At 42.7% G+C, this 576716-nt stretch overlaps 4 protein-coding genes across 9 annotated transcripts in view; 2 read left to right on the forward strand and 2 right to left on the reverse strand.

The window, feature by feature from the left end:
* The first annotated feature begins 135176 nt into the window (after positions 1 to 135176).
* id2a (inhibitor of DNA binding 2a) lies at positions 135177 to 140149 on the forward strand. Its single transcript, XM_060934092.1, has 3 exons — positions 135177 to 138418; positions 138676 to 138736; positions 139551 to 140149. Exons 1-2 carry the CDS (start codon positions 138050 to 138052, stop codon positions 138730 to 138732), a joined length of 426 nt encoding a protein of 141 aa, XP_060790075.1. The 5' UTR covers positions 135177 to 138049; the 3' UTR covers positions 138733 to 138736; positions 139551 to 140149.
* A 1964-nt stretch (positions 140150 to 142113) lies between these two features.
* Positions 142114 to 250914, reverse strand: kidins220a (kinase D-interacting substrate 220a). 5 transcript variants are annotated; one of them, XM_060934095.1, is made up of 31 exons: positions 250662 to 250914; positions 227259 to 227423; positions 221981 to 222079; positions 221293 to 221391; positions 220171 to 220269; positions 219869 to 219967; positions 218486 to 218584; positions 216084 to 216281; positions 215803 to 215901; positions 212038 to 212136; positions 211836 to 211934; positions 210109 to 210286; positions 209787 to 209951; positions 209471 to 209650; positions 203436 to 203601; positions 202960 to 203111; positions 202448 to 202734; positions 196737 to 196877; positions 193503 to 193740; positions 193254 to 193345; positions 188482 to 188626; positions 186691 to 186853; positions 164000 to 164178; positions 163185 to 163384; positions 162840 to 162956; positions 162282 to 162338; positions 157457 to 157486; positions 152014 to 152142; positions 150378 to 150476; positions 148103 to 148321; positions 142114 to 143551 (listed from the first exon to the last, which is right to left on the reverse strand). In XM_060934095.1, the coding sequence occupies exons 2-31, from the start codon at positions 227388 to 227390 to the stop codon at positions 142658 to 142660; spliced, it is 4953 nt and encodes a 1650-aa protein (XP_060790078.1). In that variant the 5' UTR covers positions 227391 to 227423; positions 250662 to 250914; the 3' UTR covers positions 142114 to 142657. The 5 variants fall into 5 exon arrangements, with proteins under 5 accessions (XP_060790078.1, XP_060790076.1, XP_060790077.1 ...); XM_060934093.1 differs by having other exon boundaries at positions 142114 to 143572; XM_060934094.1 differs by lacking the exon at positions 250662 to 250914 and adding an exon at positions 239961 to 240046 and having other exon boundaries at positions 142114 to 143572.
* A 6683-nt stretch (positions 250915 to 257597) lies between these two features.
* On the reverse strand, positions 257598 to 467684 carry mboat2a (membrane bound O-acyltransferase domain containing 2a). The gene is made up of 13 exons (XM_060934098.1): positions 467364 to 467684; positions 364626 to 364771; positions 334675 to 334752; positions 303191 to 303286; positions 285145 to 285200; positions 280218 to 280272; positions 275905 to 276088; positions 273332 to 273524; positions 269594 to 269697; positions 269447 to 269511; positions 269235 to 269367; positions 265465 to 265616; positions 257598 to 259251 (listed from the first exon to the last, which is right to left on the reverse strand). The coding sequence occupies exons 1-13, from the start codon at positions 467442 to 467444 to the stop codon at positions 259083 to 259085; spliced, it is 1512 nt and encodes a 503-aa protein (XP_060790081.1). The 5' UTR covers positions 467445 to 467684; the 3' UTR covers positions 257598 to 259082.
* A 46215-nt stretch (positions 467685 to 513899) lies between these two features.
* Positions 513900 to 576716, forward strand: part of asap2a (ArfGAP with SH3 domain, ankyrin repeat and PH domain 2a) — a 157440-nt gene continuing 94623 nt past the window's right edge. For both annotated transcript variants that reach the window (XM_060934099.1, XM_060934101.1), the window contains exons 1-2: positions 513900 to 514505; positions 573564 to 573636. In XM_060934099.1, coding sequence (XP_060790082.1) covers positions 514380 to 514505; positions 573564 to 573636 — 199 coding nt within the window. In that variant the 5' untranslated portion in view covers positions 513900 to 514379. The remainder of the gene's footprint in view (positions 514506 to 573563; positions 573637 to 576716) is intronic.

Raw genomic sequence — 576716 nt, forward strand, 5'->3', positions numbered from 1 at the left:
ATAACTTAATGTTTTTGTGTCAACTTGCTTTTCCAAGTTAATTGGAATGATTATTTCAATTTATTTCAACATCACAATTTGAATGCACTGAACTTGCTAAATAAAGTAAGGTCAACATAAAATACTCATCTGTGTCGACTTAGTCAGCACAACTATTTGGCCCGGAGTTAAGTTTACTCAAAATCCTTTGGCAGCAGGTTGCATTACATTTTTAAGTTGGCTTGACTAATTTTTTTTTTACAGTGCATGTGGGAATGTTTTACACATGTGCTCTACATGGTAACACATGTTACAAAATCTGATACCATGTATTCCACATGTTACCACATGTGGTAACGTGATCACATGTGGTAACATGATCACATGTGAAATACATGGGAAATTCATGTGTTTTTTCTGTAAGGGTGATAACAGGAGGTAACGTGTTTCACTAGCTTGCTATTAAATGCAACTATTACATCCTTTGTTTAATTAAGAAAAATTAAGGCACTAGGACTTTCTTGTTTAGAAGTTCAGCACTTTGTGTACCTGACTTTTGCACTTGTTGCACGTCGCTCTGGATAAGCGCATCTGCTAAATTACATGTAATGTAATGCAATGTAAGAATGTTAGCATCACCAAATTGCTGTAGTATAAGAGGTGTAAGTAATGTTATTGGACAATAATCCACTTTTGTTTTCATTTCCGTTCTCATTCACACCACCCTGTCATTGATTATTTTCTTCTCACAGCACTCCATTAGCTTTTGCATGTAATATGATTGAATATTTACATTTATTTCTGCAAATAAAGAATGCACAATTAAGACAGAATACAACCCAATACAGCTGAGCAGTTGTTGTTTACAGGCCTAATAACGGCTCGCTTACAGGCCTGGGATCACTAACACAGAGCCTTAACCACTTACTGACCATAACATTGCTTCAGTCTATTTAGTGCTTTTAAACTCATGGAAAAAATTTTTTATATCAACCATATATCAAATAATCTAACACACTGGAACTAACTGCCAATGATGTATAAATACTATCCATGTATCAGCTGCTCATTTAGTCAGCAATCCATCTGTTAAATTGTTACACACTTGATCTTTCCTCTAAAGCGCCATTTCTTATTCAGTTCCAACTTTTTTTCGTGGCAAGATATAAAAAGGAAAACCGGACAAACTAGATGAATTAAAAAAAAAAAAGTCCAGCAGCCTTCTTTTCCCACATTTTTTAACATGACAGTTGTCCTTTGTGTTTGCGTTGGCCAGGCTACAGTGGAACTGAGAAATGTGATAGAAATTAAGAACTGTCTCGCCGCCAGACTGCTGAGTAGATATGAAAAGTGTTTCAAAAGGGAGAGAGCACTCTTCTCTTCAGTGAGACAACATCAGGGCCTTTGGGATAACCAAAGAGAGAGAAGAAATTCATCAGGGAAGATGAGTGAAACAATATTTACAAGATAGTTTCCTCAAGTCCAGAACCATGTCTTCCGCTTTGGGGATACTTCATATTTCGAAGACACTTGCAAATAGTGGTGATTGCTGAAATGATTTCCTGTTATGGTAAACTAAGTCTACTGTTCTAAACTAAACAGTCTGACAACAGTGCATTTCAGTTAGCATCGTTATTTCTTGCAGATATTACAGCAAGATACCACAATATTTGCCAGCTGATCGCTGATATTCTCACAAGTATGGTTTTTATTAGAACTTTATTTTTTATGTACATTTATGAATGCAAATGAGGTTTCATGTAATTAAATATGCACGCCGTTGAAGTTGTAATAAAACCAATAATCTAGTCTTTGGATGATGTTAGAATCGATATTTTAATTTCACTCTGAATACACTGTGAATTTTACAGAAGAACCTGTCTGAAAATAATGTACTTATTGTTTAACCAAGAAAAACAACATGAGCTGGAACAAATTGTTGCAAATTGAATGTAAATTCAACAATTACATATCAACATTTGGAGAAATTCCTCTGGAATATCCTTCTAAATAGGCAAAGGAATGAATATGTAAAATTTAATGAATACACTGTAAAAAAAAAAAAAAATCTGTCATTTTAACAGGGAAATCCTGGCAGCTGGGGTGACCAGAAAATCCCTGTAAAAAATACAGCACCCCAGTGTAAACTTTACTGGTTTACAAAATTTAACAGTGATTTGAACAACAAATATATGTTTCGGGGTTTACAGTGCTGTTCTGTATGCATTTCACATAGTTTTACTGTAAATTTCACAGTCATTTTTTACAGTGTACCAAATTTTTGGTTCTGAATATAGAAAAAAAATTATGGAAAATAGTTTTAAAACCCAATGTGCTTTGAGGTGTTTTCACTCAAGTTAATGGGGTTTATAAATATACAGTATAAAGGAAATTGACCTGTATGTCATAATGGCACATACAGTTCACTGACAGGGATATATGACATTATGTAATAGTGCCATGTGGGTGGAGCCTTCAACATGACTACATTTAAGATGTGAGTGTACAAAAACAATTAAATTAACACTATTGAATTAAGATTTTTTTTTATTACTACAGTTTAAGACAAGGTAGGTTTAAGATACTGATTTAGTTTAGCCAAAAAGTGAAAAATATAAATGATTGTTCCAGAGCAAGGCGCACTTAAAGCATAATAATAATCTCATCTCATTATCTCTAGCCTCTTTATCCTGTTCTACAGGGTCGCAGGCAAGCTGGAGCCTATCCCAGCTGACTACGGGCGAAAGGCGGGGTACACCCTGGACAAGTCGCCAGGTCATCACAGGGCTGACACATAGACACAGACAACCATTCACACTCACATTCACACCTACGGTCAATTTAGAGTCACCAGTTAACCTAACCTGCATGTCTTTGGACTGTGGGGGAAACCAGAGCACCCGGAGGAAACCCACGTAGACACGGGGAAAACATGCAAACTCCACACAGAAAGGCCCTTGCTGGCCACGGGGCTCGAACCCGGACCTTCTTGCTGTGAGGCGACAGCGTTAACCATTACATCACCGTGCCGCCCAGTAATAACAATAATAATTTCAAAAACAGCATGCAAATGCAGCAAAGGCATGGCTCAGACCCGTGTACATAGGTACATTAATAATCTAAAATTTGGCTGAGTATATATACAATAAAACTATATAGAAATACTAATTGTGTTAAGAAAATAATCTGAATATGTAAATATGTAAATAAAAAATGGTTAAAAATCAAAATCTATCCTAATTTAGAGCTTAAAAAGTAAAAAAAGAAAGAGGAAAAATAAATAAATAACTTCAAGTTATTCACACGGCCATATTCTCTAGTGTAATGTCCACATTAATAATAATAATAATAATAATAATAATAATAATAATAATAATAATAATAATATCTCTTAATATTATTATTATTATTATTATTATTATTATTATTATTATTATTAAGAGAGAACATGCTGCTCTGACCTGAAAGGTAAAGACTGCCATGCTAGCCACTTTGTTCTAGCCCAGTGCTCAACCTTTATCTTGTAATCAATGTCATGACCCTCATGTCTTTGCTGAGGTAAGCACAACAGCAGTGCACTGTATGAGGGCTGAGGAAGATTGCTTTTTACTTCAGAGCTCTGGGTCCAGTCTTGTGGATTTTTAACACTGTGCTCATGTCAAAGCAAACACCACAGTCATATGTTATTGATTAGCTATTACCTTCCAGTTATTTGTTACAAATTGAAGCATGGCCAGGGCATTATACTTGAATGCTCGTTCACAAATCCAGCACTCATAATGTAAGTATTTGGCTAAAGATCTGCATGTTTAACAACCCAGAACAAGACGGTTCACAGACTTTATGAAAATAAACTCAAATGAAAAACACTTTGGCTTGTTGAACCACCAAATGATCCCATAAAACCTTTTAAATAAATTCACCGCTGAAATTCGACCACTGCCAACCCTAAATCTGAAATTTCAAATAGGATTCAGGCAAAGCATATTCCTGAGCAATAGAAACCAGTGGATTCTTTGAAATGTATTTAGAGTGAGTCAGCTATGGTTTGTGCTTGATGGAGGTATTTGGAGGAGTGAGTAATGTTGAAGAAAGGCACGGTTTAATGAGTTGGCTCACCTTGAGATCACAGTGCACTTCTCTACCACCAGAGATATTTTGTTGCGCTGATTAGGGTGGAATGTCTTTTGCTGACAGGTGTTTTAAGAGCTTATTTTGGTGTGTGAGATAATGTAGCCTACCTCATTCCTCAAAACTGCATTATGTTATGTTAAAATATGTGCTTTTGGTATGTCATGCATGGATAGCTGATATAAATGGACTAGTGGGCCTAAACTCCACTGTCTTTCAAAGATAAAAAGACATCAGTATAAAATGTACATATTAGCATCTACATGTTAACATGAATCCACTGTTAATTAATATCTTAAATAGGAATATTTTGGACTTTTGTGGAATAAAACACAACAGTACCAGAAGTTGTTGTAAGAAAATTGCACAGAATGGTATGAAACAGCAAGGTTTCATTTGTTTGCATTTCATTTGATTTATTTGTAGCCCAGACTGTAAATTCTTATAGAGCCTATCAATGTCAGTCAGTCAGTCCTATCAGGTGATTACACATGAAACATAGATTTGTCAGATTCATAACATGTCATCAGCATTGACTGAGAAGATATACAGTACAAATCAAAAGTTTGGACATACCTACTCATTCATACTGTAGGTTTTTCTGTATTTTGACTGTTTTCTACATTGTAGAACAATACTGAAGACATCAAAACTATGAAATAACATATGGAATGTATACAGAATTATGTGGTAAAAAAAAGTGTTAAAAAAGAACAAAATATGTTTCATATTTTAGATTCTTTAGCATAGCCAGTGTTTACCTTGATGATGCTTTGCACACTATTGGCATTATCTTAACCAGCTTCATGAGGTAGTCACCTGGAATGCTTTTCAATTAACAAGTGTGCCTCGTCAAAAGTTAATTAGTGCAATTTCTTGCCTTCTAAGTGCGTCTTAATTAGTAAATAATATATCGTAAATAGCCCTATTCTACAACTGTAATAACAGGGTTCCCGCGGGGTCTAAAAAAGTCTAAAAGAAGTCTAAAATTCAGAAAGTTAAATTTTAGGCCTTAAAATGTCTAAAAAACACACACATTTTCATCCCAGGTCTAAAATTTAATTTATCTAAGTCTAAAATTCTTACATCCGCTCAGTCCGTTCCTAGAAGTGCCTGCAAAACATTAATAAAAAATGTGCCGGTTGCGTTGTTGTCTGCCTGCTAAAAAACTTCAATCACCGATGATCGTGGCAAGTATGCAACGGTCCAGTTTGTCCACTACGCCTACCATAGTTCTACCTTCTAAGTTCCCGCCGAGTTTATGCAGTCTGTGGCAGTCAGAGAAGGTTAGCGGTTGTGTTGGCAGTGCGATGAAGAGTGTGGATAGCGTGTCGAATAATAGTGAGTAAAATGGGAACGTGTCAGTTTAATGAAGCTTGGCTTGACCGTGAAGAATTTCGAAACTGGTTAGAAGCCGCAGCAGGTGATAGGTATGCGGCTCGCTGCAAAGTCTGCAGGAAATGAAAGCCCTTGAAGCTGAGATCAGTGCTAAAGGAGAGGAACTCAGATATATGGTTGTATAGGTTGTATGTATCACTAGAAATTGTCTTCTACTTGATTGCCAGTTTGACATTTACAGACGCAATACAAACTTACATTGTTTTTGAGAATTGAACTGATTTTTTGGTCATTTTTTTGGGGGGGGGCTGTAATCCTTCAGGTTGGTCAATCCGAGGAACTTGGATATTGTATAGATTGTATGCATCACTCTATTGTCTTGTACTTTTGTTGCTATGTGACATAATGTACTAATGTTGTACTAATGTTACCATATGACATAAATAAGCACACAATCAGTTTGTATCCCTGCTAGTCAGTTTACCAATACAAATGACTTTGTTTTGAGAATTGAACTCGATTGTCTTTTTTTGGGAAGGGCGGGGGTAGGGCAGGTTGTAATGCTTCGTGTTGGTCTAAAAAATTTTTCATAATGGTCTTAAAAAGTCTAAAAAAGGTCTAAAATTTAACTTACTGAATCCTGCAAGAACCCTGTAATAAGCCATATTACATCAAGAACCACTCAACTAAGTAAAGAGAAATGGCATCCATCTTTACTTTAAGACATGAAGTGTCTTTTAATGAAAAAAAAAATAAAGAAAATCCATTGAATTAGAAGGTGTATCTAAACTTTTGATTGGTTATGTATGTGAATTAAGAGTTGTGGGTGTAATGAATGTGAACAAAGTGAATTACTTATTCAATATTCCTTTTATTTCAGATGACAGAACTGTAAGTTTAGTGTTTTTTGTTTGAACAAAGGGGTTTAGTATTGTGAGGAAACATGGCATGAATCCAGTAAGGCATTGCAGACTTAAAGTGCATATTCTGGACCAATTTCGTGTTTTTTTTATATGAAAGTATGTCCCTTTACACACTCATCCAGAAGGGTAATTTTGCACAAGGCCATCTGTCTACAGCAGAAAAAAATAAAATAACAAAACACATCTGGAAAAATCCCAAGGGAGTCTGGAGCCAGATTTGTGATATTACCTGCGGAAGCGCGAGCAGACTACGCGAGCTTTGCACGGTTTCAGTGCACAGCCTGTGTAGACCAAGCGCTCCCATTTCCCTATCATTGTCCAGTCTTTTGGAAAACGATGAGTACTAATCCCATCAAGATTGGTGTTGCTACACCCTCCTACGATACATCTGTTAACCATTTTAATAATTGCGCAATAACATTGAAGAACTTTGCAGAAAACCACCAGGTCGTTTTCTCATAAACAAACCAGCGCTGACGTAGGATTCAGAGGGAGGCGTCCCGCACGCGACGTCACGAAAATCAATGTTTGCCAGGAAATTCAAATGCCAAGTTTTTTCAGAGATGGACAAATTCGCCTCAAATGGCTTGATTTCAACTGAATTTTTCTGGTATTGCGCAAGGTAAAAAAAAAATTGCAGAGAATGCAGAATGTTACAGATATTTGACCAAAGTTTAATATAAAATAGGAGAATTACATTGATCTCGCTCCTGAATTTACCCGTGATATCCACTTTAAAGCAGTTCAAATTAAGAAATCACGAAGATAGCTACCTATCTGCCTTTAAGTGTGTGTAACAACTTGTATCACATCATTCGACATTCGACAATGTTATTACGACATTGATAACACTATGTGTTATGGTTCAATCCTATTAGTTTCATTCTTGCTCACTCACCAGCACTGATGTCATGTGATGGGACTAAACTGACAACTTATTTTGCTGATCTCGGATTCTTTATTCCAAAATATAACTTTAACTCCAAAAGATTTCTCCTGAAAGATACATAGAACAGTTTCATCCAGGCATAAAGACCAATATGAAGGCAACAAATCCATGTATAATCTTCTGTCCTTCTGCCCAGAAACTCTACAATAAAGGTAAACACTATATTAGAATGTCAAAACTTATTTCAACCAAAATACCACATTTTGCATTTTCTCCATGCACCTGCACTACTTGTTCCACAATAGCCGTACTGTAAGTAGCACAACATTTAGCTGGAAAAATAAATAAATAAGGATAAACAGCAGCTTGCCCAACACGTTTTTTCCCTCATCCTCTGCAGTACATGCAGGAGTAATGAGGGGCTACCTGTAATTACATCCAGCTGCTGTCTTCCCTGACGAACGCTAATTGCCAGTAATGATTTTGGAGTGCAGTAAAAAAAAAATGCAGACTGGGAACTGGAACAGTGGTGGGAGCCCTCATACCACAGAGGGAACACCGTTAATCTCTGCTGCTGACTTATGGAGAAACCTGTGCTCACCTGTTTGCCATCATTTCATGAGCTGATAACGAGTTTATTGGTGTCATAAGACTCAGGTGGAGTGTAAAGGTCTACACAGAATCTGGAGGCCTTCTGAGAGCTAGTGCGTGAGGGGAGAACGAGAACAGGCATTGACTTTAGCGACAGTTGAGGATACTAATGAGATACATTGTAATTAAGCTGTAATTAATAAATTGTGGCGTTGTAATGGTGACATTTGGTGAGTCAGGCATGACGAAAGCAGATTATGCAGAACTAAGTAGAGAAATACAAAAAGGTTTAGAAAATGATACTGAGCTGGAACTAGCAGACAGCCATCCATCCATCATCCGTAACCGCTTATCCTGTGCAGGGTCGCGGGCAAGCTTGAGCCTATCCCAGCTGACTATGGGCGAGAGGCGGGGTACATCCTGGACAAGTCACCAGATCTTTGCAGGGCTGATACATAGAGAAAAACAACCATTCACACTCACATTCACACCTACGGTCAATTTAGAGCCACCAATTAGCCTAACCTGCATGTCTTTGGCCTGTGGGGGAAACCGGAGCACCCGGAGGAAACCCACACAGACATGGGGAGAACATGCAAACTCCACACAGAAAGCCCCCATTGGCCAGTGACCCCCGTTGAACCCAGAACCTTCTTGCTGTGAGGCAACAGTGCTAACCACTACGCCACCGTGCCGCAGGCATGACATCAGAATTAACTTTAAGAAACAAGTACAAGATGAAATAAAGTTAGGCCTTTATGGTAAATAAAGTGAATGGCCAAAATGTATTTTAGCTGTGCTGTTTATAAGTAGGCAGCACAGTGGTGTAGTGGTTAGCACTGTCACCTCACAGCAAGAAGGTTCTGGGTTCAAGCCCAGTGGCTGATGGAGGCCTGTCTGTGTGGAGTTTGCATGTTCTCCCCGTGTCTGCGTGGGTTTCCTCTGGGTGCTCCGGTTTCCCCCACAGTCCAAAGCCATGCAAGTTAGGTTAATTGGTGGCTCTAAATTGACCATTGGTGTGAATGTGAGTGTGAATGGTTGTGTGTCTCTATTGGCCCTTTTTCAGCTCACTTTAGCTCACTTCAGCCCGACACGGCTCGCATTTCGACTACCTTAGAGCAGCATGACTCAGCTCGCTTCAGCCCTGCTTAGCCCCCAAAACTTGCACAGTTTTGGAGTAGGGCTGAAGCGAGCCAAACCGAGCTGAGTGGGGCTAGGGGCGTGAGCAGACACTCCCCTGTGCACTGATTGGTGAGGAGGAGTGTCCTCACATGCCCACACACGCCCCGCAAGCACACTGGGATCTGTAAACACCGTAAACCCGGAAGAAGAAGAATTACGAATTACGAGAATTTCTGAAGCCTTATGCGCCTCGCCTCATCTATACGCTCTTGCCAGTATCTGTTGGCGTTGTCGGTGACAACAAGCCACAGCACCAAGACCAGCAACACTAACGACTCCATGTTTATTGTTTACTCTCCGGGTCGTGAGACTACCGCTTAAAAGATCACTGATGTCACTGATTGCGCCGCCTAACGACATCACGTGACGTCCACCCACTTTCGCTAACTCCACCCAATGTGTCCACCCACTCCCAGCCAGCACGGTTCAGCGCAGTTGTAGTCAAAATGCAACTCCAACAGCCCCACTCAGCTCGACTCAGCCCAACTCAGCACGGCACGGCTCAGCCCAACTCAGCCGCGTTGGTAGTGGAAAAGCGGCATATGTGTCAGCCCAACAAAGATCTGGTGACTTGTCCAGGGTGTACCCTGCCTCTTGCCCATAGTCAGCTGGGATAGGCTCCAGCTTGCCCACGACCCTGTACAGGATAAGCAGCTACAGATAATGGATGGATGTTTATTAGCAGTTTACACATTCCAAATGACTGACGGGGTGTGTAAACCTGGGTGCTATAATAAGAATCTGATTGCTACCTGTTACAGGCTGTTCGTATAATTATCAGCTTTGGCTTTGAACAAATTGATGTTTTCCATATTCCAAACACACCTGATTCAACTCATGAATGGTAACTAGCTGAAGAAATCAATCAAATATCGATGGCCGAGAGAAAATCTGAAACTATGCAAATAAGGTGGGTTCCCAGAACCAAATTTGAGAGTCTGTACCTGAATCTAACCCTCTATACAGCTTTATATCATCACTTTAAGTCCCTGAGTGTTCAACTGCCCCATGGAATAAGATATCCAGTGCAAGAAAACCAGCTTTTATCCTAAGCCTTATTGATTATTCTCTCCAGATCCTCCCCAGTTCAAGAGCAAGCAAACACCTGAGTGCTCCTGCATATTTTCTGAAAACAGTGACCTGGCTGAAAACTTTACGACAGGTTCTGGAGCACTATCTTGCCTTTCTGAGAGTCTTCCCACAATTATAAGGCATCATTACAGCCATGCCTTCACCTCAGAGGCCATTCATGGGGTAAGGCCTGAACTCGTTAACATGGTTCAAGTTAATGAGGGGTTCAATACGTAGCTCCAGATCACACTAGGTTAACTATCACACCTTTGCTCATTATCATCGTTAGCATAAAGTTCCTGAAGACCAGGTCACAATGAAGTGCTTAACTTTAATTGTTGGCAAATATTGCGCCAGTGTCCTCACATTGTGTCTGATGCTGACCGTGGGAAGCTTGGTTAAACATTAACACTGAGCAAAGTAAAGCAAATAGCAATGTGTTTGATGGATATGTAATAAAACAAATCTATATAAATTAATAGTCATAGTCATCCATCCACCCACACACTTCTTACCCAAATCCTATTCATTTTTATGAACCTATTTTTTGTGTATAAGGGTTAACCTTTGAACAGAAGAAGCTGTGGATGGTTTACAGAATAAAATCCCATAAAAATGGCTTATCTTATCTGCTTAGCTATGCATTTCAAAGGTTCACACGTTTATTATTGTGCATACAGAGAGCAGTAAATTCTTTAGGCCATGTTTTATGGCGGGATAATTGCTATGGCACCACCCTGCCGATACTTTTACTTAAAGATTATCCTTGCACTGCTGGGAAGAAATGCTGGAGGTAATCATATGTCAAATTTTTAAATTTGTTGTGGGCTATATTTAAAGGATTATGCATCAAGTTATCACATACATAAAGTTATGATACAGAATGTCTGCTTCTTATCTGCTTTCCCTGCAGCTTATCAAGTATAAAGTAATATAAGTTTCTTATGAAAGGCAATAATACGCATTCTAGATTTCTTGCCACAGAGTGATGCAGGGTCATCTTGGATTCAGTTGTCTTTTGTTTTGCAATGTCTGGAGCTTATCATTTAAATAGGGTGTAATCTGATTGGTGCAGGGACACTGTCTGTACATCCAATCTTCAGCCAGATATGCACATATGCAGGACCATTTTTTAGCTGGAAATAGGAATCTTGAACTTGAAACATTACAGTCCCTTCTTTGTCGGAGTCAGTGAAAGCTGAGCCCTTCTGCAATGGAAGTGTTAAAGAGATTTTATATATAATTTGCACTTCAGGAACCTGGAAAGTATCATTCATATCAATAACATCATATTGTTCTGTATACTTGTGTGCATCAAGCAGTATTTATTTTATTTATACCAAAGATAAATGTACCAATTCTGTCTTGTGCACTTTTACAAAATATCTCATCTCTCGTCTTGTCTTCATCTGCTTATCCGGGGCTGGGTCGCGGAGGCAGCAGTCTGAGCATGGAAGCCCAAACTTCCCTCTCCCCAGACACCTCAGCCAGCTCCTCCGGAAGAACACCGAGGTGTTCCCAGGCCAGCCGAGAGACATAGTCCCTCCAGCGTGTCCTGGGTCTTCCCCGGGGCCTCCTTCCGGGGGGACATGCCTGGAACACCTCCCCAGGGAGACGTCCAGGATGCATCCGAAAAAGATGCCCGAGCCACCTCAACTGATTCCTCTTGATGTGGAGGAGCAGTGGCTCTACTCCAAGCTCCTCCCGAGTGACTGTGCTTCTCACCCTATCTCTAAGGGAGCATCCAGCCACCCTGCAAAAGAAACTCATTTCGGCCGCCTGTATCCACGATCTTGTTCTTTCAGTCATTACCCAAAGCTCATGACTATAGGTGAGAGTCGGAACGTAGATCGACCAGTAAATTGAGAGCTTTGCCTTTTGGCTCAGCTCCTTCTTCACCACGATGGACTGGTAAAGCGACCACATCACTGCGGAGGCTGCACCGATCCGCCTGTCAATCTCATGCTCCATCCTTCCCTCACTCATGAACAAGATCCTGAGATACTTAAACTCCTCCACTTGAGGCAGGACTTCTCCACCAAACTGGAGAGGGCAAGCCACCCTTTTCTGGTCAAGAACCATGGCCTCAGACTTGGAGATGCTGATTCTCATCCCAGCTGCTTCATACTCAACTGCAAACCGCCCCAGTGCATGCTGAAAGTCCTGGTTTGAAGAAGCCAACAGGACAACATCATCCGCAAAAAGCAGAGATGAAATCCTGTGGTTCCCAAACAGGATTCCCTCTAGCCCCTGGCTGCGCCTAGAAATTCTGTCCATAAAAATTATGAACAGAACCAGTGACAAAGGGCAGCCCTGCCAGAGTCAAACATGCACTGGGAACAGGTCTGACTTACTGCCGGCAATGCGAACCAGATTCCTGCTCCGTTCATACAGGGACTGGACAGCCCTTAGCAAAGAGCCCCGAACCCCATACTCCCGAAGCACCCCCCACAGATTACCATGAGGAACACGGTCGAATGCCTTCTCCAGATCCACAAAACACATGTGGACTGGTTGGGCAAACTCCCATGAACCCTCGAGCACCCTATGAAGAGTATAGAGCTGGTCCAGTGTACCACGACCAGGACGAAAACCGCATTGTTCCTCCTAGATCCGAGGTTCAGCTATTGGCTGAATTCTCCTCTCCAGTACCCTGGAGTAAACCTTCGCGGGGAGGCTGAGAAGTGTGATTCCCCTATAATTGGAGCACACTCTCCGGTCCCCTTTCTTAAAAAGAGGGACCACCACCCCGGTCTGCCACTCCAGAGGCACTGTCCCCAACCACCACGCGATGTTGCAGAGGCATGTCAGCCAAGACAGCCCCACAACATCCAGAGACTTGAGATACTCAGGGCAGATCTCATCCACCCCCGGTGCCTTGCCACCAAGGAGCTTGCAAACCACCTCAGTGACTTTGGCTTGTGTAATGGACGAGTCCACCTCTGAGTCATCAGCCTCCGCTTCCTCAATGGAAGACATGATGGTGGGATTGAGGAGATCCTCAAAGTATTCCTTCCACCGCCCGACAATGTCCCCAGTTGAGGTCAACAGCTCCCCACCCGCACTGTAAACAGTGTTGGCAGAGTACTGCTTCCCCCTCCTGAGGTGCTGGGCGGTTTGCCAGAATTTCTTCGAGGCCGACCGATAGTCCTCCTCCATGGCCTCACCGAACTCCTCCCAACTCCGAGTTTTTGCCTCCACAACTGCCCAAGCTGCGGCACGCCTGGCCTGCCGATACCCGTCAGCTGCCTCAGGAGTCCCAGAGGCCAACATGGCCTGATAGGACTCCTTCTCCAGCTTGACGGCATCCCTTACTTCTGGTGTACACCACCGGGTTCGGGGATTGCCGCCATGATAGGCACTGGAGACCTAGAGGCCACAGCTCCGAACAGCCGCGTCAACAATGGAGGCAGAGAACATGGTCCACTCAGACTCGATGTCCCCCGCCTCCCTCGGAAGCTGAGAGAAGCTCTCCCGGAGGTGGGAGTTAAAGACCTCCCCAACAGAGTGCTCAGCCAGACGTTCCCAGCAGACCCTCACCATACATTTGGGCCTGCCAGGTCTGTCTGGCTTCCTCCTCCGCCAGCGGATCCAACTCACCACCAGGTGGTGATCAGTTGACAGCTCAGCCCCTCTCTTCACCCGAGTGTCCAAGACATAGGGCCAGAGATCAGATGAAACGACAACAAAGTTGATCATCGACCTCTGACCTAAGGTGTCCTGGTGCCACGTGCACTTATGGACACCCCTATGCTCAAACATGGTGTTTGTTATGGACAAACCGTGACTAGCACAGAAGTCCAATAACAAAGCACCACTCGGGTTCAGATCGGGGAGGCCATTCCTCCCAATCACGCCCCTCCAGGTGTCACTGTCGTCGCCCACGTGAGCATTGAAGTTCCCCAGTAGAATAATGGAGTCCCCAGTCTGAGCACCTCTCAGTACCTCTCCCAGGGACTCCAAGAAGGCCAGATACTCTATACTGCTATTTGGCCCATAGGCACAAACAACAGCAAGAGCCCTCTCCCCAACCCGAAGGTGCAGAGAGGCGACCCTCTCGTTCACTGGGGTAAACTCCAACACATGGCGGCTGAGCTAGGGAGCTATAAGCAAGCCCACACCAGCCCACTGCCGCTCACCATGGGTGACTCCAGAGAAGTGGAGAGTCCAGCCCCTCTCAAGGAGCTGGGTTCCGGAGCCCAAGCTGTGCGTGGACCATGACGTCACCCGGTATGGCACAGCCGGGGCCCCACCCTGGAGCCAGGCCCGGGGTTGGGGCTTGTATGCGAGCGCCTGGTGGCTGGGCCTTTGCCCATGGGGGCTGGCTGGGCTCAGCCCAAAGCGGTGATGTGGGCCCGACCTCCTGTGGGTTCACCACCCACAGAGGTAGCCGTAGGGGACCAGGTGCAGTGTGGATTGGGTGGCAGTCGAAGGCAGGGGCCTCGACGACCTGATCCCCGAACACAGTGGCTAGCTGTTGGGACATGGAATGTCACTTCGCTGGGGGGGAAAGAGCCCAAGCTTGTGCGGGAGGTTGAGAGGTACCGGCTAGAGATAGTCGGGCTCACTTCCACGCACAGCTTGGGCTCCAGAACCCAGCTCCTCGAGAAGGGCTTTTACAAAATATAATTCTTTATAAATTCTAGATGCAATATAATGATCCAGAGAGAGTTAATGTATGAAGACTTTTTTTTTATAAACCAGCATTTATAACATATTTCCTATTATTGGAGAAACTGCTTCTATATCATTGTACAATGCATGATTTCACTCTGTGGTTGATGCTAACCACAGCTGGAGTAACTCTCCCAAGTGACACATTCTTTCATCCAGCATGCCTAATCATCAAGATCAAACTTGGCCCCACTCTCTGGGTGGGAGGGATGGCAATTCTCTCTCCCCTGTCAATCACAATGGTATTAGCCAATTGTGGGCATCTGTGAGCTCATACATGTGGAATAATAACACAACACAATCCTTCAAGTGTGTTCATTTGTCCTGTGATGTAGCATGAAATGGATTCACATGTGTCAGAGGAAGCACATAGCCAGTCTTCACCATCCTCAGTTGGTAGCTGTTGTATAATCTCATCTCATCTCATTATCTCTAGCCGCTTTATCCTGTTCTACAGGGTTGCAGGCAAGCTGGAGCCTATCCCAGCTGACTACGGGTGAAAGGCGGGGTACGCCCTGGACAAGTCACCAGGTCATCACAGGGCTGACAAATAGACACAGACAACCATTCACACTCACATTCACACCTACGGTCAATTTAGAGTCACCAGTTAACCTAACCTGCATGTCTTTGGACTGTGGGGGAAACCGGAGCACCCAGAGGAAACGCACGCGGACACGGGGAGAACATGCAAACTCCACACAGAAAGGCCCTCGCCAGCCACGGGGCTCAAACCTGGACCTTCTTGCTGTGAGGCGACAGTGCTAACCACTACACCACCGTGCCGCCCTGTTGTATAATAATAATAATAATAATAATAATAATAATAATAATAGCTAACTAGTGGATGATAATTGGTAAATGACCAAATTGAGAGAAAATGGGGTTAAAAAAGTAATTCGGACCTGCCTGATTCATCCTGGTGCCCTGTGTCTGGTTGGAGTCTCATCACATCGCTCCTGTGGAGGACGGCCCCATATGGACAGCTGAAAGTCACACTTGGAAGATGCTCTGGACACTTACAGTAATGTTCTTATGGCTGAGGACTACAGTTGACTTGCTAACTTTAGGACTGCAGTTGTCATGAACAGTTTTGCACTCAAGTTTCCATTAATTAAAGACTTATAACATCAACGAAACTGACTTCATGTTAAAACTGTTAATGTTATAATCATGTTGTTTGTTGTCACCAAAATGAGGATGGGTTCCCTTTTGAGTCTGGTTCCTCTCGAGGTTTCTTCCTCATGTCGTCTGAGGGAGTTTTTCCTTGCCACCGTTGCCACAGGCTTGCTCACTGGGGATAGATTAGGGATAAAATTAGCTCATGTTTAAAGTCATTCAAATTCTGTAAAGCTGCTTTGCGACAATGTCTATTGTTAAAAGTGCTATAGAAATAAACTTGACTTGACTTAATTCAGCAAAGTGAAACAAATACCAAAACATTGCCAAAACATGTAATCAATGTGCTCCGTTAAATTGAGAGGAGCCATTTGAGATGTTTCAAGCACCTTATAAAAGATGCCTCTGAGGTCACTACTGCTAGAGCTATTCCAGGCTCATAATACTGGATGGAGACTCCATGACAGATCGAAGCCCTGTTTATAGGATTACAACTCACAGTTGGCTTTGGATCCCTTCAATTAAAAAAAAAAAAGAAAGAAAGAAAAAGGAATCTGTGGCTGTGGATAGAGATGTCTACATGACCTTCTCAGGTGACTCAGGTCTCTCAGCGGAGAGAAAATGCATGAATGAATGGTTAATTGGCAAAGCAATACCATATGGCAGAAATAAATCTTAATCATAACAAAAATGATACCTAATAATAGTGACCAGAGGAAAATTATCCTGTGGGAATACAACTTTGAAATTCTGCATTCATGACAACAAACTGGTCTCTTGCCTCACAGTCCTGTGCTGTCCAATGAGCGCATACAACCTGTCCCTTCAGGTGCACTGAATGATGTTAGACCTGAATTTTCTATCCCAAACAATTCCTCACAAGCACCCCGGATCAGATACAAAGGTAGCTGCTGAGTCATCTTTACCTTTAAGTTGGTCCAGATGTAAGCATGCTGAAAATGTATGCCATGTAGGAAACAAAGCTGACACTGAGGAAGCAACAAAACAACAATCATGGCATCTAAGAAGGCCTTTCCAGCTCTCACTGCAAAAAAAAAGGCACTGCTGCCCACGAGAGTGTTCGCTAACCATTCTCTTCTCCTTCAGTGGTGAACTTGTGTTTTATCCACACATCCAGAAAGCATGCAAACATGATAAACAGGAACACTTCCTTTTTAGTCTCCATTCTGGCAAATGAAAAGAGCACGCACTTATCATAAGAGATTCTGGTTTGTGGATCCTTGCTGAAGATCCCCCGGGGTTAAAGATCTTGTAATTTGTGTTCTTCATCTGTTCTGAATTGTGTAGTGTGCGCAACAAGAAAAGAGAGTACAAGAATTTGAATGTATTGTAGTGTGCACTTGGCCTCTGTCTCTCTCTCTCTCTTTCTCTCTTGCCTCTGACAAAAGATGACAAGTTCCTTCTTCCCTTGCTTCAGCTTGCTTGGAGAAACCAAAAGAAACTGCAACTGATCCACAAATTTGACAGGTACTCAGGAAAATGAAATTATATGGTGGAGGAGCATAAGAAGAAGAAGAAGAGTATGGGATAATTTGAAATGGAAAGTTCTTGGAAGGAAAGGAAATTGAGATGTTGTTGCTGAGTTGTCCCTGTCATCACCTGGGCATGGAGCAAAAGCAATTAAAGGATCAGGATTTCGTTTGGGATTTTTTTTTTTTTTGTCACAATCTGAGTGAGGCAGAAGGACTCCCGACCAGGGGGCCATAGCTATTAGTGGGGGTGCAGGGTAATTGGAGTGACAGACTGAAATCATTAACACGTTGCTTAAATTCGGTTGTGAGATTAATGAGCAGACCTGCCTTTTCATTTTATCAGCAAGTCAATGTCATTTGATTTAGTTATTAGAGAGAGAATAGGCGTTGCCTTTATTATACATGTCCATCAACAAGAGTTAAAGTTATAAAATTGGTGAAATTTAGTTCCCTCTGAAATTTGGTCATTGTGATGTTTATTTCTGCAATATCTAAAAATAAAAAAACAGGCCATTCTGTGGCTGGGAAGTTATTTAATTTGAGGGGATTCTCAAGCAAATAATGTGCATGAAATCGCTCGTTTCGCACAGTCAAGCAGACAAAGGAAGTCCGGTGTGCGCATGCACAGCTTTACCTGCTTCTTCTTCCTTTCCTTCTTCTTTTGGGTTTTACAGCAGCCGGCATCCAGTGTTGCATTACTGCCATCTACAGGTTTACCTTGACCGTGCACTGACAGTTACATCATTCTGTCGCTAAATGAACAGCTGATCACACCAAGGTGCTCGCTGACCGCCAATATTTATTAGTTTGGTCCTGCGTTTCCTTTCCTTCGCAACATAATGTCTTTTCTTCTCACTTTCTGTTATTGTAGTCGGTCTTTCATGTTTCTTTCAAGTCCTCCATTTTTCTCTCCTGTTTCAAATTTGTATCCCACAATGCCTTGCACAAGCGGGGAAAGCCCACCATGTGATACATGATGTAGTATCTTGAATTGGGTCATGGTGAAGCAGGAAAAAATAGTGGAGAATTTAGTGCCAAGTGGCCCTAAATTCATTAATTGTTCTATTTAAAAAAAAAAAACTAATAAAATCGGAAGTCTGTGATTCGAATTCAGTAGCTTTCGGTCCACTAAACAAAAATAATTGGGTGTCAGGGAAAATTCTTCTTATGACCTACACTTGAAAAACCTGAAAGGCAGTCTACCTTTAACAGATCTTGGATTTATTTAGAGGTATTACAGCTAATATTTGTCAAACTTATTGTGAACAGGTATAATTCTATTATATGTACTACTGTAGGGCTGTAGGTGGCATCCAGTCTATTTTCAGGGACTTTAAGCCACATGTATAAAGCTGGATATGAATGAATTTATTTGTAAATCATACACAGGAGGCTTTACACAAAAAATAATGTATATTTGAAAATCTTGTTCATTTGGAAAAATATTCATATCCTATGAGAACTCCTGAGTTTGTGTCATTTTAAGTGGCAGGAGAATCACTAATGTGAATATTGATTGCTCAATTAAAAAAAATCATATAATTGGCAATGAGTTACTCCTAAATAGCTTACTACAGGCACAGATTTAATACATGTTATGTAACCTAGTCATTTCATGTTAACTGTGTTAAATAAAGAAATATTACATAGGAAAAATATTAATAATTGAAGAATACAGGCCAACACAAATATATAAAGAAAGACAAAAAAGACTAGTCATTCAAGAAATGGTGGCATAGAAAAAGAGGGCGGGCTGGTCTGTGTAACGGCTCAGCTGGTATTAGGCTATTGGAAGATTTGGCGCATGTTGCATGTAGGAGGGATCACATATTACAAGACTGGTATTACTTTATTTAGAGGATAAAAGCGGGCTTCTAAATCAGCTCTGTTTGCAACAGTCTCTTTTCTTAATGCTGTACATCATTTTAGAGCCAGCACTAATTCAACTTCCAGCGCAAGTCCAAGTTTTGTCACTGCTTGGATTTCTTGACACTAGTATGTTTCAAAGAGAGAGAAGTGACCAACATGGGATGTCTCAACCGACAATGAGCTGTATACTCCTCAGTGTGCTGCGTGACAACATCAGACGTCTTCCTGAATCCATCAGGTTTCCTAATGACACCTGCCATCCTGCTTTTCCAAGACAGCATCTGAAGGTGCATGCGTGCGTGCACAACATGCTGAAGAAAGGCTTCTGATGGACATTCACAGAGACACGTATAATAATTAAACACAACATTTTCCTGGTGTGACATACTTAGTGTCCATGATCATATGGATAGCTATCATTTTGCCCCATTTTCATGTTAGACCATTTCCTTTCACTTCATTTCTGTTCACACCCATTTCACCTTTTCTCCAGATTTTGGCCTTTTCAAGTGCTGTCATGCTGCTAAATAATATTTTAATTGACAAAGACATGAGTCCAAATAGGTTCTACCCCTGAGTAATTCCTTTTCTTTCATCGTTTTGTCCTAATTTCATGTTTTCAGCTCTGTGTGAAAACTGTGCTTTTTATAGTTTTTTTGTAGGTGTCACTAAATGCAAATCAGCTGTGCTGTGAACACACTTTGCACTTTATTGTTGACTGGCATTTACTGTGTAAATATACAATACACATGTTATCACAGAGAAAATCAGCATTAATGAAACTTTTGTAAATCTGGAGGTAATTTTTTTTCGTTCAGAGAGGGCTATGAAAATATTTTTTTCTAAACACATGATAAAAGAGGCCAATTTCCTGGCATGAAAAAAGAAACAATTCCGCATATTTTTCCTCTGTCTAATGAATGGATGCAGAAAATAAAGTGGGCCAACACTGACTGATGTTAAAGAATTTTGTAAAAAAAAAATGTGATAATTTGAATACAAATGCTAAATGAATCTGAAACAGTTGGGAGTCACTAGACGTGTACCGTATGTTTGAAGCAGGAGGCTGCATTCAAGGTGGGGTGGTTTGTGTGAGTGTGTGGGGGGGATGAGGGAGGTGCTTTTAGACAGAATTCATCAATTCCTTTTTTATCTCTGCCCAATAAAGTTGGCCATGTCTCCTTGTGGTGGCCGAGCCATCATAGCCTGAATCAGATGGTAGATTAACACCACTAAAAACTGTGCTCGTTTTCTCAAATCCTTTGCTCACAGAAAGAGAGAGAACATGGCTATGGCCCTGCATGGAACAGCTCATGCTAATGACCAGGTGTTGGGGGAGAGGTGAGCTTGGGCCCGGTTTGGGTGGGCGTCTCTCTGGAACACCGTGCTGTGCAGACAGATGTGCGCAAGCGCATGCTCCTCAACCTCCTCTGTGTGCACTGCCAAAGTAGCGGCCGGCGTTCAAACTGCGCTCATTTATCCCTCTTTGTTCTTTGTTATTTTTGGACAGGCTTGCAGGCCGGCAAACAGGGAGGGATAAAAATCAGGGTCTCCATCTCTCCATCTGGTTTGTTCTTCTTTCCTTTTCGTGAATTTTCATGTAATACTTCGATTGTATGGACAACGGACAGTGAACACACTGTTTTTGTAATATATATATATATATATATTTATATATATATATATATATAAATATATATATATATATATTTTTTTTTTAAATTTGGAAATTCTTGCCTATAGTTAAGGACTTTGATGACACAATAGTTTGGGTTCATCCTAAAACACACCTGTGAGTAGTGAGAAGGTGAAAGGCTTGAAGACCTAAGTATATGTTTGATATCTTGAATCACTTGTTCTCTCTTTTTATTTCCATGATAGAGATTCATCAATCAAACCTCAGAACTACTGTGGCAACGGTAACTGGCTCAGCAGTGGAAAGAAACCTCAACTGTCTCGACAGCAGCTAAAGGCCGATCAGAGCAGAGTAAGGCAGCGTGAGCGAATGTTGAGTCAGGCAGTGGAAATCACCCGCTCTGAGTCCTTAAAACAGCACCTGCCAACAGCATGAAGGAGGAAAAGTCAGTTAGCTTAGAGTTAGCACTCCATTTCCTCTCCTTCACATATTACCCTCTGAGGCAAGGCACTGGTTTAACCTGCAGCTTTCATTTTGTTGTCACTCACAACAACTGAAGCAACAACCCCACCGCCTTCGCTTTCCCACAACAAGCTGAGCAAATGACAACTCGTGCTTGTGTCATACAATACACTCACTGCACAAAAAAAAAACAAGTGAAAAAAACCAAACTCAGTCCAAAACTTTTTTTTTTTTTTTCATTTTGGCGAGCTCAACCGAGGATGGAGGTCAGTGGGGATTTTTTGAGATTTTTTTCCTCTTTTTTTCAGCACTTCTGCCTGCCGCCCACTCGGTGTGGCCATGCTTTCTGAGTGAGGCAGGCTCGGCCACCTGCTTGCATTGTGGCCGGCAGCTTTGGAGCGCGGCGGGGGGCCCTGCGGGGATGGCCGAGCCCGCAACATGTTCCGGCGAGTTTGTTTGGAAACGGGCGGCCCGGGCCAGAGCGCCGCTCGGGAAGAGGACAGAGCCAAGCACAGCTGACAGACACACACACGCCCACACGCTCACACTCGCACACTGCCACCCGCCTCCTCCATTTTTTACACAAACACTTCTCGTTTTCCTCCTCCTATCCTCCCCCCATCCACTTCTTTCCTCCCTGCAGGGGTCTGAAATCACAGCTTAATTTGGCCGTTCTTCAGCAGCCGGACAGCATTTCGGGTCCCACAGGCGTGACGTCATCACTGATTACCCAGATGGATTGCAGCAGGTGAATCCTTGGCAACATTTGTCAATATGGCAGAAATTGCATACTTTCTAGAACGCAAAAGTTAAAGTGGTTACAAGAAACCATATGGCACTGCATTTTATGTCGTCCTGTAGTCGTGTGTTCGGTGCTACTAGATTGTTATGTGTTACAGCATGGTCCTCAAGAAACAACATTTCATTCCAATGTATACATTTTATGTACCTTTGTAAAGACTTAAGCTTCTGAGAAAATGAATTACCTATGTGTTTGTGTGATATATATTAACCAGACACTTTCATTCATGCTTATTCATGAAATTCATTCATCTTTGTTGGTCGACCACTCCTGGGGAGGGTAACAATGGTCTTGAATTTCCTCCATTTGTACACAATCTGTCTGACTGTGGATTGGTGGAGTCCAAACTCTTTAGAGATGGTTTTGTAACCTTTTCCAGCCTGACGAGCATCAACAACGCTTTTCCTGAGGTCCTCAAAATCTCCTTTGTTCGTGCCATGATACACTTCCACAAACATGTGTTGTGAAGATCAGACTTTGATAGATCCCTGTTCTTTAAATAAAACAGGGTGCCCACTCACACCTGATTGTCATCCCATTGATTGAAAACACCTGACTCTAATTTCACCTTCAAATTAACTGCTAATCCTAGAGGTTCACATACTTTTGCCACTCACAGATATGTAATATTGGATCATTTTCTTCAATAAATAAATGACCAAGTATAATATTTTTGTCTCATTTGTTTAACTGGGTTCTCTTTATCTACTTTTAGGACTTGTGTGAAAATCTGACGATGTTTTAGGTCATATTTATGCAGAAATATAGAAAATTCTAAAGGGTTCACAAACTTTCAAGCACCACTGTATACAGGCCAAGAGCATCAGTTAATATTCACATCAGATATCAGAATAGGAGGAAATGTGATCTTAGTGATTTTTACCGTACATGATATGGATACTGGAACCAGACAAGCTGATTTGAGAACTGTATTTCAGAAACTGATGATCTCTTGGGATTTTCATGCACAATCATATCTAGAGTTTACACAGAATGATACGAAAAGTGAAAAGCTTGTTAACGAGAGCAGTCCGAGGGGAAATGACAGGGAGAGCTGACAGGACGTTTATGGTAGCTCAAATAACCACTCTTTACAAATATGGTGAGCAGAAAAGCATCTCAGAATGCATATGTTACACATTGAGGAGAGGCAAGTCAAGTCAAAGTTCCTCTCACGCCAGAATCTGGTCTTCCCAGGCAGTCTCCTGTCTCAGTACTAACCAACTCTTTAAGTTGTATGGGTGCAATGCTGACCTCTGTTTCCATAGCCCTCAGCCTCTCGACTATACAGCTAGGGTTACAGTGGGGGGCTAGTCATCTGGTAACCGCGAGAGTTTGACTTCCCCACTCACATCTGTATTGCAGCATGCTTTGACAATAGTAGGTACCATTTTTATGATCGTCTTTGGTATGAGTAGAACTCGCAATCTCCCAGTCGAGAGGTGGACATGCTAACCACAAGGCCAACTTGCAGTACACACGTTGAGGCAAATGGGAGAAAACAGTAGAAGTCTGCATCGAGTTACACTCCCATCAGCCATGAAGAGCAAGCTGAGGCTACAATGGACAGAATAAAACTAGACAAAGTAGAAAAAGTATCACCTCATTTTTTTCCAGTCTTCACCTGTCCAGTTTCAGTCTTCTGCTGTTGAATCCCATCACATCATGGTGTGACATGTTGAACATTTTGAGATGCTTTTCTGCTCACCATGGTCTAAAAGGCTTCGGGTGGCATGGCAGTGCAGTGGTTAGCACTGTCGCCTCACAGCAAGAAGGTTCCGGGTTCGATGGGAGCCTTTCTGTGTAGAGTTTGCATGTTCTCCCCATGTCTATGTGGATTTCCTCCAGGTGCTCCAGTTTCCCCTACAGTCCAAAGACATGCAGATTAGGTAACATAACCAGCCACTGGGATTGCACAAGCCAGCGCCTTCTTAGTGCCGGTCCCAAGCCTGGATAGACTAGGGAGGGTTCCATCAGGAAGGGCATCCGGTGTAAAACCTATGCCAAATCAAATATACTGAACAGATCTGCTGTGGCGACCCCTAATGGGAGCTGCTGAAAGACGAAGATGAAAGGCTAAAAGGTTTCCTTCCCCAACAAGGCAGAACTCACCACTGGATTTTTTTTTTCACCTTTCTGTGTCACCACTAGAGACCATTATGCATGGAAATCCCAGGAGATCAGCAGCTTCTTTGATAATCAAACCAGCCTGTTTAGCAACAACAATCATAACCGGGTCAAAGTCACTGAGTCACATTTTGATGTTTCCTGTAAACATTAACTGAAGCTTTTGACTTGCATGATTTTATGCACTGTGCTGTCGCTACATGATTGGCTGATTAGATAACTGCATGAACGTGAAGGGGTATACAGGTGTTGCTAATAAATTGTTGGTGAATTTAGGCCAAAGTGTGATATGACGTTGTATAAAATTTTATGAGGTCAAGTGGTGACTGACTATGACATAGCGTGTCCACAAAATGTCACCCTTACTTGAGTTATATACAAGAATAGAGTTATGTTCTATTAAAATAGCAGCATGTCGTACTCGATTTTAGTTGTGTTCCCAAGTTCTCATCACGTCTGTCTAGCGAATGACAGGATATACTGTACAGGGCTACAAAGCGAATGCTTTGTTTCATCCTTCACTCATATCAAAACTTTCCTCTAATTCAGGGTTGTTACAGGGCAAATCACTCAGAATATAGTTCAATGTGAGCTGTAAAAAAAAAAAAAAGGACGAGTACAAAGAGAATATATCAACATTATGCTCACATGAGACTTTACCGATACTGTGACCTTGAAACAGAAACTTTCCACGCTGCATTACACAACATATGGCACTGATAACACTTCCATCCTGCTTCAAATGTCAGCTCTGATGGCCCGCTGATAGTCATTCATGATACGATATGGTTTATTTATGAAATGTTGATTTCTTGTGTCATGTCAGGCATTTGTGCTTGTCGCAGGCATCGATATAACATGACCAGTGGCTAGGTTTAAATGCCAGCATGTCCAGAGATGGGCTGGTTTCTCTTGAGAAGGGACCAGCAGCACAGCATGACTCAAACAACAACAACAAAAAGCAACTTTCCATCAGCAAGAGAGCTCCACAAGGTGTGGGTTTGAAAACATACAGTACACACATACGTACACCCCCCTCCTCACTTACCCTCCCTCCACACACACACACGCACATGCACTCCTTATTGTGACTTCAGCATTTTCAACAGTTTGGGGGCAGTAGTTTGAGTGTCAAAATGACAAAGTCAATGAGACAGAGAAAGCGAGACCTCAGGAGGAAAACACCTGGGCAGCAGAGACGCAGGCCAGAGTAGATGAAAGTGAGTTGGAGCAGCTTTTTGATAACCCTCTTCAAAGCCCTAACGGGAGAGAAAGTCTCCCGGAAGACTGTTCTCACCAGCTATATCTGGCACAGCAGCCTTCCGGAGTGTGCTGCACAACTTTCTGCTTTTTCAGTTCTTCCACTTCCTTCACTTTTTACTTACTTGCATTCTTCTGCAGTCAGGGAAATCACCTGTTTCTTCTTCTAAACAAACCCCACGTTTCCGAATGACATGTATACAGTGAAGTAAAGCTGTTTCCATGCCTAGTGTGAGCAAAAGCTGAGTGGGATTTTATGCTGAGAGAATTGAGTCATATGAGAGATGTTTTTTTTTTTTCTGTAATGGCTAACTAGTGACATTTACATCTCACCATGAAAAAAAAGGCTCTTTATGAAAATACTGCACTAATATAGATGCAGACATACGAATTTTGAATTCTTGTCTCCTTTTCTGGTATTTTGCACGTCCAGTATAGACACACACACACAAAGAACATTGGGGTAATAGCTGGTCTAATGAGCAAGTGTGGAATATTAGTATGCTTACTGGAGCAGGGACATTGCTGTTGTCTTCTATTGGTGGTAGGTCAGAAAATCTCTGATCTCCTGACTAATGATATTTATGCACCAGCACGGCATTGCTGCTATTCAATCATTAACAGTCACACAGCCATATCTCACACAGAGATGCACTACCATAGACACAAAATATTCGAGTCACATGAACTGGCAAGGTCCTTATGCTCTCACTGACATTCATCTGTCCCCAGTGCGCCTATGGGAGACACATTCACAGTGTGTTTGCAGAGATAAACAGGCATTTATGGTCACATTCACATTCCAAAATCATACCATGAAAGAAGAAATTCTGGTCGTAATTCTGCTTTCATTCCTAAATCCTTTATTAATTCTGTTTTAAGCCTTATCCAGATTGAACTAGTTTTATAGAGTGAGGTTTGATAATGTAATTTTTACCGTAGTGTAAAAAACAGATTATTCTATCTTTTACCTTCTGTAAAATGAGCAATAGAAATAATCCATGAATATACTGTATATCCAAGTTGAATTGACATGTTGGTAAAAATTACATCATATCCCGTGGGAAGAGTTTTCACACTTTTCTTAAGTATGGATGCGCTCCAGGAAGTGCTCTTTTCTGTTATCCTGTGCTGAAACCAAACCAAAACCAGGTACTGGCATGGCTTACAGTAAGTTATTACAGTACATCCTAGCATAGTTATAGCCTACACATACATATCTTATGACTGATCAGACTCAGCGTGAACTGACACTGTTGAAGACAAGCGCATATAATAAAGATGAAAGAAATGACCTTGTTTTAAAGGTGTTTGTGTAGGATTATGTACGGTATATACATCACCAGTGAAAACAGGCACTTTCTTCAAATTCATAAAATCCCAGGATAATGTGTTGCATCTTTTTCAACATAACACACACACGCGCGCGCACACACACACACACACACACACACACACACACACACACACACATGGTTCTGATAGGAAGAGATGTAGTTATTTGAAGCATATGATCCATATTCTAATTACTAATGTTGTTCAATACCATGTAGTTGATGCTTTGAGTACTGAACCACACACACAATCGACCACATTCTTCAGGACAAGGGTTTTCTGGAAGTCAGATGTGCAGAGTTTTAACGATGATGCATGGTACCTCAAATTTAAGATGCCATCATTATGCATCATAGTTTCATCAGCTATGTGATGACCTCTTCCCTCTCATCCCATCCCAGTCGAGTGTTATGAAAGTTCTTGTAGTGCTGAAGAACAGAGTTGCCATCATACTGTACAAGCTCACAAGATATATGCAATTAGTTTGGCGTGCCTGTGTATTTATTTATTTATTTTTGATAGGTGTCATTGTGGGCGGCACGGTGGTGTAGTGGGTAGCACTGTCACCTCACAGCAAGAAGGTTCTGGGTTCGAGCCCAGTAGCCAACGATGGCATTTCTGCGTAGAGTTTGCATGTTCTCCCCATGTCTGTGTGGGTTTCCTCCAGGTGCTCCAGTTTTCCCCACAGTCCAAAGACATGCAGTTAGGTTAATTGATGGCTCTAAATTGACTGTAGGTGTGAATGTGAGTGTGAATGGTTGTTTGTCTCTATGTGTCAGCCCTGTGATGACCTGGTGACTTGTCCAGGGTGCACCCCGCCTCTCACCCATAGTCAGCTGGGATAGGCTCCAGCTTGCCCGCGACCCTGCACAGGATAAGCGGTTACAGATAATGGATGGATGGATGGAGGTGTCATTGTATGAAGCTACGTGCTACATGGGGAGCTTTTTTTGGTATGATAGCAATGTATACATTGTCATTGTACTAAAGTTGGCAGACACTCCCATTGCTGTGATTTATACAGAGATCACTTATTCCATACAAATTGGAAATAATCTTTCCAGACGTCATCCAGCAGCATTATTTAACAAACATATGTCTGGAAATCTTTTCCCGTATGAATAGATAGGTTTGCAATTTTCAGGAGTTGTTTCTTCACAAGTACACTGTCTTATATGAAAATAAATAAATTATCTATCTATCTATTTATCTATCTATCTCACCTCTCAATACTCAGGGATCTTGTTCTAGTCCCTGCAGACCCCCAGTCAGTGATCCCTGCCAAAAACACATTTACCCACACACAAGCTGAGCTTGTTAAAATGCTGAATCTACTTTTGTTTCTTGTAAGTGATGAAGCTTTAAAAAATGGGGGCTGGGAGCTAATGTGTGTTATTGCATTGCTTTTTTTGTCTCTTTTTGCATCTCGAAGCCTGCACGGCAAGCCAATTATTGTGCAATCGTACTTTTGTTTATTGTTCCCAGCTGCTGAAATTATTACTAAAATGTCAGTAAGATGCAACATTTCCTGTGAAATTACTGACAGTAATCACTTCTCCTCCCAGCGCCACACTCCCTAATATGAATGCACTGCCAAGCAGTCCGTCTTGATGCTTCTCACCCGGCTTTCTTCATCTCCTTTATTGAATTCTTCTTCCAAACCCAATCACGGTAAACATATGCACTGCATCACTCTCTTATTGAGTGACTGTGCCTCCTGGCACGTTTGGTAATAATAACCCTTCATGGCTTGATGTGTCTCTATGTTGCTTTTGCATCACTGTAATGCAGAATGTTGAGGGAGTTTGAGGTTCAGTTGCAGCCTCGTGAGGTTGGGCACCCACACGCTCATCTCATATTTCTCCTCCATTTCTATTTATCACTCTCCAAAAGTTGTTAAATTCTACTTTATTTAATCGTATCTGTGACAATATTGGCAAGGAATTGCTATAGAGTAATAGATAATATTCTATTCAACATATATGCATCCATCAGGCAAGAAATGGAGAGGTGCATTGTGGATGTAATTACAACAAGTAGGAAAACAAATTTTAGGGCAGATCATGAGACAATGAGATGTTCTTCTGTTTAAGTAAAGCTCCATCAAACTGTAATTGAGTATCATAAAATTCTCCTTCGCAGGTGTGTATTCATGGAAACGCATCGCCAATGATGCATGGACATCACATGCACGTTCAATTAAAGCAAGCACATTAGCAAACACTCTTAAGACTGGTAAAAAGGAAGCAGTTAACGCAGTACAAGAAGTAAGTCATCTTATGTGGTGCAGCTGCCACGCACACAGGAGTAGCTAACAAGACAAACAAACATACATTCCAGAGATTGTGTGCCCACTACCTTGTTAGTCTCTTTGATTATTAAAAAGCTGGCGCTCTGTTTGATCTGTAGAACAGATAGTACTCTTGCCATCACGCCCACATGTGTAGCATAAAGAGAATTATTCATTGTTTTTCACCAAAACCAACAAAAGTGTGCCAGCTCAAAGGGCATCTGCTTTCCCAGTTAATTTAACGTTCATCAGGATCCAAATTCATTGATGATTTGGATTTGATTCATTTAATTGCTATGCGACAATTGCAAGAGTAAATAAAATAGCTGGATTGTTTGAAACTGAAAAATAAAAATGTTTTGAGGATTGTTTTGTAAAATGCTGTGAGATCATGCTCCGCTCATTATTTTTCTCAAAACAAAGTACACGAGACAATTTTTTGTTTTCAAATAAAAAATATTTATCCATTTTTTGGAGGGGAGAGGGGAATGCATTTTATATATATTAGATGCCCCTCTCCTCCTTTTCCTAGGGAACATTTTACATTTTGACTTTTCTTTGGGTCTGATTTTCTGTGATAATATATAATGCATATTAACTTTGTCTCTGTAATCAGTCAATTCAAGGATTTCTCAGTAAGTTTATAGAAAATATCTGTAGATCACTCTCCTCCCCCTCCCCCAAGCCCACTTATTGTTCTGTCCTAACTCACACAGTAAGATATTTCCTGTGTATGACAATTAGTGGGTGGCACGGTGGTGTAGTGGTTAGCGCTTTCGCCTCACAGCAAGAAGGTCCTGGGTTCGAGCCCAGTGGCTGACAAGGGCCTTTCTGTGTGGAGTTTGCATGTTCTCCCCGTGTCTGTGTGAGTTTCCTCCGGGTGCTCTGGTTTCCCTACAGTCCAAAGACATGCAGGTTAGGCTAATTGGTGGCTCTAAATTGACTGTACCCCTCCTAGAACTGCCACCTTATTGTGGTGGAGGGGTTTGTGTGCTTGAATGATCCTAGGAGCTATGTTGTCGGGGGCATTATGCCCCTGGTAGGGTTTCCCAAGGCAGACAGGTCCTAGGTGACAGGCCAGACCAAGAGCAGTTCACCAAAAACCCCCTATGGAGAAAAAATCCAGGACCGTGACGTCGCCCGGTAGGACGCAGCCGGGGCCCCACCCTGGAGCCAGGCCCGGGGTTGGGGCTCGTATGCGAGCGCTTGGTGGCCGGGCCTTTGCCCATGGGGCCCAGCCGGGCTCAGCCCGAAGAGGTGACGTGGGCCCGACCTCCTGTGGGTTCACCACCCACAGAGGTAGCAGTAGGGGTTTGGTGCAATGTGGATTGGGTGGCAGTCGAAGGCAGGGGCCTCGACGACCTGATCCCCGGACACAGCGGCTGGCTGTTGGGACATGGAATGTCACTTTGCTGGGGGGGAAGGAGCCTGAGCTTGTGCGGGAGGTTGAGCGGTACCGGCTAGAGATAGTCGGGCTCACCTCCACGCATAGCTTGGGCTCTGGAACCCAGCTCCTCGAGAGGGGCTGGACTTTCCACTTCTCTGGAGTCGCCCGTGGTGAGCGGCGGCGGGCTGGTGTGGGCTTGCTTATAGCTCCCCAGCTCAGCCGCCATGTGTTGGAGTTTACCCCAGTGAACGAGAGGGTCGCCTCTCTGCGCCTTCAGATTGGGGAGAGGGCTCTTGCTGTTGTTTGTGCCTACGGGCCAAATAGCAGTATAGAGTATCCGGCCTTCTTGGAGTCCCTGGGAGAGGTACTGAGGGGTGCTCAGACTGGGGACTCCATTGTGCTACTGGGGGACTTCAATGCTCACGTGGGCGACGACAGTGACACCTGGAGGGGCGTGGTTGGGAGGAACGGCCTCCCCGATCTGAACCCGAGTAGTGTTTTGTTATTGGACTTCTGTGCTAGTCACGGTTTGTCCATAACGAACACCATGTTCGAGCATAGGGGTGTCCATAAGTGCACGTGGCACCAGGACACCTTAGGTCGGAGGTCGATGATCGACTTTGTAGTCGTTTCATCTGATCTCCGGCCCTATGTCTTGGACACTCGGGTGAAGAGAGGGGCTGAGCTGTCAACTGATCACCACCTGGTGGTGAGTTGGATCCGCTGGCGGAGGAGGAAGCTGGACAGACCTGGCAGGCCCAAACGTATGGTGAGGGTCTGCTGGGAACGTCTGGCCGAGCACTCTGTTGGGGAGGTCTTTAACTCCCACCTCCGGGAGAGCTTTTCCCAGCTTCCGAGGGAGACGGGGGACATTGAGTCTGAGTGGACCATGTTCTCTACCTCCATTGTGGACGCAGCTGTTCGGAGCTGTGGCCGCAAGGTCTCCGGTGCCTGTCGTGGCGGCAATCCCCGAACCCGGTGGTGGACACCGGAAGTAAGGGATGCCGTCAAGCTGAAGAAGGAGTCCTATCGGGCCATGTTGACCTCCGGGACTCATGAGGCAGCCGACGGGTATCGGCAGGCCAGGCGTGCTGCAGCTCGGGCAGTTGCGGAGGCAAAAACTCGGAACTGGGAGGAGTTCGGGGAGGCCATGGAGAAGGACTATCGGTCGGCCTCGAAGAAATTCTGGCAAACTGTCCGGCGCCTCAGGAGGGGGAAGCAGTACTCTGCCAACACTGTTTACAGTGCGGGTGGGGAGCTGTTGACCTCGACTGGGGACATTGTCGGGCGGTGGAAGGAATACTTTGAGGATCTCCTCAATCCCACCGTCATGTCTTCCACTGAGGAGACTGAGGCTGATGACTCAGAGGTGGACTCGTCCATTACCCAAGCCGAAGTCACTGAGGTGGTTTGCAAGCTCCTCGGTGGCAAGGCACCGGGGGTGGATGAGATCCGCCCTGAGTATCTCAAGTCTCTGGATGTTGTGGGGCTGTCTTGGTTGACACGCCTCTGCAGCATCGCGTGGCGGTCGGGGACAGTGCCTCTGGAGTGGCAGACTGGGGTGGTGGTCCCTCTTTTTAAGAAAGGGGACCAGAGAGTGTGCTCCAATTATAGGGGAATCACACTTCTCAGCCTCCCAGGGAAAGTTTACTCCAGGGTACTGGAGAGGAGAATTCGACCGATAGTCGAACCTCGGATCCAGGAGGAACAATGCGGTTTTCGTCCTGGTCGCGGAACACTGGACCAGCTCTATACCCTTCATAGGGTGCTCGAGGGTTCATGGGAGTTTGCCCAACCAGTCCACATGTGCTTTGTGGATCTGGAGAAGGCATTCGACCGTGTCCCCCGTGGTATTCTGTGGGGGGTGCTTCGGGAGTATGGGGTTCCGGGCTCTTTGCTAAGGGCTGTCCGGTCCCTGTACGAACGGAGCAGGAGTCTGGTTCGCATTGCCGGCAGTAAGTCAGACCTGTTCCCAGTGCATGTTGGACTCCGGCAGGGCTGCCCTTTGTCACCGGTTCTGTTCATAATTTTTATGGACAGAATTTCTAGGCGCAGCCAGGGGCCGGAAGGAATCCTGTTTGGGAACCACAGGATTTCATCTCTGCTTTTTGCGGATGATGTTGTCCTGTTGGCTTCTTCAAACCAGGACCTTCAGCATGCACTGGGGCGGTTTGCAGTCGAGTGTGAAGCGGCTGGGATGAGAATCAGCACCTCCAAGTCCGAGGCCATGGTTCTCGACCGGAAAAGGGTGGCTTGCCCTCTCCAGGTTGGTGGAGAAGTCCTGCCTCAAGTGGAGGAGTTTAAGTATCTCGGGATCTTGTTCACGAGTGAGGGAAGGATGGAGCGTGAGATCGACAGGCGGATCGGTGCAGCCTCCGCAGTGATGCGGTCGCTTTACCGGTCCGTCGTGGTGAAGAAGGAGCTGAGCCAAAAGGCGAAGCTCTCAATTTACCGGTCGATCTACGTTCCGACTCTCACCTATGGTCATGAGCTTTGGGTAATGACAGAAAGAACAAGATCGCGGATACAAGCGGCTGAAATGAGTTTCCTTCGCAGGGTGGCTGGGCGCTCCCTTAGAGATAGGGTGAGAAGCACAGTCACTCGGGAGGAGCTCGGAGTAGAGCCGCTGCTCCTCCACATCGAGAGGAACCAGCTGAGGTGGCTTGGGCATCTTTTTCGGATGCCTCCTGGACGCCTCCCTGGGGAGGTGTTCCAGGCATGTCCCCCCGGGAGGAGGCCCCGGGGAAGACCCAGGACACGCTGGAGGGACTATGTCTCTCGGCTGGCCTGGGAACGCCTCGGTGTTCTTCCCGAGGAGCTGGCTGAGGTGTCTGGGGAAAGGGAAGTTTGGGCTTCCATGCTTAGACTGCTGCCTCCGCGACCCGGTCCCGGATAAGCGGAAGAAGACGAGACGAGACAAGAGACGAAATTGACTGTAGGTGTGAATGTGAATGGTTATTTGTGTCTAAGTGTCAGCCCTGCGATGATCTGACGACTTGTCCAGGGTGTAACCCGCCTCTCGCCCATAGTCAGCTGGGATAGGCTCCAGCTTGCCCACGACCCTGCACAGGATAAGTGGCTACAGATAATTGATGGATGGATGACAGTTAGCTAATCACAATTTAACTGCTTGAAATCCATGTAATTCATGCATATCTATTAAAATATAAAGCTGGTTAGCTTACCCTCTGATATGCTTAGTATAAGTGTGATCAAAAAGTCATGCTACAACTCACAAAAGGGCATACAGTCAATTAATAATAATGAAGCATATAGTTCTACAGTGTTTACAGGAAACTGCACTGAAAGTATTCTTCAATAGTTAAACCAGGACCATCAGAGAGCTTTAAATTGGTAGATTAATGTATATTCATACTATTGTCCAGAAAGGCTAACACCTGGTTGGATTGTGGCTGATGTACTTAGAGTAGGAGAATCCAAATTAGTTCTCTTCACAAGCGGAAACTAAGCTAAACCACAACATGTATAAAATGAAGACACTCCAGTTTTCCTGAAAGAAGAGCTAATGATAGCAAGAATATCTCAAATTTAATGTCCTTCTTTAGAAACCTGGACAAGTTCCATCAGCAAGACAAGATTATATATAATATACAAAACCTTCTTGAGTGTCTTTTATATAATAGGGATGGATGTAACCAAATACAAATATATTATTCACAATGAGCAGATAATGTCATCAAAATGGATACAATACAGATATTTATAGGAGGCTCATTAGGCAATGAATACGTCAGGTTTAAACCTGAATACAGGCAGAGATATGGATATTTGGAGCAATAAATAGAAACAGATACAGAAACAGACAATGGCATTATCTAATAACCCTACTGCATATTTAACAGTTATTCCATGAAATCGAGTCATACGTGAGCTGATAGCTGATAGAAACAGAGCATTTTTATTTTTATTTTTTGCGAATTCAAAAAGTAAAAACTTTATACAAAATGTCTGACAAAATCATTTCCACTTAAAATGTAAACAAACCATGAAATGACAGCAGCAATTTGTGAAAAATGCGAGAATAATAATAATTCTTGAAAAATGAAAAATAGTATTTGATGGTTCTTACCATCAAATACTTTTATACTATATTTTGTTACTTTTTTGTATTTTTTTTGGGGGGGGTGTTTTTGAGTAGTTTTTATTTCGTCCTCGGTTGGTTCAGTAGCACGCTCCGCCATTTTGTTTTTCTCTACTCACGGTATACACAGTAAGCTGATATCCTAATAGTAGAGTAGCCAATCAGAGTGTGTGTGATTGCTCATCTCCAGTGAATGTGTATAGAATAAAAATGTATGTCTTGTTTTCTGGACACTCCAACTCCCAGAATTCCCTGCTCACTCAAACCCCACCCCCTTATCTAATGTCCTCAAGTTTACTACCTTTTCATTTGTTTCCACCTACATTTCTAAGTCTTTTTTTAACCAGTATAATGCTTCTGTGTATGACTATTGCTCTGTTTGCTGCTCTTTGGACTTTCCCTTTGTACTGCTGATGGGGTTTTTTTTACCTTTCTTTTCAACCTGCGTACATCCTGTTCAAGTCTGACAGCATAATTAAAGCTCTTGATATACATTCAAGCTTTCTGTACTCTTTTGAAGTATTTCATTGTTGACTGAGGGAGTAATCCCCATGGCCATGTTTGCTGTGGGTGGGCAGAAAATGCTGTATCAATGTTTTGATAGACCGTTGTACATCATGAGTGATAAAGTAAGTAAAATGCTGACATTAGCAATGCATAAAATGTTTACCTTAGACATGTATCTGTAGACTTTAACTGACACAGTAATACATCACTCTGTCAACTCAAAATTTTCTTACTGGCCTGTGACTAGCACTCAACTAGCTGTGCTGTGAATGACCTCCAGCACATTCACTACTACCAATCATGAAGCCTGTTAGCCAAACAGATGATTGGGTTCAACCTAACAAAGGGAGCAAAATTGCTCCAATCTCAACTGTATTTTCATTCAAGCATTGCTGTGACAACCACAGAACCGGCCAAAGTTTTCTACACCTGTTCATTCCTTTCATTTTCACTATTCTGGTTATTCCTCTGTCCAAGCTGTGACAAGCACATAAATCACTCAGTTCAGTGGAGATTGAAGTTGGAGAAAAAAAAACCTGTGGAAGAGCGAATAAGCAGGGGAGAGATTTCAAAAGAAGATACTGAAATACTGTCTGGTGTACTGAAGTCTGTAGCACTTAGAGTCACACTCTAAGAACTTTAGATTGGCAAAATAAGCCTGGAGAGAGAACATCTTGTGATTGAAGTTTTGTTTCTTTTTTTTTTTGGTCCTTCACCAGCCTGTGTTTCTATCCAAGAAACGAAAAAGAAAAGTTATCTAAACCTGGTAGACAGCAGAAAATGTGCGAAATGACAGGTATTCCAATACCTGCCAAACTCAGCTGTCTGAATCTTCTGTCATCACAAGATCTGCCTTAAATAATTCAGTGAGTTAATATTCAGTGACACTTTCTCTGACACGCTTGGAGCAAAGTCAGGTACTCTGATAAAATGTCCTTTTACACAGACGTAGAAGAATCTAACACTGTTCCAAAATATCTGTGTGAACATGACTAATTTTGCATGCATCAGTCAAAGTGTAAGGAAACAATCTTACTAAGAAAAGAACAAGGGTATTTTATAACAAATAACCTCTAACAGGTGAACACTAGGCACAGCAGGTAGTGTTGGCACCTCACAGCTCCAGGAGCCTTGCTTCAATCCTGAGCTCGGATTATTGCCAGTGTGGAGTTTCACATGTTCTTTCTGTGTGCGTGCGTGCGTGCGTGTGTGTGTGTGTGTGTGTTTCCCCCAGGTTCTCCAGTTTCCTTCCACATCCAAAAAAGTCAGTAGGTGGATTAGCTACTCTAAATTACCACTAGGTGTAAACAAGGGTGTGAATGTGTATGTGTAAGGTGTCTTGCGATGGTTGCCAACCAATCCAAGGTGTAGTATTACTCAACACCTCCCCCCATGTTCCAAGGACAGGCTACAGATCCATCTCACCAGGATAACACAGTTACTAAAAATGCATTAATGAATGAATGAATGAATGGCACTATTATACAATCACTGTTTATAATATATCACCAAAAAACATGGAAGTCTAACATTTGTCTGTCTGTCTGTCTGTCTGTCTGTCTGTATGGAGTTCTGCATGTGCTCCCGTGTCTGTGTGGGTTTCGTCTGAGTTCTCTGGTTTCCTCCCACCTCCCAAATTATGCCAATAGGTGGACTGATGACTCTAAATTGTTTTAGGTGTGACTCTGTGTGTGTGTGTGTGTGTGTGTGTGTGTGTGTGTGTGTGTGTAGTGCCCTGCAATGGGCTGAATCCTACCCAGAATGCAGTTGCTCCTTGAACCTAGTGATCCAGGGATAGGCTCCAGATCCAACACCATGTTTCATTGTTTTCTTACTTACTTAATATACTAATTGAATACAAAAAAGGTGGCACGGTGGTGTAGTGGTTAGCACTTTTGCCTCACAGCAAGAAGGTCCTGGGTTCACGGCCAGCGAGGGCCTTTCTGTGTGGAGTTTGCATGTTCTCCCCTTGTCTGCGTGGGTTTCCTCCGGGTGCTCCAGTTTCTCCCACAGTCCAAAGACATGCAGGTTAGGTTAATTGGTGGCTCTAAATTGACCGTAGGTGTGAATGTGAGTGTGAATGGTTGTTTGTATCTGTGTGTCAGCCCTGTGATGACCTGGCGACTTGTCCAGGGTGTACCCCGCCTTTCGCCCGTAGTCAGCTGGGATAGGCTCCAGCTTGCCTGCGACCCTGTAGAACAGGATAAGTGGCTACAGATAATGGATGGATGGATGGATGGATGGATGGATGGATGAATACAAAAAAAATAGAATAGTTCAGAGTAGCTTATTTGCCAGATGTGTGTCTTAGCAGGCTGTGTGCTGCAATTAGAAACAGAACAAGAAAGATAAGACAAAAAACAAGCACACTTCAGTATTTAAAAATAGTGACCAGGTTATAGAAACAGTGTGGTATCTGTTTTCTAATTCAGTCATTATAGCAGGACTGGCTCTTACATACACACACACACACACACACACAAAGACACAAACTTGTTGAGCAGATTTTGCTTTAGCTAGTGTGCAGCACTTCAGCATGGCTGCCTGCATCCTTACAGGATCTTTTTTTTTTTTTTTTGCTGGACACAGATACAAGCACTTAATAGTGAACACAAGCAGATGAAAGTTGCTCCACTGCTGCAGAATTAGTAGCTATTTTGTAAGCCTTGGTGATTCTGAAACATTCCACCTCCATGCAAGAAATTATGACTAAAAATGCGTCTTAGGAATGTTAATATATGACTCCACTTACATTTGGCAGATGCTTTTATCCAAAGCAACTTACAATTCAACAGTCCTCAATACAGCAGAGGATTAAAGTTCTTGCTCAAAGGCCTAACAGGGTCTCTGTGGCAGTTCTGGGATTTGAATTCATAACCTTCTAAATATTAGTTAAGAACCTTGAACAATTGAGGTACTGTCTATGCACCTTAGGCACTGGCTTAGCCCTGTTTTTACACAAGTATAGTATTAGAACACAGCATTTAATGCATGATAGAGTTACACTATAACAAACACCTCACATTAAAGAGGCCTTTTTTTCTAGCTACAGTGCAAAACATGGGTATTGGCATATAGAAGGATAAAGGATTTAATGACAGAGTAAAAATAACACTGATAACACAAGCACAAAGGTGAGAAACAAGAATACACAAAGGAACACAAGCAACCATCCATCATCCATAACCGCTTATCCTCTGCAGGGTTGTGGGCAAGCTGGAGCCTATCCCAGCTGACTATGGGCAAGAGGCGGGGTACACCCTGGACAAGTCGCCAGGTCATCGCAGGGCTGATACATAGAGACAAACAACCATTCACACTTACGGTCAATTTAGAGCCTAACCTGCATGTCTTTGGACTGTGGGGGAAACCGGAGCACCCGGAGGAAACCCACGCAGACACGGGGAGAACATGCAAACTCCACACAGAAAGGCCTCCGTCAGCCACTGGGCTCGAACCTAGAACCTTCTTGCTGTGAGGTGACAGTGCTAACCACTACACCACCATGCTGTCTGCAAGAAACCAATGAAGAATAAAGGTAAGGGGAAATAAAATCAAAATAGCAATAAGAAAAGCACATGTTCAAAACTCAGGGAAAGTGGAGTGTTGTATGTGCAGCATGGAGGATGTGTGTGAGACCTTCATATCCACCATATTACTTGCGAAGAGGACAAGATATGGTCATTTGGACTGAAATGTTGCCTGCATTTCATACATAAGTTTTGAAATGGGCAAAACACACAACTAAAGTGAATGTTGTGGTTGCTATCTTAAGGGTAGGACCCAGTGCATGGCCTTATTGACAGCTTGTCAGAAATGGTAGCATTACTAAAATGGCAGATCCAGCATTTTTTTTTTAAATGGCTATCAGTGTCAAAATGAAATTAACTATTTGCCATTTGACTTGCTAGCATAAACCTTTAATTAGCGAACTATTTGGTTGACCATCTGAGTATTGCAGTAAGTGGTACAAGCTGTGATATGTTTGTTTTGGTTTCAACCACAGTTGAGGATTTCAGCAGCATTGTTGTGAACAGGAAAAAAGGTGTAAATTAGCCTCCCTATAAATTAGAAAATAGCAAAGAAAAGCCCAAAATGTGGGGCGGCACGGTGGTGTAGTGGTTAGTGCTGTCGCCTCACAGCAAGAAGGTCCGGGTTCGAGCCCCATGGCTGGCGAGGGCCTTTCTGTGTGGAGTTTGCATGTTGTCCACGGGGGTTTCCTCCGGGTGCTCTGGTTTCCCCCAAAGACATGCAGGTTAGGTTAACTGGTGACTCTAAAGTGAGTGTGAATGGTTGTCTGTGTCTATGTGTCAGCCCTGTGATGACCTGGCGACTTGTCCAGGGTGTACCCCGCCTTTCACCCGTAGTCAGCTGGGATAGGCTCCTGCGACCCTGTAGAACAGGATAAAGCAGCTAGAGATAATGAGATGAGATGAGCCCAAAATGTTCTTGTTTACTTAAAAACATTGAATTTGTCATTATCCAGACAGGAGAATAAAAGTACCAACTTACACGCTTGTTGACAAACATTAGCCTGGCTAACTAGCTAACTGTAGCTAGCTAGTTAAACAGGACAATAAAGATTACCTTTAAATTCATCCCAGTGTCTCTCTGTTCTTTCATACTCTTTCATTCACTGGGAAACAATGAAAATACATAAAGTATGTTTGTATTTTAGAATACATTTGTAGGCAAACACAAGAATGACGTGAATGAGATCATGTTTGAGGTTTACCATGCTAACTCCTTTACTTTTCAATGAAAAAGACAACTGTAGTGTCGGATTTCATGAGAAATACTGAGTTTCTCATAAAGTAACAGGGATTCTTCTAACTTAACTTTATCAGCCCATCCTGGGATACCATCTTTTTTTTTTTTAGGACTAGTGAGTATTTCAACACAAGGGTTTTAAGTACCATTCCGAGGAGTGGCTATAAGAAGAGTGGACCAGTGGGAAGCAGTAAACAAAACTAACCTTGATGATCAAGCTCTATTAGGATGCAGACACAGGACTATGCTAATTTCACCCTATATCCTATACACATGAAACAAGACGACCATGCTTCATTAAGAAAGGCCATGCATTATTCAGATAACACACAACTGGAGGAAAGACTTCAGGCCAATTAAAGAATCTGGTGCTGGAATTTTCCAGAGCCTGCACTTTCCTGTCAAACAAACAGGCATGCACAGACCCAGGCATGCCATTCATTTTTAAACACACACACATATTTTGTGCTATTATTAATGTTCAATATAGTGTGCAGAAAGAAAGAAAGAAGCTGGTGAGAAAACAGTGCAGACTAAAGGAGAGAGAGAGAGAGAGAGAGAGAGAGAGAGAGAGAATGTATAAAGCATTAAAATGCTAACTGTTCAGGTATCCCCAGGGCAAAATGGTTGACCTATTTCTACCAGAATTCTGCCATTGATGCTATAGTTCAGCTTTCTGCTGCTCTGACTGTGTTCTCAATGAAACACTCAGACAAATGTAATATACTTCCATTAATATCATATGTGATATTTACTGTAGTCGTTACCTTGGATGATACAAAACATTGCTGCAAAATATTAGAATATATGAACATTGATCAAAGAAACATGTCAGCCGTGTGTGTGCGCGTGTTTGCATGCTCTGTGTGTGTGCTCTGTGTGTCCAGAAAACAGCCATCCACCATTCTGATTGCTCAGCTGAGTGAGCACAGCCTTGCCTGACTCCATTAGAAGTGGCTGTATCTCCTTAAACATCTTTCTCTCCCTCCATTCATGTCTTCTCTTTGTTCTATGTGACTCAATGAGAAGCAGAAGTCATTGTTCATTTAGCCTCCAGAAAGTGCAGTCATAAGCCTGTGAAGGGACACTACATAGCAAAAATACTCTTTACTGGACAATATCTGTGGAAAACGGGACATCTAAAACATTATTAAAAGCTTTATAAAGATATAATTGCCCTTCATTTTTGAGACACATTTGAGGTTGTGTATAATGTGTATAATTCATCCATTGAATATACTGTATGGTCTATAGAGTTAGCCCTTGTAGCAGCAGTATTATATTATTAAAATAAGAATATTATTTCACACAAATGAGAATAATTTGAGATAAAAATCATTATTTAAGTCTGGTATGTATGTATGTATTTATCTATTACAAAATACTATAATACTTTTCATTCCAATTTTTATACATCAAACTTCTTGACCTTGGGATTGCTATCAACACAAAGGAAATTAATTGACATAATAGAAACCACGTTATATCAGAGTACACAAAAAATACCAACACTGTCCATTAGTATAAAAAGGCACACAGTGAGTCTTCTGTTATTTCCTCTCAGAGCTCTTTAGCATGCCTGTGTGCTCCAGTGGCTCTGTGCTATGCTGCAAGATGCTAATAGCAGGAAACAATGCAGGCCAGAGACAGGAACTGTGGGGTTCGGGCCGGAGCTGGGCCGCTGGCCGTGCAGTCACATGACCTGTGTTGGGATGATAGTGGGCAAGAGGCCCAGCCGGTGAGGAATGATGAAGTAACTGTAGAGGAAGTGCGGGCCCGAATGTGGCAACAGCCCTCTGTCTTCAACTGTTACTGACAACAGCAAGTCATCCTGTCACAAGATTTACCACAACTGTGGCATTTCCGCTGCCTGCCATGACTCGGGGGCCTGGTGGGGGATCTGATTCAGATCTGAGCACAGTGGGTGTGGGATTTGTGCTAAAAGCTTGAGTTCAAGCCTTAGGGAGAATGGAGAAAAGTACAGTAAGTTCTCTATTAACTGTCTGAGTGCCTTTACCATAAACATATGAAATGCATTAAAATACAAAAAAATGCAAAAATTGATCACTTGTGAGCATTAACTGAGACATATGAGCATCAGAGCTTAACAACCATTATTTTTCTTTCATTTATTCATCTTGAGAAGTCATTTTATTCCAGTCACCGTCCTGGTGGATCCGGAGCATATCTGAGTACAAGGCAGGAATAAACCATGGACGGGATGCCAATCACCATGCATACACTCATTCACACACTCATTCGCTCCTAGTGGCAATTTAGAGCAACCAGTTCATCTCCTTGCTTGTTTTTGGGAGGTAGGATAAACTAAAGGAAACCCACATGGACACTTGGAGAACATGCAAAACCCTGCACAGACAGCATCCCAAAGCTGAGGATCGAACTGGGGACTCTGGAGATGTAACGCAACCATGCTATCCACTGTGCCAGTATGCTACCCACTTGAGGGTTGGGTTTTTGTTTGTTTGTTTGTTTGTTTGTTTTGTTTTGCTTTTTTGGTTGGTTGTTTTTTTTGGGGGGGGGATTAGGTTTTTTTTAAATAAATTTGAATATCATTGTATTACAAAAATCCATACACATTAAATGTTATTCTTTTATTAGAGGTTCAAAACATACTGTATCAGAACAAAAAAAGATGATTCATGCTTTCATATACACATCACTGCTTTTAACCCTTCTTCTAGATAGTTTTATTCTGTGTCAATATCTTAGTATCTTATGGAGTAAATAAATTGCAGTTTATTTGTATTTCTGTAAACCATAATCATACAGACAATGGATTATACCATTTTTCCTCTTCCTTATGCCTTTTTATACATATATTAAATATACATCTACTGTATTTTCATTATATACAGAAGATCTTCTACATATAACGTCTACTTTCCATGCATCACTAATTCTCATAAGCTACCACTGAAATGACTCTTGTACCATTACAAATGGCTCTGCTCTCAGCCTCTTGGTAATAGGGTTCACATATGCTCTCATCTCATCTGAGAATCTGTCACCACTCTGCCTATGTCTTCTGCCCTGATTTGCCCAGCTGGGTTCTGCTCTAGCTGATCTCATTACAGGCACAGGACCAATCATGCTCTCATTCCCCAGAGACAGCCAGTACATAGGCAGACGCCCTACTTCATGGCCCCTGGGGTCATGACCTAAGACAGGCCCGAGCTTTGACAGCCATGTCATCAGGTGTGCATCTGCACCCGTTAATGGGCCTGATACAGGAGAGCTGAGCCTATGTGCAAAACAAACGAGGAGGCTCACCTGGTGCCGAGCAATAGCGTTGATTGGGTATGTGGGACTCGGGGAGAGGCTGTGCCCGGGGCGTGTGCACTCAGAGCAGGCAATACCAAGCAGCTGCGCCCTCCAGAGACCTCTGCCCTTTTCAGGAAGCCTGCTGAGAAGAACGTCAAGATGATCTGGATACTTATTAAACAAAGGTGAAATAAAATGTTGTGAATGTTTAAAGTGCAAGAAATGATCAGCCAGAATCAGTGGTGAAGGTGAGGGAGGTTGGTTGGACTACAGATGTAATCTAATTTTTCCTCCAGCAATATTGGGAGCTACGATTTCAAAATTATTGCCTCTATAATTTTTTTTTTCCCTGGAAATCTGCATCAAAATTTCAGCCCTAACTTAAGTAGGATTCTGAGGCCCATGGCAGAAAAGAGACACCCTGCTCTCACACAGGGACTCAGTGAGTGCGCTGGCTTTTGTTCCAAGAGAGCTTCTAATTACCTCGGCTAATTGAGCTGTTAATTGAACTGTTGTCTTAATTAAATATCTCCCGATGCTTTCTTGCTCCCAGTGCCTTGCTATTGGAGAAGAGTGGCCATCACTACTCATGCCACACATGAAGAAACAGCAAAATTGCTCTGGTCAGCTAATCTCGCTCGGTTTTATTATTATTTTGCCATTGGTGAAAGCAATTAAAGATTAGTATATTATCAGCTTCAGATATAAATCAAGAAACTAATAATCTAAAATTGCTTATGGAAAGTGATGTCATTTTTAAATGAGCTCAGATTGATACCTCTATAAAATATGATCAAGACGTGAAGTCCGAGCTTTTTATTCTCTTATCCGTTACAAGGCATATTATTCAGTAACTACTACAGGTTATTCAGTAACCACAGCAAAACTAATAGGAATGTGTGTAGGTATGAGAGGAAGGAATGTAAGTATAGACGTGTCATGAATTAGCATCTGAAGGGTTTCTCTTTAATCCACAGTCAATTTTGATAGCAAAGGTGTTAATGCCAGTAAGCAGTGAGTTTATACTCCATGGTTTCTAACGCGCTCCTGGTAACTGTTTAAGCAGCAACACATCACACGCATCACATCAGACGTGCACAAAACACAGCTCCCTGCCCCGCAGACCTGACAAAAGCCAAACACCTGCAACCACAACATCTCTCCCCAGCTCTCTCTGCTTTTCCTCTCCTCCCCACTCCCACAGGGCCTTGCAGGGGAGAAGCTGGGCAACAGCTCTCAGCTGGGTGTCTGACTCAGACACACTTCCTGCACAAGGCCAGCAGTGAGAAGAGGATGAGGTGGGACAAAGACGCCAGCACAGATGATTCTAACTTTATCATCCGCTTACAGCGTGGTGGCAGATGGTGGACTTGCGACACACATACACACACACTGTGCTTTCCCAAGAGTTTCAGCCTCAGGACTACGTGAAAGGGAAGCTTTGTCGCAGGACTCCAGATGTCAACAAGGGCCAGACAAAGTAAGAGCAGTGGCATGAGAGAGTGAGAGAAAGACTGGAGGAGTGAGAGAAACTTCATCCACTTCACATTTCACTCCTGAGAATCATTGACTTTTGTGCAGAAATACTTAACCAGGGTTAATCTGCTTAGATAGGATTGTGTAAAACTGCTGCTGCAACACGGCAGATTGGAATCCGGCAGATTGAAATCCTAAACCTAGGTCTGTTTGGGTATTTTGGCACAATGAAGACATTGTAGAGAAGAATAGAAATAAAGGTAGAAAAACAGACACACAGAGAGAGATAGTGAGACAGAGAGAGAACAGCTGCATGAAGGTTATTGGTGCTTTTAGCCTGAGCGGCAGGTAGAGCAGAGTCCCATGGAGATTCTAAATGAAGCATTCCAAGTTTTTCCTTGGCAGCAGCATGTACTCAACAAAAAGCATACTGCTGACCCAAAGGGAGTGTCCAAAGCAGATCACACCACTGGCTCAGCATAATACAGAAAAATTTCATTTTCACAGCACCAGAATAATGTGTCCAGAGCTGTACCAAATGAATGCACAGCTTGTGTGAAAGGCAACAAATCTCAAGCAGCTATAATATTCTATATCTTCTTTATCCTGCCACTTACGTTTGGTGAACAGCCTCCTAGGAAGAACTGATTGCATCATATTCTTTCAATTTTTAATGATGTATTTAACAATCCTCTGCAGGAAGTTCAAAGTTTTGAACTTGGATATTTTTTTTATAACTAAACCCTAATTGATCCTTTTCCAGCACTTTTTTTTCTAGACTTGTTTTGATAGCTCTTTAGCCTTCATGATACTGTTTGCTTAAATATGTTCTCTAGCAAACTCTGGGGCCATTCAGGAACCGGTGAATTTATACTGAGATCAATTGACACTGTAATTGCATTCAACTAATTATGTGATGTCTGATGGTAGCTGATTGCATCAGAACTACTAATTTAGGGATTTCACATCAAAAGGGATGAATACTTATGCAATCATAACTTTTTTTGTAAATAGCTTTGCAAACTATACTGATTACTCCTTCTCATTTCAATACTATGGGCCAGTTTGTGTAGATTCATGACAATTAATGTCAATTAAGTCCATTTCAGATCCAGGTAGTAACACTACAAAATGGGGAAATGTTCAAGGGGGTGAATACTTATGCAAGGCACAGTATTCCAGGGACTATTTGCTGTTATGAAATCATTATTGGTACAAAGCTTCAAGCATGTGTTTGCTAGTTCCATGTATCTTATAACCGAAGAGTATCAGCACTGAAGAGCTGACACTTAAGACTTTCTTGTCTCAGTTAGATAAAAGAAAGAGAATCCAAATAACTGCTCTCAGATCGGCAGCACGGTGGTGTAGTGGTTAGCAGCAAGAAGGTTCTGGGTTCAAGCCCAGTGGCCGACGGGGACCTTTCTGTGTGGAGTTTGCATGTTCTCCCCGTGTCTGCGTGGGTTTCCTCCGGGTGCTCCAGTTTCCCCCACAATCCAAAGACACGCAGGTTAGGCTAATTGGTGGCTCTAAATTGACTGTAGGTGTGAATGGTTGTTTGTCTCTATGTGTCAGCCCTGTGATGATCTGGCGACTCGTCCAGGGTGTACCCCGCCTTTCGCCCATAGTCAGCTGGGATAGGCTCCAGCTTGCCCGCAACCCTGCACAGGATAAGCGGTTACAGATAATGGATGAATGTTCTCAGATCAGAAATAAAATCTCACCATCTATCAACCCTGGTGTAAAACATTAAGAGCTCTAACATACAGTACCGGTTAAGAAAACATACAGCAGAGACATATATGAAAAAAGAGCTATATATAATGTGTGCTATCAGCCAAACGGAAAGCTGCTTGGCCTGCAATGTGATTTAGCACTTCTGTTTGAATGGCTGTATTTCATTGATGAGGAAGTTCAACAGCAATTATGGTGCTCTGGATGTCTGGTAACACTGATAACTATGTTATCATATCTCTGCATTTCACATCTTGTCACAAATGTTTTGGAAAAATATCATTTCAACATGCGTGCCCTTGTGAAAGTCTTTAAAAGTTCCCCTAATAAATGGAGAAGTTCAGTGGTGAGTGCTTTGTCACAGCCAACACCCAGCACTAATAATGCGAGAAAAAGGAAAAGGGTTCATTCACTGCTTTCATCCAGCTAGAAGAGTGCTGTAGCGACTAACTTCTCAGGCCATTCTAAATAATTTAACACATTTGATGGCTTATGCTTGCTGCAGTAGTGGATGGTTGGAGTAATTAAACATCACTCCCCATGATGGAAATGCTACTTTAACATGTAGCATCACACAGCTGTGCTGAACATTTACTTCCATTTTCTATTACAAGTAGCTACAATGAACTTCAGAGCGTGAAGCATAGTTGCCTTTATAGCGTGAAGCATAGTTGCCTTTATATACCATGTATGTTCCATTCATTCATTTTCTCTATCCTGCTATATCCTGGTCAATAAGCGTGCATGGTGCCTTGTGATGATTGGCATCCCATCCAGGTTGTGCTCCCGCCCCACACCCAGTGTTCCCAAGATAGTCTACGGATCCACCATCACTTCTCGTTTTCTCAAAAGAGTAAAAGCGATTCAAATCCCATAGTCGCTTGGTGCGCTAGAATTAGATTCAGAGCGACTTCTTACTTTGGAAGATGTGTCTCGGAGATTTTTCTGTAATCCATCATGTGTTCCTCAAATGGGATTTTTGTGTATTAAGTGGGCTTTAGAGGTGAGCGTTTTCTGTCAAGTTTCCAATTATCACTGATTGAGTCAATGGGAGTGAATAAAACATCATTTGCTCTAAGTAGGGAAAATGAGACCCAACTGGTGAGTCTGTGTCTGTACGTGTGTGAGCACACACACACATGAGCATGTCAGGCTGTGTTTCTTCATTTGGGGAACTTTTGACAGTCTGTGTGTATGTGTGTGTGTGTTCCAGAGTTGCGAGAGCGCAGCATATGGCTCCTCTCTGTGTGGGTTTGCGGTGGAGTGTGACTTTGCCTCTGGTTGTGCTACTGATGTTTTACCAAGTCAATAGCCAACCGGTGAAGTCAGACTGTTCAGTGATTTCCCCTTCCAACAAAGAGACACATGCAGACACACACACTTTCATCAGATAAACAATTACAGTATGTCTTATTACAATATAAAAATATCTCTGATCAAGGCTTTAGCTCAATAAAAGATTATACGAAATAGCCATTTATATCATTTCTACTTCACCTCTTAGGTACTAATGTTTACAATAGACACACATCAGATAACATAAGTGTATTCTCATGTTCTCATTTTTTCTCTTTCTGTACACTTTGAAGTCAGCCAGCTGCTGCTGTAGAGTCAGGTCATACCCATACAAAGGTCCTTTCTCCCATTATGAAACGGCGTCAACCTCGCATATGGACACACACACCATTTCCCAAGCACGGCACTAGCACCACGCCACTGTTCACTTTCTTTATCTCCACACACACCGCTTCGCAAGACATTTTCCTCCCCCTTAATGGATTTCAAAGAACATCTGCTTTCCATTCCTCAACCTCGTGGGATTTTCATTTAGCCAAGTTAATTACTCTATCAAGCTCGCTTCATTATCATATTCTGCCTCACTCAAATAAAAAAAAAAAGAAAAAAAAAACCCCTGTGCCCTGGTGCTGGGGCTGTGGTTCAGCTCCTGTATACGTTCCCATCTGAACGAGCCAGTGTCGTCGCAGCTCAGGAAATTACAACTGCCTCTGACCTGGCCCCAAGTTCCTCATGTGTATCCTGTGTTAGGTGGGAAGTCTAAATGGGCTGCTAGAGCCTCTGTTAGCAAGATCACACTGCAAAATGTCTCGGAGGGACAGGATGGAACATGTGGTGATGCTGATGAACAGCAGTTCAATTAATCAGAATATGATCTCCATGTTCTAGGTTGAATACAAACTGTCCCCATGGGGCCAATAATGTGATGACTTTCTCATTGACCTTTACTGACCTTCATCATCTGACTAAATCTATACTGCTAAGCTGTGATCCATTGAGTTTATTATGTTCATAAAACAGATAGAACAAGTTAGAAAGTTAGAAAGAATCGCTCCAGTATTTGTATTGGCTGCATTTCAGCACATCTCTGGTGTTAAAATGCAACTCAAATGCCATACAGTATATGTGAATTGTTAATAAATATGCCTCACGGTGGGGGCGGCACGGTGGTGTAGTGGTTAGCACTGTCGCCTCACAGCAAGAAGGTTCTGGGTTCAAGTCCAGTGGCTGATGGGGGCCTTTCTGTGTGGAGTTTGCATGTTCTCCCCGTGTCTGTGTGGGTTTCCTCCAGGTGCTCCAGTTTCCCCTACAGTCCAAAGACATGCAGGTTAGGTTGCTCTAAATTGACCATAGGTGTGAATGGTTGTTTGTCTCTATGTGTCAGCCCTGTGATGACCTGGCAACTTGTCTAGGGTGTACCCCGCCTCTCGCCCATATCAATTGGGATAGGCTCCAGCTTGCCCGTGACCCTGCACAGGATAAGCGGTTACAGATAATGGATGGATACCTTCCAGGTAACAAGAGGGCAAATCAAAACCATGTGGAAGATTAAAGAGTATATCGTTGCAGTATATTAAGTAGCTCAAATGCTGAGGATTTAATTGGATAATTGAAGAATTGATGTTAAAACAGATTGCATTACATTACATTCCAGGCATTTAGCAGATTGCATTTGATTTATCACATAACCATTATTTGACAATGATATGCACATCTACATTTTTTTAAACTTTCATTCTTCAGGGGGATAAATGTAAAATTACATGTGCTCCTGCAGATCACAGTCTCTTTTAGATTAGAAGAAAAATCATCCTCACGCAGAATAGTAATTTGTAAAGCTTTGACATGTTTTTTGCTCCAGATTATACTTCTCTAGTCATCTTTCTTCTGCACAAATCTACACTGTTTAAACAAAAAAAAAACTAAAAAAAAAAGTGTGAGGTTTTGCAGATTTTAATAAATAAAACGTCAGCTTTCATTAATTATTAGCAACACTGCTGTTTCTGGGTGAAGTAATGCGCTTTAAAGTTTTGCTCAAACTGCACATCTTGATTTCAGTGTTCACTAATTACATTTAAAAAAAATTCCCATCAATCCTTTGAAGAGAAGTCATCATCAACAACAACAGTAACAACAACAACGTTTGGCAATTCAAAGTGAATACCCTGAAGTCTTATCAAATAACAATGATAATTACATTATATAGTTTCTGTAATTGAAGTGACCTTTTATATGCCACCACAGTTGTATTCATCTTTTTTCCAAATATAATCTGTTAAATGAATTATACTCTCGGTATTTCAGAGGAGCGGTGATGCATCGGGGAGCAGATGGCTTGGGTGGTGCACTAACTGCTGCAAATTGTCAAGACGAAAATGGATGCACTAAATATGGCCATGATGGTGTTTGCAAGAAGATAGAACGACTGACAGTGGAGGAGTAGAGATGATGGCACTGAATATGCCATCTGACTCCTGAATGCATCTCAGACCTGTGATGAAGATGGAGTCAGAGGTCTCGAGATGGTGACCTCACAGGATGTTAGGTCATAGTCCATTTTACTGCGGTTACATCCTCAGGATGTGACGTAATGTATTTCACAGCCACTGCATGGCCATATAAGGACTGCATGGCACGAAGAGGTAGATGTATGTCTCCTATCAGTGTGTAGGGATGAGAGACTGAGAAAAGCAGAGGGAATAGAAGTGAATAGAAGACATATGCCCAGTATAAAAAAGGGGAGGAGGGGGTGAGTGAGTGTGGTTTCTCCAGGCGACAGGGATTGATGGCTGCCACACTTGCATGGCTGGCATGAACATTTGCCAGGCAGCTCGTCTTCATGCTTCCGCTCCAGCTTAAAAAGCTTGTGTGTGCTAATGGTTCTGAGCGCTCCCTTGCGCCTCCTTTTATTACCTTGTTGACACCAGCTGCTAGTTTTTAAGCACTTTTAAACGTGTGTATAAGTGGTGGCTCAAATTGCAGAATTAATGCTGTTATTCACCATGCTTTTTTTTTTTCCAAATGCAGGTGGGAATAGGACCCTTGCCAGTAGAATATAAAGGCAGGCATAATGAAAAAAGCTCAAACATGAACACCTATAATTTCCACCAAGCCTCAAGTTCCAGTTGTCTCTAGATCTGTGACTTTCCCCATGAAAAATTCTCATACTTTTATGAAATAAAAGCAAAATAATTTGGTGGTGCACTGTCGCCTCACAGCTAGAAGGTTCTAGGTTCAAGCCCAGTGGCTAATGGAGGCCTTTCTGTGTGGAGTTTGCATGTTCTCCCCATGTCTGTGTGGGTTTCCTCCGGGTGCTCCGGTTTCCCCCACAGTCCAAAGACATGCAGGTTAGGATAATTGGTGGCTCTAAATTGACTGTAGGTGTGAATGTGAGTGTGAATGGTTGTTTGTCTCTATGTGTTGGCTCTTCAATGACCTGGTGACTTGTCCAGGGTGTACCCCGCCTCTCACCCATAGTCAGCTGGGATAGGCTCCAGCTTGCCTGCAACCCTGCACAGGATAAGCAGTTATGGATAATGGATGGATGGAAAATAATTGTTGTGTCGTTAAATTAATTCTTGAGTGGAGTAGTAACATCAAACTAAATCATTGATCTGAATTAAGTTGGTATTTACAACGTATGACAGAAGTGTAGTTTCAAGTAATATAGAATTGTCTGTGCATATTTCTATCAATGGGCAACATTTATCAAGCTGGATCTGAAATCCTTTCTTTCCTAAATCTTCTGTAGGACCATTTACATTTAAAAAAAAAAAGTGGTATTCATGAACATTCAGTTAGTTTGGAAAAACTTTCACATCCTATGAGAGCTCTTGGGTGCGTATAAATTTACATATAAGGAAATTCACTAATGTGTTCTTCATTTCAATTCAGAAGGAAGAGTCTGTGATTGTAGTTGTCAGCAGTGGTTGCAGTGGCTGAGCTGCATTACTATTGGATTTAGCACACACCTTGCTTAGGATGTGCTCTTTCACTGTTTAGTCATGTTGTTGTTTACAGCTCTGTGAACTTTGCCTTTTATTACATTACATTACAGACATTTCGCAGATGCTTTTATCCAGAGTGACGTACAACAGGACCCTGACATACCCACAGCAGTGGGCAGCCTGGAGAGCAGTCGGGGATTTGGTGTCTTGCTCAAGGGCACTTCAGCTATTCCTGTTGGTCCAGGGAATCAAACCGGCAACCTTTCGATCCCAAAGCTGCTTCTCCTTTTATGCAGTTTTGTGGGTCTGACAAAATGTAAATAAGCCATTTTTAACACACTTGATCATTTTCAGGTGATTGGCATTTATCAGCACAGGCATGTGAATATGAAAAAAGTCAGCATTGCCAAAATGTTTATAACTCAGGGGAAATTTCACTTCTCAATTTGGCTTAAAAAAACATCTACACACAATTATTTATTAAAAGATTGATAAATGAAAATTAAAAAAAGAATTTTAAAAAGCCTACAAAAGAAAAAATATGCTTATTTCAATAAAAATACCCCCTTAATTTCAAAACAAAACCATTCTCTTTTAGTTACCAAGAGTAGAACGATCAGAGACATAATAATATTTAACTGCAAATAAAGATCAGTGCAAAACTGCCATTCCAGTTATAATGCAAGTGTACAACTGAAGCATTTCTGCATATTGCTCCTTCTTTGCTTGTGTATGTTTATCCACCACCCTTCTCCCATCTTCGCTTTCCTTGTCTGTGTGTGTTTGCAGAAGGGAACCCTTAAGGGCGTCTAATTAGAAGAAAACCAATATAATTAGGAAATGACAATGGGTGGGAGCTTTTTGTGGAGAAAACCGTCACTTCAGGCTTAGGGAATGGTCAGGATGCATCTCTGACTCTAAGCACAAGCACTCGTATAGCAATTAGGAGGTTGTGATTTGTGAAATCACACATTTTACATATTGAGTGCCAGTATTCAGAGCACCAAATTCAGAGGGAAAGCAAGTCATTTTAGTGTGTCCATTAAATTAAAATAGGATTTAAATCCTTGAGTAATTAAACAAATCAATTCCAGCCAGATTTGTTATCAATGAAGAAAAAACGGAGTTACTTTGTTAGTAAACGCTAATTAGCACCATGGTTAGCATTTGCTCATTAGTGAATTACACTACGTTTATACTCATATAGTTTTACAGCTTCATTCCCAGTTTGTCATTTGTCACAGCTTTTAACCAGCTTCATTCAAGAATGTCAATTAGCCATGTGGCTAGCGGTCATGTCAAGTAGTTTTCATTAAAAGCCACTGCGGTTTTATTTTAAAGTTGTTGAACATTACAGCTCTTAAATCTATGGTATTCAGACTGGGACCTATTTCATTTCAGTTTTTTAGTGGTCTTGAACTACACTGTACAGTGTACCATTAGTCTTAACAAAGCAGAATAAGCTCACACAGAACACAGGGTCACAAAACACTTAAGAGAAGTGTGGTAATAGGCATGAGGCATCCAATACAGTCTAATCCAGAATTACTGGCACCCTTGGTAAAGATGGGTATGAAAATAATTATTTGAAATCAGCATAGTTCTACAGTTAAACTATGAGAGAAATCAAATCGTGAATTGAAGTAAATTTATAACTTTATTATAAGAAAATAACAAAACACATGCGAAATATTTCTGCCAACAAAAACGTGTCATAATTATTTGCACCACTACATAGTTCTTATATCTAGATATTAATGCAGTGCTTATGAATGTCTTATGAAGGCACTATGTAGTTCCTTCCATGCGCGTTTACAAGCTAGATTTCTGTACAGAGCTAAGGTTTGTAACTTCAGTGCTATAGGCATTGTGCGCATATGTTTGCAATTTTCTGGCTATCTGCAACAAATAAGCTTCATACAATAAAAATACTCTGTTATTCTTCTAAATGGAACCAAACATGCGTGAATAATAAAATAAAACCAACGACTGAGAAGGAGTAACCTTGACCACAGAAGGGCTGCTGAACCAAGTTGGCGCCACATAAGAGAGGCGCTGTGATTGCACTGACAGCAACAAGCTGCTAGATGTGTGTGTGTGTGTGTGTGTGTGTGTGTGTGTGTGTGTGTGTGTGTGTGTGTGTGTGAGAGAGAGAGAGAGAGAGAGAGAGAGAGAGCTCCTAGTGTTTTGTTGAGAAAGAAGGAACATCTGAGGCCTCAGAAAAGACAAATACAAATTCCAACAGGTGCCAGAAGCACCTGCTCGATTTACATTTCCTAATTGCAAAGGAATGAGAACTTAGAATGGAAAGGGGAAAATATTTCCATCAATGCTGACACTGACAAAGCGAGGAAACATTGTCTGTACATGCCTTTTTAAGTGGTGACTTGATGGCTGATATGAGCAAGCTCACATCCAACGTTTTCTATCGTTATTCAATACACTATTGTGTGTTAATTAGTAACTGTTAAATGTATTGTAGTTAACCGGACGTATCTGCTGATGCATATCCACAAGAATTCAATTCTATTATGCATATAAAACTAGTTATTTTTCAATTTACACTGGTTTCTTTTCACAGCTTGCATTGCATCCCCAGTATGACTAGATTTTGTTTCATTTCATATGAAAGAGGCAAGAAAATCCAACCACTTAACCTTTGCACGTTTCATACAAAGTGAGTTGTGCAAATAGCTACTAATTTGCAAGTGTATGATCATATCAAAACTGTTCCTCCCTCACATCACAGCTCTAATTTAATAAGATCCCAAAGAAAACCTGCTAATTTGTATGTGCAATCTCATTCATTTCATGTGCAGTTAGTGACTGTGTTGTGGGTGATTTACAAAGAATAATTGTGCAAATTGCATCACATGCAAGGTAGAAGGAGGAAACAATATATGAATGAAAGAAGTTTAGATCTCAAAAAGATAGCAAAAGTTGCCACACATATGTGTAATTATACATTGAGGCAGTAAAACATATCAGAAATCTGTCCAAAATAGAATATGAAAAAAACAAAAATAAAAATGTGCTAACATGAATGCTTGTGATCTAATAATAATACATTGTATAACAGAGATTTTTTGCATTAAATCTAGCTTTAATATGAAACTGCTTTAATATTACATCACATGACTGGGAGAAAAAAAAACATATTTGTTGAAGATGCATGTACAAAGCCATCATTTAAAAAAAAAAAAAAACTTTAATAATATCCTGATCTTAGTTTGTCTTTAAATAGAGGAAAGGCTTTTCTGCAAATGTAATACCTGCTCTTCCTATGCATTAATTTGTGCACACAGCCACTGTTCCTGAAGTGACTTTCAGGCTTAGTCACACTGCAGGTGCTAAATTGATCTAATACCCTCCTCAGTAATTTATCGTGTCTATATTTTATGCTGAATGTGTTTTCACACACGTAAACCTTTACTTTCAAGATCACTGTCCAATGAAAAATGCGTATCTCCAACACACAAAAAAAAAAACTTTTTCATACAACCCCGATTCCCAAAAAGCTGGGACAAAGTACAAATTGTAAATAAAAACGGAATGCAATAATTTACAAATCTCAAAAACTGATATTGTATTCACAATAGAACATAGACAACATATCAAATGTTGAAAGTGAGACATTTTGAAATTTCATGCCAAATATTGGCTCTTTTGAAATTTCATGACAGCAACACATCTCAAAAAAGTTGGGACAGGGGCAATAAGAGGCTGGAAAAGTTAAAGGTACAAAAAAGGAAGAGCTGGAGGACCAAATTGCAACTAAAGAGCATCTTGGTGTGGCAGCGGCTCTCAGAAGTAAAGATAGGAAGAGGATCACCAATCCCCCTAATTCTGTGCCTACAAATAGTGGAGCAATATCAGAAAGGAGTTCGACAGTGTAAAATTGCAAAGAGTTTGAACATATCATCATCTACAGTGCATAATATCATCAAAAGATTCAGAGAATCTGGAAGAATCTCTGTGCGTAAGGGTCAAGGCCGGAAAACCATACTGGGTGCCCGTGATCTTCGGGCCCTTAGACGGCACTGCATCACATACAGGCATGCTTCTGTATTGGAAATCACAAAATGGGCTCAGGAATATTTCCAGAGAACATTATCTGTGAACACAATTCACCGTGCCATCCGCCATTGCCAGCTAAAACTCTATACAAAGAAGAAGCCGTATCTAAACACGATCCAGAAGCGCAGACGTCTTCTCTGGGCCAAGGCTCATTTAAAATGGACTGTGGCAAAGTGGAAAACTGTTCTGTGGTCAGACGAATCAAAATTTGAAGTTCTTTATGGAAATCAGGGACGCCGTGTCATTCGGACTAAAGAGGAGAAGGACGACCCAAGTTGTTATCAGCGCTCAGTTCAGAAGCCTGCATCTCTGATGGTATGGGGTTGCATTAGTGCGTGTGGCATGGGCAGCTTACTCATCTGGAAAGACACCATCAATGCTGAAAGGTGTATCCAGGTTCTAGAGCAACATATGCTCCCATCCAGACGACGTCTCTTTCAGAGAAGACCTTGCATTTTCCAACATGCTGCATCAATTACAGCATCATGGCTGCGTAGAAGAAGGGTCCAGGTACTGAACTGGCCAGCCTGCAGTCCAGATCTTTCACCCATAGAAAACATTTGGCGCATCATAAAACGAAAGATATGACAAAAAAGACCTAAGACAGTTGAGCAACTAGAATCCTACATTAGATAAGAATAGGTTAACATTCCTATCCCTAAACTTGAGCAACTTGTCTCCTCAGCCCCCAGACGTTTACAGACTGTTGTAAAGAGAAAAGGGGATGTCTCACAGTGGTAAACATGGCCTTGTCCCAACTTTTTTGAGATGTGTTGTTGTCATGAAATTTAAAATCACCTAATTTTTCTCTTTAAATGATACATTTTCTCAGTTTAAACATTTGATATGTCATCTATGTTCTATTCTGAATAAAATATGGAATTTTGAAACTTCCGCATCATTGCATTCCGTTTTTATTTACAATTTGTACTTTGTCCCAACTTTTTTGGAATTGGGGTTGTATATGCTGGAGAAAAAAAAGAATGAAATGAGTACTGTATATAAGACAACTGGCAAAGTTTGCCAGCATGACAATTTGTCTAGATGGAATTTATGCAAAATATTCTCGCCCATAGTCAGCTGGGATAGGCTCCAGCTTGCCTGCGACCCTGTAGAACAGGATAAAGCGGCTAGAGATAATGAGATGAGATGAGAGATATTATTGCATTAAGCCATGGTTATTGCCGAGTACTCCATTTTTCAATATCACTTGTGCACGGTGCTGTAAGTGGTTAGCACGGTCGGCTCACAGCAAGAAGGTTCTGGGTTCAAGCCCAGCGGCTGACGGGGGTCTTTCTGTGCAGAGTTTGCATGTTCTCCCCCATCTCTGCGTGGGTTTCCTCCGGGTGCTCCGGTTTCCCCCAAAGACACGCGGTTAGGTTAATATGGGACGGCCTCGGGCTGAGGTGCCCTTGAGCGAGGCACCTAACTCCCAACTGTTCCCCGGGCACTGTTAGCATGGCTGCCCATTACTCTGGGTGTGTGTGTGCATTGCTCACGTGTGTGTGCATGTGTGTGTTCACTGCTTCAGATGGGTTAAATGCAGAGAGGAATTTCACAAGTGTGTGATGAATAAAGTTGTGCTTTCTTTCTTAAATACATTTGGGGCATTAACCATGACAATACAACAATGCATGCTAATGGACACAATAGTTTGTTTGTTACTTGCGAAAATCAGAGATTTTTGCAAGTATGTTGATCTGTCCGTTTGTTTGTTTGTTTGTTTGTTGGTGCTCTAGCATCGTCATTTCTTGACCAATCTTCACCAAAATGCACAGGACAGCTCACTAGGGTCACACAAATACATCATTAGTTTTTTGGTGGATCAAGGTCAACGGTCAAGGTCACCAAGGTCAAATCTTGTAAAAACATCTAATTGGCCATAACTTCCATTTCTTTGTGATTTTCACAAGTATCGTGCTCTGCACAACTTTTTGTTTGTTTGTTTGTTTGTTTGTTTGTTTGTTTTGACAGCATGATTTATCACATCTTCTTTGGTTATTTAAAAAGCTCAGTGCCATGGGTAGATGTGAGAAGTATACCCATTTAATATATAGAAAAATATATGGGAGCATCATGAAAAGTGGTGATCTGCAGTTTTCATTGGGCATTGACAAGGTATTTCCTTGATTTTTGAAAAACCTGGACTAAGCTGAATAGCTAGGTCATCTCTGACACCTAAATCCCAGGCCCCCTGAGAGTTAAATAAAAACAACACCTGCACTGGGTGAAGTCATGGCCATGATGGTATACCAATCACCTGGGGTAAAAAACCTTCCCAGGCTTGGTCCGCTTCTACTCCCCCCCCTCCATTCCCCCCATTGGCTTCACTTCTACACCCTCCCTCCAAGACCCACAAAAAGTGTTTTGTTGTCCATGGCTCAGGTTGCAGAGCGCTGCAGCAGTGACAAACCGTTGAACAATGGTGAGAGCAAAAGGAAGAGGGTGAGAGAAAAGGGAGGAGGGACCGTAAGGGGAAAGCTGACTATAGGGTCAGAAGTCTCAGGTGACACAGGTGTTGCTGTTTCAGTCTGAGATTGCCGCGGGAGTCATGGAGTCATGGCGTCATGGGGGCCAGGCTGTTTGCAAAGAAGAAGAGTCCATTCTGATTAGCGCTAATGTGTTTGTAATGGTGAACAACAAAGTTAGTAACAGCAATGTGGAGAAAACAGCTGGGACACACACTCCATCCAGAACATAAAACAAGAAGGATTCAGAGTGATTGGTGACAGCACTAGAGCAGGCACAAGCTGTCATGGTCTTTATACAGAATCATAGATCTGCACATGAAGGACACAATGCTGCTGCGTCTCACCAAAGGATGAGTGATAGCATTACTGCTTTTTATAGTTAAATAAAATAAAATACTATAGTATATGAATATGGTGAATGTTTAGCCAAGGAAACCTGTCTTGTTGTTTTTCTTGTTGCTTGTGAAAGCTATTTTTCTGCATTTATTAAAGTGCAAAGCTGTCGGTCTTGTTAGTTTTAGTCACAAGTCACAAGGAGGAAGCTGCCAACAGAAGCAGGCTTAGTGTAAGAGACACCTGACAATAGGTGAGACATGTAGCCTGTCAGATCTCTTTGTCATGGTCGCCTATCCCCTGAGGTGACAACACCTGCAAGCTGAAATCCATGTCGTTTCTCGCTCTCACGCTAAGCTGAGCAAGGAGTGAGCTCTCTGTCTGCCTCATGTGGAAAGTAAAACATGGTGAAGGAGATATTGCTATAGATGGAGCCACTCCCTCATCCTGACATTCGTCTCTCAACACTGAAATTTGTTGAGCTTCTGGTCTACATTGGCCTTGTATTTCCAGTATGGACAAGTCTTGCGAGACTACAAGGTCAAGCATAAGTTAAAGAAGTAAAATCAGAAGAGATGAGACAATGAGGAGGCTTTATAGCAGTTAGAAAAGCAGAAAGGCAGTTTCTCTCTGTGACTTTGTTGCAACCACACCAAGGAAACACACAAACCCAAGTGGTAATAGAAGCCTCTGGGGTCTGAGCGTCCCAGAGCAATCCTCATATGCCTGCAATGGTTGGTTGGGGAGCCCAGAACAGCGAGAAACTAAATGAAGAGAGCTGCAGCACCTGAGGCCTGGGGCCAGTGAGTCTTCATCTTGCAACCTAGAGTGTGTCAGCAACCCAAAGAGATCCCTGCTCAAGCACTTCAGTGACACAGTGTTGCAAAGATGATAAATGTTGTGCATCTGCTACTTTATGTATATACGGTTATTGGGGTGTTATACATCTGTATCTGTTTTTAACATTCCAAATACCTGTATCTGTATTCCCCAAGTGGGTGTGGCATAAACGGGAAGGGCTTTAAATTAGTTAAATATGAAATCTACCACTATGCTCCCAGAAACATTTGAATCAAACCAAGAGGTAGAAACGCCAGTACCGTCAACATGATTTCTGAATTCTGGATCAGTTCCTCAACCTCAGCTACATCACTCAAGTTTATATTTGATTTCAGCAAGTGACGTTCCCAAGACTATTTTTAATTTAATTCATAGTTATCATTCATGTTTGTCCTGCAAGTGTCAGAGAGTATTTGATCTCTTGAAAGACCCCAGACATGCGACCTTTTCTGTTGCATCCTGCAGGGCTCCAGGTCTGAATTACTTTTAACTTCTGTGAGCCTTCCTGGCAAACTTTATATATCCATCCATCCATCCATCCATCCATCCATCCATTATCTGTAGCCGTTTATCCTGTTCTACAGGGTCACAGGCAAGCTGGAGCTTATCCCAGCTGACTATAGGCGAGAGGCGGGGTACACCCTGGACAAGTCGCCAGGTCATCGCAGGACTGACACAGAGGCCAAGTTTACATTAGACCGTATCTGTCTCGTTTCCTTCGCGGATGCACTGTCCGTTTACATTAAAACGCCTGGAAACGCCAGGAAACGGGAATCGGCCAGGGTCCACGTATTCAATCCAGATCGTGTCTGGTCCGGTGCTGTGTAAACATTGAGAATACGCGGATACACTGTGCTGAGCTCTAGCTGGCATCATCATTGGACAACGTCACTGTGACATCCACCTTCCTGATTCACTGGCGTTGGTCATGTGACGCGACTGCTGAAAAACGGCGCGGACTTCCGCCTTGTATCACCTTTCATTAAAGAGTATAAAAGTATGAAAATACTGCAAATACTGATGCAAATACTGCCCATTGTGTAGTTATGATTGTCTTTAGGCTTGCCATCCTTCCACTTGCAAGTGGTAAGTGACGCACATGCCCGGTATGCACTAGGATCACACACACAGCGGCTCAGTCCCGAATCACTGCTCGTGCACTTCACTCGCGCGCTCTGTGAGCTGCGCAGGGCCAGAGTGCGCACCCTCCAGAGGGCACTCGCTGTTCAGGGCGGAGTGATTTGGAGCGCAGGATGCCTGCGGAGCCGAGCGTATCCGTGTATTGGCGTTGCTGTGTGCACGCGAATCGTGTATTGGCGTTGCTGTGTGCACGCTAATCGTTTTAAAAACGTTAATCTGATGATCCGCTGATACGGTCTAATGTAAACCCCACCAGAGAGAGCCACTAATTAGCCTAACCTGTATGTCTTTGGACTGTGAGGGAAATTGGAGCACCCGGAGGAAACCCACGCAGACACAGGGAGAACATGCAAACTCCACACAGAAAGGCCCTCGCCGGCCGCTGGGCTCGAACCCAGGACCGCCCAAACTTATATTATATATATATATATATATATCTCATCTCATCTCATTATCTCTAGCCGCTTTATCCTTCTACAGGGTCGCAGGCAAGCTGGAGCCTATCCCAGCTGACTACGGGCGAAAGGCGGGGTACACCCTGGACAAGTCGCCAGGTCATCACAGGGCTGACACATAGACACAGACAACCATTCACACTCACATTCACACCTACGGTCAATTTAGAGTCACCAGTTAACCTAACTTGCATGTCTTTGGACTGTGGGGGAAACCGGAGCACCCGGAGGAAACCCACGCGGACACGGGGAGAACATGCAAACTCCACACAGAAAGGCCCTCGCCGGCCCCGGGGCTCGAACCCAGGACCTTCTTGCTGTGAGGCGACAGCGCTAACCACTACACCACCGTGCCGCCATATATATATATATTCCCATATATATATATGGGAAAAGCAGATAGATAGATAGATAAACAAATATTTTTAAGGTTTTGCCAGGAAGATTCACAGAAACTAGAACGATGAGTTGGACCTGGAATCCTGCAGAATGCACAAAAAACCCGCAAGTTAATCAAACGAATTTTAATTTTGAACCAGTTTGTATTTTGCACTGTGCATCAACTTGTCCAGGATGTACCCCACCTCTCGCCCACAGTCAGTTGCGATAGGCTCCAGCTTGCCCGCGAGCCTGCACGGGATATGCGGTTACAGAAAATGAATGGATTGATGTCATTCAGATCTGCAATGTACAGTAATTTGTATGAAAAATACAAGTTCTCAACCCAAGAATATAAACTTCATATCTTCAAGTCAATGTGTGATTTTCTTTTTATTCTATAGACACATTCACAAACAAAAAGTACTCAAATTTATCAAAACAATTCATCGATTTCCTCATGAGTGACATATTGAGAAATATATCATGGTTGCTGTTCCTGATGCCCCGGATGTCATCCATATGAAAAATACGAATGGTGTATTTCCCAGTGTATCTCTCTCTCTCTCTCTCTGTCTCTCTCTCTCTCTCTCTCTCTCTCTCATATAAAACACTTTTACCCAACAAACTAAAAAGACATACTCAACATGCCAAAATATTCAGTACATATGCATACACTACATTTATGATCAGGATCTGCATGAAGCATTTTATGAGAACTGCTCTCAGTCTCACAGAGCTGCAACACTGACCTTGTTCCCATGAGCAGAGGAGCACCTTTTTTACAAGCTAATACTTAATCAAGATCGACTAAACATTTACTCATGGATCAGCACCCGGTGAATGAGTCATTTATTTGAGAAAGAAATTCTTGGTATGCCCTTTCCATCACTGAATATTACTCTTTTAATGTTTGAAAGCAACTTGCACCATAGAGGGACACTTTTCAATTATTTTTTAAAAACTCTTTTTAGCATAAGAAACTATAGTCTGTCTTGTAAACTCTAGTTAAACGTTAAACTTTCTAGTTAAATATTTAACTCGTAACAGTCAGTGATTAAAGTGAGAGATTGCAACATTCCTAGATGACTTCCACTAATAGTGCTGATCAAAGTGGTTACAGCTGTTTCTCTCACAACAGCAAAATAAGTTCTTCATAGTCCAGGATACCAGAAATAATTTCACTCTCTTCCTGTCACCTTGTAACCAAAACAATCAGGAATCCTCCCCTTGTCCCTCGACATATTTTCATTTGCTTTTGCTCTTCTGCTGGGAAATCGCAGCTATTAATTTCATTTGGACTCCATTAATCCACATTTCTGCCGTGAGTCCCCTCTGTCTTTAATCATCACTTCGCCCCGTTGCCAACAATGGCCTCAGGTGGGTCCAGAGTGGAGGGTCACAATGTGTTCCTGCAAAATGGCCGACAAAAACAGGTAATTCATCTCAATCACTCGCTCTTGGATTGGTGTCATCCAAACCCCTACAGAGTTCAGTCATGACAGAGCATGCTGCACAAGTTTATACATCCGCAACGGGCAAGGAAACAAACCAACTCTACAAGAAATTTTTCTTCCTTCAACTGGGGGAAGAAGAAAAATAGCAACTTACAAGAAACAATCTGATAAAAGTAATGGGGAAAAAGAGAGGAGAGTAGAGCAAAAATACTCTGCATGCTTTGAGGCCATTGCCAGTATGTAATTGTTCAAGGGAAATGAATGATTTGAAAATACAAGGATATCAAGGCCAGCTTACTACATTTGATAAAGGAGACAAGACACAGTGCTGTAGAAGAGGACATTCATCATTATAAAAGATGAATAGCATAGATTTAAGAGAGACTGAGATTTAAAAAAAAGGAAGGTTAGCACACATGGACTGTGAGAAGAAGACCTTCGTGAGACATTTAATTGAAATACTCTCCATGGTCCTGCATGAGGCTAGTTCTGCTTTTTATATGGTTTTGAACTTCACATTCGTCACGAGTGGAAGCTTCTTATAAGGCAGGCTGGTGAGATTGTGACTGTAGAGATGTAATGAATTATAGTTAATATTTTACTTGATGAAAAAGTGGTAAAAGATCTTGAAGCTTTACACATGTATATATCATATAGGTCTTTAATGAACATTCTCTGAAAAATCAAGGAAATTGACCTTTTACTTGGCATATGAACAGTTATAAATTTGCACATGTGATACTATGTTGGTTTTCTTGTCACATTGTCTTCAGCAGGCTCAACGTAATGACTCTAAAGTGGAATATTAACGCTTACAAACTGTCACTGCAATGCTATAATAGAATCTTTTTTAATCCCAAACTCCAAATGTAAAAGGCGTCGTGTGCGTGTATCGCAGCTTTATGCATGCAGCAACTGAGTGAGGTTGCAGCCAAAAGCCCTTAGTACTGTGACAGAGCAGATGCTAACAGTAATGACAGTGGGGATTATCCAGTAATTGTGGAAGCATAAATCATTCCGGTCGGGCACAGACAGAGGTGATTAGAAAGAGAGAGAGAGCAAAGGAGCATCTGTGGTCTTTACAGAAATGTCATGGTCCTGCTTCAGCCGTCATTTTGTGTTGCTAATAATTTTGCAGAGTGATAAAATTTTGTTGTAGAGTTCATAAATGTGATTCAGGATATTGCCTGAGGATAGTGGGCTTCATTTCGAGATACAAGAAACAATTCTGTGCGATGCAGCCCATAGTACTGACGTCCTTTAAGCCCTTAACAATACTTTCTTTCTTTCTTTCTTTCTTTCTTTCTTTCTTTCTTTCTTTCTTTCTCTTTGCTATACTGTTTTCCCCAAACTCTTATCTTTCTAGATCACAGCCTATTATGACACAATATGTGTTCCTTCTTCAAGAGACCAGAATGCCTTATGGTAAGCCAGGATATCTCACTGTCTACTTTAACTGTTTAATACATTTTACTCGGTTATGCATGAATCATTGTTAATTGAACAAAGATTTTCACAATTAAAACGAAGCGGTGGAAGGTTGCTATCCTAACAAGCTTAAAAGAGAAGGCCACTGTTTTTTTTCTTTACTTAATTATTTTCTTTGATTAGATGAACAATGTTTATAAGTGGGTGGCATGCTGGTGTAGTGGTTAGGACTGTCGCCTCACAGCAAGAAGGTCCTGGGTTCGAGCCCAGTGGCCAATGAGGACCTTTCTGTGCGGAGTTTGCATGTTCTCCCCGTGTCTGTGTGGGTTTCCTCTGGGTGCTCCGGTTTCCCCCACAATCCAAAGGCATGCAGTTTAGGATAATTGGTGGCTCTAAATTGACCGTAGGTATGAATGTGAGTGTGAATGGTTGTTTGTCTCTATGTATCAGCCCTGCGATGACCTGGCGACTTGTCCAGGGTGTACCCCACCTCTCGCCCGTAGTCAGCTGAGATAGGCTCCAGCTTGCCTGCAACCCTGCACAGGATAAGCAGCTACAGATAATGAATGGATGGATGTTTATAAGTGTTTGGGAACATTTCCAACAGTCTGTACTTTTTGTAAGGGTCAAAACATGAGATTTTTCAGAGTTAAAGATTAGAAAACAAATCACCTGGACTTTGTTCAGTCTTCAACTGTCCAGTATGGGTGAGTCTGTGCCCATGATAGCATCAGATTCTTGTTCTTGGCTGGCAGGAGTGGAATCTGATGTGGTCTTCTGCTCTTGGAGCCCATCCACCTCAAGGTATGATGTGTTGTGTTCTGAAATGCTTTTCTGCTCACCACAGTTGTAAAGAATGATAATTTGAGTTACTCAAGCTGAATCTCTGCCAGCTCAGACCAGTCTGGTCATTTTCCTCTCCGTTTCAGCCTGCACACCCTCCACACACAGTTTTTTTTTTCCCACCATTCTGTGCAAACTCTAGAGACTGTTGTGTGTGAAAATCCCAGGAGATCAGCAGTTTCTGAAATACTCAAACCAGCCCATCTGGTACCAACAACCATGCCACAGTTAAAGTCACAAAAATCACATTTTCCCATTCTGATGTTTAGTGTGAACATTAACTGAAGCTCTTGACCTGTATCTGCATGATTTTATGCTTTGTGCTGCTGCCACGTGATTGGCTGATTGGATAATTGCACGAATGTGCAGGTGTACAGGTGTTCCTATCAAAGTGGATGGTGAGTATAGAGTATATTCCTTTGATAGGCTCCGGATCCACCACACCCTGACCATGACAAAGTGTTTACTGAAGATGAATCAATGAAATAATAAATGCTGAAAGATATTTTAGAAAGGGACAACTGATGCATTGCATGAATCAGATTGATGAATAACAGAATGAGACATAAAGCATTATCAGCATTCACTACATGTATTTCAAATAATTCACCTCATTGAATTGCACCTCGAAGGTAATTTAACCCCCTGCCAAAAACATACTTGTAAGAACGCAATCTCTCCAGACCTGACTGTCTAAACTGGCTCTGTGCATTGCTAACATGACAGAACTGTAATTAGAGTTGTATTTCTATATATTGTTCAGCCCAGCTATGTGATTATCATTGGGGGAGTTATGTGCCATAATAAATGTCTCCTACAAGGTAGCAAAAAAAACCCCACCAATGCACGCTGTCAGAAACAGTGACAGTAATGACAAGGAAGTGCAGGAAAGTACTGGTTTTCTGACACCATTACAGTAGCAGATGTTAAGAATATTTTTTATTCTCCAATAATACATAGTTTTCGTGTCCTGATTTTCCAGGAATCTCTAAATCCAACCTGATTAGATCTTGACTTGTTTGTTTTTTATGTGGACTGTGCGTGTTTTCCCTGAATTGTTAGAACAGTCGGAAATGTCATACGGTGGTACAGAGGTGGAGTCTGTAATATTGTAATCTCATCTCATAGCTCTAAGGTCCCCTATTCCGTCCTGAGCTCCGGTTACTGTCTGTGTGGACTTTTGAACGTTCTCTCCATGTTTGTGGGTTTTCTCAAAGTTCTCTGCTTTCTTCCCACCTCCCCAAAGCATGCCAGAAAATAGTAGCATTTCCCTTGTGTGAATGTGTGTGTGCTTTGGAGTCCTATCGAGACTGTATTCTCAACTTGTGCCCGGTACTCCTGGGAAATACCCACAGTGAACCAAACCAGGATAAAGCAATCACTGAAGATTAATGAATGAATCTTACATAGCCTGTTTTTTTTTTTTTTGTAAAAGCCAAATCCATATGGCCTGAAACAATGTGAATATACACTCACTGGCCACTTTATTAGGTACACCCATACATCTGCCGTTTTATGCCGTTATCTAATCAACCAATCCCTTGACAGCAGCACAATGTATAAAATCATGCAGATACAAATCAAGAGCTTCAGTTAATGTTCACTTCAAACATCAGGATGGGAAAAATTGTGATCTCTGTGACTTTCACTGTGGCATGAGTGTTGGTGCCAGATGGACTGGTTTGAGCATTTGAAAAACTGCTGATCTCCTGGGGTTTTCACACACAACAGTCTCTAGAGTTTACACAGAATGGTGCGAAAAACAAAAAAAACATTGAGTGAGCGGCAGTTCTGTGGGTGGAAACGCCTTGTTAAAAAGAGAGGTCAGAGGAAAATAGCCAGATTGGTTCGAGCTGCCAGGAAGGATATAATAACTCATAGTAACTCTTTACAACTGTGGTGAGCAGGAAAGCATCTCAGCATGCAACAGCAGAAGACCACATTGGGTTCCACTCCTGCCAACCAAGAACAGGAACCTTAGAATCAAGAACATGTTCCTATTAAAGTGGCCAGTGAGTGTGAATTGCTGTTATGTGCCTTATACTGCTTTTTAACTTGACTTTTACCATGTAACTTGAAATCATCATCATCATCTTAATATTAAATTGGCGAATTTAAGTATCTAAGAGCTACAGTTTCAAATATTGGCACCATCAAGCCATCATTTGAAGAGGGTGCCCATCCCTTCTGTTCACAGTAGAGAATGTGTGGCAAATTTTGAAATGAAAACTATGACAGCAATGACCCCATACTGTTGCACACCTTAAGACCTGTTTGCAGGAAGAATGGGACAAAATAACACCTGAAACGCTTAATCACTTGGTGTCTTCTGTCCCTAAACATCTTTTAACTGTTATGAGAAGTAATGGCAACATTACAAAGTGGTAAATACTTTACGGTCCCAACTTTTTTTTTTTTAAATCTGTTGCAATAATCAAAATTGAAATAAGTCTTTATTTTGAAACAGCAATAAAATTAATGAGGTAAAACATCAAATAATGTGCTGTTATAGTGTTTTGAGTGCAATACAGTTCAAATATTATTTACAAATCATTGTTTTCAGTCTTAATTTCACTTTCTACATACTGTCCCAACTTTTTCTGATGGAAGATTATAGTAAAAAAGAGAAAATGTCAGTACAAGTGGGCTTTACCTCAAGAAGAGTGTGGATAATATATTTTTGTTTCCTGTTGCATGTATTTTCTAAATAACTCCATCTGTCTGATCAATTCTTAGGACAACATTCATATAATTATTCATTTGTTCATTATCTATACCACTTATCCATTACAGGTCACAGATGGGCTGGATCCCAATTCCAGCTGACACTGGGCGAGAGGGTGGTACAGACAGCCATTCATACTCACATTCACAGCTATGGGCAATTTCAACTAGCCAGTTGAATTAATCTTTGGACTGTGAGAGGAAACTGGAACACTCAGAGGAAACCCATGTAGGAATGGGGAGAACATCCAAACTGCGCACAGAAAGGCCTCAGATGACCAGCAGGTTTAAACCCAGAAGCTGCTTGCAGTGAGATGACAGTGATAACCAATGCATTCCCATGTTGCCCAGTTCATGTAATATGAATAGATAAAGTCCCCATAGTATTGTTTCTCTGGAATGAAGTCAGCACAAGTCTCATCTCATTATCTCTAGCCGCTTTATCCTGTTCTACAGGGTCGCAGGCAAGCTGGAGCCTATCCCAGCTGACTACGGGCGAAAGGCGGGGTACACCCTGGACAAGTCGCCAGGTCATCACAGGGCTGACACATAGACACAGACAACCATTCACACTCACATTCACACCTACGGTCAATTTAGAGTCACCAGTTAACCTAACCTGCATGTCTTTGGACTGTGGGGGAAACCGGAGCACCCGGAGGAAACCCACGCAGACACGGGGAGAACATGCAAACTATGCACAGAAAGGCCCTCACTGGCCACAGGGCATGAACCCGGACCTTCTTGCTGTGAGGCGACAGCGCTAACCACTACACCACCGTGCTGCCCGTCAGCACAAGTGTAATGCAAAATCTTGGATCTGGACGACAATCAGCCCAAAAATACGACTCCAAATGGTTACATGAAACCATCCATCCATCCATCCATTATCTCTAGCTGCTTTATCCTGTTCTACAGGGTCGCAGGCAAGCTGGAGCCTATCCCAGCTGACTACGGGCGAAAGGCGGGGTACACCCTGGACAAGTCGCCAGGTCATCACAGGGCTGATACATAGACACAGACAACCATTCACACTCACATTCACACCTATGGTCAATTTAGAGTCACCAGTTAACCTAACCTGCATGTCTTTGGACTGTGGGGGAAACCGGAGCACCCGGAGGAAACCCACGCAGACACGGGGAGAACATGCAAACTATGCACAGAAAGGCCCTCACTGGCCACAGGGCACGAACCCGGACCTTCTTGCTGTGAGGCGACAGCGCTAACCACTACACCACCGTGCCGCCCGTCAGCACAAGTGTAATGCAAAATCTTGAATCTGGACGACAATCAGCCCAAAAATACGACTCCAAATGGTTACATGAAACCAACATTTGTTTTTATTTCCAACTTGAGATTTAAGAGGTACCAAAGGTTGTTACTCTTATAAACCTTCTGACCACAGAGAAGCTTCACAGGACTTGGAGAAACAGTTATTTACCAAGCAGATACATTGCAAAGCCACCAGCACATTTTGAATTTAAAACAATTGACTTGTTGCATATGCAGACATTCATATTGCTTATGGAAATACACACTATACCTTTTTAATGTAATCATTTTATTTATCAAGCTGCTTGGAAAGGGAACAAACATGTCAATCATTCCCACACTACAACATGCCATTAAAGGAGCTTAATATTACTGGCATTTAACAAATGCCACATCTAAGACAGGATCTACTTAAACTATTGTGCCACTCAAGAGTGGTATGTAACTGAAGATTTGGACAAACATCTTTCAAAGAACAAAAGACTCTGAGAGCAAGGACAATAGGTAGAGACGTTATCGACCTGCTTCCGCTGGCTTCTGTGTTTAGAAACATGGCAGACATTGGCCAGCACTCTGAATGATTTAGATGACATTAATAATTCAGCTTTTCCCAGGGCTAATTAGATAAGTGCCCAAGGTTGGGGAGCTGCTGGAAAATGTAGAGGCATGAGATGAGTGAAAGGCTATTTTACGAGTGTGGTGATAAGATCTGCTAAAGAATTACACTGTACTGTACAGAAATGGTTGCACCAAATTATAATGAGTTGTTTGTGACAAATGGTCATGAACTGTAAAAACCTGTGAAAAAAGAGCAGCAGTGTTTGTCATGGATGTTCTAGGAAAGTGATCATGAGAATCATAATATACAGAAAAAGCAAGACATCATGCTTCCCTCTTTCTCTTCCTCTTTTATCTCTCTCTCTCTCTCACATACACACACACACACACACACACACACACTGGTGCCTGGACTATCAGTTCAATGAGTGGGGGACAAAAGAGTGTGTGCTGCAGATCAGGTGCTGTCAAAATTCTCATTGAATTTATAAATCTTTTATTTATAGGAAATCTGCCACATGAAATGAGCAAAACACTTTATATTCAGTGTTGTTTTTGGGATTGGGTTCTATAAATAGCCACATACATTCTTCTTGATGACAATCAAAGAATATCGCCAAAAGTCCTCTCTGTGCTATATCCCATTCACACTAACATGCTGCTCAAAGTTAGGTTTGGAAACTTTGAATATGTTGAATTTCTAATGAAGCATAATACATACCATAAAAACGCATTTGGTACCAGGGTCAGAATGTAGGAGTCAAGCTCACTGAAACTCTGAACCTCCCCCTGAACCTCCTGACAAGCACCAGTCTGCTTTTTTGGATTTGAAGAAACAGTACTGCTGAGGTTGAAGCACCCTGCAGGCTGAAACTCATCACAGATTTGAGGGAGACGCTTCACCCCATGCTGCCCTCTCCACCTCCCTTTTCCTGCAGAACCAGTGGGGCAACAGAGGCCTTGTAAAACTGTAGCAGAGAGCTGTTCTCATATAACCCGCTGGCTCCTCTCCCATAAACACTTTGTTATTTCACAGTGGTGGTGGTGAACTAAAAGACCTTCAACCCCAATACAGAAATGGGAGGCTTGCAGAAAAGAGCCTGGTTTATCCCCAGAGCCAGAGACCTCCTGTGTGGAAATTGTTTTGATCACAGAGAACAAGCTCCAGATTAAAAATGCATCTGTTCTCAAAAAGCCACATTTTTGTAAAGTGTTTTTATGATCCTTGGATGCTCTTGCAAATGTATACAGCACACAAAAAAAGTATCTTGTGTGAACCGTCTTTAAGATATTTCAACATGTGAATGTATCCATGGAAAGTTTTTTAAAAATTCTGGGCAAAACTTGCAAATGTATGTCCAGCCACCTGCCGAGAGAAGCCAAGGTAGTAACAACTTTTATTAAGGACATGACGGCCATTATGCTTACCATAATTTCCAGATTTACAAATTTACCTCAAATGTAGTCAGTGAAGACATGTGTGTCTTGTTTGGTTTAGCACTGAATTAATGAGGAAAGCATAAGGAAATAAGATCAAAGGAAATAAGGTCTTGTGAGCACCAGTTAGTGCCATGCCCAAAGCATCATACACTTGCCTCAAACCAGTTGCTAAATAATCTTTAATAAGTGTGTGACATTATGGAGTACTGTTTACTATCAAAATGAACCAAAGTACAAATTGAAATCAGTAGGGGAAGCCCTTTTGAATCACAGAATGACATGGCTTTACTTTATATACCTAAAAGCTTAAGTTTTACTATTTTACAAAATTGTTTACGGCTATGGGCTGGCATTCTGCCTTGAGCCTAATGTTCTCAAGATAGGCACCACATCCACTGCAACCCTGCCCAGGATAAAGTGCTTTCTGAAAATGGATGAACTGATTGATTGGTTGAATGGATTAATGAATGAATGAATGAATGAATGAATGAAGATAGTATTACTTAGTTAATCATTTAGGCAATTATAATTTGATATTTGCTGATTTTGCTTAAGGTGGCATGGTGGTGTAGTGGTCATTGCTGTCACCTCACAGCAAGAAGGTTCTGGGTTTGAGCCCAGTAGCCAACAGGGGCCTTTCTGTGTTGAGTTTACAAGTTCTCCCCGTATCTGTGTGGGTTTCCTCCGGGTGCTCCAGTTTCCCCCACAATCCAAAGACATGCAGGTTAGGTTAACTGGTGGCTCTAAATTGACCGTAGGTGTGAATGTGAGTGTGAATGGTTGTCTATGTGTCAGCCCTGTGATGACCTGGCGACTTGTCCAGGGTGTACCCCGCCTTTCGCCCATAGTCAGCTGGGATAGGCTCCAGCTTGCCTGCGACCCTGTAGAACAGGATAAAGCGGCTAGAGATAATGAGATGAGATAATTTGATATTTGCTGATTTTGCTTAAGGTGGCATGGTGGTGTAGTGGTCATTGCTGTCACCTCACAGCAAGAAGGTTCTGGGTTTGAGCCCAGTAGCCGACAGGGGCCTTTCTGTGTTGAGTTTACAAGTTCTCCCTGTATCTGTGTGGGTTTCCTCCGGGTGCTCCAGTTTCCCCCACAATCCAAAGACATGCAGGTTAGGCTAATTGGTGGCTCTAAATTGACCGTGGGTGTGAATGGTTGTTTGTTTCTATGTGTTGGCCCTGCAATGACCTGGTGACCCCACCTCTTGCCCATAGTCAGCTGGGATAGGCTCCAGCTTGCCTACGACCCTGTACAGGATAAGCGATAATGGAATGGATAATGATTTTGCTTAAACTAAAAAAGTAAAAATTGGTCACCAACCAAGTCTTGGCTAATGCAATACACTTGAAAGAGAATACTTCATTCATTTTACATTTGATTGGTCCTTTGAAGCTGGAGGCTTCCTTTTTTTATTCATTTTATGCATTATTATTATCATTATTATTGGGCGGCACGGTGGTGTAGTGGTTAGCACTGTCGCCTCACAGCAAGAAGGTCCAGGTTCGATCCCCGTGGCCGGCGAGGGCCTTTCTGTGTGGAGTTTGCATGTTCTCCCCGTGTCCGCGTGGGTTTCCTCCGGGTGCTCCGGTTTCCCCCACAGTCTAAAGACATGCAGGTTAGGTTAACTGGTGACTCTAAATTGACCGTAGGTGTGAATGTGAGTGTGAATGGTTGTCTGTGTCTATGTGTCAGCCCTGTGATGACCTGGCGACTTGTCCAGGGTGTACCCCGCCTTTCGCCCGTAGTCAGCTGGGATAGGCTCCAGCTTGCCTGCGACCCTATAGAACAGGATAAAGCTGCTAGAGATGATGAGATGAGATTATTATTATTATTATGGACTAATTTAGGAACCAAAACAAAGCCACAAAGAATGATTAAGAATATTTCAATACTCCTAACTACTTGCAATTAAACAAAAAATAATACAAAAAAATCCATTTCATTAGTGATCAAACAATCAAGTCATTTCCAAGCAGAGTTTCTCTCAAATAAATAATTGTCTTCAGAGGACTAAAATTATTACATAATAATGGCATGAAGAGACAAAGAGGAAACTAATTAATGAATGTTGTGTCTCCTCCCATGTACCCCAGAGACAATTTTATCCATATCATGTTGGAATGTGATTTACATTTCCTGGAAAATAGGGTACATACAGTATATCTGTGTATACATTACGATTATCACCCAGCTAAGTCAAAAGCACATCTGAGGAGCAGGCAGAAGAACAGTATGTTAGCTCTGTTGTCAAGCCAACATAATGATGACTTAAAAAGAACTCTTCAGTATGACTGTAGCCTCAGAGAATGACCAGACAGTTCAACAATAATAAGACACTCAAATAGCTTAATTGTTGTTCAACTATAAAACTCAAGCACTCAAAGCTCTTTAAATTCTGAAAATGGTGTTAAGCAACAGCTTTTAAAGAGTCGGTGAATACCACTAACATGCACACATTTTCCTCCAGTAAAGCAACTAATAACATTTTGGGAATGACATGATGAAGATACAGACCATGTTCGATCATTTGCTTTGATGAACAATGATAATTTATCTTTTTAAACTCTAGGAATTTTCATGGAAAGTGTGAAATTAATTTTACAATGGTTATATTTATGTAAGATTATATTGTTTTTTGTTTTTGCATTTGGGTTATATTGGATGTGTAGCAGTGATAGGTGAGAGTAAATGGACTGTTATATTTTTTAATTTTAGTGAAGCGGCATCAGATTTCAGTTCTCCTGATAAAGAAAAGTGAAGCCCTTTCATTCATTTGATAATTGAATATCTACAAATCATCTTACAACACAAATCCAGTCACCTTGACTTACCATTTAACATTATTAGGGATGTATAATCAGGTGAGGGGGTGCAGTGGTTATCACTGTCGCCTCACAGCAAGAAGGTCCTGGGTTCGAGCCCAGCGGCCGGCAAGGGCCTTTCTGTGTGGAGTTTGCATGTTCTCCCTGTGTCTGTGTGGGTTTCCTCTGGGTGCTCCGGTTTCCCCCACAGTCCAAAGACATGCAGGTTAGGTTAAGTGGTGGCTCTAAATTGACCGTAGGTGTGAATGTGAGTGTGAATGGTTGTTTGTCTCTGTGTCAGCCCTGCAATGATCTGGTGACTTGTCCAGGTTGTACCCCGCCTCTCGCCCATAGTCAGTTGGGATAGGCTCCAGCTTGCCTGCGACCCTGTAGAACAGGATAAGCAGCTACAGATAATGGATGGATGGATGGATGGATGGATGGATGGATGGATGGATGGATGGATGGAATGTATAATCAGGTGGGGGGGTGCAGTGGTTAGCACTGTCACCTCACAGCAAGAAGGTTCCAGGTTTGACCCTCATGACCGACGGGGGCTTTTCTGTGTGAAGTTTGTATGTTCTCCTCATGTCTGTGTGGGTTTCCTCTGGGTGCTCCGGTTTCCTCCACAGTTCAAAGACATGCAGGTTAGGTTAACTGGCTACTCTAAATTGCCTATAGGTGTGAACGTGTGTGAATGGTTAGGAGAAGAAAACCTCTATAATAATCCAGTAGAAGGCAATGGGAAACCACTACTGTAATTCTTCCTTAGAAACATCAGAGTGGCCCTGTCGCTGCAGTGACATGCCAAATAGATAGATAATCAGGTGTTTTGTGGAATAGACGAGCACGTCCTTCCAGATTGTAATACAACAGAAAGGAAGTAAGGAAGGCTTTGAGTGGAAGTAATTAGTTCTTTTAGAGAGTCTTCTATTGCTATTCTGCTCTTATTGACTCTTCTCAAGCTAGCAATATCCATGATACTGAGAAATCTGCTTTTACCCTGAAATCTGTTACTACACTGGAGTATATTTTAGGCTAAAGGGGTAAAAATTCAAATATTCCCAACAAACAAACCCCCCCAACCCCACTGAAGACTTTGCCCCCCAACAAGTCTGATCATCTTCCCCAGATGCTTTTCTATGAGGCCAGAAAAAAACCCTGAAATGTGCCATCTGTTTTACCCCTATTCAAATGCTGTAGCTGGATCGGTGGAGTGATCAGTGTTATGTTAGAGCAAACATAGCAATTAAGCTAATTAAGTTCCCACAGATTCCCTTTGATTTATGGCAGTCAGAAGAAGATGGTTTCAGGAAACACTAGTTGTCTCCCTCTGCTGTGCTGTAATGATGATGATGATGATGGTGATGGTGGTGGTAGTGATGGTGGGGCTTTAACAGTGGCTGGAGTAAATGGCTTTCAGTGGTTGTCACAAGCTGAGTTCAGTGCAGGAACAGCAGCCATTATGATGTCCCATGTCACCTCACTGGCCTTGGCTGTCAATTTCATACTGAGGCCTTTAGTATCCAGAGCGATGGCCTGTATTGACAGGAGGGGAAAAGAGAATGAGAAACAAGGTCCAACAAAATGGCACCATTTGCCACTAAGGGTTGTTCCTATTAACCTGAACACTTGAAAAATGATGTCATAACTCGTTTACTCCAATGACCTTGCATCTGGAGGTTGGAAAAAACTACTGAGAGGACTAAATTGTTCTTCTGCCAGTGCAACTTTTGAGCATGATTTTCTTGAGGCTCTCTGCTCTGTACCCTTAATCAAACTTGCTAAATTGAAAAACCCATCTCAGCCTTCTGGTCAGTGTGCCCTGCTCAGCGGCTTACGGTTGATTAATGGTTCTCCAGAGTCACAAATGCTGTAGATAGGCTTCAGTAGGCATATACAGGGCTGTGTAGGAAAGTCACGCAGGAGTCCAGTGAATGGCATGGCATTAGGGAAATGCCTGAATCTAGCCTACTGTGTTACGTCCATAGAGCTGAAGGGAGAAATCAACACTACAGAGCTCCTGTTGTTGCACTGCTTTATGGCTGTATCCTAACCATGCTCTTGGGCATGAAAAAAAATCTGTGCTTTTTTGTCTTGTAAGTGATTTATCTGAACATTATCAATGGACACAACAGATCAGTGACAGAACAGAGACATACTACCGTGATTCAATGGCAACATACATACAGACAAACAGACAGACAGACATACTGCTGTTTTTGTGTCTTTTCCTGGTATACATTGTAATTAGACACTTTGGACAAATTAACATATAGTAGGAAGTAAGAACACTGCTTTGGGTGCTTAAAGTATTTGGAGATGTTCTACTGTGGAGGTCAAATCCATTTTAAACATGTGAAACAGAGCACTCTCTGAAGGGCAGTGATGAGCACAGAGCACCACTGCCAGGAGTGGGTGGACAGCAGAGCAACCGGCCCGTAGCTGACACACACACATGCTCATCCCACTCATCCCACTCAGCATGTACACACAGATGTGGGTCATCAGACATCTGCTTCTCTGCTACCACCCATATTCATTTTAATAACCACTCCCATAATCATGTGGATTACTGGAATATTAGTGAGCAGCCTGAAAGTGGCAGGCGAGGTTCTGGCTCTGGAGAAGGTGTGGTGTGGAGCACCATATGGTCCAGAAGGTCAGGCTTTTTAAAGTGAAAAAAAAGGAGAGAACCTTTTTTATAGCCTAATGCTAGAGGTACTCCTCAAATTGACGTGAGTGTCATTAAGAGGATGGGAAAGATGTCCAGGGGGTTAATAGGTACTTTTGACCTAATGAGAAAACACATCGTCTTGGTGAGTTTATTCAGCCTGTTAGTATCATTTTATTATAGGACACCGATACACCAAAAACAGAAACCATGCTACTTATTATAACAGAATAATAAAACAAATGGAGCAAAAAGCTGTGGCCTTTCCTTTGAGTACATCCAGATATGTCTCTGTAGGAATAATATCCACTTTACTTCTGTGAATGCAGACATGCATTAGAATAGTCTTTCGCCTTCTTCCAGCCATCTTTTTATCCGCCGCCACCTGTCCATCCTCCATACACCCAACAAAAACAGTATCATATGAAAACTTCTGCAAGTCACATGACTCCAAAGCACAGGTGTCCAGCGTTATCTAGAGTGAGTTGGTGTAACTGCAGGTTTCCATTCCAACCAAGCAGGAACCACACCTAATTTAATTTGTTTTCACTGGCATTTGTTTTCAAATGACTAATGAGTGGTATGAGGCATGTTCCTGCTTGGATGGAATGAAAACTTTCAGCCATACTGATTTTTTGTGGATAAGTTTGGACAGCACTGGTGTAAAGGGTAAACAGGAAGAGAGAAAGGGCAGACCCTTGAGGAACAGTCCCTGTGTTGTTTACTACTATTTCAAACACAAAGTTCTTCAACCTCACAAATTGTGCTCAGATAGTCTATGAACAATAAGCTCTCAAAAATATATGGATCCTCAATACTGAACAGGGGACTGATATGCAAATTGTAAGAGATCAGGTGATGGATTAACCAAAATCTGAAGTGGACCAAGAGCAGTTTATAGATCATCTTCACAACAAGACAGTTGGTGGCTTAAATTCAAAAGTTACAGTAATATTTACACAGGGAACAATTCCCCCATATGCATGTGGTGCTACACAGATTGCTTTGATTTTCTGAGCTCCCCATTCTGATTATTAAAATTGCTTTCATGTAGGTCACTCCTCCAAGGTTACCAGATTTTCTTGATTAGACCTGGCCAAGATGGGTTTTAATAGCATCTAGATCATTGTCTTTAAAGGCCCGCCTTCAAGCCCAGAAAAAAAAAAATCAGTGATAGAAAATACAAACTGAAGAAGCAGATAGCATTTTTCTTTGCTGTCAATTGCAGTATGATGCCAAATAAATGCAGTATTATTTAAAAATAAATTAAAAGAAAAATCTTGCACACACCTCTAGTGTGAAGCTAAGGCATAGGTTTCCATCCATCCATCCATCCATCCATTATCTGTAGCCAATTATCCTGTACAGGGTCACAGGTAAGCTGGAGCCTATCCCAGGTGACTATGAGCGAGAATTAAGGTACACCCTGGACAAGTCCCCAGGTCATCACAGGGTGGCATAGGTTTACAAAATGCTATATCTACTGTTGGCGGTTGCAGCCAGAGACTGGGCAAGCAATAAAAGTTTTATTATTTCCCCATGGCTTGACAGTGCACAAGTTAATGTAGCCACCAGATACTTAAGCAAGGTCATGAAGTTGTATTGTGTGCAGGCAATTTTATCTTGCTTTTAATGATCTATTTTCATTTGTCGAATTAATAAATTAATGCTAGTCTTTAATTTCATAAGTATTTTGTTAATTCAGTGTGTTCTGTAAATAAATTGTGTCCACTGCAATGATCACACTGTACATACTTCATAATTAAGGAATTTTAAGCCTTTATTCATCATATGTATATTAGAGCACAGTGAAATTCCTTCTCTGCATTTAACCTATCTGAAGCAGTGAACACACAAACCCAGAGCAGTGGACAGCTGTGCTGCAGCACCCAGGGAGCAGTTGGGGGTTTGGTGCCTTGCCTGAAGTCAAGGGCACTTCAGCCATGGATGTAGAGGGAGGGGTTCTAAATGCCGTTCATTCACTCCTCAGACATACACATTTTTCTTGCTAGTGCAGGGAATTGACCCGGCAACCTTTAGGCCATGGTAATAATGGTAATAACGATCCATCCATCCATTATCTGTAGCTGCTTATCCTGTTCTACAGGGTTGCAGGCAAGCTGGAGCCTATCCCAGCTGACTATGGGTGAGAGGTGGGGTACACCCTGGATAAGTCGCCAGGTTATCGCAGGACTGACACAGAGACAAACAACCATTCACACTCACATTCACACCTACGGTCAATTTAGAGCCACCAATTAGCCTAACCTGCATGTCTTTGGACTGTGGGGGAAACCGGAGCACCCGGAGGAAACTCACACAGACACGGGGAAAATATGCAAACTCCACACAAAAAGGTCCTTACCGGGTGCTAGGGTCGAACCCAGAACCTTCTTGCTGTGAGGTGACAGTGCTAACCACTACACCACTATGCCACCGGTAATAACGATAATTGGGAATAATTGTAGATAATTTTATCCTTCTAAAATTCAGTCCTTGAGATAAACAGTGTCTCAGATTAAGATGCTGTCTCCTACAACATTCTTGGAGACATGATACTATGACTTATTTAATTAATTAACAGCATCATGTTTATGTATTGCTTTCAAATGGCATTACAATGTTGCCTGTGCCCAAATCATGAATTTCAGGGTGACATGTTGTGGCAATTGCAGATAATACAAGAGTAGCACTTCTCCTCACTCAAGTTGGTATTGAATAAGAAAAATTCAAGGACGTTCAAGGTAACACTGGGACATGCCTCTGTTTTCAGCAAACTCCACCCTACATGTGCAACTCCCTTGCAGTTCTCTGAGTAGCATATACAGTAAGTCTGTAGTTACATCTGAGGTCTAATACAGGCTCAAAGTTGAACAGTCCCTCTAGCACACCATACAATTTGTTAGCGCAAGGCCTCATGACTCTGGAACGAACGCTATCCAGTCAGCCAGTCTTGCCAATAAATGAAGTGTTTTCACTGATGTTGATGAATGTTGCTGTCCAATTGATTCTGCACCTTTTGTTTGTTAAAGATGGAATGTAAGCAGCAATAATAATAATAATAATAAGCCCTGTGATGACCTGGTGACTTGTCCAGGGTGTACCCCGCCTTTCGCCTGTAGTCAGCTGGGATAGGCTCCAGCTTGCCTGCCACCCTGTAGAACAGGATAAAGCGGCTAGAGATAATGAGATGAGATAATAATAATAATAATAATAATAATAATAGGGCAGCAAGGTGGTGTAGTGGCTAGCACTGTCACCTCACAGCAAGAAGGTCCAGGTTCGAGCTCCGTGGCCGGTGAGGGCCTTTCTGTGTGGAGTTTGCATGTTCTCCCCGTGTCCGCGTGGGTTTCCTCCGGGTGCTCCGGTTTTCCCCACAGTCCAAAGACATGCAGGTTAGGTTAACTGGTGACTCTAAATTGACCATAAATGTGAGTGTGAATGGTTGTCTGTGTCTATGTGTCAGCCCTGTGATGACCTGGCGACTTGTCCAGGGTGTACCCCGTCTTTTACCCGTAGTCAGCTGGGATAGGCTCCAGCTTGCCTGCGACCCTGTAGAACACGATAAAGCAGCTAGAGATGATATGTATCCTTAACAAGGGCTGGCCTGAATTACCTCACTTTGTGTTAACACACAGCAATCTTTTCACCTTTCTATGATGCTTTTGTCACACTGTATTGTATTTGCTTAGCTATTGTGTTGGACATATGTTCCCATAACATTACATTAATGGCATTTAGCAGAGACTCTGATCCAGAGTGGCATACAACATACCCAGAGCAGCCTGGGGAGCAGTTGGTGGTTAGGTGCCTTGTTCAAGGGCACTTCAGCCATTCCTGCTGGTCCTGGGAATCAAACCGACAACCTATTGGTCCCAAAGCTGCTTGTCTAACCATTAGGCTATGGCTTCCCCATAACAAAGCCATTGTTCCTATATGCTTAGAATTTACACTATGCACACTCTGAGATCTTACTGCTGTTCCTAGCTCATCCATGTTACTCACATTTGCTATGTTGATTGAAGACAGATAGGGTTTGATTGTATTCTCCAGCATTTTTTCTCTAATCTCTATCAACTGCATCTGTAGCATATGTGTGTTTAGCATGGACATGAATTTACTGAATTTAAGGGAAGTTTAAGGGCAGTTGTTAGAGCAGTCAATAAATGTTTGCCTGCAGGTTTTCTTAGATGCTATCATGTAACAATTCATCTTGTTAAAGAAAGAACATTCCGATTCTCTAAAAGAGCAAACAAGCCACCCTCTAATCAAATTTCTGACGTTTCCCAAGTCCACATGGATTTCCTTAGGGTTCTCCAGTTTCCTCCCACCTCACAAAGACGTTCCAGTAGCCGGACTGGACAGACATACCTTCACAACCAATATACTAAGATTCAAAATAATAATATCAAAGTACTTTTTTCTTTCTTTTAAGCCTCATGAAAATTTTCAAGAAAGAACAAGAAGAACAAAAATACATGATGGAGCTAATATGTAGTCACATTACAAATTGATGTCATGAGGTGTGTTGCCATTTTGCATTCTCAATGTTGTGCGCTTTATGACAGTACTGTCATAACTCCAGACCTCAGATAGAACCATTTTGATTTACAGTATGAATTTTTAAGCCTCTTTTGATCATGCAGGTTTTCATAAAATCTCTACAGAATGCCTTTATGTATTTTAGTTCTTCCTGTATTTTTTTTCTTCCCCTTCCTAAGAGATCTATTAGTGGGAGTCATGGCCTGCCTGTGTTTATGGTTCTCAGTGGGCCCATACTGCTGCTGCTGTTGCTGCTGCTGCCACCACAGCTGCATCTGCTGTCTCCATAGTGATGAGGCTTATTACTTAAACCCCCATACACCCTGGCACACTCCTACTTTGCTGAAAGGAACTGTGGAGTCTGATCTTGCATTACAGTGCGCTATAACATAGGTCCAGTTTATACAGTATATAATTTGATATTTATTATTATACCACAGAGGTGGTGAATTTTTTTAATTCCAGAAGAATAATTTTGTATAACAGCAGTTCTGACAATCGTTCTGGCTGCAAGGCAAATATGCTATTGTTTCTATAGTAACCATTCATATGATAGACACGCCACATAATATAAAGCTAATAATAAATGAGTTTTTAAAAATAATAATTGATATGGTGAAGCTTTTGTACAGAGATGTTTATTTACAGTTTATGGAAGTTTTGTTGTCTCGGTTATAAATGGATATTTTTGTTTTATTACAAATGCATTTACAACTGAGATAAGGCATGTCTTTATCTTTTTGTGAAATCTTTATATGAAGCTGAAATATGTTGTGTTCCTTTTTATCTCATATTAGTGAAGACATTACAATAAATGTAATTCGACAAAACTAGCCTATCCTTGTACCAGTGTGGACTCGAGTCACATGACTTGGACTGAACTTAGATTCGAGTAACAAATTTGCTGACTTTTTGACTCAATTTGACAAATCAAAGAAGACTTGTTTTGACTCGGCTTTGACTTGACATCAGTGACCTGCGACTTCACTTGGACTCAAGTCATTTGACTTGGAAACATTTGATACATTTTCAAAGATTAAAAATTATACATTTAAAAGTGCACAGTGAATCAACTATTCTTCATCCCAACAAGCAATTCATTTTCAGCAATCAGTCTTTATTTTGAAGGTTAGACAGCTGAGCAGTTTGCATGAGACAACAACAAAGTTGAATGACCACTCGCTCCCTGACAGCAGAGGCGCTTTGCAGTCGCCATGATCTCGAAGATAGTAGCCTTTGCATCCAAAGATTGTGCTGTCTGCGCCAAAAAAAAAAAAGGGTTGCAGTATGTTGAACCTTTGGCTCAAGAATATCAGATGCAAAAGCAATAACATCAAATTTTGTTTGGCATTTGAGTTTCGCAAAGCAAATCCCAAGGCAAAATTGAACTAAGCTAATATAATGAAAACAGTCTGTATCTCATCTCATGTGAAACTGAATGGAAATGTTCAGTTTTTCTAGTCATATTTATGCATCCACAACTACTCATATATTTTCACTGAGTTATAAAGTTTGTCTAGAAAGTGATGAACACTACTATAAAGGCTGCATGAGTTGTGTAAATTTATTATACTTATTATTTATCTGGCTTTAAATTGGGTAAAGAGCACATTATGACTTGCTTGGGAACCAAAACTTAATGTTAAGGACCTTGTAACGTGACTTGGACTTACAGTCTTGACTTAAGACTTGACTTGGGACTTAGAGGCCAAAATTTGAGATTTACCTGTGACTTGCAAAATAATGAATTGGTCCCACCATTGTTTTACACACACATACACAATAGCAGTAGTCCACAATTACATGGACTGATCAGCAGTTGTAAGCTAAAGATATTTTTTGAAAGTTTTGGATTGAACCTGCCTGACTTAAGTGGGTGTTAACATAAATCTTATGGCCACAAAAGTCTGTGCAGGTACAGTACACGTTCATAATACTTTATTCATTCGGCTTCAGTAACTACTTTATCCTAATCAGGATCACAATGGATTCAGAATCTACCTTCCAGTCAAACCAAACTGATTACCAGCATGCTTTTGGACAGTGGGAGGAAACCAAAGGAAGCACATGCGAAAACAGAGAGAACATGTGAAACTCCACACAGACAGCAACTGGAGCTCAGAATCAAACCAGAGCCCAATAAACACCACCAACATTAAATACACATCTATATAAATGAACATTCATGCATGTTGACATACAGTACAGTCTTCTTCTTTTCCCTTGTCCAGCACTGTTGCCAGGTTGGAGTCCATGTTGACCCTACTGATCCACATGTCATATTAATTGGAGCATAGTTTTACACCGGATGGCCTTCCTGCCACAACCCTCCCATTCTTGGGCTTGGGAAACAACCACTCACACATACACACATTTACACCTATGGGCAATTTAAAGTAGCCAATTAGCCGAACTGCGTGTCTTTGGACTGTGGGAGGAAACTGGAGCACCTGGAGGAAACCCACGCAGACACGGGGAGAACATGCAAACTCCACACAGAAAGGCAGGGTTCTTCTTGTTGTTAGGAGACAGTGCTAGACACTACACCACCGTGCCGCCCCATATACAGTACAGTATCAACTGTAATATATTTGTGTACTGTACACTTAATAAATGCTGCATTTTAGCTATCTTCCAGGTTGGCAGTAGTGGATTCAGGCATAGTTGGAGATTCTGCTAATTTGCTTTGGCCACTTGCTTCTTCAGGGCATCTCAACCACACACACACACACACACACACACACACACACACACAAATGGGTTTAAGAACAAGCTCCTGCTGTTACATGTGACCCAAGATAGACATGGAGGGGAAAAGATAAATCATCAGTATGGAATATAATGTGCAACTGTTTCCCATCTTACGTCAAGCTCTTGTTGGTCTTTTTATATGTCTATTAACTGCATACCTCTTAGTCACTGTGTTGTCTGCAAGTACAAAACCCTCCTCTGATCTGGTCTGGGACATTAGTCTGAACACAGAAGGTCAGCTGGACATGGTGCCTAAGCTTGCTTATAACTGCATTACTCAGTGTGCTAGCATATGCTAACACTTCTCTCTCTCTTTCTCTCTCTCTCTCTCTCTCTCTCTCACCAGGTGAGAAGCAGACTGCTCACCTCTTTAATGCCCACTGTCACATGTGCTCGGCACTGGGAGGACTGACCGTATCATTGATCTGAGAAAGCAGGGGAGGGTGTGGAGATAATCTCACTCACACACACACACACACACACACACACGCACACACACACACACAACCTAAAGTACATGCTGCAGTAGATTGGCCCTGTCATCCTGAGGGCCGAGCTAAGCTAAATTAGTTAATTAGCATTGCGCCCTTTCTAGGCAGCATTAGCTAGAGAACAAACAAGCCAGTGAAGAACCTGGCTTCTCTGTACATATGCTTCTGCCATGAGCCAGTTTTTGTCCTTTGTTTCTTTCTTTTTTTCATTTACATTCATTCAGTAATAACGGAAGTGAGACAAAATGAGGAACACAGATAGCAACTTCCTTTTGTGTCCTGGAAAAAAAAAACTGTTAAGCATCAAATTTGCAAACAAAATCAAGCTACACTTCTACATTTCAGATTTTGATTTGGACTTCATTATTATAAATTTGGAAGCACACCAGTAACGTAACTGAAAGCAATGCCCTGGTCATGATTCTCAACAAGAATAATATGGAGTCAAATGCAGTCTATTGCTGCAGAGAATAAAAGCAATCAGAAAATTCCCTTTAATAATGTGGTGTTAAAAGAAAGAGAAAGCCCTTATTTATGTGTTGTTGAAATAATATGGGTTTCCCTTAAGGCCTCTCAAGTCCCTCAAGTGAGAGCTTAATCCTCATGAGGACCTTAAGCAGTCAATGATTTGGCAAGAGTCCAGTCTTGCTTGTTAAATCCCAAACAGATAGTGAGTGCACGTGTACACTGTGATTAAGAACCAGCAATTGTAAGTTCCAGCATTCTGCTATCTTATCACTGAGAAGAAAAACAAACTGTTGCATAAAGGGGTCTTTCCAGCAAGATCAAAATATAACCATTCTGTTTTCAAAAGTTATCAATCACTGCAAGTATGATATGCCTTAATTGTGGAAAAGTGGTCCAAAATAAGTATCCTGGGCGATGTTTAAAAAAGATTTTTATTATGAATTAATTAAAAACAATCCCCACCTGACACCAGAGCTGCTATCACAAAGTTACACAATATTATAGTTGATCAGAGAAACACTAGTGAAAATATTAATAATATTAATTATAATAATATAAAATATAAATAATGTAAATATAAAAACTATATAAAAATAATGTCATCTTGTATATTATAAAAAGGGCACATAACTAGAAAATTCTCATATGGGGTCAGCAATTTTTATCATATACAAATTAGTGTATATATGTTATTTACCAGCTGGGAGGTCCGTATCGTGAAATACAGTGACCAAGGTCTTGAAAGTACTGAGCGAGGCCCTCTGGGCCGAGGTCAGTATTCAAGGCTGAGGTCACAGTATTTCACCATATGGACCGACCTTAAGCTGGTAAATAATATATTTATTTTTTTCTTTACCAAATTCTAACAGAAAACGAGAGTGCCCGAAAGGGAAAACCGAGGCAAGCCACCATTTTGAATCCTCATTCACGGCTGTAATGCAAATGGCTTCCTCCTCAGTATACAAGTGCACTTCCATGGCAGGAAAAAAACTACATTTTGCCGCCTATGTAGTCCCCTATTTATACAAAATTGAGTCATTCAGGATTCAGCCATGTTTTTGCTCAGCGTTAGCAAGTTAGAGGTTTTTAGCTTTCTCCTGAAATGTTTTCTTTTATTTCTTCTTCCTCAGGGTAGTAAAACTCGCTTTCTCTGTGAACACTGTCGTTATCGCTATCCATGATGTAAAATTAATGCTATTTTCCTGAGAAATGCTGGCAAAAATTTATAAGATTTTTGATAATCTTATAAATAAATCTTATTAAAAAAAGATAAATGTTGACAAAAAATGCTACTATGTTTGTTGTTGTTTAGATTAGATTAGATTAGATTAGATTAGATTAGATTAGATTAGATTAGATTAGATTAGATTAGACTTTATTGATCCCTTTGGGCGGGGTCCCTCAGGGAAATTAAGATTCTAGCAGCGTTATTACAGATAAACAGAGAAAAGAAATAGAGAAAACTTCTAGATAAATTAAAATAAATTAAGTATTTAAATATACAAATATAAAAAGAATAAGATATGGGGAAGAGAGGAAGGGGGAAGGAGGGGGAAAGGTGGGGAGAAGGGGGGTGGCGGCAGGAGAGATATTGCACTTTATATTGCACATTATATTGCACATTGTCCGGTATTGCTTATTGTTAGGCTAGGCTACTGCTCTTTCCTGTCCTCTGTCCTCCTGTTACCCCCCCCCCCCCCCCCCCCCCCCAGAGAGGAGTTGTACAGTCTGATGGTGTGAGGGACAAAGGAGTTTTTAAGTCTATTCGTCCTGCACTTGGGAAGGAGCATTCTGTTACTGAACAGGCTCCTCTGGTTGCTGATGATGGTGTGCAGAGGGTGACTGGCATCATCCATGATGTTCAATAGTTTGTCCATAGACCTCTTCTCTGCCACCGTCACCAGAGAGTCCAGCTTCATGCCGACCACAGAGCCGGCCCGCCTGATCAGTTTGTCCAGCCTGGATGTGTCCTTCTTGGATGTGCCCTTCTTGGATGTGCTGCCCCCCAGCACACCACGGTGTAAAACAGGACACTGGCAACCACAGACTGATAGAACATCCACAGGAGTTTCCTACAGATGTTAAAGGACCGCAGCCTCCTAAGGAAGTATAGCCTGCTCTGTCCCTTCCTGTATAAGTGTTTGGTGTTGCAAGTCCAGTCCAGCTTGCTGTCGAGCCACAGCCCGAGGTACTTGTAGGAATCCACAGCCTCCACCTCGACTCCCTCAATCAGAACTGGTCGTGACCTTGGTCTGGACCTCCCAAAGTCAATGACTAGCTCCTTGGTCTTCGAGGTGTTGAGCTGCAGATGGTTCCTGTTGCACCACACAGCAAAGTCCCTCACCAGGCTCCTATACTCCTCCTCTCTGTCGTCACTGATACACCCAACGATGGCTGTGTCATCGGCAAACTTCTGAATGTGACACAGCTCTGAATTGTAGCAGAAGTCCGCGGTGCACAGGGCGAAGAGAAGAGGGGCCAGCACCGTGCCCTGGGGTGCTCCAGTGCTGCTAATCACAGTGTCAGACGTGATGACTGCCTGATGTACTGCAGCCTGTCAGTGGGGTAGCTGGAGATCCAGGTGACCAGGCAGGGGTCCACTCACATCCTGTTCAGTTTGTCCTGAAGCAATAGGGGCTGGATGGTGTTGAAGGCACTCGAGAAGTCCAAGAAGAGGATCCTCACTGTGCCATTTCCCTTATCCAGATGCGAGTATGCTCGGTGTAGCAGGTAGAGGATGGCGTCTTCCACACTGACAGCTGCCCGGTACGCAAACTGCAGACAGTCCTGGGCGTGTTGTACCAGGGGTCTGAGGAGGCTGAGGAAGAGCCGCTCTAACGTCTTCATCAGATGTGAAGTGAGTGCCACCAGTCGGAAGTCGTTCAGCTCACTGGGCCGATTCTTTTTGGGAACTAGAACGATACATGATGTCTTCCAGAGGGTGGGCACTCTCCCCAGCTGCAGGCTAAGGTTGAAGATGCATTGGAGTGGTTCACCCAGTTCAGCAGCACAGGTCTTCAGTAGTCGGGGACACACCTTGTCCGGGTCTGCTGCTTTCCTGAGGTGAAGCTTCCTCAGTTGACCTCTGACCTGGTCTGCAGTAATGCATGGAGGAGTCTGTGTTGAGGTGGGGGAGGAGGGGGCCACTGTGATGACTGGGGGGAGGTGTGTTGAGGGAAGAAGGAGAGATGGCTGCAGTGAGGGAGAGGGTGGGGGGGACGTGGGCTGGTTGAACCGATTGTAAAAGTCATTCAACTCATTCACCCTCTCCACTGTCCCCTCAACAACTCTGGTCTTTGTATTGTGGCCTGTGATGGTTTTCACACCTTCCCAGACCTCCCTCATGCTGTTCTCCTTCAGCTTCTGCTCCACCTTTCTCCTGTAGCTGTCCTTAGCTTCCCTCACGCAGCGTTTTACCTCCTGCTGTGCTGCTTTCATTGCCTCCCTATCCCTGCTCCTGAAGGCAGCCTTCTTCCTGTTGAGGACAGCTTTGACTTCCTGTGTTACCCATGGCTTGTTATTAGGGTAACACCGTACAGTCTTAGTGGGGGAGACCACGTCTGCATAGAAGTTAAGGTAATCCGTCAAATAGTGTGTCAGCCCCTCTATGTCCTCACAGTGTGAGCTAAGCAGCACATCCCAGTCCGTGATGTCATAACAGTCCCTGAGGGCATCTTCCATTTCAGGGGACCACCTCCTGATGGAGCTAGTTGTTGCAGGCTGTCTTTGAACCAGGGGGGTGTACTTCGGCTGTAGAAGAACCAGGTTGTGGTCAGACTTCCCTAGTGGGGGGATGGGTGTGACTCTGTATGCATCCCTCACATTAGCATACAGCAAGTCAATTGTCCTGTTGTTCCTTGTTGGACAATCCACAGCCTGGTAAAAAGCAGCCAAAGTAGAGTCCAAAGTAGCATGATTAAAGTCCCCAGAAATTATGATAAATGCCTCAGGGTGCTGTGTCTGCAGCCTTGCTGTGACAGAGTGAATCCTTTCACATGCAGCGGCTGCAGCTGCCCTCGGAGGGATGTAAACACAGATGGTGATCACGTGACTGAACTCCCTCGGCAGATAATATGGCCACAGGCTAACGGCTAGCAGCTCCAAGTCCGGGCAACATAAAACTGTCTTTACGGAGATATGTCCCGGGTTACACCAGCTGTTGTTAACATAAATGATGAGTCCCCCACCTTTGCTTTTCCCGCATGTGTTAGTGTCTCTGTCGGCTCTCACAGCAGTGAATCCCCGCAGATCCACGTTAGCATCCAGTACAAGGTGTGTTAGCCATGTCTCTGTAAAGATAAATAAGCTGCTCTCCCGGTAAATCCGCTGGTTGTTCAGAGCAGAAAGCTCGTCAACTTTATTCGGCAGCGAGTTCACATTCCCCATGATAACAGAGGGAATGGATGTTTGTAGCACCACCAGTTGTCCGCTAGCCTAGCCTTTAGCTTAGCTCCAGCCTTGTAGCCCCTGGGTTTCCTCCTCAGCTCCGCCAGGATGGGGTGTCATATCCCGGCTCGTCCCATTGTTTTCAGGGCCAGCAGCTCCTCTCTCAAATAAGTGAGAAAACTGGCTCCTGGTTGCATGTTAAAGTTAAAAACGAGCGAGTTGTGAACGAGCGAGTCACCAGAGGTCTGTAAACGGGGTCCATAACTGGGGTCCGTACCATAGGATACAGACCCACTCACCAGCCAATCAGAGTGCAGGATTTGATGGAAACTGCACCACGAAAAAAATTAGACACCAATTAATAGATAATAACTACAAACACAGCAGGTATCTGGTGTCTTATTAGCACTTATTAGCTCATCCGGCTAACAGACGATGAGCTTATGCCATCATGTGTTGTCCATCGTCTGTCCGGCGTCCATTGTCCGTCGTCCATCCAGCGTCATCTACATTTCACGAAAATTTCTGCTCTCTCAATTCTACACCGATTTGTATTCTTTTTGGCAGGAAGGTAGGTCTGCCTGGGGTGCATCTAGCTTCTACCCAAATTTGCATAATTGCAATTAATAATGAAGATATTTTATATTATCATTGAAGATAATTAAGCCCTAATGAGCAGTTTCCACACAAATTGCTTCTTTTCCCTCAATTCTTCACCGATTTTGATTCTTTCTGGCAAGAAGGTAAGGGTACCTAGGGTGCATATAACTTCTATCCAGATTTGCTTAATTACAATTATTAATGAAGTTATGGACTAATTTAGCCTTAATGAGCAGTTCAACAAAAATAGCTTCTTCTCAGTCAATTTCTCACCATTTTGGATTCTTTCTGGCAAATAGGTAGGTATTCCTAGGGTGGATATAGTTTCTATGTATAGCTTGTATAAAGTGTATATAGCTTGCAACATTTATTGCGCAAGATGGCCCACTTTAGATCATTTCTTCTGAACTACATGGGGCTGGAGTGAGCTACGCCATCATTGACCATCTCATTTATTATTAGTCTCATGAGCCAACCTTAACAACTACATATTAATATTACAAGGATAGGCTACTATTACTACTATAACCTAACCTAACAACTTATATATATATATATATATATATATATATATATATATATATATATATATATATATATATATATATATATATATACAGTACCAATCAAAAGAGGAAAGGTGGGTCATAGGCCAAAGAACAACTGATTGGATTTTGATGCAAATCCAGATATATACAGTACTGTGCAAGTCTTAGGCACCTGATTTTTTCATACAAACTTTGTTACAAGTTTCTATTTTTTTACTTATACATTAGCCGATCGAGTCAGTACAAAAACATTTTAGAGTCCAAACGTTCATTTTCCAGCACAAAATTAAATCTTCCAGAAAAAAAAAGTTTGTATCTGAGCAGCATATTACATAAGAGAGCACTTTTCAGATTAAAAAAGAAAGCATAATGAAGGCTGCTGGGTTTTGCTACAAAATTAAGAAGGAAGTGTGACAGCCAAAGTGTCCAGAAGAACTGTGGCTGGTTCTGCAAGATGCTCAGTAAAACCTACAGCTCATTTCCTTGTAAAACTGCACTCATTGTATCTGAGACTACTATTTTTATTTTTAAAGCAAAGGGTCGTCTCACACCAAATATTAACTTCGTTTCATGTATTATGGCTTATTGCTGTTTATGGTAATTTTTTATGTTGAAACATTTCATTTCATTATTTTTAAGCTATTTTTGGTCTACAGCATTTCTTTACATATGCCTAAGACTTTTCTACAGTACTGTATGCGGAGCCAGGATTTATTTTTTTTTTTTTGTCTTTTCCCAACGTAACTCAAAAAGTCATGAATGGATTTTAATGGAATTCAGTGTACAGCTTTAGTATTATCCTAGGTTCAAGTGATTTGAATTTGATGTTGATAATATGTGGCTTGGCAGAGGTATACACTCTACCGAGTGCCCTTCGAGTTTCTTATTGTAAACATCCTGTTTATTGCTCTTCGTTTAATGCAGTCTCTCAGACTGATTCATGCCGCAGTCAATCAGCAAAGAACATGTGATATTCTATAAGCACCTATCCTTTTTTTAGTTTTGAGTTAGCATTGGGGCGGCATGGTGGTGTAGTGGTTAGCGCTGTCGCCTCACAGTAAGAAGGTCCTGGGTTCGAGCCCCGTGGCCGGCGAGGGCCTTTCTGTGTGGAGTTTGCATGTTCTCCCTGTGTCCGCGTGGGTTTCCTCCGGGTTTCCCCCACAGTCCAAAGACATGCAGGTTAGGTTAACTGGTGACTTTAAAGTGAATGTGAATGGTTGTCTGTGTGTCAGCCCTGCGATGACCTGGTGACTCGTCCAGGGTGTACCCTGCCTTTCACCCGTAGTCAGCTGGGATAGGCTCCAGCTTGCCTGCGACCCTGTAGAAGGATAAAGCGGCTAGATATAATGAGATGAGATGAATGAGTTAGCATTGGCATTTTTTTTTTTTGTATTTTTTAAATCTGATGTTGTGTTTTTAATTTTGCTGTCACATTTCTGAATGTTCTTTGGTGTTTTTGGTCTTGTTGCATTTTCTAATTTACTGTTAAAAATTTGGTTTGATAATGTGTTCAGCACAGTGGTGCAGTGGGATGCTTTGCCACCTCATAGCTCAACGGTTTGATCCTGAGCTTGGGTTGCTGTCTGCAGAGTTTCAGATATTCTCCCCATGTCCATATGGGTTTCCTCTAGGTTCTCCAGTTTCCTCCTATTGTCCAAATATATGCATGTAGGTGGATTGATTACACTAAATCGCAGCACCAAGTTTCCTGCAATGGACTGGCGTTCCGTCTGGGGTGAATCGTCCCACCTTGTGCCCAGTGTTCCCTGGATTGTCTCCTGACTCACAGCATCCCTGACCAGGATAATGCAGTTACTGTAAATGAATGAATAATGTGCTTTGCACTTAAGGGCCACTGTATGAAATTGCTGACTAGAACTTTAAATAAAAACGTGACCTAGAAATCACTTTGTCCTGTTTGCCCCATGATCAATACATTGATTTTGATTTATACTTGTAAATTTGTGGTTAGTCAGTAATGTTTGTTGGTGACCCTGCAATAAACCTGAGCCTGAGCAGAGCAGCCCTACTGAGGAGAGATAATTAGTCCTTATTAGAGCATGGCAGTCTGATCCTCCTCTACACCCCCCCCCACACACACACACGTAACCAGGAAACAGCTCCACCGAGGAGTTCTGCTGTCTACAGAGCAGCCATGCAGTGCAGTGAGGAAATTGTGACAAATGCAGCCTGCCGCACACTGAGAGAAAGAGGGATGGGGTGAGTGAATAAGTGACTGACTGACTGAATAAAGTTATCATGAAAGTGTAAATAGTCCAATAATATTGAACAGTTGAATCAGAAATCATTTACAGCCTTCCAGAATTTTTTCTCGAGGTTTTCAGAAGTAATAGAGACACAAGCAGCGTCCAGGCCACACACCAGTCCACACCACATATCTGGCCACAAGAGACTTGCAGCGAATATCCAGTACAGACTGCAGCTGTCTACTGTACATCACACCTTCCAGCTCACTGTCATTCCCCTCAAACATTCTTCACGAGACTTGTAAAAGAACATCTGTGTTTAAGCGCCAATTCTACTGAGAGAAATCAAAAGAGAAGAGAAGGATGGGGAAAGTGTGCAAGAGACAGAAAGCAGACATGACACACATGTTTCCCAGAGGACTGTGAGATCTGGTCAGCACTGATGTCCCCAAACATTCCCTTATCATCTCATATTGCTACACTCCTTCATTCTCCTTTCCTCCCTACTCAAAGTATATATGAGTATTGCTGAGTGCCAAGCTGGCAGCATCAGCAAACACACTGTCCCTCTTCACCCAGCCCGGGCCAGCATACATCCTAAATGTCCTTAGATATGGCCCAGCTAGGAGCAGTAAAGCGGCTCTTCCAGCTCTGTGCATGTGGATGCTGAGGTCTGCACCCATCTGCTCAGCTCCTGCTTGCTAATCTGCTGCTACCCACACACACCCATCCACACATATCGTGACAGACTGCATGCGTTTAACTCGCCGATAAGGGCTGGTAGAGAGCACCACAGTAGTCATTACACTCACACAAAACTCCTACCCTGACATATGTGGCTTAGAAGTCTCTGCGTGGCAGGACATTAAGCTGCTTGGCTTGCGTATGCTATTAAAAGTTGCTGATATTCGAGCAGAAAACTTCAGCTTTGGTGTCTTAAACTGGACATATGGAAGGTTGAAGGGAATCTTTCTTTACACGATGGCAGATGTCAGTCAGGAGACGATGGGTGTGCTGTATATAGTTCATTGAGAGTGCAAAGTCATATAAATCAAGATGACAGATGAAAGGCAGCTTTCTTTTTCTTAATTAGAGGGCAAGAGAGTGTGCATGTGCTCATGTATATAGGGTTATGGAGAACTCATCTCATTCTCATCTCATTATCTCTAGCCGCTTTATCCTTCTACAGGGTCGCAGGCAAGCTGGAGCCTATCCCAGCTGGCTACGGGCGAAAGGCGGGGTACACCCTGGACAAGTCGCCAGGTCATCACAGGGCTGACACATAGACACAGACAACCATTCACACTCACATTCACACCTACGGTCAATTTAGAGTCACCAGTTAACCTAACCTGCATGTCTTTGGACTGTGGGGGAAACCGGAGCACCCGGAGGAAACCCACGCGGACACGGGGAGAACATGCAAACTCCGCACAGAAAGGCCCTCGCCGGCCACAGGGCTCGAACCCGGACCTTCTTGCTGTGAGGCGACAGCGCTAACTACTACACCACCATGCCGCCCCGTTATGGAGAACTGTGAAGGTAAATTTCACACAGATCTTTGCATATGTAGCCAAGATGTTCAAGTCCAAAGCAAAGCCATTTGACTGTGAAGGAGGGGTGGAACCTAATGGACTCTTGTTACACTCCTTGAGTACACTGCAACGGTGCTTTTTTCAGTATAATTACATCACTGTACTTTTACGTGTGTTCTTATAGCTCCATAATACAATTAACAGTTATTCCACAAAATCAAGTCGTACATGAGCTGATAGCCGACGAGGCACGTAGCACCGAGTTGGCTATAAGCCACGTACGACAAGATTGAGTGGAATAATTGTTTTATTCTATCCACATTCACTGGATTTTGAAAAACGGAGCATTTTTATTTTGATTTTTTGCAAATTCAATAAATAAAATCTTTATACAAAACATCCGACAAAATAATTTTCGCTCAGAAAGTAAACAAACCGGCGAAATGACAATTTGTGAAAAATGCTATAATAATAATTATTGAAAAATAAAAATATATATGTTCTTACCATCAAATACTTTTATTCCATATTTTGTTGCTTATTTTGGGGGGGATTTGTTTTTGAGTAGAGCTTTATTTCGTCCTCAGTTGGTTCAGCAACACGCTCTGCCATTTTGTTTTTCTCTACTCACAGTATATGAGCTGATAGCCTAGTAGTAGAGTAGCCAATCAGAGAGCACAATTGCTCATATCCAGTGAATGTGGTAGAATAATAATGTTTATAATTCCACAAGAGTGTCATCCAGTTAAAAGACAGTATGTGCATATTTTAAATAATTCAATTCGAGACCCAGTTTCCTGCCAAAACTCTACATTTCTTACATTAAATGTTTAGTCAGCTGTAGCAATGTCTGAGAACATGAACCAGATGAGCATCTTTGTTCCCGATATCTTCAGTTAAAAATGCTTCAAAGGAAACAGCACGATAATGATCTGCAAATTATGAGAGGTAAAACCTTTGGCAATTTCGGCATTTTGCATCCAATCTGCAGAAACGTGCAGGTAAACCATTAGCTAGCTGAGTGAGCTACACTAGTTAGGCAGTTCTTTTGATGCTTTACAATATGAAAGCTCTGTATTAAACTGAAAATATCACTTCGATGTTTGGTAGCTAATGCCTGTTGTGTTAAGTCGATCTCGGTGCTACTACAGCCTATAGCTAATGCTCAGGATAATGTGTAAAGCACATCTTTGCTAGATAGCTACCTATGTAGCTGGAAACATGTATCAATTCATATGAGCTAGCTAGCTAATGCACCAACAAGCTACTGAAACCCCAACAGCATTTAGCTAAGCTAGCTAGCCAGCAAGGTGGTGCTCACTTCAGCATATCTTACTTAGTTAGAGAATGTTATTGTCACAAAATGCATTCCTCAAATGTAGAATATTTTTGGAGTAGGTACAGTAGTTGTGTCAATTGTAGACATGTGGAAATAAAGTAATCTGATGGCTTGTTTGTTCTTAACTGAGTAATTACCTTGATTACTACTTTTACTTTTACTCAAGGTCATTTTCTGTTCTATCGTTACTTTCAAGCAAATCTGCAGAAAGCTAAATTAACATGATGAGCTCCATAAGCAAGCAGATGGTCATTATGATCATTTATACATTATTAGTGCTCACAATCCTACCTGTGTCGGAGTAATCCAATAACATCTTTTTTCTCTCTCTCTCTCTCTCCTACCATAACTACGCAAACCTCACTAATATAATGCCCCCCAATCATTATAGCACTTAATTATGCTAGATTGCAAATGTTGGAACGCTTTCCAAATGAGATATCCATTGCATGTATAAGAGCAAGCAATTATCACTGTCTATAATTAATATCTGATCTGGGCTAAATAATGCAAACTATTAGAAAATAGCAGGGATTCTTCAGATAGAAATATATCATTGGTTGAATCATGTTAATATCTATGTATCAGCTCACTTGTCTCTATTCTTTGTCAAGGTTTTTGCTATTTCCTGTGTGCAGTGTGGAGCATTGGTTTCTCTGTTTATCATTCTGGTTTTGACTTTTGCTTTTCCTTTGGGTTTGGGTTTATTTCACTGCTTCGTCAGACTGATTATTTTTCCCTATAATTTTGACTTTGACCTTGTCTACTGAGTTTGATTTTCAATAAAAAAGCATGCACTTATTTCCACCTGCCAACATGATAGAAGAAGGATATGTGAATTGGAAAATATTTATTATTAAATGTTTAGTGAATTAAAAAATTGAATAACATAGATCTAATCACATCAGAAAAGACCCAAAACTTTATCTCTCTAATTAGGCACTTGTGTTACAATTAATTAAATTTAAATACAATTCATTCATTCATTCATTCATTTAAAGTCCAAATGGGACATTTACATTTCCTTATTTAAGTGCTATTGTGTATCATTTTGCTTGGTCTGTAGCAGTGATGGTGAATAAACTGTAATAAAACATAAGAAACTGTAGGAAGACTTTTGATTGGCAGTGTATATAGCAAAGAAAGTAAACCCAGTCTTAAGCTACAAGATGCACAAAGATCAACTAGAATAATCTTTTCCCCCCGACCAGCATACATTCCATCCTATAACCCCAACCCATATGTCCACTGAGCAGATGGTAGGGAAGTATAGCTAAACCTATCTCTGCTCTCCTTGTACAAATAGCAGAGGGAAGAACATCTTGAAACAGGCAGACGCTGATGCCGCATGCCCAACATGCTGCCTCAGTCATGTGGCAAAGTGAAAAATAGAAGCGATCAATGTCCCCCTGGATACGATGACTTTGTTTGTTCCTTTCACCTCTGCCTACCCACACAGACAGTTAAATAAGTCCACACCTGACAAAATCAATCCAGCCAAAAGTGATAAATCAGCAGCTAAATAGAACCTAAAAGAAGAAAGAAAGTTGTGTTTAGTGATTTATTCTTTCCACTCACATCAGTATGCAGGTGATTCAGCATATCAGCATAGTTCAACCATTAAATGGCACAAGAAATGAACAGTATATGTTAATCTTGAACAAAACCCCGAATCCAGCACTGATTCAAGAACGGTCACAAATCCACGCCTAAATCTAGACTTTAACTCACTATCACTTCCAATCTTTGTGAATTGTATGTGAGGTTTCTGATCACTGTTTCCCTATTCCTGGTTTCACTTTTGCTTCTGCCTTTCGGGGTTTTTTTTTTTTTTTGGTTGGTTGGTTGGTTGGTTGGTTGGTTGGTTGGGGGTTTTTTGATTGACCATTCTTGCTCTGTGTATCTAATCTATTATCCTCTGCCTGATAACAAATTTGTCTACTCATTTGGATTCTCAAAAAAAAAAAACCCTGCTTATATCCACAGTTTTATATCAAGTACAAACTTCGTGCCAAAAACTTGTACCTGTTATGAGTTGGTGAGTTTTGGGACTCATTGAAAGAGGTAAAATGTGAATGTTTTGGACCAAGTGGATGTCATAACCTAGCTAGCTCACTCTGAATTGCCTCAAAAGTGATAATGACATTATTTTGTAGGGTCCAGTAAACAGTATAAGATGGTCAAGTGTTGTAATTGTAGCCTAGTAAACTAGACCCACCCGCCTAGCGGCCAAAAATATTTTTGCCTAGCGAGTGGGTCTAGCCTCGCACCATATAAACAAAAACACCCCGGGCATCAAATCGTGCCCGCCAATCACAACGCAAGGTTTTTGTTTGGATTCTTTGGGCGGGCTTTTGCAGGAGTGACGAAAAAGCTGTGCGACGCTGGAGAAAGCACAGCAGGAAAGATGGCTACGGCTAGTGAACAACGTGCATTTGACTCCGCTTTGGAATCAGTTTTAGAAGAATTAGACTTGGAGTTTTCGTTGAAACATGAGCAGGAAGAGGCTCTCCGCTCATTTCTTTTCAAGAAGGACGTTTTCGCTGTTTTGCCGACCGGCTATGGCAAAAGTCTGATCTACCAGCTGGCTCCGCTCGTAGCCAAAAGGATGGGGCTAGTTTGTGCAGTACGAAGAATTAATAAACAGCTTTGAAACATTACTTTTTGATTGTTTCTTATTTTCCCGTTATTTTAAATTTAAGGGAAATTATTTCACCAAACACCACTAAATAAAAACTCTCAAAAACAGTTTAAGCAAACCCTTGAAAAACACTTGGAAAAAAAATGAGTGTATGTGGTACAGACTCCAAACTTGTGGTCATTATCTCCAAACTTCTTAATATCTAGAACCTGTTTATTAATTAATATGCACTTTGAAAAATTATTTATTTCAAGGTCTCCCCCACTGCTTTCTGTCGCTCTGACTACATCACAGTCACTGTTGCGCTGATTGGTCAGAGCGTTGGCCTATACGCACAGAGACAGTTTGAAAGACAGCGGTTTGTTCCTCCCACCCCCTTCGGAAATGTCTACGGATCGAGGCCAGACTAAATATTCACATTTAGTCTGGCTTGCCAGGCTATTGTAATTGCACATCATTTCAAAACCTATACATTATATGTCTGCAATATTGATACAGTCCTGATAACATTTTCTGCATAATGTTAACCACAATACCAAAATCCAGTATCCAGTAATGCTGTGGTGATGTGCTTTATTACCTGGAAATAGCCTCAAAGTAGTTCAGAGTAAAGGAGGCAGGAGGCTTACTGAATGCATGAGTACTGAACGGTCTACAGTCTACCTGTGCTACAGGGAACAAGAAACGTTCCTAGAAGCAGCTGGACACCCATCCTGAGGACGCACACCTTTCTTTCAAGAAGAAGAAGAACTTTATTCATCACACGCTTGTGAAATTCAGAATCAGAATTACTTTATTAATCCCCGGAGGGAAATTCAAATTTGCTACCAAGCTCCTGAATCAGAGAAGAAGTAAACACATCTAAAAATAGAAGATAAAATCGTCTGAAAAAAGAATAAATAAAATAAATTAAAATAAGTTCAATAACTTAAGTAAAAGCAAAATTAAGTGATTCTATATACAATGATTCCTATATACATATATTGCACCTGCGTTAAGGATACAGTATACATGGTAAGACAGTGTACCACAGTTATACAGTGGCAGTGTACAGCTTGACTGCAACAGGTAGGAATGAGTTCCTGTGTCTCTCAGTTGTGCAGCGTGTAAGAATCAGCCGTTTACTGAACGTGCTCATGTAGAGGGTGGGAAGGACAGTCTAAGATTGTTTTTATTTTGGACAGTGTCCTCTTCTCCAGCACCACTGTCAGAGAGTCCAGTTCCACGCCTACAACATGGCCGGCCTTCCTGATAATCTTATTGAGTCTGTTAGTGTCCTTCATCCTCAAGCCGCTGCCCCAGCAGACGACAGGGTACAGGATGGCACTGGCCACCACAGACTCATAGAACATCCGCAGCATCGTTCGGCAGATGTTGAAGGACCTCAGCCGTCTCAGAAAATAGAAACGGCTCTGGCCCTTTTTGTATACCGTGTCCACGTTTTTGGAACAGTCCAGTTTATTATCCAAGTACACCCCCAGGTACTTATATTCCTCTGCCACATCCACACTGACCCCTTGGATGTTAACAGGGTTCACCAGAGCCCTGATTCTCTTCAGATCAACCACCAGTTCTTTCATCTTCCTCTGCAGTGAACACACACATACCCAGAGTAGTGGGCAACCATGTTAACAGTGCCTGGGGAGCAGTTGGGAGTTAAGTACCTCGCTCAAAGGCACCTCAGCCTAAGGCCGTCCCATATTAACCTAACCGCATGTCTTTGAACTGTGGGGGAAACCGGAGCACCCGGAGGAAACCCACACAGACACGGGGAGAACATGCAAACTCCACACAGAAAGGCCCCCGCCAGCTGCTGGGCTCGAACCCAGAACCTTCTTGCTATGAGGCAACTGTGCTAACCACTTATACCACCTTGCTGCCCAAGGCCTCCAAGCTGTAATTTCTCCTCATATGGGAAACCCAAGGCAGAATGTGCAGGGAAGGGAAAGGTGCGACCCATGCACGATTCCTGTAAGATGGAATGAGAATGCTCCAAGTGCTTTGCTTACAGGGTAACCTGCCAGGTCCATTTCAGAGCCGGAATGCCAGCAGCAGAGCCTTTGCCACACATGTTTAAGAGTGCAGTTGTTGAGAATGGAAGGAAATGTTGAGATATAGTTAGAGGGACAGGTTTGCAACTCCAACACCTTTGTACACTTCTCCTCAGGTGAGGATAGCAGCCCAGCTGGAACTGCTCATCCACAGGGGTACACTTGGAGAAGTGTGAACAGCTGTGCAGTGACACGACTGTGAACGAGCCCCACCGGCACACTTACAAAGTGTGAATACAAGAGCGGAACGCTAGATTTTTACTGACCTTACCTTCCGATAAAACAACAAAGAAGAGATCTTCAGCATTAGTATGGCAACAACCTAACAAGAAAGCACATCTGTCCAAATGTTTTTCACATGATGTTAATAATGTAAGGACTGTTGGGTTTTTTTTTTTTTTGCTAATTAAATGACATATTGCGAAGGAAACTTCAGAGAACATCATATATTAAATTATATGATCGTGTTCCATGTGTCTTCATGCATTTCCCTTCATATTCCAGTTCATCAGCACAGACAACAATTCAGCAGAATGCTGTTTATGAGCAAGACAAACAGCCGAGGCAGGTAGAGACTTCGATCTGCGCAGATGGCATTCAGGACAAGAGACTACACCAGAGATGGCGAGTGAAAGAAACAGAAAGAGAGACAGACAGAAAAGTGTGTGTGGGGGGGGGTGCGGGCCACGTGCTACAGCTGGCATGGAATTCTCAGCGGCATCCGCCAATGTACAGAGCTCCTTAACAACTTCACAGGCTGCAGAGATGAGCTTTAAAGTGTCCACATGGCCTCTACAGCCCGGCTTTAGAGAAGCTCCACTCAGCCCGACCCGCCAGCTGCTGCTGGGGCCACCAGCATGTGTGTGTGTGTGTGTGTGTGTGTGTGTGTGCGTGCGTGCGTGCATGCTAGCACACAAGTGTGCAAGATAAATTTGTGCAATTGCATGAAAAAAAAAGAAAATGGTTAGTGAAAATGGATACAGAAATTAAACTTTCTTTACAGCAATAGCCGTGCATAAAGTACAAATTTCTAATTAGATGGTCATGCTGACTGAGTGAACAATTTAGCAAAACATTTTAACATACATTTAACCTCAAGATGCATTTCTTTTATCTGTGTAGAAATAACAGGCATGTTACATGAAGAACATAGAAGAAGGAAGGAGAGGATCATGACAACATTTTCTACACAGTGTAACTCAGTGTTGATGGCGTTCCAAGGCAGATGAACTGAAGCTAAAGAGAAATTAATTTATCTAGAAGTTCATTTAACAAAGGTGATTGCTTTGTTATCAGTTATCATTGACATCATTCACTATAGCCCTCATAAATGGAAACACACCTCCGATCTAAAAATTCTTTTTTTACACATAGATTGTAAAATACAAAAAAAAGGATTCATGCTATGTTTATGTATCCGCTATTTTTCTTCTCCTCTTGCCTCTGTTTAGGTTTGAAGAACATATTTTGAGGGAAAGGTACTTTCAGAGAGATCATGGTCCACTCCCAACATCTATCTTTGTGGGTCTGGACCTCACTCACTCTCAGCATTAGCATTTCAAGGAGTCTGCAATAACCACTGGGAAAAAGCTCCTCTCTGCGGGGATGATGTCCATTTTGTCCTCTCTCCCAACATCTGTTCTAACCTTTGGAGCCAGAAGGGGAATGCCAGAGAAGTATTTGATTTATGGTAATGGTGTTTATAGCCACTATATTTGTACGAAAATTTGCTGTTAATTAAATGGACAAATTGATATTCTGTACTACATTTTGAGGACTTACAAAGGATAATAATGTTTTTTGTTGGGTGGTTTTTTACAAGCATGTCAGGAATTGTATAGCAACCAACAATGTATTACAGTTAGAATGAACTCAGAGAGTATGTAAGGGAGAAGAGAGAGAATGAAGTTTGATCCTCGTCCATCTGCCCTCTCCCTGAAGTCTGCTGCTCAGGCTGGGCAACAGACTTGAGGTCTGCTCCACCCGCCACCCACACACACAGTATATCTCATCTCATTATCTCTAGCCGCTTTATCCTGTTCTACAGGGTCACAGGCAAGCTGGAGCCTATCCCAGCTGACTACAGGCAAAAGGTGGGGTACACCCTGGACAAGTCACCAGGTCTGACACATAGACAACCACTCACAGTCAATTTAGAGTCACCAGTTAACCTAACCTGCATGTCTTTGGACTGTGGGAGAAACCAGAGCAAACCCACGCGAACAACATGCAAACTCCACCTAGAAAGGCTCTCGCTAGCCACGGGGCTCGAACCTGGACCTTCTTGCTGTGAGGTGACAGCACTAACCACTACACCACCATGCCACCCGGTATGTAGATGTGCACCAATCACCATTAAAGCCTATCATCACTGTCTCCAATCACTGTCACACACTAATAACATTCCCAACAATTCAAAACACCACATCACAACATTGTAACATATTTATATTGTCTGAATGTTACATGGGAATTCATTGTCCATTGGTGCAAATATCATTCTTATGGTTGAATTGAGGCTTAAGCAAAAGGCTTAAGGATGGCTCAGCATTTTGGCAAGGCTGCACCCTATATTTAGAAACCCCACAATGAGGTAAAACACAATGGCTGCCAGACACACAAACAGAGCTGGCCATGGACATTTTTTAAAATTGGTTATCCATGTGAGTAGAGCCAGCAGTCTTCCCTTGAGCTAGACAATCAAATCCTTTAGTGAAAAGTGACTAATTACTTATTGCACTTAAATGGTTTTTCTCTAGGGCTCTGATTATTTTTTATTATGTTTAATTGGCCGTAATTATGATTTTACATGAGTACAGCTTGAATGAAATAGCCTGTTTTGCACTCCTCTGCTCATCTGTTATAGTTGTTTACATTTAGTTACATACAGTATTTGGCTGTTCATCATTCATGTGGTAAGAACCATTGCTGAAAATGTTTTATTTTCAGGAAAGCAATAACTCTGGTGTAGTCTGAGTAGAGTGGTTACATTTTACTTTTATCTACTGGACTGAAGCTTTAATTCAAAGCAATTTACAGTACACTCAAGACAGGATACTGGCAACTGAGTAGTTAAGCGCCTTCATCAAGGATCCAATAGTATCAACTTTGCAAACGGGATTTGAACTCCTAACTTTCTGATCAGTAGCTTAAAAGCTTATTGTTGCTGACTCAAGGCTGGATGTTGTGGTGTAGTAAGGTGAGCAGCTGATCATAGCACTGCTAAGATTTTTAAACACATCCTCATCACTGAAATTATGAACAATCCACCAAACAAAAATATTCAGCCAACCATATTCCTGTGGTCAGAAACCGATACTAATGAGGGATAGAAACTGATTAACACACACTGGTACTACAGTGCAATGGTTCCTCTACATAAATGGATCTGGTTTACTGTGTCTAAAGTATCTGGTTGTAAAATGAGCATACACCAACTTGCAAAAAATATAAAAATAATAAATAAATAAAAATAAACCTATATTTTGTCGAAAATAGTATAAAGACAACATATCAAAAGAGGAGAAGAAGAAGAAGCAGGAGAAGGCGTCGTGGCTCAGTCGACTAAGGCGCCATACCATAAGTCTAGGGACCCGGGTTTGATTCTGACCCGAGGTAATATCCCTCTCCAGCTCATTTCCTGTCTCTACACTGTCCTATCCAATAAAGGTGAAAAAAGCCCAAAAAAAATCTTTAAAAAAGAGAAGAAGAACTTTATTCATCACACACTTGTGAAATTCCTCTCTGCGTTTAACCCATCTGAAGTAGTGAACATACACATGAGCAATGAGCACATACCCAGAGCAGTGGACAGCCATTTTAACAGCACCTGGGGAACAGTTGGGAGTTAGGTGCCTTGCTCAAGGGCACCTCAGCCCAAGGCCGTCCCATATTAACCTAACCTAAAAGTTGAAACTGAGAAATTGTGTTGTTTTTAGAACAATCTGTGCTCATTTTGAATTTATTACCAGCAACATGATTCAAAAAAAGTTGGGACAGGGGCAACAAAAGACTGGAAAAGTTGTGTAATAATAATAATAATAATAAGGTTAATTGCCAACAGGTCAGTAACATGATTGGGTATAAAAAGAGCATCCCAGAGAGGCGGAGTCTCTCAGAAATAAAGATGGGGAGGGGTTCACCGGTCTGTGAAAGACTGCTTGGGCAAACAGTGGAACAATTTAAGAATAACATTCCTCAATGTAAAATTGCAAAGAATTTGGGGATCACATCATCTATCATTGAAGGATTCAGAGAATCCAGAGAAATCTCTGTACGCAAGAGACAAGAGCAAAAATCAACATTGGATGCTTGTGATCTTCAGGCCCTCAGGAGACATGGTATTAAAAACAGATATGATTCTGTAGTGGAAATCGCCACTTGGGCTTGGGAACACTTCAGAAAACCATCATCTGTGAAAACAGTTCATCACTGCATCCACCAATGCAAGTTAAAACCAGATATAAACAATATCCAGAAACACCGCCACCTTCTCTGGGCCAAATCTCTTTTACAATGAACTGAGGCAAAGTGGAAAACTGTCCTGTGGTCTGACGATTTGAAATTTTAAATTCTTTTTGGAAATCATGGACACCACGTCCTTCAGGCTAAAGAGGAGAGGAAACCATCCGGCTTGTTATTAGTGCACAGTTCAAAAGCCAGCATATGTGATGGTATCGGGGGCATTAGTGCACATGGCATGAGTAGCTTGCACATCTGGGAAGGCATCATTAATGCTGAATGATATATACATGTTTCAGAGCAAGATGCTGCCATATAGATACAATCTTTTTCAGGGAAGGCCTTCCTTCTTTCAACAAGACAATGCCAATCTGCTTTCTGCACATATTAAAACTGCATAGCTCCATAGTAAAAGAGTCTGGGTGCTAAACCGGCCTGCCTGCAGTCCAGACCTTTCTCCCATTTAAAACATTTGGCACATTATGAAGCGCAAAATACGACAAAGGAGACCCCGAACTGTTGAACAACTGAAATTCTATATCAGACAAGAATGGGATAGCATTTCATTTTCAAAACTACAGCAATTGGTCTCTTCAGTTCCCAAACACTTACAGAGTGTTGTTAAAAGAAGAGGTGATGCAACATAGTGGTAAACATTCCCTGTACCAACTTTTTTGAAATGTATTGCTGGCATCAAATTTAAAATGACCTCACATTGATCAGTGTTTATGCCTCCATCATGCAGAGATCAACAGTTGAGAAAGAAAGCTTCTATGAAAAGCTCAGCAAATGCATCATCAAAGTTAAAGGTGACAGCATAATTGTCCTGGGAATTTCAATGCCCGCATTGGTAAGGATTGGCAGTCTTGGCCATTAGTCATTGGAAAATATGGAATAGGTAAAATGAATTCTAATGGCTTGAAGCTACTGGAATTCTGCACCCACTTTCAGCTGTTGGGAATGGGAACCATGTCTTGACTCAGGAATCACCTCAAAAATACCCGGTAACATCTCATCTCATTATCTCTAGCCACTTTATCCTTCTACAGGGTCGCAGGCAAGCTGGAGCCTATCCCAGCTGACTACAGGCGGGGTACACCCTGGACAAGTCGCCAGGTCATCACAGGGCTGACACATAGACAACCATTCACACTCACGGTCAATTTAGAGTCACCAGTTAACCTAACCTGCATGTCTTTGGACTGTGGGGGAAACTGGAGCACCCGGAGGAAACCCACGCGGACATGGGGAGAACATGCAAACTCCGCACAGAAAGGCCCTCGCCGGCCACGGGACTCGAACCCAGACCTTCTTGCTGTGAGGCGACAGCGCTAACCACTACACCACCGTGCCGCCCCACCTGGTAACATATGCAATCAAAACATTGGCACAAAATAGACCATGCATTAGCCAATGGAAAAGCCAGGAAATTCATTAATGTGACAAAGATCAACCCCACTGCGGACTGTTTCACAGACCAAAAGCTTCTAACTCACAGATGCCGCATTGTTATCAAGAAGAAGAAGAAAGGGCCAAAATTTCAGCAAAAACTAGATACCATAATAAATGCTGATAGGAAGGAAAAGTTGGAACAGTTCCTGGAAGAACAACTTCAAGAGTGTGAAGAATCTTGGGACAATTTGAAAGTCCTAAAAATTGCCACCAAACATATGTTTAGTAAGAAGAAGAGGAAGAGTGAAGACTGGTTTAACAATCTAGATGAGGAGATTTAGAGACTTGGTAAAGACAAGAAATTCAGTGGAGACAAGAAAATGCTCAGAAAAGGAATCAGAAACCTTAAGAATGAATGGTTTCAACAAAAGCAGATGAAGCAGAAAGGTATTCAAGGAGAAAAACCACAATGAGTTCTACGCAACACTTAGCATTGTATATGGTCCCAATTGCAAAAAGCTCCATCCTGTGAGAACAAAATGTGGCAAACTTCTCTCATCTCCAGATGATGCCAGAGAGAGGTGGATCATGCACTTTGATGAGCTTCTCAACCAACCCACAGCTGTTAATTGGGACATACTTGATGAAGTCAAATAGCATCCAACTATTGAAGAGTTTGATGAACTAATCACCATAGAAGAGTTGATTACAGCTGCCAAGAACATCAAACTCAGAAAGAACCCAGGACCAGATGGAATAATACCCAAGGTTCTCATCTTTAGTGTCAATGCTCTGATTGTTTTTCTGTTCACCATCTTTAACCTGATCTAGATAATGGAAGATCTACCATCAGACTTGATCAATGCTATTATCGACATATTGTTCAAGAAAAGCGATCACAGTCACTGTGGTAACCACTGTGGCATATCTCTGATTAGTGTACTAGGAAAGATCTTTGCTTACATTTTACTGCAATGCCTTCAGCATCTAGCAGAGCTAGTTTAACCTGAATCTCAGTGAGGCAACAGAGGCGGCAGAAGTACAACTGACGGGATCTTCACCTTGCGTCAAATAATGCAAAAATGCAGAGAACAGTGGCGGAATCTGCACATCACATTTATAGACGTCACTAAAGCCTTTGACTGAATAAATTGAACGCTTCTCTTCAAGATCCACGGACAGGCCATGGCTTAATGATTAGACAAGCAGCTTTGGAGCCAAAAGATTGCTGGTTTGAGTCCCTGGACCAGCAGGAATGCCTAAAGTGCCCTTGAGCAAGGTACCTAACCCCCAACTGCTGCTCAGGGTATGCTCTGTATTGCTCTGGATCAGAGCATCTGCTAAATGGTAATAATGTAATCTTAGGCAAGATTTCCTGCTAAATTTGTTTGCATCAACAAACTGTACTCGGGCATGCATGCTAGATTGTATATTGATGGAGAACTTTCTAAGGCAATTGATTACAATTGTGGTGTTAAACAAGGCTGCAAGCTTGCTCCCACTCTTTTCAGAATATATGCTGCTGTCATGCTCTGCCTTGCCTTCAAGAACATCAGTTCATCATACAGCATCAAAGTTCATTTTGGATAGGATGGTGACTTGTTTGATGTTTGGCATCTTAAATCCAAGACCAAGGCATTCACCGCATACATAAGAGGAGCCCAGTAGGCTCATGACATTGCCATATTTTGTGATGATGCTACAGCGCTACAACTCCAGTTATCTGCGTACAGCACTGTCAAAGAGGATGGGTCTTTGTGATAAACATCAAGAAAACAGAAACCATGAGTGGTGGTGAACAAGGTGATTTCTACGTAGCGGGCACAAGTTAAAGAGGTTAGATAGCTTCAAATATCTTGGCAATTACGTCAAAGACTGCAAATTAAATGAAGAGGTAACAGCACAAATTCAAGCTTCCTTGTATGCTATGGGAAGGCTTAGAGACAGAGTCTTTGACTGTAGAGACTTGACAACAGAAACCAAACTTAAAGTATACAATCAGTGTGTAATTCCTCTAATGATGTATGGGAGCAAGACCTGGACCTGACATTGGCATCAAATCAAGCTTCTGAGAACCATCCAGCAATGACACCTTAGATCCATTCTTAAGATTCAATGAGATCACTATGTCACAAATGATGAAGAGTTGGATCGTGCTAAAGCTACAGACATTGAGATCATCCTTATCATGAACAGATTGCGCTGGATGGGTCGTGTTGCTTGCATGCCAGATGAAAGTCCAGTCATCTGCACTTGTATATGGCAAGCTGGCAGAAGACTCCAGGAAGGTTGGCTGTCCTTTTCTTTGATTCAAGGACACATTGAAAGATATCCTAAAACGTGGAGGTGTTCTTTACTCATGGCAAGATATAATAATGGAAAGACCAACATGGTGCACATTCATTGCAGACATTTGCAGCAAAATAGATAGTGACAGGAGGAGAGATAACAGGAAGGAGAGAGTCAAGCAGCACAAGAAACTCACGTCATAATTTTGTAGTTTTGCCTGTGTTGGGCGATAAGGCATAGTTAAGGTGAGTAACACTGAATGCATGCACAGGAGAACATCATGTGAACCTGCTATTATGCCATGTAGACAGCAACCTTTTGTGCTGGTTGTATGTGTCACCATGCATATTACAACCCCAATTCCAAAAAAGTTGGAATGCTGTGTAAACTGTAAGTAAAAACAGAATGCGATAATTTGCAAATCATGGAAACCTTATATTTCATTTAAAATAGTACAAAGATAGTATATCAAATGTTGAAACTGAGAAATTTTATTGTTTTTGGAAAATATATGCTCATTTTGAATTTGATGCCAGCAATACATTTCAGAAAAGTTGGGACAGGGGCAACAAAAGACTGAAAAAGTTGTGTAATGCTAAAATAAACTAATTTGTTTAATTGGCAATAGGTCAGTAACATGACTGGGTATAAAAAGAGCATCCCAGAGCAGCTGAGTCTCTCAGAAGTAAAGATGGGGAGGAGTTTATCACTCTGTGAAAGACGATGTGGGCAAACAGTGCAACAATTTAAAAATAACATTCCTCAATGTAAAATAACAAAGAATTTGGGGATCACACCATCTGTGGTACATAATATCATTAAAAGGTTCAGAGAATCTGGGGAACTCTCTGTATGCAAGAGACAAGGCTGAAAACTGACATTGGATGCCTGTGATCTTCAGGCCCTCAGGTGACACTGCATTAAAAGCAGACACGAGTCTGAGTGAAAATCACTCAGTGCGTTTACATGCACATAGAGAAAATCGAATTTCTGCCGTAGCTCGACTGAAATCGAAGTTCTAAATGCCATGGATACACCTTAGCTCGGCTGAAATCGAAACGAACTGGATTTCTCGTAATCGAGCTACGCAACCTAGATTATGCGATTGTAGCCAAGCTACTTAGTGCATGTAACCCTATCGAGCTACGTAGTAGAGCTACTTACTTCCCTTCCGGAAGTGACGAGTGACAAGACCACGAGCGGGAAACACAACAGCCTCGGTCGGCATGACAACAGTAGTAGTAGCGAGCAGCAGAAGAGGTCAGGAGGAACAAGGAGACAAAAAACAAAAACAATTGAACTTTTTGTGTGTTTATTAAGACATAAGTTAAATTGTAAGCAAAAAATGGACTTTAGAAAAATATACAATTGTGCAAAATAAGTTGTCTTACAAAACAGTGGTCTGCGCAGGACAGTTTGTAGCCAACAGGTGGCAATGACATGTGGTGTGAATGTAAAGTGGAAATCACTCCTCTTCTTCATGACAACAACCGGAAGTGTACCAACACGATGGGGCGTGTAGCGCCACCTGTGGCTCAGGTGCACAATGTACCTCACACAATAGCTTGATTTCCTTGTGTGCATGTAGGATTGGATTTCTCTGGCACCCCTGCTGGGACCCTTAGCTCGATTACCGACAGTAGCTCGATTTGGATGTGCATGTAAACGTACTGATTGTATGGGCTCAGGAACACTTCAGAAAACCATCGCCTGTGAAAACAGTTCATTACTGCATCCACAAATGCAAGTTAAAACCAGATATAAACAATATGCAGAAACACCACCACCTTTTCTGGGCCCGAGCTCTTTTACAATCAGCTGAGGCGAAGTGGAAAATTGTCCCGAGGTCTGGCGAATCAAAAGTAGAAATTCTTTTTAGAAATCATGGATACCATGTCCTCCAGGCTAAAAAGGAGAGGGACCATCCGGCTTGTTATCAGTGCACAGTTCAAAAGCCAGCATCTGTGATGGTATGAGGGTAAATAAGTCCAGACCTGTCTCCCATTTCCATTCTGCACATATCAAAACTACATGGCTCCATAGTATAAGAGTCCGGGTGCTGAACTGGCCTGCCTGCAGTACAGACCTGTCCCCCATTTAAAACATTTGGCGCATTATGAAGCACAAAATACAACAAAGGAGACCCGAACTGTTGAGCAACTGAAATTCTATATCAGACAAGAATGGGACAACATTTCAATTTCAAAACCACAGCAATTGGTTTCCTCAGTTCCCAAACATTTACAGAGTGTTGTTAAAAGAAGAGGTGATGCAACATAGTGGTAAACATTAGATTAGATTAGATTAGATTAGATTAGATTAGATTAGATTAGATTAGATTAGATTAGATTAGATTAGATTAGATTAGATAAAACTTTATTGATCCCTTTGGGAGATCAATAAAGTTTTATCTAATCTAATCTAATTAGATTAGATAAAACTTTATTGATCCCCCAAAGGGAGATCGATGGTCCCTCTCCTCTTTAGCCTGGAGGACATGGTGTCCATGATTTCTAAAAAGAATTTCTACTTTTAATTCGTCAGACCTCGGGACAATGTTCCACTTCGCCTCAGTTCATTGTAAAAGAGCTCGGGCCCAGAAAAGGTGGCGGTGTTTCTGGATATTGTTTATATCTGGTTTTAACTTGCATTTGTGGATGCAGTAATGAACTGTTTTCACAGGCAATGGTTTTCTGAAGTGTTCTTGAGCCCATACAGTGATTTCCACTCATGCCCCTGTTCCAACTTTTTGAAATGCGCTACTGACATCAAATTCAAAATGAGTGTATATTTTTCAAAAAAAAAAAATTCTCAGTTTCAACATTTGATATGTTGTCTTTATACTTTATTTTCAATGAAATATGGCTTTCATGATTTGCAAATTATTGCATTCTGTTTTTATTTACAGTTTACACAGCGTCCCAACTTTTTTGGAATTGGGGTTGTACATAAAACCAGTAATTTCAGTAAAAGCAAATGATTGCAAAAACAAACCTTTCCACTGTTGAAACTGTGTTTTATTTTATTTCAAGTTTAAATTTGCACTCAGCGTCCATATCATTTTGAGGATACAAAAATCTTTATTTGCAGCAACCTTGAACACAAACCTCAAACCAGCTTCACTATAATGTACTTTCTTTTTCTTCTGCCCTTTAAATTCTTACCTCAGATCTTGGATGACTGTATTCTGCTGAAAGCTTTCCTTTTATTAGTGCACTATCACAACACTTGCATAAATTAGGGTGTGCTTTATGTAAATGAGATGTGTTTGAGGGTGAATTGGAGCGTGTTGTATGCATATGATATGTAAATAAGTGATTAGTGGGCGTTAGTTTGCGCACATGCAGTGCAGACTGATTCATCACTTGCGCTTTCATCACCACTTATGTTGAAGAACCAGACATAGATTACTTTCTACGTCATTCCATGTGCTGAAATCTGTTTGCTTGTGCGCAGCAAATAAGTGTGTATTGATAAAAATGGCAGGCAAGTGTCTGAGTGTACGTGTTAATAAGTTCTACAATATTACTCAGCAAACCCAATAATCATACAGTTATTCTGCAGTAAGGTAGTACAAAAGCTATTTAATTCTAAAACTGACGGTCATGTAGTTTCTCAAAAGCAGTACTACAACAGTACAAGAAACAACTAGTCACCTTCTTCCAATATGGCTTCTGCTACAGAAAGGGTACGTCTACTAAGCACACACACACACACACTTCCAAGGTGTAACCAAAGTTGGGTCTAACAGGAAACATTAATATTTGTCATAATATTTGAACACTGGTTTCTTTGGACTGAAATCATTGCCAGTAAATTATTTATTCACTTTTACATTCTTATATCATTTTTCCACAGTTGTGCTCTCTTTTTTTTTAGCTTTAGGAATGCACATTTGTGTGTAATCATTGAGTGACCAATGTGTGCCAAGCCAGGTGCCATCTTATCTGGCATGGCTGCTGTGCGGCTGCCTGGCAGCAGCACTGATTATGTTTGCCTGTGTGGTCCAGACACAAAGCGTCCAACTCTCGTACAGACCAGTGTTTACAGCTGCCTTTCCAAGGACACACAGCAGCCCTAATGATTATCTTAGGTGCTATTGTGTAGCCAGTGTGTGTGTGTGTGTGTGTGTGTGTGTGTGTGTGTGTGTGTGTGTGTCTAACAAGACAGATCACTATATCTGTGTTTAAATGATCAGTGCCAGAGGTATCTCACTACCAGCCAAAAGGGGAAGAGGAATACAGTGCAGCACTTTTTTGGTCTGCATAACTTTAAAAGGCATGTCCGCGCTCACACAACTACAAATGGAGTGTGTCTTGTGTCTAGTCTATTTACAAATTCACACATATGCATACACACAGCCAGATGGAATTCGGTATTAAGACTTACATTAATGACAAACAGCCCTCATTCTGCAAAGCAGCAATGGATTTATTTATCACATAAAATGTGAAGATATTGATATCCAGATTGGCTTATCGAGTTGTGCATGTTCACAATGCATCTGAACAATAAATATCTGACCAATAGAACACGTCATGCTTCTAATCACACAGCCATATTAAAGCCATGTAATGTCTGGTCTAATTCCCTGGCAAGGGCCAGGCACGGAGTGCAATAAGCAGGACAGACAGACTGACAGCCAAGGAGATCGACCATCTACCTATTTATAGTGTGGGCCATCTGCGAAAGATCCCTCTTGTCACTGGTCATCCTGTTCACAAAAAAAGGGCTGTGAGGCAGATTCCAGCAACAGCAGCCGTCCCATTCACTATTCATTCCCGGACTCGGCAGCTCCATATGGATCTGGCCCTCTGCTGGGCCCAGGCTTTCTCCCATTCCTTTTTTTTTTTTTACCCCATCCATGGGATTCATATGGTAATGAAGCAGCAGAGCAGAGGAGCTGTTCTGAGAGCAGGCCTGAGTTTCAGGCTCCAGGCTTCATCCTGATGCCTACCATCTGACTCCACCGGTCTCATGTCAGGGTTTTTGCAACATTTTCGTCAAGTCCTCAAACCGGCTGAGAAAAGTATGGGCATCTGTGAAAGGCTAATGACAGGCTTTCATGTTTGGTCTGGTTCATTATAGCCCCCTCTAAGCCCCTCTGTCCAGTCTGCCACAGTGCCTCTCCTGATTCTCCCGATCAGGTTCTAGTGTTCATTAAGATAGAAAGGGGTAAGTTATTATTGTGTTTTTTCAAGGAATCCTTCTTTTGCCACAGTGCCAATCTTATCTGAGTCAGGATTGTGTAGTTCTGGTGCCTATCCTGGGAATGCTGGGTGTGAATTGGGAAAGCACCCTGGATAGAAAAACCTGTTCATTACAGGGCATCATCCACACACATATTCACACCTTGGGGCAATTTAGAGTTACTACTTGCTTAAACTGCTTACCAGGATGTTTTGGGGAGAGCAGACACTAACCTAAGCTCATGGTTGAACTGGAAAAAAAATACAACCCCAATTCCAAAAAAGTTGGGACAAAGTACAAATTGTAAATAAAAACGGAATGCAATAATTTACAACTCTCAAAAACTGATATTGTATTCACAATGGAACATAGACAACATATCAAATGTCGAAAGTGAGACATTTTGAAATTTCATGCCAAATATTGGCTCATTTGAAATTTCATGACAGCAACACATCTCAAAAAAGTTGGGACAGGGGCAATAAAAGGCTGGAAAAGTTAAAGGTACAAAAAAGGAACAGCTGGAGGACCAAATTGCAACTCATTAGGTCAACTGGCAATAGGTCATTAACATGACTGGGTATAAAAAGAGCATCTTGGAGTGGCAGCGGCTCTCAGAAGTAAAGATGGGAAGAGGATCACCAATCCCCCTAATTCTGCGCCGACAAATAGTGGAGCAATATCAGAAAGGAGTTCGACAGTGTAAAATTGCAAAGAGTTTGAACATATCATCATCTACAGTGCATAATATCATCAAAAGATTCAGAGAATCTGGAAGAATCTCTGTGCGTAAGGTTCAAGGCCGGAAAACCATACTGGGTGCCCGTGATCTTCGGGCCCTTAGATGGCACTGCATCACATACAGGCATGCTTCTGTATTGGAAATCACAAAATGGGCTCAGGAATATTTCCAGAGAACATTATCTGTGAACACAATTCACCGTGCCATCCGCCGTTGCCAGCTAAAACTCTGTAGTTCAAAGAAGAAGCCGTATCTAAACATGATCCAGAAGCACAGATGTCTTCTCTGGGCCAAGGCTCATTTAAAATGGACTGTGGCAAAGTGGAAAACTGTTCTGTGGTCAGGCGAATCAAAATTTTAAGTTCTTTATGGAAATCAGGGACACCGTGTCATTCGGACTAAAGAGGAGAAGAATGACCCAAGTTGTTATCAGCACTCAGTTCAGAAGCCTGCATCTCTGATGGTATGGGGTTGCATTAGTGCATGTGGCATGGGCAGCTTACACATCTGGAAAGACACCATCAATGCTGAAAGGTATATCCAGGTTCTAGAGCAACATATGCTCCCATCCAGACGACGTCTCTTTCAGGGAAGACCTTGCATTTTCCAGCATGACAATGCCAATGTCGTGGCTCAGGTGGTTAAGGTGCCATACCATAAATCCGGGGACCCGAGTTAGATTCCGGCCCGAGGTCATTTCCTTCTCCGTCTCTCTCTCCTGCTCATTTCCTGTCTCTACAATGTCCTATTCAAGAAAGGTGCAAAAAGCCCAAAAAATATCTTTAAAAAAACAAGCACACCTCATTTTACTTAATGAGGTATTGATTAGGTGATCACCTGAACCAAATCTTATTTCATGAGGAAAAGTATAAAAACCACTCCTGTGGTCATCACTATCCTCTTACAATAGGACCAGTTTGGATGGCAAAAACAGTGCTAGTAGTACTTTAAATTTAATTGGAATACAAAATATCTATTCATCAAGCCCAATGAATGAAAAAGAAAAGTTTTGAGTGAGAAAAAGAAAGGTTCAATTCTGGCTTCACTGGCAGAGAGATACAGTGAGTGTCAGGTTGCTTCCATCCTCAAAAGTTCAAAGATGGCAGTGCATAAGAACAAGGTCAAGCAGCAGACATTGGGAACAACAAATTTACAGACTGGCAGAGGGCAAAAATTACTTTTCACTGACCAGGATGATCATCATCTCATCTCTAGCCACTTTATCCTGTTCTACAGGGTCGCAGGCAAGCTGGAGCCTATCCCAGCTGACTACGGGCGAAAGGCGGGGTACACCCTGGACAAGTCGCCAGGTCATCACAGGGCTGACACATAGACACAGACAACCATTCACACCTACGGTCAATTTAGAGTCACCAGTTAACCTAACCTGCATGTCTTTGGACTGTGGGGGAAACCGGAGCACCCGGAGGAAACCCACGCAGACACGGGGAGAACATGCAAACTCCACACAGAAGGGCCCTCGCCGGCCACGGGGCTCGAACCCGGACCTTCTTGCTGTGAGGCGACAGCGCTAACCACTACACCACCGTGCCGCCCTAGGATGATCATCAACTCCTTCAAATGTCACTCAACAACTATAGGATGACATCAAGTGACCTACTAAAAGAATGACAAATGGCAGCTGGGGTTAAGTGTACGGCAAGGACGGTTCGAAACAGGCTCTTCCGGCTGGGGTTGAAGTCATGCCACCCACCTTCTACCGCTTATCTGGGTCACGGGGGTAGCAGCCTAAGCAGAGCAGCCAAGACTTCCCTCTCCCCAGCTGCAAAGCGAGAAAAAAGCCCTTCATTAATGAGAAACAAAGAAGAGCCAGGCTGAGGTTTGCTAAAGACCATAAGGATTGGACCGTAGAGTACTGGAGTAAGGTCATCTCCTCTGATGAGTCCAGTTTTCAGCTTTTCCTATCACCTGGTCTTCTAATGGTTAGACAGAGACCTGGAGAGGCCTACAAGCCACAGTGTCTCACACCCATTGTGAAATTTGGTGGAGGATCGGTGATGATCTGGGGGTGCTTCAGCAAGGCTGGAATGGAGCAGATTTTTGTTTGTGAAGGACACATGAAGTAAGCCATGTACAAGATTATCCTGGAAGAAAACTTGCTTCCTGGTGCTCTGACAATGTTCCCTAACTCTGAGGATTGGGATTTCCAGCAGGACAGTGCTCCATGCCACACAGTCAAGTCAAATCAAGGTGTGGATGGAGGACCGCAAAATCAAGACCCTATCAAGGCCAGCCCAATCTCCAGACCTGAACCCCATTGAAAACCTCTGGAATGTGATCAAGAGGAAGATGGATAGACACAAGCTATCAAGCAAAGCTGAACTCATTTAATTTTTGCACAAGGAGTGGCATAAGGTCACCCAAGAGCAATGTGAAAGACTTGTGGAGAACATGCCAAGACACATGAAAGCTGTGATTAAATTTCAGGGTTATTCTACCAAATATTGATTTATGAACTCATCCTAAGTTATATATCTCATCATCTCTAGCCACTTTATCCTGTTCTACAGGGTCGCAGGCAAGCTAGAGCCTATCCCAGCTGACTACGGGCGAAAGGCGGGGTACACCCTGGACAAGTTACCAGGTCATCACAGGGCTGACACATAGACACAGACAACCATTCACACTTACGGTCAATTTAGAGCCACCAATTAACCTAACCTGCATGTCTTTGGACTGTGGGGGAAACCGGAGCACCCGGAGGAAACCCACGCGGACATGGGGAGAACATGCAAACTCCGCACAGAAAGGCCCTCGCCGGCCACGGGGCTCAAACCCAGACCTTCTTGCTGTGAGGCAACAGCACTAACCACTACACCACCGTGTATAATACCATGAAAAAGTTCCTTTTTTCATAATTTAATTCAAAAAGGTAAACTTTCATATATTCTATATTCATTACATGTAAAGTGAAATATTTAAAGCCTTTTGTTTTAATTTTGATGATTATGGCTTATAGCTCATGAAAATCAGAAATCCAGTATCTCAAATTATTAGAATATTCCCTAAGATCAATCAAAAAAAGGATTTACAATACAGAAATGTCCAACTTCTGAAAAGTATATTCATTTATCCACTCAATACTTGGTTGGGGCTCCTTTACCATGAATTACTGTATCAATGCGGTGTGGCATGGAGGTGATCAGTCTGTGGCACTGCTGAGGTGTTATTGAAGCCCAGGTTGCTTTGATAGTGGCCTTCAGCGTATCTGTATTTTTGGGTCGGGTGTTTCTAATCTCCCTCTTGACAATACCCCATAGATTCTCTATGGGGTTCAGGTCAGGCAAGTTGGCTGGCCAATCAAACACAGTAATATCATGGTCAGTAAACCATTTGGTAGAAGTTTTGGCATTGTGGGTAGGTGCTAAGTCCTGCTGGAAAAGGAAATCAGCATCTCCAAAAAGCTTGTCAGCAGATGGAAGCATGAAGTGCTCTAAAATCTCCTGGTAGATGGCTGTGTTGACTTTGGACTTGATAAAATACAGTGGACCAACACCAGCAGATGACATGGCACCCTAAATCATCACAGACTGTGGAAACTTCATACTGGGCTTCAAACACCTTGGATTCTGTGCCTCTCCACTCTTCCTCCAGACTCTAGAACCATGATTTCCAAATTAAATGCAAAATGTACTTTCATCTGAAAAGAGGACTTTGGACCACTGAGCAACAGTCCATTTCTTTCTCTCCTTAGCCCAGATAAGACACTTCTGACATTGTCTCTGGCTCAGGAGTAGCTTGATATTAGGAATGCGAAAGTTGTATCCCCTTTCTTGAAGATGTCTGTTCGTGATGGGTCTTGATACACCGACACCAGCCTCAGTCCACTCCTTGTGAAGCTCTCGCAAGTTCTTGAATCAACTTTTCTTGACAATCCTCTCAAGACTGCGGCCATCCCTGTTGCTTGTGCACCTTTTCCAGCCACCCTTTTCAGCAATGCCCTTTTGTGGCTTACCCTCCTTGTGGAGGGCATCAGTGATCATCTTCTGGACAACAGTCAAGTCAGCAGTCTTCCCCATGATTGTGGTTGTGTGTACTGAACTAGACCGAGAGATACACTGTGTTCATACTGTTTTACTCAAACTCGAAATGAAATATTCTAATATTTTGAGATGGGTTTTTTTATGTTTTTGTACTGTATGCCATACTGATTAAAATTAAAATAGAAAAATGTTTGAAACATTTTAGTTTATGTGTAATGAGTCTATAATATATAACATTTTCACTTTCTTAAATAACTGATGGAAAATATTGAACTTTTACACAATATTCTAATTTTTTGAGATGCACTAGTGTATATAATCATTCTTTCTCTATTATTTTAGAACCAAATCTCTTTATAATAATATTCAATTTATTTTACATATGAACTCAAATTCCACATGATTTGCAGAAAGTTGTAGCAGAATGAGTAACCAGACCTAATAAGCACCAGCCCCACACAGGCAGGCATGACGCCTTCATGCTGGGACCAGAAGTGGATATGAAACTGGATCTGAGAGTGGATCTGAGCGGCATCCCTTCAGTCGGCTGGGGAGAGTGGCATGGAGCAGGCGTGAGTCAAGGCCTACATCCCCTTCTCTTTCTCACATCCCCTTTCCAAGTTTTGTAAGGTGGCCCTTTTATAGCAGAGCTCTGGGACACGGCACAAGCAGGCACAGGGCCCTCAGCAAAGTCAGGGCTGTGGAGAAGGGCACAATACACGTGGTCCTGACCCCACCCAATACGCCTCTGTCATCCAGCCTTTGTCTCTGGATCTGCTCCCTCCCTTGCTCCATGGTGCTGCATTGAACCACTATCAAAGAGGCCCTCGAAATTCCTCAGAGGCTCATTACCATAGTTTGAATAATTCATGTGGCAATGAGAAGGGGGGAAGGGTAACTCTGAACAAATAATGGGAAACAACTTCCATCAGCATGCACATTCCCTTTTCTCAAGAGTGTACATCTCAGTGAGGAAGAATGAAATCAATACAGCATGACATTAGCTTACGTGATACATTCCTGACCCCATATCTATTAGGGATGGCAGAAAGTAGAAGAATTTCAGCTGTACCTTTGAGAATGCTTGGCGTTAAGGTCACCTTATCAATGTGTAAATAAATCAATTCTAATTAGTAATAGCCACATTAGAGTCCTTCGTATGGGGAAAGAAAATAGCCACTTTAAGGTACTGCTTACATGGTTTAATAAACAAGCATAATCATTTTAGTTCAGCAATTATGTAATGACACACTCTGGCCATTGCCTAAATCAAATCCATAGAGATGATGACATTTCCTTAATTTCTTAATATTGTCATGGATGCGCTCCAGTTAAAACTAACAAACTGTTGATTCTAGTATGAGGAAACATGGCTTTAATTGCATTTACAGGGCTAGAACACTTGAATAAACAGATTACCTGCTGGATGTGATCCCCATGTGCATATTGGCACCCAGCCAGCCAATCCTTCAACTGCTAAACTCAATGAAACATGAAAACCCATATGGGAGTGCTCAGTTCCATATCCTCACCTCCATAACCTCCATATAATTCCTAACTACATAAAATGACCCTTACATGGTTTACAGTAACACCCTTGTACCGCTGATACTGCTAATCAATTAGTTGAGAAAATCAAGTGCACTTCATTTAGGCTACAGAGCACACCTGAATAAAATGCAAAAATATCAAGGTGGTGTACTCTTTTTAGATAGAAACAAAGAAACAAGTGTCAGTTAAAGGCGAGAAAACTTTTTTTAAATAGTTTATCATAATCATACTGAGGTGGCACGGTGGTGTAGTGGTTAGCGCTGTCGCCTCACAGCAAGAAGGTCCTGGGTTCGAGCCCCGGGGCCGGCAAGGGCCTTTCTGTGTGGAGTTTGCATGTTCTCCCCGTGTCTGCGTGGGTTTCCTCCGGGTGCTCCGGTTTACCCCACAGTCCAAAGACATGCAGGTTAGGTTAACTGGTGACTCTAAATTGACCGTAGGTGTGAATGTGAGTGTGAATGGTTGTCTGTGTCTATGTGTCAGCCCTGTGATGACCTGGCGACTTGTCCAGGGTGTACCCCGCCTTTCGCCCATAGTCAGCTGGGATAGGCTCCAGCTTGCCTGCGACCCTGTTGAAGGATAAAGCGGCTAGAGATAATGAGATGAGATAATCATACTGGGAGCGGCACGGTGGTGTAGTGGTTAGCACTGTCGCCTCACAGCAAGAAGGTTCTGGGTTCGAGCCCAGTAGCCAACAGGGGCCTTTCTGTGTGGAATTTCCATGTTCTCCCTGTGTCTGTGTGGGTTTCCTCCGGGTGCTCCGGTTTCCCCCACAGTCCAAAGAAACGCAGGTTAGGCTAATTGGTGGCTCTAAATTGACCGTAGGTGTGAATGGTTGTTTGTCTCTATGTGTCAGCCCTATGACAACCTGGCAATTTGTCTAGGGTGTACCCTGCCTCTCGCCCATAGTCAGCTGGGATAGGCTCCAGCTTGCCTGCAACCCTGTAGAACAGGATAAGTGGCTACAGACAATGGATGGATGGAATAGTATTTCATTGCAGATAGTATGAACCCAAGATATTTCATGTTTTGTCTGGTCAACTTAATTTTATTTGTTAATATACATCCATTCCTATATTTCAGGCCTGCAACACATTCCAAATAAAGTTGGGACGGAGGCAATTTAGGGCTAGTAATGACGTAAAAAAAAAATATAATAATGATGTGCTTTGAAACAGGTGATGTCAACAGGTGATTGTAATCATGATTCAGTACAAATCAGTATCCCGGAAAGGCCTAGTCTTTGAGGAGCAAAGATGAGCCAAGGATCTCCAGCTTGTTAACAAATGCATGAGAAAATTATTGAAATGTTTAAAACAATGTTCCTTAAAGGAAGGGATTTGGATATTTCACCCTCTACAGTGCATAATCATTAAACAATTCAAAATTCTGAAGGAATTTTGGTGTGTAAAGGGCACAAGGGCACAAGCCTAAACTGAACACACGTGATCTCTGATCAGATCAGATCTCAGATCCTTCATCAAGAACCATCATTCATCTATAGCTGATGTAACTACATAGGCTTGGAGTTATTTTGGCAAACCTTTGTCAAGCACTGCAATACAGAGTTACATCCACAGTTGCCAGTTAAAACTTTATTGTGCAAAAAGGAAGCCTTATATTAACTGTGTTCAGAAGCACCGTTGACTTCTCTGAGTTCGGAGGCATCTGGGAGGCATCATACAGTGGAAACGTGTTGTGGTCAGATGAATCAGTATTCCAGAGCTTTTTTGGAAGAAATGGACGCCGTGTGCTCCAGTCCAAAGAGGAAAAAGACCATCCAGACTGTTACCAGCAACAAGTCCAAAAGCCAGGGTCTGTCATGGTATGGGGTCATGTCAGTGCCCTTGGCAAAGGTAACTTACAGTACACTCCTGTGATGGCAGCATTAATGCAGGACAGTATTGAGATTTTGGAGCAACACATACTGCTTCAAGATGACATCTTTCCCAGGTATATTTGAACAAGAAAATGCAAAACCACATTCTGCACATATTACAAAGGAATGGCTGTGGAAGAAGAGGGTACAGGTGCTGGACTGGCCTACCTCCAGTCCTGATTTTAGTTCCCAATAGAGAATCTGTGGCGAATTTTGAAAAGAAAAATATGACAACGATGATCCCATACTATTGTACACCTTAAGACCTGTTTGCAGGAAGAATGGGACAAAATAACACCTGAAACGCTTCATCACTTGGTGTCTTCAGTCCCTAAACATCTTTTAAGTGTTGAAGGAATGGCAACATTGCAAAGTGGTAAATACTTTACCAGCTCATTTTTTAAAAATGTGTTGCAAGAATCAAAATTGAAATGTGTTTATTTTGAAAAAGCAATAAAAGGTATGATATAAAACATCAAATATTGTGCTGTTTTGAGTGCAATACAGGTCAAAGATTATTTACAAATCATTGTTTTCAGTTTTAATTTCAATTTCAACATAGCATCCCAACATTTTCTGATTTGGGGTTGTATTATCAGTCTTTAAAAAGACTTGAAAAATGTTGTGCCTATAATTAATTTCCTCAGAAGTCAATATCCATTCTTCTGGGGATGCAAGGAAAGGAAAGAAGGACATAAGGAATTGAGAATAAGTGTACTTAGAAAATGAGACTTTCTTGCTCACTGTAGCATCACTTTAAAGTGCCTTTAGTGAATGCACTTTTTGATAACGTTTCCCAGCTGTATTGACTGTATAGAACAGTGATTACACATTAAAGTATCCTTAATTAAAATATTATTTTGCATGTACATCACATGTTTAATTAAGTGTTGATGTTTTAGCCTAAACAAGTTTCTACTCGTCACCTGATTTCTCTGTTTTTAAAGCAAGGCATCTAACTTACTTTCATGCAAGGACATTATTTTTACCCATTGTTTATTTATTTAAAATGGTTATTAGTTTTATATTTGTGATTATTATTATTATTATTATTATTATTGTATCAAAATACTCCTGCATAGGAAGTACCTGTATATCCTCACTCTCGCTCTCGATGCCGCCTGTCTCCATGTTCTTTGACTCCTCAGAGCACATTTTAAGAATAGGTATATGCTTAAAGATTGCAGACTAAATTTGCTTTCTGGGTCACAGGCTGGCGGCACGGTGGTGTAGTGGTTAGCGCTGTCGCCTCACAGCAAGAAGGTCCGGGTTCGAGCCCCATGGCCGGCGAGGGCCTTTCTGTGTGGAGTTTGCATGTTCTCCCCGTGTCCGCGTGGGTTTCCTCCGGGTGCTCCGGTTTACCCCACAGTCCAAAGACATGCAGGTTAGGTTAACTGGCGACTCTAAATTGACCGTAGGTGTGAATGTGAGTGTGAATGGTTGTCTGTGTCTATGTGTCAGCCCTGTGATGACCTGGCGACTTGTCCAGGGTGTACCCTGCCTTTCGCCCGTAGTCAGCTGGGATAGGCTCCAGCTTGCCTGCGACCCTGTAGAACAGGATAAAGCGGCTAGAGATAATGAATGGGTCACAGGCTGAGAGAAGTGGGATCGAGGAATCAAGGAGGCATCAATTCGAGCATTGGGAAGCGCCCACTTCTTTATGGAACACCTTTTTGTTTGTATGTCTCTTTCAGAAGTGACCGTTCAAACTCATGAATGATTGCATAGAATAATAATAATAATAATAAATTATTTAAATTCCATCAGCTTTATCATTAAATCAGTTGCAGTAGTCAGCTATCGTAATACCCTAAAGTTGCTAATTGTCTGTTGCTTCGTCTGTCTCTCAACTACTGACTGACTACGGATGACTTTTATATATGTAAATATTTGTGAGGTCTAAAAGCTGCTCCTGTTGATCATTTATTGTGGTTGACAATAAAAGCATCCTCTGCTATGTATTACTTCATTTTAATTAATGCCTGGTGCACACTGGAGGATTTCCAAAACCTAACCAAGTTGAAATTCATGGGAGACCACAGACATAATAACAGATTGAACCAATTTTTAATATTCTAAAAATGCATGCACCAGAAGACCAAACACTTAGTGATTATATTAAAATGATTTCAGAGCAGTGAATTCCTGCGACTTGTGATCTCACAGAAATTCACGTGGTCAAACATGACTTCAGAGCAAATTGAACATGGAGGTGGATCGGTGTCATCAACTTGTCAGTGCAATTGTGTGTGCTACATTTTGCACCAAATTACAAAATATGAGGGGAAAAAAATGTGGATGAAGTCATAACTGAAAAGACAGAATCAGCATGGTTTATACATTTTGCAACATGAGCTACAGGTGAGCCAGTGCAAGCTACTGCTACAAGCTAACGTTGTTATTTATACACAGGCAGAGGGGAAAGTGAAACCTGTGATCTTTAGAAAATTAGTCATTTTTATACATTCACCAACCTTCCACTGGTGACACTTTCCAGTCACCTTGCTCTCATTGGCTATTGCGGGTTTCTTCTCAGTATTTCATTGCTGTTCCTTTCACACTTCAGAATTTTGAGTCATAAATATCAAACGTTTGATATTTACCAGGTGGCACGGTGGTGTAGTGGTTAGCGCTGTCGCCTCACAGCAAGAAGGTCCTGGGTTCGAGCCCCGGGGCCGGCGAGGGCCTTTCTGTGCGGAGTTTGCATGTTCTCCCCGTGTCCGCGTGGGTTTCCCCCACAGTCCAAAGACATGCAGGTTAGGTTAACTGGTGACTCTAAAGTGAGTGTGAATGGTTGTCTGTGTCTATGTGTCAGCCCTGTGATGACCTGGCGACTTGTCCAGGGTGTACCCCGCCTTTTGCCCATAGTCAGCTGGGATAGGCTCCAGCTTGCCTGCGACCCTGTAGAAGGATAAAGCGGCTAGAGATAATGAGATGAGATGATATTTACCATTCAAAAACAGGTAGACTCAGATTCAGTCAGTAACCTTAAGATTATGTCTGTAAACCCCTCACACTACAGGATTATTTGGGCAGATAATCAGTTCCAGACAGCCTCAAATTGGTAACACCCCGACGATTATCAGGAGGAGCGAATCGGACCCCAAAATCGACCCACTTATCCTCTAGTGTGGGGCCAATATGTGGGTCCAATGTGTGAGGGATAATTAACACTGGCTCAATATTCTACAAAAAGTGTTATGGGGTTCTTGCATTCAACAGGATTCTTAACTTGCACAACTCAGGGTTTCTCAGTCCTAATCCTGGTCTGTTGCTGTTCTACACACTGTAGTTTTCACACTTTCTGATTGTTTTTTGCACAGCAGAACACTAAACTGTGCACTACAAGGTACGGGTACTCCATGGCCAAGCTTGGCTAAACAAATATGCTTAACTCACTAAACTGAAAAAGAAAAGAAAAGCAAGTGGAGCATCAAAATTTTTTACTGAAAATGAAACATAAAATCAGTGAATTAAAAGTAGTTAGCAGTGCACACAGTGATTGAGGCACAGCAGGGTTTGACTTCTCCCCCATCTTACAGTTTTGTTTCATATCAAACAGAGAGTCCTGCACTGGCCCAGTCTTCCCATTGCGCTATATAAAGAGACAGAGGATTGAGTAAGAGCTTGGAGAGAGCCAAACCAAGGGAGGAAGTGGTGTGCGAGAAACCTGCTGTTTTCTGCAGTCAGCGCCAGGCTATGCAGCACTAGAACCGACGGAGCCCTAGAACAAAGCCAGGGAAGTCGGAGTGGCAAAACGCTACCACAAAAACCAACCAGTTGCAGGCTGACGCTGGATCAGATAGCATCAGGCAGTTTCAGATCTCCTACAAAACTCTCGATTCCCGTGTGACACTTAAGACTGTGGTGTGTAGGCCGAGAAAGTAGCCTTTCAGGATACAACTTCCCTAATGCACATCTCTTCTGTGCTTTCTCTGTACTGCTAACAGGCCAACGAAACAGAAAGCTTTGTTTTCTGTAATACTCTGGGCATTTCTCTGATCAACCATCACTGGCTTTAAGGGCCAATCAATACACAAACATACTCATGGAAACGCTCACGCAAACTTATGCACAAAGTAGTTTCCTACATGTCATAACATTTTGTTTTTAAAAAATTGTACAAAAACAGTGTAGGAGAATTGCAGTGTGCTCCATCACAGGACATGATGCACACACAGACTCAGGTGGTGTAAGTGGTTAGCACGGTTGCCTCACAGCAAGAAGGTTCTGGGTTCGAGCCCAGCAGCCGGCGGGGGCCTTTCTGTGTGGAGTTTGCATGTTCCCCCCGTGTCTGTGTGGGTTTCCCCCACAGTCCAAAGACATGCGGTTAGGTTAATATGGGACGGCCTTAAGCTGAGGTGCCTTTGAGTGGCTCTCCCGGGCGCTGTTAGCATGGCTGCCCACTGCTCTGGGTATGCGTGTGTGCTCATTGCTCACGTGTGTGTTCACTGCTTCAGATGGGTTAAATGCAGAGAGGAATTTCACAAGTGTGTGATGAATAAAGTTGTGCTTTCTTTCTACATCTCGGGCAATTTAGTGTAGCCACCTACCTGCATGTTTTTGGACAGTGGGAGGAAACTGGAGAACCTTCAGGTTCTTCACTGTCACGGAGAGAAACGCCACACAGACAGTATGTATGTTCTGACCATTCTGTGAAATGACAGAATATTTGAAAAAGATTAACTGGATATCTTAACAAACCAGTGCATACACATGGCTGTCTCTGGACACATCTCACTGGGAAAATCACCTGGTCATTTTCAAGTAGCATGTTTGTGGAATTTGGCTTATTGAGGATGCAAATGGACCCATTTTAGGTCCCTGGGGATCCAAATTTCCTGCAATTCACTGCAATTTTACTCACATTGCTCTCAGAGAAGAGTAACACAGTCATTACAAAGTTTCAGAGTGTCCTCTAAAGCTAACTCTCACTAAAAATCTATATGATCCACAAAGTGAAAGAATAGCTCATGAAGTAAGGAGAAACGCACTGCTTTAAAGATCCTACTTAGGTGTGACATAGTTAATGTCTCACAATGTCTACACACACACACACACACACTGTAAAGCAGGTGATTTAGATTACATGATTTTTTTTTTCTTTTACTGATGTCTTGCCCATAGATCTAAATTCCTGTTCAACCAGTTAATTTGACATTTTGACATTGATCTTTGGGACTAAAGCTCTTCTTGTTCAGCCCCGAACCTGACTCCAAAGTTACTTTCATCTTTTTCTCTTTTCATATTGATACAAATTTCAGATCTGCTCAGCATTTTTATACATGCCACAAAGCATGGTATGATGTTAATTGCTTAATTATGCTATGCAGTACACCTGTCCAGAAATATCTGCTGCTCCACTCGATTAATTTAGGTTTTTTTCTTTTAATTTGTCACCCATCTGTATATACATTTATTTATGTTTGTTTGTTTTCATTTAAGAGACCTAAGCTTCTTTAGGCGGCACGGTGGTGTAGTGGTTAGCACTGTCGCCTCACAGCAATAAGGTTCGGGGTTCAAGCCCAGCGGTCAGCGGGGGCCTTTCTGTGTGGAGTTTGCATGTTCTCCCTGTGTCTGTGTGGGTTTCCTCTGGGTGCTCCGGTTTCCCCCACAGTCCAAAGACATGCAGGTTAGGCTAATTGGTGGCTCTAAATTGTGTGTGTGTGTGTGTGTGTGTGTGTGTGTGTGTGTGTGTGTGTGTGTGTGTGTGTGAGAGAATGATTGAGAGGAGAAAACCTCTATAATTATCCAGTAGAAGGCAACGGGAAACCACTACTATAATGTTGCCTAGAGACTTTGATGGCTGAAGCCGTCAGAGAGGCCACGTCACTGTAGTGATATGCCAAAATGGATGGATGGAAGCTTCTTTAAATGATAAAGATTTCATCTCATCTCATCTCATTATCTCTAGCCACTTTATCCTTCTACAGGGTCACAGGCAAGTTGGAGCCTATCCCAGCTGACTACGGGTGAAAGGCGGGGTACACCCTGGACAAGTCGCCAGGTCATCACAGGGCTGACACATAGACACAGACAACCATTCACACTCACATTCACACCTACGGTCAATTTAGAGCCACCAGTTAACCTAACCTGCATGTCTTTGGACTGTGGGGGAAACCGGAGCACCCGGAGGAAACCCACGCGGACATGAGGAGAACATGCAAACTCCACACAGAAAGGCCTTCGCCGGCCACGGGGCTCGAACCCGGACCTTCCTGCTGTGAGGCGACAGCGCTAACCACTACACCACCATGCCACCTGATAAAGATTTCAAATATCCAAAAAATTGGCTGCTGGATCTTAACCATTTAAACTGTCTTAAAGTGGGGTCCAGGGATCCCAGTGTATCAATACTGCATATACACTGTATGTCTTGGGGATTATATTATTAATTTAATTATGTTATGACAGTGAAGATCACATTTAATTACTATTGTAGTTATTCAGGTGGCTGTTTGTTTAGTTATCACAGTTCTAAACCTGGATGGTCAAATGAAATGAATGAACAGTCATTTTAATTCCAAAGCCCAATAGTTTAAAAACAAGCATAAATAATGTCAACTTAACAGCACAGCCCAAAGAGTTTTATTCCTCTTATATCACAGTGATTTGCAAATGACTGCAATCTTTATATTATTCATTAACAGCAAACAGCTTGAGATTATACAAGTGTCTTGAACTGTATTCGATGAAAGAACACAATTCTTTAAAATAGTATTCTGTCAGTTGCTGTTTTGGTGACAGTGGTGGAGAACTCTAACACATTTTGAGACAATCAGGCATTTCAGAAGAAATCAATAAGGATGGCACAAGGAAGAAGAAGAAGAAACCTTTATTTATCACATGCACTCTTCAAGCACAGTGAGATTCATCCTCTGCATTTAACCCATCTGACACAGTAAACACACACACACAGGGCAGTGGGCAGCCACACTACAGCACCCAGGGAGCAGTTAGGGGTTCGGTACCTTGCTCAAGGGCACTTCAGCCCAAGGCCACCCCACGTTAACCTAACCTGCATGTCTTTGGACTGTGGAGGAAACCGGAGTACCCTGAGGAAACCCACGCAGACACAGGGAGAACATGCAAACTCCACACAGAAAGGCCCCCACTGGCCACTGGGCTTGAACCCAAAACCTTCTTGCTGTGAGGTAACAGTGCTAACCACAACACCACTGTGCTGCCCCTGGCACAGCAGGTAGTGTTTCCACCTCACAGCTTCATGGTCCCAGGTTCAATTCTGAGTTTAGGTTTAGGTACGAGGTGAGGTATCTGTGTGGGGATTCTGTACATATTCTCTCCATATCTGTGTGGGTTTGCTACAGGTTCTCTGGTTTCCTCCCACCTCCTAAAACCATGCCTGTAGATGGCTAAGATAAGTTGCCCAGAAGTGTGAATGAGTGTGTGTGCATTATTTGCATCCCATCCAACATGTATTCCCACCTCACATCCAGTGTTCATGGGAGAGACTCTGGATCCACCATGACGCTGACAAAGATAAACAGTTACTGAGAGTGAGAGAGGAAATGAATAGATTTAAATGAATGCCAGTCATTTTAAACCCAAAGCTCTGTAGCTGAAAAACAAGGATGAAATAATTCCAATGTGAATGTAACCACAGTCTCATCTCATCTCATTATCTCTAGCCGCTTTATCCTTCTACAGGGTCGCAGGCAAGCTGGAGCCTATCCCAGCTGACTACAGGCGAAAGGCGGGGTACACCCTGGACAAGTCGCCAGGTCATCACAGGGCTGACACATAGACACAGACAACCATTCACACTCACATTCACACCTACGGTCAATTTAGAGTCACCAGTTAACCTAACCTGCATGTCTTTGGACTGTGGGGGAAACCGGAGCACCCGGAGGAAACCCACGCGGACACGGGGAGAACATGCAAACTCCACACAGAAAGGCCCTCGCCGACCACAGGGCTCGAACCTGGACCTTCTTGCTGTGAGGGGACAGCGCTAACCACTACACCACCGTGCCGCCCCTGTAACCACAGTCATAAAAAAAAAACTGGATACTCATTGGGTGTGTTTTCTTTGTAATTAACAGATTAATTAATTAACCCTTTTTAATCTGAAAGGGATCCCAACTGCAACTGTCTGAGACCATCTAAAGCAAAAGTTCTCAAAGTGGGGTCTATGAAGCATACCTGATTTTTTTTTTTTTCAGGAGTGGACTAGCCATCCACTATGCTCAAAGTTATTATATATTGTTTGCTTTTTATAGTTATTAATCTGTTTAACTGGTGACTTGGCTTGAATGGATTTATTCTAAATCTCAATAACTCAAAACAAGTACACCTAGAAATAAGGTCAGCTTGGACCTGATGTGCTCTGGAATAAAAAGCTCTGCTGCTATATAAATATTTTTGCATGTTTAGAATTATTTGGATTATAATTGAAGGGCTTATTTTCAAAACCTGCTAAATTCATTTTAGAAAATGTGCTAAAGCATTAAATGAACTAAAAATCTTATTGTCCATCCTAATAAATAAGTAATTCATAAATAAATAATAAATAAACCTTTTAGGGCGGCACGGTGGTGTAGTAGTTAGCACTGTCGCCTCACAGCAAGAAGGTCCGGGTTCGAGCCCAGTGGCTGACGGGGGCCTTTCTGTGTGGAGTTTGCATGTTCTCCCCATGTCTGTGTGGGTTTCCTCCAGGTGCTCCGGTTTCCCCCACAGTCCAAAGACATGCAGGTTAGGCTAATTGGTGGCTCTAAATTGACCGTAGGTGTGAATGTGAGTGTGAATGGTTGTTTGTCTCTATGGTGGGGTTTACATTAGACCGTATCAGCGGATCATCAGATTAACGTTTTTAAAACGATTAGTGTGCACACAGCAACACTAATACACGATTCGCGTGCACACAGCAACACCAATACACGGATACGCTCGGCTCCGCAGGCATCCTGCGCTCCAAATCACTCCGCCCTGAACAGCGAGTGCCCTCTGGAGGGTGCGCACTCCGGCCCTGCGCAGCTCACAGAGCGCGCGAGTGGAGTGCACGAGCAGTGATTTGGGACTGAGCCGCTGTGTGTGTGATCCCAGTGCATATCACTTACCACTTGCAAGTGGAAGGACGGCAAGCCTAAAGACAATCATAACTACACAATGGGCAGTATTTGCATCAGTATTTGCAGTATTTTCATACTTTTATACTCTTTAATGAAAGGTGATACAAGGCGGAAGTCCGCGCCGTTTTTCAGCAGTCACGTCACATGACCAACGCCAGCGAATCAGGAAGGTGGATGTCACAGTGACGTTGTCCAATGACGACGCCAGCTAGAGCTCAGCACAGCGTATCCACGTATTCTCAATGTTTACACAGCACCGGACCAAACACGATCTAGATTGAATATGTGGACCCTGGCGGATTCCCGTTTCCCGGCGTTTCCAGGCGTTTTAATGTAAACGGACAGTGCATCCGCGAAGAAAACGAGACAGATACGGTCTAATGTAAACTTGGCCTATGTGTCAGCCCTGCGATGACCTGGCAACTTGTCCAGGGTGTACCCCACCTCTCGCCCATAGTCAGCTGGGATAGGCTCCAGCTTGCAACCTTGCAGAGGATAAGCGGCTACAGATAATGGATGGATGGATAAACCCTTTAGGGCCAACATTAGGAGCCTATATAAAATTTTATTTTGTTTCCAAAATTCTAGCAGCTGTCAGGTTCAAAACTCACAAAGTCCTTCAGACAGGAGATTCTGTTCTGTCACATGCAAATACCACTGCATGGTTTGTTTTGAAAACAACAACATGGTAATATTGAGTATAGAGATTAAAATCCTTGTGTGTCTTACAAAACATTGTTTTTGCAGCTTTACTATTTGTAACATTAAGTTAATTTTATCATAAATGTTAATGCAGCACCAGAGGTGGACAAAGTACCCAACTTCATTACTTAAGTCACAGTACAGATCCCACTAGTCAAATGTTACTCCAATACAAGTGAAAGTTGTCCAGTGAAATTTTTACTTAAGTTAAAGTTCTGAAGTACTTCTTTTAGAAATACTTAAGTATTAAAAGTAAATGTTCTGTCAACACATTGTTGTATTATTGCCACAACACTTATAATACCTCATGCCTCTGAAGCAGCCGACTAGATTATTTTGCAAATTCACAAAATGAACGCATGCTGTGCCATCATGGTGGTTTAACGTTAAGCTAGCTAGTCAGTGAAGCTCCACCTGACATGCTAGCAAACTCTTTTCAAACTCAAAATCATATTGGGTAGCTAACGTTACTAGAAAAGAAAGATTTCTATGTTTTGTTTATTGGGCAAGATTATGCTAAAATATATTTCTGAAAGGACTTCAGAGAAGTTAATGTTATTCATGTTAGTGTAACGGTGGTGTAGTGGTTAGCACGGTCGCCTCACAGCAAGAAGGTTCTGGGTTCGAACCCAGTGGCCGGCAAGGGCCTCCCTGTGTCTGCGTGGGTTTCCTCTGGGTGCTCTGGTTTCCCCTATAATCCAAAGGCATGCGGTTAGGTTAATATGGGACGGCCTTGGGCTGAGGTGCCCTTGAGCGAGGCACCTAACTTCCAACTGCTCCCCGGGTGCTGTTAGCATGGCTGCCCACTGCTCTGGGTATGTGTGTGTGTGCTCATTACTCGTGCATGTGTGTGTTCACTGCTTCAGATGGGTTAAATGCAGAGAGGAAATTTCACAAGTGTGTGATGAATAAAGTTGTGCTTTCTTTCTTTCTTAAAAATAGAAGATAAAATGGTCTTTAAAAATAAATAAATAAAAATGGGCGGCACGGTGGTGTAGTGGTTAGCGCTGTCGCCTCACAGCAAGAAAGTCTGGGTTCGAGCCCCGTGGCCGGCGAGGGCCTTTCTGTGTGGAGTTTGCATGTTCTCCCTGTGTCCGTGTGGGTTTCCTCCGGGTGCTCCGGTTTCCCCCACAGTCCAAAGACATGCAGGTTAGGTTAACTGGTGACTCTAAATTGACCGTAGGTGTGAATGTGAGTGTGAATGGTTGTCTGATACCCCTTTTCCACCAAATCAGTTCCAGGGCTGGTTCGGGGCCTGTGCTGGTGCTTGTTCACAACTCGTTCAACTTGCGAGCCAGCTGAGAACCAGTTTGCTTTTCCATAGCTCGCGGTGCTAAGGGAAGACACATCATTACGTCACTGTATACGTCAGTTACGTCGCTGCGTTTGCATAAACCTTGGCGCAAACATCGAAGCAACAACAACACAGAGAAGAAGAAGCCGCAACAACAACAACAACAATAATGGATGACTTCATGTTTGTACAGCTGCTGCTTCTCGTCACTTAAAAATGGCGAACTTTCGCGGTCTTGCTATTGTTGTTGGTCTTAACAACTCCGCCCCCCCACTGACGTAAGCGGTTCTTTCCTCTGGCCCAGCAAAGAGCTGGTGCTAGCCTGGAACTGGTTTTTCTGGCCCCAGAGCCAGTTCTTTGTCAGTGGAAACAGAAAACCCGGTTCCAAACTAAGCACTGGCCCTGAACCAGCCCTGGAACTGCTTTGGTGGAAAAGGGGCATGTGTCTATGTGTCAGCCCTGTGATGACCTGGCGACTTGTCCAGGGTGTACCCCGCCTTTCGCCCATAGTCAGCTGGGATAGGCTCCAACTTGCCTGTGACCCTGTAGAACAGGATAAAGCGGCTACAGATAATGAGATTATATATATATATAACATAACCCTGATTCCAAAAAAGTTGGGACAAAGTACAAATTGTAAATAAAAACAGAATGCAATAATTTACAAATCTCAAAAACTGATATTGTATTCACAATGGAACATAGACAACATATCAAATGTTGAAAGTGAGACATTTTGAAATTTCATGCCAAATATTGGCTCATTTAAAATTTCATGACAGCAACACATCTCAAAAAAGTTGGGACAGGGGCAATAAGAGGCTGGAAAAGTTAAAGGTACAAAAAAGGAACAGCTGGAGGACCAAATTGCAACTCATTAGGTCAATTGGCAATAGGTCGTTAACATGACTGGGTATAAAAAGAGCATCTTGGAGTGGCAGCGGCTCTCAGAAGTAAAGATGGGAAGAGGATCACCAATCCCCCTAATTCTGCACCGACAAATAGTGGAGCAATATCAGAAAGGAGTTCAACAGTGTAAAATTGCAAAGAGTTTGAACATATCATCATCTACAGTGCATAATATCATCAAAAGATTCAGATAATCTGGAAGAATCTCTGTGCGTAAGGGTCAAGGCCGGAAAACCATACTGGGTGCCCGTGATCTTCGGGCCCTTAGACGGCACTGCATCACATACAGGCATGCTTCTGTATTGGAAATCACAAAATGGGCTCAGGAATATTTCCAGAGAACATTATCTGTGAACACAATTCACCGTGCCATCCGCCGTTGCCAGCTAAAACTCTATAGTTCAAAGAAGAAGCCGTATCTAAACATGATCCAGAAGCGCAGACGTCTTCTCTGGGCCAAGGCTCATTTAAAATGGACTGTGGCAAAGTGGAAAACTGTTCTGTGGTCAGAAAAATCAAAATTTGAAGTTCTTTATGGAAATCAGGGACGCCGTGTCATTCGGACTAAAGAGGAGAAGGACGACCCAAGTTGTTATCAGCGCTCAGTTCAGAAGCCTGCATCTCTGATGGTATGGGGTTGCATTAGTGCATGTGGCATGGGCAGCTTACACATCTGGGAAGACACCATCAATGCTGAAAGGTATATCCAGGTTCTAGAGCAACATATGCTCCCATCCAGACGACGTCTCTTTCAGGGAAGACCTTGCATTTTCCAACATGACAATGCCAAACCTCAATTACAGCATCATGGCTGTGTAGAAGAAGGGTCCAGGTACTGCAGTCCAGCCTGCAGTCCAGATCTTTCACCCATAGAAAACATTTGGCGCATCATAAAACGGAAGATACGACAAAAAAGACCTAAGACAGTTGAGCAACTAGAATCCTACATTAGACAAGAATGGGTTAACATTCCTATCCCTAAACTTGAGCAACTTGTCTCCTCAGTCCCCAGACGTTTACAGACTGTTGTAAAGAGAAAAGGGGATGTCTCACAGTGGTACTCAACTTTTTTGAGATGTGTTGTTGTCATGAAATTTAAAATCACCTAATTTTTCTCTTTAAATGATACATTTTCTCAGTTTAAACGTTTGATATGTCATCTATGTTCTATTCTGAATAAAATATGGAATTTTGAAACTTCCACATCATTGCATTCCGTTTTTATTTACAATTTGTACTTTGTCCCAACTTTTTTGGAATCGGGGTTGTACATATGAAACTGTGATTTAAAGAAATTGACTTGGCAGGTTTTGGAAATAGGTTTAAAATCTATATTGATGGGTCCGTGGGATTTGTTTTACAGTTCAAGGGGTCTTTGGCTGCATGATGTTTGTAAGCCTCAGATTTCGACCATAAAATTTGGCACCCCCTTTCTGGGGCACAAAACCAAACAATAAAAGGTGAGGCCACGCCCCCGAGGGCTCGAGGTAACTACACGAGTCGCGCGCCGCACTTTTAATATGTGTAGTGGTGCACGCGCCTGGAGAGAGAGAGAGAGAGAGAGAGAGAGCGCTCAGGGTCGAGCGGAGCGCTTCAGTAAAGGCTGACTCGGATTTGGACGCGCAGAAGGAGTGAGAGTCTGTTCAGACGAGTGTCCAGAGCTGGTGTGGATTAGACCGGAGTGCTGTAGAAAGGAAGTCACGTGTTTAGCAGAACTAGACGTTACCGATAAACCCCGCTGAGGTAACAGAGCGACTATCGGTAACAGTGTTAGGATTAGATTTTATTAGTAAAAACTACATTTCTGTACTCTGTCTATAAGGACGGAGAAGAGTGATGTGGGAAAACATTACTTAGAGAAAGAGAGAGAGAGAGAGAGAGAGTATGTTGGGAAATGAGTGTTGTGAGTTTTCAGGGAATTCCCATGCGCTCTCAGGACGCCTTTGTTGACCAGTGGAGGTGGAGGAGAGCGCGCGTGCAGCTGCACTGAACCGGAAGAGCAGCGCGGTGGGCGGGACACAGACACTCAGACGCCGACCCGCCGAAAACTTCTCAACTTTCTGGCAACTTTGTAATTTTTTTTTTTTCCGGCACGTCTTAAAAGATCCGCACATGCCGTAAGGAAAAATGCACCCATTTTAAAGATCTGGTGATCAGTGGAGACAATCAAGGCATTGAATTTAGTGGAATATATAAACACAGGAGGTGTTTAAAGCCCGAATGCAGGTTAGATTTTACATGATTGTGGCCTCAACCAAGAAGAAAACAAATTTATATTCAAGTAGAGTGCGTGCGTAATTACGCATATTAGCACTTTTATGTATAGCCACGTATATATGCAGGGTGACTTCAGCATCACTTGATTTCATTTAAAATGCAGCTGTTTTTTTTTTTTTTTTGCACGACTCGGGGTGGATGACGAGTTCTGCCGAGTTTAACGTGACCCAAATCAAGAAATGCAAATGGCTGCAGGTGTGCGGGCCCCGGAGCGTTAGAGACTCCGAGGTGTCGGGATCAGCTCGGATCTCTCAGCACTCTGCGCGCGCGAACCCGCGGCCCCCTTGTCTCCATAGCAGCCGCCCGAGCGGCGCCGCGAGATTCGGGCCGCGGGGCCGCGCTGAATGGGTGACGTCACGTGCCTGGCGCCAGAGAGTCTGCGAGAGCACGAGCTCGCTTCTCCTCTCTCCACCCTACACTGCACTGAGCTGATCTGCTCTGCCGAACCGGGTGCCAATTCATCACCTGTCAGGAATCAGTCAGGGCGCCGTGCGAAATGTACACAGCTGTGAGAACAAAAAGAAAAGAAAAAAGGCGGGGTCGGGAGCGATCGAGACAGAAAAAATACCCCGATCGCACCAGATGTGGACAGGATCTTAAAGAGTCCCAGATCTCATCATGATAGAAAATACGCCAAGGAGTGTGTGGCGCCCTGGGATAGTAAATGTTGCGCCTGGAGCGCAGTGAAGCGCAATGCAAAATCAAAGATTTAAATATAAACACTCAGCCCTCCATGATTGATACAGGTAGAATATCATCCATGCTTTTGTTCTGGATAGTTAGAAATAAGATTGCATGCAAATCAGTGCATTCCAGCACATAAGCATCGCACTGCATTCCAGCACACTTCTGCAAAACGTCTCTCTGGTCAGATCAGATGGAGGTTGGACAGGAAACCTTATTTGTCTCTCAGGTAACCTCCTGATTACAGCTGTAATAAAGCTTAAGGTATATGTTATGCCTGTTTGCTTTAGATTTATTGTGCATCTACACTTCAAAATCTACAATGCTGTAGTAATATTTACAGCTGGGGCTAGGCAGACTGTCTCTTTCTCTCTCTCTCACACACACACATACACACTTACTTTTTTCTTTTGCAGCTGGAACAGTAGGTCTTACACTACACATTAGCACCAGAGTATGATTATTATACCTAAATAATGTATTAGTTCCTATCCTTTAAAAATCTGGAGACAGTGAATGTGTTCTATTGCATTTCACCACGCATGAATTTTACTTCAATTAAAAATTGTTGAAAAATCTACATGGGCATTACATTCCTTAAAATAGGCTAATCCTGATAACCTGATAATCAAGAAGGATGAGAGACAGTCCTCAGGGCTTAAATACGGGCCTCGTTGACAGATGCAGTGTGTAAACAGGAGCACAAGCAATCACAGCAACACATTTCCAACCATTTAATCAAAGATCATGAGTAGAAATAAAAAAAAGTCAATTTGGACTGGATCACCTGACTTTGGCTAGAACCTATTCGCACCCATAACCATTACAGCTACCTATGCATGCATGCATGCAGGAGCATCTTTTATAATATTACAGCTTGACAAATAATAGGACATTTGATTAAATGATCAAAACCATGTAGATGTTGTCTATACATGCAGGTAATCATATAGGTATTGACACGTGAATTAACAGAATCCTGTTCCAGTGTGTGATTGCTGTTTGTTGTTCTGTCTTGGAGGAGTGATTCGGATAAAACGACACCTCGGCACTGAACCAGTCTCTTGTGAGGAGTGAGCGACTCTCCTGATCAGGAACAGGTATACTGAATTGCGGAATTAGCTCTGAAAGCTGAAGGTAGTCAGTCAGCAGCACGTCGCGCGCGCGCTCACTGGTTAAAAAAAAAAAATGAGGAAAAGAGGGGCGGGACTTGCGCGCTCGCTTCACGGGCCAATAGCGTGGCGAGAGAGAGATGATTGACGCGAGGTACCGGTCCAATCCACGAGGTCTACAACACCGCGTCAAAACCCACCCAGCTGGGTATATATTCAGCGATGACAGCTTGTTAATCCAGTGCGTTTGCTTCCACACTGCCGCAAGCACAACTAGGACAAATAGTAATAATCGAAGTAGCCTATTATCTAAAAATCGTCTCGCCATACAAACTTCAGCATGAAAGCTATAAGTCCAGTGAGGTCTTTCCGGAAAAGCGGTGCGAGCGTGACGGAGCAAAGCCTCGGAGTGTCTCGGATGAAGAGCCCCGCGGATGACCCTCTCAGCCTGCTCTACAACATGAACGACTGCTACTCCAAACTGAAGGAGCTCGTGCCCAGCATCCCGCAGAACAAGCACGTGAGCAAAATGGAGATCCTGCAGCATGTCATCGATTACATCCTGGATCTGCAGATCGCCCTCGACTCCCACTCCGCGATCAGCAGCAGCAGCAGCAGCAGCACTCTCCATCACCCCCGAGCCGGCCAGGGCTCCTCCAGAACACCGCTCACCACCATCAACACAGACATCAGGATCCTGTCCTTACAGGTGAACCTGCTGGGCACCAGCACGCAGCACAATAGTGAGCTTTAGGCAGTGTGTACAACACACAAATATCTATCTAAAGACACGATATCTCACTTTATAGATCACAAGCCTTTCGGTTTAGCAGTGTTGTGAATATTCTCGACTGTATATGTCCATATAGCCTATCTATATAATTGGGTTATTTTACTTTGAAATGGATTATAAACCTGAATAATAACTGTCTGTCTGTCCTCGTCTTGTCTTGTCTTGCATGTTAGACGCCGGAGTTTCAGTCAGACTTGATCACAGAGGACAGTCGGACACTTTACCGTTAAACAGGTAAATATCTCTCTCTCTCTCTCTCTCTCTCTCTCTCTCTCTCTCTCATCCAGATGTTATGAGTTGACTAGTTGGTTAAATGGCAGTCCAAGTGAAAATGTTGCTATTATAAATGTGATTGCCTAATCCACAGGTAAAACAAACCAGATGTTTAAAAAAAAAAAAAAGGATATCTATTGTCAATTTGTACCAAGTCTGTCAAATCGGATGTGATCAAGTGACGTTTTTGTTTGTTTGTTTTAATATCATGTGCAGAAGTGTGTGTATGTGTGATCATGTATCAAAGATGGTCTGCATTTACTAGACGATTCATAAGCATGAACTAGCAGCTTGTCAAAGTATCTCCTATAGTAGCTACTTTTACAATTTTTTTAATACTAGTTAATAATCTATCTGGGCTGCTATTGAAATTCTGGTCAAATATGAAAAATATTAGCTCGTTTTTTCCTTTAATCTCAATATGGCAAAATAGTACTAGGCATACTGTTTAAAGTGTCATGGATATAAACAAACTGGACTTTCGCAGCTTTTATGTTCATACTGGACATAAGGATGGATCCGGATTTAATAATCCCAACCCTGTGTCCTGTCAGTAGTCAGACAGCAGGAGTGTTTCCTTTCCTCTGGCCGTGGTTAGAGCAGCTCCATCTGCTCCGCACTCTCTGTGTGTGTGTGTGTGTGTGTTTTGGTTAAATGCTGGAGCCGCGGCTTCCTCTGTGGCGCCAGACTGTCCGGATCTCCGGCCTGTTTGTTCTGTGTGCTAAATGCGCCTCTCTCTCTCCTTTCTTTTTCTTTCTTTCTCAATTTCTTGCAGGTGTTTGCTTAAGCCGTGAACACACAGGACCCGGGAATTGAACCGATCCTCTCTCCCCCTCAACACGCTCAATTTCTGTTCTCGCCTGGATCTTTTTTCCCTCCTGAATGAAGAGGACAATGTATGTGATGTGTTTCTTGGTTCGGACATTGATTTTATTTATCTAAAGACTCGTTTAGTCTTTGTTTAGTTCTTTTTTTCCCCCCCTTTCAAGACGAAGAAGCACTATATTCCCCAAAGCGGGAGGGAAACCGGAATGGAAGATGTCGCATTCTCTTAAATGTGGCTGTTTTGGTGGTGAAGACGGTGTGAATAGAAGCCGGTGCGCTTCAGTTACTGTACAAAGTTTAGTCTCTTTGTTTTTCTTTTCTTGTTTTTGCGACATTCTTCGGGCACGTGAAGGACTGGACGGCCAACCTGACATGCGCGTGAAACCTCGTGAACTCTCTCCGAGTTGTATCCTGTATAGTTGCAGTCGCTGGCCTCTGCCACGCTGCAAAGTGTCATGCTGTATTTAATTATGCTGAAACTTTTTATAAAAGTAATTGTAAAGCGTACCTTTTTTATATATAAAAAATAAATCAAATGCTTTATTTGAACACACGTCTGTTGTAGTCTGTAGGCCTGCTGGAGTTGTGTGTGATGGTGGCGCGCGCCGGACAGATGTTCATGCGACATGTATAAAACTGTTCACCCGAACTGAGCTCATGTGTGTCGACTGTCAAGACTCCTCGAAAAGGTCTGAGATATTAAACAAGTTGTTTATAACCTGCATTTGGTTTCGTTATATTATGAAGGGGAATAACACTGCCCCATTTTAATTAGCTCATGTTATCGTGAACACACTCAATGCTACACTGCACCTTTTGTTGTTGCTTATATTATGTACCTTTTTTTTTTTATCTTTAGGCCTACAATTTTAGACTGTGTCTTAAATGTACACTAAGCACCTATGTACTTACAGGTAAATAATATGCTACTGAAGTTAAAGGTTAAGGGTACCATCTAGGCAACAAGGAATGGTACAGTTTGGTACTTTTCCTCCCCTGAGGGTGAAAGGTACTTGTGGTGTTTGGTTCTTTCTCTTTTGATGCTTATAACCCATTGTTTCTTTTCCTCATGACTTTTGACATGTTCCTCCTATAGACTAGATCTCTGGGTCTGGCTTAATTTAAGCGTACTAAACCACATTAATGCACTAAATCTAGTAGGATATCAAAATAGTACATCTATCTGTAGTGGCACAGTATGAACTGATTATTCAGTAGGCTGTTAGTGTGCAGTATTGGTGCTACCATATTAAACACTACCCTGGGCTAAATGACTGTCTGTGGTGGTGTTGTACTATAGTTTAGGACACCGCTTGGACTTGGGCTCAGATGAAACAGCTTCTGTTAGTTCTGAAGTTAAGCTTCTTCCTATCTGGTGCTGTTTTCTACCAAGCGCACACAGTTTTATTTTTTTAATGAATTAATTGGCTTATGTTACATTTAACACATTTCAGGACTTTTTATGAACAAATCAAATCAACCTGACAAGTCTGGGGAGAGAGGGGATGAACAATAATGGCTACTAAGGTTACAAATGTCTATCATGGAACCCCCAAACCACTGTTATTACTGAGAATGTGTAATGGAATTTTTTTTTTTTTTTCAAGGCTTGGAGTGTCTACTTAAAATAAAAGGGCCTCAATGTGAACCAGCACTCACTGCTCTATTGCGCTCATGCTTAACCAGTCTGAGTACGAGTCATTACAAGGGCTGTATACTGGAACCAGCACTCACTGGTTCTTTCTTGAAGCACAACTGAAATGTACACTAGAGACTGGTTGAATTTATGAAGAGTGCGCCACCTACCGGAAAACTCATCACATACACCCCGTACTACTACTTTTTACATCTTTTAATCACGTCTATGTAGGGTCGACATGGACAGTGTTGTGCTTGTGGTGATGCTATTTTATGGGGCTCGAACCCTAACCCTCTGATCCATAACCTGTTGAGCCAATACAAGTGGACTCGGCCATATGTCAGTTCAGTGATCTAGTATTTAGATACTTGTTCCTGACATAATTAAAGTCTGTGTGCCAAATTAGAGAAGCTCTAATGAAATACATCAGCATGTGGGCTATTAGAATTATTTTCTTGACGTTTGGCCATAACAGCGTTCAGCACAAGATGTATCTATATAGTCTATTCCACTCTGGCTTAAAATACAACACACAAAGCTTAGGCTTATGCATGCATCCGAATAATGTCTAACATTAATTATAAAGGACAGGAAAGGCTAGTACAGAGAAGCTGTTATTAATGACTGGACAATGCAGAAGAGACATCACTGTTTCAAGTGAGTTTGATGATTAAAGGGAAGAGAAACTATTGTGATACGAGTTGTCAGTAATGATAAACCCTTTCCTGATAGATTTTACATGGTGAATGAATTTCATATTACTGTGTACATGACAATTTGCTCTTGGTTGCTGTAGTTAAGAACAAACACACGCGCGCGCGCACACAAAATGCTTTGTACACCAGGAACATAAGTATTTGAAATGCAGTCTTTATTACTTCCTGAAACAGTCATGCATTTTGAGGAAATGTACTCATCACACAGCATATGATTTTTATTTTTTTTTTAATTCACTAGCTAACACTAACATGCATGGACGGCTTTACAAATTATTCATAAACAATAAGCACAGCATTTACATTCAGTGTACTGAATGATCACTTTGAGAGGTTTTTACTTAACACGAGCATTTTTCTCTTCAGTATTCTAACATTTAACTATCCGCCTCTACGTTCTCAATGATCTAATGTAAATTACACTTCCTAATTCCACAAGTAATAGACCATGAATGACCCCAGTTGCAGTACAGCCTACAGTAGTTACAGTACTAAATTAGTTGACAATTGCATTATTTTCTAGCACCCTACTGACCACAGCTGGCTGTTACGCCTGAAAATCTTCCATTAAATCCATAGACTTATTTACTCAATATCTCCATGTTGCACAATTGTATATTTATCACAAACAGAATAGCAACTTTCTTTGTACCATATTGAATTTATTTCATTAAAAAAAAGAGAAAAACACCATCCTGCTCTTTATAGCACGCTCTCTCGTTCTTCACTGCCCTTGTCCTGCGTGGTGTTTGCGCTCTTTTTCATTCGCACTGTGAGAAGGTTGTGGTTGAGCAGAGCTCTGGGGCCAGTGCTTGGTCCCGGAGAGATGATAAGGCTGCGCTCGTCTCCGTTATTGTTGTTGTTGTTGATGGGCGACTTGTTGCTGGCTGCCTGGTTCAGGTTGGTGACAGCTTGCGTGTGTGTGTGTGATGTGGCCCAGGTCTCCTCGGGGCTGCTGGCCTCAGACAAAGCTTCTGAGCAGATGGACATGCGTATTGTGGTCACAAGGTCTTCCTCTTTTGACTTTTCATCCTCTTCCTCACTCTCCTCATCCTGTAGTGAATGATTAGAGGAGCTGTCGCTGGACCTCATGCCTGAGTCCGACGACTCTTTTTTGTCCATTCCGGCAGAGACAAAGCTCTTTGCCTGCATCTCCTCTTGCTGCCCTTCCCAGAGGAGTGTGGCATCAAGCTCCTCAGGCACACATTCCTCCTCATCCTCTTCGTTGGGTACACTGTGGTAGCGCGGCCCTGGTCCCTTGGCACGGCTCACGGAGGGTTTGCGCTCTGGTTTCTCGTCCTCCTCCGTGATTGGATGGAGAAGACCAGAGTCTTGGGCAGTGGAGTAGTCCATCACACTCTCTCCTGTTTTAGAGTTTCTCTTGAAGGATTTGCGGCCTTCCTGCTCGCCATCCTTGGCCTTGTCTTCTGATCTCTCGACCCCAGAGCCGCCTGCCTCCAGCTGGGCCATGTGAGAGATGTAGTCTTGGTAGGCACTGCGGTACTCTGCTTGCTGCCTGTCAGTTAACTTACTAATGTCATTGGATGACTCCTGAGAATTCAGACTGGACATGCTGGAAGTCCTGTGGGTCACAACCTGGAGTGACAAACCAAAGGTCTGTGAACAGTGTAAAGGAATATTACAGCTCACAAATTCTTCCCTTTAAAAACACAGTCCCATCTCTGAAAGGATAATTAATACATTAATTTTAATTGTTTGACTGAGGAATTCACAAAACCTCTACCATGCGTCACAAAGGTTTCCCACGTCACTGTTTCCCACAGATTTGAATTATAGTTGGTGTTTATATATAATTGTTTTTTTCTCCATATATTTTTAAGTGTGATGGATATTGAGTAGATGCTATAAATATATTAGTTGTTTTAATTTATCACCTTTATAACGGTTACTTCTACACTCTGTTCGCTTTCTGTGTCTACTGACTAACTCCTGAAGAGGCCAAAGGTAACTCCGAAGCAGCAGGAGATCCACAGCTCAGATGGGAGAAGTTGTTCACAGGACAACTGCAGCTCAAACACTACACAGATCTGGCCTTGATGGAAGCGTGACAAGTCATACGAAATCCCATTTGCCAAAAAACATGTTGGACACTGCAAGTCTGGAAAAAAGTTTCTCTGGTCTGATGAGAAAAATCATCCTGAGAACGCCATCTTTACAGTGAAGCATGATGGTGGGAGCATTAAGCTAAGAGTTAGCTTTCGCCTCTAGGTTACTTTTCTGACTCCCTCCTTACTCAGTCACTAGCACTTTGTTGATGGCCTCAAAAAACTTTCGTCGTTTAATAATGGGTTTAATGGTGCTCAGCGGGATATTCAAAGCTGGGGATGAGATTTTAGAACCGAACCCTGATTAATACTTTTCCGGAACGTTGTCCTGGACTTGGTATGAGAGCTTCTTGGTCATTGTGATGCTGGTTGTTTTGGCATGATCTCTTTCTTTAAAAAAAAAAAAAGAGAACACTCTTGGGCCTTCCAGGAACAGATGAATTTCTGTTGATGGCCTGTGACACTTTAAATTGCACGATGGTGAACTCCATTCGACTAATTATGTGACGTCTGATGGCAACTTGTTGCACCAGAATTAATTTAAAGGTTTCACAGCAGAGAGTAAATACTTGTTCAATCACAATTTCCATTTTTCATTTGTAAATACACTACCGTTCAAAAGTTTGGGGTCACCCAGACAATTTTGTGTTTTCCATGAAAAGTCACACTTTTATTTACCACCATAAGTTGTAAAATGAATAGAAAATATAGTCAAGACATTTTTCTGGCCATTTTGAGCATTTAATCGACCCCACAAATGTGATGCTCCAGAAACTCAATCTGCTCAAAGGAAGGTCAGTTTTATAGCTTCTTTAAGGCCAAGTTTACATTAGACCGTATCTGTCTTGTTTTCTTCATGGATGCACTGTCCGTTTACATTAAAACGCCGGGAAACGGGAATCCGCCAGGGTCCACGTATTCAATCCAGATCGTGTCTGGTCCGGTGCTGTGTAAACATTGAGAATACGCGGATACGCTGTGCTGAGCTCTAGCTGGCGTCGTCATTGGACAACGTCACTGTGACATCCACCTTCCTGATTCGCTGGCGTTGGTCATGTGACGCGACTGCTGAAAAACGGCGCGGACTTCCGCCTTGTATCACCTTTCATTAAAGAGTATAAAAGTATGAAAATACTGCAAATACTGATGCAAATACTGCCCATTGTGTAGTTATGATTGTCTTTAGGCTTGCCATTCTTCCACTTGCAAGTGGTAAGTGACGCGCATGCCCGATATGCACTGAGATCACACACACAGCGGCTCAGTCCCGAATCACTGCTCGTGCGCTTCACTCGCGCGCTCTGTGAGCCGCGCAGGGCCGGAGTGCGCACCCTCCAGAGGGCACTCGCTGTTCAGGGCGGAGTGATTTGGAGCGCAGGATGCCTGCGGAGCCGAGCGTATCTGTGTATTGGCGTTGCTGTGTGCATGCGAATCGTGTATTGGCGTTGCTGTGTGCACGCAAAACGTTAATCTGATGATCCGCTGATACGGTCTAATGTAAACCCCACCTAAAGAGCTAAACTGTTTTCAGCTGTGCTAACATGATTGTACAAGGGTTTTCTAATCATCCATTAGCCTTCTGAGGCAATGAGCAAACACATTGTACCATTAGAACACTGGAGTGAGAGTTGCTGGAAATGGGCCTCTATACACCTATGGAGATATTGCACCAAAAACCAGACATTTGCAGCTAGAATAGTCATTTACCACATTAGCAATGTATAGAGTGTGTTTCTGATTAGTTTAAAGTGATCTTCATTGAAAAGAACAGTGCTTTTCTTTCAAAAATAAGGACATTTCAAAGTGACCCCAAACTTTTGAACGGTAGTGTAAGTGTGCAAATTATATTTATTTCCCCATTTCATTATTATGGGCTATTTTGTGTATATTAATAACATAATGCCAATCAAATCCGTTTCATTTCCAGGTTGTAACACTACAAAATAGGGAAACGCTCAAGTGGCAAAGCCCTGTAATATCAAAAATTCTAGACACTGCAGCGAGATGTGCTTGGTAAATGTGGAGTGACAAGTTTGTGCACAACTAGCCAATTCTATGTGTCAGGAACGGGCTTGCACATGCAGCTCTGCGTTAAATGTGTGCGTGTGTGTTGTGAGGCAGTCCAGCCCTTCACTTCCTCTGCTCATGCAGGTCAGAGAACACTCCGTTTGTCACCCAGTAAACCACAGGCGAGTTCCACTCTTCTGATAAACTACTAAAAAGCAGAAGCTTGCTTCTGCTTCTTTGTTAGTCAAGAAAGCTGCTATGGTGAAAATGTATGTTTCTCTGAAAGTCTATATGTGCAGGGGCAGGGCGGGGGGGTGTTTGTGTATTTATAACTATAGGGCAGCACAGCCAGTGAATCTAAGCTATATATTAATAGATTCTGACTGTGAGCATGTGTTTAGGATTATAGACGTGAATTTGTGCAGCGACTGTCTAAATACTTACCTATATATAAACTTGGTGTTATGTGAATAATCCGGTCTCGTTCGGACGGATAAGATACACCTATCTTATAGATGGAGCCAAAAAGCCTGCCTTGCCTCATTAAACCAAGAGTGTGTGACTGACAATGCTAGCGCCTTTGTTCTCACGATGTCAGCTGACTAACTGTAACAGAAACTTGCACTTCTGAATCTTACAGCTTGCATCAGTCTCTTCTGGCCTCCTTCTTGAATAATCTGTTTACGACCAACCATTTGTTGGGCATTTTTTTCCCTTGGCCTACAATTAAAATCCATTGATGAACACATTATGCATTTGTTGACAAATATAGTAAATGAGACAAGGAGTGGGTCTCATTCCCTTTGTGTTAATAACTGTTTAGTTAGTGAGCCTTTGCAACACATTTTAAAGTTATTACTTTCTAACCCTACGTTCATTTTCAGGAGCGACAAAGCAACAGACGACCGTTCATTTTCTACGGACGTGTCCGACAGCACAAGTGACCTTTGAATTGAGAATTGCTATTCTATGTAAATTAAGCTTGCTGTATTAAAGTGACATCCAAACCTCTGGCTCGAATAATTCCTCCGACCAATCTTATGGAGCATGTGGTCCAACATTTTTTTTTCAATTCCCCATTCACAACTTTAGTTTCTGCCTGCAGTTAGTTCCCATTTAATGCGTGATGCAAAAATGGAAGAAAAACGTATAACCTTGGTTTCATCTTATACTGTCATTTACAGCCTCTGTAAATGAAGGGAAGGGGAGAAAAAAAAGCTTGAAAAGAAGTAGCTGAGACGCTTTGGTGAGTGTGTGTGTGGCTAATATGGTTAGCTTGCTTTGCTAATCTATCAACAAAGCTAATATGAAGCCTAGCTTGTCTCGTCTCATCTCATCTCATTTTCTTCCGCTTATCCGGGACCGGGTCGCGGAGGCAGCAGTCTGAGCATGGAAGCCCAAACTTCCCTCTCCCCAGACACCTCGGCCAGCTCCTCGGGAAGAACACAGAGGCGTTCCCAGGCCAGCCGAGAGACATGGTCCCTCCAGCGTGTCCTGGGTCTTCCCCGGGGCCTCCTCCTGCGGGGACATGCCTGGAACACCTCCCCAGGGAGGCGTCCAGGAGGCATCCGAAAGAGATGCCCGAGCCACCTCAGCTGATTCCTCTCGATGTGGAGGAGCAGTGGCTCTACTCCGAGCTCCTCCTGAGTGACTGTGCTTCTCACCCTATCTTTAAGGGAGCGCCCAGCCACCCTGCGAAGGAAACTCGTTTCAGCCGCTTGTATCCGCGATCTTGTTCTTTCGGTCATTACCCAAAGCTCATGACCATAGGCCTAGCTTGTGACATGTAAATTAAACTCGAGTACATTTTACACAAAAGTGACTTGTATTGTATTGTACAGGCTCTCCATTTTTGCTGCTTCTTTAGTTTCTCATCAGGAAAAAAAAAAAAGCTGAACAGTGCATGCAACAACACCAGCAGTCATTACACACCCACAAGAAATAAACTACACTGTGACTGACTTGTCACCTGCTAGCATGGATGTAAAATAAGGACTAAATGGATGGATGGATGGATGGATACCATGTTTATTGGTTGAACTGATCAGAATAGAGGTTGTAACTTGGCACCCACATTCCAGTGGTTGATGGGGGGTCTGGCGGGTTCCTCCAGTCCGGCAGTGCTGAGTTCCTCGAAGCTGAGGTTCAGGCTGTATTGTAGACTTCTGTGGGGAGCTGCTGTAGAACAGACAGGAGGAGGTTCAAGATGAACCAACGCACTGCTGCTCTGCTCACTAATCTTTACACATTCCTCCTGCAGCAGCTGACTCTCCACCTGCCGCTGCTCCAGCACCTGGGGAACAGGGACCACAGAAACAGAAGAGATCATGCGCATTCACCTGGACGTTAGTTAAAGAAAACACAGCAGTGCGCAAATTATCTAACACCTAGGAAATGTTGGGTGGTTCATCAATGGTATGCTAGATTTGGTTAAGTTGCATCAGAAGTCTGATTTCAAAAAGCATGTTCCTTTGGTTGTGGACAGGTTGTAATATATAAAGAATAAAACATGACCAGGCAGGCTGTTCTACGAAAATGATCAACAGTGGGGTGGGGTGTCATAACCCAACATAAAGTAGAGGGTTGTTTCCACCCAGAAGTGGATTATTTTCCACCTAGCAGGTTACCTGGTGTTTCCCGGGTTTTGCAAAATCCTGGGTTGCCCCCAGACTTCCATGTCAAATTTGTTGAAGATCCGTCGAGAAATGGTGATGTTAACCCAAGACAAGCAAAAATCCAAACATCCACCATCCAGGGGCCCAAATATGGAATTTCTGAGTTCTGCCAAATTGTGGCTCTCTCCTGTACCTGTGTGCCAAGTTTAGTGAAGATCTGTCAAGAGTTTGTGTTGATAAATGTAACGTGAAAAGCACTGAGGGAGGGGGTAGGTGGATGTTGTGCCCCCCAGGGACCTCCCTGGGGCCCGTACGTCTCATCTCATTATCTCTAGCTGCTTTATCCTGTTCTACAGGGTCGCAGGCAAGCTGGAGCCTATCCCAGCTGACTACGGGCGAAAGGCGGGGTACACCCTGGACAAGTCGGCAGGTCATCACAGGGCTGACACATAGACACAGACAACCATTCACACTCACATTCACACCTACGGTCAATTTAGAGTCACCAGTTAACCTAACCTGCATGTCTTTGGGGGAAACCGGAGCACCCGGAGGAAACCCACGTGGACACGGGGAGAACATGCAAACTCTGCACAGAAAGGCCCTCGCCGGCCACGGGGCTCGAACCCGGACCTTCTTGCTGTGAGGCGACAGCGCTAACCACTACACCACCATGCCGCCCGGCCCGTACATGAATTTTGTTTATATCTGCAAAATTCCAGGTCATCCCCGGACCTACTTGCCAAATTTGGTGAAAATCCGTCGAGAAATGGCGATGTTGGCTCAAGACAAACAAACAAACAAATTTTGCCGCTTATTACATAGATAACTGACCATCCTACATTGCAAACGCTTACAATTTTATTTTAAAGAATGACATCATACTTTTATCTGTTTATTAGTTATATTTAATGTTGTGCAACATCCACAAAACAAGTTAGTTCTTATCACGTTATCACAGCTATAGAGCTGTAAACATTTGTTCCCTCAATCGGCTTCTTTTTTCTTTCTCTGTTAACAAGATTTTAAAAAATGCAGCCTATCACGCTACCAAGAAAGCGCAAAGTCCTCCTTCCCGAAGACTCAGAAAACTTACAGGAACTGCCTTTCTGCTGACCGTTACAAAATGCTGACACTGTAGACTCCTTCCAAAAATACTTACAGTAAATCTCTGCACAGAAAGCTTAATCGACACTTTCAATCAATCAGAATCACGAATTGAACGGCGCTGTATAAAAACACATAGCATTATAGCACAACGAAGGAAGGTTACTGATGACGTTTGGATTAGTGAGCAGTGAATCTGGTCATTCAGTGTGTCTGTGTATCTGTCCTGTGTGTTTCCCATTTCCCACAGACACGATTCTGAATGTGATAAATGCTACTTTCTTGTAAAAGTCAAGCTATTCAGACCTTTGAGTGGATGCTGAGCTCCCACTGACAATAACCTTCGTTCATTCTGAGAGCTGCCATCTTGGACCAGATGGCTGCCTGCTTGTTGGCAACACAACATTCGTTTGTGGTAGCACAAATGGAGATCTGATCAACACACACTACATGTTTTCCTGATTGCAACCCCATGCCGGATGTTTTGTCGAAAGACGGATTGTTTAAAAAGCCCGAATCGGGCATTAAGAGTGGGGGAAACTCAGAAGACATAATATGAGGAATTAGAGAGAAAGTTTGCTTTTCTGTCATCTGAAGGAGTAAATAACAATCCTGTTAATGTCTTACCACTGCTTTGAAGAGATGCCAGTCCCCAAAATTCATGTTCATCTCCTTCTTGAGCTCCTCCAGTTGACATTGGCATAGGACACGGCCATTCACATTCGCCTGGGAATGCAAACATTCACAAATTAACCATTTAACTGATTATGAAGCTCTTCCGTGCAGCTTTATTTATTTGGACCTGCACGGTCTTTGGGAAAACAAGAGGCAAGCTTGTGTTTGGTGCATGCTAGTGCATTCTGAAGGCCTGAGTGCTTATGCTTGTACTACAATAGAGATCTTTCAGTAGCTGTTGCTGCACAGCTGTTAGGTTGGATAATGGTCTGAAGGCATTAGTCATGTCATTGCCAATGCTCAGATGGTGATTGCAGGAAAACAAGGAGATAAAATCTGGATACACCAATGTAGCTGATAAAGCTGGTTATGACCAAATTATTAAGGGATAACACATGACAGACCATGCTGTTATCGGAAAATAATCCATGCCGGGGTGGTGCGATATGCCCCAAAACAAAATGGAGGAATAATTGAAGTGGATCACTTTTCATATAACAATCACAGCCTGAAGTGCGTTATTTGCTTTTATACCACGGCGATTTGCTACATGTCAGCCTTTTTAATTATTCATGGTTACGTTTAATGGTATTTAACATCTGTGAGACAAGCTAATTCCTGTCATCACTTACACTATAATCAATAAACATTATAGTGTTTGCTCGCTAGCCTCTCCTGTAATCTTCCTTGAAGTAAATCAGATAAGCGTTATCAGCTGATGATGTAACAGGGGTTGTTGAACGCCACCATGTTTTTTTTTTTTTTGCAGCCCGATTGTGTTCCATACACAAATATCAGTGTTCTGTTTTCACAGTAAATGTGAGAAATTTGTTAATCACAGAAATGTTAAAACCTGTCACATGCCTTTTTTTTTTTTTTACTGACAAGGTCCTGGTGCATGTTCAGAGACATTCTAAAGAACTGGTCCACAGTTCCACTGGCTAAACTGTTATGTAATGATACAAAATGTGGGAGTTTCCTAATGCACAGCTTCTAAAGAAAAACTGCAGAGGGTCTTTCCCATTTTGTCTCTGTGTTTGAGAAAGTCAAATTCTTGAAACACAGCATGATATATCAATTATTACATGCCGTTCGTGACGTGTTGCTTGTAGCTGTAAAATTTGAGTGTGTAGCAGCTCAACTGAAGCATGGCATTAATCCTAGTACCCGTAATGTAGCTTCTGTTTAGTTCATTACGATCATTTCCTCCTTGGACTGCTGACTGATGGTTGCAATTTTTTAATTTCACTCATTTTGTTCAGAATATTCTCTTTAAAAGTGCCTGCGATGTTCACATCTCATTTTAATGAGTTGTTGTTATGGTGAGAAAAATGACACCGTGCTCCTAGTTCCTGACACCGCTGGTTCTTGGTCCCAGACCAACAGAATTTTAGTGTTGTAAACAAGTTTTCATTTCGAGAACTGGATCTTTTAGAGCAGAAAAGTGCAGGATGGTTCCAGATTGGAACTTCTGAACACTTTGGTGGTGGAAAAGATGATTATTTATGGGAGGTTTCATCGGAGAGCGTTTTAGGGTCCTGTCAAGGAAATAAGAAATGTTGACGTGTGCTTTGTAATCAAATCATACCTTTTTGATAGTGGTGATGTACTGCTCCACCATACTAGAGTCCAGGCCCTCAATCTGCCGTAGTCTTTCACATACATCATCAGTGCTAAGAGTACTAAGGAGCCCAGGGACTACTGCAGAATCAGAGCCCTGTACACACGCGCACACACAGTTATTTACATATCCCCAACATCACTATTTATTCATGCATCCATGCATCACTATCTCTGAGAATGTGTAGTAGCATATGCAGTGCACCAGTGATGAAGAATATAAAGTAGCAGCAGGTACAATGTATGAAGCCATGTCCGCTGTTCAGGCCAAAGCAGTGAGAAAACTAGTTAAATATGAATAAAACTCACCAGCGAGCGAACAAGTGAAGAATGATACTGTAAAGCAAATGCTAGTGTATTTACGGCCCACATGCTCAACTGGCTACGTCGAGAGACACAATGTCTATCTGTTCCAACGATACACCACTCCACCTAATTAACTTCTGTCTTTCAGTGCTCATTAGCAGAATCAGGTGGATGCATGTAGGGCTGGAATGAATGCCGACACTGCAGTTCCTTATGGAGAAGCAGGTATTTATGGCTTCAATATAAGTCATCATGAATCAAACCAAATGCTCAAAGTTGAGTGCATCTCATTAAAAAAAAAAAAAAAAAAAGTGACATGCTGACCAAATAAAGTCTCTGATGTTTCTAGGCATCAAACCAAATTGCCATCATCTCTTTAAGCTTCCCCTTCATTGACAGGGAATGTCTAAATACCATATCTAACGTCTCCGTGTCAAACGTAGGCGTGTCTATTCAGACTGACGTACAGGTTTGTTGCGTCAGAATGGCAAATCCACCTGAGACCTCATTTCAAACCTGTAAAGCCAATATCTATGTCACATTTGATGGAAAAGTACCTTGTGCAACGCCTGCGTTCAGAGATCAGATGTCATCACATCTGTAAATCTATAGCTGTAAGAAGACCTCAAGGCAAATCTTGAGAAACTTCTAAAGAATATTGCAAGCCTTATCTACTGGGAATTAAACAAATTAAAAGTTACATAATGATGAAAGTGTTTTGTTTCGTACGATGCCAAATTTCATTTCAGCTTCACCTGGGCCCATTAACTATATATTCTTAATGGCCTCTGTACAGTTAAGACTGGTGCCAGAATCATCAGCTAGATCAAACTGGCTTCATCTTCCTATACACACACTCACTGTCTTGGGTAGCCAAAGAGATGCCAAGAGTATTTAATGGGTTGCTGATAATGCAAGACATTCCATGAATGATTAATCATGAAACAGGCAATTTATACATCAGTTACGTTCACCACCAGCACTCGGAAGTGTTAGTCTTTTCGTCCAGAGTAAGCACATTTAGACAAAGGGAAAAGAAAGACATTGGCAAGAAAATTGATCCTGAAAGGATTTACCATCACATGTTTAAAACCCAGAGTTCTGGACTTCAGTATAAAGAATATTTAACAGTTATTCCACAAAATCGAGTCGTACTGTACATGAACTGATAGCTGATGAGGCGCATAGCGCTGAGTTGGCTATAAGCCATGTACGATGAGATTGAGTGGAATAACTGTTTTATTCTATCCACATTCACTGGATTTTGAGAAACAGAGCATTTTTATTTTTTGCAAGTTCGATAAATAAAAACTTTATACAAAACAGTCTGACAAAATCATTCCTGCTTAGAATGTGAAAAAAACGGCGAAATGACATTAGCAATTTGCGAAAAATGCTATAATAATTCTTGAAAAATAAAGAAAAGACATGTTCTTACCATCAGATACTTTTATTCCATATTTTGGTGCTTTTTTTATTTTGGGGGGGTTTTGTTTTCGAGTAGTTTTTATTTCGTCCTCGGTTGGTTCAGCAACACGCTCTGCCGTTTTGTTTTTCTCTACTCACGATATATGAGCGGATATCCTAGTAGTAGAGTAGCCAATCAGAGTGCGCGATTTCTCCTATCCCGTGAATGTGGATAGAATAATACATTTTAGCCTTCATACTATATTGTATAATGTATTTTTCAGGAGTAATAACATTGGAATAGACATAGCCACTCAACTGATTTTTTTCTCTCAATTACACTGAGACTGTCCTTTCACCCAAGCGGTCCAAAATTTCTATGTTTTTTTTTTCCCCCACTCCTAAATGAATATAATGCAAAATCTGGTTCATCTTATGGCAAAAACAAACCACTTGAGCTGTTCATGCACCTTGAAAATGATTGTGAAAACATCCGAACCAGGCCATTAGCATTGTTCTGGGAACAGATCATGAATGCTGGTTATCTGGGGACAGTAACTAGAACTGTCCCAGCAAGCCTGAATGAGGAATAAGATTTATGTTAAAGGTCATTGGTGTGAGAAGTGAAAGCTCAGTGTCCAGCTGCAACTATGAAATGTGGCCTTTTTCTAGGCAGTTCATAAAAGTTCTAGTGTACGACATTGCCAAACAGTTACAAAGAATTTATCTTTCATTTTTGATGTGACTATGGCAAAAGCACCCTTGTCCAGACATGGGGTCCCCATACATGCACATTTTATGTTGCTGTTGCATTTTGCCTACTAAAAACACACCTGATTTAACTATCAAGCTCATTAATCTAGCTGTAGTAGAGTGAGAATCACACAAGACTTTAAATCCACAATATCAGGAATGGCATTCTAGGTACTATGTATACGAGGCATGCAAAAGCAAAAACAAGAGCGCTATGACAGCACAATATCCCCCGCTGGCAACTATGCCATAACTCTGGTAAAATGCGACTGAATTGAATGAAATTGCAATATGCGTATTACTGACATATAACAAAGAATCCTGCCAAGTTTCATGAAATTCTTCCAAAAATTGTGAGAGGAGTTGATTTCAGAAAGTGAGTACCCTTCCTGGGACGGACGGACAGATGGACGGACATCGCCACGACATAATCCCCCTTCGGGCCTTTTGGCCAGCGGGGGATAAAAATTGTGAGGGACGTTGATTTCAGAAAGCAAGCACACCTTGATGAAATTGCCAAAGTACACGTTTGTTAATAATTAAGGGCATAACTCCGGTAAAATTTGCCCAAATTAAACGAAATTTCAATATGCATATACAGTGGTGCTTGAAAGTTTGTGAACCCTTTAGAATTTTCTATATTTCTGCATAAATATGACCTAAAACATCATCAGATTTTCACACAAGTCTTAAAAGTAGATAAAGAGAACCTAGTTAAACAAATGAGACAAAAATATTATAGTTGGTCATTTATTTATTGAGGAAAATGATCCAATATTACATATCTGTGAGTGGCAAAAGTATATGAACCTTTGTTTTCAGTATCTGGTGTGACCCCCTTGTGCAGCAATAACTGCAACTAAACGCTTCCAGTAACTGTTGATCAGTCCTGCACACCAGTTTGGAGGAGTTTTAGCCCATTCCTCTGTACAAAACAGCTTCAACTCTGGGATGTTGGTGGGTTTCCTCACATGAACTGCTCACTTCAGGTCCTTCCACAGCATTTTGATTGGATTAAGGTCAGGACTTTGACTTGGCCATTCCAAAACATTAACTTTATTCTTTTTTAACCATTCTTTGGTAGAACCACTTGTGTACTTAGGGTTGTTGTCTTGCTGCATGACCCACCTTCTCTTGAGATTCAGTTCATGGACAGATGTCCTGACATTTTCCTTTGGAATTCGCTGGTATAATTCAGAATTCATTGTTCCATCAATGATGTCAAGCCGTCCTGGCCCAGATGCAGCAAAACAGGCCCAAACCATGATACTACCACCACCATGTTTCACAGATGGGATAAGGTTCTTATGCTGGAATGCAATGTTTTCCTTTCTCCAAACATAATGCTTCTCATTTAAACCAAAAAGTTCTATTTTGGTCTCATCCATCCACAAAACATTTTTCCAATAGCCTTCTAGCTTGTCTACATGATCTTTAGCAAACTGCAGACGAGCAGCAATGTTCTTTTTGGATAGTAGTGGCTTTCTCCTTTCAACCCTGCCATGCACACCATTGTCGTTCAGTATTCTCCTGATGGTAGACTCATGAACATTAACATTAGCCAATGTGAGAGAGGCCTTCAGTTGCTTAGAAGTTACCCTGGGGCCCTTTGTGACCTTGCCGACTATTACACGCCTTGCTCTTGGAGTGATCTTTGTTGGTCGACCACTCCTGGGGAGGGTAACAATGGTCTTGAATTTCCTCCATTTGTACACAATCTGTCTGACTGTGGATTGGTGGAGTCCAAACTCTTTAGAGATGGTTTTGTAACCTTTTCCAGCCTGATGAACATCAACAATGCTTTTTCTGAGTTCCTCAGAAATCTCCTTTGTTCGTGCCACGATACACTTCCACAAACATGTGTTATGAAGATCAGACTTTGATAGATCCCTGTTCTTTCAATAAAACAGGGTGCCCAGTCACACCTGATTGTCATCCCATTGATTGAAAACGCCTGACTCTAATTTCACCTTCAAATTAACTGCTAATCCTAGAGGTTCACATACTTTTACCACTCACAGATATGTAATATTGGATCATTTTCCTCAATAAATAAATGACCAAGTATAATATTTTTGTCTCCTTTGTTTAACTGGGTTCTCTTTATCTACTTTTAGGACTTGTGTGAAAATCTGATGACGTTATAGGTCATGTTTATGCAGAAATATAGAAAATTCTAAAAGGTTCACAAACTTTCAAGCACCACTGTAACTGTCACGTACCAAAGCCTTTTGCCGAGTTTGGTGAAATTCCTCCATAAATTGTGAGAGGAGTTGATTTCAGAAGAACGTACACCCTCATGAAATTGTCAAAGTAGAAGTTATTTAATCAAGGGTCAAAACTCTGGTAAAATTTTCACAAATGAAATTAAATCACAATATGCATATTACCATCATATAACAAGGCCTTTTGCGTCGAGAAATTCGTCCAAAAATTGTGAGAGGAGTTGATGTCAGAAGGCAAGCACACCTTCATGAAATTGTGAAAGTACGAGGTTGTTAATCAAGGGCCACAACTCTGGTAAAATGCAACCGAATTGAACAAAATAACAATATGCGTATTACCGACATCTAACAATGCCTCTTGTAAAGTTTGGTGAAATTCCTCCAAAAATTGTGAGAGGAGTTGATTTCAGAAGGAAAACACACTCATGAAATTGTCAAATTATAATTTTGTTAATCAAGGTCTGTAACTCTGGTGAAATGTGACTGAATTGAACGAAATTACAATATGCGTATTACCGACATATAACAAAGAATCCTGCCAAGTTTCGTGAAATTCCTCTAAAAATTGTGAGAGGAGTTGATTTCAGAAAGTGAGCACCCTTTCCCGGGACGGAAGGACGGACGGACGGATGGACATAATCCCCCTTCAGGCCTTTCGGCCAGCAGGGGATAAAAATGATACAGAAAAAATGAGGAAGTCTCATGTGTAGGAGCCTGTACCTGCTTCTCTCTGGGGGGCTGAGACTTTGTCTGTCCAGAAGAGGAGAGGATATGAAAGAGAGGGGAGAAACGAGGAGGAAAGAGTGGTTATACAGTATTAAGACAAATGCTTTAAATCATCATCATCATCATCATCATCATCAAGGTCAGAAGAGGATTCAGGAATGGAAATTAAGTTTGTACCATAATTCTTTGATGGGGCTGAGTGCAAACAAAACATTTAGTTGTAGTGTTGTATAAAAATGTGTATTAGCGACTGCAATGTGACAAAAGTGACGAGAGAGCCCACACTTTCTTACAAACAACATGATGTTTGAAGGTAGAGTTTAAATTAAATTACAGTGCTTCACAATTTCATTACGAAAGTTTCCTTAGAAAATAGCTGTTGGAAATCTCTAATGTGAAGGTCGAAAGGATTATAGTAAATCACATTTTTAGGAAGAGCTCCTTACATCAATAGATTAAGATTTCAATAAACACTTTTATTATTAAGACTAGTATCTCAGAAGTAGGTCATTAACAGTTTTAAATGACATAAGAAATCACATACACCTGATTAAACTTTTATAGGCTACAGTGGAGCCTTAAGGACGAGTACATTTTTATAGCCGCTTTTCCCCAAATATACAGTTTGTTGTTTAACATTTCGCTTTAAAAGCAAAAGCTCTCCAGGCTCATATCTTACAGGGTGATATCTAACATCCGTCCCTGTGTGCACACATATCATTAAACAAAATTATCAAAATTGGCTCTTCTACAGCAACCCACCTGCAATGCGAGTCTTCATTACAATTCAGTTAAGCAAATTCATTACATGAACAGTCCAAGCCAAGACCATTTGTAAAATGGGATGCAGGAAATATGGAGGGGGGGAGAGAGAGAGAGAGAGAGAGAGAGAGAGAGAGAGAAAGAGAGAGAGAGAGAGAGAGAGAGAGAGAGAATGTTTAAGTGTGTATCTGCCTGCTTCTCACTCCGAGAAGCAGGCGTTACATTTTAGAAGCGCCCACCCTGGTGTGACAGCCAAGGAAAAGTGGGTTACAGCAAAAAAAATATATAATAATAATAATAATAATAATAATAATGTGGTTGTACTTGCAGCTGGACATGCTTTCTCACTGAACATACAGCTCTGATTGTACACTAGAAGACTGATTACATGCGTAACAGAGAATGAATCAGAAAGAAAAGGAGAGAATGCAAAAAAAGGCATACAGAAGTAGAAAGTGATCACTGAGGCAGAATAGATGCGCGGGCATCCAGGAGACTCATGGTGATGTAACTGCAGCTAGCTCCAGCTCAAAAATGCAAAAAGTCACAACAACACAGCATAAGGACTGCCAGCAGAGGACTGTTAGTACACTTTCAGTCAGGTGGCCAGGCTAATAATCCTACACAGCCTGGAACACCGCTCAGGCTGAACAAGAATGATCAAAACATGAATACAGACATAGAGTCGCGGATAAACATGGCCTCTTGCAACAAGTGTGCATGTGGAAAAGCAAGTCAAAGTCACGATGCATGAGCAAACAGAGACCATTCCCTTTAACATACACTACAGACCAAAAGTATGGAAGCGTGTTCTAGTTTCCAAAAAGTCGATTTGCCAACAGAGCAACACAGCACACGTACTAATATCTATACCTGATGTATCTGTTATATACACTAACGTAATGAACTAATTTGGTATACACTACCGTTCAAAAGTTTGGGGTCACTTTGAAATGTCCTTATTTCTGAAAGAAAAGCACTGTTCTTTTCAATGAAGATCACTTTAAACTAATCAGAAATCCACTCTATACATTGCTAATGTGGTAAATGACTATTCTAGCTGCTGGTTTTTGGTGCAATATCTCCATAGGTGTATAGAGGCCCATTTCCAGCAACTCTCACTCCAGTGTTCTAATGGTACAATGTGTTTGCTCATTGCCTCAGAAGGCTAATGGATGATTAGAAAACCCTTGTACAATCATGTTAGCACAGCTGAAAACAGTTTAGCTCTTTAGAGAAGCTATAAAACTGACCTTCCTTTGAGCAGATTGAGTTTCTGGAGCATCGCATTTGTGGGGTCGATTAAATGCTCAAAATGGCCAGAAAAATGTCTTGACTATATTTTCTATTCATTTTACAACTTATGGTGGTAAATAAAAGTGTGACTTTTCATGGAAAACACAAAATTGTCTGGGTGACCCCAAACTTTTGAACGGTAGTGTACTTCAGTTAGTTAGCTGATTACTGTTGTTTGGGTTTTATAACCAAACATGCCTCTCTAAGCTTCTGAAGATGTAATCGATATCACTAAATTTTCATGAGCTAGCTACATATTCAATTTAATTCCATTTTATTTATACAGCGCATTTAACCATAGACATCATCAAGTCACAGATCTACTTTACAGAAATTTAAATGAATTGTATATCCCTAAGGGGCAACAGCGGCAAGGAAAAACTCTCCGAGAAGAAGAAACTTTGAGAGGAACCGGATTCAAAAAGGAACCCCTCCTTTTCTATTTGAAACTGGATAGTGGGATTATAAACCATCACAGTAGGTGTAGAAGAGTAAAGGCAAACAATATATACCCTGTTTATTCTCTCTGTATGGATGACGGCGAGTCAGATGAAAAGATTAAAAGTGCAACATGAAGTAGATCTGAATCTTTCTTATTGAAGAATCCTGACACTTGTTAAGCACTGGGAGATTTGCGGTGAACAAAATGGGAATTATGCAGGAAATTGATACTCTTGGGACACCTACAGTGGTGCTTGAAAGTTTGTGAACCCTTTAGAATTTTCTATATTTCTGCATAAATATGACCTAAAACATCATCAGATTTTCACACAAGTCCTGAAAGTAGATAAAGACAACCCAGTTAAACAAACAAGACAAAAATATTATACTTGGTCATTTATTTATTGAGGAAAATGATCCAATATTACATATCTGTGAGTGGCAAAAGTATGTGAACCTCTAGGATTAGCAGTTCATTTGAAGGTGAAATTAGAGTCAGGTGTTTTCAATCAATGGGATGACAATCAGGTGTGAGTGGGCACCCTGTTTTATTTAAAGAACAGGGATCTATCAAAGTCTGATCTTCACAACACATGTTTGTGGAAGTGTATCATGGCACGAACAAAGGAGATTTCTGAGGACCTCAGAAAAAGCGTTGTTGATGCTCATCAGGCTGGAAAAGGTTACAAAACCATCTCTAAAGAGTTTGGACTCCACCAATCCACAGTCAGACAGATTGTGTACAAATGGAGGAAATCCAAGACCATTGTTACCCTCCCCAGGAGTGGTCGACCAACAAAGATCACTCCAAGAGCAAGGCGTGTAATAGTCGGCAAAGTCACAAAGGACCCCAGGGTAACTTCTAAGCAACTGAAGGCCTCTCTCACATTGGCTAATGTTAATGAGTCCACCATCAGGAGAACACTGAACAACAAATGGTGTGCATGGCAGGGTTGCAAGGAGAAAGCCACTGCTCTCCAAAAAGAACATTGCTGCTTGTCTGCAGTTTGCTAAAGATCACGTGGACAAGCCAGAAGGCTATTGGAAAAATGTTTTGTGGACGGATGAGACCAAAATAGAACTTTTTGGTTTAAATGAGAAGCATTATGTTTGGAGAAAGGAAAACACTGCATTCCAGCATAAGAACCTGATCCCATCTGTGAAACATGGTGGTGGTAGTATCATGGTTTGGGCCTGTTTTGCTGCATCTGGGCCAGGACGGCTTGCCATCATTGAAGGAACAATGAATTCTGAATTATACCAGTGAATTCTAAAGGAAAATGTCAGGACATCTGTCCATGAACTGAATCTCAAGAGAAGGTGGGTTATGCAGCAAGACAACGACCCTAAGCACACAAGTCGTTCTACCAAAGAACGGTTAAAGAAGAATAAAGTTAATGTTTTGGAATGGCCAAGTCAAAGTCCTGACCTTAATCCAATCGAAATGTTGTGGAAGGACCTGAAGCGAGCAGTTCATGTGAGGAAACCCACCAACATCCCAGAGTTGAAGCTGTTCTGTATGGAGGAATGGGCTAAAATTCCTCCAAGCCGGTGTGCAGGACTGATCAACAGTTACTGGAAACGTTTAATTGCAGTTATTGCTGCACAAGGGGGTCACACCAGATACTGAAAGCAAAGGTTCACATACTTTTGCCACTCACAGATATGTAATAGTGGATCATTTTCCTCAATAAATAAATGACCAAGTATAATATTTTTGTCTCGTTTGTTTAACTGGGTTCTCTTTATCTACTTTTAGGACTTGTGTGAAAATCTGATGATGTTTTAGGTCATATTTATGCAGAAATATAGAAAATTCTAAAGGGTTCACAAACCTTCAAGCGCCACTGTATTTGCAATAAACACTGCAAAAGTACAGTTTTCATTTGACTCATCTTTGTTATTCAATTTCACATCAGCGGGGTCAAAATCCAGCACCAACAAAAGGTGCTCGGACTGGAATTGCAGTTGTGAAGTCCATAGGGTAATGGTTTGGAGCATCGTGTAGGTAAGCAGACGTCGTATTTACTTTTGCTGTTTTCAGTTTCCTACATGAGCGACTGTTTGCCACTGTTTTCACTGTAGTTTACTTCGTAAAAGGTGCAAAAATTTCTATTTCTTCAATACATTTTTTGCTATGTGTTAGCCCTTTAAAATGGCAATTTTCTTTTCATTATCTTTTTTTTAACACAAACTTGGTGTTTCTTCCTAATGTTGGCCTGTAACACATATAAGACACACACACACACACACACACACACACACACACACACACACACACACACACACACACACACACAGAGTAACACTTAATGGATACCATAGAGGGGGAGGTGAAGAAGGGGGAACCTTCAAAGGCATCTTCTCTGATAACACCCTGACGAAGAGAGAGATTATGATGGTAAAAATATGGGTGAAAGTGAACCAGGAGAGAAAGACAGAAATCTCTAGGACGGTGGGAGCACACAGGTGTACAATACACACACAGACACACTGTAAAGCTGCAGTTGTTTCTTCATGAAATCTTTGTCACTTTTCTACCTTCATAGAGCAAATGAAACAAAAATGGTGCTCAGACCTGAAAGAAAGGCACTAAGAAAAGCAAGAAACAGTCGAAAACATGTTTTATGTAGTCATATGCAGTGGTTCTCAATCCCCATACCAGAAAGCATAGGCACTGCACGAGTTTGAGTGCTCCATGATCGAACACGTCCGAGTTCATGGAGGACTTGGGAATTTGCCAGTGTGTTGAATTAGGTGTAATGGAGATGGAAAAATACCAAACTGTGCAGTCAATGGTGTTCTCAGGACTGGAGCTGAGAACCACTTATCCATACTAAAATTCTCACATGGCTCTAAGGGTTAACTGTGTACTTACTAGTCCAGAGTTGTGGTCCTTATGGAAGGCCAGTTTGGAGGAAAGGCGGGAGGGGGCATGGAGGGGGTTGCCAGGATAATGACGGGGCACGTGATAAACATGAGGAGGGAAATAAGGCTATGGAGGTGGAGGAGAGAGAGGCAGAATGTTCAGACCATGAACAAATGAGGACAGGATGGGATGGGCTACATATTAGAAAAGCAAAATGTCTAAAATAAATAAAACGTTTAAAATAAAGGATATGGCTGCAATAATTTTTCAGCCTATTCAGTAGGTCATATTATTCAGTGCATCACATCAAGGCCTATGGCAGTGTGTGTGTGTGTGCGTGCGCGCGCATCTCACCCGGTTGTAGAAGGGGTGTTGTGGGCCAGTGAGGCCACTGAAGTAACTGCTGTGAGTCTGTGCGGGAAAGGAGGCGGGAGGCGAGCAGGCTGCAGGACCCTGGCCAAACACTGAGTGCGGCCTCGCCGGAGCCTCCTGCAGGGGCATTGTGGGATAGCTCACTCCTCCGAGGTGCATCTGTTCCCGGGCATCACGCACATCTTGAGAGAAAGTGAGAGACATCATTTCTGATGGAAGATTATAATTTCGACATGTGTTTAAACGCATTCATTTACTCCCACTCATGGTTAACTTTAGCCAAATGAAGAGCAGCATTTTTAGTAAGTCCTGTGAGAAAGGAGGAAAAAGGCCAGGCTCTGTGGGCTGGTTCTCAAAACAACAAACAGTGATGACCAAACATTCTCCTCCCAAAAGATTCAGCGGATTACCAGTACAACGTGCCAAAAAAGTCCAACAACAGTTTTTTTCCTCCTGTGTGCAGTAATCATACGTTTCTGCTTGAGGAAAGAAGCAGTCAGAGTAACTCAGAAATAAGGAGGCAATTTTGAATGATGTTTCACATCCTGAACTAAGCACAAAAGAACCCTTGTTTCTCTCTTGGCTAAATAGTCAAATCGTTTACAATTCTGGCCTGAGCTCTTGACACACCTCATAGAGGAGATCTACGCTCTGAAACACAGCAGGGAAGCCTGTGGTTAATGGTTAATACAGGGAAGTCCATGTCTCTGGTCTAAAATTGGTGAACTGAAACTAGAAACTGAGCAGCTCTAGAAGATAGGTGTTTTATTGTACTAGGTAGTGAGGTGCCTGTATACCTGCAATGATTTCTCGAAGTTTGGGGTCCAAGTTGACGGTGCAGGGTAGGAACATCTCCACATCATGGACCGTGAGCACAGGGGTTCGGGAGGACAGGAACACTTCAAAGCTGCGGATGTCTCCATCGATTTCCAGCAAAGGTTCCACATCTTTGGTGGTGGGGATGTTTTTGGAAATCCTGCAGCAAGATGAATGAAAGGTTCAGTCAGTGAATTTGGTGGAGGCTAGATAAAGCTTTTAAACCGTTCAAAAACAAAAAATACAGTACTTCTTTCCAGTGTTATTGGAAATTCTTACACTGTACGTTTTTTTTTTTTTTTAATTTAGTGTAATTCCAATCAAATACAGTAGTTCTGGCTGTGTCAGTGTTTTATTAAAATCTCAGAGTGTGACCTCCTTCAATGTTTGTCTAAAGCCAGCATCGGATGATGTGACACTCATGAGACAGCTACAAATACAATACTGGCAAATGGTGAAAAATTACCCTTATTACCTCAACCTCGCTTAGAAATTTTTCTGGTTACGTAAGCCCATTTTCTGAGTGAGCCTGGACCATGCTGACTGATGACATAAGCAGAACCTAATAAATTCTTTATTTGCAGGTCTATCATTCGCACATCTTCATCATAATATAGATATTTAGGTACTCCCTAAAAGCAGAGCTACTGAGGAGTGTATGAGCAAAATATTTACAAGGGCACAAAATCAACCTCATCTCATTATCTCTAGCTGCTTTATCCTGTTCTACAGGGTCGCAGGCAAGCTGGAGCCTATCCCAGCTGACTACGGGCGAAAGGCGGGGTACACCCTGGACAAGTCGCCAGGTCATCACAGGGCTGACACACAGACACAGACAACCATTTACACTCACATTCACACCTACGGTCAATTTAGAGTCACCAAAATCAACCTTAGAATAATAATAATAATAATAATAATAATAATAGGGTGGCACAGTGGTGTAGTGGTTAGCGCTGTCGCCTCACGGCAAGAAGGTTCTGGGTTCGCACCCAGTGACTGGCGAGGGCCTTTCTGTGTGGAGTTTGCATGTTCTCCCCGTGCCTGCATGGGTTTCCTCTGGGTGCTCCGGTTTCCCCCACAGTTCAAAGACATGCAGGTTAGGTTAACATGAGGTGGCCTTGAGCTGAAGTGCCCTTAAGCAAGGTCCCTAACTGCTTCCTGGGCACTGTAGTATGGCTGCTCACTGCTCTGGGTGTGTGTGTGTGTGTGCGTGCGTGCGTACGCACGCACGCACATGTGTTCACTGCTTCAGATGGATTAAATGCAGAGGATGAATTTCACTGTCTCATCTCATTATCTCTAGCCGTTAGTCCTGGCATCCTGTTCTACAGGGTCGCAGGCAAGCTGGAGCCTATCCCAGCTGACTACGGGCGAAAGGCGGGGTACACCCTGGACAAGTCGCTAGGTCATCACAGGGCTGACACATAGACACAGACAACCATTCACACTCACATTCACACCTACGGTCAATTTAGAGTCACCAGTTAACCTAACCTGCATGTCTTTGGACTGTGAGGGAAACCGGAGCACCCGGAGGAAACCCATGAGGACACGGGGAGAACATGCAAACTCCACACAGAAAGGCCCTCGCCGGCCACGGGGCTCGAACCCGGACTTTCTTGCTGTGAGGCGACAGCGTTAACCACTACACCACCGTGCCGCCAAGCTCTTGGATATCGCAAAGAAGTTTTTGCGCTCACATGAGACGGTTTTTCAGACAATTCGATAAATCAATATATTTCACAAAATTATAAACAGAAAGAAATTTTCCCATGACGTGACATGAAGAGCAAACGGAAGCACTATCTTTCGGGGGGAGGAGTGCTCTGTTACAGCCATCATGAGAGGAGAAAACCCAGCTTTAATTACATACAGTAACGCCACTCAGTGGAAACAGACCATTCACAACTGTGTTTTGTTGACATTTTTAAAATATTACTTCTATTTTGCGCAAAACTGCAATGGAACCCTGGCTACTGGCACCACCTTTAAAAAACATCCAGAATGCTTCAGCAGTCAACACGCACATGCTGATTCAGACAGGCTGATAACGGCTGTGCATCAATCTTAGGTTGTAATACTTTAAAGTGTGTGCTACTGGTCTCTACAGAAAGCAGCCAAAGAGCTCAACAAACCACAATGTCAGGCAATATGTGATAAATCACTTCCTGGCATGGGAGTTAATATCAGATGCAGCTCAAGAGTTGCTACTGATGAATGAAGACATTTTGCGGACACAATATTTCTTCTCCTATCGCTCGATCAGTCTGTCTCTCTGTATTTTGAGGGTTAACTCTACTGGTATTTCCTCTGTACTAACTGGCTGGTTGGGAAGCACAGGCTTTTTTTTTTTTTTTGGTAACGGGCCCAGACTTTACCACGTAGTGTTTGAGCTCACCACTTAGCATGCTTTCATAGCAGTGGGTTAAGTAATCCGATTTGAGGCGAGTACAATGGAGCTCAGTGGCCAAGCCTACGTGCTGAAGGTGCTACTGGATTCTAAGCAACTCAAGAGGGCTAATGGAGTCAGTCTCCAAGATTATCTTACCTGCTGTGGGAAAATGTTTTTACTCCAATTCTCATTGAAATATGTAGCTTCTACAGTACTCAATGTAGCTGAGGTGGTACATTTTTTATTTTTTATTTTTTAAACATTCTCTACTCAACAATACTGTAGGGATTCAGCTGAAGCATACACACTAATCCAGGTGTGTCAAAAACCATTTTAGGCATCATCATGAACCTACACAACATATTGAGGTTGGATGAATCGATATAGTTTAAAAATTGTGATTGCATAAATATTCACCCCCATTGCACTGAAGTTCATAAAATAGACCTTTTGGAAAGAAAACATGGTTACTGTGTCAAATTGTTTTAGCTTGCTAACAATTTTATATCAAAAGCATATTTTGTCAGTAGTCGAGTTCATGTCTGAGTTTACTGCTCCATTTTTCCTCTTGGGGACATAACAGAGAGAACCTCTTTTTTTTTTAGATTATATATTTTAAATTATGGTTCACAAGTCAATTTTTATTTAGAACAAGGATTCTAAATTCATTCAGATTAGAACCTATACCTGCCGGGTCCACGCCTATGGGCAGTATATTAAACACCGGATTCTTTCTTCTTCTGGCCGCGGAGCCAAATACAGATGGCTCTGGAGCACGGTGACGTCTTCAACAACTGTGTCCTCCGGCAGTGAATGTGTAGGACAGTGTGCGTGATCCATTGTGTGGGAGAAAAGACACTACATACGCTGCACAAAGACTTGCACTGTGCTACAGCAGGCCTTAGTGTCAGTGGCACATCAGTGGATGCCGTGTGAGCAGACGGCTGACCTTCTACACAATGACATTACGTGGAGGTGGAGATGGGCTCTACATGAAAGGAGGGGGCCGAAGGATGGGGTGATCTATATTGGAGACCCACAAGAACAAAATATACACATATGAATACTTTGTTTGCAAATAAACTTGTACACCACCACAGTGAAGGGGAGGTGAAAGCTGAGCACATGGTGCCTGTAAGGGAATGGGCTCTGGTGCTTTTCCCACGCGCTGGATTAGGCAGAACTGGTGGCTTGCTTCTCCTGAAATCCAGCTGGAATTGTTTATTTGGTGTGTGTGAAACTGTGCGCATATATGTTCACTCACAGACAAACAGGAGCCAGTGACGAGAGCCTCTCAAGAGACTTCCTCTGTCACAAGACTGCCACACACACACGCACACTCGTCTACGAGCACGGCTCCACAGCGACCAATCTTTTTCAAGAAGTTCTTTTTAGGCACATAGTTAAATATACTCAAAATACGCCCAGACTTTCCAGCAAGAATATATACAGTACATATACTCCATATATAGAAAATGACTATCGTCTTATTCACTTTCAGTTCATTCCTAAACTTGCAGATGATTTCCGTGGACCGTAAACTGATTGTGAAAAGTAAAAAATGATCTTTTTTTTTTCTTTTTCTTGTACACAGATTTTTTTTCCTGACTTTTCTTGTACCCGTGTACAGTACAAGTTTGTACACACCGTCTAATTCAATGTTTTTTCTCGATTTTTATTAATTAAAAGACACTGCAAGTCTTAAAGGGATGATGGATGTCGTTTCTCTTTACTTAGCTGAGCGGTTCTTGACATAATAATGGATTGCTACAGTTGTGGAATCGGGCTATTTACTGTATTTTTATTATTTACTGTTTGATCTCAAACACATTCAGAAGGCAAGGAATTGCACTAATTAACTTTTGACGAAGCACATCTGTTAATTGAAAAGCGTTCCAGGTGACTACCTCATGAAGCTGGTTAAGAGAATGCCAATAGTGTGTAAAGCGTCATTAGGGTAAACGGTGGCTACGCTGAAGAATCTAAAATATGACATTTTTGTTTTTTAAACACTTTCTTGTTTACCACATACTTCCATATACAGTATGTTCCATAAGCTATTTCATAGTTTTGACGTCTTCAGTATTGTTCTACAATGTAGAAAATAATCAAAACACAGAAAACCCTATGAATGAGTAGGGGTGGCCAAACTTTTGACTGGTACGGTACATGTTATGTACAGTGGGTATAAAAACACCCCTGTTAAAATGGCAGGTTTGTGCGATATAAAAAATGAAACCAAAGATTAAATAAATACAAAAAATAAATCGGATCAGAACCCTTTCTACCTTTATTGTGAAATTGCAACCTATAAATCAAAGTGAAAAACCATAAAGAATCATTTGGGGGCAAAACTAAAAATAAAAAATGTACAATATCCAAGTGTGCAGACCCCTAAACTAATACTTAGTTGAATCTCCTTTAGATTTCATCACTGCATTCAATCTTTTTGGGTAAGAGTCAATCAGTGTGGCACATTTTGATTTAGCAATATTATGCCATTCATCCTTGCAAAAGCATTTTAACTCTGTCTAATTGGCTGGGCATCTCCTGGGCACAGCCCTCCGCAGGTCACTTCACACATTTCTGGCTGGATTTAGATCTGGATTCTGGTTGGGCCATTCCATAACCCTGATCTTGTTTTGGTGAAGCCATTCCTTTGTTGATTTGGAGGTACTTCAGGTCGTTGTCATGCTGAAGGGTGAAATTCCTCATCTTAAGTGCCTTAAGATTTGAGACCAAAATGGACTGGTATTTGGAGCTCTTCATTATTCCCTCCACCCTGATTAAAGCCCTAGTTCCAGCTTGAAGAATGATGCTGCCACCTCCATGCTTTACTGTGGGGACAGTGTTCTTTTGGTGATGTGCTGTGGTTCTTCAGCACCAAACATATCTTTTGGTTTTATTGGCAAAAATGTTCACCTTTGGTCTCATCAGATCATAACACATTATTTCTCATGGTTCTGGGAGATTGGATGTTGTTGTTGGGTTGTTTTTTTGTTTGTTTGTTTTTTCAAACTTTGGCCAGGCTTGGATGTTTTTTTTTCCACCCACCCCACCCTGCCCAGACATATGAAGAATTCTGTAGATTGTTGTCACATGTAGGGACCAACCAGTACTTTTCGGAAATTGCTGCAATTCTCTTAATGTTGCTGTAGGCCTCTTGGCAGCTTTCCTGACCAGTTTTCTCCTGGTATTCTCATCAATTTTAGAGGGACAGCCTATTCTTATTAATGTCACTGTTATGTCACAAATCCTGTATTCGTACATTATTGTCTTCACAGTGTTCCATGGTATATCCAATGCATTGGAAATTTTCTGTAACCCTCTCCTGATTGATATTTTTCCACGAGATCCTGTACCTGCTTTGCAAGCTGACAAGCCCTGTGTCCAAAATCGCTCAGTCGTTCACTACTCCCTACTCCCTTTATAGGGAATTACTCTCTAGAGGACTATATAGTGAGCTCATTGGTAAAATGAAAGAAAAAAAAAACGCTTTCGGACACCACTCCATCAGGCTGGTATTTACGTCATTACTGTCGCACAATTAAAACGTGCTGGATCGGTCAGCTGGTGGGTTTTCAAAATAATAAATACATGCATGTATTTCTGTGATAAATACATATTTTAAGCCTAGGTCACAACCGGACGTATGATTTTTTGGCCGTGCGATTTTTGGCGTTTCCCAAATCGCTGCTTTTTTTTGTTCGTGGAGAAAGATGCGCGTTGGCCGTAAGTTTGTCTTGCAACCTGAAAAAAACGTAAGCGCCCATAGAGTTTGTTTGACTTGACAAAGAACCTCTGTGGCCGGTCTGCAGCCAGTCTACAGCTCGAAAATCAGCACGTCACACACGCGCCCTCTGTGCGTTTCATGCACGCCCTCCATGCGTTTCTTGCGTTTTTTGCATGTAGACCGGCCGTAGGAGCACGTATGGCCGGTTGTGACCGAGGCAATACTGAGCGCATTTCCTACATTAAATCAACACAAAGTACCTGCATCTTTCAGTTGTTTTTTTTTAAATCAAGGCTGAATACTTTCTTCTTTGCCGCTGCCTTTTATTAAATCAAATTTGAGACCTTGATTTCTTTCAGCGCGACCACAATGCATGATGGGATATATTGGTTTGGTTAGTGACCATCGGTTGTACACTACTTTTCGTGATGCATTGGGGGATACTTTGAGTGCACTATATAGGGTGTAAATAATCCTCACTAAAGGTTTCAGACAGTGCTACAAAATGGCGTCCTCACTATACAGTATAGTGCTCTATATAGTGAGTAGGGAGCGATTTCGGACACAGGGTATGTGACCCATGGTTCTTCCAGTTGGATGCTACCAAGATGATGTCAGAATAATCCTATAAGCACAGCTGTACTTTATTTGGGGTTAATTAGTCACTTAAATTGATGCCGGTGTACACTAATTAGTATTTAACATGAGTTTGAATGTGATTGGTTGATTCTGAACAATGCCACATTCCCAATTCTAAAATTCTTTGCATACTTTTGCAAGCTGGGTAATGGAAGCTTTTTGTTTTTCTTCCCCCCCCAAAAAAAAAATTTCTGGTTGCTCGTCACTTGATTTTTACATGTTGCAATTTCACAGTAAGGATGAAAAAGGTTCTGACATGGTTTAACTTAGGTTCATTTTTTTACATCACAAAAACCTGCCATTTTAACAAGGGCGTGTATACTTTTTATAGCCACTGTGCATGTGCTCAGGAATACTCGAGAGACACTTGCCATGTAGCTTCACACTGCAAATTAATGAAAGAATAATACAATTTTGCCATATGCCTGCTTAACATAACAGCTCTTTCATATAAAATACTGTTTGAACACCAAATTCATATAATGCTAGACCACAATTTTATGGCTGCTGTAGGGTTTATGTCCTAATGGTGATTATCTAACGGCCAGTTTAATTGATTTACTCCAGATATGTCACATTAGACTTAATGAGATTGTGAGGAACACAGTCTACATACTAATGCACATTTCACTTGTTTATGGATTCCTAGACTTGCCAGCTCAGAAGAGAAATAATAGGTAGTTCTGGGAAGGGGGTTAAAAACACAGCAACTATAAACATATTTGATATAGTCCTTTGACAAATCACTTATCTAAATGTCCTCCATAGAAACTTCTAAATGGTTCCACAGGGCCCCCAGTTTTCATTCTTGTTCAATCTTCCCCCCCCCGTCAGAAGGTTCAGCGCTTTTTCATCCAAATTTCAGTGCATTCATAGCGAATACAGTTAGCTGGTGTAGTTTAGCATATATTGATAGATTTGATTTCATTTTAATGAACTCAAAACATTCTCCATTTACCCTGAAAGAAAGCGAGGCCACTGGATCAGTGCATATTTCAAATGGGGAAAATCAAGTAGAGACGAGCGCATTGGCCAAATGATTACTAATGTGATGTGTGGGGAACAGGGGCGCCGCCAGAAATTTTGGGCCCCATGAAAGATTAGAATTTTGGGCCCCCCAACTTTGCCCACCCTCGTCACAATTGCACTATTGTCATTATTTGACTTTTGATAGCCCATGGACCTTGAGTTTGTGACTTTGTTATTACATTTTATCTATTAACCTACCAGGGACTAGATGAAAACTGGTCAGTGACTAATTCTGGTGCATTTACAATCACAAATGAAAATTCAAGATTTAGCCACATGCCTTCTTGTGCTAGGACAATTGGTAGTGAAATGTGTGATGTGACTGCTAATAAATCATAGAAAAAGTTTTCTACCCAGCATCAAAATACCTATGGAAATCCCATGGATTGTTATGCGTTAGGTAGAAAGCTGTGTGTACTGTTCTGCAAAAAGGGAATATGTTCAAAGCAAAGTGTGTCTAGACATTCCACACACGTAACCATGTCAAACACTTGACTGGTGTCCGTTATTAGCAACACTTTAATCTAGCAAACTGTATATGGCGCTCGCTCATTAAAAACTTCAATCCTAAAGCATTATGGGTTGTATTGCTGCTTACCTCCTTCTCCAAAGGGGGGTTCAGTGGTTTGGTAGGGCGGAGGTCCCCCTGAGGCTGTGCATATTTAGGGCACCCCATTAGTTATGAAACTGGTTATTAGCACTAGTTATTAGCACCAGCATAACGTAATATTTCATCTTGTTTATCACACAAGTCAGTTCAGTTATTAAAATGGAAAAAATGTCACTGTACAAACTGTAAAAGTGTTCTCTTGATAGGCTAATCCAACCACGTTCATACTGTTCATTTACCATTCGCTAATATTTTGAACACATATGTGAGCGATAGCTACCTTTCTTTGGGAAAAACTGAGTGACCAGTTGCCTGCCTCTCCGGTCCCTCTCAGCTTTCAGCTGCCTTTCTTTACGTTTTTGACAGCCACTCTTCATATTTAGCGATCATAGACTGTACGCACGCCACTGCTGGCTGGCTGCTGCACCGCGACACAGCAGCAAGTAGCGTTGCACTGATCAGCACACAGATTTAACACATCGCGCTTCTACCAGAACTGGACCGTACCATTTCGCAAAAGGGGGAGGGTTAAATGACAATATGTTGAAGAACTCAAGAAATAGACAACCTTGTTCAATTAGCTCATTTTACCAGATGGAATATTGCATTGTTGTTATTTCAAAAGTCTTATTAAAATCATTAAAAGCATATTATCAGCCCCTTAAAGGGCCCCATGGCAGTGCTGGGCCCCTAGAATTGTTCTAATCTTTCCCCCCCTGGCGGCGCCCATGGTGGGGACGGGGGTGGATTTCCACAGAGTGTCCGTTAATATTGGGGAGTTCAAAACACCCACGCAAGTGTCAATCATTCCAGATTCAAATGTCGATTGGCTCCTCTGCCGTTTTATTTTTTGGGGGAAAAAAAAAAGACAACTGGCTTTTGGTGTATTTTTGAGTGAAAACTTTTACCAGCGTACTCCAAAGTTAAAATGTGTCACTTATACATAATATGCATGGATGTTGGCAGGTCTGGAATCCAAATACACAAAACAACACTACAGGGACTGTTATGCAGAATGGTTTTGGGTGTGTGAAAGCTCTACCTACCCTTCTATTTTATCTGGCATGAAGCAAAACACACAAAATGTCCTGACACCGGCCATATCCAAACACAACACCCAGACCAAAGCATAAACATGCCATCACAACACACTAGTTCTAACAGCTTGAGCTGACAGCAGCCATACTGGCGTAAGTGGGGAATGATGGGAGAAGGGATGTGGGGGGTGCATCTGTTGGTCAGTCACTAAGGACATATGGGTAGTTACTCATCTTCCCCTTTTACAGATATGTGTTGGGCCTCTTTCCTTTTGCACAAGCTTGCTTTTGCAGACTGAATTAGAAAGGCTACACTGAGCAGTATCGTGTCTGACACCTTAGTCACATCACAAAAGCTGCTAGCGTATTGTTCAAATGACTCCCGTCGTTTACTAATGCTAAAACATGCAGCAAACTATTTATATTGGCTTGCACCAGTGAAATCTATCCGCTTCAAAAGATAGCATTTTTTCAGTCAATGTGGAGGAAAAGTTGGCCCAAACATCAAGTGATTTGTTCCAACATTGCTTGTGATATTTTTTTCCTTTTTTGCTTTGGGAGAGATATGCAAATAACCAAAGGCACTGTCAGTCATCTTTCATGGGAGCGCTGGGATCAGCAGAGTTGCCTCATGTGAAAACACTGGAGGTTTTTTTTCCTTTCTCTTTTTTTTTCTAATGCAGAGACAGATAAAAGTGTGCAGGCTATCTTGCAGGCGTTACATACACCGATAACAAATAACACTATTGATTGCAACCATGTGGTGGCTCTGAGACTAGTGGCATGGCTGTCTTGGGAAATTTCTGGACTGCGTTTCTCTAAATGCTGATCAATCCTGACACTGACTGAGCCTTCTTTTCTTCCTCCTCTTCCTCTTTTTGAAAAACTCCTACACAGCAGCAGCTGACGGGAAGGAGCATAATTCTCCCACTCTTTCCCCCTCCGGCTGACCGATTAACGTGCCACTTGACTTTGCTTCCAGCCACCCTTGTGATGATGGTGCAAGGCGACTGCCTTTCAGAATTTACACAAGATGCCCAGACGTACAGAGAAGCTAAAATGTATTCATGTTTTCAGAGTAATAAGGAAAATTGATGTTACCACTGCAAAAAGAGCGACCGTGGCTGAATTACACATCACAGACGGCTGGTGACAGCCAATGGTGGCCTAGTAGAGGCGGGACTCCGAGAGCAGCTGGCAGGCTGGCACGTGGAGCTGTAGGCGTCCATCAGCACTCCCTGGGGTGAGGAGCTGCCAGGCGCTCAATCAAGCAAGCAGAGCAAACATGTTCATGGCCGCAATGCTGATTCGCAATTGCATGTAAAGACACAGCACTCTGTAAAGAACCTCTCAGTGGGTTCCAGTTCAGCTGGATACACAAAAAATGACCAATATATACAAGTACAAACACATCTGAATTCAAGGTTTCCTTTTACTGCTTCCCTGACTGGAAACTTCCCTTCGTGAATCCAACTTACACTTGGCAAAGAGGTTTAATTAAGCCTGACTAAGACTGAAAGATATTGGCGCATTAAAGCAAAGCACCCTGTCAATAAGACTACACTGAACAAAACCAAGAGACCACAATAACATGGTGATCAAACCAGTTCAATGAAACCATTAAACCAATCCTTACATAAAACCAGCACCTTGGCTAAAGGTTAATTAAAAAAAAAAATCACTTCACAGCAATTACTAAAACACAAGGCACAAGGGAAGCTTTGAACTCAAGTGCCATATAATAATAATGTTGTGAAAGCCAGCCACTGACAGTTGAGCTTTTACAATACCACAAAAAGACGTAGTGTTAAATTAAGCAATCATAATAGCTATTTCAGTAACAGTCTATGAGAAGCCAAATAGCAGGAAGATGTCGTATTCTAAAACATTGCTTCCTGAAAAAGTTCAGGAAGCACCCAGCCAATTCCAAGCAAACGGAGGTTATTACTCACTTGTTTCCAGAGAGTTGCTCAAATGGTAAACAAGATATATTCAGCCTAGAAGATAGGCCTTGTTAAAAGGTGAGTGGGGTTAATCTGACTTTTCTCATGGTTTGACTGATGATGCTGGTAACAAGGAACTTCTCAAGAATCAGTTGAGAGTCTATGGATGTTCTATGGAATTGAACATGCATCACTGATCACCTAAAACCAATATTCACTTTTTGTTACGGCTTAAAAAAAAAAGTAATCCAGCCCTGGGATGAATGACAGATGATGAGTGTCTGTTACTTGTCATCACTAACCTTCCAAAATCAATCATTTACACACTCCATACTTCTAGCACGCAGAGATCTCTCAACATATTCAAGAAAATGATACTGACATTCAGCTGACATACGGTATACAGTACTCTGCAAGTCTTAGCTGGTAAGTTTTGCTCCAGAACTTTGCGCCAGAAGTCTTGCAGGAACAGCCACATTTCTTCCGGAGACTTGGACTGTCGCACTTGCCTCTTATTTTTGCAGCAAAGCCCAGCAGCTTTCATTATGTTTTTTTTCTCCAAAAAGTGTTGTTTTGGGGAATATGCTGCTTTCTTTACTGACATTTCTTTGTTCACCACCAACAGATTTGATTCAAATTCACTAGACATTGATTAGCCAATTCTGGTGTTAGTGGTGGAACATATCAAATACAATTCCAAATACGAGGCTACTGCCTAGAAAGGTTTAAAAATGAGCCAACTTGCTGACAGACAAATAAAGCTGTAGTTTTATATCAAGAAAGGATATTATTTCAGAGAATTAGATCATGAAGAAATATGGAGAAACTGAGAAAGTCAAATTATCGTTCAACATCTAGGATAGTTGTCTGGCACTAAAACGCATTAACGGCGAGATGTTGTTTTATAAGACATACCGACTGCCTTCAAGACAGAAATGGTCATACTTATTTTGGACAAGTCCGTTAGGAAATACTGATCGCTATCACTTCTCGGCTTTCTCTTCAAAATTCTTAAAATCAGCAGTTTGCAGCCAATTTGTCTTTCTTTCACACCCAGAACTGCCACCAGGAAGAACCTCGTTCTTGCATCTGTCACTGAGAAAATTCACTAGCCACTAGATCAGCCAAACTATTATTGATTGATCATAATCCTTCTTGAATTCTTAACAGCACCTGACATGGCCGATCACAATCACTCTCCTGTCTATCCTCACAAGCCTGGAAATTAGTGGTTTATTAATTTCTACTTTTTAGTGAAGTTACAGACATTTCTGGTCAAACGCAAGGGCTCTGTTAATCGGCTGCATGCAAACTTGCCACTGGAATCCCATAAGTACTTGGTCCTCTTCAATTTCCTCTCCATACTAACTATATCTCGGAGATGTTCTCCTCAATATTTCATAGTTGCCATATTCTCAATATACCACTGCTATGCTGATGACACAACTCGTTTCCTCTCTCAGACACTCGTGTTCCTGCTCAGATCTCAGCATGTCAGGCAGATAGCTGGATGACAGCTCATCATCTGGAACTAAGACTGACTTGCTGTACATGTTCCTGGAGATGCTTTGAAAATCTGACAACACACAAAACCTTTGTGTAGTACGAGACAGCAAACTATCATTTTCTGCTCATGTTGTTAACCTGACTGGGTCATGCAGTATTCTCCTTTACAACATCAAAATGATTCTACCTTTTCTCCACAGACGCCACTCAGATGCTCAGTCCCTTGCCATCGCAAGATTGGACTACTGCAACCCGGTCCTCATGCCATTACACCCCTGCAGCTAATCCAGAACGCAGGTCTTCTTTTCAACCTCCCCAAATTCTCGCATATCACCTCCTTGCTGCGTTCTCCCCAATGGCTTCTGGTAGCAGCCTGCAGCAAATCTAAAACACTGATGCTTGCTGTCAAAGCCAAACCAGCTCCCACCTACACTTGTCAAACCCACTCTGTACCATGTTCCCTTTGAGATACAAGCATAGCTCAATCCACCATCCCTCAAGCCTCACCATCAAAACTCTTCTCTGTCCTGACATCACTCTAACCATGTTAGATCGTGGCCTGTTTGTATTAGCATATGCTTTTCAGTAGAGACAACAGATGGGGCAACAAAGAGAGACAAAGTTATGGTCTAATGAGTGCAAAAGTACCAGTATGTCAGAATAAGGGCTTTGTGAGTAGCACTGACGCTTGTCTTAAGGTTTATGTGAATCGTGGGATGATGTAGGAGATCTGGTCAAAAAAAAGGAACTCTGAATGCTGGGGTATATAAATGAGAATATGCTTCATCAACTGTATCTTTGGGAAAGCAAGTGACCAGTAAGACCATAGCACTACTTAAGACATGCCATTTCAAACTTGCATTAAGATAAGTTGATTTAAGCATAAGGTTCTCAGAGCTCAAAGATCTCAGAGTTCTCAAACATCAAATACACATGCTTTAGAATGCCACTGAAGATGAGATGATAAGCATTCTTTTGTTTCCATGTTGACCACAAATTTTCTTTCCAGCGCCCTAGAAAACTCATTTTTAATCTTTTAATCCCCAAAAAGATTTCAGAGCTTTGGCCAACTACCAGTATAACATTTACTCATTTCCCACTCTCGTCATCATCATCATCATCATGTCGTAAAAACCCGAGAGCCTGGGAACTACAAAGCACAAAACAACCAATTCCTCTGTGACAGCATGCCTCCAAACCAGTGTTAGATCCACTCTCCTCTCCCTCTGTTCACCACACAGCCTCTCACTTTACTTCTAACTTTCACTTTCTCCCACTCCCCAGCTCATCGCAACCATCTGGAGGTCACTCTGCCAAGCGAAGACTGTGTGTCCTCAATAAGTGAGCTCCTTTTCAGTGATAGCGATCCCTTCTATTGGAGAGGAGACGGGTTTTTCAGCAGCCTAATCATTTACAGTGCTATTCATTTACAGGGTCACTCCCACCACCAAATGGCTCAAGAAAGATTCAGCAGCCATACAAGAGGCTCAATACAGAGGGAGAGGCATACGGAGAAAATCTCACAGGCTTGTTTGAGACAAGCTCACTACGTGAGGGAAATACGGAAACAGCAAAAAGACAGTGACAAAGAAAGAATTTCTCACTCAAGGGCACAAAAGTTCAAATTTGGTGAAACAAAAAAGGAAGCTGTTCTCTTTTGTCGAGGAGTGATATTTAAAGCCTTATTAGGCAGCATGCAAAAAGGGAATTGAACAAAATGTGCTTCAGAAAAATGCTTTTATCTTTGACGGTAATTGCAACCAAAATTACAATAATTGGTCCAATTAAAGTAATCCTGAATGAACAGTATGTCATCTTAATGTTTCTGTACTTGCAAAAGGAGTATTTCTAATTAGCTCTGATTGCCTTGCACAGATTCATTTCAAGTGTCATTAGTTAAAAAGTTTTGGAGAAAATCGCCTTTACAGCTGGCATTTAGGACGCAGCCCTAGACTAATTGTTCACTGAATGAATGAGTGACACGGGACATGCGACAGGAGAGAAGACCATCTTTCAGAACGGGAGGACAGTTTAAGCATCCAGAGTTTGATATAAACTGAAGGAGAGGTGTGTGAGGGAGCCATGCCAAGAGACGGTTAGTGAGGTGATGACAAAAGGTGAGGGGGCATGTGCTCTTTCCTGAGCTTTCACACTTGCTCCTGGGTGTGAAAGGTTGTGTGGGGGCGCGTGTCACCAGCTCTCCTAACGGTTAATTAACAAGGGGCTCTGGCAGTATGGGAGGGGTGTGTGTGTGTGTGTGTGGGGTGGGGGGTGAGCGACATATGTTAGCGGCCCATGTCAGGTGTGCGTATGTGCATGCGCGCGTGTGTCTGTTTGTGTGTCAGGAGGGGAGGGGTTGGTCTGGGCACGGTTCTCAGCCCGCTCGGGTTCCGTCAGGCCGTGCTGGCACGCGCAAGACACCAGATGTCGGAGCAGAGCCGGCTCGGTGGGCCACACCTTTCGACAAGCTAAAATCGGAGTGCGGCACCAGAAATAACCTCCCGCTGGACCTGACTCCGCTCAAAAACTCCACACCAGATCACGGCCACCAGCCGTCAGAAGAACTCTCACTTCCTCTCCACCAGCGCACTCGATATGGCCTTCCGCCTGCTGGCGGACTTACTTTTTATGGTCTGAATGTAATTACATTCTTTCCGTTTCTCCTCCTGAGGTGAGGGAAAAAAGAAGCAGGTGAGCGAGGCCACAGCAGAGAGAACAGAGAAAGCAAGCTAGAGCAGAATTTGAGAAACATGGAATACATTAGCGCAACACGGTTGCAAGTGTTGATTTGCAACTTTTGACAGCTATAAATAACAAAATGTGTGCAACATTTTGGGATTTGTTTTGCTTTCAATTTGCTTAAGTGTGTTGGGGCCGCTGGTGCATTGACTTGGCCTCCTACATGCAATTTGTAGTTTTCCCAGTAGAACAGATGAATCACGTTGGTCAGGGTGTTTTTGTGTGTAGGTGCAGACTCGGCCTGTGTCTCCTGAGGACACAGCGATCTTTGTGCTCAGAGCTGCCCCCTCCAAGACACACACACACACACACACAGTTTCTAAGCCAGATTACTTTAGCCTGCACTGCCTCGGTGTTAATCATAAAATAGGCTGATGTTATTAACAGATTATTCACATTCTGCAGCAGATTAAAACACTGGCCCACTGTGGGAGAGAAAGAAGCTGTGTCCATGCTGAGCGCTCCGCTCTATTGTATAGACTTTATCTATGAGACCCACAGCAACACATTACAGAGGCATTGTGTCTGTAGCACAGCTGACAGCATCAGGTCTGAGCAGCTGAACCTATTCTATTCTCTGTGTATGATTTTTAAGGCATATTAACTGGAGTAAGGTGTGTGTGGGGGGGCAGAGGGTTTGTGTCGTGCTACTTACGCATATTTCATACAGTCGGTGTCATGAGACTTTTTTCAGATGTTTGAAAGCACAGTGAGAAGAAGAAGGAAAAAAAAACCAAGGCGCAATACTTTATAAAGTGCTGAAAAAAGCCTAAAGGCTTCATGACTTATAATCCACTCTGAGAGAACAAGGTCAGTAATAGGGTATTTTATCACTTCTCTCTTCCAGAAATCAATGTGTGCGAGAGAGAAAGAGAGAACATAAAAACAAATCTAAACTAGGCAATACGCCCACATGCTCTCACACACAGTATGTCCTCTTCCCAAGCACATGATGCGTCCATCAGCCCCCTCTTTCTCACCCACACACACACACACACACACACACACGAAACAGAGAGAAACCACACTGAGTGCGATTCAGAGTGACAGCTGACCCTTCAGTGAATCGCTGACTCACTCTTTCACTGACCCTTCAGTAACGTGCTCTCTGATAGGCTGATGCGTCTGGGGCGACATACAGCCCTGGGGCGTATACGGAAAGTTGACCTCGCAGCCACATGGGCAGCGGTGTTTCACAATGCCCTTACCCACAGGCCAAGAGGGAAGCAGGACTCTGAAACAGACTGTTTGTGGGTCAGTGTCTTTCACGTGAAGCTGACTACAGAATGACAGTTAAACAGAGGAAGAGAGGAGAAGAGGGGGAGGAGGATTAAAAAAAACTAACTAAAAATGTCCAAATTCTACTTAAATGGGCAAGCGGCAAACAGCAGCAGGGGGATTCACAATTTCAGTGACGTGACTCATGTCTCTAAAAAGAACTAGAGACAGATAAAGCACCCATTTGGCCATGTGACCAACACGGGAAACAGAGGTGAAAAGAGAGCATCAAGAAAAAGTTGACAGTTTATTATCAGGAGACAGATCTGGCACAGATAAGAACGCAACATGTCAGCTCTTTCTTTAGCTTTCTTGAGAAAAAAAAAAAAGAACAAAGATCTGCAACTGCTGATGGCCGTTTTAAAAAGGACCCATATTATACTGCACACTTTTTGAATCCTGTTGCCACTTATAACCTTTGTGTGCTTTTTATGTGCTAAACACACTCGTGATTTCATTTCTTTAAAATTAAAACAGGTGTCTTTTTACTGTGCCTTTAAACCTTTATTAAAATGACCTCTGTTTTGACTGGCTGGTCTTGTCAGGTGAACGCACCATGTCCACATCTGTGCCCTGTGTAGAAGTGTACATGAGATAACTAATGGCGTCAGGTCAATATATACAGCCTGATAAGTTTGAACCAGAAACTCATGCTGAAGCTAAAGAAGAAGAGAACAAGCCAAGGGTACAGAGGTCCTTGGAAAAAATTCTTACTTTAGGTCTTAATCAGAGAAGGGTAAGACACTAATCTTCTCTCAAAGCTTCTGACTTACACTAAAATCGCAGTTTCACCGTGAAGCAACAGTCTTAAATTTAACAGTTATTCCACGACATCGAGTCATACATGAGCCGACAGCCGATGAGATGCGTAGCGCCGTGTTGGCTACAATCCATGTACGACAAGATTGAGTGGAATAACTGTTTTATTCTATCCACATTCACTGGATTTTGAGAAACCGAGCATTTTTGTCTTCATTTTTTGCAAATTCGATAAATAAAAACTTTATACAAAACGTCCGACAAAATCATTTCCGCTTAGAATGTAAACAAACTGGAGAAATGACAGGAGCAATTTGTGAAAAAAAATGCTATAATAATAATTCTTGAAAATAAAAGCGATACGTTCTTACCATCAAATACTTTTATTCCATATTTTGTTGCTTTTTTGTATTTTTGGGGTTTTGTTTTCGAGTAGTTCTTATTTCATCCTCGGCTGGTTCAGCAGCACGCTCTGCCGTTTTGTTTTTCTCTAATCATGGTATATGATACGATATCCTAGTAGCAGAGTAGCTAATCAGTCAGAGTGCACGATTGCTCATATCTAGTGAATGTGGATAGAATAATTATATATTATATTTATTAGGGCTGTCGAAGGGTGGCACGGTGGTGTAGTGGTTAGCTCTGTCGCCTCACAGCAAGAAGGTCCTGGGTTCGAGCCCCGGGGTTGGCGAGGGCCTTTCTGTGTGGAGTTTGCATGTTCTCCCCGTGTCTGCGTGGGTTTCCTCCGGGTGCTCCGGTTTCCCCCACAGTCCAAAGACATGCAGGTTAGGTTAACTGGTGACTCTAAATTGAGCGTAGGTGTGAATGTGAGTGTGAATGGTTGTCTGTGTCTATGTGTCAGCCCTGTGATGACCTGGCGACTTGTCCAGGGTGTACCCCGCCTTTTGCCCGTAGTCAGCTGGGATAGGCTCCAGCTTGCCTGCGACCCTGTAGAAGGATAAAGCGGCTAGAGATAATGAGATGAGATGAGATGAGGGCTGTCGAAGTTAACGCGATAATAACGCGTTAACGCGATCTCAATTTATCGCAATTTAAAAAAATAGTGCCGTTAACGCAAATTCTAATTTGGCCCTGCGAGTCACCCATAGTTCCTGTTGAGGCTTGTCGCGCGCTGCTTCAATAAGAGTAAGTGTGAGTGATGGAGAAAGGTCTGTTAAAAGGGAAGTTTCATTTCAAAAGTAGAGTGTGATTGAGCATAGACATATAAACATAGACGCCGCCTTCTGCGTAGAATCATACGTCATCCTCGCCGCCATATTGGATGTGGCAAAGTGGAGATTCTTCAGCCGTCTCTGGTATAGCGTCTAGACAGTAGCTGAGAATAAAGATGCCTCATTCATGTGCTGCGTTTAACTGTACCAACAGGTTTACCGTCCAAACGAGATCACATGGGATTACCTTTCACAGGTGAGACTGGAAAAATACTTTTCATTGTATTTGGCCATTATAACGTAATTTTACGAACAGATTTTCCTGACTTTGTGGCTAATATGAAGTCTCGCGCATAATAGCCGCTCGGTGAAACCTGTCTCCAAACAACGAAGTATTTCCTTCGTAACTACGCTGATAACACTTTGTGTTTTTGTCAAACATTGGAGCTTTGTATTCATTCTGAAGGTTTATTGTTATTAATATTGAATAAAATGTAACTGGGATACATCATTGTTAATTATCATTCAAATTTTAGGTAAATTATTTTAATTTGCATCTTATACGGATTTTATAAGGGAAATACGGATTTTGGAGGTTGGTTATACAGGTTTGATTGACCAAAGGTTGACATGTATGTTTATAACCATCACATTAAAAGTTATATGTGTTGTTTTGATGCCTGTTTGTTTCCCAAATAGATACGTGTGTGTCTTAATGGGTGAATAAAAGGCATCGAGTTAAATATTATTGTAGAAAGGGGCTTTATGAAGTTCAGTCCATTGACTTGCATTGGTTTACGGGGAAGATTTGCCACATCCAATATGGCGGACACTCTGACGTATCCCAGCAACGGGCCACCCAGCTCAATGCGGCGTCTATGTTTATAATATGTCTATGGTGATTGAGTTGGTTTTGGTATGCACTTATACTTTTGCAAAGTGAGATTTCAGTATGCTGTAGCACTGTGATAGGACACTAAATGTCTTTATTGAAGTCCAACTGCAATTTATTTTTGTTTGCACAGCACTGTGAAGTCCTATAGGCTGTGACTGAATACAACTCCAGCACAATTGAAGTTTTATAATAATAATAATAATAATAATAATAATAATAATAATAATAATAAGTTCAACTTATATAGCGCCTTTCAAGAAACCCAAGGACGCGTTACAATTATAGACAAAGAAAAAAAAATAATGATAAAAAATAATAAATAAATAAATGAATAAATAATAAAAAATAAAAGTAAAAAGTCCACCAAGTAGGGGTCAGGATGTAATTCCAGTGGTGTAGCAACGACAGTCCCACCAAAAGGCGCATGAAAACGAGTCCCACATCTCCAGCACAGCCGTCGTGACGCCATCAGAAACATCGCTCGAACACCACGCTGTGGATCCACAAAGCGAGCACAGAAGCTCCGCCATGCAGAGCGCTGGTGTGTCCCAAACCGCCTGCACAGCCGCCGCGACGCCACCGAGCAACATCGCTCGGAACATCACGCCAAGCATTAAAGTGCAGAGCGCTGGACAACCACGAATGTTAAATGAGCAGCGAGCTCACTGCAGTCCATAGCTGGGAGCGCAGGCATCGCCCATGGCGAACCAAGGCCTGGAGGGAACCAACGCCCAAAACTGGGTCCGGAGCTACACCACAACCGGTGGACAAAACACTCAAACAAACACCAAACTACACAAACACACAGAAATAAATAAATAAAATGAAAATTGAAAAAAAAAATTTAAATTAAATTAAAAAAAGCTTTCATTTTTATTTTCTTTTGTCACACATGTCTGAACTGAGACACAGTAGTATGTGACTACATGTTTTATATTTGAGACTACAGTTCCCTAATCAATCACAAAATCCAATTTTGTGTTTTGTATGTTCAGTACTGCCTAGTATGTGAGTGAATAAACTCCCTTACCATTTTCTCTTGTCCCAGCAGTTTAACAAGTACTTTTAGCATAAAATGTGTTCACCATTTTAATTGTAACATTTCACTTTAAAAGCCTTATTCATTTACATAGATTTAAAAAAATGCGATTAATCGCGATTAACTATATGAAATTCTGAGATTAATCGCGATTAATTTTTTTAATCGTTTGACAGCCCTAATATTTATTTCTACAGGGTCGCAGGCAAGCTGGAGCCTATCCCAGCTGACTACGGCGAAAGGCGGGGTACACCCTGGACAAGTCGCCAGGTCATCACAGGGCTGACACATAGACACAGACAACCATTCACACTCACATTCACACCTACGGGCAATTTAGAGTCACCAGTTAACCTAACCTGCATGTCTTTGGACTGTGGGGGAAACCGGAGCACCCGGAGGAAACCCACACGGACACGGGGAGAACATGCAAACTCCGCACAGAAAGGCCCTCGCCGGCCACGGGGCTCGAACCCGGACCTTCTTGCTGTGAGGCCACAGCGCTAACTACTACACCACTGTGCCGCCAATATATAATTCTATTAAAGTGAATTTCATCCATTCCTCGCATTGTAAGCTTACTCAAAACTGTCGCAATAAATACATCCACGAGCAAATATAAGCACTAATGCAATTACACAATCACTATGGAATTTGCAGACGTGACAGCTAACTAGCCAGCACTTGATTAACACTGCAGCTGTAGCCAAGATAAGCGAATATTCATTAACAACTAACATCAGCATGATATAGACTTCTTATGGGTTCCTTCTTTCAGCAGCAACCTTCTGGCAAGTCCTGAACTGTTTGTGACTCATTCAAAAGCAGTCCAGCCTGAAATGTGCTACCTTTAAGCTGAACTACTCAGGAACATCAGGAAAAATAAACTTCATCTGCCGCCAAAAACATCTTGTGCTTCAAAGAGCTTTGCAACAAACTGCAGTAACAGCGCTCATCATCGCTTTGGACTGGACAGAATATGGAGGTGGATGTAAAAGTGTTCACGGTCATGACATCACATCTCTAAGAAGTTTAAAATGTTACAGTTTAAATTAGTACACTGAAGCCTTTTATTTAATCTCGAACAGGTGGGCAGATGATACAGGATTGGGTGAGAAGGAGGAAGAGAGAGAAGCAGGCACATTTATGCACTACAGGAATAACATGGTTCAAGAACGGAGAGAATGGGTGTGTGTGTGTGTGTGTGGGAGAGAGAGAGAGAGAGAGAGAAAGAGGGAGGCTGTGTAAGAGAGAGCAGATGCTGACACTGAGGCGCTCTGACACTTCCACAGCCCGGGGAGTCACAGCATGCTAGTGCAGTGTGACAGAAAGCAACCTTTAAAGGCCAAGCCCTGAGCAACAGCAGCAACTGCCACACACACACACACACACACACACACACACACACACACACAGCTCCTCAATCTACCATCTGCATTCACAAGTGAAGCAAATACTTACCGAGTCAAAAACACGTCCACGTTCAATACAGTATTCTACAAGAACATCGGATTTTTCTGCGACTTTCTGTGACATTTGACACATAAAGGCAGCTTCACTGGCTAAACAGAAAGGGCAAAACCCATTACTTCATCGAAAGGTCTCTTCCTGACCAGGTCACAAGTGGCACAGAGGACGAACAAAAATTCTCTACTGCCACCTTCAGGCCAGAGGAAGAGAACAGCGTCATGACGAATGTTTACTGGAGCCACTCGAGCTGTTAAACCTTGTGACTGCTGTGAACTTGTGTGTTAAACTGAAATGTAGCTTGTCGTAACTGCATGTGTTGATTGGCCTATTAACAGCTATTCTGAGCAGACAGGATGCTAGAACGCTGTTCCAACATTAACACATGTAGTGTACTGAAGTCTAGTAGGACAGCTGGTACGGAATCTGACCTCTCGTAGATGGTCTTGAGTGTGACTTGGTCTGAGATGGCGTCATTCTCCTCTAGGAAGAGGATGAGCCAGGACGTCCGGTAGGGCCACTCCTCCGTTAGGTTGATCCATGACGCCAAGCGGTCCCAGTTGAAGATGATCTGATTGGCTCGGAGAAGGCGCCCTGTCATAACACATACATATATATATACACACACACACACTATATATACACACACACTATATATATATATATATATATATCTCATCTCATTATCTCTAGCCGCTTTATCCTTCTACAGGGTCGCAGGCAAGCTGGAGCCTATCCCAGCTGACTACGGGCGAAAGGCGGGGTACACCCTGGACAAGTCGCCAGGTCATCACAGGGCTGACACATAGACACAGACAACCATTCACACTCACATTCACACCTACGGTCAATTTAGAGTCACCAGTTAACCTAACCTGCATGTCTTTGGACTGTGGGGGAAACCGGAGCACCCGGAGGAAACCCACGCGGACACGGGGAGAACATGCAAACTCCGCACAGAAAGGCCCTCGCCGGCCACGGGGCTCGAACCCAGGACCTTCTTGCTGTGAGGCGACAGCGCTAACCACTACACCACCGTGCCGCCCTACTATGAATATACCATGGAAATTATTTTGTACTTATGTTTTGAATTCCTAAACTAGTAAGCTGATGTTAGAAACTGCACTTTTTTGCACTTCACTACTTTACTTCTCTCTTAATATGCATTTTATTTTCTAGCAAACGCCACTATGAGAAAATAGAGGAGTGATAATGGAATGGATTCGTGAAATATTTAACAGTTAGTTATACCACGAAATCGAGTTGTACATGAGCTGATAGCTGACAAGGTGCGTAGCGCCGTGTTGGCTATAAGCCATGTACGACGAGGTTGAGTGGAATAACTGTTTTATTCTATCCACATTCACTGGATTTTGAGAAACAGAGCATTTTTATTTTATTTTTTGCAAATTCGATAAATAAAAACCTTATACAAAACGTCCGACCAAACCATTTCCGCTTAGAATGTAAACAAACTGGCGAAATGACAGCAGCAATTTGTGAAAAATGCTGCTATAATAATTCTTGGAAAAAAAAATTTCCAAGAAAAAAATTTTTTTTGTATTTTTTGGGGTTTTGTTTTCGAGTAGAGTTTTTATTTCATCCCTGATTGGTTCAGAAAAACGCGCTGCCATTTTGTTTCTCTCTATTTACGGTACATGAGCTGATATCCTAGTAGTAGAGTAGCCAATCAGAGCATGCGATTGCTCATATCCAGTGAATGTGGATAGAATAATAATGCATATTCATTCTTTTTTGTGTTTAGAGGCTGCTCATTTTACAGAAGACACCTCACGTTCAAAACGCAGCTCTCCATTTCCAGACATGTTTAATATGAAATCAGCTATAATGAAGCAATAGTACATCATATTAATTTCAACATACTTTAAGATCCAAGTATTCAGTATATTATGGCGTCTACAAACAATACATTTTATGGTTAAGGAAACTGCTACAATATATTTATAATGAATTTTGATAAGTTTTCTCATAGCCCGTACTAGTGAAAAATAGCAATGAAAAAATATTTTTACATGTTCCTGGTATGTTTGTTCTTTAGCCGGTAAGCTAAACTATTTTAAAATGTCATATTTTAAAAAAAAAAATGCACAGAACTTTTTTGTTTCTTCGTGCAGATATAATACAATCTTAACAACACAAACATTTCAGATTTGGTGAGCAAGATGTGAGCAGTTAAGTTAAAAAGATGTCATTGCAGTAACCTGTGACTGATACAATGTTGAGGAGTCTCCTCATGGTCTGAGGGCTGATGTCACTAAACCAGTCCTCAGTAAGTAGCAGCTTGGTCAAGTCAAAAGACATCTGACGTGTGATTGTACGCTGCATCTGACGCCTCCGGTATGTATCCTGCATGACAAACAGACACATTTAAGCACAGAGAGTGAGGGTCTGAAACAGTTTACAATTAACTAATAACAGTGGGCATAGACATCCATCCATCCATCCATCCATCCATCCATCCATCCATCCATCTATCCATCCATCCATTATCTCTAGCCACTTTATCCTGTTCTACAGGGTCGCAGGCAAGCTGGAGCCTATCCCAGCTGACTACGGGCGAAAGGCGGGGTACACCCTGGACAAGTCGCCAGGTCATCACAGGGCTGACACATAGACACAGACAACCATTCACACTCACATTCACACCTACGGTCAATTTAGAGTCACCAGTTAACCTAACCTGCATGTCTTTGGACTGTGGGGGAAACCGGAGCACCCGGAGGAAACCCACGCGGACACGGGGAGAACATGCAAACTCCACACAGAAAGGCCCTCGCCGGCCACTGGGCTCGAACCCAGACCTTCTTGCTGCAAGGCGACAGTGCTAACCACTACACCACCGTACCACCCGGGCATAGACATTTTATATTAAAAATTGCTAAAATGAGAAATTAAGACCTCTACTTAAACATATTTTTATTGAAGCTGCTAAAAAAAGGTTTAAAAAAAATTACAAGTGTTCTGTGTGTAATAATCGCTAATCCCATCACTAACAACTACATATGACAGAATATACTGTATAATTGTACTGAAATGGATTTAATTTTTTTTTTTATAGAACTCTGAGTTATAATAGTGGTCGCATGATCATAAGCATAAATCATCGCATCAGGTACATTATCCACAGTTGTTTCCAAAATTAGATCTACCCACGTCTAATATAACTCCTGAGATGTGGCTCAGCTTGAGGAGTTGTGAGCCTGGTGCACTTGTGTTCTGAGGTCACTCTCAACAGCTGCTGATCAGGAGCTAAATAATCTGGCGTGGGTACACTGCGGGAGCAGAGGCTGGGTCACAAGCTCCAGGAAGCCACGGCTCCAAGTCAACTTTAATGTTCTAATGACGGCCTTGTGACTGGAGTGTGTGGCTACTAATATAAGTGAACAAACAGGTAGCACTTTTGAAGCCTGCAGGAAGGCAGAGGTTAAAATGCCCAAGACTGATACTGTGCTACTCAGTCATGTGGTTGTTCACTGATCCCTCAGACGGCACTGCATCGAGAACCGTCATTCATCTATAGCTGAGGTAACCACATGGGCTCAGGATTACGTTTGTCAAGCTCTACAATACAGAGTTACATCCATAAATACCAGTTAAAACTTTACTGTGCAAAAAGGAAGCCTTATGTTAACTGTGTTCAGAAGCGGCGTCAACGTCTCTGGGCTTGGAGCAGTGGCGTAAGAAGCTCGCCGCGGGCCCCGGTGCGACGTGTGGAATACAGGGCCCCTAGTGGGCATAGTGACACTTAAGGGAGGATTTAAGACATGCAGGTTAGGTTAACTGGTGACTCTAAATTGAGCGTAGGTGTGAATGTGAGTGTGAATGGTTGTCTGTGTCTATGTGTCAGCCCTGTGATGACCTGGCGACTTGTCCAGGGTGTACCCCGCCTTTCGCCCGTAGCCAGCTGGGATAGGCTCCAGCTTGCCTGCGACCCTGTAGAAGGATAAAGCGGCTAGAGATAATGAGATGAGATGAGGAAATATGCTCAGTATAATATGGATTTATCACAAAAATACACGTGTGTATTTATTATTTTGAAAACCCACCAGCCGACTGATCTGGCACGTTTTAATTGTGCGACAGTAATGACGTAAATAACAGCGCGGCGGAGTAGTGTCCGAAAGTGTGTTTTCATTTTACCAATGAGCTCACTATATAGTCCTCTATATAGAATTCCCTAGATAGTGAGTAGGGAGTAGTGAATGAGTGAGTGATTTCAGACACAGCCTATGAAAGCTCCACCTCCAGTTAGACACCATGGAGTGTCTGAAAATGTCTCGCCAGAATACACAGCGATCAAAAAAAACTATACACAGAACAACTATTACTGTGTCAGTGTGATGAAAATTATATCTGGTCTTTTTCCATACAGGGAAGGAGTAGATGTTAGTTTGCCACCCTTTCCTGTTCTTCCCTACGCTCCTGCCGCTTCTTGGAGCCGCTTTTGTGTTTGAAGTGCATTGTTTTGCTCGCAATGATAATGGAAATATGCAGACATCAAAGATACTGAGATCAGCCTACCCAGATCAGCCTACCCAGAATTCCTTGTAATCTCAATAGAAACAAAGTTACTTTTGCGAAATAGAATGACAACAAAGACCTATTATCATTTTATGTAGCGTTTATTTGATGGATTTGTAAAAAAAAAAAAAAATCCGCAACGGGCCCCCCGACGGTCACGGGCCCAGGTGCGGCTGAACCGGCTGAACCTGCTATAGTTACGCGCCTGGCTTGGAGGCATCTGGGATGGACCATCACACAGTGGAAATGTGTACTGTGATCAGACGAAACAGTATTCCAGGTCTTTTTTGTAAGAAATGGACACTGTGTGCTCCGGACCAAAGACAAAAAGGACCATCCAGACCGTTACCAGCAACAAGTCCAAAAGCCAGGGTCTGTCATGGTACGGGGTCGTGTCAGTGCTCTTGGCAGCATTAATGCAGAAAAATACATTGAGATTTTGGAGCAAAATATGCTGCCTTTAAGATGACATCATTTCCAGGGATATTTCATCAAGACGATGCAAAACCACATTCTGCACACATTACAAAGACATGGCTGCGGAAGAAGAGGGTGCCTGTTCCCTCTGTCCCCAATAGAGAATGTGTGGCGAATTTTTGAAATAAAAAACAGGAGGACGACGACCCCATACTGTTGCACACCTTAAAGCTAGATGGCTTTCGATTTCATAAAATTTAGTTCCCTCTGATATTTGGTTATTGTGATGTATGTTTATTTCTGTAATATCTCAAAAAATATCAGGCCATTCTGTGGCTGGGAAGTTATTTGATTTGAGGGGATTCTTGAGCAAATAATGTGCATGAAATCGCTCGCTTCACGCAGTCAAGCAGACAGAGGAAGTCCGTGTGCGCATGCGCAGGTTTACCTTCTTTTTCTTCATCTTTAGGGTTTTACAGCGGCTGGCATCCACAGTGTTGCATTACTGCCATCTACAGGTTTACCTTGACCGTGCACTGACAGTTCCATCATCCTGTCGCTAAACGAACAGCTGATCACACCGAGGTGCTCGCTGACCGCCGATATTTATTAGTTTGGTCCTGCGTTTCCTTTCCTTCGCAACATAACGCCTTTTCTTCTCGCTTCCCGTTACTGTAGTCGGTCTTTCACGTTTCATTCGCACACTCACGTCCTCCATTTTTCTCTCCTATTTCAAATTTGTATCCCACAATGCCTTGCACGAATGGGAAAAGCCCACCATGTGATGCATGATGTAGTATCTTATATCGGGTTATGGTGAAGCAGGAAAAAAATAGTGGCCCTAAATTCATTAATTGTTCTTTTTTTTAAACTAATAAAATTGAAAGTCTGATTCGAATTCAGTAGCTTTCAGTCCACTAAACAAAAATAATTGGGTGTCGGGGAAAATTCTTTTTATGACCTACACTTGAAAAATCTGAAAGGCAGTCTACCTTTAAGACCTGTTTGCAGGACAAATGGGACAAAACACCACCTGAAACCCTTCATCACTTGGTGTCTTCAGTCCCTAAACATCTTTTAAGTGTTGTGCGAAGGAAACTTCAAATATGTTTATTTTGAAAAAAAAAAAAGCATGAAGTAACACATCAACGAATGTGCTGCTGTGTTGTTTTGAGTGCGATACAGGTCAAAGATTATTTACAGATCATTGTTTTCAGTTTTAATTTTAATTTCAACATACCATCTCAACTTTTTCTGATTTGGGGTTGTAAGCTTTTTGGAAAAAGCGACAAACACCACCACCACTTTGCTGATGTCAGCTCACATCTATCACAACCACCCAAAATTTTGATCTCTATTGACCACAGCACTTGTTAACCTAGAAGTTCACATTAGCTAAATAATGAGGTATAGCCGAGGCTTCTTCCTCTCTGTAATGGCTGGGAAAAACTTGAGCTGTTTGTAAATGGGCGAAACATGAACTTCCACTCTCGAAAACAAGGACGACTGGCAGGCGTACCAATGGCGGACGCGGCACAAAAGGATCGTGTCCCCGAAAGCGAATGAAAAGAGGGCTGATAAATCAATGAAGCAAACAAATAGGGCACTCGCAGGGCAGGCAGCGGAGCCATTTAGCCTCCCACTAGACGCCGGCCGTGCCAGAGCTTTGTCACCAAGCCCCACTGCTGCTGCACCCTGTCATTAGGCAATGCCATCTCAGTGGGGAGGGTAAACAGACATTAAATCAATTACAGACGCTCCTCGGCGACATCCAGGGGCTCCGACAGCATCCCTCTCCACATTGCCAGCCTCATAGGCAACACACAAGAACAACAAACACAGGCATGCCAACAGCGTTAGCACTGTGTGACATATTTGAATACTAGTGTGATGCGTATATCTTGTTCCTCTGAAGGAGGAAGATATTTGCATGAGGAGTTATGATTGTTCATAATATGTTCTGTAAATCCATGATCCATTGGTTTGCTTATGGGGTTCAAGTCAGTTTTTTTTTTTTAAATCAGTGGAGACTTACCCTCCTGTTCAGAGTGGATTTACTGCCCTGCTTGGCCTGCTCTCCAAGACTGTTCTGAGACTGAAACTTTCTGTCCAAATCCTCATGCCATGCTGTTGGAACACAGAGGCACGAACACACAAACGTATCCAACTCTTATTAGGTTATATCCATTTTACATCGTTAGAAAGTTGTAACATAGTTTGGTTATCCTTGTTGATCATTTCATGCAGCTTTTTCCACAGATATCTTCCATGTTTTTCTGCTTACCCTCAGCAGCAAGCAGATCTCCGTTGGCAGGCGCAGCCATGGAGAGCTTCTTGGCCGTAGTGAGGCCGCGGCTGTTCAGGAAGACGGGCAGGTGCACTATGTTGCGCATGTAGTCGTGGCCATTGATGTTGGAATCGCGCAGCACGCTGTTCAGGTTCTGGTTGATGGCTTTAATGATGATGTGAGGATCGCTGGCAAAGATGGAAATGAAGGGGCCCTTGGAGAAAAGAATCCTGACCTGCAGAGGAAGAGAAGAGACACATGAGAACACCGGTTCCCGACCCAGGTCCTGGGGTACCCCCTGTCCTGTACTTTTGAGTGTTAAAAACACAACTCTGTGGGGGGGGATTGGGAAAGTGTGTAGGACAGTACTCCAGGATTAGGATTGGGCTGGTTGCCTGTGCATTTAAGCCTGGCACAGCACGCAATGAGTCACTTTGATTTACTCCTGAGGTGTACCAACTCTAAATATGAGATTTGATATGAGATCTGTTCAGCTATCTGAAATCAGGAAGAGAATCAGCATCTTGCCCATTTATTAAAAGGTAGACTGCCTTTCAGATTTTTCAAGTGTAGGTCATAAAAAGAATTTTCCCCGACACCCAGTTATTTTTGTTTAGTGGACCGAAAGCTGCTAAATTCGAAACACAGACTTCCAATTTTATTAGTTTTTTAAAATAGAACAATTAATGAAATTCTCCGCTATTTTTTCCTCCTTCACCATGACCCAATTCAAGATACTACGTCATGCATCACATGGTGGGCTTTCCCTGTCCACGCAAGGCATTGTGGGATACAAATTTGAAACAGGAGAGAAAAATGGAGGACGTGAGCGTGCGAATGAAACGTGAAAGACCGACTACAGTAACGGAAAGCGAAAAGAAAAGACGTTATGTTTGTTAGATAGATAGATAGATAGATAGATAGATAGATAGATAGATAGATAGATAGATAGATAGATAGATAGATAGATAGATAGATAGATAGACCGTTTATTTCTAAAACACTTTGCAGTCAAAAGACTGAATTACGTGAATATTTACACAAATATATATGCATTAAATATAAAATTTAAATATTATAATATGACAAAAGGGGCGGCACGGTGGTGTAGTGGTTAGCGCTGTCGCCTCACAGCAAGAAGGTCCTGGGTTCGAGCCCCGGGGCCGGTGAGGGCCTTTCTGTGCGGAGTTTGCATGTTCTCCCCATGTCCGCGTGGGTTTCCTCCGGGTGCTCCGGTTTCCCCCACAGTCCAAAGACATGCAGGTTAGGTTAACTGGCGACTCTAAATTGACCGTAGGTGTGAATGTGAGTGTGAATGGTTGTCTGTGTCTATGTGTCAGCCCTGTGATGACCTGGCGACTTGTCCAGGGTGTACTCCGCCTTTCGCCCGTAGTCAGCTGGGATAGGCTCCAGCTTGCCTGCGACCCTGTAGAAGGATAAAGCGGCTAGAGATAATGAGATGAGAATATGACAAAAGTTAAAGATAAAAATGAGACCATAAAAACTATATACAGTGACTAATGATAAAACTATCTCGGTATCTGTTGGTCTTACAAACGGGCACAACAAACTTGCAATTGGATCTGAGATGATAATTCCGACGAGAACGAGCCGGTAAAAGGTGACTTAGTTTGTGGTCACCCTGCTCAATGTTGCTAAATAGTTCCTTGCACAATTGACTTCTTCTGTCATATAAAGATGGAAGGCCAGCTTTAACTAGGCCTTCACTGTAGCTACAGGCAGGAAAAATTATGCGCAATGCGCGACGCCGAATGCGCTCAATTTCATCCGAGAGATATAATGGTAGATTACAATGAAATACCTGGCATGCATATTCTAAAACTGATCTAATAACACTGCAATAGAACAAAACAAGGTCGCTGGGGGCTATTCCCGCGTGCTTAAGTTGTCTTAAGAGATAAAGTCTCTTGGCAGCTTTGGTTGTTATTGAGTCAATATGCGCTAAAAGAAGAAAAGACGTTATGTTGCGAAGGAAAGGAAACGCAGGACCAAACTAATAAATATCGGCGGTCAGCGAGCACCTCGGTGTGATCAGCTGTTCGTTTAGCGACAGGATGATGGAACCGTCAGTGCACGGTCAAGGTAAACCTGCGCATGCGCACACGGACTTCTTCTGTCTGCTTGACTGCACGAAGCGAGTGATTTCATGCACACTATTTGCTCGGGAATCCCCTCAAATTAAATAATTTCTGAGGCATGGAATGGCCTGATATTTTGTGAGGTATTACAGAAATAAAAACATCCATCACAATGTCCAAAGGTCAGAGGGAACTAAATTTCACAGATTTTATGAAATCGAAAGGCCATCTAGCTTTAACATTATAAACATCCTTCTTAGAAATCAGTTATTCTTGTACATAAAAGTTTATTCCTACACACAAAGTGCATATTAAAATATAAACAGAGCCTTTATCAGAACAGTACATCAGACAGAAAGGCCACAGTCGAATGAAGAAGCTCCAGTCACGGAAAATGACAGGGACTTTCCAGACTCATGAGAGACTCGAGCATGGCCGAGTGTCACAGGACACTGATTTGTACACTATTTAAAAAGTTAATTACTGCTGTCTGCTGCCTCAGGCTAGCATCTAAGTTCAAATATTTGTTTATTCTGCAGTGGGCTACAAAAACCTTATTGTCCCTTTCCCAACATACCATAATCCTCCACAGGCCATTTCCAGTCATAGCAGTATGCAAATCCTTTCTGTTACGGGACTTCAGCACTGGCAAGCTTAAACATTTAGCTTACGATAAAAATTCAATTTTGTAATTTCTATTAAAACTGGAGGTAAAAAAGCTCCGAATTTAAAAGTGATGTGACTAAATGAGCCACAAAGGGGTCTTTGAGGTTTCAGGTGGTCTGGAAGGAGGGAGATTTCATTAGCACTGAGCAGGCTGCCAACACAAGGGGATTATATCCCCAAATAATAACGTTTGGCTGAAGGAAATTCTATTACTCCAGGCGGAAAAAAGGAATCTGAACTTTCTGGGGTGAACTCTGATAGCTACAGTGTGTAGTTCTGCTTTGTTAATGAGAAATTGATGAACGTGTTTACCATTCAGTCAGACTGAGAGGTGTTATTTGTGCATTTCGGTTAAGTGGAGGAAGATGAGGGAATGATGTGACAAAGCACATGAAATTTCTGAAATGGGTCTTGCAGAATTTTGAAACATAACTAAATGTACACACACACACACACATATATATACCGTATCCAGCATCTGCAGCACTTTATCTTGTTCACAGGAGTCCAGGCCATCGATGATGACGACCAGACGAGTCTGATTCTGAGTGAAGCCATCTATGGTCTTTGCCATTTTAGCCATGAGCTCCACTTCACATTTGAGCACCTAGCTCAAGACAAGACAACAAAACAATTTTTAAACAAACAAACAAACAAACAAACAAACAAACAAACAAACAAACAAACAAACAAACCCATGCTGCTGTGATGTCTAAACTCAGTGTAGCTTCATAGAACAACGAGTATAAAACATCAGAGAGATCCAAACATTAAGTGAAGATTCACTAGTGGAAATACTTATAGAAAATGTGTACTAATATTTACAGCTGTGGTCAGTAGTTTACATACAGTGACATGAATGTCATCTTGGACATGAATGTCATGGCAATATTTGGGCTTTCAGTAATTTCTTTGAACTGTTCTTTTTCTGTAGCAGAACGTACAGCATACATCTTTAATTTAAAAAAAACACTAGAATTTGGTGCACAAGTTTTAACTTTCTTTGGGTTTTCCGACATCAACACAGGGTCAAAATTATACATACAGGGTTAAAAATGTACATACGCCCACTTAGATTATTAATTCAGAGGTGCTGAAACTTCCAAAATGTCTTATCTTGCCAAGGCCGAGGTCTCTTAACTTCCTGTTTTTGATCGTGATTGACTACAGCTGGTAGCTTCTCTGTGCCTTCATAAAAAAGGATTTGTTTACAGCACTCATTGGATTGACCAACACACAATACAATGGGAAAGTCCAAGGAGCTCAGTGCAGATCTAAGAAAGAGGATTGCAGATGTACACAACTCCGGCATGTCTCTTGGAGCCATTTATGAACAACTGCAAATTCCAAGATTAGTTCAAACAACTGTATCCAAGTTATTGTGAGGTGTAGTCACTTTGCCAAACCACTTTGCTTCAAGGAAACCCAAACGGTCACCCTCAGCTGAAAGGAAATTGGTTTGGATGGTCAGGAACAACCTGGGAACCACCATGGCACATCCCTGCCATGAACTGGAAGCTGATGGATCACTGTCTACAGTTCAGATCACCATCAAGTAAGAGGCTGCTATCCAAGAAATAACCCTCTGCTCCAAAATTGACACCTTCAAGCTTAATTAAAAGTTTGAAGCTGACCACACGGACAAAGAAAAAAAGCCTTCTGGAGGATAGCTGTATGGTCAGATGAGACAAAGATTGAGTTGTTTGGCCACAATGACCACCATGTACAGAGGGACACTGTACCAGCTGGTGGTGCTGGTAGGATCATCATGCTCTGGGGCTGTTTTGCTGCCAGTGGAACTGGTTCATTGGACAAAATGGATGGAATAATGAAGGAGAACTACCTCAGAATTCTTCAGCATAAACCATCAGAAACTTGAACACAACTTGGGACTTGGGAGTTGCAACAGGACAATGAACCCAAACATACATCAGAGCTGGTTGTGGAGGATAAAGCAGGCTAACATTAAGCTTAAAACAAGTCCTGACTTCAACCCTATTGAAAATACATGGACCGTGCTTATAAATCAAGTCCCTGCCAAGAAAAAAAAATTAATTGAATTCTACTATGAACTGTCGGGAAATATCCAACCAGAATTCTGCCAGAAGCTTGTTCATGGTAAACAAAAATGTTTGGTCAAAGTGAATCTTGTGAAGAGACATTTTACCCAAATATTAGGGGTGCTGTATGTGTATTTTTGACCCTGTATGTATAATTTTGACCCTGTGTTGATTTCAGAAAACCCAAAGAAAATTAAAACTTGTGCACCAAATTCTAGTGGTTTTTTTAATTAAAGATATATGCTGTACATTCTGCCACAGAAAAAGAACAGTTCAAAGAAATTACTGAAAGCCCAAATATTGCCTTGACATTCATGTCCAAGATGACATTCATGTCACTGTATGTAAACTTCTGACTAAAACTGTACAGGCATTATAATTACAAAAACACACGATGTATGTATACAATGTAATTCTGGTGTATTCATGATTTTACTACAACCCCGATAACAAAAAAGTTGGGACAAAGTACAAATTGTAAATAAAAACGGAATGCAATAATTTACAAATCTCAAAAACTGATATTGTATTCACAATAGAACATAGACAACATATAAAATGTCAAAAGTGAGACATTTTGAAAGTTCATGCCAAATATTGGCTCATTTGAAATTTCATGACAGCAACACATCTCAAAACAGTTGGGACAGGGGCAATAAGAGGTTGGAAAAGTTAAAGGTACAAAAAAGGAACAGCTGGAGGACCAAATTGCAACTCATTAGGTCAATTGGCAATAGGTCAATAACAAGACTGGGTATAAAAAGAGCATCTTGGAGTGGCAGCGGCTCTCAGAAGTAAAGATGGGAAGAGGATCACCAATCCCCCTAATTCTGCACCGACAAATAGTGGAGCAATATCAGAAAGGAGTTCGACAGTGTAAAATTGCAAAGAGTTTGAGCATATCATCATCTACAGTGCATAATATCATCAAAAGATTCCGAGAATCTGGAAGAATCTCTGTGCGTAAGGGTCAAGGCCGGAAAACCATACTGGGTGCCCGTGATCTTCGGGCCCTTAGACGGCACTGCATCACATACAGGCATGCTTCTGTATTGGAAATCACAAAATGGGCTCAGGAATATTTCCAGAGAACATTATCTGTGAACACAATTCACCGTGCCATCCGCCGTTGCCAGCTAAAACTCTATAGTTCAAAGAAGAAGCCGTATCTAAACATGATCCAGAAGCACAGATGTCTTCTCTGGGCCAAGGCTCATTTAAAATGGACTGTGCCAAAGTGGAAAACTGTTCTGTGGTCAGACGAATCAAAATTTGAAGTTCTTTATGGAAATCAGGGACGCCGTGTCATTCGGACTAAAGAGGAGAAGGACGACCCAAGTTGTTATCAGCGCTCAGTTCAGAAGCCTGCGTCTCTGATGGTATGGGGTTGCATTAGTGCGTGTGGCATGGGTAGCTTACACATCTGGAAAGACACCATCAATGCTGAAAGGTATATCCAGGTTCTAGAGCAACATATGCTCCCATCCAGACGACGTCTCTTTCAGGGAAGACCTTGCATTTTCCAACATGACAATGCCAAACCACATACTGCATCAATTACAGCATCATGGCTGCGTAGAAGAAGGGTCCGGGTACTGAACTGGCCAGCCTGCAGTCCAGATCTTTCACCCATAGAAAACATTTGGCGCATCATAAAACGGAAGATACGACTAAAAAGACCTAAGACAGTTGAGCAACTAGAATCCTACATTAGACAAGAATGGGTTAACATTCCTATCCCTAAACTTGAGCAACTTGTCTCCTCAGTCCCCAGACGTTTACAGACTGTTGTAAAGAGAAAAGGGGATGTCTCACAGTGGTAAACATGGCCTTGTCCCAACTTTTTTGAGATGTGTTGTTGTCATGAAATTTAAAATCACCTAATTTTTCTCTTTAAATGATACATTTTCTCAGTTTAAACATTTGATATGTCATCTATGTTCTATTCTGAATAAAATATGGAATTTTGAAACTTCCACATCATTGCATTCCGTTTTTATTTACAATTTGTACTTTGTCCCAACGTTTTTGGAATCGGGGTTGTACAATGCAATTATATATAGTTGCAATATATAAGTACATCTCAAAGGCTTCTCTTATGTTATATATATATATATATATATATATATATATATATATATATATATATATATATATAGAGAGAGAGAGAGAGAGAGAGAGAGAGAGAGAGAGAGTCACACATATACATTAGTCTTGCGTATACTATTTTCTGAGAAAAAAATTAAAACAGGGTGTGCTGTTATAGAAAAACAACTGACAGCAGGATGATCATTACCCCAAAGTTAATTATTTTCCAACAACTGCATACTCCAAAGCATTTTCCCCTCTTATACCACAACCATTTGCCAACACTTAGAATTTGTTTTTTATTAAGTACATACTGATTTTTAAAGCTATACTGCCTTTCAGATTTTTAGAAATGTAGGTCATAAAAAGAATTTTCCCTGACACCCAATTATTTTTGTTTAGTGGACCGAAAGCTACTGAATTCGAAACACAGGCTTCCAATTTTATTAGGGTTTTTTTTTTTTTTAAATAGAACAATTAATGAATTTAGGGCCACATGGCCCTAAATTCTGCACTATTTTTTCGTCCTTCACCATGACCCAATTCAAGATACTACATCATGCATCACGTGGTGGGCTTTCCCCGTTTGCGCAAGGCATTGTGGGATACAAATTTGAGACAGGAGAAGAAAATGGAAGATGCGAATGAAACGTGAAAGACCGACTACAGTAATGGAAAGTGAGAAGAAAAGACGTTATGTTGCGAAGGAAAGGAAACGCAGGACCAAACTAATAAATATCGGCGGTCAGCGAGCACCTCGGTGTGATCAGCTGTTCGTTTAGCGACAGGATGATGTCACTGTCAAGGTAAACCTGTAGATGGCAGAAATGCAACACTGGATGCCAGCTGCCGTAAAACCCAAAAAGAAGAAAGTAAACCTGCGCATGCGCACACGGACTTCCTCTGTCTGCTTGACTGCGCGAAGCAAATGATTTCATGCGCTTTATTTGCTACAGAATCCCCTCAAATTAAATAACTTCCCAGCCACAGAATGGCCTGGGTTTTTTTCTTTTTTTTTGATATTGCAGAAATAAACATATCACAATGACCAAATTTCAGAGAGAACTAAATTTCACCGATTCTATGAAATCGAAAGGCCCGTCTAGCTTTAAGTACTTTTAATCAATTTAAAATTAATATAAACCTGTGATTTGCTAGGCAGTCCAAACTATTGTCAGAGCAGTGCTGTTAGAGAAAACTAAATCAACACCTTCTGACCAATTAGCTTCGAGAATTCAACAGCTTTGTGGCACAAGGACAATTATTATACAAATGTTCCAAAGGCCAAAATTGTACTATTTAAGTAATTATTAAGTAGCAGATTTGAGACACTTATAAGTTAAACCAGTTACCGTTATAAATGTATGATCAATTGTAAGATCAATATGCACCATCTGCTACAAGTGCCTGATTAACGCTGGGATCAGTCTATACAAATTCAGCCTGATTTTTTGCATGATTTTGTTGCGGCAGACACATTTCCAGCATCGGGCTCAAATATGAACATCAGAAACAGCAAACAGGCCTTGTACTGTGACATAAATCAACAAACAGCGATGTGGGCATCTGGGATGCCCCACGACAGCCCAATAAAAAGTCTAGCTTGTCAGAATTTTTGTATTTTCCCACCTGGTTTGACAACTCTTACAATGTGTTCTTTGACACTCCTTCGGTCAGCATGACTGACAATTTCTTGACCCTCCTCCCCAACCACATGCAAGGGCGTGAACGATGATTGGTCAGGGTCAAATTTGTAGTGTTGCCAGTCTGTGACTGCCTGACCGGACATTGTGACCGATATCATAGTCTGATCCAGGCATAAAGCTGCCTTTTCCAATTGTGTCCAAAGAAATGTTCAGTTTTCAGTTCAAGTAGTTACATTTCCCCCATTTTTTAAAAACCAAGATGGTTAAAATATACAGTGATCAAAAACATTCCTCTGGCACTGTATATAAAACCAACGCAATCTAAGTTTACAGATCTTGTACCACCTGTAGGCATCACATGTACATTTACAGATCTTGTATACCTTCATGAAACCCTCGCTCTTCAGCTTGTGCATGCTGTTGGCGGCGCCGTGCAGCCTCCTCCTCTGCGAGCGTAGCACAGAGTCGGCCACCTGCCACCAGGTCCTGCAGTTGAGCAGTAGAGCGAGGCCCACCACGCTGGCCACAGCCACGAGCACCGCTTTTACCGTCACATTAGCTGAATTCACTTTAAATATAGCCAAGAGGGCCATGCCCGTCACCAGGCATGCCAGAGTCAGTGCAAACAGAACGAAAGATGGCACGCAGCACGTCTTCTTCCACTTCTTTCCTGAAGAGGGAGAGAAAGAGCCAGAGACAAATGCTGTAATACTAAGATAAGTGTTAGCTTGCCAAGAATTGTTCATGTGTCTGAAAAAAGAAGGAAAAAAGCATAGCAGGTCTGATTGCACGAATATTCATTCACTGTTAACAAAATACACTGATGAGACTTTGTCGCACCAAAACATTAATGATATAAAACTTGAAATGGAATTAAAAGTAAGCAGTTCCAAACCGTGTGTCTCATCATTTTTAAAGACTCTGAAGAGTCGAGTGGCCAAGAAACCAAATTCTCTTTCGCATGCATCTGATAGCGTGGCAATCATCTCTGCCATAGAGGTCTCCCCACCAACACTCGACAGGCGGTTATAGTCTGTAAACAAAAATCTAACACACAAACACACACCAGTAGCTTGATATTTTTGACCTCAGTAACCAGTGATTAAACCTTCAGAAACACTGCATGATTATATTTAAATAAGTGGATAGCTCCAATAATCCTATATTAATTCATGTCTATAACTTTATTTACACATCTGAATACAGTGGTGGCTCAGTGGTTAAGACTTTGGCCAGGAGTTCAAATCCCAACAAGTGCTCAGTTGGATCTTGTGTCAATTCTAAGTCACTTTGGAAAAACGTATCAGACAAATGAGCAAAATCTAACCACAGCTTGCTCTGTTAGTAAAGTCATGGCTCGGTGTTCAGTACCTGACGGGCAAGGCCTTGGTAGTCTGCTCAGGAAGCTCTGGTGGGTTGACAAACATCAGTTTGAGCAGCAGCTCTAGGTAACCAATGTGACGTGCAAGCTTGGTACTGATGAGCCACGCCCAGCTCCAGCTCTCGCCCTCTCTGCACCCACCAAAATACACCAGCACTACAACAAACAGCAAACAGCAAAGTCAGCAAAATACACCGAACTTCCATCCATCCATTATCTGTAGCCACTTATCCTGTTCTACAGGGTCGCAGGCAAGCTGGAGCCTATCCCAGCTGACTACGGGTGAAAGGCGGGGTACACCCTGGACAAGTCGCCAGGTCATCACAGGGCTGACACATAGACACAGACAACCATTCACACTCACATTCACACCTACGCTCAATTTAGAGCCACCAGTTAACCTAACCTGCATGTCTTTGGGCTGTGGGGGAAACCGGAGCACCCGGAGGAAACCCACGTGGACACGGGGAGAACATGCAAACTCCGCACAGAAAGACCCTCGTCAGCCGCTGGACTCAAACCCAGGACCTTCTTGCTGTGAGGTGACGGTGCTAACCACTACACCACCGTGCCGCCCACACAGAACTTCCGATTTTAAATAAATAAGAAATAGTATGGAAGGCAGATAACACGAGGGAAGTTTCAAGAGGAATTCTGGTACAAAATTGTCACGTTCTATAGTGCAGTATTGCATCTCTCAGTCTAAGTGGTTTGGCATGAATCAGTGTTCAGCCACTACAATGGCCAGCATGCATTACACAGTAGTGGTTCTCAAAGTGAGGTCTGGATTGTTATAATAAATAATTTATTACAAAATATATGTTCTTATAATTATTAGTCTCTTTAACTTGCCGTTTGAATTGAATGGATTTAATTTGTACCTCAAAAAGTTGACAAAAAAAGGGTTTATAAATATTCCCAAGCTCTAGGGACCTAATAAATAAATAGGCAGAATATCACTATTACAACATTACCATTGAAGAATGAGCCTGATTTTTAAATAGGTTTATGTTCTTGAAATAAATCTGTGCTGGATGAAGGGGAAAGTCAAACTTATTCTACACCATTAAAAGCGATCTCTGCCTGCAAAATGTTTGCGAATTACACAACTTCACCTTGAGCAACCAAACAAGCTCTAATGAAAAATTGATTCTTACATACTGTATATCCTGCTCCAAACAAGAATTGGTAAGTATCGTTTAACTTGGAAAGACCTGCCAATGCACGGCTCGAAATTCGCGGTGGTCCGGTCGCCCGAGGCGACTTAATTTGTTATTTGGTGGGTAATTCCTGTCACTAGCCAGCCCGGCTGGCTAGTTGAAAATAAAAAAAATATATATGAAGTGAAGATTCAGACACATCGTCAACTAAAGCCGCCACATATTAAGCGCGTGCCGTGTCTGTGTTAATTGATGTGTTTATCGGCAGGATGGAAAATACCGAAGAATTCCGAATCATATCGTGTACGAGTCAGGCTGTCGGTTTTTTCACTACTGCGCATGCATATAGCGCATCTCGTTGAATATCGCGGTAATCACGTTCTCAAATTCAATAGATGTGGCCACATTAACGCCCATTTAAACACGTGTTTTTGTTGTTGTTTACATCTACATCTGCCAAAGCTACGTTGCGATGTGGAATTTTCTGAAAGGTGTACAGAAACCGCCAGAGACGGGGACAAAGCGACCTCGGTCTGAAGAGGAGAAAAAGGCCGCCGATAAAGCGTACGAGAAGGAGAAACGACAAAGGACTTACAGTATAAGCAAACGTGGGAGCAGGGTAGGCCTTGGCTGTGACATGATTTTTATGGAATAATTAATGTTTTTCAAGTTGATTCCTAGTCAATATGAAGCTCCTAATGCTTTCTCTCTCATAAATGGTTAAATACAGAAAGCATGTTGGACATATTTTGGGTGCTATAGTCATGATAGTAAGTATATTTGCTTTCAATACTCATACACCAAGTTGCCAAGTTTTCCAATATATTATTATTTGTTGATATTATATTATGGTGCTCTGTGTTGTTCTCATTTAACAACAGTATCAAAATACTCGGGTCTTGAAATAAATGCACATTAGTCATGAACAATGGTAACTACTCTCTTTTGTGTTATTTTTGACAGAAGTAAAATTCATACATGAACAAATTTTGGCGAGTTGATTTTCTGTTTGGCGAGTTACTTTGGAAGGTAACTAGTCCGGCTGGCTGGTGAAAAAATATATGAATTTCTAGGCCTGTAATGACGACATGTTTTCATGCAGGTATAAGTCTACTGAGGTTTTTACTTTGGCTCTCCTTTCCCCGTTTGCTCTTCTTCTTCCATGCACTCTCGTGCACACACACGGCTGGATATCACCGTACCACAATAAACTAATCAATTTTTGTCATTGTGCAACACTGGTCTCTGCTGGACAAAAACACTAACAGTCTTCACACTCTGTATTATAAACTACACAGCGCATGGGTTTGTTGATTTGATTTGCTGTGAAGCTGATTAATTGAATGTGTCTGGCTGTAGCTTCCACTTCCTCTCATGTGCTAAAAAGCTTAACAAAGTGAGCATGGCGACAGGCAGGGAGCATGGGACTAGACATTTGTACAATGGAAGGAGTCAAGTCCTTCGAACGACCTCTTCTCTGAAGATGCACATAGATCTGCATTCATGTACTGTTGAAATCATTATGAAGGAGTTTTCAACTTAAAGGTTGTACATAAAACATCCCTAAAAACTGTGATGACTGGCTTACATTTCTTTTTTAAGATTTTTTTTGGGCTTTTTGCACCTTTATTGGATAGGACAGTATAGAGACAGGAAATGAGCGGGAGAGAGAGACGGGGAGGGATCGGGAAATGCCCTCGGACCGGAATCGAACCCGGTCCCCGGATTTATGGTATGGCGCCTTATCCACCTGAGCCACGACGCCCCCAACTGGCTTACATTTCTAACTGCTTGTTACATTACATACATTTTTACACGGGGTGGCACGGTGGTGTAGTGGTTAGCGCTGTTGCCTCACAGCAAGAAGGTCCTGGGTTCGAGCCCCGGGGCCGGCGAGGGCCTTTCTGTGTGGAGTTTGCATGTTCTCCCCGTGTCTGCGTGGGTTTCCTCCGGGTGCTCCGGTTTCCCCCACAGTCCAAAGACATGCAGGTTAGGTTAACTGGTGACTCTAAATTGACCGTAGGTGTGAATGTGAGTGTGAATGGTTGTCTGTGTCTATGTGTCAGCCCTGTGATGACCTGGCGAATTGTCCAGGGTGTACCCCGCCTTTCGCCCGTAGTCAGCTGGGATAGGCTCCAGCTTGCCTGCGACCCTGTAGAAGGATAAAGCGGCTAGAGATAATGAGATGAGACATTTTTACACTAGTAGGTCACTTCAAAATCAGAGAGGTCTTAATTACTATTTCCCCTAGAGGAAAAAACAGCAAAAGAAAACGAGCAGCATTAAATGGTCTGTTTCTCAGAATTTAAAAAAATTCAGTACAGATTATGCTTCACTGATATGTTATGAAAAATTAATATACAGTCATATTAGTCTAACCCGAGTTTGTCATGAGCATAGACTGTAAAAGTAATTGACAAAACCTCTGTGATATCATTCATAGGATTTCTGAAGAGCAGGTTTGACACTCAAATAAGGAGGCTGCGGGCATCGCCATCTTGGCAGCTCCTGACTCCGCCTAACTCCCAGCTAGTCCATAAATAGAGAAAGGGGTGGGGATAGTGAAGCCTGGCCGCTGGAATAGTACGGCTGGAACACACCTACTAACCTCGAAACTAACAAGCTAGTTATGCAAGCTAGCCAACAAGCTCCTAGCTAAACTAAAAGAAGCCGTTCCATAAGATACAGATCATAACCTCAACGGCCAATTTACAAAAAACAGGCGTGTAACCGTCTGATAACATATTTGATCAAGGCGTGTCCTCTTTTAGTCACTCAAGCTGTCAAATTGTCAGTCTGAGCCCAATTTACTGAAGGGGAGATCCTGATAAACTTCATCGGTAGCGACTACATCAAAAATATTGAAAGGTAAGTACAATCTAATAAAGCAACTTACAGGTGTAGTAGCAGAGATGCCTACCCCAAATTTTGAATTTCAGTATTCTTGAAAACATTTTTCAGTATTTTGGAATGACTTTCAGTAACATTAATTTATGCGCATTTCCATTATAAGAGGTGTATATACCAATATGTTTAACATTTAAATTATTAAAAAGAACTGTTTTGTGTGAATTGAATAAACAAAACGCGAGCAGCCATCTCAACTGAATTTCCACTCAAAAAATTTCTAGAGCATACAATATCTCACATTTTTATAAATACAATAGTGTTCCCTGTTTGCAGACATTACGGTTGACTACCAATCATTGGTATTGAATGTAACTCCTCAAAAGTATTATATTATATTGCCTGGCAAAATGTTCTACCTGTTAACGGATTCTAATAAAATTAAAAAAAAAAATTTCTTATTTCATGCCAAAGAGAGTCCGACATTGTTATCTTAATGTCCCAATATATAAATACTTCAGCATAATGCTTCAGAAGAGACATTGAATAAAATGACATTTATAATTGTATTTAAAACAGTGGAATGATCAATTTTTTGCCACAATCCCAACAACACTAATCATAAAATTCTGTTTTTGATCATACTACATGTACATTTGCACTTGCAACACTGAAAAGACTTTGAATTAAAGAAGTACAGCCAGTGTTTGATATTTCAGTGAATAAAAATCAGACATGTAAAAAGAAACTGAATAAGTTTAACTCACATTTCATGGCACTAATTGGCAAGTTCAACTGCAAGCACAGGTCAACCATCACCGCTTCAGCACGTGTCACGTTCCGTGTCTTTTCATCCACAGATTTCGTAAAAAACTGCTGGATACCCCCAGATTTACTTTCCGCCTGACTCGCCATTTCAGCATACTCCATATGGTTTTTTTTGTAGTTGACATGCCGCGTGCAGTCATCGCGACCACCATGAGTGATGTTAATGTCAGTTCTACACAGTTTGCAGTGCGCGTATCCATTGCCCTTTTGACTGGGTGTAATGCACGGCCATTCTACCGTATCGAAAATAGCGCGAACAAATGTGCGGAATCTGCGCATGTCACACAAAGCATGTACGGAATCTGCGCATGTCACACACAGCATGTGCGGAATCTGCGCATGTCACACACAGCATGTGCGGAATCTGCGCATGTCACACACAGCATGTGCGGAATCTGCGCATGTCACACACAGCATGTGTGGTTGTCATAAAAATAAATAGCCGTGAATCGCGCATGGATTGAAAAAGTCGCTTGGACATTTAAAAACAACTCACTGGAATTTTTTAAGACTTTATAATAATTCCGTACAGAATAACACTGTTTGCCGTAACATCGTATTTACGTAACTTTTCCGTACAAAATACGGCCAATCCGTACTAGTAGGCATCTCTGTAGTAGTGTGTAAAAGTTGTGTTTGCATGGAAAAGCTCTCAGACGAAAATAGGCAAGGCTCCACAAATTATTTACATAAATCCATTACTTGTGGTGAAGCAGCTAGCCAGCTAGCGGCTAACAAGGTGACACAAACGCAACTATCGATCAAATCGGTCCCGCCCCTGATTATGCATAAAAATGTATGGCTCAATATATTTTAAGCTGTTGAATTATATAAAAATTCACCCCCTGTACATTTGTCATGAAGGGGGAAACTAGCTTTAGAGACCAAAACCATTTTTTGTACCATGCTGTAAACATGTTTGCTTTCGCTGTAAAATTGGACTTGGGGGTGTGTGGGAATTGACTTGCTTTTGGAGTCAGCCTTGAGGAACTGCAGATATTAGCACTTGCACATTGGCTTCACTTTTCAGGACCGGAGGTTGTCACTTGGTCATGAGAAACGTAATCATATCCTATCCAAAGTCTAGTCATTAAACGTTAGTCATTAAACATTCTCGGTTATGTGAACTGCTGTATAAACTCTCCTTTTAGGGCAGAATCGTTTAATCGAATTCCTAAGAGCGATCCTACCAAAAAATATGTAGAGCAGGGCAAGGAGGCTGAGGGACACAGCAATGGCCAGCCTGGGATCGACGGAGAAGCCGAGAATCACAGCTACGGAGCCACACAACAGCAGAGTCAGCGCCACCACCAACCAAGAGAACTGAAACAATGGCTCCACCTGCTGGCCTGCAAACGTCTTCATTTCATCTGAAAACACCATGACGGGTCATTTAGTCACGCTACTTTAATTAGGTACAAGGCATAAAATGTTAGAAATATACACAAATGCCTATTCGACATTTTACTGGTGTACAAAGAAATACATTTGCAGTGGTGCTCTTACCCTCCAGCTTCTTGAGCAGGAAGGATTTTCCGCTGCCCCACTGAGCGTACAGACCCACACAGATGGGCGGCTGCATGGTGGGTTCACTAAGGATGTCAGCCAGCGCGCTGCTGTACAGGTCATAACCCAGCATGTCGCCATCACACTCCGTAGGGGACAAGTGCTCTACAATAGGTCAGGGAAGGGAAAAGAAAAAAACAACACACACACACACACACACACACACACACACACACACACGCACCTCAGAGTCTTTCATCTAGTTTTAACCATACAACGAAAGAAAAAGCTCTGTTCAGTTGCAAGTTAGGAAAACACTCACTGGCACCAAAGATCTGGGTGAGGATGCTCTTCTGGTGCGTGCAATCAATGTTGTAGGGCGTTTCACCCTGTTTGTTGGGCTTGTAGAGTAGGCGGCCATCTTTGGGGTTCCTCAAGAGCAGCTCGGCCAACTTTCTGCTCCGACCCCTGATGGCAATGTGCAGTGCTGTGTCTCCTTTCTGAAAAGCGTAGCATTTACATATCCTGTAATTACGAAGCACTGTATATGTAACAAGACTACCATTTATACAAACTGACTTGGGCTTGTTAAAAATAAGAAAACGTAAAATTTATTTATGTTGTTTGGAGGAAGTCGACAGTTATCCTGAAATTTAGTACTTTTTTAAAAGTCTACTTAAAGTGTCATTTACTTAGAATGTGAATAGCGAAAGAAAGAAAGAAAGAAAGAAAGAAAGAAAGAAAGAAAGAAAGAAAGAAAGAAAGAAAGAAAGAAAGAAAGAAAGAAAGAAAGCCCATGTGTTTATTTTGCAGCAGGGGGAGAAAAAAAATCCTGTTCACTAACAGCTTTTGTTTGAATTTGGTTAATTCTCAAATTTCTGTGTGCTTGCTTCAGATTATCATTCACCCCTTCAGCTAGTGCAGGGCTTTTCAAAGTGTGGGGCGCGCCTCCCCTAGGGGGCGCCGGAGTTCTTCGGGGGGGGGCACAACGTCTCATCTCATCTCATTATCTGTAGCCGCTTTATCCTGTTCTACAGGGTCGCAGGGAAGCTGGAGCCTATCCCAGCTGACTACGGGCGAAAGGCGGGGTACACCCTGGACAAGTTGCCAGGTCATCACAGGGCTGACACATAGACACAGACAACCATTCACACTCACATTCACACCTACGCTCAATTTAGAGTCACCAGTTAACCTAACCTGCATGTCTTTGGACTGTGGGGGAAACCGGAGCACCTGGAGGAAACCCACGCAGACACGGGGAGAACATGCAAACTCCACACAGAAAGGCCCTCGCCGGCCACAGGGCTCGAACCCGGACCTTCTTGCTGTGAGGCAACAGCGCTAACCACTACACCACCGTGCCGCCCGGGGCACAACGTGAGGAAAAATAAACCAGAATAAGTTACTATTGCGGACATTTAGCGAACTTCAGCTAGCCTTTGCCAGAGACAAAATGGATCGATATTTAGTACCTAAAGCTACAGTGAGTGAGGAGACAGAGTCTGGGCCAAACAACAAAAGAAGGAAGTATGACCACGATTATTTAAAGTTTGGATTTTCATGGACTGGATCTGAAGATGCTCCACTGCCACGGTGTGTTGTCTGCCAAGAGGTGCTAGCTAACGATGCTATGAGATGTTTAAAATGTGTAAAACAAGATGTTTTTTTTTTTTAAAAAAAGCACAGATGTTTAAAATGTGTAAAAGAAAAAAATAAAAATGTGTACAACAACCATTTTTTTAAATATGAATGGAACATTAAGTATAGCAACAACAAAAATTGTAGGGGGGGCGCTGTTGTTTATTTGCTCTCTGAGGGGGGGCTGACTCTCTCACACTTTGAAAACCCCTGAGCTAGTGTATTTCAAGATAGATTCAACTGTGTAAGTAAAGAAGTGACACCAGATTAATATAAATTTGTGTAAATTCAAATTTAAGGCAAGATCGAGACTTGACGTTCATCAAATGCAATTTCAAATCATTTAGCCCCTGTGCGCTCTCTGTCCCTTTTCACATACGTTTTTCAAAAAGCACAGAACGCTGTTACCTTGTCCACAGCAGACACTTTTGCTCCCTTGTCAAGAAGAAGCTCAACAATTTCAATGTTTCTCATTTTGGTAGCTTTAATAAGTGGAGTCTCCCCTTCCTAAAACAGAGGATCACACCCAAGCAGGTAAGGAAGTGGTGATTTCAGTGCAGTGTAGTATTTTCTGCCTTTCTGGAAATCAGGTGGTTTGACTTTACCGTACCTTGGTGTAGGCCTCAGTGTCAGGGTTACACTGCAGGATATCTCGTACCATGGTGGCGTTTCCTTTTTCTACTGACCAGTATAGGGCAGTCTTACTGTCCTGTGTAGAGAAAGGGCATGATATAATGAAAGCACACCACTGCAGTTAAACAGATGAAAATGAGATGGGGTGACTGTCTGCTTTTATATGGTTTTATACACTCACAGCCACTTTAATAAGAATACTTAGATGGGCTACAACATCTGAAGGCCTAAAGCAGCAAACCAGCACATAGGGTTCCACTCCTGTCAGCAGTGTTGGAGTTGAGTCACTAAACCTCGAGTCCGGGTCCAGTCTCGAGTCCCCAGTGTTCAAGTCCAAGTCGTTAAAGAAAATTTCGAGTCGAGTCCACTATTGATTTGAGTCGAGTCTCAGAACAAGACTCCAGCTGCACCATTTGACGGTGGCTGTTGCTGCCTTTATGTGAAACCGTCTCTGCTGCTGTGTTGGACTAATATTATTGCTTGACCGCCCCATTTTAGTTAATAGGCTACAGATAAAAAGCTTGTTCATCGCTCAGCAAGTCCTGCAAATAACATGAGAGAAGGTTAACACTAGCTGGTTCATCAGTCAGCAATCCCCGCTATCAGCACAACAATGAACATAGCATGGTCACTCTGGGTGGAGTCTTACCAAATGACGATTGAAGTTCGAGGTTGTCCCCGTCGTCTCCTTGATAGTTCTTCTATATATGGAACTCATAGCAGTGCATTTTTTCCCACTGCACGAGAAGTCTGTATAAGCAAAGCGGACAATCCTAGGGGCTTCTCTCCAGGCATTTTAGCGCCATTAACGTTAGTTTGCTCCTGAACATGACGTATGAACAGGTGAATGTGCATTCCCTTGCACGAAATTAGTATAAAAATTAATGTAGATATAAATATCTTATGCCAACTTATTATGGCATGTTACAAAAAAATAAAGAAAAAAATCCAAGTCCTCGTCTCCAATTTACAAGTCCGAATGCAATTAATGCACGAGTCCGAGACCAAGTCATCAGTGCTCAAATCGAAGTCGAGTCACGAGTCCTTAAAATTAGGGTACAAGTCGGACTCGAGTCCGAGTCCTGGAATCGAGTACTACAAGCCTGCCTGGCAGACAAGAAGGCTACACTTGGCACAGACTCACAATAGCCGGACAGCTGAAAATTAGAAAAAAACATCACTTGGTCTTTTTCCAAGCTTCAACTTGGAAAAAACAGTTTCAGTGAGACCGTGCCTACTGTAGCCTCTGTATCTTTGCTCTTAGCTGACAGATGTGGAACCTGTTGTGGTCTTATGCTGTTGTAGCTTATCCGCCCCAAGGTTTGAGGTGTTCTGAGATGCTTTTCTGTTTAATAGGGTTGGAAAGACTGAGTATTTGAGTTACTGTAGCCTCCCTGTCAGCTCAAACTAGTCTGGTCATTCTCCTCTGATCTCTCATAAGCAAGCTATTTCTGCCTACAGAACTGGCACATACGGAAGCCAAGAGAGGCCCTTCATATAGTCCTTTTTTTTTATTCACCTTGTTATCCCGAGATAACGACATAATTAATTCAGGATCTCGAGAAAACAACACAACTAATTCGAGATCTCGATAAAACAAAACCGTTATTCCGAGATCTCGATAAAACAAAACAATTATTCCGTGATCTCGAGAAAACAAAACAATTATTTCATGATCTCGAGTAAACAGCTGAGAAATGGTTCATTCAGGTGCACCAAGAGACTTGTGATATGCGACTTTGGGGCTATTTCTCATTCTGTATAGACGCAACTTTGGTCATTAGAATGTCTGGAATAATTGATCATCTAATAAGGCAATATTTTGATCAGGGGTTGACACAGGGAGAGATTGCATTAAGGGGGCGCAGCTCTGCTAGAAATCTCAGCTGTTTTCTCGAGATCATGAAATAATTTTGTTTTTTCGAGATCACGGAATAATTGTCTTGTTTTCTCGAGATCTCGAATTAGTTGTGGTGTTTTCTCGACATCCTGAATTAATTATGTCGTTATCTCGGAATAACGGTTTTGTTTTCTCGAGATCTCGAATTAGGCCCTGTCCACACGGCAACAGATTCAGGTGACTCCGATACAATTGCTTATCGTTTCGGCCTGGCGTCCACACGGCACCGGCGTTTTGGGTGCCCAAAACGCAATCTTTTGAGAACGGGTTCCAGAGTGGAAAGATCTGGCAACGTTGCCGTTGCGAAGTCGTCTGGATGAGTAGAACGGATTTGTTTACGATGACGTCACAACCACATGACTGTGAGTGCTTCACGCCGGGTAGAAGTGTAACGAACTCGATGCGAGTTGTCAACAAATCCTATAACTTGGTTCATGAAACGCGCTTACAAAATATTTTCACTGTGAATATTTATTGTGTAATGGTGCAAAGTGAGAGAGAGAGAGACTCTGCCCTTAGGGCAGAGTCAATCCCGCCAGCAAAAATAGGGAAAAAAAGGAGCGATCTCACCTCTTCAGATGTTGGTTTAAGTCCGACAATACATTCCTCAAAAAGGGCGTAGAGGAGCAAATTAATCCATCAACGTGTATCATTCAATTTATTCCGGACCATTAAAGACGCCGCCTTCCGCATAGAATCGTACGTCATCCTCGCCGCCATATTGGATAGGTCAAAGCGGAGAATAAAGATTCATGTGCTGCGTTTAACTGTACCAACAGGTTTACCGTCCAAACGAGATCACATGGGATTACCTTTCACAGGTGAGAAACAACAAATTAATCCATCAACGTGTAGCATTCAATTTATTCCGGACCATTAAAGACGCCGCCTTCCGCGTAGAATCATATGTCATCCTCGCCGCCATATTGGATAGGTCAAAGCGGAGAATAAAGATTAGCTGCGTTTAACTGTACCAACAGGTTTGCCGTCCAAACGAGATCACATGGGATTACCTTTCACAGGTGAGACTGGAAAAATACTTTTCATTGTATTTGGTCATTATAATGTAATTTTACAAACAGATTTTCCTGACTTTGTGGCTAATATGAAGTCTCGCGCATAATAGTTTATGCGCATGCGTCCTTACTTCTTCTATTGTTCTGGTGTCTCCGAAGGGACCGTCTTACAGCGCCCCTAGAGGTGTGGCATGTGTATTGCATCGTTTTCAGCAAGCGTTGCGTTGCCATATGGACCTGATATTTTACTGATCGTTGCCCATTTGGACGCGAAATATTTTTAAATAACATCTCGTTGCCATTGTCGTGTGGATGTAGCCTTAGCTGTGTTGTTTTCTCGAGATCCTGAATTAATTATGTCGTTATCTCGGGATAACAAGGTGAATAAAAAGATTATATGAAGGGCCTCTCTCGGCTTCCGTAGGCACACACTCAGGGTTTTTGTTTTGTTTCTCACACCATCCTGTGTAAACTATACAGACCATTGCGTGTGAAAATCCCAGAAGAGGAGTACTTTCTGAATTACTAAAAGCAGGTCACCATGGTCAAAACACCAATTCTTCTGATGTTTAACGAGAACATATATAAACAGACACACTGAAGCTCTTGACCTGGGTCTGTAGGATTGTATGCACTGTACTGCTGCCACATGATTGGATCATTGCATGAATGACCAGGTTTCCAGTGTTCCTACTAAAGTGGCTGGTGATTGAATATGGACATTATGACATAAAATTGGAATATTGTACAGATAGTCAGCAGGTTATAGAAGCGTATTAAAACAAATACGGATCTCAGAAAAATAAGACAGAAAAATATAAAGTACCTGCCCCTTAACATCAATGTCAGCATATTTATTCAGCAAAGCTCGGACGATCTCCACGTGGCCTCCTCTAACTGCCGCAATTAGAACCGTGTCCCCGCTCTGAGACAAAATAAACACGCATCAGAACATGCATACAGTACAGATAACTGTAAATACAAAGCATCAGAACATTCATTACATTGGTTCAATTAAATTGTGACCGTCGCTTGTTTTAAAAATGTATCTGAAGAAGATGCATCAAGGGAAAAAAAAAAGCAAGGAATATGAGAACAGGTATTCACCCTGTCAGGAATGTTGACGTAGGTGTCTGCGTCCAGCAGGTCCTGCACTATCTCAGTGTGGCCCTCCATTGCAGCGATCATCAGTGCTGTGTTTCCGTCTTTTTCGGTCATGTTGACGTTGGGGTTTCTCTTCAATAGCTCTTTCACCACCCCTGTGTAACCACCACGCACTGCCACAATCAGAGCAGTCATCGAGTTCTGGCAGAGAGAAAGAGAGAGATCCAAATCAGCTTTCTGAAGTTTAACTGGAGACAAAATTCATCTTCAATTAATCTGAACCTGTTCAAACTAAATGCATTTATTTAGTAAGTAATTAAGTAAGGGGTGGCACGGTGGTGTAGTGGTTAGCACGGTCGCCTCACAGCAAGAAGGTTCTGGGTTCGAACCCAGTGGCCAGCGAGGGCCTTTCTGTGTGGGGTTTGCATGTTCTCCCCGTGTCCGCGTGGGTTTCCTCCAGGTGCTCTGGTTTCCCCCACAGTCCAAAGACATGCAGTTAGGTTAACATGGGGCGGCCTTGGGCTGAGGTGCCCTTGAGCGAGGTACCGGACCCCTGACTGCTCCCCGGGAGCTCTGGTGTGGCTGCCCACTGCTCTGAGTGTGTGCATGTGTTCACTGCTTCAGATGGGTTAAATGCAGAGGATGAATTTCACTGTGCTTGAAGTGTGCATGTGACGAATAAAGGGTTCTTCTTCTTTCTTCTAATTATAGTACTTTATACCATAGTGCTGTTGAATTCTCTAATCTGATTGGTCCGAAGGTGTTGATTAATTTTCTATAACAGCAAACTAGCATTCATTCTAATACTTTTCGTTTATATAGTAAGAACTCATTCACAGGGGCTTGTATGGTACATAATCACGTAATCTAAGGCGAATAATAAATGCATACAAATGCGTTATTTAATAAAGAACAAATATCATTGATATACTGAGGTTTTCTGTAAGGAGAAGGTTATTTAACACTTATGGAAGAAGTCGTCAGTGTCAGTGCTTTGTAACAGTCAGCAAGTTCTCCCTCACTGGAAAGTCTTCAGGACAGACGACTCCAGTATCTCAGTAACATGATAAGCTGGGGTTTTTTTATCTTATAAACTTCAAGAGAAAAAAAAAAAGAGCCTAGTGAAGGAATGACTGCTTATAGCGGTTTGTTTTTGTTACCACACTGGGCTTTACTCCACTTCATTGTTGTTTATTTTCCTATAACAGCATGCCCTGTCATTTTATTACCTGGCCTGCGACGGAGTAAGCAGGGCGAGGTATTGTAATCAGTGCGGTTTGTGTGTCCGTTTGTTAACAATCTAGTGTCTAGACGGTTGCACCGATTGACTTCAAATTTTCAGGGTAGGTGGGCAATGGTCCATAAATTACCTGATTAAATTTTGAGCGTAATCGGGTCAAGGTGAAGGTCAAGGTCGCCGGAAAGGTCAACCTCATCTCATCTCATCTCATTATCTGTAGCCGCTTTATCCTTCTACAGGGTCGCAGGCAAGCTGGAGCCTATCCCAGCTGACTACGGGCGAAAGGCGGGGTACACCCTGGACAAGTCGCCAGGTCACCACAGGGCTGACACATAGACACAGACAACCATTCACACTCACATTCACACCTACGGTCAATTTAGAGTCACCAGTTAACCTAACCTGCATGTCTTTGGACTGTGGGGGAAACCGGAGCACCCGGAGGAAACCCACGCGGACACGGGGAGAACATGCAAACTCCACACAGAAAGGCCCTCGCCGGCCCCGGGGCTCGAACCCAGGACCTTCTTGCTGTGAGGCGACAGCGCTAACCACTACACCACCGTGCTGCTGAAAGGTCAACCTTTCGGTCAAAATAACATATTTTCCATTATAACTCAAACGGTTGCCGATAGACAAATGTTTACTATTATGAGCGTATAGGAACTCCTGTATGGCCTTTCATTTGGCACCATGATCTCTGATCTTGAGGGACCTTGATAGGTCAAACTCAAGGTCATGGATTTTCAGAGAACTGTAATTTGAAAACCGTTGATGAACGATATTTACCATTATCAACTTACAGGAAATGCCATATGGGCTTTCATTTGGCACCATCACCTTTGACCTTGAAATGTCAAACTCAAGGTCATGGATTTTCATAGGACTATAACCTGACAGCTGATGATTGAGAGATATTACCCCTATAAACATATAGGTATAAAATAAGTACTGCCAGCTGAGGTTTGTTTTGCCTGGCAACACTTGTTCCTTACAGAACTGTTAATATGAGACTTACGAATAATTTTATTTTCGAAAAGGATGGGACTGCGTACTAAGAAATATATATTTGTTACAAAGAGAAAAAGTTTTCCTTAAAAAAAAAAGTGTCATATTAAATATCCCTGAAGAATTCACATCAAGTTGAAATGATCAGCACACACACCGCGCCTTCCTGGTCCACATTTGCGCCGTTCTCCAGCAGGTGCATCACACAATCATAATGACCTTTCCTCGCTGCCCAGATCAGTGCTGTGGTGCCATACTGTAAAGTAAAGGATAGAAAAGAATTTATTGAGCATTATTAAAGGTGCAGTTAGGTTTCTAAAAATCTCATTTTACATTTTTTTTTTAACTGCAATTTGCAATGCCATACAACGTCCTGAGTTTTCTCATTTCAGGACCGTACGTTGTTCCAGCCCGGAAATAAACTCCGCCCTCTGGTGAAACTGAGCTGCCCTACTCCGCCACTTTTACCATAACTCACAAAGCCTATGAGTTTAACCAGAGGGTGAGGGGTTGGCTTGTTAATATTCCTGTAGAAACTGCAATGTGCCTCGCGGCCAGCAAAGAGCACTACAAATTACAAACTACTCCTTTAAAATGTGTTTGATGAAGGCCTAACTGCACAAACTTACAACTGTGCATTGGTCCTGCCTCTCAGGTTACAGTGAGCTAATTATTATATCATACACTACCGTTCAAAAGTTTGGGGTCACTTTGACATTTCCTTATTTTTGAAAGAAAAGCACTGTTCTTTTCAATGAAGATCACTTTAAACTAATCAGAAATCCACTCTATACATTGCTAATGTGCTAAATGACTATTCTAGCTGCAAATGTCTGGTTTTTGGTGCAATATCTCCATAGGTGTATAGAGGCCCATTTCCAGCAACTCTCACTCCAGTGTTCTAATGGTACAATGTGTTTGCTCATTGCCTCAGAAGGCTAATGGATGATTAGAAAACCCTTGTACAATCATGTTAGCACAGCTGAAAACAGTTGAGCTCTTTAGAGAAGCTATAAAACTGACCTTCCTTTGAGCAGATTGAGTTTCTGGAGCATCACATTTGTGGGGTCGATTAAATGCTCAAAATGGCCAGAAAAATGTCTCGACTATATTTTCTATTCATTTTACAACTTATGGTGGTAAATAAAAGTGTGACTTTTCATGGAAAACACAAAATTGTCTGGGTGACCCCAAACTTTTGAACGGTAGTGTATAGTCCCAATATTGTGTTTTGCCATATCAACAACCAAAAAAGTTGCATGCAAGTTTGGAATCGCTGCTGCTTTTGGATTCTTTAGGGACAAAAACTGCTTATGTTTGTGAATTCTGTTTTGATTTTTTCCTATACTACTCGTGTTTAACATTCAGCGAGAACATACAGCCCATTGCATCATGGTCGTAATCGCACTGAAACCTTGTGGAAGTAGAATTTTTTTTTCCTGTATCTTAGAGGATGGGAGACTATGTTTACGTAAATAAGGCTAAATCACTTCTCTGTGAAGTCAGCAACATCTTTAGATGGGGTAATGATGGTAGTCACCTTGTCTGAGCAGTTGACTTTAGCACCGTGTTGTAGTAGAAGCCGAACAATTTCAGCATGGCCTCGGCCTGCTGCCCAAATGATGGGGTATACGCTGTACTGTAACACACACACCCACACACACACACCTCTCATTTGTCTCACTGTAAGATCAAGTACTCAAAAATACCACCATGCAACATATGTACTGCACAGGAAAGAGATTTTTTTTTTAATGTATTATTTGACTGAACGTTTTAAACATGAGGCCACATTTAAAAGCAGAGGTGCAGTGCTCGGTCGTGTCATACTGGACTGCGTACCTGTCCAGTGATGTTTGAGTTTGCTCCTTTCTCCAGCAGAAGACGGACCACCTCCACACGACCCTTATACGCTCCCCACATAAGAGCGGTCCAGCCGCCCTACAACCACACGCAAAAACACACATCAGTATTTTTAAATGTCCTTAGTAAAGTCGCTGGGTTGTTTTTGTAAACATGATTCCCCTGAGTCAGAACGTTACTCAGATTGCAGGCTTAGATCAGACACTCAGCCTGTTATTATTAGCACTGTGCTACCGACACACTGGCACCATGACACACTTTTCCAGACAAATCACTGTCGCAGACCAATGAACGGCAGAAAAGTGTGCACTATACAATACACATAATTCCACAGATCATAGAGCTTATAAAACAACAATATCTAATTAACATAGTCCAGGAAAACTCACCAGAGACACTTACTGAGGATAGTGTGACATTCAAAACTATTATGGAAATAATTAGAGAAAAAACATTTCATAAATTTCCCTCTCTGCTTTCAGATTTTATTTGCTTTTTTACCTGGAGCTATGATTTTATGACATAATGCTGTTCCTCGATTATAAGGCTCAAAAGAAAAGGAAATAATAGTATGGAATGAGCTGAAAAGAGATACATGTACTTTTTAACAGTGAAAAATCATTGCACCAAGATACCGATACCAAAAAAGAATGGTCAGTTATATAAATAAATACAATACGATTCAAACAGGTCCGCTATAAAATGCTTCTCTCATTTGCTATTAAAGAGAATACAATTCGTTATTACAAAAAAAAAAGCTCTCAAACTACAGTATATTATAGGAATTTGTTAACACAAGTTAAAAAGCTTTGTTCTCTTTAACTGAAGGCAAAATCTTCAATAATGTGTTACACACATGACAACTACAGGAGTCCGTATTAGGTCTTAGTCATTAAGAGGCATGAACCATGTTAAGAGCATTGAAAGTGTTGCAGTTTGAATGAAATATAACAAATGAAGCTAACCATGAAAATGTTCAGTTACAAATCTCCGTTAGAAATTATGTATTCTGTAATAATAACGATCATCTGATCCCGTTTTGGATGTAAAACAAGCTGTGGAACAAAAAGTCTTGCTTTGTATGTACTACATGATGTTTACCATGTCTCTGTGCTCCAGATTTGCATCGTTGGCCAGCAGCTCCTTCACCACCTCAACATGGCCCTCCTTGGAGGCAGAAATCAGTGCAGTCCAGCAATCCTATGTACAAGACAAAAAGCCCCACAGAAGCTTGACTAAATGCTTAGATATTCCCTTCTCCCAACCTGAAGGCCTTTTAGAGATTTAGAACGTACCAGTTGGTCATACCACGTAGTCATGAGTGCCCAAACGCTATGGGTAACAATGCTCAGTGAAGTGCAAGGTACTGTATGATACCAGAGGTGTGTGAGATCCTCAGGGTGTGTGTGCATGTTGAATGTCATCACCCAGTCATTTGCTGAACCACAGTTTTGCATGCCAATTACACAGCTCTGCAGGCCACCTGCTATTATGAGTGAACCTGAAGGAATCTGGCACTTTAGTGCAGGTCCACCCATAATGACATCACTCAGAGATGCAGGGAATGAGTTCAAATTGCCTTTTTTTCCTCTAAATTAGTCTGCTAAAGTCAGGGTTCTGAATGAGAATATATTTAGGCTCAAGAACTGGCTATCCAAAGGCTATCTGCATGTGATGGAGAATTCTCGGGATACTGCACTGCTCACTGAGTGGTGGTATCGATCCTCATGTGTAAAGATCATTACTGATTACCGTTGTGTAATGAAGTGGAATATGGAACAGGGTGTACCACATCGTCCAGGTTAACGTTGGCTCCTCTTCTTATGAGCTCCTGCACAATCTCAATGCTGCCCTGCTCAGCCGCCAACATGAGAGGAGTCTGTCCGCTCTGGAGAAAAACACAGAGCTAACACATTCAACCACAAACAGACTTGGGGCATAAATATACAGCATATTTTTATATATATCATCTCATTATCTGCAGCCGCTTTATCCTGTTCTACAGGGTCGCAGGCAAGCTGGAGCCTATCCCAGCTGACTACGGGCGAAAGGCGGGGTACACCCTGGACAAGTCGCCAGGTCATCACAGGGCTGACACATATGCCCCTTTTCCACCAAAGCAGTTCCAGGGCTGGTTCGGGGCCAGTGCTTAGTTTGGAACCGGGTTTTCTGTTTCCACTGACAAAGAACTGGCTCTGGGGCCAGAAAAACCGGTTCCAGGCTAGCACCAACTCTCTGCTGGGCCAGAGGAAAGAACCGCTTACGTCAGCGGGGGGGCGGAGTTGTTAAGACCAATAACAATAACAAGACCGCGAAAGATCGCCATTTTTAAGCGACGAGAAGCAGCAGCTGTACAAACGCGAAGTCATCCATTATTATTATTATTGCTGTTGTTGTTGTTGCTGCTGCTGCTTCTTCCGTGTTGTTTTTGCTTCGATATTCGCGCCAAGGTTTATGCAAACGTAGCGACGTAACTGACGTATACAGCGACGCAATGACGTGGCTCCCCTTAGCACCGCGAGCTATGGAAAAGCAAACTGGTTCTCAGCTGGCTCGCAAGTTGAACGAGTTGTGAACCAGCACCAGCCCCGAACCAGCCCTGGAACTGATTTGGTGGAAAAGGGGTATCAGACAACCATTCACACTCACATTCACACCTACGGTCAATTTAGAGCCACCAGTTAACCTAACCTGCATGTCTTTGGACTGTGGGGGAAACCGGAGCACCCGGAGGAAACCCACGCGGACACGGGGAGAACATGCAAACTCCACACAGAAAGGCCGTCACCGGCCACAGGGCTTGAACCCGGACCTTCTTGCTATGAGGCAACAGTGCTAACCACTACACCACCGTGCCGCCATATATATATATATATATATATATATATATATATATATATATATTTTTTTTTTTTTTTTTTTTTTGGAGGGGGGACAATTTGTTATAGATTTTTTTATGACTTCTACATTATCGAGTCAGTAAAAACCATTTCAGATTTCCACACATTCATTTTCCAGCACAAAATTAAATGTTACAGTAAAATGTTTGTAGATCAGTAAAGAAAGCAGCATATTACACAAGAAACCACTTTTCAGACAAAAAAACAATGAAGGCTGCTGGGTTTTGCTGCAAAATAAGAAGCAACACTTAAGGTCAGAGGTGGACAGTAACGATGTACATTCACTTGAGTACTGTACTTAAGTACACTTTTTGAGTATCTGTACTTTACTTGAGTATTATTTTTTTGGAAACTTATGACTTTAACTTCACTACATTTGAAAGGCAAATATCGTACCTTTTACTCCACTACATTTCTATCAAGGTCCTCGTTACTCGCTACTATGAAGTGGCTTTGAAAGTGGATGGGTTTTTTTTCTTAAACGTGATTGTTTTTTTTTCGCAGGTGACGCCGAGACAGCCGATCAGTAAATCACTAGGGTCAGGTCACGTCCACAAACTGTATAAAATCAAGCTCAGTTTCTCATCAGCATTATTTGAACACGATCAGTTGATGGCAGAATGGAAGGAGGCGGTTCTTCTGGGGAACGCACGCACCTATGGCTTTACCTTGAACCCATGTTTCAGTTTTCTGAAAGGAATAAAGATTCGTTTCGTTTTAAATGTTGGCCAAAAACAAACCACATCACGGCCTACAAAAACTCACCATCCAACCTGCAGAAGCATATTGAGGTATATAAAACGTTTTATTCCAAGAGAAAGCTTGCAACAAAGTTGTCTGTGCTTTTAGAGCTAGCGATAACATTGTAATAGCTGTGCAGTCTGGTTAGTCACATGACTTTCTGTGGATTTGCCCGCCAAGTTGCTACAGACGGCTAACGTTTACACATAGCTAGTTAACTTGGACACTGTTAGTTAGCATGTAAACACGGAGTTACACTAACATGAATAACATTAACTTATCTGAAGTCCTTTCAGAAATATGTTTTTGCATAATCTTGCCAAATTAACAGAATGTAGAAATCTTTCTTTTCTAGTAGCATTAGCTACCCAATATGATTTCAAGTTTGAAAAGAGTTTGCTAGCATGTCAGGTGGAGTTTCACTGACTAGCTAGCTTAACATTAAACCACCATGATGGCACAGCATGCGTTCATTTTGTGAATTTGCATTTCTGTCCTTGGTAACGGCATTAGGTTTTGTAAGCACTGTGGCAATGATACAATGATGCGTTGACAGAAAATGTACTTTTAATACAACCCCAATTCCAAAAAAGTTGGGACAAAGTACAAATTGTAAATAAAAACGGAATGCAATAATTTACAAATCTCAAAAACTGATATTGTATTCACAATAGAACATAGACAACATTATCAAATGTCGAAAGTGAGACATTTTGAAATTTCATGCCAAATATTGGCTCATTTGAAATTTCATGACAGCAACACATCTCAAAAAAGTTGGGACGGGGCAATAAGAGGCTGGAAAAGTTAAAGGTACAAAAAAGGAACAGCTGGAGGACCAAATTGCAACTCATTAGGTCAATTGGCAATAGGTCATTAACATGACTGGGTATAAAAAGAGCATCTTGGAGTGGCAGCGGCTCTCAGAAGTAAAGATGGGAAGAGGATCACCAATCCCCCTAATTCTGCGCCGACAAATAGTGGAGCAATATCAGAAAGGAGTTCGACAGTGTAAAATTGCAAAGAGTTTGAACATATCATCATCTACAGTGCATAATATCATCAAAAGATTCAGAGAATCTGGAAGAATCTCTGTGCGTAAGGGTCAAGGCCGGAAAACCATACTGGGTGCCCGTGATCTTCGGGCCCTTAGACGGCACTGCGTCACATACAGGCATGCTTCTGTATTGGAAATCACAAAATGGGCTCAGGAATATTTCCAGAGAACATTATCTGTGAACACAATTCACCGTGCCATCCGCCGTTGCCAGCTAAAACTCTATAGTTCAAAGAAGAAGCCGTATCTAAACATGATCCAGAAGCGCAGACGTCTTCTCTGGGCCAAGGCTCATTTAAAATGGACTGTGGCAAAGTGGAAAACTGTTCTGTGGTCAGACGAATCAAAATTTGAAGTTCTTTATGGAAATCAGGGACGCCGTGTCATTCGGACTAAAGAGGAGAAGGACGACCCAAGTTGTTATCAGCGCTCAGTTCAGAAGCCTGCATCTCTGATGGTACGGGGTTGCATTAGTGCGTGTGGCATGGGCAGCTTACACATCTGGAAAGACACCATCGATGCTGAAAGGTATATCCAGGTTCTAGAGCAACATATGCTCCCATCCAGACGACGTCTCTTTCAGGGAAGACCTTGCATTTTCCAACATGACAATGCCAAACCACATACTGCATCAATTACAGCATCATGGCTGCGTAGAAGAAGGGTCCGGGTACTGAACTGGCCAGCCTGCAGTCCAGATCTTTCACCCATAGAAAACATTTGGCGCATCATAAAACGGAAGATACGACAAAAAAGACCTAAGACAGTTGAGCAACTAGAATCCTACATTAGACAAGAATGGGTAAACATTCCTATCCCTAAACTTGAGCAACTTGTCTCCTCAGTCCCCAGATGTTTACAGACTGTTGTAAAGAGAAAAGGGGATGTCTCACAGTGGTAAACATGGCCTTGTCCCAATTTTTTTGAGATGTGGTGTTGTCATGAAATTTAAAATCACCTAATTTTTCTCTTTAAATGATACATTTTCTCAGTTTAAACATTTGATATGTCATCTATGTTCTATTCTGAATAAAATATGGAATTTTGAAACTTCCACATCATTGCATTCCGTTTTTATTTACAATTTGTACTTTGTCCCAACTTTTTTGGAATCGGGGTTGTACTTCAGTATTTTTAAAAGCAAGTACTTCAGTACTTTAACTTAAGTAAAAATTAACTGTACAGCTTTCACTTGTATCGGAGTAACATTTACCCAGTGGGATCTGTACTTTGACTTAAGTAATGAAGTTGGGTACTTTGTCCACCTCTGCTTAAGGTCTCCAGAAGATCTGAGGCTGCTTCTGTAAGATGCTCAGTCAAACCTACAGCTCATTTCCTTATAAAACTACACACATTATACCTGACTTTGTTTCATTTATTACTATTTATTGCTCTTTATGGTATTTTTTTTTTATGTAGAAGCATTGCATTTCATTTTTTTAAGACATCTTTCCTCTACAGCATTTCTTTACATGGGCCTAAGACCTTTGCACAGGACTGTATATGGCCTCACAAAAACTGAAGCAAACTGTGTCTGAACAAGACATTTACATACCTTTTCATTTAGGTAAATTAGATGTCATTTAGAAAAAGTGCTTTTTTTGACCACAGGTAGCTCCAAAAGGGATGCACTTAAATCATTATTTATACCATAAAACACATATTTGGTTCCATATCATTGGAAACATAGTTAAGTTTTAATGTTGAATGCCAGTAAGTTTTCAGACTATTTTGATCAAATTAGTATGTCTCATCTCATCTCATTATCTCTAGCCGCTTTATCCTTCTACAGGGTTGCAGGCAAGCTGGAGCCTATCCCAGCTGACTACGGGCGAAAGGCGGGGTACACCCTGGACAAGTCGCCAGGTCATCACAGGGCTGACACATAGACACAGACAACCATTCACACTCACATTCACCAAATTAGTATGTAATTGTGTCAAAAAAATGTCCTCTCCGAGACGGCTAATTTTTCAATATAAAATAACATATCTAAAATGATTATTTTCATCCTAAAATGTGGTCAAGATATTGGGACATAAATATTAGAGACAACTAACACAAAGCTTACAGCCTTATATTTAAAAGCACTATGGAAGTAGTGGATTCTGAATTGTCAAAAAAAAGTCCTCTCCGAGAATCACTTCATTTGTTTCTCCCAACCCTGCTTAAAGCTACACTTCATCTTGTTATAATACAAACTATTACACATGCCCATGTTCATATGTGTATTAATTTCCAAAAGTGCAGATTTGATAGTTTTTTTTTTTTTTTATTTGAATTTTGGACCCCTGTGACACAAACTTTGTACCCTGATTGTAAAACAACCCGTAAACACCATCCAGTCTCTTTTGTGGTTTCTCACTCACGTCACTCCTGCTGTCCACCTCGCGGTGTTTGTCCAGGTAAGCTCTGAGGGCTGGCAGGTTCTCCTCCTCCACGTGGCTGAAGATGCTCTGGGAGGCCATGACGGTCATCTTTAGAGAGCTTGTGGTGTCCATGGTTATGCCGCTAATTCCCGAGCCTGTTACAGGCTGAATAACAACAGGACAGGATGCATTAGAGCTCTATTTCCCAGTTAAATGCCATGCAGATTATTGCTGCACCAGTTTAAATCTGCACTGATAACAGATCTACTGTGCAAGCAGTGAAGAGGTCATATGAGCACTACTGAATTCTGGTTTAAGTGGGAAACAGCTGTTTAAACAATAACATTGTAGAAACATTTCTTAATCACATTAGCATTTTTAAATTGTGATATCAGTGTGTCTGTTCAAATCGCTACCAGATATTCGGCGCAAGTGAAATGTTGAGAAAATGCTACAAACTCTATAATCTACATTTCTAGCTAAATTTAAACCACTAGAATTATAAGACAGTGAAAGTGTGATCACTCTGTCATGACAAGCAAAATGGATAAACATTCCAGCAGTAGTGTTCATGTAATAACAGGTCTGCGTTAGTTCCTAGTGCTACCGGTATGGCAAGGCAGTAGGGCCATTACTTTTTAAATAACAAACGAACACTCTCTTTCGTTGAATAACCAACATTATTCTATCCACATTCACTGGATATGAGCAATTTCACGCTCTGATTGGCTACTCCGCTACTAGGATGTCAGCTCATATACCGTGAGTAGAGGAAAACAAAATGGTGGAGCGTGTTGCTGAACCAACCATGGACGAAATAAAAACTACTTGAAAACAAACCCCAAAAAATACAAAAAAGCAACAAAATATGGACTAAAAAGTACTTTATGGTAAGAACGTATCTTTCTCTATTTTTCAAGAATTATTATTATTATTATTATTATTATTATTATTATAGCATTTTCACAAATTGCTACTGTCATTTCACCGGTTTGTTTACATTCTAAGCGGAAATGATTTTGTCAGAAGTTTTTATTTATCGAATTTGCAAAAAATAAGGGGTGTTCACACGGCACATATTTGCATCGATGCTGCACCGATGTATTTTGTTGCGATATATCTTACACCGGTGTAAATTTTGTGGAGCGTTCACACGTCACAAACCTGCTTACTAGAGAGAAGCGTGTTAGCACCGGTGCAGCCCCACTTGCGTTCACACGGCAGTTTTTGCGACCGTGCTATACGATAGTAATAATGCGGAAATGAAATATGCGCATGCGTGAAAATGTACTTCCTTTTCCCGGTTGTCATGGCATCACCAAGCGCCGGGAAAACAACGTGGATGAAGACACCAGTGTTGCCAGATACTGCTGACGTTTTCCAGCCCAAAATATGTTCAAATCCACCAAAATGCACTTAAAACCGCCCAATCTGGCAACACTGGAAGACACGCAGTTCTGTTGTTGTTGATATTCGCCATTTTGGAAGCGCAAAATACCAGGATGCAAATTATGCAATGCCCATATGTAATCAACTCTCCTCACGCGTAGCGAGTCTACCCCTGTAGCGTTCAGACGTCCCATTTTATATCGGTGCTGCCCCGCAAACTAGCATTTACTCCGGAGTAAATTTCTTAAACCACCTCCCGAGCAGGGTTAGATTTGCACCGGTTTAAGCAGCTTTCAGGGGCTACACCGGTATAACTTTGTACCGTGTGAACGCTCTACCGGGGCAGCCCCGGTGCTACACCGGAGTAAAAGTTGCGGTGTGAACACCCCTAGAATGCTTCATTTCTCAAAATCCAGTGAATGTGGATAGAATAAAACAGTTATTCCACTCAGTCTCAATCTCATTGTACACGGCTTATAGCCAACTCGGTATTTTGCTCCTCGTCGGCTATCAGTTCACGTATGACTCGATTTTGTGGAATAACTTAAGTATTCTCTTCCCTTCTTAGCACGTTTCTCATCTTCGACTCGTTCAGTATCATGCTAGCTGAATGGAATATATCTGATAGACCACTCAATGCCAGCCAATATTATTTAAATACTGTAAAATACTAAAACAGGAATGTGGGGTTATGCTTTTACAAATTATGACAGCTACTTTAGGAAATCTATAAGTCATATGTTCTTCCAGTGGCAATAGTTATGGGACATGTTCCAGATATCTCGTACACTTTGTCATGATCAGGGTTGTGGTGGATCCAGAGTCTAACCTGGAATCACTGGGCACAATTTTTCTGCAGCAAATACACTGGGCCTTCAAGACGCTTTTTCTTAGATAATCTCGCTGCCTTTTAATTTTCTGTTCATTCTTTAATGATCTTGCATTTGGTTTAGACTACACTGAATTACTGGAACTTGGTTGTTTTAGGAATCCGATCATTTTTCAGATCACATTTCACATGTTTTATTTTGATTTATTTTGATTCAGATTTAAGATTATTAAAGGTAGACTGCCTTTCAGATTTTTCAAGTGTAGGTCATAAGAAGAATTTTCCCTGACACCCAATTATTTTTGTTTAGTGGACCGAAAGCTACTGAATTCGAATCACAGATTTCTACATGGGTGCAAGTATAAAATTTTCAAAAACCTGAAAAGTCTGACAAAGTCGGGGGGGTTACAAAGGGGGGTGAGCCCCCTTAGGGCTCGAAAAAAAAATTTAATTACAAGTTAAAATGGTTGTCTCTCATGCAATCTCATGCAAACATTTATAATATTAATAGTTATATGATTTGCATATTCACATCAAATGTTTAATAAATTTCATCAATTCATCTGAAATAATATTTCAAGTACAAGGCTTGATATTTCAAAACATCTAGCAACTACTAATTTAAATGTTGAAACAACCATTTTTAATATGCTTTTGCTGTGATACCTTTTTTACAATATATACACAGCTTGAGTTAAAATAAGGGGCCACATGTCTTGATGTCCTCAGAAACTCCTGGATTTTAGCAAATAACAAGATTCAGCTTTTTCCATATACAAAAATATCTCGATTTTATAATCCATTACTGACTACAAATGAGTTTTCAACCTAACAACCACATTAGAAAAGATGATAAAGCTAACAAACTTATTTCAAGACCTACCTTACTTTTATTTAATAATTGAAAGGTAATCAAATGTAAAAAAAAAAAAAAAATCATTTGTAAAAGCAGATATTTGTGATGAATAATTTCAATTCTAGAAGAAAGCACATTGCATTTGCACATCACACAATATCAGATGACAATTTAAATCACCAATAAATGTTTTGAATTCACTTATTACTACATACAGTGAGAGTAAAAAGTATTTGATCCCTTGCTGATTTTGTTGGTTTGCCCACTAATAAAGACATGATCATTCTATACTTTTAATGGTAAATGTATTCTAACATGGAGAGACAGAATATCAAAAAGAAAATCCAGAAAATAACTTTAAAGAATATATATAAATTGATTTGTATTTCATTGAGGGAAATAAGTATTTGATCCCCTAGTATGCATTAGGAGTTCTGGCTTTCACAGACCAGTTAGACACGCCCAATCAACCTGTTACCTGAATTGAAGACGCCTGTTCTAACTAATCACCTGTATGAAAGACACCTGTTCACAGAATCAGACAATCAGACAGATTCCAAACTCTCCAACATGGGTAAGACCAAAGAACGCTCTCAGGACCTCAGAGACAGGATTGTTGACCTGCACAAATCTGGAATGGGCTACAAAAACATTAGCAAGATGCTGGGTATTAAAGTAACAACCATTGGTGCAATTGTGAGAAAATTTAAGAAGTATAACATGACCATCAATAGACCTCGGTCTGGTGCTCCACAGAAGATTTCACCTCGTGGGGTGGCAATGATCATAAGAACTGTGAGAAATCGGCCTGCAACCACACAGCGGGAGTTAGTGAATGACCTCAAGGCAGCTGGCACCACAGTCACCAGGAAAACAATTGGGAACACTTTGCGCCACAATGGATTAAAATCCTGCAGTGCCCGAAAGGTACCCCTGCTTAAGAAGGCACATGTGGAGGCCCGCCTAAAGTATGCCAATGATCACCTCAAAGATGTACAAAGTGATTGGGAGAAGGTTCTGTGGTCAGACGAGACCAAAATTGAACTATTTGGCCTAAACTCTACTCGTCATGTGTGGAGGAAGAAAAATGCTGCCTGTGACCCCAGGAACACTGTGCCCACCGTCAAGCATGGAGGTGGAAGCATTATGTTTTGGGGGTGTTTCTCTGCCAAGGGCGCAGGGCTACTTCACCACATCAGTGAGAAGATGGATGGAGCCATGTACTGTGCAGTCCTGAGGGACAACCTCCTCCCCTCTGCCAGGAAGTTGAAAATGGGCCGTGGTTGGGTCTTCCAACATGACAACGACCCGAAGCATACAGCAAAGGCAACAAAGGAGTGGCTCAAGAAGAACCACATTAAGGTCATGGAGTGGCCCAGCCAGTCTCCGGACCTCAATCCAATCGAAAATCTATGGAGGGAGCTGAAGGTCCAAGTTGCCAAGCGACAGCCCACCAACCTTAATGATTTAGAGAGGATCTGCAAAGAAGAGTGGGCCAAAATTCCCCCTGATATGTGTGCTAACCTTGTGGTTAACTACAACAAACGTCTGTCCGCTGTGCTTGCAAACAAAGGCTTTGCCACCAAGTATTAAGTGCTTTTGGCTAGAGGGATCAAATACTTATTTCCCTCAATGAAATACAAATCAATTAAAATATATTCTTTAAAGTTATTTTCTGGATTTTCATTTTGATATTCTGTCTCTCCATGTTAGAATACATCTACCATTAAAAGTATAGAATGATCACGTCTTTATTAGTGGGCAAACCAACAAAATCAGCAAGGGATCAAATACTTTTTACTCTCACTGTAGCACAAAAATCAGAAAAGTGATTAGTCTCTTCGGCGTGACTTTTAAGTCCCTTCTTCACGCTGGAGCCGTACTTGATAGTCTTTGAACAGCAGTCACAATGCGCAACTCCCGGGACGTCCGGTTTTCTCAGCCATATTCCCCATTTGTCACCGTTTTTGTCACACTCACTTAACCATTCCCATCTCCATTTATTTCTAGACGTCTTTTCTAATTCTTTTGTATTGAAGCCTTCCGATAAAAACTTCATTTTGGCATATTTTGATCAGCAACCAGAAGCAAAGCACGTGGATCTGTCGCAAGGGAGGGAAGCGAAATAAGGCTTATTATAAAAGCTGAAGTTTCATTGAACGGCAGTTAACAGTGAGCCAATCAAAAGCACCGTTCTAACTTGCACCAAAAGAAACAGGGACTCATGGGAATAGCTGTTGATTTGGTCGAACAATGTGCTACGTGCGTGAAACATGATATCACACATGTATAACACCGTGAAACAACGGGCTAGTCAGGACTGCTCGTTGGTGAGCGGCGTATAAATTGAATGAGGTTTGTGGTGAAGACGAGATGAAAAGATTTGTCTTGTGCAGAGACTGTACCGCGGTAACCCGGTAATACGCTGAGAGTGAGACAGTGAGAGGGCCACCCCTATACCCCCAAAAAATCTCAACGGATTTACACGATTTGGAAAAATGACTTTTTCAGAACCGAAAGAAACGGAGCTTCCAGCACATGCCGGAAAACTTGCACCCATGCTTCTAATTTTATTGGTTTTTTAAAATAGAACAATTAATGAATTTCGAGCCATGTGGTCCTAAATTCTCCGCTATTTTTTCCTGCTTCACCATGACCCAATTCAAGATACTACGTCATGCATCACATGGTGGGCTTTCCCTGTTCGTGCAAGGCATTGTGGGATACAAATTTGAAACAGGAGAGAAAAATGAAGAAGGACATGAGTATGCGAATGAAACGTGAAAGACCGAAAGCGAGAAGAAAAGATGTTATGTCGCGAAGGAAAGGAAACGCAGGACCCAGTGGTGATCCTAGAGTGATTTACTCCCCGGGCGAAACCCCCTGCTGGCGCCCCCCCGTCTTGTTTTTTTCTCGGGGGGTTTTTTTTGGGGACCTTTCTTTTTTTTGGGACCTTTTTTTTTTCACGCCCGCGCTCGTGCCGCCCCCCGCGTTGGGCTCTGTATTAGCCAACAGAATGTTAACAGCTTTACATGGTCATTTAAACATTTCTCATCGTGTGTTGTACGTCGCGGACACGGCCCGTTATAAATTTGCTGTTACCAGAATGGCAATGATCAAGTCGTAATGTATTACTTAAGACTCTGTGTAATGTCATAGTAGTGTAGTACTATGGTAGTAAAGTCTTTTTGATGACTAGTACAACGTTCCGCTGGCGGGATTGTGCATATTATGGGGCTACGACAAGTTAGGCACACACACACACTGATGACGTCACCTGCGCAACTTTGGTATTGGGCTTCCCCATCCAAAATGTTCACACACAAACCCCCCCCCGCCCGTCTTGTTTTTTTTTTTTGGGGGGAGGGGGGTTTTTGGGAGGACCTTTTTTTGGGGGGGGGACCGTTTTGTTTTTTTTTCGCGCCCGCGCTCGTGCCGCCCCCCCCGTGATGCCGCCCCGGGCAGCTGCCCGGTCGGACCGCCCCCAGGACCGCCCCTGGCAGGACCAAACTAATAAATATCGGTGGTCAGCAAGCACCTCAGTGTGATCAGCTGTTCGTTTAGCGACAGAATGATGTAACTGTCAGTGCATGGTCAAGGTAAACCTGCGCATGCACATACGGACTTCCTCTGTCTGCTTGACTGCATGAAGCGAGCGATTTCATGCACACTATTTGCTACGGAATCCTCTCAAATTAAATCACTTCCCAGCCACAGAATGGCCTGATATTTTGTAAGATATTACAGAAATAAACATACATCACATTGACCAAATCTCAGACGGAACTACATTTCACAGATTTTATGAAATTGAAAGGCCATCTAGCTTTAACCAGTGTTGTGCTGTTGATAGAGAAATCAAGATTACTATAAAACCAACAATATACTATGTCACATTATTTTTTTGTTCCCCCCAGATGTGTCATCATAAATCTTAATAATAATAATAATAATAATAATAATAATAATAATAGGATAACTGGTCGATTTAGCAGAGAGAGATATTATAGAAATGTTCTTCACAGACTTTGAGTACAATATTGTTATTTTTCAAGATTGGTTTGCTCAGGGCTTTTCAAAGTGTGGGGCGCGCCTCCCCTAGGGGTGCCAGAGTTCTTCGGGGGGGCGCAACGTGAGGAAAAATAAACCAGAATAAGTTACTATTGCGGACATTTAGCGAACTTCAGCTAGCCTTTGCCAGAGACAAAATGGATCGATTTTTAGTACCTAAAGCTACAGTGAGTGAGGAGACAGAGTCTGGGCCAAGCAAAAAAAGAAGGAAGTATGACCACGATTATTTAAAGTTTGGATTTTCATGGACTGAATCTGAAGATGCTCCACTGCCACAGTGTGTTGTCTGCCAAGAGGTGCTAGCTAACGATGCTATGAGATGTTTAAAATATGTAAAACAAGATGTTTTTAAAAAAAAAGCACAGATGTTTAAAATGTGTAAAAAAAAATGTTTTCAAAAAGCACAGATGTTTAAAATGTGTAAAAGAAAAAAATAAAAATGTGTACAACAACCATTTTTTTAAAATACGAATGGAACATTAAGTATAGCAACAACAAAAATTGTAAGGGGGGGGGGGGGGGGGGGGCGCTGTTGTTTATTTGCTCTCTGAGGGGGGGCTGACTCTCCCACACTTTGAAAACCCCTGGATTTGCTTGTTAATGATGCTGAAGAACCCTGGCCTACAGGACATACCCTACTTTTCCATTCTAATCTGGAATAATGAGCGATGTATTCAGAGAAGCACAGAGCACAGCCAAGACTATGCTGGCTAACAATGAACCACACATACCCCTTTTCCACCAAATCAGTTCCAGGGCTGGTTCGGGGCTGGTGCTGGTTCACAACTCGTTCAACTTGCAAGCCAGCTGAGAACCAGTTTGCTTTTCCATAGCTCGCGGTGCTAAGGGAAGCCACGTCATTACGTCGCTGTATACGTCAGTTACGTCGCTGTATACGTCAGTTACGTTGCTACGTTTGCATAAACCTTGGCACGAATATCGAAGCAAAAACAACACGGAAGAAGCAGCAGCAACAACAACAATAATAATAATGGATGACTTCGCGTTTGTCCAGCTGCTGCTTCTCATCGCTTAAAAATGGCGATCTTTCACGGTCTTGTTATTGTTGTTGGTCTTAACAACTCCGCCCCCCCGCTGACGTAAGCAGTTCTTTTCTCTGGCCCAGCAGAGAGTTGGTGCTAGCCTGGAACCGGTTTTTCTGGCCCCAGAGCCAGTTCTTTGTCAGTGGAAACAGAAAACCCGGTTCCAAACTAAGCACTGGCCCCGAACCAGCCCTGGAACTGCTTTGGTGGAACAGGGGCAACAGTAGCTTTATGGCTTTATCAACTCTGATTAGATGGAAGCCTGACTGGTTTGGAGTTAAACAGCGTCAATTCTACCTGTTGAAAGGTAAGTAATAACCTGATAATCTTGTGTTCTGCATAAATGCAATTAAAATGTCTCAAGTTGGTTACCATTAATCTTCTACAGCAGTTAGGCAATGTGCACTTTCAAAAGCCTGCAAGCAGGGGTCTAATCGGTTTAATGCGTCATAGCAAAATGGGAGCAAAGCTAAATCCAGACATGATTTAAAAGGGGACTTGGAGCACATTCTGAAAGTAAGAAAACTGATCTGGGATCATATTCAACTCAATCTGTACTGACAATCAAATCTATCTTTGGATCCATCATTTTGTCATGGGACAAAATACTGTGCTTTCAAGACCACAATGATAAGAAAATGTTGGGCAGGAGCACTGCTACCAGTAGTGAAGCTATTACTTTAATTAATATTTTTCAGTAGCATCATTCACGTCAAATCAGGTCTTTTATGTACTTTCCAAACTTAATGTAGCTCAATGCACATGTTTCTAGCTTTACCATAAAGGAGACAAAGAAATGTAATTTATAGAACCAGAATGTTTTGGCCTTTGGTTAATAGTGTTGTAGGACATGAGACTGGTCTCAAGACCACTTTTTGAACATCTTGGTCACGTCTCGCATTTGTATTCGATTGTGTCTCGATCTCAGACATGGAGGACTTGGGATTTTATTTCAAAACTAACCAAGACCACAACTGTGGGGATTTCACTAAATTGCCTGTGCATTGTCTGATTTGTTTGTTAACATTGTTCCTGTGACTGGATGTAAGTTTTCCTGCTTCGAATGTGACCAATAATGGGACCTCATTTCTAATTTGAAAATTCTTCTTCCTGTTAATGGCCGTCACCCTTCCCTGCCCCCTTCATGCACGCTGGTCTGGTCCTGGTCTTGACTCAGTCTCGCCCTACCTTGGTTTTGGTCTTGACTTGATCTCAACCCCTCAAAATCTTGGTCTTGCCTTGGTCTCGATACACTTTGGTCTTGGTCATGACTTGGTCACCGTTTAGGTGGTCTTGATTACAACACTATTGGTTAATGCGAGCATGTTGCTATTGGTCCAAGGATCACAGCTGGAGATTTGTAGAAGCATTTTGGGGTCCCCAAATCTGTACTTAGACACCACTTCCATGTCAACAAACTATTTGGAAGGCATGCCAGAATAATTTTTTTTTTTTATTATTATTATCTAAACACAAATGTTAGCACCTGGAGTTCACTAAAATGTTATTAAAAGTTTTGATGCACCCAGGGTCTACGGTCAGCTTTTCGGGAACAAACAGTCAGGGTGGGTTATTCATAAAAGAACCTTATCTCCACTGTTAAAGTATGGTGGAGGAGACCATTTCTCCCACAAAGTTCTTGTGAACCCTGTTAGGATACAAAACATCCTGGACTCAGGAGACTTAGGAGATTTTAAATGAAAATAAGGCTGCCTACACCAAGGTCTTCCAACTGGGTCATGATTTTTTTTTTCTTCCAGCAGGACAAATGATCCAAAGCATATCCAAATCCACAAAGAATGGTTCAATGGCCACAGAATCAAGCTTTTCACATGGCCACCCCACTCTCTGAACTAAACTCAACTGAAAACCTGTGCACTAAGAAGTGCTCTCAGTTTCCGGACTCCATCCTCTAACTGTATTCTCTTCTACGCAAATGATAATATCAGTTGTTAAAAGAGTGTCATAAGAATAAAACTGAATTGAAAATACCACGTCCGGCCCGGACAGTCCAGGCTCAGTCACCCAGTTTACCCTTATGAACATTTCCAGTAATGTCACCATGTTAGAAAGAGCGGAGGTCGGCTTATCAAACGTCTTCTTTTCATTATTATTTATAAACAGCAGTCATGGATGTAGCTTCAGTGTAGTTACGCTGCTGTTGCCATGGGTACGTTGTGCAGAAGCTACGTACATTTCTCCGAGGGACTTTTAATGAACTTTAGCTGCATTTTGAACAGTAACTTGTAGTTTAGCTCCACTTTAAGTAGAGTGCACAACACTAACACAAGACAATATAAGACTTTCTATAAACACGATTGCATAACGCGCACTAGTGTGACAAGTGTGTTGAGTATTGTGTACTGTAAAGCAAGAACAATGGAGGTGTTTTTTAATTGTTATTATATTTTTCTTCATCACTTTTCTATTATTCATTATTATTATTTAAGCCTATTTGGGCGGCACGGTGGTGTAGTGGTTAGCACTGTCGCCTCACAGCAAGAAGGTTCTGGGTTCGAGCCCAGTGGCTGACGAGGGCCTTTCTGCGTGGAGTTTGCATGTTCTCCCCGTGTCTGCTCAGGTTTTCTCCACAGTCCAAAGACATGCAGTTAGGTTAACATGGGATGGTCTTGGGCTGAGGTGCCCAAGAGTGGCGGCGCCAACGTGTGCAGCGGCTTTGCTCTCCTATGATGAACTAAAGTTCGTTGTACATTTGTGCAGTGACAATAAAGGCATTCTATTCTATTTTAGCATTTTATTTCTGACTACTTTTGTTTATTTCTGTACATGTATGAATGGTGCTATCTCATCTCATTATCTCTAGCTGCTTTATCCTTCTACAGGGTCACAGGCAAGCTGGAGCCTATCCCAGCTGACTACGGGTGAAAGGCGGGGTACACTCTGGACAAGTCGCCAGGTCATCACAGGGCTGACACATAGACACAGACAACCATTCACACTCACATTCACACCTACGGTCAATTTAGAGCCGCCAGTTAACCTAACCTGCATGTCTTTGGACTGTGGGGGAAACCGGAGCACCCGGAGGAAACCCACGCGGACACGGGGAGAACATGCAAACTCCGCACGGAAAGGCCCTCGCCGGCCACGGGGCTCGAACCCGGACCTTCTTGCTGTGAGGCGACAGCGCTAACCACTACACCACCGTGCCGCCACTGAATGGTGCTATAAAGTTCATTATTATTATTATTATTATTATACAATCTAAATATGTTATTAAATATCTAAGCAAAATGCAGAACAGGAAGAAGATAAATGAAACCAAGCTGCAGAATAAAACCATCATTCTGCTAATCACGGCTGCCAAGTCCATTAACACTGCCGGTGTGCGAGTCTGATCATGGATTCATTTGACCCAGTAGGGCATTAGGTCCTATAAATTGTCTTCTCAAGCATTTTTCTAACATTGCACATTCATCAATAAGCACTGCAAACCCTTAGCTAGTTCAAAGTCTATTTGAACATAGCCACGTAACACTCGGGGGTGGGTTTCCCAAAAGCCTCTTAATGCCAAGAGCATCTTAACTAGGAAAGAGAGAGTGTTCGTTGTGCTGCTCGCTCTACCATTTAACGATGATCTTTGTGTTACGATGCTTTTGGCAAACTTGGCACAGACTTGTTGCAGGATACACAAACATTAAATGGTGAACATTTTAAAACTATAAAGTAGAGTTATTCCTTTCAATCAAAAACCATGGGAGATGCAAACTTTTGCAGATAATTGTACAAAGGATCCAGTGCCACATCCAGTCCACGTTCTCTAGGTCGAGGTCACTGATCCCAACTGCCCCACTTTACCTTCCTAAACAAAGCCATTTCTAGTAGTGTGACAAGTATAAGACAATAGCCATGTACAAAATTACGAAACACATTTCTCCAGTTGTAAACTCCAAACCCTTCCAATTGGGCTTTACGTTCTGTTTACATTATATAAAGCAGCTTTAGCACTACACATAGGCTACATCAAGAAGCCTCAAACTATTAACTGATTCAAAGTCTTTGAACATGAGAATATATCTATCCAAGTCGGTGATTTCCTCACATTCTCACCATTAAACCTAAAATGAACGAGGCTACATGTTAGGCTATAATAAAGAAATAACAGATGCCAAAAGGAAAGTGCTGACTCCGTTTTAACGCTCCTAAGACCAATCACAGCTCAAATGACCACAATCTGCTGATAAAAGGGTATCAAAATCATGTTGCTGAGCCTTTGTTTGTAGCTCTGAAGCCCTGACACACCCTGAAGTGCCCCAAAGCTCCCCGGAGCAGCTGCTCCCTCCTGTGTAAGTGCACTCATGATGCCTGCTGAGGGCCAATCAGCTGAGCAGATGATCTTCTTGGCCTAATATTGACTGAGCAAGGTTCAACCCATCCCCACACACACACACCACTGCTGAGCACAAAGCCACAACACACATCAGTGCAGATAACGCAATCAATATTCCCAAATCACTCAAAATATCTTGTACGTGAAAAAAAAATCTCACAACCTGACGACTCGCTTTATGATTCCCGGTAGCGCTGTGTGCTGATGATGCTCTCTCGCTGTCCCTCAGATCGTGTGCTCACTGGAGAGGATCACTGAGGAATGAAAGATTAACAACCCTCCTCTCTCCTCCTGAATATACTAAATGCCCCACCTCCACTCTTCCGGACAATAATGTCCCTCCTCATTTCATCCACAGTCACGCCCCTCCTCTACTCTTCCAAACAGAGCAACACGCCTCCTCCTCCTCCTCCTCTCCTCCTCACATGACCTGATGCCAGCACGTGCCAGGCTTAAAAGCCATCATTATCGCTCCACTACACATCATCATCATCATCATCATCAGTGATACAGCATCGCTTTCTTTACAAACTCTCAAAAATGTCGCAAATAAAAGGAAAAGTGACAAACAAAGAAATAATAGAGAGAGAAAACTGGTGTGTGCAAAACATTAATTCCTCATCCATCAGCCACCCCTCAGTCTTATTTGGGATATCACCATCCTCTCGAACCCGTATAGCAGACGGCTTTCTTGGAATAATTTTCTCAGTGCCGTGCATTTGGCGCGTGCAGCTCTGTTCTGGTCATCAAACAGCGTTTTTCTTTTTAGCTTTAAAACAATAAAGTGTCACTAAAAGCTCATATTTCTCCTTTGCTTGTTTTCATCATGTCAGATTGATTTAGTGGGGGGAGGGGATGGGGGAGGAGGGTCATCTTCAAGAACCACTTGAACCAATGAGCCTAACCCATAACTACGTCATCGCTTGTTTACCGCAATGCATTATGGGCGATACCCAGGGTCAGCTCCGCCGTATTGTTTACTTTCACCTTTGTTAAACATTGCATTGTTCTGTCTAACCGGTTTCAACCGTGCCTAAAGTGAACTGCTGTGCGCCTTACCGTGTCTCCACAACAAAGAGAACACCTGATTTGAGCTTTTATCAGCTGCCAGTTGAGAAGAAGAGAAGAAAGAAATGGATAAGTTTAATCTGCAACGAAAACCTTCGAACCGAATCGAAATGGACAAGTGTTTGTAGCTTACATTTCTCTGGTGAGAAAAGGACGTACTTAAACTGTGACCCAGCAATATTTCCATGGTCTGCGGAACGGCCTTCGGTTAGAGAAGATTATAACAAATCGATGCGGTTCATCAACTGAAACTAGTGATATTCCAAAGCCTGTAAAACAAAGAAGCATTCTTCGGCCTTTGCCTATCAACGTACCGAAGCACTCGGGAGTTGAACGAGACTGTCAGACCGATAAAACTCCCAAATCACGAAAGGTTCTCTTTTGGGTATGTAGAATGTTCAGTGTACCTCACTAGCAGCATTTACTGAAGAAAATGCATTTATACTGAACATGACATGGCAGATCAGTGGGTTTCCAAAGGTTTTTTTTTTTGTAATGTTTCCTGATATCAAGTTTTATTTAACTAAATCATCTCATCTCATTATCTCTAGCCGCTTTATCCTGTTCTACAGAGTCACAGGCAAGCTGGAGCCTATCCCAGCTGACTACGGGCGAAAGGCGGGGTACACCCTGGACAAGTCGCCAGGTCATCACAGGGCTGACACATAGACACAGACAACCATTCACACTCACATTCACACCTACGGTCAATTTAGAGTCACCAGTTAACCTAACCTGCATGTCTTTGGACTGTGGGGGAAACCGGAGCACCCAGAGGAAACCCACGCGGACACGGGGAGAACATGCAAACTCCACACAGAAAGGCCCTCGCCGGCCACGGGGCTCAAACCCGGACCTTCTTGCTGTGAGGCGACAGCGCTAACCACTACACCACCGTGCCGCCTTTAACTAAATCACTCATTTATAAATGTTTCGATGCTGTTCATCTGGGCCCGGGATCACGAAGCAATCTTAGACTTAAGTCAACAGTTGATTTTTCATAATAGTTTCCCTTACTGCGTCTGTAACTTTCATTGTGCTGGATCAAGATTAAGTACAAGGCTAAGATTTCATTAGAACAAAGCTTCTTAGAAAATGGTAAGGAATAACTAAAGATGAAATGAAGCAAATTAAGTCTAAGATTGCTTCGTGATCCAATATACATCCTCAGAAATAAGACGTTCTGAGATTTGATATTGTTGTACAGTGTGGTCGACTCGGTCTAGATCACGTTGTCTGTTATCACCCAAATGAGGATGGGTTCCCTTTTGAATTTGGTTCCTCTTGAGGTTTCTCCCTCATGTCGTCTGAGGGACTTTTTCCTTGCCACAGGCTTGCTCATTGGGGATAGATTCGGGATAAAATTAGCTCATATTTAAAATCATTAAAATTCTGTAAAGCTGCTTTGCGACAATCTCATCTCATTATCTCTAGCCGCTTTATCCTGTTCTCCAGGGTCGCAGGCAAGCTGGAGCCTATCCCAGCTGACTACGGGCGAAAGGCGGGGTACACCCTGGACAAGTCGCCAGGTCATCACAGGGCTGACACAGACACAGACAACCATTCACACTCACACCTACGGTCAATTTAGAGTCACCAGTTAACCTAACCTGCATGTCTTTGGGGGAAACCAGAGCACCCGGAGGAAACCCACGTGGACACGGGGAGAACATGCAAACTCCACACAGAAGGGCCCTCGCCGGCCACGGGGCTCGAACCTGGACTTTCTTGCTGTGAGGCGACAGCGCTAACCACTACACCACCATGCCGCCCCGCTTTGCGACAATGTCTATTGTTAAAAGCGCTATAAAAATAAACTTGACTTGACTCTTACCTTCTCACCAAGCTTGATTTGGATTCCAATTTTCCTGCCGTAAACCCTAGACATGTTATCCACCTCTTTAAATCACCAATTTCACAGTCTTCCAAGACAGGGCATGACAAAAATCGCTTCTCTCACATCACTCTCACGTAAAATTAATCTGACATCCATCATATCGCTCAAATACCGACCCCGGCTATCCCCCACAATGCAATCAATAATCAATCACTCAATAAGGGTTTCCCCATGTTCATTTCAAAACGGAAAACAAATGATTACAACACACTTGGACCCATTAGGTGTGTCATGTAGGTAGGCTATTTCCCTGGCAAATAACATTTACACTGAGTGCAGAATTATTAGGCAAGTTGTATTTTTGAGGATTAGTTTTATTATTGAACAACAACTATGTTCTCAATCAACCAAAAAGTCTCATAAATATCAAAGCTGAATATGTATGGAAGTTAGAGTGGGGCGTTTTTAGTTTTGGCCATTTTAGGAGAATATGTATGTGTTCAGGTAACTTTCACTGTGCAGAATTATTAGGCAACTTAATAAAAACCAAATATGTAGCCATTTCACTCATTTATTTTCACCAGGTACACTGATATGACAACTCCAGATTTGCAAATAAACATATCTGACATTCAAACACAAAACAAAAACAAATCAGTGACCAATATAGCCACCCTTCTTCATGAGGACGCTCAAAAGCCTTCCATCCATAGATTCTGTCAATTTCTTTATCTGTTCACGACCAACATTGTGTGCAGCAGCAACCACGGCCTCCCAGACGCTGTTCAGAGAGGTGTACTGTTTTCCCTCTTTGTAGACCTCACGTTTTATAATGGACCACAGGTTCTCTATGGGGTTTAGGTCAGGTGAACAAGGGGGCCATGTCATTATTTTTTCACCTTTCAGACCTTTACTGGCTAGCCACGCAGTGGAGTATTTGGACGCATGAGATGGAGCGTTATCCTGCATGAAAATCATGTTCTTCTTGAAAGATGCTGACTTTTTCCTATACCACTGCTTGAAGAAGGTTTCTTCCAGGAACTGGCAGTAGGTCTGGGAGTTGAGTTTGAGTCCATCCTCAACTGGAAAAGGTCCAACAAGCTCGTCTTTGATGATACCAGCCCATAGCAGTACTCCACCTCCAACTTGCTGGTGTCTGAGCTGGAGTGGAGCTCTGTGCCCATTACTGATCCAGCCACAGGCCCATCCATCTGGCCCATCAAGAGTCACTCTCATCTCATCAGACCACAGCACCTTAGAAAAATCAGTCTTAAGATATTTCTTGGCCCAGTCTTGACGTTTTATCTTGTGTGCCTTACTCAGTGGTGGTTGTTTTTCAGCCTTCCTTACCTTGGCCATGTCCCTCAGTATTGCACACCTTGTACTCTTTGACACTCCAGGAATGTTGCAACTCTGGAATATGGCAGAACTGGATGCTAATGGCTGCTTGTTAGCTTCACGCTTGATTTTCCGCAGATCGTGCAGTTATTTTGCGCCTTTTTTTTTCCACACGCTTCTTTCGACCCTGTTGACTATTTGCAGTGAAACGCTTGATTGTTTGGTGATCACGTTTCAACATCTTCGCAATTTCAAGAGTGCTGCATCCGTCTGCAAGACATCTCACAATTTTAGACTTTTCAAAGTCTGTCAGATCTCTCTTCTGACCCATTTTGCCAGAGGAAAAGAGGTTGCCTAATAATTATGCACACCTGATATAGGGTGTTGATGTCATTAGACCACACCCCCTCTCATTACACAAATGCACAGCACCTGATATACTTAATTGGTAGTAGGCTTTCAAGCCTAAACAGCTTGGAGTGGGACAACATGTATTAAAAGGACGTTGTGGTCAAAATACTCACTTGCCTAATAATTCTGCACTCAGTGTATATTGGTTTTACATTTTTGGTAATTTCCTTTATCTATAGTCTTCTACAATCTTGGGCTGCATAATGCGCACAGTTAGCAAGATTCTGACTTTTGTGCAGCTGTGCAAACAATCAATATGTAGCAATACAACCCCAATTCCAAAAAAGTTGGGACGCTGTGTAAACTGTAAATAAAAACAGAGTATGATAATTTGCAAATCATGGAAGCCCTATATTCCGCTGAAAATAGTACAGAGACAACATATCAAATGTTGAAACTGAGAAATTTTATTGTTTTTTGAAAAATATATGCTCATTTTGAATTTGATATCAGCAGCATGTTTCAAAAAAGTTGGGACAGGGACAACAAAAGACTGAAAAAGTTGTGCAATGCTAAAAAAAAAAAGAAGGGCATCCCAGAGAGGCGGAGTCTCTCAGAAGTAAAGATGGGGAGGGGTTTATCACTCTGTGAAAGACTGCGTGGGCAAACAGTGCAACAATTTAAGAATAACGTTCCTCAATGTAAAATTGCAAAGAATTTGGGGATCACATCATCTATGGTACAGAATATCATTAAAAGATTCAGAGAATCTGGAGAAATCTCTGTATGCAAGAGACAAGGCTGAAAACTGACATTGGATGCCTGTGATCTTCAGGCCCTCAGGCGACACTGCATTAAAAGCAGACACGTGTCTGTAGTGGAAATCACTGTATGGGCTCAGGAACACTTCAGAAAACCATCGTCTGTGTGAAAACAGTTCATTACTGCATCCACAAATGCAAGTTAAAACCAGATATAAACAATATCCAGAAACACCGCCACCTTCTCTGAGTCCGAGCTCTTTTACGATGGACTGAGGCGAAGTGGAAAACTGTCCCGAAGTCTGACCAATCAAAAGTAGAAATTCTTTTTAGAAATCATGGACACCACGTCCTCCAGGCTAAAGAGGAGAGGGACCATCTGGCTTGTTATCAGTGTGCAGTTCAAAACCCAGCATCAGTGATGGTATGAGGATGCATTAGTGCACGACATGGGTAGCTTGTACATCTGGGAAGGCATCATTAATACTGAATGATATATACACGTTTCAGAGCAACATGCTGCCATCCAGACAAAATCTTTTTCAGGGAAGGCTGTCCTCCTTTCAGCAAGACAATGCCAAACCGCTTTCTGCACATATTAAAACTGCACTGCTTGGTAGTAAAAGAGTCCGGGTGCTAAACTGGCCTGCCTGCAGTCCAGACCTGTCTCCCATTTAAACCATTTGGCTCATTATGAAGCACAAAATACAATAAAGGAGACCCCAAACTGTTGAGCAACTGAAACTGTGTATCAGGCAAGAATGGGACAACATTTCTCTTTCAAAACTACAGCAATTGGTCTCCTCAGTTCCCAAACGTTTACAGAGTGTTGTTAAAAGTAGAGGTGATGCAACGCAGTGGTAAACATGTCCCTGTCCCAACTTGTTTGAAACATGTTGCTGGGATTAAAAAATCCCACAAAGGCAAAAAACAATAAAATTTCTCAGTTTCAATAGTTGATATGTTGTCTTTGTACTATTTTCAATGAAATATTGGGTTTTCATGATTTGTGCATTCTGTTTTTATTTACAGTTTACACAGCGTCCCAACTTTTTTGGAATTGGGGTTGTATTTTGTGATGTTTTGAAGTTTAGGAGCCACTTAAGTCCTCAGACATGTTTTTGTTTACTATTTGATCATGATCGCCATATTGTATAATAAACACATACATCATCTTCATCCTCCTTGTCCATGTAGTCCTACGGATCCACATGTCATGTTAATTGGCCGGATGCCCTTCCTGCCGCAACCTCCCATTTCTGGGCTTGGGAAACAACCATTCACACCTATGGACATTTTAGAGTAGCCAGTTAATGCATGCCTTTGGACTACGGGGGAAACCGGAGCACCCGGAGGAAACCCACGCGGACACGGGGAGAACATGCAAACTCCACACAGAAAGGCCCCTGTCGGCTACTGGGCTTGAACCCAGAACCTTATTGCTGTGAGGCGACAGTGCTAACCACTACACCACCGTGCCGCCCCAAACTAACGTGTATATAATACGTGTAATACCCAGGTCTTTAAAGGTATTTCTGTGGATCTTTGTGAATGATTTACCTGGAAGAGAAGAGCAGGGAGGATTGAGACTCGAGCAGCTGTGGTTTGTTTACACCCGATACTAAAACTTGTAGCGTCTTAGCAACCATCATGAAGATGTGTACAAAAAGCCCAAAAATTTCTACTTACCCAGTTGTAAACGATACAGCATTTATCTTGTAGTGTCCTGAAACCCAGACACATATAAAAAGCTGTACTCCTCCGTGCTCTTCCAGGTTTTCATCTGTTTGTCCGTGTAGAACGATGTCTGCAGCACCAGGTAGTCCGAGATGTCGGGGAACTCAACGGATGGATAATTTTCCAACTCATATGAAAAATCCTTCTTTAAGGATCTAATCCCATTGAGTGGTGTCTATATTACAAACTGACCCTTTACATTTCCTCACTTTGTCAAGGATGCGGTGAGAATTTCCTGTTTTAAACGTTGATTTTCTTTTATTGTTGTTTGTTGGAAGTTTACACTGTTGCTGTAAGCCCTAAAGTTTGGTCTGTCAGCAGTTGTGCACTTTGAACAGAGAACCAAAATGTTCCCTAAATATAACCCTTCAGCTAAATTAAGCATGTGGGCACAGAACATGGATGCTGAGGATGTGTTTCCATTCGGTGTGTCCCAACAACAACAACGCAGTTCCTCTTACTGTTTTAGTTATGGGAAATAGCAATTAAAGACGAACTAATACACGTCAAAATGTCACATACAGTATTTGTGAAATGGTAAAACCAGGCCAAACCTTTTCTAAACATTTCGACTTTATAATAATCAGTCCATCGCACTCAAGACGCATTCTGAACAGTGTTCTAACATCACATTCCAAGAATCTCAGAGAAAAATCTCGAAGCATCCAGTGAACTCACATGTGGTCAATTCGGACAGCGCACATTCCCGATGATAAGTTACGCTCATTTTGTGAAAATGATATTGAAACTACAGACCATATATTTTTCTCATGTGGTGTAATGCATACATTTTGCCTTGACATTCACAAATAGATAAAACTAAAAGTCTCGTCATTTCCAGATTCGATTTCAAGAGACGATATAACATTTGGTATGATCTTCCAAAGCAAAAATGATGAACTCTCTAAGAATGTAATTCTATGCCTGGCTAAATTTTTTTACGGTATATACACAAGCATAGAATCCTAAAATCATCCCACAAATGTGTTTCTTTCTTGATTGGATTTAAATTATACTTAAGAAGATCAGTAAAATTTGTAAAAGGAGCAAAAGCATAAAAGACTGTATGATATTTTAAAACATTTTCCCACCGAATTAGATAACGGAGATAAAGCTGTTTCCCCTTGTATGTTTTTTTAATTGAATTTGTTTTATTAGAGCGACGGCTACAATTATCGACAATCCATAATTTGACACCTTTTCAGATTTAACAATAAAAAACAATTTTACAAAGGTGAGTTTCAGTTACAACAGCTATTATTAGGTAATTAATCAACCAGTAGACCCTCCTCGCCCTTCAATCTTGTCGTCTGAGGACAGCTCGTTACCGGAGATGGAACTTTTTCAGCACGATCAGCAATTTAAGGAAAACCCAGACATTATCATCGTTATCATGGTGGAAAGATCAAGGATATGTTTTTACTTATCAAATTCACCGATATTTCATGATCTCCTTGTCGAAACCTACTTTGTTTCTTACTCTTTCATTTGACAGTCGCCATTTTGTATCTAAACGCGCGTTTGAGAATCACGTGAGGTGTCGATAATCATGATCACTTTCCCCGGTGTCCACCATTATCGACACCCTGTGGAATTAAGTGACATTTACAACTATTATGGATCGATCTTTGTGTAACATTGTTGAAGTAGACGAAGTACTTAAAAAAATAAAAAGTACGGTGATTTATAAGAATTTTTTTCGGATTCATAACGGAATGGAATGATTATAGAGTATTTGGAATCCTGTTGTAATAAATAGAATTAGAGCAGAATTAAATTCCTCGCATATAAAAAAATTACATGCTTGAAATATTCAGATTTTTCTATTCCATTCAGAAATTTTTTTTTTGCAGTTTGTTGTAAATATCTACCACATATTATATCAGTAAACATTTTACATTTTGGTTCGAGGAATGGCATGTGACCTTTGACCTGGGTTTTCATGCGGTTACAATGTCAATTGCCTGTTGACATTTATTGGTAAACAACAAAACTAGAAATTAACACAAACAACAAGGAATGATTAACAAAATGTGATCTACGAAAATATTTAAAGTGGAACAAAAAGGTTTTCTGACAGGTTAAACATTATCACTTCATTTGTTTAGAATTACTTCTTCGTTTACGTAAGCACCAACATCCATATATTTATATAAAAGAGATTTTGTACTAAATATAAATCTATGTAAAACAAATTTTACATAATAACTGTTTTGTTAACTTAATACCACATACAGATTCCATCCAGCCAGCCATTATCTGTAGCCGCTTTATCCTGTTCTACAGGGTCGCGGGCAAGCTGGAGCCTATCCCAGCTGACTACGGGCGAAAGGCGGGGTACACCCTGGACAAGTCGCCAGGTCATCACAGGGCTGACACATAGACACAGACAACCATTCACACTCACATTCACACCTACGGTCAATTTAGAGTCACCAGTTAACCTAACCTGCATGTCTTTGGACTGTGGGGGAAACCGGAGCACCCGGAGGAAACCCACGCGGACACGGGGAGAACATGCAAACTCCGCACAGAAAGGCCCTCGCCGGCCACGGGGCTCGAACCCGGACCTTCTTGCTGTGTGCTGCCCCCCACATACCGATTATTTTTTTTAAATAAATAATCATCTGGATGTCGATAATTGTGGAACGGTGTCAACCACTGTGTCAATAATTATGGAACGGTGTCACGTGATCTGATACTCTAAGTAATCAAGAACGAACTTTTTTTTTTCCAGTGGAAGTTTGAGTAATTATTCGTGCACAATTTACGTCTTGAAAGTCTTTTTGACTTTTGCAACAATAAGTGAATAATAATAATAATAATAATAATAATAATAATAATAATAATAAATAACAAAGCAGCGGCTACAATTATCGACACCTTGACGACATTTTGGCCGTTGCAAAAGTAGAATAAACTTTCAAGACGTAAATTGTGCATGAATAGCTACTCAAGGTGTCGATAATTGTAGCTGCCGCTTTATTATTATTATATTATTATTATGTTATTATTATTCTTGTTCTTCATCTTTAACTACAGCACTTCATATATATATATATATATATATATATATATATATATATATATATATATATAATTTATTTTCAGTTTTGTATTAGACAGAAGTTGTTTATATCAGATTGTTTACTGGATTGATAATTTCTTTGAGTGGCGGCACGGTGGTGTAGTGGTTAGCGCTGTCGCCTCACAGCAAGAAGGTCCTGGGTTCGAGCCCCGTGGCCGGCGAGGGCCTTTCTGTGTGGAGTTTGCATGTTCTCCCCGTGTCCGCGTGGGTTTCCTCTGGGAGCTCCGGTTTCCCCCACAGTCCAAAGACATGCAGGTTAGGTTAACTGGTGACTCTAAATTGACCGTAGGTGTGAATGTGAGTGTGAATGGTTGTCTGTGTCTATGTGTCAGCCCTGTGATGACCTGGCGACTTGTCCAGGGTGTACCCCGCCTTTCGCCCGTAGTCAGCTGGGATAGGCTCCAGCTTGCCTGCGACCCTGTAGAAGGATAAAGCGGCTAGAGATGATGAGATGAGATGAATAATAAATTCGGACCGCGCATGCGCTGCGGTCATTAGTCACGTGACACTACCATGCCACCCTGCTCTTTAAAGGGTCGCTCCGGGTGTTAAAGCTAATTAGACGCTGCTTTAATTAGACGTTGGCGCTTATTTATTGCTGTCCAACAGCACACAAGAACATCTCACTGAACTTTAGCTTCCTCCAGCTGCTCGTGTTTCACCACTTTTGGACGCTTAACTCACTGTGATCCAGAAGCGCGCAGTGCCTCTGCCTCACCCGGGAGAGAGTCACAGCGAGTCTCAGCGGGTCTCCTGCCTCAGCCGCCTCCACTCGGGCGCCTCCAGAAGCGCAGACATTTTGTCCAGCGGGCTGGTTTTATTCAAACCCCATGCCTCAAAACCACACTACTTTCCTTCAGAGCGTGTAAACGGCGTGAGAAGCGGAGCCGCACTGACTGACACACACACACACACACACACACGCTCCCCCGGGCCACGTTCTCATTCAGAACGCTTGGACGCGATAGTGGGCGGAGCTTACACTGGATTCTCTTGAACCCCGCCCACTCTGAGAGGGAAACTACCGCACAGTGGTGCTTGAAAGTTTGTGAACCCTTTCTGCATAAATATGACCTAAAACAGGTCAGGTTTTCACACAAGTCCTAAAAGTAGATAAAGGGAACCCAGTTAAACAAACGAGACAAAAATATTATACTTGGTCATTTATTTATTGAGGAAAATGATCCAATATTACATATCTGTGAGTGGCAAAAGTATGTGAACCTCTAGGATTAGCAGTTAATTTGAAGGTGAAATTAGAGTCAGGTGTTTTCAATCAATGGGATGACAATCAGGTGTGAGTGGGCACCCTGTTTTATTTAAAGAACAGGGATCTATCAAAGTCTGATCTTCACAACACATGTTTGTGGAAGTGTATCATGGCACGAACAAAGGAGATTTCTGAGGACCTCAGGAAAAGCGTTGTTGATGCTCGTCAGGCTGGAAAAGGTTACAAAACCATCTCTAAAGAGTTTGGACTCCACCAATCCACAGTCAGACAGATTGTGGACAAATGGAGGAAATCCAAGACCATTGTTACCGTCCCCAGGAGTGGTCGACCAATAAAGATCAGTCCAAGAGCAAGGCGTGTAATATTCGACAAGGTCACAAAGGACCCCAGGGTAACTTCTAAGCAACTGAAGGCCTCTCTCACATTGGCTAATGTTCATGAGTCCACCATCAGAACACTGAACTGCATGGCAGGGTTGCAAGGAGAAAGCCACTGCTCTCCAAAAAGAACATTGCTGCTCGTCTGCAGTTTGCTAAAGATCACATGGACAAGCCAGAAGGCTACTGGAAAAATGTTTTGTGAATGGATGAGACCAAAATAGAACTTTTTGGTTTAAATGAGAAGCGTTATGTTTGGAGAAATGCTGGAATGCAGCATTTTCCTAAGAACCTTATCCCATCTGTGAAACATGGTGGTGGTAGTATCATGGTTTGGACCTGTTTTGCTGCATCTGGGCCAGGACGGCTTGCCATCATTGATGGAACAATGAATTCTGAATTATACCAGCGAATTCTAAAGGAAAATGTCAGGACATCTGTTCATGAACTGAATCTCAAGAGAAGGTGGGTCATGCAGCAAGACAACGACCCTAAGCACACAAGTCGTTCTACCAAAGAATGGTTAAAGAAGAATAAAGTTAATGTTTTGGAATGGCCAAGTCAAAGTCCTGACCTTAATCCAATCCAGTTGAAATGTTGTGGAAGGACCTGAAGCGAGCAGTTCATGTGAGGAAACCCACCAACATCCCAGAGTTGAAGCTGTTCTGTAAGGAGGAACAGGCTAAAATTCCTCCAAGCCGGTGTGCAGGACTGATCAACAGTTACCGGAAACGTTTCATTGCAGTTATTGCTGCACAAGGGGGTCACGCCAGATACTGAAAGCAAAGGTTCACATACTTTTGCCACTCACAGATATGTAATATTGGATCATTTCCCTCAATAAATAAATGACCAAGTATAATATTTTTGTCTCGTTTGCTTAACTGGGTTCTCTTTATCTACTGTTAGGACTTGTGTGAAAATCTGATGCTGTTTTAGGTCATATTTATGCAGAAATATAGAAAATTCTAAAGGGTTCACAAACTTTCAAGCACCAATGTAAATGTGTACACTACGTTACCTTTATTTTGTACTATACTGGGGGTTGCCTTTTATTTTGCACTACATTGCCTTTACTTTATTATTTCTTTCGCCTATTTATTTATTTATTTATTTGTAATTGGCATTCATGGAGGACAGCAAACTAAGAATTTCATTGTGCAAGAGGAAATGTCCTTACTGTGCATATGACAAAAACGTTGAACTTGAACTATGTAGACCTGTGTACCATATATTTTATTTATTTACAGCACAATTCCAAGAAATTAAAATGTGTAGCAAGGTGCCAATACACAAAGTAAGGTAAAAAATTAGATTAAGATTTTTTTTTGAGAACAAGTTTTCCTAAGACATTTTGGATCTTCAGACTAGATTTGAAGTTTATATCATTTATTTTTACATATCACTTTCAGAAAGGGAAATGCAAGCCTTTCAACTGTTTTTCCCCCACTTTCCGACATTATTAATACATCACGCTATTTGGCGGCACGGTGGTGTCGTGGTTAGCACTGCTGTCTCACAGCAAGAAGGTTCTAGGTTCAAGCCCAGTGGCCAACAAGGGCCTTTCCGTGTGGATTTTGTACGTTCTCCGTGTCTGCATGGGTTTCCTCCACAGTCCAAAGACATGCAGCTTAGGTTAAGTCAAAGTCCTTCCCACACCATAGCACGTTTGGCGGCGCCAATCTCTGCTTCGTAGCCCTCAGCCTCTCGCCTATATTACATAACTCGGGTTACAGTGGGGGGCTAGCCCTCTGGTAACCACAAGAGTTTGACTCTCCACTCACATCTGCATTGCAGCGTACCTTGCCAGATGGCAGTAGGCACCATTTTATGATGGTCTTTGGTATGACCCGACCGTAAGTAGAATTCGCGATCTCCCGATTGAGAGGTGGACACACTAACCACTAGGCCACTCGCCGGTTAACTTAGGTTAGCTTAGATTAACTGGCTACTCTAAATTACCCATTGATCAAGCTTGGAGAGGGATGGGCTCCACCAAGTTTAAATCCCCTAGATACCCCAATGATGGACTGTTAAAACATCATCTGTTGTGCCCCTAGGACCCTTGCTGGCTATGGGGCGAAGATGATGATCACACCATTCAATTGTTTGTTACTTGTGATAATGAATAATCTGTGCAACTTGACATACTAAATGTCTTGGCATACAGTACATTAATTTTTCACAGACTATGGGAACTGAATATTTCTCACATGACTGGACATGCTGCTATTACTTTTTTTTTTAAACTAACTTCCCCAGACAGGACGGCACGGTGGCGTAGTGGTTAGCACTGTTGCGTCACAGCAAGAAGGTTCTGGGTTCAAGCCCAGTGGCCGACAACGTGTGGAGTTTGCATGTTTTCCCCATGTCCGCGTGGGTTTCCTCCGAGTGCTCCGGTTTCCCCCACAGTCCAAAGACATGCAGGTTAGGTTAACTGGTGACTAAATTGAGCGTAGGTGTGAATGTGAGTGTGAATGGTTGTCTGTGTCTATGTGTCAGCCCTGTGATGACCTGGCGACTTGTCCAGGGTGTACCCCGCCTTTCGCCCGTAGTCAGCTGGGATAGGCTCCAGCTTGCCCGCGACCCTGCACAGGATAAGCGGTTACGGATAATGGATGGACCTTCCCCAAACACTTTGTATGGATACACACTGGTATTATTATTTAGATAAGTCAGTCAGTCAGTCAATCTCATACAAAATATGGAATATTAAAAATAAGTCTCTCTTCACTAGAAGCACGTTCATAAACATTTTAATCATTTGGTTAAATCAGTAGCTCACTGTCAAACACTCGACATACAATACAGGATGAAGCGACTTCGGGGGGGGGGGGGGGGGGTTCTTAGACTTGTTATAATGTTACAATTATTTCTTAAAATATAATCTGAAGGAGGTAAAAATCACAGTGTTTAGAAAGTGTATGAAGAACAATCCCCAAATTCATGTCAGCCAGATTTCTTTTTTTTTTTTTGGGGGGGGGGGGGGGGGGGACCCACTATAATAATAATAAACACTTTAATTTACCCAGAAAAAAAAAAAGTTGTTAAACAAATCCCACACAGGCAAACATTTTTTATTCTCCATGTGACATTAAGATGATAATGATGGAAATAATAACAGAAGTAGTAAATCACATTAAGAATCAAGAGAGACATCTTTTGGCTTTGTAGTAATGTCTAAGCACATAGTCAAGAAAGAAAGAAAAGAAGAAAAAAAAAGAAAGAAACCCTTAAAATTGCACTGTGGACTGCAACTAACAAACCAACTCTATCACAGAGAGAACACATCATATATCATATCGCATCATATCCTTCATGCAGTGGTTGATAACATGGGGAGGAAAATGTGAAAGAAATGAAAAACATCCAGGTTGTAAAGTGTAGAAAACTGGATAGATCATGGCTTTGAGGGCACAATAAAATCACCTGCCCGTCTGCTGGCTGTGTTACTGGCTTTTAAGAGAAGTTAATTCAGGTCTTTGAATGTTTTGGGTTTTTTTCCCCCCACTGATTAATGCAACGTCATCAAACATGTAGCTATTCGTAGATCTAGATCTCCGCGTACACCTCTAGCTCAAGTTTAGCCTCAGTGCTGTAGAAATTCAGACTAAGCAGAATTCCTCTACACGACTCCAACCTGATGATATAAAAGTTTAAAAAAAAAAAACCACCCAGTCAACACTAAATACATACAATGGGATCCAGTTTGTTTAGGTGACACGGTGTAATACTTGTGCAGCTTTGGGGGTGATGTAACAGGGTGCATGTAGTTCCATTAATAAATAGGACAATGACTAAAAAGGGGAAAACCTGATCCTGACTTACAGTAGACTCTCAGCACATTCTTCCGTTCATGACACATCAGAAGTCGATGACTGTGTGAAACATATGACTGTAACTCAGTTCCAGTAGCAGAATAAAGCTGTTGTGTGAGACACATTAATAACATGGACCTCGACAAAACTGAGGGCATCTGACTGACAAAAAGCTGTTAGGCTTGACAAACACAAATTCAAACAAATGGTCAATATTTACAAGAGACAAGTATTCTCATACACACACACACTTAAATACACCGACAATGTCATGGTCTGTCTTTAAAAAAAAAAAAAACCCACCACTTCTACTGCTGTAATGGCATCTTTAATCTGTCCATCCTTAACCTAATCCCCTAAAATTGCCACTGTAACATTTCATCTAACAAAAGTTGGGATTCTAAAGGAAAAAACAAATAAAAAAAAGCCCACAACATTCTCTTGCATTGTTCTGCCAGTTTGTCAACTTTAGCGCTACACCACGTCTCTCTTACCAAAAGTGCAATAAAAGCAGAGAGACCAAAAGCTCTCCGTATCTGAATCATAAGTTAAAAAAAAAAAAGTCCCTTTTACATGATCAGATTAATCAATCATCTCTTTCCAATTTCTTTAGTGCAAAACCTCTCACCTTGTTGCACAGTGTATAAAACACAGTGAGTGTGTGGGTTCAGTGATACAGCGTGCGCCGTGTGGACATTTGGCACTTTGGACATACGAAGCAGTTTTGCATTGATGTGCTGGTTGGAACGCTTGTCTTGCTTGAACACCGTTTCTGTCCCTGTGACCTTTGGGTAGTGGTATCTCAGTGCTAAAAAGAAAACGGAGTCAAAAAGCTAATGTTCTTCTTTTGCTTCATTGACGGCCTTTAAATTCAAACATAACGACGTTTTTAGGTATTTAAACAGAGAGAGTTTATATATGCAGTAAATACAGCAGGGTAGAATATGCACCTAAACAGGACAATAGAAATACACTAAAATGTTGATGTAAACTAAACCACCACCTAAATCCCTGATCGTGGCTTTACATTAGCGGTTGCAAAAACTAATACATATGGCATAATCAACTATTTGGCTTTGCATGTGCTTACAGAAGTGCGTTCCTGCAGCACGAGAGGAAGAATCCCCATCAGCATCTCATTATTATAAGAAAACATCTGTTATGACAAAATATCTTGTTTTGTATGAGAAAATCTCGCTTTGAGAAAACAGATGACGTAAAAACATTACGAGTAAAGCATCTCATTACTACAAGATCTCGTTATATGAAAAGATAATAATAATAATAATGAGAAAAGCATCTTACAGGAACACATGATCAGTTAAGTGGTGCGTATTTTCCTCTAGGCGGCATGGTGGTGTAGTGGTTAGCACTGTCGCCTCACTTGACGTCCAAAAGGTTCTAGGTTCAAGCCCGGTGGCCAACAGGGGCCTTTCTGTACGGAGTTTGCACGCTGTCTGTGTGGGTTTCGTCCGGGTGCTCCAGTCCCCCCACACACACACAGTCCAAAGACATGCAGGTTAGGCTAATTGGTAGCTCTAAATTGACCTTATCCAGGATGTACCCCGCCTCTCACCCATAGTCAGCTGGGATAGGCTCCAGCTTGCCCGCGACCCTGCACAGGATAATCGGTTACAGATAATGGATGGATATTTATCTCTAGCAAAATAGTTCTCATAATAATCAGATGATTCTCATAATACCAGCGTTTGTTTTCTAGTAATAATTAGATGTTATTTTGTAATCGCAAAACGCCTTATGCTATAAATATATAATTTTCTTGTCGTAACAAGATGCTTTTCTCAAAATAACAAAATGATTCTCATTATAACAATGTTTTACTGTAATAACATGATGCTTTTTTCACAATAACGAAATCCTTTTCTCAGAACAACACGTTTTTCAATATTTTTTTTTTTTTTAAAGAGTTACTCAGGGCGGCATGGTGGTGTAGTGGTTAGCGCCGTCGCCTCACAGCAAGAAGGTCCGGGTTCGAGCCCCGTGGCCGGCGAGGGCCTTTCTGTGTGGAGTTTGCATGTTCTCCCCGTGGGTTTCCTCCGGGTGCTCCGGTTTCCCCCACAGTCCAAAGACATGCAGGTTAGGTTAACTGGTGACTCTAAATTGAGCGTAGGTGTGAATGTGAGTGTGAATGGTTGTCTGTGTCTATGTGTCAGCCCTGTGATGACCTGGCGACTTGTCCAGGGTGTACCCCGCCTTTCGCCCGTAGTCAGCTGGGATAGGCTCCAGCTTGCCTGCGACCCTGTAGAACAGGATAAAGCGGCTACAGATAATATGAGATGAGAGTTACGCATAAAATTCGTTTCTCATAATGATGCTTTATTGTAGCAACAATATACTTTTCTCACAATAATAAGACGCGGATGGATTCCCCCTCCCCCCATGTATAGCAGAAATGTGCTTCTGCATGTGCCGCACTGGTGTTTGTGTATATTCTTACTAAAGTAATCGAATGCGTTTAAACGGTTTGTTCATCCTTTTACTTACTATCATAATTTTTGTTCGTTCCTCATTATGAACGCTTGCGATTTTTACCTCCGACACGACTGAATTCCCTACTGCAACTGCTGCTAACACTTCTAGTTCCACTGCAATAGATTCAAATCCTGACTGTAAAACTAAACACTTGATGTCCAAAAGGCCCCAAATGCCAAAAATCCTCATACGTCAACATGACTCCAGATCAAACTTAATCTGAACTGCTGCATGTAGTCAGTTGATGGCCAACGCCAGACGTATGCCGTAATAGTAAACAAAAATGGTACAAAGGCATCCTTTTAATGTGCAGTTGTAAAAAAAAAATATATATCCGGATATGACAAATCATGTACTGTAAAAGATCTGTGGTCCTAGCAAATACACCATAATACATGCTCTCAGTGTGCTTCCTGCAAGGGCCGATGTTAATGACTGTATGGGCAGAGACACTAAAAGCTTGGAAACTGAATTCTCCAAGCCCTGAAGAAACGGAGAGCAAAACAGAAACAGAAAGCCCTTAAACAAAACCGATAAAAAGAAACGACGATCCTTTATAAAGAAGTTACCCCTCGCTCCGAGTGAAGTTTGCCGCGTCCTGAAACAGCAGCCGATATGTATCAAACAGATTGAAAGAAGGATCCTGTAAAAAAGAGACAACTGCCTAAAACAGGAACCTAAGGCCTATGAGAGATTGGCATCAAACAAATTCCTTTATCAAAACCCCACACTAAGAAAACAAAATGTATATTGTTGAATAGATGATGGTTTAAAAAAAAAAAAACCCTCTAAGTACTGCAAGAGCTGGCCTTAAATGTTCCTTCCTCAAATGATCTCCATGCCAGTCTGCTGAGCACTGGATAGTAAATAGAGGGTTTTTAAGGCAACTTGTATTTGTTAAGCTCCATTAAGACCCAATCGATTCCTCTTGTTAGCAAAATCACTGCGACCAATTAAAGCCTCGAACTGGTCAAGACACACTGGCGGAATTTCCCCATTGTAAACCGAAGCATGATTAGCCCCAGTACCGTTCTCTGAGGCTCACCACACTCGTTTGTCTGTCCTTATTGTCGTTTTAGTAACATCCCTTTCGGGTTAGGGTGGAGGGAGAGAAAAGAGCCGCTCTGGCTCATCAGCCTTGATGCGAGTTCTCTGTGTGTAAGAGGTGGATGGATGTGCGTGTTCTTCAGGAAGTTTTCTGTTTCTGGTTGCAGTTGCTGTCTGTGCTGGAGAAGTCGCTCGCCTCCGCTGCCTCACTCTGCTTTTCCTGCAGCTTCTTGTGTGATGATCTGCGCTTCACAGGAAGGGCTAGGACCAGCAGCACGCAAATCACGTGCAGACAGAAGTACCAGGACCTGAGACAGGGGGGAAATTAAAAAAAAAAAAAAGGGGGGGTTACAGTACCATGCTGTAAGGTTCCCATTGGCGCTCGTCATCGACGAACAGAATCCATCAGTGACGAAGAGAAAATTACTAGCAATCGTCATAGGGACGAACGTATTTGTCATAAGTCATCGTTTATAGAAATCTCTCCACAAATCCCTCCGTTTGCCAAAATCCAACCGCAGTGAAGAGACGGCGGGAAGCCGGAGCGTAAACAATGAGCACGTGCTTGTGACCAATAAAAATCGACTACACATAATGACCAAATGATCAGCGCGTCTTAATCGGCCTGGTGTGGCGGTGTCATTATTTCTGCGTGAACCGAACAAATGGCGCAGTCTAAGCTGATGAAATTTTTGGGCGGGCTTCTTCAGCACTGAAGATGATTTAAGGGCCGAAACAGGCACAGGGGAGGCACACTCAGAGCCCCGACCGTCCCTGAACACATCGGACAGTGTCAGTAATACAGGGGTCGGGGAGAAAAAAGGAAGAAAAAAAATGCCAAAGTGAAAGTGCAGTCGGCTGGTAAGTGACTGAAGCGCTCTATGTTTCAGACAGCGTGGCGTGTCGAGTTCCCGTGGCGAACGCAGTGGCGTCGTTAGGCCCCATCACTTGGGGCTATAGCCCCTGGGTATTTTCACCCTCAAAAAAAAAAAAAATTAATAGAAAACAGGCGGCACGGTGGTGTAGTGGTTAGCGCTGTCGCCTCACAGCAAGAAGGTCCTGGGTTCGAGCCCCGTGGCCGGCGAGGGCCTTTCTGTGTGGAGTTTGCATGTTCTCCCCGTGTCCGCGTGGGTTTCCTCCGGGTGCTCCGGTTTCCCCCACAGTCCAAAGACATGCAGGTTAGGTTAACTGGTGACTCTAAATTGAGCGTAGGTGTGAATGTGAATGTGAATGGTTGTCTGTGTCTATGTGTCAGCCCTGTGATGACCTGGCGACTTGTCCAGGGTGTACCCCGCCTTTCGCCCGTAGTCAGCTGGGATAGGCTCCAGCTTGCCTGCGACCCTGTAGAAACTGATGATTAATTTTACTAAATTATATTTAAGTCAATTGACACATGCTTCAGTTTTGCCGAGAAATGATGGGTGTTGATAATAACTTAATAATAAGGAGACAGAAACTGAAGTGAACTACATAACTTTAAAAAGAGCGGTGCGAAAAAAAAATTACTAATAAAGATAGCATAAACTTTGAATGTGTGCGGGTGATAATATTACCTTGTAAAGTTGGATAGAACCTGCCCAACCTATTGATGCCCTTAAAAAATACAAGCCTCAGGAAAAGCTTTGACTGAGCCCCTGGTCTTTTCAATAGCTCGAACAGAAACGGCCCTGTGGCTAAACTAACGCATGATGAACAAGATCAAGTGTGAGCTACTGCTCACTTACGTATCCCCCCCCCCCCCCCCCCCAGCTTACATCAGAAGGCAAGCAATCGAAGGAATAGGACACTTATTATGAATGTTGACTTCAACAAATAATTAACCCTGAAACAAGTAAGTAAAGAGCAGCGTCTCTCCCCAGGGATTTCACATAGCATCCTGCTAAATTATCATTTTGAAATAGCATTTTGCTTCTTGAAATAGCATCAAAATCCACGCTACAGGTTTCGTAAATGTATTCAGTCGGTAAACAGGAAGTCGATGTGCGACAGACCTGAAAACGGTATACACGGTATAGAACCCCAGGCTGAAGCTCGGTACCAAATATCAAGCAGTTGTGAGTTTTAGTTGCTGAGAAAAGTGTTATGAAAATTTTGTAAATCTACACTGTGTGTTTTGTAAACACGTTCAGTTGTTAAACAGGAAGTCGATATGCGACAGACCTGAAAACGGTATACACAGTATAGAACCCCAAGCTGAAGTTTGGTACCAAGTGGGTATGATTTGTGGTTGCTGAGAAAAGTGTTATGAAAATTTTGTAAATCCACGCTATATGTTTCGTAAATGTATTCAGTCGGTAAACAGGAAGTCGATGTGTGACAGACCTGAAAACGGTCCACATGGTATAGAACCCCAAGCTGAAGCTCGGTACCAAATATCAAGCAAGTGTGATTTGTAGTTGCTGAGAAAAGTGTTATGAAAATTTTTAAAATCTACACTATATGTTTTGTAAATACGTTCGGTCAGTAAACAGGAAATCGATGTGCGACAGACCTGAAAACGGTCCACATGGTATAGAACCCCAAGCTGAAGCTCGGTACCAAGTGGCTATGATTTGTAGTTGCTGAGAAAAAAAAGGGTGTTTCGGTCGGACGGACAGAGAGAGCTAAACCAGTGCCCCTTCGGAGAGGGAGGTATAGTAAAAAAACCTGGTATCATTCTGTTCGGTCCATAAAGCGACGGGAAACTCTGATTCCTTCACTGTTAGTTGTTCCCAGACTCTTTTGACTCTGTTCAATTGTAAATCAAGTTTTGTGTTGAAGTAAAGGCTAAAAGGAGTCCTAATTACTTGTCTGAATAATTCCATGCTAAAATAACCTTCAGTAAACTCAAACCAGAGAGGTTTATTTGAGCTTGATGGTGCACAGGGCGTCCAAAATCAAGTCTCTCTTATTAGAGTCTGGAGTGGAGCTTAAATTTTATATGTAATGGAGAAACCTAGCTGTATCTGTACAAGTATTTGAATTGTGGCAGTTTGGTTGGTATAAACCTGTATTAAGTCCACCTTGATATGTTGGTAACTAAGAAAAAAATAATACAGACTAAGAAAAAGTGAAGAAGAATACTTTAGACTTTATTTTTCAAGGAAAGAAGTGGAGAATATTTTTCAGAACCCGGGGGAACCCTGATACTGAGCCGTTCATAACAGGGCTATTCAAAATCCTGTAAAATTTCTAATAGTCCGGTCACATAAAATTTCCTACTTCAAAAGGTCTGGATAAGCAACTAGCATGACTGAACGGAGGACAACAATTAACTTTTAACGCTTAGTTCATGGCTATCGATAAATTTAAAAAAAAAATTGAAGTGTACAAGGCTACACGAATTTGACAATTTTGTCATGGCCGACAAACATCCAACATCACGCCTGAATATGAACAACGGGAACGACGCACAGGCCTTATAGTGTGACACAATCTAAGAACATCTAAAGATGTGGCATCTAGGATGCTCCATGACACTCTGACAAAAGGTCTAGCACGTCAGAATTTTTGTATTTTCTCGCCTAGATTTCCTCGACATTGACCATGTAGCAGTGAGTAATTGATGATTTCTTGACCCTCTTCCCAATGACACGCAAGGACGTGATCAGTGACTGGTTGGTTTTTAAACTTGTAGTGCTGCCAGTCTCTTGGCTGAGACACGGCAAGAACTTCTGGCACTGATCCAACATGATGACTATCGTGAAAGACAAAAGTATCATGTTGTCTGATCCCAGCTAGAGCCCTGCACTCCCGCAGGAGTCCCGCGGGACCCGACGCAAAGCAGTGCGGCGCGGGACAAATTTTTAAAGCTCATTGCGGGCGCGAGGGGGAGTGCACAATGCGGGAGCGGTGATGAGCTGCAGTCCCGCTAACTAAAAACGTGTTTAAAATAAAATGTATAAATTATTAATTTATGTCTATCATATATAATTTGTGCTGGATTTGGCATTAATAAAAACATTTTAAGATGCCTATATTTGCGGATGTGGTCTAATCTCGCGTACGTTTCCGATTCCTTTCCGCTCTTCCGTGTTTGAGATCTCCGATCATGGCAGAAGAGCAGAGCTCCTCTAGTGAAGCTCACAGTGCTTCAGAAGTAAGTGCTGCTTTAAAAAGAGGTACATTTACTGTTAAAAAGTCAAGAGTCCTGAAATCAGACATTTGGAAGTCGTTCTCACTCGTGTACGACGCAGAGGGAAATCAGCTGCCCTTTGTTTGTTGTGATAAGTGCCAAAAGGTTCTGACAAAGCTAAGCTCAGCATGTTTAATTCCCCAAGCCAATGACAAGAACTTTCGTGAGAAATAACGCGAACGTCTGCATCATGCGGGATTTGCGGGCGGGAGCGGGACAGGGACTGAAAATCATAATTTTTTGCGGGAGCGGGACTGCACAATGCTAGCCTGGGAAATCCCATGCTGCTTTGCACAATCGTTCCGATCTGAAAAGACAGCATGGAAACTATGGTCTAAAGGCTCGCCTGAGTTAGGGAGCCAATCAGAGAGTGGGGAGGGGTGGAAAGACGGTGACGCGTACTACTCGACAAACGGAAGCTTGTAGTTTATTTGGGACTGTTTACAGATCACATTTAACATGGCGGCGAGCGATACGAACCAAACTAACCAAACCAGCTTCTCTCATATTTGTCTTGCACAAACGGCAGTAATCGTTCGGTGCCATTGTTTTCCTATTTTTGTTTTGCATTCTCTTTCTCTTTCCTTCTCTTCTTCGCCTCTTCGTCGCTCTAACTACGTCACCGGGTACAACTGCCATGATTGGCCATGGGCTACGTATACGCCAAATGATAGACGTTCGCAAAGTCCAATAAACGGCCGTTGACAATCGTAAACCACACCTCCCCTACGAGAAATTCAATAGGCGGATTCCAGACCATATTTCACTTGTGATATGGTCTGGTGTTAACCAGACTAGCACAATGCGGGAGCGGGACTGAAAATTCTGTCCCGCGCAGACCTCTAATCCCAGCATTATACATTGTGGTTTTTTGTTCTGCAAGTTTCATATCTGACTCCAAGTATTAAAGTTTATGCAGGGTCTTTTGCCCCATGAAACACCTTGACTCTGAACACATCAGACATACAGGTTTTCAGATACTGGTTTCTCTGTCCAATCACCTTTAAACGTCGTGTTTTCCCGTGATCGACTTTTCTGAATTTTTGAGCGGCCCTGCCATAGATTGGCGACCTGCCTAGGGTGTACCCCGCCTCTTGCCAGACAGATGGATGGATGGATGGATGGATGTGTCTCGGCTGAGAAGAGTTTAGAGCTGGCTCACTCACTGGTTCAGACTTCATTGCTGGGACAGAAGGCCATGGCGGTGTAGGTTTATGTAGGAAGTGACAGATGAATTAACCAATCGGATTTTAATTTATAGTGGGAGGAACCAAAAATTTATTGCCCTTCTCGAAGGCCAGTGCGAGCTTCACCGTGAGTCAGTGCCATCAGTGCAATCACCTTCCAGCCGGTGTAGCGTTCATCGGTAGTCTTACTGAATACTAATAAAGTGGTCAAGCCAGCGCTATCGAGAGCAAGTAGCACAGGCTAACGACCGAGAAACTCAGATTTCCATCTCCAGACACTTCTTCCACGCAGCTTGCTCCAGTATTTTTCACTCAGACTTAAGTATTCATTTCTCTTTTAAAATCAACATCGACAAATACACACAACAGAGCGATCTGGCAGCCTGCCGCTAATCCCTTGCAAAATCCTTTGCCCTGTTGCTTTTTTGGTGTTCCTGGCTAAGTTTTGGCTGAGCTGAAGTCCCAGCTCTAATAGGAACGGTTCGCCACTGGATGGATGGATGTTTTTGAGGAAGCCAGACCAGAAAAAGTAAATGAAAAAAGAAATCCTTCCCTTTACGACCCCTTTCTCTCTCCATAGCTAGCTAGAAGCAACAGAGGATCTGCTGCAGAAGCTGAGCTGGTTCATGCTGATAAACCTGGTCTGGTGAACTACTTTGTGAACCATCATCCAACAACTGATGTCTCCTACTTTAGACGTTTAAGATTAACAGTGACGAATGAAAATGAACACACGAGGGGAATATATGATTGGAAGCATGAAAAGACCGCTATTGAATCATCCAGCCACCGCAGTGCACTTTCTGATAGAGGAGTAGGCAGTGTAACTCCTCTCGACTTTCCTGGCTGGCCTCCCATACCTTTCAACTCCACCAGCACACAAATGATCAATCTCTGGTCTGGCTCGTTGTCTTTTTTTAATAAGACTTCTTTATGACCTTCTGGGGCAAATTTAATAACGCTACAAATTGCCATCATAGATTTGTTTTATCTCGACATGGGCCATAAAACCAGCTCTTCCCTTGAACACTGGCACTAAAACCGTCTAATTAATGGGGTTGCTGTGGTGGACAGAGACAAAGCCTTGCTCTGCATTTCACCTCTGTCGGTGATGATTGCCCTTCTAAGCCATCTTGGATTTGGTTTACTATGCATTCATTCATTACTTCACTTCAGCAGACAGAGGGCCGGTATTGGTTCTGTTGCTCAGTAATACTCACCAGTAGAACTTCAGTGAAGGTCCCACCGCCAACACGACGAATGGTACCACTGTGTAGCAGATAGCGATCTGCGTGCTGGCCCACGTAATCACGTCGTAGATGAGCTTGTGTGTAGCGGAACCCAGGAAGTGCTGCCTTACGTTATGTCTTACCTAAAGTAAGAAGAATCAACACAAATATTTATTATTAAAAAAAGTTTGATAATGTTTTTTTTTCCCTAAAACCAAACTACATCTGTCTCACAGACGTTCTGAAAGTGAGCCTAGTGCAATTTTTCACAAAAATGGACTGAATAGTAGTGCACTGTGATTTGGGAACAACAAAGCAGATAATACATCGACTTTTACTGATTTAATGAGCTCTGTGGTTCTTCGCTGCAGATTGCATTGATGCGACATGACATTAAAAAGCTCTTTGCTGCTGCTGCTTGACTCTGTTCCTCTGACACGGAAAGAAACTTCAGCAACATCCATCATTAAAGGCAGGCAGTCCGAAAGTAATCCTCAACCGAAACACTGACGCTGCTTTGGATATCGAGGCTTCGGGTCTTGTTTATAATAAAGGCAAAATACAAAAAGGTACTCCAAGTTTAACAAGCAAATAATAGGAAGGAATAAAACAACAACAATGCAGAGCGTGCAGTTAGAGAAAAAATAATCCACAAAAGTTGACTGACCAGCTCCAGTGTGCGCCGTTTTCATACAACTCAGTGTGTGTTACTCCATTTATCTCATCTCATTATCTCTAGCCGCTTTATCCTGTTCTACAGGGTCGCAGGCAAGCTGGAGCCTATCCCAGCTGACTACGGGCGAAAGGCGGGGTACACCCTGGACAAGTCGCCAGGTCATCACAGGGCTGACACATAGACACAGACAACCATTCACACTCACATTCACACCTACGCTCAATTTAGAGTCACCAGTTAACCTAACCTGCATGTCTTTGGACTGTGGGGGAAACCGGAGCACCCGGAGGAAACCCACACAGACACGGGGAGAACATGCAAACTCCACACAGAAAGGCCCTCGCCGGCCCCGGGGCTCGAACCCGGACCTTCTTGCCGTGAGGCGACAGCGCTAACCACTACACCACCGTGCCGCCCCTACTCCATTTATACCACAACAATTTTCTAACGATTACAATATTTATTTTATTAAAAAAAAAAAATCAACAAAACATCACATCACTGCACATTTTAATGGTTTATAATTAACAAGTATTCACTTAGCCTGAGGCGGAAAATTGTTTTAATATAAATACACAGGTGCTCATTTAAAAATAAATAAATAAATAAATTGTATTAAAAAATAGCCTTAATGAGGCTGTAGCTCTAGTCTGGCTAACGCAACTTCAAAGCTCTGCGAGCATTTGGTCTGGCAAAGATATTAAGCCCAACCGTTTCCCAAAGCGCGTGGTTGACCCGCCTCCCTGAAATGCCTCAGTTTGCTACTGGTCGAAGCCAGAAAAGGCTGTGACGAAGCTTAAACCAATCACATCACTCTTTCCTCTGACGTATGTGACGCGACGGAAACTGTTTGAGTAAGAGGAAGAAGATAAATACCTCCAGGGCTGCTCTTTGCTCCGTTTTCAATGAGAACTTCCCGTTGAATGCTTTCAATACAGCATCTACCGCTGTGTCAAAGGCTTGCTGCTGCTCCATGTTCGTAATGTTTCTAGTGAATGAAGCGCTTCCGGCATAGATTCTGTAAACAATCTATGGCTTCCGGTCGCAGTTCTACTACGTCACTGCCTTGAACACGCCTCTACCCAGGGCCGTTAGAGATGCTCAAAGTTGATTGGCTCCCGATTTTTCGGGAGCTTGGAAGAGCTGGAGATAGCTTGCCTTGCCAGACTAAGTTCGCAACAGGCCCCCGTGTTGCGTCACACTTAGGATGGGCGGGCCCAGGCTACTGTAGCTCATACTGGCCAAGATGGCCATAAAATCGTAAATATGACAGATGGTGCCACTCATCTCATCTCATCTCATTATCTCTAGCCGCTTTATCCTTCTACAGGGTCGCAGGCAAGCTGGAGCCTATCCCAGCTGACTACGGGCGAAAGGCGGGGTACACCCTGGACAAGTCGCCAGGTCATCACAGGGCTGACACATAGACACAGACAACCATTCACACTCACATTCACACCTACGGTCAATTTAGAGTCACCAGTTAACCTAACCTGCATGTCTTTGGACTGTGGGGGAAACCGGAGCACCCGGAGGAAACCCACGCGGACACGGGGAGAACATGCAAACTCCACACAGAAAGGCCCTCGCCGGCCCCGGGGCTCGAACCCAGGACCTTCTTGCTGTGAGGCGACAGCGCTAACCACTACACCACCGTGCCGCCCCGATGGTGCCACTGTCTTGGCAAATTTTATACACACCCATCTGGGGAACATTGTACTGTATGCGAGTTTGATCGAAATCCGATCAATCCTGTAGGAGGAGTAGCGATTTTTGTAAATTGTGGATGAACGATGACAGACGAACGGTGTGTGATCACATAAGCTCATCCGGCCTGGCCTGCAGCCAGAGGAGCTAAAAATCATTTCTTTCAAACTTCAAAAGCAGCATACAAATGTAATAAAGGCGCAGTGCCGACTTGTGTCGCTTATCTACGCCGAGTCACATAAAATACTTTGTTTTGACATACCGTATATATAAATAAATAAATAAATAAATAAATAAATAAATCACATCACGGTTCCACCTTACTTTTGACCAAACTTCGTAGCATCTTTTGTGCTTTTAGGAACAGCATTTTCTTTCATAATCTGTAATTCTTCCTCACTTACTGTGATGAAGCGATTGGCCGCCATTTTGCCAGAGGTGATTATCGAGAAATGGTCCGAATTTCTCAACCAAATCAGCGCGTACGATTTTCTATAATCACCTGCGCAGTTATACTATTTAGATTTAATGTTGCCGGTCATTTTACCAAGAAACTTCCTGCCCTCAAGAGTTTACAACTGAGACTCCGTCCATAAACGTTAAATTATTGCATCCTGAAAAGAAAAAAAAAAGTCACATTAACGATTATACAATTCTCATCTCATTATCTGTAGCCGCTTTATCCTGTTCTACAGGGTCACAGGCAAGCTGGAGCCTATCCCAGCTGACTACGGGCGAAAGGCGGGGTACACCCTGGACAAGTCGCCAGGTCATCACAGGGCTGACACATAGACACAGACAACCATTCACACTCACATTCACACCTACGCTCAATTTAGAGTCACCAGTTAACCTAACCTGCATGTCTTTGGACTGTGGGGGAAACCAGAGCACCCGGAGGAAACCCACGCGGACACGGGGAGAACATGCAAACTCCACACAGAAAGGCCCTCGCCGGCCACGGGGCTCGAACCCGGACCTTCTTGCTGTGAGGCGACAGCGCTAACCACTACACCACCGTGCCGCCCCACCAATATTCCTGCACCTGCTGTATTTCTGTTTTTTGTTGTCTTAGAAATTAAAATGCCTATTTTGAACGAAAACAACTTTTCAGTTCCTTTGGCCCTTCAATTAAAAGATCTTGGTATTGCAAATTGTGTCCATTTCCATTTATTTCTGGAGATATCACAAAAGTTGTGAATAAAATTAAGGGGTGCCAACACTGCTATGCGGGGCTGTACCGTCAGAGCTGCTGTTGGAGAAAATTAATCACTTCAGTCCAGTCAGAATATAAACTGTGGTGATGAGAATAAATAATAAACCAAACAAATTTTTTTTTCCCCGACATTTTACTCGTCTCTCACAATCTGCTACTTACTGCCCGGGCTGCCAGTGTCATGGCGATGCCTGTGATGAAGGTGAGGTAGTATCCTGGGTACACGCCGTGCCACATGGCCGAGAGCAGGAAGGTGGCTGCTGTTGGGTGGTACGGACAGCGTTCATAACACACCCTACAGGCGACATACGCAACACAGCGTGAGCAGGAACACAACCTGAACTCTCACAAGGTTTACAGTAACAGAGATTTACCTTTTAAGCCAAAGTGCTGTCTGAATGTTCCAGTTGTCGAGGAATGTCTTGAAGCTTGTTGCAAGCTGCAGGTAAGTACAGAGAACAAGGACGCTCACAATTCCTGCCTCGAGAAAAATAAAGACTTGTTAACTGACTCTCTCATACCTCTATGTCCAGTATTCTCAAGTTTGAGATCAGGTCCCATCTTGGAGTGCCGTCTTTGTGGTAACCATTGAACCCAAAACCAGCAGCGTTGTTGATTGCGTCGGCTGGAAAAGCCAAAAAAAAAAAGCGCTTATTATTACATATTGTATTATATAAATATCATGATGTTATTAACTCCTTATTAACCTCGCTTGCATGGTCTTTCAGGAAAATATTTTTTTCAAGGTCTTGACAGTACGGAGTTGACCGAGGGCTGATATTTTCCCATAAATACCAAGCAAGCGAGGTTAATAAGGAGTTTATTATATATGGTTTTTTTGTTATTCCTAAGATTAAAATAGACAGTCATTATAATGAGGCATGATGCTACTTTCAGGTCACATCATATTTGTAATGTAGTTGAGTCACGCATACAGAATAAACGGCAAGTGGTTTCAAAATTTATTTCAGTGACTTCTTGGCTGTTTAGCAGGTCTTCACCAGCACCGTTTTCGTTGTCATCTTCGGGCCCGTTTACACGAGGACGCTGTCGGGTAAAAACGACTAAATATTTTATCGGAAGTGCCTTTCGTCTACACGGGGACGGCGTTTCCGAGGCTGAAAAACGGAAAAAAATTTGAAAACGCCTTCCAGAGTGGATACCGTAAAATACCAAATAATAGCCTGGGCGATTATTTGTCTCAATCACGTAAGAGACCCGGCGCGTATTAGAGACTAGGCGGCTATTTGGAACAGGCGATTAATTCCTTCTTCACAAACACCTTCCCCAAAATCTACCTCAAAACGGGGAAAAAAATCATTCTCAGATAGGCCTACTTTTAACCAGTATAACTTACAGTTTGTTTAGAGTTAGATTACAGATAGCACGGTGCCGACTTCGGGGAATTTTGAAGACGCAGAATGCATCTTCGCATGGCACAGTCGGGGTGGATAAAGGATAAATCACACACCTTTTCCTGTTAATGACTAGTTAAGTGCATGCTTTACAAAATAATCAAGAAACCACACCATTGTCTGTGCGCAGCACTGTGATTTAATTACTCTGCAAAGTTATGGTCACTTGCTATCACCCTCACCCATGCAGCCTCCACCCTTTGCGCTTCGCGATGTCTGTCAATCTGAAATTGCATGGAGGGCGCGACGTTGAAGCAACATAATTAGGGTGCGAAGTGTCAAACCAAAGGGTTTTTTCTTATGCTGAAAAATAAGTGACCTGCAGTGGCTACATACTGTCATCTTGCATTCTCACGTTTCTCTCCAAGACGTCTCCCTATTTGGCCGATATGAGCCTATTCCCCGAGTGAGTTGGTACGGTAGCTCGACCCCGTAGAAAACTTAAAGTTCGGATGAAAGTTAGTTGAATAGGTTACTGACTTGTAGGCCTACATGTTGCCTGCCTGACGCGTGCTTCTGCCCAACTTGCACGACAGATTACTTGTTGAAAAGGCCCCTTGGATTAGATTGGCCGCGAGCAGACTGAAATGCATGTTAGAACGCTCTCACCTTTTTTGTAAAGCGTCTTCCAGATCCGAATGGGTAAGGGCAAGTGAAATGGTATAAGGTCTTTAATAAAACTCAGTGTGTGCTTTGACGCATGCATTCGGCAATTTAGGTCGTTTAACAGAAGCAGCAGTCCAACCTTGGAAACCCGCAGTCCTCAATGTCACCACACACGCTGGCTTTCGTTGGGTATACCCAAAGGGGTGGCTAAGACATCTGTCAAAAGTTACGGAGTTGCATTCCTCAAGAAATATTACGGTAGACCAAGATTATAACATTGAAATGGCATGTTTATTATCACGTAACAAAATGTTGTAAACAGTATTATCGAAATAATTTCATTCATTCATTCATTCATTCATATTGTTTCGGTAGAAAACTATGCAGTGCAAAATCGTTTAAACACCAGAAAACCAGAAAAGTGCTGGGCCTCAAGATTCTAGATAGAACGTTCGGACGCTTTTTTTTAGACCCCGGCAAGTATTCGGAACCGGCCTTTATTTGTCACAACACACGCGTACACCCGGCCGTTAAAGGGAACTCGGCGGTTAACTGGAACTCGGCTATTATTTGGTATTTTACGGTAAGTTAAAAACAGCCCCCGTTGCATATCCGTCTAAACTACCCAATACGCGAAACTCTGCTCGGATCTGCTCACGTCGGGTACGCGGTTACGTCATACATATGTCATATACTGTACATGCCAGCCCGGGAAGTAAGAAAGGAAGTAAAAAAGTAAGAGCATGTCTGATTACATCGATCCAACGGACCTTCAAGCTGCTCTGGCAGCTTTAATAAACGTCCAGGAGTCCTTCGAACATCTATACCGAATCTGCACATATACCGTTAATGAACAGAGGCGGGTATAGTATGCTCTTACTTTTTTACTTACTTTCTTACTTACCATAGCAGTCAAAGTTTTCGCAGTGCAGATCAGACAAGACGGAAGACGTTGCGCATGCGTGCAGACATAGCGGAGGTCTTTCACAGCACCACCTAGCCGCCTGGCATGCACATCCAATTGAATTCCACACATTCATGCGTCACCGTATAGACGCAGATTTCCTCCTTGAAAACGGTCGTGCAGACGCGGAAAAAAAAAGTGAGAACGAAAACGGACTTTTGCGTTTTTGTTTCAGATCGTCCCTGTGTAAAGTGGGCCTTCAGCATGGCTTTCTTGTTCGCGTCCATGTGCAGCCTCTTTGAGGTAATAAAATATGCTTTCTGAATGCTCGTCGTTGCTCTTTTCTTGAATAACTCGGCCAGTTCTGATTTCCAATTCATCTATTTTTGTCGTTTTGCAACACTGAAAGCCGCCGCCTTGGAAAGTCAGTCCGTAATAGCCCACGGGCATTACAGGAAAATTCTGCCTGTCAAGGAACCAAATCAGAGCGCACAATTTTACCGGAAGTACAGTAGCTTGTGCCATATAATAAACATATTTCTACCACAGTGCTGCTGAATTCTCAAACCTGATTGGTCAGAAGGTGCGGATTCATTTTCTATAACAATCTAATTCAAATACGCTTATCCTAACATCATTCTAATACGTTATTGTTTCTATGGTAACAACTCAGACTTGTACAGCAGACAACACGCGTATAATTGTTGATATAGTGCAGCTTTCTGTATGGAGGCTATTTAACATTTATGGAAGGTGTCTCGAGTGTCAGCGTTTTGTAACAGGCGGTAAGTTTTACGCCACGGGAGAGTCTTCAAAACAGAGGCCTTTGTGCTTTCCAGTTTCTCGGTAACATGACAAATATCCGGCGAGGGAAAAGAAAAAAAGTCTTGTGAGTGAATGCTCATAGCTCCTATACCGCAAGTAATAACTAACTTGTTTCATGGATGTTCCACAACAGTAAACGCATAAAAAGTACCAATTTGTCATTCAGTAATTAATTAATTAAAACCTAAATCACTGGCTGTTAAAGGAATAAAACACTTCAGTACATGCTGATACTGGAAAAATGATCAGTGATGGGGTGGTAAGAGCAGCTTTGCTTTGGTTAGGCTGCATCACACCACAATGATGATTACTTTTCTATAACCGCACACCCTGTCCTATTTTATTCCTTATCATATGAAAACACTGTTATAATACAGCATACACACAAGGTGATATCTTTATAAAGTACTTCTTTTTAAAAAGGGGGGGGGGTTCTTTTTTTGGACACAAGAGGGCAGCAGATCATCAACACAATATGGTAATACAAGTAATGGAACCCAATCACCCACCCAGCGTCCATACGAAATAGTACTTGGGCCGCAGGCTGAGCATGGACAGGTAGAGGTAGAAAATGCGCAGATAGATGGGCTGGGAGGTGATGAATTGTTCGTCGATGATGCGCTCCACAGGACACATGCGATAGAAGATTAGATAGACCAGCAGACAAAGGGCGCAGGTACCCAGCTTCACCAGCACGTCTCTCTGAAACGACATGTAGCCGCAGTCAGTGTACTAATCACCTAAAGAAAAATATCCACCTACATGACAAACTGAAGGTGCTGCGTGTGGAATTATCGCTCAGTGATTTTTATGATTTGAATATCACTGAGACCTGTTATTCCAGTATCTTGGTTACATAACCTGGAAGCAAGTTCGTTTTTGTTGTGAGGTAACGCTGATGAGCTAGAACACATCCCGCAAGGAAATGTGTTGCAAACATTGGTAGTGCAGTTTGCTAAAGGGGAATTTGACTCGTGTGTAGCTTTACACATTGGTCAGCTCTCATCAGGGCCGTCTGCTGAAACAAATATTGAATGGGTTTATATTTAACAGTTATTCTATGAAATCCAGTCGTACACGAGCTGATAGCTGACGAGACACGTAGCGCCGAGTCGGCTATAAGCCGTGTACGACGAGATTGAGTGGAATAGCTTTTATTCTATCCACATTCACTGGATTTTGAGAAACAGGGCATTTTTATTTTTGCAAATTTGATACAAAATAATTTTAAAAACTTTATAATAAATCTTGAAAAATAAAAAAATTATTTAAAAAAAAAATTCTTACCATCAAATACCGTGAGTAGAGCAAAACAAAATGGCAGCACGTGTGGCTGAACCGACCAAGGACGAAATAAAAACTCGACTCGAAAACAAAACCCCAAAAATCAAGTATTTAAAAAGAAACAGAAATACAGGGTGTCTCAAAAAACGTACTCACACTAACTGTCCCCAACATGCTGCCTTTTTTGTGTTGCAGGTGTAATTAATTAATCACAGCATGGCAGGAAATTATCGCACCAAACCAAGAACAATTGATGCATTGAAATTGGAAATTGAAAGACAATGTTGCGATATTCCTAATGACCCGTTTCGTGACGTTTGCGAATCCCTTGGTGCGCGTTATCGGCGTTGTCTGGACAATAATGGTCATCAATTTGAACATTTGCGAACAGGATTCTTCAATTACATTTGTCTTCTGTATTCGAAGCTATTCCATTTCACTCTGTTCATAAATAAAGGTTTTCTCGTCATTCAAAGTGCGAGTACATTTTTTTGAGACACCCTGTAGATAAAAAGAATAGGTTTTTGTTCCCCCACCCCAATAGCTCCTGTTCCACACTCCAGCCCAGTCGGTGGCAGTAATACCACTTTAAGGTGGTTTGACAACCACCAAAAAACCCGAAAGAAGATGACCCCCCCCCCCCAATGAATAAATAAATAAATAAATAAAAAGGCAACAAAATATGGAATAAAAGTATTTGATGTTAAGAACGTATCTTTTTTTTACTTTTCAAGAATTATTGCATTTTTCACAAATTGCTACTGTCATTTCGCCGGTTTGTTTACATTCTAAGCGGAAATTATTGTTGGATGTTTTGTATAAAAAGTTATCAAATTTGCAAAAAAAAAAAACTCCATTTCTCAAAATTTCAGTAAATGTGGATAGAATAAAACAGTTATTCCACTCAATCTCGTCGTATGTGGCTTATAGCCAACACGGCGCTACGCACCTCGTCAGCCATCAGCTCCTGTACGACTCGATTTCGTGGAATAACATCATAATTATATGTAATATATTTAAATTATATATTTTTGTCTCAAGTCTGCTTGTTTAGGAAAGTCAAGCTTAAAAAAAAAAAAACTCCCACCCCAAACATATGGTGGTGTATGTTTACCTCACTGATTCATTGGATTAACCTGTGCTGTAATTTATTTACACAAACAGACCTCAACACTGAAAGTGGTTCCTGGCTGTACAAACAGGAGCAGAACACGTTCTCTCTGTACCCGGGCAAGACAAATTCTTTTGACTAATCTGCTTTTTCGTGATACAAGTCAGCAGATTTGTCTTCTTTTCACAACACAGACAGAGGACTAAAGCACTGCCAATAGGTGTCGCAATGGGATTCAGAAGTTATTAACCGTTTTATATCGAGATGTGCTTAACTGAGAATGCCAAATGCTTGGGGACCTGAGGACTCCGACAACATGTTAGCACACAAAGCAGATGGCTACAGGCTACTGTTAGCGATGAGGGAACCCGTGGGAACTGGTGTGTCCTGATCTGATCTATTCTTTACACTGCGGTTGCACTTTTCTGTAATACTGCTGAGAGCAACCATCATCTGCTCCAACAATTCCCACAGGACCACACAGGGGAAACTAGTAAAAACCACCTTGAGCCAGCTGCATGGGGAATTTCCTGTCTGAAGGAAAGGAACAAATATCTCCATGACATTACAATGCATTTAAACCTGGTGTTGTGTCAAAAAAAAAATATCAATAAATAGTCTGTCTTCACATTCAGAGCCTATGATATGGCCACAAGGGGGAGACAGAGTGCCAAAGTGTGTGTCTACCTTTGGTGAGGGGTCGCTCTGCTTGAATTTGCCATTCTCCTTCCCATTTGACTCCACATGTTTGTGCTGATAGCTCCTGCCCTCGATGAAAGCTGTGTAGTCGTTGTAGGAGCATGTGGGACCCGCCAGGATGCCCAGGAAGTTACAGTTATAACTCAAATACTCTAGAAGGCTTGGCATTTTCCTGCAGCACACAAAGCAAACACAGTATGAGCATCAAGTCCACCAACAACCAAATCATTTACAGAGCTGTCAAATGTTATTTACTCATCAGTAGAGCGGCGGCTACAATTATCGACAGTCCATAATTAGACACCTTTTCAGATTTACTGATGCAAAACAATTTTACAAAGGTGAGTTTCAGTTACAACAGTCATTACTGGTTAATCAACTGGAAGACCCGCCTCACCCTTTGATCTTTTCGTCTGATGACAGCTCGTTACCGGAGATGGAATTTTTTTTTTTTTAAGCATGATCAGCAATTTGAGAAAAACCCAGACGTTATCATCGCAGGTAAGCATGGTGGAAAGATCAGGGACATGTTTTTACTTATCGAATTCTCCAATATTTCATGATCTCCTTGTCGAAACCTACTTTGTTTCTTACTCTTTCATTTGACAGTCGCCATTTTGTATCTAAATTCTCGTTTGAGAATCACGTGAGGTGTCGATAATAGTGATCACTTTCCCCGGTGTCCACCATTATCGACACCCTGTGGAATTAAGTGACATTTACAACTGTTATGGATCGATCTTTGTGTAACATTGTTGAAGTAGATGAAGTACTTTAAAAAAATCTCATCTCATCTCATTATCTGTAGCCGCTTTATCCTGTTCTACAGGGTCGCAGGCAAGCTGGAGCCTATCCCAGCTGACTACGGGCGAAAGGCGGGGTACACCCTGGACAAGTCACCAGGTCATCACAGGGCTGACACATAGACACAGACAACCATTCACACTCACATTCACACCTACGGCCAATTTAGAGTCACCAGTTAACCAAACCTGCATGTCTTTGGACTGTGGGGGAAACCGGAGCACCCGGAGGAAACCCACGCGGACACGGGGAGAACATGCAAACTCCACACAGAAAGGCCCTCGCCGGCCACGGGGCTCGAACCCGGACCTTCTTGCTGTGAGGCGACAGCGCTAACCACTACACCACCGTGCCGCCTGTGCTCAGATTTATAAGAATTTTTTTTTTCTGATTCATAATAGAATGGAGCTTATAGAGTATTTGGAATCCTGTTGTAATAAATAGAATTAGAGCAGAATTAAATTCCTCGCATATAAAAAAAATTACATGCTTGAAATATTCAGATTTTTCTATTCCATTCAGAAAATTTTTTTTGCAGTTTGTTGTAAATATCTACTACGTATTACAACATCAGTAAACATTTTATATTTTGGTTCGAGGAATGGCATGTGACCTTTGACCTGGGTTTTCATGCGGTTACAATGTCAATTGCCTGTTAACATTTATTGGTAAACAACAAAACTAGAAATGAACACAAACAACAACGAATGATTAACAAAATGCGATCTACGAAAATACTTAGAAAGTGGAACAAAAAGATTTTCCGACAGGTTAAACATTATCACTTCATTTGTTTACAAACTTTACAATTACTTCCTCGTTTACGTAAGCACCGACATCAATACGTTTATATAAAAGCTATTTTGGACTAAATATAAGTCTATGTAAAACAAATTTTAAATAAAAGCTATGTTTTGTTAACTTAATACCACATACCGATTTTTTTTTTAAATAAAGAATTATCTGGATGTCGATAATTGTGGAACGGGGTCACGTGATCTGATACGCTAAGTAATCGGGAATCAACTTTTTTTTTTCCTCCAGTGGAAGTTTGAGTAATTATTCATGCACAATTTACATATTGAAAGCCTTTTCTACTTTTGCAACAGCCAAAAGATTAAGGTGTCGATAATTGTAGCCGCCGCTCTAGTTTTTAAAAAAATCCTAATTGCATTGCTGGTGTAGAGTAGGTTGCATCAGATAAAGACGATCTTGACTTGGAAGGCAGGCTGCCAGTCATCATAATAAAGAAACCTGGGAGTCATTCTGATTTTAAGTGCCATATAAAAACACTGAAAATTTATATGCAAATAAAAAGCAGTGTTGTATAGCACCACAGCCTCGTCTATCTAAGCCAAGTCTCGGACCTTAGCTATAATGATTTTATTATTATGACTGTTACGCCTGTTTCTCCTATAGAATACAGAACCTGTATTGTCGTCACTGTTCTAAATAATGCTCCTGTTTTAAATCTGTTCTGCTACTTCCGCCTCTGTTCCTTTCTCCCTTGCTCCAGATCACATCAGGAACACACTGTTGCTTGGCAACAACCCTCCAGTCCCTAATGTGAAAATAGGAAGCCTCGGCCACCGCTATCTGACTCAGATCCTGGAGGCAGTTGGGCAAGAACGCCTGCGACTCCTGCCTGGAAGAGCGACAGCGCTCGCTTTGTGGAGGAGGGGACTAGTACAGAGCTGATGGAGACATTATATTATGTTGCTGATCAAAACAACGAAACGTAACTAATTTAGAGTGCAGCAAAAGGCAACAGGATGAGGTGATTGAGTCAGTGTGAGAAACAGGTCAGTGGAAATAGCTAATGGTTGATGAAATGGCAGAAAAGACAGAGGCTGGAATAAGGTAAATGTGTAAATATGTACAACCCCGATTCCAAAAAAGTTGGGACAAAGTACAAATTGTAAATAAAAACGGAATGCAATGATGTGGAAGTTTCAAAATTCCATATTTTATTCAGAATAGAACATAGATGACATATTGAATGTTTAAACTGAGAAAATGTATCATTTAAAGAGAAAAATTAGGTGATTTTAAATTTCATGACACATCTCAAAAAAGTTGGGACAAGGCCATGTTTACCACTGTGAGACATCCCCTTTTCTCTTTACAACAGTCTGTAAACGTCTGGGGGCTGAGGAGACAAGTTGCTCAAGTTTAGGGATAGGAATGTTAACCCATTCTTGTCTAATGTAGGATTCTAGTTGCTCAACTGTCTTAGGTCTTTTTTGTCGTATCTTCCATTTTATGATGCGCCAAATGTTTTCTATGGGTGAAAGATCTGGACTGCAGGCTGGCCAGTTCAGTACCCGGACCCTTCTTCTACGCAGCCATGATGCTGTAATTGATGCAGCATGTTGGAAAATGCAAGGTCTTCCCTGAAAGAGATGTCGTCTGGATGGGAGCATATGTTGCTCTAGAACCTGGATATACCTTTCAGCATTGATAGTGTCTTTCCAGATGTGTAAGCTGCCCATGCCACACGCACTAATGCAACCCCATACCATCAGAGATGCAGGCTTCTGAACTGAGCGCTGATAACAACTTGGGTCGTCCTTCTCCTCTTTAGTCCGAATGACACGGCGTCCCTGATTTCCATAAAGAACTTCAAATTTTGATTCGTCTGACCACAGAACAGTTTTCCACTTTGCCACAGTCCATTTTAAATGAGCCTTGGCCCAGACAAGACGTCTGCGCTTCTGGATCATGTTTAGATACGGCTTCTTCTTTGAACTATAGAGTTTTAGCTGGCAACGGCGGATGGCACGGTGAATTGTGTTCACAGATAATGTTCTCTGGAAATATTCCTGAGCCCATTTTGTGATTTCCAATACAGAAGCATGCCTGTATGTGACGCAGTGCCGTCTAAGGGCCCGAAGATCACGGGCACCCAGTATGGCTTTCCGGCCTTGACCCTTACGCACAGAGATTCTTCCAGATTCTCTGAATCTTTTGATGATATTATGCACTGTAGATGATGATATGCTCAAACTCTTTGTAATTTTACACTGTCGAACTCCTTTCTGATATTGCTCCACTATTTGTCGGCGCAGAATTAGGGGGATTGGTGATCCTCTTCCCATCTTTACTTCTGAGAGCCGCTGCCACTCCAAGATGCTCTTTTTATACCCAGTCATGTTAATGACCTATTGCCAATTGACCTAATGAGTTGCAGTTTGGTCCTCCAGCTGTTCTTTTTTTGTACCTTTAACTTTTCCAGCCTCTTATTGCCCCTGTCCCAACTTTGAGATGTGTTGCTGTCATGAAATTTCAAAATGAGCCAATATTTGGCATGAAATTTCAAAATGTCTCACTTTCGACATGTGATATGTTGTCTATGTTCTATTGTGAATACAATATCAGTTTTTGAGATTTGTAAATTATTGCATTCCGTTTTCATTTACAATTTGTACTTTGTCCCAACTTTTTTGGAATCGGGGTTGTAATCCCATCCCAGATATAAACATACCTTTCCCACATACCTGACAGCAAGATACTTTTGAGTAGGCTTGAGATGCTCTTCCTTCTTTGTTAGACCTGTGAAAAACACACATTTGTCTTACTGTCCTTGTAAGGATTTTGCATTGGCAATAATTAATGCAGCTAGTTAACAGTTATTCCATGAAATCGAGTCGGACATGAGCTGATAGCCGATGAGGAGCGTAGCGCAGAGTCGGCCATCAGCCACGTATGATGAGATTGAGTGGAATAACGGTTTATTTTATCCACATTCACTGGATTTGAGAAACTGAGCATTTTTATTTTTTGAAAAATTCGAAAAATAAAAACTTTATACAAAACGTCCGACAAAATCATTTCCGCTTTGAATGTACAGTAACCGGCGGAATGACAGTAGCAATTTGTGAAAAATGCTATAATAATAATAATAATAATAATAATAATAATTCTTGAAAAATAAAAAAATAAAAAGATGCATTATCATCAAATATTTTTATTCCATATTTTGTTCCTTTTTTTTGGGCGGTTAAAGGATATGGGACATGAAACAAAAGCACACTATATCAGTTTCTTTCCATTAAAAATATGAATTAATTGCATCAACAAATACAAAATCATCCATTAAATTCAGCAAAATCGTTATATTCGTGATGATTATATGGCATTTCTGCTCGACTTCCGATATGCATTTTTTGCAACCGGAAGAGCCGCTGTCACGTGATCATACGTCACAAAAACTTTCGGGCACAGCACAAGCGGGTAGATGAATGGAGAAGTGGATGACAAGAAAATTGTTTTTATAGTCTTTAAAGTACATTGGACATCATACATTGGACATCATGGTGTATTGTGCTGCTTATGGTTGCAATAATTCCAATGGGAAATGCCCTGGAGTAAGTTTTTTTGCATTCCCCAAGGACCCGAAGCTGAGGAAAGTGTGGGCTCACCTGCGCATGCGCAGTAGGACAAATCCAAGAGGTAGGATAACTTTACAGAACACCTGTTGAAAAATCTTTGCACCTACTGTTTCCCACAAACTGTGTTCGGACCATTTCACTGAGGATTCTTTCAACATTAATACTCAGGTACTGAGCGATATTAATTCGTGAAACATGAAGTATAAGGATGAGAAAAAAAAAAAACCAGTTTAAATCGGGAAGCTGCGCACATTTGCGCCAGGCTGCACAAATGTGCGCAGCTTCCCGATTTAAACTGTTTTTTTCTCATCCTTATACTTCATGTTTCATGAATTAATATCGCTTTTTTTTTTAAAATCGGATCTGCGCGATTCAGCCGTGAAAAAGGCGGCATCCGCCGAAAGGCGCGCTGTTTGCATCCCTGCACGGAGGCCAGGGGACAGGGCAGGAATATTTTTGTTGATATGAGTGATCCGGTGCGATTTCGCGACCCCCCTGTTGAAGACCTCTGCGCTAAGCGAATGAAAGCCGAGGTAAGGATTAGTATTATAATTTTGGGTGTATCAATTATTGATTATCATAATTCTGACTCGTTTCGCCATTTTGAATGTTTTCATCTCGGACTCTGGAAGCATTGTATCTCAATCAATCTCGAAAAATATCAGCAAAAAAAAAACTAGCTTGCAACGGACTTTAGCTAGATCTATGATGAACTTTCAATGTATGATACAAAAATAATACTTCTTTCAGCAGATCATTAGCCTTTGAGCAGAATTGTTTTTAACTTACCAGGAAGTGTTATCGAGCCGACCGCTTTCAGTTTCATGAGGGCTGAATGAACTCTCACTCTCAGAATCATCTGACCCGTCAGAGTAAAGACAAGATCCATGTTCATGTGAATTTCCAGCTATCGGTTCGAATTGATAGGGTCTAACTTCACATCTCTGTGAAACATTGGGAATGTCACTGTCGATGGTGTCCGTTTCGGTAACCTGTTTACATTAGATTCCCAAGCGCTGGCTCCTTGGAAAGTTTTTGTTACGTCACGGGTCACGTGACCACCTAGCTCATTAACGAATCCTTGTTTTACGCTGATGAATAATGTAATGATTTTCACATTTTTGACGCCCTGCAGTGATTTAGATGGCATTTCTTATGTCCTTTATACATAATTATGCCCAGGTAAAAATCCATGTCCTATATCCTTTAAAGGTACATTACCACCACTGACTGGGCTGGAGTGTGGAACAGGAACTATTGGGGGGGGGGGGGGGGGGGGGGGGGGGGGTATTTCAAGTAATCAAGTAAAGTTTTTATTTTGCCCTCGGTTGGTTCAGCAACACACGCCGCCATTTTGTCTTTCTCTACTCACGGTATGAGCGGATATCCTAGTAGTAGAGTAGCCTATCAGAATGTGCAATTGCTCATATCCAGTGAATGTGGATAGAATAATTAAATGATATGCCTACACCTAAATCTAACCCTAACCTTAAAAGGAAATTTATAGTTCTTTTAGCCTTTTTTTTTTTTTAAAGAAACCCTGCTGTGCATATGCATACACACACTAGTCTATAGCGAACACATGATGAGTCACTGGACTGGGGCTAGTGACAGAGGCACACACCAATCTCTCCAGCCAATTCCTGTGTGATTCACACCAGTCTGCCATTAATACGGTCATGACTGTGTGCGTGTGTCTAAGTGCGTCAGCTTTAAATCTGCCAAGACAGCACCATAACCATGTCGCTCAGACATCCATCAAAAACCCTCAGTCAACACAGGGAAAGCAGCGAGCAAATAGCTTAGTCACTGTTACGCTGTCAAATGGAAGGTACAGTCCAAAGTTCCTTCTCATATGCCTTTTGCATTCATGTCAGCAAACACAGACTGTAAACTGTGACATACAAGGAAAAGCTAATAAAACAAAAGTACTTCCAAGGGTTCAAGGATGACAAGAACGACTGTTTTTGTTGTTTTGTAAGAATGACTCGCTTAACAAAAGATACATCTCCATGAACTGTCAACAGGGATGCCTCCACAGCCAATAATTCTAGTCCTCCTTGTTACTCGTACATCTGTAATATCCTTAAAACATACTTCAAACAGGAACGAAGCTACTGAAGAAAAACTGTTTCAGACATCTGACCTTGGATCGATTTGGATCGATTCCAAAATCTAGTAAGTTCAATGGGTCACCGGCTTTATGCAGTTATTACAAGCAAGAGATACGCAACCAAATATTAAGTGTGGTTTACGTCAAGTCTATCTGTTCCTATACTTTTGCTCACCAGAAAAATGGGTGATCTGCTACCGAAGCGGCTTTGTTCTAAATTGCTGAACACATCCAGGTGTAAATATCAGGAAATGAAAAGTGAAATTCTGATGAATCATCTCGTTCGTATTTTGATCTCAAAAAAACAAAAATATGTCTTCAGTGTACAGAAAGAAAAAAGAAAAAAAATTGCTCTTGCTGTTCCAATACTTTCAGAGGGGATGCTATATTACAGCCATGTGATCTAATGATCAAGTGCAACATGAGCCTTTAAAACAAATGCTTATAATAAATGTCAGTACTATCAGTTTATAATAAAAAGAGGTGTGGAATATGCATCAATTTTTTTTTAATGCGATAGTCATGCATCCATCACTTGCATCTCTAAATTATATAGAAAAATCACTTATCCCATGTAAATCTATCTTAACATTACAGACTTATGTCTGGAATCCTGTTCAAACAATGCTTAAAGAAACTAATGTCTGTAAAACCCCTGGTTTTTGACCGTGCATGAATAAGTTCATATGGTGTGTGATGTGAAGGCCGGCATGCTGAGTAAAGCTGAGACCAACTTCAAAAGAGAAAATAAATGGTATCACTCCATTTCTTATAAATTAACCATCCCGCCATCATTTCCTCTTAATGCTGAACAGGCACGTAAGTGGCATATGTCTGAACTGGGCCATGACCGTATGCAAAATCAGATAGAGAAACACTGAAACAGAGACGAACATGTAAAAGTATGGTGACGTTGGTTTGGGGAAATCACCTTCTGTCCAATGAACAGCACTGCTGCTTTTTTTTGGGAAGCTGTAAGAACTGAATGTAATTTTTTGCATGTATAACGAGAACTTTATTCCTTTGATACAATACGTACATCCGAGGCTGTCGGATATCTGATACAGGCTGTCTAATTAGTTACAATAGGGGTGTTCACACAGCAACTTTTACTCCGGTGTAGCACCGGGGCTGTCCCGGTAGAGCGTTCACACGGTACAAAGTTATACCGGTGTAGCCCCTGAAAGCTGCTTAAACCGGTGCAAATCTAACCCTGCTCGGGAGGTGGTTTCAGAAATTTACTCCGGAGTAAATGCTAGTTTGCGGGGCAGCACTGATATAAAATGGGACGTCTGAACGCTACAGGGGTAGACTCGCTACGCGTGAGGAGAGTTGATTACATACGGGCATTGCATAATTTGCATCCTGGTATTTTGCGCTTCCAAAATGGCGAATATCAACAACAGAACTGCGTGTCTTCCAGTGTTGCCAGATTGGGCGGTTTTAAGTGCATTTTGGCGGATTTGAACATATTTTGGGCTGGAAAACGTCAGCAGTATCTGGCAACACTGGTGTCTTCATCCACGTTGTTTTCCCGGCGCTTGGTGATGCCATGACAACCGGGAAAAGGAAGTACATTTTCATGCATGCGCATATTTCATTTCCGCATTATTACTATCGTATAGCACGGTCGCAAAAACTGCCGTGTGAATGCAAGTGGGGCTGCACCGGTGCTAACACGCTTCTCTCTAGTAAGCAGGGTTGTGACGTGTGAACACTCCACAAAATTTACACCGGTGTAAGATATATCGCAACAAAATACATCGGTGCAGCATCGATGCAAATATGTGCCGTGTGAACACCCCTAAAGTCGGGTCTCAGCTCTGTTCTACATCAGATAAGAGACAGACTAAGCAGCTATACGTTTCCAGCCAAGATTGATTTTGAAAAAAAGGTGAACGTACTGAAACTGACACTCACCATCATGGATCTCAAATGCCAGACTGCTGATCTTCTGCGTGATTACCATCAAGGGCCTTGAGTGAGAGATAAGAGAAAGGAGAGTGTGAATACAAAATAAATATCAAACTATATCTGCTTTCACTTACAAGAGAATTAGAAACATTGCAATTTGTGTTATTAGTGTCAAGGACAGTGACTACAATTAACAGTATAAACGCAAGTAGGCCAGGCTTAACCAAAGCTTATTTTGATCTGTTGTCTCTGGCCAGATGTTAAAGGACACCCAGTTTCCTGATCTTTACATCTAGATGTGTTAAACAACTAAGAACATGGCACATTTAGTGGCAGACCACCCAATTTTTAGGTGATCAAAATTATAGGAACAGATGGTCATAAAGTAAACAACACTTAATATTTGGTTGCATATCCACTGCTTGCAATCGCCGCAACAAATCTGTGAACCACTGACATCACCAAAACTGGTGTATGCTTCTTTTGTGATGTGTTTCCAGGCCTATACAACAGCTACTTTCAGTTCTTATTTGATTTAGGGGCTTCCTCCCTTCAATCTCCTCTTCAGGAGATGAAATGCATGCTCAAATCGGTTAGTCTGGTGATTGATTTGACCAGTCTAAAACTTTCCACTTTTTTTCCCCCCTGATGAAGTCCTTTGCTGTGTTGGCAGAGTATTTTGAGACTCCTTTTGAGATTCTCAAAAAGAGATTCAGTATGGCCCCCTATTCCTCGCTATCCGGACTCCGAGCAGGAGTTTGTGGTCGAGGTGGACACATCAGACAGTGGAATTGGAGCAATTCTTTCCCAAAGGTAACGTCTCAAAAATGTACCCATCCGCTACTACTAGTCGCCTGGCCCCTCCCCCCCTCCAGTGCTGCCCAGCCTGCTCGAGATTGCTCTCTGTCCTGGCTCCCCGTTGGTGGAATGACCTTCCCCCACTGAGGTCAGAACTACCGACTCCCCTGACCACCTTCAAGCACAGACTGAAGACCCGTCTCTTCAGTCTGCACCTTTCTCCTGCTTCCCTGCCCGCTGTGTAATCATGTAGCAGTCTAGACCAACCCAGGTTGTGTACTGTCTAGCCTGGGGTTAGCCGTTTGAGTTTTATTTTTCTCCATTTAGTTGTACTTTGTATGGATGGTTTGCTTCCTTGGCTGTTTGCTGAATGTTGGTATTTCAACAGAATGACACCAAGTATTATTCTGTCACTTGTTCAGTTGGCATTAGAACTTTCTTGTCTAGAAGTTCAGCACTTCGTGTATCTGGCTTTTGCACTTCTTGTATGTCGCTCTGGACAAGAGCGTCTACTAAATGCCATATAACGTAATGTAATGTGCCTTCTGTTCCCGAAAGGTATCTCCAGCAAAGAGGAATTACAAGAAACGAGAACAACTACTCTCCAGTGAAGCAGCACTTGAAGTGTGGAGATACTGGCTATAAGGTTCCAAAACACCTATTCACCATCATGAGGGCTCACAAAAATCTGGAGTACATCAAGACAGCACAAAGACTCAACGCCCATCAAGCCAGGCGGACGCTATTCTTTACATGCTTGAATGTTTTAATCACTTCCCAACCTGGTTCAAAGAACAATATCACATTTGTGAAAATCCTCACTTCAACAACGCACCTGAATCCATTGGACCAGAGTACTGTTGTTAGTTCCCATCCTACAGGATATACAGTGGGGCAAAAAAGTATTTAGTCACCAATTGTGCAAGTTCTCCCACTTAAAAAGATGAGAGAGGCCTGTAATTTTCATCATAGGTATACCTCAACTATGAGAGACAAAATGAGAAAAAAAAATCCAGAAAATCACATTGTCTGATTTTTAAAGAATTTATTTGCAAATATTATGGTGGAAAATAAGTATTTGGTCAATAACAAAAGTTCATCTCAATACTTTGTTATATACCCTTTGTTGGCAATGACAGAGGTCAAACATTTTCTGTAAGTCTTCACAAGGTTTCCACACACTGTTGCTGGTATTTTGGCCCATTCCTCCATGCAGATCTCCTCTAGAGCAGTGATGTTTTGGGGCTGTCGCTGGGCAACACGGACTTTCAACTCCCTCCAAAGATTTTCTATGGGGTTGAGATCTGGAGACTGGCTAGGCCACTCCAGGACCTTGAAATGCTTCTTACGAAGCCACTCCTTCGTTGCCCGGGCAGTGTGTTTGGGATCATTGTCATGCTGAAAGACCCTGCCACGTTTCATCTTCAATGCCCTTGCTGATGGAAGGAGGTTTTCACTCAAAATCTCACGATACATGGCCCCATTCATTCTTTCCTTTACACAGATCAGTCGTCCTGGTCCCTTTGCAGAAAAACAGCCCCAAAGCATGATGTTTCCACCCCCATGCTTCACAGTAGGTATGGTGTTCTTTGGATGCAACTCAGCATTCTTTCTCCTCCAAACACAAGTTGAGTTTTTACCAAAAAGTTCTATTTTGGTTTCATCTGACCATATGACATTCTCCCAATCCTCTTCTGGATCATCCAAATGCTCTCTAGCAAACTTCAGACGGGCCTGGACATGTACTGGCTTAAGCAGGAGGACACGTCTGGCACTGCAGGATTTGAGTCCCTGGCGGCGTAGTGCGTTACTGATGGTAGCCTTTGTTACTTTGGTCCCAGCTCTCTGCAGGTCATTCACTAGGTCCCCCTGTGTGGTTCTGGGATTTTTGCTCACTGTTCTTGTGATCATTTTGACCCCACGGGGTGAGATCTTGCGTGGAGCCCCAGATCGAGGGAGATTATCAGTGGTCTTGTATGTCTTCCATTTTCTAATAATTGCTCCCACAGTTGATTTCTTCACACCAAGCTGCTTACCTGTTGCAGATTCAGTCTTCCCAGCCTGGTGCAAGTCTACAATTTTGTTTCTGGTGTCCTTTGACAGCTCTTTGGTCTTGGCCATAGTGGAGTTTGGAGTGTGACTGTTTGAGGTTGTGGACAGGTGTCTTTTATACTGATAACGAGTTCAAACAGGTGCCATTAATACAGGTAACGAGTGGCGGACAGAGGAGCCTCTTAAAGAAGTTGTTACAGGTCTGTGAGAGCCAGAAATCTTGCTTGTTTGTAGGTGACCAAATACTTATTTTACCGAGGAATTTACCAATTAATTCATTAAAAATCCTACAATGTGATTTCCTGGATTCTTTCCCCCCATTCTGTCTCTCATAGTTGAAGTGTACCTATGATGAAAATTACAGGCCTCTCTCATCTTTTTAAGTGGGAGAACTTGCACAATTGATGACTGACTAAATACTTTTTTGCCCCACTGTAATGGAGGAGATCCAACAAGCCTCACATGATGACCCCACACCGCCAGCATGTCCAACAGATAAAACTTATGTGCTCCAAACCAAGAGAGGAAGTGGGCCCCCACTTCCCTCTGCTCCGTACACCCACACATCACATATACTCAAAGGTTTGTGGAAAACACATTATGTGAAGAGATACTGAGCAGCATGTTAAAAGATGCACAGTGTGAGCTCAGGCCAAAACACCGACACCAGCCACCCGCTGGGGTTTTAGGGCCACGTCCCATTCCACATTGCCTATGGTAGTACATAGTACTTCATTACATCATCGATCTTCCCAACTGCCTAAGACACACCAGTATTTTAACCACCATAAGCCAATTTACCCCTTTACCCAAGTTGCCCACAAGTCACGAAAACAGCAGAAATTCTGTTTAAGGAGGTCATTAGTTTATATGGCCTCCCTGAAGATATAGTGTGATTGGGGTGTAAAACATGTGTCTAGCAAGGGTTCCTCAAAAGGCCTACCATCACGGTCAGTCTGACTTCAGGCCATCATCCGCACACTAATGGAGAGACGGCAAACCGAACTAAAAGAGTGGCTGTTTCCTGACTGCTTCACTAACCAACACCACTGGAGCAGGTATCTCCTGTGGGCCGAGTACTCTCAAAACACCTAGTCCACCCTCTTCACACCATTCCAGTCTGTGTTGGGTTTCCAACCTCATTTTCCCCCGGTCCAAAGAACCCTCAAATATTCCTGCAGCGGATGACTGGATAATACAAAACGTGAACAGACCTTGGAAGTGGCCCATGTCAGACTGGAGAGAGCAGTGCCACACCAGAAGGAACAATGTAACAGAGTCACTACCCCCAACCCTTGCAGCCGGGACAAATGGTGCGGTTGTCAACCAGGGGCCTCAGACTACCCTTGAGAAAAAATGTCCCTGATTTATAAGTCTGTTTAAAGTGTTGAAACAGATAAATTCAGTATCCTACCAATTAGAAATCCCACCACACTATAAAATTGCACCCATTTTCCATGTCTCTCCTCTGAAACTCTGTCTATATCCTCCTTGTTGGCAGGCAGGTACCCGAAGTCAGACCACCTCCCACTTCGGAGATCGAGGGCACACCAGCATAGTCGATCAGAACGCTCCCAGATTCCAAGTGGCAGGGAAAGAGCATGTACGGCCTGATGGACTGGGAGGTCTACAGTATGGTCCTGAAGAACACTCATGAATTCCTAAGAGAGACATCCTAGAGAGTTTCCAAGAGCATCCAGATCGATCTGCAGCAGTCTCCAACCTTAAGCAATCCCATCTGCCATAGGTATCAAAATGTTATAAGTGACATCAATGAAAGAACCAGAACAGAGCATTCCCAACCTCTGGTTGGCCTAAACGTAAACAGCCCAGCGTTCTAACTACCGTATGTAAATGGGGGGGGGATGGGGGAGCCATGGCCAAATGGTTAGAGAAACAGCTTTGGGACCAAAAGGTCGCTGGTTCGATTCCCTGAACCAGCAGGACTGGCTCAAGTGCCCTTGAGCAAGGCACCCAACTCACAACTGCTCCGGCAGCAGTGGTGGAGTACCTTGTGTCTGATTAGCCAGAGGAAAAACTGATGATGCAATTATCAGTTTGGGCAAGAACCCAGCCATAACTATGTAAAGTTTGAGCAGATTTTTAACAAATCTGCCATCCACTCAGAGCATTACTGAGGCTGATCCTTAACGTTCATGTTCCCATTTTAAAATTGATGCTTTCTGCAGTGCTTTGTGATTGAAAAGTTTCTTTTTGGTAGTTCTCCACTATAATCACAGCAATCATCCATTATTCATCCCACTGCACCATGTACCTGTATATTCCTCCCACTGGCCATGTGTAAAATTTCGTTGGTTCTCACAAACATTTCACCACTTGAAAAGCTACTGCCATGTTTCTGCCCTTTAGGTAATACCAGATGATAATGGCTGAAGGCTGTACATCCAGGCAGAGGGGTAGACAGTAAAGAGGACAAAACTGTGCTTTAGTCAAGGTTATTACATAGATTAAAGACTGACATATTCAGGTTTGGGATATTCACAAGATTAAAATGGATCTGAATTGAAATGGCCTGTACTGTACCGTAGTTATAGCACAGGATCATTAATTCCAGGAATTACAACTTCAGCTCATGGCACATGAACAGCACACTGCTCACATCCTGGCATCCATTTTTTTTTTTTTTTAAAATAAAAGTATGTGATGCCCATCTTGGGCAAGAAACAAAGGTACACAGTTGTCAATGACCAAAGATGTAGGAAAGACCTCTTTACATTTGCTTGAGCTTCCAGACAAAATCAGTTTGTTTCAAAGGATAGTTAAAATTGTAAAGTCACGGTTTGAAGTCAAACACACGCATCGCCAAAAAACAGCTTCTTCATCCAGCAGATTCTGTTTATGCCTTGACCACGGCACTTAATCATCAACACGAGCACTCTGCTCCCAACTGTAGGCAAGTTGTGTGTCGTCATAAACGGTCACACACTAATTTGTTTATTCCGCAAATAAAGGTGTGAAAATTGGCGCATTTTGGGCCTCTCACACAGTCTTTAAACACCTTGGACGAGTACTGCAACATTGCAAGCATTGTAATCAACACCGCTAAAACTACATCCAAATAAGTGTTTTAGCCAACAGCTGCAGGAAGTTCAGAAATGAAGTTTCCATGGCATCTTAATCTTGAATGACAATCTTGCAGCTCATTGTTTAATTCTGGAGCTTCAGCAGAACTTATTCAGATCAGTGTTGACGGGGGATTCAGATTGGGTTGGTTGTGAAAGCAGACAATGGATACCGAGTTAAAGTGCAGTAACTTCACATTAGGGGTGTTCACACGGCAACTTTTACTCCGGTGTAGCACCGGGGCTGCCCCGGTAGAGCGTTCACACGGTACAAAGTTATAGCGGTGTAGCCCCTGGAAGCTGCTTAAACCGGTGCAAATCTAACCCTGCTCGGGAGGTGGTTTAAGAAATTTACTCCGGAGTAAATGCTAGTTTGCGGGGCAGCACCGATATAAAATGGGACGTCTGAACGCTACAGGGGTAGACTCGCTACGCGTGAGGAGAGTTGATTACATACGGGCATTGCATAATTTGCATCCTGGTATTTTGCGCTTCCAAAATGGCAAATATCAACAACAACAGAACTGCGTGTCTTCCAGTGTTGCCAGATTGGGCGGTTTTAAGTGCATTTTGGCGGATTTGAACATATTTTGGGCTGGAAAACGTCAGCAGTATCTGGCAACACTGGTGTCTTCATCCACGTTGTTTTCCCGGCGCTTGGTGATGCGATGACAACCGGGAAAAGGAAGTACATTTTCACTCATGCGCATATTTCATTTCTGCATTATTACTATCGTATAGCACGGTCGCAAAAACTGCCGTGTGAACGCAAGTGGGGCTGCACCGGTGCTAACACGCTTCTCTCTAGTAAGCAGGTTTGTGACGCGTGAACGCTCCACAAAATTTACACCGGTGTAAGATATATCGCAACAAAATACATCAGTGCAGCATCGATGCAAATATGTGCCGTGTGAACACCCCTTTTGAGGCCCAGATATATTTAAAAAAAAAAAACCCACAAGATCAACTGTGAGCTACTGCTTACTTACGTATCCCCCACTCTCACTTGTACAGTATCAGAATGCAAGCAATCGAAGGAATAGGACACTTATTATGAATGTTGACCAACAAATAATTAACCCTGAAACAAGTAAGTAAAGAGCAGTGTTCTCCCCAGGGATTTCACATAGCATCCTGGTAAACTCATTTTGAAATAGTATTTTGCTGCTTGAAATAGCATCAAAATCCACCCTGTGTGTTTCGTAAATACATTTCAGTCGGTAAACAGGAAGTCGATGTGCGACAGACCTGAAAACGGTATGGACTCTTTTCACGTGACGTCACGACAAACGCGGCCGCCATTTTGGACGTGTACTACCAGTAGTTTACCACAGCCAACATTGAGGAACGGCAGCAAAGAAATTGTTTATTTTCAGCAAGACTTCCATCATGCCACTATATTGTTGTGCACCTGGATGTAGTAACCATCAACAAACAAGGCAAGGGTTATCATTTTATCGGATTCCGGTAGATGCTGACCGACGGAGAAGATGGATAGCGGCATACCAACGCTTGTGTAGTGACCACTTTGTTGGAGGTAAGACGAATAAAATTAGCCAGAAAAGGCATTACATTGCTGTTAACATTCTGTGGCGGCGAGTGTGTAACCAAATAGGCTAAAATAACCCATTGTAACCTCTTTGTTCTTCTGTAGTAGCTATTAGTTAGCGTTGTGTTCCTTTGCTGTTGTAGACTGTAGGACAGATCAGAGGCAGTGTCCTACAAACAGCGCTTAATTTGAGGGGGAGTAAGCCGGAGCGCGCTCCGGAACCTCTTTACACTGGATCCGGTGATCCGACACCTCTTTTGACTATGTAACAAAAAATAATAATAATAATAATTAAATTAAAAAATGCAAGTTTATTTAGTGTTAATGTCTGAGTTTGATATCTGTCTTGTTGGTGATTTCTCTCATGAAACGACATCCACAAAATATCTGCAGATGAACTTAATTTGCAGTATTATTACAAAACATGCCCAGAAGCGCAGGCCCCCCCCCCCCCCCCTTTTTCCGCACCGGAGCCGCTCATCCTCTGCGCTCCGGGACCTCCCACTTTACAAATTAAGCACTGCCTACAAATAAGTGTTCAAAATAAGAGGAACATGTATTTGTCTCTTAAATCCAGGCCGTTCCCTGTAATCTGTAACAACGGTTGGAGAAAGTAATGGCAAATAGTGAGTGCACAAGCCATAGAAGGTAAACTGTACACAGCGCCAGGGCAGTGTGATGGTATGTCTACTTTTAGATTGTGTTAGCTTATCAATGAACACACTCGTCACTCGATGAGTTTCACGTCTTTACGACGGATACTTAAATGTGTGTTAGGTATTATTGTTGCAGTCTAAGCAGTCATTGTAGCAGCTAGATGAGCGAGAACCGAAAGGGTCTGTGCCATAAACCGTTATTTCTGTACGGCGTTGCTAATGTGTCGTTACTGTTGTTATTTCTCCCTCTGCTTGCCCTGTAAATGCCCTACGTCGCTGGATAGCGAAGGTGTTTAATGCATCTCGCTCCTTTTTCTTGTATGTTCTCCGTTTGTCGCCTTCCTCGCATTCAAACCAATTCGAGCCGAAGTCCGCTACATGTCCAAAATGGTGGTCGTGTTTACGAAGGTCACGTGACTGAAAAGGGTCTATACGCGGTATAGAACCCCAAGCTGAAGTTTGGTACCAAGTGAGTATGATTTGCGGTAGCTGAGAAAAAGGATGTTTTGGACAGACGGAGATACAGACGGACCGAGGTAAACCAGTATACCTCGGTGCGGGGGTATAAAAATAATAATTTAAAAAAAAAAAAAAAAGCACACTACGTGCATCCTTGCATGCGTGCGAGCGCGAGAATGAGTTGTGAAAAGGCATCCGGAGTCTCTCAACCACACACTCGATTCTATAGCCAGGAAAAATTCTGCACAGGGCTTCTACACAACACCCACACCTGTCCAATTTCTCGTCGGTTATGCTCAGATATATTTACATGTAGATGCGGAATAAAAGAAATCCAGATTTTATATTTTAACACCCCAACAAGGTTTAAACTGATTTATAACCTTCAGAAACGTATCAAATCATACATTAAACAGACACCAACACTACAAATATAATGTGATTTAATAATAGTTGTTCAAATTCAGCCCTCCAGAAGATCACCTTGAGACCTTCTAGTGCTTGTAGGAATGTATGCAGAAAGCCTCAGAAAAATTGTTGGAGCCACCGTGTTCCCTTTTCTTCTCGCATCACAAAACTGCCAGACCTCATGTATGGAGGCTAGGGGACCTGTAGCTCCAACGCTGGTACTAAACTTCTAGCTTCTCTTCGGCTGCATGGAGTGTAATTTTCATACTTGACCGAGTCCAGTTGAACTCTGTGACCGCCTGAACTTGGTTCCCTTGTTAAGCATCACTCAGCACACTGTCCACAAGTGAGCTACGAATGGTTCATTTGGTAGGTATTGAACCTCCCCTCTCAGTCTCTCGCTGGTAGGAGTTTCACTCATCACCAATCATCTAGTGACCTGCAAGCCCATGGCTCCTTGCCTTTAGTGTAATTGAGTGTCCCTTCCTCACTATTCCACGTCTTTCACCTCTGAGCTGCCAGAGTTTGCTGGCCCCACCAACATATGAGAGGAATATCTACCCGTCATTTACTTACATCAAACCCGTCTGCATTCAATCTGACTTTGTTACTTGGAAGTTACATGGAAAGTCTCAGCATGCATGCACATAAGAAGCTATCTGGATGATCTACACGGACCCGTGTGGTTATCCAGTGTTCAAAAAAAAAAAAAAAAAAATAATAATAATAATAATAATAATAATAATAATAATTCCCCCAGCACAGTTATATACATAACTATAGACTGGATATTACTGTATGCATAGTTTTATTCTTATTCGTTCATCTTCAGTAACTGCTTCATTCTTGTCAGGGTTGTGATGGACCTGGCATCAATATGCCCTGGACAGGAGAACAGTCCGTGACGGGATTCCACCCTCTTACTCGCTCATGCGTTCAGCTAACGTTCATCATTTTGACTAAAGCTCATAAATCCCAAACTCAGAATTACTACTCAAGAACTCCGAGGGGGAAACCGCGAGTTGGCCTGGTGGTTAGCGTGTCTGCCTCTCGACTGGGAGACCATACCAAAGACCATCGTAAAAATGGTACTTACTGCCATCTGGCAAGGCACGCTGCAATACAGATGCGAGTGGGGAGTCAAATTCTCGCGGTTACCAGAGGACACGCCCCCCCCCCCCGTAACCCTAGCTATGTAATAGGCGAGAGGCCGAGGGCTACGGAAACGGAGATCGGCGCCGCCCTATACGCCACATGGCATGGGAAGGACTTTGAACTCCGAGGGGAACCGTCAGGGCCTTCCAGGTCTTCAGAGAAGGCCCAAACATATCAGCATTTCAAGTGTTAGAAATTACAATATTTCATTATAATTAATTTATTCTAATTTGGCCTCATTTTCTATCAAATTTGCTTCAGAAATGAAAGGGTTACTGTCCTGAAAACAGAGTTATCCAGTGAGATTTTTTTTGGTTTGTTGTCTCTAGGCAGAGAAGAGTTTAGAGCTGGCTCACTCATTGGTTAGAACTTCATGGCAGTGTACGTTTATGTACGAAGTGACCGATGAATTATCCAATCAAATTTTGATTTATCGTGAAGGGGACCAAAAATGTAAAAATCGCCCTACGCCTTCTCGAAGGCAAACATGAGCTTAACCGCGAGTCGGTGCCATCAGCGCAGCCACCTTCCAGCCGGTACAGCGTTCATCAGTAGTGTTAGCGAATGCTAATAAAGCTATCGAGAGCAAGTAGCACAGGCTAACGACCGAGAAGGTAAGATTTCTGTCTCCAGACTCTTCTTCCACGCTGCACGCTCGCTACAGTATTTTTCACTCAGACTTTTCATTTCCCTGTGTAATTTACTTAGTTACTTTTAAAGGGCTGATGAGACGTTTTTGACATCTTTGGCGATGTTTTATAACATAAAAAGTAATTCCCGATGATCCATATATTAATTCACGAAGGCGCCTATTTTACAAGTTATGATAAAAAAACGCGGCTATTTGGGCAAATTTGACGGGGCTGCAGCACCCAGGAGACGAATGAGGAGGAGGGGCTATATGACGTCAGCGAAAGAACCTTCCTCCTAACTTACCAGTTTGTTGTTGATGCAACAGGTGTTCAGTTTATCATTATTAGTATTATTATACATTTTATTATATATATATTAGTTATTATGCCTTCGCGTTGTGTTGCCGGCTTTTGCTCCAAAACCCACAAGGATGGGGTAAGTTTATTCAAGTTTCCCAGAGATCCTGAGCTGCATGCGAAGTGGGTGAAGCAAGTCAGGCGCACTCGTGACAAGTGGGAGCTCTCACCAACATCCGTCCTGTGCTCTGAACACTTTGATTTGGATTGTTTTGACACCCTTCCCAGCTTAAAAGAATCTCTTGGGTGTTCAGTTCAGCACAAACGTGTGTTACTACCATCAGCAGTGCCTACAGTATTCCGGAGGGGGTCTACTAGTAGCTATGCCGGATCCAGCAGTCGCCTGGGACAAGGCGACTCCTCCAAAGACTGTCCTCCTGTCAGAACATGTGTTGAGAAACGACATAAGATAAAGGTACGTAGAGCTATAGAGTGCTCCGACATGATGCTAAAAATAGTAACACTGCGGTCTGCACGGCCATCTTGGAAGTGACTCGCTCCAGAGCGCTCAGAGTACACATCATAAAGTACACATTCATGATGATCATAAATGTAATCATAAAGTCGGCGTGATAGTCATGTATTTGCTTGTGAAAGCTTGCGGCTTTCATGTAACTGCCGCCTAGCAACGAGAGGCAAAGGGTAAAGAGGGTAGGCTATCATAGATTCGATTCAGAAGAGATCAACACATGATTGCTTAAAAATGAGGTATTTTAACAATTTGCATCTGTTTTGTGATTATCGTGACACGTGTGTGTTATATAGAACTGTATGTCTTATCAGCACATCGAGGATCTTCCACCGGAGGCTTTAGCAAGTACTCGTAGCAACACTACACTTTACCCTTTGCCATGTGTTGTTAGGGAACGGTACCAAGTACCCCGATGACTGACTTCAAGAATATGTAGAAAAAAATTAGAAATTATACTTTCCAAAAGTCATTTGAGCTTAGTGTATTGCATTTCCATTTATATTGTCGGTTCTTGCTGATGTTTTTGCGGAGTATGACGCAGCTGCTGAATCAGAAGCTGCAGAGTTTGTATGTACTAGTTGTGAACATTCACATTATTATCAATCTCATTTATTTAAAATCATGCCATCATGATCACTGCTTAAAGTACCAGTATTTGGTTGTTCTTTTGTTCAGAGGAAGAGCTAGCACTAGAGAGTTCACCGGCGTTTTCATGCGCCATTTCCATTGAGTAGAACAGCCAGTGAACCGCAGCGTGTTCTCCCGCTGACGTCACAGCATGGCCGCGAGCCACGGACCCAGTTTTCTTGCGCTGTGCAATTAAAAGTTGGATATTCGCGTAACAGCTTCTTTTCACGTAATTATAACAGAAATCTAACATGTTTGCCATGTTGTATAGTTTATTTTAGAAATTGCATAGAGTCATGTTCGTGTCATCAGACCTTTAAAATCAACATCGGCAGCTACACACAACGGAGCGACCTGGCAGCCTGCTGCGAATCCCTTGCAAAATCCTTTGCCCTGTTACTTTTTTTTTTTTTTAGGGTGTTTCTGGCTAAGTTTTGGCTGAGCTGGAGTGCCAGCTCTAATAGGAACCGTTTGCCACTGCAGGAACTTGGGATGGTCTCCTCAATTTTAAGTTCAGCAAGTGACATCAAATCAACATGGCTGTTCACAGCATCAGCCGGAAACAAAGTGGCCCGAGTGATGAGTTAATGATTTACGCTGTATATACATATTTGCTTAGATCAATCAGCATACAGACATTTTCACTTGTTAAATCCAGTGGTTCCCAAAGTGGGGGGCGCACGGGGCAATGTTGAATATTAAAAAAAAGAAACCTGTTACCAGTGATGGGAATAACGGCGTTAGAATAAACGGCGTTACTAACGGCGTTACTTTTTTTAGTAACGAGTAATCTAACTAATTACTTTTTACATCGTTATAACGCCGTTCCCGTTACTTACAATAAAATACTATGCGTTACTTTATTAAAGCTGTTTTCATCTGGCACGCTGCTCGTTCAGCCTTTCTTTACTCTGCTTTAGTGTGGGGCGGGGAGACACGAGACAACGGCATAGTCAGCCAATCAGAGTAGATTTGGACAACATATGTAGGTAGGCCACGCCTACTGCACTACTGCGCACGCTTTCAATCGGAAGAGCCAGCGATGGCGAGCGGTCAGCCCAGCACTGCGCTTTCACACTGGAAATACAGCCAGGACTTTTCACTACTTGAAATAAAAGGCAAGAGTGTTTACGTGCAATGCACATTATGTCGAGGAACAAAGCGTTTGTCCTCGTCAGTGGCCAGTAATTAGTAACATAATTTTAATAACTGCAAAAATATATTATATTTGATAGATGTCTTATCTCACATTGTCCCACAAAAATATTAATATAGTGTAGATAATGTTACTAACTGGTTCTGTTAAGTGTCCATTTCAGTCATTAAACACATTTAACATTCACTTTTATTATGATTACACTAATTGAATTTGATTTTTTTTTTTGGGGGGGGGGGGAACAAAATGTAACGGAATAATTACTTTCCCTGGTAATTAGTTACTTTTATGACAAAGTAACTCCGTTACTAACTCAGTTACTTTTTGGGAAAAGTAACTAGTAACTATAACTAATTACTTTTTGAAAGTAACGTGCCCAACACTGCCTGTTACACAGTTAAGGTGCTTGAAAACAGTTATACTTAAAATAATTACACTAAGTAACTTTAAAAACGCACATTGATAAAACTTGCTGAATTCGTGCTGAGTTTATCTCAAGAAGAAAAAAAATATATCGCAATGGAAAAATAACTTCGTTCCGCCCAAATAAGTTCCAAATCTGTGCTCAAATCAGAATTTAAGGGAGTTGTACTCAATAACGTACAATATGACTCGGGTAGTCAATGAGATGGACAGGCTTTAATTTTCAAACAAATTTTGCATACACTGTACACACACAGTCTTGCCTATAAATACCCGGGGGAAATGATGGGAAAATTGTCATTATTGAAGATGCCACGCCTAAGCCAAAATCAACGTGAACAGGCCATCGGGATGTTGCGTGCCGGAAGTACACAGACAGAGGTCGCCCAACACTTCGGTGTTCATCATTCGACCATTTCCCGTTTGAGTCAGCGTTACAGACAGACAGGGAGCACCAGGGATCGTCCACGCCCTGGTCAGCCTCGAGTCACGACGCCAGTTCAGGATCAGCACATCAGGCTAGCTCACCTCCGTGACAGATTCCTGACACCCTCAGTCACTGCTGCTGAGACCCCTGGACGACACAGACCCAGAATCTCCAGCATGACGGTCCGAACATGGACCAACTGCCACTTTGAATTTTTTTATTGTGAATTAATTCTTGAGTTTGACAATAAATGTCCTTTATCGATGTTTCAAGATGTGCGTGCATTACATACAATATCATAAATTTCAAATATATGCATGGATCTAAAGTGATGTGTTGAATTCCATTGTGCGTTTTTAAAGTTACTTACGCTACGTTCACACTGCAAGGCTTAAGGCTCAATTCCGATTTTTTTGTGAAATCGGATTTTTTTGTGAGGTCGTTCACATTAACAAATATATGCGACTTGTATGTGATCCTCTGAACGAAAAGCGACCTAAAAGTGTTCCGCATGCGCATTGCAGGATACGACGACGTCACACGCAGTGAGCATGGCCAGTGTTTACGGAAGTAAAACCGCCCGGTTGCGGTATGACCCATCCAATCTAGCTTGAATAGCTGCATCCCCCCAAATGGAAATCAGCTCCCTAACCTCTGCGTCCTTCCATTGACAAGATTCTGAACCTTTACAGCCCGAAGCGTCCCTCGCATTGATGTCATATGCGCCATGTTGTTGTAACTTTTTTTGAGAGACCCGCCGCCTACTCCAGCGCAGAATAGTGACGTTTGTGGCTTGTTGATGACGTGTAAGTCGGATGAATGCGACCTGGCGGTTCAGACTGAAGTCGCATATGAAAAGAGCGGATAGGAATCGGAATTAGGACCACATATCCAAACGGCCTGGGTCGGATTTGAAAAAATCGGATCCGTGTCGTTCATATTGTCAATAAAAGATCGGATACAGGTCACATATGGGCGAAAAGATCGGATTTGAGTCACTTCAGCCTGCAGTGTGAACGTAGCCTTAGTATATATTGCAACCTGTAGTTTATGGCAGTTTACTTTTATTTGTTAAAAAAAGGTTGAGGTTTGTATGAATAAACTGCAATGGAGTCTGAAAACAAAATGTGTGTGTATGTGCGTCCTGTTTATCTTTTTTTTTTTCTCTTTTTGTCGGGGGGGGGGAGGATTTTCTTATCTACCAAAGGGGGGCCCAGCAGAGAAAGTTTGGGAACCACTGTTAAATCTAGAACACTGATCATATAGTTTGCTGTACTGAGGAGGAAAATATATACCGTACCACTCACAGTTAGCTGGCTAGTTTGATGCTAAAAAGACAAACATGGAGGCATCCAAGGTTTTATTCTCCTTATTTTGTATCTCGACTGCACAGAAAACGAAATAATTCAAAGCTCAGATTTCGTACATCTGCGGTAGATCTGATGCAGGATCATTCACATTCACATCTAGGGGCCAAATTCAAGTCGCCAAGGACCCAGAGGAAACCCGCACAGATACAGTACAGATGAGTAGCATGCTATAGATGCACAATGGTGTAACATAGGGAAAAAAATTAAAAATTCAGGTTTTGATTTTATGTACTGAAATAACTATTAGGCACAATTTTTACAATATCTATATAAATTAGTTGTTTTTACCCATTTTAACCTTGAAATCAGCATTTTAATGATTACCCATAACGCATTGTTTATCGCGCTAAAACAAGCAAAAACGTCATAAGACAGTGGAAATACTACCTTTACTACCTTCACGTGGCGTCTTTCTCGATCGCACGTGCCTAGAAGCGTACCTTCTAGAACATTCCTGGGTGGTCACGGACTGTCACGTAGCCTAGTTCGGTTGTGAAACTCGCTAGGATGGAGTATTTTCGCGAGTTTAGTGGCAAACTTTTGCGCCGCAATTTCTCTATTCTCGAAATTTGTAACCTGAAACCCTACAAGAAATGTTTCATAATGTTTGAGATTTTGAAAAAAATGCTTCTAGCAAACTTATTTCGCTGTATTTTTCCGTGAAACTTGGCATAAATCATCCTTAAGTGATGAGCGTGACATTGTTATTTTGGTATGGGTCACGGAGTTAGTTGGAAGCGGGAGAAATGAGAGTTTCTCAACTACAGCAGCACTTCTCACCATAGATGGCTGGCGTGTTTCGCAGCGTTTGGGATTTACTAAATCGACTAAATCTCTAGATCTACTGAAGCTACGAGGATATAAATCACCAGGATTCTAATTTACTGGGTGAGAAGTATTATATATATTTTTTGAAAGGTTTATTCGCGCTACAAGTCCATGAAAGTTGGAATTGTTCGTAAAGGGCTTAGTTAGATTTTGGTAGCGTGACGCACACAACAAGCAAAAGAAAAAACAAATTTTCTTCCGAATTTCCTTGCTTTATCAAAATTATTTTTTGATACATTAAAAGACTGTGTTTATAAAATTTAAGCGATTTTTTTTTTTTATTATAGAGAATATTTGATCAAAACTTTCAAAACAGCATTCAAAGTGATTTTTCATGGGTGTAAATGTTACGCGTGACGGCCATAATTACGTTAAATTTTAAGAACTAAAATTCTGTTAAAAATTCTAGATTTGTGCTATCATTCTGGGGTTTTGCTGAATAATACTTTAGGGAGTTCTCTTACAATGCTGAAAATTCAATGAGTTTTGGTGAAATTCTAGAAAAGTTATTTACATTTTAACGCGCCTGATAGCGATTGTGCTCACACAGCGTGCTACTCATAACAAGAAATGTTTCATAATGTTTGGGATTTTGAAAAATGCTTCTAGAAAACTTATTTCGCTGTATTTTTCCGTGAAACTTGGCATAAATCATCCTTAAGTGATGAGCGTGACATTGTTATTTTGGTATGGGTCACGGAGTTAGTTGGAAGCGGGAGAAATGAGAGTTTCTCAACTACAGCAGCACTTCTCACCATAGATGGCTGGCGTGTTTCACAGCGTTTGGGATTTACTAAATCGACTAAATCTCTAGATCTACTGAAGCTACGAGGATATAAATCACCAGGATTCTAATTTACTGGGTGAGAAGTATTATATATATTTTTTGAAAGGTTTATTCGTGCTACAAGTCCATGAAAGTTGGAATTGTTCGTGAAGGGGTTAGTTAGATTTTGGTAGCGTGACGCGCACAACAAGCAAAAGAAAAAACACATTTTCTTCCGAATTTCCTTGCTTTATCAAAATTATTTTTTGATACATTAAAAGACTGTGTTTATAATATTTAAGCAATTTTTTTTATTATAGAGAATATTTGATCAAAACTTTCAAAACAGCATTCAAAGTGATTTTTCAGGGGTGCAAATGTTACGCGTGACGGCCATAATTACGTTAAATTTTAAGAACTAAAATTCTGTTAAAAATTCTAGATTTGTGCTATCATTCTGGGGTTTTGCTGAATAATACTTTAGGGAGTTCTCTTACAATGCTGAAAATTCAATGAGTTTTGGTGAAATTCTAGAAAAGTTATTTATATTTTAACGCGCCTGATAGCGATTGTGCTCACACAGCGTGCTACTCGTATACAGTGAGAACATGCAAACCTCACTCACATACAGTAACCTGAGCTCAGGATCGAACCCTGAAGTTGTGAGGCATTACAATAGCTGCTGTGCCAATAAATACTTTGTTTAGGGTTTTAAAATGCATTTACACAGCAAGTATGGATTTTTACTGCATTTTATTCTCTCACCAAAGGGTACCTGCGTTACAGAAGGATATCTCGCAATCCCAGGAGCAGTGGTGTGTTGGAAGAACTTACCCAGTGAAGTCTGCCGAGTACATGCCGTAGTCGAAAACATAGACCCGGGTGATCTGGCAGAGGGTGAGGTAGCCCAGAGCAACCACAAAGCAGTATCTGTAAGCGAACAGTGGGGATATCCTGAATTAGTAAAGGCATTGCTACAGGAAGGAAAACGGAGCAAAAAGTGCAATCATCAACTGTCTTAAGTTTGTCACCTTAAAAACTGTCAACCGGATGATTAGGACCACTTTCTCTGCACCTCAGTGCTGATGGTCTGAGGTCGACCATGTGAACATGCTCGTTTAATCAAAAGGCATGCCAGAGGAACAATGGATTTCATTAAAATATGCAACACTTCATAACCTTCTATATTTAGATGACCTGCATGTGTGTTCCGTTCTAAGCAGAAGTGGGGAAAAAAAAAAAAAAAAAAGTTTGCAGGCTGTCATTGTCACGTCTCCTAAAACAGAAAGCAGACTCGCTCTGGTATTGAAGATGCTAATTTATGCAAGATGTTTGCTCACTGAAGACAGGAACGCATTAGCATGCATTGTGAGAGAAATACAAAATCTCAAGTCTGTAAATTATAATCCTTAAAGTAAAAGTAGTGCCCTTTGCAGACCAAGCACGTCACGGCTTTATAACTTCAACAATCTTAAGGATAAACAGATTAACTGAGATGAAAGCTCCATCTATAGTGCAGCAAAGCAGCCGTTCTTGTCTCACTCCGAGACAAAGAGTCTGTTCTTCAGCCTATAAAGTGTGACACGGGTTCACAGCCTATAAAGTGTGACACGGGTTCAAACCCCACCCCGGATTCCACTGATGAGTGCTCAGGGCGGATTGTTGCCTGTAATGTTATTCGGTGCCAGTTTAAGATCTCGCCAGTCCCACTGGAGGCATTCAGATGCAGCAGCTTTAACACTGGCTCTCTTTATCAGGCGACAGCTTCACTGTGAAAGGCCTTGTTCTGCTGGTAGGCGTGCGGCGTTGCTCCGTGGGTGAGCTGTGATAAGGCTCAACTCCTCTGGTGCACTAATGTAGGCCTGCAGAGATCTTGACAGAGCTGCTTACTGTTGGACCGAAAACGGCATCGATGAAGCGTTTATTTATTTGATCTAAGAAATCGCGTTGTCTTTGTACGGAGCGGATTTTCCGTTGAGAATAAAGAAGTGAGAACCGAATGCGAAAAGGAAAGTCCTTGATGCACGGATGTTAAAATGCACTGTTCCACGACAATCTCTTTGGTATAGAATCTCCATTTTAAGGAAGGAATGACTGAGTGCGTGAAATCTAACACTTTATCGAGACGCTCTTAAAAGCTTGTTTTGGGTTTTTTTTTTGTACAGGACTACCAAGCATATAAACGAATCCACATTCAACAAATCAATTGGCTGTGAAGAGCCAGTGATCAACATACACACAGATGTGCAGTCAAGCAAACCAACTGCCTGCATACAAAGTATTCGAATACCACCACTCGGGCTGCGTACCTAAACGTAACATCAGGTACAGGTACCGGTACAGAGGTTTAGGTACAGGTCTGGACCTGTACCTGTACAATTTGACAAATTAACATGTGTTCTTCTGAACTTCTTCAATAATGACAGAAACATTACACTGTTGACAACTTGTCAGTATCTTTATTCAAAGAAAACCGAACATAACTAGGTTTCCTACCTCACTTCTCAGTCACCCTCTCAGTCTCACACTTAGTTAACTTGGGACAAAAAGTCACAAGTTGTCTCACAGCGAGACAACTTGTGTTCTGGCCCCCTGAAAGCTTTGTTACGGTATGTGATCCCAGACCTTACTGGTCTTCCCACGTGGCATGACAAACAAATTCACTCCGCGCAGTCCGCGGCCTTTAACTTACGCGGCAAAATTACACAAAGCAACAAAGGCCACCAGTGCCAGCAAAGGAAAAATGGCTGACCTGCTTTTGAGTCTTTTTGACTAGTCAGAACGCTGGATCAGCCAAGCTCTCGCAATGTCTCATGAGACTGTGGCGAGAGGATCTCAAATCAAAGATGGCTCTGATTTCAAGTTTCAGCATGGCATTTTACGTCTTTTCCAGTGCTAAATTTTCATCTTTGTGGTAGGATTTACGCATCTTCAGTCACAAAATTTATATTGGCGCAGTACCGGTACTTCATGATCCGGTATTTTGGACCCGTACCGAATCGATTTTCACGGTACAGTACCGGTACACAGTACTGGTATGCAGCCCTAACCACCACTGCGGCATGAGAAGCTTACTGCCCTGTGTGACAGAAAGAAACGATATTCTCATCTCATTATCTCTAGCCGCTTTATCCTGTTCTACAGGGTCGCAGGCAAGCTGGAGCCTATCCCAGCTGACTACGGGTGAAAGGCGGGGTACACCCTGGACAAGTCGCCAGGTCATCACAGGGCTGACACATAGACACAGACAACCATTCACACTCACATTCACACCTACGCTCAATTTAGAGTCACCAGTTAACCTAACCTGCATGTCTTTGGACTGTGGGGGAAACCGGAGCACCCGGAGGAAACCCACGCGGACACGGGGAGAACATGCAAACTCCGCACAGAAAGGCCCTCGCCGGCCACGGGGCTCGAACCCGGACCTTCTTGCTGTGAGGCGACAGCGCTAACCACTACACCACCGTGCCGCCCAGAAACGTTATTAAAAGTACATAAAAACACAACACGAACCATTGATAAAAGACTGAATGATTTGTTCTCGGGGTGAAAAAGCGACCTCCTCGACTAATATTAAAAGGTATAGTGTTTATGAAAGTTGCACATACGGTCTTACAATTTTATTTATTACATCTTCACAGCATAGAGACGCTCTGAAGGTGCGCCATAATCGACAAAACAAGATACCATGATACTTTGGCAACTTGTAACCTCTTTATAACGCAGAGAATTAGGCACGAGGAGCAATGATTCATATTAAATTATCACTGCTATGCTACTCATTTAATATGGATTCACAGCACATATGTAATTGCACAAAATTGTTGAGGATGCCATCGTTTTTTGTCTTTTTTTTACTCTCAGCTCGGCAATAATGCATGTTGAACAAGGTTAAATGAAGCACAGTTTCAACATGATGGACGAGGAGGAAGCCTGATGTGGCAACAACACTCTTGGTATAATGAGCTACCTATGGGAGAAAACCTGTATTCCGTTTAAAAAAAAAAAATTAAAATTGACTGCCTTTCAAATTTCTCAGGTTTAGGTCAGAATTTTCCCTGAAACCCAATTATTTTTGTTTAGTGGACCGAAAGCTACTGAATTCAAATCACAGACTTCCGACTTCATTATTATTATTATTTATTTTAAATAGAACAATTAATTAATTTAGGGCCACATGGCCCTAAATTCTTCGCTATTATTTCTTGCTTCACCATGACGCAATACAAGATACTACATCATGCATCACATGGTGGGCTTTCCCCGTTCGCGCAAGGCATTGTGGGATACAAATTTGAGACAGGAGAGAAAAATGGAGGATGCGAATGAAACGTGAACGACCGACTACAGTAACGGAAAGCGAGAAGACAAGACGTTATGTTGCAAAGGAAAGGAAACGCAGGACCAAACTGATAAATATCGGCGGTCAGCGAGCACCTCGGTGTGATCAGCTGTTCGTTTAGCAACAGGACGATGGAACCATTAGCGCGCGGTCAAAGGTAAACCTGTAGATGGCAGTAATGCAACACTGGATGCCGGCTGCCGTAAAACCCAAGAGAAGACCACGTCACGGCTGAAAGGTAAACCTGCGCATGCGCACACCGGACTTCTTCCGTTTGCTTGACTGCACGACGCGAGCGATTTCATGCACATTGTTTGCTAGGGAACCCCATTAAATTAAATAACTTCTCAGCCACAGGATGGCCTGTTTTTTTATTTTATTTTTTAAATATTACAGAAATAAACGTACATCACAATGGCCAAATTTCAGACGGAACTAAATTTCACCGATTTTATGAAATCAGAAGGCCGTCTACTTTTAAGCAAACCAATGCCTGGTCTTTTTCTAATCTTCAAACAGTCCAGTTTTGGTAAGTCTGTGCCCGATGTAGCCGTATATTCCTGTTCACGGCTTATAGGACTGGAACCCAATGTGCTCTTTTGCTGTTATAGCCCATCCAACCTCAAGATTTGAAAGTGTTGTGCATTCTGAGATGTCCTAGCAACCTTTACAAGGACGATGATGTAGATTGGGCTCCTACACTGAACTAGAGCGAGAAGATAATTGAGACGATCGATGTAAACACAAAAGCAGAGCTCTTGAGTTAACAGCATGAAACTGCTTCCCCGGCCATGCAGTTCCAGCGAGCCGTGATAACGTCTCCATCCTGTTTCACTAATACCCAGGGCTTTAAAGGGGTTTCTGTGGCTCTTTGTGAATGATTTACCTGGAAAAGAAGAGCAAGGAGGATTGAGACTCGAGCAGCTATGGTTTGTTTACACCCGATACTAAAACTTGTAGCGTCCTAGCACTCAATCATCGCAAAGATGTGTACAAAAAGCCCAAAAATTCCTATTTACCCAGGCAAAAACGATACAGGATTTATCTTATCGTGCCCTGATCCCCAGATCTTTAACCCAGCCACATATAAAAAGAGTTGTGCGCCTCCGTGCTTTCATAAGTTTGTCCGTGTAGAGCGATGTCTGCAGCACCAGGTAGTTTGAGATGTCTGGGAGGTCAACGGATGGATCAGTTTTCAAATCATCGGGAAAAACTCCTTCTTAACTAGCGTGTAAGGATCCATCCCATTGCAAGGAGCAACTTTCTGAAGGTATCTTGACTATGCATTGGCCTCGAAACCGCAAAAATAGTCGGCGATGGTTTCACTAGCTCTTTGTAGAACGACAGCCAAATTGGTTTGTCTGACCACCATTTCATTCACCGGAAGTAAACTTGCAAAAGTCACATGACTGAATACAAGCTAATAGAGTCACAGTGGACTTCCTGTCAGCTCAAACCAGTCTGGCCGAACTGCCACACAGTGAGTTTTTGGGTATTATTTTTTTGCAAAATTCTGTGTAAACTCTAGAGGATGCTGCATGTAAAAATGCATATGCACACAAAGTGGGGAAAAAATTTAAATAAATAAACAAACAAAACACCCCGACCAACCTATTAAGAAATAAAACAGTTGCTGTTATTGGAAACCAATCAACAACAGTGTGGTTTGACGAGGCCTGATAAGCAAATGAAACAACATACTGTCTCCACTACTCACTACTAGTGCATCTCAAAAAATTAGAATATTGTGAAAAAGTTCAATATTTCCCATCAGTTATTTAAGAAAGTGAACGTTATATATTATAGACTCATTACACATAAACTAAAATGTTTCAAGCATTTTTCTATTTTAATTTTAATCAGTATGGCATACAGTACAAAAACAAAAAAAAAACATTTCAAAATATTAGAATATTTCATTTCGAGTTTGAGTAAAACAGTATGAACACAGTGTATCTCTCGGTCTAGTTCAGTACACACAACCACAATCATGGGGAAGACTGCTGACTTGACTGTTGTCCAGAAGATGATCACTGATGCCCTCCACAAGGAGGGTAAGCCACAAAAGGGCATTGCTGAAAAGGGTGGCTGGAAAAGGTGCACAAGCAACAGGGATGGCCGCAGTCTTGAGAGGATTGTCAAGAAAAGTTGATTCAAGAACTTGGGAGAGCTTCACAAGGAGTGGACTGAGGCTGGTGTCGGTGTATCAAGACCCATCACAGACAGACATCTTCAAGAAAGGGGATACGACTTTCGCATTCCTAATATCAAGCTACTCCTGAGCCAGAGATGATGTCAGAAGTGTCTTGTCTGGGCTAAGGAGAGAAAGAAATGGACTGTTGCTCAGTGGTCCAAAGTCCTCTTTTCAGATGAAAGTACATTTTGCATTTAATTTGGAAATCACGGTTCTAGAGTCTGGAGGAAGAGTGGAGAGGCACAGAATCCAAGGTGTTTGAAGCCCAGTGTGAAGTTTCCACAGTCTGTGATGATTTGGGGTGCCATGTCATCTGCTGGTGTTGGTCCACTGTATTTTATCAAGTCCAAAGTCAACACAGCCATCTACCAGGAGATTTTAGAGCACTTCATGCTTCCATCTGCTGACGAGCTTTTTGGAGATGCTGATTTCCTTTTCCAGCAGGACTTGGCACCTACCCACAGAGCCAAAACTACGGCCAAATGGTTTGCTGACCATGATATTACTGTGTTTGACTGGCCAGCCAACTTGCCTGACCTGAACCCCATAGAGAATCTATGGGGTATTGTCAAGAGGGAGATGAGAAACACCCGACCCAAAAATACAGATACACTGAAGGCCACTATCAAAGCAACCTGGGCTTCAATAACACCTCAGCAGTGCCACAGACTGATCACCTCCATGCCACACCGCATTGATGCAGTAATTCATGGTAAAGGAGCCCCAACCAAGTATTGAGTGTATAAATGAATATACTTTTCAGAAGTTGGACATTTCTGTATTGTAAATCCTTTTTTTTTTTTTTTATTGATCTTAGGGAATATTCTAATAATTTGGGATACTGGATTTCTGATTTTCATGAACTATAAGCCATAATCATCAAAATTAAAACAAAAGGCTTTAAATATTTCACTTTACATGTAATGAATATAGAATATATGAAAGTTTACCTTTTTGAATTCAATTATGAAAAAAAGGAACTTTTTCCATGCTATTCTAATTTTTTGAGATGCACTAGTATACACCAAACACTGTGCACTGGGGTAAACAAGTGTCAGACAGCGCTGGAGCTGCCACTGGGCTCCTCCCTGCCCTTCATTCACACGTCCCTTCAGGCCCTTCACTGATGAAATCAGCGGGTTGTTCAGAAGCCTCGGTTTCGAAGCGCTTTTAAAAGCCTGTATACGTATGGGACCGTAAAACAGACTTCGATTTATTTCTATCTAGCAACAGAAAATTAAAAAAACAGCGGTGCTTCAACTTAACTGGATCATAAAGGAACTAAAATCAATCAGATCAATAAGCTCTATTCATTCTGAAGTACTTTAGGAAACTCGGCAGAAATTATGCGACTTACTCCAAGAGCACTCCTGGTGCTCGGATTTTTGGGACTGCAATTTCTCGAAATGTCACTGCACCCTTTCTAAACCAGCAGTGAATACCAGAGAGCAAGCTTTAGGGTTTTACACAAACGCACACCATTATTCACACACCCTTGAGAGGTAATGAGCAACACACTAGTGATCACGTAACAAGTAGATGTCATGAAGGTGTCATTAGCTGAGGCTTCACAGTACAAATGAATGCAGCGTTATCGAAATACTTTCCCCGTAACATAGTAGTGTAACCATGACTGTACATTGTATAATTATACACAAGCGTGCAAGTCATTACAGGGATTCAAACGTGAAGCCGAAATGTCTCTATGGCCCTCTAGTAGCTGTACAATTTTAACCCCGCCCATTCCCATATTAGCGAATGGGAAAGGATCCATCTTGCATCAAGTTCCAGCTCTACAAATTATTTTGGAGACGAGTGTTTACAAGTAAGCTTGACCTTTACTTGTAAAAAGGCCTCCACCAATATTTTTCCCTCATAATAAAGGCATTTTATGATAAATTCTTACGATACGTGTGTCTTTCATGATAAATCAAAGGCGGCACACAGTGGTGAAGTGATTAGCACTGTTGCCTCGCAGCAAGAAGGTTCTGGGTTTTAACCTGCTGGTCAACTGTGGAGTTTGTATGTTCTCCCAGTGTCTGTGTGGGTTTCCTCTGGGTGCTCTGGTTTCCTCCCACAGTGCAAAACCATGCAGATTAGGTCAACTGGCTACTCTAAATTGCCCAGAGGTGTGAATATGAGTGTGAATGGCTGTTGGTCTTTGTGTTCGCCCCGTGATAGATTAGTGACCTGTCCAGGGTGGAACCCGCCTCTCTCCCAATGTCAGCTGGGATTGGCTCCATTTCACCTGTAACCAGCAGCATAGAAAATGAATGAATTAATCAAATCAATAAAACTGTACTTGCCACTGTGAATTAGCCGGTACGCCATCTTATGTGCACTTTAGGTAATATCTCATAGCGTGCATGCGCATGCACAAGTGTTCATATGGGCAATGCTCTGGATCTCATTTTCACAAAATATTGACTCCCATTTCAAACAAACAAATAATAAAAAAAAAAAAAAAAATCACACAACGGGAGTCAATGGCAACATGTTATTTGCTTATACGTACAGCCACTGAGTGTTGGGCGCGCATGCGTGTGTGTAATGTAATATGTCTTTATTCACTAGATTAAAAAAAAAAAAAAAACATATCAAGTGTAACAACATAAATGACAGAAATGCATAAATGTAAACCTAATCTAAAAACCTACAACCGACTTCCATCCATCCAGCCATTATCTGTAGCCGCTTTATCCTGTTCTACAGGGTCGCAGGCAAGCTGGAGCCTATCCCAGCTGACTATGGGTGAAAGGCGGGGTACACCCTGGACAAGTCGCCAGGTCATCACAGGGCTGACACAGACACAGACAACCATTCACACTCGCGGTCAATTTAGTGCAGGGGTGGGCAATTATTTTTTCCCATGGGGCCACATGAGAAACAGAAAATTTTGTGGAGGGCCGGACCAAAAGGCTGAACTAAATTCTGCATAATATTAATTGTATTTCTTTATATAAAGCAGTAAATAACATTGTTTTTACAAACTGGTAAGACTGGTAAGAGTATGGAAAAAACGAGGTTGCCTTACAAAAAATTTAATTTCTTCAATCAAATTTCCCAAAACAATGGTTAACAAAACGTGAACGTTTGTACCTTTTTTTTTTCAGTCACATTCACCCCAAAACACAATAAAGACATCACAATATTGTCTTTCTACTCCAAATATCAAGCAAGATGCATCATATTATAATAATGATGCCCACATTTGTAGTCTAATCACCTCATTTGGTGTTTTTCAGTTTTTTATTTGTTCAGTGAGAGAAATCTAGTCTCTGTTGGTCTTTAACGAGCGCATCAGAGTCAGGGTGAATGTCTGAGGTGGAGATGCGAAGCACAGCTGACAGATGATCATCGGTGAGAGAGGATCTATACCTGGATTTGTTAAACTTCATCACTGAAAATGTTTGTTCACATAAACATACTTAGTAGTCCATGTTTTGTTGAAAGCCCTGCATTCAGCATCTACCTTTCTTCTTTTTGCAGACATTTTGGGGGCTAAAGTCTTTTTGTGACCTGTTTGCAACAACGTCGATTCGGTGTAGGTATCAGATCTACAGATCGGCTCGGGCTCCGGTGCCTGCTGGTGACGTCACACTATGTGATTGGCTGGATCGTTTGAAGGATGACGTACAAGTTTGTGGTTGGTCTGGACAAATTACGGAAGTAGTTAACGCGGGATTAGGTTTCGTGGGATTTCATGTCATGTTCATGTCGTGTGCATTGCGTTTTTGTTGAACACAACTTCAAAATAAAAGCAATGCACATTCAGTCCATCCATGGGGTAAAATGAGAAAATACGTTTATTTTGTAATTTCTAATTAACCTTACGCGGGCCGGTCAGAATGAACCAAAGGGCTGGATGCGGCCCGCAGGCCGTAAAATGCCCAGGTCTGATTTAGAGTCACCAGTTAACCTAACCTGCATGTCTTTGGACTGTGGGGGAAACCGGAGCACCCAGAGGAAACCCACACGGACACGGGGAGAACATGCAAACTCCACACAGAAAGGCCCTCGCCGGCCACGGGGCTCGAACCCGGACCTTCTTGCTGTGAGGCGACAGCGCTAACCACTACACCACCGTATACTTAAAAATTAATCTATTAAAAATATATATATTCCTAAAACGCTCTGTGCTTATTCGAGGCATAACGCTGGATCTGTTCCTTAGGTGCACAGAAGATTCCTTTACCTTAGACAACAAGCTGAATAGTGGATGATCTGTGACATTAAACTAGTGTGTGCATGCGTAATCATCTGTAATATGAACACAACTGTCCTCTGAAACATGCCACATTCTCTCTCTCACACGCACGCACACATTAATTTTGCATGAACAAAACACATTTTATCTGTGAGAGGATCCATCATAGTAGGAGCAACAAATGAATCCACCAGTAGCCCCAAACCTGCATCAACAATTTGCTCTGGAGTTCAGCAAACTGCTCTTCAGCTGTATATGATTAAAACAAGGCAGCAAATTTAAAAAAAAAAAAAAAAAAGGCCAGATGGTTCGCTTTGCTGCTTTTGTTTTTCCTATTGCTGGCACTACGGCGCTGAGTGATGTGTGTGTACAGGAGATGAACCAGAAATGCTGGAGTATTTATACTACAGACTGTTTCTTTGGCATTGCAGCCACATTTGTTTTTTGGTTGTACCGTACTTTGTCACTTCTTGGGCAATTGTTTCGAATGCTATTCAGTTCTGGTAGCAATTGATTCATTTCCTGAAATATCACATAAATGACCAATTTCCCCATCCTTCCCCTGAATGGGAAGAGTAAACATGATCACTGCTCTTGCACAAAAGTGACTCAGGTCCATTGTGAAAAGTTTGGATTTTTGAGTCCACATGCTACTAAAAACAATCCATCAATCAGATCTGCATCACATTAAACATGTGAACACACACTACCGTTCAAAAGTTTGGGGTCACTTTGAAATGTCCTTATTTTTGAAAGAAAAGCACTGTTCTTTTCAATGAAGATCACTTTAAACTAATCAGAAATCCACTCTATACATTGCTAATGTGGTAAATGACTATTCTAGCTGCAAATGTCTGGGTTTTGGTGCAATATCTCCATAGGTGTATAGAGGATGTGCAGTCACGTGACCCGCACGTGTTTACTCCGCCATATTGGACGGCATCAGGATTGTTTACCTTGCGCGAGCGTAATGGATCCAGGCAGTAATCCCCAAGAAAATTCGGAAAATACCCCATCTACATCGCGCGATTACTTGTCTAAGTTTGTTCAGCATCTTGAAGGTGACGTGAGGCAGCGTTACGTGGAAAAGTGTTCCAGGTTGGGGATTGCAGATCCGTACAACTTGCCGCAATCCTTGTTCAGGGAAATTCGGAGCTGCGGTGCCGGCGATTTGCCCGATCTGGCCTACCACGACATTTACAATTTTCTTGTTAATCGTGAATCGTGTTACACTGGCAAAGCCCTCAACGCTTACAAGAGCCTGGAAGCTTATAAATATTTTGTTGCGGGACGGGTATCCCAACTATACCTCTGGAAGGTTCCGAAGAAGAATGTCTACTTGATAACCTCATGGGTAAGTGGCATTAAGACGTTTATCATAAAGAGACTATGCAGGACGTTTTATCGTAAGAATGTTCGAAATCTAAACTCAGTTCCAGATAATGACAGGGTTGTAAATATGTATGTTTTTGTCTGAAAAAAAAAAAAAAGTTAGAGATCAAGCGGACTAACGGCCGGCCACACTGTACTGTCTAGTTTCTAAGTATGCAGTTATCATTCAATCCGAAAATCAACTTAACAGATGTACTAGGAGTATTGAATTAGAAGATTACGCCTACCTGATATGAAGTGTTCACTACAAATTCGGCTGGTAGAACTGGGGTTCCAGTTTTCTCTTCGCACAGCGGACACCCATTTTGCGCGTCTCTCCTCGTCTGCGGGGAATCTATAAAATGACAGGCCCTCCTTTTGGCCCTGTCTACTGGGACAACCAAATGCTGAACAAGATATAACCATTCTCGAAAGATCTGCTCCCACACACTTGATAATTAGAACGGGTTCGTGTAAGTTCTATGCGAGGCCATTAGGGCTGTAACGATACACCCAACTCACGATTCGATTCGTATCGCGATTTTTGACCCACGATTCAATACGCCCACGATTTTTTAAAATGTTTTTTTAAAGTAGTAAATTTGACTTATTAACATTTACTTACTTACATTAACTATTTAATAACAAATAATTCAGACCACTGCAGAGAATGAGTAATATGTATGCAAAAATGAACAAATGTATATCCAAAGACTGTTTTATTTCTCAAAATAATACTGTTGAGCCGGAAGCTCTGTTTTTTTCGGTTCTGAAAAAGTCATTTTTCCAAATCGTGTAAATCCGTTAAGATTTTTTTTTGGGGGGGGGGGGGGGGGGGGGGGGCTCTCTCACTGCCTCACTCTCATAGGGCCAATGATTTTCTGTGATCACGGAAAACAGATGGAAATTACGGAATTTTTATGGTGAAACATTGCTCGCGTGTCAAAATGTAACTGCCGCAGAAGGCTTCCGCCCAAGCAGACATGCCTTCAGTATTGACAGATATTGCTAACGTTTTCCACCCCAAAATATGTTCAAAACCAGCCAAAAAGCACCTAAACCTGCCCAATCTGGCAACACCGCGTGCCTTTCCGGTCAAGTGATTGTGATTGGCTTGTGGCACACCTAGCCAGCCAATGAGCTGCTTGTTTACAGATTCGCTCCCCGCGTCGCAACCAGAATGGCGACCGCTTAAAAGAAATGAATGCTCTGCCAGTGGCGAGTGTGGACGTTGCGTGACTCGCAGAAGATTGTCGCAGGTCGGCGAAAAAACAACTTACTAATAGATATAAAAAAAAAAGTAATTTAAGTAAGTTTAAAATGCAATTTAAATAAAAAGTATTCATAAATTGAAGTTTGGAAGCGCCTCTGTTTTTGGGCTGAGGAGAAGTTTGAAAGGGTGTACCACGATTCTGCCTTCTTGTATCGCGATATGGATTGTGGCTCTGCGTATCGCGATTTCAATATGCATATCGTTACAGCCCTAGCGGCCATGCCGTCCAAGATGGCAGATGAACAAATATCACGTGACGTCACGTGCACGCTCTCTATAGAGGCCCATTTCCAGCAACTATCGCTCCAGTGTTCTAATGGTACAATGTGTTTGCTCATTGCCTCAGAAGGCTAATGGATGATTAGAAAACCCTTGTACAATCATGTTAGCACAGCTGAAAACAGTTGAGCTCTTTAGAGAAGCTATAAAACTGACCTTCCTTTGAGCAGATTGAGTTTCTGGAGCATCACATTTGTGGGGTCGATTAAATGCTCAAAATGGCCAGAAAAATGTCTCGACTATATTTTCTACTCATTTTACAACTTATGGTGGTAAATAAAAGTGTGACTTTTCATGGAAAACACAAAATTGTCTGGGTGACCCCAAACTTTTGAACGGTAGTGTAGTCCAAAGAAGAAGATATTCTCACCATTTTGAATCGTGTCATTATTTTACACACTTCGTGGCAGGTTCCCTTACTCCAAGGCAAGGACAGTGGCTGGACTGCATTCCTCTAGAACTGTTCGATTACTGAACCGCTCACACAGGCAGAGAAGATGAAGAGAAGAGAACACCATGGGAACAGCAGACAGCAAGTAACCTGAGCCTCTCAAACAAATTCTACTTTCTACACCATTAACCGCAGCGACACAAACACCACCACACACTTGCTTCTACAGCACTCATTCTGGCTTTGCACCCTTTCCAATTTCCTCGTCTTTTTCACTGCACCTGTCCCCGGAGTAAGCTATTGAGGTCCTGTTCTGTTATTGTGTCCAGTAATGTCTGTATACCAGTGGCGGCTGCTGGTTTTTAAAACAGGGGAAGCCCATTTTACCCTAACATCTATCAAACCTTTCAGGAAGGCCCTGTTTTGAGTGACTATTTCATTACGCCTTGCACACTGTATACGAGCACCTTCATCAATGGCATGTTCCATCCTGACCCTCCCCAGACAGCTAAGTCTTGCACATGAAGTGACATGCTCATTGCTCGTTTCATGCCTTTTGCAAGCCCTTTTGAAATTCACCAGGTCCCCAAACCCATCTTTTGACCAAACTAAATTTCCCTGAGAGGGCTTCATCAAAAGACATGGCCAACAGTACATTTTATTAGTCACAGGAGACCCAGTCAACTAGTTCCCTGTCTCGTTTAGTCCCAGAGAAGACCGGCTTCCCTGGAAGTGACGATTTTGTCGATTTTAACCAATAACAACTAGCCGAAATTGGCTGTTCAGAGCCCTCTCATAGACTGCAACGGATACCCGGCTGCCAGCGCATAGAGCCCATTGAAGTAAGAAAGGTTACAGCCAGTGTTGCCAGATTGGGCGGTTTTAAGTGCATTTTGGCGGGTTTTGAACATATTTTGGCTGGAAAACGTCAGCAGTATCTGGCAACGCTGGTTACAGCCTGGCAGCAAAGCTGATTCTCGTAGCGAACTGCAAGTTCGTCAGACATCACTCAAATAAGTTACAGGATAGTTATGAACGTAAATACAATCTTGGGCATATATTATGTTATGCAAGTTATTGCTTTAAATGAGAATTCAACGTCGTAGACGCCGCAGTTTGGGGAGAGAATTTTAGGGGAAGCTCGGCTTCCCTTGTTGTCTCTGAGAAATCGCCCCTGCTGTATACAGCCCTCCACTGCTCCTCAATGCAGTAGCATCTGAACAAGTCGAGAACTTCGCTATAAACTACAGCTCATTGCAAAGTTATGCCGAGACTTCAGGCAATATCATCGGACTCGTAAATGAACACGGGTTTTAAAGGGCTGCTATATTTTTGTTAATCTTGTAAAACGTTTGCAGTTGACCGTTAATAAGCACAGTGTTAATTCTAGCGCAGTTACAATAGCATATAATTGGAGAAAAAGTTCAACGATCTCAAACATCAAACCCATCGCTCACGAGTGAGGGTAAGGGGGAGCAGGAGTTGGACAGACGGATCGGGGCAGCGTCAGCAGTGATGCGGGCACGAAACCGGTCTGTTATGGTAAAGAGAGAGCTGAGCCAAAAGGCAAAGCTCTCAATTTACTGGTCCATCTACGTTCCCACGCTCACGAGCTGTGGGTAGTGACTGAAAGAATGAGATCCGAAGCGGCAGAAATGAGTTTTCTCCGCAGGGTGGCTGGACTCTCAGAGACAGGGTGAGAAGCTTGGTCATTCAGGAGAGACTCTGAGTAGAACCGCTGCTCCTTCACACCAAAAGGAATCAGTTGAGGTGGCTCGGGCACCTTGTTAGGATGCCCCCTAGACGCCTCGCAAGGAAGGTTTTCTGGGCATGCCTCGCTGGAAGGAGACCCCGGGGCTGACCCAGGACACGCTGGAGATTTTACATCTCTTGGCTGGCCTGGGAGCGCCTCAGTATTCCCCTGGAAGAGCTGGTGGAGGTGGAAGTCTGGGCGGCTCTGCTTAGGCTGCTACCCCCGTGACCCAGATCTGGATAAGTGGTAGAAGATGGATGGATCTCAAAACATAAGTGATGCCAGTCACTGATATCTCTTTTTTTTTGTTTGTTTGTTTGGGGGGGGGGTGTCAAGAGTTTCTTTACTCACATCAGTGAAAAATTTCATCTCTCGCCGCCTTATCCTTCTACAGGGTCGCAGGCAAGCTGGAGCCTATCCCAGCTGACTACGGGCGAAAGGCGGGGTACACCCTGGACAAGTCTCCAGGTCATCACATGGCTGATACATAGACACAGACAACCATTCACACTCACATTCACACCTACGCTCAATTTAGAGTCACCAGTTAACCTAACCTGCATGTCTTTGGACTGTGGGGGAAACCGGAGCACCCGGAGGAAACCCACGCGGACACGGGGAGAACATGCAAACTCCACACAGAAAGGCCCTCGCCGGCCCCGGGGCTCGAACCCAGGACCTTCTTGCTGTGAGGCGACAGCGCTAACCACTACACCACCGTGCCACCCAGTGAAAAATTTATCTATTTACTTTTTTTTTTTAAGAGATAACTCCATTTCATTACAAAGCAACCCAAATCTTGGACACTACTGAAGGTCACATGGTACTTAGAAAAAGATTAATATGCATTTCATTCAGGGTGGATTTTTCCGTCCTTGCATTTTTGTTGTTCGTGCTTTTACTTTAACTGGTATTTCCACAAAACATTTTTGTTTAAAGGCGGACTTTAATCTTTTCTACCAGTCCATTGGTGTTCCACTCTGCTGAGGGAACAAAAATCGACTTACTGGACATTTTCAATCAGTATAATCAAAATCATTCTCACCGCAAGGCTGTTATCAGATTAATCAGGACACTGTTGGGTTTCTGTGTGTAGAGTATCATGACTGTGTGTTTAGCTGCTGGTGAGCGGAGCGAAGGGAAACGGGAGAGGCGTGAGCACCCTGTATGACAAACAATTCACACCTCTTCACAAGAACATGAGTGTAGAGATAAAATGATGAGCACAACTAAAGCTTTTTTGATAGTAAAACATTGTATGCAACTGCCACAATAATAAAAAAAAAAGGTACAACATTTAAATGTAGTAGTCCAAGTTAAAAAAAGAAAATGCTGATGAAAAACTGCAGATTCTACAAACGATGAACACGTTCATGACGAAAACAGGCAGAAATTCCTTTTTTTTTTTTTTGGCCTCTGGTAAAACGAGTTAATACATTTTATCGTAGCACAGAAAGTCTGGTGCCCAGACAGACAGACAGACGTCTTACTGATTTGAGTTTCATGTCATGCAAGTGGACTTTGTCACTGTGGGAATTTGTCATTGTGACCTCTGACTGTGATGGGGCATGATAAACTAAAGCTGCTCTTGGATACACACTCACTGACACACTGCCCAAACACAGCGCGCGCGCGCGCACACACACACACACACACACACACACACACACACACACACACACACACACACAGAGAGAGCAGCTTATAGCACTGATAAACACTGCAGTGCTGCCAGTGAATAGGAATTGGCCAATTCAAATAATACATCAGTTAAATACATGAAACAAAGTGTACAGTACATATTTTTAGGCTTCTACTGTCAAGAAGTGGAAGTAATAATAATGCTATAACTAGCCATCTTAGCATTCGTTCTTCTTTGAAATTAATACCGTCGCACTGTTATTTTCACATTTACTTCGAGGACTTATGCATATCCAGGTATATTCATTTATTTCTTGAATACTTCTTGCGTGCTCACTGTACTTTTTGCTTGCAGCTGAAACCACTTTTTCTCTAGACCATCACGACACTTTTTTTTGTCTTATTTACTTCAATGGAGAAAAAAAAACTGATAAGGGAACAACTGATTTATAACAGTTATATCTTGTCTCATGGACACTCCATTCCACAACATTAACTATAATCTCATAAAAAGCATGATACCACTTTTTTAATTAATAAAAAAATATATAATTCTTGACATATCCATCCATCCATCATCTGTAGCCGCTTATCCTATACAGGGTCGCAGGCAAGCTGGAGCCTATCCCAGCTGACTACGGGCGAAAGGCGGGGTACACCCTGGACAAGTCGCCAGGTCATCACAGGGCTGACACATAGACACAGACAACCATTCACACTCACATTCACACCTACGCTCAATTTAGAGTCACCAGTTAACCTAACCTGCATGTCTTTGGACTGTGGGGGAAACCGGAGCACCCGGAGGAAACCCACGCGGACACGGGGAGAACATGCAAACTCCACACAGAAAGGCCCTCGTCGGCTACTGGGCTCGAACCCGGACCTTCTTGCTGTGAGGCGACAGCGCTAACCACTACACCACCGTGCCGCCCTTCTTGACAAATCACCATAGTATAAGAGGAATAATACACAGTGAGACGAGATGGGCCATGTCACAGCACCCCGTCATTTATTATTTTCCTAAAACAGCACCTATTTTATTCTTTACCAATTGTTAATGTTTAAGAAGGTACAGCAGCAGTCAAAAGTTTGGACACACCTAAGATACGGAATTTTGTTTATTTAAAAAAAATTTTATTAAAAAAAAAAAAATCCACACAATTTTTCATGTGTGACCCTCCATTATAAAACCAGTTGCAAGTCACGATTTTGAGATCACTGGAGATATACATTTTACTGGCTAAAATAATTACATTTTAGATTTTGGCATAAGAGTATAATTCCTACACTTGGAAAGAATTTTGCCAAAATTCATGCCTTATGACCTTTAAAACATGCTTTTATTGAGATGATGTATTCAAATCCTGGCAGAAATTTGTTAAATCAATTTTAAAAAAAAACAAAAAAGGGCAGCAAAAAACCCTTCAGACTTTGTACCACTAATTGTGCATTTCTGAGCAAAACCCTTCATGTCTGGTATGAAATTACAGTGGAGATGTCCGCACTCACTAGATTCAGTTTTTCATTGTGACAATTTCAATGAGTACTCAATAAAATGATATAAACAAATTCATCTTGTGTAACCAAAATCCCCTTGTTGCTATAAATGATCTGTACGAGGGGTTCTCAACCTTTTCTACTTTAAGGCCCACTTATTCAAAGTCGGGGACCATTAAAAAAAGATCCCCAATTATTTTGTCTCATCTATTCTATTAGAATCTAATAATCTATTGTAAAGTGTATTAATGGGATACAACATCATTCCCTGATACAGATGGGAGCCCAGAATTAAATAAATGCAATAAAAACAAACTGTTTGTAATTGTAGGTATTGTATTTAAAACCATATGGATGTGCCAGAAGCCAAACTATGCATGCAGGGCGTTCTCAGTCAAAAGGGATTAATGATCCAAAAGTGGAGTCTGGTCCATTAACACAGGAACTTATTGCCATGTTTGTGTGCAGCAAACCAGCAAGTTATTAAAACCAAAAAGTACACTCAAAAGAAGTGGATATACACTGCAAAAAGTAAAATCTAACCAAGATTAAATATCTTAAATCAAGACAAAATATGCTTGTTATTTGTCTGCCAAGATAATTCTCCTTTCCAGGCAGGTTTTGTGTAAGAGTATTTCACTTACTTTAAAGGAAAAGTCCACCGTACTTCCATAATGAAATATGCTCTTATCTGAATTGAGACGAGCTGCTCCGTACCTCTCCGAGCTTTGCGTGACCTCCCAGTCAGTCAGACGCGCTGTCACTCCTGTTAGCAATGTAGCTAGGCTCAGCATGGCCAATCGTATTTTTTGGGGCTGTAGTTAGATGCGACCAAACTCTTCCGCGTTTTTCCTGTTTACATAGGTTTATATGACCAGTGACATGAAACAAGTTCAGTTACACAAATTGAAATGTAGCGATTTTCTATGCTATGGAAAGTCCGCACTATAATGACAGGCGCACTAACGCCTTCTGCGCGCTTCGACAGCGCATTGATGATAAAAACAGGAGTGAAGGCATCAATGCGCTGCCGAAGCGCGCAGAAGGTGTTAGTACGCCTGTCATTATAGTGCGGACTTTCCATAGCATAGAAAATCGCTACATTTCAATTTGTGTAACTGAACTTGTTTCATGTCACTGGTCATATAAACCTATGTAAACAGGAAAAACGCGGAAGAGTTTGGTCGCATCTAACTACAGCCCCAAAAAATACGATTGGCCATGCTGAGCCTAGCTACATTGCTAACAGGAGTGACAGCGCGTCTGACTGCGTCTGACTGACTGGGAGGTCGCGCAAAGCTCGGAGAGGTACGGAGCAGCTCGTCTCAATTCAGATAAGAGCATATTTCATTATGGAAGTACGGTGGACTGTTCCTTTAAGCATTTTTTCCCCTCAATTATCTTAATAAGGTATTATAACTTGTTATTGAGATTTTATTACTGGTTATGAGTAAGTTCTGTCTTAAAATGAGAATTACCATAATTTCATCGGTGTTATATTAACCATGACAAGTTTGTCAAAGTCAGAATTTCTTATTTCAAGCATCTTATCCTTTCTTTTAATCTCTTAACACAAAACAGATAACTAAATTAAATGAATTGTCGTATTGTCAATCTGGCAACAAAAATAGGCGACAAAATGGATTGGTTTGTTGTTTTGATTTTGATTTATTTGGCCGTCTCAGTTGGTATAAACACTTACTTAAACAGAGCACACCAATACGCCCAGATGAAATAGTCAAACTGTTGGTTGGGGGACAAAGTATCTAGCATGTTAAAATGAGTAGTACAACTTTACTTGTTTTTAGTATAAATACACTAGTTTTAAGACATCTGTGGGGTTTCTAAAGCTAGATATATTTACTTGTTTTTAAAAATCTTGCCAAGTCAAATTTTCTTGTTCTGTTGGCAGATAATTTTGCTTATTTTAAGCTTATTCCTAATTTTATAACTTTTTTTCTTGTTTTTGTAAGCCAGGTTTTTGCAGTGTAGAAACCACTCAATGGGATTAGATCCTTACACGCTAACAAAGAAGGATTTTTCCTACGAGTTGGAAAAATTATCCATCTGTTGAGTTCCCTGATATCTCAGGCTACATCCACACGACAACGGCAACGAGATGTTATTTAAAAATATATCGCGTCCAAATGGGCAACGATCAGTAAAATATCAGGTCCATATGGCAATGCAACGCTTGCTGAAAACGATGCAATACACATGCCACACCTCTAGGGGCGCTGTAAGACGGTCCCTTCGGAGACACCAGAACAATAGAAGTAGTAAGGACGCATGCGCATAAACTATTATGCGCGAGACTTCATATTAGCCACAAAGTCAGAAAAATCTGTTCGTAAAATTACATTATAATGACCAAATACAATGAAAAGTATTTTTCCAGTCTCACCTGTGAAAGGTAATCCCATGTGATCTCGTTTGGACGGTAAACCTGTTGGTACAGTTAAACGCAGCTAATCTTTATTCTCCGCTTTGACCTATCCAATATGGCGGCGAGGATGACGTATGATTCTACGCGGAAGGTGGCGTCTTTAATGGTCCGGAATAAATTGAATGCTACACGTTGATGGATTAATTTGTTGTTTCTCACCTGTGAAAGGTAATCCCATATGATCTCGTTTGGATGGTAAACCTGTTGGTACAGTTAAACGCAGCACATGAATCTTTATTCTCCGCTTTGACCTATCCAATATGGCGGCGAGGATGACGTACGATTCTATGCGGAAGGCGGCGTCTTTAATGGTCCGGAATAAATTGAATGCTACATGTTGATGGATTAATTTGCTCTTCTACGCCCTTTTTGAGGAATGTATTGTAGGACTTAAACCAACATCTGAAGAGGTGAGATCGCTCCTTTTTTTCCCTATTTTTGCTGGCGGGATTGACTCTGCCCTAAGGGCTATTCTCTCTCTCTCTCTCTCTCTCTCTCTCTCTCACTTTGTACCATTACACAATAAATATTCACAGTGAAAATATTTTGTAAGCGCGTTTCATGAACCAAGTTATAGGATTTGTTGACAACTCGCATCGAGTTCGTTACACTTCTACCCGGTGTGAAGCACTCACAGTCATGTGGTTGTGACGTCATCGTAAACAAATCCGTTCTACTCATCCAGACGACTTCACAACGGCAACGTTGCCAGATCTTTCCACTCTGGAACCCGTTCTCAAAAAGATTGCGTTTTGGGCACCCAAAACGCCGGTGCCGTGTGGACGCCAGGCCTAAACGATAAGCAATTGTATCGGAGTCACCTGAATCCGTTGCCGTGTGGACAGGGCCTCAAACTACCTGGTGCTGCAGATATCGTTCTACACGGACAAACAGATTAAAACCTGGAAAAGCATGGAGGCGTACGACTGTGTGTGTGTCTGGGTTAAAGATCTGGGGATCAGGACACTACAAGATAGATGGCAGTAGACAGATCCAAGTGCAGGAACAGTGTTTATTAGCAGGCGTGATAGTTACAAAAACAGAACAGAAAGCAGAGCGTTTAAACAGCGTTATAGACATGGCTAAAAACAAACATGACCATGAGAATACTTCAAAGTCTCTATGAAGTCAGCGTCTGTATCTGAACGTGCTGACTGCGCTCAAATCAATGTCAGGTGTTTCCCATAACGACTGGGTCCCAAGTGCACGCACAACACTCCATGAGTGAACACGGCCACTCGACCTGCACCAGGCTCAAGCGTGCAAAGGCGCAACAGTCAAATGTTCACCTGCTGTGGAACTTTTAGCTCACGTGTATATCACCATCAAAATGCCTCATTTTCATCGATAACCCATCGAAAAGCATCGCGAGCTGTCGTGTGACCGCAGCTTAAGGAGGCGGATGTGACATAGGATGCAACTCAACAGTTGTCAGGGTATCTGCACATTTTTCCAAGTACAAATTTAAAGACTTTTTAAGACCTTTTCAAGACCTCTAAATGGAAAAAATTAAGACTGTACCATGGCAAAGAAAATGATAACTACGACAACTTAAAACTGTTTTTTGCAATAGATTTTTTTACTAACTTTAAGAAGAATGCACACAATTGGTGAACAACAGGGTGCATCAATGGCAACTGTTAGACATACAAACAGCTGAAGCAAAGTCATGTGTTTTGGGCCTGCAGAACTACTGTAGCTGCAAGGAGAAGACTGGTGTTTACTGGAGAAAACACAAAATAAACACAAAATACAAAATAAACTCCGCCGAGTGCGCGCGCACACACTACTGCCTCCGCCGAGTGCGCGCACGCGCACACCGCATGTCGGGGCTGCGGATCAGCAAAGTCGGCGGGGAATTTGTGGTTATTATCAGTACAAACAGCGTGAATCACAACTTAAATGAGTGTGGTTCAGTTTGACATTGTCAGTCCGTTAGATAAACATTTAATTTTATTAAAATCGAAAATTAATATTTAGAACCTGTGGGCTACAAAAATAATAAGTCATTAAAGTAGCCGGCTGGACTTAATTGTGTGCCGGCTGTATGGCCGGCAGCCGGAGCTTGTGGAAAGCCCTGTATAGGGCCTGACTAGCCTTTGATTACACACTAAACGAATTATCTTTCATTTTTGGCACTTTTTCTGTTTGTGTAGATGGGAAGACATACTGAGAATCCAAATCGCCAACATTTTAAATAATAATTGTTTTGAATTATTTCTTGTCTTATTTAATGAAGGTTGTAATAGAATTAGCCTACATTTGGCTTAAGCTGGATGAGACAGAGACATAATTTTATAGCCATTTGTTAAACAGCTGACAGGGAACGTAATTAACCGTTCCGGGAACGCAATTTTTTTGTTCTAACCGGTTCGGGAACGTCTATTTAATGGTGGAACCCAAAACCGGAAACGTTAAAATTCCGTTTCTGTTCAGAACGAACCAATAGAAAAAAAATTCTGGTTCAAAGCCCTGATAATAAGTAGTAATTATTATCAACTACTAATAAATAATAAGTAGTGATTATTAAAATGCTATAAAATTGAGTTATAAGAGTTAAAATTATTGTTAAAAAGTAGTAGTAGTAGTAGTGATACAAAATTATTCATGGATTATAGATAATTTGTTTTTAATAGTGAACACTGATATTATAACAATTGGACTGATAAGAACATTAACAACAAGTATTACTAGTAGTATTATTGTTTATTATTCTTCGTAGTAGTACAGTTATTTTATATCATCTCATTATCTGTAGCCGCTTTATCCTGTTCCACAGGGTTGCAGGCAAGCTGGAGCCTATCCCAGCTGACTACGGGTGAAAGGCGGGGTACACCCTGGACAAGTCGCCAGGTCATCACAGGGCTGACACATAGACACAGACAACCATTCACACTCACATTCACACCTACGGTCAATTTAGAGTCACCAGTTAACCTAACCTGCATGTCTTTGGACTGTGGGGGAAACCGGAGCACCCGGAGGAAACCCACGCAGACACGGGGAGAACATGCAAACTCCACACAGAAAGGCCCTCGCCGGCCACGGGGCTCGAACCCAGGACCTTCTTGCTGTGAGGCGACAGCGCTAACCACTACACCACCGTGCCGCCCAAATTATTTATACTGTACTATATTTAGAATTATTGTATTTTCTGGAGTTCTTTTTAATTGAGTTTTGAAATAAAGGTTTATATATTTATATTAAACTTAGTACAATAAACAATGTTAATTATGTAAAAAAAATGATGCTAATCATTATTATTATTATGTCCTATAAGTCCCATTTTCCACCTGACTCTTGTGCGCATGCGCGAACCCCCCTGCGTTTCACTCCGGAGTGCTTGACCTCTAACACGCACGCGCGCGCGCCTCGTGTCCATGAAAAACCAGTTTCCCAGTGGGCGTGTCCCCAGCGCTGCGTTATCGCCTTTAAACACATTTGTGTGGTCCAGCGCTTTTTATCGCAAACGATTCTTCTCCTTATTTGGGGGGTATTTGTCATCCCCCAACCACTTGTCATTAAACAGACATCTTCCCATAATTATCAACGCTTTCTAGCGCCCGCGTAAGCTACCTGCGTATCTCTCACTCTTCACAACCACCACACCACACCACACTTCCTCCAGTAGCCTCCTAGCGTTAGTTCTTGATCTACGGAATGCACAGAACGCACAGAACCGATGCTGCCCCCAAAAGGTACGCTGGTCACTTTTAAAATTACGGTTAAAAAAATACCCCAAACCGGATGGAGACATTTCACTCGTTCGGTCCAAGATTAAATTTAATACCTCCTTTTCGAAAATTCCAGTCATTCCAAACAATTTAAGACGTTTTTAGGCCTTGAAAACCGAAAGTTGTATTTAAGACTTTTTAAGGACCCGTGGGAACCCTGGTTGTACCCAACTATGAGTAAAAACTAGCTTCAACTTGGGGGGTGAAGGGCCGTGGACCAGTGGTTGAGAAACACTGATCTATAAGAAGGCTTCTGACTGGCCGCGTGTTGTGAACTGTACATATGAAGAAGTGCTGCAGCCCATCAGAAGCCTTATGCATAGCATAAATTCCTGTATGAACCATAGCGGGAGAAATCGCAACCATAGTTAAAAGTTGAGCGATTTAGTTGCAGATTTCTTTGCACAACCCTGGGAAGAGGATATTATAACTGATATCAAGAACAACGAAGATGAATTCGAGTGGCACTTTGACCCAAAAACAAACAAACAAAAAAGACCGATTTCGAGTTGGTCATGGAAAATGCTAAGCTGCCGATGCCAGTGATGTCGACCAAGTTGAGTGACAGAATGCTTCAAAGGTGAGTCATGTTTTTATAGCATGTGAGCAGTGATCATAATATTTCTGTTGTGGAAGTTGCGGTTGCGAGGGAGATCAAACACGATAAGAATCGCCAGAAGCTTCCCAGTTATGTGTTGACATTCCAAAGACTTACAGAAGCCTAACATTACATTACATTAATATGCACTGTGTGGACAAGCGTTGGAGGAACATGAGTAGTAAGCAACCGTAACCCAGGATGAGAAGTTTCAGTTACATTCAATTCCAAGACTTTGACAAAGAACTGGAATATAATTAATATGTGTATCGACACAGACAGGCCTTTCTATTGAATGATACATGAATAATATATTTCTTAAGCGCATTCCAAATAAATCTCAACGCTCTTACAAAATCGATATATGTAAAAAATACGCCATATTAAAATACATATTCACTGTATCTAAAAATACCGATCAACAATGTCGAATGGTTATCTTTGATTAAACAAGTAAGTTTTTAGGGTTTTTTTTTTTCTTGAAAGTTTCACCGAAGGGTGCTTCACGCATCTCCAATGGATACACAGTCTGGGGGTAGCCTGGCAAGCCAGACTAAATGTGAATATTTAGTCTGGCCTCGATCCGTAGACATTTCCGAAGGGTGTGGGAGGAACAACCCGCTGTCTTTCAAACCGTCTCTGTGCGTATAGGCCAACGCTCTGACCAATCAGCGCAACAGTGACGTAGTCAGAGCGACAGAAAGCAGTGGGGGAGGCCCTGAAATAAATAATTTTTCAAAATGCGTATTAATTAATAAACAGGTTCTAGATATTAAGAAGTTTGGAGATAATGACCACAAGTTTGGAGTCTGTACCACATACTTAACATACACTCATTTTTTTCAAGTGTTTTTCAAGGGTTTGCTTAAACTGTTTTTGAGAGTTTTTATTTAGTGGTGTTTGGTGAAATAATTTCCCTTAAATTTAAAATAACGGGAAAATAAGAAACAATCAAAAAGTAATGTTTCAAAGCTGTTTATTAATTCTTCGTACTGCACAAACTAGCCCCATCCTTTTGGCTACGAGCGGAGCCAGCTGGTAGATCAGACTTTTGCCATAGCCGGTCGGCAAAACAGCGAAAACGTCCTTCTTGAAAAGGAATGAGTGGAGAGCCTCTTCCTGCTCATGTTTCAACGAAAACTCCAAGTCTAATTCTTCTAAAACTGATTCCAAAGCGGAGTCAAACGCGCGCTGTTCACTAGCCGTAGCCATCTTTCCTGTTGTGCTTTCTCCAGCGTCGCGCAGCTTTGTCGTCACTCCTGCAAAAGCCCGCCCAAAGAATCCAAACAAAAACCTTGCGTTGTGATTGGCGGGCACGATTTGATGCCCGGGGTGTTTTGTTGATATGGTGCGAGGCTAGACCCACTCGCAGGCAAAAAATATTTTTGGCCGCTAGGCGGGTGGGTCTAGTTTACTAGGCTAGTCTGGGGGCACAAGTAGAGAATGCTCGTGCTCCGTAGCGGTTTCATTGACGAGTGTTCATTGTGATGCCGAGTGCCTACAGTAGCCGCACATGACAGACTAGACTAAATTTAATCAAACAGACCCAACATCTTTTATTGTATTGGTTTCCTACAGCTCAATGAACTCCTCTTTTTTTCCAGCTACACATACTGTACCAGATCAGGCTTGGTGGAACACCGTGCTCTCAGTTTTTCTATCCAAAGAAGTGATCCAGGTGGTCTTCCAGTGACACTTTCCTCACCTTAACTTCGGCTAGCTAGGCAACAGCACCTCTACAAACACATCTGAGCCTTTCTGAGCCCTACAAGGACATAATGTGCCCTTAAACAGATGTGCTGTCTCCAGATGGAGCCGATGATGAAAAGATACAGGTGCAGGTAGATAAAGGAAAAGCAGGACAGAGTGGAGGTTATGGGTGAGGGCGAGGCTGAAGAAGTGGGCGTGGCTATGACCGAGGGGTCGAAGCAGGGGGGTCTTTTGTTATTATTCATGAACCATAGACAACATTTTCAAGGAACTTCAGAATTTTGGAACTTTGAACTGTAGACTAAAGGGGTGTTCACACGGCACATACTTGCATCGATGCTGCACCGATGTATTTTGTTGCGATATATCTTACACTGGTGTAAATTTTGTGGAGCGTTCACACGTCACAAACCTGCTTACTAGAGAGAAGCGTGTTAGCACCGGTGCAGCCCCACTTGCGTTCACACGGCAGTTTTTGCGACCGTGCTATACGATAGTAATAATGCAGAAATGAAATATGCGCATGTGTGAAAATGTACTTCCTTTTCCCGGTTGTCATGGCATCACCAAGTGCCGGGAAAACAACGTGGATGAAGACACCAGTGTTGCCAGATACTGCTGACGTTTTCCAGCCCAAAATATGTTCAAATCCACCAAAATGTACTTAAAACTGCCCAATCTGGCAACACTGGAAAACACGCAGTTCTGTTGTTGTTGATATTCGCCATTTTGGAAGCGCAAAATACCAGGATGCAAATTATGCAATGCCCGTATGTAATCAACTCTCCTCACGCGTAGCGAGTCTACCCCTGTAGCGTTCAGACGTCCCATTTTATATCGGTGCTGCCCTGCAAACTAGCATTTACTCCGGAGTAAATTTCTTAAACCACCTCCCGAGCAGGGTTCGATTTGCACCGGTTTAAGCAGCTTTCAGGGGCTACACCGGTATAACTTTGTACCGTGTGAACGCTCTACCGGGGCAGCCCCGGTGCTACACCGGAGTAAAAGTTGCTGTATGAACACCCCTTAAGAGGATGGAAATACAGGTGCTGGTCATATAATTAGAATATCATAAAAAAGTTGATTTATTTCAGTAATTCCATTCAAAAAGTGAAACTTGTATATTATATTTCATTCATTACACACAGACTGATATATTTCAAATGTTTATTTCTTTTAATTTTGATGATTATAACTGACAACTAATGAAAATCCAAAATTCAGTATCTCAGGAAATTAGAATATTACTTAAGACCAATACAAAAAAAAGGATTTTTAGAAATGTTTGCCAACTGAAAAGTATGAGCATGTACAGCACTCAATACTTAGTTGTGGCTCCTTTTGCCTGAATTACTGCAGCAATGCGGTGTGGCATGGAGTCGATCAGTCTGTGGCACTGCTCAGGTGTTATGAGAGCCCAGGTTGCTCTGATAGTGGCCTTCAGTTCTTCTGCATTGTTGGGTCTGGCGTATCGCATCTTCCTCTTCACAACACCCCATAGATTTTCTATGGGGTTAAGGTCAGGCGAGTTTGCTGGCCAATTAAGAACAGGGATACCATGGTCCTTAAACCAGGTACTGGTAGCTTTGGCACTGTGTGCAGGTGCCAAGTCCTGTTGGAAAATGAAATCTGCATCTCCATAAAGTTGGTCAGCAGCAGGAAGCATGAAGTGCTCTAAAACTTCCTGGTAGACGGCTGCGTTGACCTTGGACCTCAGAAAACACAGTGGACCAACACCAGCAGATGACATGGCACCCCAAACCATCACTGACTGTGGAAACTTTACACTGGACCTCAAACAATGTGGATTCTGTGCCTCTCCTCTCTTCCTCCAGACTCTGGGACCTTGATTTCCAAAGGAAATGCAAAATTTACTTTCATCAGAGAACATAACTTTGGACCACTCAGCAGCAGTCCAGTCCTTTTTGTCTTTAGCCCAGGCGAGACGCTTCTGACGCTGTCTCTTGTTCAAGAGTGGCTTGACACAAGGAATGCGACAGCTGAAACCCATGTCTTGCGTACATCTGTGCGTGGTGGTTCTTGAAGCACTGACTCCAGCTGCAGTCCACTCTTTGTGAATCTCCCCCACGTTTTTGAATGGGTTTTGTTTAACAATCCTCTCCAGGGTGCGCTTATCCCTATTGCTTGGACACTTTTTTCTACCACATCTTTTCCTTCCCTTCGCCTCTCTATTAATGTGCTTGGACACAGAGCTCTGTGAACAGCCAGCCTCTTTAGCAATGACCTTTTGTGTCTTGCCCTCCTTGTGCAAGGTGTCAGTGGTCGTCTTTTGGACAACTGTAAGTCAGCAGTCTTCCCCATGATTGTGTCGCCTACAGAATGAGACTGAGAGACCGTTTAAAGACCTTTGCAGGTGTTTTGAGTTAATTAGCTGATTAGAGTGTGACATCAGGTGTCTTCAATATTGAACCTTTTCACAATATTCTAATTTTCTGAGATACTGAATTTGGGATTTTCATTAGTTGTCAGTTATAATCATCAAAATTAAAAGAAATAAACATTTGAAATATATCAGTCTGTGTGTAATGAATGAATATAATATACAAGTTTCACTTTTTGAATGGAAATACTGAAATAAATCAACTTTCATGATATTCTATGACCAGCACCTGTACATGGAAGATACAAGGGGAAGAATCCTGTTTATTTAAAAAAAAAAAAAAAAAAACTATACTCAGGGATGAGAGTGGGTGGTCATCAAAAAAGCAGAAAACAAAGATGGCGCCCGAAGCCAACGGGGGGGGGGGGGGGGGGGGGGGCTTCAAGATGCCCCCCCCCGGAAAATTTTGAAAAATAAGGCCTTACAAACCACTTGTCCTGCAATCTGAGCTGTAGTAGATTAAAAAAAAAAAATTATATATTATATATCTGTTGTCTTTTTTATATATTTACATGAAAATATGTTTCAAATCAATAGGAGTATTGTTTGAATTCAAGATAAAATCACATTCTACATTCAAGGGTATGCTTATAACTCATGATCAACAAAAACGACAAACTAAATTCACATTAAACTTAAGTTTTATTAATTATCAAAATGTTCATATATTAAATTAAATTTTAGGGTGACTGACCTTTTCTCCCCATGTCCTCATTAGTTGCATATGATTTCTTCAAAAAGTCTTTTGAAATATTTAAGTTTTCAAAACTGTCAGCATTAATTCAGATTTACTGACTATCTATCATATACATGTTCAATGTACTAAATCAAACGAATGCTAAGTTTATGGGATAATGTCTATGTACACTTTATACAATTATTTATAGTTCACAGTCACTTCTCATTTTCATTTAATCATTTCAACGACGACTTCAGCTTTTTGGCCAAAGACAAGAGCTTGTCAGTCCTCTCTGTTTTTTATACTAGCATTGATTTCACGTACCTTTGCTTCGTCTCGCTTGTCAATTGTATTCGGCATTTTGAGTAAAAAAGCCGATACGAAAGAGAAACGCATTTTTGAAGAGCAGCGACGATGAACATGTGCAAGTTTCGATAAAATAGAACAGATGCGGGTACTTTTGTAAGAACTGTTATGATTGGCTTTTGTTCTCTCCCACACTCTTGTAAGAACTGTTATGATTGGCTATCATGCTCTCGCCAGCGATGTTTTGGCCAATTACATTGTAGATAACACGTATTCTACCGCGAGACTTAGCATGGCGAAAATGTGAACATGTAACATCATCGTAGGAATGAATTACGCTTGAGTATCACGAAGGAACATACCCCAACCCCCCCTCAATAAATGAAAAAAAAAAAAAATCTCAACGGATTTGGCATAATATAAAAAGGTTGACTTTTACTCAGAAAAAGCGGAAATCCGCCGAAAAGCGGAAAACTCTCATCCCTGCATACTTTATAAATATTTTAGCATGGCCCCAAAAAAGTACAGTGAAAAAAATTTGGTGTGTAAATCTATAAAGCCATAAGAAATATGTGCCCCAAATATTTTTGAATTATGCATCACTAAGGAGTTTATGTAGTCAACTTTACAAGTAGATTTATTCAAGTCTGACTTTTCGGAAAAAGTAACATCTGACTATTTCAAGCGCCCGTCTCTCAGTTGGTCAAATTTCTTCATCTATGCATCATCGAAAAAGCTTTCCAATTTCCCTTCATGAAAACACAATAACTCAATTTTGAAAATTCGACCCATGAGACTGGTTTTGTAATGGAGGGTGACATTTTAGATTCTTCAAAATAGCCACCGTTTACCTTGACGCTTTGTACACTATTGGCATTCTCTTAACCAGCTTCAGGAGGTCGTCACCTGGAATGCGTTTCAATTAACAGGGTGTCTCGTCAAAAGTTAATTACAGCAATTTCTTGCCTTCTTAATACATCCGAGTCCAAATAGTAGATGTGTTTGGTAAATAATAAAAGCATAGTAAATAGCCGCTTCCACAACTGTAGCAATCCATATTGTCAAGAACCGCTCAGCTAAGTAAAGAGAAACGACATCCATCATTAAGACATGAAGTGTCTTAATTAAATCAAGAACAAACATTGAATTAGAAGGTGCAGCCAAACTTTTGACTGGTACTGTATTTCAAAAACAAAATCAGATTTATTTTCGCCTCTCTGGCAACAATAACCTGACGAAAAAAAAAAAAAAGGAGTAAATCAGAAGAAAAACTTTTTCTTGGCAAATATACGGCATTTTAAAATGCTTTTCTCATCATGCTGCCCTGACTAATACAATACCAATAGAAAGAGAACATTTCTTACTAATTACATTCAAAGTCATCTCGTAGCAAAAATCTTTATCTGAAGCAAAGATCTGGAGAATTATTTATTTAAAAGCATGAAAAGCATGTTGCTGTTGTAGTAATGAGGATTTGAGGAAGTCGTTACCTGTGCATGTGCTCCACCCCGGTGAAGATCATGATACCATACGTGAGTCCGCTCTGCACTAGAAAGTGTAAAGCATACCTGGGGGGGGAGAAAGAATTGTTATTATGCAGCTGAAACACACTGGCCATTCATTAAATGGGAACAAATCCAGAAGCCACTGCAGCAAGACTGTCAGATTCAATAAATCAATGCAGAATGAATGATGGCATGTTCAGGGACTATCAAACCTGCTCAGTGCTTCTACTTGGCACAAAAAGAAAGTGGCTTTGGCTGACAAAAGGACATAACATCCATATTAATCATCATATCTATTCAAAGATGGGTTTGTGCAAGGCGTTTCATGTCAGTGAAGACTCAGACACAATCCGTGGCAGAGGAGCAACCTTCCCCCAGCCTTGCACAATGCAACATGGAGAGATTCACACACTGTGATTTCACTTCATAGGCGTTTGCTCAAAAAGATTGTTTTGAGAAAGCGAATAGTTGTAACGGAAAAATTCAAATTGTTCTGCCTATTAAGGGATTTTTTTTAAATTCCTAATGTGTTTCAGGTGTTGAACTAAAGAGTTCTCTCACATTTGCATAAGCAAACGCTGGCCTGTTACAACAGTCCGCTGCAGCCTTTAAACAAATTTGAGATGACGTCCTTGCACGGAGGGCGGCACGGTGGTGTAGTGGTTAGCGCTGTCGCCTCACAGCAAGAAGGTCCGGGTTCGAGCCCCGTGACCAACGAGGGCCTTTCTGTGCGGAGTTTGCATGTTCTCCCCGTGTCCGCGTGGGTTTCCTCCGGGTGCTCCGGTTTCCCCCACAGTCCAAAGACATGCAGGTTAGGTTAACTGGTGACTAAATTGCCCGTAGGTGTGAATGTGAGTGTGAATGGTTGTCGGTGTCTATCAGTGCGTTTACATGCACATAGAGAAAATCGAATTTCTGCCGTAGCTTGACTGAAATCGAAGTTCTAAACGCCATGGAAACACCTTAGTCTGGCTGAAATTGAACCAAACTGGATTTCTCGTAATCGAGCTACGCGACCTAGATTATGCGATTGTAGCTGAGCTACTTAGTGCATGTAACCCTATCGAGCTACGTAGTCGAGCTACTTACTTCAGCACTGCCCCTTCCAGAAGTGACGAGACCACAAGCGGGGAACACAACAGCCTCGGTCGGCATGACAACAGTAGTAGAAACGTGCACTTCTGGAGCAATGAGGAGACAGAGTTCATGCTCATTCAGCTTGAGTTGAATATATCTCGATCTTGCTGTCCTCGTCGTCGTTCTTCTTGTGAACACGGAACTGATAACTTTGTTTATCAGGGTTTTTTCTAGAAAAATTTAGTATGAGGGCGCTCACCATGGCGAGGGAGCGAAGCGGGGGGGGAAGATGGTGCCGGTTGTGTCCCCCCCCCCGCCGTGCAAAGCCTTTGAAAAATGCTCTAATGGGACATTCTGAGGCTATCTGAGAGGGAAATTGTAACAAATTGTCTGTCAACATTGAAAAAGAAAGAAGTAATCTTCTTCTGCCCCGGACAGTCTTTGGCTTTCTTCCGTTTCGTGCCGCAGGATGACATCTTTAAATGCCCAAGTGTCAACAAAAACACCTCGCGAACTACTTCTGTCAAAAGCTCCCGCGCCGGTGGGTGAAAGGTCATTCAGTCTCGAGAAATCTCGCTCAACAAGTCAGCTGACCTTGTACCGTATGTAACCCATGTCAAATCTCGCGAGAGCAGCCGCGACAAGTAAACAACTAAACAACATGGCGCCTCAGTCTGGAAAACGCCAATTCGGATTGTTTTTGCACCGTCTGGCGGTGTATCTACTATGATTGGAATATTTTTGGAGCAATTATAACGTATTTGATGATCAGACACATTGTCACATAGTGTTGCTGGGATGTTTTCACGGAGTCGGTAAGAGGGCGCACGCCAAGAGTAAGAGGGCGCAGCGCCCGTTCCCCCGTTTAGACGAAAGCCTGTTTATACTCTTAAATAGCTCTTCATGACGACAACCGGAAGTGTACCAACACGATGGGGCGTGTAGCGCCACCTGTGGCTCGGGCACACAATGTACCTCACACAATAGCTCGATTTCCTTGTGTGCATGTAGGATTGGATTTCTCTGGCACCCCTGCTGGGACCCTTAGCTCGATTACCGACAGCAGCTCGATTTGGATGTGCATGTAAACGCACTGTATGTGTCAGCCCTGTGATGACCTGGTGACTTGTCCAGGGTGTACCCCGCCTTTCGCCCGTAGTCAGCTGGGATAGGCTCCAGCTTGCCTGCGACCCTGTAGAACAGGATAAAGCAGCTACAGATAATGAGATGAGATACTTGCACGGAATATTCAGTTCTATTTTATCTATATAGAGCTTTTAACAAAAAGAAATAAACAAACCTTGTCACAAAGCACCTTTACATAAATCTTAATGTAGATTTATATTTTAGGTCCCTATTGAGGTATTTCACCTGACGTCACAGGGTCACGTGACGCCCCGGTGTCTGCCATTTTGAACGTCAAGCTACATACTAACGCTGCAGACAGAGAGGGAGAACCGGCTTGAAAAAAAACGTGTTACAGACACCTAGAATAGATTAATTTGTCAGTAAGCACTCTATAAATAACCATGGTGTTTGCTTGTTGTGCTGTGGGCTGCCACAACAGACAGGGACAGCGTGCAGGACGCTCCTTTTACCGGTTTCTAGTGATGGGAATTTCGGCTCTTTTTCGGGAGCCGGCTCTTTTGGCTCTTCTTACTATAAGGAGCCGGCTCTTTCAGCTCCCAAACGGCTCCTGAGATTTTATTTTGATTTAATTGCTGCAATTAACTAGTTAATTAATTACATTATTATTTATTTTATCAATAGGATGTTTTCCATTTTATTTTTTAGTTTTTGTAGCCATTGTAAAGCTTTGTAAAGTATAGCAGTGTAACAATGTTCTAGCTATAGAAATAAAACTTACTTACCAATTAATAAATTATTTTCTCACAAACATAATGCAAAACTGTGTTATATTACCAATATAAAATACACAGCTGATTTTCCCCTCCTCAGGTGCCTCACAGACTCCTCTCCCCTGCGCTCCACAGCTTTAAGCATTACACCAATTTTCATATTTTCGCAGCTGTGAATGACATCAACCCCCCCAACCAAAAAAAGTAGGCGTACACCATGCTACTTTTTTTCCTTTGAATGGTAATAGACAACACAAAGACGCAATCGGACAGCAACTTTTTTTGTGAAAGTCTCTCTCTCTCAGGCACCTAAGGACAAAAAACTAATTCGGCTCCCCAACTCGGCTCCCGCCGAAGAGCCGGCTCCCGTCGTTCACTTCAAAGAGCCGGCTCTTTGAACCGGATCGTTCGCGACCGACACATCACTACCGGTTTACTACTGACCCAGACAAGAGGGATTACAGCTGTGAAGAGACAGGATTGGGAGCCAACAGAGTACTCCAGACTTTGCAGTGATCATTTCATTTCAGGTTAGTTTATCAGTTAACGCAATTTTGATAAAACATATAGCAAAAAGTAAATGGGTCAGTGTTTGTTAACCCATCTGAGCAGTGAAACAAGGCAGTGTTAATTTGTCTAGGGTTGCATGTAGCAGACATCAGACATAAAACGCAATAACAAAGGCTAGAAAGAAATGGGACACAGAAATAAATAAACAGGGCTCCATACCAAGGCTGGGTACAGTGTTTGTGATAAAAGACAGATCCAATTTAACACGAATCACAGCTTACTTTCTTGTTAAAATGTGCAAAGGTCTCCACCATCTCATACCGCCTTGCACTGAAGGACTTAAGCATGCCGTCCAAAATGGCTGCGTCACGTGACTTGGTCACGTGGGTGAAATACCTCAATTGACTAAGCGAGAGGTGACCGCGGCAAAGAAAAACTCATGCAGCCAAAAGTTTGTGGACACCTGACCATTCCACACATACTTGCTCTTTGAGCACCCCGTTCCAGATATAGACCCTTTTCAGTCACGTGACCTTCGTAAACGCGACCGCCATTTTGGACATGTAGTGGACTTCGGCTCGAATCAGTTTGAATGCGAGGAAGGCGACAAACGAAAAACATAAAAGAAAAAGGAGCGAGATGCAGAAAACACCTTCACTATCCAGCGACGTAGGGCATTTACAGGGCGAGCAGAGGGAGAGGTATTTGCAAAAATTGAGGTTAGCAGGCTTAGAGAACGACGTTTACCTGCTTCCACCAGGATTGTTCACTGACGTACGGAAGTACACGAAGCCCTCGTCTTTACCTGACTTCGGCCCACATGATCTGTATACCTATGTCGTTAAAAACCCATCGCCATACACATACACGCCAACGTCCGAGGTTTCGGAGTGCGCTCCGGCTTGCTCCAGGAGTGCTCCGGCCGAGGTTCCGGAGCGCACTCCGGCTTTACTGGATTTACTAGTTTACTGTAATTATGATCCGGCAGCTATTTACACCGGATCCAGTGTAAACAGCTGCTGGAGCCAACGTCCGAGAATTAAGCAGCGCGCTCTGGCTTGCTCGCCCTCAAATTAAGCAGCGCGCTCCGGCTTGCTCCCGGAGTGCTCCGGCCGAGGTTCCGGAGCTCGCTCCGGCTTGCTCGCCCTCAAATTAAGCAGCGCGGTCTGGCTTGCTCGCCCTCAAATTAAGCAGCGCGCTCCGGCTTGCTCCGGAGCAAGCCGCTTAATTTGAGGGCGAGCAAGCCGGAGCGAGCTCCGGAACCTCGGCCGGAGCACTCTGGGAGCAAGCCGGAGCGCGCTGCTTAATTCTCGGACGTTGGCTCCGGCAGCTATTTACACTGGATCCGGTGTAAATAGCTGCCGGATCATAATTACAGTAAACTAGTAAATACAGTAAAGGAAAAACTTGAGACTGAAAGGTTTTAACAGTCATCCAAATGACTGAACCTAAACATTGCTACAGTAACATACTAGCTATGATGATGTTGACATTAGCTAGTCAACAATAGCTACTACAGAAGAACAAAGAGGTTATAATGGGTTATTTTAGCCCATTTGGTTACACACTCGCCGCCACAGAATGTTAACAGCAATGTAATGCCTTTTCTGGCTAATTTTATTCGTCTTACCTCCAACAAAGTGGTCACTACACAAGCGTTGGTATGCCGAGGGCTGCCAATCTGTTAATGGCCGCTATCCATCTTCTCCATCGGGATCCGATAAAATGATAACCCTTGCCTTGTTTGTTGATGGTTACTACATCCAGGTGCACAACAATATAGTGGCATGATGGAAGTCTTGCTGAAAATAAAACACTTTCTTTGCTGCCGTTCCTCAATGCTGGCTGTGGTAAACTACTGGCAGTACACGTCCAAAATGGCGGCCGCGTTTGTCGTGACGTCACGTGAAAAGGGTCCATACTCCCCAACCCCCTTTGTTCTTCAAATAACCTGCACCTTTCTGGGAAGGCTTTTCACTAGATTTTGGAGTGTGGCTATGGGGATTTGAGCTCATTCAGCCAGAACAGAATTACTGAGGTCATGCACTGATGTTGGCCGAGGAGGCCCTGGGTGCAGTTGGTGTTTTTCACCCAAAAGGTGTTCAATGGCCTTGAGGTCAGGGTTCTGTGCAGACCACTCATTTTTTACATACCAACCTTGAAAACCCATGTCTTCATGGAGCTTGCTTTGTGCACAGGGGCAGTGTCATGCTGGAACATTCTGGGCTTCTTAGTTCCAGTGAAGAGAAATTGTAATACTACAGCTTACAGTGGTGCTTGAAAGTTTGTGAACCCTTTAGAATTTTCTATATTTCTGCATAAATATGACCTAAAACATCATCAGATTTTCACACAAGTCCTAAAAGTAGATAAAGAGAACGCAGTTAAACAAATGAGACAAAAATATTATACTTGGTCATTTATTTATTGAGGAAAATGATCCAATATTACATATCTGTGAGTGGCAAAAGTATGTGAACCTCTAGGATTAGCAGTTAATTTGAAGGTGAAATTCGAGTCAGGTGTTTTCAATCAATGGGATGACAATCAGGTGTAAGTGGGCACCCTGTTTTATTTAAAGAACAGGGATCTATCAAAGTCTGATCTTCACAACACATGTTTGTGGAAGTGTATCATGACACGAACAAAGGAGATTTCTGAGGACCTCAGAAAAAGCGTTGTTGATGCTCATCAGGCTGGAAAAGGTTACAAAACCATCTCTAAAGAGTTTGGACTCCACCAATCCACAGTCAGACAGATTGTGTACAAATGGAGGAAATTCAAGACCACTGTTACCCTCCCCAGGAGTGGTCGACCAACAAAGATCACTCCAAGAGCAAGGCGTGTAATAGTCTGCGAGGTCACAAAGGACCCCAGGGTAACTTCTAAGCAACTGAAGGCGTTTCTCACATTGGCTAATGCTAATGTTCATGAGTCCACCATTAGCAGAACACTGAACAACAATGGTGTGCATGGCAGGGTTGCAAGGAGAAAGCCACTGCTCTCCAAAAAGAACATTGCTGCTCATCTGCAGTTTGCTCAAGATCACATGGACAAGCCAGAAGGCTATTGGAAAAATGTTTTGTGGATGGATGAGACCAAAATAGAACTTTTTGGTTGAAATGAGAAGCGTTATGTTTGGAGAAAGGAAAACACTGCATTCCAGCATAAGAACCTTATCCCATCTGTGAAACATGGTGGTGGTAGTATCATGGTTTGGGCCTGTTTTGCTGCATCTGGGCCAGGACAGCTTGCCATCATTGATGGAACAATGAATTCTGAATTATACCAGTGAATTCTAAAGGAAAATGTCAGGACATCTGTCCATGAACTCAATTTCAAGAGAAGGTGGGTCATGCAGCAAGACAACGACCCTAAGCACACAAGTCGTTCTACCAAAGAATGGTTAAAGAAGAATAAAGTTAATGTTTTGGAATGGCCAAGTCAAAGTCCTGACCTTAATCCAATGGAAATGTTGTTGAAGGACCTGAAGCGAGCAGTTCATGTGAGGAAACCCACCAACATCCCAGAGTTGAAGCTGTTCTGTATGGAGGAATGGGCTAAAATTCCTCCAAGCCGGTGTGCAGGACTGATCAACAGTTACCGGAAACATTTAGTTGTAGTTATTGCTGCACAAGGGGGTCACACCAGATACTGAAAGCAAAAGGTTCACATACTTTTGCCACTCACAGATATGTAATATTGGATCATTTTCCTCAATAAATAAATGACCAAGTATAATATTTTTGTCTCATTTGTTTAACTGGGTTCTCTTTATCTACTTTTAGGACTTGTGTGAAAATCTGATGACGTTTTAGGTCATATTTATGCAGAAATATAGAAAATTCTAAAGGGTTCACAAACTTTCAAGCACCACTGTACAAACACATTATATATAATTCTGTCCTTCCAACTTTGTGGCAGCCATTTACAGAAGACCCTCATATGATTGTGATGCTCAGGAGTCCATATAGCTTTTTGCCATATAGTATACATCAGAGGCATCATGAGAAGATGATCAATACATAAGAGTTATCCCTCCCCAGGAAGTCAAGCACTCACTTGTTTTCTCTGTCGGGTAAGGTTACATATCCCTATCCACTCCCCTCAACTGTACTTTTGGAATATAAATTACATTAGCTAAAACTTATTATAGCCTAGTTAATAAGATTTCCAGGCAATCAGAACAAGTCGAATGAGTTTATGATTTGTCCATCCCTATCCTGTATATTCTACTGCTGTGCAAATATAACCAATAACAAATATAACACCAATAACATTTCATGATTATCATAAACTGCAGCTTAACAGTATAGTCCATTCCTGAAAAATCGTAATCCTACTCCCTAAACAACACCACACATTCCACAGTCAGAACTCAAAGTTCCCCGTTTACAGGAGTGGAAAGTGATCTCATCTCATTATCTCTAGCCGTTTTATCCTTCTACAGGGTCGCAGGCAAGCTGGAGCCTATCCCAGCTGACTATGGGCGAAAGGCGGGGTACACCCTGGACAAGTCGCCAGGTCATCACAGGGCTGACACATAGACACAGACAACCATTCACACTCACATTCACACCTACGGTCAATTTAGAGTCACCAGTTAACCTAACCTGCATGTCTTTGGACTGTGGGGGAAACCGGAGCACCCGGAGGAAACCCACGCGGACACGGTGAGAACATGCAAACTCCATACAGAAAGGCCCTCGCCGGCCACGGGGCTCGAACCCGGACCTTCTTGCTGTGAGGCGACAGCGCTAACCACTACACCACCGTGCCGCCTGTTTACAACACAAAAAATAATAATAATTCCTAAAATTATCAACAGAATGTCAAGAAGTAACAGCTTTGACATGCCAAAAGATATCTCTGCAATGCAATAAATAGACATCTACTGAGGTTAGCATGCTAACCAGCTAGCACGGAACAGGATGCGCCATCCGTCTCGTCATACCACTTTGTACCTCAAGAGGCAGTAGTCAGTCAGTCACTGTTGCATCCAGTCTGCACCCAGTCCAAAATGAGAGAAGTCATGCGTCGCTGGCAGCTACAAAACACGTTAGCCTCCAAGTTCATATTCCCAAAAACTAAAGAAAAGAGAAGCAAATGAACTACTGCAATTCACTGAAACTACTGGAATCCAGGCACTGAAACGTGGATTTGTGGTTACCATTTTGTGTCAGTATGTTGTGTTTCTTGGAAAAAGTGAAAGAAAAGGGACTCTACTGGAAGAAACTGAATTGTAATGCTAAACACTAAACAAAAGTGACAGACTAGATTTCAGAGTCGCCGCTCACATAACCCAGACATGGTAATGTCATTTTTGGACTGAGTGCATACACTTTGAGCGAGTTTAAAAATATGTTACAGTTACATCCCTAGAAGCTCATGAACAGTTTTAGTGGCTGTGTGGAAGATCTGCCAGTTCAAAAGCAGGCAACTGCAAGAGGGCAATTCCATGTAAATGTCAACCTCACCATGCAAAAATAAAGCAACATGTAATACATCAAAACCACTCCCAGAGATATCACCTAGGCCTGTATTTTACAGATGTGGATAAGTTGAACCAATTTGTAACCAACCTAATGTCACTGTCAGTCTTTCTTTCTTATAATGTAAAACCCAAGCTAAAATCAACTTTGATCATGTACAATTCTATATTATTGCCACAAGCCACAGAAATGTATGCTAAAATCCACAAAACAGCAAAACAATAGCCATCCTAAATATTATTTAAGAACTTTGATAGTTTTAGCTGATATTTAGAGAGTTTTTCAAAGGGTTATGGTGGTTAAATTGCTGATTTTCTAAACATATGCCATGTCTATTTCAGACGCGTCACATCCATAACGGAATTTCGTCACATCCATAACGCTGACTTTTCCTTCCGAAACTCTGCATGAAATACAAAATATTTTAAACAAAGATTTTTTTTAATATTCATCTTGGACCCCTCTATCAAATGGAGATCTCCATTTCGACATTAGGTTTACAATTTCACAGAGTTTGATAAAAATGTACAGTCACCCAAGAAAAGTGATACTTTTTCTGTCACATCCATAACGCATCTTTTATTGGCATTTTCTGGCATGCCCTAGATGTACTATGGGAATTGTTCTTGTTCTATCACTTCTCCAGTATGGTACAGCCTTAAAATATGCAACACCTGTTTAAATACTGGGAGACAATAAAACATGCACTGGGTCATTTGTTGCCATTTTGAGTTCAAGTGTCACATCCATAACGCTGGAATTGCTCAAGAGCACATTTCTTGTAAGGGTAAGGGGACACGCCTTTATTTGGCCCAATGATTCAACTAAATATATAATTCAAAAACGTTCAGCTGTGTGGTTATTATCCAACGCTGGCCAAAAGGCCTGAAGGGGGATTAAGTTGTGGCGACGTCCGTCCGTCCGGGTTTGGGTACACGCCTTCTGAAAATCAACTCCTCTCACAATTTTTGGAGGAATTTCACGAAACATGGCAGAATTCTTTGCTATATGTCGGTAATACACATACTGGAATTTTGTTCAATTCAGTTGCATTTTACCAGAGTTATGGCATAGTTGCCAGTGGGGGATATTGTGCTCTCAGAGCACTCTTGTTTCACTGAGTCAGAGGCAGTGTGTTTAATCAATCAGTCACATTATTAATAAAAAAGGTTGCATATCTGCCGTGTTGCAAGCCATAGCTGTTTCATGCACTATCAAGTTGCTGTGGCTGTTTTTATGCTAAAATCTAAGTCAAGCAAGCAATAACAAACTAGGCTGGCAGCACACATGAACGTTAAACGATATCAGTGTTCTCTTGACTGGCTCCAAGTTCCAGTAGTCTGGCATATTCCTGCCCTGTTGTTTGTTAGTAGTTGGCTTTTTTCTTTTTTAAAGAAGAACTGAAGACAAATTTATCATCAAAATTCTATTTCTCTCATTTTATTAAATATAGGAATGCATTTCTGACAGCTATTTTGTCACTGCTATAGCAAGCTATGAGTGTTTGAAATATGCTCTGTAATATATAAATCAGTTCATATGTCAAAGCAATGGTCGGAAACGAGATTCGTCAAGACCTGTGCGAGACATCGTAGGACGGAAGTAAAACGTATAGCGGAAATCAAAATGACCGACATCTACCAACGTTGTCAAAAGACGCAAACACACCCTCTTTCGAATGCTGATGTCGTCAAGCCAGAAGTTTTGTTTTGATAGTAAATCAGAAAAAAAAAAGTAGGCAGTAATCGTCATTTAAACTCGTGTTTGTACAATATTTCATTTGGAAAACCGTTTTCAAAATGGCGGCGCTGACACTTCACGTTTCAAAGTCTCGTGAAGATCGCGCGGATAAGCGACGCCTGCTGTGGACCAAACGAACTAAATTCAACATGGCGAAAACCGAATAGGCCGATAAGTATAATATTTAATTGCAATTAGGTGCCAATACGAGTCACGATATAAGGTTACTAAAACCAAAAACGTAATTGAATAACACGTTAATTAAGAAATAAAGCAAGTTTTAAAATGACTTCAGTTCCCCTTTAAATAAATGACGACTCATGTTAGATTGTATGAACCCAATAGTGATCAAGTAAAAATAGTTTTACGCTATATTCAGCGACTGATAAAATTATCAGTGCTGGTGGTGCATTTGGGAAAAAAGGAGGCGGGACTGTGCATTTCCTTGTTTCTGACGATAGGGGTGGACGCCCCGACTTTCTGGTGATATACTGCCCTCTACTTGTTTGGAGTGTTGAGTAGGAATTCACCAGGTGGCTAAATTCTTACACATTGCAACTTTAAAAGAAAATAACTAGTGACCGTGTGTGATGCCAGTACCACTCCAAAGTTGAATAAGTTCCAACAACAGTGCATCCCAAAATGCTGTATTTCTCTTACACCAAAACAATCTGCCAACAATAAAATGCTTTATATATATATATATATATATATATATATATATATATATATATATATATATATATATGAGTGATTCCACGCTTATGGGTACTGAAATGGGGACATGAACTTATTCACCTAAAACCATTTCTTTTTTTACCATCAGGTCACAAAACATGTAATCTTTAATGAATGATATGTTAAAAGATAACTTTAATTTTCTGAGATCTAATAAAAACATATTTATATGCCAAAGTCAAGCCTATGAGTTCCAAAATGATGTCTGTTACATTACTTCTGTTACGATTGTCCATCTCGCGTCTGTTACAAATTAATTACGATCTAGCTATATACCATGTTAATCTTATTGAAAGAATGTGTATGTTTATTCTACTACACATGTTTATTAATTATATTTGCTAAAACATCACCTTCCTATGTTTCAAAAAATAATTCTACATTGTTAAAATTGAGAATATATATGTCCACAACACTTCTGTTACGTTCTGACTTTGGCATATAAATATGTTTTTATTAGATCTCAGAAAATTAAAGTTATCTTTTAACATATCATTCATTAAAGATTACATGTTTTGTGACCTGATGGTAAAAAAAGAAATGGTTTTAGGTGAATTTTTAAAAATAAGTTCATGTCCCCATTTCAGTACCCATAAGCGTGGAATCACTCATATATATATATATATATATCAGCTGGATAGTACAGTGGTAATGCTCACTGACTACGACGCAGGAGATCGGGGTTCGAATCCCGGTCGGGGCAAAACATCATCCAGTAAGGGTCCTTAGGCAAAAACCCCTCATGATATATCAGCCTACCTCAGGAATGAGTGAAATCATAACTGCTCAGACGTCACCCGGGTCAACAAGGTCTGCATCAGTTGCTAGGGAACCAGGGCAAACTGATGAGAAATGGGCTACTGGAACAAGACATCGATGGACGAGGACAGAAAATATGGATTTGCTGGATACATGCAGAAATTCTCTGCATGTATCCCCTCTCTCTGGGATTGCTTGTATAGACAAGCAATCCCAGAGAGAGGGGATACATGCAGAGAATGTGGGACCATTGGATACCTCGAAACCCACAATCAAGGCTAACAAAGAAACAGCTATTAGCCCAGTGTTCCAACATCCATAATCGAAATCTGCTATCACAACTAGAGATTAATGAAATACAACAACGATGCTACGGCAAGGGGGAGCCAGGAAGACAGGTCAGTGGGGAGATGTCATCATCCCCACAACCAGAGATTGGGTAACAGGCCCCAACAGCTAACAGCCTCAACACAAGAGCTGCTGACCTGAGAAGGAAGATCGTGACCCAACTGGAAACCTGGAGCCCCCGACGAATACCGAAGCTGAGTTGCCAAGTACCTTCAGAAGATCTACTAGTAGATGTGAATGCTGCTCTGAAGACAATCTCCACAAGAACCATCACTGAGACCAACAAGCTGATACACAGTACAGCAACAGTAATCATGGAGATGCTTGGACACAAGGTGGGCTCGGGACATAACAAACAGTATCCACCATGGAAGAGACGATTAGAGGCCAAGATAAAGGCAGCAAGGAGAGAAGTTAGCCAGCTAGCTGAACTACAGAAAGGGAACATGGTGAATAAAGGGGCGCCCAGGAAGTACAACTCACTCTCCATACCAGAGGCACTCGAAACTGCCAAACAGCGACTAACAGCTCTGGCCACCCGGTTGAGGAGATACACCAAGGAAGGAGAGGCCAGGAGAATAAACAAGCTGAACCAGCCAAGGTGTACTCTCAATGGCAGGGGAGCAACAACCGGTCAGACCCACCAAGAGCTGAGGTGGAAAAATACTGGAAAGACATATGGGAAAGAAAAGCATCACACAACACCGATGCCCAATGGTTAGTGGACCTAAGAGCTGACCACAGCAACCTCCCAGAACAAGAACCAGTAACCATCTCAATGGCAGACGTCCAAGAAAGAGTGTCAAAGATGAAGAGCTGGACAGCACCAGGCCCCGATATGATCCATACGTACTGGCTGAAGAAGCTAACTGCACTCCATGAACGCCTAGCAGCACAGATGAACCAGCTGCTGAGGGATGGAACCCACCCAGAATGGCTAACCCAAGGCAGGACAGTCCTAATCATGAAGGACCCCCAGAAGGGACCCATCCCATCCAACTACCGGCCAATTACCTGTCTCTGCACAACATGGAAGGCCCTGTCAGGCATCATTGCGGCAAAAATGAGTAAGCATGTGGCTCAATACATGAGCGAGGCACAGAAAGGAATTGGCAGTAACACCAGAGGAGCCAAGCACCAGCTACTGGCCGATAGAACAGTCGCCCGAGACTGTAAGAAGAGACAGACCAACCTGTGCACTGCCTGGATTGACTACAAGAAAGCCTACGACTCAATGCCACACACATGGATACTGGAATGTCTGGAACTGTATAAGATCAACAGGAACCTAAGGACCTTCATACAGAACTCAATGGAAATGTGGAAGACAACCCTAGAGGCCAACTCAAAACCCATTGCCCAAGTCAACATCAAGTGCGGCATATACCAAGGAGATGCGCTATCACCACTGCTGTTCTGCATAGGCCTGAACCCCCTCAGTCAGATCATCACGAAGAGTGGCTACGGATACCGATTCCGTAGTGGGGCAACAATCAGCCACCTGCTCTACATGGATGACATCAAGCTGTATGCCAGGAACGAGCGAGAAATAGACTCGCTGATCCACACCACCCGGATCTACAGCGATGACATAGGGATGTCATTCGGATTGGACAAGTGTGGCCGGATGGTCTCAAAGAGAGGCAAGATGATCCGGACTGAGGGGATTGACCTACCAGAGGGCAACATAGGTGATATCCAAGACAGCTACAAGTACCTTGGCATCCCACAGGCTAATGGAAACCATGAAGAGGCCACAAGGAAGTCAACCACAGCCAAATACCTCCAGAGAGTAAGGCAGGTCCTGAAAAGTCAGCTGAATGGTAAAAACAAGGTCCAAGCCATCAACATGTACGCACTACCAGTCATCAGATACCCCGCTGGTATCATAAACTGGCCAAAGGAGGAGATAGAAGCCACAGATATCAAGACTAGAAAGCTCCTCACCATGCATGGAGGGTTCCACCCCAAGTCCAGCACCCTGAGACTATACACTAAGCGGAAAGAGGGAGGCCGAGGGCTAGTGAGCGTCAAGACCACGGTCCAGGATGAAACATCGAAAATCCGAGAATACATCAGAAAGATGGCCCCAAAGGATGAACTGCTAAGTGAATGTCTCAGGCAGCAGAACCCTGATGAGAGTGCAGAGGAGGAGGAGGAACAGACAACCTGGAGAGACAAACCCCTACATGGCATGTACCACCGTCAGATAGAGGAAGTGGCTGATATCAAGAAATCCTACCAGTGGCTGGATAATGCAGGACTGACAGACAGCACAGAGGCACTAATCATGGCAGCACAAGAACAGGCCATAAGCACAAGAGCCATAGAGGCCAGGATCTACCAGAGTAGATCAGACCCAAGATGCAGACTGTGCAAAGAAGCCCCTGAAACAGTCCAGCACATAGTAGCAGGGTGTAAGATGCTAGCTGGATCAGCGTACATGGAGAGGCACAACCAAGTGGCTGGGATAGTATACAGGAACATCTGCAACCAGTATGGAATAGAAATACCCAAGTCCCAATGGGCCATACCACAGAAGGTGGCTGAGAACAACAGGGCCAAGATTCTGTGGGACTTCAGCTTCCAGACTGACAAACAGATCCTGGCTAACCAACCGGACATAGTGGTGGTGGACAAAGAGCAGAAGAGGGTGGTGGTGATAGATGTGGCGATCCCAGCTGACGCCAACATCAGGAAGAAGGAACATGAGAAACTTGAGAAGTATCAAGGGTTGAAAGAGCAGCTGGAACGGATGTGGAAGGTCAAGGGTTGCGTGGTCCCCGTGGTAGTGGGGGCACTTGGGGCAGTAACCCCCAAACTGGGAGAGTGGCTCCAGCAAATCCCAGGAACAACATCTGAAGCCTCAGTCCAGAAGAGCGCAGTCCTAGGAACATCGAAGATACTGCGCAGAACCCTCAAACTCCCAGGCCTCTGGTAGAGGACCCGAGCTTGAGGATGACATGGATACCACCCCCCCGCCGGGGGTGAGAAGGAGATTTTTTATATATATATATATATATATATATATATATATATATATATATATTAAAGAATGGCACATCAGGCTTTTTATTCATTTAGTTGCGTTAAAAGCGATGGAGCGCCACTTGCGTTATAATGGCTATAAACAGTCATTCCATCAAGAGGCTCTCTTTGTTCTCTCTCGATGGTAATCAGACAAAGAGCCTTGCCGAAAATGCCGACAATAGGAGATTCCATCCAAAACAAATGGAAAAAAAAAATAATAATAATCCATAGATGTCACTGTGTAAGCTGAATTTGTAACAGTTGAACAGTTAAAGCAATCAGATGTCAGCACTTCAGTTCGGAATGACTGCCTTTATTATTTTAGCTGTTTCATTTGGACCTCACAGTTCCTTGCGATACAGATCATGCAACACTTCATCGATTTGGATTCCAATCAGAATCAACTGTTGGGGATTACAGAGATGCCAACCTTTTGTGAAATCAATGTGTAGTGACACATGCATACGAGCGGAGCGCTCGCAGGGCGCATAGCGAGTCCAATCTAGTTGGGGGTTCGGGGGGCCGTTGTAAGCCCCCCGAGAAAACTTTGGAAATTGGTGCTTTTTTTAGGGCCATTCTGAGTGAATACAGGTGACTAAAATGAACTGGGACATGTTGGTTTTGGGGGGAGAAAATTGTTGATTTGTTTTTTTTTTTTTTTTCCCCCCAATTATCTGAAAAATAAAACCAAACCACAATCACTCATGATTTTCTCATGAGTGATACTCATAACTCACCACATTCACACAAAGTAAAGACTTCTCTGGTCATTTGTATACAATCAACTTTCAAACAGTGAATATTATTTTCTTAACTTTACTACACAAATGCAGATTACATACCATCAATATTTATAGATAACATACTGGAACACTCGATTAGCAAATACTCAAATAGTTTACTAAACAAATGCAGATTACATGCCATCAGTGTTTATAGAGAATATGCTGGAACACTCAGTTAGCAATACTCAAATAGTTGTACTGGAACATGTCTATTTCCTTTTTATTCCCATGATTAATGTCAAGTCACTTTGATTACTTTTAATTTTTATCAACTTCCTTTCACTTTTAATCTCATCAATATCAAGTCAGATTACTTATTCAGTTCTGATTGATTTACTTCAGAAGATGACGGTTTCAGTTCCAACAGTTTTTCTTTAGTAGCATGTTTGTGAGGTTACAACACCCCGACAGCCCCTCAATACCTAGTGACATGGGCTGCTCGACATTCCATCGCGGCATCGATAATTAATTCGCGCATGCGCAGAACGCTTGTCAACAAAGATGGCGGCGCCCATCGAAGCAAACTTTGACCATAAATACAGTCAAAATACTGAATTAATCAAGCGATAATTGGCCTCAAATGTACCAAACACTGGCAAAATATCGTGAACCCTTATAGATTCACGCGTTTCAAACCGCATCCATGCTAAAATCGTATGAATCCCATATAAACTGAATAGACGGTTGTAGCCTCGTAGTGCTACTGTCAAAAACGTAGTGACTACGCACGAATTGTAGTGATTGGCATCTCTGGGATTATACACTTCAACAAATGAAGCCGAAACTGGTGTAACAACACAGACACTGCTCCTGAATTCAAACATCACCTGGGCAAATTACTGCTGTGAAAGTGAAAATATTCTCTGTGGATTGTATTCCAGATGTTTTAATAGCTATTAAGACCTTAATTTGTGGAAATTTGATTTGATCCTTTGTCACTCTAATGAGCTTATTAATGATAACCAACTACGGCAGCTAACAAGACGGAAAAAGGACCGTGTTGAGTAACAAGGGAGGGGATGGACAGATGGAGAGGATTTCAGCTGAAGAGGACACAGGGTCAAACAGAATTCGTATGCAAAAGTAGCTCCAGAAGAAATACTGTAATTTGTTATAAAGTTAGAATTCGGTACATGTTGAACTAGAAATTGCGACAGGCAGTTGGTAAATCAATGAAATTGGAATAAAAACATTTTAAAGGGGGAAAAAAAAAAAAGGGACATCAGTCAAAACATGATGAAAACAGGAATTTCGTAAAGGTGCCAAAGGATCACATCTGCTGCCACGAACAATCAACACTTCTGCTTTTCTGGTTACAGAAAAACTTCCTGTTTCATACTGACTCATGTTCTTTCTTCTGTTGTCAGGGTTCAAACCCTCTGAATCAACATTGGGCCAAAGCAGAGATTTTCACACGTTGCGCTATAGTAACCAAAACGTGGTTTGTCATCAATCAGAAGATCTTGCACCAAATAACCACGCGTTTGCTACATGATCTACGTATGACCATGGGCGCAGATAGAGGGGGGGACGGGGGGGATTCGTCCCACCCAGATTTAAATTCACCTCGTTCGGTCCCCCCCACTTATAGGGAGGAAAAAACGTCTATGCTGTCTTTCTTTGCATAAGGCAAACCTCACGGAAAAAATCAAAAGACTAATTACCATTCGGCTTATTGAGGTGCACAGCAGTACATACATAGTTGCAACAACTCATAAAACAAAAGACTGATATTCGGTTGGTTGAGCTGCGCAGACTGCACAGGTTGCGAGCTCGAGCTTGGTTGCTATGGTTACCCACAACAAGTTTGAAAGGCATATCGGGGACAGCTCCTAGTTCAGGACCCCAACACGGCATGATGAAGGGTGCCAAACCAAAAAGGCAGAAAACGATTGCATCGTTTTTTCAAAACACAATGACTAAGTAAACTGTGCCTTACTTTATCATATCACCTTGCAATTTTTTGATAGTCTGTTCAAAGTAATGTCGTAGTGAAAGTAAAATCGTACGGAGTAGAGAAGCCTTTCTGGTAGCCTCCTTCTTTCGGTGGTAGCCTGTAGATACAGTGCTCAGAAGGCAGTTTTAATGTTTAATCTGGCGTTCCCTGCCATAATTTCAGCGAGCATATTGTTTCATAAGGAAACTTCGCGAAGAGTTGTTGACTGACTGCCGCTCACGCAACACACTGGCATAGTTAGAAAGTCAGGATGCACTGGTTTACACTTTACACACACACACACACACACACACACGTAGGCTACATGGGGGTGGTTTGCTGGCAGCTTTGTCCCTCCCAGTTCAAAAAAACGTATCTGCGCCCCTGCGTATGACTTGATTGATCAAACTAAACGGTTGACTACAGATGTGGTGGTTTAATGCAATTTGTGATTAGAGCTACTACATGCTGAAGAAATTTCATAATTGTTTTACTCTTTACACAGGACAATACTGTAAATTCCACACTACGCGTTACGCAAGAGTTCAGGCCTGAGCAGTTGCATCAGACTCAGCCATGAGTGCTACGGTCCTCTCCGTTCTCATTTACTTCACCGAACTGAAGTCGTGCCACTGCCAGGGATCATCATCATCATCATCAGTAGCACAGTTACAGAAATCTCAGAGGAGGCAGACTTCACAAACGATAACAACTCCCAGACTTCCTGCTTCGCCGCATTGTATTGGGATGTGAACCCACATGCAGCCATACCTCAGAACAAACATGTACCTCATTACTGGCGCACTGGGCAATATGCAAGCCCTGGAGAGAGGATTAGCAGGGATACGGTTCAGTCTCCAGCAGGTGCGCCTACTGGCACAATCCAGGGCAAAGCAAGAGGTTTTAATGCATTTTAAACACCACCACTACTCCGATGTACAGTATAGTACCAGTCAAAAGTTTGGACACCTAATTCGATGGTTCATCTTTATGTTTATTAATAAAGTCACTTCATGTCTTAAAGTAACGATGGAGGTCGTTTCTCTTTAATTAGTTGAGTGATTGACATATGGATTACTACAGTTGCGGAATCGGGCTGTTTACTGTATTTTTATTATTTACTATTTGATCTCAAACGCATTAAGGCGGCAAGAAATTGCACCAACTTTTGACGAGGCACATCTGTTAATTAAAATGCATTCCAGGTGACTACCTCAAGAAGCTGGTTAAGATAATGCCAATCGTGTGCAAAGCGTCATCAAGGTAAACGGTGGCTACGCTGAAGAATCTAAAATATGACATTTTTTAAACACTTTTTTTTTTTTTAAACTACATAATTCTACTAGCCTGGCAAGCCAGACTAAATGTGAATTTTTAGTCTGGCCTCGATCCGTAGACATTTCCGAAGGGGGTGGGAGGAACAAACCGCTGTCTTTCAAACTGTCTCTGTGCGTATAGGCCAACGCTCTGACCAATCAGCGCAACAGTGACTGTGACGTAGTCAGAGCGACAGAAAGCAGTGGGGGAGGCCTTGAAATAAATCATTTTTCAAAATGCGTATTAATTAATAAACAGGTTCTAGATATTAAGAAGTTTGGAGATAATGACCACAAGTTTGGAGTCTGTACCACATACTTAACATACACTCATTTTTTTCAAGGGTTTGCTTAAACTGTTTTTGAGAGTTTTTATTTAGTGGTGTTTGGTGAAATAATTTCCCTTAAATTTAAAATAACGGGAAAATAAGAAACAATCAAAAAGTAATGTTTCAAAGCTGTTTATTAATTCTTCGTACTGCACAAACTAGCCCCATCCTTTTGGCTACGAGCGGAGCCAGCTGGTAGATCAGACTTTTGCCATAGCCGGTCGGCAAAACAGCGAAAACGTCCTTCTTGAAAAGGAATGAGCGGAGAGCCTCTTCCTGCTCATGTTTCAACGAAAACTCCAAGTCTAATTCTTCTAAAACTGATTCCAAAGCGGAGTCAAACGCGCGCTGTTCACTAGCCGTAGCCATCTTCCCTGTTGCGCTTTCTCCAGCATCGCGCAGCTTTGTCGTCACTCCTGCAAAAGCCCGCCCAAAGAATCCAAACAAAAACCTTGTGTTGTGATTGGCGGGCACGATTTGATGCCCGGGGTGTTTTTGTTTATATGGTGCGAGGCTAGACCCACTCACAGGCAAAAAATATTTTTGGCCGCTAGGCAGGTGGGTCTAGTTTACTAGGCTATAATTCTACACATGTTCCAAATGTTATTTCACGGGTTTGATATCTTCAGTATTGTTCAACAATGTAGAAAACCGTCAAAATACAGAAAAAACGATGAATGAGTAGGGGTGTCCAAACTTTTGACTGGTACTGTCCGGATTTTTTTCTCCTACGTAAAAAGCTTCAATTGTTTTATTGTCCTTGATTAGAAACTAAACGGAGCCTGGAAATGATCGAGCAGATGCTTTATAACCACGCGATCATGACTTCTTTACTAAAGATGGATAATTAAAGGAGAACTGAAGTCATTTTTAAATTTGCTTTATTTCTTAATTAACGTGTTGGTCAATTACGTTTTCGGTTTTAGTAACCTTATAATCATGACTCGTATCGGCAACTAATTGCAAATAAATATTATACTTACCGGCCTATTCGATTTTTAGCCGTGTTGAATTTAGTTCGTTTGGTCGACGGCAGGCGTCGCTTATCCACGCGATCTTCACGAGACTTGGAAATGTGAAGTGTCAGCGCCGTCATTTTGAAAGCTGTTTTCCAAACGAAATATTGCACAAAAACGAGTTTAAATGACGATTACTGCCTACTTTTTCAAACGTTCCTGATCGCTATCAAAACGAACAAAACTTCCGGCTCGATGACATCAGCATTCGAAAGAGGGCGCGCGCGTCTTTTGACAACGTTGGCAGATGTTGGTCACTTTGATTTCTGCTGTACGTTTTACTTCCGTCCTACGATGTCTCGCACAGGTCTCAATGAATCTCGCTTCCGGCCATTGCTTTGACGTATGGACTGATTATATATTACGTAGCATATTTCAAACGCTCATAACTTGCTATAGCAGTGACAAAATAGCTCTCAAAAATCTCATCTCATTCTCATTATCTCTAGCCGCTTTATCCTGTTCTACAGGGTCGCAGGCAAGCTGGAGCCTATCCCAGCTGACTACGGGCGAAAGGCGGGGTACACCCTGGACAAGTCGCCAGGTCATCACAGGACTGACACATAGACACAGACAACCATTCACACTCACATTCACACCTACGGTCAATTTAGAGTCACCAGTTAACCTAACCTGCATGTCTTTGGACTGTGGGGGAAACCGGAGCACCCGGAGGAAACCCACGCGGACACGGGGAGAACATGCAAACTCCACACAGAAAGGCCCTCGCCGGCCACGGGGCTCGAACCCAGGACCTTCTTGCTGTGAGGCGACAGCGCTAACCACTACACCACCGTGCCGCCCAGCTCTCAAAAATGCATTCCTATATTTAATAAAATGAGAGAAATAGAATTTATGATAAAATTTGCATCCAGTTCTCCGTTAAGCGGTCACTTTGAACCTCAGTTGATGAAGCAACACTGAGTGATACGGAGGAGTTCCTGACATTGTGCATCATGTGGCTCATGTCATACTGACATGCAACTGACACTGCTGTGAGCTGGGCATGTTATCAGATATTGACCGGATAAACAGGTTTTATAGCAGCTCTTAGACACACTGGACATCATCGAATATACACTGATGCTTGTACTTCTCAGTTGCACTGATGTGCGGTCACAAAATCAGGATGCGTTTTATCATTACACCATTTTAAATGCACACTTGGACAAATGGATTCTGAGCATTCAGCAGTAATCCTGAACCTTTTTCTTTTGCTTAATGATTACAGCTTTATAAATAATAAAGATGTTCCGATTTGTATTCTCCCCTAACAAAAACGCACGAGATTGACGAACGTACTGAAACCAAAAAAGTGACGATCAGGGCTTCTTTATTAAAATAACGATCGGTTAGAAAGACTTTTCACTGGGTGAGCAGAAGAATGCAGCAGATCGAAACAGTGACAGAAGTCGAGTAGGTGGGAGTGAAATAAGCTTCGAAACAAAGCTTGTACTTGACGAGTTTGACATGGCCTCAACTCCAGAATCATCTACTGTACAAGCCCATGTTCATGTTCAGTGCATGCAAGATGGCAAAAATCGTAAACAGCCGGTATGAGCTCGAGTCCCTGAACATGAAGGTGGAAGTAACGGCTCTGTATGACCAACATGAAGGAAGCTATTGATGGCAAACTATTTCAGGACATCTGAGCACTGTCTGGATCAGTTCCAAAATGTACAATCAGTTCATCTACTGGTTACAGTGATGATTCCTCGAAACAATTCATATCAAATACTACAACTATGCTGTCGCCTCACAGCAAGAAGGTCCGGGTTCGAGCCCCGTGGCCGGCGAGGGCCTTTCTGTGCGGAGTTTGCATGTTCTCCCCGTGTCCGCGTGGGTTTCCTCCGGGTGCTCCGGTTTCCCCCACAGTCCAAAGACATGCAGGTTAGGTTAACTGGTGACTCTAAATTGAGCGTAGGTGTGAATGTGAGTGTGAATGGTTATCTGTGTCTATGTGTCAGCCCTGTGATGACCTGGCGACTTGTCCAGGGTGTACCCCGCCTTTCGCCCGTAGTCAGCTGGGATAGGCTCCAGCTTGCCTGCGACCCTGTAGAACAGGATAAAGCAGCTAGAGATGAGATACTACAACTAGAAAAGCACTCGGAGAGCGCAGACCTCCGCCAAGAATCCTTTAAAAAAAATCCGGGATCCAGAAGGTGATCCAGATCACCGCCAAAATGTAATGGATTGTTACTTGTGCCCAGTCACACCTCTGGAAAAAATTTCAGAGCAATCCGTTCATAACTTTTTCCGTAATGTTGCTAACAGACAAACCAACAAACAAACAAACCAACGCTACCGAAAACATAACCTCCTTGGCGGAGGTAAATATTCAAAACACTCATTCCTGAGATATGGCACGACACAGACGGAAGTAGTGCTGGAAGCGTATTTCACCATCAATGTGCGATGCACAGATGCTACTTTTGTGCTACTGGTATAGCAAATGAGCCAAACAGCACAACTTCTCTTAACAGCTTCATCAATAATCCGTTTTATGCAATTTTATCAACAGAAATAAAGATTAAAAAGAGATAAAAGGCTGAATTCAGTTCATTCCAGTTAGATACATTCGAGACATTTTCCTCACTGTTAGGATGGAAGGGGTCAATATCTAATAACTTATAAACGTCATTCAAATTCACATTTTTGACCTGAAGTTGATCCCTGCTGAAAACCGGTATTATATTTAAAATCATGTTGGCTAGGTCGCACAGCAAGAAGGTCCTGGGTTCGAGCCCAGTGGCTGACGGGGGGTCTTTTTGTGTAGAGTTTGCATGTTCACCCCGTGTCTGTCCTCCGGGTGCTCCAGTTTCCTCCACAGTCCAAAGACATGCAGGTTAGGCTAATTGGCGGCTCTAAATTGACCTTAGGTGTGAATGTGAGTGGTTGTTTGTCTCTATGGGTCAGCTCTGCGATAATCTGGCGACTTGTCCAGGTTGTCCATAGTCAGCTGGGATAGGCTCCAGCTTGCCTGCGACCCTGCACAGGATAAGTGGTTACGGATAACGGATGGATTGATCATATGGACTGGTGTTGAGTGGTATATATCAGATATATTCCATTCAGCTAGCACAGGGGTGGCCAACCAGTTGGAGACCAAGAGCCACATTTTTTACTGTATTACCGCAAAGAGCCACATCATACACATGGGCACACAAACATCACCCATCCCTTCCTCTCTCTCTCTCTCTCTCTCTCTCTCTCACACACACACACACCCCTCTGCTCAGCCAGATTAATAGTAAATGTCACACACCAACATATTTACTCCTACAGTACTAAGACCACAGGCTGAGGCCAGTCATTTTTAACAATGAACATTGTGTGCACTTACTATGCATGCTGCTTAGTGGGACTCATGGCATTACCAAAAAAAAAGCCACACCATACACATGACCACACATGAACATCGCCCCCCGCTCTCTCTCTCTCTCTCTCTCTCTCTCACACACACACACGCACCTCTGCTCAGCCAGATTAATAGTAAATGTCACACACCAACGAGAGAAATTTACTCCTTCAGTCAGTACTAATACCACAGGCCAGTCATTTACAGCAATCAATATTGTATGCACTTACTATGCATGTTGCTTAGTGGGACTTCTGACATTCCTTGCCTTGAACAATCCTCTTCAAATCTGGCTTGTATTCCGTCGTTGCCACTCGAAGCCGTTCTTTCACATGGGTGTCAGTCAGAACAGAACGATGCTTTGACTTCACGTGTTTCATGGTAGAGAACACAGACTTGCAGACGTATGTTGACCCAAACATTGACAGTATTTTAAGCGCAGCCCGTTTCACATTCGGGTATTTTTCCAATGGCACACTTTTCCAAAACTCAATGGTGCCTTCCCTCAAAACAGGTTTCAGTTGATCTTCCTCACAAAGATCGATCATCTCCAACTCAGCCGCAGCCTCATCTGTGACAAGCAGGGCTTTCAAACAGTCCATCTCCGCATTGAATGGGTCGACGAGGAACGTAACCTGTGGCCTTTTCAGTTGTATATCACGGAACCGGGTTACAAAGCTTTCGTGCAGGTTTTCAATTAGTGTTGCATATCTGGCTCCTTGCTTATTCAGGGAGGCGGGAAGCTTTGAAATGAGCTAATGACGACTGACGTATAAGGCAGAATGGCTTGCCATTACGTTCAACAAAAAAGTATAAACTCTCCCACTCTGTTAAAAATGTCCTATGTTCGTCTTCATATTTTCGTTTTGCTGTGCATTTTTTCATTGCCATTTTGAGAGGCTACTTGACACAAGATACACCTTGCCCAAAAACTTAGCGATTATCTCACGCACATGCACATTTGACATGACCTGAAAATACCGTAATATACCCAAGCAAAGCGAAGATGCATTTGACTAAAATACCATACTGAACTCAAGCAAAGCGCACACGCACATTAAAAAAAAACACAAACTTTGATATGAACGTAAGAGCCGCATGACACCGGGCAAAGAGCCGCATGCGGCTCGCGAGCCGCGGGTTGGCCACCCCCGAGCTAGCATGATACTGAACGAGTCGAAGACGAGTATACATCCGATATACCATGAAAAAAAGTCAGCCAATATTATTATTATTTATATTCCTTTTTAGACTGGTACCAAAATTCAAAAAAGTGCTTATTTAAGGAGTTAAAGGCATTTTTGAGACAAAGTCGGCAAACAGTCTTATTTTGTCAATTTGGGTGTGCCGAATTCAAATCTGCAATATGCCGAGCTCTATCTGACCTCTGTTGACCTCTAGAGGTCATTGAACTTTGGGCCTGTAAACGTCTCAGCTGAACCCAGTTTCTCAGCTTTCTAAGGAATGAAATGTACTAAAATGATTAATGAAGTTAGCAAATGGCCTTGTTTGTTAAATGTTTGGGTGCTGAATTCATTTTTCATTTGTAAACCGACATATGACCTCTGATAACCTCAAGGTCATTAAACTTGGCCTATAGGCCTATGCATTTAACGGCATTTTTAAACTGACTTTACTCCCCCAAAAAGAATATGAACAGACAAAAAACAAATAGAAAGGAACAAATACGACATTAAATGCCAGTCCATGTACATGTGACTTACTTTTCACAATGAGAATGCCTAGGCCATCACCTTACATAACATTGCATTACATTTAGCGGTTATTGTTTATACAAAGCAGCATACAAAATGTGGGGGCATACAGGGTATACAGGTTAATCAGGGTGAGTATATATGAGAGTTTTTTTCTTTGTTTTTTGTAAAGGCTTTACCCCGTTTAAAACAAAACAAAAAACAACAAAGAAAAAAACTCTCATATATACTCACCCTGATTAACCTGTATACCCTGTATGCCCCCACATTTTGTATGCTGCTTTGTATAAACAATAACCGCTAAATGTAATGCAATGTTATGTAAGGTGATGGCCTCGGCATTCTCATTGTGAAAAGTAAGTCACATGTACATGGACTGGCATTTAATGTCGTATTTGTTCCTTTCTATTTGTTTTTTGTCTGTTCATATTCTTTCTGGGGGAGTAAAGTCAGTTTAAAAATGCCGTTAAATGCATAGGCCTATAGGCCAAGTTTAATGACCTTGAGGTTATCAGAGGTCATATGTCGGTTTACAAATGAAAAATGAATTCAGCACCCAAACATTTAACAAACAAGGCCATTTGCTAACTTCATTAATCATTTTAGTACATTTCATTCCTTAGAAAGCTGAGAAACTGGGTTCAGCTGAGACGTTTACAGGCCCAAAGTTCAATGACCTCTAGAGGTCAACAGAGGTCAGATAGAGCTCGGCATATTGCAGATTTGCATTCGGCACACCCAAATTGACAAAATAAGACTGTTTGCCGACTTTGTCTCAAAAATGCCTTTAGGTGTCACAATTCTGGATTTTGGTACCAGTCTATTTGGGTGTTCAACACTCCCTTTCAATTCTCTCAAAATCTTCCGTACTTAACAAAGCAAACCTGGCGGCCATGCTTGTTTACAATCGTCACAGTCGCTCGCTAGCATGGAAGTTTTACGTCTCCAATATTTGACGTCATGTTGTCTTGACAACCATGCAATATCGTAAACCATATTCAACACTCATTGTCCATTGGGTAGAGTTATGTAATACACATAGGATAAGTGATATGCTAACAATATTGCATGCTATCAAACCAAATGAATGAAGGAAACCTGCTAGAAGGGAATAGAATCCATTTTTTTCTCCCCATCGAAAAAAAAAAAGTGTCCTGTATGTATAATAATAATAATAAAAAATGTATAAGGTATTATACAAGGCATGTATATCTTGTATCAGTGTTGAGAATTTATGGCAGCTAGTAGACACAGATTATCTTCCTCCATGAGAGCATTTGAGACTGAGATGTGTGACATGTTGCCAATACTAGACTTTATCATGTACAAATCAGTTAAAAAAAAAAATAAGGTCAAAAGCAAAATCTTGGCCCGCAAGAGAATGTAAGTGGAGATGACTGAAATAAAGAGTCTCCACCCACAGACGCACAGCTGGAGTCTTGAATAACATGAGCCTAGAGCTGATTTTCGATTTAATCAGAGCCAGATCTGAGTGCAACTTTAGTTGGGCTTCAAATCTTCTGTTCATTTGTGGAAATACTAAATGCAAGGCAGCACCGCCATCTGCGTGGCAGTAATTAAGACCAAGCTTTAAATACCAAGTTCTGAAACTACATCCTCCAAAAAGCTCCTCCAGAAAGCAGCTCCATTTTAGCGATGTTCGTTTATCATCACTTTTCGGTGTCTGCTTCTAGAAGATTCTGATGAAGACAGGTTGACTTTACAGAAGACCGCTAGATCACTACAGAAAGGTTTCAGAGAATTAGCTTGAACCATAATATAGACAACTTATTGTATAAAAGGGGGTGTCGCGATCCAAACTACACATTTCAATAACACTAGAAATGTATACTTTGGTCAGTTTAAACCACCATTACGTTAACCCAGACCTGGGCATTTTACGGCCCGCGGGCCGCATCCGGCCCTTTGGTTCATTCTGACCGGCCCGCGTAAGGTTAATTAGAAATTACAAAATAAACGCATTTTCTAATTTTACCCCATGCATGGACTGAATGTGCATTGCTTTTATTTTGAAGTTGTGTTCAACAAAAATGCAATGCGCGCGACACGAACATGACATGAAATCCCACGAAACCTAATCCCTCGATAACTACTTCCGTAATTTGTCCAGACCAACCACAAACTTTTGTACATCATCCTTCAAACGGTCCAGCCAATCACATAGTGTGACGTCACCAGCAGGCGCCGCAGCCCGAGCCGATCTGTAGATCTGATACCTACACCGAATCGACGCTGTTGGGAGCAGATCACAAAAAGGCTTTAGCCCCCAAAATGTCCGCAAAAAGAAGAAAGGTAGATGCCGGATGCAAGGCTTTCAACAAAACATGGACTGCTAAGTATTTATTTACTGAAGTCAGAGATAAAGCCGTGTGTTTAGTTTGCGGAGAGCGGATCGCTGTGTTCAAAGACTACAATTTGAGTCGGCATTACCAGACGAAGCACGCTGAGAAATACCGAAACTTGACTGATGCTGAAATAGCGCGGACATCAGAAGCTTTGCTGGCTAAGCTAGAAAAGCAGCAAGGCTTTTTTACCAAGCGTCGCACATCCAGGGATGCAGCAACCTAGTCTGGCTAACGTGACTTCAAAGCTCTCCGAGCTATTGGTCTGGCCAAGATATTAAGCCCAACCGTTTCCCAGAGCCCGTGGTTGACCCGCCTCCCTGAAATGCCTGTTTGCTACTGGTCGAAGCCAGAAAAGGCTGTGACGAAGCTTAAACCAATCGCATCACTCTTTTCTCTGACGTATGTGACGCGACGGGGCTAACTGGTAGATTAAACTCTTACCGAAGCCGGCTGGGAGCAAGGCGAAAACGTCCTTCCTTTCAATAAATACCTCCAGGGCTGCTCTTTGCTCCGTTTTCAGTGAGAACTTCCCGCTGAATGCTTTCAATACAGCATTCGTGAATGAAGCGCTTCCGGGATAGATTCTGTAAACAATTTATGGCTTCCGGTCGCAGTTCTACTACGTCACTGCCTTGAACACGCCTCTACCCAGGGCCGTTGGAGATGCTCAAAGTTGATTGGTTCCCGATTTTTCGGGAGCTTGGAAGAGCTGTAGATAGCTTGCCTGGCCAGACTAAGCTCGCAACAGGCCCTCGCGTTGCGTCACGCTTAGGATGGGCGGGCCCAGGCTAGCAGCAACCAAGACCAGCTTTGTGCTTTCCCACAAAATCGCTAAAAACAGTAAGCCATTCTCGGAGGGGGAATTTGTGAAAGAGTGCTTGGTAGACTTGGTGCTTGATATTTGGAGTAGAAAGACAATATTGTGATGTCTTTATTGTGTTTTGGGGTGAATGTGACTGGGGAAAAAAAAAAAAGGGTACAAACGTTCACATTTTGTTAACCATTGTTTTGAGAAATTTGATTGAATAAATTAAATTTTTTGTAAGGCAACCTCGTTTCTTCCATACTCTTACCAGTCTTAGCAGCTTGTAAAAACAATGTTATTTACTGCTTTATATAAAGAAATACAATTAATATTATGCAGAATTTAGTTCAGCCTTTTGGTCCGGCCCTCCACAAAATTTTCTGTTTCTCATGTGGCCCCATGGAAAAAAATAATTGCCCACCCCTGCGTTAACCCTTTATGAGGAGCAAAAAGGCTCAAATGTCCTCACAGTTCGAGGACACTGGCAACTGAATAGATTAAGATGAATTCGACAAGACAGTCATTAGCATATTGAGGCTATTCCTCAACTGCTAACTGCTCATATCGTGTGTCAAAATAATTTAACCATGATCATAGACAGAGACCATCATCTCAAAATGGGTGTTAGTAGGAGTTAAAAATGTGAAGACAGACCGTGTCCAGGAGAGGCTACTGCAACAAATTACACAATCCCTACAACTTTAAAGCCTAATGACACCTGAGGCACTGACGCAGATGAACACAGCATGTTTCTCACCAGCCAAAGCAGAAGAGCGCCAGGTAGAAGCCCAGCAGCGTGGCCACGACATGCCGGATAAAGGGACTGGTCTTGCTGGGGTGCAGATAGAGCCGAAACCAGCAGGCTGTGAGCAGGGCAAAGAGCTGGCAGGCCACAAAGTTCACCTGAGAAAGACAGAGACGTGCAGAATGAGAGTGAGGTCCGGGTGAAAGAGGATTTAACTCTCGATACTCACATCTGATTTTTGCTAAAACAAAGCAGACAGGGGTTTTTTTTTTTAACTTAAAGACTGACCAATTTTGAATGGTTGCATACAAAAATTGAGTTAACTGTTCTGTACCTATTCATCTCACCTTATCAAAGACACACAAACGAAAAAAGTAGATTATACAGCACAGTCATTAGGGCTGGGTGATGGAAAGCTAAGAAAATAGAGAAATTACTGCCAAGTAATCAATTCTGATCTATGACAGGATGTATTAATCTGCCAAGCTGGGAAGGACAGCTTGGCAAATAGTGTGTGTGTATTGACAGACAGACAGACAGACATTGAGAGAGAGCGCTCCAAGTTCATTCAATCTATTTGTACAGTCAAGCGCACAACAGCTCTTAAAGGGGAACGGAAGTAATTTTTAAAACTTGGTTTATTTCTTAACTAACGTGTTATTCATTTACGTTTTTGGTTTTAGTAACCTTATATCGTGACTCGTATCGGCAACTAATTGCAATTAAATATTATACTTATATTTCGCGGGGCAGCACGGTGGTGTAGTGGTTAGCGCTGTCGCCTCACAGCAAGAAGGTCCGGGTTCGAGCCCCGGGGCCGGCGAGGACCTTTCTGTGTGGAGTTTGCATGTTCTCCCCGTGTCCGCGTGGGTTTCCTCCGGGTGCTCCGGTTTCCCCCACAGTCCAAAGACATGCAGGTTAGGTTAACTGGTGGCTCTAAATTGACCGTAGGTGTGAATGTGAGTGTGAATGGTTGTCTATGTGTCAGCCCTGTGATGACCTGGTGACTTGTCCAGGGTGTACCCCGCCTTTCGCCCGTAGTCAGCTGGGATAGGCTCCAGCTTGCCTGCAACCCTGTAGAACAGGATAAAGCGGCTAGAGATAATGAGAGGAGACTTATATTTCGGCTATATTTTGCCCTATTCGGTTTTTCGCCATATTGAATTTACTTCGTTTGGTCCACGGCAGGAGTCACTTATCTGCACGATCTTCATGACACTTCGAAATGTGAATGAAATGTTGGCAGATGTCGGTCACCAGTGTTGTGCAAGTTCACACTTTTTTTGAACTAGTTCAAGTTCAGTTCAAACATGTTAAAAGTGAACTGTTCACGTTCATAGTTCACAGTTTTAATTCTGAACTAGTTCAAAGTTCAGTTCATTTTACTTTTAGGTGGGATATGAAAATAAAGACTAAAATCATATGCTACATTCTAGCTCAAAACTACTCACATATTATAGATATTATATTCTATCACACAAAATGGAAGTTATTGTACATACTATATATGGAAAAAAGGACAAAATATTTTGATTTCTTCACTGACTCAACCACTGCACCAAAACGTTACACATGACTTCAAACAAATGCTTTCAGTTTCAACTAACAGTAACTTCTAATAAACGACAACTAGACTTCCTCATAAATGTGTGTTTTTCTAAAAAGATGACTGCCAATATGTATATACACTGAAGGAGTGCTATTTTAAGATCCATATCAACAGCATTGACCATATCAACCATATTGATCAGACAGAGGGATGCATGCTCAGGGGCTTTTTATTTCTCAAAATACAAAACAGGAAAACTTCAGATAGCCTCATTCTTCAGTACACATCTGTGTATGCACACAACAATCACATTGCTAAAATTATTTGGCATCGTACTTATCTGTGTTCTCCATGCCACTACTTGAACTTTCACTGGCCATGTTGCTGTGAGTGTGCGCCGGCTGTGGTGTGCGCGCTGTCTGCTGCCTGTAGCTAGGGAACGCTGGGTTACGCCTACTCTGCTCTGCTGCATCATGGGTAACGTAGTATGGCGCCAAATCATAGAGCCATCCACTATCTCCGGCTTCACACTACGTTATCCATGATGCATTGCACACACGCGGCACCTCAGGGCAGTGAGTGACAACAACATCAGACTGACAGTGAAGTAGTAGAACGTAAAATATCTTGCAAGTAGACGTGCCACTCGATTCATCAGGTTTCATGTTTCGTTCATCTTCATGTTTGTCGTTCATGTCGCATAATTTGAACGAATTCACGTTCAAGTTCTTTCATTACAAAGTTGTTGCGTTCAGTTCAAAGTTCATGGAAAAACGAGCGTGTTCAGTGAACGCGTTCTTTTGAACGCGTTCATGCACAACACTGTCGGTCACTTTGATTTCCGCTGTACGTTTTACTTCCGTCCTACGACATCTCACAGGTCTCAACGAATCTCATTTATGGCCATTGCTTTGACATATGGACCGATATATTACATAGCACATTTCAAAACACTCATAACTTGCTATAGCAGTGACAAAATAGCTATCAAAAATACATTCCTATATTTAATAAAATGAGAGAAATAGAATTTTGATAATTAAAAAAAAAATTGCCTTTAGTTCTCCTTTAATCATTTTAGATCTGTTTTAATAGCATTAGAGCTGTGTTGCTTCCACCTTGGGTGAAGTCAAATGCATTCCAGCTATTTTACGTTATTTTGGCCTCGGCTGTCTAAACAATGCAATTATAGCGAGCAAAAACTAAGATCACCAAGTCTGATAATAATCGCAATTCATTTTTTATTTCATCGACTCAAATCCTCATAAATTTGTATCGTGATCTATTGTCACACAATACATTGTTACATGCCTAGAAATAAGACTATCGGTGGTACATGAGCACTAATGTCTAGATTTTTCTTTATTGTTACACCTTTAAAATGTTCATATATGTAATGCTTTTTTTTTTTGCAATATTGGAAAAACTAATGAAACATATCCATTAAATCTTAAATTTGGCCACTTTTTTGTTTCTTTTTTTGCACTTTATTGATCTTTCATTACAAAACCGATCCACAATCGTGTGTATTGTTACACCCCTGCTAAGGCAATAAAGCCAGATTTCCTCATCCTTCAACAGATTACCCTTCACAATGTGCTCTCACTCGCATGCACAGAGCAGTGAGGCTTAGACTCTTCAGTCAGTCAATGTCATATCGATCTCTGACTCAAGCGTACACGCACACCTGTGTTCACACCCACGGCTAGTTTTACAGAAGCTGACAAAAGCCCAGAGATCATTATCAGTGATGGATGATGCAGAGGTGATATTCTCACGCCACGCTCCCCAGTGTCTGCCACATGGACACTGGGTCACAGTGCACACAGGTGGAGCTTTGATAAGGACGTCGCCGTCTACTCACACACCCATAATCCCCATATCTGCGCACACCATTTAGTCACATTCCTTTCAGTCACTTGCTCTTTGTTCCATCACACCCTGATACACACACACACACGTATAAACCTTCAGGTTAAAGATCACACAGAGCCACCATTTTACTTTACTGTGCTCTCTCTATAACAGTCACCCGTTAGGATACTGATTACTCCTTGTTTGTCCACAACAGCCATGACTTTAAACTTAACTACAGCAATAGCTTAAAAATGCTCAGCAAGAAGTTTTGCATCTTTAATCAGCATACAGATGACCAAATAATGTAAATTATTATACATACGGGCCACTTTTTCCATGGAATAAAAACATGCATTCTATTCCCTTCTAGTGGGTTTACAGATGGCATGCAATATCATATCGCTCATCCTCCATGTATTATGCCACTCTCCCCAGTAGAGAATGAGCATGCAATATTGTGGCAATATTGCACGTTGTCAAGACAACACGACATCACACATCGGAGCTCGTGTGAAGCTCCAATGACGCAACTTTTCTGCTGTGCACGCGCACAATCATTTCTTTATCGGCCGGGAGAGAGAGAAGACGAGGTTAATTCGATGCTCTGTTTAAGCACTAAATAAATAAACTGAAACTAAAAGACACGCTGAACACCTGAAAAAGCTACCAAAACTTCATTATATATTCTTCATGCATATTTACAAGAGAAAAACATACCAACGGACATCGAAAAACTGGAGGAGAGACATGTCAGAGACGTAAGACTTCCACGCTGGCGAGTGACTGACAGTTTGTACACAAACATGGCCACAAGGTTTGATTCATTAAAAACGGAAGATTTATTTTGAAAGAGAAAGACGCGCAGAACACCCGAAAGGCTACCAAAACTTCACTGGATGTTCTTCACACACATTTACAAGAGGAAAAACATACCAACAGACATCGAAAAACTGGAAGAGAGAGCAATAGCAGAAATATTGTCAAAGTTCTACTTGGAGGTGAGGAAAAGTGACGGAAACTTTTACAAGAGGACTTCACTCAGCAAAGCCCTTTTGTTTTGAACAACTGCAGTGGAACAATTAACTACGACCAAAAGTAACTAAACTTGAACGGTCAACCTGGATATAGCTTGCATATAAGCTGGGGTGTTGTTCAGGCTTTTTGGACTTGTACCATTTTTATTGTTAGAACTTTGTACAGTACATTGGATTGACAGAACATTGAATTACATTTGATCAGAATCGGCATTCAATATTAGTAAGTTACCCCCCCCGTTCTTAACTTTTTGTAAAATCTATAATTGTTCCATCGAACGTGTATGTATAATAATAATAATGGCTGTTTTTTCTGTGGTATATCAGATATATTCCATTCAGCTACTCATCTTCGACTTGTTCAATATCATGCTAGCTAAATGGAATATATCCGATATACCGCTCAAAGCCAGCCAATATTATTTAATTATTTTCATATAATAAAGACAACAAACTGAAATTTAGGATCTAAATCTTATATTGGTGAAGCCAATAAAAAAAAAAAAAAAAGTCCACAAGAGAAGAGCAATTGGCTTTTTTGGAAATCTAACCTAATGCAAAGCCTGAAACTGCTTTTGGAGTGTAACAGACATTGCAAGAGCTCAGCGAGTACTGATTTCTGCTGGGATGAGTAACTACAGATTATATTTCTCCCTCACTGTGAATACGGACTGGCTTTCAATCTCTCTCTGTGTGTGTGTGTGTGTGTGTGTGTGTGTGTGTGTGTGTGTGTGTGTGTGTGTGAGAGAGAGAGAGAGAGAGAGAGAGAGAGAGAGAGAGAAGATAAGGTGAAAGGTCAGACACTGCAAACAAGAAAATCCTAGCAGGCAGAGAGGGGGAGGGGAAAACAGAATTCCACCACAAAACCCCTAAAGGTGATGATACATGGGGCAACTTTTTGGGCAATGTTGCCGAGCAATGTTGCTGGCAACGGGCAACTAGGTGAGACACAGGGCAACTTTTCAGGGCAACTAACAATGGGCAACAACAGTTAGCAACGGCAGTTTACAGTTAGCTAAAAAAAAAAAAAAAAAAATCGATGTCTTAATTTTTGCTGTGACCATTTAATCAAGCTGTCTGTTGTTTAGAGCTTTGGTGAGGTAAATTCCTCCATATAGAATATTAAAATAACAACTTACCGGCGTAGAAACAGATGAGGAGTCTCTCCATCTCTTCACTCCACTGACACTGAGCGGCCGCCATATTTGTTTGAAATTTCTGATCCAAACCTCACCGGAGGTCACATGACTCGATACTCGCGTTCTGATTGGCTTATCTCAAAAAGTTGCCAGAGATTATCAAAACCATTCAGAAAGAAACAATGTTGCCCAATCTCAATAGAAAAGAGTCAAAACGCAATTGCCCAGCAACATTGCTCGGCAACATTGCCCAAAAAGTTGCCCCGTGTATCATCACCATAAAGGTGATGATTCACCGGGCAACTTTTTGGGTCATATTACTGGGCAATTATGCTTTGATACTTTCCCATTGAGACTGGGCAACATATCGTAATTTCTATCCAGACGATTTTGGGCAACTTTTTAAGATCAACCAAATCAGAGTGCTAGCAGCGACTCACATGACCATCTGAGAGCTTCTGAAATTTTCAACAAAAGATGGCGGCGTCTCCGACAGTGAAGCGAAAAAAAGGAGAGACAACTTACAGTACAGCTTTTTATGCTCGCAGGTGTTTTGTGTAAATCCAAAGGGGAGAATTTACCTCAGCAAATGCTTAGAAAGCAACAGACATCTATTTTTATGTGCTCAGGTTATAATTAAGGCATTGATTGATTGATTTTCAGCCAAGTTTGTAAGCTAATGTTAGCTAATCACCGCTCCACAGAGATTGAATGGGATTTAGCTAACTAGCGGTGGTTTTTGCTAACATAGGGTGTTTTCACACTTGGTCCCTTTCAGCCTTATAACCGAACTCAGATCGATGACTCAGCATTTTTTGCGCATATGTGAACACTCCAACCGTACCTAGACCCCTTTAAAGCGAACCGAACTGAGACCACCTCAGGAGGTGGTCTCAGTACGGTTCGCTAAAAATCAACGGTACGGTTCGCCTAATCTGCGCATTGTGAACAAAAAGCGCACCGGGTTCACTTCGCCTTTTTCACTGTAGTTTAACCTTCTTCGTTTGCCGTAGTTGGTCACGTGACTGTAGCAGGGAAACTCAACTTCCTTTTGGAACTTACCACAGCCACTGGAATAAATTTATTTTCCTTAATCCACACTATTTTGATCAAAGAATACAGCAGGGCAAGCATGGCAGCAGACATTTTGATTCAAGAGAAAATTACCCAGAATTCCGTGCACTGGGGGTCTGAGGGCTCTAGAGGACCTGGTGTGAACAGAAAGACGACTGAGGCCCCATCAAAGCTTAACTGGACCAGAAAGAGAACCCAGTCCTCTTTGTAATAAATTCACAGTGTGAACACAAAAAGAACTGAGTTCTTTTTCTGTTGGTCCACTTTTTGGTCCACTTAAAGAGGACTGAGTCTGGTTCCTTTAAAGGGGACCAGGTGTGAAAACACCCATAGTTAGCTGAAAATTACTGCTAGTAATGTAGGGATAACATTAGCTCTCTTGCATCAAGGGTGTTTTCACACCTGGTCCCCTTTAAAGGAACCAGACTCAGTCCTCTTTAAGTGGACCAAAAAGTGGACCAACAGAAAAAGAACTCAGTTCTTTTTGTGTTCACACTGTGAATTTATTACAAAGAGGACTGGGTTCTCCTTCTGGTCCAGTTAAGCTTTGATGGGGCCTCAGTCCTCTTTCTGTTCACACCAGGTCCTCTAGAGCCCTCAGACCCCCAGTGCATGGAATTCTGGGTAATTTTCTCTTGAATCAAAATGTCTGCTGCCATGCTTGCCCTGCTGTATTCTTTGATCAAAATAGTGTGGATTAAGGAAAAGAAAATTTTATATATATTTTATTGTGGCCGACTCATCAGTCAGTAAGTTCAGAGAACTGTAAAGTGGCTGTGGTAAGTTCCAAAAGGAAGTTGAGTTTCCCTGCTACAGTCACGTGACCAACTACGGCAAACGAAGAAGGTTAAACTACAGTGAAAAAGGCGAAGTGAACCCGGTGCGCTTTTTGTTCACAATGTGCAGATTAGGCGAACCGTACCGTTGATTTATAGCGAACCGTACTGAGACCACCTCCTGAGGTGGTCTCAGTTCGGTTCGCTTTAAAGGGGTCTGGGTACGGTTGGAGTGTTCACATATGCGCAAAAAATGCTGAGTCATCGATCTGAGTTCGGTTAGATGGCTGAAATGGACCAAGTGTGAGCTTGTGTTTTTTTTTTTTTTTTTTTGGGGGGGGGGGGGGGGGGGGGGAGTTGTAATTGAGATTGTCTAACTTGTCGTCTAATCTAATTCACATACAGAGCACAACTGAGGGCGAAACAGTACAAACTTCAGGAGCTTAAAAAAGCCTTGCTGTGTCGCTCCCTTATCCTCCTCAGCAGCCATCTCCTGGTCCATGTACTTCTTTATCCCCCAACATATAATGCAGGTTGATCTAGAGCAGCAGATCGACAGTCCATAATTATCGACACCTTTTTAGATTTACCAATAAACAATTTTACAAAAAGGTGAGTTTCAGTTACAACAGTTATTATTAGTTAATTAATCAACCGGAAGACCCTCCCCTCATCCTTTGATCTTGTCATCTGACGACACCGCTCGTTACCTGGGACGGATCGTTTTGTTTTTTGGGTTTTTTTTAAAAACATGATCAGCAATTTAAGGAAAACCCAGATGTTATCATCGCAGGTAAGCATGGTGGAAAGATCAAGGACATGTTTTTACTTATCAAATTCACCGATATTTCATGATCTCCTTGTCGAAACCTACTTTGTTTCTTACTCTTTCATTTGACAGTCGCCATTTAGTATCTAAACGCGCGTTTGAGAATCACGTGAGGTGTCGATAATCGTGATCACTTTCCCCGGTGTCCACCATTATCGACACCCTGTGGAATTAAGTGACATTTACAACTGTTATGGATCGATCTTTGTGTAACATTGTTGAAGTAGATGAAGTACTTAAAAAAAAAAAAAGTTGTGCTGAGATTTATAAGAATTTTTTTTTTCTGATTCATAATATAATGGAGCTTATAGAGTATTTGGAATCCTATTGTAATAAATAGAATTAGAGCAGAATTAAATTCCTCGCATATAAAAAAAATTACATGTTTGAAATATTCAGATTTTTCTATTCCATTCAGAATTTTTTTTGCAGCTTGTTGTAAATATCTACTATGTATTACAACATCAGTAAACATTTTATATTTTGGTTCGAGGAATGGCATGTGACCTTTGACCTGGGTTTTCATGCGGTTACAATGTCAATTGCCTGTTGACATTTATTGGTAAACAACAAAACTAGAAATTAACACAAACAACGACGAATGATTAACAAAATGTGATCTACGAAAATACTTAGAAAGTGGAACAAAAAGATTTGACAGGTTAAACATCATCACTTCATTTGTTTACAAACATTACAGTTACTTCCTCGTTTACATAAGCACCGACATCAATATGTTTATATAAAATATATTTTTTACTCAATATATGTCTATGTAAAACAAATTTTAAATAAAAACTGCTTTGCAAACTTAATACCACATACCAATTTTTTTTTTTTTTTTAAATCAAATCTGGATGTCGATAATTGTGGAACGGGGTCACGGGATCTGATACGCTAAGTAATCAGGAATCAACTTTTTTTTTTTTTCCCCCAGTGGAAGTTTGAGTAATTATTCATGCACAATTTACGTATTTTTAAGTCTTTTCTACTTTTGCAACGGCCAAAAGATCATTACAGTGTCAATAATTGTAGCCACCGCTCTATTTATCGCTCTGTCTGTAAACATTTTAGTTTCCGGAGCCTAACTCAAAAACTATCAGGAATTTTTTTCACAAAACCTGACCGTTATATTAAGTGACTAGAGGAGTTGTGCCTTTTGACATTTCTGTGATTTTTATTTTTTCCATAGCAACCAATTCAACTTAGGAACATTTGGAATGGGCCTTCTTTTTTTTTTTTGGGGGGGGGGGGGGGGGGGGGGGCATACATGTCATCTCCTGATGACTCTTGTTCTTTTTTGCTGAGATGAGGCTTAAACGATTATGTTTTTGTGATGTGCGTGTCGGTTATTAGTTATAGCACATGCCATTGAGGCGAGTAGCATTTTTAAAGTGTATTATTATTATTATTATTATTAACAATGTTATTTTGACTTATAAATGTTAAAATGATGTCAGATTATCTTTTGACCAGAGTCTCTATTCGGTTTTGTTCCAGAAGTGATAGATACTTGAGTGAAATAAAAGCTGAAGCCAAGACAAAAGTGACAGCAGCAAATGTTTCAGTGTCCATCTTTACGGTGTCCGTCTCTCTGGCAACGGATTTGCTCTTATCTGATTGGTTGTTGCCAGTTGTCCGTTACCCTAATTAGTTGCCGTGTCTCGCCTGATTGCCCATTGGCCAAAAATTTGCCCCATGTATCATCACCTTAAGGGCATGACGGGACGGGACAGGACAGCTCGAGGACAACAGCGTAAAGGCCTCTGCATGCTCTTGCGACAAGGCTTTCGCAGATAGCTTTTCGCAGACAGTTGTAATTTATCGTTGAGCGGGGAGTAATAGGCGTGCGTGATGTTATTCACCGCCACAACGCAAGGGGGTGCGAAGTCGCGAAATCGCTAGGAGTAGTTGGTGGGTGTGGTTAGTGGAGTGTTTATCCTCCGGTTACTTATAATGACTAGAACTGGAGTCGTATAGATGTACGTACTTCCTCACTTCCTCGATCAACCGCTCTTCGTGCTGCTCCATCTTCGCTCGTGTTTTTAAAAATGGCGGTCGTGAAAACAAACCAAACCGGGAAAGTAGGGAAGCGGAAGTGCGTGTACAGCGGATGTAGAGTGGACCAATCAGAGCCCTCGTCTGCGACGCTGGTCACAATTTTTGGGAGGTGCGCGCAGAGCATCTGCGAGGACTGGGTTGTCAGCATAAATTGGCCTTAAGTGATTAGAAACGTAGTGACTGAACAAACATGTAACTGAAATCTATAGAAATATTTGAATTTATAAACAACTAAAAACGTAGAAGCAGATTTTTTACTTATTTTATTCGTTACAACATTAACACAAGTGCATTCCGACCTGCAGTCAGACCCAATATATACTCAACAAAAATAAAAACTTTACACTCGTTTCAAAGTCAATAATTTGAACATTTTGGAAAATAGGTTTGAAATAACGACTGTATTCAATTATCTTGTCATTAAAGATGCTATAGCATACAGATCATGTTTGTCATGGAATCGGTTCCACCGGAAATGCGACGACAATGTCCATGATCAAAAACTGAGAGTCACAACTTAATGAAATCATGTCAATATCGGGTGTGTCCTCCATGGGCGTTCACAACTGCGATACAACGTCTCCTCATGGATTGGATGATGCGTCTGAACACAGCTTGGGGAATGCGCCGCCATATTTGTACCAACATGGCACCAAGCTCCTGCAAGTTCTGTGGAGGGTTCCTTACGGTTGGCTGTGGTGCCAGTTTGATGGAGACGTGTCTGGAGATTATGGATGGTCTGTCGACTGCATCCCATAACCCTCGCAACGTCAGCGACGGATGTTCCCGTATTCAGCATGCCAACGGCACGTTCACGCTGAATGTTTGACAGTCGTGGCATTGCAAATTAACGAATAATTAACCATAAAACCTTGTTTTTCTGAGATGACACTCTACTCTGCTACCGTGAGATTAATTGCACGTGTATCAATAGGTCACGTCACTTGTGTCATGTGGAAACGTGATTTTAGCGTGCAGTGCTCTCGCACGTGCTACGTAGGCCCGACCAGTAGAATGAATGTGTGACGTAATGCCCTTGACAATGCATTTAACCATAATCACAACAAGAACTCTTTCAAGAAAAGTTTCTAAACACTATTTGAAAAATAATGAGTGTCAAGTTTTTATTTTTGCTGAGTATATATTATAGAATAATTTTTAAAAAAGACACCCCACACCACTTTCTACAACTGTAGTGAAAAATCTTTTTGTTTCATCAGCTGCCTTATTTATGGGGCATTTCTTTCTGAGAATCAGTACTGAATAAAAATTGGTCTTTACACTTTTATACCACTTTCTTCCTGTTGCAAGTATCAAGCATGAAAGAGTGAACCAAAGTCTGCTCTGAGAGCTGCCTACTAATAGCTGCTCCTCCATTTTTTAATGCTGATGAACTCAGAATCTCGAGCATCGTAATGTCTATGGAACTCCCAGAGTTTAACCCAAATCCTGCTTTCTTCTTTCTGACTGGCTCAGAAGACTGCGGTTTGTATTTCACAGGTTCACAGACAAAAGTATCCTCTATCTTCCCCCATACTTTCCTGCGGTTGTGTTTTATTTTTTCCCAGCGAACTAGAGCTGTAACGATACACCCAACTCACGATTCGATTCGTATCGCGATTTTTGACCCACGATTCGATACGCCCACGATTTTTTTAAAATGTTTTTTTAAAGTAGTAAATTTGACTTATTAACATTTACTTACTTACATTAACTATTTAATAACAAATAATTCAGACCACTGCAGAGAATGAGTAATATGTATGCAAAAATGAACAAATGTATATCCAAAGACTGTTTTATTTCTCAAAATAATACTGTTGAGCTGGAAGCTCTGTTTTTTTCGGTTCTGAAAAAGTCATTCTTCCAAATCGTGTAAATCCGTTAAGATTTTTTTTTTTGGGGGGGGGGGGGGGGGGGGGGCTCTCTCACTGTCTCACTCTCATAGGGCCAATGATTTTCTGTGATCGCAGAAAACAGATGGAAATGACGGAATTTTTATGGTGAAACATTGCTCGCGTGTCAAAATGTAACTGCCGCAGAAGGCTTCCGCCCAAGCAGACATGCCTTCAGTGTTGCCAGATATTGCTAACGTTTTCCACCCCAAAATATGTTCAAAACCAGCCAAAAAGCACATAAACCTGCCCAATCTGGCAACACTGCATGCCTTTCCGGTCAAGTGATTGTGATTGGCTTGTGGCACACCTAGCCAGCCAATGAGCTGCTTGTTTACAGATTCGCTCCCCGCGTCGCAACCAGAATGGCGACCGCTTAAAAGAAATGAATGCTCTGCCAGTGGCGAGTGTGGACGTTGCGTGACTCGCAGAAGATTGTCGCAGGTCGGCGAAAAAACGACTTACTAATAGATATAAAAAAATAAAAGTAATTTAAGTAAGTTTAAAATGTAATTTAAATAAAAAGTAAAGTATTCATAAATTGAAGTTTGGAAGCGCCTCTGTTTTTGGGCTGAGGAGAAGTTTGAAAGGGTGTACCGCGATTCTGCCTTCTTGTATCGCGATACGGATCGTGGCTCTGCATATCGCGATTTCGATACGCATATCGTTACAGCCCTACAGCAAACGCACTGCTTTAGCAGAAAAGCACATTTTTCCAGGCGTCTCCCACAGTGGTTTCGCAGGGGGTCAAACTTCAGGACGTTTATTTGAGAGATTCACCATGCATCGGCACACCGAGTCAGTGAAAAGAAAGTGATGCATTGCATCAGTTCCTGAAATGCAAACTTGTTAAATGAAGCCTGGCGTGAAATCTTGACTATGCTGCCCATACTTCCGCAGCCTGTGCCATACTACTTCAAGCCTTTCGCAATCATCCATTTGTTGTTTACTTTCATAATGCGTCATTTCAAACCGTGCCCGCAAGCCAGAGTAAAGCTAATCGAAAACACGTTATACACCACGCTAAACTTGATAATGGCACAATCTCACACTTCCCCCTCCATCATTCATTTCATTCCCCCCCCCCCAAAAAAAAAAAAACGGGGGGGATTGGAAAATCAATCTGTACCACATGCTTAAAGTGGATATCACGGGTAAATTCAGGAGCAAGCTCAATGTAATTCTCCTATTTTATATTAAACTTTGGTCAAATATCTGTAACATTCTGCATTCTCTGCAGTTTTTTTACCTTGCGCAATACCAGAAAAATTCAGCTGAAATCAAGCCATATGAGGCGAATTGATCCGTCTCTGAAAAAACTTGACATTTGGATTTCCCGGGAAACATTGATTTTCGTGACGTCGCGTGCGGGACGCCTCCCTCTGAATCCTACGTCAGCACTGGTTTGTTTATGAGAAAACGACCTGGTGGTTTTCTGCAAATTTCTTCAACGTTATCATGTAATTATTAAAATGGTTAAAACCTAGGTCACAACCAGACGTACGATTTTTGGGCCGTGCGATTTTTGGCGTTTCCCAAATTGCTACTTTTTTTTTGTTCGTGGAAAAAGACGCACATTGGCCGCAAGTTTGTCTTGCAACCTGAAAAAAGCGTAAGCGCCCGTAGAGTTTGTTTGACATGACAGAGAACCTCTGCGGCCAGTCTACGGCTCGAAAATCAGCACGTAACACGCACGCCCTCCGGGCGTTTCACGCGCGCCCTCCGTGCATTTCTTGCGTTTTTTGCACGTAGACCGGCCGTAGGAGCACGTACGGCCGGTTGTGACCGAGGCTTAACAGATGTATCGTAGGAGGGTGCAGCAACACCAATCTTGATGGGATTAGTACTCATCGTTTCCCAAAAGACCGGACAATGAGAGAGAAATGGGAGCGCTTGGTCTACACAGGCTGTGCACTGAAACCGTGCAAAGCTCGCGCAGCCTGTTGGCGCTTCCGCAGGTGACGTCACGAATCTGGCTCCAGACTCCCTTGGGATTTTTCCAGACCCGTTTTGTTATTTTATTTTTTTCTGTTGTAGACAGATGGCCTTGTGCAAAATTACCCTTCTGGATGAGTGTGTTAAGGGACATACTTTCATATAAAAAAAATAAAATTTAAAAAAAAAAAAACCCTGAAATTGGTCCAGAATATGCACTTTAAGCAGGATGTGTGTTTATAAGGGGGGAAAAATCTCTTACTGAACACTTTAAAGGTAGACTGCCTTTCAGATTTTTCAAGTTTAGGTCATAAAAATAATTTTCGTGACACCCAATTATTTTTGTTTAGTGGATCGAAAGCTACTGAATTCGAATCACAGACTTCCATTTTATTAGGTTTTTTTTTTAAATAGAACAATTAATGAATTTAGGACCGCGTGGCCCTAAATTCTCTGCTATTTTTTCCTGCTTCACCATGACCCAATTCAAGATACTATGTCATGCATCGCGTGGTGGGCTTTCCCTGTTCGCGCAAGGCATTGTGGGATACAAATTTGAAACTGGAGAGAAAAATGGAGGACGTGAGCGTGCGAATGAAACGTGAAAGACTGACTCCAGTAACAAAAAGTGAGAAGAAAAGACGTTATGTTGCGAAGGAAAGGAAACGCAGGACCAAACTAATAAACATCAGTGGTCAGCGAGCACCTCGGTGTGATCAGCTGTTCATTTAGCGACAGGATGATGGAACTGTCAGTGCACGGTCAAGGGAAACCTGTAGATGGCAGTAATGCAATATCGGATGCCAGCTGCTGTAAAACCCAAAAGAAGAAAAACCTGCGCTCACGTGCACGGACTTCCTCTGTCTGCTCTGCGTGACGCGAAGGATTTCATGCGCATTATTTGCGAAGGAATCCTCTCAAATTAAATAACTTCCCAGCCACAGAATGGCCTGTTTTTTTTTTTTAAAGATACTGCAGAAATAAACATATACATCAAAATGACCAAATTTCAGAGGGAATTTAATTTCACCAATTTTATGAAATCGAAAGGCCGTCTAGCTTTAATGCACTTGGACATATTTTAATACCGTTTCTGAAAACAATCTGGAACTTGTGTTCTTTTTTTTAAACATCTCTACAAATCCTCAACTACACTTTAAAGACAAAAAAAAAAATTTTTAATACACAGCTTTCAATCTGGCAACCGTGAAATATGAAAATATTTACCCAGTCCGTGTCCTGCCTGATTTGTGCCTCCAACCGTTTATATACAACGGTTCAATATTTACTGGCTTTAACCCCTCTACAACCTGCTTTGAGGTTTAAAACAAAAAGTGGAACCATCTGGAACAAAATTCAGCAAATTAAAAATAAACTGTATTATAATAAATAGGCCTGGGGTTTTTTTTCGCGGTCCGGTTTCCATCAAATCCTGCGCTCCGATTGGCTGGCGAGCGGGTCTGTATCCTACGATACGGACCTCTGACGACTCGCTCATTCACAACAACAAACATAGTAGCATTTTTTGTCAACATTTATCTTTTTTTTTTTTTTTAAGATAAGATTATCAAAAATCTTATAAATTTTTGCCAGCATTTCTCAGGAGAGTAGCATTAATTTTACAGCATGGACAGCGATAACGACAGTGTTCACAGCAAAAGCGAGTTTTACTACCCTGACGAAGAAGAAATAAAAGAAAACATTTCAGGAGAAAGCTAAGAACCTGTAACTGTTGCTAACGCCGAGCAAAAACATGGCTGAATCCTGAATGACTCAATTTTGTATAAATAGGGGACTACATAGGCAGCAAAATGTAGTTCTTTTCCTGCCATGGAAGTGCACTTGTATACCGAGGAGGAAGCAATTTGCATTACAGCCGTGAATGAGGATTCAAAATGGCGGCTTGGCTCGGTTTTCCCTTTCGGGCGCTCTCGTTTTCTGTTCGAATTTGGTAAAGAAAAATAAATAAATATATATTATTTACCAGCTTAAAGTCGGTCCGTATGGTGAAATACCGTGACCTCGGCCCAGAGGGCCTCGCTCAGTACTTTCAAGACCTCGGTCACGGTATTTCACCATACGGACCTCCCAGCTGGTAAACAACATATGTCCTCTGTCCATACTGACAAGTTCGTGTTGCTCAGAAATCCTCGAAATTTATTTTTGGAAATGACAGAGGCATAAATTAAAAACACCCAGCCTGCAGACTGACTGTGAGAAAATAAACAGAAGTCAATCCTGTCATGAACCTCGATGGTGGAAATGATTAGCTGGCAGCTTTCTTTCTTGTCCTCCCAGCCTTCGCGACTCTACGCCTCAGTACATGACAACTCCAGCTGAGCAGCTATATTAAGCCTGAGCGAGCGGTGACGTCAGCCACAATCTGACCCAATACTGCCATTACTTCTTCCAGCACTTTCCAAGTGGCTTCGGTAAAAGATAGTCTCACCATATAGTCATCATCTGCATGGGCTTTAGAACACTACAGACGCTCCTCACCATTCCATGCGGTCCATATTTGGAGCATTAGCCAGAATTAGTCTGCCTTTGTAAAACCCAGAGCTACACAGAAACAGCATTTTGAAGATCTCACAACAGAGATCATTTAATCTGCCTGCTTTGGCCCTCCCCCCCATAGTTCAGGTCTATAAAGTGCTCCATGTTTGCTTCATCTAAACACAGAACGGCTGGTGGAAAAGTACAGGAGAGACAGAATGGTCTTTAGAGAGTCTGACTTCGTGAACCCGATAACTCCCCAGTGGCCTTGTGTGTGTTTGCAGGTTTTGTAACTACTAACTAGAGCAATGAATAATACCAGCCTGCAATGCTAAAAATAAATGCTGTACGGACACCGTAGTTCCTCTAATTCTGCAACGCTCGCAACAACAAAAACACACCACATGCTTTCACGCTGATAAAATGAAACTCTGTAAACAAACATTCATACACCGATGGATGTGTGGCTTTTCCACAAGCATTCGTTAGTGCTGCGTTCCAACACGTCAGACAAGAGGTTTATTATACGGTGTGTGTAAATCCTTTCATGGCTTTAAGAAAATCGAGCATGCAAAACAGAGGAAGGAAAAACCCACCACAACCCCACCCCACCCCACAGCGATGGAGGTCAGGCATTATGCACCATGGTGAAAGATGTTTGCACATGGAGCAGGTAATTAAGGTAACGGCTACAAAACCATTTCGTGAAAAAGATAATTATAACGTTGTGTGTGCTGTTATTTCTATTCAGCTCCCTGTCGCTCTTATAAACACTACAGTCCCACATGCTCAGCAGTCATCCTTCCTGTAGGATGCACACACTTCCTCAACTGTCCACTGAATACAAAGGAAAACGCCATTTAAAAATAATTATTCTAAAACATGTTCAAACTCTAATGGATTCAAACATATTTAAATACTCGCTCAAGTGTTAAATCCCCGTTTCGTTTATTGCACATTTAAATACAAGAAGAAGAACTTTATTCATCACATGTAGACTTATGAAATTCCTCTCTGCATTTAACCCATCTGAAGCAGTGAACACACACACACACACACACACACACACACACACACACACACACGCAAGTGAGCAATGAGCACACACACGCAGAGCAGTGGGCAGCTATGCTACAGCACCCGGGGAGCAGTTAGGGGTTAGGTGCCTTGCTCAAGGGCACTTCAGCCTAAAGGCCAATTTATGCTGACAACACAGTCCTCGCAGATGGCGTCGCAGATGGCGTCTGCGTAGCCCCCCCACCTTCGCAGACGCTCTGCGAACACCTCCCAAAAATTGTGACCACCGCAGAAGCCTCGCAGACAAGAGGGCTCTGATTGGTCCACTCTACATCCGCTGTACACGCACTTCCGCTTCCCTACTTTCCCGGTTTGGTTTGTTTTCACGACCGCCATTTTTAAAAACACGAGCGAAGATGGAGCAGCACGAAGAGCGGTTGATCGAGGAAGTGAGGAAGTACGTACATCTATACGACTCCAGTTCTAGTCATTATAAGTAACCGGAGGATAAACACTCCACTAACCACACCCACCAACTACTCCTAGCGATTTCGCGACTTCGCGCCCCCTTGCGTTGTAGCGGTGAATAACATCGCGCACGCCTATTACTCCCCGCTCAACGATAAATTACAACTGTCTGCGAAAAGCTATCTGCGAAAGCCTTGTCGCAAGAGCATGCAGAGGCACTAAGGCCACCCTGTGTTAACCTAACTGCATGTCTTTGGACTGTAGGGAAACCGGAGCACCCGGAGGAAACCCACGCGGACACGGGGAGAACATGCAAACTCCACACAGAAAGGCCCTCATCGGCCGCTGGGCTTGAGCCCAGAACCTTCTTGCGGTGAGGTGGCAGTGCCGATCACTACACCACCATGCCATCCCAAAACCATTAAAATAAGTAGAGGTGATTTTTTTTTTTTTTTTTAATTACTTTACCCGTGCTTGGGGCGGCACGGTGGTGTAGTGGTTAGCGCTGTCGCCTCACAGCAAGAAGGTCCTGGGTTCGAGCCCCGTGGCTGGCGAGGGCCTTTCTGTGTGGAGTTTGCATGTTCTCCCCGTGTCTGCGTGGGTTTCCTCCGGGTGCTCCGGTTTCCCCCACAGTCCAAAGACATGCAGGTTAGGTTAACTGGTGACTCTAAATTGACCGTAGGTGTGAATGTGAGTGTGAATGGTTGTCTGTGTCTATGTGTCAGCCCTGTGATGACCTGGCGACTTGTCCAGGGTGTACCCCGCCTTTCGCCCGTAGTCAGCTGGGATAGGCTCCAGCTTGCCTGCGACCCTGTAGAACAGGATAAAGCGGCTAGAGATAATGAGATGAGGTGAGACATTTGTATATGATTTTTTGCAAATCCCCAATATTTAGTAGAAATATTTAGTTCAAAGTAAAAAAGGCTCGTCATGCAATTTGTTTTTTCAGTGACGTCCTTTTAAAGCGAACTGAAATACTGTCGTTACATCCAGGCCACACTGATCTGATCTGCTCCAGTATTTTCCAAGTGCTTTCTTTGGCTTGGTGAAAAACTTCATAACTGGCCTTCTAGTTAACACTTGTAATTATAATTGCTCAGGGTGTAAACTCCCCACTTCTCTTCAGACGGACAACGCCAAACTGAGCTTTTTAACCAAACTTCCCCAAACCACTTAATGCAAATGACTAATAAACAACAAATGCAGAAATTATTTTTGCACAACACTTGCATATAGATTTCTGCTTTTGTGTCGTGCTTTAACCAAGTCTCAGATTTGGACAGAGTATACAGGGCCGTGATCCTCGCCAGCCTCCTCTACGGCTGTCAGTCGTGGACCCTGTACAGACGACACCTTAAGCAGCTAGAGCGTTTCCACATGCGCAGCCTCCGGTCCATTCTGAACATTCGCTGGCAGGACCGGGTTACAAACCTCGAAGTCCACCAGCATCGAAGCCATGATCTTGAAAAACCAACTCCAATGGGTAGGACATGCTGTTCGAATGGAAGATCATCGGATACCCATTCAGCTGCTGTTCGGAGAACTGTGCTCAGGCAAGCGAAACCAAGGCAGGCCACGAAAACGCTACAAAGACTGTGTAAAGGTCAACCTTGCACACGCTGGAATCGCCCAAAACAGCTAGAACAACAAGCGCTAGACAGATCAAACTGGCGCACACTAACACGGCGAGCCCAGCTCAACTTTGAAGAAAAAAAAAAAAAAAAAAAGACAGGAAGCAGTAGGGCTGTAACTATATGCGTATCGAAATCGAGATACGCAGAGCCACGATCCGTATCGCGATACAAGAAGGCAGAATCGCGGTACACCCTTTCAAACTTCTCAGCCCAAAAACAGAGGCGCTTCCAAACTTCAATTTATGAATACTTTACTTTTTATTTAAATTACATTTTAAACTTACTTAAATTACTTTTATTTTTTTATATCTATTAGTAAGTCGTTTTTTCGCCGACCTGCGACAATCTTCTGCGAGTCACGCAACGTCCACACTCGCCACTGGCAGAGCATTCATTTCTTTTAAGCGGTCGCCATTCTGGTTGCGACGCGGGGAGCGAATCTGTAAACAAGCAGCTCATTGGCTGGCTAGGTGTGCCACAAGCCAATCACAATCACTTGACCGGAAAGGCATGCAGTGTTGCCAGATTGGGCAGGTTTAGGTGCTTTTTGGCTGGTTTTGAACATATTTTGGGGTGGAAAACGTTAGCAATATCTGGCAACACTGAAGGCATGTCTGCTTGGGCGGAAGCCTTCTGCGGCGGTTACATTTTGACACGCGAGCAATGTTTCACCATAAAAATTCCGTAATTTCCATCTGTTTTCCGCGATCACAGAAAATCATTGGCCCTATGAGAGTGAGACAGTGAGAGAGCCACCCCCCCAAAAAAAAATCTTAACGGATTTACACGATTTGGAAAAATGACTTTTTCAGAACCGAAAAAAAACAGAGCTTCCGGCTCAACAGTATTATTTTGAGAAATAAAACAGTCTTTGGATATACATTTGTTCATTTTTGCATACATATTACTCATTCTCTGCAGTGGTCTGAATTATTTGTTATCAAATAGTTAATGTAAGTAAGTAAGTAAGTAAATGTTAAGTCAAATTTACTACTTTAAAAAAACATTTTTAAAAAAATCGTGGGCGTATCGAATCGTGGGTCAAAAATCGCGATACGAATCGAATCATGAGTTGGGTGTATCGTTACAGCCCTAGGAAGCAGGGTTTTTTCTAGAAAAATTTATGAGGGCGCTCACCATGGCGAGGGAGCGAAGCGGGGGGGGGGGATGGTGCTGGTTGTCTGTCCCCCCCCCCTCCACCGTGTGAAGCCTTTGAAAAATTGAGGCTCCAATGGGACATTCTGAGGCTATCTGAGAGGGAAATTGTAACAAATTGTCTGTCAACATTGAAAAAGAAAGAAGTAATCTTCTTCTGCCCCGGACAGTCTTTGGCTTTCTTCCGTTTCGTGCCGCGGGACGACATCTTTAAATGCCCAAGTGTCAGCAAAAACAACTCGCGAACTACTTCTGTCAAAAGCTCCCGCGCCGGTGGGTGAAAGGTCATTCGGTCTCGAGAAATCTCGCTCTACAAGTCAGCTGACCTTGTATGTAACCCATGTCAAATCTCGCGAGAGCAGCCGCGACAAGTAAACAACCAAACATGGCGCCTCAGTCTGGAAAACACCAATTCGGATTGTTTTTGCACCGTCTGGCGGTGTATCTACTATGATTGGAATATTTTTGGAGTAATTATAACGTATTTGATGATCAGACACATTGTCACGTGGTGTTGCTGGGATGTTTTCACGGAGAAAAGATCGTTTTGAGAAAGACTGCATGTTGCGCAGTAGCATACAAGTGCATGGCCTAAGTGTGACTTGGGGTTCAATCGGCATTTCGGTAAGGGGGCGCACGCCGAGAGTAAGAGGGCGCAGTGCCCCTGTTCCCCGGTTTAGACGAAAGCCTGGGAAGACATCACCGACGCGAGAACAAGAAGAAAGGAGGTCTCAATTGCGGAGCCGAACGACTCTGGACAGTTCCCCTGCCCTCACTGTCCCCGCACCTGCCGCTCGAGGACTGGGCTGCTGAGCCACCTCCGAGCCCACAGCAGAAGATGGCCCTTGTCCATAAGAGGACAACGTCATCATCGGACAACCGAGAAGAGGAGATCTGGACAGAGTATGAGCAGAAAAACAAAATGTAACAAGTGTAAGAGAACAAAAGACGTCCCGGGGTGGAAGCGTCTTGTAAAAAAAAAAAAAAAAAAAAAAGAGTCAGTTTTAGCTGCATGGGTACAAGCTGCCATCCACTAATCCCTTATTTACATGTCAGGTGCAGATTTTACACCTCAGTTTACCCTCCTGTCCATCTAATTTACATGAAAACACACCTTAACTCAATACAGATTCATCAGTATACAACACATATTTAGTCCCAAAGTGCTGTGAAAACCTGGAAACGCAGACGGAGACGAAAGCGAGTGAGGGCCGTCTACAGCGTCGCACAGCGAGTGTATACAAGAGGACGTGCCCCGGGACAGAAACAAATAGACCTTCAGATACACGGTCACCGAGAGGTCAGATGAAGGCCTTCAGCTCGACAGCGAGCCGCAGCATATTTTAACCTCCGAGTGCTTTCTCCTGCTAGCTTTTAATAGACTTGTGATTGAACGGAGGAGCAATACTACAAACACTTTACAGTTAAGCGACACTAAATCTAAACTGAACGTTTCCTAAACCCCACACTCTCTGGTTACTGTTGCTATGCACAACAAGCTTTCCAGTCCAGCACGTTCAACATGAATGGAATTTTCCCATGACGAGGGTAGAAGACTTACTGTGTGAAATTCAGAAACATTTTGTGGAAGAAAATCATTTTATATACACGAGTGTGTGAAGTAGACAAAAGGTCTTCGATCCATAGCGCGGTCTGTCTGTAGGTTGATCAGACGTCTAAGCAACTAGCAAGCTGTGTACATGATCATAATATAAAAGGACAAGTACTGTTTATACACTGCAGAATAAATGAAGCTTAAATATTACATTCACTGCAAACACACAACCAACATATTCCTGTTAAACACATCTGGTGTCAACTAGCAAACAATGATTCGGCGATCACCGTTTTCCATTTCGCAACAATCAGTACAGCGGATATAAACATTCTGCACAACGCTGTTAAAGCTGCACGCTTTTCTGGTGTTAAAAAAAAATTTAAAAATATCATGTCCGACCTTTGATGCAATAAAGCAACCGGCAAAATTCAAGTGAAAAACAAAAAGACCCAATCTCATGTTTAAAAGGTCATTTTCATAACCCTGTCATCAGTGAAGGGATTGTGATTAACCCCAAACAAAAACGAGCAAATGTTTTTGTAGGATTTTCTCCATCTCTGCAGAAGCCATGGTCCACGAAGAGCCTGCAAAACATGGACAAGATCGCCTTGTCGAAAGTTAGCCGATCAGGAGAGGGGTATAAAAGAACATCCAAAACATTAGTGTCTTGCAAAAAAAAAAAAAGGTATGCATCCCCCTTGGTGTTTGTCCTGTTTTGTCGCATTACAAGCTGGAATTAAAATGGATTTTTGGGCGGTTAGTGGCATTTGATTTACACAACATGCCTACCACTTTAAAGGGGAACAGAGGGCAATATATAGAGTAAATATAACAATAAAACACACATTAACGAACCTTATTCAAGACTTACAAAAGTTTTTTGTTCTAAGGTTGGAAAGTTATAGTGTTTTGAAAGTAGCTCGAGCAAACTATTTCCGCAGTTTGAACAGCCCACCATGATATTAATTTTATCCAATCAGAATGCACGTTCATTTTCTCTGCGTAACACTCATGACGTATGTGCCCAGTTGTGTTGGCTTATTGAGGTTGGGAATAGCACATGTGAAATACCTGTTTCTGCCTCTTGCGATGATTTCGCAAGTCCACGGGTGGCGCCTATCTCATTGCAGCAAATAAATTCTGCTGGACTCGTGAGCAACTCCACGTTACATTTTCCGCACGAGCACCACGCCGTGTCACCTGCACGCAGACGCTCTGCCCCACGCTCGCTATGCCCATGGTCAGCATCAGTCTCATCCTCGCCGTCATCCGAGCTTTCTTCTCTTATTTCATCACCGGAGTCGAGAGTACCTCTCCTAGGCTCAAACTGGTACCCTTCTAAGCCATAGCCTGCTTGCAGTGTGTCTTGCGGGATCTCTTCGTATGATTCGACAGAGCTGTCGCTTTCACTTGATGCACCCGACGCCATGATTACACGCTTATCTCCTCTATTTCGGAGAGTTCCGCTAGTGCAGTGGGTAGCGCTGACGTCACGGTCTTAAAAATGGCGACTCTTGTGCGGTTTAGCGTATAAAGTATTATATTTACAATTACCAAGATATTTTGTTGTTTTCTAGTACATAAATTTGATAGAATACTTAAGAATACGTTACTTTGTCACATCAGCAACTGTATATATTATATTTTGTACCACTTTAAAGGTGCACATTGTTTTATTGTAACATACAATAAGATGAAAAAACAGAAATCTGGAGTGTGCATAGGTATTCACCCCCAAAGTCAATACTTTGTAGAGCCACCTTTTGCTGCAATTACAGTTGCAAGTCTCTTGGGGTAGGTCTCTATTAGCTTAGCACATCTAGCCACTGGGAGTTTTGCCCATTCCTCAAGGCAAAACTGCTCCGACTCCTTCCAGGTAGATGGGTTGCGTTAGTGTACAGCAATCTTCAAGTTATGCCACAGATTCTCAGTTGGATTGAGGTCTGGGCTTTGATTAGGCCATTCCAAGACATTTAAATGTTTCCCTTTTAAACCACTCCAGTGTAGCTTTAGCAGTATCTTTAGGGTCGTTGTCCTGCTAGACCGTGAACCTTCGTCCCAGTCTCAAACCTCTGGCCGACTCAAACAGGTTTTCCTCCAGAATTGCCCTGTATTTAGTGCCATCCATCTTTCCTTCAGTCCTGACCAGCTTTCCTGTCCCTGCAGATGAAAAACATCCCCACAGCATGATGCTGCCACCACCATGCTTCACTGTAGGAATGGTGTTCTCAGGGTGTTGGGTTTGTGCCGCACATGGCATTTCCCATGATGGCCAAAAAGATCAATTTTAGTCTCATTTGACCAGAGAATCTTCTTCCATGTGTTTGGGGAGTCTGCCACATGCTGTTGGGCAAACTCCAAACGTGTTTTCTTCAGCAATGGCTTTTTTCTGGCCACTCTTCCATAAAGCCCCACTCTGTGGAGTGTACGGCTTAAAGTGGTCCTATGGACAGATACTCCCATCTCCACTGTGGATCTTTGCAGCTCCTTCAGTGTTATCTTTGGTGTCTTTGTTGTATCTCTGATTAATGCCCTCCTTGCCTGGTCTGTGAGTTTTGGTGGGTGGCCTTCTCTTGTCAGGTTTGTAGTGGTGCCATATTCTTTCCATTGTGCTATAATGGATTTAATGGTGCTCCCTGGGATATTCAAAGTTTGGGATTTTTTTTTATAACCCAACCCTGATCTATATTTCTCCACAACTTTGTCTCTGACCTGTTTGGATGCTCCTTGGTTTTCATGTTGCTTGCTTAGTAGTGTTACAGAGTCAGGGTCCTTCCAGAACAGGTTGATTTATACAAACATCATGTGACAGGTCATGTGACAATGATTGCACACAAGTGGATCTTAAATCAACTAATTATGCGATTTATGAAGAAGTGAATTGGTTGGAGCAGCTCTTATTTAGGGGGTTCATACAAGAGAGGGTGAATAGCCATGCACACACCAGATTTTTGCCCCCCCCGTCTTGTGTCACAATAAATAAAAATAAATAATAATAATAATAATAATAATTTGCACCTTTAAAAAGTTGTAGGCATGTTGTATAAATCAAATGGTGCCAAGCCCCAAAAACCCATTTTAATGGGACAAAACAGGACAAACATCAAGGGGATGAATACTTTTGCAAGACACTGTAGCTGTACCATGAAGACCATTGTTAAAAAGTAGTGGAGAACACAGGGCTCCACCATGACACTACCAAGATCAGGGCGTTCCTTAAAAATTGATGAAAGAGCAAGGCAAAAATGTATCAGGAAGGCTGCCAAGAGATCCACAAAAAAACGGAGCTGCACGGATATCTGGTCACTTCCTGTATGTACAAACAATCTCTCATTCTTCACATGTCTGGGCTCTGGGGTAGGGCTAGAAGGAAGCCTTTTTCATGAAAAGAATAAAAAACATCCTAGCAGAGTTAAAATCACCTCAAACCATGTGGGGAAAGTGTGTTATGTTCTAATGAGACCAATGTAGACATTTTTGGGCACAATTCTAGACAATACGTTTTGTGCAAAAACAAGACAGTTCATCACACAAAGAAGCAAGGTGGGGGCAGCATCCTGCTATGGGCCCACTTATTCCACTGGGGTTCTACAGGGTTCTCCACTTTTCAAAAATAAAAGGTGGTGGCAGGGGTTTAGGGGCTGCCTAGGCCCCAAACAGAGCCCAGGGGTGGAGCCCAGGTGAGGGGCCAGGGGGGCCTCAGGCCCCTTGAAGCTGACAGACTTTGGGCTTTTTTGACAGTGAAACTGGCCAATAAATGAATAGGAAATGCTAAATCATTGTTAAAATAATTTTACAAAAATTAATTCATTCTTACTGTACATATCTGATGGACAACGGCCAAAGATGGACCTTTTAATACAAGATGTTTGATTGGGTCTGATTTCCCAAAGTAGCAACAGAAATTTAACACAAAATAAATTATAAAAGTTCAAGTAATTATTACAAAAAAAAACTAGAAAGAACTCGACGCCAACAGCGTCGATGGGGATGCCTCCACCTGGTAGACTACACGCCTTATTAAGTTGTGATTTGGGGATGGACATTTGACCTCACAGTAATCTTGACCTGTGACCCTTTAACCTCAAAATCTAATCAGTTCATCTTTGTCCCCAAATGCACAAATGGTGAAAGTTTGGTGAAATTCCTTTCATTTGCCTTGGAGATATTGGGCCATTATTAAAAAATGTTCTGTTTCCGGTCCACCGGCCGGGTGAGTGCCGTTTGTGTGGTTGAAATTTTTTTTTTTAACGCAGGTTTTTTGACATTTTTTTCGGGTTTGTAAATCTAAAATCGAACTTGACATTTACGCATTCCCAGGGCTTTCCACTAAGGCTCATACTAGCCAGCCATGACGAATAAGTAGCCAGCCGGGGGGGGATAAACACAAAAACTCCTGTGCACGCAGTTCCCAGGATTAAAGTGCCATTCCACCATTGGATGTATTCTTTGGCATAAAATACAATATATTTTATGACAACATGACTAGACAGAGAAATCTTTTAGCTTCAAAATGATATATCAAACATAATTTGACAACGACAAGTATATTAATTTTGCGACCAAAAAGTCACCTACCCTTTTAATTTCCGCGCGGTAGTGAAACGTGATGTCATCGGCAGGTTCCCCTTCTTGTGTACCACGTGTCGGTCTATTTTTAGACCAGGAAACCCCCAAAGTGAGAGAGTCATTTCTCCTCGTATATGGGGGCCAAAAAAATTTCGAAAAATTTTGAGTTAATCTTTCAGTTAGCTAGATTTATGGGTATTAGCTAGATTTATTGGTATTATTTTTTATCGCGTTCTATCCGCCATTGCTGATAATATGTGCCATGTCACACGTCACGTGGTACACAAGAAGGGGAACCTGCCGATGACATCACGCGCGGAAATTAAAAGGGTAGGTGACTTTGGTCGCAAAATTAATATACTTGTCAAAAAATTATGTTTGATATATCATTTTGAAGCTAAAAGATTTCTCTATCTAGTGATACCATTTATATATGTTGTCAAAATATATTGTATTTTATGCCAAAGAATACATCCAATGGTGGAATGGCACTTTAAATGTATTTTCCACAGACCATTTATTTATTCACTTTACTCAAATACAAAGTAAAATGGCAGTAAATCTTCTTTCTTTTCTTGCGTATTGCATCATGAGGCGTTCCTGGCTTGTAAATCTCTTATTTTCGGTGCATGACACATTCACGCAGCTGAGCATGCTATGAATTAACAACGACAACGGTCTGCAGTGGGGCTACACAATTACACACTCAGCCAACATTTCTCCATTTGTGTATGAAAATACACTCCAACCACTCAGTTTGGTTTCATTTACAACCAACGGGGTCTTTTGATGCCAGCACGTAATTGAACGAGAGAAGACTGGTTTACCGGAGACAAAATAAGCGTTATCTCGGCTTCTGTTCCCTCCGACACACTACTGCCTCCGCCGAGTGCGCACGCACACACTGCATGTCGGGGCCGCGGATGAGTTACTCTCTCTTGATCAACGAGTCGGCGGGGAATTTGTGGTTATTATCGTTACAAACAGCGCGAATCACAACTTAAATGAGTGCTTCATTAAATGTGTCTGCTTTTGTAATAAAAAAGTACTGAAAGAAAAAGCAAACACAGCACTGCGATTTCTTATCCATCCATATAGTTAAAAAAAAAAAAAATCCCTCCCTCCCGACTGAAAATTTTTTTGCTCACCCGGTGGACAGGAAATGGATTTTTTTTAAAGGATGGCCTTGTGTTCACAAGGTTTTCGGACAGACATTTGACCGCACAGCGACCTTGACCTTAGACTTTTGATCTCAAACTCTAAATCAGTTTATCTTTGTCCTAAAGCGCACAAATGGTGAAAGTTTGGTGAAATTCCTTTCATTAGCCTTTGAGATATCGCGTTCACAAGGTTTCAGGACAGACACATGCACGGATGGATGGACAACCCGAAAAAACACCTCTCTTCAGAGGGCTGGATATAGTGGCCTGTCCGCACCCACTGGAAGATACCAATTACTTTATATTACCAACATCGCATAAACCATACATTTACATCACAATTTCAGGTCTAAGTGCATGCCAATAATCTCTATAATTCATAAACAAAATACCCAATCACAATAAATGCATACTTTTTTTTTTTTTAACAATAATGTTAATTGGGTGAAACCACTACAATCCATGCACGAGCTGGTGCGCGTGCCCGAGCCTGGCACTACAAAGCCACCCCGGCCTCCGTAGCTCGGGTCCTTTGACCCAGGAACCCGGAAGTCCTGCAGTAAACAAACAGTGAAGTAACGGGAAAATGCAGCTCTCGCCTACACAACCACGGACGCGTAAAATAAAAGGCCTGAACTAAACTCGTGTGTGTTTGCACGCTGTTATATCATTACTGTAACTGTGTATCATCAGAAAAGACAATAGATAAGCGTAACCGTTGCACGATAATGCTACAAACAAAATCTGCGTGTGCACTGCAAAGTTATTTAGCTGCTGGCTAGCTGCATATTGTAGCTTCCAACGTTACCGCGTGTCAGTATAGTGTAATGTAATGTAGTGCAGTGTAGCATAACGCAGGGATGGACCTCAATCTGTAGAGCTCTGGGTCACAATCTGTATGCAGCTGGCCGGATGTTTTTCTATTGCAATTGCGTGGCCACTTCAGGTAGCCCCGTATGCATTCATTTCATGGCCTTCTGCATGTTAGTTACAAAATTATAACAAAGCGAATACTTCTCGATTTATTTGGTGTATACTGATGAAGTTACTTTTTTTTTTTTTTTTGGCCAAGGGAAGGGTGGCAGGCCAGAATTATAACGTGGCAGTGCGCCACTTTAAAAGCGCCCGTGGAGAACACTGTTCTAGTCCCAGAGAGAATCATGGACGTCTCCAAACGCTGATCTATTTTGGCACGAAATCTGCAGGCCTCTGTTAGACAGCTGAAGAAGATGGAAAAATGTCACCGTCCAGCACGGCAATGACCCAAAGCACAAATCAAAGTGAACGGCTTCAGATGATCAACATTTTGGAAAGGCGCAGTCAGAGGCCAGATCTTAATCCCATCAAAAACCTGTGGAATGACTTTGAAGAGGGCCGTGTACAAGAGGTCCCCTTAAAAATTTGAGAAACGTGGAGTATTTTGCAAAGGAAGAGTGGAATAAATGTGCCCAGCTCAAGACCCTTACCTAAAGAGACTGTATTACAAGCAAAAGGGTCTTTACCAAGGTATTTGTTGAAGGGTGTGCACACACACTTGTGCAACCAGGATACTGTATAGTTGAGCACAAAAACCTGCAATAATGCACCTCTTTTCGTGTGTTCTACTGCCCACTTGTAGGTATTCGATTTACAAGTTAAGCCACACACACACACACACGTCCTGAAAGCTTGTCTTAGGTACCACTGCCTAGTAACAGTTGCTAAGCTACAACTGGTCAATCACTGGTTTATTGAAGGGTTAATAAAGGGTTTGGTTTCACGCGTGCAAATCCGTCGCATGTACAAAGAGAGACGACGCCGAGTCAGAAGGGACGCTTCTGCCTCAGAACCTCAGACTCATTAGCGATAGAATTTTTCAGAGGTGAAGAGGCAGAACCACAACAGCAGGCAATAGTCATTCCAGATTTCCTTCAAAAAAAACAAGTCAACGGGTTCAACGAATGAGTCAGCCTGCAGGTAGTCAGTCATCAGCGTACTACACCAAAATGTACAAAGAAGGAACGAGCCTGGCCTCTGAAGTGTTTTATCAGAAGAGAATGAGTGTCTTTATTCCATCAGCCCTTGCTTTTTAAATTACCATCAGGTTGGATTGGTTAATATACAAGAAATGCACTTTTTTTTTTATTTAACCAGGCAAGGTCACAAAAGCTGCTTTTACGCAGGCAGCGGGAACAACCTGTACCAACTTTCTTTTGTGTTTACACTCTCACGCTCCATCAGTGGCAAACGGGAGGTTAGACAGGCAAACACAGAAGTGCACATGCACAAATCAGTGACCAGAAGCTTGTTTACAACTTGCTTCATTGTCCTCTCGCTGCTCGTTTGTTTAAACGCTTGGCGATTCGGCAGCAAAAATCGGCTCATTGCGGCCAGATTTCTCCAAATCGGACCGAGTATGTGCATCTCCCCACAACTGGATGAGGGCAAGGACTACTTTAGGTCATCCATCACTGCGATCGGCTTGGGAATCGCTTGACTATCGTTTAAAGGCGGAGAAGTTTGACAAGGAAAAGCACTCGTGAAGAACTGATCATTGAGTTTACTGTAAAGCGGTCTTATCCGGATGATAAAAGGCCCAGATGAACACGACTGCACATACAAATAAGCCCTCCTACTTGCCACCAAATGTGTTTAGACAGTAAGCAGGAACAAGTTTTCTTGTTCTACCATTTTTTTTTTTTTTTTGCTACTACCAGTCCAGTACCGATACGAGCTCATGGATCGATGCCATCTCCAATATTTATAGAATGCTTCCTGAAAAGACCTTATTTTATTATAATTTGTCTGTATTCTTCTGGATGTGTACTTTTACAACCCCGATTCCAAAAAAGTTGGGACAAAGTACAAATTGTAAATAAAAACGGAATGCAATAATTTACAAATCTCAAAAACTGATATTGTATTCACAATAGAACATAGACAACATATCAAATGCCGGAAGTGAGACATTTTGAAATTTCATGCCAAATATTGGCTCATTTGAAATTTCATGACAGCAACACATCTCAAAAAAGTTGGGACAGGGGCAATAAGAGGCTGGAAAAGTTAAAGGTACAAAAAAGGAACAGCTGGAGGACCAAATTGCAACTCATTAGGTCAATTGGCAATAGGTCATTAACATGACTGGGTATAAAAAGAGCATCTTGGAGTGGCAGCGGCTCTCAGAAGTAAAGATGGGAAGAGGATCACCAATCCCCCTAATTCTGCGCCGACAAATAGTGGAGCAATATCAGAAAGGAGTTCGACAGTGTAAAATTGCAAAGAGTTTGAGCATATCATCATCTACAGTGCATAATATCATCAAAAGATTCAGAGAATCTGGAAGAATCTCTGCGCGTAAGGGTCAAGGCCGGAAAACCATACTGGGTGCCCGTGATCTTCGGGCCCTTAGACGGCACTGCATCACATACAGGCATGCTTCTGTATTGGAAATCACAAAATGGGCTCAGGAATATTTCCAGAGAACATTATCTGTGAACATAATTCACCGTGCCATCCGCCGTTGCCAGCTAAAACTCTATAGTTCAAAGAAGAAGCCGTATCTAAACATGATCCAGAAGCGTAGACGTCTTCTCTGGGCCAAGGCTCATTTAAAATGGACTGTGGCAAAGTGGAAAACTGTTCTGTGGTCAGACGAATCAAAATTTGAAGTTCTTTATGGAAATCAGGGATGCCGTGTCATTCAGACTAAAGAGGAGAAGGACGACCCAAGTTGTCATCAGCGCTCAGTTCAGAAGCCTGCGTCTCTGATAGTATGGGGTTGCATTAGTGCGTGTGGCATGGGCAGCTTACACATCTGGAAAGACACCGTCAATGCTGAAAGGTATATCCAGGTTCTAGAGCAGCATATGCTCCCATCCAGACGACGTCTCTTTCAGGGAAGACCTTGCATTTTCCAACATGACAATGCCAAACCACATACTGCATCAATTACAGCATCATGGCTGTGTAGAAGAAGGGTCCGGGTACTGAACTGGCCAGCCTGCAGTCCAGATCTTTCACCCATAGAAAACATTTGGCGCATCATAAAACGGAAGATACGACAAAAAAGACCTAAGACAGTTGAGCAAATAGAATCCTACATTAGACAAGAATGGGTTAACATTCCTATCCCTAAACTTGAGCAACTTGTCTCCTCAGTCCCCAGACGTTTACAGACTGTTGTAAAGAGAAAAGGGGATGTCTCACAGTGGTAAACATGGCCTTGTCCCAACTTTTTTGAGATGTGTTGTTGTCATGAAATTTAAAATCACCTAATTTTTCTCTTTAAATGATACATTTTCTCAGTTTAAACATTTGATATGTCATCTATGTTCTATTCTGAATAAAATATGGCATTTTGAAACTTCCACATCATTGCATTCCGTTTTTATTTACAATTTGTACTTTGTCCCAACTTTTTTGGAATCAGGGTTGTATTATAACAAGTACACTTTGTGCTACCACATGTATAAAATTGTACAAAGTTTATCATCATCATCCATCCATGATCTGTAGCCACTTATCCTGTTCTACAGGGTCGCAGGCAATGGATGTGTGAAACAATTTCGTTTTTATGTGCAGCATAAAAATGACAATGAAGCAAATCTGATCTGATCTGATCTACGTGGCTTATAGCCAACTCGGCGTTACGCGTCTCATTGGGTATCAGCTCATATATGACTCGATTTCATGGTATAACTGTTAAATATTTACTGTATATACTGTATATAAAATATAACCCCAAGGTTGTACGTTCTCTAATTTAATCTAATCTTGGATTCACATTTAATGTTTGGTTTTTTTTTTTTTCTCAACTACTAGCATTGTTTTTGGCCATAACTTTTCAGACAAGTGTCAAGTGATATCAAGCAATTTTAATCTCCCAACCAATCAGATCTTGGGGGAAAAGCATAAAGGTGGACAACAACATGCCACTGAAAAAAACCTGTCTTGTTAGTGAGCAAATATACAAAGATTTACAACATGTTAAATAGAAAATATTTCACTGACGGTATTCAATGTTGCAGTGTAACTAGAAAATAACAACTTGCTTATTTTTCACTGGACATTCACTGGTGCTCAATGTGACCTCTTGGTGACAGTCAGGTGTTTCGAGTTTCAGTTTCAAAGTGTTTGTGATATGCACAGTAAGGAACATGTCCTCTTTCACGATGAAATTCTTAGTTTGCCGTCCACCATGAATGCCAAATCACAACAATAAGTAGGTGGAAGAAATAATACAAAGTAAAGGCAATATAGTGCAAAATCTCATCTCTCATTATCTCTAGCCGCTTTATCCTGTTCTACAGGGTCGCAGGCAAGCTGGAGCCTATCCCAGCTGACTACGGGTGAAAGGCGGGGTACACCCTGGACAAGTCGCCAGGTCATCACAGGGCTGACACATAGACACAGACAACTATTCACACTCACATTCACACCTACGCTCAATTTAGAGTCACCAGTTAACCTAACCTGCATGTCTTTGGACTGTGGGGGAAACCGGAGCACCTGGAGGAAACCCACACGGACACGGGGAGAACATGCAAACTCCGCACAGAAAGGCCCTCGCCGGCTGCTGGGCTCGAACCCGGACCTTCTTGCTGTGAGGCGACAGCGCTAACCACTACACCACCATTATTATTATTATAATAAGCCATATCAGTCTTTGGAGCTGAAATCCTGTAGTCTTAAATTTGCCTCCAGTTCTCCTTTAAGCGGTTACTTTGAACCTCAGTCGATGAAGCAACACGGAGTGATACGGAGGAGTTCCTGACATTGTGCGTCATGTGGCTCATGTCCTACTGACATGCAACTGACACTGCTGCGGGCTGGGTATGTTATCAGATATTGACTGGATAAACAGGTTTTATAGCAGCTCTTAGACACGTTTAGCATATTTCAAACACTCATAACTTGCTATAGCAGTGATGAAATAGCTATCAAAAATGCATTTAATAAAATGAGAAATAATTGATAAGGGAGAACTGAATGCAAATTTATCAATTATTTCTCATTTTATTAAATGCATTTTTGAGAGCTATTTCGTCACTGCTATAGCAAGTTATGAGTGTTTGAAATATGCTACGTAACACATAAAATCAGTCCATACGTCAAAGCAATGGCCGTAAGCGAGATTCGTTGAGACCTGTGCGAGACATCGTAGGACGGAAATAAAACGTACAGCAGAAATCAAAGTGACCGACAGCTCCCAATGTTGTCAAAAGACGCGCGCGCCCTCTTTCGAATGCTGATGTCATCGAGCCGGAAGTTTTGTTTGTTTTGATAGCAATCAGGAACGTTTGAAAAAGTAGGCAGTAATCGTCATTTAAACTCGTTTTTGTGCAATATTTCGTTTGGAAAACAGTTTTCAAAATGGCGGCACTGACACCTGGCTGACACTTCACGTTTCCAAGTCTCGTGAAGATCGCGCAGATAAGCGACGCCTGCCGTCGACCAAACGAACTAAATTCAACACGGCTAAAAACTGAATAGGCCGATAAGTATAATATTTATTTGCAATTAGTTGCCGATACGAGTCATGATATAAGGTTACTTAACCGAAAACGTAATTGACCAACACGTTAATTAAGAAATAAAGCAAGTGTAAAAATGACTTGAGTTCACCTTCAAGAACATAAAGGAAAATGTTCTCCACTGTTCCGCTATACGTTTCTCCAACTGGAAGCGGAGTTTATATTAAAGGAAGAGGTTCTGTGCTGTTATTCCCATCAAATATTATTTATCATGTATCAATAATTTTAAAACCAGAAGAGGGCAAAACTAGATAGAACTCGATGCCAACAGCGTTGATGGGGATGCCTCCGCCCGGTAGACTACACGCCGTATTAAGTTGTGATTTGGGGATGGACATTTGACCTCACAGTAATCTTGACCTGGTGAAATTACTTGTATCAGCCTTGGAGATATTGTGTTCACAAGGTTTTCAGACAGACATTTGACCTCACAGTGACCTTGACCTTAGACCTTTTGATCTCAAAACCTAAATCAGTTCATGTTTGTCCCAAAGCACACAAATGGTGAAAGTTTGGTGAAATTCCTTTCATTAGCCTTTGAGATATCGTGTTTACAAGGTTTCGGGACGGACGCACGCACAGACGCACAACCCGAAAACATAATGCCTCCTGCACCTTAGTGCCTCTGCATGCTCTTGCGACAAGGCTTTCGCAGATAGCTTTTCGCAGACAGTTGTAATTTATCGTTGAGCGGGGAGTAATAGGCGTGCGCGATGTTATTCACTGCTACAACGCAAGGGGGCGCGAAGTTGTGAAATCGCTAGGAGTAGTTGGTGGGTGTGGTTAGTGGAGTGTTTATCCTCCGGTTACTTATAATGACTAGAACTGGAGTCGTATAGATGTACGTATTTCCTCGATCAACCGCTCTTCGTGCTGCTCCATCTTCGCTCGTGTTTTTAAAAATGGCGGTCGTGAAAACAAACCAAACCGGGAAAGTAGGGAAGCGGAAGTGCGTGTACAGCGGATGTAGAGTGGACCAATCAGAGCCCTCGTCTGCGAGGCTTCTGCGGTGGTCACAATTTTTGGGAGGTGCGCGCAAAGCGTCTGTGAAGGTGGGGGGGGTTACGCAGACGCCATCTGCGAGGACTGCGTTGTCAGCATAAATTGGCCTTTATGGTGGCATAGGCATTTAAAAAAAAACAGCTCTACTTATACCAGCTGTCAAAATGAAGTGTGGTGAAGCAGCCTTTAGTTGCTATGCTGCTAAGCTTTGGAACCAACTTCCAGATGAGATCAAAAATGCTCCTACTGTTGTTAGTTTTAAATCCAGGCTCAAGACAAAGCTGTTTTCAGATGCTTTCACTTGATTAATTTTTACCTAAGTAATTAATTTCCTTTAACATAATTTCTTTTAATTTTGATTTTACTTTATTTTAATTTCTTTTTAATCTTGGATTTTAATGATTTTACTTTAATTCTTTGTTACGGTGATCCTCGTAGATTGTGTCTGCGGGACGATTTTATTTGGTGATCCTCGTAGATTGTGTCTGCGGGACGATTTTATTTGGTGATCCTCGTAGATTGTGTCTGCGGGACGATTTTATTTGGTGATCCTCGTAGATTGTGTCTGCGGGACGATTTTATTTGGTGATCCTCGTAGATTGTGTCTGCGGGACGATTTTATTTGGTGATCCTCGTAGATTGTGTCTGCGGGACGATTTTATTTGGTGATCCTCGTAGATTGTGTCTGCGGGACGATTTTATTTGGTGATCCTCGTAGATTGTGTCTGCGGGACGATTTTATTTGGTGATCCTCGTAGATTGTGTCTGCGGGACGATTTTTTTTGGTGATCCTCGTAGATTGTGTCTGCTGGACGATTTTATTTGGTGATCCTCGTAGATTGTGTCTGCGGGACGATTTTATTTGGTGATCCTCGTAGATTGTGTCTGCGGGACGATTTTATTTGGTGATCCTCGTAGATTGTGTCTGCGGGACGATTTTATTTGGTGATCCTCGTAGATTGTGTCTGCGGGACGATTTTATTTGGTGATCCTCGTAGATTGTGTCTGCGGGACGATTTTATTTGGTGATCCTCGTAGATTGTGTCTGCGGGACGATTTTATTTGGTGATCCTCGTAGATTGTGTCTGCGGGACGATTTTATTTGGTGATCCTCGTAGATTGTGTCTGCGGGACGATTTTTTTTGGTGATCCTCGTAGATTGTGTCTGCTGGACGATTTTATTTGGTGATCCTCGTAGATTGTGTCTGCGGGACGATTTTATTTGGTGATCCTCGTAGATTGTGTCTGCGGGACGATTTTATTTGGTGATCCTCGTAGATTGTGTCTGCGGGACGATTTTATTTGGTGATCCTCGTAGATTGTGTCTGCGGGACGATTTTATTTGGTGATCCTCGTAGATTGTGTCTGCGGGACGATTTTATTTGGTGATCCTCGTAGATTGTGTCTGCGGGACGATTTTATTTGGTGATCCTCGTAGATTGTGTCTGCGGGACGATTTTATTTGGTGATCCTCGTAGATTGTGTCTGCGGGACGATTTTATTTGGTGATCCTCGTAGATTTTGTCTGCGGGACGATTTTATTTGGTGATCCTCGTGGAAGAGCCACGGGAAGAGCGCGCTTTATGAGTTAAACCCATAATAATAATCTCGAGGTTGATTCCTTTTTTGAACTTTATTTCATTTTATTATTTTATTTCTACTATTGTTTAATTCTTATTATTTTTCTTCCCCAATTATTTTATGTAATTTTATTTTCTATTGTTTACTGTTCTGCTTTTACTTCTGTAAAGCACATTGAACTGCCACTGTGTATGAAATGTGCTATATAAATAAACTTGCCTTGCCTTATAAAATGAAATTTGTTTGGGGGAGGGGGGAAAAACCCCACCCAGCCAGGTCATATCACATGGACCAAATGCTGCATCTGTTGCTCATTTTCGATGTTACTCTTTGCAGTGCCAGAATTCAGGAGTTTGGAGATATCGTCTGACAGCAATCACTAAATCGCTCCTCAACAGTATGAGAATGCTTAAGTTTTAGAGTTTGGCAAGTGCTCCGACTGAGCAAACAAGCCGATCTGCTTTCACGAAGCTTCTGCTCGACATGCCAGATCTCTGGTAAATTGTGTTCCCGAGCAACCAACATGCACAACAGAACCAAAGCAGACTTAAAAAAGCCTGATCTGTTTTGCTTGCATTTTAAAATCGATGAACAATGGAGCGCTATGTTCAACACCACTGGCAGCTGGAGAACGACAGATAATCCTTCCTTTTATACAACCAGAAAAATGGCAACAGAGAGAAAATAACTGATGAGAAGTCTACTGTAAGGGAAGAAAGTAAATACAAAACTTAAACACTTCGATACACTTGTACGTTCCCTGCTCTAACATTATCACAATTATTTTTGTATACAATTTAAAAGGCTTTACTTTTATACTAATTTTTTTTTTTACAGGGGCAGTATTGCAGCACTGATGCTCGATAACTTACAAAAGCCGTTCAATCAAATCAGAAATCTAATACTCGTCTTCAGGTTACGTGGTAACCGAATGATCCTGACCCAAGAAAATGTAAACATGGGCAGTGTGAAGTATATCGTCTTGTCTTTTACAAATGATGCAGCAGCATCACTGGTATTGTAGGACCTAAAACGATATACCTGTGCACTATAGACGGGTTTTAAAAATCACATCATCAGCTTATTTACAGAGCCAGTTTTGATACTGGTTCTCTTCTGGCCTGGAATTTGTTCAAGATGTTCTAATTTGAACCCATCGAAACATTTGACTTTCACCCAAAAAAAAAAAAGTGTCAATGTAACATCAACAAAAGAGCTACACTATTATCCAAATCGCACACACACTGCTGTTCTCATCAGAAGAAGAGGAGAAGTTTGTCACATGCACACCCAAGCACAGTGAAATTCATCCTCTGCATTTAACCCATCTGAAGCAGTGAACACATGCGAGTGAGCAACAAGCGCGCGCGCACACACAGAGCAGTGGGCAGCTATGCTACAGCACCCGGGGAGCAGTTGGGGGTTAGGTGCCTTGTTCAAGGGCTTCTTCAGCCCAAAGCAGGCATGTCTTGGAACTGTGGGGCAAACCGGAGCACCCAGAGGAAGCCCAAACAGGACATGGGGAGTAGAGGTCTGCGCGGGACAGAATTTTCAGTCCCGCTCCCGCCCGCATTATGCAGTCCTGCTCCCGCCTGCTCCCGCAAAGAATTATGATTTTCAGTCCCGCTCCCGCCCGCAAATCCCGCATGATGCAGACGTTCGCGTTATTTCTCACGAAAGTTCTTGTCATTGGCTTGGGGAATTAAACATGCTGAGCTTAGCTGAGCTCTCCACTGACCGATCCTTCACCTAGCGCACGTAGCGAGGGTGCGCGTTGCCAGGCGGCATGCGCAGCTGAGGCTTTACAGAGATACCCAACACACCTACCAAAATCGACAGTGGATATTAAGAATATTGTACATTGCACATAGCTTATATATATATATATATATATATATATATATATATATATATATATGTCACTCCTCACATTTACATTCTAGGAAATACAAGTAGGCCTATAAGAAATTAATACAATTTAAAGAAACAGCTTGATGGTGCCCCGCCCCCACACTTTGAGTGGATTTAATTCGTTAATTTAATTCAAGAACCTTTTGGCACTTAAAGGGGTACCAAATATAATATATACAGTTGCTGATGTGACAAAGTAACGTATTCTTAAGTATTCTATCAAATTTATATACTAGAAAACAACGAAATATCTTGGTAATTGTAAATATAATAGTCGGTACGCTAAACGGCACAAGAGTCGCTATTTTTAAAAGACCGTGACGTCAGCCCTACCTACTGCACTCGGAGAGAAGCGTGTAATCATGGCGTCGGGAGCATCAAGTGAAAGCGACAGCTCTGTCAAATCATACGAAGAGATCCCGCAAGACACACTGCAAGCAGGCTATGGCTTAGAAGGGTACCAGTTTGAACCTAGGAGAGGTACTCTCGACTCCGGTGACGACGAAAGAAGAGAAGAAAGCTCGAACTCGCTTGGTGTTTTTCAGCAGAAACCAGTGAAAAGACACGTCTGGAGGATCGTTATGCTTTCCATCGGTCCTGTTATTACACCCGAAAGCAACACACTGTGGCATTGTGTAGCCGATCACTTACAATTCATCCTACTTTCCGATTCACACGTGCTATTCCCAACCTCAATGAGCCAACACAACTGGGCACGTACATACGTCATGAGTGTTACGCAGAGAAAATGAACGTGCATTCTGATTGGATAAAATTAATATCATGGCGGGCTGTTCAAACTGCGGAAATAGTTTGCTCGAGCTACTTTCAAAACACTATAACTTTCCAACCTTAGAACAAAAAACTTTTGTAAGTCTTGAATAAGGTTCGTTAATGTGTTTTATTGTTATATTTACTCTATATATTGCCCTCTGTTCCCCTTTAACAAGCAAAGGGCAGCTGATTTCCCTCTGCGTCATACACGAGTGAGAACGACTTCCAAATGTCTGGTTTCAGGACTCTTGACTTAACAGTAAAATGTACCTCTTTTTAAAGCAGCACTTGCTTCTGAAGCACTGTGAGTGAGCTTCACTAGAGGAGCTCTGCTCTTCTGCCATGATCGGAGAGCTCAAACATGGAAGAGCGGAAAGGAATCGGAAACGTACGCGAGATTAGACCACATCCGCAAATTTAGGCATCTTAAAATGTTATTAATGCCAAATAAAATATCCAGCACAAATTATATATGATAGACATAAATTAATAATTTATAAATTTTATTTTAAACACGTTTTTAGTTAGCGGGACTGCAGCTCATCACCTCTCCCGCCCGCTCCCGCATTGTGCGCTCCCCCTCCCGCCCGCAATGAGCTTTCAAAATTTGTCCCGTGCCGCACTGCTTTGCGTCGGGTCCCGCGGGAGTGCAGGGCTCTAATGGGGAGAACATGCAAACTCCACACAGAAAGGCCCTCCGTCAAATCACTGGGCTTGAACCCAGAACCTTCTTGCTGTGAGGTGACAGTGCTAACCACTACACCATCGTGCCGCCCCACGATAAACAAAAAGCAGATCATTCCCAATGGCAGCTTTCAGAATCAAACAGCACCTTCATAACAAGCTGATTTGGGGGGGGGGGACCCATCCACTCACACCCGATAGCCAGTACAAAATAAAAGAGATGGCTCACTGACCGCTTTGGGGCAGTTTTGTGGCTAGTGGATCTTGTGAAGCTTGACATCACGAATTCTCTTAAGTGTTAAGAAATTTCATCCCAAAACCTGCTTGCCTCTTCCAAGAGGTTCAACCATGGCGATAAACTGATGAGCCAAACATACTTCCAAATCAACACAGAAATGCTATGACCTTACCAGTCTCGAGACTTGAACCCTACTAAAAGGCCGCAGCTGTCATCTGAATTAAAGTCTACAATCACAAATCTGCATGACAGAGTGGTCCACTATTCCTCTATAGGCATCTCTAGCCTCGTTAGACATTAAAAAGTCAAGGGACTCTGTGCTTTTATTCTCGCCAAGGTCAGCACTGCAAGATACTACTTGGAAGGGTGCTGATAAAATTTTGAAACCAGGGTTTTGTAGAAATAAATCTAACTTGATGGAAATGCCTCTCCTCCACCAAGTCTAGTCCTTCTTGGAACTAATCTGTACACCAGAAATAACCTTAAAATAAGCTTCAAAGTAGAAGGAAGCTATAAAAAAAAAAAAAAAAACCTGTTTCAAACACTCAGTCTTGCTGTGACCCTGACCCTGTTTGGATCAACTCCAAAATCTCATCAGTTAATCGGCTTCCATATAAAGTCGATAACCATTTTAACTAGAGGTCGACCGATAATCGGCCTGGCCGATATATCGGGCCGATATTCTGCATTTTTAGGGTTATTGGTATCGGCCATAATTTCCACCGATATGCCGATAACATGCCTTTTTGCAGCCATTTCGTTCCTAAAGCGACAGTCACTGCACGTCCTTTCCTGCACTCGCCTCTCTGAGTTCAAGAACACGGTCCCGCCCACCACAACATCTGATTTGTTTGGCACGAGATATAGCCAATCGACACGTGTAGCTAAACGCTGTGAACTGTTTCAAGGCGGCTGTACGGGCACTCGGGCAGAAGCGGCACAAGGGATACAGCCAATCAACACTCGTAGCTAAACGCTGTGAACTGTTTCAAGGCGGCCGTACGGGCACTCGGGCAGAAGCAGATCCCACTTCAAGGTAAGGACACGCTGCTTTTGCCGCAATAAGTCACAAACACACAAGTTGCAAAAGCACATCATTATATGTTTACATTCTTCATCTACTACTCGTTAAAACTGTCCATTTGCATCTGTGTAGCCAGGCAAACTTAGCTTACAGAAGGAAGCACTTGAATTAGCCTACAACCAACTAGTCTCGCTGAAACTACATGTAATGTTGTCCATAGTAAGCAGTCCCCAGCATAACGTAGGCTGCAGTCATTTTTAAATCCCCGTCTGGAAACGTTGTGAATGTGTCAGTAGTTCTACTCGAACAGTAGAATGACAGCCATACAGAGAGGTGGTCAAGGGAAGACGAAATAAAACGTAGTGTTTGTGTTCTGTAGGCTAGCGCAAGCCTACTGGCTATTTGTTATGGTGATGAGTAAACTTCATGACGTGACTCGTGCTCAAAAAGCGCATTGCACTTGTATATGTTAGGTAACTTTATAAAGCGCTATTTGAACATTTAAACAAGCCAGGTGTGATATGGTGCTAGCAGGCTATGTTTGTCAGGATGCTTGTTGTGGGCTCAGTAATGAATTGTGTCGTGGATGCACACTTGCTTGGATAAACGGTAATGAACGAAATACATCAATTAAACTCTTGACTTAAATGTTCTTATGCTACTTCACATTGCGCTGTAATGTACTCCACTAGTATTTATAATTCTTGCGCAAGTGATTCTCCTCGCTAGCGCTTCTGATTCGGAAAGCGATAGGTATACTCTTCAAGGAGCAGAGCCGTGGCAATTTATACAAAAAACAGAAACCGCCTCAGTGGACAACATGCAGAGCAACTGTGCTTCCTTCACTACAATATAATCCTAAATTGGGAATATTAGGCTTGGGCATTAAAAGCATTAGAATGTAGATGGTTACTTGTTAAGTTGTTACATAATAGGGAGTGATAGCCTACTTTATGTTTGATTTTACTTTTTAAAAAATGCTGCAGGCAGCTCCCGACACTTGATTTGTTATTTAAAAACTACTTGAAGTTGGTAAGTCTTACTTAGTTCTTAGTGTAAAAGAATCCAGAGTGTATTTTCATTTATTTTCCACTGAAAATGGTGAGCTGTAATATAGTAGGGAGTGATTTATTTTTTTATTGGTGAATATTTATTTTATTATTTTATTTCTCATTTTATTCTAGCTAATGTTTGACTTTATTGTACAAATGCTGCTGGCATCTCCCTGAACAAAATTTCATGTTCAATTTTACAATTAAACATACATATCATGGATATGAAGGTCTGTGTCAGTGTGTGCCATGTTTAATTTCATGTGAATTATAATGTTTACATTTATCGGTTGCACACATCGGTTATCGGCATCCCAATTCCATAATGATCGGTATCGGCCCTGAAAAAACATATCGGTCGATCCCTAATTTTAACCGCTTATCATATATATTTTAACCGCTTAAAATATCATCTCTCATGATATGCTAAAGAGAATCTTGACTGACGCACCACCTGTAAACCTAATGCCTCCACCACTCTGCACTTCTTAAAACATTTTTTGTTTAAACATGTTTGTGGCAGGGGCGTGGTCAAGAACAGGTTTGTGAACTGGGGGCAGAGTCATGACTGTGTGTACCTGTGAATGATTGACCAACAAGGGCTCGGTGTTCAGCAGCGAGGAGATAAAGGGGAGACACGAGAGCCACATGAGAGAGCAGAGTTGAGCTGTACGTTTACGTAGGTGTGTCCCAGGGTGAGACCAGGAAGCGCTAAAAAGCACGGTCGGGTTGAAAAGCAACAGTAAAAGCCCTCCAGTTGTCCCGAGCCTGCCTCGTGTATTAATTCTCATGCAATTAGAGGAGTGTGTCAACATTTACGTAAAACTATACGATGTGCTTATGCCTGAGCCCAAACTATTGCTTTTTGCATATAAAATTTCTGCTCATTTTCATGAAGGGTGCCAATAATTCTGGAGGGCACTGTGCATACTACATTAGATCTAGACTGTTCTAATCTTAATTCATGCAACATTTAAATAATATTGGCTGGCTTTGAGTGGTACATCAGATCTATTCCATTCAGCTCGCATGACACTGAATGAGTCGAAGACGAGTTGGAATGGAATATATCTGATATACCACAAAAAAAGCCAGCCAATATTATTATTATTATAATAATAATAATAATAATAATAATAATAATAAGGCGGCACGGTGGTGTAGTGGTTAGCACTGTTGCCTCACAGCAAGAAGGTCCAGGTTCGAGCCCCGTGGCCGGCGAGGGCCTTTCTGTGCGGAGTTTGCATGTTCTCCCCGTGTCCGCGTGGGTTTCCTCCGGGTGCTCCGGTTTCCCCCACAGTCCAAAAGACATGCAGGTTAGGTTAACTGGTGACTCTAAATTGACCGTAGGTGTGAATGGGAGTGTGAATGGTTGTCTGTGTCAGCCCTGTGATGACCTGGCGACTTGTCCAGGGTGTACCCCGCTTTTCGCCCGTAGTCAGCTGGGATAGGCTCCAGCTTGCCTGCGACCCTGTAGAACAGGATAAGCGGCTAGAGATAATGAGATGAGATGATTATTATAATAATACATGCACATTTGATGGAACAATTCTAGATTTTACAAAAAGTTAAGAACGGGGGGGACGACTTAATACTGAATGCTGATTCTGATCAAATGTAATTCAATGTTCTGTCAACCCAAATGTACAAAAAGTCAAAGTTCTAACAAAAATGGTACAAGTCCAAAAAACCTGAACAACCACCCAACTTGTATGCAAGCTATATCCAGGTTGACAGTTCAAGTTCACAGTTACTTTTGGTTGTAGTGAATTGTTCCATTGCAACTGTTCAAAACAAAAGGGCTTTGCTGAGTGAAGTCCTCCTGTAAAAGTTTCCGTCACTTTTCCTCACCTCCAAGTAGAACTTTGACAATATTTCCACTATTGCTCTCTTTTCCAGTTTTTTGATGTCCGTTGGTATGTTTCCCTCTTGTAAATATGCGTGAAGAATATCCAATGAAGTTTTGGTAGCCTTTAGGGTGTTCAGCACTTCTCTCTCTTTCAAAATAAATCTTCCGATTTTAATGAATCAAACCTTGCGGCCATGTTTGTGTACAAACTGTCACAGTCACTCGCCAGCGCCAAAGTTTTACATCTCCGACTTGTCTCTTCTCCAGTTTTTCCATATATTTCATGCGGAAGATTAAATGCGTGAAGAATATCCAGTGAAGTTTTGGTAGCCTTTCAGGTCTTCAGCGCATGTTTCTCTTTCAGAATTCTCTCTAAATCTTCCACTTTTAATGAAGCAAACCTCATGGCCATGTTTGTATACAAACTGGTCACAGTCACTCACCAGCACAGAAGCAAGTTTTATGCCCCTGATGTGTCTCTTTTCCAGTTTGTTGATGTTTTTCTCTTGTAAATATGCGTGAAGAATATAATGAAGTATTGGTAGCCTTTTAGGTGCTCAGCGCGTCTTTGGTTTCAGTTTATTTATTTAGTGCTTAAACCGAACACTGGATCTTCTCTCTTTTACCCCTTTTCCACCAAATCAGTTCCAGGGCTGGTTCGGGGCCAGTGCTGGTGCTGGTTCACAACTCGTTCAACTTGCGAGCCAGCTGAGAACCAGTTTGCTTTTCCATAGCTCGCAGTGCTAAGGGAAGCCACATCATTACGTTAGTTACGTCGCTACGTTTGCATAAACCTTGGCGCGAATATCGAAGCAAAAAAAAACACGGAAGAAGCAGCGGCAGCAACAATAATGGATGACTTCGCGTTTGTACAGCTGCTGCTTCTCGTCGCTTAAAAATGGCGATCTTCCGCGGTCTTGTTATTGGTTTTAACAACTCCGCCCCCCCCCCCGCTGACGTAAGCGGTTCTTTCCTCTGGCCCAGCAGAGAGTTGGTGCTAGCCTGGAACCGGTTTTTCTGGCCCCAGAGCCAGTTCTTTGTCAGTGGAAACAGAAAACCCGGTTCCAAACTAAGCACTGGCCCCGAACCAGCCCTGGAACTGCTTTGGTGGAAAAGGGGCATTTCTCAGCCGACAAAGAAATGATTGTGTGCATGCACAGCAGAAAAGTTGCATCATTGGATCTTCGCATGAGCTCCGATGTGTGATGTGTTGTCTTGACGACGTGCAATATTATAACAATATTGCATGCTCATTCTCCATTGGGGAGAGTGGCGTAATACATGGAAGATAAGCGAGATGATATTGCATGCCATCAATAAATCCATTAGAAGGGAATAGAACACGTTTTATTCCATGGAAAAAGTGGCCCGTATGTATAATAATTGACTTTTCTCAAGTAACTTATCCCTATACCCTTGGTTGAGTTTCAGTTATTTCAAATGAAGTCATTTAAACAAAGTGCTAAAACTCTTGACTGGCAGTGTTTTGCACAGGCACTTATTTACCAGGAAGTTCTTCTCTCTGCTCTCAGGCAGCGGTAATTACTTTAGGATGCTTGGGTTCTCATGCATGATTTTATCTTTGGGGGGGGGGGGGGGGGGGGGGGGACACGTACGACCCACCTTGTGGCAGATGTCACAGGAGACACGTGTCGTGTTCAACCTTTAAAACTGTCAGTAGTCATGGCAACACTAGTAGCCCAGTGATGTAAAAATATTCTTGATTCATCACCTCTCCACTTGGCTTCACATACCATTACACTGGGACCATCTGACCGCAGCACATTTGTGAGGGATGCCATCCAAGCGTAGCCATGGTTCCAGCAGGATGCCATGCCAAACCTCAGTAAAATCCCTTACATAACTCCCAAAACTCCTTCAAAATTTCACCATGTGGCAAACAAAACGAGTTCCTCAAGCAATGCCCACTTGCTACTGGCTTTTCTGCAGTGCACAAAGGATCACTCCTTCTCCCCATGCTGAAATCGCTAAAACAGTCTAGCAGGTTTTTGAAGGGAAACTGATTAAACGAGATGACCTAACAGCAGTTCACAGGATGAACCAGCTGAACATATAGGAACTGGTCCTGCTTCATACCTTACCCTGGCCTAGTGATTTTCCACACATCAGAACAGCGGTGTCTTAAATAAATAAGGTTGGGATGGTAAAGCATTTACCATTTTGTAATGTTGCCATTCCAGATCACAACGCTTAAAAAAGATGTTTAGGGACAGAAGACGCCAAGTGACGAAGTGTTTCAGGTGTTATTTTGTCCTGTTCTTCCTGCAAACAACACACAGAGTTGTCGTGGTCATATTTTTCCATTTCAAAAATTCAACACACATTCTCTATTGGGGACAGAGGGGACAGGAACCCTCTTCTTCCACAGCCATGCCTTTGTAGTGTGTACCAAATGTGGCTTTGCATTGTCTTGGTAAAACATTCCAGGAAATGTCATTGCCCTGAAGGCAGCATACGTTGCTCCAAAATCTCAATGCATTTTTCTGCATTAATCCGACCAAGGGCATGGACACGACCCCATACCATGACACACCCTGGCTTTTGGACTTGTTACTAGTAACAGTCTGGATGGACCTTTTCATCTTTGGTCCAGAGCACATGGTGTCCATGTCTTACAAAAGACCTGGAATACTGCTTCGTCTGATCACAGTACACATTTCCACTGTGTGGTGGTCCATCCCAGATGCCTCCGATCCCAGAGAAGTCGACGACACTTCTGGACACAGTTAACATCCTTTTTGCACAGTAAAGTTTTAACTGGCTTTTGTGGATGTAACTTCGTATTGCAGTGCTTGACAAAAGGTTTGCCAAAGTAATCCTGAGCCTATGTGGTTATATCAGCTATAGATGAATGATGGTTCTTGATGCAGTGCCGTCTGAGGGATCAGTTATCACAGGTGTTCAGCTTAGGCTTGTGCCCTTGCCCTTTATGCACCGAAATTCCTCCAGATTCCTTGAATCGTTTAATATTATGCACCGTAGAGGGTGAAATATCCAAATCCCTTCGTATCTTTCTTTGAGGAGCTTTGTTTTTGTTATTTCACCAATGTGAAACAGGCAAATGCAATGGTTAAACGAAATAGTTTAAAGCCACTTGGAATTTTATTATAAAATATTTGCCATTTCTTTTTTTTAAGATCGATGACAAATCGTCACACATGTTACAAATATTAGTATGCAAGTTGGTCAGAGTGGATTTTTCCTTTAAGCCAGAAATAAGAAGTCAGAGTGCCAGAAACAAATCTTTAAGCTCAGCTCCAAGTTCAAAGATAATGGAGGAAAGAAAAACAAAAGTCCCGTACTTTTACATTTTGATGCTGGATGCAGTGTGCAAAATGGGGGGGTCGGACTCTTCTAAAAGCTAAAACAAGCCCCCTCAAAAGATGTATTTTAAAAGACCAGGGTGGGTCCCAAAAAGACCCCTCTAAAACCTGTACATGAGCCTATATAATAAATGCATTATGCATAAGTTTTATAACGTACTATAATAGCCATAACCCATTGTCCCCTTCCCTAAACCTAAAATAGTACATCCCTATTCGGATATTCCCTAATTAAATTAGGCCACGGTGGTCACTCCGGTCACTCACCCTCCTCTGTCCTGCATCTGCATACAGTGTACATGTGCTTTCACTGGTGTTGCAAACAATCAATCACTGGTAAGTTTATTACATCTTTTATATGTACTTCAATAACTTCATCAAATTTGTGTGTGTATACTCATGTTCAAATAATTGTACATGTACGATTATTCTTTTTTCACAAAAAAACCCTGAGCTATATGCACTTATTTGGGTCTGTACGTTTATTGAACCCCCACGAGTCAAAGCTATACACCCTTATTTGGGTCGGTACGCTGTTGTGTGACGTCGCGTTACTAAGTAGTCTCTCGCGCGCCAGTCAGACAGTGTTTTATTTTAGTTTGCCTCGTCGCTGTTGTGTGACGTCACGTTACTAAGTAGTCTCTCACGCGCCAGTCAGACAGCACCAGAAACCATTTCCAAAGGTTCCAGAAATTACAAAATTAAAATGCTATAGCACTACTAGTACTATAGCATTTTAAAAGGTTTCCTCTTATTTATACATTGTTTATTTACCTTATTATTATGGTATAACAACAATTGATTCCCATAAAGTTTATTATCTAAGTTTTGGGTGAACAGGGTCACTGACACTGACCCCACCCAACCAAAATCTATTTCGCACACTGGTTGGATGCATATACCGCAGTCCCTACCATGATGTGATCACAGCCACTCTAATGAGCCATGATGCCATTTTATTATAAAAAGCCTGCACGTTCACGTGGTGGCATTAAACATAGAAAATGGACTTTCTTGCTTTTTCAGTACTAAGTAAACAATGACTCAAACCACACCAATTCCTACATTCCAAGCTCAACCAACCCAGTGTGAATGCCTTATTGTTGTAGGTTCACTATGATCAAAAGATTTCCATCCTCCCAGTATCCTACAGCTCGACTACATGCTATTCTGTTCCTGGCTGTCAAGAAGCAAAATGTATTTGCAGACATTCACATATCAGAAAGAAGTGTCTTGGTCCCCCCCCCGCTGCATTTGCGCCGTCTTCCCCCCCCCCCGCTGCATTTGCGCCGTCTTCCCCCCCCCCCGCTGCATTTGCGCCGTCTTCCCCCCCCCGCTGCATTTGCGCCGTCTTCCCCCCCCCGCTGCATTTGCGCCGTCTTCCCCCCCCCCGCTGCATTTGCGCCGTCTTCCCCCCCCGCTGCATTTGCGCCGTCTTCCCCCCCCGCTGCATTTGCGCCGTCTCCCCCCCCCCCCGCTGCATTTGCGCCGTCTCCCCCCCCCCGCTGCATTTGCGCCGTCTCCCCCCCCCCCCGCTGCATTTGCGCCGTCTCCCCCCCCCCCGCTGCATTTGCGCCGTCTCCCCCCCCCCGCTGCATTTGCGCCGTCTTCCCCCCCCCGCTGCATTTGCGCCGTCTTCCCCCCCCCGCTGCATTTGCGCCGTCTTCCCCCCCCCGCTGCATTTGCGCCGTCTTCCCCCCCCCGCTGCATTTGCGCCGTCTTCCCCCCCCGCTGCATTTGCGCCGTCTTCCCCCCCCGCTGCATTTGCGCCGTCTTCCCCCCCCCCCGCTGCATTTGCGCCGTCTTCCCCCCCCCCGCTGCATTTGCGCCGTCTTCCCCCCCCGCTGCATTTGCGCCGTCTCCCCCCCCGCTGCATTTGCGCCGTCTCCCCCCCCCGCTGCATTTGCGCCGTCTCCCCCCCCCCGCTGCATTTGCGCCGTCTCCCCCCCGCTGCATTTGCGCCGTCTCCCCCCCCGCTGCATTTGCGCCGTCTCCCCCTCCCGCTGCATTTGCGCCGTCTCCCCCCCCGCTGCATTTGCGCCGTCTCCCCCCCCGCTGCATTTGCGCCGTCTCCCCCCCCCCGCTGCATTTGCGCCGTCTCCCCCCCCCCCGCTGCATTTGCGCCGTCTCCCCCCCCCGCTGCATTTGCGCCGTCTCCCCCCCCCGCTGCATTTGCGCCGTCTCCCCCCCCCGCTGCATTTGCGCCGTCTCCCCCCCCGCTGCATTTGCGCCGTCTTCCCCCCCCCCCCCCCCGCTGCATTTGCGCCATTTCTCACCTTGTTCATTCTCTAACAATTACACTACAGTGGAAATTTTTTAAAATTGTGCTTTTACAATGAGAGCTTATAATTGTTTTATTACTAGGAATAACACACCATATGTTCCGTTTATTGTGTTCATTAATGCTGTGCTGAAGAAACAACTCTGCTCAAGGTCTAATTCCTAAATAAGAAAAACAAGACGATAGTTATGATGAAACTGAGAAAATAAATAATTCAACAGCACGCTTGTTTCTGAAGCTAAGGCCAAAAACTTTGTTTCTGGTTACCCGACTGACCCCCCCCCAGTCGGATCATAAACGGCCGATTGTACGCACACGCGTGACTACCTCTAACAGGAAGCAACGAAAATGGCGGTGGTTTGTGTGCTAAAAGACACGCGTCTCGCACATCGCAAGCCCAGTTTTAAACAAATTATGCCGCCAGAAAAAGAGACATTTAAAGACATTGAAGATTTGTTAGCTTGTACCAGTAGCTCTAGAGTAAATAGAGAAATCTACGCAAAGCATCGGTTGACACACCGACAACAAACAGCACTCACTGTGTTGCTGTCAGAGTTCGAGTAGTCTTGCGGGCGCCAGTAATATTCCCCCCAACATTTTCTTGCCCCAGTTTGAGATGTCAGAATGCCTCTCAACTGTGCAGATCCTGTTGAAATAGCCTACTATAGCAGTGGATTTGGAAGAACAGACATTTGTCCATATTGTCTTAAAGACTCTGTTAAACCAGATCTGAGAAAAAGATTTAAAAACAGTTATGGAAGTGCGTGACGAGTGCCTTCAAAAAGGCATGAAAGACATTTGCTACAGGCCATATGGGAAGTAAACATTGAACAGCTGATCTTTACAGTTCAATGCACATGTTCAGTGTGAGAAGTTTGTGTATATGGTTTGAAATAAATCTTTGAAAAGTGCTTATTTCTGAAAACAGAAAGTGGTGATAGCCATGAAAACATTAAAAAAAAAAAAAAAAATCCCTACCGACCTGCCCTAATTTTTCAAGGCATGTAATATGAAACAATTTTTTTTTTTGTTTGGCCTAACTATCCAGCCCACAGAGAACCATGTTAACATGACGAATATTCAGAGATTTATTTTGTACAAATTGCAGAAGTGACAAGAGATTATTGCTGGAGAATGAGATTGTGATGCATTTCTGAAGCATGCTCTTCTCCCTGGCTGTAAGCCAATAATAATAATAATAATAATAATATTATTCACTTGAGGAGATTCGGCACCTGCGTCATATTTTCAGAAATTTCCATAACACCACCACTAATGGCAGCACTTATACGAATTTGTAACATTATTTCCCTCGATTTTCTTTTTAATTTGGTCTTGGCCAATTCCCACCCACCATAACGCACTCCAATGAAAGTGCTATCCACCCCCTTCTGCATACAAGAACTCACAGAGGCCCATGATTAGCTAGTGTAGCTGTGATTGATCGAGGACAGAGAGTATGCTGCCCTTCCCATCCCGAGAGCACGGCCAATTTTGCTCTCTTCGCTGTCTGTCTATTGCATCATTGAGAATATATGTCAACGTCTGAACATCCTTGGACCAGCCAATGATGTTAATGAGACAAATAAACCTCTCGCTTTACCTTGGTTTAGCAAACAGCAGAGCAGGGTTGGGTGTGCTCAGAACAGAGACATTTACATATATCGATGTAAACACACAGTAAAGACAGCCCGTTTAATCCTTTCGCCTCAATGTGCCCCCCCAAATAAATGAATTACCAGCCATTTTAGCTGTGTGAAATGAGACAGTTTAGATGTGAAAATAAAAATAAGATATGAGAAGAAGTGTATAATAGGAGCTCTAAAAGCGCCGTCTGCCACAAACAGCAAGTCATAACTCCGAGAAACAGGATGTTTGTTAAAGAGATATTTCTGTCACAGTATGTCAGGGCTGCTAAAAGCCAAGCACAAAGATTATTGCCAAAATAAGAACGCTATAATATTATTGTGCTAATCGTAATACATCATTAACTGCTTTGTTAATTTTAACTCCTCTGATAAATGCACAGACCGGGGCCGTCATCGAAAAGGCATGAAAACATCTTACAACAGCAGGGAGCAGTTACAAACCCAGAGATGGAGGATTCTGACTGTGCCTCCATTAGTAACTGCTCCAACTGATACTCCCAGAGATGCCTACCCCAAATTTTGAATTTCAGTATTCTTGAAAACATTTTTCAGTATTTTGGAATGACTTTCAGTAACATTAAATTTATGCACATTTCCATTACAAGAGGTGTATATACCAATATGTTTAACATTTAAATTAGTGCTGTCAAGCGATTAAAATATTTAATCGCGATTGTCGCGACTGTCATCGTTAACTCGCGATTAATCGCAATTTAATCGCACATTTTTGTCACATGAAAAACCATTGTAATTCTCTTATCAGCATAAAAAAGTGAATGGGCTTGCTCACCGTTCGAACTACGGGGGTACTCGGGGGATCCGAGATCCCCTGAAACAGACATGAGAGCCCTTGAAAACATGATTTGGGAAATGTTGGGGGGTCTCTAAAATATTGGCAAAATGATGTTTATTGACATAGCTATCGTAACGGGAAGCATTTGCATATCCGAAGTGAGCGCACGATGGAGATCCGCGCTCTGAGACAAGCGCAAGCACACACACACACCATAAGGGAAAAAAGGGACCCCCTGAAAATATCAGCATAGTTCGAACACTGATTGTACCAATTTTTTTTTTTTTTATTGCAGAGCATAACACATCTTGTCACAGCCACTGCAAAGTCGGGCTGAAGCCGCCGATGGGAAAACGAAACCTAAGCCGAGCACCGTGGCTCTTCGGGGGAGGGCAGAGGACTCTGGCTGTGCGGGGCGTAGCATTGTTTTTCTAAGCAAAGTCTCTGTTCCAAGTTCCTGGCAGTTTCAAAAGCTTATGAAAAACCTACATCATGTCACAGAGCGTTAATCTCGCGATAAAAAAATGATCGCCATTAAAATTGAGTCAAGTTAACGCGATAACGCGACATTTTTGACAGCACTAATTTAAATTATTAAAAAGTACTGTTTTGTGTGAATTGAATAAACAAAACGCGAGCAGCCATCTCAACAGAATTTTCACTCAACAAATTTCTAGAGCATACAATATATCTCATTTTTATAAATACAATAGTGTTCCCTGTTTGCAGACATTACGGTTGACTACCAATCATTGGTATTGAATGTAACTCCTCAAAAGTATTATATTATATTGCCTGGCAAAATGTTCTACCTGTTAACGGATTCTAATAAAATAAAAAATTTCTTATTTCATGCCAAAGAGAGTCCGACATTGTTATCTTAATGTCCCAATGTATAAATACTTCAGAATAATGCTTCAGAAGACACATTGAATAAAATGACATTTATAATTGTATTTAAAACAGTGGAATGATCAATTTTTTGCCACAATCCCAACAGCACTAATCATAAAATTCTGTTTTTGATCATACTACATGTACATTTGCACTTGCAACACTGAAAAGACTTTGAATTAAAGAAGTACAGCCAGTGTTTGATATTTCAGTGAATAAAAATCAGACATGTAAAAAGAAACTGAATAAGTTTAACTCACATTTCATGGCACTAATTGGCAAGTTCAACTCCAAGCACAGGTCAACCATCACCGCTTCAGCACGGGTCACGTTCCGTGTCTTTTCATCCACAGATTTCGTAAAAAACTGCTGGATGCCCCCAGATTTACTTTCCGCCTGACTCGCCATTTCAGCATACTCCATATGTTTTTTTTTTGTAGCTGACATGCCGCGTGCAGTCATCGCGACCACCATGAGTGATGTTAATGTCCCCTTCCTTTGCATATGTAGATGAACCAAGAAACCATCTAATGACAGCAGTGTATGCAAATGACGCAGGTAGTGATCCAAAGAGCGTGTTTGTGGGCGGAGTCTTTCTGAGGCAGTGCTCCTGCAGTCTGAGCTCGTTTAACCCTTTTTGGTCACCGTGACCTTGACTTTGGCGGGATGACCTCCAAAATTTTGGAGGTTCTGTTTGAGACCAGTGCCCGTCTATGCTGAAAGTTTCATGAAGATTGGGACAGCGGTTTTCCTGTAACATCGTTTACCAAAAAAACCCAAAGAAACCTGACAATACCTCTCTCCCAGTGGACTGTGCCCTGGGCGAGGTAATAAATAAGCTTAGTGATTAACAGTATAATGCTTTGCAAGCACCATTTTATATTTAAAAAAAAAAAACAACAACAAAAAAAACTGAGACGACGTATCCCCCCTGGCTTGAACTGGTTGCCATGGAAATATGGGGGGAAAAAATAATGTCAAAAGCAGAGATGCCTACCCCAAATTTTGAATTTCAGTATTCTTGAAAACATTTTTCAGTATTTTGGAATGACTTTCAGTAACATTAATTTATGCGCATTTCCATTATAAGAGGTGTATATACCAATATGTTTAACATTTAAATTATTAAAAAGAACTGTTTTGTGTGAATTGAATAAACAAAACGCGAGCAGCCATCTCAAATGAATTTCCACTCAACAAATTTCTAGAGCATACAATATCTCACATTTTTATAAATACAATAGTGTTCCCCTGTTTGCAGACATTACGGTTGACTACCAATCATTGGTATTGAATGTAACTCCTCAAAAGTATTATATTATATTGCCTGGCAAAATGTTCTACCTGTTAACGGATTCTAATAAAATAAAATAAATTTCTTATTTCATGCCAAAGAGAGTCCGACATTGTTATCTTTAATGTCCCAATATATAAATACTTCAGCATAATGCTTCAGAAGAGACACTGAATGAAATGACATTTATAATTGTATTTAAAACAGTGGAATGATCAATTTTTTGCCACAATCCCAACAGCACTAATCATAAAATTCTGTTTTTGATCATACTACATGTACATTTGCACTTGCAACACTGAAAAGACTTTGAATTAAAGAAGTACAGCCAGTGTTTGATATTTCAGTGAATAAAAATCAGACATGTAAAAAGAAACTGAATAAGTTTAACTCACATTTCATGGCACTAATTGGCAAGTTCAACTCCAAGCACAGGTCAACCATCACCGCTTCAGCACGGGTCACGTTCCGTGTCTTTTCATCCACAGATTTCGTAAAAAACTGCTGGATGCCCCCAGATTTACTTTCCGCCTGACTCGCCATTTCAGCATACTCCATATGGTTTTTTTTGTAGTTGACATGCCGCGTGCAGTCATCGTGACCACCATGAGTGATGTTAATGTCAGTTCTACACAGTTTGCAGTGCGCGTATCCATTGCCCTTTTGACTGGGTGTAATGCACGGCCATTCTACCGTATCGAAAATAGCGCGAACAAATGTGCGGAATCTGCGCATGTCACACACAGCACGTGCGGAATCTGCGCATGTCACACACAGCACGTGCGGAATCTGCGCATGTCACACACAGCACGTGCGGAATCTGCGCATGTCACACACAGCACGTGCGGAATCTGCGCATGTCACACACAGCACGTGCGGAATCTGCGCATGTCACACACAGCACGTGCGGAATCTGCGCATGTCACACACAGCACGTGCGGAATCTGCGCATGTCACACACAGCACGTGCGGAATCTGCGCATGTCACACACAGCACGTGCGGAATCTGCGCATGTCACACACAGCACGTGCGGAATCTGCGCATGTCACACACAGCACGTGCGGAATCTGCGCATGTCAGACACAGCACGTGCGGAATCTGCGCATGTCAGACACAGCACGTGCGGAATCTGCGCATGTCAGACACAGCACGTGCGGAATCTGCGCATGTCAGACACAGCACGTGCGGAATCTGCGCATGTCAGACACAGCACGTGCGGAATCTGCGCATGTCAGACACAGCACGTGCGGAATCTGCGCATGTCACACACAGCACGTGCGGAATCTGCGCATGTCACACACAGCACGTGCGGAATCTGCGCATGTCACACACAGCACGTGCGGAATCTGCGCATGTCACACACAGCACGTGCGGAATCTGCGCATGTCAGACACAGCACGTGCGGAATCTGCGCATGTCAGACACAGCACGTGCGGAATCTGCGCATGTCAGACACAGCACGTGCGGAATCTGCGCATGTCAGACACAGCACGTGCGGAATCTGCGCATGTCACACACAGCACGTGCGGAATCTGCGCATGTCACACACAGCACGTGCGGAATCTGCGCATGTCACACACAGCACGTGCGGAATCTGCGCATGTCACACACAGCACGTGCGGAATCTGCGCATGTCACACACAGCACGTGCGGAATCTGCGCATGTCACACACAGCACGTGCGGAATCTGCGCATGTCACACACAGCACGTGCGGAATCTGCGCATGTCACACACAGCACGTGCGGAATCTGCGCATGTCACACACAGCACGTGCGGAATCTGCGCATGTCACACACAGCACGTGCGGAATCTGCGCATGTCACACACAGCACGTGCGGAATCTGCGCATGTCACACACAGCACGTGCGGAATCTGCGCATGTCACACACAGCACGTGCGGAATCTGCGCATGTCAGACACAGCACGTGCGGAATCTGCGCATGTCAGACACAGCACGTGCGGAATCTGCGCATGTCAGACACAGCACGTGCGGAATCTGCGCATGTCAGACACAGCACGTGCGGAATCTGCGCATGTCAGACACAGCACGTGCGGAATCTGCGCATGTCAGACACAGCACGTGCGGAATCTGCGCATGTCAGACACAGCACGTGCGGAATCTGCGCATGTCACACACAGCACGTGCGGAATCTGCGCATGTCACACACAGCACGTGCGGAATCTGCGCATGTCACACACAGCACGTGCGGAATCTGCGCATGTCACACACAGCACGTGCGGAATCTGCGCATGTCACACACAGCACGTGCGGAATCTGCGCATGTCACACACAGCACGTGCGGAATCTGCGCATGTCACACACAGCACGTGCGGAATCTGCGCATGTCACACACAGCACGTGCGGAATCTGCGCATGTCACACACAGCACGTGCGGAATCTGCGCATGTCACACACAGCACGTGCGGAATCTGCGCATGTCACACACAGCACGTGCGGAATCTGCGCATGTCACACACAGCACGTGCGGAATCTGCGCATGTCACACACAGCACGTGCGGAATCTGCGCATGTCACACACAGCACGTGCGGAATCTGCGCATGTCACACACAGCACGTGCGGAATCTGCGCATGTCACACACAGCACGTGCGGAATCTGCGCATGTCACACACAGCACGTGCGGAATCTGCGCATGTCACACACAGCACGTGCGGAATCTGCGCATGTCACACACAGCACGTGCGGAATCTGCGCATGTCACACACAGCACGTGCGGAATCTGCGCATGTCACACACAGCACGTGCGGAATCTGCGCATGTCACACACAGCACGTGCGGAATCTGCGCATGTCACACACAGCACGTGCGGAATCTGCGCATGTCACACACAGCACGTGCGGAATCTGCGCATGTCACACACAGCACGTGCGGAATCTGCGCATGTCACACACAGCACGTGCGGAATCTGCGCATGTCACACACAGCACGTGCGGAATCTGCGCATGTCAGACACAGCACGTGCGGAATCTGCGCATGTCAGACACAGCACGTGCGGAATCTGCGCATGTCAGACACAGCACGTGCGGAATCTGCGCATGTCAGACACAGCACGTGCGGAATCTGCGCATGTCAGACACAGCACGTGCGGAATCTGCGCATGTCAGACACAGCACGTGCGGAATCTGCGCATGTCAGACACAGCACGTGCGGAATCTGCGCATGTCACACACAGCACGTGCGGAATCTGCGCATGTCACACACAGCACGTGCGGAATCTGCGCATGTCACACACAGCACGTGCGGAATCTGCGCATGTCACACACAGCACGTGCGGAATCTGCGCATGTCACACACAGCACGTGCGGAATCTGCGCATGTCACACACAGCACGTGCGGAATCTGCGCATGTCACACACAGCACGTGCGGAATCTGCGCATGTCACACACAGCATGTGCGGAATCTGCGCATGTCACACACAGCATGTGCGGAATCTGCGCATGTCACACACAGCATGTGCGGAATCTGCGCATGTCACACACAGCATGTGCGGTTGTCGTAAAAATAAATAGCCATGAATCGCGCATGGATTGAAAAAGTCGCTTGGACATTTAAAAACAACTCACTGGAATTTTTTAAGACTTTATAATAATTCCGTACAGAATAACACTGTTTGCCGTAACATCGTATTTACGTAACTTTTCCGTACAAAATACAGCCAATCCGTACTAGTAGGCATCTCTGTACTCCGTACCATTCTACACTAAGCCACATGGGCAAAAGCTGAAAGCCAGGAGTTGATGTAAAAGATCATTTTGATATACTTCTGATTTTTGGGCTTGCAAAAGAAATTAAATTTCACTTCTATGCCATTATCACAATAATATGGATAATTCACAATTATTCCATGAAATAGAGTCGTACATGAGCTGATAGCGATAAGCCATTTACAACAAGATTGAGTGGAATAATTGTTTTATTATATGCACATTCGGCGGCACGGTGGTGTAGTGGTTAGCGCTGTCGCCTCACAGCAAGAAGGTCCTGGGTTCGAGCCCCGGGGCCGGCGAGGGCCTTTCTGTGCGGAGTTCGCATGTTCTCCCCGTGTCCGCGTGGGTTTCCTCCGGGTGCTCCGGTTTCCCCCACAGTCCAAAGACATGCAGGTTAGGTTAACTGGTGACTCTAAATTGACCGTAGGTGTGAATGTGAATGGTTGTCTGTGTCTATGTGTCAGCCCTGTGATGACCTGGCGACTTGTCCAGGGTGTACCCCGCCTTTCGCCCGTAGTCAGCTGGGATAGGCTCCAGCTTGCCTGCGACCCTGTAGAAGGATAAAGCGGCTACAGATAATGAGATGAGATATGCACATTCACTGGATTTTTTTTTTTTTTGCACATTCAATAAATTAAATAAAATAAATAAATAAATAAATAAATAAAAGCAGCTTTATACAAAACCATTTCCGCTTCGGTGGACTTCTTAAAAACCCATTGATGGCTGCACAAATTTTTTTTTTTTTTTTGTAGAAACTGCTGTCTTGCTGTTGTGCCGAGGTATAGAATCATTTTAGACATTTATTTAATTCTTCCTGAGACATTTCAGTTCTGTAATTTTCAAACTTTGAGCCAGTCTTTAAAAAAAAAAAAATTTCCTTAAAAGATGAAGAATGTAAACAAACTGGTTAAATGACCGTAGCAATTTGTGAAAAAGAACTTTTAATTCATCACACGCTTGTGAAATTTCTCTCTGCATTTAACCCATCTGAAGCAGTGAACGCACACACACATATACCCAGAGCAGTGGGCAGCCATGCCAACAGCACCCGGGGAGCAGTTGGCAGTTAGGTGCCTCGCTCAAGGGCATCTCAGCCCAAGGCCGTCCCATATTGACCTAACCGCATCTCTGAACTGTGGGGGAAACCGGAGCACCCGGAGGAAACCCACACAGACATGGGGAGAACATGCAAACTCCGCACAGAAAGGCCCTCGCCAGCTGCTGGGCTTGAACCCAGAACCTTCTTGCTGTGAGGCGACCGTGCTAACCACTACACCACCGTACAAACGTTATAATAATTCTTGGAAAATAAAGATACGTTCTTCCCATCAAATACTTACATGCCATATTTTGTTGTGCTTTTTTTGGGGGGGGTTGGAGTTTTTATTTCATCCTCGGTTGGTTCAGCAAAATGCGCCGCCATTTTGTTTTTCCTCTACTCATGGTATAGACCCCTTTCACATGACGTCACCGCGCCGCGAGATTTTGTTAGGCACCATATTGGAAGACCAAGTGCATGCACTCACAATATAAAACAAAGTACGAGCGAGAGTAAAGTGACACGATGGATGATAATTCGGGTTATGCGAGTACATTACCAGCTGCAGAAAGGGCACGGTATGTGGAGAACCTGGCTGTGATTGATGGGTTTGACCCATATGATAAGACTCGCGGCAAGGGAGAATGGAAACATAAGGAGGAGCGGACACCAATTCTGCCATCTGTTTGCTACCCATTCTTTAAATTCGTTTCTTAAGACAAGGATTTTTTAAGATGTTACCTTGACAGTTTCGGCGATAAACTTCCGCCTTCTTCAAAACAGTCACCAGATGTCGAGTGGTGACGTGCCTTATCAGCTGATGTTACTCTAAGGAGGCGTGAACGTCCCGCCCAATTTGAAGTTTTGAAGAAGGCGGAAGTTTTTCGCCGAAACTGTCAAGGTAACATCTTAAAAAACGAATTTAAAGAATAGTTTCAATAGGTAGACATAATGAACTTTCACTACATGTTTGCTACCCAGACATTGTAAACTATTTGTTGTTTACACCCAGTGCCTACACTCAGTGTTCGAACTATGCCGATATTTTCGGGGGGGGTCCCTTTTTTTCCCTTGGGGGGGGGGGGGGGGGGGGGGGGGGGTGCTTGCACTTGTCTCGGAGTGCGGATCTCCAAACACATGAGAAGCCTATCTTACGCACATATCACGCGGACTCCACACCTCCACACACGCATCGCATCTGAAGTCATAACTCATCAGGGGAAATCGTGTCCGCATTGGCATGTTCAAAAAACAACCTTGCGTCAACAATGATACCACACGCAAGAAAAAAAAAAAAAGTAGTCAGGCTACTCAACAACCAACCTGGCAGCAGCGAGCAAGCCCCAAACCATCCTAAATTATTATTAAATTGTAGAAGTCTGGGAGGCTTGCTCCTCATACAGTCATCAACTTGGGGCCAATTTAGCATGTTTTAAATCTGAATTTCTTGCGTTTGCTTACCTCAAAGTGTCCGCAGATCATGCACAGACTTATCCATTATATCCACAGTTTTTTGCCAAGTCTCACACAGGTTTCTTTCAAGTCTACTGTTGGGCCAATAAATCATAAATAAAACAGCTCAGATTTGTTTAAGTCGTTTGCCACTCCACTTTATTCTCGTGGGTTCACATACCGCTGCCGTTATTTCCCCCTAATCACGAGTTAGTTGGTCTTCCAAAATGGCGCAGGGTCTGTTTACTTCCGGTTTCGGGTGACGTCAGTGAAAGGGGTCTATATGAGCTGATAGCCTAGTAGTAGAGTAGCCAATCAGAGCATGCGACTGCGCATATCCAGTGAATGTGAATAGAATAACTAATGTTAGAGCCTCTTTATTACAGCAGTTTGTACCACATTGCTGCAGAATTGTCCAATCTGGCTGGCTGAAAGGGTTGATTTATTTTCTATAAACAGCAGCTCTGACAATGGTTCTGGCTGTGAGGCAAATCACAGCTTTATATTAACACACCCGTTCTAAATCTAATGCATTTTTGTTTCTAGAACATCATGCACAGAAACGATATTAAGGAATTTTTAAAAAAGGGTGCAATTGTTGACATGGTGATGGAATCTTTTTGGAAGGAGTTTCAAGCATCAGTGCTTTGTAACCATCAGAGGAAACGCATCAAGATTTCAGATGCATCTTTAGGATGCCATGATAATCGGACTGGACTTGTTTCATGGACATTCAACAATATTCGATGCAACTAGTACAAACTGATCAAAATGTACATAAATTTTGTTTAAAAAAAAAAACGTTGACAAACTGCTTCGAATAAAAACAATCCGGGAAGAGCTGTTACTGGAAAATAATCAAGTTTGAGGTGGTTCATTGATCATTTTCCAATAACACCCCCCTTCCTGGTTTATTCCCAACTTTACTAATGAAGAACCCAACTCTAACGCGTAGAATATTTTCCTCGTCTTCTGAGAGACCGAGGAAAGAGAGTATGTGAAAAGCTGCTTATCTGCTTGAGCTGAGCATCACACTGCATCCCTTATACAAAGAACATCAGACATCATGTCTCACTGACGAGGAAGGAGATGAAGAGACCAAGTGCTAATGCAGAGTTCGAGCTCACTCCAGCTCACTCCTCTTCGACTGATGGAGGTCATTTTCTCCATTATATTCATTTAATGTTAGGCAGGTTAAAACGTGTGCGTGTACATATACATTTTAGAGGTTACAATATTCAATTCTACAAAGTATCAAGCAGCTTCTTGTCATACACAGGGTCCTGTATGGGCCTGTTACGGTAAGCCTGGCCTTTGTGCATAGCTATAAATAGACCAGCAATCAAGGCTTCACTACAGGGGGGAGAAGTCGCAAACAAAGGTGGACCAACTGCGTGACACACAAATGCAACCGTTTTTTCTGAATGTAAATCTGACGGAAGGTTAGATTCAAGGAGTGGAAGTGTGCATCTTATTTGCAATTTGTACTTGTTTAAATAAACATTGAATTGGGGAAGATGACCACATAGTAAATAGCGAGTTGGGGGGGCATTTTTATTCACCCCCCCAAGCATATAACGCGAGGGGATATAGCTATCGCTCTGTCCGTCTGTAAACATTAGTTTCCGGAGCATAACTCAAAACCTATTAGGATTTTTTTTTTTTTTTTTCACGAAACCTGACCATTATGTTAAGTGACTAGAGGAGTTGTGCCTTTTGCAGAGATGCCTACTAGTACGGATTGGCCGTATTTTGTACGGAAAAGTTACGTAAATACAATGTTACGGCAAACAGTGTTATTCTGTACGGAATTATTATAAAGTCTTAAAAAATTCCAGTGAGCTGTTTTTAAATGTCCAAGCGACTTTTTCAATCCATGCGCGATTCACGGCTATTTATTTTTACGACAACCGCACATGCTGTGTGTGACATGCGCAGATTCCGCACATTTGTTCGCGCTATTTTCGATACGGTAGAATGGCCGTGCATTACACCCAGTCAAAAGGGCAATGGATACGCGCACTGCAAACTGTGTAGAACTGACATTAACATCACTCATGGTGGTCGCGATGACTGCACGTGGCATGTCAACTACAAAAAAAAAAAAAACATATGGAGTATGCTGAAATGGCGAGTCAGGCGGAAAGTAAATCTGGGGGCATCCAGCAGTTTTTTACGAAATCTGTGGATGAAAAGACACGGAACGTGACCCGTGCTGAAGCGGTGATGGTTGACCTGTGCTTGGAGTTGAACTTGCCAATTAGTGCCATGAAATGTGAGTTAAACTTATTCAGTTTCTTTTTACATGTCTGATTTTTATTCACTGAAATATCAAACACTGGCTGTACTTCTTTAATTCAAAGTCTTTTCAGTGTTGCAAGTGCAAATGTACATGTAGTATGATCAAAAACAGAATTTTATGATTAGTGCTGTTGGGATTGTGGCAAAAAATTGATCATTCCACTGTTTTAAATACAATTATAAATGTCATTTTATTCAATGCCTCTTCTGAAGCGTTATGCTGAAGTATTTATATATTGGGACATTAAGATAACAATGTCGGACTCGCTTTGGCATGAAATAAATTTTTTTTAAATTTTATTAGAATCCGTTAACAGGTAGAACATTTTGCCAGGCAATATAATATAATACTTTTGAGGAGTTACATTCAATACCAATGATTGGTAGTCAACCGTAATGTCTGCAAACAGGGAACACTATTGTATTTATAAAAATGTGAGATATTGTATGCTCTAGAAATTTGTCGAGTGGAAATTCAGTTGAGATGGCTGCTCGCGTTTTGTTTATTCAATTCACACAAAACAGTACTTTTTAATAATTTAAATGTTAAACATATTGGTATATACACCTCTTATAATGGAAATGCGCATAAATTAATGTTACTGAAAGTCATTCCAAAATACTGAAAAATGTTTTCAAGAATACTGAAATTCAAAATTTGGGGTAGGCATCTCTGCTTTTGACATTTTTATTTTTTCCCCCCATATTTCCATGGCAACCAGTTCAAGCCAGGGGGATACGCCGTCTGTTTTTTTGTTGTTGTTTTTTTTTTTTTAATATAAAAGTGCTTGCAAAGCATTATACTGTTAAATCACTAAGCTTATTTATTACCTCGCCCAGGGCACAGTCCACTGGGGGAGAGGTATTGTCAGGTTTCTTTGGGTTTTTTTTTGGTAAATGATGTTACAGGAAAACCGCTGTCCCAATCTTCATGAAACTTTCAGCATAGACGGGCATTGGTCTCAAACAGAACCTCCAAAATTTTGGAGGTCATCCCACCAAAGTCAAGGTCACGGTGACCAAAAAGGGTTAAACGAGCTCAGACTGCAGGAGCACTGCCTCAGAAAGACTCCGCCCACAAACACGCTCTTTGGATCACTACCTGCGTCATTTGCATACACTGCTGTCATTAGATGGTTTCTTGGTTCATTTACATATGCAAAGGAAGGGGGTTTGGCCATGCCCACTTTTAAACCCCCATCGATAAAAACTTCCCCGTTCTGTTGATTACTATAAATACAAGTTACAAATAAATTGATTGGACTAAAGAAATCGCTTTCAAACAAGGTTTATGCTTATTACAGAGGGAAAGTGCGTTCCACTGAACTTCCACCGTCTGTACTTTATATTATTCTCCGCTTGAAACTGAAACCTCCGAATCGAGGCTGATGTACACACGCTGTCGCAGGGGACAGCAGAATCAGAATCATGTTTATTGGCAAAGTATGCTCACACACAAGGTCAAAATCAAGGTCACCAAAAAGGTCAAAATCATTTTATTGCAATATCTTCCTTCATAAGTGCTACCGGGCAAGGCTTGTTTTGCCTGGCAACACTTAATAATAATAATAATAATAATAATAATAAATTATTATTATTATTATTATTAATTCAAGTGATATTCTGCGATTAATTCAGCTTGAAGTTATAAACATAGAAATTTCATTCAAACGTGATTGCATACATCTTGTAAACAACAATTGTACTGAATCATTTTCCACCCGCTGTCCATTCCCCCCCATAGACTTTGAGAAATTTTTCAACCTGCTCCCATGGAGTTAATCTTCAAAATAATTAAAAAAAAAAAAAACTTAACCATGCTCTGAGCAATACTACAAAACACTCCACCACTTTTCATACTGCCATCGCTGCTGCCTTCTGTCCCCCCATCCTTCACTTTCCTCCCATTGGCTTCAATTCATTTTTCAAAGCCTAACTGCTCCTAGAGATTAAAAACTAAGACCACTGAAGTTGTAAATGTCTTTAGGTTGTAACTTTCTCTTTGCTCCCCTTTCTTTCTTTCATCCCTCCATCCTCCCGTTAGAATCCATTGATAGTACGAAACTTAGTATATGGATTCAACAGCAAAAAGTACAGCATGACTATTAGTTCACACTGATGACATTCATCTGTTCTGGGTACGAGTGCTTGCACACACTCTGCTCACGTGCGTGTTCACTGCTTCAGATGGGTTAAATGCAGAGGAGAAAATGTGATCAATAAAGGCTTATTATTATTATTATTATTATTATTATTATTCTCTCACCATTCTGTTCTTTTATTCCATCCTTCCATAGCAATCCACTAATTTTACTACACCTTCAACTTTTAAATGTAGAACTGCCAAACATATCTGTACATTCCACTGCTGAAATAAAGCATACCATTCTCATCTCTCAATCTATCTTGAATTTTTTTTTTTTTTGCATATGCTAGTATTTCCTTCAGGGAAGGTGTGAAAACCATCACAGGCCACAACACAAAGACCAGAGTTGTAGGGAGGACAGTGGAGAGGGCGAACGAGCTGAATGACTTTCAACCTGTTCAACCAGTCCACGGCCCCCCACCCTCCCCCTCACTGCAGTCATCTCTCCTTCCCTCAATACACCTCCCCCAAGCCATTGCAGCAGCCCCCTCCTCCTCCTCTACCTCAACACAGACTCCTCCATGCATCACTGCAGACCAAGTCAGAGGTCAACTGCAGAAGCTTCACCCTAGGAAAGCAGCAGGCCCAGATAAGGTGTGTCCCTGAATACTGAAGACCTGCACTACTAAACTGGGTGAATCACTCCAACGTATACGTACACCCTCTGGAAGACATCATGCATCGTTCCAGTTCCTAAGAAGAACTGGCCCAGAGAGCTGAACGACTTCCGACCGGTGGCACTCACTTCACATCTGATAAAGACGTTGGAGCGGCTCTTCCTCAGCCTCCTCAGACCCCAGGTGCAACACGCCCAGGACTGTCTGCAGTTTGCGTACCAGGCAGGTGTTGGTGTGGAAGACGCTATTCCTTTACCTGCTACACCAAGCCCACTTGCATCTGGATAAGGGAAATGGCACAGTGAGGATCCTCTTTTTGGACTTCTCGAGTGCCTTTAATACTATCCAGCCCCTTATGCTTCAGGACAAACTGAACAGGATGTGTGTGGACCCCTGCCTGGTCACCTGGATCGCCAGCTACCTCACCAACAGGCTGCAGTACATCAGGCTGAAGGACATCACATCTGACACTGATTAGCAGCACCGGAGCACCCCAGGGCACAGTGCTGCCCCCTCTTCTCTTCACCCTGTACGCCGCGGACTTCTGCTACAACTTGGAGATGTGTCACATTCAGAAGTTCGCTGATGACACAGCCATAATGGGGTGTATCAGGGACGACAGAGAGGAGGAGTATAGGAGCCTGGTGACAGACTTGGCCGTTTGGTGCAATAGGAACCATCTGCAGTTCAACGCCTTGAAGACCAAGGAGCTGGTCATTGACTTTGGGAGGTCCAGACCAAGGTCACGACCAGTTCTGATCGAGGGAGTCAAGGTGGAGGCTGTGGATTTCTACAAGTACCTCAGGCTGTGGCTGGACAGCAAGCTGGACTGGACTTGCAACACCAATCACCTGTACAGGAAAGTACAGAGCAGGCTGTACTTCCTGAGGAGGCTGCAGTCCTTTAACATCTGCAGGAAACTCCTGCGGATGTTCTATCAGTCTGTGTCCTGTTTTACACCATGGTGTGCTGGGGGGGCAGCACATCCAAGAAGGGCACATCCAGGCTGGACAAACTGATCAGGCAGGCAGGCTCTGTGGTCGGAATGAAGCTGGACTCTCTGGTGACGGTGGCAGAGAAGAGGACTATGGACAAACTACTGAACATCATGGATGATGCTAGTCACCCTCTGCACACCGTCATCAGCAACCAGAGGAGTCTGTTCAGTGACAGAATGCTCCTTCCCAAGTGCAGGACGAACAGACTCAAAAACTCCTTTGTCCCTCATGCCATCAAACTGTACAACTCCTCTCTGGGGGGGAGGAAGGGTAACAGAAGGACAGAGGATGGGAAGGAGCAGTAGCCTAGCCTGACAAAAAGCAATACTGGACAATGTGCAATACCTTTCCTGCTAGACTTTTTTCATATTTTATATGTTAAGCCAGACCCTTACAGTCCACTGCTACTGGTCGCCTGGCCCCTCCCCCCTCCTGCCCAGCTCACTCAAGACTGTGGTCTGTCCCAACTCCTCATTGGTGGAACGACCTTCCCATTGGGTCAGAACTGCCGACTCCCTGACCACCTTCAAGCACAGAATGAAGACCCGCCTCTTCAGGCTGCACCTCTCCCCTTCTTCCCTGCCCACTGTGTAATTGTGTAGCGGTCTTGACCAACTCAGGCTATGTACTGTCTAGTCTGGTCATGATGACTCCATGTTGGCTGTTGGTTTTATCTTGTCAGCTCATTTGTATGGTTGGCTTGTTTTCCCTTGGCCATTTGTTATTTCAACAGAATATTACACCAAATGTTATTAGGTCACTTGGTTCAGTTGGCACTAGAACTTTCTTGTCTAGAAGTTCAACATGTCTTGTACCTGACTTCTGCACTTCTTGTACGTCACTCTGGACAACAGCATCTGCTAAATGCCTAATGTAACGTAAAAATACAAGGAGCTTGTATTTTCAGTGTATGTGGACCCCTGACCATCACACCCATATGTGGTTCTTCTCCAGACTGTTGCAATATACTTGGAAGCACACAATTGTTTTTGTATGCTGTAGCATTACAACTTCCCTTCAGTGGAACTAAGAGGCCCAAACCTATTCCAGCATGACAATGCCCCTGTGCACAAATCAATAGCCATGAAGACAGTATGCCAAGGTTGAAGTGGAAGAACTCAAGCGTCCTGCACAGAGCCCTGACCTCAACCCCACTGAACACTCTTGGGATGAACTGGAACACACACACACACACACACACACACACACACACACACCACCCCAAGGTTCCTCAGTCACCGTCAGTGCTCTGCTTCTTGCACTTTTATGGCTGAATGAGCACAAACTCTAGCAGAAAGACTTTGGAAGCTTGTTATAGAGGCTTTGCACAGTCATGTGACCCCCATTACAACAGTAACTGTGCCACCATGACAGGAGGCAGCTTGTAGCACTTCATTCAGACGAGTTAGTTGTTATTGATCGGTATGGGAAGGTTTTGCTGCGTTTTTTGGATGTGCAAATTGTCTTGAACGAAACAAGGACATCAATTTTTTTTTTTTTTTAATTTACCAAAAAGGGCGGCACGGTGGTGTAGTGGTCAGTGCTGTCGCCTCGCAGCAAGAAGGTCCGGGTTCGAGCCCCGTGGCCAGCGAGGGCCTTTCTGTGCGGAGTTTGCATGTTCTCCCCGTGTCTGCGTGGGTTTCCTCCGGGTGCTCCGGTTTCCCCCACAGTCCAAAGACATGCAGGTTAGGTTAACTGGTGACTCTAAATTGACTGTAGGTGTGAATGTGAGTGTGAATGGTTGTCTATGTGTCAGCCCTGTGATGACCTGGTGACTTGTCCAGGGTGTACCCTGCCTTTCGCCCGTAGTCAACTGGGATAGGCTCCAGCTTGCCTGCGACCCTGTAGAACAGGATAAAGCGGCTAGAGATAATGAGATGAGAAATTTACCAAAAGTAAGTCATCGGGGGGGGGCTCACGATCATTTGTCGGGACTCTGTGTCAAACAGGGGTCAAAAACCCTAAAAGAGAGAACAACTCAGTTATTAATGCTCATGATATTAGCATTGGATTTTCAACCCTCAACATACATTTGGCCATCTCTTCTGCTTGCACAACACTACGTCATTTGTTTCTGTATGAACGTACTTAACTAACGAGCATGCCATACTTTATTACGGTATTTTAGCTATCATTTTATCCGAGTCTGTGAACAAAGATGCAACTAGAGAACATAGTAGCGCTTTTATTTGCCCAATTGACTACAATTTATGGATTTATCCATATGAGGTAATTATAGTGGCAGGAAACTTGTCACTGCCTTCAGTTCTCACACACACACACACACACACACACACAGGCTTGTGAGAGCATCGGAGCTCTCTAACGCATATATAAAGCCACTCAGAAGCCTCATAAAATGTGACAAAGTTGGTTTTAAAAGCATGCAAGGAAATTTACAATTCGATAATTACCAGTCACTGTCAAACGTGCACTCACTTAAAAGCTATTATAAAATAATTATATAATTCCCACACAACCCCATCTTTCATCATATAGACATTTCATTCAGAGACCTAACCATCTGATGTTTCCACCCTTGTTACTCATTGAACGGTTTTGAGTCCAACAGCACTGTGTCTCTGTCTCATGTTCTCATTTCCAGCCCTTTGTTCTTCCACAGGAGAGGACCTATAGAAGCAGGAGATGCTGGATCTGTCCTGGATGGATGAACCTTGAGCATAACCCACTTTCTCTTTCCAATGGTAGCAAATGCAGTCTGTTGTTCCAGTTCTCTGATTCACCGCTTGCCACATATAGAACGGAAGAAGTCACTGCAACGTTAGGCTCTCTCGTGGGTCACAAGCCAGGCTTTAAAGCTGCTGGTTGCTAGGCTACATTCCTCATACAGGATGCAAGTGTTCAAACGACCCTGGAATGAAGCAATAGACCTGGCTCAGCATGGTATTCCTAGGCGTGATAGTTTATGCAAAACCTCCAGGCTAAGAACAAGCGTGGGTATTAGGAGTGGCACAATAACTCCCCATGCGCTCATGCAGACTTGCATCTATATTCGTTTTCAATTAATCCCTCCATTTCCACTACAGTGAAGCTTTGGCTAAAGCAGCGCAGGTTATTTGTAGGAAATAATGGAGTACCTCGGTGCCAGCAAACATCAACTGGGACCGTAAATTATCCGGTTGTTCAAATTCATCGCAGTCAAGTTCAAGCAGTTCAGGTGTACAATAAATTACTCAAAACAGCACAGAAGTGGTGGGTTGTGGTTTTTTTTGAAGGGGGGGGATTAAAAAAAAAAAAAAAAAACACACACACCCCAAAAAAATATTTTTCACTCTGCAAATCTCCCTGTCTGCACAAACTGCCAGCAAGTTTAGTTCTTCCTGTTACTAATCAAGCTCCTGAAAATTCTCTTGAAACTTACAGTACTTTCACTAGGAAGGAAGTTACTGAAGAACAATTTGGCCGTGCAGTGACTGGATACCCTGGATTTTGGAATCGATCCAAACAATCAGTTCATCTGCTGCTTATCCAAATACCATTTGACTGCCTGCTGATAGTGGGGGCCACTGGAACTTCATTGTGATGCAGCAGTGCTTTAGTCAGTCCAGCTCTCTCACTTCCTCACCTGTGAACTCTGCTCAAAAAAATGTCCTAAAGCCTCAATATTCAGCCTGATACTGACATAAAAGCCATCATGGCAAGATACAAGATGCCAAGCATCTAGTAATGTTGTCAAGACGACCTAAACCAAGACCAAAGTGCATCAAGACTGAGACAAGACCAAGACTTCGAGGGGTTGCGATCAAGTCAAGACCAAGATCACGGCAGGGCGAGACCGAGTCAAGACCAGGACCAGACCAGTGTGTGTGTGTGTGTGTGTGTGTGTGTGTGTAAGTGGGGTAGGGAGGGGTGACCGCCATTAACAGGAAGAAAAGTTTCAAATTAGCAAGGTCGTCACATTATTGGTCGTATCTGAAGCAGGATTTTTTACATCCAGTCACAGTAACAATGTTAACAAATAAATCAGACAACGCACAGGCAATTTAGTGGAATCCCCACCAGTTGTTGTCTGACCGGTCTTAAAATAAAACCCCGAGTCCTCCATGTCCGAGATCGAGACAAAACTGAGCAAAAATGCAGTAAATTCCGAAATGAGACCGAGACCTTCAAAAGTTGTCTTGACACCGGCCTCATGTTCTACAACGCTACCATCTAGCCGAGTCGAGTCTCTACCAGAACTCGACCGTGTTGTACTCAGTTTCAGAATGCAACATTAGTTGCCTTCGATACCGCTACACTGGATCTCATTAATATGACTTCACTGAAAAATGGTGTGAGAGGATGCAAGCTCTTAGTCTTGTTTTTAGGAGCGAACAGCAAAACTTGACCATTATGTCCAAGCTTGTTGAAATTTTTCTTTTTTGGAATTTATTAAACACCATTATAACTGCGCTAGCGCCAACATCATCTCTCCATGAGGTCAACTTGTCAGAAGAATACCTAAAAATACAGCACCAGCTAACAACTTGGCACCAACATCATTAAGCAAATCACATATTTCGATACAAAACTATTGGCTGGGTTTCAGGATGAAATGTTCCTTTAAAATCACCAGGAAAGTGGATGCAAATCAGCTGCAGGCCATTAACAGTGTGACTGCATGGGCCAAGATCATTTCCCTATTACACCATCCATCCATCCATTTTGGCACATCAGCACAGTGACGTGGCCACTATGACTGCTTCAGCCATCAAAATGTCTAGTTGCCTTCTACTGGATTATTATTAGGGATGGCGAAAACTTAAAAAAAAAAAAATCTTGACCGACCACCGAGCCTCATTAGCCGGTTAAAGTCGGTTAACCTAGGAGTTTAAACAGGGATGCAAATGGCGCGCCTTTTGGCGGATGCCGCCTTTTTCACGGCTGAATCGTACAGATCCGATTTTTTTTTTTTAGGGGGGGCGCTGGAGTGTCTGAATAATTTCATCAGAGTAAATTCTGTATTAAAATTACTAAATAAGCAAATGCCGTTACAGTCCATGAAACATAGAAAGTATAAGTATGAGAAGAAAACAGTAAATCAGAAAGCTGCGCACGTTTGCGCGGAAGCTGCGCAAATGTGCGCAGCTTCCTGATTTACTGTTTTCTTCTCATACTTCCTGTTTCATGGACTGTAACGGCATTTGCTTATTTAGTAATTTTAATACAGACTCTACTCTGATGAAATTATTCAGACACTCCAACGCCCCCTCTTAAAAAAAAAAATCGGATCTGCACGATTCAGCCGTGAAAAAGTCGGCATCTGCGCCTTTAGTTTGTGTGGAGAGATCTGATCTGCAATAACATGCATTGTTGGCTACAGACCGAAACATACTTTCAGAATGCACTGGCCAAGGCAGGACTAAACTCGATGTGCCTTCTAATAATAATTTTTTAAAAAATAAATAAATAATAGTAATTTGTAAGCTAAAAAGCCTGTGTCTACACTTTTTTCTTTCGCCGAGTGGCAGCTGTCACTGGGGTGGGAGGGCGGGACATGACTGAATGGGTGTTTCTGATTTGTCAGCTGTCGTCCTTACACCGCATGGCATGCCCCAAGCGTTTACAACACAGAATTCCAGGTTCTCCGCTCCAAAATCGGCAGCTTCAAAACGATTGATTTTTTTTTTTTTTTAACCGACAACCAAAAAAAAAAATTAACCGGTTGACGTTGATTTGGTCAACCACCGGTCAAACGGTCATCGGTTAACATCCCTAATTATTATAGAGGTTTTCTCCTCTCAACCATTCACACACACCCCTACGGTCAATTTAGAGCCACCAATTAGCCTAACCTGCATGTCTTTGGGGGAAACCGGAGCACCCGAAGGAAACCCATGCAGACACGGGAAGAACATGCAAACTCCACACAGAAAGGCCAGCGTCAGCCACTGGGCTCGAACCCAGAACCTTCTTGCTGTGAGGCGACAGTGCTAACCACTACACAGTGGGTGGTAGAAATGGGCACTACACACCCCCGTTACACCAACAAATCTAAAAACTTTAGAACTTGGTGGAAGGGTCATTCTTAGGGTCAGGAAGTAAGGACCACGTCCACGTGGACACAATTTGCAGTCTTGCAGCAAGAGATGCTCAGTGCTTTTTGAACATGGACTGAACGTACAAGCTGTCAGAGGCTTTCTCACAACTCAAACCCATTTCCAGAGAAAGCTCTTAAGCTCTAAAGATACTCAGCCTGTTCTGTGCATGCTGCTGCTAAGCCAGACTAAGCCTCGGCTCTTTAAAAGCTGGACATCAACATTTAGGCTGCACACGTTAAGCCTGCTTAAAGTAATTGGGTTAGTCTCAATTAGTGTGAGGATGAGCTCAAAGAAAAGACAGACAATTCTGGCATTGAGTGACTCTAGACAGCTTTATGTCCTACAAGCTTGACGCATTCTTAACAAATGACTCTGCACTCACCGGTTCATGCAACTCTAACTTTGTAATAACCAAAATTAACTCATGCATCAAGGGAGAAATAACGTTACCAACGCGGCTGCGCAACACGGCAGCTAGAAAATCAATCAGAGGCAGTCGGTCCCGAGACGTGCACAATTAAGACAGAGGTGAGGGCTTCGATCTCCTTGGAGAAATCAGAGCATAGCCCTGTGTTCCTGCTGTGCTCAAAGGGCAGAAGGAAGAGCAGACATGAGCATATGCTACACAAAGACACGCTGAGAACAAAGGCTAAAGAAAAGAATCCCGAATTGATAACGGGTCACATAAACCAAAAGGCACAATGGCTTTGAGAATATTCAAAGACCACAATTCTCTCATGTCGGCCAGACGGTGTTTGACGGGTCAGGTATTTGACCTTCTGAAGATTCGGTGAAACAATTACTGAGCTCCTCTAGACAGCTGCAGTGGAACGTGCTCCATATGCATGTTCTGCTAGTCTCGTCTCGTCTCTTAATACTAATATATTTTAGAAGCAGTTTTTCCAATTCTCAACCCATAAAATTACTCGTTCAGGGTGGGAGTCAGAAGTGTGCTTAAAACTAAACCATATATCATGTGCACATTTCTGTGTAGAAGTCTTAAACACATTTATAGTACACATTTTGCTACAGGCTTTTATTTTAGGACTTCTACATTACGGAGTCGGTACAAAAACAGTCTGGATTTCCAAACATGGGCCGCACTGTCGCCTCACAGTAGGAAGATTCTGGGTTCGAGCCCCGTGGCCAGCGAGGGCCTTTCTGTGCGGAGTTTGCATGTTCTCCCCGTGTCTGTGTGGGTTTCCTCCGGGTGCTCCGGTTTCCTCCACAGTCCAAAGACATGCAGGTTAGGTTAACTGGTGACTCTAAATTGACCGTAGGTGTGAATGTGAGTGTGAATGGTTGTCTGTGTCTATTGCCGCTTTTCCACTACAAACGCGGCTGAGTCGGGCTGAGCCGTGCCGTGCTGAGTCGGGCTGAGCGGGGCTGTTGGAGTTGCATTTCGACTACCACCGCGCTGAACCGTGCTGGCTGGAAGTGGGTGGACACATTGGGTGGAGTTAGCGAAAGTGGGTGGACGTCACGTGATGTCGTTAAGCAGCGCAAACAGTGACATCAGTGATCTTTTAAGCGGTAGTCTCACGACCCGAATAGTAAACAATAAACATGGACATGGAGTCGTTAGTGTTGCTGGTCTTGGTTCTGTGGCTTGTTGTCACCGACAACGCCAACAGATACTGGCAAGAGCGTATAGATGAGGCGAGGCGCATAAGGCTTCAGAAATTCTCGTAATTCGTAATTCTTCTTCTTCTGGGTTTACGGTGTTTACAGATCCCAGCGTGCTCGCGGGGCGTGTGTGGGCATGTGAGGACACTCCTCCTCACCAATCAGTGCACAGGGGAGTGTCTGCTCACGCCCCCAGCCTCACTCGGCTCGCTTTGGCTAGCTTCAGCCCTACTCCAAAACCGTGCGAGTTTTAGGGGCTAAGCAGGGCTGAAGCAAGCTGAGTCGTGCTGGTTTTTGGTAGTCGAAACGCGAGCCATGTCGGGCTGAAGTGAGCTGAAAAAGGGTAGTGGAAAAGGGCCATGTGTGTCAGCGCCTTTCGCCCGTAGTCAGCTGGGATAGGCTCCAGCTTGCCTGCGACCCTGCACGGGATAAGTGGCTACGAATAATGGATGGATTTCCAAATATTAGTTTTCCAGCATAAAATTAAAACATTACAGAAAGCCGTTGCATGTCAGTAAAGAACGCAGCATAACAGACCACTTTTCAGACAAAAACAATGAAGACTGCTGGGTTTCGGTTAAAAATTAAGAAGCAAGTGTGACAGTCAAAGTGTCCGGAAGAACTGTGGCTGGTTCTGCAAGATGCTCAGTAAAACCTACAGCTCATTTCCTGATAAAACTGCATTAACTGTACCTGAGACTACTATATTTTTTTTTAAACAAAGGGTCGTCTCGCGCCAAACATTAACTTTTTTTCATGCATTACTGCTTGTTGATCTTTATAGATTTTTTTTTAAAATGTAGAAACATTTCATCCTTTTTAAAAGGCATCTTTGTTGTACAGCATTTCACAGCATGTGCCCAAGACTTCTGTACAGTACTGTATATCCAAAATGTTAGGTGGCCAAGTTAATCCATCATATAAAATATACTGTGATGTTTAATTAAGGGAGTTCACATACCAAATTACTCTTTCAGACCCAGGACTGAGTCTGGGCTTCCTGGGAGTGGGGCTCATAACCTCAGGCTTGCTTTCACATGAACCGGGGAGTGGCCTAGTGGGTAGCATGTCTGCCTCTCGATCGTGAGATCACGAGTTCTACTCGCGGTTGGGTCATACCAAAGACCATCATAAAAATGGTACCTACTGCCATCTGGCAAGGCACGCTGCAATACAGATGCGAGCGGGGAGTCAAACTCTCACGGTTACCAGAGGACCAGCCCCCCCCTCACTGTAACCCTAGCTATGTAATAGGCAAGAGGCCGAGGGCTACGGAAACGGAGATCGGTGCCGCCCTATGCGCCACATGGCGTGGGAAGGACTTTGGCTTTTTTTTTTTGCTTTCACATAGAAAATTGGACACTTTCGTACAAAATCACAGGCACTATGTTGATCTGTTTAGGCTTTCCGATCGATTTGAGCGTGGCTGTGAGGATGTAGCCATTTGAGCATTCGTGAGATCAGGCACTGATGTTGGGTGAGGAGGCCTGGGGTGCAGTCAGCATTTCAGTTCATCCCAAAGGTCTTCGGTGGGGTTGAGGACACTCAAGTTCTTCCACTCCAGCCTTGGCAAACCAGGTCTTCATGGCGCTCACTTTGGACTTCCAGTGAAGGGAAATTGTAATGCTATTAATGTTATAGCAGTTGAAGGAAAGCCCATATATGGGTGTCCACATACTTTTGGCCATATAATAACCCTTTCCCTGACATCACTAAGACTACGTTCAGACTGCACCCTGAAACGACCCATATCCGATTTTTTTGCCCATATGCGACCTGTATCCGATTTGTTATTGACAATCTGAACGACACAGATCCAATTTTTTCACATGCGACCCAGGCCGCTTGGATATGTGGTCCTAAATCCGATGCATATCCGATATTTTCACATGCGACTGCAGTCTGACCGGACAGGTCGCATTCATGCGACCTACACGTCATCAACAAGAGACAAACGTCACTATTCTGCGTTGGCTAATCCCGCCTCTTTGGTGGAAAACAACAACATTTGTACAGTTTTCAGAATTTAAATAGACTTTTATAGAATTGATCAAGCTAATGGTAGATTTGGTAGGGACCTGGATGTTGATCTGTTAGCCTGATTAAATAAAACAGTTTCTATAACTGATTTATAACTTAAACCATCCTGTATTACAAGATAAGATTGTTCTGGAAATTTCCAGTAATTTGACACCTTCGGTCTCATTACTCTGCTGCCCACATTAATCAGATTATTGTGCGAGTTCCGCCGCCGCCGCCACAAAAACCACATCGCCAGGTCTCGCCTCATCTCCATCGCAAACTGCACTGGTGTTTCTGCACCTTGAGCCAGCGCTGAGAGAAGTTGCAGAATTCAGCTGGCTATAAACAATCTAAATAAATATTTATAAAAATGTAGAAAGTTTATTAATATGACGAAATAAATATGTGCAAATTATGAAGCCTGAGTTAAGAGTTTGGTAATACAGCGGCCGTATCCCAAATGACTGCCTACTGAAGCTCGAGCGCACTATATAGAGTTTAAAAATCCATTACTTCCTAGTAACATGTAGTGCACTTATATAGAAATTAGAGAGACATTTAGGAGTCAACCCTCGTTACCAGGCTACACGTTTTCATTTCAGTTCAGAAACAAAAACACACACGAGACCTCACACTTTAACACTAACCAGATAATTAAAAAAAAAAAAAAAAATCATTAAACTTGAAGAGTGCGTTTATTTTTGTTTACGTATTACGTAGATGTGCTTATTACGTGTCAATTTGCGCATGCGCGACACTTTTGGGTCGTTTTCCGTTCATATTGGAGATCACATACAAGTCTCATATAATTGGTAATGTGAACGGCCTAACAAAAAAATCGGATTTCACAACAAATCGGATATGGGTCGTTTCAGGTTGCAGTCTGAACGTAGTGTAAGGTAGCAGGTGATGAGTCATAAAAACCCACATCACTCAGCACGCACAATGTGGATCACAGCACGATTCAGCTGAAGCAAGCTCTGTCTGTGACCATTTTTAAGAAGACCAAAGATTAGTTCTCTAGACCATTCCTAAAACAGCTTCCACACATCACTAATCTTACTCAACATGGGGCTCAAATGATCAGTTTCCTCCCACATAAAAAAAAAAAAAAACCCTCCACTAACTTGCCCCTAGGTATGAATTCACACAAACAGTACCGTATGTGCATAGCATCTCATCCAGAATGTATTCCCATCTTGTTCCCAGGATAGGCTCCAGACCCACTGTGACCCTGACCAAGAGAACATTTACTAACAATCTTTACAAACGATCATCTAAGGGACTGAACTGCATCAGAGTAGAGTTAAAAACACAGCTAGAGCCTCACTCGGATTGGATTAGTTCATCAGTGGGACATTTGTAATAAATTATTTACATGTCTCCTCAATAATAAAGCTCTGGAACCTGGATGGTTGAATCACATGGTCATATGATCATGCTCCATTGAACATGCATTCGAGATTGAGAAGGCACTGGAGTAGAGAAGAGACAAACGCTGACTCTTATTTCACTCTTACTTCGTTTAGGGCAAAGCAAGATTCCAGCAACCATCTGAACCTGCAATTAATTAAAAATAAAAATCACCCAAATTCTCAAAAAGCATCTACTTTATTTCATGATTCAGGAAGTGCTTATTATTTGAGGGGAGGGTCACTAAAATGCGTACTACGAGACTAGATACAACAAGCAGCAGCAGTCAAGTGTCTTTTTCCCCGAAATGCAAGGAGACATCGCAAACAGGTGTACGAGATTGGTGTAAAAGAGTCAGTAATTCAATCTGTAATTTTCTTAGCAGAGGATGGAGAAAAATCCTGCTCGGAGGATACGGATGGAAATCAAATCACAGAGGAGGTAACACCTGAAAAATAGGAAATTACCCCAAACCTCAAGTACATTTAAGCTCATCTGCATACGGGTAATGATTCTCTTTATATCCATCTGTCAAGTCCAGGACAGAAAACCTTAAGGGCTGTACTTTGTCATGTTAACAGTAATCATGCCTTTACATCCTGCTGCTGTCTCGTTCAAGCTTCATTCACGATGGGAGGGGTCAAAAAGGAAAAGATAAAGGGGGGGGGGGGGGGGATCAGTATGAGAATGCTGAAGTTTTTTGTTTACAGAGGAGAAGGAAGGCGGCTTTCTCAACAGCGTGACCATTCTTTACATTCCAGAGTTAATCATGTGCATTCCTGTTTTTGTGTGAATGTAAATAAATTCAAAAACACCCACCCCACTGATCAAGAGACAAAATCCCACCGATTGCTGCGAAACGTTCAAAGGTGTTCGACGCAGACCAGCATGGCAAACTCATTCATCTCATTATCTCTAGTGGGGGTTGGGGGGAGGGTGTTGTTATTTTAAGAATTTTGACTTTTCCATGTTTTACCCCGGGGCGGCACGCTGGTGTAGTGGTTAGCGCTGTCGCCCCACAGCAAGAAGGTCCTGGGTTCGAGCCCCGGGGCCGGCGAGGGCCTTTCTGTGTGGAGTTTGCATGTTCTCCCCGTGTCCGCGTGGGTTTCCTCCGGGTGCTCCGGTTTCCCCCACAGTCCAAAGACATGCAGGTTAGGTTAACTGGTGACTCTAAATTGAGCGTAGGTGTGAATGTGAGTGTGAATGGTTGTCTGTGTCTATGTGTCAGCCCTGTGATGACCTGGCGACTTGTCCAGGGTGTACCCCGCCTTTCGCCCGTAGTCAGCTGGGATAGGCTCCAGCTTGCCTGCGATCCTGTAGAAGGATAAAGCGGCTAGAGATAATGAGATGAGATGTTTTACCCCCCTTGAAATATGGAGATGGTCCATCTATGTGGGAAAATGTCAAATTTTATGAAATTGAATCTTGCTAACCCCCCTGTACATACCCTCTGAAAGTTTCCATTCTTACAATATGACAAAATACATTACAGTGCTGTTTGATATTAGAATGCTGCTTTTTTTAATGCGTTGTAAAATTATAGATGAATGCAAACTAGGGACGGCGAAAACTAAAAAAAAATCTTGACCGACCACCGAGCCTCATTAGCCGGTTAAAGTCAGTTAACCTAGGAGTTTAAAATTCTAGAATTGGAATTATTAGAATCTATTCTAAATCTAACCGCGAGCATCCGCACATTCAGTCCCAGTCGCTGCCCTCCACTCACATTACCTTTTCTACAGCGCGAAACATTTAGTCAAACGCGGCACTGATGTCGAGGGGTTTGTATTGGAGCGGAGGACAAATGGCTCCAGCTTAAAGACAGTTTCAGTTGGCCATGATGGCGTACATAACATTCAGTGATGGGAATAACGGCGTTAAAATAAAGGCTGTTATAACCAGGGCTTTGAACCAGAATTTTTTTCCTATTGGTTCGTTCCGAACAGAAACGGAATTTTAACGTTTCCGGTTTTGGGTTCCACCATTAAATAGACGTTCCCGAACCGGTTAGAACAAAAAAAATTGCGTTCCCGGAGCGGTTAATTACGTTCCCTGTCAGCTGTTTAACAAATGGCTATAAAATTATGTTTCTGTCTCATCCAGCTTAAGCCAAATGTAGGCTAATTCTATTACAACCTTCATTAAATAAGACAAGAAATAATTCAAAACAATTATTATTTCAAATGTTGGCGATTTGGATTCTCAGTATCTTCCCATCTACACAAACAGAAAAAGTGCCAAAAATGAAAGATAATTCGTTTAGTGTGTTACCAAAGGCTAGTCAGGCCCTATGCATTGATAGGCTAACAGAGGTTAACGTCATTTAATGTTCGCGAGCCTCTCATTAACATGGACAAATATATTGATATCGTGTTTGAAATTGACGTTTTTGAATAACGATAGACTGCAATATTTACCTCTTATTTAAGATGTGGAGACGTGATAGTAGTCCACCCTCCCGCTCTCTCCATTCAGTCAGCGAACATCACACAGGAAGTGAACCCTAGCGGGTCATAGAAACTTGCGCAGGAGAAGAATGACTTTTTTTTTTTTATTTGTAGGCTACGGAAACTTTGAGGAACGAAATAAAAACCGGTATTAACCGGTTACCATTATTTTTAATAAGCGTTTGTGTTCCGGAACATAAAAAATAAAGTTTCTGGTTTCGTTTCTGTTCCATGTGAAATAGAAAAAGTTCCCGGTTTTTGTTTTCGTTCCTTGAACCAGTTCAAAGCCCTGGTTATAACGCCGGGTAACCTAATTAATTAGCTACAATCGTTATAACGCCGTTACCAATATCAACACGCCATTACTGCATGGTATTGAAGTTGCTCTGAAGCATACTGCTAAGGACTAGGCACTTTTCTTTGAAGTGAGCCACAGAGACCTCATACTGCAATTGTTTTCCAGCTACTGATATTACGGTTACATGGCTGCTAATTGTGCACAGCCATTGGGAATGGGATAGCTGGAGCTGAGCTGATTAGCCGCTAAGCTAATATAGCAACTGTCTGATGCTAAGTAATATCAGTGAGTAACCAGGTTTTAGTTCAGATCTTGTGTATTATTATTACGTTGACATTAATATTCACCAGACTAATCAACCATCGACTTCATTCATGCGCCGTGTTCTTGTTTCTTTGATAGTCAAGAATTTCCTTGATGTTGCGCACCTGGTTAACATCGTAGTAAAATGTAATCCAACACTGAGACTTTTCTTTCGCCGAGTGGCAGCTGTCTTCAACTGGGGTGGGAGGGCGGGACATGACTGAATGGGTGTTTCTGATTTGTCAGCTGTCGTCCTTACACCGCATGGCATGCCCGAAGCATTTACAACACAGAATTCCAGGTTCTCCGCTCCAAAATCGGCAGCTTCAAAACGATTGACTTTTTTTTTTTAACCGACAACCAAAAAAAAAAAATTAACTGGTTGACGTTGATTCGGTCAACCACCGGTCAAACGGTCATCGGTTAACATCCCTAATGCAAACCTCTTCGGGTATGCCACTAGGTACGACTACAACATTTTCAGTGCAGATGATCATTATTTTAAGGTAATAAGCTTAGTGGTAAGTAACCTTACATTCAAGTAAATTGTAATTCTGCTCTTTTTCAGCAAGTTTTAAAGTTATTGATGAATGTCACACTCTTCAGTAATACCTCAAATATGAACTATTTTTAAGCACAGAGGATCATTACTTAAGGTTACTAATTTAGTTTTAAGAACCAGTATGCACAAATGATTCATATCTGAATTATATCTCCCAATGCATTAAATAGTCATTATTTGTATTCTTGCAGGTAAATAATGGCTTCTGTTGCAACACGGTCAAAAGCTAAGCAGCTACTCGGCGTAGTAGAGTACATAGAGCAGGCCGAGTTCCCTTCTGGGATGCTTCCAACAGGGAAGGACATCATTCAGAATACGCTCTATCTGCTGCGGCCGAAGCGTGCTGGTCAAGCACAGAGATCCAGGGACGCTGCTGCTCAGTTACTGGCAGAACTTGTTCAAGAGCACTGCTTATTTTGTAACTTATACACCATCCACACCAGACATATAAAGAAACATATCCTGAAACTTTATGGAGAATTTGTTACTCTGATTCAAACCCGTAAACAGAGACAAAATGAAGGTTTCTAACAACTCTTTTTGTGAGAAATAAATGTCATTACTGTGAGTTTTGATGTTATATTTAAGAGTTATTTCCGTTAAGGAATGCTTATATTAGTGAAAAAGGCAGTTTTTGACTATTTACAGGGGTTATTAACTTCAGAGGGTATGTACAGGGGGGTTAGCATTTTTCAGTTGGCCAAATATTGGTATTTCCATACTTGGATAGATCATCTCCATATTTTGGAGGGGGTAGAAAAAAATTTTTGGTCTAACACCCCCCCATCTCTAGCCGCTTTATCCTGTTCTCCAGGGTCGCAGGCAAGCTGGAGCCTATCCCAGCTGACTACGGGCGAAAGGCGGGGTACACCCTGGACAAGTCGCCAGGTCATCACAGGGCTGACACATAGACACAGACAACCATTCACACTCACATTCACACCTACGCTCAATTTAGAGTCACCAGTTAACCTAACCTGCATGTCTTTGGACTGTGGGGGAAACCGGAGCACCCGGAGGAAACCCACGCGGACACGGGGAGAACATGCAAACTCCGCACAGAAAGGCCCTCGCCGGCCACGGGGCTCGAACCCAGGACCTTCTTCCTGTGAGGCGACAGCGCTAACCGCTACACCACCGTGCCGCCCGGCAAACTCATTAAACCGGTTATTCAGAGAGGGTTTAGTTCAGCCGCTCGGATATGTCGACTTCTTGCGAGTCACAGGAATCACAGTCAAGCCTACGCTAATTACAGCCGGCCTATTTATTGACGAATTACTCATCCCACTTATCCTGCCTGTTGAGTTGGATTACAGGGAGTTTACCTAACCAGTGGTCTACAAACAAAATAATATTTTGGTAGCAACACAGTGTACAAGCTCTCTCACATATGTTGCCATTTGATGAAGGCAAGGAGCTAAAATGTTTGTTACTGGATCAAATCATACAAAAAGGCAGTCGTCAGTGGATGAGGGCACAAACAAACAGTCAAGCTGAGTCTACGATCGAGATCTTTTTACAAAGCTCTAGCACTCAGAAATATCAAAACCCCACAGTGATTTAATGAACACCTAGTATTTAATTACAGGGTGTTGTTTTTTTAACTATCGACCACTGAAGGTTGTATTATATTCTCCCTTACTCGTAAGATGTTTGATAAATGCATTTACCAACCAGTTGACTAATTACAGATGAACCAACACCCACTGTTGTCCTTCTAAAAAAAAAAAAAAAAACCACTATGCCCAAGTCAACACTGGGCTTTTATCATGTACATAATCACAGACACATTAACTGTATTAAATACGTCAGTTTTGTTCTGACACACAGATGGATCAGCCGGCCCAAGGCTATGTTAATAATTTACAATCCAAGCTCGACAGAGCAGGTTGGACACACCCAACATCCTGTCATCACATGCTCGAGACTTATTCATTCAATGTCATCTGAAGGTGTGTTTAGGTTTGGAAAGGTGATGACATTTTGCTGGAAAAAAAAAACGAAAAAGACAGGAGTTTAACATTCTGTCCTGGTGACTGGCCGTGTGTCCAACATCATGCTTTAATACAGTTTATTTTTATTCCTGAACGTTCCACCGACAGAACACACAGGGTGCAAGCGGACATTATTTATAGTGCCACTTGTTTTTCAGGGGGAGGTATTGATGATTGGATTAAAATCATTCACACTAAGAACTGACTAATAAATGTAATAACGTTGATAATGGTGGATTGTGATTTCCATCATTATAATCTCATCTCATTATCTGTAGCCACTTTATCCCGTTCTCCAGGGTCGCAGGCAAGCTGGAGCCTATCCCAGCTGACTACGGGCGAAAGGCGGGGTACACCCTGGACAAGTCACCAGGTCATCACAGGGCTGACACAGACACAGACAACCATTCACACTCACATTCACACCTACGGTCAATTTAGAGTCACCAGTTAACCTAACCTGCATGTCTTTGGACTGTGGGGGAAACCGGAGCACCCGGAGGAAACCCACGCGGACACGGGGAGAACATGCAAACTCTGCACAGAAAGGCCCTCACTGGCCACAGGGCTCGAACCCGGACCATCTTGCTGTGAGGCGACAGCACTAACCACTACACCACCGTGCCGCCCCATCATTATAATAACATTTAAAAAGGAAAAAGTAGGTCACAGACACACTGGCTATGCTTCCCAGACCCCACTTTGAGAGCCGCTGGTCGAGTGTAAATCACTAACCGTAAGGAATGCATTCGATAGTCTCCACTATACTTACAAACAAAACTGAAAATATTGCACAGTGTTGTGAGTAGGGTATAGTTTCACACATAATGTGATCCGGACTGCAGTCTGATGCTGATGGAAACCTAATCCAAACTGATGCCTAATCTGGACTGTTGCTTGATACTGCCCGGAGTCTGACACAGACAGGAGTCTGACGCTGACAGTGACCCGACGCTGACACGAGTCTGACGCTGACAGTGACCCGACGCTGACACGAGTCTGACGCTGACAGTGACCCGACGCTGACACGAGTCTGACGCTGACAGTGACCCGACGCTGACACGAGTCTGACGCTGACAGTGACCCGACGCTGACACGAGTCTGACGCTGACAGTGACCCGACGCTGACACGAGTCTGACGCTGACAGTGACCCGACGCTGACACGAGTCTGACGCTGACAGTGACCCGACGCTGACACGAGTCTGACGCTGACAGTGACCCGACGCTGACACGAGTCTGACGCTGACAGTGACCCGACGCTGACACGAGTCTGACGCTGACAGTGACCCGACGCTGACACGAGTCTGACGCTGACAGTGACCCGACGCTGACACGAGTCTGACGCTGACAGTGACCCGACGCTGACACGAGTCTGACGCTGACAGTGACCCGACGCTGACACGAGTCTGACGCTGACAGTGACCCGACGCTGACACGAGTCTGACGCTGACAGTGACCCGACGCTGACACGAGTCTGACGCTGACAGTGACCCGACGCTGACACGAGTCTGACGCTGACAGTGACCCGACGCTGACACGAGTCTGACGCTGACAGTGACCCGACGCTGACACGAGTCTGACGCTGACAGTGACCCGACGCTGACACGAGTCTGACGCTGACAGTGACCCGACGCTGACACGAGTCTGACGCTGACAGTGACCCGACGCTGACACGAGTCTGACGCTGACAGTGACCCGACGCTGACACGAGTCTGACGCTGACAGTGACCCGACGCTGACACGAGTCTGACGCTGACAGTGACCCGACGCTGACACGAGTCTGACGCTGACAGTGACCCGACGCTGACACGAGTCTGACGCTGACAGTGACCTGACGCTGACACGAGTCTGACGCTCACAGTGACCTGACCCTGACACGAGTCTGACGCTCACAGTGACCTGACGCTGACACGAGTCTGACGCTCACAGTGACCTGACCCGAGTCTGATGCTGACAGTGACCTGACGCTGACACGAGTCTGACGCTGACAGTGACCTGACGCTGACACGAGTCTGACGCTGACAGTGACCTGACGCTGACACGAGTCTGACGCTGACAGTGACCTGACGCTGACACGAGTCTGACGCTGACAGTGACCTGACGCTGACACGAGTCTGACGCTGACAGTGACCTGACGCTGACACGAGTCTGACGCTGACAGTGACCTGACGCTGACACGAGTCTGACGCTGACAGTGACCTGACGCTGACACGAGTCTGACGCTGACAGTGACCTGACGCTGACACGAGTCTGACGCTGACAGTGACCTGACGCTGACACGAGTCTGACGCTCACAGTGACCTGACGCTGACACGAGTCTGACGCTGACAGTGACCTGACGCTGACACGAGTCTGACGCTCACAGTGACCTGACGCTGACACGAGTCTGACGCTCACAGTGACCTGACGCTGACACGAGTCTGACGCTCACAGTGACCTGACGCTGACACGAGTCTGACGCTCACAGTGACCTGACGCTGACACGAGTCTGACGCTCACAGTGACCTGACGCTGACACGAGTCTGACGCTCACAGTGACCTGACCCTGACACGAGTCTGACGCTCACAGTGACCTGACCCTGACACGAGTCTGACGCTCACAGTGACCTGACCCTGACACGAGTCTGACGCTCACAGTGACCTGACCCTGACACGAGTCTGACGCTCACAGTGACCTGACCCTGACACGAGTCTGACGCTCACAGTGACCTGACGCTGACACGAGTCTGACGCTCACAGTGACCTGACGCTGACACGAGTCTGATGCTGACAGTGACCTGACGCCAGGCTTTTAGATAGAGGGGCGTCTGGGCGTCTTTTCGACGCCCTGTACTGAAAAAAACAAGAAATTGGACGCCCTACTTTTTAGTACGACGCCCTAAAGACGCCCTAATATTTCCGCCCGTGTTATGTCCGGTAACTTAGCTGAATATGTTAAAAAATCGCCGAGTCTGAGCTTTCCGAGGATCTACAAGCTTTGTTGACACCGCCATTTTGGAAATTTCAGAAGTCTCGCTTTGACAGCTGTCTTTCCCGAAGACGCCCAGGGTTACCATAGCAACAGCACGAGCCCAGAGTACAAAATATAGGCACCCGCCGCAGAGCTACAGAAACACGCGTTTCTATGGCTGCACTAATTTCAAAGTTGTGAGAGCCCTCGTTATAAATAAATAAAAAACGAATACCATTATAATGTTTGAAGACTTAGCCATATTTCCTGTGTGTTTTTTTCTTTGTTATACTAAATCTTTGGACGCTAGCGGCTTTGAAAGCAAAACTGGTCAGCCGGGGTTGGTTGTCACACTGTGTTCGGGGTTGGTTGTCACATGTAATGCAATTGCAATAGGTGCACTACTGACTGAGACAAACACAGCCACAACAAGCTTTATTTATGTAGTATTCTGCGATCAGAAAGCTTTATAGCTAATTTGTCATGCTTAATATGCAACTCCAGCTCAAAAAATCCCAGAAATATACCCATTTTAATAATAATATTCATTAAAAATATACGCAGTTTGCAGTGTATTTTGTTTTGGTGTTCCCAAAGTTGATATTGTATTACCAATCTGTTATACCTACATGTATTTTGAATACATTTTCTTTAACATTTTTACATAATTCTCAAAAATATGTATGTATTTTCGGTATTGCTCAAAATTTGCTGTCAAAATGAAGGAAATAGCATTTGAGAGCATTAGAAATTTCAAAATTTTCCGGGGGAGTACCCCCGGAACCCCCTAAAACACTCGTGCCAGCGGCGCTCAACGCGCCGCTACACCTCGCCACATACAGTGACACCTGCAAAAAAGTTAGACTCCCTAAAAAAAAATCCTGCCTAAAAGCCTGCCTGACGCTGACACGAGTCTGATGCTCAGTGACCTGATGCTGACACGAGTCTGACGCTCACAGTGACCTGACCCTGACACGAGTCTGACGCTCACAGTGACCTGACCCTGACACGAGTCTGACGCTCACAGTGACCTGACCCTGACACGAGTCTGACGCTCACAGTGACCTGACCCTGACACGAGTCTGACGCTCACAGTGACCTGACCCTGACACGAGTCTGACGCTCACAGTGACCTGACCCTGACACGAGTCTGACGCTCACAGTGACCTGACCCTGACACGAGTCTGACGCTCACAGTGACCTGACGCTGACACGAGTCTGACGCTGACAGTGACCTGACGCTGACACGAGTCTGACGCTGACAGTGACCTGACGCTGACACGAGTCTGACGCTGACAGTGACCTGACGCTGACACGAGTCTGACGCTGACAGTGACCTGACGCTGACACGAGTCTGACGCTGACAGTGACCTGACGCTGACACGAGTCTGACGCTGACAGTGACCTGACGCTGACACGAGTCTGACGCTGACAGTGACCTGACGCTGACACGAGTCTGACGCTGACAGTGACCTGACGCTGACACGAGTCTGACGCTGACAGTGACCTGACGCTGACACGAGTCTGACGCTGACAGTGACCTGACGCTGACACGAGTCTGACGCTGACAGTGACCTGACGCTGACACGAGTCTGACGCTGACAGTGACCTGACGCTGACACGAGTCTGACGCTGACAGTGACCTGACGCTGACACGAGTCTGACGCTGACAGTGACCTGACGCTGACACGAGTCTGACGCTGACAGTGACCTGACGCTGACACGAGTCTGACGCTGACAGTGACCTGACGCTGACACGAGTCTGACGCTGACAGTGACCTGACGCTGACACGAGTCTGACGCTGACAGTGACCTGACGCTGACACGAGTCTGACGCTGACAGTGACCTGACGCTGACACGAGTCTGACGCTGACAGTGACCTGACCCTGACACGAGTCTGACGCTCACAGTGACCTGACCCTGACACGAGTCTGACGCTCACAGTGACCTGACCCTGACACGAGTCTGACGCTCACAGTGACCTGACCCTGACACGAGTCTGACGCTCACAGTGACCTGACGCTGACACGAGTCTGACGCTGACAGTGACCTGACGCTGACACGAGTCTGACGCTGACAGTGACCTGACGCTGACACGAGTCTGACGCTGACAGTGACCTGACGCTGACACGAGTCTGACGCTGACAGTGACCTGACGCTGACACGAGTCTGACGCTGACAGTGACCTGACGCTGACACGAGTCTGACGCTCACAGTGACCTGACGCTGACACGAGTCTGACGCTCACAGTGACCTGACGCTGACACGAGTCTGACGCTCACAGTGACCTGACCCTGACACGAGTCTGACGCTCACAGTGACCTGATGCTGACACGAGTCTGATGCTCACAGTGACCTGACGCTGACACGAGTCTGATGCTCACAGTGACCTGACGCTGACACGAGTCTGATGTTCACAGTGACCTGACGCTGACACGAGTCTGATGCTCACAGTGACCTGACGCTGACACGAGTCTGATGCTGACAGTGACCTGACGCTGACACGAGTCTGATGTTCACAGTGACCTGACGCTGACACGAGTCTGACGCTGACAGTGACCTGACGCTGACACGAGTCTGACGCTGACAGTGACCTGACGCTGACACGAGTCTGACGCTGACAGTGACCTGACGCTGACACGAGTCTGACGCTGACACGAGTCTGACGCTCACAGTGACCTGACCCTGACACGAGTCTGACGCTGACAGTGACCTGACGCTGACACGAGTCTGACGCTGACAGTGACCTGACCCTGACACGAGTCTGACGCTCACAGTGACCTGACCCTGACACGAGTCTGACGCTCACAGTGACCTGACGCTGACACGAGTCTGACGCTGACAGTGACCTGACGCTGACACGAGTCTGACGCTGACAGTGACCTGACGCTGACACGAGTCTGACGCTGACAGTGACCTGACCCTGACACGAGTCTGACGCTCACAGTGACCTGACCCTGACACGAGTCTGACGCTGACAGTGACCTGACCCTGACACGAGTCTGACGCTCACAGTGACCTGACCCTGACACGAGTCTGACGCTCACAGTGACCTGACGCTGACACGAGTCTGACGCTGACAGTGACCTGACGCTGACACGAGTCTGACGCTGACAGTGACCTGACGCTGACACGAGTCTGACGCTGACAGTGACCTGACCCTGACACGAGTCTGACGCTCACAGTGACCTGACCCTGACACGAGTCTGACGCTGACAGTGACCTGACCCTGACACGAGTCTGACGCTGACAGTGACCTGACGCTGACACAAGTCTGACGCTGACAGTGACCTGACCCTGACACGAGTCTGACGCTCACAGTGACCTGACGCTGACACGAGTCTGATGCTGACAGTGACCTGACGCTGACACGAGTCTGACGCTCACAGTGACCTGATGCTGACACGAGTCTGACGCTCACAGTGACCTGACGCTGACACGAGTCTGATGTTCACAGTGACCTGACGCTGACACGAGTCTGACGCTCACAGTGACCTGACGCTGACACGAGTCTGACGCTGACACGAGTCTGACGCTGACAGTGACCTGACGCTGACACGAGTCTGACGCTGACAGTGACCTGACGCTGACACGAGTCTGACGCTGACAGTGACCTGACGCTGACACGAGTCTGACGCTGACAGTGACCTGACGCTGACACGAGTCTGACGCTGACAGTGACCTGACGCTGACACGAGTCTGACGCTGACAGTGACCTGACGCTGACACGAGTCTGACGCTGACAGTGACCTGACGCTGACACGAGTCTGACGCTCACAGTGACCTGACGCTGACACTCACAGTGACCTGACGCTGACACGAGTCTGACGCTCACAGTGACCTGATGCTGACACGAGTCTGATGCTCACAGTGACCTGACCCTGACACGAGTCTGATGCTCACAGTGACCTGACCCTGACACGAGTCTGATGCTCACAGTGACCTGACGCTGACACGAGTCTGACGCTCACAGTGACCTGACGCTGACACGAGTCTGACGCTCACAGTGACCTGACGCTGACACGAGTCTGATGCTCACAGTGACCTGATGCTGACACGAGTCTGATGCTCACAGTGACCTGATGCTGACACGAGTCTGACGCTCATAGTGACCTGATGCTGACACGAGTCTGACGCTCACAGTGACCTGATGCTGACATGAGTCTGATGCTCACAGTGACCTGATGCTGACACGAGTCTGACGCTCACAGTGACCTGATGCTGACACGAGTCTGATGCTCACAGTGACCTGACGCTGACACGAGTCTGATGCTGACAGTGACCTGACGCTGACACGAGTCTGATGTTCACAGTGACCTGACGCTGACACGAGTCTGACGCTCACAGTGACCTGACGCTGACACGAGTCTGACGCTGACAGTGACCTGACGCTGACACGAGTCTGACGCTGACAGTGACCTGACGCTGACACGAGTCTGACGCTGACAGTGACCTGACGCTGACACGAGTCTGACGCTGACAGTGACCTGACGCTGACACGAGTCTGACGCTGACAGTGACCTGACGCTGACACGAGTCTGACGCTCACAGTGACCTGACGCTGACACGAGTCTGACGCTCACAGTGACCTGACGCTGACACGAGTCTGACGCTCACAGTGACCTGACGCTGACACGAGTCTGACGCTCACAGTGACCTGACGCTGACACGAGTCTGACGCTCACAGTGACCTGACGCTGACACGAGTCTGACGCTCACAGTGACCTGACGCTGACACGAGTCTGACGCTCACAGTGACCTGACGCTGACACGAGTCTGACGCTCACAGTGACCTGACGCTGACACGAGTCTGACGCTCACAGTGACCTGACGCTGACACGAGTCTGACGCTCACAGTGACCTGACGCTGACACGAATCTGATGCTCACAGTGACCTGACCCTGACACGAGTCTGATGCTCACAGTGACCTGACGCTGACACGAGTCTGACGCTCACAGTGACCTGACGCTGACACGAGTCTGACGCTCACAGTGACCTGACGCTGACACGAGTCTGATGCTCAGTGACCTGATGCTGACACGAGTCTGACGCTCACAGTGACCTGATGCTGACATGAGTCTGATGCTCACAGTGACCTGACCCTGACACGAGTCTGACGCTCACAGTGACCTGACCCTGACACGAGTCTGACGCTCACAGTGACCTGACCCTGACACGAGTCTGACGCTCACAGTGACCTGACCCTGACACGAGTCTGACGCTCACAGTGACCTGACGCTGACACAAGTCTGACGCTCACAGTGACCTGACGCTGACACGAGTCTGATGCTGACAGTGACCTGACGCCAGGCTTTTAGATAGAGGGGCGTCTGGGCGTCTTTTCGACGCCCTGTACTGAAAAAAACAAGAAATTGGACGCCCTACTTTTTAGTACGACGCCCTAAAGACGCCCTAATATTTCCGCCCGTGTTATGTCCGGTAACTTAGCTGAATATGTTAAAAAATCGCCGAGTCTGAGCTTTCCGAGGATCTACAAGCTTTGTTGACACCGCCATTTTGGAAATTTCAGAAGTCTCGCTTTGACAGCTGTCTTTCCCGAAGACGCCCAGGGTTACCATAGCAACAGCACGAGCCCAGAGTACAAAATATAGGCACCCGCCGCAGAGCTACAGAAACACGCGTTTCTATGGCTGCACTAATTTCAAAGTTGTGAGAGCCCTCGTTATAAATAAATAAAAAACGAATACCATTATAATGTTTGAAGACTTAGCCATATTTCCTGTGTGTTTTTTTCTTTGTTATACTAAATCTTTGGACGCTAGCGGCTTTGAAAGCAAAACTGGTCAGCCGGGGTTGGTTGTCACACTGTGTTCGGGGTTGGTTGTCACATGTAATGCAATTGCAATAGGTGCACTACTGACTGAGACAAACACAGCCACAACAAGCTTTATTTATGTAGTATTCTGCGATCAGAAAGCTTTATAGCTAATTTGTCATGCTTAATATGCAACTCCAGCTCAAAAAATCCCAGAAATATACCCATTTTAATAATAATATTCATTAAAAATATACGCAGTTTGCAGTGTATTTTGTTTTGGTGTTCCCAAAGTTGATATTGTATTACCAATCTGTTATACCTACATGTATTTTGAATACATTTTCTTTAACATTTTTACATAATTCTCAAAAATATGTATGTATTTTCGGTATTGCTCAAAATTTGCTGTCAAAATGAAGGAAATAGCATTTGAGAGCATTAGAAATTTCAAAATTTTCCGGGGGAGTACCCCCGGAACCCCCTAAAACACTCGTGCCAGCGGCGCTCAACGCGCCGCTACACCTCGCCACATACAGTGACACCTGCAAAAAAGTTAGACTCCCTAAAAAAAAATCCTGCCTAAAAGCCTGCCTGACGCTGACACGAGTCTGATGCTCAGTGACCTGATGCTGACACGAGTCTGACGCTCACAGTGACCTGATGCTGACATGAGTCTGACGCTCACAGTGACCTGACCCTGACACGAGTCTGACGCTCACAGTGACCTGACCCTGACACGAGTCTGACGCTCACAGTGACCTGACCCTGACACGAGTCTGACGCTCACAGTGACCTGACCCTGACACGAGTCTGACGCTCACAGTGACCTGACCCTGACACGAGTCTGACGCTCACAGTGACCTGACCCTGACACGAGTCTGACGCTCACAGTGACCTGACCCTGACACGAGTCTGACGCTCACAGTGACCTGACCCTGACACGAGTCTGACGCTCACAGTGACCTGACCCTGACACGAGTCTGACGCTCACAGTGACCTGACGCTGACACGAGTCTGACGCTGACAGTGACCTGACGCTGACACGAGTCTGACGCTGACAGTGACCTGACGCTGACACGAGTCTGACGCTGACAGTGACCTGACGCTGACACGAGTCTGACGCTGACAGTGACCTGACGCTGACACGAGTCTGACGCTGACAGTGACCTGACGCTGACACGAGTCTGACGCTGACAGTGACCTGACGCTGACACGAGTCTGACGCTGACAGTGACCTGACGCTGACACGAGTCTGACGCTGACAGTGACCTGACGCTGACACGAGTCTGACGCTGACAGTGACCTGACGCTGACACGAGTCTGACGCTGACAGTGACCTGACGCTGACACGAGTCTGACGCTGACAGTGACCTGACGCTGACACGAGTCTGACGCTGACAGTGACCTGACGCTGACACGAGTCTGACGCTGACAGTGACCTGACGCTGACACGAGTCTGACGCTGACAGTGACCTGACGCTGACACGAGTCTGACGCTGACAGTGACCTGACGCTGACACGAGTCTGACGCTGACAGTGACCTGACCCTGACACGAGTCTGACGCTCACAGTGACCTGACCCTGACACGAGTCTGACGCTCACAGTGACCTGACCCTGACACGAGTCTGACGCTCACAGTGACCTGACCCTGACACGAGTCTGACGCTCACAGTGACCTGACGCTGACACGAGTCTGACGCTGACAGTGACCTGACGCTGACACGAGTCTGACGCTGACAGTGACCTGACGCTGACACGAGTCTGACGCTGACAGTGACCTGACGCTGACACGAGTCTGACGCTGACAGTGACCTGACGCTGACACGAGTCTGACGCTCACAGTGACCTGACCCTGACACGAGTCTGACGCTCACAGTGACCTGACCCTGACACGAGTCTGACGCTCACAGTGACCTGACGCTGACACGAGTCTGACGCTGACAGTGACCTGACGCTGACACGAGTCTGACGCTGACAGTGACCTGACGCTGACACGAGTCTGACGCTGACAGTGACCTGACGCTGACACGAGTCTGACGCTCACAGTGACCTGACCCTGACACGAGTCTGACGCTCACAGTGACCTGACGCTGACACGAGTCTGACGCTCACAGTGACCTGACGCTGACACGAGTCTGACGCTCACAGTGACCTGACGCTGACACGAGTCTGACGCTGACAGTGACCTGACCCTGACACGAGTCTGACGCTCACAGTGACCTGATGCTGACACGAGTCTGATGCTCACAGTGACCTGACGCTGACACGAGTCTGATGCTCACAGTGACCTGACGCTGACACGAGTCTGATGTTCACAGTGACCTGACGCTGACACGAGTCTGATGCTCACAGTGACCTGACGCTGACACGAGTCTGATGCTGACAGTGACCTGACGCTGACACGAGTCTGACGTTCACAGTGACCTGACGCTGACACGAGTCTGACGCTGACAGTGACCTGACGCTGACACGAGTCTGACGCTGACAGTGACCTGACGCTGACACGAGTCTGACGCTGACAGTGACCTGACGCTGACACGAGTCTGACGCTGACACGAGTCTGACGCTCACAGTGACCTGACCCTGACACGAGTCTGACGCTGACAGTGACCTGACGCTGACACGAGTCTGACGCTGACAGTGACCTGACCCTGACACGAGTCTGACGCTCACAGTGACCTGACCCTGACACGAGTCTGACGCTCACAGTGACCTGACGCTGACACGAGTCTGACGCTGACAGTGACCTGACGCTGACACGAGTCTGACGCTGACAGTGACCTGACGCTGACACGAGTCTGACGCTGACAGTGACCTGACCCTGACACGAGTCTGACGCTCACAGTGACCTGACCCTGACACGAGTCTGACGCTGACAGTGACCTGACCCTGACACGAGTCTGACGCTCACAGTGACCTGACCCTGACACGAGTCTGACGCTGACAGTGACCTGACGCTGACACGAGTCTGACGCTGACAGTGACCTGACGCTGACACGAGTCTGACGCTGACAGTGACCTGACGCTGACACGAGTCTGACGCTGACAGTGACCTGACCCTGACACGAGTCTGACGCTCACAGTGACCTGACCCTGACACGAGTCTGACGCTGACAGTGACCTGACGCTGACACAAGTCTGACGCTGACAGTGACCTGACCCTGACACGAGTCTGACGCTCACAGTGACCTGACGCTGACACGAGTCTGATGCTGACAGTGACCTGACGCTGACACGAGTCTGACGCTCACAGTGACCTGATGCTGACACGAGTCTGACGCTCACAGTGACCTGACGCTGACACGAGTCTGATGTTCACAGTGACCTGACGCTGACACGAGTCTGACGCTCACAGTGACCTGACGCTGACACGAGTCTGACGCTGACACGAGTCTGACGCTGACAGTGACCTGACGCTGACACGAGTCTGACGCTGACAGTGACCTGACGCTGACACGAGTCTGACGCTGACAGTGACCTGACGCTGACACGAGTCTGACGCTGACAGTGACCTGACGCTGACACGAGTCTGACGCTGACAGTGACCTGACGCTGACACGAGTCTGACGCTGACAGTGACCTGACGCTGACACGAGTCTGACGCTGACAGTGACCTGACGCTGACACGAGTCTGACGCTGACAGTGACCTGACGCTGACACGAGTCTGACGCTCACAGTGACCTGACGCTGACACTCACAGTGACCTGACGCTGACACGAGTCTGACGCTCACAGTGACCTGATGCTGACACGAGTCTGATGCTCACAGTGACCTGACCCTGACACGAGTCTGATGCTCACAGTGACCTGACCCTGACACGAGTCTGACGCTCACAGTGACCTGACGCTGACACGAGTCTGATGCTGACAGTGACCTGACGCTGACACGAGTCTGACGCTCACAGTGACCTGATGCTGACACGAGTCTGACGCTCACAGTGACCTGACGCTGACACGAGTCTGATGTTCACAGTGACCTGACGCTGACACGAGTCTGACGCTCACAGTGACCTGACGCTGACACGAGTCTGACGCTGACACGAGTCTGACGCTGACAGTGACCTGACGCTGACACGAGTCTGACGCTGACAGTGACCTGACGCTGACACGAGTCTGACGCTGACAGTGACCTGACGCTGACACGAGTCTGACGCTGACAGTGACCTGACGCTGACACGAGTCTGACGCTGACAGTGACCTGACGCTGACACGAGTCTGACGCTGACAGTGACCTGACGCTGACACGAGTCTGACGCTGACAGTGACCTGACGCTGACACGAGTCTGACGCTGACAGTGACCTGACGCTGACACGAGTCTGACGCTGACAGTGACCTGACGCTGACACGAGTCTGACGCTCACAGTGACCTGACGCTGACACTCACAGTGACCTGACGCTGACACGAGTCTGACGCTCACAGTGACCTGATGCTGACACGAGTCTGATGCTCACAGTGACCTGACCCTGACACGAGTCTGATGCTCACAGTGACCTGACCCTGACACGAGTCTGACGCTCACAGTGACCTGACGCTGACACGAGTCTGACGCTCACAGTGACCTGACGCTGACACGAGTCTGACGCTCACAGTGACCTGACGCTGACACGAGTCTGACGCTCACAGTGACCTGACGCTGACACGAGTCTGATGCTCACAGTGACCTGATGCTGACACGAGTCTGATGCTCACAGTGACCTGATGCTGACACGAGTCTGACGCTCATAGTGACCTGATGCTGACACGAGTCTGACGCTCACAGTGACCTGATGCTGACATGAGTCTGATGCTCACAGTGACCTGATGCTGACACGAGTCTGACGCTCACAGTGACCTGATGCTGACACGAGTCTGACGCTCACAGTGACCTGATGCTGACACGAGTCTGATGCTCACAGTGACCTGACGCTGACACGAGTCTGATGCTCACAGTGACCTGACGCTGACACGAGTCTGATGCTGACAGTGACCTGACGCTGACACGAGTCTGATGTTCACAGTGACCTGACGCTGACACGAGTCTGACGCTCACAGTGACCTGACGCTGACACGAGTCTGATGCTGACAGTGACCTGACGCTGACACGAGTCTGACGCTCACAGTGACCTGACCCGAGTCTGACGCTGACAGTGACCTGACGCTGACACGAGTCTGACGCTGACAGTGACCTGACGCTGACACGAGTCTGACGCTGACAGTGACCTGACGCTGACACGAGTCTGACGCTGACAGTGACCTGACGCTGACACGAGTCTGACGCTGACAGTGACCTGACGCTGACACGAGTCTGACGCTGACAGTGACCTGACGCTGACACGAGTCTGACGCTGACAGTGACCTGACGCTGACACGAGTCTGACGCTGACAGTGACCTGACGCTGACACGAGTCTGACGCTGACAGTGACCTGACGCTGACACGAGTCTGACGCTGACAGTGACCTGACGCTGACACGAGTCTGACGCTCACAGTGACCTGATGCTGACATGAGTCTGATGCTCACAGTGACCTGACGCTGACACGAGTCTGATGCTCACAGTGACCTGATGCTGACACGAGTCTGACGCTCACAGTGACCTGATGCTGACACGAGTCTGACGCTCACAGTGACCTGACCCTGACACGAGTCTGACGCTCACAGTGACCTGACCCTGACACGAGTCTGACGCTCACAGTGACCTGACGCTGACACGAGTCTGACGCTGACAGTGACCTGACGCTGACACGAGTCTGACGCTGACAGTGACCTGACGCTGACACGAGTCTGACGCTGACAGTGACCTGACGCTGACACGAGTCTGACGCTCACAGTGACCTGACCCTGACACGAGTCTGACGCTCACAGTGACCTGACGCTGACACGAGTCTGACGCTCACAGTGACCTGACGCTGACACGAGTCTGACGCTCACAGTGACCTGACGCTGACACGAGTCTGACGCTGACAGTGACCTGACCCTGACACGAGTCTGACGCTCACAGTGACCTGATGCTGACACGAGTCTGATGCTCACAGTGACCTGACGCTGACACGAGTCTGATGCTCACAGTGACCTGACGCTGACACGAGTCTGATGTTCACAGTGACCTGACGCTGACACGAGTCTGATGCTCACAGTGACCTGACGCTGACACGAGTCTGATGCTGACAGTGACCTGACGCTGACACGAGTCTGATGTTCACAGTGACCTGACGCTGACACGAGTCTGACGCTGACAGTGACCTGACGCTGACACGAGTCTGACGCTGACAGTGACCTGACGCTGACACGAGTCTGACGCTGACAGTGACCTGACGCTGACACGAGTCTGACGCTGACACGAGTCTGACGCTCACAGTGACCTGACCCTGACACGAGTCTGACGCTGACAGTGACCTGACGCTGACACGAGTCTGACGCTGACAGTGACCTGACCCTGACACGAGTCTGACGCTCACAGTGACCTGACCCTGACACGAGTCTGACGCTCACAGTGACCTGACGCTGACACGAGTCTGACGCTGACAGTGACCTGACGCTGACACGAGTCTGACGCTGACAGTGACCTGACGCTGACACGAGTCTGACGCTGACAGTGACCTGACCCTGACACGAGTCTGACGCTCACAGTGACCTGACCCTGACACGAGTCTGACGCTGACAGTGACCTGACCCTGACACGAGTCTGACGCTCACAGTGACCTGACCCTGACACGAGTCTGACGCTCACAGTGACCTGACGCTGACACGAGTCTGACGCTGACAGTGACCTGACGCTGACACGAGTCTGACGCTGACAGTGACCTGACGCTGACACGAGTCTGACGCTGACAGTGACCTGACCCTGACACGAGTCTGACGCTCACAGTGACCTGACCCTGACACGAGTCTGACGCTGACAGTGACCTGACGCTGACACAAGTCTGACGCTGACAGTGACCTGACCCTGACACGAGTCTGACGCTCACAGTGACCTGACGCTGACACGAGTCTGATGCTGACAGTGACCTGACGCTGACACGAGTCTGACGCTCACAGTGACCTGATGCTGACACGAGTCTGACGCTCACAGTGACCTGACGCTGACACGAGTCTGATGTTCACAGTGACCTGACGCTGACACGAGTCTGACGCTCACAGTGACCTGACGCTGACACGAGTCTGACGCTGACACGAGTCTGACGCTGACAGTGACCTGACGCTGACACGAGTCTGACGCTGACAGTGACCTGACGCTGACACGAGTCTGACGCTGACAGTGACCTGACGCTGACACGAGTCTGACGCTGACAGTGACCTGACGCTGACACGAGTCTGACGCTGACAGTGACCTGACGCTGACACGAGTCTGACGCTGACAGTGACCTGACGCTGACACGAGTCTGACGCTGACAGTGACCTGACGCTGACACGAGTCTGACGCTGACAGTGACCTGACGCTGACACGAGTCTGACGCTGACAGTGACCTGACGCTGACACGAGTCTGACGCTGACAGTGACCTGACGCTGACACGAGTCTGACGCTCACAGTGACCTGACGCTGACACTCACAGTGACCTGACGCTGACACGAGTCTGACGCTCACAGTGACCTGATGCTGACACGAGTCTGATGCTCACAGTGACCTGACCCTGACACGAGTCTGATGCTCACAGTGACCTGACCCTGACACGAGTCTGATGCTCACAGTGACCTGACGCTGACACGAGTCTGACGCTCACAGTGACCTGACGCTGACACGAGTCTGACGCTCACAGTGACCTGACGCTGACACGAGTCTGATGCTCACAGTGACCTGATGCTGACACGAGTCTGATGCTCACAGTGACCTGATGCTGACACGAGTCTGACGCTCATAGTGACCTGATGCTGACACGAGTCTGACGCTCACAGTGACCTGATGCTGACATGAGTCTGATGCTCACAGTGACCTGATGCTGACACGAGTCTGACGCTCACAGTGACCTGATGCTGACACGAGTCTGACGCTCACAGTGACCTGATGCTGACACGAGTCTGATGCTCACAGTGACCTGACGCTGACACGAGTCTGATGCTGACAGTGACCTGACGCTGACACGAGTCTGATGTTCACAGTGACCTGACGCTGACACGAGTCTGACGCTCACAGTGACCTGACGCTGACACGAGTCTGATGCTGACAGTGACCTGACGCTGACACGAGTCTGACGCTCACAGTGACCTGACCCGAGTCTGACGCTGACAGTGACCTGACGCTGACACGAGTCTGACGCTGACAGTGACCTGACGCTGACACGAGTCTGACGCTGACAGTGACCTGACGCTGACACGAGTCTGACGCTGACAGTGACCTGACGCTGACACGAGTCTGACGCTGACAGTGACCTGACGCTGACACGAGTCTGACGCTGACAGTGACCTGACGCTGACACGAGTCTGACGCTGACAGTGACCTGACGCTGACACGAGTCTGACGCTGACAGTGACCTGACGCTGACACGAGTCTGACGCTGACAGTGACCTGACGCTGACACGAGTCTGACGCTGACAGTGACCTGACGCTGACACGAGTCTGACGCTCACAGTGACCTGATGCTGACATGAGTCTGATGCTCACAGTGACCTGATGCTGACACGAGTCTGACGCTCACAGTGACCTGATGCTGACACGAGTCTGACGCTCACAGTGACCTGATGCTGACATGAGTCTGATGCTCACAGTGACCTGATGCTGACATGAGTCTGACGCTCACAGTGACCTGACGCTGACACGAGTCTGATGCTCACAGTGACCTGATGCTGACACGAGTCTGACGCTCACAGTGACCTGATGCTGACACGAGTCTGACGCTCACAGTGACCTGATGCTGACATGAGTCTGACGCTCACAGTGACCTGACGCTGACACGAGTCTGATGCTCACAGTGACCTGATGCTGACACGAGTCTGACGCTCACAGTGACCTGATGCTGACACGAGTCTGACGCTCACAGTGACCTGATGCTGACATGAGTCTGATGCTCACAGTGACCTGATGCTGACACGAGTCTGACGCTCACAGTGACCTGATGCTGACACGAGTCTGACGCTCACAGTGACCTGATGCTGACATGAGTCTGATGCTCACAGTGACCTGATGCTGACACGAGTCTGATGCTCACAGTGACCTGACCCTGACACGAGTCTGATGCTCACAGTGACCTGATGCTGACATGAGTCTGATGCTCACAGTGACCTGATGCTGACATGAGTCTGATGCTCACAGTGACCTGATGCTGACATGAGTCTGATGCTCACAGTGACCTGATGCTGACACGAGTCTGATGCTCACAGTGACCTGACCCTGACACGAGTCTGATGCTCACAGTGACCTGATGCTGACATGAGTCTGATGCTCACAGTGACCTGACGCTGACACGAGTCTGATGCTCACAGTGACCTGATGCTGACATGAGTCTGATGCTCACAGTGACCTGACGCTGACACGAGTCTGATGCTGACCAGATTGAGACATGCTCTGAGCTGAAGCATAATTCAGCACTTCATGCAGGACCTTCTCCACTGACTGCTTCTTCATCTCCGCTCACCTCTCTCTCCTCCAGCAGATCTCAGGCTCACAAAGTGAACCGGTTGTATTTACTGAATTCACAGAGTTCTGCTGTTTTCCCGCAGAGGAGCCGCAGCAGTGTGCGCTGAGACTGGGGTTAACTGGCTCTCGCAGATCGCGCGCTAGTGTCAGCGCTGTTCGTTTGATTTGAAGATAAAGACTGAAATGAGGACACGCACTCAAACACAAGGCTGCACTCGACCCACAGCGCTGTGTGTGGAATAAAACATCACAGATCCAACACTTCACAGAACACTGGAGTGTGAAGCAGAACGCTAGCCTGCTGCTAGTGGCGTCTGTGTGGCTCTGGCCGCGGAGTTAGCCGCCGTTAGCTCTCTGTGTGCTCAATAAAAGTGGCAGCTTACCTGGTCCACAGGAAGGTCAATCATGTCGCTGAGGGGCTGCAGCAAAGTGGAGCCCGTACAAGACGTCGTTTCAGTAGCCATGACTGCTAATGAATCCTTTCTTCTGACACCGAGTCCGTTTCGGTAAGAAAAGACTCCCCTGGATCCCCCTTTACCGCCTCCTCGCTTCCCTCAGTCCACTCCTCTGCGTGCTGCCTCTCTCACTCGGCTCGGGAACTTGACTGAGGCGCAACAGCTCTAAACCTCCACCAACACCGACCGAAACCCAATCCGCACCTTTCCGGAGATATAGTATCCTACATATTTACGCGCACTTAGAAGTATTTTTGTCTCCAGAGTAGTGCACTTGTGGAGGGAGTAACAAGCTATTAATACATGACCATGTGTGGGCGTGGTTACGCGTTCATTCCGCCCATGACAATTAAACCCCGCCCATCAGCTCACTCCTCTCCCTTGAAGTAATAAATGTAATTGAAAATTGTAGCTTCCGGTTATTGGTTTATTATTTAACACTTACAATAAGACATTTATGAGCTTTACTGACACAGGGAATGTAAAAAAAAAATTTATTTTCCAAATTATATATAATATGTACATGTTGGGGGCGGCACGGTGGTGTAGTGGTTAGCGCTGTCGCCTCACAGCAAGAAGGTCCTGGGTTCGAGCCCCGGGGCCGGCGAGGGCCTTTCTGTGCGGAGTTTGCATGTTCTCCCCGTGTCCGCGTGGGTTTCCTCCGGGTGCTCCGGTTTCCCCCACAGTCCAAAGACATGCAGGTTAGGTTAACTGGTGACTCTAAATTGACCGTAGGTGTGAATGTGAGTGTGAATGGTTGTCTGTGTCTATGTGTCAGCCCTGTGATGACCTGGCGACTTGTCCAGGGTGTACCCCGCCTTTCGCCCGTAGTCAGCTGGGATAGGCTCCAGCTTGCCTGCGACCCTGTAGAAGGATAAAGCGGCTAGAGATAATGTGATGTGATGTGATGTACATGTTGTTTACCAGCTGGGAGGTCCGTATCGTGAAATACCGTGACCGAGGTCTTGAAAGTACTGAGCGAGGCCCTCTGGGCCGAGGTCACGGTATTTCACCATACCTTAAGCTGGTAAATAATATATTTATTTATTTTTCTTTGCCAAATTCTAACAGAAAACGAGAGCGCCCGAAAGGGAAAACCGAGCCGAGCCGCCATTTTGAATCCTCATTCACGGCTGTAATGCAAATGGCTTCCTCCTCGGTATACAAGTGCACTTCCATGGCAGGGAAAAAAAACTACATTTTGCTGCCTATGTAGTCCCCTATTTATACAAATAGGAGTCATTCAGGATTCAGCCATGTTTTTGCTCGACCAAAGTTATACAGTATTATGACCTTTATATTACATAAATAAAGCCATTTGGTGAAACTTTGAAGAAGAGATTGTACTGGTTTAAAGTTTTTACCTAACGTAATATTATGTATTAGGATAACATGGTCCAAAATGGGCCTCATTAACTAATGAGATCAAACTGTTAGCAAGTTACAGGTTTTAGCTTTCTCCTGAAATGGTTTATTTTGTCTTCCTCAGGGTAGTAAAACTCGCTTTCGCTGTGAACACTGTCGTTATCGCTGTCCATGATGTAAAATTAATGCTACTCTCCTGAGAAATAATATATTTATTTATTTACTTATTTATTTTTCTTTACCAAATTCTAAGAGAAAACGAGGGCGCCCGAAAGGGAAAACCGAGCCGAGACGCCATTTTGAATCCTCATTCACGGCTGTAATGCAAATTGCTTCCTCTTCGGTATACAGGCCCGGTCCCACTGCACTTACGGATGCAAAGAGGATGTAAAACGTAAAAAAAAATCTTTGCCATCCTTTGGAAAACGCTATGCATCTGTTGTGTACTCATTGCATACGTGCTTCATACGCTCTATCCATCGAGCATCCGTCCACTGTGATTTCATCCGCGCAAAAAGTTTTGAGCTGCACAAAACTTTTAGAACGGATGAACTTTGCGCCGTCTCATCTCATCTCATTATCTCTAGCCGCTTTATCCTTCTACAGGGTCGCAGGCAAGCTGGAGCCTATCCCAGCTGACTACGGGCGAAAGGCGGGGTACACCCTGGACAAGTCGCCAGGTCATCACAGGGCTGACACATAGACACAGACAACCATTCACACTCACATTCACACCTACGGTCAATTTAGAGTCACCAGTTAACCTAACCTGCATGTCTTTGGACTGTGGGGGAAACCGGAGCACCCGGAGGAAACCCACGTGGACACGGGGAGAACATGCAAACTCCACACAGAAAGGCCCTCGCCGACCACGGGGCTCGAACCCAGGACCTTCTTGCTGTGAGGCGACAGCGCTAACCACTACACCACCGTGCCGCCCCGCTTCTCAGTTATCACCGGTAACCCCTTCGGAGCTGTCATCCACTTCCATCCGCTTTCATCCGCTAGGCTTCCTATGAACATGCGTTTAACATCCCCGGTATATACTACCCACGTCCGTTCTTTTCCGTTCTGTTTTCGCAAATTTTCGCCAATTTTGTCCATTTCTGGAGCAGATGAAAACGGATAGAGCCACCCCCGAAATTTTGCTCGTCCGCTGTGTCCTTTTTGCATACGTTTTGTGTCCATCGGCCAGTGGGACCGGGCCTTACAAGTGCACTCCCATGGCAGGAAAAAAAACTACATTTTGCCGCCTATGTAGTCCCCTATTTATACAAATAGGAGTCATTCAGGATTCAGCCATGTTCTTGCTCGGCGTTAGCAAGTTAGAGGTTTTTAGCTTTCTCCTGAAATGTTTTCTTTTATTTCTTCTTCCTCAGGGTAGTAAAACTCGCTTTCGCTGTGAACACTGTCGTTATCGCTGTCCATGCTGTAAAATTAATGCTATTCTCCTGAGAAATGCTGGCAAAAATTTAGAAGATTTTTGATAAACTTATAAATAAATCTTATAAAAAAAAGATAAATGTTGACAGAAAACGCTGCTGTGTTTGTTGTCGTTGTGAATGAGCGAGTGGCCAGAGGTCCGTAACCGGGGTCTGTATGGTAGGATGCGGACCCGCTCGCCACCCAATCAGAGCGCAGGATTTGGACCACGAAAAACATAACAATAATACACTCAGTGGTCACTAAAAGCATTATAGGTCTGCCTATACTGTACTTATACATATAGTCTACTTACATTTACATTTATTGCATTTGGCAGATACATTCATCCAGAGCGGCTTACTTTTTTTTTTTTTTTTATTATACAACAGTGTGGAGGTGGTTAGCGCTGTCGCCTCACAGCAAGAAGGTCCTGGGTTTGATCGGGGGCCTTTCTGTGTGGAGTTTGCATGTTCTCCCCGTGTCTGCGTGGGTTTCCTCTGGGTGCTCCGGTTTCCCCCACAGTCCAAAGACATGCAGGTTAGGCTAATCGTTGTTTGTTGTATCTGTAACCGCTTATCCCGTGCGGGGCCGCAGGGGGCAGGGTACATCCTGGACAAGTTGCTAGCTCATCACAGGGCTGACACACAATTCAGGTCAATTTAGAGCCACCAAATAACCGAACCTGCATATCTTTGGACTGTGGGAGGAAATCCACGCAGACACGGGGAGAACATGCAAACGCCACACAGAAAGGCCCTCGTCAGCCGCTGAGTTCAAACCCAGACCTTCTTGCTGTGAGGCGACAGTGCTAACCACTACACCACTGTGCCACACGGTTAGGCTAATTGGTGACTCTAAATTAACCGTAGGTGTGAATGTGAGTGTGAATGGTTGTTTGTCTCTATGTGTCAGCCCTGCGATGACCTGGCGACTTGTCCAGGGTGTACCCCGCCTCTCGCCCATAGTCAGCTGGGATAGGCTCCAGCTTGCCTGCGACCTTATAGAACAGGATAAGCAGCTACAGATAATGGATGGATGGAGTGTGGTTAGCACTCACAGCAAGGTTCTGGGTTCAAACCTCATGGCCGATTGGGGCCTTTCTGTGTGGAGTTTGCACGTTCTCCCCATGCCTGCATGGGTTTCCTCTGGGTGCTCCAGTTTCCTCCCACAGTCTAAAGCCATGTTAGGTCAACTGGCTACTGGGCATACAGTGGTGCTTGAAAGTTTGTGAACCCTTTAGAATTTTCTACATTTCTGCATAAGTATGACCTAAAACATCATCAGATTTTCACACAAGTCCTAAAAGTAGATAAAGAGAACCCAGTTAAACAAATGAGACAAAAATATTATACTTGGTCATTTATTTATTGAGGAAAATGATCCAATATTACATATCTGTGAGTGGCAAAAAGTATGTGAACCTTTGCTTTCAGTATCTGGTGTGACCCCCTTGTGCAGCAATAACTGCAACTAAATGTTTCCGGGAACTGTTGATCAGTCCTGCACACCGGCTTGGAGGAATTTTAGCCCATTCCTCCATACAGAACAGCTTCAACTCTGGGATGTTGGTGGGTTTCCTCACATGAACTGCTCGCTTCAGGTCCTTCCACAACATTTCGATTGGATTAAGGTCAGGACGTTGACTTGGCCATTCCAAAACATTAACTTTATTCTTCTTTCACCATTCTTTGGTAGAAAGACTTGTGTGCTTAGGGTCGTTGTCTTGCTGCATGACCCACTTTCTCTTGAGTTCATGGACAGATGTCCTGACATTTTCCTTTGGAATTTGCTGGTATAATTCAGAATTCATTGTTCCATTAATGATGACAAGCCGTCCTGGCCCAGATGCAGCAAAACAGGCCCAAACCATGATACTACCACCACCATGTTTCACAGATGGGATAAGGTTCTTATGCTGGGATACAGTGTTTTCCTTTCTCCAAACATAACGCTTCTCATTTAAACCAAAAAGTTCTATTTTGGTCTCATCCGTCCACAAAACATTTTTCCAATAGCCTTCTGGCTTGTTCACGTGATCTTTAGCAAACCGCAGACGAGCAGCAATGTTCTTTTTGGAGAGCAGTGGCTTTCTCCTTGCAACCCTGCCATGCACACCATTGTTGTTCAGTGTTCTCCTGATGGTGGACTCATGAACGTTAACATAAGCCAATGTGAGAGAGGCCTTCAGTTGCTTAGACGTTACCCTGGGGTCCTTTGTGATCTCGCTGACTGTCACATGCCTTGCTCATGGACTGATCTTTGTTGATCGACCACTCCTGGGGAGGGTAACAATGGTCTTGAATTTCCTCCATTTGTCCACAATCTGTCTGACTGTGGATTGGTGGAGTCCAAACTCTTTAGAGATGGTTTTGTAACCTTTTCCAGCCTGATGAGCATCAACAACACTTTTTCTGAGGTCCTCAGAAATCGTCTTTGTTCGTGCCATGATGCACTTCCACAAGCATGTGTTGTGAAGATCAGACTTTGATAGATCCCTGTTCTTTAAATAAAACAGGGTGCCCACTCACACCTGATTGTCATCCCATTGATTGAAAACACCTGACTCTAATTTCACCTTCAAATTAACTGCTAATCCTAGAGGTTCGCATACTTTTGCCACTCACAGATATGTAATATTGGATCATTTTCCTCAATAAATAAATGACCAAGTATAATATTTTTGTCTCATTTTTAACTGGGTTCTTTTTATCTACTTTTAGGACTTGTGTGAAAATCTGATGATGTTTTAGGTCATATTTATGCAGAAATATAGAAAATTCTAAAGGGTTCACAAACTTTCAAGCACCACTGTAGGTCTGAATGTGAGTGTGGATGGCTATTTGTCTCTCTCTGTTAACCCATAAAGTATGGATGAATTTTGTTAACCCAGCTCTACACTGACTGTTAATGAAAAGTAACTACCATAGGATCTGATATTATTTGGGTGGGGAACTATTTAGCACAGTGCAGCTGTGCCACTCATGAGGAAGTGTGTGTGTTGCTGATAGAAGAGTATCAGACACAGTGGTAGAATGTGTTACAGAATATAGTGCGTAGAATGTGTATTATAGTGTTGAGCAGGCATGTCCAAAGTCCGGCCCGGGGGCCGATTGCGGCCCGTGTTCAAATTTCCACCAGCCCGCAGCCGCTGTAATAAAATCAATAATAATATAAAATACACGCGTATAAAAAAGCTATTTCATATTTCACCAGAAGCTCGCAGCAGACCTGTAGCCGCACTCTCGCCGCATGACCCTTGTGTGAACCTTTCCATCCCATTTCTAAAATGGCGACCGTAACTAAAAAAAGGAACGTTGACAGTGAGGGCCGCCGCTTCCAGGACAAGTGGAAATTGGAGTATTTTTTCACTGAAATACGAAACAACTGTGTCTGCCTAATTTGCCAAGAGACTGTCTCTGTTTTCAAGGAATTCAATATCAAGAGGCACTACCAGACGAAACATGCTAACTATGACAAGCTAACTGGGAACGAACGCGGCGAAAAATTGAAGCAACTGGAAGCTGTTTTAACGGCACAGCAGTGCTTTTTCACAAGAGCCCGTGAGCCAAATGAAAATGCCACAAATGTCATTCTCGGTTATAAACCTTAACAAGAACCGCGTGAGGACAAGACTAAGTGACTCTCACCTGCGTGACATCTTGCGCATCAAAATCACTGTCTTTGAGCCAGACCTGGCCTATTTACTGCAGTCGAGATCTCAGTATCACCCTTCACATTAGTGCAGGCAAGTTATTTGTTTAGTCTTCTGAGGTGAATAAATTCTAAAATCTCAGTGAATTGATTTTTTTTTTGTGATGATCAAAACCACAGGGCGGCACGGCGGTGTAGTGGTTAGCGCTGTCGCCTCACAGCAAGAAGGTCCGGGTTCGAGCCCCGTGGCTGGCGAGGGCCTTTCTGTGTGGAGTTTGCATGTTCTCCCCGTGTCCGCGTGGGTTTCCTCCGGGTGCTCCGGTTTCCCCCACAGTCCAAAGACATGCAGGTTAGGTTAACTGGTGACTCTAAATTGACCGTAGGTGTGAATGTGAGTGTGAATGGTTGTCTGTGTCTATGTGTCAGCCCTGTGATGACCTGGCGACTTGTCCAGGGTGTACCCCGCCTTTCGCCCGTAGTCAGCTGGGATAGGCTCCAGCTTGCCTGCGACCCTGTAGAACAGGATAAAGCGGCTACAGATAATGAGATGAGATGAGATGATCAAAACCACAGTTTTGAATATGCACTGAGTCTTTTCAATCCGTATATAATTTGTTCTTTCGTTTTTCAATTGACAATTAAACTGGGTCTCGTTAACCCGACAAATTAAATATTAAATCCAAATTCGGTCCGGCAGCATGTTTTTCCATTACGTATTTTTGATCCGAGTCTAAAATTGAAATAATGAAAAACACGGCCTTTTTCATTTTTGATATCCGATTCAAAATCAAATAACGTATTTTCGTTTTTTGATTTTTGATTGTCAGTTGAAAAATGAAAGAACGAGTGATACACAGATTCATATGGCCCTCAATGTTTTGTACTTCTGAATAAGATAACACTTAGTGTTATTTTCCTGTTCACATGTTTTGAATTTAGAAGTTTACAGTGAGCATTTAATAGTGAATAATATGTAATGTTTCAAATGAACCTAGATATGTCTAATCTTCCCGAAAGTTTTTTTTTCCAGTCAGACTTTTTCTTCATTTTATGTAGTCTTCAAATATGAAAGGCAGAGTGATTTTGGTAGAAACTTGTTTAGATTTATTTGTGTTCTATGTGAAGAAATGAAAAGTATGCCATTTGCAATAAAAATTTCATCAAATAGTTCATTTGCTTTTAATGTTAATGGTTCAAAGAATGTCAGGCTGAATGGTCGGCCCCCACACATTTTCACCTCACCAAATCTGGCCCTCTTTGCAAAAAGTTTGGACACCCCTGGTGTAGAGTATGTTATAGAACATGTGTTACAGAATATAATGTAGAATGTGTATGGAATATAGTGTAGAATGTGTTACAGAATACAGTGTAGAATCTGTTTTAGAGCAGTGGGAATGTGCCGTCCTTGACCACCATGCAATGCAGTAGTAAGGCATCTCCTTCCCGCCCCTAGCCTGGGATAGTGCCTTGAGCAAGCCCTAGCAACCCCTCGATCCCCCTGGTCAGGGTTACAACCAAAGACTGGGCTCAGTAGACTGGGCGAAGGAGACCACCACCTGATGCTTCAACGGGCAGGAAGGCAGACCCAGCAAAGTGTTTGTGGAGCACGATCAGGGCACAGTGCAACACGTAGAACACCACTGGCTATCCACTGCATCCTGACCTCGCTCCAGCCTTCTTGATTCTCTTTTCCCTCAACCCAGTTAGGTCGGGACGAGAGAGTGAGGCTGACGGCTGCGCAACTCTCCCTCACTGTAATCCAAGTCACACGCAAGTCATGATTTCAAATTCAAATTCAAGTCCTGTGGCAATGGGCAAGTGGCGAAGCAGCAGGTGCGGAAACACTGGACGCTGTAGTCACGAACCTGCACACAGGCGACCCAGGGCATAGGGCCGCTCTCTGCTGGAATGAAGCAGCAGCAGAGTTCGGCAGCCCTGTTTAGGATTCGCTTTGCTCACTTCCATGGAGGAACAGGCTAGAAAAGGTGTCCCAAACATAGCCTGCTTCACCTCACCCTGGCCAGCACACTGTGGCTGGTGGGGATCCCACTCGGTGGTCAAAATACAACAAAAAGATAGTGAAGGTACTCAGCCTTGGCATGTGGAACGTTAACATGTGGGCATACCTTCAAAGCCTGGATTGGCCTCATCAGTCACCTCCAGACCCACAACCGCCACCCACCAAACTGAGGTCATGGTCATCTTCGACCCCGAAGGAAAAACATCATCAGACACAGCAACATATCTGGAGCTTTTTTTTTTTTTTAACTCCTCAGCAAGTCTGTCTGGATGAGAAAAATATATATAAGAATATGTATAATTACAGTGGACAATATGTCAAGATGAAATTCTTACTTGCATCAACAATAAAAACAACGAATTATCTACATTAGTGGCAAGTGCCACAGTATTAAGGTAAAATGCACAGGTACAGGTTATATAGTGCTAGTAAAAAAAAAAAGTTTGGACACGCCATACTTTACCATCATTCATAGGTTTTTCTGTATTTTGACTATGTTCTACATTGTAGAACAGTATTGAAGACATCAAAACTACACATCCATCCATCCATCCATCCATTATCCATAATCGCTTATCCTGTGCAGGGTCGCAGGCAAGCTGGAGCCTATCTCAGCTGACTATGGGTGAGAGGTGGGGTATACCCTGGACAAGTCACCAGGTCATCACAGGGCTGACACATAGACACAAACAACTATTCACACTCACATTCACACCTACGGTCAATTTAGAGTCACCAGTTAACCTAACCTGCATGTCTTTGGACTGTGGGGGAAACCGGAGCACCTGGAGGAAACCCACGCAGACACGGGGAGAACATGCAAACTCCATACAGAAAGGTCCCATCAGCCACTGGGCTCGAACCCAGGACCTCCTTGCTGTGAGGCGACAGCTCTAACCACGACACCACCGTTCCACCCACATTAAAACTCTAAAATAACATATGGAAAAATATGGAATTATGCGGTAAACAAAAAAGTGTTAAAAACAAAATATGTTTAATATTTTAGATTCTTCAGCGTAGCCAGCATTTACCTTGATGACGCTTTGCACACTATTGGCATCATCTTAAAGTGCCATTCCACCATTGGATGTATTCTTTGGCATAAAATACAATATATTTTATGACAACATGACTAGACAGAGAAATCTTTTAGCTTCAAAATGATATATCAAACATAATTTTTTGACAACGACAAGTATATTAATTTTGCGACCAAAGTCACCTACCCTTTTAATTTCCGCGCGGTAGTGAAACGTGATGTTATCGGCAGGTTCCCCTTCTTGTGTACCACGTCACGTGTGACGTGGCACAGATTATCAACAATGGCGGATAGAACGCGATTTCCACTTGTCGATTGCTGTGCCGATATTCACCATCGACCGTCTCCTTTGGGCATCACTTGCTATTTTCCTTCGCTTCTTTTCCGAAGCTGACAATCGCGTTCTATCCACCATTGCTGATAATCTGTGCCATGTCACACGTGACGTGGTACACAAGAAGGGGAACCTGCTGATGACATCACGTTTCACTACCGCGCGGAAATTAAAAGGGTAGGTGACTTTGGTCGCAAAATTAATATACTTGTCGTTGTCAAAAAATTATGTTTGATATATCATTTTGAAGCTAAAAGATTTCTCTGTCTAGTCATGTTATGCCAAAAAAATACATCCAATGGTGGAATGGCACTTTAACCAGCTTCATGAGGTAGTCACCTGGAATGCTTTTCAATTAACAGATGCTTGAGCAAATCTCATCTCATTATCTGTAGCCGCTTTATCCTGTCCTACAGGGTCGCAGGCAAGCTGGAGCCTATCCCAGCTGACTACGGGCGAAATGCGGGGTACACCCTGGACAAGTCGCCAGGTCATCACAGGGCTGACACATAGACACAGACAAGGTGCTTGGCAAAAGTTAATTAGTGCAATGTCTTGCCTTCTTAATGCATTTGAGATCAAACAGTAAATAGTAACTAATATAAATACAGTAAACAGCCCGATTCCACAACTGCAATAATCCATATTGCGTCAAGAGCCGCTCAAATAAGTAGAGAAATGACATCCATCATTACTTTAAAATATGAAGTGTCTTTTAATGAATAAAAATAAAGCAAAAAAACCCCATTGTATTAGAAGGTGTGTCCAAACTTTTGACTGGTACTGTGTGTTGGATGTTGGGATGGTAACAATCATTACAAACAAAATATTTTGCTTCATTATTTCCCATCAAAGTCTAATTACTATGAAACATATCATTAAAAGTCATGTTGCAGCACTGATGGAAGGATTACAGATAGCACTAGAACTATACTTAACAATAATTAAATTAGTTTTAGGGCTGCATGGTGATGAAGCAAGCAGTCATGTCACCTCACAACTCCAGGGTCCCTGGTTAGCTCTGGTTTCTGTGAATGTATTCCCAACGTTCCAGTCAAACTGATTGTGAACAAAGGACACAAGTCGGGGTTTCATAGGTTTCTCGAGCAGAGCATGGTCAATGAGAGTGAGACGGTGATTTCTGTGGATATTACAGTCAGACAGTGCCACCGTGTGCTTATGTCGGGAGATGAAAATCAGTATGGTGAATTCCTCTCATTCCTCAATGCCCAATGAGACTTGAGTTAACATTTATGTTCTTTTCAGGCCCATTTCCTTTGTATCAACACTACAACTGTCAAGATTACAACCTTATGTGCTTGACTCAATTTCTCCACCAATGATGAAAGAAATCCTTGCTTAAAAGGCTCCCCAGGAAGCAAACTGCAAGCATTTTTGGTGGCTGCAGTATATTGGCTCTTATATACAACACTGTGCCAACATGGGTGTCAGGCAACGTTGGTGAATGAGCACTTTTTTCTCATCTCATCTCATTATCTGTAGCCGCTTTATCCTGTTCTACAGGGTCGCAGGCAACCTGGAGCCTATCCCAGCTGACTACAGGCGAAAGGCGGGGTACACCCTGGACAAGTCGCCAGGTCATCGCAGGGCTGACACATAGACACAGACAACCATTCACACTCACATTCACACCTACGCTCAATTTAGAGTCACCAGTTAACCTAACCTGCATGTCTTTGGACTGTGGGGGAAACCGGAGCACCCGGAGGAAACCCACGCGGACACGGGGAGAACATGCAAACTCCGCACAGAAAGGCCCTCGCCGGTCACGGGGCTCGAACCCGGACCTTCTTGCTGTGAGGCGACAGCGCTAACCACTACACCACCGTGCCGCCTCTGAGCACTTTTTTATGACAAGGTATTTCATAGCTGTCATTGTTGACCCAACGCTGGCCCAACATTGGCATTTTTTATTTAAAAAAAAAAAACTGCTAATGTTGGATCAACATTGAGCCACTGTTGACAAAGCAGCACTTTTCCTTACAACCCTGCCAATATTAGGCCAATATCATTTTGTTGCATTGGGATATTTACTAGCACAATGTTTTGGGTTATTTTCTACCTGGAATGGAAAATTTCTACATATGAACCAAGAAATTATGTTATGACGTGTTCCATTCTCTCACTATTCCCTTTCATCCATCCTTCCATTATCTGTAACCGTTTATCCTGTGCAGGGTCATGGGCAAGCTGGAGCCTGTCCCAGCTGACTATGGGCAAGAGGCGGGGTACACCCTGGACAAATCGCCAGATCATCACAGGGCTTATTCCCTTTCATATTTTTCTAATCACACTTGCCATTAGGAAAAAGAAGTACATATCATATGGTTAATCACTTTTTTCATTATAAATCATTAAGATTTCCAAGGTTTAAGTACAATTGTTTGCCAAAATATTTTCTCACCGCACTGGCCCAACATTGCCATTTTTTATTAAAAAAAAAAACTGCTAATGTTGGATCAACATTGAGCCAGTGTTGACAAAGCAGCACTTTTCCTCACAACCTTGCCAATATTTTTGTACCCCACACTTTGACTTTGTGTAGGCCAACTTCAGTGTATTATCTGTTATGTTCTATCAAGGACTTGGACACAAGATATTTCTCACCACTGTGTAGCTACTCGACTGTCATAAATAACACAGAGCAGTTGTGGACTACTCATGAAGGATTAAAACTGATGAGACTGAGCATGTGACCAGTGCTACTTACTGTTCATTTTTTATGCATGACATCCTACATAACTAGCCAGTTGGCCTTGAACATATATGTTCCTTTTCTGTCTATTTCTACGAGAATTACTATATTTAACAAACAGCTAATAGGCCAAGAGGTACTGTATTACATTATATTACTGCTGGCGGAAGTCTTCATACATTATACATTGCATCATTCATTCATTCATTCATTCATTCATTCATCATCAGTAAATGTTTTATCCTGATCAGGGTCATGGTGAAGCCAGAATCTATCCAGTGAATACTAGGCACAATGTGGGAATACACCCTGGATGGGACACAAGTCATTGCAGGGCTCCATACCTGTACACTTACACACTCATCCTCCATAGAGCCAATTCCGGAATAGCCAGTCCAGCCATGTTTTTGGACATGGGGAGGAAAGGGGAGAACCAAGAGGAACCTGATGTACACACAAGGAGAACATGTGAAACTTTGCACAGACCTTACACCCAAGCTCAAGCTCAAACTGGAGACCTTGGAGCTGTGAGGCGGCAAAGCTACCTGCTGTGTACATGCTTATAAGATCTCTTGAGTCGTCATATAGACATTTTGTGTCTAATTCTATCTACTCTAATTGCTCTAACTACATGATACTTCCCACAAAGCCAATAATTTAGTTTTTTGTTGCTACTGCCTCATAGAGGGCGGCACGGTGGTGTAGTGGTTAGCGCTGTCGCCTCACAGCAAGAAGGTCCGGGTTCGAGCCCCGGGGCCGGCGAGGGCCTTTCTGTGTGGAGTTTGCATGTTCTCCCCGTGTCCGCGTGGGTTTCCTCCGGGTGCTCCGGTTTCCCCCACAGTCCAAAGACATGCAGGTTAGGTTAACTGGTGACTCTAAATTGACCGTAGGTGTGAATGTGAGTGGGAATGGTTGTCTGTGTCTATGTGTCAGCCCTGTGATGACCTGGCGACTTGTCCAGGGTGTACCCCGCCTTTCGCCCGTAGTCAGCTGGGATAGGCTCCAGCTTGCCTGCGACCCTGTAGAAGGATAAAGCGGCTAGAGATAATGAGATGAGATGAGACTGCCTCATAGAGGCGGAGCCACTATGTCATCATGTTGTAAGAATGAGTGTAACAATAGCGCATACGCATAAGCATGACAATCACCAGAACGGCGAATCGTGATCTCGCGATACAAACGGTTGATCTCGTGTTATCAAAGGTACAAAAAGAATGAGTGGTGAAGCCACCAGGTCATCGTGTTGTAAGAATGAGTGTAACAATCGTGAAACTTCGTAACCAATCAGCACTTATCCTGATCAAGTTCGATTACCCGTTCTACTTCTTGATAAACTTCAGAACCAATCAGAACTAGAAACGAAATAAGAGAAACCTCATTATAACTTCGTCGTATCGGAAGATAATCGATAGATAAAAAGATAAACGAAATTCACCTCGTGATTCGCCAAGGCTACCAATTCGATATTGAGTAAGTGGTGTTTATTTTAAGAAGAGTTACCTTTTGATTATCACAGCTTTTGTTTGGTCCTTCTGAAAGGTCAAATGAAAGGTTTTGTAAGGGTTTTTTTTTAGCTTTTTGGCAGATATTTACGCCAGGAATTCCAGCCATTCAACAAAAACTCGAGAAGGCAGCGAAGACAATGTTGGAATCTTTTGAGCGATCCACTCTGTTTGCAATTACAAAAGTCCCATGTGGGAATAAATCAGCTCCTTCGTGAAAACTAAGGTGGTGTTTACATTAGACCGTATCCGTCTCGTTTTCGTCGCGGATGCACTGTCCGTGCACATTAAAACGCCGGGAAACGACTCCACAGGCGGAACAACTTGAATCCGCCAGGGCCCACGTATTCAACCCAGTTCGTATCTGATCTGGTGCTGTGTAAACATTGAGGAACGAGGAAACGCAGTGCTGAGCTCTAGCTGACGTCGTCATTGGACAACGTCACTGTGACATCCACCTTCCTGATTCGCTGGCGTTGGGATCACACACACAGCGGCTCAGTCCCGAATCACTGCTCGTGCGCTTCACTCGCGCGCTCTGTGAGCTGCGCAGGGCCGGAGTGCGCACCCTCCAGAGGGCACTCGCTGTTCAGGGCGGAGTGATTTGGAGCGCAGGAGGAAGCGCTGAGCCGCACTGAGGTTTATTTACACATTTCAACTTATTTACCTCCTTCAGGCGCTTAAACTCAGTGAGAACATGAACATCACAGCCAGGTGTGTTTATCTGCTGGAGAAGGTGTTCGCTTGCCATCCTTCCACTTGCAAGTGGTGAGTGACTTGCGCATGCCCGATATGCACTGGGATCATGTGACGTGCCGTCTAATTAGTCATGTGATTAGCGTATCCATGTATTGGCGTTGCTGTGTGCACGCGAATCGTGTATTGGCGTTGCTGTGTGCACGCGAATCATTTTAAAAACGTTAATCTGATGATCCGCTGATACGGTCTAATGTAAACACCACCTAAGAGTAAAAGTCAAAGTATAATTGGTCAAACTTTTGCTATTTGCTTTAATTTTTTTATTTTATTTTTTATTTTAGAGTCTTTACACTTGGGAAACAAAATGTGCTCATTAGTGCTAAATAATGCTTCTAAGACAATTCAGGAACAAGTGCTTTCTTACCATTTTGAAAATAGATCTAGTTCACAGCACTGTATTTTGAACAAAACACAGTAAACTAAATTGGTAACCAAAATACTACAAGCCCTGATGCTGCTCACAGCTTAGTGATGTTTGCAAGAGATGAGGTGAGTATAATTGATAACATGTATATATGCTATATTTACTGTATGGACATGGTATCAGGAAACAATTTTATTTATAAGCAGTAGCCACATGTACTCATAGGGTACCTATTTTTAATGACAAATATTATGTGATCCCATCTGATTTTATTATCTCCGCCAACTTTTTTGGATGAGGTTATGTTTTCGCTTCCGTTTACATTACATTACATTAATGGTCAAGTCAGGGTTATTTCTATAGCGCTTTTAACAATAGACATTGTCGCAAAGCAGCTTTACAGAATTGGAATGACTTTAAACATGAGCTAATTTTATCCCTAATCTATCCCCAGTGAGCAAGCCTGTGGTGAGGGTGGCAAGGAAAAACTCTCTCAGACGACATGAGGAAGAAACCTGGAGAGGAACCAGACTCAAAAAGGAACGCATCCTCATTTGGGCGACAACAGACAACATGATTATAACATTAACAGTTTTAGCATGAAGTCAGTTTCGTTGATGTTATAACTCTTTAATTGATGGAAACTTGAGTGCAAAACTGTTCATGACAACTGCAGTCCTAAAGTTAGCAAATCAACTATAGTCCTCAGCCATAAGAGCATTACTGTAAGCATCTTCCAAGTGTGACTTTCAACTGTCCATATGGGGCCGTCCTCCACAGGAGCGATGTGATGAGACTCCAGCCAGACATAGGGCATCAGGATGGATCAGGCAGGTCCGAGGAGCAGAAGAGGTCAGCATCTCGATCTCAGGATTGACATGTAACTCAGAGGGACAGACCGGGGGGGAGACACAGGTTGTTAAGTATGCCCAGTGTCACCTGAATACGTAGAAACAGTATACATTTTGCGCTGAGCACAAGCAGGGACTCCGGCAAAACTAACTATGACAGGATAACTAAAAGGGGAGAGCCAGAAGGTAACACGGGCATGAGGGAGCCCCGGGACATAAAGCAGCCAGCCACTACACCGTGAGCAAGCGAGTGGGGGACGGACAGCATCCATACATCCCAGTTTACCAAAACACTCTACGTTTGAATGGTATTTAGTAGATGGTCTTATCTAGAGCAACATACAACATACCCAGAGCAGCTTGGGGTTAGGTGCCTTGCTCAAGGGCACTTCAGCCATTCCTGATGGTCCAGGGACTCAAACTGGTGACCTTTGCTTCTCTAACTTTTTTGGGCCATGGCTTCCGTTGGCTTCAGTTTGTTTGTTTGTTTGGCTTTTCCCAATGTAATTCAAAAAATAGTGAACGGATTTTGATGAAATTTTAAGGAAAGGTGGGCCATGGGCCAAGGATCAATTGATTAGATTTTGATGCAAATCCAAATATGTGCCTTGGCAGAGGTATGGACTCTACCGAATGCCCTTCTAGTTTTAAATGTGCTGCTACTATATCCATTACCATTAGCAAATGGAAAGATAAGGTTAGTTAGAAGTTTACGGTTTTAATTAGAGGCCCTGCTAAAGTTAATCAGAAAAAATGTGTTATACAAATCAGTGGTGTGCAATTATGTTTGCTGAGAAACCTTTTTTCTTCTACATGGTAATGAGATTATCCTTCCTCCTTCCTGTGTTGGTGGACAGCTTAACCCAAGACTGTTCTGACATGATGAATGTGTGTTCGTGAAGTGAATGTTAGGCTTCAGACGTAAAGATGTCAGTCTGAGCGTGTTACTGGGTTTGAAATCAGAACCAGATGTTTACTGGAAGGTTTTCCTGACACCATGCTACATAGGAAATAGTTATGTTGTTTCGACGAAAACGATCTTAAGCTTTTAAGACTTTTATAGGCTAGATTAGCTTTTCTGACACAAAACTGGAATTAACTGTATGTGTGTGGAATAATTATAAGATGTATGATAAGATTTATCAATTCTAAAGCCAGTGAAACTAGTGATCAATTTTTGAGAGCCCTTAGAGAAAAGTCACATAAACCTCATATGTGATACACGTGTAAATTCTGGACACTTCACATGTTATAGTTCACACACTTTTCACATGTAGTACGTAGTTTGTTACCTCTGCCAAGGAGGTTATGTTTTCGGTAGCGTTGGTTTGTTTGTTTGTTTGTTGGTTGGTTGGTTGGTTGGTTGGTTGGTTGGTTGGTTTGTCTGTTAGCAACATTACGGAAAAAGTTATGAACAGATTGCTCTGAAATTTTTTCCAGAGGTGTGACTGGGCACAAGTAACAATCCATTAAATTTTGGCGGTGGTCTGGATCACCTTCGGGATCCCGGATTTTTTTTAAAGGATTCTTGGCGGAGGTCTGCGCTCTCCGAGCACTTTTCTAGTTGTTGTTTGTTTTTGTTTTTACTTGTGATTTTTACACATGATTAAATTCTTTTCATATGTCATTTTTACCCAGGATTTGTTTCTTTTTGCATGTTAATTTTTCACACAAAGGGCATATCATTTTCACATGCCATATTATTTAGCTGAGGGTGGCATGGTGATGTAGTGGTTAGCGCTGTTGCATCACAGCAAGAAGGTTCTGGGTTCGAGTCCAGTGGCCAACGAGGGGCCTATCTATGTGGAGTTTGCATGTTGTCTGCGTGGGTTTCCCCCAAAGACATACAGTTAGACTACTTGGCTACTCTAAAATGCCCATAGGTGTGAATGTTTTTTTTTTTTTTCCCCAAACCCAGAAATGGGAGGGTTGAGGCAAGAAAAGCATCCGGTGTAAAACTGTGCTCTAATTAATATGACATGTGGATCAGTAGGGTCCACATGGACCCCGACCTGGCAATAGTGCTGGACAAGGATGAAGAAGATATTGTTCAAATGATGTATTTAATTGAGTTCATGCTTCATGTCAAATTTCCGAGTATAAGGTGTTAAGACGTACACTATATTGCCAAAAGTATTTGCTCACCCATCCAAATTATCGGAATCAGGTGTTCCAATCACTTCCATGGCCACAGGTGTATAAAATCAAGCACCTAGGCATGCAGACTGTTTTTACAGTTTGGAGCTGGCCCCTTCCTCTTCCAACATGACTGTGCACCAGTGCACAAAGCAAGGTCCATAAAGACATGGATGACAGAGTCTGGTGTGGATGAACTTGACTGGCCTGCACAGAGTCCTGACCTCAACCCGATAGAACACCTTTGGGATGAATTACAGCGGAGACTGAGAGCCAGGCCTTCTCGTCCAACATCAGTGTGTGACCTCACAGATGCACTTCTGGAAGAATGGTTAAAAATTCCCATAAACACACTCCTAAACCTTGTGGACAGCCTTCCCAGAAGAGTTGAAGCTGTTCTAGCTGCAAAGGGTGGACCGACGTCATATTGAACCCTATGGATTAGGAATGGGATGTCACTTAAGCTCATATGTGAGTCAAGGCAGGTGAGCAAATACTTTTGGCAATATAGTGTATATTGACCATGTAACTTGTGGGAAATAGTTGAGTGAATGTTGTAGGACATTTATTACAATGTACATTTTCATAAGCGATCCTGGATGAGTCATGGAGTAGGACATTTCAGGCATGATTCCATCCTGATGCTCTACTTCAGCTTGGAGCTTCCTTCATTTCAGCATCATTCACTGTTACTGAGGATGGATGCACATGGATAGCATAAAGTTTGCCGTGTGGATTGTACCATATGGATATTCTAAAGATGGCTGTGAATGGTCTCACTTGGACAGCTTAATGATTGCACTTACTCATAACAGTTTACTCAAGAGAGACATACACAGAGGAAGACTTCACTCCGATACTATTAACTTAAAGCTAAAAATACAGTACTATCAACACCCTCAGTACAGCTTGACTCTAGAGAGTACAGCTATGACACATAATCACACTATTTGATGTCACCCAGAAGAAGATGGGTTCCTTTTTAAACCTGGTTCCTTTCAAGGTTTCGCTTCCTCATGTCATCTCAGGGAGTTTTTGCCACCATCGCTTCTGGCCTGATCATTAGGGATTCAAATCTACATCCATATACAGATTTCACACATATTTTTACACTAATGTGTAAAAAAAAACCAGTGTAAACTATTTTGATAATTATATTTCAATGTAAAGTGTAATGGGCTGGGACAAGGCTGCTGTAAATAGCCTTAAGGATTTGTGTTATTTCTCTGAAACATGCATGTATATTGTTGTCAAGGACGATAGTTTAAAAATATTTTTCTCCTTTATATTATATATACGGGCGGCACGGTGGTGTAGTGGTTAGCGCTGTCACCTCACAGCAAGAAGGTCCTGGGTTCGAGCCCCGGGGCCGGCGAGGGCCTTTCTGTGTGGAGTTTGCATGTTCTCCCCGTGTCCGCGTGGGTTTCCTCCGGGTGCTCCGGTTTCCCCCACAGTCCAAAGACATGCAGGTTAGGTTAACTGGTGACTCTAAATTGAGCGTAGGTGTGAATGTGAGTGTGAATGGTTGTCTGTGTCTATGTGTCAGCCCTGTGATGACCTGGCGACTTGTCCAGGGTGTACCCCGCCTTTCGCCCGTAGTCAGCTGGGATAGGCTCCAGCTTGCCTGCGACCCTGTAGAAGGATAAAGCGGCTAGAGATAATGAGATGAGAATTATATATACACTGACCGGCCACTTTATTAGGAACGTGTTCTTGAGTCTAAGATTCCTGTTCTTGGCTGGCAGGAGTGGAACCCAATGTGGTCTTCTGCTGTTGCATGCTGAGATGCTTTTCTGTTCACCACAGTTGTAAAGAATGATTATATGAGTTGCTATATCCTTCCTGGCAGCCCGAACCAATCTGTCCATTTTCCTCTGACCTCTCTGATCAACAAGGTGTTTGTTTCCACCCACAGAACTGCCGCTCAGTCAATGTTTTTTTGTTTTTCGCACCATTCTGTGTAAATTCTAGAGACTGTTGTGCGTGAAAACCCCAGGAGATCAGCAGTTTCTGAAATACTCAAACCAATCTATAATGCTTCCCTGATCGTGGTGGACGCTGAATGAACTTTTGGGCTTTATTTTCAAACCACACACTTTTCAGCAGACTAATGATCACTGGCACGACACACAGGTGTGATTTCAGCCCGGGGAAGGAGAAAAAAACTCTCTGCTCCTCTCCACCTTTTATCTGCTCCCCATCACTGCACACAAACACACAGACACGGCTTTGCTCTCCATTCACAAACCAGCCCTTGATCATGCCCCTGCTGCCACACAGTCTATCTGGCACCAACACCCATGCCACAGTGAAAGTCACAGAGATCACAATTTTTCCCGTTCTGATGTTTGGAGTGAACATTAACTGAAGCGCTTGATTTGTATCTGCATGATTTTATGAATTGTGCTGCTGTCAAGGGATTGGCTGATTAGATAACGGCATAAAACAGCAGGTGGACGGGTGTGTTTTTGTAATATGGGACACAATATGGCACCCAAATCATAGATTTACCCAGATAATTCCCTGATAGGCGGCACGGTGGTGTAGTGGTTAGCGCTGTCGCCTCACAGCAAGAAGGTCCTGGGTTCGAGCCCCGGGGCCGGTGAGGGCCCTTCTGTGTGGAGTTTGCATGTTCTCCCCGTGTCCGTGTGGGTTTCCTCCAGGTGCTCCGGTTTCCCCCACAGTCCAAAGACATGCAGGTTAGGTTAACTGGTGACTCTAAATTGATCGTGAGTGTAAATGGTTGTCTGTGTCTATGTGTCAGCCCTGTGATGACCTGGCGACTTGTCCAGGGTGTACCCCGCCTTTCGCCCGTAGTCAGTTGGGATAGGCTCCAGCTTGCCTACGACCCTGTAGAAGGATAAAGCGGCTAGAGATAATGAGATGAGATGAGAATTCCCTGATAATGTACTGGTTTGTCTTGAACTGAAGTACATCAGGTTTTTACTTTAAAGAAACTCTCATGCCTCTGACTGAATCTACAGCAGTTGAAAAACCTGTTAGTGTTGGTCATTAAGCAGGCAGTGGCTCCTCAAGTACTTTTACCTTCCTTATGGTAAAATAGTGACAGGGGGCATGACCAACCAATTACAACCATTACTAACATCATTTTATTCAAAGAAAAGCAGACTAAAAGGAAATAGTTGGTGTTCTGCTTTTACTGTGTTTGCCTAGTTTGATCTTGAGTACTCATTCTCACTTCTCTTCTGGTGCCATGTTTATAAAAAGAACAGTCGAGAGAGAGAGAGAGAGAGAGAGTAATGATTTTCTGTGGAGACTTTATGAGCTGTAAGGGTCATTGAGCTGGACTCTGGAACTTACAGAGGGTTTTCTTTTTTCTTTTTTTTTTCTCGATCATGGCCTCCTCGGCTCCTTTCTGACTGTGTGCTCTGTTTAGGAAAGCACAAAGGAGAAATTCTTCTACGGCTGGGGTAAAGTTGCCATGGAGACACCACCGTCAACCTGTCATCTCTTCCTGACGAACGTATAATTGGTTGTGTGCTTGAGCGCTCAGAAGAGAGAAAACTCCCTGTATATGTTAGTCTATCTGAATATGTCAGTATCTTCATCCTATATCTATATCCTCCTCTCTCTCTCTCTCTCTCTCTCTCTCTCTCTCTTTACCTCTCCATGAAAGCTCATGGTTTATAAATTCTTCATTTTCACTGGGACAAACCATGTATCCCTCACTAAATACCCTCCCATATGGCAAGATCACACACATTTCACAAGTGATGATTAGTTTGTCGCATGTGATTACGTGAAAAATATGTGATCACACATGGAAAAATGTGAACATAATACACTATATTGCCAAAAGTATTTGCTCACCTGCCTTGACTCACATATGAGCTTAAGTGACATCCCATTCCTAATCCATAGGGTTCAATATGACGTCGGTCCACCCTTTGCAGCTAGAACAGCTTCAACTCTTCTGGGAAGGCTGTCCACAAGGTTTAGGAGTGTGTTTATGGGAATTTTTAACCATTCTTCCAGAAGCGCATTTGTGAGGTCACACACTGATGTTGGACGAGAAGGCCTGGCTCTCAGTCTCCGCTGTAATTCATCCCAAAGGTGTTCTATCGGGTTGAGGTCAGGACTCTGTGCAGGCCAGTCAAGTTCATCCACACCAGACTCTGTCATCCATGTCTTTATGGACCTTGCTTTGTGCACTGGTGCACAGTCATGTTGGAAGAGGAAGGGGCCAGCTCCAAACTGTAAAAACAGTCTGCATGCCTAGGTGCTTGATTTTATACACCTGTGGCCATGGAAGTGATTGGAACACCTGATTCCGATAATTTGGATGGGTGAGCAAATACTTTTGGCAATATAGTGTATATATACAGGGTTAGTCAAAATTATGTTAACACTTAAATGGTAGAAACCATTTATGCACAAAGCATACATCATATGTGCACGATGATTTACAGGACAGTCTCAACCTGTTCGCCATCGTGTTCAACACACAAAAACCAGCGAGCAACAGTACCATTTAAAGCCCGGACACACATTTTGCGGGGAATAGATGATCCCACAGTCCTTATTCTGTCCTTGAGGTCATTGAGATCACGAACTTTCCTGCTATACATGCGCTCCTTCACCATACCCCATAACCAGAAATCACAGGGCGTCAAATCAGGGGAGTGTGGAGGCCACGGCAGTGGTCCACGACAACGTATCCATCGACCTGGAAATGTGTAGTCAAGATAAGCACGAACAGTACGGCCAAAATGTGATGGTGCGCCATCCTGTTGGAAATACCCTGCCAATCAGATCTGTAGTGGAAGTTCATCAATGGCGTACTGCTGCACCATCTGTAAGTCGACATCTGACGTCACTGTTGGGGTGTCAAAAAAGTAGGGCCCAATTATGCCAGCTGCAATCATGGCGCACCACTCATTCAGGAGAAAAATAATCCATTAGTGTTAACATAATTTTGACTAACCCTGTATATATAAAATACACTACCATATTTTTCATACGAGCTACATCCAGGACATGGAGAACCAAAACCGTGGCATAAATCTCTATATGTCACTCGTGAGGAAATCAATGAATTGTTTTGATAAATTTGGGTACTTTCTGTTTGTGAATGTGTCTATATAATAAATAGAAAATCACATGTTGGCTTGAAGATATGAAGTTTATCTTCTCGTGTTGAAAAACTCGCATTTTTCAGACAAAATACATTGTGGATCTGAGTGACATATTTATAGAATATTGGCTGGCGTTGAGTGGTATGTCAGATGTATTCCATTCAGTTAGCATGATATTGAACGAGTCGAAGACGAGTTTAGTATCATGCTAGCTGAATGGAATATATCTGACATACCACTCAACACCAGCCAATATTATTATTATTATTATTACACATACACACTCTCTTCATATCAGTATATCAGCATATTCAAAGGCCAACGCTAGCTTACTCATGACTCGGTGCTGTTAGCGCGGCAGTTCAGTCACCTTCCAGCTGGTGTAGCGTTCACCAGTAGTGTTAGTGAATGATAATAATGCAGTCAGGCCAGTGCTATTGAGAGCAAGTAGCACAGGCTAACGACCAAGAAACTGAAATTTCTGTGTCCAGACTCTTCTTCCATGCACACTCACCACAGTATTTTTCACTCATAGTTAAGTATGCAGTTCCCTTTGTAATTTACTTAGTTACTTTTTAAATCAACATTAACAACGGAGCGACCTGACAGCCAAAATTCTCCCAAAATCTTCTGTATTTAATGAAGCAAACTTGGTGGCCATGTTTGTTTACAAATTGTCACAGTCGCTCATGAGCGCAGAAGTTTTACATCTCCGACGTGTCTCTTTTCCAGTTTTTCGATGTCCGTTGGTATGTTTTTTCTCTTGTAAATATGCGTGAAGAATATATAATGAAGTTTTGGTAGCCTTTTGGGTGTTCAACGCGTCTTTCTCTTTCCCAGCGAACACAGAAATGATTGTGCGCATGCAAAAGCAGAAAAGTTACTTATTGGCTATACGCATCAGTTCCAATATGTAACGTTGTGTTGTCTTGACAACGTGCAATATTGTAACAGTATTGCACGCTCATTCTCCATTAGGTAGAGTGATGTAATACACATAGGATAAGCGATATGCTAACAATAATGGATGCTATTGAACCAAATGAATGAAACCCGCTAGAAGGGAATAGAATACATGTTTTTATTCCATCAAAAAAGTGTCCTGTATGTATAATAATTCCTGATATTTCACTCCGATGACGTCACTCCCAGTGTTTTCCCACTGATTTGACACGTGTTGTTAAAATAGCGAACTGGTTCAAAATTAAAATTCTTTTGATTAACTTGCGTATTTTTTTGTGGATGTGTCCATGTAATATAAAGAACATTACACAGTGGTGCAAAGATATATGAAGTTTATTGTCTCATGTTGAAAATATTTTTACTTGTTTGCTGCTCTCACTTGTGAAAATGTTCACCACTCGAAGATAAACTTTATACCTTTGTGCCACCATGTAATATTCTCTCTCTCTCTCCCATATGTTTTTTTTTCTTTATTATTAACATTTTTATACTGGTTGATGTTATACTGACTGATGAGGTCACATTGAAATTGCAGCCATGTTACCCAAATTACAGACTGAAAGTCTCATCTTATCTCATTATCTCTAGCTGCTTTATCCTGTTCTACAGGGTTACAGGCAAGCTGGAGCCTATCCCAGCTGACTACAGGCGAAAGGCGAGGTACACCCTGGACAAGTCGCCAGGTCATCACAGGGCTGACACATAGACACAGACAACCATTCACACTCACATTCACACCTACGCTCAATTTAGAGTCACCAGTTAACCTAACCTGCATGTCTTTGGACTGTGGGGGAAACTGGAGCACCCGGAGGAAACCCACGCGGACACGGGGAGAACATGCAAACTCCACACAGAAAGGCCCTTGCCAGCCACGGGGCTTGAACCCGGACCTTCTTGCTGTGAGGCGACAGCGCTAACCACTACACCACTGTGCCGCCCCAGACTGAAAGTATTCATCTATTTCAAGAAATCATTAGAACATCCTTAGTGTCCTCAAGTTGTTTGTGTGGATGCTATTTAACCATATTGTGGGTATTTACCAATTCTATGCTTTAAAAAACCCTGCTGCTTTTTTTTTTTTGGGGGGGGGGGGGGGGGGGTGTCAAGTCAGATGAAAGAGTCATCCTCAATGTTCTTCCCATGTCATGGTGACACACCCTGCTATTAGTTTCTCAACCAGAATCATGTATGAGCAAAGACCTCAAGAAATCTCAAGAAATGTTGGGCATCATTAATGACACCACACTAAATTTAAAGCTTTAGATAATGAGAAAAGTGTTATTTGTGAGGAAGTTTGGAGATTCTGAACATCTGTATCTCCTTTCACATTAGTTAGCCTCATCCTTTGAAGCCTCATCGAAATTCTCCACAAGAACTGGAACTTCATCATCATCATCATTCTTCCAGATCTTTCCATTTCTCCTTCTCATACCTCTTAAGGTAAATGTCCAAAATGACAAGAGGACTGGTACAGAAGTAGGCATTTGAGATATAAGAATAAAGAGAAGTTAAAATAAGATTGGCAAAACTTCATTACAGTTTACTGGAAAGGATAAAATGATCATGAACACAGTCAGGACACCCAAAAATGCAGATAAACATGGGACAGTTTAAGCATGCGCTGTGTTTATATGTAAATATGACTACTGTCACTGTTTTGAAGAAACTAATATGCTATGTTTTGCTCTTGAAATCGTATTTGCTTGATTCAACTAACTAGCTTTTCCCAGAATTGTTTTTTCCCAGATGGCAGATATTTAATGTGGCTTACGTCAGTGAGCTCAATAAACCAATACTGCCATCATACTATACTGTACAGAAGGCTTAGGTCACTCAGTTATGCTTAGGTTTATGTATTTACGTCTGGGCAGCATTTATTTATTTATTTATTTACTCCATATTGCATTGGACTAAATGCCCATACCATTAGCACACCCAAAGTAACAAGAATGCATTTATTTTACAAAAGAAAAAGTACAGTAGAGATATTTTGCGAGGTATCATCAATGATATTGTCTCTGATCACCAAAAGACTTTTAAGAAGTGAGGTTTTAATTGTAATAAGGAAAAGTGAAGAAAGTGGACCAACTGAGGGGTAAGTAAATACATAAAATAAAATCAGTGGAAAGAAACAGGACCCAAGGCATTGTCTGTATCATAAATGATCATTTCCTTCACGGCCTGAAAAAAATTTAGTCAAATGTGAACATAAATGAGGATATCAATATTTCAACATAACGAAAGCCAAATCCATGACACGACTTAAGGATTTTATTTTAAGACAGACCAGATAAATGTTTTTGTTTTTAATTTCTTATTTATTGTATGGATATACTGGTAAGCTGTCCAGGGTATACCCCGCCTCTCACCTGAAGTCACCTGGGACTGGCTCCAGTTTCCCCTGTAGCCCTGAAGGATAAGCGGTAACAGCGATAACAGATGGATGGATGGATCTACTAGTATTAAAATGCTGCAGTTATTATTAAATTAATGCTTATTTCTAATTATGCTAATGATTTATGCTCATAATTCAAGCAAATATGGCTTGAATTTTTTGTACTGTGTCTTAAGGCACGTTTATCTATGTGGTACCTTTATGGTCTTTGGTACAAGTTAAAAAAAAAAAAGGTTTTCACTAATACATCATTCGCCACATATTCTACAGATTGTTACAAAATTATATAATTCTAAATTTGATAACTGTTTTGTCAGAAAAATATAAATAAACACACACACACACACACACACACACACACACACACACACACACATATATATATATATATATATATATATATATATATATATATATATATAGATATATATATATATATAATGATATTTTTTATATATATATATGACATATATATATATATAAAATATATATTTATATTTTTTCTGACTTTCACCTTCTCTATGTTTTATTACGTTACAGACTTATTCTACAATAGATTTAGTTCATTTTTTGTCACAAAATTCTACACAAAATAGCCCATAATGACAAAGTGAAAGCAGGTTTTTAGAAAATATACAATTTTATTTTACTGACAAAAATAGGTTATTTAGGGGTTACATACAGTGGTGCTTGAAAGTTTGTGAACCCTTTAGAATTTTCTATATTTCTGCATAAATATGACCTAAAACATCATCAGATTTTCACACAAGTCCTAAAAGTAGATAAAAAGAACCCAGTTAAACAAATGAGACAAAAATATTATACTTGGTCATTTATTTATTGAGGAAAATGATCCAATATTACATATCTGTGAGTGGCAAAAGTATGTGAACCTCTAGGATTAGCAGTTAATTTGAAGGTGAAATTCGAGTCAGGTGTTTTCAATCAATGGGATGACAATCAGGTGTGAGTGGGCACCCTGTTTTATTTAAAGAACAGGGATCTATCAAAGTCTGGGCTTCACAACACATGTTTGTGGAAGTGTATCATAGCACGAACAAAGGAGATTTCTGAGGACCTCAGAAAAAGTGTTGTTGATGTTCATCAGGCTGGAAAAGGTTGCAAAACCATCTCTAAAGAGTTTGGACTCCACCAATCCACAGTCAGACAGATTGTGTACAAATGGAGGAAATTCAAGACCATTGTTACCCTCCCCAGGAGTGGTTGACCAACAAAGATCACTCCAAGAGCAAGGCGTGTAATAGTTGGCGAGGTCACAAAGGACCACAGGGTAACATCTAAGCAACTGAAGGCCTCTCTTACATTGGCTAATGTTAATGTTCATGAGTCCACCATCAGCAGAACACTGAACAACAATGGTGTGCATGGTAGGGTTGGAAGGAGAAAGCCACTGCTCTCCAAAAAGAGCATTGCTGCTCATCTGCAGTTTGCTAAAGATCACGTGAACAAGCCAGAAGGCCATTGGAAAAATGTTTTGTGGACGGATGAGACCAAAATAGAACTTTTTGGTTGAAATGAGAAGCGTTATGTTTGGAGAAAGGAAAACACTGCATCCCAGCATAAGAACCTTATTCCATCTGTGAAACATGGTGGTGGTAGTATCATGATTTGGGCCTGTTTTGCTGCATCTGGGCCAGGACGGCTTGCCATCATTGATGGAACAATGAATTCTGAATTATATCAGCAAATTCTAAAGGAAAATGTCAGGACATCTGTCCATGAACTGAATCTCAAGAGAAGGTGATTCATGCAGCAAGACAATGACCCTAAACACACAAGTCGTTCTACCAAAGAATGGTGAAAGAAGAATAAAGTTAATGTTTTGGAATGGCCAAGTCAAAGTCCTGACCTTAATCCAATCGAAATGTTGTGGAAGGACCTGAAGCGAGCAGTTCATGTGAGGAAACCCACCAACATCCCAGAGTTGAAGCTGTTCTGTATGGAGGAATGGGCTAAAATTCCTCCAAGCCGGTGTGCAGGACTGATCAACAGTTACCGGAAACGTTTCGTTGCAGTTATTGCTGCACAAGGGGGTCACACCAGATACTGAAAGCAAAGGTTCACATACTTTTGCCACTCACAGATATGTAATATTGGATCATCTCATCTCATTATCTGTAGCCGCTTTATCCTGTTCTACAGGGTCGCAGGCAAGCTGGAGCCTATCCCAGCTGACTACGGGTGAAAGGCAGGGTACACCCTTGCAATATAATTAACGTAATACATCTGTTGTTATTGCTTACATATTGCATAAACGACTGTTAAGTTTAGAAGAGTTCTCTGCACTTTTATCATGGAGCTTCCTTCTTTTAATCAAGCTCTTAACCAGGCCTCGAAAAAGATATATCGAATTACATATTCTCTGTCTCCCAGAATAATCCCCTGTGTGTTCAGTTGTGTATCAGTGCGTGTATTTGTTCAGCACTAAAGGTAGGATGAAAACATTACATTGGGATGAGAAATGAATCAGTGATAGGCGAAAAGGTGAACATATTGTTATCTAGCGACAAACAAATGCGTCTTTATCACAGTAAGTAAGGTAGCACAGTACTATCAATGAACTAGAATGAAATAAAAATCACTGAAGGAGAGATTTTATTTCCCAGCATGTTTATGGGTTGCCTCGGTTACATGAAATAAAAGTACCATTCCTTGGAGTAGCTCCTCTCATGGGATCTAGAATCACTTTCCCTGTGGGATATTTACATTCAGATTCAGTGAACCTGATGAACTGAGAGAGAGAGACAGAGTCACTTTGTCTGATATGAAAAAACTGGAGGATATTTTGTGTCACTGATGGATATGAAATCGTTTTTTTCCCCCTCAGCACGATGTTATGTTTTGCCTGCAAATTACTCAATCATCCCACCTTACTATCTGTAATTTAATGAGTAGCCTATAAAAAACTATTCTATCCACATCCACTGGATATGAGCGATCACATGCTCTGATTGGTTACTGTACTACGAGGCTATCAGCTCATATACCGTGAGTAGAGAAAAATAAAATGGCGGAGTGTGTTGCTGAACCAACCGAGGACGAAATAAAAACTCTACTCAAAAACAAAATACAAAAAAAGCAACAAAATATAGAATGAAAGTATTTGATGGTAAGAACATAGCTTTTTTTATTTTTCAAGAATTGTTATTCGAGCATTTTCACAAATTGCTACTGTCATTTCGACGGTTTGTTTATAGTCTTCATCTTTAAGCATTAAAATTATACATGTATGCAATTTGTCATGTGTCCACTAATCAGAAATGATTTTGTCAGACATTTTGTATCAAGCTTTTATTTATCAAATTTGCAAAAAAAAATGCTGTTTCTCTCAAAATCCAGTGAATGTGGATAGAATAAAACAATTATTCCACTCAATCTCGTCGTACACTTGGCACTACGCGCCTTGTCGGCTATCAGTTCGTGTACGGCTCAATTTCATGGAAGAACTGTTAATTGTCTCATTACAGTGGCACCTATCAAGGGGTGGGATATGTTAGGCAGCAAGAGAACAGTCAGTTCACAAAGTTGATGTGTTGAAAGCAGAAAAAATGGGCAAGCATAAGGATCTGAGCGACTTTGACAAGGGCCAAATTGTGATCGCTAGATGACTGGGTCTGACCACCTCCAAACTGGCACATCTTGTGGGTGTTCCCAGTATGCACTGGTTAGTACCGACCAAAAGTGGTCCAAGGAAGGGGTCATGGGTGTCGAAGGCTCAATGATTCGTATGGAGCATGAAGGCTAGCCCATATGGTCCAATCCCACAGAAGAGCTACTGTAGAACAAACTGCTGAAAAAATTAATGCTGACACCTTTCTGTTTTAGCCAGATTTCGCGTCAAATGACTAAACCCTGCTTTTACATTATGGTGACGATGTGCATTCTGTTTGTACTTTCTGGTGATGATGTCTCCCTGAATTTCCTTGCTGAGGGGAAGAAACATACGGAGCACGCTCTCAGGAGGCCATGATCTAGTATCCACTTACTGTAACGCTACAGACAGTGAGATTTCTGAGACAATCCAGTTAAAACCACCAAAGCTCACATTGTGATTGAGTGCCATTGATTTGAGCTTTTAACTTCTGCGTGCATTACTGAGTCCACTCTGCTAATATACTGTATACACATGTGGGGTTTGCTGTAGTAAGAATTCTGCAGCTTCTGCAGCTAAATCAGTCAATACAGTGTTTCCTGATTATTTTCAAAGCTGTGAAGCTCATTCACTAAGACCTCTGGCTTATGCAAATCCTTGACACATCCAGTATTACCTGCAGGTAGGGATAGAACGTTATGAAAAATGTATTTGAGTTTCTGGAAAATAACAGGATCTGATAACAGGGTTGTTGTTTTTTTTGTATTTTCTATCAAGATGATCTGGAATGAAATATAACGATGCACAGGACTGATATATACAGTGTTGTGCAATGTTGATGAAACCAGTGGTAGATTTTTAAAGTCCAATTGTAAGGGTATTGCTCTACGCTGTTAGTTCTTCAGTATAAAAAAATAATGTAGAAACACAATAATCCCTCTTTTTTTATCCAGCATGTCTGATATATTCGATATATAATATATACACACACACAGGGTGTTTCAAAAAAAAATTTATAATATTTGAGATGTAAATATCCCAGACACTACATAGTCTAGGTAAATGAAACTGAACAGGCTTAATGTTGAGCAATATAAGATTTATTCCTCAAAATGTGAATGAGAAATTCAAACGTATGTGGATTCCATGAACAATTTCACAAATTTTCAATATTTGCAAACCCGCTCGACCGTCTCTTCCGATGCTGGTGGTCATCCAGATCCTTTTGCCCTTTGCACACACACAGCCTTCCTCTTTGAACTTTTTGTGCCGTGTCCAAATCTGCATTGCAGTTGGTGCATTTTTAGAGAATTCTCTCATAAATGCACGCTGCAGTCTTGTTCGACTGTGTTCGAGCGCACTCTAACACACAACGCCTTTTCTTTTCCAGTGAATGGCATTTCTATACCTAAAAAGATAAAAACAAAAAACATTCAGCATAAAATTTAGACTTGTATCCACACATGCTTTTAAAATTTGAGGGCAATTGAATGAGAATTGGCAAAGTTATTAGATTGTGAAGTGATATCAAATTTTTTGAAACACCCTGTGTGTGTGTGTGTGTGTAGGCCATACCATATTTTAAATTTTAAAAATCTGCATATTAAGACACACCAAACTCTGGAATAAGGATGTTTTCTATACATAGCATATCAGTGACTCTTTTCTTATTTATTTATTTGAAAAAAGGTCGGGTGGCACGGTGGTGTAGTGGTTAGCGCTGTCGCCTCACAGCAAGAAGGTCCGGGTTCGAGCCCAGCGGCCGGCGAGGGCCTTTCTGTGTGGAGTTTGCATGTTGTGTCCGTGTGGGTTTCCTCCGGGTGCTCCGGTTTCCCCCACAGTCCAAAGACATGCAGGTTAGGTTAACTGGTGACTCTAAATTGACCGTAGGTGTGAATGGTTGTCTATGTGTCAGCCCTGTGGTGACTTGTCCAGGGTGTAGCCCGCCTTTTGCCCGTAGCAGGGGCGTCACTAGGAATTAAGCTTTACTGGGGCACTGCCCCCCCGACACACACACACACAAAATGCCCCCCCGCACAATGCACCTTAACGTTCCTGATATACATCTACTGGTAAAGTTAAAAAGGGAGAGTCTGTTCAAGAATGCATTAAGATGTTTATTTAAACATACTCTATTGTCTTTCAAATGCAGTAAACCTGCCAAACATTTCATGGAACAGCTAAACAGTTGAATAACCTAACTAATTTTGTTATGTATTTGATTCAAGTTTTCTATTATGCAACCTCAACTCTCACGATTCACGAACTTAGCTGGTTAGTTATGACTGACTAGCACATAGCCTACAACCTTAATCTTACCTCTTTCACCCTCCTCCTCATCTGTCACTGTTTCCCTGCCCCTGTCTCTGCTTCGTGAGAAGAATTGTCTGATATCCATCTGGAAAAGTAATTTAATATCATTTAATTCGATGTAGTTTAATGGGTTTGTTAGAATATGGTTTGCTTAGTTTTGTTGCAAAAACTTCGCACTACCTTAACTCATCCAGAGCCCGTTCTCTGACTCATCCAAAGAGTAGACTCATCTCTCCAGTAGGCTAAATGGACTCATGGCACACCGCACGCATGCTATGTTTACAGTGAGAATCTCCCAGACCAATCAGAAAATTAGTTAGAAAGAAGAGGTGATAGAAGTTTGAAACACTCTGTCCTACAACTTACAGTAGATAAATGATCTGCCAAAGAAACTCGTTTGTTATGAAAATCTTTCAACATTTTCTTACTGGGGCACAGCTGATTTTTACTGGGGCATGTGCCCCAGTAAAAAAGGCCTAGTGATGCCCCTGGCCCGTAGTCAGCTGGGATAGGCTCCAGCTTGCCTGCTACCCTGTAGAACAGGATAAAGCGGCTAGAGATAACAGATGGATGGATGGATGGATGGATGGATGGAAAAGGGTCCCTTAAGACCATGATTCTCAAAATGTGGTTTTTTAAGCATAACCATAGGATCTTTCATTGTTTAAACTTGACACTGCAGTTATTTTATTTCTTTATTTTAGTTGTTTTAGTTCTTATAGCTCTAAGCCAAATTGACCGGACTCTTTACTTGAACTGCTTTAATCTGAAACGAAATAATTTTTCAAAATCTGAACAAAATTTTTATTTTAATGAATTCATTAACCCTATTTTACCAGGGTTTTGTCCTGATTCCAGAAAAGACAATATTCCTACTGAGCTGTTTACATGGATAATGAAAATGTATACTCCACTAATATCCCCGTTTATATGCAGCTGTGCATACTCCGATTAGCATAAAATGCCCCCATGTTGGTTTGTGTATACAACAACCAGAGCTGACCTTAAACAAGCAGGAAGTCGGTGTGTTGCAAACTGCCATAAGAACCCCAGCTGTGATGCACGTTCCAAAATGCGTTCGTTGTTTACCTCTCCAAAGAATGCTCCTAAAACCTGAATAATATCAGCATATTAATAAGGAGTAAGGCCAGATTTGGATTTTGGATTATCCAAATTTGATATAATGAGGCAGAGATGCTGATGCTCATCTGACTCCACTGTCTCAGACACTGCTCATGCTGACTAAGATTTTTTTTTTCACGAAATATAGAGTTTTGACATTAACCTGCTTTATTTTGACTGGTCTCGAAATTTAATTTTTACAAATTACTGTCTTTTAACAGCTTACAGTCTTCTGTGGTTAAATGCATTACTTTGTTTAGCCCTGTAATGGTGATCAAAAGTAATGTAATGAAGGTTGTTGTTTTTTTTAACTCAAGCAAAAGCACTATCATTTTTAATTTTACTGTAAAAAGTACAGTTACACTGAACCATATATTCAGGTACTATAATGAGATTGCATGTAGTTCACTCCCACCCGTGGACACAGAACCTAATAAATTGTTGCAGCGGTCTAACCCAATCGGATCTACTAGATCGCAGCAGCAAAATTTACTGGTAAAACCTGTTGTTAAGGGACGGCACGGTGGTGTAGTGGTTAGCGCTGTCGCCTCACAGCAAGAAGGTCCGGGTTCGAGCCCCGTGGCCAGCGAGGGCCTTTCTGTGTGGAGTTTGCATGTTCTCTCCGTGTCCGCGTGGGTTTCCTCCGGGCGCTCCGGTTTCCCCCACAGTCCAAAGACATGCAGGTTAGGTTAACTGGTGACTCTAAATTGACCGTAGGTGTGAATGTGAGTGTGAATGGTTGTCTGTGTCTATGTGTCAGCCCTGTGATGACCTGGCGACTTGTCCAGGGTGTACCCCGCCTTTCACCCGTAGTCAGCTGGGATAGGCTCCAGCTTGCCTGCGACCCTGTAGAACAGGATAAAGTGGCTAGAGATAATGAGATGAGATGAGACCTGTTGTTAAAACAAAGTGTGGTGAAGCAGCTTTTAGCTACTATGCAGTACAGCTATGGAACCAACTCCCAGAGGACATCAAAAATGCTCCTGCTGTTGGCAGCTTCAAATCTAGACTAAAGACCAAGCTGTTCTCAGATGCTTTCTGCTAACTGATAAATATTGTTATCTTTACATTTTAAACTTTACTTAACTTTTACAGTCTCTGCATGTTTTAAACTTTACTTAACTTTTATTCTATTTTATTCTGCTGTTTTTTTTACTGAACTTTTACTTCATTTTATTATTTTATTTCTACTACTGTTTAATTCTTCTTATTTTTTTCTCTCTTCTTCCCCATTTATTTTATGTAATTTTATTTTCTATTGTTTACTGTTTTGATTTTACCTCTGTAAAGCACATTGAACTGCCACTGTGTATGAAATGCGCTATATAAATAAACTTGCCTTGCCTTGCCTAATAAATAACACTGATAACTGTAACGTGAAACATCGTTCCATGATGATGGGGCTCTATAACTAAAAGCAGTCTTACTGAAGTTAGATCTCACTGAAGAAACATCAAAATGAATGTGACTATAAGAACATAAATGCAGGCAACACTCTGAGAAAATAAAGCACATTATTGTACCTTTAGGGGTACAGTGGCTTGTCACTGGGGCAGTACCCGCTAAGGTACTTATTTGGACCCTTGATATACTGCTTGGGAATGTGTATGTACCTTTTTGGCCCTAAAAAGATCCACATATACCTTTTTTTCAACCAACAGGCAAAGGATTCTTGAACCGGTTCCATTCAGGATTCTTTGAACCTTGGTGCCAGCTTGCGAACCGGCCCACGTTTTCGCCAGTTTTGAGCGGAACCATTGTAATCAAGGACGTGTCATGCATGGAGGGCATTGCACAATTCACAACGAGAGTAAACAGTAGTAGCAAGATGGTGGTGTGGATTGATTACCTGTGAGCTTTTCTTGTGTTATTGCAGATATTTGTTTTCTGTTCATTTTTTTTCTGAAGCTGTATTCTTTTCTGTTACGTTCTCCATTCCTGTGCTCTGCTTCCTCTCCAAACTAATGACTTGCCTACTGATGTCTTCACGGTTCATGCTGGAAAAACCAGCTATATTTTGGTTCCAGCTGGGAACCAACTTTTCAGGTTCTGAACTAATCTTTTTTGGTTGAAATGATCTGGGGTGGGTTTCCCAAAAGCCTCTTAAAGTGCATATCACGGGTAAATTCAGGAGCGAGATCAATGTAATTCTCCTATTTTATATTAAACTTTGGTGAGGCGAATTGGTCCGACTCTGAAAAAACTTGGCATTTGGATTTTCCGGGAAACATTGATTTTCATGACATCGCGTGCGGGACGCCTCCCTCTGAATCCTACGTCAGCACTGGTTTGTTTATGAGAAAACGACCTGGTGGTTTTCTGCAAATTTCTTCAACATTATCACGTAATTATTAAAATGGTTAACAGATGTATCGTAGGAGGGTGTAGCAACACCAATCTTGATGGGATTAGTACTCATTGTTTTCCAAAAGACCAGACAATGAGAGAGAAATGGGAGCGCTTGGTCTACACAGGCTGTGCACTGAAACCGTGCAAAGCTCGCGCAGCCTGTTGGCGCTTCCGCAGGTAACGTCACGATTCTGGCTCCAGACTCCCTTGGGATTTTTCCAGACGCGTTTTGTTATTTTATTTTTTTCTGTTGTAGACAGATGGCCTTGTGCAAAATTACCTTTCTGGATGAGTGTGTTAAGGGACATACTTTCATATAAAAAAAAACCAAATTGGTCCAGAATATGCCCTTTAACACTAAGAGTATCTTAACTAGGAGAGAGAGTGTTCATTGTGCTGCTCACTCTACCATTTAATGATGATCTTTGTCCTGTGATGCTCAGGCCTGAACAGTTCAAAATATGGTTCATGAACAAGAATGGATCCCGTTCCCTGTTGGTCGAAAAGGGGTAATGGTTACTTTGAGGTCCAATAATGAGCCCTAGGGGGTACATTAGTGGAGCTTGTACCTTGGGGGACAGAAATGGACTCCCACTCTACCCCTATTTCTGACGGTGGACAATACAGGTAGATATGGAGGAAAAAGAACAAGCGTTTCCTTGTGGACAAAATTACTCCAGCGTGTCTGTGTTTTGCACTGAAAGCTGAAGGCAGTCAGTCATTTGATAGATGGTTTGGGTCCTGCGGGTAGAAAGTGGAGGCAATAAAACCTCTCATGACTTCAATAAGAGCATCCTGACCTGTAGCATCACTGTCTATTATTGAAAGTGCTCCATCTCTGACAGAAAAGTGCTGCAGCGTGCGGGGAAGACTGCTAAGGCCACCACTGGGACATGTTTTGCTGCCATCAAAGACATTTACACAAAGTCAGCCTGCAGCACCAAGCGCGATCCCTTTCACCCTTCCAATGGACTGTTCATACTCCTTTCATTTGGAAGAAGGCTTCTGGGCCAAGTCGAACAGATTCATGAACATTTATTTCCCATTAAACAGGCCATTAGACTCTTAAACAGATCTGCCTGAGAGCCATTTCATTTCACTCATTTCTTTTGCTCACTCTATATTTTATCTGCTGCACTCACATATGGCCCTTTTCCACTACCCTTTTTCAGCTCACTTCAGCCCGACACGGCTCGCGTTTCGACTACCTCAGAGCAGCATGACTCAGCTCGCTTCAGCCCTGCTCAGCCCCCAAAACTCGCACGGTTTTGGAGTGGGGCTGAAGCGAGCCAAACCGAGCCGAGTGGGGCTAGAGGCGTGAGCAGACACTCCCCTGTGCACTGATTGGTGAGGAGGAGTGTCCTCACATGCCCACACACGCCCCGCGAGCACGCTGGGATCTGTAAACACCGTAAACCCAGAAGAAGAATAATTACGAATTACGAGAATTTCTGAAGCCTTATGCGCCTCGCCTCATCTATACGCTCTTGCCAGTATCTGTTGGCGTTGTCGGTGACAACAAGCCACAGCACCAAGACCAGCAACACTAACGACTCCAAGTCCTCCATGTTTATTGTTTACTATCCGGGTCGTGAGACTACCGCTTAAAAGCTCACTGATGTCACTGTTTGCGCCGCCTAACGACATCACGTGACGTCCACCCACTTTCGCTAACTCCACCCAATGTGTCCACCCACTTCCAGCCAGCATGGTTCAGCGCGGTTGTAGTCGAAATGCAACTCCAACAGCCCCACTCAGCTCGACTCAGCCCAACTCAGCACGGCACGGCTCAGCCCGACTCAGCTGCGTTGGTAGTGGAAAAGCGTCAATAGTCACTTTACAAGACAGGCAGACTAGTTACAAAATCCTCTCGCACAAGTCACGTTACATGTTCATACCGCTGCTCAGGACTGTTAAAAAGAGTTTACATGATCAAAATACTACATTACAATACAGTAGAGTAGAATTGTTCGGGAGGCTTTATTGTTTATTGTATAGTTCATTGTGTAATCTATTGTCTGTATTTATGTTACACATTATATTTATTGATTTTGCATCATCCATTGAACAGTTCTCATTCTCATTATCTCTAGCTGCTTTATCCTTCTACAGGGTCGCAGGCAAGCTGGAGCCTATCCCAGCTGACTACGGGTGAAAGGCGGGGTACACCCTGGACAAGTCACCAGGTCATCACAGGGCTGACACATAGACACAGACAACCATTCACACTCACATTCACACCTACGGTCAATTTAGAGTCACCAGTTAGCCTAACCTGCATGTCTTTGGACTGTGGGGGAAACCGGAGCACCCGGAGGAAACCCACGCGGACATGAGGAGAACATGCAAACTCTGCACAGAAAGGCCCTCTCCGGCCACGGGGCTCGAACCCGGACCTTCTTGCTGTGAGGCGACAGCGCTAACCACTACACCACCGTGCGCCCCCCCATTGAACAGTTATTCCATGAAATCAAGTCGTACATGAGCTGAGTCGGCTATAATCCATGTATGATGAGATTGAGTGGAATAACTGTTTTATTCTGTCCACATTCACTGGATTTTGAGAAACAGAGCATTTTTATTTTTATTTTTAGCAAATTCGATAAATAAAAACTTTATACAAAATGTCCGACCAAATAATTTACGCTTAGAATGTAAACAAACCAGCGAAATGACAGTAGGAATTTCTGAAAAATGTTATAATAATAATTCTTGAAAAAAAAGATATGTTCTTACCATCAAATACTTTTATTCCATATTTTGTTGCTTTTTTTTGTCTGTTTTGGGGTTTTGTTTTCGAGTAAAGTTATTATTTCGTCCCCGGTTGGTTCAGCAACATGTTCCGCCATTTTGTTTTTCTCTAGTCACGGTATATGAGCTGATAGCCTAGTAGTAGAGTAGCCAATCGGAGTGCATGATTGCTCATCCAGTGAATGTGGATAGAATAAAAGTGTGTTTGCTTACTGTATCTTCTTGGCAGTGAATAAATAATATAAGAGTGCACATTTACCTCGTGCGCTTTCTGTTTAAACAGTCAGATTATGTTCACTATATTTTTAGGACACTGTGTTGTCCTGATCCTTATGGGAAAAATCACATGAACTCCAAACGATCACATGATTCACATGGAAAATTTACACCTGGTTTTCAGACACTTCACATGTAGTGCATATGTTTTTATTTCTGCATCATGTTTTTTCACATCGCTTATTTCCACACACGATTTTTCAAAAGGTTTTTCACATAGAATGCATGTTTTTATTTTCACATATGATTTTTCACATCAAGCATAAATGTTTTTTTAATGTTCACATGGTTCATTTATTTTCATGTGATTTTTTTCATATCGTTCGTTTATATTCAAATGGAATCATCTGTCATCTGTAGCCGCTTATCCTGTCCTACAGGGTCACTGGCAAGCTGGAGCCTATCCCAGCTGACTACGGGCGAAAGGCGGGGTACACCCTGGACAAGTCGCCAGGTCATCACAGGGCTGACACATAGACACAGACAACCATTCACACTCTCATTCACACCTACGGTCAATTTAGAGTCACCAGTTAACCTAACCTGCATGTCTTTGGACTGTGGGGGAAACCGGAGCACCCGGAGGAAACCCACGCAGACACGGGGAGAACATGCAAACTCCGCACAGAAAGGCCCTCGCCGGCCACGGGGCTCGAACCCAGGACCTTCTCGCTGTGAGGCGACAGCGCGAACCACTACACCACCGTGCCGCCCCTAGACATAGTTATACTGCAGTTAAAAAAAAAGAAGGCTGGTTTAAAAATGGGTTTCCTTTTGTGGTTTCCGAGTAACTATTACAGCAGCTTCTGTAACTATAGTTATTATTATTATTATTATTATTATTATTTCCTATGGGGATTTTTACTTAATTCCACATTGTGGAAAGAAGCTTGTCAGCAAAGGGGAAACTGAATTACCGTATATGAGAATTTTTTTGTCCTTTTTTAAACTCTGCTACCTCACTAAAGATGCTGAAAGAATCTACTGCAAATGTCCGGATATTTAAGTCATAAAGTAATGCTATGATGATTATTTTAGCATGTAGACTTTCATCTGATTTCATTTCTGTTCTGTAGAAAATTTATGTCCAAAAATAAATAAAACATACAGTGGGTTCCAAAAGTCTCAGTCCACATTGACATTCTGGGATATATATATATATTTCATTTAAAATTGGAAATAAACAGAAGACTTTAGAATTTTGAAACAATTAAAACAAAGAAAGTAAATGTTCAATATTTTGGATATTTCATATTCAAGTGGGCGGCACGGTGGTGTAGTGGTTAGTGCTGTTGCCTCACAGCAAGAAGGTTCTGGGTTCAAGCCCAGTGGCTGGCAGGGGCCTTTCTGTGTGGAGTTTGCATGTTCTCCCTGTGTCTGCGTGGGTTTCCTCCGGGTGCTCTGGTTTCCCCCAAAGGCATGCAGTTAGGTTAATATGGGGTGAAGTGCCCTTGAGTGAGGCACCTACCCTCCAACTGCTCCCTGAGTGCTGTGAGCATGGCTTCCCACTGCTCTGGGTGTGTGTGTGTTCACTGCTTCAGATGGGTTAAATGCAGAGAGGAATTTCACAAGTGTACGTGTGATGAATAAAGTTCTTCTTCTGCAACATTTCTACACTGGCCAGCCACTTTAATAGGATTTTGATTCGAAGATTCCTGTTCTTCGCTGACAGGAGTGGAACCCAATGTGCTCTTCTGCTGTTGCATGCTGAGATGCTTTTCTGCTCACCATGGTTGTAAAGAGTTGCTATGAGTTGCTATATCCTTCCTGGCAGCTCAAATCAATCTGGGATAGGTTTCCCAAAAGCTTCTTCAAGCCCTTAACGTTAAATGCTCTTAACACTAAGAGAATATTAACTAGGAGAGCGTGTTCATTGTGATGCTCGTTTTACCATTTAACAATGATCTTTGTGCTGTGATGCTTTTGGGAAACTCAGGCCTGGCCATTTTCCTCTGATCTCTCTTATCAACAAGGCGTTCATTTCAACCCAAAGAACTGTCGCTTACTCAATGTTTTTTTTTGTTTGTCGCACCATTCTGTGTAAACTCTAGAGACTGTTGTGTGTGAAAGCCCCAGGAGATCAGCAGTTTCTGAAATACTCAAACCAGGCCATCGGGCTCCAACCAATACCCATGCCACAGTGAAAGTCACACTTTGAGATCACAATTTTTCCCGTTCTGATGTTTGAAGTCAATAGTAACTGAAGCTCTTGATTTGTATCTGCATGATTTTATGCATTGTGCTGCTGTCAAGGGATCGGCTGATTACAGGACTGCATAAAACAGCAGGTGGATGGGTGTATCTAATAAAGTGACTGGTGAGTGTAGGTCCTTGTTTAAATGTCAGCAAATGTGTGATACTGTCCATGTTAACTGATTGGTACAAAAGGTCAGATTTTCCTCATGTCTAATCTCTTTGACTGAAGCATGTTTTCAGATGACAGTCTGATGGATTTGATCTAAAATGGATCATGCCTGATAGAGTGGAAAATGTCGTTAAAGCAAAAAAAAAAAAAAAGGTGGGTGGGTGGGTGGTGTAATGTACCAAATAGTGTACGAAGAAACACTGAAATTCCTGCAAATGTTTCAAGGAGTATACTTTTCACTCAAGTTGTTGTCAGTAATATAATTTATAATGAAAATGGTTGTATTAAATTAGAAAAGAATGCAAAACAGAAGCATTTTCACTCCTGTTCTCAGACTTTTGGACCCCATTGTCCAATTTTTTGCTTCATTTTGTTGTATTCACACTTCCTCGTGTTGCTTTAAGACTACTCAATCTGCATATTTGTGTAAGGAAAGCTGTAAACAAGAAACCTCAAATCTGACTCCACCATTCAGAGTTGCCTTCCTTGCTGAGCTTTTCATTGACAGCAAAATGCAAGCAGCTGCTGCACAATGTATGCTATTCTATACGGTTTGTGGTTTAATTTCTTTTGGCTCTTGGGTCAGGCAGCCTGCTGATGCGGTTTGAATCTTTTTGGCAGTGACAGATAAATAGGCATATTTGGCAGGAGCTGTACAGATGGTGCTCTGGATGGCAGATGTTTCACTCAGGGAGCTGCACCATTTTATACAAAAGCGCAACCGTTTTTGATTATTTTTGATTTTTCATATGCTGCTCGGTAAAGAGAATCCATTTTGGAGCTTTGTGAGTGACACTACACTGATTCAAGACAGATCTTGGTCTCATGCTACTTCAGTAGGATTGGTGGCTGCTCTGTCAGTGCTGAACGGCGGGGAGATTATTCGTCAGCACATTTTCACAAGACAAGAAAAACGAAAATGGCCCATGAAGAACATACTATACTACTTACTTATAGCCTGGCTCACCTAAAGCCAGTGAACAGACTATTTTTTTCATTATGCATTAACATGATCCAAACTGGAGAGTCTGTAACGGAACAATTTAAAGCAGATACGCAGAACTTTTATTTTTAAATAAGTTTCTGAGTGGATAGTATCTCCATCCTTGACTCTTGTATGCTGCATAAATGGGAATAAAAAAATATATTTTTGAGAGTTAAAATCGACCGCAAAGTTGGCGTTGGAGCTGCCCCGCTGAGCCAGCCAGCCCTGAGTGCGTGACATCACAGTAGGAACTGGTTTTAAGGCCGAGGCCTTTTACAGCTATAGACCAGTCATATAAATAAAAATTTCGGGTGAAAGTAAGAAATATCGTTCCCGACTTGCTCAACTAAGACTGATTTGACTTCATTGATTGTGGGTTGACTCTCATTAAAACAGGATAGGTGTTATAACTTATGCAACATACATGTACATGCATGCATTTTCACTGATAAAATGTAAAAGGCTAATTAAATAATCAGATGAACTGAGACGATCACATTCCGAAGCAAATTAAATAATCTTATACCGGTAACTTAAACACACAATACAAGTTACTTGTATTAATCTAAATGCAGGTAAACAACGTGTTGTTTTTGTTGTTTTTTTATCCAAATGAGAGTCGGAGCTTACCCATCTGCGTTCTCGTTTCTTGAAGGCCGATCTTGTGGCCGATTGTTTTGAAACAATCTGACTTTCAGTTGTTCATTCAGTTCTCCATTCATTCGCTTCTTCCACGTAAGAACGAGATGACAGCAATATCCAGTTTAGAAATCAGACGGCTGCTCCACTCATTCTCTCCATACTGTGTACTCCGCCATTACTGCTCAGCTCAGGCAGTTACTAAAACCAGGGACAGAACAGGATGTCACCAGTTTTAGCAACAACCGCGGGGAGGTCACTGCCCGAGAGATATGTCCCATCTCGTTCCATCCCGGGTTTTACCAACGACCCTTGGCTCATGCTCCAGGAGGACTGGTGCAACTGAACTCACTTTTAAAAATAAAATAAATACTTTCCTTTTCTTGTTTTCTTTTCCTTTAATTGTTGGTACTGCACCCTCTTTCAATACGAGTTTATAGCCAATGCTCCTCAACAGATCAGAGGTCTCATACGAGTCTTCAGTAAAATGTGCAGAGCAGAGGAGAGACCACTTCATAGGCGCCCAATGTGCCCATGAAAACGCATCCAAATCTTTGCAGTTTGAACATTCTCAGGCCATGAATGCAACGTAAATCCACCTTCTGTCGTATTGCTGCACCCGCCAGCAACACATTTACGTGGCATGGCGATAAATTAGCTCAAAATGGAGGGTCGGAGTTGCAGTCAGCTCTGTGTTTTAGTATAGCAGAAATGGCGATGAGACCCATAGACTTCCTGTTGTGACGTTACGGATGTCAAGGTCATTCACTCAGACCGCTACCTATATAAATGACTTTAATCGTAAAAATTACTATATTAGATTTATTGTTAACGCTTAAAACTATTCCTGTGCCATTCTTGAGGTCTCAAGACATTTATAAATGAAAGTGAGGCCATGGCTCTGCGTATATGCTTTAACATTTATGCTGGTTTGAAATGATTTACATGAACAGACCATTTATGCGCTTGAAATGGCCCTCTGTCATGGTAATGATGATCTGTCTACTTATAATTGGGAAGGCCTGCTTTTGTGAAAAGAGCTGTAATCAAGATCGTGGTTCTCATTTCATTATCATTTTAATTAGTCTTTTGTTCTGGAGGCAGGAGGCTGTAATGCTCGGCTCACTTCTCTAACAGGCCTTGGCCACCAAAATTGGAGAACTTCTCTCCCTGCTGTTATAACACAAATTCCAGTAGCTTCTCACTTCACACCACCTTGAGTGACACAGATAATGGGCAAAAAGAAAGAACAAAAAAAGAAAAGAAAAATATTTGGGATATTCCCGAGAAATTCTTTTCTGACTGAATAAAGTAATGCCGCAGCAGGGTCTTGTCTCGATACTTCAGAAGGTGACTCTTGGTGAAACCACAGGTCTTAAACACACTGTACCATTCTCTTATAGGTTATGAAATGCAATTTGTTAAATAAATGGTCTTGAAATATCTTCATAGCAGATAAATCCTGATCAGATATACAGCAAGTTGGTGCTGTGCTTTATCAACATTGCACTTTTGCATTAATTAATTAGTTCCTCATGTATGACTGGACATTTTGGCTTTTTTTTTTTTTTAAAGCTCTGTACATGTTATCTGGATATAAATGCACAAGTCATCCTTAATATTTTTATTTTGAACTTTTTTAAATTCTGATTTTACTTATTTATGCTGTATTAATGCTGCAACCCTTGAATTTCCACCTCTATTATTATTATTATTATTATTATTTTAAATCTTATCAGATCACACAGAAAGTCTTTTTTGAAATATATATTCCTAAACACAAGATCACTTGGGTCATGATTTTGGATCACATTTATCATGAAGTACATATACCAGGATATATGTACTGTATATGCTGTAATGATATATGTGTGTGTGTGCTCATTGTTCGTGTGTGTGTTCACTGCTTCAGATGGCTTAAATGCAGAGAGGAATTTCACTGTGCTTAAGTGTATGTGATAACTAAAAGTTGTTGTTGCTGTTGTTGTTAACTGTGTCTATGGCAGAAAGAAAACATGACAAAATGACGCTCAAATACTTATCAACCCCTGTGTAAATTTTGGAAGTGGAACCTTAATAATGGATATAGAGTATGTATTTCAACATGACATTGATGTGAGTCATTTTCTTGATTGAACGTGAAAATGGACACATTTACTTTTGGTGCATCTGCTTTGCCCACCTTATACTGTATTACTCAGGTTAGGTCCCAGTCATTTTGACCTGAGAATAAAACAGATACCAAAAATTGATACAATATCAATTGACATCAACAAATAGGTGGACTCACTGAAGGTTACATGACCTCTATGTCTTATTTACACTCAGACCTGATTACATACCTGCTGGTAGGAACATTCCGAGGAATGAGAAGTAGTTACCTCTGCCAGCTTTGTTAGAGAAGGTTATGTTTTCACCTCCACTTGTTTGCCTGTTCCCATCCATCCATTATCCGTAACCGCTTATCCTGTACAGGGTTACAGGCAAGCCGGAGCCTATCCCAGCTGACTATGGGTGAGAGGTGGGCACCCTGGACAAGTCACCAGGTCATCACAGGGCTGACACATAGACACAGACAACCATTCACACTCACATCTACGGTCAATTTAGAGTCACCAATTAGCCTAACCTGCATGTCTTTGGACTGTGGGGGAAACCGGAGCACCCGGAGGAAACCCACGCGGACACGGGGAGAACATGCAAACTCCACACAGAAAGGCCCTCGCCGGCCACGGGACTCGAACCCGGACCTTCTTGCTGTGAAGTGACAGTGCTAAACACTACACCACCGTGCGGCCTGTTTCAATTTAACTCAAAAAGTAACGAATGGATTTTGATGAAATTTTAAGGAAAGGTGAGCCATGGGCCAATGAACATTTGATTAGATTTGGATGCAAATCCAGATATGTACAGTATGTGGATCCAGGATTTGTATGTCTGTTCCTAACATAACTCAGAAAGTAACAGATGGATTTTGACAAAATTTTAAGGAAAGGTGAGCCATGGGCCAAGGAACAATTGATTAGATTTGTATCCAAATCCGAATATGTATGTGAATCCAGGATTTTATTTTAATTTTATTTAATTTATTTAGATATTGTAATATGTGGCTTGATGGAGGTGTGGACTCTACAGAGTGCCCTTCTGGTTTTGTGTATCTTTATTGTTGCCCAAAACATTAGTTTATCTGAAATATATTCTGTCTCATGAATAGTGGCTCTAAAGGTGAAATAAATAACGGATGCATGTCTATCTGTGGACACGAGGGATTTCTTCACTCGTCTCCACCTTAAACACTCTCCCACTCACTCCTAAGGTTGTGGAAAAAGATAACGCCCACGTCTAATCTGATTGGTTGGAACCTGGCGGTCCTAGTTAGTCATTGGTCAGCGCTTTTCCATTGAATTGCTTCCACCTTCACTTTTGTCAGTTTTCTGCGCTTTTTCATTGATTGAGCGGCGGCGGAGCTGCAAGTGCAGGGCGTCTCATCCGCGCAGTCCGGGGAGCGGTTCACAGCGCCGAGCCGAGCCGAGCCGAGGAGCCGACTCTGGGGGAGATCAATGAGGAAAACGGGACAGATTGGGTTTCTACCGACAGTTTGAAGGACAGACGGCGGGGGGAAGCCGCAACTGCAGAGAGAGAGAGAGAGAGAGAGAGCGCGCGATGTGTCCCATTCTCCACTCGCTGCACCGAATAGAGTGATGATCACAGCCCGGGCCGCCCGATCCCGATCCTGATCCCGATCCGGACTTTCTGCGTCTACTTTAATCAGAGAGCGGCGCGAGTGTGCGGCGGAACTCGGTGTGCGGAGACAGAGCGCAGGGCAGGGCTCGGGGTGTGTGTGTAGCAGGGCTCGGGGTGTGTGTGTAGCAGGGCTCGGGGTGTGTGTGTGTGTAGCTGTGCTGTACAATGCCGGACCAGATCACAGTGGCGGAGTTTGTGGCCGAGACGAATGAAGATTACAAATCGCCCACGGCCTCGAACTTCACCACCAGAATGGTGCACTGTAGGAACACGGTGACTGCTCTGGAGGAGGTGAGTTCACCCGCATGCACTCCTACACACACACACACACACACAAAACAGTGTCTAATACAGCCAGGTTTATTCAGTGAGTATAAAAATTTTTAGGGGAAATAATTGGTGTAGAGGGGATTCGAACCTTCAACCTTCTGATCACTAACCGACAGCTTTAACCTGCTGACCTACCACAATAACTTCATTATACCATTCACATTTTATATATATATATATATATATAAAAAAAAAAAAAAAATATATATATATATATATATATATATATATATATATAAAAATAAATATATATATATATATATATATATATATATATATATAAATAAAAAAATATATATAAATAAAAAAATGTGTATATTAATACACATTAGGTGGCACGGTGGTGTAGTGGTTTGCGCTGTCGCCTCAGTGGAGTTTGCATGTTCTCCCCGTGTCCGCGTGGGTTTCCTCCGGGTGCTCCGGTTTCCCCCACAGTCCAAAGACATGAAGACATGCAGGTTAGGTTAACTGGTGACTCTAAATTGAGCGTAGGTGTGAGTGTGAATGGTTGTCTGTGTCTATGTGTCGGCCCTGTGATGACCTGGCGACTTGTCCAGGGTGTACCCCGCCTTTTGCCCGTAGTCAGCTGGGATAGGCTCCAGCTTGCCTGCGACCCTGTGGAAGGATAAAGCGGCTAGAGATAATGAGATGAGATAATACACATTATTGTCTTATTAATGTGTACACACACACATACACACAGGGGCTGCAAAAGTAGTTATACAGTAAGGATTATTCCAGTATTATAATAGTGGTGCTAGGTTTCATTTAATACTAATGTTTTGTGCAAACATTTTGTTTTTCATTACTGTATACCTATGTTTGCAGCCACCTGTGTGTGTGTGTACACACACATACATTATATACACGTGTGTATATAATCATCTCATCTCATTATCTCTAGCCGCTTGATCCTGTTCTACAGGGTCGTAGGCAAGCTGGAGCCTATCCCAGCTGACTACGGGCGAAAGGCGGGGTACACCCTGGACAAGTCGCCAGGTCATCACAGGGCTGACACATAGACACAGACAACCATTCACACTCACATTCACACCTACGGTCAATTTAGAGTCACCAGTTAACCTAACCTGCATGTCTTTGGACTGTGGGGGAAACCGGAGCACCCGGAGGAAACCCACGCGGACACGGGGAGAACATGCAAACTCCGCGCAGAAAGGCCCTCGCTGGCCACGGGGCTCGAACCCGGACCTTCTTGCTGTGAGGCGACAGGGCTAACCACTACACCACCGTACCGTGCCGCGCGCGCACACACAGTGGGGCAAAAAAGTATTTAGTCAGCCACCAATTGTGCAAGTTCTCCCATTTAAAAAGATGAGAGAGGCCTGTAATTTTCATCATAGGTTCACTTCAACATAGAGACAGAATGGGGGGAAAGAATCCAGGAAATCACATTGTAGGATTTTTAATGAATTAATTGGTAAATTCCTCGGTAAAATAAGTATTTGGTCACCTACAAACAAGCAAGATTTCTGGCTCTCACAGACCTGTAACAACTTCTTTAAGAGGCTCCTCTGTCCTCCAGTCGTTACCTGGATTAATGGCACCTGTTTGAACTCGTTATCAGTATAAAAGACACCTGTCCACAACCTCAAACAGTCACACTCCAAACTCCACTATGGCCAAGACCAAAGAGCTGTCAAAGGACACCAGAAACAAAATTGTAGACCTGCACCAGGCTGGGAAGACTGAATCTGCAATAGGTAAGCAGCTTGGTGTGAAGAAATCAACTGTGGAAGCAATTATTAGAAAATGGAAGACATACAAGACCACTGATAATCTCCCTCGATCTGGGGCTCCATGCAAGATCTCACCCCATGGAGTCAAAATGATCACAAGAACGGTGAGCAAAAATCCCAGAACCACACGGGAGGACCTAGTGAATGACCTGCAAAGAGCTGGGACCAAAGTAACAAAGGCTACCATCAGTAACACACTACGCCGCCAGGGACTCAAATCCTGCAGTGCCAGACGTGTCCCCCTGCTTAAGCCAGTACATGTCCAGGCCCGTCTGAAGTTTGCTAGAGAGCATTTGGATGATCCAGAAGAGGATTGGGAGAATGTCATATGGTCAGATGAAACCAAAATAGAACTTTTTGGTAAAAACTCAACTTGTCGTGTTTGGAGGAGAAAGAATGCGGAGTTGCATCCAAAGAACACCATACCTACTGTGAAGCATGGGGGTGGAAACATTATGCTTTGGGGCTGTTTTTCTGCAAAGGGACCAGGACGACTGATCCGTGTAAAGGAAAGAATGAATGGGGCCATGTATCGTGAGATTTTGAGTGAAAACCTCCTTCCATCAGCAAGGGCATTGAAGATGAAACGTGGCTGGGTCTTTCAGCATGACAGTGATCCCAAACACACCGCCCAGGCAATGAAGGAGTGGCTTCGTAAGAAGCATTTCAAGGTCCTGGAGTGGCCTAGCCAGTCTCCAGATCTCAACCCCATAGAAAATCTTTGGAGGGAGTTGAAAGTCCGTGTTGCCCAGAGACAGCCCCAAAACATCACTGCTCTAGAGGAGATCTGCATGGAGGAATGGGCCAAAATACCAGCAACAGTGTGTGAAAACCTTGTGAAGACTTACAGAAAATGTTTGACCTCTGTCATTGCCAACAAAGGGTATATAACAAAGTATTGAGATGAACTTTTGTTATTGACCAAATACTTATTTTCCACCATAATTTGCAAATAAATTCTTTAAAAATCAGACAATGTGATTTTCTGGATTTTTTTTCTCATTTTGTCTCTCATAGTTGAGGTATACCTATGATGAAAATTACAGGCCTCTCATCTTTTTAAGTGGGAGAACTTGCACAATTAGTGACTAAATACTTTTTTGCCCCTGTGTGTGTGTATATATACGCATGTCTGTATGTATGTATCTGTGTGTGTGAGTATACATGCGTACAAACATACATGCCTATGTACATACATACATGCATTAAAAATGCCACTTGGACTTTTTGAAAATGTACAGTTCTTCCCCTTCCTGAGATCACATTTGGGTCCGACAAGTGTTTTAATCCTGGTCAGGGGGACACTGAGCATGAGTCAGAGACACACCCTGAATTGGACCTCCAGTCCATCACCGGGTAGCACACCTTTTTTTCTGAGGTGGAAGGAAACCACAAGAACCAAAAGGAAACGTGCAGAACTCCACGCAGACAGTCAGCCAAGCTCAGGATCAAATCATGGATTCTGGAGCTGTGAGGCAACAACGCTACCCACCGTGCTGCCCTGCAGTTAAAATATCTCCAGTAGCTAAACTCTAAATGTGCTTGGTTATATTTCACAGAACAGGTCCCTCCTTTAACACAAAATGAGTGATCTTGCACAGGCTGTAAATGTATTTTTTTTATTTCAGTCAGAGGATAGGAGCAGCACTCCGTCTCCATCCTGGTGTGCTATCACAAGCTTTTCAGTGTGGACACCTGTGAGCGCCTCATCCTTTACAGTTTAAGCTCAGAATCTGTGTTCCAGAGCTGCTGTGGTTGATGCAGTGCCTAAGCTAAACACCAGCTAAGGGATTAAACTGATTTAGTGCCCTAAATCAAATGGAGGATGTGCTGTGTTGCTTGTGCTGTCAAGGTTGTGAGACTTTATGACTGTGAGAGCTGGCAGGTTACACTCTGTCTCTTCGAAGATAGTCTATTAATTGCAAAGGAAATACAGCTTGGATTTGGGCAGTGTTTGTTGAATGATATATACACCGCAGATAGTTATAACTATCAATATTGGTTAATTTGGATTGAAGTCTTTTTGTTAGCTGTGAAAAGTGTTGCGGTAGTCGGAGCTGAAACCATGTCAAAATGTTAGTTTGGAGTGTGTAGATGAGTTTCTTTTGTGTTATTAAATGTTTAATAGACACAACCTGGTCTATGCTCAGCACAGCATCTGGCCCACATACTGCAGTGGAACAATGGTGACGAACTGCTCTGAATCTGGCTGCCAGAACACAGCCACAACTCAACCTCGATGAGACAGACCACCCTCAGCCCAGCATTTAAATACCACACAAACAGCGGTTGCATTTGGGGCATTTTTATTAGTCCTATTTTCAACTGGGGGGGATAAAACAAACAAACAAGAAACATGACTTCTTACATACCCGACAATAACTTAATTGTGCCTTTTGTGTCTAAATGTCAATTTCCCTCAAAATCTTTTCTGTCCGTGTTTCTTCCTAAGTTCTCTAACTTTATTGGAGCCATCAGTGATGTTAACATTAACAATGATGTCACATTTTGACCATCAAGGTAAGTGGTTGAACACCTAAGAAAAGAAGAAAGCACAACTTTATTCATCACACACTTGTGAAATTTCCTCTCTGCATTTAACCCATCTGAAGCAGTGCGCACACACACCTAGAGCAGTGGGCAGCCATGCTAACAGCACCCAGGGAGCAATCAGGAGTTAGGTGCCTCGCTCAAGGGCACCTCAGCCCAAGGCTGTCCCATATTAACCTAACCGCATGTCTTTGAACTGTGGGGGAAACCGGAGGACACAGACACAGGGAGAACATGCAAACTCCACACAGAAAGGCCCTTGCCAGCCGTTGGGTTTGAACCTAGAACCTTCTTGCTGTGAGGTGACCGTGCTAACCACTACACCACCGTGCTGCCCGACCACAATAGTCAAGGACTAACACTATTAGGATGGAAATCCAGTATGTAAACCATTATGAAAGATTTCCTTTATAACTTGAAATGTGAACAAGGTTAAGCTCTTTCAGCTTCAGACACACTTCTCTTTTACATCCATTCATTATCTGGGCAAGAGGCGGGGTACACCCTGGACAAGTCACCAGGTCATCGCAGGGCTGACACACTCAGTGCGTTTACATGCACATCCAAATCGAGCTACTGTCGGTAATCGAGCTAAGGGTCCCAGCAGGGGTGCCAGAGAAATCCAATCCTACATGCACACAAGTTACTCGAGCTATTGTGTGAGGTACATTGTGCACCCGAGCCACAGGTGGCGCTACACGCCCCATCGTGTTGGTACACTTCCGGTTGTCGTCATGAAGAAGAGCTATTCAAGAGTATAAACAAAGTTATCAGCAGTGTTGCCAGATACTGCTGACGTTTTCCAGCCCAAAACATGTTCAAATCCGCCAAAATGCACTTAAAACCGCCCAATCTGGCAACACTGGCAGTTCTGTGTTCACAAGTTCCGTGTTCAAGCTGTTAGGCTTGCTCTAACAGACTGTATGGCTACAAACTGTCCTGCGCTGACCACTGTTTTGTAAGACAACTTATTTTGCACAATTGTATATTTTTCTAAAGTCCATTTTTTGCTTACAAAAAATATTTTTCTAAAGTCCATTTTTTTGCTTACAATTTAACTTATGTCTTAAACACAAAGTTCAATTGTTTTGTTTTTATTGACATTCTTCAGATGTTGGACATATATATATATATATATATATACACACACACACACACACACACACACACACACACACAAATACAGTGACTATGTACACAATTCACAGCTATGCAACAAATGTATTTGGTGATACAGTAAGTGAGCTAAATTTTAACAGTGCAAACAATGCCACAAAAAGAAAAGATTCATGCCGTTGTCATGCCGACCGAGGCTGTTGTGTTTCCCGCTTGTGGTCTCGTCACTTGTCACTTCCGGAAGGGGCAGTGCTGAAGTAAGTAGCTCGACTACGTAGCTCAATAGGGTTTACATGCACTAAGTAGCTCGGCAGAAATCGCATAATCTAGGTCGTGTAGCTCGATTCCGAGAAATCAAGTTCGGTTCAATTTCAGCCGAATTAAGGTGTGTACATGGCATTTTGAACTTCGATTTCAGTCGAGCAACGGCAGAAATTCGATTCTCTCTATGTGCATGTAAACGCACTGACAGACAACCATTCACACTCACGGTCAATTTAGAGCCACCAGTTAGCCTAACCTGCATGTCTTTGGACTGTGAGGGAAACCAGAGCACCCGGAGGAAACCCACGCGGACACGGGGAGAACATGCAAACTCCATACAGAAAGGCCCCTGGGCTTGAACCTAGAACCTTCTTACTGTGAGGCGACAGCGCTAACCACTACACCACCCCACTTTGCCTTTCCAGCTAATGTGAAAACTGAATTTAAATCTGATAAACAATAGCATTTCCTCTATTGCATTCATACATCCATCCATCCATGTAGCCGCTTATCCTGTTCTACAGGGTTGCAGGCAAGCTGGAGCCTATCCCAGTTGACTATGGGCGAGAGGCGGGGTACACCCTGGACAAGTCGCCAGGTCATCGCAGGGCTGACACACAGAGACAAAAACAACCATTCATACTCAGTCAGTTTAGAGCTGCCAATTAACCTAACCTGCTTGTCTTTGGGGGAGACCGAAGCAAACCCACACACAACATGCAAACTCCACACAGAAAGGCCCTCACCAGCCCCTGGGCTCGACCCCAAGACCTTCTTGCTGTGAGACGACAGTGCTAACCACTACGCCACTGTGCCGCCTCCTCTATCGCACTTTTTATATATTCTACATATTATGCATGTATTCCTTCTCGCATCTCATACTTGTGCAAGCTGGAGCTTAGTTTCTATCACTACGACTAGACCTAATGCTAACCTTCACACACTTGCATGTCGGCTACATAGGAAGGAAGGTAGAGAGTGATGCTCTCCAAAAACATAATGACAATGACCACTACCCATACATGACAGTTAAATTTAATGTTTTCTTGTGGTATTTAAAAGTATTACATGACCGCATGTAAAACAGTTTAAAAAAGATGATAGACAATGATATTCTAAGTATTAATTTTTGCTGTAACAGAGGAGAAAACCCCAAACTTGAACCACAAACAAAATACAACCCCGTTTCCAAAAAAGTTGGGACAAAGTACAAATTGTAAATAAAAACGGAATGCAATAATTTACAAATCTCAAAAACTGATATTGTATTCACAATGGAACATAGACAACATATCAAATGTCGAAAGTGAGACATTTTGAAATTTCATGCCAAATATTGGCTCATTTGAAATTTCATGACAGCAACACATCTCAAAAAAGTTGGGACAGGGGCAATAAGAGGCTGGAAAAGTTAAAGGTACAAAAAAATTGCAACTCCTTAGGTCAATTGACAATAGGTCATTAACATGACTGGGTATAAAAAGAGCATCTTGGAGTGGCAGCGGCTCTCAGAAGTAAAGATGGGAAGAGGATCACCAATCCCCCTAATTCTGCACCGACAAATAGTGGAGCAATATCAGAAAGGAGTTCGACAGTGTAAAATTGCAAAGAGTTTGAACATATCATCATCTACAGTGCATAATATCATCAAAAGATTCAGAGAATCTGGAAGAATCTCTGTGCTTAAGGGTCAAGGCCGGAAAACCATACTGGGTGCCCGTGATCTTCGGGCCCTTAGACGGCACTGCATCACATACAGGCATGCTTCTGTATTGGAAATCACAAAATGGGCTCAGGAATATTTCCAGAGAACATTATCTGTGAACACAATTCACCGTGCCATCCGCCGTTGCCAGCTAAAACTCTATAGTTCAAAGAAGAAGCCGTATCTAAACATGATCCAGAAGCGCAGACGTCTTCTCTGGGCCAAGGCTCATTTAAAATGGACTGTGGCAAAGTGGAAAACTGTTCTGTGGTCAGACAAATCAAAATTTGAAGTTCTTTATGGAAATCAGGGACGCCGTGTCATTCGGACTAAAGAGGAGAAGGACGACCCAAGTTGTTATCAGCGCTCAGTTCAGAAGCCTGCATCTCTGATGGTATGGGGTTGCATTAGTGCATGTGGCATGGGCAGCTTACACATCTGGGAAGACACCATCAATGCTGAAAGGTATATCCAGGTTCTAGAGCAACATATGCTCCCATCCAGACGACGTCTCTTTCAGGGAAGACCTTGCATTTTCCAACATGACAATGCCAAACCACATACTGCATCAATTACAGCATCATGGCTGCGTAGAAGAAGGGTCCAGGTACTGAACTGGCCAGCCTGCAGTCCAGATCTTTCACCCATAGAAAATATTTGGCGCATCATAAAACGGAAGATATGACAAAAAAGACCTAAGACAGTTGAGCAACTAGAATCCTACATTATACAAGAATGGGTTAACATTCCTATCCCTAAACTTGAGCAACTTGTCTCCTCAGTCCCCAGACGTTTACAGACTGTTGTAAAGAGAAAAGGGGATGTCTCACAGTGGTAAACATGGCCTTGTCCCAACTTTTTTGAGATGTGTTGTTGTCATGAAATTTAAAATCACCTAATTTTTCTCTTTAAATGATACATTTTCTCAGTTTAAACATTTGATATGTAATCTATGTTCTGTTCTGAATAAAATATGGAATTTTGAAATTTCCACATCATTGCATTCTGTTTTTATTTACAATTTGTACTTTGTCCCAACTTTTTTGGAATCGGGGTTGTGTACACACAAACTGAAAATGGGGAAAATTCAAATATAAATCGGGGAAAGACTCTGAATCCATAAAGGCTCTAGAAAACGTTTCAATACTATCATTAGACATGAAAACAATAAGCTTGCTGTATACACGGCTCTGCTTTCCATTGAGGCTCTCAGGAAGTCCGCCCTGGGGCTAAACGATTGTGTTTGCTTTTCCTACTCTCGTGTGCTGTTTTTTACCCTGCAGGCATGAACACGAGGGATGTAAATACAGACTGTAGTGACGCCTACATGTTTGAATTTTTTTTTGCTCGACATTTTTGGTCACAAAATCTCCATGACCTCAGAGTATAGTCTCTGAGTGCACCAGACCAGCTGTGGTGTGGATAAGTGCAGCGGATTCTGTGTTCCAGTCAGGATGTGGCTAATGCATCCATATATTGTGAAAAGTGTAAAGAGATTGTATATCATGGTGTGCACGAGTGGCATCAACTAGCTATTTCAGTCATTCAATTTGATTCTTGTGTGTAAACTGGTATGCAAGATTTTCTTAATGAGCCTGTCTGCTTTTTTTTTTTTTTTCTCTCCACTATATCAAATGTTTACTTGTTTGAAATTTTGAACGGATACCTACAAGAGTATCTACCTGAAACGTTACCTACACGAGATGCCATTCACAGCTGGTATAAGCCTTAGTGATTTGATCCTAACCCAAAGACATTGCGCCATATCTAGTGTGATAGTCCAGTATGTGCAGGTTTTTATCCCACACAGACTATTTTGGTTTTTGTCCAACACATCGGATTCAAGCCCAGATGAAAGTTTACTGTGCACATGATTGAATTTGGAGTAACAGCAAAGTGTTCCATAGGTTCTATAATGAAACCAACAGTGCCACTTTTCTAAGCTAATAGCACTCGCAGGCATTTAAGTGTTTTGTGGTCTAGCTAACTGTGTTGACCATTTTATGCTTCAGGTGCATAGAAGGGAAAAACATTACACCCAGTAACTCTCTGTACAGTTTCAGTGACTAATCTGTTTCATGCATCTGTTGACACACTAATCAAACTCAATCAGGATACCTGCAGTTTTAGAGATGTTTCTCCAAGCATCATTCCCCCCCCCCCCCCCCAATACACATGGCCCAACATATGTAGACACCTAACCATAATACCCAAGATTTCCCTTCACTGGAACCAGGTGGCTGTTCCAGTATGAAGATGTCATTGAGTACAAAGCGAGGTCCATGAAGACATGGTTTGGCAAGGTTGGTGTGGAAGAACTATAATGGCCTGCATAGAACCCTATCCTCAATCCCACTGAACACCTTTGGGATATTAATAATAATAATAATAATAATAATAATAATAATAAGTTAAATTTATGTAGCACCTTTCTCACAACCAAGGTCACTTTACAATTCCACCAAAAGAGGGTCAGGATGTAATTCCAATGGCGTAGCTACCCACAGTCCCACCAAAAGGCGCATGAAGATAAATCCCACACTGCCTGCACAGCTGCGGCGACACTGCCGGACAACATCGCTCAGAACATTGCACCAAGCACAGAAGCACTGCCACACAGAGCACTGGACAAGCCCGATGTTAAAAGAGCAGCGAGCTCACCGCAGTCCATAGCAGGCAGGACAGGCATCACCCATGGCGGACCAAGTCCTGAAGGGAACTGACGCCCAAACCTGGATCCGGAGCTATGCTACAATTGGCAGTCAAACACCCCTCCCCCCCATCAAACTATACAAAGACAAAAAGGAAAAGCAAAGAGGGGGGAAAGAAAAATAAAAAGCTCCGGTGAGAACTGGCAGCCAAAATGCGCACAGCGTACTCTCAACTGGAAACGGAAATGACTCATGGGATGACTTGGAATGCCAACTTTGCACCAGGCCTTCTTGAATGGACAAATCTGGACAGCCATGTTCCAAAATGTAGTGGAAAACCTTCATTATTATAATGGCAAAGGGGGACAAATTCAATATTAATGCCCATGGTTTTGGAATGGTATGTTCAATGGTCAAGTGTCCATGTACATTTGGCCATATAGTGTATGTTCAAAGTAGTACATTGTAGAAGGCTCTCCAGTTTCTCCTTCTCCCACTGCTATAGACATGCCAGTAGGTGTGAATGTGTGCAGATCAAGGGTGTATTCCCACATTTTACCCAGTGTTGCTACTGAAGATTGAATGAATGAATCCTCCTGAATCAAACCGATCTCCCAAATTTGCTCCTGGCCGAAAGTTTAACATTCCATAACTTGAGTCAAGTGGCCCACATACTTCACCTCCTGTTGTAACTCATCAGTCCTTATCGAAATGCTTATCTCTTCTATATTGCCTCATTGGTAATCCGAACACCAGGTAGAAATGTATGAATAACACAGCCATAATCATAAGCTTAATTTATGACCCATCATGCGAGCACATTGCTTCCTGTCCATTTTAGACTTTTATTGGCTGCTTGTTCATGTGCAAAATTGCAGTGTCTTAACTGATTTATAGAACTGCACTGATTACAGATCCCAGAACAGTCACAAAAAAAGCATTTTACCCTCATAATATCCACTTTAGAGATCTATTAGGACAAAAGACATCCATCTGTAACCATGTATCCTGTACAGGGTTGCAGGCAAGCTGGAGCCTATCCCAGCTGACTATGGGCGAGAGGCGGGGTACACCCTGGACAGGTCGCCAGGTCATCGCAGGGCTGACACGTAGAGACAAACAACCATTCACACTCACATTCACACCTACGGTCAATTTAGAGCCACCAATTAGCCTAACCTGCATGTCTTTGGATTGTGGGGGAAACCGGAGCACCCGGAGGAAACCCACGCGGACACGGGGAGAACATGCAAACTCCACACAGAAAGGTCCCCATCAGCCACTGGGCTCGAACCTAGGATCTTCTTGCTGTGAGGCGACAGTGCTAACCACTACACCACTGAACAAAAGACAGTTTGTCCTAAATTTAGTCAAGATAATTCTGTATTTGGCTCATTAGAGCATGGCTTTTTCTAACATTTAGGCCTGTTTCACAAAAACATAATGCCGTTTTACCCTCAGACACAAGGTCCTATCAGAGTAGCGCATCCATTTAATGTGGTTATCAAATGTTTTTTGGCCATGAGTTGTGTCCTTGTCTGCTAGCAACGTGAGTTAAGTTTCTGTAGGCTTTGGATCAATAAGCGTCCTTCATGTTATTTATAAAGCTCTCTTTACTACTATGGTGCAGCCTATGAGTTACCCTGTTTAGTCGATACCTGTTTAGTCGATACTCCCTTTTCCCAGTGGCTGTTATTGGCCCTAATCTGAACAGCAGGTGCTCAAGGAAGTTAGTGTGTGTGTGTGTGTGTGTGTGTGTGCGCGCGCGCGCGCGCGCGCGCATGCAGTACTGTGCAAAAGTCTTAGGCCCCCTATTTTTCTTTTTCCATACAAACTTTGTTATAGATTTCTATTTTATGACTTCTAAATTATCGAGTCAGTCAAAAACATTTGAGTTCCAAATGTTCGTTTTCCAGCACAAAATTAAATGTTACAGAAAAAAGTTTGTATCTGAGCAGCATATTACATAAGAGAGCACTTTTCACATTAAAAAAAGAAAACATAATGAAGGTTAGTGGGTTTTTGTGCAAAATTAAGAAGCGAGTGTGACAGTCAAAGTGTCCAGAAGAACTGTGGCTGGTTCTGTATGGAATCAATTTTGTGCCAAAATGTTCATACAATACTTTTGAAATATCAAACAAAAACGACAAATCAAAATACAAAAAAAAAGTCAATTTTTTTTAGACTGGCAAACAAATTATTCGTGTAATCGTGCAAAATCTCAGTCTATTACTCTTCAGAAACCTTTTATTTTTGTTCCGTGTCTTTCTCAGTTTTGTTTGATGTAATTTATTTTGGTTGCGATTCCAGCTTTCTCGTTTGCGCTCCCTGACTTTTTGCTTGCAGTTTTGGCACAAACTTCACGTGTGGGCGGGCTGTCCAGGAATGCATTCCCATTGGCTAACTTGTGTTTGACTGACCGCTACACTCAGCGATCCCCCGGAGGCTGTTGCGGCCATTTCCTACTTGGATTCTGGCGGACTGTTTGACGAGTGACCGATCCATTGACGGTAAACAAGGATCGAGTGGACTTCAGTGGCGACTATGATATTGAATTAATTCAACAAAGTGTAAGTGCGGGACAAATGTGTTGCAGTAGTGCACATTATGCAGGCGTGTTTCGTGGCAAGTCAAATGTTAGCCTTCGCTCCACTATCCAATATAATAGCTGTCTTGCTAACATTAAACACGCCTGCATAATGTGTACTACTGCAACACATACAACACATTTGTCCCGCACTTACACTTTGTTGAATTAATTCAATATCATAGTCGCCACTGAAGTCCACTCGATCCTTGTTTACCGTCAATGGATCGGTCACTCGTCAAACAGTCCGCCAGAATCCGAGTAGGAAATGGCCGCAATAGCCTCCGGGGAATGGCTGAGCGTAGCTGTCAGTCAAACACAAGTTAGCCAATGGGAATGCATTCCTGGACAGCCCACCCACACGTGAAGCTTGTGCCAAAACTGCAAGCAAAAAGTCAGGGAGCGCAAACGAGAAAGCTGGAATCGCAACCAAAATAAATTACGGCAAACAAAACTGAGAAAGACACGGAACAAAAATAAAAGGTTTCTGAAGAGTAATAGACTGATATTTTGCACGATTACACGAATAATTTGTCAGTCTAAAAAAAATTGACTTTTTTTTTTGTATTTTGATTTGTCGTTTTTGTTTGATATTTCAAAAGTATTGTATGAACATTTTGGCACAAAATTGATTCCATAGTTCTGTAAGATGCTTAGTAAAACCTACACCTCATCTCATCATCTCTAGCCGCTTTATCCTTCTACAGGGTCGCAGGCAAGCTGGAGCCTATCCCAGCTGACTACGGGCGAAAGGCGGGGTACACCCTGGACAAGTCGCCAGGTCATCACAGGGCTGACACATAGACACAGACAACCATTCACACTCACATTCACACCTACGGTCAATTTAGAGTCACCGGTTAACCTAACCTGCATGTCTTTGGACTGTGGGGGAAACCGGAGCACCCGGAGGAAACCCACACGGGCACGGGGAGAACATGCAAACTCCACACAGAAAGGTCCTCGCCGGCCCCAGGGCTCGAACCCAGGACCTTCTTGCTGTGAGGCGACAGCGCTAACCACTACACCACCGTGCCGCCCGCCCTCTCTCTCTCTCTCTCTCTCTATATATATATATATATATATATAAAAAAATTTTTTTTTAAAGCAAAGAGTCGTCTCGCATCAAATATTGACTTTGTTTCATTTATTATGGTTTACTGCTGTTTATGGTATTTTTATCCCCTGCTGGCCAAAAGAGCCGAAGGGGGATTATGTCGTGGCTCTGTCTGTCTGTCCGTCCCAGGAAGGGTGCTCACCTTCTGAAATCAACTCCTCTAACAATTTTTGGAGGAATTTCATGAAATATGACAGGATTCTTTGTTATATGTCGGTAATACACATATTGCAATTTCGTTCAATTCAGTCGCATTTTACCAGAGTTATGGCCCTTGATTTCCAAACTTGTACTTTGAGAATTTCATGAGGGTGTGCTTGTCTTCTGAAAAGAACTCCTCTCACAATTCTTGAAGGAATTTCATGAAACTTAGCAAAAGCCTTTGTTATATGTTGTTAATACGCATATTGCAATTTCGTTTAATTCGGTTACATTTCACCAGAGTTATGGCCCTTGATTACCAAACTTGTACTTCGACAATTTCATGAGGGTGTATTAAGCACTTGTAGCATAGATCTAGTTGCCAGCGGGGGATATTGTGCTCTCAGAGCACTCTTGTTTTTAAAGTGTTAACATTTCATTTCATTTTTTAGGCTATTTTTGGTCTACAGCATTTCTTTTCATATGCCTAAGACACTTGCACAGTACTGTATAGATCATTAGTTATTAAATTATGTTGCCGCTCAGACCAGACAAACTGCTTGTGGCTGTCGTCCAGCTGAGTAGTGTGTCACAATCAGAAGAGGCTCTGTTGAACGCTGTGAATTTCCTTTTGTACTACATTGCATGTCTCCACTGTCACTATTGTGTCCACACATGCCTACAAGAGAACATGAGCCAAGTGAGGATCAAAAAAGATTAGTTACTACTGGATTAACGAGAAATTGGTATTAACTTGCTTTCCTAGTACAAACTATTGCTTCTTGCAGTTCAATTTTTGCATCATTTTTTTTCCTGCTATGGCATCATCTCATGTTAATGAGCTTCTGCCTGTTCCAGCAAGTGAAGTAAATAATTTATTTCATGTCTTAAGATCAAAAAAAGCAATTTCACCTGTGGCGAAAGGATATTCATCAACTTTTTAGAGTCATGTCTCACAAAAGCATGTTGCATGTCCATCAGTGACTCATAATCATAGCCAGTTTGCTTAACTTATAACTTGCTTCTTGGAGAGTGTGTGTGAGCCCAGCTCATGGTTCTGTATGGGATTTGTTGGAAATTAGTCTCGGCTTCAAATATCATGGTCCATGGTTCATAATGTTGAAAGTTGCAATCTGATTGGTCTTCCGTACTTTGTATACACACACACCTATGCACTTGTTTTCAGCAGGAGAGACAAACGTTTGAACATTGTCAAACAGTATATCGTAGCATTTCAGTCATGTGATTCTTTTTTTCTTTTTCTTCTTTCCTGTTGTGGTTTCAACAGAAATTACTCGCCTTGCTTCGGAAGAGAATAAATGGCACTTTGATAAAACGGGCTGTGAGTCTTATGTAATTATCACCAACCTGCTCATTTCACTTAAACCGGCTGAAACTTACCAAATTTGTGTTTTCCTGATGTACACTCACTGTCTGTTTCTTTAGAACATCGATGTACTTGCACATTCATGCACTTATCCAGTGCAGTAGTAGTGAATGTATGAAATCTTGCACATACAAGTTAAAAGCTTCTGTTAATATTCACATCAGAATGAGGTAAAAATGTGATCTTGGTGACTTTGACTTTGGCATAGTTGTTGGTGCCAGATGGGCTGGTTTGAGTATTTCAGAAACTGATGATCTGGGATTTTCATGCATAACAGACTCTAGGACTTGTGCAAAAAAACAAATAAAGATCCAGTTAGCAGTAGTTCTGCTGATGGAAATGCTGATGGGGAAGCCATGGACTAATGGTTAGAGAATCAGCTTTGGGATCAAAAGGTTTCCAGTTTGATTCCCTGGGACAGCAAGAATGGCTGAAATGTCCTTGAGCAAGGCACCTAACCCCCAACTGCTCTCCAGGCTGCTCTGAGTATGTTGTACGTCGCTCTGGATAAGTACATCTGCTAAATGCCAGTAATGTAATGTAAATACCTTGTTAATGAAACAGGTCGGAGGATCTCTCTCATTAGACAACCCCTGCTCGCTAATGTGTAGAGATCCTTGAGCCTGTCCAGGTGGGTAAAGGATCCCAGGGTGTTTTCATGAAGAAGAGAAAACAAACTGCCATTGCAAGGGAGGTCAAATCAATATTAGCTAACTTACTGACTTTTCCCTAATGTTAGCAATACTTGCTCCTGAGATGATGATGATAATAAACTTGATTTAAAGATGGAGCCAATTTAGCACTGCTAATCTTACATTGGGCCATCTGATAAAGTTCCCAATTGTCCCAAAGCCAGCTTGCTAACATGGCTACAAGGCAGCAAGACTGGGAATATCTGCTACACTGTTCAGTCTTCTTTATGAAGCACATATACAGTAACATTGATGCCGTCTGTCCCTATTTGGTCCTCAGAATGGCAGCGGTTTATATGGTGTGACACCACATTGAAATGCAAAGATAGCCACTGGACTGAAGAAAGTTTATAGGATGCTGGGTTTTAAAAAAAAAAAAAAATAATGCTGTTGATGTTTTGTAAACAAGATAATCCCTGTTCAAGGTTTCTCAGAAAAGGTCTGTGGTTGGTCAACCACAATGGTCAAATTGGCTATTCTGCCTGATCCATCCTGATGCCCTATGTTTGTTTGCGTCTCATCACATTGCTCCTGTGGAGGACGGCCCCATATGGACAGTCGAAAGTCGCACTTGGAAGACGCTCTGGACACTTACAGTAATGCATCTATGGCTGAGGACTACAGTTAATTTGCTAACTTTAGGACTGCAGTTTCATGAACAGTTTTGCACTCAAGTTTCCATCAATGAACAGTTTATAACTTCAACAAAACAGACTTCGTGTTAAAACTATAACGAATTTCCTGTTTACACAGTTGTACTTTGTGACTATATAAGACACTGTTATAGAAGCAAGTTATTTATAATCACGTTGTCTGTTATCACCCAAATGAGGATGGGTTCCCTTTTGAGTCTGGTTCCTCTCGAGGTTTCTTCCTCATGTCGTCTGAGGGAGTTTTTCCTTGCCACTCATTGCTCATTGGGGATAGATTAAGGATAAAATTAGCTCATGCTTAAAGTCTTCAATTTCTGTAAAGCTGCTTTGCCACAATGTCTATTGTTAAAAGCGCTATACAAATAAACTTGACTTGACTATTCCAGTGAAAGTGATGTACTTTCTAGCAAATGCTAGAAGTTTGGCTTGCGAGACTAACTGGAAATAAGCATGGCATTAGTGAAGCCCTGCCAATTGCTGACACCGGCCCAAGAGTAGTCGATTAACTTTGCACTTTTTCATCTGTTTTTGTGTGTGTTCAACGGTTTTGGATGTTTCAAATCAGTCTGGCTTTGCTTTGTGAATCAGTGCTTATTTGGTAAGCCCATAAAAGGTCATGAAAAACAAACTCCAAAAAGAAATGCACTGGCCATTTTTAGGAGGTTAGGGTTTCAGACTTGGCATGTCTTTTGACGACGGTTAGGCAAAGGTCAAAGGGGTCATTTTCCTGGTTGGCTGGAGATTGTAGCCTGGTGTGTTTTGTGTGCTCTCATGATATCTTTCCAGGCTGCGTTTGCGGGAACAGGCCAGCTGAGCCGAGCAGAACAGCTGCTCTGTGGAACAGGTGGGAGGGAGGAAAGTTTTAATGAGCACCCAGGAATGGGGATTAAGCTTGCAGACGTGAGCCTGAATCTAAATGCTTTAGCACTGCTGTCACTCAGACAGGTGGGTAGCATGAGGACATGGGATGGCTGATGACCCTGGATTGCCTTCCTTTCATTTTAAGAAGATTATCCTTCTTGCTGTCGTCAGTCTGACTTGCCTTGTACGAACGATGGGAATTATTGGGTATAATAGGAGGTGTCCTGAACTCACTGTCACACGGTCTCCTGAGGTACATTTCAGTGAATTAGTAAGTCATTGAATCTCTCATTGGCTTTGTGCTTGTTGGAATACATGCCTCAAGTTTTGATCCTTGGTTGCCACATTCTTAAACAGCTCCAGTCTTCCTGTTCTATGCGTAAGAGCAGGAAGAGGAAAGGTCATGGTCCCTGTCCTATAGATTTGCCTGCTGCCTTGACTATAGGCTATAGATTCTGATGACATAGTTGTGAGAATGAGGAAATCCCATTAATTGGGTGGAGGGGTGGCATTGACCCAGGAGGGGTCAGAAGTGCAACTGGCCTTTATTTAGAAAGTCTTAATGGGGGCAGAGAGGCTCTCCGTTATGGAGGTATGTCGCAGATTTCCAAAAACAAACCTGTTTGTACCCATTGTCTGCTGCTGAGCCGTGTGTCTTCATTCATTAATGAACTCTTGTGGAGTTTGACAATTTTTTTTTTCCAGACGTACCTTGTGATACTGACACTTTGGACCAATGGATATGGTGAATACAAAGAAATAAATCTGTATAACTGAAGTCTGCATCAAGAATTTTAAAAGCTCTGGATTCCTTTTGGTCAGTACAGTCTCATGCCAGAGACTTATGAATGTTTGGATGGGTTGAAGCCTCATGGTTCTCAAAGTGGGGTTCAGGGACTCCCAGGAGTCTATGAACCATAACCAGGGAGTCCATGGACATCAAAGTTTTATTCAAGTTTTTGTCCAAAAAGCAGTGTCAATTCAAATCTAGTAAGTATTGTAACAAAGTTAGAGTCTGTTGGTGGAAAGTTCAATATTTAAATGATTGGACTATGTTTGTGAAATGAAATCCATATTGAGTGGGTTCGAGTTCTCCGTCTGTCCGTCCGTCCCTGACTAACAGTTTCAGAACCCTGGCTGTAGACTTAACAGTATCTGTGGTTACTCTTTGCTGCCTAGTAGATATCTTGGCAAAAGCACATGCTTTGATTTATTGATGATTTCCTTGTATGTGTTCAGCTGCAGTGTTTCATGACTAACACTGGGAGTATGGTTTCGCAGTTTGACACACCAATAAAATGATTGGTGTTCTGTGCATATGTAAGCTTAATACTTTTGATTTCATGTTTTTAATCTCCCAGTATAAAAGCATATGCACTCCTCTGCTTGCTGTGAAATGTCTTGTGGACATATAAATCATATAGAGCTGCCACCTGCATATGCCCTGTGTGTCAGACTCCCTGGTGTTTGGCACCGGTTCTATTTTTAAAGCTGTGAAATCTTTAATAGAGCACCAAGTCTTCATTTGCCGAGCGAGTGCAGAGCACCAGTGTGTGTCTCACACTGCCTATTGACATCAGCCAGACCCAGTCTTGAAGAGTATGACTTCAGTACCTGCTAACAGGGCTCTAGAATGCTGCTACTGTGTGTTATTTTCGATTTAAAAAAAAACTTATTTATTTTTTTTTTAAATCTCTGACATTTTCCGAGAATTGGAGTAAATTGGATCTCAAATCTGAAAGTAAATTTTTTGGGGGACAGTCTTCAGCCTGCACTGAGAGAGGATATGCTCATAAATAATAATTAATCCCCTGTTAATCGAAACATGAGACCCTTTTTTTTTTTAATATTTGCATTTATTTGCTTGTGTTTAATGGATTTCTTTAAATCCAAAGAGTGCAATAGAACATGACTCAGCTTGGAAGTCAACACATTATAGAATCCTCCTGACATTTTCGTAGGGTTAGTTCCTCTAACACTTTATCATTAGATAAAAAAAAAAAGTTTTTGTGTTTTTCTTCTTCTCAGTTTTGCAAGGAGATGCACTCTGTTATACTGATGCCTGTCTAGGGATGAGACAGGACAGTTTTTCCATTTTCTTTAAACCGAATGGTGCAAATTCTTTCAATCAACCAACATCACAGCCTGTATGAAATTGTATATTCTAAATTCCACCTTTCAGTGGAAAATTACATTATATCGTATGAAATACTGTTCTCCTCTGTTATGTCTGAAACTTTGCTTCCTTCATTTTTACAGTCCAGCTGACCTAGCACTCAACTCAACTTGCCCTGTCGCATCAGAAGATCACCCAAAAGGCACTGCGTCATGACGCCATGTTCCCAATCGTAATTCAGAAACGTGTACAGTGGTGCTTGAAAGTTTGTGAACCCTTTAGAATTTTCTGTATTTCTGCATAAATATGACCTAAAACATCAGATTTTCACACAAGTCCTAAAAGTAGATAAAGAGAACCCAGTTAAACAAATGAGACAAAAATATTATCCTTCGTCATTTATTTATTGAGGAAAATGATCCAATATTACATATCTGTGAGTGGCAAAAGTATGTGAACCTTTGCTTTCAGTATCTGGTGTGACCCCCTTGTGCAGCAGTAACTGCAACTAAACGTTTCCGGTAACTGTTGATCAGTCCTGCACACCGGCTTGGAGGAATTTTAGCCCATTCCTCCCTACAGAACAGCTTCAACTCTGGGATGTTGGTGGGTTTCCTCACATGAACTGCTCGCTTCAGGTCCTTCCACAACATTTCGATTGGATTAAGGTCAGGACTTTGACTTGGCCATTCCAAAACATTAACTTTATTCTTCTTTAACCATTCTTTGGTAGAACGACTTGTGTGTTTAGGGTCGTTGTCTTGCTGCATGACCCACCTTCTCTTGAGATTCAGTTCATGGACAGATGTCCTGACATTTTCCTTTAGAATTCGCTGGTATAATTCAGAATTCATTGTTCCATCAATGATGGCAAGCCGTCCTGGCCCAGATGCAGCAAAACAGGCCCAAAGCATGATACTACCACAACCATGTTTCACAGATGGGATAAGGTTCTTATGCTGGAATGCAGTGTTTTCCTTTCTCCAAACATAACGCTTCTCATTTAAACCAAAAAGTTCTATTTTGGTCTCATCTGTCCACAAAACATTTTTCCAATAGCCTTCTGGCTTTTCCACATGATCTTTTAGCAAACTGCAGACGAGCAGCAATGTTCTTTTTGGAGAGCAGTGGCTTTCTCCTTGCAACCCTGCCATGCACACCATTGTTCAGTGTTCTCCTGATGGTGGACTCATGAACATTAACATTAGCCAATGTGAGAGACGCCTTCAGTTGCTTAGAAGTTACCCTGGGATCCTTTGTGACCTCGCCGACTATTACATGCCTTGCTCTTGGAGTGATCTCTGTTGGTCGACCACTCCTGGGGAGGGTAACAATGGTCTTGAATTTCCTCCATTTGTACACAATCTGTCTGACTGTGGATTGGTGGAGTCCAAACTCTTTAGAGATGGTGTTGTAACCTTTTCCAGCCTGATGAGCATCAACAATGCTTTTCCTGAGGTCCTCAGAAATCTCCTTTGTTCGTGCCATGATACACTTCCACAAATATGTGTTGTGAAGATCAGACTTTGATAGATCCCTGTTCTTTAAATAAAACAGGGTGCCCACTCACACCTGATTGTCGTCCCATTGATTGAAAACACCTGACTCGAATTTCACCTTCAAATTAACTGCTAATCCTAGAGGTTCACATACTTTTGCCACTTACAGACATGTAATATTGGATCATTTTCCTCAATAATAAATGACCAAGTATAATATTTTTGTCTCATTTGTTTAACTGGGTTCTCTTTATTTACTTTTAGGACTTGTGTGAAAATCTGATGATGTTTTAGGTCATATTTATGCAGAAATATAGAAAATTCTAAAGGGTTCACAAACTTTCAAGCACCACTGTACCTAAGCGGTTGAGGCGTAAAGACCTTGCTCAGATGTTGCTCTCTGGCATTCCTCAAATTTGACCTCACTTTTTTCCAGTCAATATCAAAGAACCTTGAGCTACCAATAGAAAATCTCGAGCTCTAGATTGTAGGACGAGTCCTCTAAGCCTCAGTGGTTGACTAAAGCCAATCGTTATAGTGCTCTTGTCTGGTTCCTCTCAGCCAGACACATTTGGATTTCATTTCTTCATTGATCTTGTTTTCATTTGCCCCCTGCAAGTTTACAGACCTCACCTGGCAGTTGCTTCAAAAACACGAGTAGTGTGTAAAATGGCTACTGAGTTGCCTGAGGAGGATTCTTCCTGTCTCAAAACTATGCATGTGTCTTGGAAGTCATGTCCAGTTTACATGAAGCAGCATGAGTCTCGGATTGTTGTGATTCTGTAATCATACTATATTGCTTTATCAGTTGTGTGGGTGTCTTATTTCTACAGGTGACTTAAAGGAGTGGATTGTTTGTTTATTTCCCACTCTGAACTTTGGTAAGCAGTAAAATCAGCAAGCAATCCCAATAAAATCCCAGTGAAATCTTGGCCAAATTCTACAACAGCTCTCCATGTCATGGCCTAATGGTTAGAGAAGCAGCTTTGGGACCAAAAGATCACTGGTTTGATTCCCTGGACCAGCAGGAATGGCTGAAGTGTCTTTGAGCAAGGCACCTAACCCCCAACTGCTCCCCAGGCTGCTCTGGGTATGTTGAACGTCGCTCTGGAGAAGAGTATCTGCCAGTGGCGTAGCCAGGATTTTTTACATGGGGTGGCCAAAGGGGGGCCAAGGATATACAAGGGGTGGCCATGCTGTGACTAAATAAAGGGGGGGGGGGGGTTTCTGGGGGTCCTCCCCCGAGAAATTTTTAATTAGCTAGATTTGATTTCCTGTATTCTGATGTATCTGGTGGTATATCTGGTGCCTAACTCATGAACAAAACCTATCTGAGCCAAGAGGTCAGAAATTAATGTCTCATCTCATCTTATTATCTCTTGCCGCTTTATCCTGTTCTACAGGGTTGCAGGCAAACTGGAGCCTATCCCAGTGACTATGGGCGAAAGGCGGGGTACACCCTGGACAAGTCGCCAGGTCATCGCAGGGCTGACACATAGACACAGACAACCATTCACACTCACATTCACACCTATGGTCAATTTAGTCACCAATTAACCTAACCTGCATGTCTTTGGACTGTGGGGGAAACCGGAGCACCCGGAGGAAACCCACGCAGACACGGGGAGAACATGCAAACTCCACACAGAAAGGCCCTCGCCGGCCACGGGGCTCGAGCCCGGACCTTCTTGCTGTGAGGCGACAGCGCTAACCACTACACCACCGTGCTGCCCAGAAATTAATGTATTAATTTATTTATGTAACAAAGCATCTGCAAAACAAAGAAACCGTCCAACTTGTTTACTCTAGTTAAGCATCAGGATTTTCACAATCACTACTAAAATGCAAAAGTAAAAACTAAAAGATCACCTGTCCCAGGGAAGTAGTAAGGATATTTTTTTGGGCTTTTTTTCACCTTTATTGGATAGGACAGTGTAGAGACAGTGGGAGCGGGAAATGACTTTGGGTCGGAATCGAACCCAGGTCCCCGCATTTATGGTATGGCGCCTTAACCACCTGAGCCACGATGCCCCCAGTAGTAAGGATATTAGTCAGGTTTGAATAAAGAGTGCTTTGCTCAGGAAAAGGAAACTACTTGTATACTTAACTCATACATACAGCATATGTAAACACTTACATGTTGTGATATTGTCCATTGTAAATACTGTACAAACTAAATGTGTTGAGTTACAAAATGTGTGTGCGCATGCGTGTGTGGGTGAGTGAAAGTATTACACTGATGTAATATATGACATAGATGAGGTGTAGTGCATGAGTGGTGTGTGTGAGAGAGAGAGAGGGGGAAAGTATGTGCACTGCATGTAGATAAAGATGAGCTGTAGTATACGAATTGTGTGTGTGTGTGTGTGTGTGTGTGTGTGTGAAGATATGTTACATGTAAATACAAAAATGAAGTGCATAAGTTGTGTGTGTGTGAGAGAGAGAGAGAGAGAGTATGTTCAGAGTGTATGAGTGGTGTGTGTGTGTTATACGTGAATATAGAAATGTGGTGTGTGGGTGAGTGTGTTCAGAGTGCATGAGTGGTGTGTGTGTTATACGTCAATATAGAAATGTAGTGCATGGGTGGTGTGTGTGTGTGTGTGTGTGTGAAGATATGTTACATGTAAATACAAAAATGAAGTGCATAAGGTGTGTGTGTGTGTGTGTGTGTGTGTGTGTGAGAGAGAGAGAGAGAGAGTGAGTATGTTCATAGTGTATGAGTGGTGTGTGTGTGTGTGTGTTATACGTGAATATAGAAATGTAGTGCATGGGTGGTGTGTGTGTGTGTGTGTTGAGAGTGCATGAGTGTTGTGTATACCGGTGAGTGTGTTACATGTAAATATAGAAATGTAGTGCATCATGCATGAGTGGTGTGTGTAAGAGAGGATGTGTGTTGAGAGTGCATGAGTTGTATCTTATAGTGAGTGAGAGAAAGACATAGTGTGTGTTAAGAGAGTGAAGTGTGTGTTCATATATGAGTGAGAGTGTTAAGACAGTGCATGAGTGTTACATTTAAATATAAAAATTTAGTGCATGAGTTGTGTGTCTGTGTTGAGAGTGTATGAATGTTATATGTAAATATAGAAATGTAGTGCACAAATTTTGTGTGTGTGAGAGTGAGATAGTGTGTTAAGAGAGTGCATAGGTGTTGTGTATGAGTGAGTGTGTTACATGTAAATATAGAAATGTGGTGCAGGAGTGGTGTGTGTGTGTGTGTGTGTGTGTGTGTGTGTGTGTGTGTGTGTGTGTGTGTGTGTGTGTGAGAGAGAGAGGGGTAGGGGAGAGTGCGTGTTGAGAGAATGCATGAGTGTTGTGTATGTATGAGTGTGACAATTATTAATCAATGTGTACTCCCACCAGTAACACACATCTCACACACATTAATATAAACATCACACAACATCTCTATATTTTCTCTAGATCAATCTAGTATCTATCTATGTGTGCACACAGCACAAATCCCACTGTAGCCGGATATCTAATAAAGACGCATATTTATCTATCCGGTTGCATTTACATGTAAATGAAGGTTTCAGTCACTGAAAACGGATACTTTCGAAAACCCCGGGCAGAGTGGGGATTTCTGGAAACTCGGGAGATTTCTGGAAACTCTGAATTGTCTGAGGACAGAATTGTAACTGTATGTCTACAAAGTGAGAGAACTTGAAGAGAGTATAAGAGATGAATAACTTGCATCCCAAATTAATCGCACGTTCACGTAGTTCGGAGGTTGTGTTGTCGGACTAGAGCATAACTATCTGAGACCACCACCGTCACGATAACCTGCTCATCCACCTGCTGCTTGAACGCGTCAAATGTTTGTGTGCTACGGTAATATGCATCCCCGCAGAAACCAAATAGGCGGAACAAAAATCCAGCGGGCGGAACTAACATTTCATGGGACATATCGGTTTTATAAATTTTATTGTCCGGCCCCGGGGTGGCCAGGGCGGGGCCAAGGCGTGCCCTGAGGTGGCCAGGGCGGGGCCAAGGTGTGCCCTGGGGTGGCCACGCCCCCCGGGCACCCCTTAGCTCCGCCCCTGGTATCTGCTAAATGCCTGTAATGTAATGTCAGATTATAAGATGACAATCCTCTAACAATAGATCTGCAATCAAAGAAAATTAGGGATTGCATAATAAGAAACTGTACAGTAATACTACATTTGATGACTGGTCATGGTGCGTAATTTTCTGACGTCCAACCAGGAACAACCAAAGAGAACACCGCCTCAACTTGGAGTTCTTACTCTTGAACTCTGAATGGTTTCCTAAACTCCGAGTTCAATCAAGCAAGTAAGTGACATCAAATCAACAGCACTTTTTAAAAAAAAAAAATCTTTTATATGTTATGCTGTATATACTAGTGCTTGCTTTAGATCAGTCAATATACAGTCATGTTTAACAGGAGTTTGCATGTTGTCTGCATGGGTTTCCTCCGGGTGCTCCGGTTTCCCCCACAGTCCAAAGACATGCGGTTAGGTTAACATGGGGCGGCCTTGGGCTTAAATGCCCTTGGGCAAGGCACCTAACCCCAAACTGCTCCCTGGGTACTGTAGCATAGCTGCCCACTGCTCGGGGTACGTGTGTGTGTGTGTGTGTGTGCTTGTTGCTCGCTTGTGTGTGTTCACTGCAGGGTTAAATGCAGAGGACAAATTTCACTGTGCTTGAGTGTGTATGTGACACATAAAGGCTTCTTTTTCTGACTTGTTAAATCTAACATTGACTATCCAGATTACTGTTTTGAGAAGGCAAATGCACATCACTTGTCATGTTTAATTGCCTAACAAAACGAAAGATGAACTTTGTAGCTTGAAGTCGAATGCAGTCTGCTGTCCATTAGCATGTTTCATTTATCATCACGACTATTCTCTGTAATTTAGATATGTCCAATTCCCACCTCCCCGTCACACAACAGCTACCAACTCGGGAGGGTGAAGGCTTTCACATGCTTCCTTGAGGCATGCATGAGCTCACAGATGCCCATGATTGGCTAGCATTGCTGTAATTGACAGCATGAGAGTGAGGTGGTGAGAGTATGAGAGCAAGTCCAATTTTGCGCTCTTGGGCTCCCAGCCATGGATGGCCATGGCATCATCAAGGATTTGAACTAGCAATCTCTGGATGATGAGGTGTATGCTTTGTTGCACCATTAGGAAGCCCCATAACACTTTTAACAATATACCCAGTACTACATTTGTAGCCATCCTGTGAGGTTTCATATAATCATGTGCACTCCTCCTACTGGTTGATTTTAGACAAGCTTACATGTTTTTATTTAAAGATTGACTGACTGCCTTTCAGATTTTTCAGGTGTGGGTCAAAAAAAGAATTTTCCCCAACACCCAATTATTTTTGTGTAGTGGACCGAAAGCTACTGAATTTGAATCATAGACTTCCAATTTTATTAGTATTTTTAAATAGAAAAATTAATGAATTTAGGGCCACGTGGCCCTAAATTCTCCACTATATTTTCCTGCTTCACCATGACCCAATTCAAGATACTACATCATGCATCACGTGGTGGGCTTTCCCTGTTCACGCAAGGCATTGTGGGATACAACTTTGAAACAGGATAGGAAAATGAAGGACGCGAATGAAACGTGAAAGACCGACTACAGTAACAGAAAGCGAGAAGAAAAGACGTTATGTTGTGAAGGAAAGGAAACGCAGGACCAAACTAATAAATATCGGCGGTCAGTGAGCACCTCAGTGTGATCAGCTGTTCATTTCGTGACAGAATTATGTAACTGTCAGTGCACGGTCAAGGTAAACCTGTAGATGGCAGTAGCGCAACACTGGATGCCGGCTGCCGTAAAACCCAAAAGAAGAAGAAGCAGGTAAAGCTGCGCATGCGCACACGGACTTCCTCTGTCTGCTTGACTGCAAGAAGCTAGCAATTTCATGCACATCATTTGCAAGGGAATCCCCTCAAATTAAATAACTTCCCAGCCACAGAATGACCTTATTTATTGTGAGATATTACAGAAATAAGCATATATCATAATGACCAAATTTCAGTGGGAACTAAATTTAACCGATTTCATGAAATCGAAAGGTCGTCTTGCTTTAATTGGCATCTTCATTATCATCAACGGCGCTAAATTGGCTGCCGGGGACCTTGTCACACTAAGATGGTCCTAAGATGGCCAATCTTAACTTACGACCGAAGAATTCTTTCACGCTGCTTGATTTGTTTCTGCGATCGGAAAATCGGGCTGGAAATCTTGCTGGTTTTCTGTTGATTAAATGCACTTTTAGGCTTTTGATCCCATAGTTGTTGATAGTCAAACTTCATTAAGGTGTTCCTGTCAAACCAGAGGAGTTTTCCCACATTTGTAATGATCAGAGACAGTTGTTTGCATTTGTAGCATAAGGAGCAGCGTGAAGGCCAAACAATGGTTCCTGTTTGAATTTTGACTTTGCACTGAAGAGGAAAAAGGTCTTCCTGATTTACAAGTGTTTCTGCTCAGCCCAAAAGGAGGTGGCCATTGATGTAAAACCACACTGCAAGCAATAGAAAGCACACATGGGAGTCATTTTCACCGAGTACCATTTCAGTTTAATTACCCTCATTAAACCCTCACCTAGGTGTGATTATTGGCGTTAGATGCTGTTGGTGGGTGATCAGTGTGCAGGTTCATTTTAATAGTTTTCGCAGACACTCCTGTGTGGTTGTATTCATTTGTTTGTATATATTTTTCCTCTCAGCTTAAACAATGGAGTCTTTGTTGAGGTAAAACTACAACTAGCGTTCTCTGGAGAACTGTTACATCCCCCTGAGCCTCAGTCTGTGGTGGTTTCTCTCTCGTAAAGCCACCGATATCGTAAGCAGGCAGCAGTTGTGCTTATACATGTGAGTGTGTGTGAGAAACAGGAGAGAAAGTGGTGTGTTAATCTCACAAACCCAGCACACTTGTTGTTGTGCTGTAATTGGTAGCTGTTCTGGGAGAGACAGTGTTTGTTCGCATCACGTCAGCCGGTGCTCAGGTCAACTCCATGACACCGTGGGAGTCACTCTACCCTCTACCCTCCCCCAAGGTCTAGACTGTCTGGAACAAAACATTTTTAACACGAGCAGTTGGAGCCAAGATGGAAAACCCAGAAGGTGCACAGCTTTTCCAATGTTGTGTTACCTTACTTGTCGAAACTGTCCTTCGAAAAAAACATTTACCTCTTCTATGACTTCACTAACTCGGTGATAAGGCTTATTCTTACAAGAAGAATGTTGATCTGGATTAATTGGTTTCTTAGCTCCATTTGCTGAGTCTGAATCAAAATTGATGGTTTTGGTCCGGTTTAGTTAATTAAATCCAGCAAAAAGCCAAAAAATGTTGGATGATGGATACGTAGAGCTGAAAAGTTTGACTCTTTGGCAGAAATACAAGGATAGGAAAAGGTAAACAAACCTTGTATGGCGAAATCATAAAAATCACCCAAGCACAAAAAACCAGGGCTTTGAACCGGTTCAAGGAACGAAAACGAAAACCGGGAACTTTTTCTATTTCACATGGAACAGAAACGAAACCAGAAACTTTATTATTTTTTATGTTCCGGAACAGAAACGCTTATTAAAAATAATGGTAACCGGTTAATACCGGTTTTTATTTCGTTCCTCAAAGTTTCCGTAGCCTACAAATAAAAAAGCCATTCTTCTCCTGCGCAAGTTTCTATGACCCGCTGGGGTTCACTTCCTGTGTGACGTTCGCTGACTGAATGGAGAGCGCGGGAAGGTGGACTGCTATCACGTCTCCATTACTGAGTGTCTGAGCAAAGAAGAGCCTGAACGATGCAACCTCCCTATTGGCTGTTTGTAAAAATGTATCAGTTGTTGCCCTTCCCACGGGAATCATCGCGGGCTCGAGAGACGAGACCTGACGAGTTAGTTCGTTGGTAGCAGAACAAAATTTCTGGACACAAATCGGGTTTTCAGAAAAGGAAAGAAAATAAACGGAGGGTTGAAAATACAAAAAAGGAGGCAGAAAAAGCAAAACGAGTTTTAAGGTAGGACAAATGGTTACTTTTCTGAGGCAGCCCGCCGTGGCTGCAGGCTTTCAGTTGCGTCATTGAACGGTTACTTTTCTGAGGCAGCCCGCCGTGGCTGCCTGCAGGCTTATTTATTATAGCCCATTTAGTTAAAATAGTTGATATAAAATGTTTATAGTTATGTGATGATTGTCCTGATTTAGACTGGTGGTTTTTTTTGGGGGGGGGGGGTTGCGCGATGTTGCACCCGGGTCCAGATTAGGGCAGAACCGGCCCTGGCTACATTTCAGGTGTAGTTTGTTTTATGTATGTATGTATGTACTTGCATAGATGTGTACTTGGTCTTCCAATATGGCGCCTAACAAAATCTCGCGGCGCGGTGACGTCATGCGGTAGCCCTCTATAGGGCCTGACTAGCCTTTGGTAACACACTAAACGAATTATCTTTCATTTTTGGCACTTTTTCTGTTTGTGTAGATGGGAAGACATACTGAGAATCCAAATTGCCAACATTTGAAATAATAATTGTTTTGAATTATTTCTTGTCTTATTTAATGAAGGCTGTAATAGAATTAGCCTACATTTGGCTTAAGCTGGATAAGACAGACATAATTTTATAGCCATTTGTTAAACCGCTGACAGGGAACGTAATTAACCGTTCCGGGAACAAATTTTTTTTGTTCTAACCGGTTCGGGAACGTCTATTTAATGGTGGAACCCAAAACCGGAAACGTTAAAATTCCGTTTCTGTTCGGAACGAACCAATAGGAAAAAAATTCTGGTTCAAAGCCCTGCAAAAAACACAGACACTAGCGCTTAAGAATAAATACCTAGTTTTCACCATCAACCTCTAGAGCAATTGTTGTATAAGCAGCACTACAACTCTGCTCAGTTTACACCTCACCGCTCAGTTTAGCGGCTCACGCTTGCAAAAAAAAAAAAAGGTCTACAACCCAAAACGCATGGTATGTTTACGTCACTTCCTGCAGTTTGGTCAGTTGAGGGTCAAATCACTTTCTCATTGCAATCAACCCACACTAGAGTTCAACTGGAACCGGGTTGGTTCTCGTACTGTTTGTTTTTGTCCATGCCTGTGTGTGATTGCTACGAGAGAAACACAACAGGGTTTACAGGACGTGTAAAAGCACCCTAAAAGTGCTTTATAACATTTATTCACATGATTACACCTGGTGTAATACTTAGTTAGTCGGTGCTAGCGATGATGTAATGGGTAGCACTCAACCTTGCTTAACCTCACCCATTTTGTTGACCGTTTTCAAAAAATGAAGGGATTTGATCCATTTCTCAGGCTGCATTATTTTAAGTGCGAAAAAAAAAATTCTTGTCATGCTGGAACCAACAACTACTGAGGTCATGTCTTTGCAAAGAGCCAGATGAGCTCACAGTACAATAAAAACTTCCTCCCTGTGAGACTCCTTGACCAGCCCCATGAGACCATATCTCTATGTGGGAATTTGTAATGTCAACCTGCAGTCCTTCTAAAAGGACATCTGTTTGTATAAAATGATGATGATGATGATGATGATGATGATAATAATGCACATGTGAACATGATGTGGCTCTCAGGAGGCTCAAGTCTGGCCCAACCCAACCAGATGACTGCAGAAGCAGGGAAAAAAGTACATAGTTGTGATCGTATGTCTCTAAAGGAGTTGCCACTTCCCCCATTTCTGTTTCTCTTCTCTTGTTTTATGAGATTTTGCACTGCAGAACGCAGCATCTACTCTGCTGTGCTACGTTGCCACAAAATTACCCTCTGCACCCTTCAGACCAATTTGACCAACACAAATATTTCTGCTGGGGAAAGTCGGCTGTTTAACTGAAATAATCGTGGGACGGTGAGACGGCGAATGAGGTTCTGTTGCACATTCTGTCCTGCTTTAACTGCATGTGTCTATGAAGCGTGAGAATGAAAATCATCCCCCATCCCTTATCTCAGTGGATAACTCCAGAGAATTAGGACGCAGGTGTGCGCTTTCCAATCATACTAATGGAGTACACTCACTCAAACATCCGAGGAGACTCTCTTTCCTTTCCTCTCATCTCTGCAATGTGAAGCATTTTAGAAATGCCATGTCTGCGTTTGGCTCTTTGCATTTGATTTGATGATCTCATATGCTGTGCCTCTCTCATGATTAACACACAAATGAAAAACGTTTGTGATATTCAGAGTCATTCAGGGACTTTATAGCAGCTGTCTGTTTGTTAGATGGATGGAATATGTGAGGTATATGTTGGTGAGACTTTTATTTAATAGTAAGCGAGAGATGAAAAGATCTCAGTATGAATATTTTTAGCTGCTTTTACACAGCCTGTTCAAGACAGGAATCCTGCACCTTTTATTCACCTCACGTTCAGGATAAAACGTCCGAATGCGGAACAGGGGTCTGTGTATTTCACCTCTGAGCCAGAATGATGGTAGTAACAGAGCCGAAATCGATGTCCATCTGTGTAAAAGGGACAGCCGGCACGGCAGGACAGGGGTATGATCAGTGGCGAACCGTTCCTATTAGAGCTGGGACTTCAGCTCAGCTAAAACTTAGCCAGACGCACCAAAAAAGCAACAGGGCAAAGGATTTTGCAAGGGATTAGTGGCAGGCTGCCACGTCGCTCCGTTGTGTGTAGCTGCCGATGTTGACTTGTAAATTATTAATTAATTTACATAGAGAAATGCATAATTAAGTCTGAGTGAAAAAATACTGTAGCGAGCTGCGTGGAAGAAGAGTCTGGAGACGGAAATCTTAGTTTCTCGGTTGTTAGCCTGTGCTACTTGCTCTCGATAGCACTGGCTTGACCGCTTTATTAGTATTCGCTAACACTACTGATGAACGCTGCACCGGCTGGAAGGCGACTTCACTGCTGTGCTGACAGTGCTGACTTGCGATTAAGCTTGCGAGAAGGCTTAGGGCGATTTAAATTTTTGGTCCTTCCCACTATAAATCAAAATCTGATTGGTTAATTCATCTGTCACGTCCTACATAAACCTACACCGCCATGGCCTTCTGTCCCAGCAATGAAGTCCTAATCAATGAGTGAGCCAGCTCTAAACTCTTCTCAGCCTAGACACAACAAACAAAAAATCTCATTGGATAACTTGATTTTAATGTTTTCAGGACAGTAACCCTTTCATTTCTGAAGCAAATTTGATAGAAAATGAGGTCAAATTCGAAGAGAATAATTATAATGAAATTCTCATCCCCTCATCTCATGCCGCTTTATCCTGTTCTACAGGGTCACAGGCAAGCTGGAGCCTATCCCAGCTGACTACAGGCGAGAGGCGGGGTACACCCTGGACAAGTCACCAGGTCATCACAGGGCTGACACATAGACACAGACAACCATTCACACTCACATTCACACCTACGGTCAATTTAGAGTCACCAGTTAACCTAACCTGCATGTCTTTGGACTGTGGGGGAAACCGGAGCACCCGGAGGAAACCCACGCGGACACGGGGAGAACATGCAAACTCCGCACAGAAAGGCCCTCGCCGGCCACGGGGCTCGAACCCGGACCTTCTTGCTGTGAGGCGACAGCGCTAACCACGACACCACCGTGCCGTCCCTTATAATGAAATTATGAAGGAAATTAAATATAACATTTGAAATGCTGGAACCGTCAGGGCCTTCTCTGAAGACCGAGAAGGCCCTGACGGTTCCCCTCTGGGTGTGATGTTTTTGACATTTGACATTCTTCTTTCTGAGACCAGCATGAATTCAAACGTCCTAAGGTCTGTGCACCTTTCTGTCTCAAAATCGCTTCCTGCTTGTCTTCACTTTCTCCTCCAACAATTTAAACTTTCTTCAAAATTTTGCCAAACATCAAGAATTATTTTTTTTAAAAATTCAGAAGTCAATTTTCTCATGGACAATAGTCATAACCAGTATATTAGCACTCGTAAACCTGCTTTAGAGTAGGACCTCCGGTCATTTTAACTCGGGTAGTGTTTAGATGAAGTTAAGCAGATATGCTGCTGCTCTGTCCATAGGAGATACTACAAATCCCTGCAAGTTAGTTTACCAAGCAAGCTTTGTGACTTGTCACATCAGTGACGAATATTCCCCTGCTAAGGTATTGAATTCACATCAATTCATCCTCTAAACAGTGCCAGAACGTCCATTATAGCAATTGCAAAAAAGCATTTTATGTGTGCATCCAAAATGCCAGGTCAAAATGAAAGCACCGTGTTTCAAAAGGGTAGCCGTCTGCAGTAGTCTGTTTTATTCCACAATAATGTAGATAATAAATTAGAACTGTCCCGTCTTCATGCAGTTTTATGGGCGATCATTTTACCTTCCTTTAGATTCATTTCTGTCCTTTGACTGCAGTCACATTCTGGTTTGGGTTAAAACTAATTAGACATAAGGATCCCAGTATGCCTTTTATCAGACGTTCCATACCGTTTAGTGTAGTCGAGACCACCCACAGTAAATTCCCCCCCGTGTAAAATTGATCCTCCGAGTTCATCTGTGTCCAGTTTAATCCTGTCTGGTGTAAGCTGCTGGTGCTACTGAGCTTAAACACGGTTAGACGTCCCGCTGTCCATCTTTGGTCTTGGGATATTTATTCCAGAACATAGCACTCTTTCATTCCTAATTCCTAGAGGCCACATTAGTGTCAGATATCACACGAAGAGAAAACCAGCTCAAAACCGCTGCACATCCATTTCACTCTGTTGGGGTATTTATTAGCTTAACCGAAACATCTGGTGCCTCACTGAAGCTTAGATGTTAATCAGCTTGCGCTCGCTCTCCCCACAGTGAAGTAAGTAATTGCGTTCTAGGCTGCCTTCATTGGCTGCAGTTCAACGCTATGTTTGGTCTGTGCGCCAAAGAAGGGGAAAAGAGAGAAGGGTTGATGAGTAGGTGAGGTCCATGTGTAATGGCATGGACATAAAGGCTGGTTTAAGAACAGGCTTCTTACAGAAAGCAATTTAGAGAAGTGGGCCAAGGAAGTTTGGGAAAGTGTCTCTTTGAAACAGAACAGTCTGACTGTACTGGACATTTTCACATTGACTGGCTAGTAGTGGCATGTGAACGGGATAGTACCTTTTTTTTTTTTAAAGTTCACCGGCCATAGGGCGATGAAATATATTGCCATCACGTGGCGTCCGTCCATGCATCCATCCGTCCACAATTCACAAAAATTGCTACTCCTCCCTGAGTTTTCAATGGACTTTGGTCCTGATTGTTTTGTTTGGAAGATCTCATCAGTCTGCACCCTGGTTTTGTGATTTCTCATTAACAAGTTGCTAATTGGGCGGCATGGTGGTGTAGTGGTTAGCGCTGTCGCCTCACAGCAAGAAGGTCCGGGTTCGAGCCCCGTGGCCGGCGAGGGCCTTTCTGTGTGGAGTTTGCATGTTCTCCCCGTGTCCACGTGGGTTTCCTCCGGGTGCTCCGGTTTCCCCCACAGTCCAAAGACATGCAGGTTAGGTTAACTGGTGACTCTAAATTGACCGTAAGTGTGAATGTGAGTGTGAATGGTTGTCTGTGTCTATGTGTCAGCCCTGTGATGACCTGGCGACTTGTCCAGGGTGTACTCCGCCTTTCGCCCGTAGTCAGCTGGGATAGGCTCCAGCTTGCCTGCGACCCTGTAGAAGGATAAAGTGGCTAGAGATAATGAGATGAGATGAGAAGTTGCTAATTAAGCCGGTTAACAAACTTTGAGGACAATCGCTACTCCTCCCTCAGTTTTCAATGGATTTTGATTCTGTTTTGTTTGGAAGATCTAATTGTTCAAATTGTTCTCCTGAAGAACAACTTGGCTAATTATAAACGAGTCTGGTTTCTCATGGTACGGCTGTGTGAGCTACTGCGTCGATGACGCTCTGGGTGTTTTTTTTGTTTTTTTGTTTAATCAAGTCGCTTTTAAGGTGGTAAAAGGTTAAGTTCAAGAAATGACTCGCGGATTAATTTCATAGTGCTATAACATCCTTGAAGCTCACCAACATTTTATTTGAACCAGGGGCTTTCTGCATGATAGTTTAAAAATATCAGTGTTTTTCACAGTCTTATCCATTTAAAAACGCACAAGCTAGTGGTTAATACTATATTAAAGGAAATGTATACTTTTTTCCTCCTCTTTCTCTGTTCCAGATAATATTGGTGTAATTTATAGGCATGCCCATCATTCTGCCCAAAGGTTTATTACTAGTGACGTTTATAATACACATCATTGTATCCTAGATGAAAAAGCTGAGTCGTCTTCTCTATCTGGAAGACTTGATGGGCATATGTTTTGAGAAGCTGCCATCATACATCACATCAATGCTATGCTGGTGCTCTAAGCCATATTAAACTCGGTCTAATGACTGATTCTCACTGCAAGTCCCTCAAGTTTGGACTCGGCTCAGAAGAGCTACTTTTATTTGCTATGCTCTGGCCACCTGGAACTGTTTACAATGCACTCTTAAAGTGAATTATTTGGTAACCGTTGGTCAATTTAAATCCATGATCCTGAAACATTTAGCCTTTATACTGTATAAATATATAATCTTTAAGAATTGGGAGTTGAAGTAGAAGTTATTTTGATTCGCATCTATGCCAGTAAAAAATATATAGTATTTAATAGTGTAACAGTCCCTTCAAAAAGGTCCAAATCTAGAGGTGAATTACAGAAAAGCTGAATTAGATGAGAATTAAAGCTAGATGGCCTTTTGATTTCATAAAATCTGTGAAATTTAGTTCCCTCTGAGATTTGGTCAATGTGATGTATGTTTATTAATGTAATATCTCGCAAAATATCAGGCCATTCTGTGGCTGAGAAGTTGTTTAATTTGAGAGGATTCTGTAGCAAATAATGTGCATGAAATCGCTCGCTTCGTGCAGTCAAGCAGACAGAGGAAGTCCGTGTGCGCATGCGCAGGTTTACCTTTGACCGTGCACTGACTGTTGCATCATTCTGTCGCTAAATGATCACACCGAGGTGCTCGCTGACCACCGATTTATTTATTAGTTTGGTTCTGCGTTTCCTTTCCTTCGCAACATAACGTCTTTTCTTCTCGCTTTCTGTTACTGTAGTCGGTCTTTCACGTTTCATTCGCGTCCTCCGTTTTCCTCTCCTGTTTCAAATTTGTATCCCACAATGCCTTGCGCAAATGGGGAAAGCCCACCACGTGATGTATGACGTAGTATCTTGAATTGGGTCATGGTGAAGCAAGAAAAAATAGCTGAGAATTTAGGACTACGTGGCCCTGATTTCATTAATTGTTCTAATTTTAAAAAAAAAATAAATAAAATTGGAAGTCTGTGATTCAAATTCAGTAGCTTTTGGTCCACTAAACAAAAATAATTGAGTGTCGGGGAAAATTCTTTTTATGACCTACATTTGAAAAATCTGAAAGGCAGTCTACCTTTAAGAGAGCTGAAAGAAAATGGCTTGAATAAAATGTATACTGTAGCCAGATGAATGTGGTTACCAAGCACATCACATAGAGAAACTACAAATTTGTTAAATTTATTCAAAACAAAATGTCTCAATGAAATGAAGATCAAATTTTCTTTTGTAAATTCTTCCAGGAATAATTTCCAAATAAATCTGTTCATGTCCAGGTTGATAAATGAGGCCCATTATCAGTATCACATTGTTGACAAAAGTTAATTTCTCTTGCTTCTCAGAAGAATTTTTATTAAGCATAAATAAGGCAACCACATTGTACCAAAATGGGAACCAAGACCCTCCTATGTTATCCCACTCACAGTTCAAAGCAAGTGTTTCTGGTATTGTAGCTCTGAGCGGGATCCACTGCAGCTTGACGGGGAAGGAAAAGTATCTGAAATATGCCAGGCTAGCATAACTGCTTTGTTTTCTTTGCCTAATGTAATGGGTTGGAGGGGGGGGATAGAATTGGCCTTCACTAGACATGCCGTCATCAAATAGTTGTGGAACTGGGAACAATGGAGCAAGGGACATCGCTGGCCCCACTATGTGCAAAAGCCCCTGGGATCTTTCTATCCTGAGTAACCTTTAGAGGACTGACTATGGTGTGGGTTTGCTAGGGGATTTTAAGTCGATCCTGTAGTCACACCTTTGCCTGATAATTTTGGTTTCTTATTCTGTGTTACACCTCCAAGCCAGACGGCAAAAGTGTGACATGCTTTTGGTCAGCCGTTTTGGAGTTTATGGCTAGTTGTGGTTGGGTCATTTCACTGGGGTTGGTGATCAAAGGTGGAAGCAGGATGCTGGCAGATGTACAGGCAGGATGTGTGTTGGCGTGTGTGGGAGTAACTGCATATAAGTAAGTAGTTTGCCTTATTGTAGGAAATGAAGGAATTCTTACAATGCTCATATAAGAACAAAAACAGCAGCTGCTCTATTAAAGCACTAAAATGTCAGTATCGTAAACGTGTGAATTTTTGACTTGTATAGGTCTTTATAGTGACACTGACCCCTGGTGAAGGTCTGGTAGGCCGTGCGATGCTTTCCTTTCCCGGCACAGATGGCGCCTGACGTCATTCGACCTTCGTTTACTTAGTTTTTCCAGAGCCACTCACTCAAAGTTGGCTTATTCTATACAAATTAACGCCAGCATAACTATAAAACCTGTAGCACTGGAAGTGTTTGCTGACGAAATTATCCAAAGTGAGAATCTCTGACTTTCGACCCTGTTTAGCACAGATTAAGCTGATAACTAGTTAAATATGCCATTAGCAGAAGAGCTGGCATTTCCAAGCCATTTTCATTTTTCAAGTGCACTCCTAATATTATTGGGAAGTAGAGAAAATGTCACTTATGTTTTTAGATTGGCTGACTCGAATGCTAATCAGGGCTTGATTGATGATCACTGATCTGAAAGGATAATAATCATCCCCCCATGTAAAACTGCCATCTTCCTTTTCCATCTCCTTTAGATAAATGTGTTTTTATGTGGCATCATAACTGCCAGTGTTTTAATTCCATCCATATTTGAGATTTATAAACCATACATCAGTAAGGTTATTTCCAGACCAGTGGGATTGTGCATCTCCCAATATATGAGACACAATGTGGCAATCCTGGTGGAAATGCATGCCTTTCACTCGTGAAGTGTCTAACAGTGCAGCTCTCTGGAATTCCAGCCCTGAGAAATGGCAAAGCAAACACGTCGCTATAAGAGGACTTTATTTAAAGCTATACTGCCTTTCAGATTTTTCAAGTTTAGGTCATAAAAAGAATTTTCCCTGACACCCAATTAATTTTGTTTAGTGTACTGAAAGCTACTGAATTCAAATCACAGACTTCCAATTTTATTTGTTTTTTTAATAGAACAATTAATGAATTTAGGGCCATGTGGCCCTAAATTCTCCGCTATTTTTTCCTGCTTCACCATGACCCAATTCAAGATACTACGTCTTGCATCACGTGGTGGGCTTTCCCTGCTCACTCAAGGCATTGTGGAATACAAATTTGAAACAGGACAGAAAAATGGAGGACACGAATGAAACGTGAAAGACCGACTACAGTAACGGAAAGCAAGAAGAAAAGATGTTATGTTGCGAAGGAAAGGAAACGCAGGACCAAACTAATAAATAATCGGCGGTCAGTGAGCACCTCGGTGTGATCAGCTGTTCATTTCGCGACAGAATGATGTAACTGTCAGTGCATGGTCAAGGTAAACCTGTAGATGGCAGAAAAGCAACACTGGATGCCGGCTGCCGTAAAACCCAAAAAGAAGAAGAAGCAAGTAAACCTGGAATTCTTCCGTCTGCTTGACTGCGCAAAGCGAGCGATTTCATGCACATTATTTGCTTGGGAATCCTCTCAAATTAAATAACTTCCCAGCTACAGAATGGCCTGATATTTTGTGAGATGTTGCAGAAATAAACATGCATCACAATGACCAACTTTCAGAGGGAACTAAATTTCACCGATTTTATGACATCGAGAGGCCATCTACTTTTAACCAGTAAAAATTAGGAACAGATGAAAATTTCAAAGATTTAGTTATGCTATTTGACAATTAGCCATTCATAAATGTTAGTAGTATAACCCTGATGTAGGCCCAATCTGTTCCCCACCGTAGTTTACATGGTTCTAACACTGGCGGTGGAAACTTGAAGGCAGTTTGTTAGTTCAAGTGCCCTGACTGGCAGAGAGCCACTTTGACACGGGAGTGTAAAAAAAAAAATCTGCCTAACTTTGGGTAAGAGCATGATTAATGGAAAATGAAGAAAAAAATGCAAGCGTAATGCATCGCAAATGAAAACCAAAACGCCAACCAAATGGTGTCTCTAGTCGGCGTCGAGTATATTTTAGCATGCCACAGGGATGAGAAGGGGATTTTGTTGTCTCGCTCCAGCCTACTTGTCAGGTTCACTGTGTTCACAACATCAAGACCGTACAGTGAAGCTGTCTCCGGTTTCTTTTGAGTAGCGTTTTTATAAGCCAAGTAGACTCGGCGGCACGCCCCATAAACTGACAGATGTAACTTGTACCCATGTTTTATGTTTAAATGAACACCCAGTCCAGCCTTTTAAGTGCTAACCTCAATTACCCTGTTTAAGTCCTTGAGGGACAATTGAAACATGATGGACAAGAATGAAGGAATGCCACTTCAAAAAAAGCACGTGTTGTCATAACATCACTTCAGTAGATGTGAGGATGTGTGCCGACTCTCCATGGTGTCTCCATGGTTGAGGAGAGCTAATGTAGATGATGTTATGCTGAAAATTCCGTCCTGTGCACGACTCGGCATTTTTTTCCCCCTTTTTCGACATGGTTCTGTCTTCAGTGCAGAAATTTAGTCATAACAAGTAGATTGTAAGAAACCTAGAAAAAAGTTTGTTGCTGTCCATGATGTAGGTGGGGGTAAATTATCGATTCCTAGATAATTCATAAATCAGTTTTCCTTTGAAATATTACTTTTGAAAAGTGTGTGTGATATTAGTGCATCTCAAACAATTAGAATATAGACCCCTTCGCATGTTTGTAAACAAACCGACTGTTGCCAGGATGCGCGCGCAGCCTGGACCCAGAAACAGTGGCGCTGCCCATAGACCGGCATTATGAGCTGTCAGATTATGCAAAACAATTGTCGTTACAAGATCGAGAATGCTACATAAATAAGCTAACTCTAACAAGTGGACATCGCCTACCGGATCCGCATTTAATTAAAGAGTGGACGGACGATGTTAGTAAGTTCCCTGGTATACAGTGGCCAGATATATACTCGTACCTTAATGACCAGACTTCAGTGTACACCCACGAAAAACTTCGTGCCTACAAGTCTTTAGACGCATATGATTATGTTATGTGCGGGCATGTACAACTTGATTAACAATGGGACATTCATATTCATTTTGTTTTAATCAAATTATGCCAGTGATGTGATGGCAATGTGGCTTTAGCTACAACAGCAAATACCAACACTAATCAGCAATTTGCAGGAGGGAATGGCATGAAAGGAATGATGGTGTAAAGAGTGCAGCTAAGAGAAATCAGAGCTGCGTAAAAAGCGAGAGGCAGAGAGCAGAAATGAAACTGAACGGGGCGGGAGCTACTGTAGGTTAGAGCAGTCAACACAAGTTGGCATTTAGTGAGGGCACACAATTTTACCTTTCCATCCTTGCTTTAAAATTGTGATTTTCGGCATACACAAATAATGATGGCACAAAATCTGGACTGCTTGAGTCAAGCGAGACCTCTCCTACAAACAAAATTGCATGCAAAGCTAAGTTAACATGCTAACAATATTCATTACATTGTGTAACTATGACCCAGCTAATCAGACAAACGTTACCAAAGTATTTTGCTACATCAATAAACGAAGACTAGAAAGAATAAAAAAGAAAGATTTAATAAATAGCCTGATCTTACCTGTGATGAAGTGGGTGCTGCAAACCCGTGCATTTTTGATGGTGCTTTCATCCCAGTCTACACGTTTGATGGCTTGTAGCCATAGACGTCGGCGACTTTTTTTTTTTTGGAATGGGTGAGATCCTGCTGGAATTCTGTACATTTTAACCCCATCACTGCTACGATTCTGACACCCGACAACACAACTAGGCATTTCTGAGTCTTTTTTGGGTCCAGGCTGCGCGCGCAATTTCCGCTTACGTATGAATGACGTTTACTGCGAAGGGGTCGATTGTGAAAAAGTTTAAAATTTTCCATCAGCTATTTAAGAAAGGGAAAATTTAATATACAGTATTCTCGACTCCTTACATGTAAACTAAAACGTTTCAATCATATTTTAATTTTGATAATTATGGCCTACAGCACAAAAAATGCATCTCAAAATATGAGAGTATTTCATTTTGAGTTTGAGTAAAACAGTATAAATGCCGTGCATCTCTCGGTCTAGTTCAGTCCACACAACCACAATCATAGGGAAGACTGCTGGTTTGACCATAAGACAATCATTGACACCCTCCACAAGGACGGTAAGCCACAGAAGGTCACTGCTGAAAAGGCTGGCTGGAAAAGGTGCACAAGCAACAGGGATGACTGCAACCTTGAGAGGATTGCCAGGAAAAGTCAATTCAAGAACTTGGAAGAGCTTCACAAGAAGTGGACTGAGGCTGGTGTCAGTGCATCAAGAGCCACCACGCATAGATGTCTTCAGGAAAAGGACTACAACTGTCACATAACAAATATCAAGCCTCTCCTGAACCAGAGACAATGTCAGAAGCATCTTACCTTGGCGAAGGAGAGAAATAAATGGACTGTTGCTCAGTGGTCCACAGTCCTCTTTTCAAATGAAAGTAAATTTTGCATTTCATTTGGAAATCAAGGTCCTAAAGTCTGGAGGAAGAGTAGAGAGGCACAGAATCCTAAGTGTTTGAAGTCCAGTGTGAAGTTTCTGCAGTCTGTGATATTTCGGGTGCCATGTCATCTGCTGGTGTTGGTCCACTGTGTTTTTAAGTCCAAAGTCAATGCAGTCATTTACCAGGAGATTTTAGAGCACTTCATGCTTCCTTCTGCTGACAGGCTTTATGGAGATGCCGACTTCGTTTTCCAGCAGGATTTAGCATCTGCCCACAGTGCCTTGATTTCCAAATGAAATGCAAAATTTACTTTCATTTGAAAAGAGGACTGTGGACCACTGAGCAACAGTCCAGTTCTTTCCTTTGCCAAGGTAAGACGCTTCTGACATTGTCTCTAGTTCAGGAGAGGCTTGATATTTTGGAATGTGACAATTGTAGTCCTTTTCCTGAAGACATCTGTGCATGGTGGCTCTTGATGCACTGACACCAGCCTCAGTCCACTTCTTGTGAAGCTCTTCCAAGTTCTTGAATTGACTTTTCTTGGCAATCCTCTCAAGGTTGCAGTCATCCTTGTTGCTTGTGCACCTTTTCCAGCCAGCCTTTTCAGCAATGACCTTCTGTGGCTTATCCTCCTTGTGGAGGGTGTCGATGATTGATTGATTGATTGTCTTCTACTACCAAATAGTTTGCTGACCATGATATTACTATGCTTGATTGGCCAGCCAACTCACCTGACCTGAACCCCAGAGAGAATCTATGGGGTATTGTCAAGAGGAAGATGAGAAACACCCAATTCAAAAATACAGACGAGCTGAAGGCCACTATCAAAGCAACCTGGGCTTCAGTAACACTTCAGCAGTGCCACAGGCTGATCGCCTCCATGCCATGCCGCATGGTAAAGGAGCCCCAACCAAGTATTGAGTGTAAAAATGAATATACTTTTCAGAAGTTGGATATTTTCTGTATTGTAAATCCTGTTTTGATTGATCTTAGGGAATATTCTAATAATTTGAGATACTGAATTTCTGATTTTCATGAGCTATAAGCCATAATCATTAAAATTAAAACAAAAAAGGCTTTAAATATTTCACTTTACATGTAATGAATATAGAATATATGAAAGTTTTTACTTTTTGAATTAAATTACGAAAAAAGAACTTTTTCACAATATTCTAATTGTTTGAGATTCACTAGTACAGGCGTCACCAAACTTTTTTCTCTGGGGGCCACATTGTCTTTCCTGACTGTGATGGGGGGCCGGGGTCGGGTCAGCTATATAACATAGAATTGTATGACCCAGACAAATATGACCACCAGCAGGCCTCATTGTGTAGTAGAGATTACTAGCCTGGCACAGCCATCCCCACTACTATATCCACACTACTATATCCACACTACTATATCAGCACTACTATATCCACACTACTATATCAACACTTGATCCCTGGCACATATTTGTTTATCTTTACTAGTGGTTTGCAAAAGTAGTAATCGAGTCTTCACACTTTGTTTTAATTTGAAATACCACAGATATTCCATTTATTTATTTTCTAATAAAAATAACATCAAAGCTGTCAAGGTAAGAAACATCTGCCTAGTTGAGGTGATTGACACTGGCAAAGGTGAGTGGAAAATTATAAATTGTAGGTAGGCCTGTTGATATTAATAATATTAATAATAATTGTGTGCAGCACTTAATAAAGGTCAAATAAATAGGCCTATAAAATAAATACATTTAAAAAAACAGTGAAATTATAATAATATGATCAATAGATCACAGCAGTTGTGCTGTGTCCTGCACGCCATTGCTCTCATCCATGGCCAAAGCAAAAAACTCGAATTCTGATGCTTTCTCATTCAGCTGGTCATACACGTTGTCCCCCCAAATCTTCTGTTTGTCTGGTCATGGTAGGTGCGGAGAGACTCACCGCGTTGAGCGCATCCTTCTTGTCGGGACACACCTCCTCGGCCACAGCAAGCATGCATACTTTAACAAAGTCCCCATCAGTAAACGGCTTTCCATGGGTAGCTAGTAGGTGAGCTACCTTATAGCTAGCTCGGACAGCAGCCTGGTTGATCTGGGTTTGGCGAAGGAATACATTCTGTTGTGCAGCCAGTCCGCATTTCATCCTCCAAATCCTGTCTTCTCTTGTTTGCCCTCGCAAACTAGCATACTCTTTGTGGCGGGTTTCGTAGTGACAACGCAGATTATATTCTTTGAAAACCGACACACTTTCTTTACATACAAGACAAACTGCACGGTCCTTACACTGAACGAAAAAATAATCGTTGGTCCACTGTTCTTTAAAAACTCTGCACTCTCTGTCAACTTTTCGCTGACCGCTAGCCATTTTGCTGTCCTGAACACTGACAGTTCTCTGCGCGTGCGCTGCCTGTCACTGCTTGATCGCGAGCATATGACGAAAATTCGGAAAATATGAATAGTTCATTTTATAACTAAATATCAATTTTAATTGATAAAATCAACAAAATACAAGATGCAGACATGTTATTATTTGCCAAAAAGCAATTTTAAAAAATAGGCCATGACCACTTTTGGGGATTGCCTCATACGGCCAGTTCAAGTGGTGGGGGGCAGAGGGGCTGGGGTGGCAGGCCGGAGTCGGCCCGCGGGCCGTAGTTTGATGACCCCTGCACTAGTAGATCGCCATATCACAAAGACCATGGACTGCTGATCGGACGGTCGTGAGTTCAAATCCCAGTACTGCCAAAATACCACTGCTGGGCCCTTGAGCAAGGTCCTCAATCCTTAACTGCTCAATTATATAAATGAGATACAGTAGCAGTCAAAAGTTTGGACACACCTACTCATTCATAGGTTTATTTATTTATTTACTTCATGTCTTAAAGTAATGATGGATGTCATTTCTCTTTACTTGGTTGAGCGGTTCTTGACATAATAATATGGATTACTACAGTTGTGGAATAGGGATATTTACTGTATTATATATTAATTATATATATTCTGTATTATCAGAAATACCTAATATAACTTTCAACACATTCTTTTAAAAAGTTTCCACTTTAATTAGGACATACAGTATATACATGGTTTAAGAATTCAGGACTATTCAGACTCCTCCAGCATCAAGCTTTGAGTCTCTTTTGAACAGCATTATTAAGAAGATCTGCACATGAATGAGATGAAACCACTTTCAGACGTGTTGGTGGAGTGGAGAAGCTTCTCATCATCCATCATCTCGCAGATGCTTTGCTAAAGCTTTCAAGTATGTGCAGTGCAGTGCTGAGTGCCTAAATGAGCGGAGAGTAAAGAGGGGATCAGATAGCACTTGAAGTGTCTAAATGCACAGAGCATTTAAACCTCTGGGTTTGAGGTGATGCTAAATAGGAGCTACTGGATACAGTTTCAGTTTACGCAGAGATTGCACTGATAATCGGTCTGTTATAGCACTCCTCGAGCACTTACATTAGATGTGATTATAAAGATGCTGTAAGCTCTACGAGCGGTAAAGCCCTGGAGCGTGGAAGTGGGAGACGTGCGTGATGGATGGTCCTGTCAACAGAAACAGATCTGTTCTTTTATCTATCTGTTCTTGTTTTAGAGAAAGTAGTTTGATGCATAAATCTGCTACAGCTCTCGTTCGCTGCTTTGTTTTGGAGGAGGTTTTATTTTCTCATTTACATTTTGGAAAGCTTTTGAGTGGGGGTTTCAATCAAATTTGCAAAGGTCCAGTTTCATCGATTTTTTCCTTCTTTACAGACGTTCTTGTAAGCAACTGACATGACTGAACGGTGACATTTACTTTTTAATGCTTAACCATTATTGATTAGTTTGACTATGGATAAGAATTCAAAGCGGTTATGTTTTGTTTTATAATGGCACTTTCATGTTGCCACTTTGGATTATTGCCATGTACTCCGAGCAGATGACACGCTTCTATTTTGAATCCGACATGGGGAGAACAAACACACACTTGTCTGCTCATTTGTTTTCATTCTTGTCGCTTCTCTAATCAGAGCAGAGAGGATGAGGGGGAATAAAACTAGAGATGCATTTCCACAAGAAAATGCACGTGTGATTGCTCCATTGCAGCATGAAATAAAGATGAGTGTGGCTTATGATGGATGGATGGATGGATGGATGGATGGATGTGTCTGTTGGGTGAGCTGATCTGAGCTATGTAATGGAGTTTGATGGCTGTTGGATGAATCATGAGTGAGTGGCAGAGCTTGGTTTGAGGATCATGAGGATGGGCAGTGTATTACTGTGGGGCCAAAAATGCAAAGCCGCCAATGGGAGGGTGGGAAATGGGTGGATGATCAGCAAGAAAAAGATGAGTGTGGGTCCTAGCTGATTTCATGTACTGTATGTATTGGGTGAGTTGTCCTGAAGTGTTTTATATTAAGTTTGGTGGCTCTCTGATCTCAAACTACTACAGTCACCAGAGGACTAGTCCCCCCACTGTAACCCGAGCTATGCAATAGGTGAGAGGCCGTGGGCTATAGAAACTGAGATCGGCCCCACCCAGTGTGCCTTAAGGGCCTGGTTAGTATTTGGATGGGAGATTGCCTGGGAATACCAGACGCTGGCACAGGAAGGACTTTTCTCTGATGAAGCGTAACTGAGCAGGACGACTCTGATTCCGAAACTCTGCATATTCCTATGGGGTCAGAAAAAAAAAACCCGCAACAGAAATATATGAGAACAAGAGAATGAGTGTGTCTATCCAAAAGATGTATACAAGCTCACTATTTGGGTACAGGACAGACAAGTTGAAATGGGTTTATCTTGAAAACTGTGGTAGAAGAAACACACAGAAAAATGGTCTGACGGATGATAATAATAATGTAAATGAAAAATCTAACAAGTCTGTGAAATTTCTCCCCTTTCTCTCTGTAGCTCGTCTCTGGTCCACTGAACTGCTTTTAGTTCAATTATTTATATAAAAGCATGTAATTGGTTGCAGCAGCAAATACGCTACAGCTGGACTGGGTGATGTTGAAAGGAACTGAACTATAGTCACTTGATACATTAAAGGCACTGACTGCAAAGTCATCTGAAATTTAAAAAAAAAAAAAATTTTTTTAATTGTGCATGGCATTTTCCTATGTCTCACAAGAACAATATAATGAGGACAAGATGTGATCATTTTTGGGATCACTCCGTTTTGGGACCGTTTTCCGACCTCTTGAGGTAAACCGTATGGCCCTATGGAAACAGCCGAACCTGAAGAGCTTTAGCTAATTAGCGTAACTATGAGACTGCATCACACCAAGATGGCGGTGCACGGAAAACATCGTGACTCTGCATCGACCTCGGAGAGTTTTGAGTCACAGGGATGTAATTTGTGGTTGACATTTGTGAATAGATCCATGAAACAAAAGATGAATGTAACTTCTCTGTTCCTGCTTTTGTGTGATCATTTCTTTCTCTGGACGATCAAAACATTCGGTGTATAACTCCATACTCGCTACCGTGGAGTCGAGCCCATGCTAAGATAGCTAAGCACTAGCTAGAATGATGTAGTTATCTGTCCAGAAAAATGACCCGTCATCTAACCTTGCTCTATCTTGCAGTTGCACTCACTAGGCAGGATTTCCTTTTCTTTTCTGCTGGCTTTTAGCTGGCGGGAGAGCGGAGTCTGCCATGTTTGTCCACACTGACTTGTTTTGGTTAAAAGTGGGTCAAACATGCCCCACGGTGGTCACGTGATATTGTTGCTTACTTGCTTCAGCAATCTCCGGAATCGTAAAATGCGGGACACTTTTTATCTCAACAAAACATTTATACATAGGATACACGGTGTGTGCAGCAGCGAAACATCTCAAAACTCCAACAGCTATATAAAATAAAATATTTTGCCCAGAATTCAACTTTGCCTTCAGCACCTTTAATCTGTTCTACTCAAATTTTTGTTTTTTTGTATTTTTTTCATGCACTCGGTTCAGTCTGCTGAAATATGTTGATGGATCTGCATCTGGACCATGGTCTGCCAGTTCGTGACCCCGGCTTTAGACACTGTGTGCATGTGTGGTTTGGTGTTTGGGACAGATTAGAGAGCTACGAGGAAATGGGGACAGCAAAACCAGGAGCAGAAAAAAAATATTCTCGTGCTGACAGCAGGAATGGGAAAGGGCTCTGTGGTATTCCCATATCCATGCTATTAAAGTGTAAATTAACACAGAGGTGGTATAAGTATGCCAATTCTGTACTCAAGTAAATTAATACTCTGGTAAGTTTAAAGTGTATATCCTGGACCAAATTCGGGGTTTTTTTAAATATGAAAGTATGTCCATTTACACACTCATCCAGAAGGGTAATTTTGCACAAGGCCATCTGTCTACAGCAGAAAAAAATAAAATAACAAAACGCGTCTGGAAAAATCCCAAGGGAGTCTGGAGCCAGATTCGTGACGTCACGTGCGGAAGCGCCAGCTTGCACGGTTTCAGTGCACAGCCTGTGTAGACCAAGCGCTCCCATTTCTCTCTCATTGTCCGGTCTTTTGGGAAACGATGAGTACTAATCCCATCAAGATTGGTGTTGCTACACCCTCCTACGATACATCTGTTAACCATTTTAATAATTACGTGATAACATTGAAGAAATTTGTAGAAAACCACCAGGTCGTTTTCTCATAAACAGACCAGCGCTGACGTAGGATTCAGAGGGAGGTGTCCCGCACGCAACGTCACGAAAATCAATGTTTCCCGGGAAATCCAAATCCCAAGTTTTTTCAGAGTCGGACCAATTCGCCTCAAATGGCTTGATTTCAGCTGAATTTTTCTGGTATTGCGCAAGGTAAAAAAATTGCACAAAATGTGACAGATATTTGACCAAAGTTTAATATAAAATAGGAGAATTACATTGATCTCACTCCTGAATTCACCCGTGATATCCACTTTGTCAGTCAAGTTAAAGTAGAAAAGTACAAACTAATATTAAAACCTACTTAAAATTAATTTCAACAAGGAATGTGGGAAAATGTTGGCTTTCTCTAGCTAACTACAGCTTTATTCATAACATCTTAAATGTTAGCTAGCATGCTAATAACTGAGACAAACTAAACTAGCTGAATGTTAATAGTGCGCTCTCACAATACAAACCGTACATGTAGCAATCGAGTAATGGACGTTAGGTCTCATTCTTGCTGAAATATCTGTTAAAGTTCAGGCTATATTTGTTAGGATTTTCAATCTCAACTCATTTTAGCTGTCAGATGCTAAAATTATGACAAACCTTATGAGTCATAAGGTCATGTTGTCTGACCATGCTCGTGCACGCACACCTTTTTTTTTACATAAATGTGACACTCAGAGGCGCTCTTATCATTTTGTTGAAGCTCACATTTATCAACATCTCACATGAAATAAAACAAACAGGCATGTTGTTATCTAGTAGCATAGTGGTATACAGATCAGTTAAATTATGGTCAGGCAACAGATTTTGTAATGGCTGAGAATAGGCCAGGCTATGTCCATAGGCCAAATTTAAACTGATTTATTTCACCTGTTTGTGAGAACAGCAAGAAGAATGCATATGCACGTGTAGGCTATATCTCTAAAATTGTATGCACTATAGCATGAACTTAAAAAGTAGATATGTGACCTCAACATAGCCTAGGTCAGAATCAACCTTACTAACCATTCCCCACAACTGAATGAATAAAGCAAGATGATGTGTACAAAAGTGAACACTTTAATGGAAGGTGCAGCAAGCTGTTCAACACAGCAATATGGCCAAACTGTCAGAATGGTATGTTAAACAGAAACAAAAAAAGAGACAAGTGATTTGAGAATATATACTACGGAAGCCGAGAGAGGCCCTTCATATAATCCTTTTTTTTTATTCACCTTGTTATCCCGAGATAACGACATTATTAATTCAGGATCTCGAGAAAACAACACAACTAATTCGAGATCTCGAGAAAACAAAATCATTATTCTGAGATCTCGAGAAAACAAAACAATTATTCCGTGATCTCGAGTAAACAGCTGAGAAATGGTTCATTCAGGAACGCCAAGAGACTTGTGATGTGCTGACTTTGGGGCGATTTCTCATTCTGTATAGACGCAACTTTGGTCATTAGAATGTCTGGAATAATCGATCACCTAATAAGGCAATATTTTGATCAGGGGTTGACACAGGGAGAGATTGCATTAAGTCTTTTAATAAGGGATAATTTCAAAATTAGTCCACGGCACCTCCGCAGAAGACTGGCCCGGCTTCGTCTCTACCGACGGAGATACAGTGATCCAGCTGAGATCATGAAATAATTGTTTTGTTTTCTCGAGATCACAGAATAACGGTTTTGTTTTCTCGAGATCCTGAATTAATTATGTCGTTATCTCGGGATAACAAGGTGAATAAAAAAAATTATATGAAGGGCTTCTCGCGGCTTCCGTAAATATACACTCAAACAAAACAGCAATAAAGGAGGAGAGGGGCGACAGCCCGAGGAAAGCCCCCACAGGAGCGCACAGCATTTGCAACATAGGCTACCCAACTCAGTACAAGAACAAAACACTTAGTGTGTGCAGTAGGCTTCGTGCACATTGTTCTGCACCTCTCGGAGGAAGGGGTAGGTGCCCTGTAAATCTTTGGAAAAGGTACATTTTCTTTTCAACATAATTGCTGCGGCATTACTGCTGCTAGCTGCTAGACAAAGAACATTCGCGCCAGTTAATGTTTATTTTATTGTTGCATGGCAACACGTTCTGTTGTCTGGAATAATGTGGCTAAATAAACACCCATGCCACAGGGCCAGGGGGCAGTAACCAGGGAAGTTTGCGATTCCTGTCAATTCATCAAAATAGTAAATGCAGACATTTCTCCGCTAATGATTCCCACGCTGCTCAGTCCCAAACGTCGTGAGTGGCGAAAACCGGGACATATCCGTGTCCCGACAGACTTTTGTCGGGACTCGGGACATACAACCCCAAATCGGGACTGTCCCGGTAAAACCGGGACGTCTGGTCACCCTACTTATGACAAACAAACAAATAAAACGCAGTTATACTTTGTTACTTCCTACCTCTGGTAATCGATGTATTCTCGAAGAAATAGTTTCATGCGTAACTGACATATTTCACTATGCAGACTTTAAAGTAAGTTTACTTCACTACTAAATGATTCACTAACTCTCTTTTTGAACAGTGACCGAGACACTTCAAGGAAAACTGCACCCTGAAACACATGAAATATGCTAATATTGAAATATTTGCAATGTGGGTGGTACTGTATTTCAGGTCAGGTTATGCTACTGGGTCCCAAAAACGAAAGACCAAGTGCTTCTTTTCCTACTTACCATTTTATTTCTAATTATATTCAGTGTCCTATTAATGAGAAATCCAACATAGAAGTCTTCGAGACAGCAAACGGTGGCGTCAGTGTTCCAGAATGCAATGCAGCTGTTACAATATTATTTCCAGCAGAGACTCTGCTCAGATAGTTGGCGATCTATGAGGAGCATGATGGCATTGATTGAGATGTTGACATTAAAGTTGAAACTTTGGTACCTGATCTGTTTGAGCACAGTGTACAGATCAAGACATGAAAAGCACTGCTGCATCAGTCTGTTTAGATAGAGATGAATCAAGGACTAAATGTTACAGGCGCCCCTATCATTCGGTAATGTTGGGATACACTCGCTGGCCACTTTAATAGGAGCGTGTTCTTGATTCGAAGATCCCTGTTCTTGGCTGGCAGGAGTGGAACCCATGTGGTCTTCTGCTATTGCATGCTGAGATGCTTTTCTGCTCACCACTGTTGTAAAGAGTGATTATATGAGTTACTATATCCTTCCTGGCAGCTCAAACCAATCTGTCTACTTTCCTCTGACCTCTCTGATCAACAAGGCGTTTGTTTCCACGCACAGAACTATCTCTGTCAGTGGTTTTTGTTTTGTTTTTTTTCCGCATCATTCTGTAACTCTAGAGACTGTTGGGTGTGAAAACCCCAGGAGATCAGCAGTTTCTGAAATACTCAAAGCAGTCCATCTGGCTCAAACCAGCACCCATGCCGCAGTGAAAATCGCACCTTTGAGATCACAATTTTTCCCCATTCTAATGTTTGAAGTCAACATTAACTGAAGCTCTTGACTTTGTATCTGCATGATTTTATGCATTGTGCTGCTGTCAAGGGATTGGCTGATTTAGATCAGCGTTTCTCAACCTTTTTTCAGTCACGGCACCCTTCAGAAGTATGCAAATTCTCAAGGCACCCCCATATAAAATATACGCAGTCACGCTGACCATATGCTGACCCCGGCAGTGACGTTGTGACCTGGGAAAGGGGGCCGTGAGACAAATTTTGATGATGCATGAGGCGGCGATGATCTGCATTAATGTAACTATCGTTTTTTGGAATTTTAATTTATTTTATTTATTTCAACGTTAGAAGATATAATTTTTGACGGCACCCCAATGAAGCCAGACGGCACCCCGGTTGAGAAAGGCTGGATGAGATAACTGCAAAAAACAGCAGGTGGATTGGTGTACCTTGTGGCCTTTCTGTGTAGTTTGCATATTCTCGTCGTGCCTGTATGGATTTCTTCCCACAGTCCAAAGACATATGGATGAGGTCAATTGGCTACTCTAAATTGCCCATAGGTGTGAATGTGAGTGTGAATGGCTGTTTGTCTCTTTGTTTTAGCCCTGCGATGCATTAGCAACCTGTTCAGGGTGTACCACGCCTCTGGCTCAAAGTCAGCTGGGATTGACTCCAGCATCCCTCGCAACCCTGGTGGATAAGCTTTTATAGATCTTGGATGGATGGATGATTATAAAGATTCATATATTTATGAATATGTGAATTTTCCTGTAATCAGGAACCATGTTAAGAAATGAATAATCTGAAAAAATGGCTGGAAGTAATAATATTTACAAATTGTACCATATTGATAAATATTGCTTTACATAATGGTGCACTTCTGAGAGTGAAGAAACCATATGTAAGTTGGGACAGTTGAGTCATATATATATTTTATACCTCCGCCACCATAAGGTGCAGGAGGCATTATGTTTTCGGGTTGTCCGTCTGTCTGTGCGTGCGCCCGTGCGTCCGTCCGTCCCGAAACCTTGTGAACACGATATCTCAAAGGCTAATGGAAGGAATTTCACCAAACTTTCACCATTTGTGCACTTTGTGACAAACATGAACTGATTAGATTTTGAGATCAAAAGGTCTAAGGTCAAGGTCACTGTGAGGTCAAATGTCTGTCCGAAAACCTTGTGAACACAGTATCTCCAAGGCTAATACAAGTAATTTCACCAGGTCAAGATTACTGTGAGGTCAAATGTCCATCCCCAAATCACAACTTAATACGGCGTGTAGTCTACCGGGTGGAGGCATCCCCATCAACGCTGTTGGCGTCGAGTTCTATCTAGTTTTTTTTTTTTTTTTAATAGATGGTGCAGGGTGGAGACGGTGATGGGGCGACTGTGTTATGGATGAGCTGGATGGTCAGGAATAGGACGTTAGGAATTACAGTGGATGCAATGCTGCATAATGTTTTATCTGTGCTCCGTTAAGCCTTGGTAGGACATTCAGTAGGAATGCCCAGGGTGAAAGAGTCTTTCTTTTATGCAGGTTCAAGTTCAGGTCATGCCCCGCCCCTTTCCCTCACAGCTTGGCTGCACTTGTTATGATTATTGTTTATTTGAGGCCAGACGTCTCAGTGGCTTCATGAGACTGGCTTCTTGAAATGCAAGCCTGCATATCTTAATCCCCACAGTTTCCTCTCAGTGGCTACCCTTTTCTAAAAAGGAGGGATTCCATTCTCTGCTCCTTGTGTGGAATTTATATACACGATATCTTTTCTGTCATCTCAGACTACTTTTTTTTGGGGGGGGGAATAGACCCGACATTGGGTCAGAAAGTGCTCTTTGTGCTGCGCTAGCCTCTTCTTGCGACTGCCGAGCTCATGACTGTGAACAAGAGCATTGTCCATTCTTGCAGGCTCTCCTGAAACACAACGCTTTTTAAAATAAAGTGCAGACCATGCCTTGTACTTGGAGCTACTGGGCAAGAATGAGATGTTTAGGGAAGAAATATTATGAAGAGGGATTTCTGGAGGACTGGAAGTGTGTGTGTGTGTGTGTGTGGGGCAAGATTGGGTCCCTGAGGGATTTAGAGCAGGGCTTAGTCTGGGATTGAGTGGTGATTAGGAGCCGTCAGTCAAAATGGCAGCAGCTGAACTACAATAGTGCAAGGTCACTAGGATAAAGACCAGATGGGATTTTTTGACACTTTACCATATATACAGTTGTGGTCAGAAGTTTACATACAGTGACATGAATGTCATCTTGGATATGAATCTTATGGCAATATTTGGGCTTTCAATAATTTTAACACAGAAATGTTCTTTTTCTGTGGTAGAATGTACAGCATACATATTTAATAAAAAAAAAACACTGAATTTGGTGCACAAGTTTTAATTTTCTTTGGGTTTTATGAAATCAACACAGGGTCAAAATTAAACATCCAGAGTCAAAAATTTATACAGCACACCTAATATTGGGGTAAAATGCAAGATTCACCTTGATCAAACATTTTTGTTTACCATGAACAAGCTTCTGGCAGAATTCTGGTTGGATATTTCACGACTCTTCATGGTGGAATTGGTAGAGTTCAATTAAATTTGTTTTTTTTTCTTGGCCTGGACTTGAGTTATAAGCACGGTCCATATATTTTCAATAGGGTTGAAATCAGGACTTGTTTTAAGCTTAATGTTAGCTTGCTTTATCCTCCACAACCAGCTCTGATGCGTGTTTGGGTTCATTGTCCTGTTGTAACTCCCAAGTCATGTTCAAGTTTCTGATGGTTTATGTTGAAGAATTCTGAGGTAGTTCTCCTTTATTATTCCATCCACTTTGTGCAATGAACCAGTTCCACTGGTAGCAAAACAGCTCCAGAGCATGATGATCCTATCACCACCACCAGCTGGTACAGTGTTCCTCTGTACATGGTGGTCATTGTGGCCAAACAACTCAATCTTTGTCTCATCTGACCATCCAGCTATCCTCCAGAAGGCTTTTTCTTTGTCCATGTGGTCAGCTTCAAACTTTAGTTAAGCTTGAAGGTGTCAATTTAGGAGCAGGGGGTTATTTCTTGGATAGCAGCCTCTTAGTCCATGGTGATCTGAACTGTAGACAGTGATCCATCAGCTTCCAGTTCATGGCAGGGATGTACCATGGTGGTTCCCAGGTTGTTCCTGACCATCCAAACCAATTTCCTTTCAGCTGAGGGTGACCGTTTGGGTTTTCTTGAAGCAAAGTGGCTTGGCAAAGTGACTACACCTCACAATAACTTGGATACAGTTGTTTGAACTAATCTTGGAATTTGCAGTTGTTTATAAATGGCTCCAAGAGACATGCCGGAGTTACATCTGTGAGCCTCTTTCTCAGATCTGCACTGAGCTCCTTGGACTTTCCCATTTTACTGTGTGTTGGTCAATCCAGTGAGTGCTGTAAACAAACCCTTTTTATGAAGGCACAGAGAAGCTACCAGCTGTAGTCAATCACGATCACTAACAGGAAGTTAAGAGACCTCGGCCTTGGAAAGATAAAAGATGTTTTGGAAATTTCAGCACCTCTGAATTAATAATCTAAGTGAACGTATGTACATTCTTGACCCTGTATGTATAATTTTGACCCTGTGTTGATTTCAGAAAACCCAAAGAAAATTAAAACTTGTGCACCAAATTCTAGGTTTTTTTTTTTAATTAAAGATGTATGCTGTACAATCATTCTGCCACAGAAAAAGAACAGTTCAAAGAAATTACTGAAAGCTCAAATACTGTCATGGCATTCATGTCACTGTATGTAAACTTCTGACCACAACTCTGTGTGTGTAATATAAAATTTTCCGTTTTGTTTATTTTGCATGTTAGCACGTGTGCAAAATGCATCGAAGGAGCTACTCGTTCCGTATAGGATACTAGAATACCTTTTTGCCATGCCATAATTTTAGATGGTTGATCGTTTGAATGAAGGATAGTGGGAGTGTGTGAGTGCAGGCACACACTGCAGTGCCCTTGGCATTTTCTTTTTAGAGAGAGTTCGTCTGCCTGCCTGCTTCCTTTCCACCTGCAGAGTAGAGTTTGTTTCAGTATATTTTTAGGCTGTTGAATAATGAATTACCTGAAGACCGTGGGGATGCCAACACACACACTCTCTCTCACACACACGCACTCTGTATTCATTTTCCTAACGGATGTTTGTGAATGACAGTTCATCTATATTTCGAGTTAATGCTTTACTGGCACATTTATGTTGCAATATCCGAAATCCTGAGCAGTAATAACTGCTATTTAGCATCAAACTTTAATCATAATAAACCTGTCAAGATTGCAGAAAGCAGCATTATGTTAATGGCTGGTTAAATAATCACTCGTGTTAATGTTTCTGTTCTGCTGAGAATAACTCTAGCTGCTTGTGGGTTAAAAACAGTCTTGATAAACATGATTTATGTGTAACGCATCACTGGTAGGTTTTGAGCTAGACAGGACATGCAGTCATGACTCACTCAAACCATTCATGCATTTTATACATTTACTCATTGTTTAATAAGTGGGAATTTAATAATCAGGTATGAACCATTTTAAACCTTAATGTTAATAGTAATATGTATAACATTAAGCATTTTAGGGAAAATACATATTCCTTCTCACTACAACTAGGTGTTTGGGTCATTTTTAAAATTCACACATGATTTCCAACATGGTTTCTTCTTGCTTTTCTTCTGTAGATTCAGATTCAGGCAATACAGGTACGTAGGTAAGGTTGTATACAGTGTTGTACAGCGTTAGTCATTGGTCAAAGTGAAAAAGGACGAATAGTGGCACATTCGATTCTGAATTTAGTATAATTTTAGTGCAGACCAACCTGTAGGTGTACAATATGAGATACATACCTTTTGGAAATGTACCATTCATAATCCTTTTCCTCTAGCCCGTCATCTTTTTGCTACTAATCCTTAACAGATGGCCAAAAATATGTGGACTCTTATATAAGGTCCTTCCTCAAACTGGTGCCACAAAGTCTCAGAAGCACACAGTTGCCCAGAATCTATTTGTAATTAAGATTTCCTTTCACTGGGACTAAGGGGCCAAAACATGTTTCAGTAAGGCGGTGCCAGTGTGCACAAAGGGAAGTTCATAAGGACACGGTTTGCCAACGTTGGACTGGAAGAACCTGAGTGGCCTGTATGGACATTACTGCCTGATATCACTAATTCTCTTGTGAGTGAATAAACAAATCCGTACAGTCACGCTCCAAAATCGAGTTGAAAGTCTTCCCAAAAGAGTGGAGGTTATTATAATAACAAAGGGAGAAATGCACATCGGTATTATGATCAGGTGTCCACAAACCTTTGGGGATATGTTGTATCTTGATTACCCTTGTAACTGTGAAATGCTAGAAGAGAAGATATCTTTTAAAAGTTGCCTTAACTCAGTGTAAAGCCTCGGTCACAACCGGCCGTACGTGCTCCTACGGCCGGTCTACGTGCAAAAAATGCAAGAAACGCACGGAGGGCGCACGTGAAACGCACGGAGGGCGTGTGTGTGACGTGCTGATTTTCGAGCCGCAGACCGGTCGCAGAGGTTCTTTGTCATGTCAAACAAACTCTACGGGCGCTTACTTTTTTTTCAGGTTGCAAGACAAACTTGCGGCCAACGTGCGTCTTTCTCCACGAACAAAAAAAACACAGCAATTTGGGAAACGCCAAAAATCGCACGGCCAAAAAATCGTACGTCCGGTTGTGACCTAGGCTTAAGTCAAACTCAACTGCGTGGCTTCCATATCAAAATGCAGTGGTTCTCAAAGTGGGGTCTGGGGGCCCCAAAGAGTCTGTGATGCAGAGCCAGGAGGTCGCGTCATGCAAAACATTTTGAGAACCACTGTTGTCATGTAATAGTCAGGACAGCACCAGTATTCAGAGCACCAGTATTCTACTATGACTCTACAGTGTGTTCATAGTAGTTACTATACAATATGCAGCCTATTTGTTCTCGCCTCCTAGTGATGTCACCGCTGGTGTCTACTTTCTGACTACTGTGCAAAAATAGCTTTCATATAAAGAAAACGATGATATCCACAAAAGCTGCATGCCTTTTTTAAAGTAACAAGTTATCTATCCACATATGAAATTTGAGCTTCATCTGTCTTTGTTGTGGAGTGCTCAATTACTGATCAAACATGTCACCTCAGGACCTGAACCCCATTGAAAACCTGTGAGGTGAATCGAAGAGGAGAAGCACAAGAGAGGGCCGAGGACCCTGGATGATCTGGAGAGATTGTATAAAGAGGAATGGTCTCAGATTCCCTGCTCTGTATCTCCAACCTTATAAAATGTTACAGAAGAAGACTCAGTGCTGTTTTACTGGCAAAGGGAGGTTGTACAAAGTATTAAATACGGGGTGCCAAAAATAGTGGCAGGTGTTTTTTCTCATCTCATTATCTGTAGCCGCTTTATCCTATTCTACAGGGTCGCAGGCAAGCTGGAGCCTATCCCAGCTGACTACGGGCAAAAGGCAGGGTACACCCTGGACAAGTCGCCAGGTCATCACAGGGCTGACACATAGACACAGACAACCATTCACACTCACATTCACACCTACGGTCAATTTAGAGTCACCAGTTAACCTAACCTGCATGTCTTTGGACTGTGGGGGAAACCGGAGCACCCGGAGGAAACCCACGCGGACACGGGGAGAACATGCAAACTCCACACAGAAAGGCCCTCGCCGGCCACGGGGCTCGAACCCAGACCTTCTTGCTGTGAGGCGACAGCGCTAACCACTACACCACCGTGCCGCCCCAGGTGTTTTTTGTTGAAAATAATTATTTCTTGATAAGGGAGTTCTTTTCCTCTGAATAAATTTATTTCAATTGAAGGTTGGATTTTTTTTTTCCTCACTGAGTGTGAGATGAAGATACGTCACCAGAAGTTGGATTTTTAAAAAAAAAATCTTTAATAATTGGGTGCCAATAATTGTGGCGGGCACTATAGGTATCATGCAATAAGCGTAATGAAATTGCAGTTAATTTATTATGTACTGGACATAGTAAAAGGACATAGGCCTCTAGTGTATTGGTACTTATGCTGGACATAGGCCTCTAGTGTATTGGTATTTATGCTGGACATAGGCCTCTAGTGTATTGGTATTTCTCGCTACAAATGTGTTTTAAATGTCTCTCTCTCTCTCTCTCTCTCTCTCTCTCTCTCTCTCTCTCTCTCTCTCTGTGTGTGTAGGCTTTGGATGTGGATCGCAGTGTGCTGTACAAAATGAAGAAGTCAGTGAAGGCCATTTACACCTCAGGACTAGGTGAGCGATTGCTCTTCTTTTCCGTTAAACACCCCCCCCACCCCCCATTCTCTCTCATGCTTCCAACGTACACTTTGGAGATGTGCAGAACCGGATCTGTTGCCAGTGTGTCCCCTGGTGTCTTTGGGGGTCGTTTGTGTGATTTATAATTAGTTTGGAGAAGTGTGTAATGTAATGTTTATTGGCATTTTAGCAGTGTAAAACTCATACAGTAGAATTCAATAGCATTCTCTAAGGATTTGGTGCAATATATTATAGACAAATGACAAGATGATCACTGGAAAACGTGCAAATTGGGGAAAAAAGTTACAGCAGTAAAAGAAAAAACAAAACCCCAGAACTATAAATCCAACTCTGTTCTCGTAGATGTGCAATTTGTACAACATAATAAATGACACATTAAATGCAACAGCTACTGTACAGACATGGCATTGCGGGTACAGTATAAAGCAACGATGAGACTTTTTTATGCTGTGTGATGGGTAAAAACTTGTGACTATAACTAATAGCATTATAATTAATTGTTCTTAATTAACATTTCCTATAAATTTCAAATTTACATCAGGAATTTACATATTTCTGTAAAGCTGCTTTGTGACCATGTCTGTTAAAACTGAATCGAATTGAAAGTATGTCACGACGTGTGTGTGTGTGGTGTATTTCTAAATTGGATAGTTGTTATTCCACATGTTAAGGGGTTGATCTGGATTTGATCCAACTCTGACTATAAGCCCAAGGTTAACTCTAACTCAAACCTAAATAATGCCGTACAGCAAGAAACAACACATTTAACACCTTTATCAAGTTGCCTGTACAAGTGGACCTTTGGCTTCACTCTGCCCAGGTAATAATAATAATAATGTGTTGCCAGGCAAAACAAACCTCACCCGGTAGCACTTATGATAAATATGAAGGAAGATATCGCGAAAAAACAATTTTGACCTTTTTGGTGACCTTGACTTTGATCTTGACCAATAAACATGGTTCTGTTTCTCATTCGCACACTGTACTGCTCTCAGCCAATCAGAGCACATCTGAATGAAGATGGAAGATATCGCGAAAAAACGATTTTGACCTTTTTGGTGACCTTGACCGGATGACCCTCAAAATGTTGGCAGTTCTATTTGAGACCAATGCCCATCTGTCCTGAAAGTTTCATGAAGATTGGTCCAGCCATTTTCCCATAATATTATTAACAAGAAAGAAAGAAACCCCACCTCGCTCCCTGGTGGACTCCGTCCCGGGCGAGGTGGTAATAATAATAACTAGAGGTACTGTGCCAAGGGCACAGTGGTATCCCATTTCCACGCCTGAGGCCTTGGGACAAAGGTCAAGGTCACAGAACTGAGAGAAATGAGGCCACTTGTCTGGAATCTGATGACAAAGAGAAAAGGATATAATACTTCCATGGTTAATAATATTAATTAAGTTCCTATCTTTCACCAATTTCTTGATGCAGGTGAAGATCTAGTGAAAAATATGCAGATCATTGATCTGACCTGTCAGGATCACTCCAGGGCAAAACCAGTGTTCCCAAATGAAAGCCCATATATGACTTCCTCTTCATGGTTAATAATAACTATAGCCTTATCTTACTCCGTTTTTGAGATATAGGCCATTGAAAATATCGCTACGTTCACACTGCAAGGCTTAATGCTCAATTCCGATTTTTTTGTGAAATCCGATTTTTTTGTGAGGTCGTTCACATTAACAAATATATGCGACTTGTATGTGATCCTCAGTATGAACGAAAAGCGACCTAAAAGTGTTCCGCATGCGCATTGCAGGATACGACGACGTCACACGCAGTGAGCATGGCCAGTGTTTACGGAAGTAAAACCGCCCGGTTGCGGTATGACCCATCCAATCTAGCTTGAATAGCTGCATCCCCCCAAATGGAAATCAGCTCCCTAACCTCTGCGTCCTTCCATTGAGAAGATTCAGAACCTTCACAGCCCGAAGCGTCCCTCGCATTGATGTCATGCGCAGGGGCGCAGATACGTTTTTTGAACTGGGGGGGACAAAGCTGCCAGCAAACCAACCCCGATATGCCTGTCAAACTTGTTGTGGGTTACCATAGCAACCAAGCTCGAGCTCGCAACCTGTGCAGTCTGCGCAGCTCAACCAACCGAATATCAGTCTTTGTTTTGTTTTATGTGAGTTGTTGCAACTATGCACTGCCATGCACCTCAATAAACCGAATGGTAATTAGTCTTTTGATTTTTCCGTGAGGTTTGCCTTATGCAAAGAAAGACAGCATAGATGTTTTTTCCTCCCTATAAGTGGGGGGGGCCGAACGAAGCGAATTTAAATCTGGGTGGGATGAATCCCACCCGTCCCACCCTCTGTCTGCGCCCGTGATTATGCGCCATGTTGTTGTAACTTTTTTTGAGAGACCCGCCGCCTACTTCAGCGCAGAATAGTGACGTTTGTGGCTTGTTGATGACGTGTAAGTCGGATGAATGCGACCTGGCGGTTCAGACTGAAGTTGCATATGAAAAGAGCGGATAGGAATCGGAATTAGGACCACATATCCAAACGGCCTGGGTCGAATTTGAAAAAACCGGATCTGTGTCGTTCATATTGTCAATAAAAGATTGGATACAGGTCATATATGGGCGAAAAGATCGGATTTGAGTCACTTCAGCCTGCAGTGTGAACGTAGCCTATGTGACCTAATATTGACATAGGTCAATATGTCAAAACTATAAATATTCATTAAAATATGTTTTTCTATGACAAAGGAGCAAGTCTAGCTCAAAAACCATGAAAAATAGCAAAAAGTCAGTTTTGTCTATAGTGTCACCTAATCGACAAGTTCAAGGTCACATAACTCAGTGAAAATAGGTCAAATCACTTAACTGATGCGAACGATTTTGAAGCCCCCCCCCCAATAGGTTCTTCGTACCCCATTTGGTGAAAATTCATGAAAAAATGAGGGAGGAGTAGGTCTAGCGAGTTAACGCAGAAGTAACCTTTAACCTAATTCTGGCAAAGGGTCAAGGTCAGAGGCCAAATGAGTGCAAAAAAGTATTAAGGTATAAGGGCCATGGAAGATGGCATGAAAGAATTTTGTCTAG

This window comes from Neoarius graeffei, chromosome 11 (assembly GCF_027579695.1).
Source record: "Neoarius graeffei isolate fNeoGra1 chromosome 11, fNeoGra1.pri, whole genome shotgun sequence".
Lineage (NCBI taxonomy): Eukaryota > Metazoa > Chordata > Actinopteri > Siluriformes > Ariidae > Neoarius > Neoarius graeffei.

Bases quoted from the DNA above. Each gene is read 5' to 3' on its own strand.
- mboat2a (XM_060934098.1), bottom strand. From the start codon at position 467,444: ATGGCTACTGAAACGACGTCTTGTACGGGCTCCACTTTGCTGCAGCCC. The intron at 303,287-334,674 runs GTAACGACTTCC...GTTCGCTTACAG, and splicing joins GGGGTGGAGCACATGCACAG to ATACTGCTTTGTGGTTGCTC. The intron at 259,252-265,464 runs GTGAGTATTACT...CCCCTGTCTCAG, and splicing joins CCTTCACTGAAGTTCTACTG to GTCCTGGTACTTCTGTCTGC.
- kidins220a (XM_060934093.1), bottom strand. From the start codon at position 227,390: ATGGACACCACAAGCTCTCTAAAGATGACCGTCATGGCCTCCCAGAGC. The intron at 209,651-209,786 runs GTAAGAGCACCA...TGGTGTTTTCAG, and splicing joins CCTGCTCAAGAAGCTGGAGG to ATGAAATGAAGACGTTTGCA. The intron at 162,339-162,839 runs GTAAGTACACAG...TCTCTTCGTCAG, and splicing joins AGGACCACAACTCTGGACTA to GGTGTTATCAGAGAAGATGC.
- id2a (XM_060934092.1), top strand. From the start codon at position 138,050: ATGAAAGCTATAAGTCCAGTGAGGTCTTTCCGGAAAAGCGGTGCGAGC. The intron at 138,419-138,675 runs GTGAACCTGCTG...CTTGCATGTTAG, and splicing joins TCAGGATCCTGTCCTTACAG to ACGCCGGAGTTTCAGTCAGA.